The following is a 516,031-nucleotide window of genomic DNA, read 5'->3' as shown; positions in this document are numbered from 1 at the left end:
GCCATCTATTTTCTTCATTGCACAGTCCCAAAACAACTGTCTTTTCCAATGAAAGAACAGGGACAAGAAAAACGGTGCCAAGCGGTGTCAGGGGAGGTTCATATTGGGTATTATGAAGAATTTGTTCACAAAGAGAGTTGTCCAGCATTGGAACAGGCTGCCCAGGGAAGTGGTTGAATCACTGTCCCTGGAGGTATTTAAAAGATGAGTGGATGTGGCACTTGGGACATGGTTCAGTGTTGGATGTAGCAGTGCTGGGTTTATAGATATTTGGACTCAATGGTCCTCAAAGTATTTTCCAACCTAAAAGATTCTGTGATCTCCATGTCATCCATGAATTCCTGAGTTTTTGCAATATTTTTTTTTCAGTTATATCCTTTCCACACAGAAGACCTAATTATTCTTCCTGTAGAAGTCATTTCATATCTTAAGATCACTTTGGCCTTCTCTATTCTATTGGCTAATTCTGTTATAGCTCTTTTCAAGGTGGAGGATAGGGAGAGCTGAACTACACACAGCAGGCACACTTTGGATTTATACAGAAGCAAATTTTTACACTCTATATCATTTTTCTTGTACTCGTTCTTATTTCCTCATACTATTTCTTAACATTTAATTTCCTTTTTTGACTATGAGCATCAGGATGACTTTTTCCTTTTCTACTACAATTGCAAGGTCTCACTCCCTTTTTAACTGATGTCAGTTTTTTCCATTGTTTGTACACAACAAAAATGCATTCAATTTGTGTGGCATTAAAATGCACCTTCCCAATAGTCTTATGGATATCTTTGCAGGTGCCAGTCATCTTTACAACATCAATCAAACTTCACTGTAACAGGTTATCAATCTACAAGTTATGGAAGGATGTAGCAATAGCTCCCTTAACCATGTCTAACTGGCACATAGAATCATAGGATCATTGAGGTTGGAAAAGAACTTTGAGATTATTGAGTGCAACTATAAAAATTTGACTGCCCTGTCCACCACTAAGCCATGTCTCTAAGCAAGGCATTTACAAGTCGTGGGCTGAGCAAATGCCCCAGCTGCAACTTTCTTGTGAGGGTCCTCCTGTTTCTACAGCACTTTCATCTGCTGGCATTGCCAAGACAATGCTGCACGTAAATATTCAGCCTCCATCTGAACAATAATCTAAGAAGAGAAAATAAAAAAGAAAGTGTTGCAGAAGTCAGAATTAGTCATGTAAAAATACCTTTGATATCGTACACAATTCTCTTCTCAGAAAGAACATAACAGAACTAGAAAGAGTTCAAAGAGGACAAATAAGCAGTATTTGTCCTGTTTTACAGTTTGTGTGAAAAACATTTAAATTGGCCAAGACACATCAACTTGGGAAAGAAATCAGTAAGGAAACTGAGGCTTACAAAGTCATGATAGGCATGAAACAGGTGAAGGGAAATGTTTATCTGATAATACTCAAATAAAAGACCTAAGAAAGATCTGAAAATATGATCAGACCTCAAGTTTAGCCCAATAATTCCTGTGCCACTCAACAAAACTAAATTATTAAACTAACCAATACAAAATATTTAAGATGCCAAAACTGCATACTCAACCAAACAATAGGAAGAGTCATAAAAGAAAGATGCAGTAACAAAACACAATAAAAAGATTACTTTCAGCTCGGGAACTTTTCAGATTGTGGATTTCTCTATACCTATAGAAGTATTGAAATAAGGCTCCATTGAGTTTCTCCCTGTTCTTACACTCTTCCCCAAAGCACCGGGAACTTAGTGCAGGCTTAATGCTCATTTTAAACTTCCAGGGTAAAGAACAAATGCAGTTCCACACTACCATAGACACTGCAGTGAATTTTCTCATATTTGAGGAAATCTTAGTTTTTTTCCATCCGGCATGTAAGAGGTAAGTCTTACCTTTGGGAAAGGAAGTGTCTAAATCATGTCCCCTCAGACAAAAAGGACACTTGATGCTAATTGTGTAGTAGTTTTTCACCTTGTGATGTAGGTGGAAATTCAAAATGTGTAGAAGTAAAAGTGTCGAAGTAAAGCATTATGCTTTTAATAAACTGAATTTCTTTATCTTCAACTTACAAAAGAGTAAGGCTGATATTTGCATTATTGCCAATGCTATACCAAATATAAAGGTACGAATATTTCAATAGTGACAAATTAACTTTCTCCTTTCCCCAGAGGTTTTATGGAATGGGAAGTTTGGCCTTTTTATTCTGACTTGGAACAACATAAAGTCTGCAAATATTGTGATTCTGTGAAATTCAATTTTTCCAACAGCTTATTTTTCTCATGGACTGACTATGAAACACCAGCATGTTTGTTTGGAAAAGGAAGGTTCCTGTCACTTGAACTCATTCGTCTTGGAGATATCTTTATTCACACAACTGCTAAACCTTAGTGATCTCTTTGAGATCTCTCCCTCAGCAGGAAGTGAGAGTAGCAGTGAGTTCACTGAGATATTCTGGCCCATGGAAGCTGGATGTATCCCACACCCAAACTATCGATCTAAAACAACAAACCGTCTTAATCACGTAAGTACTTACTTCTTGGCATGTGCAAAACACAAAGGAGGGCTAACATTCCCAAACAAAGAGGAACGCCTGTTCTCATTAAGGGTTTCCCTCAACACAGGGAAAACAAGGAGCAAGACTGAATTCAATACTCTTCTGCAATGCATGGTTGCAAGTAAACAGGAGAGCTTGTAGGACAAGGTCTTAAAGCTTGTTTGTTTTATAAGTAGAAGCTACCACCATTCAGGAAATCCATGTTCTGTCTCTGAACAAGTCTCCAAGTCAAGTGTCTGGTTCAGTGTCCAAGAGGGGACATGGAAAACCAGCTAGTTTATTATTTCAGTCACCTGGCTTTTATTGTGAGAAAACACTTCTGCTATTGCCTTGTCTTAATAATTTGGCTCTTCTTTCTTAACATTCATTTGTTTTGCTGACAGAATTGGGCCCATGCAAACTAGCTCTTTACCTACTAGGTTGAAAAGTTCATCCTGTTCTACTTTTTAATAGAACAGCAAAACTTCCCTGTAAACTCAGCTCCCAGAATTGATTACAACCCTAGTAAAGCTGGCTCTGACCAAATGTTGGCACCATTTTCATAAACCACAAGTTTTGACAAGCTTTTTCCTTCTTCTCTGCTAGCATTTAATACATCTTTTTCTCCAAGCATACCAGTCAGGTGTCATAAATCTGCCACAAGCATGAGTCCCTAAAGAAGCAATAATTACCTTTGACAGAATATCATGCATGAAATCATCTTCAGGGTAGGTTTATTGTGCCCTTTGCACCTCACATGCTGAAAAAGAATTTCACCTTTCACTTATTCATAATATTCATTTAACTATACTTTTTCCTTAACATGGACAGTTTTGTCTACACAAACTTAAGCCTTTCAGTCGCTTAACCACACAGGCCACAGAATACATTTTCCTCCAGGAATTGTAAGAAAAGTAACTAAGAACCTAGTTATTAGGTTCTTATAACTAAAGTATTTTAGTTACATTCTTAACTAATATAACTGGTTATATTAGTTAATATAGCTAATTATAGTTAAACAGCTATTTCATCCTGAAAACAGTAACATAGATAATGCAATTTAAATGAAATTTAAACTATATTTCATAGCTGGAGAAAATAACTAAATCTGCCATCCAATATTTGAGACTCATGCTAAGATGTAGCATTAGATTTCCAAGCAAAACATGCATGAAGTATTTCTAATCATGCTCAGACTAGAATAAGCCAAACTTAATTTTTTATTCAAGTTCATTAAACAAAATCACTTAATGCAGCTCAAAAAATCTTGTTCCTAGCATTGCTCCATAGCATCAGGGGGAAAAGATGTTTATTGAGAAATCTTCATAGTGGAAAAAATGCTTCCAGTTAGACCATAAACCACATAGGGAGTTTTGTCAGAAGGCTATTCCTGATCAGCAGAAGAAGTTTTCTGAATAATAAGACTGCCCCTTAAAACCATTCTGGACCGATTTCTTCATGTTTTGCTAAAAATGGCACAGAGATAACCTAGCATGTTTCTTACAACTGGTGTTGGTCTTTGTTGAAAAAGCTCAGCATTTCTGAGAGGTTTTCTTTGCAAAGAAAATTAAGAACCATCAGTGATTCCACTTGAGTCAACTTTTCCCAACCAAGTGATGCTGACAGCTGTGCCAGCTCCACCACAGCAGAGACAGTAAAGGCTTCAGCCACAGGAAGGTACATGGAAACCACCAAGAGAGACCACACCAACAAGGAATTCATTACTTGCACATTTTATCTTTGTTCCCAAAGCAAATAAATTTGGTTAGCCTTTGCTATCACATCTGTAAAATGGTGTTAAAAGAGACCATCACAAGGAAAGCAGTTATGAAGCTTACCGGCAAATAGAGGTCCCAAACCCAATTCATTTCCTTAAAACCAAACTCAGAACTGTAATAATTCTCAAACTTGGACACTGTCTTACAAATACTGCTGTAAGCAACAACTCAAGTGGCATGAGTTCCCTTATACATCTCCCATCCTCCAGCCTTTAGCTGCCTCTCCAGTGCAGCAGTGCACATCCAGTTGTGCTGTAAACCAGGTCAGGGAGCTGATCCAGGCTTCAAAGCAAAGCACAGCTCCTTCCCTCTCCCCCATCTGCCTTTTCAAGTGAATTCAATTCCCTGACCTGATTGCCAGTCCCACAAACAGCTGCACCTTCCTAACTCCTTATGTCAGCACTGCTGCTGCACTCCCCACGTGGTGTAATCTATAAAGTGTTTGGTTTGTAGGTTTATTTGGTTTTTTAAAGAAATATTGTTATGTATGACCTACTGCCTCTGGAGAAGGCTAATGGCAGGAAGGGTGGGTATCCCCCTCTGTCTGGAAGGAAAGAGAGAAATGCCCAGAAGTTACCAGGTCTCTGAATCTTTCTTCAAGTGAGCCTTTCTGCACAGCCCTGAAGAGGTGAACATCTGAAATACAAAGAGAAACCCCTCACCCATCAACTACAGAACACATTTGAGTCGTAACACTATTTTCCCTACAATATCCTAGAAGTCCTTAGGTATTCCAAGTATGTTCAGAGAAGAAAGGAAAAAAAGAAAAAAAAGGAAAAAAAAAGTAAAGCATCTACAAACTTCTTTTCATAACATAACACATAAACTTTAACATTTCTTTCAATAACCCTGTTGAGCAAGAAATTATTCCTGTGTGCAAAATAAGCCAACAGGAGATGAAATCTATTGCCTTTTATTAATTAAAATATCATTACTGTTTATTGGCATGTTGCAAGTGCCCTTTGGAGACCCTCATAAATTCTTCATAATAATCTATTTTCAACTGAAAAAAAAAAAATTAAATGGCAGCAATGGGAGGTGAGTGCAAGTTCTACATCACAGTCTTTGCAGCAATCTGTCCCAAGACAGACTCCCTGATACAGCAGCTGTGACTGCCCATCTTTGGCAGTGACTCACACCAAACAGGTGAGAGACTCATAAGAACTTTGCTTCGAGATGTTTGGGGTGAATTTATACTGTCCAATATCTCACATTTCTTTGTTGCATTTGGGAGACTAGTTTCTGTCACACAAGAGAACATGACATACCAGGGGAGAGAGGAGACATTTTGCTTGAATATTCCTCCTCCTCACTTCTGTGGTCCCTTCCTCACCTTCTTCCAGAGGAGAGAGAAACTTCCAGGCCAAGGAGCTTGGTTGCCACTGGAGATAAACATTAGCAAATAGCAATCAAAGCTGAAAAGATGCAAATACTCATGGACTTCTTTGGGTTAGGAAAACAGGGAGCCTGTTTTAGTCCAAGGAATGTGCATTTATCTGAAAAACAAGTGGAGAGGGAAAGGGGTTTTAAACTATCTTTTGGCAACAGACGATCTTGGGCCCCAGCATGCCTATCTACAACTAACACAGACAGCTGTTGCTGCAGCAGTAATTCCAGGGAATACAGCAGCATCAGTAGTTCTCCTGCCTAGAGGCCAGCAGCAGAGATCAGTGGTTTAATTTTGTGCATTTAAAAGGGGAAGAAATAATGCCAGTACCTAAAGCAGCCTTAGAATTGATCACAGAGCTCTGCCTTATGTGACAGCCCTTTCACTGCATGCCTGCTGAGAGATGCCTTCTCCAGGGAATACATCTAAATGCTGGGAAACAGGGAGAGAAACTTGGATTCTGAAGTTCATCTTATTTTGCATTGCAGCATTGTATATGCGAAAACTACAGTTTATTCTGCATAAACAATACAAGACAAGAAACTCAACTTCTTGCCAGTGGAAGAAGGCAAACAGTGGAAAAAAGGCACTGCAGATCTGTCATGTTTGTTTTGGAGGCTGTGAGGGTGAAAGAAGTCAAGAGGAACAAGTTGCAACAATCAAAACAGAAGAGAAGCCCTATATGGGCAAACTTCAGGATCATGGATGGAGTGAGAAACCAGATTTCATAGGTGTGGTGTTGCATCACAGAAAGAATTATGGGATTATCAAGGTGGAAAGTTGGGAGAAAATGAGATTCTGTCATTAACCATGCATACTCCCTGTTAAGTTCTACTAAAAACTTTGTGTCTACTTCCCCTGAATTACTTTGTGCTTATCTTAGAGAAGCAGAGTGGGGGGGAAGATCAAGTAAACAGAGTATCACCAAAAGTCGAACAAAACAAGAAATGAAGAGATGCCTTAGAAATGTCTTGATCAGAGAACATCTGCTGTGTTCACTGACTGCCCTGAGTAGATGATGCCCATGTTATTTAGGACAAATTTCAATCCCAGATTACCTACAAATTTTTCACTATGTTCTGTAAAGGTATGTGACAGCAAAGCTGTTCTTCCTATATAGTGTTAGTTATATTCCTAACTTGGAACATCCATCCATTTAGAAAGGCAATCCTACAGAGACTTCACATTCATCAGCCTCATGTCTCCTTCCCTTGTATATTTTTAGGAAACCTGACTTGTGATGCAACTGACCCATTTATCAGCTATGTTTTTGGATTGCATCTGGGATGTGTCAGTACTGCTAGAGGCACTTTAGCAAAGTTCAGAGGGAGGAGATAAATTGCACTGGGGAACAGGGGAGAACTCTGCACCATGTGTAATACACATGTTAACATGTATTATGTATGGATATGTTATATATATTATGCACAGCTAGCATTTTCCACTTTCTTCTCTTTAATAATGAAAATATCTCTAACAGAGTTCTGCTCTAGTCTCCTTACACTGCTCCTCCCTTATATCAGATAGCATCTAGAATAAGCCTTTTTTCCCCTGGCTGAAGGATGCAGCAGTCAGTGTGACACTCGATGTGTCTGCCATGTCCTCTTTTCATGCTCTTTTCTAACCCTCTCCAGCTGCAACCAAGCAAGTGGTGGAGGGAAACCTTCACAATCAAACCCAGAAAGCACTTACTGAAAACAAATAAGGTTGCTAAGGAACTGTAAAGATAAACCCAAACCTACCAAACCCAGGAGTTCATATGCTCTTCAAACACACACCACCCACTGCTCTCATTACTTGGTCTGTCACATTATACTAACAGAGAGCTAAAGCTGTGATTATGTGCATCCAGGATAGATACCCAAAAATGTGGGAATCCCAAGAACCTTGCAGGTTTCAGCACTCAGTATCTACCTTTCTTCCTACTTTTTATAATTCCACCACACCTAAAAAAGCCAAAAATACTTAAACTGCAGGTAGGCTGTATATTATACCTGTATCATCAGTTATTTATAATGACAGGAGCCTGGTTACCAGTAGCAGTAAAGCCACAAGCAGCACAACTGGGAAGCATCAGCATAGAGACCAGGGGTCTAGAGAAGGCACAAATTTTACCCTCCTTGCCCTTGCCATCCTGCCAGCTAGACTAAAGAGAGTGTGGGCTTGACTGCCTATTTGCAACTTCACCTTCCTGCACAGGCCTCAGGAGCCATGCTTTGCCCACATGTATTTGCTTCAAACCAGAATTATTACTAGGCTTAACCCATAAATAAAGCTGACTCCTGTGTGCCAGGAGGTGGGAAGATGAAAGCCAGAGGAAAGGGATGAACAAGCCTGTTATGCCTTGCCTATGCCAGACAACCCCTGAGGCCATGTTTAGGTGTTTTCAGAGTCTGGTGAGCTAGGAGCAATTGAGGTAGAGCAAGCCCCTTTCATCAGCTGCCCTTTGAGTACTGCACATTCTGTTCCTAATGCACACAGCTAAAGAGAAATTTCCCTACACTTTGAAAAAATCTGGGAAATAAGAGCATTCTACTTGAAAGGTTGTATTTAGCCCTCCCATCACCACTCACCTTGAATTAAATCAGATACTGGGAATACAGCCATTGCCTATGGAGCAGCTATGTGGTTGTACCTGCTGAACCCCTGAAATCGCATCAGCCACCAGCCTTGTGGCTTTATCAGTGTTTCACAGCAAGGCTAAAACTTCTCCAAAGGGTGCCAGGTGATCAGGGCTGTTCCTTTCTGCTATGAATAACAGGAGAGCATTTCCACTTCACACTCAAAAATTTGCACCAAAATGGCACTACCTTGAGTCCTACAAAGTATCTATCAGAATACAGTAAGTTCTAATCATTGCTAACAATACAACCTGAAGGTGATTGGCATGAAAAAGCATAACCTAAATATCTTTGCCTCACAAATCTAGCACATTCTGTCTCCCATGTAACTGTGTTTTATCAGTACAAAAAGATATGTATTAAAGGACATTCAAACAAACAGGGTACTCACATTAACAGCCACAGGTCAGGGACACCAGGCACTTCAAATTCCACCTGCAAAGGGCTAATAAATGCAGCTGGGTTCTCCCCACTGACTGATTTTCTATGCTCAAAGACTTCTCACCCCCTGAAGCTCTAAGTAACCACATTCAGGTGTTGGAAGGTGTAGTAGCCCTAACCTGTCCAAAGTTCCTCTTCATACAAGGAGCAAACCAGCAGCAGCATTAAAAAACCCCACGCCAGGATACAACAGCTTCTCTCTGAGGGCTCCTACTGAACAAGTTACACTTTTTACATTAAGAGGTATTATAGATGGTCCACAGGATTATAGATGGTCTACATTACTGCTAAAAAGTAAAGTTTTAAAAACCAACTTAAGCACCAAAATTAGCTTCCAAATTAGGAAAATCTGGAAAATTACAGTCTTTTAAACTATGGGCATGCTTTTATGAATTTATAGTATTTTGCTATTACTTCTACAACTCAAACCTTGTAAAAGATGGCATTGCCTGCTAATATAGTTCTTCTACAGCTTTCAGACAAAAGCCTAGTGATTTAAACAGAAAGATACAGTGGGAAATACAAATCTGAAGAAGTTTATGGAATCAAATTCTCAAACACATGGTTATAGATCAGAGAGTTTGGGGAGAGCCATGCAAATACATTGATGATAAATATGTTTGTGCCCCCCAAACGAACCCAAACTTTTAAAGCCCTTCCTTTTTCACACTGCAAATTTTATCAAATGAGCACTGCAAGAATGTCATGGGTGGCATTTGCACAGCTGCAGCTCAGCCCTCCCATAAGGAAAGCAAAGCTGCCCAACAGCTTCCATCCAGGATGCAGAAGACAATTGAAAATAACAAACCACCTATTTCTGATGTGACTCTTCAGCTGATTAGAAAACTAGCAAGAAAAGTATTAAAAACATAAGTAGGATGAGTAAGTTTGCTGTGTTCATGGTAATGTGTGTATACTTCTATAACAATTATGCTTAAAGGGCAAAGAAACAGCTTCCAAAGAGACAAGCAGAATTTTAAAAACCTAGGTTTTTTCTATGTGTTCCAAAAACAGAACACCATAACGAAGTCTCATTAAACTCTTAAACTCTCATCCCTGTTACACAAGTCTAGCTGAGTCTGCACTAACTCATGAGCACAAAATCGGGAGGAAAGCAGGGTATGAAGAAAAAATATCTGAAAAAAATGGACCTTTAGTGGTTGCTTCATATATTTCCATTCCGGACACAAATCAGTCAGCAAAGATTGAAATTCAACCTGTAAAGGTTTCATTTATGCCTAAAGTAAATATCAGGTACTTTGCTACCATGGTGATGACCACAGTAAAAAGCACCTTAAGCACACCCACTTCTGCCAGTGCAATAGTCAGAAGCAAAGCATGGCCATCACACATGCATTGAGCTCACACTTCAGAAAATGTATTGAGTGTTGCAGTTGTGCAAAACCTGAAATACATAAACAATAAATGAACAGAAAAGTTGTTCATTTATTGTGGTATGTATATATCATTTATTATAATATTATGCAGATAATATTATGCACATTCAATGCTCTGGTCCTGCACAGAATGTGTAAGGGCTGATCTAGGGCTCCAAGAAAGCAGCAATAAAACTAAAGTTTATCACTTCTTATATAAAGTACAAGACAGGGGGAAGGGAACCTCAATCCATCCCACTCTGACTGGTTTGATACCAGCAAGAGATGCCCAAAGCCTGGAGAGGGATTGCAGATCAGCAGGAGAGCACTTGAAGGGCAGCACAGAGGTATTTAAGCCTCTCCCACCATCAAGTTGCTTCATTGGAGACACAGTTTAAATGCCTCTATGTTAAAAGCACAAAGCATGGGGGATATTAGGAAGAAATTCTTCTGCGTGTGCCTGGTAAGGCACTGGAACAGGTTGTCGAGAGAAGCTGGGGGTGCCCCATCCCTGGAAGTGTTCAAGTTGGGTACTTGACTCAAGTGTTCAAGTTGGATAGAGCCTTGAGCAGCCTGGTCTAATAGAAAATGTCCCTCCTCATGGCAAGGGGGTTGGAACCAGATGAATTTTAAAATTTTAAAACCCTTCAAATTCACTCTGTGAAACTGAACAGGAAATAAGTCACCTGTTTGACTCCCATATATTGCTAATACCAAGAAACAAACACTCAGCTTTGGAAAACTAAGAAAATTTTATCATATTTTTTTTAATTTTAAATAACCAAGCTCCATGTAAAAGCTCAATACCCCAACGTTCCCTTTAAAATGACAAAGTATTAGAAAGTTTTTTTGCTACAAAACTAAAGCTAACAGCAGCTCAGTCTTTAATGTCTGACAATTTATATTAGAACATATATTCTAAATTTGAAAGTACAAGGAGTTTTCAAAGCTGTCCCAGACTATCAAGCTGACTTTGACTTTTTGGGAGTAGCCACACCATCTTCAGCTGATTTCTCTGCTGGCCTCTTTTTTAAGCCTTTCATTTTCCGTGTCTGCAGTTTACTAAGATCTTGCTTCTGCATGTGGATTCGACCATAAGTTGTACCAAGCACATCATGGGAGATATTCTTTTTCTTCTTGGGCTGTAAGGGAAGAACAATGTTAATATTTCTGAGTACAATCCCAGGAGCTCTGGTGAGAAGCATCCAAAAGTAAGAACTCATACATTGGCTGGAGAGACTAAGATTTGTGCTGTGTGTTCTGTGTGCTTCTAGAGCAGAGCCTGGCTGCCAGCTGAGCACCACAGAAGTACTGTGGCCCCAGGAATGTCAGCTGGCCTCGATGAAAGTAAGCTCTAGTCAAACACACAAGAAGTAATACTTCAGCCTTTGCTCTTGCTCTTCTTCACAGAGAGATCTGAAAACAATGCCCTTCCCAAGGTACATACCTTCAGGCCTTTTGGCTGTTTCAGAGACAGCTTATAAAGGTCATCTGAGGCTAAGTGTGTCCTCCTCATAACCAGATCTAATGAAGGTCCCATCTCTTCCAATTCAATTCTGGGTATTTTACAGCCAGATTTCTTCAGAAGCACTCTGGGAGGAAAAAACCAACCAAAATCAACATTGTCTCCTGTGCTAGAGATGTATCCATCTCCTCAACAGGTTCAATCCTGCAGTTCAAAATACCATTAAATCAACTGCTACCACTAATTCTATTATTGAGAAAGGCATCCATCAATAACAATTTATAATAAATCAGTCCCATTACAATTTGAACACATCCAAAATATGACCTGGTTAATGTAGTTTGTTTCTGTTTTTTTTTAACATGACCAGTATAATCAGTATCACTTTTAAAATTCAGCCCCAGTACCCTGAAATCCAAATTACTTTTCAAAATCAAAACAGTACCCTGGGTATGATTAGAAATAAAAATATTCACTATAATTTATAGCAAAATAACTATCTGAAGAAAGTGTTTTGGTTCTTTGTTTTTAAGAATGAGGCTGATTAAAATGATTTTGTATGAATAGAAATCAAAATCACATTGAACAAAAGCTATGAATGTTCACAGTCTCCTAAGGTAGGGAATGACTGTGAGGGTGAACACCAATGCAACAAGAAAGATTTCCTTGTCCTGCCTTTTGCTGGCTTATCTTGTGCATCTCTGTCTGCAGCCTATCTCCTGTTGTTCCCTGGCAAACACCTAAATGAGGAGCTGTAAAAATCAGCCTGAGAACAGACTAAGGCCATCAAGGCTAAGGCAGCACCCAGAATTCACTGAGTTAATTCACACCACCTTACCAGCCAAGCCATGTGAAAGAGCAATCCTGAGCCAGGAGGAGCTCGACAAGGAAGGAGGCAGCAGACCTAGAGCTCAAGTGCTTTTCTTCTGCTGTACAAATTACACCGGAGCTCCTCTACTCATAGCATGTTCTAGATGCAGCTCAAGCCAGTTCAATTTCACAACTACAGATTAAAGTTGACAAGTGTACCAAAACCCAGACAAATAGATAAAATAGATACTCACTTGTAGCTTCTCATGTAAATTTTCCCATCTACAGCTGTGAAATGCAGAACGTACTCTAAACCAGCCAGACGAATACTGGGCACAGTAGGACCTCTGAAGAAATCTGAGAGAGTAAAAGGAAAAAATGGCATGTTTCTTGGCTGAAAATAAAACAAACCGATATCTGTAACAAATTGGTGATGTGATGTGGGCCCATTTTGAAACAGGAATCTCACTAAAAACCCCCCCTACTTAAAACTGCAGCTTGGCCAATACACAGGACAGAAATTTAACATCGCACATTTTGGTGTGCACTGGTGAATCCAAATGTATGTGGATATTCTGACAGGAGTACAGTGACTTCCAGAGATAATTTTGCAGGAATATACATGCTACCTATATATATATATACTTCCTATACACAAGTGCATGGAAAAGAGCAAATACACTTTCAGACAAGTAACGTAGCGTTATTGAGCTAATGTGAATAATTGCATTGTCTGTTATAAAGATTCATCTCTAATATCAGGGGGGAAAATTATCTTATTTGGTGTTTAGGCTAGTCAATGCTCGGACAAACACAGACCAGTACAGAGAAGCCATTTCCTCAGGTATCTGTTTAAAGACATCATTCAAACCTCATACTTAAATCTTAATCATAGCCGGATTTGGAACAGCAGAAAGAGGGATCAAAACCAGTACACAGCAGGTCAAAACTGCACCTTGACTATTTTTCCTACATTTTCTCTCTCCGACTTTGGGAAAAAGTTGAGATATATAATTTCTTTCATATCTCTCTCACAACAAGGTACTTCTGTCCTCTACATAAAGCAGTATTTGTCATTATGTCTAATGTTTTCTCTATTAATAAGCAACACATCTACAAAAATAAGACACTTCAAATACTTGCCCAGTTTGCAAAGAGAACACTGAAATACAGGTTAAATACAAAACAGGCTGCCTCTAGCAAGATTCTTATATCAGGCTATGAAAATATACTGTGCAATCAGAGAGCCTGCAATGAGCACAGCAATCTGTCCAACATATGCAGAGGGTGGAGAAAGAATGTGACCTTGAGCAAGGGAACAAGGTGTGCTAATAAACATGAGAGAGCAATGCTGAAACATAGGAGAACTGCTAACAGATGCAAAACACATCACTCTTTTCTGCTCTATCCTGTTTTCAGATCCCTTGGCTACTTGTCTTTTCCTTCACTACCTTTTTGAAAGAGTATCAGCACTGGAGTGACATCCAAAACACAGTTTGCCTGGCAAATAACAGATGGAGTAAGCCCAGGAAACTTTCTTGGTCAATTCAATACTCTCTTATTTCAAGTCTAACTTGTAGTTAGAGGAAAAGTTGCAAATAAAACATTTTGTTCACTCGTCACATATTTTTTTTTCCCTTCAATTAGTTCTCTGCAGGTACACAAGCTTACATTCACAGTGGTTTTATTGGCAACACCTCCCTTTCATATTTTCCTGTGGCATCATACATCTTTCTGCCCACAGGATGATCTCTTCCCATAAACGCAGGTGGTCAGGAATTTGTTTCCTGGCAACACCGAACAGCTGCAGAAACCTTACACTTCAGTACACCCAGAGAGTTGAAGTTTTTTAAACATACTCTTAATTTACAACTCTTGCTTTGGTTGGACTAGAGACCTGCTTTCTCCTTTCTTTCCATTCCTAGTTCTCTCTCCTCCTTGTCCTCAAACATGTTTCCAGAAAGTTTAATTTACTCTTTCATACAGAGAGCTTTTCAGGACCTTTCTATTTACAGATTAATTCCTAATTGATTTTGGAATGTAACTCCTTCTGTATCAATTCACATCCAAAAGCTGGTTACACTGTATTCTATGTAGCCCTGGTTAGCATGAATGCAGTTTAGACATTGCCCAGCCATCCCCTTTCCTGGCCAGAAAAAGCCCTCAAATCTTTTCAAACACTCAAAAATGAGTCCGTGTGAGGAAGGCTGTTTGAAGACCAAAGTAACAGCCAATCTAAAATTGCGCAGATCTGCAAACCAACATTTTAGAAAGTGTATAAGCATGCCCTATAGTGGTCTGGCCATTTTTAGGATAAAATAGATGTGCAATAACAGAACTAACAATAAGCAGGCAGCGTTGTAAGAGTTGAAACATGTTATAGATGCAGGCATAAATAACTATTAGAAATTCATTAAATGCATTCCAAGACTTACATCATTTAAATGAACTACACTACCATGTCGGAGTGCAATGAAAACCAAGAGAAAAAGTGGTATGTCTTTCTCTTCCAGGTCTCCAAAGAAAATGTATCTGTCATTTATTTCTCCTAAACAGCTTCTTCCACTTCACAGTTTAACCATACTATAGCATTTGGTTACCATGAAGACAATAATTCACCCTTGCCCTTACTTTTACCAAGAAACTGCTGTAATATGATTGTCCAAACATGCATAAGCTCTTTTGTTATCACAAAAGCCACTGAAAGCTTGGTTGTTCCTCAGCATGACTGGCATCACACTGCTTTGGCAACAAGAAGCTGTCAGCTATCTGATATTCCCTCTGGGATCCCAACAATACTGGTACAGCAACAAAATATTTGCAGCTGTTGCTATAAATTCTTGTATCTTTCTTAGCAAGAGTAGCAGCTTAAGGGTACCATCTTCTGCAGAAATGGAGCAAGTCACTTCTTCCTTATTGGTTAAGGGCAATTTTAAAGCAGGTCAGATTCATACCCATGAATTGATACCCAAATTTTAATTTGTTAGTGACATCTTCAGGCCTTTATTCTCCTTAAGCTTTTTCTTTGTCAATTGTTTTGCATTTGGGTGTTTCACAGAACTCAGTAGGATAATTAAGACCTGGAGTACTTGGCATATGTTCAAGAAGAAAGATTGGGTGTGGAGTATATTTGACTGCCAAGTCATTAATGGCTAACAAATTGGAGAGGAGAAAGACAGGTGAACATCAAGAGAAACAGGAAGGACTGCTCAGTTATTTGGCAACTATCTCACTATGCCTGTCTGTCACTTCAGCTGTTTGATCGTGGGCTGCTTGAGCACATCTGGATGCCCATCACTGTGCAGATGCCTGAAAAAGGATACACTTCAGAAAACGCACCTGCTTCCTGTGTAAATACTCATTTACAGTGACACAAACATGCAGCAGTAAAACTCACTTATCTTTGCATTTAGTCATCCTCAAAGACGTATAAGCTCAGTTACCACCCTTTCATCCATCCCCAAGAACCAATCAGCTGTATTGAGAGGAAGAAAATTTACTCCTCTCCTGCTCCCTTTCAGTCTCATTCCAGATGAATTATCTTGCTTTAAGGAATAATACTAGGGAAAAAAACTTCCCATTTTTAGGGGGCCTGTTTCTAAAGAGCAATCATTTACCTAGAAACCCAAGAATTGAACAAGACTGTTCTTATTGGGCCAAGTTCAGTATTTTACCAGAGCTTAAAAACAACCAAAAAAACCAAACAAAAAACCTAATCTACTTTTAAGAAAACTATCAAGAAGAAAAATCACTCCACCCTACTTACTAGATCTAGTTTTTCCAAGCATGAAGCATTTTTATTTTTTAAGTGCCAAGAGACACAATATCCTATAACTTCTATGTCTACATATAGCTTCTTTAAAGCTACAATGTGTGTTACCTTCCAGAGCCTCCAACTTTGAAATAATAAAAAACATCATGCCTGTTTGTTTCCTAAGTTCCAAGCCTGCCTTAAAGTTAAGGCACAACATATCTACAGCTGATTTTCACTGCACCTGCTCTCTCCAAATATCCTAAGCAACAGCACGCTTGTTAGAATTGGTGGAATTTCCAAAAAAAATGCTTTCATTACAAAAACAGAAGCTGAATTGGACTGATTTGACTTTTCTGTAAGCAAAAATATCCCACTTTCTGAACTTAATCCACTGATTTCAATTTAGATACTTCAGAACATTATTTGATTAGAAAAATGACCACCCAGTACAATTAGAAGGCCAAGACATTTTGGAAAATGACAGTTTTCCCACAACCAAAGTTATGAACTCTGATGAATATGAAGTTTCATCTTCAGAGTCTTTTAGCGCATTCTTTTTTTCTCTCTTTAAAAGTCATCACGATTAGTAAACTTTATGTGACATGAAACCTACAAGTGCTCATTCTTGTTTTCCTTCTGTGCTGAACATAAGCAAGCATTTATTAACAAAATAACCTTTCCCAACAGATCATATTATTATAGATCCATGCAATCCTACTGCCCAACTAATCAAAATACTGACCAATAAGAAGGCTCTTCAGTCTTCTGTATTCTTCATTCACATCAAACACATCACCAGCAAATATCAACATAGGTTTTGTCCCTTCAGGACACTTACTGTTCTGTGGAATAAGAATTTTAAAACAACAAAAATTCAGACAGGGAACATATAATTAATTTAATAGCTACCAGTCATTCAACACTGAAAGAAAAAGTGCTGAGACATGTGATCAATAGGGACAGAATAGACCAACCACACTAAATTAAAAAGCAGAGCATAAAATTAACATTCCAGAGTACACAAATTGCCAATCCTCATATACTGCATAAAACACTTCTTTTAAACAACTTGACTGATTTCAGGAAAATTGCAGAAAAAATTGTAACAAAAAAATCCACCAGTAGGCGTCGCTGAAATACTGAATTCCTTACAGCAATTCCTTACCTTGATATCTTTTAGGGATACAAACTTCTCAACGCCCAGCTCAATCATGTCTAGCACGTGGTAGTCAAACATGCGACCTGTAAGAGTAAAAAAAGAAAATCCAGCTATTTAAATAGTCACTGAAAACTACACCTATCATCCCAATAAAAACCCAAGTGAGATTTATTACCTATTATCAAGTTGTTAGGTCGCTTCTTGTTATGGGAGCCAAAGAGAAACAGAGAACAATCTGATTTCTTGGAAAAAAACTCCTGCAATTGAAGAAAATAATCAAACTTTTCAGCTGCAGTTCACAGGGTTTAAAATATTCTGCAAAGACATATGGCACAAACATATGAGTTTAGGAGCTACTTAATGAGAAGGGCAACTGCACTTAGCAGAAGAGTTTTGAGCATGTCATGAGTGTTTTTCAGCACTTACGCTAAAACTGACAGCTGGATTCAAGATTCAAATAATTTCTTTTTTTTATTTACCATTGCATTTTAAAATACAAGTCAGGCATTTTTTTTTCTTGCCATTTTATCTATTACCCTTTCTTGTAATTCCTGGTTATTTGTTTTTACACAAGATACTTTCAACCACTTCTCCTTGACTGACAAGTATTGTCAAGCTAGCTACCATTTGAATGTCTCATTGCCATTTCCCAACTAAGCTTTATGCAGCATATTGGCTTTGCCTGACAGCTTTTAAACAAACAGTTAATTCCCTCAACAGCAAGCTAACAACATCTGCACTTGGCACAAGAGTCCTACTACAGAGCAACTTCATGTCAATGTCATTACAGAAGTTCCTTCTAAAGATGTCCAGCTCCAAAGTCTTTTTATGCACTTCTGCCTCCCAAGGCAGCTGTCTTGTGTATCAAGGGTGACATACACGCACATACAACTTATACAGTGCTTCCCACAAGTATACACCTGCACTTGGCACTCTGAAGCACAGAAGGACACTTCATCTCCCACCCTGCAACAGCAGCAGCTCAGAGACGACATTGCACTCTGCCCCTCTGGGAGGTCAGAGGGATACCTGGGGAGGCTGGATTAATTGCATGTACAAATCACACACCTCAGCATCGAGTTTTGCCACCAGATCCCTGAGAAATGCTGATTCTAGACAGGCCAAGAACAGAGCAGAGGGGACTCCCCTTGAAACATGTGCTCATACAGTTCTGTTAATCACTGTGTTGATATCTGTGCACTCCCTAATAGTTGTAAATTTTATTAAAGAGATGTAAAAAACTCAAATGCTTTGAATGTGCTCTGCATATACTGCAACAACACACACACTGCAAAACTGTCCTTTTAAAAAAATGCCTCTAGCCAGTCAGCCAGGATTACTGCTAAAGGATTGAAAGAGACTTGGTGAGCTTTGCCACCAGCTCCCCAAGCACCCTTGATGGATCCCACGTGGCCCCACAGATGTATTTGTCTGAGTGGTGTAGCAGATCACCAACCATTTCTTCCTGCATTATGGGGACTTCACTCTGCTCCCTGTCCCTCTCTTCCAGCTCAGGGCACTCAGACAGCAACTGGTGCTGTTATTACAGAGTGAGGCAAAGAAGGCATTAAGTATCTCAGCATTTTCCTCATCCTTTGTCCCTGTGTTTCCCTCTGCATCCAGTAAAGGATGGAGATTCTCTTTAGCCCTCACTCTGTTGGTGATCTAATTGCAAAAATATTTTTATTGTCTTTCGTGACAGTAACCAGATTAAGTTCTAGTTGGGCTCGGGCCCTTCTAATTTTCTCCCTGCATACCCTCACAACATCTTTGTGGTCCTCCTGAGTGGCCTGCCTCTTCCAAAATTGATATACTCTTTTTACCCCTTAGTTCCAGGCAAAGCTCTATTCAGACAGGCTATTCTTCTTTCCTGATGGTTCATCTTTTGGCACACAAGGATAACCTGTTTAAAACTGTTGTAAGAGAAAGCATTGTTTATACTTACCAATGTTGTTTGGTCCTCAAAAGGCCTGGTAATATTTTTCCTGAGAGGAGGAGAAAGAAAAAAGTTTAAAAAACCCAAAAAAAACCCAAAAAACAGGCCCAGATAGACGCTTCTTATTAATTCTCTGATAATACAAAGTCTTGCATTCTGCCAGGAACTCCAGCAGTAAAGACTCAGTTTGAGTTCAAATCACAAGTCATATTACTACTGCCAAGAACGCTTTAGTGCCATCACTGCTATTCTAAGTACTTTACTACACATTTCCTGTCTCCTGGGGCCTGACCTGCAGAACACCACCACCACTACTACCACCAGTGGCACTATGAGTAACTACCTTTGTCTGTTAATTCATTAAATTTAGACAACGATTTACAGTTGTTTCTGCACTACATTCACACACAGACACTGTGTTCCCAATTCAAACAAGACTTAGAGGCAAATCCTGCTCCGTAACAGCTGCCACAGAACAGGGCTCAGCACCAACACTGATCACACGTAGCTTGTTTCCAGTCTGTTGAAAATTATGATCAGTCATCTTCTGCACCATGGTCATTGCTCAAGCCCCCAGGCTAGCCTGCATCTCTATTTATGCCCTGAAACTATGTCTGTCAGTCAGAATTCTCAAAGATGTCAAAGTCAGATCACTTACCTTTTATACAGTACAGCAAAAGGCTTCTTCACAGCATACTGCAAAACACAAAGTCACTGCAAGTCATCTCTAACATGCACAGCACTGTTGTTTTTACAACCCAACAGTTTACAGGATCACGTGAAACAATAACCATGCATAGCAGACTAGAAGGTACCTCAAAAGGCCTGCTCATAGTAAAACCCTTCAAGATAGTGACAATCTGGTTTCCAAATTAACTGCACAATAAATTATTTGTAGAAATTGAGAAATAAAAAATTAACTAAGAAACAGCTGGAATCAAAGCAATCCCTCTGCTTCTAAGTAGCACAAGAAAAAACAGGAAGAGAACAACAATTTGATTATAGAAGCATAAAAGAATAGGAAAACAATAAAGCAAAGAGAAAAATGAGTGTAGGAACAGCTATAATAATTTGAGCTATGGAGTTAGGAGACAAGATTGGTAACTTAGTCTCAGGAGGGGCTAAAAGCTCCCTATCAATACACACAGTCAGCTTGCAGGATTCTGGGATATGACTTAGCTGTGTGACACAGTCCCAGTTGTGTACCTAATCCTCTTCATCCTCTTGCTTTCAAACAGACTTGGCAACACTTCACCTCATATACTAGACAATTGTGAAAAAATAAGAGAGCAAGCTCAAAACTTCTGGCAAAGCAGAAACTGGAAGAAAACAATCTCCATTTAGAAGCAGGTAATGACACCTTTGGAGTACTCATCATTCTGAGATTCAGGGTACAGGGAGAGTATGAAAATACTGATTGTGCAGAAGAGACAGAAAATTATAAAAACGAGAGAGGAAGATTGCATGCTACATCCAACAACTTACAATGTCTTTAAGCACTTCAGTCACTGTTAAATTTGCATTTCCTCCTTTTATGAGCATAGCATTTTTTGTATTTTCATTTAGCTTGGGTTCTCTCTTCTCAAGAAATCTTTTTGCTCTCTTAGTTTTAGGCTTTCTGTAACAATAAATTAAAAGTTAAAAGCTTAATATATGTAACAAGACACTACAGAAAACAGTGAAGCCAAACAAGAATTGGAACTAACTATTCAAGTAACTTGTTTCAATGACTCAAACTAATCCCAACCTGCAGAATTACAATCAATGTCAAAAGCCCTGTCTCAGGTGAATGTGTTTTTCCTGCCACTCCTCTTCCTCTCTGTCATTTCAAATTAGCAAAGGTGATTTTACCATCTTGTGCTTTCTAGTTTCTGCTAATTTAGAGCTCAAGCTGTACTAGAATTCCCAGCCTACTGCAAGGCTGAAGGATTCCCCTCACACCAGCTCCCTCAACAAGCCAGAAACTTGCTTGTGAGAAAAAAACAAAGTTCCTCAAAGACCACCAACGACCCCGAAAATAAAAGCTGTTGTCAAGAACCAGGTGAAATACCGCAGCCTTCACAGGGGCACAGACCTCATACATATCTGTGGCTACGTGGCTTAAGAATTACAGTTCTCCACTAGATTATCTTCTCAGTAAAGCATTAATTTTATTTTCTCATTTAAAACAAACAATATCCCCACGCCGAGGGATCCCAGCATCGCCGGGGTGGAACGGACTCTGGAGATCATTGAGCCCAAGCCCCCGCCGAGGCAGGGTAACCTGGAGCAGCTGGCACAGGAATGTGTCCGGGTGGGTTTGGACTGTCTCCAGACAGGGACACTCCAGGATCTCCCTGGGCAGCCTGTTCAGCGCCCTGTCACCCTTCACGTGAAGAAATTCCTCCCCACGTTCAGGTGGGACTTCTTGTGTTTTAGTTTATGGCAATCGCTCCCCATGCTGTCGCTGGGCATTACTGAAACTTCAGAAACTTCAGGTGTACGGGAACACACAGATTCAACACCAGAGGGTCACCACGGTTATTTTAAGCTACCAACTGAGTAAGGGCTGTTTGGCCACCACCAAAAAGACGGCAGCGCTCGGCTTCCTCATTCCCGCACGTTTCCCATAAGGCTTTTCCCTCTGCTGGCTCCCCCACTCCCGCCCGCTCGTATTTCCCACACGGGTTTCCCGGCACACTCACACCACCCGGTCCAGCGCATCCATCGCTGCCCTCACGTGCGGCAGGACCGGCGGAGCCGCCGCGCGCGTCACGTCCGCCGGCAGCGGGGCGGGGCGCGGCGCATGCGCGGGGCGCGGCTGCGCTCCGCCGTGCCGGGGGCGCGGCGCATGCGCGGCGCATGCGCGACTCCGCTCCGCCGTGCCGGGGGCGCGGCGCATGCGCGGGGCGCGGCTCCGCTCCGCCGTGCCGGGGGCGCGGCTGGGCGCGCTGGGGCTGCGCTGCCCGGAGCGGAGACCTCACCGCCGTCTGCTGCTTCCTCCTGAGGGCAAGAGCGGGGGCAGACACTGATCTCTTTGGTGACCTGTGCCAGCACCCGAGGGAATGGCCTGGAGTTGTGTCGTGAGGGCTAGGATGGATATCGGGAAAAGGTTCTTCACCCAGAGGTTGTATGGTTGCAAAATATAGGGTTAATAATAGAAACAAAAGCTCGACCACTAGAAATGACACTTAAAATATTAATAAACTCCAGCATTATTATGAATGTACTCACTGTGTGTGATATACATAAAATATTTTCGAAAAATAATACTGATTACCAGATGAACTACAACAAAGAAACAGCTTCAGTGTAGCACTGAAAAAAAAGGCTGAGAAGGCCAGAAACCAATGCTGCCGGAATACTCCTTGTACATAGGGGAATAAAACCTCACATACATAGTGCCAGACTAAGCAGCCAGTTAACAAAACCATGGGAAGGTTGCCGTGTTTGCCTTCTGTCAGAGGACAAACTCTTGAAGCACCGCTCTGTTCCCAGTGGCTGAAGCAGCCATAGCAAAAACCCCTCTCTGCAGGAGGCTCAGCTGCCACCATGTGCACCGCAAACCCTCCCTCCAGCACTCAAGAGCCTGTGTATTCCCAGGATCAGCGTTCCAGTTATAATTGTCCTCTATCAGCACCACGCAAATCAAGTGTGAATGATGATGTTTTAAAACTTCCATGGTTGCAGTTAAACCCAGAGGGATGGCTGTGTGGTCTCCATGAAACCTCAAATGCAACACTACCATGTGAAAGATCCACACCCATGCTGGAGGCACACAAGAACATGTTCCCTTTTCTTCCTCTCCCTGCCTCCCTTTCACCAAGAATTCAAATTGCTTCTACACAGGAAAAAAAAAAAGAGAATAATGGGATTGATGGTTTGAAACTGTTGCCATTTTAATGGCTTCTCTTTACTAATGCTGTGCTGTGAAAAACCTTGTAGGTGAGCTTCTCCTCTGATCATTACTAATTAAAGTATTACACAATTATGCTGGAATTAATTAGGTGCTTTCATCCTCACAGCACTGTTGCAGTTACACTGTTTTGAGGGAGGCAGAGAAAAGCAGGAAAGAAGGGTCAGGGAGAAAATGTTTTCTGTTTTAAAATTGATGTGGTTTTGAAAACATTATTCTGAGTGCACCACACACTCAACTGTGATACAGAACAGTGTGTGGCAATATAAATGATGTAGCAGTATCAACCCACAGACTACCTAGGTGGCACAGCATAGTCACATGGACTAGTCTGGGAACCACCGATGCGTGAGTACAGGATCATAAGCATAAAACCCTTCTGAAAAATGACAGAGAGGAAGATTAGAGACTTAGAGACAAGAAGTTACCGTGAGGAAAAACAGGATGACCACACTTCCTTTTGTATAACACGCATTATATTGTACACAAAATGGGAGAAGCGGCATGACAGATGCCTCTTTAAGACCTGGATTTCATTTGCTGACATTTACTGGGGTTTTCAAGACTTGAATGGACAAAGCCCTGACCAACTTGCCCTGAATTTTGAATAGTTGACCCTATTTACATAGGAAGCTAGATGAGAGACCCCCTAAAGCTCTTCCCATATGAATGATTTCTAAACTCCATCAAGGAGGCAAAAGAGACTAGAGAGAATCTAAACTATGCAATTTGATGAGTATTCAGTCAATAAAAGCCACACTTATTTGTTTTCTTTCAATAACTGCAGTACAAAAGCAGATAGAGTATGTAGGTGAATACAACACACAAGGTGAAGCTACAGTTGAAAAATTCAGGTCTTTATTTTAAACAATGGTGTTTCTTTCTTTTTACAAAATGTTTCAGACTGTGCAATACATCAACATTTTTCTAAGCTAGGAGTTTCTTTTAATTATGTAACCATTTCCACTTGTTCAGTTTTGAGGTAGGGATACATACATTTCCAGTCTGTAATTTTAAAAAACACTTAAGCTCTTCCCACTATAATTCAAGCACAAAAGCAATGCACAAAAACATAATGTCTGTCTTTCCACTGTTCATTTTTCAGAGAAGGTGGAAACCATGTCATGGCCTATAAAAGTTGGCCCATTAATTCCATGAAGAAATCCTCAAAAGATCACAGCTAATATCATGGAGGTGCATCCTCTAAGGCAGCATTTCCAGAAGGAAATTCCTCTGCCCCAGAAGCAGAGCTGTCAGGCAGAGGAATAGAGGCATCTATTTCCAAGGTGTGCTGCTTTTCCAGGTCACAGTTCATGTTAGAATTGCCTTTGCCACTCACCTCTCCCTCGGACTCTTCAGTCAGTTTATCTTGGGCCTGAGCTGACTCCTCGGAATCATCCTTTTCAGGCAGAAAACTGCAAATCATATTAAGCCTGCTGTAGGAAAAATCTCTGTCCTTGATCTGCAACCACTCTACTCCACCTGATGTGAAGAAAGAAAACGCTATTAGTGACAAAAGAAGTTAACAGCAGTTTTTAATTTAAGTTCACTGTTAATAAGGCTGAGCCAGACCAACGTCTAAGTAAAAGAACCACTTAGAACAGAAAGATATGTACATGCATCTCCTATTACTTTTCACATACTCATTTACTACCAGAAAATACAATGCAGGACTAAAAAGATCTTTCCTCTGATCCAGTGTGGCAGTTCCCATTGTATTTAGGTGTCTAATGCCACCCTTAGGCTCTTAAAAAAACTTAAACATAAATCAAAATGCAGAGAAAATATTTCAAAATGTAATGAAGAGGATAGAATATTTGTTCACCTAAATATTAGATCTTCTGGCAATAGGTAATGACAACAAGAGAGATAGGACACAAGTTCTTACATTCTCTTTAACTCAAGTGTAACAATAAGTTGGAACAACTTATTGGGGTTGAAACCAACCCCAAATAGAAATGGGATTCCACTCCCATTTTGATTTTTACTCAGTACATGTTGTAAAGTCACAAGATGTTTTAGTTACTTTGTATGCACAAGTTAAATTCCTGTCATGGTACAGAAACAAAGTGGTTTTCAGTACTTATCATCAGTACTGCTGCTCCAGAATAAAAAAAGCCTTTGTATTAAGCAAAATCCTCTCTAGTCTCAATTTGATATTACATATACTATCACAATAATGATTTCAGTTTAATATTACATAATTAATTCTCCAGAGAGAATTGGTATGTGGTGTTGATAAGAATGTTGATGTTTGGCTAGATTCTAGATGACATTTCATTTTGTACCTCCTATGGCCAGTGTCTAGCTGACTGCTCATATTTAAGGCAAAATGGGTATATAGTCTTAAAATATGAAGCAGCAACACTGACTTGAGTGAAAAAAGCAGCTAAACGCAGTAGGACAGTTTTAATGAATACTGCTATATATGGTAGAATACTTAGTATTTGACTATATAAAAACACTGACTGCTGTACAAAAAAATAAAGAAAGCATCTGAACCCCAAGTTCTGCCTACAGAGTGAAAATCAATATAAATGGTCTTCTAGGTATGTCTTTGCAAGTAATTTAAAATGTTTAAATTTAATTTTTAAATTCATTTCCATTCAATTGTAAATTCAGTAAGTACAATTCAGTTCTTTTTAACAATTACAGAGACTCAAAAAGTCATTAGAAAAAATTATGGAAGTAGGGGGAAAAAAAAAAATCAAGAAAGAACTACTAAACAGCACCTCAGATTTTAAAACCTAAAGCTAACAGAAGAACATAGCAGGAAGCATCAGCATATGTTTGCCCTGCTCTTACACTTCTTTGTAGTAATCTCCTACTAGCCATTTAGGGAGGCAGCACTGGTCAGAAATGTATTTCATTTTTTAATTTAAATATACATATATGGTGCCTAAAGAAGAAAGTTCCTTTAACTTCCTGCATGCTCTTGGATCAAACACTTAATAAAGGTTGACTCTGCCTGTGGATTAAGCATAATCCACTCATGTCCACATACATAAGAGCAGAATCACTCACCAACATTCTCTTCTCCTTCCTTCTTTTCTGTCAGAAGGGTCCGTGTCATGTTCAACTTCTTCACTGTGTGGCACTTGTATTTCAGCTGTACTTTTTGGTTGCCTTCTGCATCTACTAAGAAGAGAGGAGAAAAAACAACACCCAGACCCCAATCGTTATCGTTAATTCCACTAGCAACTGAAACAAGATAATTATGTTTAATCTCCCCAGCTACTGAAACAAACAGAACATAAAATCACAACAATTACCTTGCTCTGCGTTTTCTTCAAAAACCACACAGGTTCCCAAGGCATCTATGAAAAACAAAGTGAAAAACTTTTAGAGACTAATTTGTATCAGCTGCAGAAAATATGCCCACTGGCCCAGCTGTGGGAATGTTCTGACTTCCAGCCCCCACACTCCAGAGGTGTAGCACTGGTAAGGAACTTGGAGCAGGCAGGAGTATCTGCTGTCATTGGAGTCACTACAAGGGAGGATCCCAGACCATTTTCTTCCAGACCAGTGTTGTCACCACAGGGCAAATGAGAGAACTACAGATGGCACAACATGTAAGTCCTGCTTACATAGGAGACAACAGCACTTAAAGGCATTTTATATCCCACATTTTTGTCTGCAGTAATACTAGCTGGTACACCCCAGAGTCAGCTTCCAGACATACTTTCCCTGGGAGTACCATGGATGCATGGTTAATTTAGCAGTGAACTCAGCCTGCTGCTGCTCTACATGGTGTTATACAACTACCCAAAACTACAGCATCTCACAGGACCAATTGCAGTAAAACCACCTGATGTTAAGAAAGTTCCTTGGGTCACGTGAAAAGGGAGAGATTGTGTTCACGTAAGTTTTCCTACCTTCATATTCTCCTGCAAATACATATCTGTCCACTTGTAAAATGGGCCTCTCTGTCTCTATTCCCTATGTAAAGAAGGATAAAATTGCATAATGTCAGGTCTGTATTAGCCCAGGTGCATTTCTCACTGTAAAACCAGCAAAGACAGTCATAGTAGAGTCCAGATTATATCAATTCCTCATCATACATGTTCCTTTAAGTATATTAAATAAAAAAAAAAAAAAACCCAGAAAATACTCTTTCTGTAATCATAATAAAACCTATGGTATAAAACTGTACAGAAAATGCTCTAGTATATTACAATAAATTCAGATCAAGCTGCAGCCAACAGTCTATATCAGTTAGTGCTGTTATTTCCCCTAGGAAATTAGTGTAACCTCCATTTCAAATTAACAAAAACATAGGTGTTTGCATGCAGATGATGTTATTTTCTAAGCTTCAATTAATACAAGTTCTAGAAAGTGGAATAACTTTAAAATTGGAAAATGCAAAGGGTGAAGAAGTCCAGCATAAGGCATTACATCAGTACGGGAAGTGCCACTGCAGGGTTACAGAAGCTTCTGTGATTACTGTGTGTCTCCATTGTGATGGAGTTGGAAATTGTTGCTATTTTGTTTTTTTAAAAAAAGTAGTGAAAGAGTAAGGAAGCACTTCCATCAGCTCACTCCCTTCCTCTAGATTGCAGGTTTTCCAAATACACAAGCCAGCATCCCATTTTTCTTATGTAAGATATATCTATATACTGTATTTTGATAAAAATCAATGTCTGAACAGAACACACTAATTAAGGCAAAAGGTCTTTGAATAGTACCTTGTGAGCATCAGAATTATTCAGGACATGAAGACAAGCACACACTAAAAGTTTTGAAGATAAGGCATTATGTGGCAAATTGCATAAAATACAAAATATCACACAGGTTAATAGAATTTGTGCAATTTTCCTCTTATACATTTTTGTGTTTCAAAAGTGCAACATCAACAAGATTTAAGCTCTAGGATTCACTTTCTTCTGCATAAATTGAGAATACCAGCAACACTAAGCTAACACATAGAACATATTTTTGTGAGGTTTTTTCCTTCTACAAGAAATAAATACAATTAATAACACATCAGTACTAAACAATAGCATTATGTGTGTGGGGGGGTTATATTCAAAATTTTATTTCTTTGGCTGATTTGCATTCCTTTGTGGACTATGCAGACTTGGAGACCGTCTTCCCCTGATGCCACCAGCATCACAGAAAACTTGCTAAACAGAGTAATACAGAGCAGGCCCTTTAATTAAGGGTTTAACAGCAGTTGTGCCTTAGGAAAAGCCTCAAGGAATGCTTACTCTGTAGAGTGAACCCAAGTAGATGTGGATACAGCCAGGACACAGTATGGACACTATAACCTTTTACTAGTGACATTACAAGGGGCTCTCAAAGTGCATCATTTAAATGAATCCCTCCAGCAGAACCAAAGCATTGGTGGCCATTCCGTCATCAGTATGAATGATACATGTAACAAATTTCAAGAGAATTAGAGGAGATCAAGGAAGGAAACCTGCATATCCATCCAAAGATGAATACTTTATGAATTTTGATTGTATTCCTACTACTGAGACATTCAGAATTGACTTTACCACTCACATATATTGTGATCAGTGGCACACTCAGATGTTCTCTTCCATCTTTTCAGCCTATACTTAGAGAAAGTATTTGCAAATCAGAAGTACTTGTACTATCTATACATCTCTTGGAGTCTATGTAAGTTTTGAAGGGCAAATGAAATCTGTCCTATACAGATAAAGTGATTAAAAAACTCAAAAGGAACAGGACAGGGAAACCAGATTCCTACAATAACCTTACAATGATGCAAACTACATCCAAAACTGTTTACAAAATGCTTAATACCCAGTTATAATTTAGAAGACTTGAACAATGCCAGGACATATCTGCAAAAAATCCCATTGTAAATACAGTACAAATCTTAAATATTTTGCTTTACCGGTCTGCTGTATTCCAGTTGTTCGAAGAAGTGTGATTAACAATTACGTTTTTTTAACATGTGCAATACATAATTTAAGTAAAAACTACCTTAGAACTTGAAATCAGAGAAGATACTGGTCCAAGCTTTTATATACTTATGAAAAAGTATCCTTATATTTATGCAATAATATATTCAAAGACTTTATGCTGTTTCTGAAAGAAAGCCCACAACATGCAGCCAAGCACAGGACACATACATAATTTTCTATAAAATATTTGATCTAATGTTATCAACGTCAAGAAATTTACAAGCAGCCTCACTCCCTTGTTCACATGCATAATAACTTACCCCTTTCCTATTCTGCTGTAATCACTCACCAAAATCTTGCACTTGTTTTCACATTTTTCTAAGAAGTCTGAATCAATAATTCCTGATAGCTCAACCATGACCAGTTGCTCCTACAAGAAAAGTTGATCATGTACAGCTATAACAGAACATGTACAGATACTACAGAACTCGGGGGGGGGGGGAGGGGGAAAAGGCCTCCCCAAAATCAATCTTTACCAATAAGAACAGCAAAGACACAGCCTTTCAGGATAAACAGACCCCAACGTGGAGTTTATGCTGCATTTTATCAAGGGACAGAACTCTTGTAATACCCAAGGAAGTTTAGTGACCCACTATTCCATAAGAATAATGGACACCCGAATTTCCTGGCCTCTTCTTCCTAGCGAGCAATGGGGGAGCACTTTTTTCACCCTTGAAAAATGAGCATCAGTACGACACTGGGGAGATCCTACAGCACCTTCCAATACCCAAAGCGGGCCTACAAGAGTTGGAGAGGGACTTTTTACAAGGGCCTGTTATGGCAGGACAAGGGGTAACAGATTTAAATCGAGAATGGGTTTAGATTAGACACTGAAATTTTCATTAATGCAAATATTTTTTTTACTGAAGGGAGGGGTGCGGCACTAGAACAGATTGCCCGGAGAATCTGTGGATGTCCCATCCCTGGAAGTGTTTAAGACTAGGCCTGATGAGGCTTTAAGCAACCTGGTCTAGTGGAAGGTGTTCCTGCCCACGGCAGGGGTTTGGAACCAGATGAACTTTAAAGGCCCTTGCAACCCAAACCCTTCTGTGATTTTATGGCGACAGGAAACAATAGAAATTGGAAACTCGCACTCTGACCACGCCGTTCTCCGGGACGCCCGAGGAAGAACAGCCAGAACCACACAGCTGTGGGGACAGCACCGCTGCGGCTTCTGAGAACCCGCCGGCCCCAGGGAAACGCGCTCGCTCCGTCACCGGCCCCTCCGGCCGGGCGGAGCGGGGCCGGGCCACGCCCCGCGGGGGGCCGGACCCTTCCCCCAGGCCTGGGGAGCGCCTCGGTGTCGGCATCCACCAACCTCCACCTCGTCTTCCTCCGCTCCGTCGCTCCTCCCGCCCTCGCTGCCCGCCGCCGCTGCTGCTGCTGCTGCTGCCGCCGCCATGTCACCAGCGCCCGCCCCGCGCCCGCCTCAGCGCGCACCACGTGGGCTCCGCGCCGCCATCTTAGCGCGGAGCGGCCCCGCCCCGCCGCCGCGGGCCCGCCCCGCCCTCAGCGCCGCCCCGCCCTCAGCGCCGCTCCCGCCCCGGGGCCGCCCCGCCCTCAGCGCCGCTCCCGCCGCGGGCCCGCCCCGCCCTCAGCGCCGCCCCGCCCTCAGCGCCGCTCCCGCCCCGGGGCCGCTCCCGCCGCGGGCCCGCCCCGCCTTCAGCGCCGCTCCTGCCCTCAGCGCCGCTCCCGCCTCGGGCCCGCCCCGCCCTCAGCGCCGCTCCCGCCCTCAGCGCCGCTCCCGCCCTCAGCGCCGCTCCCGCCCTCAGCACCGCTCCCGCCCTCAGCGCCGCTCCCGCCCTCAGCGCCGCTCCCGCCCTCAGCACCGCCCCGCCCCGGGGCCGCCCCGCCCTCAGCGCCGCTCCCGCCGCGGGCCCGCCCCGCCCTCAGCACCGCCCCGCCCCGGGGCCGCCCCGCCCTCAGCGCCGCTCCCGCCCCGGGGCCGCCCCGCCCTCAGCGCCGCTCCCGCCTCGAGCCCGCCCCGCCCTCAGCGCCGCTCCCGCCTCGGGGCCGAGCGGGCCCGGCCTCCACTCGGCGGAGTTTTGTGGCACTCCCGTGCGCTCTGCGAGTTTTTCTTGAGGATCAGATATGGTGCTGGAAAATGGGAGTCCCTGAAGTATCATCCTTCCCTCACCCTTTTATTAAAAAAAAAAAAAGGGCTACCAGACACGTCTTCTTATTAGCACAAATAATGTCCTGCTTCTGATACAGACCATTGGTTTAGAAAGCTTTTATTAAATAATAAAATACGCAGTTAGTTTCTACCATTCGTGTCCTTTGCATGATGCTTTCTTGTTATCTTGGCAGGTTCAAATATACCCCATCAAATACATCCGTCTGACCAGAGTTTCTGAGGGATCTTTGTAAGTGCAGGATGTTGTCCACAAAAATCGGATTTGTTTCCCAGTGTGCATCACTAATTACATCACACGTGAGAGACATTGATGATTTTATTTCAGAGTTCTGCAAGCCTGGGTGCTCAGTGGAATTCCACAAATCAAGCACAACAACTATCAAAACCTTTTGCTATTTATACGTTTAGCAAACAAAGGAATTAGTGTTCATTGGCTACATGTTACATAATCCTTGTATTAATTAGTCTTCTACCTTCTATTAGTTAATGATTCTCTCTTCTCATGCTGGTCAGTCCCATGGTGTTTCTCTTCCTTTGGGCCGATGGGTTTTTGGGTCAATGATCTGTGAGTTGGTGGCTGGGATCTCCCCCTGCAGAATTACCTTTTACCCACTCACAGCTGGTTCAGCACAGTTGCTGGGTAAGGTTTATTAGTTTCTTCCTTATCTTGGGGATTCTGCTCGATGTCCTTGTGGCCCATGAATTCTGCATTCCTTGTGTCTGCTGTCAGTGGTAAATCCTTCTCCCCAACTTTGTTAACTTCCCTCTGGGTGTGAGATCACTGAAACCTGCCAGGCCCTAAAGCTTAGCAAGGCAATTCTACCAACCAGTAATTTGTCTTTCTAGCACCTGCACATCACTTAGAACTTGTGGGCTGCTGTCTGTTTTACAGATTAAATCTCCCATCTTGTTGGTAAAGCTTGAAAGTATACAAAAATCAAACATTAAAGAACATCCTTTCTTGAGAAAATGTTGCATATTCCACATTTTGGTACAATGTTGCACTCCATAATTATAAGTTTTACACCATTTTTGTAATTTTTGCATTTTCTTTCCATATGCTATATTTCTTATTTTGTATCAAAAGTGTCTATCTACTCATTATGTTGAAGTCATCAATTAAAAGGTTTATTTAAAACTGCTTGCAAGGGGAATTGCTGAAATTTTCTTCCAGCCTCTCCTTAACTTCCATAAGATAGACATAAATGTCAGCATTGCACCATATCAAGTGTTTCACTTGTTCAGATAGGTGTGATCTAATGCATTTTTCCTTTTCATAGAAAAATTACAGATCTCAATAATATTGAATAAGTTTAGCAAGGTTTTTCTTTGGCTTTAGGCTTTGCCTCATTTTCTGTTAAGCTTCACATTTTTAATTACTTTTTCTTAGAGCTTATTTTGGAATGTTCCATACTGCTGTGGTAAAAACAGCCCATAAATTTTATTTCTTCTAAATACAAAAAAATATGCTGGGTCATGTTAACTTTTCAGCAGGCAAATTGTAAAGGCTTGAATTTTGACTGCAGGGAATAAAAGCTGTGGAACACATGCTTGGTTTTATACAAGTGTTAATTGTCAGATATTTTAAAATAACTTCTTGTATCATTGTCTGTATTTAGCTTTAGTTTTTGCACCAGGTCTTCCTTGCTTTAGATAAAATTTTTGTTGTTTAAAGAAAAAAAAGCTTTACCTTAATAAAGCAGAATCAACTCTCTGTTCTGAATATTTATTTTATTTAATTAACTGTCATAACTGACAGTGCCTCTGTAATGTTACACAAATACCATAATTCTCTTTTTATAACTGGGGGGAGGTGAAGTGATAAGATTAAAAACTACAGAAAGCCCTCACAGGAATGTAAATGTGCGCCAGATCAGCCTGTGTAAATCATAGGCTGGCATGAACTGCTGTGAAGGAGCAAGTACATTTATTTGCCTTTAAATCAGCCTAAGTGTCCTGTAGAAACCGGGATCATCTCAGTCTCCCAGTTATGGTGATTCAGGGCACGAAGTTGGATGATGGGAAATTTTTGGTGCATTAGTACCAAAGGTATTTTAGAAGTGATTACTGCCTTGTCAGGCTAAATTTGCCGTGGGCATTAGTGATTTACCTTGGTCTTTCCTATCCTGGCAGGAGTATTTTGACAACTTATCTCTTAAAAGAGACTGTCCTCGGAGCCTGCCAGTGAGATTGAACTGCTTGATGAGATAAATATGGAAATACACATCTTGAGGACCCAGATTTTGGGTTTCTGAGGTCTCAGCTAACAGTCCTGTCAGTGCTTGAACAGATTTATGTGTCCATGCTGCCAGAGGCCCGTTCCTTGGTGGCTCTTATGTAATTCTGAGTCAGTGAGAACTAAATGGACAATTTAAAATAAATGCTTGTGTTTGAGATCTACGTATGTAATATGGATGCACTGGTTTCTGTGGGCTCACCTCCAATTTAAACACGTTAATGTGTATTTTATTTTGGGCCACGTAATTTGCAAATTTCACTTGTTGAAGTTCATACATTAAGGGCTGGGGCTATCTATTTAGCAAATCAACATTGTTGCAGTTAAGGTATATTACGGGAAATCAGAGAAAGTTCACTTAAATACGTAATGAAAGAATTCTGGCTTATAACTTTGTCTCATTTTTCCATTTTATTTTGATTTTTATCTTAATGTTTGAAATTCCTTCTCAATCCTTTTGCAGAAGGGAGGTGCCCTTTCTCCATTCCCTCCTGAACACATTACTTTCTTTGTGAGGCCCTGGCACTAGTCTATCTAAGTAAAAGGTTAAATGTTTTGTAAAAGCAGAGAGTAAGATAAGAGTCTTTGTTTAAGCTCTTGTGTTCTTTTCTGTCTGTTTAGATTGTGAGTTTCTCTGGTTGAAAGCCTTTTGTATTATGTGGTGAAAAAACATAGGATTTAGCATTCAAAAATTATAATAGATCATATGTGTGCAAATATACACACACAACTTACATTTAATCTTTTTATCTGTGTTATTTGCTGAATTGACAGCCCTGGGAGAAGGGCGTTGTAGTTCCTAGGCTTATTTTGTAGCTAAAAGCAGTGATGGGACAAAAGGTGATAGCCTGTGGATGTCAGAAGACACTCTCAGTAAAATACTACCATGTGAAACATCTAAATGCCATAATACAGCATTGTAAGGTGCAGAGAGATAAAGGAGAAAGCTTGTAAGAGACTAGTGTGTTTTTCTGGCTGTAGCTGGGGTTGCAAAAGGTAAATCAGCCCCAGGACAAAGGAAATTTGCTGATAGTATTTTACAGAAGATGATTTCCATTTCTCTGCAGCTCCCTTGCTGAGCCTCTTCAATTAGGAAATTGCAAGCCAAACCAGCTCACAGGTTTTGAAAACAAACAAACAAACAAACCCCCCAAAAAAATCAAACCAACCAACCAAACAAACAAAAAACCAACCGAAAAACTCCCCACAAAACCCCCACTTGTTTGTTTCCTTAGCACATGTGCCTTTGCCTTTTCTAGAACTCCTTAAACATTATGTAAGGACATCATAGGAATTATATTAGACAAAGAAAAGAAGGGTAGGTACAGTAAGAGGTACAGAGCTGCTTCTATTTACTGGGTCTAGTCTAAAACAATGGAGTGAGATTTTATAGTAGAAAGTGGAGGGGGGGAGCAGTGGGCTCACATTTTTCCCAGTCTTTTGTTTGTCCCCTACAGAAGCATTTCTTGTTGTCTTTGACATCCATCACCAGCTTCGGTTCCAACTGGGCTTTAACTTTCAGGACCTCATCCCTGCATACATGAACAATGTGTCTGTTTTCCTCACAGGTTACCTGTCCTTGATGTCACCTTCTCTATGCTTCCTTTTTGTGTTTGAGTTTGGAGGTGCTCCTTCTTCACCCACAGAGGTCTCCTGGCATTTTTGCCTGACTTCCCACAGCCCTTTCCTGGGCTCCTTCTTCCCTCCAGGGTCTAATTCTATGGCACTCTGGCAGAAGCCCTTGAAGAGACACATTTTGTCTTGTCTTCCATAGGGAAAAAGAGCTTGGCTGTTAAAAGTAATGAATGCTGCCTCCTGCACAGAGCCAGCTCAGAGCTTCAAATGCTCCTTACCTTGGAAACACCCTGAAGAAACTTGGTGCTGTGTCCACATGTGAAAGGGATGCATCTTCATGTCTGTTGGTGACAGGTCAGGAGGAGAGTGGCGTGGCAAAGCTGAGAACTGCTGCAGTGTCCTTCACAGAGTTCTGAAACAGGGATCCCTCTCAGTAAAACTTGGCAGGCGACAATCTCCTGAAGCAGGTGGTAACAGATAGGGAGTAAATTAAATTACTTTTTATCCAGCTGGATCAGGATGGGATGTCTGTTTATAGAGCTGACTTGCTAATTTGTGAAATGTCAAAGTTTGGGATCTTTTACAGGACCTCAGATAATCTGACATCAGTTATTTGAGATAATATGATGAAAATTACTCCTGTTGGATTGAAAGCAGCTGAAAGACCTTGACTTCAAAATTCACCAGGAATAATTATTATTTGGGGCCAAGCTCTTATATAATCCCAGCTGACCTGTCTGTATTTCATAGAATCAGAGAATGGCTTGGGTTGGAAGGGACCTTAAAGATCACCTGGTTCCAGCCCCCTTGCCATGGGCAGGGACACCTTGCACTAGACTGACTTGCTCAGAGCCCCATCCAGCCTGGCCTTGAATACTCCCAGGGACTGGGCACCCACAATGTCTCTGGGCAACCTGTTCCAGTGCCTAACCACCCTCACAATGAAGAGTTTCTTCCTAATAGCTAACCTAAACTTTCCCTATTTCAGTTTAAATCCATCCCCCCTTGTCTTACACTTCATGCTCTTGTAAAAAGTCCCTCTTCTCTCTTGCAGCCCCCTTTATGTACAGGAATGCTGCTTAAAGGTACCTCTGTAACTTTCTCTTTTCCAGGCTGAACAGCTTTTCCTCATAGGAGAGTATTTGTTTAAAATGCATTTTAAACAAACTGATATAAATGACCCTTGGATTTTTTTTTTTGCATACAATTATGTAAAACCATAAAGTTATTTCTATTTCATATTTATTCACTGATTATGATCAATGTTCCCATGGCTTACTTTTTATTGAAGTGAAAGATTTTTATTGAATTTTGTTTTGGTTTCCATCTACATTAACACCTTTTGCTTGTTAGTGAAGTTCTGTTAAAAGCAATTTTTACACATCTCAAGAACTGCCAGAGTGGTTTGCAGTGCAGGAAATAAAAATCAGTTATTCAACAATCTACATCAGAAGCATCAAAGTCTTGATTCAGTAAGCTTTTATTGAAATGTAACTTGGCAGCAATTTGGGATTCCTGGTAGTTTAGTGCTTGTGTAGTTATACCCACTGACCTACAGAAAATGTTTCTGACACAGTATGAAAAGTAAGAATCATATTGCTGAAGCCTGAGGGCCAATACTATATGTATTGGGTTTTTGTACTGTGTTATTACTACAAGGTGTAAGAATGTTGCTTTTTCAGTGTTAGTTCATCTTGTGTGAATGAAATCTTAAATGCATTCTGTGTCTCTGAAATAGAACAGTAGTGCCAAAAGTGAGGCGGACAGAATGGAATAGCCGCATAAATAAGTCTGGTTGTACAACCAACACAAGAATGCACTGACTCCTGTTATCTGTCTGTATCTCCTTAATTACTAAAAATGTACTGCTCCATAAACATCAAAACCCCCAAATCCAGAAAAAGAGACTAAGAAAAATTAGTATAAATGGGGCTAGTGTGATGCTGTGCATATGAGACAGGGGAGGGAAGGAGAATAAACACCAGGTATAAATTATGTAGAGAAGGCGAAAATAGCCCTTTGCACTACTGAAGGATGTTGAGACAAATCAGAGTTAAAATGAATTCCAAATAAGAAATGTATCTTGCTAGGACTGTAGTATCTAGATGGTGGCAAACATTTCCTGATAAGGAAAATCAGGCACTGTAAAAGAAAACAAAAGAGAGAAGATTGTCTGTGTACTCTTAAGTGCTGTAAGTAAATGTCATGTTGATCGGAGTCATGAGACTAAAATCTTTGTGCCATAAATTCTAGGCTTCTTGGCCTTGACTTGATTTTTGATCACCATTGTGCACGGTGATCTGCTTCAAAATGTTTTAATAGTGATGTTGTTGTACTTGCAGTTGATGCACTTGCATAAAAAAAAGATCTGTTTGCATAATAGATTACAATGGACAGTGTCTCTTAAAAGAAACTAACTGCCAAGGAATAAGTTGTTCATACAGGTTAGGAGAAAATGGCCTGTTTCCAAAGTGAAGGGTGACTATTAGTGCATTTTCATGGAAATTTGAAGTATGAAACATATTTCTAAATTATTTGTTGAGGAAAAAAAAACCTTTAAAATCAAAGATGGAAAGTGAGGAATGGAAGTTAGATGATGGTACTGTATTTTTGGGTTTCGAAAAAAGAAAGCCTGTTGTGAGATGTAACACATGACTGGATAGTAGAAGGGCAGGTGAAATGCAACCATTCCGAGTCTCAGAAACTCCTGAGATAAAGATTGCCGGGGAATGAGGAAATACCTTTGCATGCTAATCTTGTCTGTTCTGCTGCTTTTTCCAGGCATTCTCTGTGGGCTGATTTAGCTGACAAGGGTACTAGTGAGGTGGATCTTTGATCTGTCTCAATTTATGCCTGTTCTAGGCTCTCAAATTTGGTTTAGAATGACATACCAAAAAGCTGGCAAACTTGTTACATTTCTTTTCAAAATTTATAAAGGCAAAAATTTATATGAGCTCAATGGGAGATTGGATGAGTACTTGAAGGAGTGATCCACTGGGAATAATAACATGGGCAAATCCTATCAGGCCAAGGACATAACTGAGCTGACAGCTGGGAGCACACCATAGGTATTTGTGTTCTTCACTTTGTGGCCACTGCTGCAGACAGTGAGTGAGCTAGATCCAAAAGGTGAAACTTTTTATGAGCAATAAATTGTGTTTAGCAGCTTTATTTCTAATTGCAGATATTTAACTCCACTATCTCTTGTACAGAGGAGCACAGGAATATAGCAGAGTAGATAAATGACAGCTGATAAAAATCCAAGAGGTGAAAATCCCTGTGAAGTCCCCACCGTCACTTAACATTTCATGACATTTGGTATGCCTACAATTACTACTTTTACTCACAAAGGGATCAGTACTTGGAAAAGGCTGTTATTGAGCTCTTTGGGAATTCTCTGTAGGAAGACTGAAAAGTATTTTGAGTGACTTTTAAGACTTTAAAGCTACCGGAAAAGTAATTTTGAGGAGTTGTGTTCAAATCCAATGCACTGACCCACTGACTACATGTCTTGCCTCTATTTTCAAGTTAGTTCATAGACCAGCTTAGGCAGCACACTGCTGTGGTGATGTTGAAAAACACTCACGTTACCATATCCTGTAAGATTTAATTACTCCATTTCCAGTATACATTGTATTATGCAATTAAAATGCAATTACTTGGAGAACTAATTCCTAAAACTAGCTTTTGTTACAGTACACAGTGCCTAGGGTCATCTGAGGGTACATCCACAAGGATGGGTGCAGACAGTGACAGGTTCACTCTGCCTGTGCCCTGAGCCAGCCAGTGTAGCAGCTGTGTAGCTGTGATTTGTGTGCTGCTGAACCTGAGTTAATAAGGCTGGCTGTGAAACAGAATACATTAGCTTGGGCTCAGAACTGTGCTAATGTGGCCACGATTTCTGGAAAGAAGCTGATCTTATTTATGTCCAGCTGGCTCAAAGCATGAGTAGAGCAAAGAAATGGCAGTCTCTGTAAGCTAGTCAGAAATGCAGGTCAGGAGGTGAAGTGTGAAAGAGTTTATCTATACTTTTATAGCTGCTGTAAATGAAATTTTCACTTTTACATAAGAAAATAAACTCACTACTGACAATTGTCTCATTTAGCTTGCAGTAAGCTCATCATACTTTCAGTATGTAGGAATGTACACTTTTCTAACATACATCAGGACAGATTGTTTTTTAAAAATAATAATTTTAATTTGTTGGGTTTTTTCCCCCTAAAATAGCAGGTAGGCATTTAAAAAAAAAAAAATTAAAGTTCTATTACCTTTAAGGCTTGAAGACCTTACTATCCTTTATTACTTACACCTGCAGTGAAGCATAGATGTTTTCTTCCTGGCAACCAATCAAGGGAGAGATACAATTGTCAGCTCAAATTCCAAATTGGACCTAGGCAGCTCTGGAAGGAGTTATTAGCCGTCTGAAAATGCCTCAGCAGCACTTACTGCTGAATTGATCTTTATTTTTTTTCTCCACAGAAATCTGCTCTTACAGGAGAATAATTTGTATTTTCTCATAGGTATTTACAAATGGTAGATAGACTTGAGGCATGTTATACAAGTCTATAATGAAAATGGAAAATACTGAATTCTGATGCATTGACTTTTTTAGCTCTCTTTATTTGCTCTCTTGGAGATTCTGAAGACAAGTTCTTTAGAGTGAGGATTATCTTTTACAGTCAGTAGCAACACATAAATACCCTCTATACATAATTAATTCAGGACTTTCTGTTCCTATTTCTGCTCTTACAAGCATGTGTTGCACTAGGTCCCCAGTGCATCACCTTCTAACACCTTCTTTTGTAGCTAATTTCATAACTTTTTTTTCAGCTTTTGCATTCTGAGTAGCTTATACTGAATAAAATGTTATTGATTGAATGGTGGCTGATGCTGAAGTACATTCATCTGAACATGTGCTACATTAGTATTTTTAAAAGTAGATTGCTATTAAATACTGCTTAATCTGCCAGGGTCTTCATACTGTAATTTAGCATCAAAAATATAGGAGATAAGAGAAGATACCCTTAAGTTTATACTGTCATATCTGTATTTTAATCCAATATTTTTGCTTTATCCTCTTTAAAGGATTGAACACAGCATCCAAATGGCAGATTTAAAAATCTTAGCCATAAGGTCAATCATTAACATCTATCATGGGCTCAGAATCCCCTTGCAAAGAAGACAAACAGAAGTTTATGTTGTCATTTAAATACATATGTACCAGGTACCAATTTTAAGATGCAAAAATACTTTAATTTTGAGGAGGATAATTTTTCAGAAGGTATTATGGTAAACCAACTTTCTGTCTTTAAGTAATAGTTATATAATATTGTACACTTCCACTGTGCATGAAAGAATGCCCAGTCCTTTGGAAGCAGGTGAGTTTTTCCCCTTGCAGAAGCTAGAGTAACACTTTAAACTTGCTCTCCCTTGTATTCAGTGTGCTAAAACACATAATGATGTGTATCTGGCACCATTTCAGTTCCTTTAAGCTTATCCAGCCAGTAACACTCTGGAAACCAGAAAAGGCAAGGTAAAGCATTACAAGTACCCTTCTGTCATCTTCCTTTTGGGAGCAATCCAGATGGAAAGATACTACTGGAAAGACCAGCTTTAGACCAGTCTGGGCAGGGGATTGTGTGCTTGGCAAGAGCTACAGAACTGGCACTGCTGACAGGAGCACTGGTCACTGCCAACATTTCTCTTTTTCTTCAGTTTTTCTAATGAACTCAGAATTAACAGGCAACAACCCTGAATTTGTGCTCAAGAATTTTAGGAACTTAAAACTAATCCTAATCCAGCACTGAAACAAGAGATACTTATGATGAGTATTTTCACTGCTGGAGACAGCAAAAGCTTCAAAAAATATTCAACTTCTACGCTATTCCATCTTTACACTTGTGTCTTTAATCAGTGTCATTTTGGTTACTCAGAAGAGGGTGAGTAGTTCAAATCTCTTGACCTGATTTAGAATATATATTTTTTTCCTTATGTAGCCTTAAGATTGTCTCATCAAAAGAATTCTCATAATACTGTGGGGATTTAGGGTTAACTACCAATGAAGGATCATTGTGCTCGGCCTCTCCATGTTACCACCTTTTCTAACATTCTAGTTGCCACTGGTGCCTCTGTGAAATGAAGTAAATTGCTGTATTAACTGGCTTACAGGATTGTGAAAAGAGTAAGCACTTCCATTCCCGCATGCAGTCCTCATGACTCACTAACAGCCCAGGTCTCTAGAAGATCTATAGGTCATATCTCCTTCCCACTTGGTCCTGAAAGCATGTAGAGAGTTGTCTTTCTTCCTGTGTGGTTTCAGATTACATCAGATTTAAGTGTATTCCAGGCTGCTTATCAGTACAGTAAAATCTTGCATGGATATTTTTTTTTGTATGGAACAGAACATCCTTTTAAAGGGGAGACGCATGTGACATATCTGTTCTCAGCATACAAGTAACCATTCCATTGATTCCAATGGGGTCCCTGAGGTAGCAGAAGGAATGATCCAGCATCTGCAAAAAGGCCTGACTTAAAATCTTCCCATTTCACTCCAGAACACATTAAAATATATCTTTCTGGGGATGGCTAGAGGCCCATTAAGAAAGTGTATGGGATGTATGGTTCCTGGAACAACAGAAACTTCCCACCACAGTCTCAGAGCTCAGGCTCCACTGCTAGAGTGCAATTTGGTTAGATTTGCAAAATAATTCAAAGTGCCTATGGAGTCTTAAACAATCTTGAAAATAAAGGATTCCAAAAAAATAAAACTTAAGGAACTGCTACAAAAATAGTAGTCTAGAATTACTTATTTTTTAGGCATCGTTTATAGTTTTGCATAATTATTTAAATATATAACTGTATTACACATGGAATACATGTGTAATAGAGATTGTAAAAATTTCTTCAGTTGCCATCACAAACTGAAAAAACTGAATATTTTGAGATATTCAGGATGGACTGAACATCTGTTTCTTTAACCATCTATTTTTTTGTCTATTGATTTGCCTTGACTACTACAAGAAATTGAGCAGTGGCTCAATGAGATGGCAGTTACCCAAATTTAGTAAGACTAGCTAGGATTACAATTCTTTAAAAAGGAGTAAAAGCTGGTTTAAATATTATTTCTGTGTCTCTGGACTATTCTGTTTGTGAAAAATCAAACAGGATAGCTTTTTCAAGCAGTTGATTCATTTCTTACCAATGGCTTGATATAGTAACGTGAGCAGTAGAAGAGAAATTTACTGGCTTGAAACGTCTCTGCTGAGCCCTTCTGGGTGGTCTGCATAGTTTAAATATTTCAGGAATGAAGTACTTAAGAGATTACAATGTTAAGAGAGCAGGTAATCAGAAAATATATCTTCCTGTTATGTAGCAGCACACTAAATGGAAGAACTGAAAGGCACAAATATAAACTTCAGCTTTTTCATGTCGTGGCACTTAACAACATAGTACAACTACAAATGAACTTTTTACCATGCTTAAAGCTAGAACATTAAAACCTATGAATTTACAATTTATTATCTGCCTAAAACCAGTGCAAGCACAGCTGAACCAATGAAATATTAACATTAAAACCAATATTAATCAAGAGCACAGACAACTACAACACTGTTTGTTTGTCTGTTTGCTTTTCTGCTTTTACTAGCCCCATCAGCTTCATGCTCAGTATGCACTGAGGCACTGTTGTAGACACTGAGACACAGTTGTAGGCACTGCAGCTTCAGCAATTACACCCTGAAGCCTTTGCAGCTTTATCTGCTTCCTATATACCAGCTTTCACTACAGCACATTAGGGAAAATATACCTTCTGTAAGGGGAATGAGTAATTTTCTTACTTTTCTGTCCTCTTCCTCTAAGCCCCTCCCATATTTCCCAGCAGTATAGGGAAATAAATAAATCAGGCCTTTATTTAAATCAGCAACTTCATCAATACTTTTGGTTTTATATCAGATTTTCCCTCTAAATAAGATTCTAAGATTTGAGTATTAGAAACAATTAAATATTAGAGCATCAAATAAGATGAAAAAAACAACTTCTGCACTATCTGAAAAATACATGTCTGTAAGAACCCTTGAAACTGGTAAATTTGGGCTGTGAGAGAATGTTTGGATAGAGCATTATAGGAGCTGATAATGTGGCTTTAGGAAAAATGCAGTCTAGAAAGAGTACAAGTCTCCAAGCCTAACCAAGTGAACATACAATTAATAGACCTGATGATACATGTCTTGCAGGATATTTTAACAGTATTGAGGATAGTTCAATAATTGAATAAATACACATTCTTCCCTCTCCTCTAAGATAATGCAACAGCACTAGCTTGGCTTTAGAACAGAACCATGAAATAAAACCAGGAGAGAAACATCTTTAACAAAAAAAAAAAAAAAAAAAAAAAAAAAAAAAAAAAAATTTGGATAGAGTTAACATTAGACCACAACTGGTTAGATTTTAGTTTCATCCTGAAATAGCATGGAATACAAGTGTTACTGCTGCCTAGGCTGTTAGGGGTTCCGGCTGCAAAATATCACAGCAGCTAAGAAATAATCCTTTAGTTTAATGTACCTTTTTATAGCTTGGATTCTAACTTTGTATTTGAAATCTGACCTTTTATTTGGCTAAATATTTCCTAACTTTTAAGGTCAATGCGGTTAAAGATGAATCTAGTGAAGCTGACAGGTACTTAGCAAGTTCCTTTTTGAAAGAAACAAGTCCAAATTTAGGGACTAGAGATGGCTGTAAAGCTACAGTGGCTGGTATGTTGGAGCTGTCATATGGTGTGTTTCAATAAATAATCTCTGGCAGGCACAGAGGCCAGTGCCTCTTCTGGAAGAAGCAGATGATGAAGAGGCACCAAATTGCTCCAAGTTTCTGAGCAACAACAATGGATTTGGAACATTTTGTCTTGTTCTGTTACATTTGTGTCATTCCTGTACACACAGAGAGGAAGCTGAAACTTAGTCCTGTTACTGCAACTTTCAACTCTGTTCAACCCTATGCTGGTTTTTCTTTGTTGCTTTATGGCTTTGTTGGTGCAGAAGTTTTAGTAGTGTAAAACAATTACCAAATACTTACTTTTTCCCAGTAAAGTAAAACAATGAAATTTAAGATGGAAATTAGACTCTGGAGCCAAAAGATCAGTTCTAGTGGAAATAAGAGTTGAAAGCTCAATTTCTCTAGCCACCTTGCAAACTCAAGCCAGAACTGTTGCCCTGTTATTTTAAAAGTCTTAAAGTTTTTTAAAAAAATTTCTATGCCTTCTGATGTTTACATATTTCTACTAGAGTTCTCACACACTGTTCATGTAAATAATGAGTTTTGCATTCTTCTTTGTAGGAAGAGAGAATTGATGGACTATTGGTTTGACCAGTGTAGTTGGAGAGGTGGCAATTTCATCCTCCAATCTACTGTCACTTTTAGAGTTCTATATATTGCGAGGTCAGAAATAAAACTTACTTCCTTTTGCTCTTTTAATCTTAGTATAAGTGTGTGAGTTATTTTGCATCGTAGTGCGACACAACTTCACACCTTTCTAATGCAGAGGGCAATATTGGATGTTCATATTGGGACCAGTTTTATTTAATATTTTCTTTAATGACATGGATGAAGGGATTGAGTGCACCCTCCACCCTCTGCAAAACTGCAGGTGACACAAAACTGAGTGGTGCAGTCGACACATCTGAAGTATGGGATGCCATCCAGAGGGGCCTGGACAAGCTTGAGGAATGGGTCTGTGGGAATCTTATGAGGTTTAAGACGATCAAGTGCAATGTGCTGGACCTGTGTCATCAGTCCAGGTTGGAGGATGAAGAGATCAAGAGCAGTCCTCCCAAAAGGCCTTTGGGCTGCTGGTGGATGAGAGGCTGGACAGGAGCTGGCAATGTGCACTCACAGCCCAGAAAGCCAAACATGTCCTGGGCTGCATCCAAAGGCCAGCAGGACAAGGGAGGGGATTCTGCCCCTCTGCCCTGCTCTGGTGAGACCCCACCTGCAGGGCTGCACCAGCTCTGGGGCCTCCAGCACAGGAAGGACATGGACCTGTTGGAGCAAGTCCAGAGGAGGGATATCAAGGCAATTAGTCATGTGTCACCTCTCCTGTGAGGCAAGGCTGTAAAAATTTGGATTTACTGCCAGGAAAAGAGAAGGCTTTGAGTGACCTAACTGCAGCCTTCCAGTACCTGAAGGGAGCCTACTAGAAAGATGGGGAGAGTATTTACAAGAGCATGTAGTGACAGGACAAAGGGGAATGGCTTAAAACTGAATAAGCTAAGGTGTGGATTAGGTATTAGGAAGAAATTCTTTACTGCGAGGGTGGTGAGACACTGGAACAGGTTGCCAGAGAAGCTGAGGATGCCTCATCCCTAGAAGTGCTCAAGGCCAGGGTGGAAGGACCTTTGAGCAAGTCAGTCTAGTGAAAGGGGTCCCTGCCCATGGCAGGGGGGTTGGAATCAGATGATCTTTAAGGTGCCTTCCAACCCAAATAATTCTGTGATTTTCTGTCTTTAAATGGGCATCTGCCTATTTAGCCCATTATATGCTATTTTGAAATCTTAGTATTTAAGAATAATTTAGAGTGATGGACTGAGAGGATAAATATAAACTAGAAAAAGATGAGTGGAAAATAACAGCAAGGCTACAAATGACATAATTTAGAGTCAGGGATCAGGCAAAGTGCCTGCATAAGGAACTACATGCTACAAAAATGTGTGTTCACATTCTGGCTAATCCAGGAATGAAAAATGCTGAGTTTATGGTATTCATGTGTCTGATCTGCTCCTAAAAGTGACTGTACATATTTCACTTGTACACATATATTTAAAATTAATGGTAGTTGCCAAAGGCAGAACTAAGCATGTTATTGAGAATGTAAAATTTATATAAAGATATGGCTTTCAGGCAGCTGCAGAAACAAGACTCTCTAGGGCCTGCTTAATTTTTTAAAATCTAACAGCAGTATTGTAAGTGTATAGTATGCAGTAAGTACAATGTAAGTATAACAAGCAATAGAACAAAGTGGAACAATTAACTTGAAATAGTTTGGGAGAACTCCACACCTTGGGAGCATATACTCAGCATTACTTCTGACCTTGGACATTTCGGTATTGGTGGCATTGCTCTTGGGATTATTATTAGGGAAACCTGCGTTTACACAATCCCAGTTGGCAAGCTTCAACATTTCTGCCAACACATTATCCTGCACCACCAAAGCAGAACCCAGACTGACAGCCAGTAGTCATCCCACCCAGATATAAGTACCAGAGCAGTGTCATCTCTTTGGCATCAACACACCACAGTAAAGATCTAGGATTGAAAAACACTGTTTTTTTAGTGCCTATTCAAGTGGCTCGGTACTAGCACTGGCATCAGCACCTCCCTTTCTGCCCCATGTTGAAAGACATGAGAGTGCTCAGGCACAGAACTGCTCTATGCTTTCCTGCCCCTATCATGCTACCCTTCAGTCTGCCCATCCCCTCCATCCCCACAGTCTAATATGGAATCATAGAATGGTTTGGATGGGAAGGAACCTAAAAGATCCCCCCTGCCACTGGATGAGACACCACCAGCTTTGCAACCACAACACTGAGCCCTGGAGAACGTAATTGGTGACCAGCCACCAGCTGGATGTGGCACACACCCCCTTCTCTGGGTCTGATGACCCAGCCTGTTTTTTTCACTCAGCAAACAGTGCACCCAGTTTCTCCAGTATGCTGTGACATGGCATCTAAGAATTTACTGAAGTCCAGAGAGACACCATCCACCTCCCCTTAGCCACTGAGTAGGTCAGCTTGACATAGATGAGAAGGTTGGTCAATGACAAAACAGGGCTTGTGAAAGACCAGTCTTTCACAAACACATGCTGGCCCTGTGTATGCTGTGTGGGTGCTCAGTATCACATGCTCCATGACCTTCCCTAGCAACAAGACTGCCAGATCCTCCTTGTGGTCCTTTTTGTAGGTGGGCATCCCATTTGCTACCCCTCCAGCAAACTGGGACCTTTCCAGTTAACCAGGACAGCTACTAAATAATTAAAAGTGGTTTGACAAGCTATTTCACCAGCTCCATAAGTACCCTTCAGAGGTAGATTACTGCTAATTTGTCATGACTGACAATGTTAAAACATGATCTCTTGATGCTGCAAATTGGAATTTTTTATTCTCACAGAATTTGTTAGGCTTTTTAAAAAGTCTTACATACTGGAAATAACTACAAGTTACTATTTACTTTCCAGAACACCATTAGAGATATGTAACATCACAGGTAAGGCTCTGGGTGACTAAATTTAAAGGTTTAGACCTCCAATACCAACACGATACTTAGGTGACTCTGGGGGATATCAGCACTGCTGGAGCTTTGCAGTTGTGATTAAACTGAAGCTGCTCTTCCTGTAGGGACTTGTCACATGAACTCAGTGACTTTTCAATCATGCTGGCTGCATCTGCTTAGCACTGACATTGCTAGCCTCTAGCTTGTGGTCTAGGTTACTATCTAGATTAGGTATCTGCCTACTTTACCTTAAGAGATAAATCTCACCTTGAACTCTCAAAGACAGTCTAAGCTTAAGTGCATAAATGTATGCCAGTTTGTAACTTAGAAGCAGCTGTCTTAATTCAGAAAGCTATTTCAAAATACTTAATGCTCAAGAAAAAAAATACAGGTTAAATGTAGACAACAAAATTTTGAGTTCATTTAGAAAAACAGTTTTAGTTTCAAGAACAGCATAACATTTTCACTTGGCTTAAATTGACATGCTGCTGCATTTTAAACTGCCAGTGTGTTGAGACACATCCCCTACAGGAGCAGTGCAAATTAGGACAGTAAGGACACAAGTCTATTTCAGAATTAAACAATCTGGTACCATAAAGAATGAAGAGAGTGAAGGATAGAATTGCTAGATCATCACTACAAACAATTTAAGCGAACTTTTATTGAAGCGTTAAGTTGTGGTACAGATATTTTTAAATGATCAAAGTCTAACACCACAGAAATTATAAACACCATACTCCCCCCATCCTGATCACCCAGATAGTTCAATAACCCATTCAACAGCTTTCATTTTCATAGACGAGGCTTATGCTTCTTTTTGTAAGACGCATTCTTTCAGTATTACTCAAAAAGGGATCTTCAGTCTACTTAAAGGACCTCAAGCCAAAAAAAGTCAGAACAATTGGGACAATGCAAGAACAAAAAAAACCCCATTGAAATATTGGTCCTCAATATTAACACCAAAAAGCATTAGTGCCATTTACAGCATGTAATTGATAACATTGGTAAAGAACATCAATAATGTGCTTTTAAAAAAATCAAAATGTTCCAACCACTTGATTCCTAACCAAGCAGACTTTAGTTTAGAAGCACTGAAAAAGTGCTTCATTTATAAATACAGAAGGAACAAAAGAACCATTGCATCAAACCAGGAAGAGTCAAAACATTGCAAGGACAAGAGGGGAAAAATAATCTCAATTTTGTTGTTTACATGCTGGTCTCACAGCTGTTAAAATCCCAGTATTTGCAAAGAAACAGCTGAAAGTGTGCCAACCTTTCAAAGCCTGCATTTTAGTCAATATTCATTAAAGTGACTTTGAATTACACTCTTATTCATGCTCCATGAATAGCATTCTTCTTCACTTCTGTCCAGGTGTCCCAGACAGTTCTTTTTCTATACCCTCACTTAATGCCCTCAAGTCACAGTAAGAGGAACCACCTTAGCAGTTAGGAGGAAAAAATAGATGAAGTCACAACAATCAAGTACAACATAAGTCACATGCACAACAATGTCACAGGACTGTCACAAGACAGAGGCATTAGCTTTGCTTGGAACGACAAAATGAAGTGACACTGGACCAGTTTAGAAGCACTCTTTACAGTCCAAAGTGGCAGGTCACAAGTTTTACTGAGAATAATCCAAACCAATAAATGCACTCAAGACTGGCAAATTCAACTGCTCCACTAGCCCTACCTGCCAGGGGCTCAGGAGCACCAGCTTCCTGTTCTGACATAACAGGTGATTAGGACAGAAAATGCCTGCTGCCAATATCAACTTGCACTTTACAAAGCTGTCACACAATTATGCCAAAGCACTTGAAGCCTGGCTCAGCCCTTCCCCTATCAAGTCTTGGACCTTCATCAAATTCTGCCATTGTGTGGCAGTGTGACAGCTCGGGGATGTGGACAGACAAATGACCATTAAGGTGAGACAAAATTTAGCCTGCACTAGTACCGATACCCAAGTTACTAAAGGTGAAACACCGATGCATTAGCCCAGTTCTACAGGAGAGTTGAGCAAATTCCTAGAAGCTTTTTTAGAGCATGAAAAGTCAGTCTGATTTAAAAATAAATCAACCACCACCTGTAGTAGCAAAACAATTTTTAACTGTTTTAAGAACTTTCTCCAAACATGAAAGTGTTAATTAGTAATCAGTTTCATTAGAAATCATAGAAGTTCATCAAAAACTGTTTTAGACTGAAATCACAACATAGATTTAAAAAAAAAAAAAAAAAAGTGTGACAATTTAAGAGAACTGTCCCCAGTGAGTAGGTTGAGGCTGAAGTCTAATGAGGACGAAAGCCTTGTCTGTGGGGAATTTTTGGTGATACTTGGAGAAAAACTATACTGTGTGTAATTCTACCTGAATCATTTTTACAAGTGTTGTAAAGTTTCATACAGTAAGATTTTTCTACATGCACTTCAATTTCACAGCAAGAGTGGCATAGAGTACCTAAACACAGAAGAGAGCATTCATGCAAGATATCTAACTCCTTGATATAATAATGCATACAATTCAAAATGGTTATACTATGATTACACCTAGGGCTTTCCACAACTACAAGGTGGTGGGAGTGGAAAGCATGGCCCCCTGAATCATTAACTAGAAAGCAACCACCACCTTCTCTATGGGATTTCTTTTTGCGCTTTTTCTTCATTCTTAATCAACTGTGCTGTTGCTGGCGATTTTTTGTAAAACTGGTAAAAACAAAATTATAATCACTGAATTGGGCAATCTGGTGATCAAGACGTTTAAACCCCTCAATCTTCTGGGCAGAGGAAAACACTGTGCGACATTTAGAGCTCTAGAAAACAAAAAAGGGAAAGTTACTTTTAAAACTGTCATTTAGAGATGGATCAGCACACTGCATTTCATATGTTATTACTTAGCATGTTTTGAAACTCTTCCTGACAGTGGTGCAGAAAGCTCCATCCCCAAGCAGTAATTCTGCTCCCTAAACATGGTACTGCTGTTCTGTGAACAATTATGGGGGTGGAGCACCTCTCCTATGGACACAGGCTGAGAGAATTTGGGTTATTCAGCCTGGAGAAGAGAAGGCTTTGGGGAGACCTTTAAAGCACCTTCCAGTACCTGCAGGGTACTGGCAAGAGCTGGAGCAGGACTTTTTTCCAGAGCATGTAGTGGTAGAACCAGTGGTAACAGATTTAAACTGAAAGAGGGTGGATTTAAACTACCTATCAGGGGTAAAAAAAAATTCTTCATTGTGAGGGTGGCAAGACACTGGAACAGGTTGCCCTGAGAAGCTGTGGATGTCCCATCCCCTGTCAGTGTTCCAGACCAGGCTGGATGGGGCTCTGAGCAACCTGGTCTTCTGGAAAGTGTCTCTGCCCATGGCAGGGGATAGCAAATAGATGATCTTTAAGGTCCCTTCCAACCCAAATAATTTTGTGGATCTATTATTAGCTGAGAGCAAAGCTATTAAGAGCAGGTGTTCTACAACTGACAGTTGCAGGCAAATCCAGAAAAATGCCAAGGCAAGAAATTCTGCCTATACAGAACTACATAAGATGTCAGTAGAACTCTGGGACTGGGATGCTGCATCTTACTGTTTCTGAAGTCTTCTGAAGATCAGATTTAGTACATATCATAGCACAACTGAAGAGGATTTTTACTTTCCAAAGAAAATACCACTCAACTATAGAGGCAAACTCTAACCTGTTAATCTCCAGTAAAAATCTCTAGCCTTGCATCATTTGTGTCTATATGTATTTCATCAGCTGATAAGCTAATGCAAGAAAACTCACCTGATTAACAAAGAGGGTTGTCACAAATTTTCCTGGCTTGAAAACCTCTACAACTTTTCTAATCAGGTCATCGTAAGAGGTCTGACTTATGTTTGTTTCAAAACTAACATAAGAAAACTCTGGTTCTGGAGTGATGTGAATAGTCCAGTAAGTTCCCTGAAAAAAAAAAAAATAAGGTATTATTACCCCCAAATATTTATTTATTTTTATTTGCCAATGCTAATTATTAATGAGTATAAAACTTACATCTGATTTCATCCCATTCATTGAATACCCACAAGGATTGAACATTGTAGCATCAATAACAGAACCTGGTATCAGGTCACGAATTCCACTCATCTGAAACAAAGTTAAACAACTCTGTTTATCATGCATCCTTATAACATTTGTTTAGATTTACCTCAAAGGCAGAATGAACATCTATTTAGCAAAGAGGATACCAGAATTCTCCCAATTACAAGTCAGTCTGATTACATGTATCACTGCAGATGACCTTGGTTTGCATCCTGTCACTATATCAATAGCAGTGACAAGCTGCAGGCAAGCTATCACACTGCCTCTTACAGAGCCCAGCTGCACCCATGCAGGACAAGGAAACAGCTTAGAACTCCAAAACATATTTACTTTTGCTGCTGAAATGCAAAGTGGAGCTTCTCTTCAACCACTATCCACTAAGTGAAGGCTGTTTACATTTATTCCAGAGTAAGGATATACTAGTTTATACCCTAGGCAGAAGTTCAATCCCAAGCATTTTGATTTACCACACAGTACCTGAGCTACAGCCAAATCTCAATAGCAAATACAGTGTGAAAATCAAAGCCTAAGATGGAAAACAAGATGAAGTCAGTGTACTTGTCAGGAAATCTTGTTCATGCCACATGACTTACCCATCTGGATAAAGGAGCAAACCCATCAAGTTATGCTTAGACCCTAAATCTGCCCTTGCCCTCATCCAATGGCTCCCTGATTTAACCCTGATTTCGATACCTACTTAACCTTTGCTTTCTGTATCTTCAGTCTAAGCCTTACTCCTCATACTCTACATCCTTGAAAGTTACTCAAATTCTGGTTTTATTCCTACTCCTACATTCCTCAGAGTAAAAGCTTCTCATCACCCAAATCACTGCTTATTGCAGTTTTCACTGAAGGAAGGGCATCGAAAACAAGAAGTTATATTCCCCAAAATACTCTTAAATCCATTTTCCTCCCAAAGTATTAACCTGACACTTTCTACCACATCTCTCCTACCACAAAATAAACCTCGTATTAAGCGTTAAGTGAAGGAAGCATTTTGTTGCCCAATTTCCACCATTCCCCAAACTGCTGATTTTTCAAGCAAACATACACGAGTGACATCATTTGCAGTAACACCATCTTTCATGTAGAACTGGTCCATAACTACTGGGTCAAGCTCACTCATCAGAATTTCCAGTGTCTGATCAGGCTGATTGGATATCCGACTCTCTGGGAAATCCAGGGTGTACAGGTACCTACAAAAAGCACAAACCAAATATGTAACACATATTGACAGCACCAAGTTCTACTGTAAAGACTTCAAACTCTTCACATACATACCAGCAATCAGAGTTCATACGCCCCATGCAATAAGCTGCTCCATCTAGATAAGACAAAAAGCCTCCAGTTAACATACCACATTTATGAACATTTATGTAAAATATTATATTTATTTCTATTTAAAGACAGGGGCCTTTCACAGAACCCTATGAAGTTCACTGATGCAGTCAGCAGCTGTATCAAATAAACAGGCATTTAACTTCAGGGATACAAAGTTAATAACCAGAAAAGCAAGCTTCCTCAGAAATGGGTCTGGACACCCCAGCTAAGCAACTACTATCAGGAAATTGATATTACAGTATAGGTATGCACAGAGAGAAACCCTAGTACTCTTAAAGCCTCTATTAAATGTATTTATGATTATAATTTATTTTCTAGTAACTTCGATGAGTACCACAGCTTCTGTGTTCTTTCAAAAACCTGTCACTTTAAAACTTAAGATTCTTCTTGTAGTCTTAAACTGAATTAAATGCTTAAATTCATGTTTTAGCATAGTAACTTCTCTGAAAAAAGCCCACATTTTTCTTCAGAGTATTACTTGCTTTAAATTATTATCCTAGCTTTTTAATATGGCTTTCAGAATTCTGCAGAGTGATTGGCAGTCGGAAGATGACCCCAGTTTAGACAAGGTGCTAAATGTCAAGCTTAGTGTAATTTAAATTTTGATCTTGGCAAGCTATTATCAGAAATCCAGAGAATAAGTATTTATAGCTTTTGACTTTCATGCAAGAACTGCTGTATTCTTGGCCTGGCAGCCTGTACCTATTGTACCACTCATCACTTATCATCAACCCTTCACCCAACTTTGCTGAAGTTTCACCAACTTACTCGGGAAAATTTCATTAAGAAACTCTACTTCTTCCTGGAAATTCCTATGTGGGTACTCCTGGTGGGAAGGCTTCATGAAATTCTTACGTGAATAAAAGAAGCTCTGAAAAATAAAGGTGCATCTTAGGTATTGAGTATTACCCATCCACCTTGAATCTAAGAATTTAGAAAAATGCAAGCATTTATCATGAACTTTCACAGGACCTAAGTTTTCATTGTCAAAACACTGCTACCTGTATTCCCATTTCAGAAACACAATCTTCAGTTATCCCTACTTGGATTTCTAAGCTTCAGGAGACAGCTTACTTACAAACTTGTTCTCCACTAGACAGCATGGACATAGTTACTCTTACTCAGCTCAATATAATTTGTTTGTTAGCACCTACCAAGAGACAAACAAAAGGACAACTGCTGCAGCAGAGCAATCTTACATTAGTCTTCCCATTATGGGAAGCATACATAAATGTCCAAGTTTCAGAATATTAATAAAAAGAGTACATTTGAAATAGAAGCAAAATGCTTTTTGTACATTCCAAGGAAGACTTCTGACACCTTACCTGAATTGAGTCAAACCCACTGTACTCCCTAGCAAGCTCCAACAGGGGAACCAGTGCTTGCAGTAAGAGGGTGGTACCACACGTCTTCAAAATGAAACGTCTCTTGGAGACAAACATGCTACTCTCACTGTAAAAGAGGTGTTAAGAATATATTAAGTGCTCTACATAAAACAATCCAGGAGGGAGTTGTTAGGTCTTGGTCCTTATCCCAACCAAATTCATTACTCTAAGTGAACACTCAGCATATGGCATAAACATACTTAGCAAACAGATCAAATCAATAGAATGCAGCTAACATTTGAGAGCTGTTGCCATTTCCCAAAACAAGCACCTGCTCCAAGCATGATATTACAGAGCTGTCACACTACAGGAAAAGGCACATTAGATATCCTCAAACTATCTGAGAAATACAAACATGCTGTGAAGTGGGTACATAGGCACAGCTATATGATATGCCTTATAAGTAAGATACAGAAATTAAGTATATATAAACTAAGTCAGATACTTAACTACAGCCCAGCTGAACTGGAGATAGGCATTGATATCACATCCAGAACATTTAAACACTCTAAGCAAGTATCTTTTCATCAAGTAACTGAACAATGGAGTAAAAATTAGCCTAAGTAACTCTATTTGGAATGCTGTTTACACATTCAAAATCACGGTTAAAATTCATTCAGGATGCAGTGCAATTTGTTACACTTCCCAGAATTTTGTTTTAAATATATGAAGCTTGAAGAAACAAGACTTGAACAGTTTCTTTTACCATCTTGCTCTTAGCACAACCTAGCCCTCAAGGCAGTCTTTTAGAGTACAAAAACTTCAGTATTTGTAATCTGAAGTAAACCAGAGAATGTCAAATGTGTCTGTAAAGCTCATGTACTAAAAGCAAGAAAGTATTTTGCAAGATGAAAAACACATGGCAAAAGTAGTGTCCTTACAACTAACTGCAGCACACATAACAAATTCCAGGGTTCCAGGAAAGCTACAGTTTTACAGATACCCTTAGGTCAGCTGCAAGAGTTGTTCCACTTGATTGTATTATGTGCAATTAAGGCTGATCTAACAATAAGGGTTTTTTGCTGATCTATAAGTGACACCTATAGCCTATTCTGCTGAAATAATATTGAAATTCTGTATTAGGGACACTTATTGACCCATGGATAAAATTAAGTGATGCCACCACAGCTCTGTCCATCATTCTGGTTAAAGGAAAAGAGAAACACAACTATGAAGAGATCCCTGCAAGCTGTGGCCATCAACCCAAGATTGGATTCTCAGCCAAGCAAATCACATATGACAGCTTTCACTTTTTTTCCCTCCTAGGCACTAAAAGAATGAGCCAATGCCTTACCTGAGTACATAAGCTTCCTGCTTGTCAGTTTTTGTCACACTTATGATCAAACAATGCACATTCTCCAGAAGTTTGTCCCACTCAATCCTGTGAAGAAATTACAGAAGAGCACAAGCAGCAGGTTAAACAAACCAAAGCTTGCTGGAACCCCGAGTAAAAAGCCCAAACAAGACCAGAGTCCCGAGTTAGTGGATCCGAGAGCACAAAATGGGAAGAGTTTTCATACAAGGACTGACTCTCACAATACAGTAATACTCCACTCTTTGCTTTGATGGCTCAGTAGTCCTCAAAATCTGTTACCATAATCTGCTGCATGTGGAACATCAAGCTTCTAACCAGGTGAGTCAGGATAACCTTAAATCCAGCATCCCACATGTTGGTAACTTAAGGTATGCTTTAGGTTGAACCTCTATGCACTCCTACCACAGTAGTTATTGGCAACTACTACAGCAATAAACTAGTAAGTTATCATTAAGATGTTTTAATTGATCAGCTAAGGGTCAAGTGCATAATTTAACTGAAAAGCTAAAAATATATTTCAATGGCCTGAATTCCTCTTCGACCAACCAGGATCACAGAATTCTTTCATACAGTGCAAACTGTAGCTACGGTACTAGAATTTGGTATGATGGTAGAACTTTGAGTAATATTAGTAAAAAATTGAAATAATATTCTACAAAGAGCCTGAAAAAAATAAACAAAAGTCAAGGGCTCAAATTAAGCCAAAAGGCTTTCTCAAGTACTCAAGAGAAATGACAGACTTGCAAAAAAACTACTTCAGTTGTCACTTCAGTCTACACCAGATTAGTAGAATTAAATGTAGTCAATTTTTCTATAAATAAGACAGGAACAAATACAGCTTCCTGACGTCACAAAATTGCAAGACTGCCAGCTGTCCTACTTCTCTCTGCCCACAGCATATTCCACCTGCAGGTTTGTGCTGGCTCTTGTCCTGAGAGATGTCATGATCCAAGAGATTTACTAACCCAGCATAAAACTAAGCTGCCCATCAGTAGAGCTGGAATAACTGCAGGAGCTAGGAGCACAAAAAATTTGTCAATTTTTCATCACCAAGCAAGCTCAGCTTGCCCATATAAAACTGTCAGCCTAATCCTTCTTCAGGAGGCAGACCTCTCACCCTTTACTGACACTGCAGAAGTCCTGTCTGCAGCTGTACGCCAGGACTGAGCACTCAACTGTTAATTCCACCAACACACTTTCTCTGCAGCTACCAGTGTTTTCCCTTAGAAAACTGGTCTGTTCATGAAGCTGAAGTTTCAGATTCTGTTACATGTATAATTAAAGCATCCACATATTCTTTAGCCTTTCTAAACAGTCAGCAAATACCTTAACTTCTCCCTCAATTAATTAGTTCATTCAAGAAAATGCCTTTTGAAACAAATTGAGGACTTTCCCATTTAAAGTACACCAGAATAGTAATATTTATATATATGATTAAACCAGAACACAGATTAAGAAAAACCTATCCATGGAAAAAACCCTCGCAGTCAATGCACAACTGATTAATTTAGAAATTCAGTGATATAACTGGATACTTAAAATCAAAGTAAGGTTTACCCCAGTTAGGAATCCTTGATGAAATGCTTTCCTGCAAACATAGACATGACAGCACAGACACTCAAATCTCCACATCAAATTAAAAAGGTTATTTTGAGTGCTCAGCTCAAGTCCCACACTTTACTCATCTCTATACTTATGTCATTGACTGGAGTGAGCTCTGTTCCTAAAACTCAAATGTACATGAAAATGCAAGTGGCTGCTCACCTTAAAAAGGCTGGTAAACGCAAAGAGTGAAATAGTTTGTATTATAACTATCTCTTAAATGCTCCTAGAAAAATCATACAATTTTGCTATTAAGAGTTAGAAAACTAAAGGATTTAGTTTTCTCTGGCTACAGCACACCAGCCTAAGTTGGCCAGCCACTCCTCCTGTAAATTGAACTATGTATTAGATTGTTCAAACCATTCCAGCATCCCTACTGACATCTTATCTGCCATTAAATAAACACCCAGAGTCTGACATTGCATTTGGGAAAGGTGATGAAGAGTTCTCTCATGCTGAGCTGTACTAACCCCATTTGTACGTTACTACAAATCTGATTTTGTGCTTGTCCAAGTATTAATGGTCATGTAACTATCTTAGGCTTGGCAAGAGCATACGTCTCAGCCTTCACAAGCTTCTTACCCATTCAGACAGTCAAAACCTCAGCCTTCTGCAGGCAGGTGACACTTTCTTTAGGTATCGCTGTGGTGCAGTTCTGTGCATGCATTTCAGGGAAATGTCCTTCCACACTCCAGATGCATATTAGCAGAGGAAGATGTAACAAGTTTGGTAGTTCAGTGAGGGGTTAGTACAGAACAAACGGTGCGCTATTGTGTGTTTAGTGCAAAGCCCAGAATGCAAAGAAAGTCCTGTCATGCTTGTTGGTGCTACAGCTGGTATTTTGGTACCATGGCTGAAATCCGCAGTTGCACAAGACCTTTGCATATCACAGCTTGCTCAAGTCCTCACTACCACACTACAGAAACCATAGCTAAGCACACACTAAACGCTGCAATCAGCCTTTACAGAAATAAAGGGCCAGCTCATAATTTGATCTGTCTAGAGCAGCACTAAAGAAAACCCCACAACCTTTAAAAAGGCAGGATGCTAGGCTTGCTCTAGAAGCATACATAGGCTAACAAAGGGTTGTCACATGAGGGAGAAGTTCTGCAGGGATACTGGCCTGTGTCTGCATTTTAAAGCTAAGTACAGAAAACTAAAGAAAGGCTGGATTTGATCCAACATCATCTAAACAAGATGACCTTACTATTTGGCATGTTCTATTGTTTAAAGCACAGCTAAGGAAGAACATCTGGGACTACTTTGTACCAAGTAGATTAAGTTCACTACAAGTCTAACTCATGTATTTCTTCCCTCTTTATTTTTTGATCCATATAATTGTCATTAATTCAGACAAACAATATCTACCCACACTTGAATAAAGAAACAAAATCAACCTTAAAAGTAGTATTTCAATGGTTATCACTACATGTATTGCAGCCATTCAGTAAGTCAAAATTCGCTAAGCTAGCAATTCAATTATTTGAGAACACTAATTTCATAGCTAAGTTTTAACCTGGAACCAAACCTGCAACTGAAAAAGGGCATCCAAGTAAGACTGATTCTCAATGAAGAGCCATCATGGACTTCTGCTCTTCAAAATTCCCCCTTCAACGATCAATGTGCAAGGCATTACTATTTCCTAAATTATTTCCTATAGCCAGACATCAAAACAATGCCAGTTTGGAAACTGCTTTCCCATACTCAAGCATAGTAGAATGAGAGTCACTGACACTCTCACTGGAAGCAAGTTCTGCAGCAGACGTGCAGACACTGATTTGAGATTGACTTCTCACTTATGTGAGCTCACTGACCATTTCGTTCCAAAGCTGCAAGATCCCCTTTCCAAATTTTCAAATAACTGCTACTTTTCCAGAGTCAAATTAATTTCTTCACTAGGCAAGCACAATGCACCTTCAAATGACTGTACCTTCTCAGAGAATAGCAAATGAAAATGAAATACATCTACTCAAGTGTGAAGACCTGTCCTTATTTGAATGGTAAAAAGCTATTTGTTCTACATCTGACTAGCAGAACATCCCAAAAGGAAAAAAAAAAAAAAAAAACAGAACAAGTTTAACAACTTACTCCTATACCTGTGCTGCAATATTTAGTGCCTTATCAACAGACTTACTGCCAGAGTACAAATAACTTCAATTCAAACTGCCAACCAGGTATGTCAGTAGGGAAGAGTTATTATAACTGAGAAGTAGATTAATTGTAGGAGGCATACTTCATGAATAGTCAATAGCTGCTCTCAACCAAGTTCCAAAGCATCATATCTGCTCTTTTATTTCAGAAGGAAGTTTTCCTTGATAGATAAAACCATGCTTTTGGCCTCTTCTGAGCCTTTGCCTTCAGGGGTAAAATGCATTCTTTAACGAGAGTCAAGCATACCAGGCACAATACTGCTGTTTCAGGCCAACTGGGAATGTGCTAACAGCAATTTGAAGAGATTAAGAACTACATCAAGAACTCATTCCTATCAGTTACCAACAGCCTCCTCAAGCACACCACCCTGCCACCCCAGTAACAGGAACTTGCTAAGGCAGCCAGACAGCACTGTGAAGAAAAGCAGTATTGCAGTAGGGCAGGAATTCTTAGGAAATAAATCATATGGAACTCCTAAAGACAGCTTAAGCTATATACATATTCTTGCATAGCTTTTCATTAGAACAGAATAGCTGACAATTCTACAGTACCATCAGTAAAACGCCTTTTAATCTTGACTATGTAAGACCTTGTTCTAATGTCAAGCATTCAACTGCAGAACAATCTTTTATCCCCTCACCTGTTACCTACTAAGTGTTTTTTAGGAGCCACATAGGTATCAGTTACCTCATTAGCAGGTTAAATAGGCAAATTCCTACCAACACCATGATCCAGACAGCCTAAAACTCTGCCTAAACAGAGGAGATACAGCCAAAACACACAAAAGCTGGCTACATATGAGTGCCAGCAAAGCTGGAACATTGCTTTCAAGCATCCCAAAACAGGCAGGAACAGTACAAACCACACAAAAGTCATGAGTATTTTAAAGCACCTCTCAGCATCTCACGTATTTCTCTACAGACAGCTGCACATGAATTACCTCCTCTTAGAAATATAACATAATTTTTAAATTGCTGTTTAAAATAGGTTACCTTGAACCACTTACACAGCCTGAGATTAGGCTAAGGCCCTTGCAACTCGATAAGTTTACATAGGCACTATCTGAGGGGTGCACAAAAGTGTCACACCCTCTATATGCTCTGAGCACAGATATACAGAAAGACTGTCCACATCTCCCTTATCTTAAACCTAAGAAGCCTTCCAGGGTCATGGACTTAATCTTGAGAGACAGGCACCTGGGAGGAAAATTGCATCCACATTGAAGGTGATTCTATGCAGTACTGCTCACAAAATCCTCCTTACCTAGAAAGTCCCAAGCCAACTACTTAAGAGTGTCACTCCCAAATGAAGCCAAGATATTTCAGCAACAGCACAAAGATGGCCACAGCTGGGGCTTTGAAGGCTGCATATTTCTCCTCCTCCGCTATTGCAATTACATGGAATGGGGACTCCATCCTTTACATCTAAAGACACTCAAGAGTTATTCCAAAGTCTCTCATATCCAAAGACATTCAAGCTGTTTAAGCATGAGCCTCAGAAGGCACAGCAGGACTTACAAGCAGCATTCAACATCTGAGTGTAATTTTCTCCAGAAGGAACACACTGTAAGGCAGCAAGTATCTACCAAAAGCCCCAAGTCTTCCCATTCTCCTGGCTGAGCAAACAACCATTAGGAAAGCCCTTTGAGGAATAGACCAATAGCTGCTTATTTATTTTCTACAGAGTCTCACTAAGAGCCCACACCTTTGCCAGACAGTGACTACCCAAATGCTTCAGCACTTTAAATAAGGTAGGAAAATGTCAGAAAGTCTTCAACACAAGTCTTCACTTCCTGCGAGCAGTATCAGAATCAGCAGAAGTGAGAATAAAAGGGCTTGTTTCCGTTGCATGAAACCATTCTTTAGTTACAAGAAAACATTTTACCAGTAATTCTGAACCAGATCTAAAATCTAATTGATTAATATCCATTCTGATAAGGGGAAGATTGCACTCTTACATAAGGTTTTCCAGATAAACTTGCATTGCCCACAAAAAAAGCTCCACAAGTGCACACAGAAACCCTTATCTTAGCACAGCCCTGCTTTCTTTCCAGAGTCCCTTCAGTTTTGTTCCAAAGCACTGCAGGAGTAGGAGCAGGGCAGGGCTCATGGCCAGCTTCCTTGCACCTTCAGTGTTTGAGGAAATAGCAGGTAAAAGTGCTCAGGACTGGGGGGAAGGGGCAGAGGTGCAGCAGCACTGCAGCAGTGAGCAGGTTCAGGCTACAGGGTGCAGCACACAGCAAGAATTTACTGGACTCCTATCAAATCCTTGAGTGTCTCAGTGCCTGTGAGCCTTGGTGTAGCACAGGATCAGAATGTTGTATCAGTTTCACCCCATACTGCTCATTGCTGCAGTTTTCTCCAGCTCGTGTCTCCATGTAATATAGACAAATAGGAAGCAGATTAAAAGTCCATAAATAGGCTCAATTTTAGAGTATTCCTCAGGGTTGAATGCTTGAGATATGAGCTTTTAACACTGTCATAACTTATTTATTGTTTAAAACTCCTGTACATTCAAGATCCTGATAGCCCTTCAAATGGAAAATGCATAGCTGCACATCATGTGAAGGAATAAACAGCTTATTTTACTGTGGGGATACCGAATGCACTACATAGTCACCATGGAAATTCAGGGCTTGAAGCAAGTTCATGTTTTTAGCAAACCCTCTGTTTTCCATACATAGTCTAAAGCTTTTTTTTAAAGAAAATATAATGCTTTACAAAGCATGGTGAGAACAAGCAATAAAATTAAAGCAAATTATTTTGAGACCACAAAAAACATTAATTTCATTTCACTACTGGATATAAGCAGGGTAGGCATATGGAGATGCTTGCCAGTAACTATTTCAACCACAAGACATTTCTGCATAATTCGTTAACAAGTCAGCAAAAACACCCCAAAACTTAACAACCAAGTAAAGCTGAAATTCCATCCTTTTTAGTTGGGATCTTTATTGAATGTATTAAAATGACAAAGATCTTTTCAGAAACACATTACACATAATCCAAACTTTTATCCAGAAAGCAGACTTGCCCATAGGAGGGAAAAAATGTGGAAAAGAGGTCTTAATTGCATCAGCTCAAGAACTTTCTTGCTGATTATATCCAGCAAAGACTTTAAAATATTTAATCCCTAACAAGCACGCACAACATGGAAATTTTTAGCTTTGAACACCAGCTTAGTCATTCAGTAGATGAATGGTTCACATTTCACTACTAAGCAGGTATTACAATACAAAAGGCAAGCTCAACTGGTTTGCAACTTGATTCTAATTTAGCTATTGTTATACAGTTTCAGCTTTGATTTCAGGTTCTGCTCAACATAAACTAGCACAATCAATCACCTTTGTAGAATTAGCATAGCAGGATACATTGTACTCAGGACTTTTATTTGCATCTATCAGCTGTAACAGGTAATTGAATTCTGACAGTTTTCCAAAAGAAAATGTTCACACAAGGTCATTTCATACTAGAAACACTTTCAGACACATCACGGCTTCCTACCAAAAAAGTAAGCACCTTAGATTAACATGCCATATTAAGAGCCAATTAACACAGAAGTCTTCAAAGCCTGCTCACAGCACTGACACTGTGTTAAAGACCGCACGTTCAACAGTTAACAGTTTTCATCCACTCTATTAAAACTTTACAGCCTTATCTAAACCACACAAAGGAACTACCCTAGCACCCACATTGCAATTACATTAAATGCTCTGGGTTTAAAAGTTTGAAGTTTTGCAAACACGAGTCTGAGCTGACAAATGGAACACCAGAGAGCATGAATGTGCCAGCGAGGAAAGCATTTGCAGAATGCCATCTCTAAACTACATCTGCATATTAGCACAAAGTCAAACGAGTACTTTCAGAATCTTTCACATTTTAAGTCAAAGACTACAGGACTCCTCCAACACCTAAGTAGCTCACATAATCTGCAAATATTTCAGCTAGGATTTTCCTTCCAGGATTGCCTGGACATTACCTATACCAGCTGTTACCCTGTACCTGTTACACCAGTAAGCCTCAAAGAGCTATAAAATCACATTTGATGATTTTCATGTTAAGTATATTATTCGGAAGGGTCTAAATAGCTCCACAAGTCAAAGTTACACAGATTACCTCAACAACCAACAGATCAGAGGTAAAAATGTGTTCTGCAGTGCTTCTGGTACAGCTTCCACTAACCATGAGCATTCAGACACGCACACACGGGCTATTCATTACTTTTAAAAGAAGGCAGTTATCTGCTCACTGACAATTCAGATTTGTGAATAGCCAATTCTACCATTATATACACATGGGAAATTTCCTGAGAAATACCAAAACAAAGGAAAAGCCAAATAGGATACATCGCTGAATGAAGATCATTAGCATATTCCAAATATTAAATACACTATGACAAGCTCTCTTGCTCAAACTCTGACAAGAGACCATCGGGTAACAGTGATATGCACAAGCAGATCTGAATACACCGAGAGCCTCCAGCAACCAACTGAACCTGAAAAGGTGAACAGCTGACCATACCGAAGGTGAACTACTCACATGAGTATATCCTTCAGATTTGCCCTGTTTGCTTAGGACAAGCCTACCTTGTCCAACTATGTCAGCTGATCCCACCTATATGCCATTTTTATTGTCACTGCAAGCTTGTCCATAGTTCTGCAGATTTTACTTTGTACTTCAAGCTCACAGCTACCATTTTCTGACACTTCCAGAACACTATTTTTTGTGGATGTACAGCTGAACCCTCACAGTCAGAAGTCTAAGTATTCCATAGACTCCTAGAATGGTCTGGACTGGAAGGGGCCTTAAAGATCACCTAGCTCCAGCGCTTCTACACCGTCCTCCTCCAAACCACAGCACTGGCAATCTGCAGTCCAGTACATGCCCAGCGCGGCTCCAGAGCCGCCCCGTGTGCCGGCCGGCTCCTGCGCTAACAAAGGCGGCGCGGCGCGCTCCTGGGCGGCGGGCGGGGAGCGGCGGGCGCCGGTGCCGAACACGTGCGCCGGGAGCGGAGCGGGCCCCGGGCCTTCCTTCCCCCGCCGCAGGCGGCGCCGAGCGCGGCGCCAGCGCATTCCCCACATGCCCATTGGGTGACGGGCGCGGCCCGGCCCTCCGCGGCATCCCGCTCCCATTGGCCTCGGCTCCTCAATGGGGGAGAGCGACGGGAGCGGCGGCGCGGCCCGGGAGCGCGGCCAGGACACTCACGTGTAAACCGCGGCTCCAGCCACACTTCTGCTAGGGGAGGAGGGGGCACTCCATTCCCCGCGCCTCCCTCGCTCCGGTGCCCATCGCACCGCCGGGAGGCACGGGAAGGGTCCCGGGTGCCGCCTGCTTCTCTCGGCGAGAAACGCTCTGTGGACCTGTCCGGCTACGCAGTGCCGGAGGTCGCCGCCACACCGGCCACGTGAGAGGAAACCATCAACCTTCGCCACGACAGCCACAGGGATCTCCCTTTGCAGCTCGCACTAACGGGGAGGGAGATTCCTGAGCCCCCGCTCTGCGGGCAGGGATTTCCCGAGCCGTCTCATCCCGAAAGCGGCCGTAGGAGCGGGACGAGCCGCCGCAGAGCGGTGGGCGCCGCTGCCGTGCCCCGGCCGCCAGCAGCACTGCGACACCGCGCCCGCTCCCGCCGCGGCTCCCGTGCTCCGGCCGGCGGCACACGCCCGGCTCCCGCTGCGCCCCGCCGCCGCCACATGCTGCCAGCGGGAACCGCGCGGGGCTGCACGAGGTGGCGGCGCGGAATGGCTTCCGTCCCCGGCACCGCCACCTCCCGCCCGCCGCGCCGAGGGGAGCCTCCCCGCCCGGGGGGTCTCTGGAGGGCGGCGGAAGGTCATCCCTAGCGGGGAGATGCCGGGGCTGTCACCGGGGGAGCGGGAAGGCGGTGGGAGCCCAGCCCCCACCGACGGCCACCCCGGAACCTGCCTTCGCCCGGCGCGGCCGCCATCGCCCCCCAAGGCGCCGCCACACCCGGGCGATTTAGGGACCCTCCCGCGCCGCCGGCCGCCCGCCACGGGCAGCGCTGCCCCTGCCACCGCCTCTCCCCGCTCCCACCCCACCCCGCCCCGGCCGTTCGCGGACCTGGGTATGGTGCGGAGGTCGCCGGACCCCTTGCTCTGGTGCGGCTCCTGCTGCGCGGGCTGCTGCCGGGCGAACCACACCTCCAACAGCTTCTCGGTCCCTTCGAAGAAGTGTGCACCGCTCTCCTTCATGGTGAGACAACTCGGCAACCAACAACCACAGAAATTAAACGACAACCAAACTGCCGCCCCCGGCCGCCACCGTTCGCTGCTGCTGCACGGGCCGCGCTGCTGCCGCCGCCGGGTCCCAGTCCGTCCTGGGCGGGTTTCACCTTCTGGGGGATTTGTGTAATATTAATTAAAAAAAAAAATAGAGGAATAAGTAGAAGAAGGAAGGGTATTTTTTTTAAACGGGTGAAAACCACCCGGAGTGCGCGGCGGCGGATGCGGCGTGAGCGTGTGTGAGCGGGTTACAGTCCGAGCGGGGGTGCAGGCGGGCGATGCGGTTCGGTTCCTTGTAGTCCGTGTGTTCCCCTGTTACAGAGAAGAGCGTTGAGCGAGCGCTAGCTAATGTCGCCGGCCATACTGTGTAAGCGAGAAGCCAGTGCGCACGCAGCCGCCTTTATAGTCCCGCAGGTATCCGCATCACGCCGGACCGCGCTGCACACTGGTCGGCCGCCGCTCCGGCCCGCCCTTCCCCGCTTCCCATAGGGTGGCGCCGACGCCCGTCGAGGCATATGCCGGTTGCTCGGGCCCCTCCCGCTGCAGCCCTCCCGCCCGCCGGCCCGCAGGGAGCGGGAGATGGAGCGCGGGCGGCGGCGGGGCCGGGGCAGCGCTCGGGGCCGCGGTGTGCTGGCCGCACCGGGAGCGGACCGCGCCGCCCCTAACGTGTGTGGGAAGCACGGGCTGTGGTCGGCAGGGAGCCGTGCCACGGGAAGCAGGGCTGAACGTGGCCTAGAGACGGCGGGGGAGCATCCCCCGAAACCATTCGGCGCGTAGCGAGGGGCGAGCCCGAGAATTCCAGCTCTTCCGAGGCCGCGGCGGGAGCGCTGCGCCCGCACCCGGCGCTCCTTCCCTCTGCGCCCGCCGTAAGGCGCTTCCCTCGCTCGTTAGGGGAGCTCAGCCGAGCGTTCAGCCGTAGTTCCCGTTCCCTTTGCCCCTTCCAGGATCCCAGTGTGTGACCGAGAAATGGGGAGTGACTGGTACGCGGGTGCGTGGCACAAGGAGCGAGTGACCGGGCAGGGCATGTGCCTCTGTGGGCTCACACTGGAGGGACCGCGGATCCGTGTGCGCGGGTCATTACTCGATAACCTGCGACTCCTTTATTCTACTATTTAGAAGAAATTGTTGAAAACCACATAGATCAACGGTCGCCTATAGCATTTTTTAACGATACTATAGCACATTATAAACTCAGTGTTGCAATACTCCGCAGTCTGAGGAAAGGCTCGCAACTGACCAAATGGACAGAAAACCCCGTCTTCCCCGATGAGCCTGCGGTGCTTGCACTACATGGGACAGGCAGCAGCAGATGGCTGGGGACAGATGAATGAGTCCCTACTAGGAGACAGTATCGGACGGCATAATAGGCAGTGGGCTCTGTCCACCAGCGGAGGAGTGAGTCACTGAGCCAGTGAGTCATTGCCAAGGCAGCTGGACGTGAATCATTCCCTAGGTAGCTGGTTGCCGCTGTATGCTCCCATGGCGCAGCCTTAATAGCTGGCACAGAATCATGTTCTCCAGTGCTGGGGCTTCACTGGTTTTCATTAACCTAGTGTGAGTTGTGACAACTCTGAATAAAAAGGTTTTCCTTTCTCAGCCGTTTGTCTGTACCTCCATGCTGCTTCCTTCCTTGTGCCGGTACAAGCACTTGCATGGTTGTGTAGTGGACTGCATCAAATTTAATGCTGACTACTTAGTTTTAATGATGGTTAATCGTTTTTAATTGTGATCAGCTGTAATTGGCATCAGTTTCCCAGGCCAGTTCATGTCTCAGCTACACAGATGCTCGTATTGGTATAAATAAGAAGCTGTGCTTGGGCATGCACATGAAATTATGGATGGGGAGTGCAGGACCACTGGTTTCAGTACTCACAAGGGATTAAATCTGCTTAAAGTGCTAATAGCAATACATCTGAGAGTTTGTGGACTCAGTCCAGTATTCCACATTTACTTTTAATACTTTTAATACATCCTTCTTTCTAGATGCACAGTACTAGCTCCTAATTCTGTCTTCTGTTGATTTAATGTTCTCTCTAGTTTCCAGTCAGGTGTTTGATCCTACTCGCTTTTTACAAGTGACCGTGTGACATTGCTCCAGCCAGATATATCTTTTTCTTATTATGGAGTCTGTCTCTTACAGAGTTTCTGACTTCCTGATCTTGACTATGGTGTGGTCTCACAGCATGTCTTGGACCACGTGCTCACAAACTTCATCATTTCCTGAAGTCTTGACAGTTCTGCCCCCTCAATTTGTTATTTTTCTGACTTTTCCAATTCAGAACTTAGCACTTGCTACCAGACAGAGTTCACTACAGTCAGAGTGGCCTTAACCCACTAGAGGTGACTGTTGTCCCTTGGTTTTAAGGTACAACAATTGCCTGTAAGAATGCTCCTATGACATTTCAGAGGAGGACAAGATTAAAAAAAAAAAAAAAAAAGAAATACATTATTTTTTATTTCTGGGAAGCTTCTCAGTGGGATGGATAACCTATGAAACCACATGAAGTATTTGTTTGAATGTTGGAAAAGGAACAATACAGCTCAGTGTCACCAACTGACATGAGGAGGGAAATGATCTCAACACTGAGTAAGATGAAATAGTATTTTTTCTGATGTGTTAGAAAAGTAGTAGGGTGATGTAGATTTGAAGCCAGATCACCTAAAAAGATACTTGTAATAATGCTGAAGGCTGCAGACCTTCCTTCACAGGATTCTGGATTGCTGACAGATACATAAAAAACAGGTGGAGGAGGGAAAGGAGGAAAACAGTGAAAGCTCTTTTTTGAACTTGACTGACAACTAGACATGAACAAAGTATTGTCTGAGAGACAGGCTGAGGTTTCAGGAAGGACAGAAGGAGATTGTTTTGGATTAGGGGGAGGTTCTGTGAGTCAGTGTTGGAAAGATGTTTGCTGAATTCATGTTTACAACTGAGATTACCCAGAGATAAAGGGCGGGACAGGAGCTGAAGAACCAACAGGTTTGAAAATATCCATTCAAAGGGATTGCAGACCAGTTGCAGTTTTGAAATTGTTTTGATAACATTAATCAGGCATTTGAATCTAGAGGAAGAATAGCTTGGGAAGACAGGAAGGCTCAGATATCATCATATGATTGTGAGACACAGGGCCAAAAATTGTTTATGATCTTGTTCCTTTGTAGTAATCTGCTGGCACAAGAGGCTGTAACTGGCCAGGTACGTTCCCCTGTGTGCAGGAGGAAATTCTGTGTTACAAAAAAAACTGTTGTGGCTATTGTTGTAACCTCTTTTTATTTTTTTAATTGTTAGGTGTGTTACGAAGCCCAACAGTCAGAGTGGTTCAAAGTTTCTGCCTACCAAAACAGAGCTAAACAGAGCTTTGGGGCAGTCAGAAACAGAATGCAAACCTGTATGGTGCTGAAGCTGCTCCCCATTTTCATTGCTATAACCAGCTGCAGAGCACAGAGCTCACATGGTTCGTGTGAAGCTAATTTGGTCTTACCCATATTCTTGAATGGGGGAAACTTGGTGTCAACAAATAATCAAGTCCAGAAAGAAAGATGAAAAAGTATGCATGTTTTTTTGGTGTTTTGTTTTGGTTTTTTTGGGGTTTTTTTGTATGGAAAGGACAATGATGAATTCTGTTTTCTTAGCCAGTCTCTTTACACTTTCCCAGTAGCACAGAGGGACTGTAGACTTCTTGAAATTTCTCCCTAGGGAATACTCCTTGTGTAGAGGTTTCCTCACTTTGAACAGCTATTTTGAGCAGCTGGAATGATCTATAGGGGCCTGTGGCAGCAAAGTCATTTAGAGCAGCCAACTTACAGGAGAGGCATTGCCAAGAAAAATTGCGATTTGAGTACGGAATTAAAGCCGCCTTTACCAGCCCTCCACCCACCGGGCAGTAACAGATCGTGCTCACTCTTTGTGAAGGAGAACATTCCTTGTTAATATTTATGTAAAAGCTATATTAATGCTAATGCTCTGCATCGCTGCTATGTCACTGTGAAAAGTAAATACTAGTGTGCTGTGAGGAGGAGCACTGCCTTAGTGTCTTCCCCAATGTTACAAAAAGAACAGGAAAGAAAGTTGCTGCAGAGCCAGTGTAGGCATAGAGAAGGCATGACTTTCAAGGCATTTTTTTAACTTCTTTTAGAAACAAAAGCACTCATCCCTACTGTTGCCAACCTGGCCCTGCTCCTCCATTTCCATTTTGATTTGCTTGCCCTGCTTCTCAGGTTTCTGCTTACAGAAAGGACAGCAACCACAGCCAACTTCACAGTTCAGAGAGTCAAAGGTCTCACAACAGAATTTCTCAGCAAATCTGGGCTGTTCTGCTACATGGTAGAAATTGAAACTGTCATAGCAAAAAGCAGAAATGATCATTCAGTAATGGGAGCTATTTTTAGCTCAAAATAGTGATTTCAGCACCTAATGCTGTTATTCCCTACTGAATAAATGGATTTATTACCTAGAACCAGGAAATATCCTTCTAAATTAAATGAGGAAAGTCAACATGAAGAATTGTCCTGTAAAATAATTTTCAGGGTGCCATTATGATTTTCTCTGCAGTTAGTTCAGATTTGACTGAGAGCTGTAAGTGTAGTGCAGCCATATGACTTATTTAATGATAAATGATACTTACTAACAAAAAAGAAAAAAAAAAAGGGAAGTGCTGACAATTAAGCAACTCCTGTAAAATTCTTTATGTATAAAGTTGTAAAGCAGAATTAGTATAACTTTAATACTTGGACAATGTATGTCTTATTAAAAACATTAAATTACTGAAGGTTCTTAAGGTTTAGTTTGTAGATTCTGTTGCAAATATTTGGCTAATGGAATAATCAATTATTTACATTTGGAAAAAATTAATTAAATGAAGAAGTTAGGATTTTAAATTTTGACCTAGATTATACTTGCTGCTGGTTTATATGTGTTCTTCAGTCCTGGATGCTGGAAATTACCCATTACTTTAGTGATGGGTGTGAAATTTGCTCCTCTCCAGCCACCTGGCAGTAGACCCATGAGCTCACATGTGAGTTCCTTCCAGAAATGGGGTGGAGAAGATGCAGTGTCTTGCATTAATTTTCTTGAGTTCTGTTCTGTCCTTGTTCTGAATGATGCTTTGCCCTACACTCCTGCTGTTGTCTAAACTGACTTTGCTCCCATGATCAGTCAATGTACTCATTAAAATCTGAGGCAAAGTATTCACTTCAGATCAGTAGCAAAGTGCAATTCATATTTTGCCAAGATTATCCTCCATTCCTCTGCACTTTTTATTCCATAGCTCTACAGTCCTTTTCTTTATTGTCTTTTGTTTATGGTGATGAAAAATCTTTTTCGTTGTTTGCTTTTCATATATTTTGGAAGTCTAATTCAGCCTGACTTTAGGTAATTCTCACTTTATCCTTCCTTTTCTTCATCCCCCAGATAACATTTCCTTTGTACTTAAGCATCTTTGCCATTTGGCAAATGTTTTGGGGTTTGCTTGTGGTTACTTATTCAACTAGCCCTCTTCAGTAAAATGTTTTCTGCTTTCTCGAGATGAAGTCCACCTACTTTTGTCCTTTTCACTTCAAATAATTATATTTTTCTCAATATTTGAATTCCTCAGTCCCTGACTTCACAAATACATTATCTGGTTTCTCAAAGCTTGTCTTTCTGAAATTGAGAATATTATTTGCTTTTGGATCTTCTACCAAATCAATTTTTACCTTACCATATTGTTGTACATCTGTCAAACACTCCCTTCTGTCATTGGTCAATGGCAATGCAATTACTATCATGCCTATATAGGTTTTTATGTGTATTTGATTAATGAATGTAATACACTGAATGCAATAATGAATTTAATTCACAAATACAACATAAATGTTTTATCTTTATCTATGAACTTTGCTTAGAAATACCTTTAAGTCAGTTGCAGTTACCTTCAATTTTTATTTGTACCTAATTTACTAAATAATGTTTGAATAATATAATATTTTTCAAAAGAAATATAAACCAGTTACAGCTGATAGTCAAAGAGAAACTGAAGAAAGAGAATTGGGTAATCCTAGTTTTTTCTTATTGGCATTTGTTTTTCAGTGCTCTAAAAACTTGTATCAGCCCTTACTTTGAGGCAGTTAAAAAGTACATGGAAACTGTTGCTTGAGATGTCTTGTAGTTGTGTTTCTGGAAATGAAAAGGCTCACTTAAACTTCCCTGAGAAGATTGTGTTACTGAAGAAGAGAATTCACACATGATCAAAGCTCACACTTTCTCCCCTTCCCTAATCTCCAAAAGCCACTGGTCGTATCAATCATTTTAGTCCAGTCTAAGGGAAGTCAGTACACAAACTCAGGCCTTACTCCTGCAAACATTTACACATTTAACTTTTAAACTAAATTTGAGGTCAACAAAGTACACAAATCTAAGAAGCAATTAATGTACAGAAGTATTGACAGGCATGACAGAATGAGAGAGGCAGACTCCTGTTAGCTCCTCTGGAAGGAAGGAATGGTAATTGACAATATTATCTACTGTCTTCTGTTACCAGGGTACAGAATAATCAGAACTGACCTTCAGAGAAGGGGTTCCAGGAAAGAAAATTAACTGTGCCCTTTCTCCTCATCCTTGACTTTTCTTGTCAAACCAAAATTTTTTTCTGTTTATTTTTGCAATTGGAATTCAGGCTGCCAGGAATTCAGGTATGTGCTCTACCTTCTTCCCTCCATTTGCCCATGGTGAGGGACCAGTAGAAACATCACAAAGAATAAGATATATTAGTTAAATTAATTAATTGTGTTGGCACATACTGTAGTTTAATACTAAATGAACATATAAGAGATCTTTATTAAAAGTTTCTGTCTCATTTCCTTGATGTAGATTGTTAACAGTTCATATCTGAGACCTTTTAATTATCTTATGATAAGCAGCTGAACTGAGAAAGATGCAGTAGGCAAAGAGAAAACAAAAAATCTGTTTAAAAAAACCTCCAACCCCCAAAAGGTTTTAATATTTTAAAGAAGAGATAAAGCTCCAACTTTCCAAATACCCAAACTGGGCTGTATAGAAAACTTTGTTTGAAGGAACCAGCCTGGGAAAGATGTGATGTAAACCACATGGAGGAGTTTTGTTTAGACAGAGCTAACAAAGATGCATCTCTTTTTTTTTTTATGATCCCATACACAAGGCCTGTGGTTGAAGCTGAAAGGATTTTTGGGGAGACATCACTGAAATGCATGTTTCTCCCAAGAGAACCTAGGTATATCCAAAATTCATTTTTAAGTTGTGTTGCTTTTGTTTTCACTTAGTCTGTCTTTGAGGTAAAGCAAGTTCATTTCTTTCAGACTTGATTGAGGAAAGCCAGGCTGTCTCCTCTTTATGCTGATTGTTTCAGCAGAGATTGATTGTAAGTGATTTATAATCAGCCTTCCACAGGGAAAATTTCATATATTTATCAGAAAATTAATGAAAAAAAATTTATCTATCTTGTAATTGCTTACATTGTTTCTAATTGCTCATTTATGTAAAGAAGGGATTTACAATGGTTATATTATCATCAATTTGAATAAGCCTAAGCATAAAAAATCACCAGTTAGGTCTTAAACTAATGAGAGTTATTCAAAAATAATGAGATTTCAGACATTAATAAATTGAGATTTGACCTCTGGGGTATTTGTCAATGTGTACATTGAACATTTCAAAACTCTAAAAATTAAGTAAGAAGAAAACTTGAGGCTATCACATGACTAGAAATACGAAACTTAAACTAAGACACTGAGAGATACTGATAGGATAAAAACAAAATGGCTCTTTATATGGCTTTGGGCACACTTCTGTATTTCATCCAGAGCAAGAAAAAAACTTTCTTATATCAAAGAAGAGTAGGTAACAGATTTAATATATAATTAGCTGATTTACAATTGAAATAATTTATTCTACTCTGTGTGACAGCATCATTTAAGTATCTGTAGGAATGTTCTCTGTAGACAATGCTAGAGCTAAGCTGCTGTCAGCATTTTAAAAAGAAAACCTTTAAACAAAGGTTGTGACTGATTTCTGAAAGTTTCTCTAAGATAAATTGTTGCAGAGAGCATATTTCTGAATGATGTAAAAAGTGATCTGGCTGTTTTGGGGACTGGCAGACAAAGCTGTTACATAGTGTTGTGCATAAATGGAACTGGAATCATAAAACCCAACAAGGTGCTGTCCTGTTTTTCATAACTTCAGGGTTTCTTTTTTTTTTTTTTTCCTTGTGGATCAGTAGTTCCTAATTAATCTGGAATCTACTTTGTGTCCTTCCTTTCCGTAAGTATTTTTTCAGTAGTTTAATACTGCCCCTCCCTCTGTGTTTTCAAAATACTAGCTAAGGTCTAAATTGCACAGCTGCCTTTGATTGCAGCTTTGAATTTGGTGGAAGACATACACAGAACTTTTATACTTACTGCTAACTGCAGGTGCAGGAGCCTTTTTGTCATTTGGTCAACAGAGTATCTCTCATCAGTGATTTCAGTCTCTGTGTGCAATTATATTATGGCATATATGCTGTCTGGTAATGAAAAGACACACCTTAAGCAATACCATCAGTTTAATTATAATAATTTAATTGTTTTTTAAACTTATTATTTGGAACTTATAACACAGAATCATAGACTCATAGCATGATTTGGGTTGGTAGAGATCTTAAAGATGATCCAGGTCCAATGCTCTGCCAGTGGCAGGGACACCTTCCACGAGACCCAGCTACTCAAAGCCCCACCCACCCTTTGAATGTTGCATGCATCCACAGCTTCTCTGGGCAGCCTGTTCCAGTGCCTAACCACCCTCACAATAAAGAATTTCTTCCTAATATCTAGTCTAAATCCACCCTCTTTCAGTTAGAAGCCATTCCTCCTTTTCCTGTCACTACAGGCCCTTGTAAAAAGTCTGTCTCCAGCTCTCTCACAGCCCCCTTTGGGCACTGGAAGGTTCTGTAAGGCGTCCTTGGAACTGTCTCTTCTCTAGGCTGAACAACCTCAGCCCTCTCAGGCTTTCTTCTTCTTTGTAGAAGAAGTGATCCAGCCTCCTCTGGAGCTTTGTGGCTTCCTCAGAGCACACATTGCTGGGTCATGCTGAGCTTCTCTTCCACCAACACCCCAAGCCCTTCTCCTCAGGGCTGCTCTCAATCCATTCCCCACCCAGCCTGTATTTGTACACCAATCCAGGTGCAGGACCTTGTACTTGGCCTTGTTAAATTTCATGAGGTTTGCACAGTGCCACCTCTCACAAGGTTCAGACAGATAATCTAAGAACTTATTTATCATTCTTTGTATTCATGTCTGTTTCTGTCAAGAAAATAGTGTAATTCAGCATGCTAACACTGTTCATTTGACAGGATCACTAAAGTGATTAATTTCTTCTGTTTATCAATTTAATTTTCTAGCATAGTTGGGATACTAAACTTTCCATATTGGGTTTTACAGGAGAAACTAGAAAATATTATTGATATAGACCATCAGTAAGTTCTGCCCAGATTCTGTCTATTTCCTCTGCCTCAGTTTATTGGATACAAATTTCTGCATGTTTCCCTGTTGGTGCACTCGTCTCATCTGTGTTCATGTGCATTTACTTTGTGGACAGTTTTAGGACATTCATTGCTCTGTGGCAAAAAGTTTTGTGGAAAGGCTGATCAGTGTTTTCCTTTGGTCAAATGACTTTCAAGTCCTTTCTTGGCTTTCAGAAAAAGCATGCATTTGAGCTCTTTGAAAGATGACAATTTTGCTAGGAACTGTCTGAAGCAATTGCAGATACCACAAGAAAAATTAATCTCATTTAACTTTTACATGTGCAATGCAGATGTTGATAACCAAGATGAGTCACCCAGGGCTTCCCTTGGTGGTCAGTGTAGCAGAACAGGTAGGTTTAGGTCATGAATCACCCAACATATTTTAGACAAGGATGCATTACATTTTCTAGGTACACCAAAGGATCTACTTGTTCTACTGGAAAAGTAAGTGGACGTGTGGCAGTAAAACTATATGTCCAGTCTGGGAAGAGTGAGCAGAGAAATGAACCATCTGTGCAGGAATAGCAACAGTTTTATTACTCATTTTCAGGAACCCTATAAACAATGTTATAATAAATCATAGTCTATGGAACAATTTATTTTATTAATAGGATTTATTTACACTGCTAAGAATTTTGCACATAGTTTGGATGAAAAATGTCTGCATAAACATCATGCCTTGCTGTTTCAGGGATTGAAAGACTGAATCATCTTTACTGGAGAGAAAATATTAAAAAGTTTCTTAGAAAAATTTTTAAAAATGGTAACTAAGATCTCGGCTGAACATTGACCTGAGACCACTTGTCTTCCATCTTTAGAGCACCAGCACTGGAATTTGCATTATCTAACTTAAGATGTCTGCAGTTCTGATGTCTGCATCTGACGGGGAGTCAAAGCGGAGTTGGTAACTGACAAGCCCAGGGTTTGTGGATGTGGCTCCATGGAAAACTCTGCTGTCAGCCTGCAACAGCTGACACTGCAACACCGGAGTACACTCATGCAGGGCTGCTCAGCCTGACACAACCCAGCCTCACCAAGTGTGATTGTGCAGGGTGGAGCCACACCAAAAGGTGATGTCACCCTGTGCTAACTTGCACTGCACTCCTCTGTGCAGAATTTTTTCCATTAGAGGCATTAGGATCAGTTTCACACATTTCTCTGTTGCACAGTTTTTATTTTCTTTTTCTGTTTAACAAAAATCCATACTTTGCAACTTTCTGTCACCAGCACAAGATCTGTAAAAGATACTGTACCTTGCATTTCTTATCTGCATATCTTTCATATACATGGAACTTAACTAAGTCCTTCTAAAATGATGACTCATTATAGGAAAATAATGATTTAATTTTGAGCTGGAAAAAATAACACTGTGGAATAATGTTTCTGGGCCTAAAACTCACTGCACCAGGAGGTGAATCTGTTTTGCAGGTCTTGTGTGACTAGCACTGGATGAAGAAATTCAGAGTGAAGAAAGCCACATAAATGAAATTGCGTGCTGAAGAGGTGCTGGCCCTGGCCTTCATCAAAGAGACACCAAAGTGAGAGCCACTCTGATGACAGATAAGCAAATAGCATTCATACTCTAGAAGTTAGCAAGCCAGACAGTAGGCAATCAATTGGGCTGGAAAATCCACAGGGAACACAGTTGTCGTGCAGGTCTGCAAGATTACCAAGCATCTCCTACTTTCTTGAGATTATGAATCAGGGTGGTGCCTGGGGAACAGAGGAATCTGAAGTGGGGGATGATGAGGTTGTGGTAGGGAAATAGGTTGGGCGCATCCTGAGTCTGCATCCTCTGAATACAAATGGGCATATTTGTCCATGATGTAAACCTTGGCTGATCAAGGAAGGTCTATAATACTCAGAGGAAATATTTTTCTTTGACTGTTTTTATTGAAGGGTGGATAGTGAAACTTGGCCTTTTCTTCCCAAATGCAGAAACCAAAAAGAAGAGATCCAACTTTTGTTTTAGAAAATGCAATATGAATATCATTGATTTGCTTAAAATTCAGAAGCAACACACCCTATTAAGCCTGGTCTGAGTGAAATAAGCATGCCGTTGTGACTGCTGCGTACTTTTAGTTCAGGTTTTGTGAGGTCTGTTTTAAGCAATAGGAAAAGCACGGTAGTAGATTGGTAAGTTGAGTAGGCAAACATCTGGTCAGTTTCTATGGCATTGTTTGGTTAAGGGAAACAGAGGATCCCTTCAGAATTGTGTTCTCAGGAGGGTTATTTGCTGATAGTCCGTTTTCCTATTATTGACCTTGGAAACAATAATTGGTTTCAAATTAACTACATGCATTACTGAATTCTCCTTGGTTTGAGGTCAGAGTCCAGAGACTAGAGGAGGGTTTGGAAATACCCAGGAGTAAAGAACACACTTTGGAAGCAAAGAGAACACGCAGCACCGATGCAGGATACTTCTGGGGAATCCACCTTTTGCTGCCACCTACACGATCTAAATGTACACCTCTAGGAAGGCATCTGCAGAGCAGAAGACCTTCCAAGCCAAAAGACTAATGTGTATTCACTCGCTGCTCGGCCAGAACATTCTTTCTGAATTTCCTCCCCCTCTCTTCCTGCCCTTAGAAATTCACCACTTCAGGCCCTGCTCTTTTCGAGCTGCCGGGGAGCGCGGTGCCAGAGGGCGAGCGGCAGGAATCACCCTGCCCGCGCTCAGCCGGGGAGGACGAGGTTGGACTCGATGATCTCAGAGGCCTTTTCCAATCGAATGGGTGCTGAGAGACTCTGTGACAAGTAAAGGACAAGGCAGACGGGAGTTAGACACGGAGTGCATGGCTGGTAAGGGCAGCTAGGATTGAGGAGGGGGCTGCGAGTCCCCACTCGGGTGTGTGGCGTGTGGTCAAGCTTGTGTTGTACAAGAACGTGTGGTCAAGCTTCAAATGAAAGTGTTTTTACAGAAAATTCTGTTTTTCAGTCAGCATTGTCATTACAAAGCAAACCTATTCTTATGCTAAACCAAAGTGCCGGGGTTTGGTGCTGCTAACATTAGCATATGGGCACGCAGCACGCCGGCAATGTACTCTGCTGTTTGCCGTGCTCAGGGAGAAAAGCCCAACTGGTATGGTAGAACAACTTCACAGGAAGTTAATTTCGCAATTTAAATATCCTTATTGAAAGCAATCAGAAGTAAATAGAGCAATGAGCGAGTATGTATGGGATCAAGAATTCCTCAACACTTTTTGGCTTGACAGATTAATGGGCTAAACCTGCCTTTTCCCAGTGAGCCAGTTCTGTACAGGTACTCAGATCAGCGGGTTTCCCTGGCTGGGTAATCAGGCTGGTAAGGAACGTGGCGGTAGCTGCTGTTCTCAGGGCAGACCGGGAATTACAGCTCTGCAGCCATGGACATTTGAGAAATTCCAAGAAGGAATTTGAGCCTGAGGGAATGCTTGTTTCTTTTGCTCCACGACTCCTCAACTTGTCTAAAGAGCTGATTGATAACAGATGCACCTATCTGTCTTTCTGTTTCTATTGAAGCATGTTGTTTTTCTGCAACAGGATTTTCTCCTGTGATCTCCCCAGGATATTTCTCCCTTTACTGTGTATACTCATGGTCAGCATTCTTTGTGTAATAAAGAGGCTATGGAAGTCTATTATCCCTTGTTTAACCCGTTTTCCCCCTAAATCTGCAGCCATCCTTTGGCAGTTACGGAGACTGCAGTTGTCTAGGTGCTTCCATCAAAGGAGAGAATGTTAGATTTTCTTGGTTACAGAAGAAGATTTCTGAACCTTCTTTCTCTGCAGGAATTTCTGTCCCTTTCCAAACAGCTTGCTGGGGTGAAGACATTGCTGCAGGGAAGCTAAATTGCTGGGGATTGCCTGTGAGTCTTATGAAAGGGGGAACTAATGTAGTGGATCTTAAAGCAGGAGGACTGGAACAGTGCAGTCAGTGTCAAACTCAGTACAGGAAGCAGTGGTTATGTCCCCAGCAGTGACAAAGGCCTAGGTACACACAGTTGCAGGTTCCCAACCATATGTACCGAGATGACCCAAGGGCATATCCTCATGGAGTGAAAAAAGCTTGGGAACCTAAGAAAATTATGTGGAGGGATTAAAAATGATCCAGAAGGATGAAAAGGCCATTTTTCTATAGGTAAAATATATATTCTGATGCAATCAGAATTTTTCCCTTGTCTGTGAGCTGAAAAAAATCCAGCTACCACTAAAAGCCTTCCTTTCTTATGCTAAGAGATAGAAGAAAAGAAAAGGCTGCTCCTTTCAAGTGAAGAAAAAGTCAAGTTCAAGCATTCCCACAAAGGAAAAATCATACATTTTAAAGCAATATGTAGTAGGACATTCTTGAGCTCCTATCCCCTTTCCTTGATGTACTTTATTCTTTGTAAATCTATCTCTAATCCCATCCTGTTTCAAAAAACCCGTGTCTCTCCACACTGAAGCCTGCTCTGCCTTAACACTCTGCACTCTGCTCACTCTTCAGAGCTGGGGGTTTTGATCCATTTCAAATGTGAGCTCTTTGGCAGAATTATATCATTCAGGCAACACAAAAACTGAGTTTTGACATCAGTTTTGTGATGGAAATATGGATAGAGATGACAAAAATTAACACTTTGATTGCTATAGAGGATGTATTCATTAGAGGTTCAAGACAGTAAATAAAAAACCACTCAGAACTATGGCATTACTATGGAGGTTGACCAGCAGAGCATACTCTCTGCTGTGTCCTCTCATATGCTTTTCATGATGATATACGAATCAAAAGCAAATAGATTCAGGATCAGTAGTCAATCTGTAGGTCATAGATAAAGAAATGATAAGCCTTTCCAAGAGCCCTTGTGGTACCAGAGAAACTAGATACAAACAGCTTTGGCTTCTTAGAAATACATCCAACTTTAATAGAAATTGCAGTTATTAATGGGCTCTCACATAATAGCACAGAATGACTTGAGCAGGACTCTACCAAAAGCTCTGCCCACTTTGGTGAGCCCAGTTCAGTCTGGTGTTAAATATGATTAACTGCAGTGGCTTTGGGTGGCTTAACATTTTATTTCCAACACCCAGTTTCTTACAGTGGCACAATATATGAAGCAATCTGAAGATAATCACAATCTGAAGATAATACGGCTATAGATTTTTTTTAAATGACATAAGAGCATTTAATGGAAAATGATAGTATTAAAAAGAAAGCAAGAATATATATGACTATTAACAATATATAAGATAATGTAATAAGCATAATACAAAAGTAGCATTCTTAGTATGAGAGTAAAGTGGTTAATTTTGCCACATAATTCCAGATGATAATAGACTATACAAAGGTGGAAAATATTCTGATTACATGCCACACACCACTCAGGAGCTACATTGGTTCAAAAAATGATAGAGAAATAAACTCCTTATTCTCTGTATTGTGTGCTAATTTCTCAGTCACAACTGGATCTGAGACAAACCTTAAGTCCATCAGTGAAACAGAGAGAGTACCTTCCTGTCAAACCCTACCTCCAATGCAACTTCTTGCAAGCCACAAATTTGGCTTCTGAGCACTGGGTTTGTTTAGCTCTTCTGGGGCTCGTGCTCCCTCTTGTACTGATTGTCTCACAGTATGTGAAACTTTATGCAAATTACTACAAAGTATTTGTGTCTGTCCGGGACACACCTTGGTTGCTGAGTGTTCCTGCATTTTCTGCATAAATGTAGTAGCAGTAGCAGACAGGCATCTCACTGAGGTAATGTGAAGGCAGGGTCCACAGTCCCTGTACAACACAGCCACATGTTTATCTGCTTGAACTCAGGGCTGTGAGGACCACGTGCAAAATACTCCGGGCCAGGAGCTGACACGGTGTGTTTGGGGAAAAAAATGGGATATAACACTCCCTTATTTTTTATCAACAAGGGTGAGGGTGCAAGGTGGCGTCTACTTGACAGGAGAGTGCAAGGATAATGAGACCTCCTTCAGCCTTCCCACCCACAGTACCAAATGGTCCCGTTGTTTTGAGCTGCTGAGCAGTTTGGAGTCATGTTTTGTCAAATCTTTTCTGAGACAGGGTGTACTTCAAGTTTGCTTTGTGTCTTGACTTTCAGAGGGAAGTGCTGTTTTTTTGCTTCAGGGGTAGTTTCGCTTCAGGATTCTTGTCCGAGGTTTCTGATTCCTGAGCTGGGAAACATATCTTCCATCAAACTCTCTATGTTATACAAGGTTATTCTAAAGGAAAAACAGGGAAGGGTAAGCATAATCCCATTAACTCCAACCAGATTACATAATTATTATGGCTGTCAGTGCGCTGTCCCAGAATTTTCCCTTACTCTGGGATACTCTTATACAATTAATTATTGGGAGATCAGCTTCTGCCATTTCTTTTTGCTACTTGCCTGTCCAAATGTTTTTATTCCAGTAAATGGAATCTTGGCTAGAAATAGTAGGTAGATTCAGGTCTTAATGTGCGATCTTAAGTCTCATCTAAAGATTTTTAATGATAAATCTAAATTATTTGAATCAATAAATAAGATGTCTTGCTTTCATATACTGGTACTGCTATTTTTAATATTAACAGGCTATTTATTTTTATATATATCTAAACACACACATAAATATATCTATATTAATTACAGTGGGGCTTTCAGAATGACTTCAGCTTCAGCTGACTAAGAAAGCTAGCTGAATTTGCTATTCTCATGCAGAAATTGTTCCACAGGATCAAATTATGTGATTTGGATTTGTTGTAAGATTACAGAAAAGAAACCTCCTGCCATGATCAGAGTGCTGCAAAATATTTGCATTCCTAAGACATTGTGGATTGCCTAGGTGGAGCTTCTAGCAAGTATTAAGCCACTTCTGAACTCTCTAACTCTGATGCTGCCTTTGGGAAGACTGTCATTCAGTTCTTAACTCTATTAGAAATTTGGGTGGGTGACAGGCACAGCACGGGATTACTTGCCCACCATGTGGCCATGGGCACTGGCAAGTGCTCAAATATGCATTATTGCCTGCAGGTTTTGGCTCCCCAGATCTACTGTGCTTGTCCACAGCTTCACAGCTCAGCAGGACAGTATGTTCTGAGGACTGTGTGATTCAGGCGCAGGGAAAGGGAAGAGCAGACCTTTACAGTGGCATGTAAATATGCAGAAGGCACGGTGCTGAACTGCACCTGAAAGTTACACCCACAAAGGGAATGCACTGATAGAAGCATCCAAGCAGGTAAGCAGCCTTGTTACCCATGTTAATGCAATCTTATGATTAGAAAAAGTTAGTAATTTTATGTGTTATGTATTTATGCATTCTATATACATTTGCATATAGCAATGAATTCCGGCTAGGTTTCTTAAGGAAGATATTTTTTAAACAAGGGGTATAATTTTGAAATATATTGTGTAATAAATAGAATGTTGTGGTTGAAGGAATTTAATATCAGAGACTATCAATTTATTCCGCTGTTTTACTTGGTTTCAAGTTGTATCCTTTCAAATTGCCACCAAAGGGCATTCAGGAGACCTGCTGCAGCTGAGGGTTATAAGCACCCCTCAGTGTGGCACATTCCATGTCACACAGCATGGGAACAACATAATAACTTACAGCCCAACCCTCCCAGCTATCCTGCAGCTTCATTTGGCCCTGCCCAGTAGTTGTTTTTTTTTTTTTTTCCTTTGCTTTATTTGGCTGATAAAGACATCCTAAAACTACTTAAAAATGGTACTATTTTACATTGCAGTGCAATTAGATAATATTAAATTAAAATTGCCTAATGAGATGATAAAGATACTAGTTTTTTATGCTTATATATTGGGTCAGGATGCAACACTACTTCATGCTGTAGATTATGATAAAATTTCTTATTGTATTAGAGAGAAATTTACAGGAATATCCCATCAGTGAAAAAAACTCCTTTAGAATGCTGTAAATGTGCTTGCACAGGGGGGTTACCTGCTTAGCATTATTGATTTTTCCAATCAATATAGCAAGTATATTACACAAGGCTGTTTGCAGTCAAGGCTTTAGCATGGTTTAGATCTGTTTACACTGGTTTAGCTGTCAGCAGAGCTGCAGATGGATGTTTCCTTCCCGACACAGCTGGAACTGATGTAGATCCAGCACCTGGTTGCTTGTTACCATCCAGCAGCAGGTTACTGCACCCACACCTGTTGTGTAGGTGCTCTTTGGCTCATCCCCTTGGATACTTCCCTGGAGCTTGCTTGCCAGCCTTGCTGGCACCAGGGACCTGTTTGGGGTCAGTCTGGCAGAACTGTGGTGGTAAGTGGCCTTTTGCAAATGATCAGTGATAAAGGGCTGGGGAGAAATAATGACTCTGAATGGAGCAAATGTTTGAAAACTTAATTTGTGCTTATGGTGTAAATGTATAGTCATAAAACAAATGGATAAAAATAGTTCTACATCGATGTAAGAGAAACCACACACAAAAATTGAATTTGTTTGGTTAATAGCGCATGAAATAAGTCCATATAGCTTCTGTATGTAGGAAAGAGGTCCTGAAGGGGATTTTTATGTGACTTGCCTGCTGAAAGCTCTGCAGTGGTCAGGGCACAGCACTTAGATCTGCATTTTACACATGATCTGTTTGAGCTGGGAAATCAAATTCCCCATATTCTCAGGCTTTCTTCCATATTTTATCTTTATTTCTAATAGTGTTTCTCATATATATGCACAGAATTTCTCTATTAGCCCCCTTCTCTGTGAAAGTGTATGATGTGCTCTGCTGCCTGACCAACAGGAGCTACAGTCACTGTATATTATTTCCTCATCAGTAATTTACCAGATTTACTCCTCTATTTTCAGTTTACCTAGAATTGTATGATCACCTGAATGGTTTCAGACATTAAGTTCTTCTGAAACATATTTTTTTATACTAGATGGATTTTCTTACTATTTCAGGGACCTGACATATTTTCATTGCAATCCAAATTCTTGCCAGTCAAAAATAATTTAATTAGAAATACCACAGAGTTCAGCACATATCTTTGTCTTTCTTCCATCAAGGTCACGCCAAGGTGAATTTGCATCTGGCTTTTTTTTTCTCTTTTTCCCCCTCACTTTTAGTGTGCTTTGGAAGGGATAAGCATGACACGTGGCATCAATATTCAAATGATATCAAGGAGAAGAGATTATACAGTAAAGAAAGCATACAATTTTATCAGGTTTTACAACAGACATCATGCTACTTGAACTATGCCAAAACTAGTTCTTTTTGCGTCTGAATTCAGGTCAGGTACAGCCTAAAATGCCCAAAATGTGAAAAAAATAATGCTCTTAATAAAAGCAGAAAGTACAGTCATACATACACTGCCAGTGATTCTCATCTGTGGATGTTCAAGTAGAGGGTCTTTTGTATGCAGGAAGTCCTAAAGGAAGTGAAAATCTTTCATTCAGTAGAAGTTTATAGTATGGACCTATTAATTTTTTCTTTTTCCTTTCTAATTTATATATAATCCTGTCTAGGATTATATATAATTCTGACAATAAACTACAATTATATTTGTTTGGGAATGATGCCTAACTGCTGAAGCAGAGACATTTAACAAGGACGCATGTTCTGGCTCCTGAAATGTGCTCCCAATGTCTACTAATTTCTGTATGAATCCAAATAAATCAAACCCACTGTGCATTTTCTGCTAAATGTCTTTGGAGATTTCCCTTGAATATTGTAAATGGTAAGGAAACTCCTGAGATCAGTATTTTGCATAGTGCCCATACCTTCCGTCATTAAACCTCATTTATAAACTTCTGGGAACTGTATCTATTACATTGTCAAAGGATACTTCTCTGGGACTGTAAGCCTCAGGAAACAGGGCTTAGATGATATGTTGTTTGCCTACCCATCTTGTCAGACCCTCTCTAATAATTTTAGAATCTGTAAGTTCATTTCAGTTACATTTGGCTCAGAAACAGAAAACTTCAGTCTATGAAGTTCCTCCAAGTTTTAAGAAACATAACAGCTCAGTAAAGGAAAGACTACTTCCTTCAAATTACTACTGTGACTGAAAGGCTGCTGCCTGAGCTCAAAGTTTATTTATTATGTTGGGTTTGCTGGCAGCCAGTACATGCTCAGCTCAAAAGCAGTCCCTTGGTTCTCGCCCAGCTGGTAGCAGGGAGGCAGGAAGAAGGAGCTGGGCAGTGAACCTGAGGTGTGGACATGGGGAAAGCATGAGGAATAGAACAGAGACCCAAAGAAGCCAGGCCTTTTCATTTCTTAAGAGCAGAACTTGAGCTCTACTTGGGAGTGACTAGAGTCAAAAGCAACACATCAAAATTAAGCAGACTGATGTGAGCTTAGCACCAAAATGGATTCTTAGTGCAACCAGCACAACAGTCACCATTTCAACAAATTATCTTAGTTTATCTTCTTTCCCTTAAGCATCCAGTTCATGACATACAAAGGTTGGGATTTCACTACTGAGAACAGCTTGATAATCTGATGCCAGTCTACTGTTATTGTTTCTGTTACCGTTGATAGCACAAGTATTTCTATTTCAAGTATGCTTACTTCTACAACAAGCATGATAAAATTACACCTCCCAGTGTTTTGTCTTATTCCAGAGAATCCATTGCAAGTGAGGGACTCAATGGGTTATATGAAGATAACTTTGTTTGCACTGGCAGCTATAATTTTGCAATAATAAAGTACTACTAAGGAAAGGACTACTAAAGGAAAGGTTACTACTCAGAGTGCCCACAGTTACCAATTAGATTTGAGACAGCCCTATTAAGGATGTCTAAAGAGGATTGTTCCTACTTTATAGCCAGAAGAACTGAAACACATGTGATACATTTTTTCCACTCTCCTAACCAAGTGGTTTGAAACAGACTCTGAATTAAACATGTCTCCATTAACTTACTATTAAAGCTCTATTTAAAGAGTGTACTAAATGCACATCCTAAAATTTGCGTCTCCTTACTCTGAGATGACAAACAGACCATAAAACCCTTTCCATATTTTTTTTTGCTTTCCAACAGTCCTGAAAAGTTCATGCATGTGTAGAATCCAAATTCTTGCAGTTCCTCAGAAGTCTCAGGGTTACTTGCTCCTCTCAGAGAGGAGCTTGTTTTACCACAGGTTTACCCATCAATAGAAAAACTTAGGGAAAAATTTCAGTTTGGATGTCATGGTATCAGACTGGGTCTGTGCAGAATCAAACACAATTTTTCAGAATAAGAAAGATAAGAGATGAAAGCTCAAGTTCATGTGACATCCCATCACGCCAAGGAGAGGTCAAACTTTAGAATGACTTTATAGGCTATTGGTAAGGATTCTGCTGGAGAGTAGAGCTGTGCCCAAGGTGGCAGGGTAATTTTGGCTTTACTGGCCTTAATCAGTTTGCTTTTTTCTGACAGCTGGACATACAGAAGGTGCAGAAACTTCCACAGCTACACTGCCTGCTATCTGTCTGTCATTTGGTGTAGCTCTTGCAGAAGCCACATATGAGCTATAGATTGCCTATGCATGCATTAAAGGTTGGAAAAAACAGCACATTTTGTTTACCGCTTTGTTAATCCCTTTGAGATCCATACTGCCTTCTTGCTTACACCAGCAGATGTGAAAGACAGAATGAACTGTAACTTCTTGCAACAAGTCCCTAACAATTAGAATTTGGTTGTTTATACCTACAGAATCGAAGAAGAGAGCCATGGCCAAGCAATTAGCCCAGTAAGATGCATCCCATTTCCTTCTCGTTCTTTCCTCGGAGCTTTTCTGTGGGTGGTGGGTTGACCCGGCCAGCCACTAAACACCCACACAGCTTCTCCCTTACTCCCCTGGGTGGGATGGGGGAGACAGTTGGAAGGGCAAAAGCAAGAAAAAGGCATGGGTCAAGATAAAGACAGTTTCATAAGGTAATGAAAGAAAAAAGGATGAAAAAAAAGAAGTAAGTGATGGAAAGGCACTCACCACCTCTCACGAGCAGACTGATGCCCAGCCAGTCTGCAAGCAATGGCAACTTTGCAAAACCTCCCCCCCAGTTCCATAACTGGGCATGATGTTACACAGTGTGCAGGACCTCTTTGGTCAGCTCATGTCAGCCTACGTGCTGTGGGGGCAGAGTGAGAAACAGAGAAGGCCTTGATGCTGTGCTCAGCAGTAGCTTAAACACGGGTGTGTTATCAAAATTGCTTTGGTCACAAATATAAAACACAACACCACACAGGCTGCTGTGAGGAAACTTAACCCCCTCCCAACCAGACACAATATACTAACAGAGGCTGCAGGAAACCAAGGGCACTTTATCCTTCAAGGAAACATTAACATGGAAGTTAAACATACTTCATCTTAGGATTGATTCAACACTTTAGATAGTTCTAATTTTACTGAGTGACTGTGTAAAATTGGAGTGAAGATAAGACAGAAGCAAGTGATAAGAAGTTAGCAGCAAGGGCATTCATATTCTGTAGTAAGAGTGACTGAGAATGCATCATCCCCATGCTTCTAGTCTTGTTTTTGCATCTTCTGTGAGGCCACAGTCACCTTCTCCTTGATACTTCATCCAGCCAAAAGCACTGTAGGGGTTTGACAATAAAATTTTTGAGGTCTGGTAGCAAGGGCTTAATTTTTTTTTTTTCAGCAGTCAGAGCTTAAGCCTTTTCTATATATGGCATTAACAATACGAATTTGACTCAGGATATTTTTTTTTTCCTGATTTGTATTGGCAGTATTGTAGCCTGAAGTATAAAAATATTTTGGTCAGTTCTTTTTTTAGGCTGGTTGAAATTTGACTGAGTGCAAATTTTTTACTGGTTGATGGACAGAGCTAGTAAAGCTAAGTGACAGTTTTTGTAATACTTAAATATAAAAGTTTTCCTAAAGATGGAAAAATATTATACCTTGCATTACAGGTAGAAAACCTGCTCCACAAAGAAATATAACCATGCAGGACAATGGAACTTCTGGTTCCTGCTCTCATTGGACCATCTGGAATTCTTTTAAAATTCAGAGTTGCTCAACTTCTTCAGCATTGTGAGCCAGCAGCCAATGTTGTCATTTCCTATTTGGCTGTAAATACAGTTCTGGAATCTAGATAATTTAGGATTTTGCCACTGAGGCACAGATGGAATTAGGAAATAATAAAATTAGGGTGGAAATAAGAAAACCAGAACTTTAGCAATATATTGAGGCTCTCAGAATAGGAGTTCTTAGGTTTTTCTAAATCTAATTCCACCACAGTTACACAAAATCATTCACAGGCAGGAGGGATTTAGCTCTTGGATCACTCATTTCTTTTGTTAGCACAGCTCCTCATATTCTAACAAACTGTGTTCCAGTGAATTCCTGTGCTGGAAGTTTTGTCTGGACCATAGTATATAATAGCTGTAAATGACACAATATTAATCAAATATGCCTTTTGTCTCAATTTATTTTTACCATTTATCACCTCCCCTCCCCCAAATAATTTATCCTCCCAGCTAACAAATCCAAATGTATTTAGCCTTTCTCCATAGGGTCATAAGAATGGTGGCTGTAGTAGACAAGACCAGAGGCCCAACGAGCACACAATTAAAAAAGTATCTGAAAAGGGCAATGAGGTAGCAATAATGCCTTCAGTATGCCTTCCCATTTTCCAGAAATATGAGTACTGCAGACGTGCTAAGACAGTGCCAGTATTCTGTATTTAAAAGCTGTTAATGTATTTGCATTTTGCCATTTCGATTTTCTGGATTTTGTTTATTCAATCCTGAATGTTACTGTAAACCTTGCTATATACACTTTGAGATAGGGTAACTAGAACTAATAATGAGGGTGCTCTTACCCCTCTCTCACCAGCACTGTGGACTTAAAACATGCAAGTAGTGTACTGCACTATAAATGTGAATTTCATTATGTTTTCTTATCCTTTTCCTACAGAAGTTCATCTTTCTTGTGTTATTAATCACTTCCGAGCACTGAACCTTTGTTCAGAGAATTACTCACAGTGACTACAAGGCTTTTCCTGGTTGACACTAGCTTTTAGAATTTGTCATGTCTGTATGTTTTTATCCTCTTGTGCATTATGCTGCTTTGTGCTTTGGAATACTGTTTCTCAACTACCACTTCTCGCATTGTTGTGAAGCCTCTCTCAGTACTTTTCAATCAGCTTTAGATCTGAATTACTAAATATGTTCTTCAAACATTGTCACATCATTATTCGTGCCTTTTTCCACTTCATTTATGAACTGTGAACAGCTCAGTGTTAGGTATGAATCCTTGTGGGATAACCTTTCTGTCACGAAAAGACCCAGATTACTTTTGTCTTTTAACTGGTTAGTCCGTGAACTGAGGATCCTTCTTATTCTATATAGAATAACAGAGACATGGGAAAATAGGTCTGGAAAGAAAAACAAGAAATCTAATTTCTCATCATGTTTATGCCACCTTACCGACAAAATTTCTGACAGAGGTTTATCTGATCTTTTCTTTAAAAAAATCTGATTATTTTAATTTTAGTCTAATGATTACACAGTATCTTCATCACTAAAAGATTTTCCCATATATACATCTCATTGGTACAACTGGTATTTGTTATTCCTTGTTCCATGTCTCCTACTCTAAGATGATTTATTGATATCCTTATGAACATTTGCTGTTGAAAACATTTGTAATAGGGCATCAGAATCTGATTGGCTAGGAGCAACACTAATCTCCATATAAATGATGTACATTGTATAGACCTGTCATCAAATATTGTTCTGTAGCTGTAGCTTGCATTTAGGATGGATTCTGCCAAAACTGATTATATCCAAGCAAGAAGGTGAAAACCTAAGAGTAGAACTCAATGTGGCTCAGGTTATCCTTTTAGCACAATTCTATTTCTTCTGTGGGAATGAACAGCAGAAAGTTATCAGAGTAGTTTAGCTATATTCTCCTTTATATGCTTCAAGGGTAAGCAAAGAAACATCTTTCCTTTTTCATTACATAGTACTGTCTTTTCCAGTGGATTTTAATGCAAAGTTTAGAATTACTTAACTTCCAAAAACTTTAACCACTGGCAAGGAAATACAGTGGATGGAACATGATAGTGCTAGAATGAGAATGCCAACAATGCAGGAAGACTGAAACCATGTATACCAATGAAGACAAGGAAACATAGCTACACTGACTGTGAAGCTCCAAAGGATGACATTTTAGGCTGCTATATTTGGAGTTAGGGTTTATGCTTTCTCCATAATTATGGGCAAATTCTACATTTTTGGAATTCAAGGTTTTCTCTAAATCTCTGCTTTGGGGGTATTGGCTTGCCTTCTAGACCAGCTGTCATACTGATTCTCAAATGTGAACACAAAGGCATCAGTTAATAGTATCCTCTGGCTCTTTTGTTATTTTTTTTTTCCCTATCAAACTGAAGCCAGCCCACAATACTGCATGCTGCACTCCAAATGAAATAAGCTTGTGCATCTTGTTTCACAATTCACAGGGAGTAAGTGGATATCCTAAAAATGATGTACATGTGGTTACACTGCTTGAGAATAAGGCTGAGGTATAGAGGCATAATGATGAACTCTAGCACAGTAGAGCAACACAGAATTATTTCATTTTAATTCATTCACTTTAACCACTTTATTTCACATAAACTATTTTACTTTGCTGTCTCACACTGAATTACTATGATTTTGTCAAGTAAGTGTTCATACTTGCTAGTCTGTAAAGAGAAGGTAAGGAATAGCTTTTGCAAGAGTTCTCTTAACATGGAGTAAAGCAGTACAGACTATTCTGGAATCAGCTTCCTGGATTATGCTCAAGAAAAGCAGCACGAGGTTTCTCATTCAGTACTATTTGGATTATGGTACTATAAAAATGAATTAGAAAACCCCCAACAAAACAGAGCTAGCCAAATAATTATATCATGAGTGCAGAAGTCAGCCCTCCCTTCTTTCATTCCTAGCATGCTCTCTAGATTTACTGTAAAATTATAAAAGAACCCCTGAGTTACGTACTTTGTTTTTTTACAACAATATAATAAGGTTAATACTTTTACTATAGAGGTTTAGAAGTTAATTGACATAAAAGATTCCAAAATTCAGAGCTTTACTGGGAATCATAACATATGAACTTGAATTGATATTAATCAATTGGGGAGTTTCTAATCTATCCCTATTAGAAGTCTTCTGGTATTCTGTCCCATTTTCATTAGCTCTTCACACTGCCATTAGTATGTTTAAAAATTCCAAGTATATCTCTACACATTCTGAAACAGGTCTGCTAGTTTTCCTCTGCTTATGAAGAGATGATAATACAGTACATACGAGACTTCTATCCATCCTAAGGTTTCTCTACTTATATCCCTGGGAATTCTGAGAGCCATCCTTCCACTCTGAAGTGAAGCAACATTGGCTTTAAATGTGACAGACAGAAGTCCACACTGAGTGCATATGTTTATTAATATCACACTCAAGATATACCAGAAAAAATGCTATCTTGATCCCTAAGAATAAAAAATTTCCTATTTGATTAACAAGTAAAAGCTTACAAAGAGAGTGAATTAAGAAAAGGTGCTGCTACTTCCAAATGTGGCCAAGAAAAAGAAAAAAATCCCACCACCTATCTTTTAGTCTCATTAACAAATGAAGAGAGATTTCTAACAGATTGCCCAAGGAATGAAACATGCTGGAAAGAAAATAGGAGTGTATTTTAAGTGCAAGGCAATCTACAAAGAACAACAAAGTTCTGCATGTATCACTTTCTTGGCACTGAAGTGTTAAAAACCAAATTTTTCCTTTTTGCATGAGAAACTTATGTCTTATCTGTGTTGGAAAATTGTTTAGAGATCTGGTAAGGATACTCAATTCCTCAACTTTCAGTCTTGTTTGACATATCTTTCACCTCCAGCGCAACTTGAGTTTTGGAAGAAATGGTGATTCTAATGACTGACAATATGGCATCTTCAGTTAGGCTAGCAGGCTGAAAAAAGTCCTTCTTGCAATCTGCAACCTTGTAATTTTCTGTTTCCATTGCTAGGACTACTCAAACTTTATGTGTCAGTACAATTAACAAACGATATGGCACTGCATATTAAAAATGTTACATGAATGCTATTAAATATGTGTTACTGGTATCACAACTGTTCTACTAACTTGGAAGCGCAATGAAAATGTCATAGTATTTTTCTGTCTCTTTCTCTCAAACAATTTGCTGTCACTGCTCTGTAAATGGCTGCTTGCTACTGCTTCTCCTCTGGGAACCACCTGGAGAGGAGATGCCAGGTAGCTGTTTTCCAGCAGGTCTGACAGCCTGTGCCACATACACAGTTTTTTCCACCTTTATGAATTTGAAACGGAATCCTGCTGTATATTCCAATCTCAAGAAGAAACAAATGGGCCCATTTCCATCTTCCAACCATAATAAAACTTCTGCACAAATGAGATGGTAGCCTCATTCTCATCAGCCTCTAATCTGGCCCGTGCTTGAAGCTGTTTAATTGGTTCTACACTTTTAGTGGCTTTTGTGTGGCCAACATAAGGATTCAGAAAGTAGAAGTAGGGCTGAGTCATGAGAGAAGGAAGCAGGGCACAGATCACATTCTGGGCTTTTCCACAACCTGACTTGTACCAGTCCAGCCTTCACTGGTGGGGCTCACAAAGGGAATGAGAAGAGCATGGCTTTATTAGTCCAGCAAAATCAAGGCTGCGTGGGGATGAGACTGCTGTCTATAAATACTTTTGGCAGGGGTACACACAGGAGAGCAGGAAAGGCTACTTCAGGACAGTATTTGCACAGCAAGAAAAGATGGACGTGGTACTGGTCACAAGGAAACGTAGGTTTGACATTTTTAAAAGGCTTCCAGCTGTTAGAGAGGTTTTTCCTCGGACAGCCTCCCAGTAGCAGCACTGAAGGCCAAAAAATTTACTGGCAAAGCACAATTAATTTAGGGAAGAAAGGATAAAATGGCTGCTTGCAACACTAGGGAACAGTGTACAGTAGAGGGTGGAGGGAAAATTATACTGCCTTGGCTTACAATGCCAGGTCACCATAATGAGGGTGCTCTTACCCCTCTCTCACCAGCACTGTGGACTTAAAACAAATTATAGTAAAAGACAGTCTTGTCAGTACACTGTAAAATTAAAAGAGTAAAAACAAATGCCTTACTGATGAAAAGGGGCAATAATGGTTATTTTTCTTGGTCAAAGAGGGCAATAGGAACTACTTGAAGAGTTTATTGTTACAAATATTACCAACACCAAGGTAGTCTGTATTCCATTTGATGTTAAAACTGCCAGAATGAATCTGGGTAAAATAACCTTCTACAGATAAGTTCTCTTTTTTATGTCTGCATCTTTCTTCTCGGTGTTCGTTTTGATTACTAGGTGACCAAAGATGTGAACGCTTTGCAAAATTTAAATAGTTAGCTCTAATTTTAGTAAATGTCTTTAATGGTGACTGTGAAAGATCGATGGTGTTCTTTGTCCTGTTCAGGAAAATTGCCAGCTCATGATCAGGCCTTGCTCAGAAAGATCCACATCTGCAACTGCAAAGCAAAGCACTTGAGCTCTCTGGAAATTATTACTTTGGTAAAGGAGCAATGAAGTTTCTGAGAACTTCAGTTGCTAGCTACCTGTCTCAAGGGAAATTCTGAATCATCTCTTGCCTTCTGGAAGAAATAATCACCTCAAAATGGTTACACTCCTGCCTTTCCTTGAGAAACAAACTTCTGGCTATGACCTCATGACTTAGCTATGCACTAGTAATCATATATAGTACCCTACCTTATCATGCACTTGACACCTCCCTTTGCTTTGTCAGCAACGACAGCTTCTCATCAGCTTCTCTACCCCTCCCATCCAGCATGTGGAAAAACTTTCCATTGTGGTAAGTAATGCTGGCAGAGCAGGTGATGAACTGAGATTGTTTCTGTGTATGGAGAGATGCCATTTTTATTCTCCCCTCCTCTAATTTAATTCTGCTTCATTCACTTGCTGCTGGCGGGAGTAATCGAAGGTTGAACACACAAGGTGGACGCTCAAGTGCTTTGCTTCTAGAGTGGGATGTAACCTGCAGGTCAGGTCAAGGCTGACCTTACACTCCCTACAGCTCCCTGAAAGGAAGCTGTAGGTGCGGGTCAGCCTCTTCTCCCAGACAACAGGTGACAGGATGAGAGGAGATCATCTCAAGCTGCTCCACTGGAGGCTTATGTTGGACATGAGGAAGAATTTCTTTACAGACAGGGTCATTAGATTTTGGAATGGAATGCCTGGAGAGGTGGTGGAGTCACCATCTCTGGAGATATTTAGGGAAAGAACGGACATGGCACTTGGCGCCACGGCCTGTAGTTGATATGGTGGTGTTTGGTCATGGACTGGATTCGCTCTCAGAGGTCTTTTCCAGCCTGACTGACTCTGATTCTGTGTGACTCTTCGTACAGTTGCCTCTGCCTGGCACTTCCATAATGCAAGTAAGATTGCAGACTGGTGCTTTTCACAAAAAAAGATCTTCGAGAGACCAAGATATAACATTAAAAGGCCTGAATGTTTCTGTGATCTCAAAGTGCTTTGACGAAATCTGAACCCCAAAGCAGTGCCGCGTTTATCTAAAAATCTCTCTGCTCGGGGCTGAAGGGGCACAGCCTTGCTACGGCATCGGATCATAAAGACGCAGCAATACGCCTGGCTTCTATCCGAGCGCAAACACAGTATGCACCCCCGTATTTCTGTAAGCGACCGGTTTATTTAGCAGCACCTAACGACGCGAATCCTAGCAGGATTCCCGTTTCCAACATGGACCCGCAGCGCCAAGCCCTGGAGCCGGCCGGGCCCAGCCCCGCCCGCCGCACGGCGGGGCAGCACTGACCAATCACAGGGCAGCATCCCGCAGGGAGGCGGGGCCGGACCGTGAATGGCAGCTGGCGAGATAAACAAGTCGCCGCACTGTTCGGCGCCCCGCAGCATGGGTGCGTGTGCACTGTCTGCTCCTCTGTTCCTCCCTCCATCTCTCCCTGCCAGCCAGAGGCGCCGCGTCCGGCCGCGCTCGCCGCTCCCGCCTGTGCGCGCAATGTGAAGAGTCAGCAAGTTCCCAGCGGCCGCTGAAACGCTCCGGTGTCTCCGGAGAGGGCAGTGCGCCGACGCCGCCCGGCCGGGGTGGCCCGAGGCATGCCGGGAGTTGTAGTTCTGCCGCTACGGCGTCCTGCCTGCGGCGGCGGGGCCGGCTCCCGCAGCCGCACTACGACTCCCGGCACCTCGCGCGCCGCGCCGCGAGGAGCCCAGTTGAAGCGGGTGGCGGCGGCGGAGCGCGCCCCCTCCCCCCCGCCGAAAAGCCCCAAACCAAAACAAAAACAAACCGGCCCCCCGTCCCCCGAGCCCGCCGCCCCCGCCGAGCCCCGGACATGGCGGCGCCGGGAGGGGGCTCCGCCAGCTGCGGCTGCTGATCCGGCCGCCGCGTCCCCCTGCCCGCCCGTCTCTCCCCGCCCATGGGCGAGACATGGACTACGAGTTCAAGTCGAAGCTGGCGGCCGAGCGCGAGCGGGTGGAGGACCTGTTCGAGTACGAGGGATGCAAGGTGGGCAGAGGCACCTACGGGCACGTCTACAAGGCCCGCCGCAAGGACGGGTAAGGGCCGCGCCGAGAACCCCCTTCCAACCCCCCCATCCCCCCGCACCAGCGCCCTCCCCTCCCTTCCTCCCTCCCTCCCTCCTCGGAAAGTTTCTGGCAGCGCGGGGGCCGGAGCGCGGAGCCCGCCCGGGTAGCGCCCGCCCCGCGCCGGGAGCGGGCCCCGCTGCCCCGGCGCCGCTGCCCGACTGCTCAGAGCGACGGAATCGGTTATCTGGAAGAAACCTCTGAGATCATCGAGCCCACCCTATGACCGCACATCACCATGTTCAGCTATACCGTGGCACCGAGTGCCACATCCAGTTTTTCCTTAAACACCTCCAGAGACGGAGATTCCACCACCTCTCTGGGCGGCTCATTCCAATGTCTAATCACCCTCTATGTAAGCAGTCCTACCTAATGTTCAACCTAAAGCTCGTCCCGCTCTGCCCCGTTTCCCCCCCGCCATCCCTGGTGGTGCGGTGTCAGCAGGCTGTGCCCTGGGGTCGCCTTTGCTTTGCACGCCGTGTTTCAGGTCGTCGCTTTCGTCTTTTGTGTGACCGCGTTCGTAATTTGACGGTCTGTTCCGATTACTGGCAGGGGATTGAGAAGGGAGGAGCACCTGGCTCCCGACGGCCCCTCCCCGGCTGCTCCCTCCCTGTGTGTTGGTCCCTGGTGTGTCCCCAGCCCCAGGCACCCTGCTGGTGCCAGTGCCGGGCAAGCTTGGCTTGATGGCCTGTCCGGGATGCTCCTTGTAGGCAGAGCTGATGGCTTCTGTCTAGTACCAATGCACAGGTGTGTCTCCATCAGTTTCCCATGAAAGAGCAGGATACAAGTCCCTGTCCCTAAACACTTGGCTGGTGGCTTTATACAGAGAGTCCTTTAGGCGTTAAGCCCATGTATGTTGGCTAAGCAAGGTTTCTTCTCTTCTTTGGGGAAAGCCAGTATCATGGGATAAGTATTCCATGGATGCTGTTTTCACAGTATTGTGGTTAAGAGAGCAGTGGGGAGGTAGGGTTGCAATTTGAGATTGTTTGACTGGCATACAGTTGTTAAAGGGGAGCAGTCCTGAGGCCTGAGCAAGGCTTTGTGCAGGTGTGGGTTCCAAATGGAATAATTTGCTTTCAGAAGAGCCATTGAGCACTTTTTCACTGTGATGTGTGCCTGGTGCACAAACCCAGGCTGTGTTTTCAGAGTGTTCTAAGCATACTGTAAGGTTGGATAAAATATACCTGTGAATTACAGGTGATTCCTTTCTGTCAGAATGTTAAAGGGAATAGCCTTCCATTATAGCCAATGGAAACTTTGAAAAAGAAGAGACTGAACGTGGAAAAATGACAACTTTTATTTAAAATTTTGGAAGTGGTTAATGGAATGCTGCTGCTTTAGATTAGTAGAGAAGTCTAGGGATTCTTCTGTAGGATTAAATGGCGTTCTTGTGTGTCTTGAAAATTTAAACTCTGAATTAGGAGGTTGTAGTATAAAAGTGATTAATAACTGAAAGGTAGACACTAATTCCAGTGAAGGATTAACTACCCAGAAATGAGCTCTGATTCTGACTAGCTTGCTCTGCAACCTTAGGAATACTAGAGCGTAACTAACTTGAAATATCAAAGCTTTTCCAGGTATTACAGCTGCCACTGAGCTCTTCCAATATTTTTGAGTTAAGTGATCATGGTTGCTTCTTTTTCCTAATTATTAATTTATATATATATATGTAAAACATACATGGGATAGGAGGAAAGTGGTAATAAGGAAAGGAAGCAGTAACAAAACCACCAAAAATGCTAGTTAGATGTCTGTTGCTGTTCTTTGATATAGTAAGCCTAAAATTGCTGCTTGTAAGAACAGCATAAAAAACGGCAGCACTTGGATTTACTGTTTCAAGAAAGAAAGAAATTCGGAGTAAGTTAAAGTCAGACATTTTTCCTTTCCATCATCTGAAAGGAAAGCCATCACAGGAATTATATTGCTGCTACAAAGCACCATAAAGAACATGTCTTCAAAATCCCTAATGATATGACAAATGCAAATGGGTAGTAAAGCAAAAGTAAATATGATAAAAAGATAGCTAATGTGTCAGAGCTGGGAATAATCAAAGGGAGACCTTGAGCTGTAAGACAACTAACTGGTAAAAGGAAGTGCAAAGTTTCAGCGCTGTCAGATAGATTGACATATAATATAACATGGCACAAATTCAACTGTACTATATACTCAGAGGCTTTACTTCATGAAGTTTGAAAGTGACTTATTTTTTCTCTTTTTTCTTTATATTAATTTTATGGCATTGGTGAGTTCACTCTTAGTTGCTCTTGTGTAAATTTAGATCATTGGGTGAAAGTAATATGTGAACAATTTAGGAAAATATTAGAAAACAACTAAAGCCATTAATATGAGATAATTTCCTTATGTAAACTCCTAGCTAAAGTATATATTCAGGTTGGAGGATATTTAGCATTAGTTATGAACTTTAAGGGATCCCTAATAAAAGAAATTAGCAAAAGAAATCTAGCAGTGGTGCATATTCATTGTGTGCTGATCACTGGGGGCTTTTGAGCCTCGTGTAAAGGAATTCTTCTTTAGCTGATTGCAGAAACTGTTTCAGTATTTCCAATTTGCAAAGCATTCCTGTATAAAAGAAACATTCTGTCTTCTTGCTTCATGTAGGTAATTTACAATCTCAGGAGGCTGAGGGCAATAAGAACCTTGTAGCTCTGCAGAAATTCCACTGAGAACTTGTCACTTCATGTTTCAAAAAGTTGGCATATGAATTTTATGAAATAGTAAAATGTGTTTTTTACAGAGCTTGGCAAGCTGTTAGATAAAATGCTGGTAGAAAAAGTGGTTGCGTTGCTTAGATCTCTGTGAATGGCTTGTGCATAAAAGCAGTTTTTTGACAAAGTAACAGCTTAGTTTGGCTTTTTCAGCCTAGAGTAGAATATAATTTTGGCATGTTTCTAGTGAGCTGACTGGTTTCTATGAAAGTTAAAAGATTTTTTCTTTTTTAAATAGTCAGATTTGAACAATGTTGGTGTTACATTTTAATGCACTGCATCATTATATTTTTAGAGATTTTGAGCAGCTGCAGCTTCTATTTAGTTCAGTAGTGTTTATATGGTCTGATGAGGTCTGGAGGTACTACTTGTGTTATACATTTAGCTAAATTAGGCACCTGTGTTTACAGAACTTTCATTAGTACCTCTGTAGTCCAGAAAGTGTAGAAAATAGGCATATGTATAACCTGTCCAATCCTTTATTTCATGTACACTAAAACCAGACCAGTGACTTTTATGGGGGAAATCATGATATAAGCTTCATGATTGCAATTCAGTCATCAATATTAGGTTTTTAGCTCTTCATGTAGCTGGAAAATCTGTTACAGTTTTTTTGTTTGTGTACTGCTTCAAAGCATCATGTTGACTTTTGCTAAGTGTTTTTTTCGGACACATTCACATCTGTCTAGTAAAGCAAAGAATGCACCTTTTCCAGTAATGTTTAGGAAAATGCAGTTTTGTTTCATGCCTTACCTCTCCTCATTATGTTCCTTGCTGCTTCTTGGATCACATTGTAAGCTACAATGTTGTGCTTAGTTGTTTAATTTCTTGGATCTCCTCCTCATATGAGAGGCAGGTTTTAGGATGAGTGAGGTTTGGAAATTCTGTTTGCAAGAGTTATTTTTCTTTACTTATTTGCAATGATCAGTCTTTGAATGCAGGCCACTACAGGGTATTTCTTCACCAGGATGTCAGTCCACCCTCAGGTGGATGTTTGCATGAGTCAGCAAGCTGAAAAGACACTACTGATGGTTTGTCAGGAGCGCAAGGAATAGTGGGATGCTTGAGCCAAGTAGAAAATAGGCCACTCTGTTCTTCATTCTGTAGCAGCAACAGCAGATGCAACACTTGCAAAAGCTGCATCTTCATGTGAATAAAACCTTTCTATTTATTGCTGCTTCTGTTTACCTGTAAGCAAAAAATTGAGGTAGTTACTTTTTCTCAGTCTTGGGCTATAAATATTTCTTCTTCAATTCCATATCTGGGTTTGGACAACAAAGATTATTATAAAAATTACCTATATAGCTACCTGGAAAGAAAAAAAAAGTCTGTAATTTTAATTTAATCTGTATGTTTCAGAACACCTTTCAAAAAGCAAGTATGTACTTTTTAATCTTGTTACTGAAGGAATGCCAGAAATACGAAGTGATCAGCTTTCCAATTGATGGCTGTAGAAGGGCCAGCATGTGTATCCTGGGCAGCTCCCAGGCTCACTGCCAGCTCAGTAGCTGGCTCTGCTGGGCAGACCCTCCTGCCACTTTATCTTTTGGCAACATAAAAGATTTTGCACTGTCCTGGACTTACAATGTATCAGCTAAACCAAGGATGTAGATTTATGTGCGACTGTAGTAGTGTACTTTAGTAGCTTGTCAGATTACTTTACTATTACTGTACCTGTAACTTTTCAAAAGGGAGTTGGTATAAAATAAGTTTCACCTTCGTTGCCAAATACGGAATTCCCTTTTGAAAACTGGACAACAGTGATGCAAGTCTAGAAACATCACTGTGGAATACAGGCATAGGAAAGGGAAGACAAATGAAATATTCTTTCCTTTTCTTGACCCTATTTTTCAGTACTCTAAGTTTGTAACTGAAGAGGAGAGTCTGTTTTCTTCCTTGGACTGGCACTGGTGTGCAGCATCATTAATGTAAGGTTCTTAACTCACAGCTTCCAAGTCCACGTTAAGAGATGAGTGCCCCCTTCCTGGCAGTGTTCAAGGCCAGGTTGGATGGTGCTCTGAGCAATCTGGTCTAATGAAAGGGTTTCCTGCACATGGCAGGAAGCTGGAACTAGATTATTCCAAACCATTCTATGGTTCTATGAAAGGTAGGAATGGGGAGAGAAAGAAGGATGATGTATAGAACCAAGGCAAGTGTATAATCTTGACACAGAACTTCGGCTTGTGGTTGTAGCTGTGTCAACTTTCCTTTGTTTTAGTTTTTTTTTTTATTTGATGAATATTTTTTGTTTGAAGCAGAAGTAGAAAAATATTGATTGAGAGAGAAAAAAAAATCTGCTATGAAGCATGGCTCCATTGGAAAACAGAATTCCTGCTGGAGTAACTTGGTTTATTTGGTATTTCTGCTAATATTGTTAAATTGTTCAGAGGTTGCATCTGGTCAAGGTGATGACTCAGGTCACTGTGGTAGTAGAAAACTGAAAGTGTGTAGAAGAGGTAATCTGCTTGATCTCTTAAATCAGTATTCATATAGCAATTAATTTGTGTACTGTTGCCCCCATATTCTCATTTTGTAAAACTGAAATTACTTAAGCTATATAGCAGGAGTTTGTCAGGAGAGGAAACTTCTACTCAAGTTAGCTAAATGCTGCAAATGAGCAGTGTTGGTGGCAAAATTTCGGGGGACGAGTACATGTGTATTGCAGTTGAATTTACTCTTAAAAGAGAGGGAACTCATTGATGTGGTAAGGATTATACTCTCTTGAATGTGAAACTAGAATATTATTTACCAATGCAAGTTGATACTTGTAAGACATTTGAGAGGCTATAATAATTTGTATCTTTACATTTTCTTACATCCTCTATTTGACATTGCCTTGAACATAAGTAATTTGAATGTTGTGCTTAACACTCAAATTTAAAAGCAACACTCTAGTTGCTTTTAACTAATATAAATCTGTGACAGGCTAAATCACAGAATTACTGACTGAAGTCAAAATGCAATGTATTAGATCCTTAACAATTTAGGAATCTGCAGGAAATTTTCTCTGCAGGAAAATGCCTTACCAGTTATGGTATATGCAAACCTGTGGTTTGCTTTCCAATTTCATATTTTTTCTTTTCCTGATAGAACTTCTTATCTTTAGGAGGGTAGAATGGCTGAAGGTGTTTATGCTTTGCTAAAATCTCTCAAAAGCAAAGAAAACCTAAATACTAGATTTATATGCAAATCCTGAAAATACCTCTTAACCACTGAATGCTCTCAATATGTGTGAGAGGGAGCAGCAGAACTAAACCAAACCTGTCTAACTAGTTGCCTGCCATGCATTCTAATAGAAAAGTCCCCATCTAGGAAGAGATAATTAGTGCTTCATATCTGTGCCTTAATGAGAGCTGCTGTTGCAACTATACCGTGGCTTTGCTTCATGCCCAAAAGGATAGTGCAAGTGGTGATGAGTAATCTTTAGTGCTTCCCACAGACTCTTGCGTGTAGTTTCTCCCATGGCTATTTCATAGTTTCTTCTCTTACTCTCCCTGAAACTAAGTACAGAAATGAGCTGTAAAGTGCATCATCACCTTTTGGTGGTGTGGTGAAGGTAGGAGCTTGGGGAAGAAAGGGGGTCAGTAAGATGTAGGAGGGGTTGTGTTCATGCAAGAAGGTTCATGTTTCTGAGTGACGGGGCTAAGAGTTTTCCAGTAGAACTGCAGGAAAAGGAAGTGAGAGGTTCAAAGGGGAAAAGAGTTTCTTTTATATCCCACATCTGGTAATAAGGTGTAAAGCAAGACAGACCATGGACTAGGTCAGAAACGAAATGTTTCTTGTGTGAACTGCTTGACATAGCAATTTAATATGTTGCATTTCTGGGTAGTCCAATCTAACATGTTATTGTGAGTAGATGTGTAGAGGTGTTTTTTGTAAATTTATTTTCAACATGAGTATTTTTACATCGTGTATGATTTGAAAAGAAACCAAAAAATCAGGGAAAAAACCTGAAGCCCCAGAAACTGCTGTAGTTCATGATGCTGCAGATGTGTTTCTACAAGTAACCAAAATTTCTGTGGAATGTCCTAACCAAATTGCACTAGACATTTACCAGTAACATGAAATTTTCGTCTATGTTTTGAAAATACCTCCTGAAATGCTGTTTGCCTCTTCTGTGGCCCTAACAAGCTCATGGCTTGCACAGACTAGGGTCAGAAGGTGCGTTCGTGCTCTGGTTGTAGCAGCTGAGTTTTGTGTTGAGAAGTGACTCTGCACTTGCTGCTGCTTGTGCTGGGTCCTGCTGGAGGTACGGTCTGCGTGTGTCCTCAGGAAGGGATTGTTAGCAGCAGTGATAGGCAGCTCTCACATTCTGCTTCCACAGATGTGTTGTTCTTTGAGCTCCTTTGCTGGCATTTGAGAACTGACATACACTGCAGGTGTGCTTTTTTTTTTTGTTTGTTTGGTTTTTTGTTTGTTTGTTTTTAACTGAAACAAAGTGTTAGAACTTAAAGATTTATTTGTTTCAATAACAGCACATTTGCTTGAAGGAATGCTGAAACTGGTCCAGGACAACTGCATTTAGAATAAATTGGCTAACTTAGTATGTGACTTCAGGAAATGAGGAACAGTTTCTACTTGTGTAGCAAACACAAGAAGTTTATTGTTTCAACTTCACTTGAGTTTCATGTTTTCTAAATAATATAGGTTTCTAAAAGACCTCCCAGCTCTGGGAACTTAGTTTCCATGGTTTGCTTGACTGTAAGTTAGATGACTGACAGATAACAATGCTAGTTGTGATGATATTAGAAATCATTACACCCCTTGTGAAGTTCACTGTCTCAACAGATTCAGGAAAAAAAATGTGCAGAAATATTTTAAACCAAAATTTGTTGTTGACAAAGTTAACAGGGAAAGTCTTTAACTCAACTGAAACTTAACTTCTATATCTGAATATTTTATTAACATTTTTTAGACTTTTCTGTGGGAGTACAATCCTTTCCTTTAGTGGTGGGAGTTTGTTTGAGAGAGTTTATGAAATACTAGTGTATCTAATAAGATACTAATACGATATCTAATAAGAATCAATGTTGTGGAGATAGTGTCAACTGACTTTACAAAATGGGTGTCTGTAAGTGTGGATTGGCTTTTTTGGTTAGTGTGTTGTGATTGAGGTTTTTTATCTATCCTTTATTATTTATTTTATTTTACCTTATTGGAAAGAATGACTGACCTTTCTGTTTGTGAGAAAGATTGAGAGGCTGAGATTACTGAAAGAGTGAATCCCTGAAGGGCATTATTCATGTTCATGTTTGCTTCTCTCTTTTCTAGGCTTAGGAATCTTTAAAACAATATTTTCAAATGAGGACACTCTATAACTGCTTGTTTCTCCTCAGCTGTCATCTGTTTTCTACAAAATTCATGATCCTGAAATATTTTACAGTTGTTTATTTTGTAGATGAAACCACACTGAAGACAGGCTTTCCAATAGGCAGAGTAATGGCCATAGCTTGTGGTGCGTGTTGGGAGTGTCAGGTTGCTCAGTTAAGTATCTGGGTTCTGGGCTAAATAAAAGCACAGATATAACATGGAGTGAGGCTGGGACATTGTGGCTTTAAACATGTGTTCCCATAAAGTGGGCCTTGTGTGCAGTATGATTTTTTTTGTTCATTCTGTGCTGACTTAAGTAGAAAATGCTATTGATTTCTTTTTACAATCAAGTGAAAATTAGAGTTATAGGCAATTGACTTAGAGGCAGAAGCTAAATCTACTGGAATGGAAACTGCATCTGGAGGTATGCTTCACTATTTTTAAGCAATATATCTGCTTTCCTCATGCATCAGTTGAAGGAAGAATCAATCCTTTTTGTGCAGCCAGAAGGTTTTCTCCCTCTTCTGTCCTTCCTTTGTTTTGCTGTCTTTATTAGAGCACTTGGAAGTATTCACCCAGGTTATGCTGGGATTCAGCTCTGCCTCTGATTGTCCTTGACTGTCCCACCTCATTGGTAATGTTTTGGGGCCTGAGAGCATGAAGAGATACAAGGGCCACTCATGTGTGACATTTCTAGCAGCATTTTGGCTCTGAAGTAGATTGTTTTGAGAGAGATACTTCTTATAAGTTGTGAATTCTGCAAATTCAGAGGTGTTTAGAGAAAATTCTCACCTGTGTTAATAATGAATTACCATGGATTCATGCTAAGATTTAACACCTTGCATCTTCAAAAATGCTGTGTTTGTTGCTTGCATTAATTATCATCAGTGCAGCTGAGAGTGGGTGTCAGCTCATGTCTTTGAATGTGTCCATTCCTAAAACGGAGTTTCTGTATCACTTGTTGTCTTGTTCCCAAGGACATTGTACACTTCAAAGCTAGCTTATGTTCATATCTTTTGATTAAAACCAGGCAATGTACTGGATAGCCAGTTGTTCCTTTGCCCAGTTCTGCCATGCTTCAAATGAGAAGCAGAGCTAGACAAATTGCCAAATTTAACTTGACCTTCAGAGTAACCAAGACTTGTTATGAGTAGAATGCCATTTATTCTCCTTTTAGTGTCAATTCACTGATGGGTAAAAACCAGCATAAAACTTCATCAAGTGATGTTCTTAAACCTCAGATTGTGACAGACGCCTGTTCTGACTATGGGATATGGAGTTCTAAAATTCAAAGGAAGCAGAATGCCCCTCCCTTTCCCCTGGAACAGATATGATAGATGACTAAAGACCTTGTTTGTTTTTGAGAAGTAGCAAGGTTGTCTTAGTGGCAGGAATTAAGACCTCTATCTTTGAGAAATCTTCACGTCCTGACACTAAAGTGACAGAAAAAAGTGGAGATGTTCCATTAAAAAAACCCATCAGAAATGATGATTTTTTTACATTTCAGACTCAGACCGCGGGATGACTTTATGTAGTTTCATTCCAGTCCTTCTACTTTACTGTGAGGGTGTTGTTTCAACTTTGCAACTTTTCAGCTGTAATAAATGTGCTCTGTTTCACTCTGCCCTACTCTGACCATATGGAATTTGGGTCTTGCTTCTTATTTATGATCTGGGTCCAGCTTTAGCACCTAAAGGCTAATTTACCACCTAAGAATTACACTCAACGTTGTGTTAGCAAGCTTTCGTGTAGATCTGGCTTTGAGAATTGGTAGTTTCACTGTAGATGGTTTGAGTTAGGAAGTCTGAAGGAAAAGAACAGAAAATTTATGATAGATCTCTGATAGATCTGGGCTTTCATGTGCTTTAGGGGAAGCATTTGATTATGCCATGAGTCAGAAAAGGAAAATTGAGTAACTGGAGCTTTTAGGCCGTTGCCCTGCTGTTAGATTTTACATTGAGTCAATAATTATTCATATTCTGCTATAGGTGAACCTAATGAATTATAGGGATTTAGAAAAAAAATCTGCACCTGGTATTTCAAACATGTTCTTGCTAAAAATACCCCAAAGCACAGGTTTCCTATTATTTGGTGCTTTGATAGTAATTTCCCACCTATCAAAGTTGTAGTATTTAGCCAGATTTAACACTACAGAGAAAGAGCTCTGATACACATTAAGCTGGATGGTGTAGTTACAGTATGGCTTTAGGACTTAAAAAATTCCTAAACCAGACAGCTCATGTCTTCACATTTATAGTTAGTTGCAAGCATTCTTCTTAAGGGATTTTATTAAGCAAATGGTAGATTCTTTTTTTAGCATAGTCTTTGGACCCTGTTTTTATGATCTTGGTATGTAATTTGCTGACAAATAAAAATTTGTTTCCTTTTCATTTCAGAGTTATTTTTCTCCTTGCTACTGCTATTCCTTGTTTTAAGGTAGCAAATCCTCACATGTGGTGCCCTTTCAGGCAGGGAGATATTTCCTAAATCTATCCGTTATCTGTAGTCAAGCCTGTTTGTAAAGAAATAAAATCACTGCAGCTCTCTCTTCTGCTTAAATATAGCGAATGCTGGAAGAAGCTACCTGAAGCAGCAGAATAATTTTACATCTTTCAGAGTTTAATGTGAACACTTTAGTTTTTACCCTTACAAACAGGCTGTCAAATCTGCTTACCCCAATCTGCTGTGAATGTACTTGTATGAAATTCACAGTTCTCAGTCAGTCCAGATACTTAGGAATCAGTCTAATTTTAGCAATGGCAACAACCCTGTAGCTGGTGGAGGTTTCTGAATTTTCATCAATAAGTCTGGAATGGGGGTGGCACTTACTGAAGTTGTGCTTTCTTTCCATGCAAATAGTTTTATTATTACACTGTAAAGGCTAAATTTTAATAGATTAAGGTTAGTAAAATTTCCAGTGCTCTGGTATTACATAGATCTTAGACTGTGATGTGAAATAATCTGAGATTATTCTTAACAGTTAGAAAGTATCTATGCTACAAAGATTTGTTTTTAAATTTCTAAATTAGAAACTACTGGAATAAAGAGAAGAGCATATGGTTAAGTTAGGTATAATGGTGCTGGAAGACTTTCAGTCGCCTCACATTGATACTAAGAGACCTCTACTCCTTAGTCCCAGTCTAGTGAAATCATAACTAGGAAAAAGCATCTTTTTTTAATGACAGAAAACCTTATCAGTGCTCAGATTCACTTTTGATCCTTTTAATCAGCTGCTCCTCATGCATGAGGAACATATCATATATCTTAGGTGAAGTTTGTGGGTGATTTATAGGTATTCAGCATCTGTTGTGAGGCTTTGTGGAAGCAGGCAATTCAAGGGCATTGTGTTTAATTACAAGTAGCTTAGCATCACTTTAAGAACTTGCCTTGTTCTTCAACATGCACATTTCCCCCTGAGTTCATAAACTGGTTTGCAGAAGAGTAAACAAGGGGGAGGATAGCCATATCACTAGTGTGATTTAGTGATAGACTTGGGGTTGTTCTACAGATTATAAAGCAAAATCTGTTTTAATTTCTCAGGAGTTTCTGTGATAGCATAAAGTATCTTAATAATATGATGCAGTTAGTACTTACAATATGAAGTCTTCTAGTCTGACAGGAACATGGCAGATTTTCTAGCAGGTGAAGCTGTGTGTAATGGTTCTTCTGCCTATTTTTCATAGTGTACATGATGAAAGGTAACTTTTCAAAAAGCTTAATTGTAGTAATCAATTGCTCTGTATTTGAATACCAGTTTATAGTAGACTTAAGCTTAGAATGCTAATTTCAACCAAAAAAACCACCCCTATTTCTTGAAAGGTTTTTTTTTTAACTAACCAACCAAGAAAAAAAAAACCTAAGTATTTAAAAAATTCACTGATTGCATTATGATTCCTGAGTTAGCCTTCTTTGGCATGCATTTATGTCTGACATTGGCAAGTCAATGACATTGGCAATTACTGAAAAATGGAGTAGTAAACGATACAGTGTTCAGGAATGCAACATGGTATTGTTGCATTTTGAGAAGAGTAACATCTAAAATTCTAAAATGACTCACAAACTTCTGCCTTTTGCATGTATTCTGAGGTTGTTCTAAAGGGTTTCATGGGTAGACTTTAAGTCTTGGAGGTAGCAGAAGATAGAGAAAAGTGCTTCTGCCTTGTGTTATTCTGTGTATATACTGAGATATCTGGTGTCATCTGATGTTTGGAGTGAGACCTGGTAGAGTTCAGTAGGTATCATCAGGCAGTGATGCCAATGGAGCTGAGAAACACTTAAGCACCTTTTTGAAAATTGAGATTGTAAGGACTTGAGACCCAAAAAAACCCCCAAAAAACAAACCAGCAAAACCCCAAAAACCAGAAATGCAATATTTACTGTAGCATACTGTCTTGATTCCAAAATTCTTTTTTCCCTCTATTTACCTGGATCAGCCTTGGACATTCTATTTTCACTCTACTTTTTTTAAATACTGTGTAGTAGAGACTGTCCTCTTTGATTAAAGTTTGTTGCATTGTTCCCACTCCTCAAGTTAACTTCCGATGTTTCTGATAAGATACAAACTCAGCTTTTAAAGATTGAAGGGTTACTGCCTGATGGGGAGGTTGGTTTACCACCCTACTGTTGTTCACAAGAATTGGTTTAGTTACCCAGTGGGCAACAAGCCGATAACTACACACTTGGGAGAGACATTGATGATTTTATTTCAGAGTTCTGCAAGCCTGGGTGCCCAGTGGAATTCCACAAATCAAGCACAACAACTATCAAAACCTTTTGCTATTTATACGTTTAGCAAACAAAGGAATTAGTGTTCATTGGCTACATGTTACATAATCCTTGTATTAATCAGTGTTCTATCTCCTATTAGTTAATGATTCTCTCTTCTCATGCTGGTCAGTCCCATGGTGTTTCTCTTCCTTTGGGCCGATGGGTTTTTGGGTCAATGATCTGTGAGTTGGTGGCTGGGATCTCCCCCTGCAGAATTACCTTTTACCCACTCACAGCTGGTTCAGCACAGTTGCTGGGTAAGGTTTATTAGTTTCTTCCTTATCTTGGGGATTCTGCTCAATGTCCTTGTGGCCCATGAATTCTGCATTCCTTGTGTCTGCTGTCAGTGGTAAATCCTTCTCCCCAACTTTGTTAACTTCCCTCTGGGTGTGAGATCACTGAAACCTGCCAGGCCCTAAAGCTTAGCAAGACAATTCTACCAACCAGTAATTTGCCTTTCTAGCACCTGCACATCACTTAGAACTTGTGGGCTGCTGTCTGTTTTACAGATTAAATCTCCCATCTTGTTGGTAAAGCTTGAAAGTATACAAAAATCAAACATTAAATAACATCCTTTTCTTAAGAAAATTTTACATATTTCACATTTTGCAAAACTGCCACTAAGAGGAAAGCCCAGGTCCAGGTGACATACATGTCTGCTCTTTCTGTATGAGAAGTCCTTTCCTGTGACTGATACATGTGATGTTCTGTTTGCAACACCAAGAAAGCTCCCATCAAACCCCTGGGGGATGCATCAACATAGAGGCCAGACATTACTGAAACTCTTCACAACAGCAGAATGAGGTACACACCTGCTGATTTCATCCATTCTTTTCATGGCCAAAAACAGCCAGTTGTACTTCATGTTGTAGTTTACTTGTCTGGGTCTGGGTTGCAGGAGTAGCCTGTAGCTACTGTGACGTTTTAGTTGTTGCCTGTGAAGGTGAAGGAAGACAAACCTTTCAAAGGGCAGATGCAGTTAGAGATTTCTTTTCAAATTTCTGGTTGCCATCCTTACTGTTTTACATTTTGTGTTTCTTACGTAGCTCTCAAAATGAACTAATGGCAGTGCATTGAAATACAAAGTATATACTCCTGGATAGAAATAAATTAATAGCAATCTGTAGATTCACAGCTTCTGTCATTTTGACTGGTTGTCATGTAGATGAAAATGAGCTGGCTGAGCTGCTGACTGGGTAAGGCTTGATAGGTTTGGAGGATAGCGGTAAAAGAAAATTACTGTACAGTCTGGTAAAGAACATGCACCCTAGAGACACCATGTGTAGATTTTTTTAATCTAATAATTATTTTGGCTTAGTGACTCTTCTACATCCATAAAAACACTAAAGCACAAGAACTCACTACTTTTTAGAAAGGATTATGTCCCCTTTTCCAGTCAGTCATAGATTACTTTTCTGGTACTGATACCTTTGTAAAGGGCTATGGCCATGTGCTAAATACAGGATTAAATCCATGTGCAGCTTGCCTAATGTAACCAGTGCTGAGCATGATCTATTTAGTAGTGACTTGGCTGCTGTGTTCCAGATGAGGTTTTCAGTCAGCTTCTAGTTGCACTTCAGTGTCATGGTTTTGCGTTTTCGCAGGGGGAGAAAGGTTTGCAACTCTTTGTGATCTCCTGCTGAGTGATTAAGTTAATGAGGTCTGGCAGCAATTAAACAAAGTGATCAGAATGTAACCAGATACCTCTGTGGACATTGTGTTCCAAGCAGTACTGTGAAGGACACTGAACTCCATAGTGTTCCCAGGCTTTGTCCTACAAAGTCACAAATACTTAAATTCTAGTAGTGTTGTTATGGGAGTGAATTGTTGTTCTTTTCTATTACTTTTTTTTTTTTTTCTAGATAAGTCTTGAAATGGTTTTATGGTGCACTTTTTCCTGGTTAAGAAAATGTGCACTTTAATTATTATTTATTTGTGGTATTGTGCACTTAATTTAAGGCAGCTATTATTAGTTATACAGTAAGCATAATATCTCTATTAATTGATGTGATAGTCACAGTTCCAGGTTCAGAGTGATTGCAGTCTTTCAAGCCAGTTCCTTGATGTGGATAATTAATTCTGAAGTTGGGATGCATGTTAAATTATCTGTAAATTCAAGAGAGACCATCATTGAAAGTCTTCAAATTTGAATAATAGGGATAAAACAATTGTTTGAACTATGCACTGTTTTCAAATCCTTCTATTTTTTATGGTCTCAGGCAAGTTGTTTCTAGTTTTTCATTCACTTGTTTGTAAAGTAGTTTCTCATATGATGGGAGGTCTCTGAAGTACAATTGCAATGGTTAAGACAGTTTAGCTCCTTTGATATGTTGTAATTATTCCCTAAGTCTTCTGAGCTACATTTTTTTTTTTTAGTGAACTTGGTATTTTGTTCTTTCCAAAGCATTTGAAAAATGGAAACTGAAAGTGTTACCCAGAAGAAGTAGAAATCACATTTTTGTTTTTTTTATTGAGTACAGCTGGACATCAACCACTGGGTACAGTTTTTTTGGGCAAGAGAACAGTGTTCCTTTGAACAGTACTAATTAAAATATTGACAGCAACCTCAAGGACTGCAGAATCGGATATTTATTGTGAGGGAGAAAACCTTGATCTTGAAGACCAAGTTTTTATAGTGGAGGAATGTTCTCAATACTTGCTGACATGCATGAGGACCTTTGTTTTTTGCTACCTATGGCAGTTTAAAATACCATTTGGAAGTTTTTAGGAGGGCACTATCTCATACTGGCAGTGTCATTTTGGTAAAAAGTTAATCCCTCTTAGAATTGCATGAATTGTCATATTTCTGAAACCAGAAGCAATGCTGATTTTCATCTTTAACCCTTAGTTTTGGATAAGGGAACTTGAAGCTTAGAGAAGCCTTGTAGTGGTGTGATGTGGTGCTTGTTTTATCAGGCAAATTCTGCTTTAGTTTGAAAAGCATTAATAAAAATTGTTAACTCAAAGCTTCCAAAGTATGGTTTCCCTTTGAGTTCCCTTTGAGTTCTGCTTTGCTATGTTTTTTACTCAGATTAGTGAACACACTGCCACCATCAGCCTGGGGTGGCTGTTTGATACAACCTGCTTAATTAACTCTTGATCCATGGCACTTGCTTCCTGCCCTCTGACAAACTCCCTTACAGCTGGAGGTTAAGACCTTCAAGTTAGTTGGCCTGTTCCTGAGGCAGTGTTTCTGCAGACCAGATAAAAATGATTGTGGGCAAAGACCTTGCTTTCTGCTTGGCTATCCCTGGCATGGGTGTCTTGCCTCATACCAGAGCTGTGTGGTTTGTGGTTGTTGTTTGGTTTTGGTGTTAACTTGATCATGCTTGCTTTGCTCCTGTAAAAAATGTGCTGATATAGGATCTGTCAGAAAAGGATTTATAAAAACTTTCCTGCTGTGTAGTTCTGTACAATTTCTTGGAATGTGTTCAGAGTTCACTTAGAGTTTTTCTGAAATGAAATATAAGAACTTTTCCCTGTCTCAAATGTTTCGTGAGAGCATTGGTCTTTAGGGAGTTGAACAGTGTACTCACCTATCACACACACCATTTGATATTATTTATTGAATTCTTACAAGTGGGGAAATAGCTAATAAAGTACCTATGTGTTCTTTTCGTTAAGACACTTCACTGAACAACCAGAATTGTTTGTTTCATCAGATTGCACTGGCTGACTTGCTTTTCAAAAGCATATAGAATATTCTTATTTCTTTTTCAAATTGTCTTGAATGGAAAACATTATTAGCTAAAATACCACTTGGTGCTTTTTGGACATCTTTTGGAAAGTGCTTTAATTAGCTATTATATTTCCATAATAATGACAGTTAACTTTGGAAAAGAACTATCCCAGTTTCAGAAATACCTGGGTTGCAGCTCAGTAAGACTGCCTCCTTTCCCCACATGCTGTAATACCTTACGTTGTTGGATTGGTTGGGGTTTTTTTTAAACACCTTTCATAATTCTTATTAGTATCTTGAAGTCCTGCATGGAGAGGCTGTCTGTCGTGTGCTGACAGCCTTGCCGTGGCGGTGGCGTTCAGCAGTGCTGCTGAAGGCAGTGTGTGCCAAGTGTCATGCCTGGTCTCTGCAGTGACCTTCACTCTGTGAAGGTCTGCGTAACTGGATGCAATGCTTTGCTTGTAGAACTAGTTCAAGGTTGGCCATATCAGTGTGGTCCTGTGCCTAGTTCAGTAGATGTGCCAAAAGAAGGATGTGATGCAGTGCTGTAGTGGCTACATTGCTTTGGGATTCCAGCTGATAGTTGTGTGCAGGATTGTTTGTGCTGCATAGTTTAAACATGACCATAGTTTAAATGCCATGATCAATTTTATATTTCCAGAGCTGGTTTTGGTTCTGCAGACAATATAGTTTTGTCTTCACAGTCTCTGTAAGCAACTTGAATTAATGGAATTGACACTTTGGAGTGTATGGAAATTCTCTGCATAGACAGCAGGACCATGTATAAGAGGGGGTGGGCATTTATTATTTACTGTTTAAAATTTAGACTAATTAATAAAATTGGAAACAGTTCCTGAGAGATAAGGTGTGATCTTATGACCTGTGAAGTTACACAATTTAATGTGTAGTTGGAAAGCATCTGGAATTTTTAATGTTAAAATTTTATTTCAAAAAGTGTAGCTCAGTGTTAATTATGGACATGTATTGAGGGTTTAGCTGCTACTGAAAATTAGTGAGAATAATGCTTGTCTGTGTTACTTATAATATGTGTAGACAGCTATTATTTCAAGTTGTCTTGTCTTGTTCCCACATTTTTCCACTCAGTCACTTCTTACCCCATTCATTTTGGAGGGAGAGGGTCTGGTGGAAGGTGGGAAACAGGCTGAAGCTGGCAGGGCACAGACTTGGAGTTCAAAGCCAGAGAGTCTGAATCAAGTGCAAGTTCAGAATCTTTCTGTGTGGCAAAACAAAATGGTTTGGAACTGGAAGAAGGGCTAACTGAGGTCTACCAGAAATGCCACGGGAATTTGGACAGGGGCTTGTGGGTTGTTGAATTGTGACTGGTGAGTTTGCAAAGGGGCATCAACACTTGGGCATTGGTGCCTACCAACATCTGTCAGTGACAGCTGAATCCTGCAAAACCATGTTGTAGGCTGGTTCTGTTAAATCATGAAAGCTTCAAGATTCTACCTCCTTTTCTTGTTCTTTTGGTGGTCCCTCTAAATCACTTCAAGCTGTGATTATTTAAAAGGATAGTACAATGTTTGAGCTGAACTCTTTCGTATTCTGTCTTTGTACATCAGAGCACAGCGTTTCATGTGCTTTGTAGGGATCTGTCAGTAGCCAGTGCTTATTATATAATTAATTTAAAATAGTAGTATTTCAGAAATAAAAGTGGATTGAGAGTAGCTCATGAAATCAAGAAAAAAGCTTGTCATTCCCAGATATTTCTAGGAGAATTTTCCAGGCATGGGATACAACTGCAGTGCTTTCACAGTAGTAGACAGTATCAGAAAGTGTCCTCTAAAATTCTGTATTTGCAGTTATCTGCAGATATTATGTCTGTTTTCAGAGAGAAATGGATGTAGTTTAACCAGGTTTTCTAATAAAGAAATTTTTGTTTGGGAACTGTAAGGTCTTTGTTAAAAGAAAACTTGCTTTTCATATCGAAGTATAATTTATGCATAAAAGCAGACTGGCTTTTCAGCTTCTTGATCCAGACCAAATTAAAATGTTTATCATTATACTGATATTGAGTGGTGTAATGTAAGTCAGAGCTAAATATATTTTTCTTTCTCTCTCCTTTTTTTTTTTTTTTTTTTTTTATGTGTGTACAGAAAAGATGAAAAGGAGTATGCACTGAAGCAAATTGAAGGTACAGGGATATCCATGTCGGCCTGTAGAGAGATTGCAGTAAGTGTACATAAATTAAAGTAATTTTACTGACATTATTACTCAACAGGTATTTTATTTTCCTAGAATTAAGTAACATAGAGATTATCCAAATGTTTTCTTTAAAGTATGCAAGCATAGAAGTTTATTCAGATCTGAGCCTTTTAAAGAAGCTTTTATAATCATAATTTTCTTTTAGTCCTTTTCAGGTAATAGCAATGATTCTTTCTGATACAATTTTCTTTCATTTTATGTGTTGAGAGGGAAATAAATATGAACTTCTAAATGAAGACTTACTTTAAAAAGGAATATTTCTAAAATGACTTCTAAGAAAAAGGTTCTGAAACATTACAACTGCCATCTGAAGTCCACTTACTAATAATGTATTTATTTTAGACTAATCGTGACTTCTCTTGTTCTTTAGTATCCGAGAACAGTTTGTTCTCCTCATTTTTGTTTTGCTAAGTACAGGGAAATTTCATAACAAAATGAAAACCAGCTTTAATTATATTTTTATTACACGTGTCTTTTATTACATACCTATTATTCCTTCAAATTTGGTAAAAATTAAGTGTTTATAAATAAAGGTAGAATTTGATCTTTATGTGTTTTTTATGCCTGAAAATGTGCATTACTAACAAAATGCTGGATACTGAGTAGAATTTTGTAATGCAAGTATTTCTAGCATTGCAAAAGAAGTACACTTGCTTGATTAAATATTTACCTTGTCTTACTGCTGTCACTATGCAGTCAGCTGTTGAATGTATTTTAGGATTGTGCCTAAAGCTTTTTATAATCTGGTAGTGTTGCATTGAAATACAGCATTCAGATGTACAATGCAATGTGAGGCATTAGAAACTCATGGTGTCCATGAACGGAACAAACCACTGGGTTGTGTTTTGTGTCCATGGTGATTCTGTATGAAGAGACTTAACAGATATAACTGCTGTCCTTTTAAAGTGCTTATCACTATAAGGTCAAGGTCACTCATAGATTTGAGAAGTGGCCATATTGCTGTCAGTCACTTTACACCGGGTTTACCCAGTGACTTTTTTGGGTAATATTTCTGCCTTTGGAGGAAATAGGAAATCCTCTTTTAACATCAGTACTAGGTTATATTCTTAGTATTACAAAGTCATTTTTGACAATATTGAGGGGTTTTTGTTTCTTGGATTTTTGTCCTTAGTTTTAAATTCTACTGCTGTGGAGATGTGTGGATTAGTCTGAAGGAGACTTTCCTGTGAGCATGGTAGCACTGTAATATGGAGCTGGTTCTGTCTACCTGGACAAAACAATGTTAAGGAAGGAGAAAGTGTCAAATTATGTTTTAAATCCCATGATACATTTTTTTTTTTTTATTAGTGAAGCTTTATGCAAAGGTTAGTACAGCCTGTGAATTTTGGCATCTACTGTGTAAGTTACTTGACTGCTTTCAGTGGTTTTTCTGGTAATTCTTCCATAAGTTAGATTTCATTCTTCCTCTTCAAACCTTATTGTAAAACTCTGTAACTTGAGCTAATACAGCACATCAGCATTTGCCTCAGTGAAATTTCAGGTCAAATATTAGAATTGTGACAAAGGTAAAGGTGAAATACTTGAAAAAAATTACCAAATTTTTGTCATACGGCCAAAATCAAGTGCATTTTCCATAAAAAGAAACAGACGTCTAAATAATGCATCAGTAGCTTATCTTGTATTTAAAGACTTAGTTAGGTGACAAGGAGGGCAATGTTTACTGATTAAATAAAGATTATCAGCCTGGACAGAGGCCATTTAAAAAATGTCATGAGTACTTCTTTTGGCACTTCTTTCCCCTTTGCTCCAGCAGCAAAACAAACCCAAATCCCACTTTGGAAGATGAAAAAATGACAGGGACACCAGTGTACCTGTTTCTCTGTGTGTATGTTCAGAATATCTTAATAGTTCTGTAAACTTTAGGCACTTGACATTGTACTCAACAAATATATTGCTAACTGAAAGGCATTCAGTTTTACAGTCCAAGACAATTTTGTGTGTCTTATTGCATAGATACCTATAATAGGATCTGCTCGCTAGCTTTCCCTAAAGGAAAAGACAGATGACTCTTCTCTTCTGACATGACAAATCAAGTTGGTCTGTCTTTGCTTAGGACTTCAAAACCCATAAAGTTTCTCTTACCGCTGTTCATTTGTAGGAGCTTTTTCTGGAAGAAAGTTTATATCAGTAAAAACATCATATAGGCAGTGGTTCCTGTGGCAAGGGATTGTTGCTTTGTTTCAGCTGTAGGCTGATCCCTGCTTAAGGAATCATTATTTCAGCAGTTCTATTGTAGCGAGTATGAAAGTATCAGAAAGGACTCTTTATACCTCAAAGAATTCTGTGAGTGTGTGAAAACCGAATTAGTTCCCTGTAACTCAAGTGTGTTCTGAAGATAACTGAAATGCTAACTATTTTCAGTGTTCTTGTTATGAGGCAGATTTTTCGAAGAGCAAAGCTGTAAAATGTAAATGGGAGTAATGACATAGTGTTTCTATGTTTAGATTATTTAGTTAATGAATGTGACATTTCTTTCAGCTCCAGGCTTGCATTAGCTTATTTTGAAACCTGAAGTGGGTTGAAAGGAAGACTTTAATTCTGCTGCTTTTGTGTTTTATATATTTCCCTTACCTTATCTAAGTAGGTTCTTTAGAACAAGAAGTGGAGACACAAGAAACAGACCAGAGGAGTATTATTCATTAAGGCTGTTTTTCCTGTTGAATACCTTGGCTGTCATCTGTTAAGAACCAAAAGCTATGATTTTAAATATCTGCAAGCATGTAGTGGTAATAGAATTTGGTATTTCTGTATCAAAAAACATGAGGGTAATACAGCTTTATCTGAGATTTCTTGTCCCAAAGGCTTCACTTCCTGTGAGAGTACATGCAAGTTAATTCAAGGACTTTGTTTTTCACAGTAAAGAGACTGTAAACTTTTAATTGTGGATTTTGGGAAAACTTAATTCAGAAAAAAAGAAAAGTAATAAGCCTTTTCTTAGTCAGTGCCATTCACCAATAATGCAAATTGTAAATACATGGATATATATCCTGTCCCTGAGCATGGAAGAACTTCAGTGCAATTGTTATTGGCTTACTTAGCTGATATGATGAGATTGAAGATGGATTCACTAAGTGAATGGAGCATGGCAAAAAGCAGGATCATGACCCTGGACTTCAGGAGAGCAGACTTGAACCTCTTCAGCTATCTGCTTAGAAGTGTTCTGTGACATACAGCCCTGGAGCCCTGGAGAGAAGAGGGATTCAGGAAAACTTGTTGGTATTCAAGGATCAGTCTGTCCAAACTTTAAAGTTTCCACCTCAGCAAGGGGGAAGGCAAGTAAGGGCAACAGGATGCCTGCATAGTTGAGAAAGAGGCTCCTTGTTGATATGGAATGGATATGAAATGGAATTATATATGAATTGGATAGGCAGAACAAGAGAAATACAGAGTTGCTGTTTGACCTTGCAAGAACAGGAGTTAGAAAAGCCAAGGCTGACATGGAGTTGGGTCTTGCAAGGGACCAGAAAGATAACAAGAAAAGATTCTACATGTACATGAGTATCAAAAAGAAGACTAAAGAAAATCTGAGCCTGCAGCTGTATGGGAATAAGTGGTATGGGAAAGGCCAAGGTAGTCAATATTTTCTTTGTCTCAGTAAGTCCAGCCTTCAGGAGTCTCATGTCTTGAGACCAGAGAACAAACTGAGGAAGGAAGCCTTACCTTGGTGGAGGAGGTCCAGGTTAGGCAGCACTTGAACTGGACATACACAAGTCTGTGGTACCTGATGAACTGTACCCACAAGTGCTGGGAGTGGCTTGGATTTCCTTATGAGACTACTCTCGGTTATCTTAGAATAATAGTGAATGGAAGAGAACAAGTGTCGCTCCTGTTTCCAACCTGGATCAGGGGAACTGCAAGTTGGTCAGCTCCTTAACCAACGTGCTTTTCTTGTATTATAAGATGTCTGGCTTGGTGAATGATGTAGATTCTGTTAATCTTGACTTTAGTAAGGTTTTTTAATAATATCTTCCATAATATTCTTACAGAGCAGCTAACACAGTTCACAGACAAAAATGACTCTACTAAAGGTTTCACATGAACCAGAGACTGAGTCAAGACTTAGATGTTCTTTGTTCAGCTTCTCATCCTTTATAGCTTTTTTTTGCACCCTTGCCAATAAGAACTTCCATTTTTCCAAGGATAAAGATCCAACTCTAGCCTTCTTCTTTGTAAACAGTGACCTTAATTCTAAATATAATTCAATTTTTCTATAACAGGGTGGTTTTATAGCTCGTTCTTTTTTTTTTCCTGTAGGGGAAAAAAAGAGACTGGGCTGTTACAGATGATTTAAATGGGGGAAGCAGAGCCACAGACCACCATTGCTAGCCTAGTGTTTTTTAAGGAGTTCCCTAAATTGGTGCTGTTTTGCCCCATGTGAATGCTGGGTTTGGATCCTGTAACCATTTCAGTTGCCACATCCTGTGCCTGTGTGTGCTGGTTATTAGGGAAGGCTGCTCCTTCTGGGAGGCCTTGAAATGATGCCAGTATGCTGTGGCACACTAGTGGGAGCATTGGTTGGCCTTTGTTGTTCAAACTTGCATTTATGGGTACAGGCTAAAGTAAATTCAGACTATAATGTTAAATGAGTTACTGAAAGCTCAGTTGAACAATTTAGCATGCACAAATCATTCTCAGGCCTTTTGCCTACTCATGCAGTGTATATTCCAAAGTACTACAGCATACGAATATTTTGGTTTCTGAGGGTGGGCAAAGTTTTAGAAGCCTTACAGGTTAAATAATATATCTTTGTAACCTTCTTGTGTTTGTCAGCTCTCTTGAAAGTGTCACTTTCTCACTGTATTTACATTCTATTCTGCCTCTGTTACTTTCCATGTGGGCAGTTCTTCTGGAGTTGTGTCACCCTGTTCTTGGGTTTGGCTATGCTGTGATGTTGTGGTGCTGAAGCTGAGCCAAGGAAGTCAGCCAGACTTACCATCTCCATCTTGAAGCACTTTGTGCCTCTGCTATGTGTTTCCTCTGGTGCCATTGGCAGTGTGGCACAGGGACTCAAGGGGATGTGTTGTGCCTTGTTGGTAGAGCTAGTAAAACTTCCTTGCTTTTACCTCTGTCAGGTGCTGCACATAATTTACGAGCTGCTCTCAGCTCCCTGGTTGGAAACTGCTTAGTCAAATGAGCTAAATATGAAGTTAATTAATTTGATTGTAGACCAGGCTGGCCTTAAACATCTTTGACCTATCTCTGCATCTCTTAGTAACATGGAAAAGGTCAGCTGTACAAGAATAATGGTAACTTTTCCGTATTTATAAAACACTTAAAAGATTTGTAATGCCATTGGCTCTCTTCAAGTGAAGTTGCATAGAATTTCATAATAGGTACAAATTCTGTGCTTCACCTATATCAACCTTTTCTTTGTCCATGACTATCACAGCGGCTTGCAGTATTTGTTGCTGTGTAGACTTATGTAGGCTTTGATCCCTGGCTTTGTTGGAGGCAAGGTTGAGTAAAAAAAGGCTCAAAAAAAGTCTGTGTACCTGAGTACATTTGCTGTAGGAGATTCCTTTTGAATGTCAGGACTTCTTTTCCCATGCCAAGACAGAATAAATGAGTAGAATATTTGGCAATGTAAAATCTCCCCATAAATTCTCTACTACCTAATTAGAAAAGATTGTTTGTGGAAACTTTGAAACTCCATTCTCTCTTTCAATAGCTGGAGGTAGTAAAATAAGTGAAAAAAACCTTTTTGTGAAGGGATTTTTATTAGATAGCTAAGGCATGTGTTGGCTAGAAGTGTCTATGCATTGTGAATCAGCTGGAAAAAGGTTTTTTGGTTCAGCTATCTGACATCTCATATTTTGTGTGCCGTAGGAAGAATAGGAGCTCTCTGTATTACATGGTCTAGTCTTGTATAATCTTTGTAATTTAAATGCTTTTTGTGTAAGGGAGTACTTAAATTCCTGCTTTGGTTATTCTTCAAAAAGGTTTTGTGGACATTTTTTGTTTTCTTTATTTTATTGCATCTGAAAGAATAATTAACTTCATTAAATGAAAAAGTACACAAGTAGTAAATATATGGAATTAAACTATTTTTGTGTAATCAATTAAGTTGATGTTTCTGTCAGTCCATAAATACACTGTAGTGTTTATAAAATAAAGTTTCACAGCTTGAAGTGCAATTTTATATCAAGAAATCGGACAGAAGTAGAGCATCATCTGAAGCAGCTAGTCAGCTCTGTTGTCTTAACTACATATATGTCCCTCACCAATTTAACAACAAAAAAGAGCATGCAGAAGAGAAAGGAAAAGGAAGATTCTGCTTTTAGATTTCTAAATGCAAAATTTGCAACTTCTTTTCACACAGAGGTTACTTGAAGTTGTGTTTCTGCTCAAAGAAGGAGAGCAATATCAATACATCTATGGAAAGTACATTAAAAAGAATAAAAAGAAAGCTTTTACCCCATTCTAACATGATATGAGCTGAGAAAATTAGTTTGATACTTGACATCAGTTAGGATATAATCCAAATTCCCAATGCAGCTGACTAGGGAAAATGACTGTTCAGTGTCATTTAGGCTCAGTTTTCACTTTGAATTTGCTGTTTTGTTCAGATTCTGAATATTGTCAGAACACACAAATCGAAAACCAACTGAACCAACTGATGGTGCCTTCAGCAGAAATGAACAAAAAACCAAAGCCAGACTGCTTCAGATTAAGCTTTAGGCAGCAATGCACCGAAAGCAAGTGGCTACTTTACCACTCAGATAAAGAAAACCAGTGTTGCCCATAATGCAAAGAAGAGATTTTAAAATACTTACTTGCCAAACTTAAATACTCCCTGCAAGACTCTGTGTGTGTGCGCACAAGTGAATATATATACTTACATGTTTTAAAGCTTCAGTTGGAATGTTTTATAAATTATGTTCTTTCCTGAATTTGCCATAAACTTTCAGTTTTCTGTTTCTCATTCTTTCTTTCACATTGCATATTCTCCTTATGTTCCTTCATTTGTGTTTTCCCTGTAGTTAAGTAAAATTAGTTTGTCCATGTTTTCAGTTTATTCTGTGTGGAGTTGTAAAATTGTTTGAATTAATATATCGATTTTGCATATCTAGAATGTCTCTAATTTAACATTACATGTAACTATTTTTATGCCTCAGGCTGAGAAGTGCTGGCATGGGTATCAGATGATGGATTATTTTTAAGTTGGAACTCCTGTTATTGAATTGTCCACTTCATTTAGAAACAGGCTCACATTTTCCTGTTCAGCCTTTCACAACCACTGTTAGGAGAAGCTCTTGTTGCACTCAACACCCCTTGTAAGTGTCAAGTCAAGGTGAGCTTCAGCTCTCCTGACAGCATCCCTACATGCCTGGGCAATGTCTGTAAACTCCTCCCATGTAGCTTGTCCCTGTTTGCACCTCTCTATACACTTGCACTTGAACTCTGACAGTCTGCTTAGCCAAAGAGGTCTACTTGTATTTCTTAACAGATCTGCCATTTTCCTGAGCAACTTTGCTCTTCAGAGCTGCTTCCTACTGGCTACCTACCAGTTTCTTCAGTAAGCTGAAGTATGCTGTTCTGAAACGCCAGGTCTGTGCTCTGCCTTCTTCACTCAGGAACTTAGAATCATAAGATAATGGAATGGCTTGGGTTGGAGGGGGCCTTAAAGATCACCTAGTTCCATCCTTCCTGCCTTGTGCCAAGGGTGCCACTACTAGATCAGTTTGCTCACGGCCCCATCCAACCTGACCAGGAACACTGCAATTGATGGGGCATCCACAACTTCTCTGGGCAACCTGTGTTAGTTTTCACTGCTCTCTGAGTAAAGAACTTCTTCCTAACTTCTAAAATATCTTTCCTTGTTGCAGCGCACCATATGGGGTGTGCTGGGTGGCTGCGAGAGGGGTGTGACCGTCCCCTTGCAAGCTCTGCAATTCTCAGTAATCACTGGTCCAGCGCAGGGACAGATAACAATGACATGGATCTTTGGAGTAAAGGCTGGATGAGTGTGGGAACTCAAAATGTCTCTCAGACATTATTAGAGGTTCCAGGCCTTGGTCAGAGGCATTCTAGACCCTGGCAGACAGCTGGAAAACAGCTGTGATTTTGAGTTTGAGCCATGGAATGAGTTACCAACTTTGGAGGTGGAACAAGCAGTCACAAAAGGTTAGATAGTATAGTAAAAGTAATTACAAAGTAGAGGGGAATTTTTTTTAGTATTGTACAGGGGGGTTTTAGCACAGGTACAGGGGGGTTTTTACTTTGTACATGGGGGTCAGAAGTTCTAAGATGGAGGAAAGTGGGCTGATCCTGTTCTTCCTCCTTCTTCTTCCTTACCTCCATGTTCTTGGTGATGTTGGCACTCACAGATTGGTTTAGAGTAGAAAAACACTTGGCAACATAGGTAGTAGGTATTGGGGAATAATTGTAAACATGTTATACGTAATATATCTTATAAAAGATAGCAGCAGCCCTGGGCGGGGGGAGAGACGAAGAAGACAGCAGATAGAGAGGATGTCAGTGTGTGTGTGCCTCTACCCAGGCCGCTGATCAAATAGCCACAGTCCAAGAACATAATCTGTTAGATAACTAGCAATAAACTGCCTTGAGACCGAACAGCCAAGCCTGCGGAGTTTTTCTTTGGAAGCACGGGTTGGAGGAGGAATTTCGCCACCATATGAGGCCCCAGAGCAAGGCTGGGGTTCTCACAGATGAGTTTATTGGGACAGCCAAAGACCAAGCTTGGGGCGGGGGGTGAACAGAAGTTTTTATACAGTAACTCAGGAGGAGCGGTGTAGGAACATTAACCAATGAGGGTAAGGCTGGGTAGGGGTCAAAGGTGGGGATAACTTTTTATAAACCTATCGGGGAGAACAAGGGAGGGGAATAATACAACATAACATGGGGTGTTGAGTATTACAAAATAGACAGGGAACACTCTGGAAGAAGGGGTTGGGACAAGGAGGATTGACAAGGAATGACAATGAAAGGGGTAGGCATAGGGAGGTTCTACAACTTGGAAGGGAGGAGGTTATGGTAGGGCTTAGGAAGATTGGCAGCTGGGGAGGGGAGGAGATAAGGGAGGAGAATAGGGGGCAAACTTGAACTTTAAAGCAAAACACACCACAACATTTCCTCTCTTTTTAAATTTAAAATTCTTCTCCCTTGTCCTATCACTGCCTGCCCATGTAAAAAGTCCATCTCATTTTTATAAGCCCCCTTTTACTAAGTACTGGAAAGCCACAGATGATCTCCCTGGACTCTTCTCTTCTCTGTGCCGAATATGCTCAGGTGTACTTGATGGTTGCAACAGCCAAAGCTACCTTGTCGAATCTCCAACCAGTTCTTCCTTGTTGGAGAGCAACTGTGTGCTACCTCTATTGGCCCTTCCAGTATGTATATCAAGAAGCTGTTCCTGCTAGTCTCCCAGAACTGAGTTAATTCCAGTGGATGTCAAGGAAGTAGATGTCTTCTCATAAGAATGATGGCTTGTGGATCAGAGACTTCTCTGAGTTGTCGAGAAGACTTCACCCTATTTGCTATCCTTATCAGATGGCTCTGTAATGTACTCCCAACACAATGTCCTCCTTACATGTCTCTGGTGTCCCAGATCCGTAAACTGCCTGAGACTTCTTGGTTCCCATGGAGTCTGTGAGGCAAAAATGAAATACTATTGGTAGTACCTAAACTGGATAAATTTGATACAGAACAGAGATGACTGGATAGCAAATGGATCATCACTGGAAGAAAAAAATTCTAGGAATTTGTTTAAATATTGCTTTTTTTCAGTAAATTACCTGTGTATGGCTAAGTGGATAGTGTTTTTAGTCTGCAGTCATATTTTACTCCGCAAGTTTTGTGTGCAAATTGTAGTCAGCTTTGGTATTGAAGGCAAAATGTCGCCTTCTACTGAAACTTTATTGACTTAATGCAATTCCATTATGTGAACAGTTTCAGTGTGGTATTTGTTTTCTTGTGAACCTCTGTGTCTATTTCTGTGGTAAACTGAACAGTAGCTCTTTTTAAATACAGCGTCTACTGTACCCTACTGAGATTTTTCTTGTCTTTGTGATGACTTGAGACATTAATGTATGGGGGTTTTAAGATGCAGGAAGCCTTTCCGGTTTTGCCATTGTAATCAAAAGTACAACACAAAGTGGAATAGCCTGGTGTCTTTAATTCTGTAATGCGTCTTACAGTGTGATGCTTTGTTTGCATTTTGATAAGAAAGGTGTGAGCATCATACTCCTGTTCTCCACTCTATTTGGCCATCTAATTGGCAAAATGTTTCTGACTTGTAGAAAGAGCATCATGCTCATGCTTTCTCTGTCACTGCACGGTCAGGATGCTTCCTGGAAGCTGCCTGTTGCCTGCATGTAGTGGATGTACTGACTTGTTGGTATGTGAATATGCCACAATTGCACTTGACCTTGAGCTTTTTCATATGCCACCACCTGAGCATACTGAAGTTAATGTAGTTCAGGCAGGCTATACTTCTGGGAAAAACTATTATTTTTTTTTAATTTGTGGAATTTTGAAAAAAGCTATCAGTAGAATGATTTTGATTGGAGGCAGTTACGAAATGGGAGATCTATTGCCAGTTCTTGAAGACATTGAGTCCCTGCCTTTTCTTTCTTGCTAATGAACTTACTCCATTCCATGGCCCCTGCAAAGTTTATTTCTCAACTGTCATTGTCTTTCCATATTTTCACTTGCTTATTAGATTAGTTTCATTTTTACCTCACTTGCCTTTTGTACTATTTCCCTTGCTTTCCTTTATCTCCAGATGTCTTTAATATTTACAATATTAAAGGCAATATAGTGGTTTTGTGTCTGCTATTTTGGATCAAGTTCTATCTTGGATCCATTTTGGTTTGATTTCTCTAAGGTCCTCCCCTAAAAAAGCTTTTTATTACTGTGATTAATGATCTCTTTCTGACCAAACTCCAAGGTTTTTTCAGTATCCTCATTTGCCTTAATATCTTTGCACTTCAGACTTTTTTGACATATTTGTTATGTATTAGTGATTTTCTGCTTGCCTAGGTTTCACCTAGTCTGTTTAATTTTTCTGAGGATGGGTGATCCTTGCAGCTTTTACATTCTGTCTCTAAATATTACACTTGTGGCCTAAAAGATATTTTACTGTTGCTAAATTGTCTTTTGTACTGTTTCACATTTGAAATTCACTGAACTTTGCTCAAAGCTGTGCAGTCAAAATAAGGAATTCTACTGTGACTTTATGTTCTAATAGTTTTTAGCTATCTCCATTGTTCAGATTTTCAGTCTAAGGCCAGATGGATGATTTATTTTTTGCTTTTTCTGAAATCCAGACCATTTTCAAGCTTTTATGTTTTTAGTCTCAGTACTTTTAGAGCTCATGCCTTCCCCCCCCCCCCTTTTTTTTTTTTCCTTTTTTTCCCCAACAGCGATGAGCCTGGAAAATGGGTCTATGGTGCTTTCTCCCTGGGATTATTTGAATAAAATTATGAAATGGTTTGGGTTGGGAAGGACCTTAAAGATCATCTAGTTCCAATCTCCCTGCCGTGGGTGGGAACACCTTCCACTAGATCAAGTTGCTTCAAGCCCGATCCAACCTGGCCTTTGAACACTGCCAGGGATGGGACAACTTGTGGCAGTATCTCATTCCCCCCTCGCAATGGAGGAATATCTTCCTAATATCTAATCCAACCCCACGCTTTTTCAGTATAAAGCCATTGACCCTTGTCCTGTCACTACATGCTCTTGTGAAAAGCCCCTCTCTGACCTTAATGCTTCTTCAATTGCGGTTTCTGTGTTTGTTGGTTTTCTATCACATGCAGATAGGAAAAAATTAAATCGATCCATCTTGCTAAAGCATGCAAAGGAATTTGGTCACCTGGTGCACTTCATTGTTGTTGTTAACATTTTATTACAGAATTGTGGTGAGTTTAAGGCAACAAAAGGCATCTTCAAAGTTTAGTCTGCTGCTTCTCTCCTGAATTTGGCTAGAGGACACTAGTGAGTGTCTGTAAGGGATAAGTCCCTTTAGTGCTAGAATAGGTCCCTTTAGTGCTAGAATAGGTCCAGTAATCAAGAGGAATGGCAGTGAAAGTGACTCATTCTGCACCACATTCAGGGGGACTGAGCTGACAATTCTAGATTTGATAAGACTTGCTCTCAGCGTACTCATAAGCTGCAGCATTTTCAGCTTGACAACTTGGCAGTCATGGTGGTGGAAACTGGCTGAACACAGAGCCTCAAAGTGACTGTTGCTTGGCCAAAGGACAGCGACACAGCTGTTGCTTTCAGTGCATGTGAAAGTGGGCTTGAGTGTATGGGATCTAATAAATATGGGCTTAATGTTAAAAAGTCACAGCATTTGGCTGCATTAGTGGCAATGAGGGAGCAGTGGGGAGAGCGACTGTGCAGTGTGACTTAGGCTGATACTGCCCTTTTACAGTGCATGATGCTCAGAAGGATTCTGTTGTCTAGGTAACAGGGTCTGTACTTCATTTCTTAAGAAAGATGGAACAGATGTTCCTACAAGAAGCAACCAATTATCACCAGTGAGAGCATTGGCAGTATTTAAACTAATTGCTTTGTTGTTACATACAGTCCAATTCATAGGCCATGAATAGTGAAGAAAATTTAAAGGAAGGATTCTTCCTTGCGTGGATTTCCCTGAATGAGGCTTTTAAAAATTGTTTGCAGTTTATAAAATTGCACTCATCCATATGCCTTTTGAGACTTCCATTTGTCACCCCTTTTTTCTCCATATAATCCAGTCTTTTCTATTTGATATTTGTAGTGTCTCTTTCATGATCCTCTGAATTCCATTGCTCCATCACATCTGTGTGTCAGATCACATTAATTTATTTTGTTTATTTAAAATACCTAAAAATCTGAAGGCAGTGGGATAAAAGGATGCTTGCAGTGGAGTAAGAGATGGAAGGGCTTTTCTAAGAGATATAAGTTAGATTGAATTTTTTTTTTTCGTGGCAAAATCCAAGCATAGCAAGTACAGCAAGTCAGCTAGGGACTGTGCTATTAAAAGCTGGGGCAAAAGGAAGACATATAGACAGGTGTATACATGAAACCCAACCATGAGCTGCTTAAATGGGGATGCAACTTGTGTGTGCTGAATTAAGCAGGTGGTGACACTGGCAAGAAAGAGAGAAGAGCTGAAGGAGACAGTGTGGAACAAGGAGTGCCCGAGCTCTCTCACTGCAACACTTCCCAGCAATGTGCCTTATTTGTGTGAAAAGTTGTGCTAAAGAAACTTCATGTATGGATTAAAGTGCGTGTTTTCTTTATGGATATAGCTTTGTTAGTCTGGGAGATTATTGTAGTCATTACAGCATAAGATATGCTTCTGTCTTTTATAAGAGATTTATAAGATTTATAATTTATATTTTTATAAGAGGGAGGTGTGTGTGTAAATCTACTTTTATACCTTTGGGATAAAAATCTGATGTTGGATATTAAATAAGGAGAGAGGGCATTGGGATCAGATTCTCAGGGCACTGTTTGTGAGTCCTTAGCAAACCTAAGCCATAACGTTATGCATTTTAGACAAAAGATCTGGCCCATTTCCTGAAATTTTCCATGCTTCTTGCCAAATAAAAAGGCAAATATATTTTTTATGTAGGGCATTGCAAAAACATGGTTTTTGTCTTGGCAATAATAGGATAAAGGAAGAATCCTTGACTTTCTCTCTTTTTTGCCTTTTTTTTTTTTTTTCCTCTGATAAAGGACATGCTGTTTTGATTTTTATCTAACTGTGGAAAATGTCATAATGAGTGGAAACAAAGTGCATGTTGCTCTTCTTAGATTATTTGGCTGAGTTATCCTATTGTATAGTAGTGACATGTTGATTCGGACAAAATGTGTTACTACATCCAGTTATTTCAATAACCATTGTAAAATATTTGCAGTCTGAGTAGGAAAAAAAATATTAATTCTAGAGTTTTAAAATCTTCAGACTCCTTGTGTAACTTACAATCTTTTATTTGTTGTCCTTCCTCCGACTCTGGCTCCTGGCTTTTCAAGTGTTATCTCTAATTTCTATTCCAAACCTTTTCTTTATTGTACAGTTTCTTTTTTCTATGGTACCCTTCATAGTCTGTTGCTCAGACCTTCTTATGATATGTGGTGTGTAAGTATTCACAACTTCTCATTTGTGACTTCATTCCTGCTTGCTTTTCTTCTGTTAATACAGTTTTTGATTATCTCTATTTTCTCACAGGGTCTGTCAGCAGCAATATTTACTACTTTTTCTAATTCTTTTGTATTCTAGACTACTTGAAATAAAATCTTAATCAACTTCTTCAGATTTTTGACCTATTTTTATGAGAATTTTCTCCATTTTTGCAATTTAATTATATCATATATTGCCAGTCCCAGGTTCTTCTCATCACCCTTGACATAAACTTTGAGCTCTTTTCCTCTGCTACCTCTTTCCATACAAATAATTTCCACTGATTTTATTCCTGAAAGTTGTGCTCAAAGAATAAAAGAATTTGACAAGGACTATTTATTTTTCCATTATTTTCTGTCCTTGGAAATAGAAGTTTTTTCCTTATGCTCCTTCATTTCCCTGCACCAGTTCATTTCCCTTAAGCCTCCTTTTTTCTTTTTGTGACCTGCTCACAGCACAGCCTGCCATCATAAGTAACCTCACTGTCATGGGAGCTAATGCTTAAAAGAGGAGAGCAAGAGGACAGTTTTGTCAGAGGGCTGGTGGGCCTCTGGACTTTGTGCCAAGGTTAGGAGGAGCATTTGCTATGTTGAACACATTTCTGTGCATCTCTCCTCCCTTGACATTTTTTGTATTTGCCCTTGCTTTCCCCTCCACTACTCTTTCTCTCTATTCTTCCCACATAGTTCAGTCCTTTTTACACTTCCATATCCCACTCCTCACCTCACCAGCACCATTTTTTCTGTTTTCAGCTTTGCTAGCGTCCCCCACTTTTTTTCTCTCCTCCCCCTCTTCCCTACTGTTTCCACAGCCAGTTGAATTCCTCATCACTGCTATACTGTTGTAATCCACGAATCCTTTTCACATGGTCTAGCATCTTTCTCCAAGGTCTTGCAGTTATCCTCACTTTTCATTCCAGCTCTGCCATTTCTCCTGCTCAGTGTTGCTGAGCAGAGCAGGTGGTAAGGTGCACCTCTGTTCTTCTCCTCCTGTGGCTGCCATGCTGATTTCCTTCTCCCTGGGATGGTTCTCCTGACAAGCTTTTCCTTCACCTTCTTCCTACATCTCTTTCTGGAGTGAGTTTCATGTCCATTGCCCCATAAGAAGTCAGCCTTCTCCTCAGGGACTGAATAAAGCAGGGGAAAAATGAGGGATGCTTTCTCCTTTGTTTTAATGCCAGAGGTGTCTCTGACCTGCATAATTTAATATCTCTAAAGGTTTTTCCTACAGAGTGTGCTGAAATAGCTTTTTTTTTTCCCCCACGGGAAAAAGAAGCACCAGGTGGCAGTTTGATGATCAAAATTTGCTTAGCCTGATTTTCTTTCTTTGCTAACCTGTGCAGAAGTGCAAAAGATCTCATAATACTGTGCAGCTTGTGTAATAAAATTACATTTATGTCTGTCATCTTTGAATTTTAATGTAGTGGAAATGGGAGAGAAACTATTCTACCTATTTAGAGATAGCAGTGGCTTCTTGTATGATCATTACTTCAGTGCAAGTTGAGGGTGAGGGGAGAATGTTTGTCACTCTTCTGTAAAGAGCTCCAAGATTAGGAGCAGTCAAAAAAGCAAATTCAGTGTCACTAAAATTATTTTCTGGTGAGTTTCTTAAGTCAAGACCTGAGAGCAAATCACACTTGGTTAGCCACATAAATCCCTGTGTTCAGATCATGAGTGTCTTTGTGCTATCCTGGTGTCTTTCTACTTTGGAAAGGATACAGTAACACTAGTAAAGGTAGAGAGAAGGGGAATCAAAAAAGTCGGTGAAAGAAAACTACTTCTGTATGAACAGAAACAAAGTAGACTGTGGGCTGGAAGGGAGGGAAACTGAAGGTAAATGTGGGAGGTCTAAAATCACAGACTTACATGGGAAAGTTAATTATGGAATTGTTATTCCATGTTTATCAGAACAGAAGAACTAAGGCAACTGAAGGAAGATAGTCTCTGGATCTTAAATCCCTGATCCAGTGGGTTGCTGAAAGCTGACTGCTCAACTCTTAAAAGGCTTGTACTGTCTGTGCACTGCTCAACCTGTTATTTTCCTTGGTATTTGCGTCAGCTATGTTGGGGTAGGATAGTAAGCAGACTTTAAAAGAGTCTTCAGTCTGAATCACGTACAGCAGCTCTTACTTTTTTGGCTAAAAACACACATGTATTTTGTGTTGTTATTGCAGTGGTGTTCTTATAAGTGGCTAGATGGTTTATGTGAATAATCAGGTGTTCGCTAGTGCCCAGTCTAGAAAATTAGAAGCAATAAACATGCAGGAGGCTTGCTGTATTCTTAGTGGGTCATGGCATCATTGTGTAAGAAATTTACCTAACATCTGAAAGATAAGAGTTCTTTTTTTTCAGGCAGTCCAAAGTTGTTGTTTTGGAAGGAAGATGCACGTAAATGAATGCTGTCATTTTTGCTGGGATTAGAAGAATGTTATTTGCTACTGCTAATTGCTTGCTTCATGAGATACTGGAAGAGTGCTGTTGCAGGTCTTAGGAGACTTCCAATTACTCCTTTCTGCATAACATCTGGGGCAGTGTCTGCAGTTCTCAGGAAAAAAGTCTAATGTGAGTGTCTGTAGTATGTTGCTTTCAAGGCCACATGGCTTTTGCTGCCTTGGGCAAAAAGTCAGTTCACTACCCATTTGCTTGCTGTCAAAGTCTGTTTAGAGATGAATTATATTCATTGGAAGATAAATGCATAGTGCCACATGCTTAACCTCTTATGTTGGTAAATATTAACCAGTTACTAGAAACAACCAGTTACTGGAAACAACCTACTGTTGTTTCCAAGGCCTTCTTACAAAATGGATGTTCTGATTTCTTATGGGTTGCTGTAAGAACATATTTACCATACCTTGTTTATATTTTTATCTCTTTGCCTACCAAATTTTGTAACTTGCTTTAAGTCACCTTTTGAGCCTTCCCAACTCATATTGGTCCTTATTGAGGAAAATGTGATTTTGCTGCATTCATTGTCTCATTAAAGTATTTTTTATATTTAATATAAGATTGAGGAAATAGCAGGCTATAGATTACAAACTGACTTTATTTATCCAGATGCAGTCTGATCCTGAGAGTATGAGAAGAATCTTGTGGTAGGCGTTTAATGACTTGGGAGACTGCCAGTGAACATCTTGTTTTAGCTTGCTTCACACATTAGATTTGTCTAATGTGTGGCTGAGGATTGAAGAAGATTTGGGTAAAAAGTAGAAACCTATGAGCAAAAGCAGAACAAATTTAATGGGTAATTGTGTTAATAACCTCTAAGAATGTTCTAGTGTTGTGCTTCCAGAATGAATGCTGAATTTGTTGTAAATAACTATCAACAGACTAACTGTAGAAATAATTATTGAGTAAAAACTCTAGAAGAGTAATATTTCTAAATTAATCTTATTTGGAAACAATATATAAAAAGCCTGATCTATGTGTGTTGTAAATGAAGATTTTCTGTCTCTCTGTGTACCTGTATAAAAAAATCCTGAGAGAGAGAGAAATGTGCTACTACATATGTGCACAACTTCTGCTATTATAAACAAATACAAGTTAATAAAAGGAAGTTAAAACCCCCAAAACAATACATTTACCTCCTGATGTCTGCAGGCATGTTTCTCATTTGGACAGTGGCATTAGACTCAATTTACACTTGCAACTACAGGCTTGTGTATTATCTTGTTTATGTAGAGGTAAGACATCTAAGACATTAAAGCACATCAGTTGACGTGCATCAAAGTTTAATGGATGCTGTCATTCAGAACTAAAGCGGTTTTAACTTGATTCCCATAAGGAACAGAGGTTTAATATGCTTAATATGTTTTGAATTCATACTTCTGATTTGATTTAATTTAATTTTCTATTTAAAAAAGACTGTAAGTATAAATTATGTGTCTAAACGCCCATATCCCAGTCTCAGGTAAGTAGAATGAAGCATATGAGCATAACCATTGAAGCATAACCATTAGGGTAGTGTTTGGTTGGTTATTTAGCTGGGTTTTTTCCCCCTTGTTATTTCTTTTTTCTTTTCCCACATTAACGATAAAAAACTAGTATTTTCTTTTAATCCTGAAATGCTAAAATACATACAAGTTGTCACATAATAGTATAATGGAAAACTTAATGGGATTTACAAGATTGTGTTATTCCTCCATGAAAAATCTGCTATTTCTGTGACTCAGTATCATGGAAATGGTATGTAATAGAATTGTATCCCAGTTGGAGATTGCTGTTTTGTTGGTGGATTAACCTTCTTGTTTGGTCCAGACTGGGGCATAGGCACTTAATTTAGTTTCTTCTGGGTATGTCAGAGCATGGACTTTATGCTGGCTTTAGGCAGACAGGTGTCCTGATTCTGGCCATGACAAGGTTAATCTCTGCACAAGAACCACCTCATGCCATTTTCCAGGAAGGGGAGAAGGGATCCCTTTTGGGTCTGTGTTGTCAGATGCCCTGTGATGTGGTGGTGAGTATTTGCATATGAATCATTCATCTCTCTTGCACGCACTTTTGTTATTAATATTGTTGCTGTTTCCAGTAAATTGTTCTTGTCTCAAGTCTGACCTTTGCTTTTTGTGCCTTCAACTCCAGCCCTCCACAGGAGTTGGGGAAGAGGGAGGAGTGAGCAACTGACACATGGTTTGGAGTGGTTTTGGTGGGAACACTAAATTGGAGAGTACCATTCCTAAACCATGACACAGGATAGCTGATACCTGATCTGGCATACAGCCCCTGGATACAAAATTAAGCCAAGTTAGTTATTTTTTTCCAAACAGTTTTTGAATTACAAAAGAGTGTTTCAGTAGTACTTTGTATTATCAGAAGTGTGCCTTTTTAAATGCTGTTGAACATGTTAAATTATTGTTAGACTGCTGTCTCATCATAACTGTTGATTTATATTCCTGTATATTTCTGTATTGGAGAAATAATTGTCTGAAAGTTGAGAACATGTATGTGAGAGTACTGAATAGCAGCACACCTGACTTTGAATAATACACCAAATCTTTTTATAAAGTGGGGTAGATTTAAATTCTACAGTTGGATTTGTAACTTGCAGCATGAACACTTGAGAAGCTGCATTTTTGGCCCTTTCCTGGGAGAGGGTTGGGATGCCTTCCTTCAAGCTGTAGAGAGTAACCTCTTTTACCTGGAATACTGTCCTGAGGTGCTCAAGCTTTGTCTCTCCAGGCACTGAGCCCCTTGTGATCAGCAGGTCTGAGCAGTGGAGGGGAGTGAAGCCACGTTTGCCACTTGGTGGGAGTGCTCTGGTTGTTGGAGAGGAGATGCTGGCTCACACCTTATGCACTCTGGTTCTAGAAAATGTGGGAAATTTTTATACCATAGGATATAGAACTTCAGGATAAGAAGTAGAGGTGCAGAATTGCACTTTTTCCTGAGCCCAGGTTGGGAGGCTGGTTATTAACCCTGTTCAGGTACACGAAGTTTTTTGGTGGAGGTTTTTTCAACATCTGTTTTGTTGGGCTTGTTTTTTTTTTTTTTTTAATCTTTTTTGATAACTTCAACAATTTGTGTTTATACTGCATAAAAACATGGGAAATGGTAAATAATCACAAAAATAAAAAAATTAATAATGGAAGGATTAATCAAAGAGTCAGTTAAGTAGAGGAGATAAGTAAACTTTGGGGGGAAAATGGATTGTAAAACTACTACCTTTGCAGAATAGTACTGCAATCCCTGCCCAATATTTTGTATAGGTTAGAAATTGAGAGATGCATCACTATGGTGCCATAATTAATTGAGATTGGAAAAACATGCTTTTTGACTGTTCTTTGCTAAAGCATTGTTTGTCTTACTTTGGTTCATATAGTGTTTATCTTTCTGAAGTCCTCTTGAGAGGAAAATCTTTGAAAAATGAATGATCAGCATTGATGTCTACTTATCCTATTTGCTCTTCTGCAAGAATTTTAGAGCACCACAGTTGCCATCACTGTTTATTCACTATGAGATACAGTGCTAGAGCAAGGTGATAACTGGTTGTCAGGAATTCAGAAAAGTGTGGAAATGTTAGAATAAGACCTGCAAGAGAAAACTAGTTACAGTTTAAATCTCCAGAGTGAATGTGTGGGTTTGAGAATGATATGATGCTACTTGTGATGTGTTGTATTCCCTCTCTCCCATTTTAACATTTTAGTATAGCGTTAAGATTAAGAGTCTTTGTAAGTTTGATAGGGAAGTTATTTATCCTTTCAGTAACAGAAGAAATTTCTAGTCAACCCAGAAGCAAATTCAGGGTATCTTCAATCTTCAGAAAGGACAAACATTCATTATTACTTTTTCAGCAAGTTACTTTCAGTTTAGTTGTTGGTGTTATCAGAGTGGTTGGATGTTCTTTTATTGTAGGCCAAATAAGGAGAAAAATCTCTATAGACAGAGACAGAGCTTTGCCTTATCTATACCTTTCAGGTGGGAGGAAAAGGGTTAATGCTAATCTGTGCCAGACTGACCGAAATGAAATACACAGTTGCCTTTAAAAAAAAGAGAGTGTAGAATTCAATTGTCCTAAAGGAAATGAAGTTTCCTTTAGGAAGATGTGCAAATTCAATAATAATTCAGATTTTTTTTTCGAGAAAAAATATGAAAAATTATATTTCTAATATGTGCACTGGAGCAAAGCTGATACTCTGTGTTCCTAATGTCAGTATTTCCTTATATAGTTGTATTAATATTGAGAAAGTTCTTGATTTGAAAGTAATTTTACAGTCATTCTTTGTCTCTATTATTAAGAAGTCTGTGCTCTGGTATATGATATTGGTAAGTAAGAAATGGAAAAAATGTTAATACTTGTATTTCTGCTCATGTGCTTAAATATAAATGCCAAAGATATATTTTTTGTTTTTGCTGGAGACCTTAAGAATTAAAAGTGCAGATATCCTAGTTTCTATTTCTTTAGCTGTGTTAGAATGTAATACTTACAAGATGTCTTTTGCCAAGCTTTTGTTTCAGAATAATAATGTTATTTAGCAATGCCAGACCATTTTCAGCTCCTGAAATGAAAATATTTATAGAATAAATACTTTCTTAATCCTTCTCATAGGAGAAGGGTGGGGCACATTTTTGCCTTCTTCCTGTCCTGACATTTGGCAATTTACTGGTTAGATTCTGTTTGTTGTCTTTTTTTTTTTTTTTTTTTTTTAACATACTTGTTATTTCTCTTCTTGTAGTCTGAGGCTCTCACAGCTTGGGGACTGTATGCTTTGAAGAGATGCAAGTTTGAAAAAAGAAGGTTAAAGAATGTATAAAGCATACTTGGAGGGATCTTCTAATTTGAAGCTCTTCTTGTGTTCAAACTAGTCAAAATCAGATGCATGTATAGGAAGAATTAGAGGGAAGAAGAGAGTCTGCATGGACTCTACTTAGAGTCTGTTTTGAATTATTTTAGATTGCTAATTTTAATTTGCAGTGTGCCTTGGAGTAAACTCAGGCAGCACTCTTAGCAGTTTGTGTAAGAATGGCAGTTGTTAATTTTTGGCATTTTACTCTACCTCCCCTACTTGGTTTTGCATGCCAAAGGCAGTCTAAGGACGGGCCTTACCAGACCAGAGTATGATGAATATGTCTTTTCTAAAGTAGTGCTTAGGCTAACGCTTAAAATTTTACTTTCTTTTAATGTTCTTTGGATGGCTTTTTTTTTTTTTTTTTTTGTCTGTGTGTGTAGCTATATTTCTCCATGTCCATTTTTATGTTGCCTGCATATTTTTGAGCCATCTCATATAAAAGTGTCAGCCATGGACAACTTAAAGCTGGAAACAAACACTCCATGCCTGCTCAGTTTGAAGACATTACTGTAAAGTCTTTTGGTACTTGGGTTATGCAGTAACTCTGTAGTTGTAATTTCCCCAAGTAGAAATGGGGAATCCAAATTGGAAAATCCCTAACTTCAGAATCAACTGCATCACTAGAAAAAGCTGAATTTTGAGTAGTTTTCTAATGTGGTACCCTGTTTGAATTTGAATTCCCTTCTCTTTTCTTGATAACTTCTCTTAACTTGATAACTTCAAGATCTGTAGCACGGTTAGCAAAGGATTGTTCTTACATGTTATATAAAATAAATAGCCTGTTTCTTATTGTGGGGTTTTTTGTTTGTTTGTTTTGCTTTTGGGTTTTTTTTGTGGGTGGGTTTTTTTGGGTTTTGTTTTGGGTTTTGTTTTTTTTTTGAGAGAGAGGCCCATATATACCCATATATACCTTACCTGAAGGAAAAGCTGCAGCATGAACTGGATATGATAATAGGCAGCAGAGGGTCTATGGAAAGGATAATATTAATAACACAGAGGAGAGGTTCTAGTATTGATAAATAGCATTGAAACCAGTTAGAATTTTAAAAGACCTTCTGAAGAAGTAAAATTATGTTCTTTATGTTCCTTTGAAAAGCCCAGTTTCAATTAAAAAAAACTTCAGTGGCCCTAGAGGCTTCAAATAGATTCATCACAGAAGAGGCAGCTTTAAAATTCTGTAATGTGCAATTGCTTTTATAAGCAATCAGCCTCATGCTTTGGCCTTTCCTGTGATTTCTTGTGATCCACGTTTCTGCCTGTTCGAGGTTTTTGTTCTAACCTTGAAAATGGTTCAATGCACTATGGTGTGCATTTCCATCAAAGAAACTACCAGTGCTGTTCCAGATCAGCTGAAGTACATAGATCAAAAGACTGAAGTAAACTATGTGAAAGATGGGTACACCTCTTAGATGAGATTGCCCCCTGAATAAATTTTTGAAGGTGGTTATGGGTTTTGTCATCACTGACACAGATATACATGTTTGCTGCAAGATTAACTAGTGTTAGTCATGAGAGTGCTGGTTTGTCTTCCTGTTTTCTCTTAATTTTTCTTAGGTTTCCTTCACAGAGAGATGGAAGTGTTTGTCCTCACCCTGCTTTTTTTATGTGGTAGCTAGAAGGCATTATTCATCCAGTGAAATAAAAGTATTTCTGGGCAAGATTTATTTCCTTGAGGAATATATTTTTTGACTAGTATTTAAATGTGCTAAGTGCCTTCATAATGGATCATGCTGTTTAGCACTGCAACTCCTCTCCCATTTTTCTCCCAAAGAGATAGAAGTTGTCTATCTCTTTAGGAAAAAAAAGGAGAATTTTACCTATGTCAAAAGATCAAGAGACTTCCTAGTTGCTTGTCTACTTCTTGTAAAAGGAACTTGCATTATATGGTGATAGATGATTTTCAGGCTCAGTTCAAGCATTTAAACCAAATTGCTGTAGGGCTTGCTGTCAATCATCTTTTCCATCTGCTGGAGATGATCAGTAAAACATCACTAAACCCAGTTTTCATGAAGGCTTCTACAAGAGCACGTACTGCATAGGCATCTGTCTAGGGAATCTAGTGGACTTTTATAAAATTCATCAACTAAATTTGTTGTCCAATGTTGATAAAGAAGCAAATGAAATATGCTGTTTTCCCTGCTATTGAGAAGCTTTTCCTGAACCTTCCTGTTTATGAGATGCTAACTTGCAGGGTGATTTTTATCTTTTATTAGCTGTCTTTCTGTTTTTCAGCCATGATTATCATCTAGTGTAATGATTTCTTTCATCATTGATGCTCATATCTTTGTGTTTTAGTGGGTATCCATCTTATTTCTTTCAATATTTGATCAGTTACAGTAATTGAGAATTCCCTGCTGAGAGATGGATTGTTTTGCTCCTTTGGTCACCCTTTGCCTCTTCCTGGGAGAGTTCATATTTTGTGTGGGTGTGGAGTGGGAGGTGTTTGAGCAAAGAAAACTGCATATATTATTAAAAAAAAATCTTGGAAGCCTTTTATATATTGATATAAATAGATTCCATCCTCTCTTGTAAGAACTTCAACTAGGATATTTAATATCAGATTTACCATCTCAATTTTATTTGTTTTATGACAATCCAGTTCTACCATTTGTCACTTGCATCTGATGACTTTTCAGCCTATAGCAGAAATTCTTGGTTAGTTTTTAAGTGCATGAATTCAGATTTTGTGCTGTTGATTTAATCTTGTTTCTTTTACTCTTTTTTTACTCAGTCACAGAATAAAGTAGCATAAAAGATGATACATTATCACATTCCTTTTCTTCCTTGGAAATGCTGCCTTTATTTATTCAGATAATTTCATTCACACTCATTATGTTGATACTGAGATGGTTTTTATTAATAAACACAATACTTGTTCTTTGGTAACTCTTCAGATAGTTACTATATAAAGCTACTATACATTGAAATGTGTACCATTGTCAGCTACCCCTTTAGGGTATTTTTTTCCTCACCTTGAATGTATTCCAGTTGTCATCTTTTCCATCTGATGAAGTACTTAAAACTATTATAGGGTTGAAATTTAAACACAGATCTTCTGCTTGAGTAGAAAATAAATTATCAGAAGTCAGGATGTTTTTTTCCACACATTTTTCTTTATGTGCATTGTTTCAAAATTGTGGTTTTTTTGTATGTTTTGGATTCACAAATGTCCAAATGTCTCCTTTGTGTCCCTTTTTTGAATGTATGTGATGTATTTGCTAATTATCTGATACCACCCCTGACTTTTGCTTGTATATGATTTGTGCTAGTTTTTACTTTCTTAAGCATGAGGCATTTTTTATCTGTGTATTCATTAATTCCATAGTCAGTATCATAACTGTTATTAAAACCTGAGGTAAAACATTACAGATTTTTTTTTTCTTTATGATATCCCACTTTTACTTGCTTAATCTTTTATACTCTCTTGTGCTCCTTCTCTGGCTAGACAACCTTTACTCTCTACTTGGATTTTCTATGAAAAGTCTACCTCAGCATGACTACTGACATTTTACATTTCCAAGGCTTCTATACCAATACTGTTGCCAACTTAACTTTTTTCCTGGCATCAGAGACTCTCACATCATGACCTTCCCCTACCCCTGCTATAAGAGACATTCACTTACGAGGGAAATTCACAGTGTGCATCATAAAGAACTTATGATTGGTCAGATGGTTGAAGAAATTACTAGCAATTCTGCATATAGCAGATATCCATCTGGGAATCCTAGAAACTGTTCCATGCTGTTTGGGCTATCCAAAAGCATAATTTTAAACTTTAAGCTGTGGCATCAGCGGAGGATTGTGATAAACAAAAGATGCTTGTACAATTCTCTTGTTAATACTTTTAATAATAATCATCATAGTCTGTTTAGATGAAAGCCATTGTACAGGACAGTCAAAGTTGCACAGATATTGATAATTCACTATGAAGTCCTTCTCAATGCCTTTCTGTCTAAGCTGCCTTGTGTGCTGCTACAAGAAGGGAATGTATTGTAACTGAGACACAGGTTTTTATTAGCATTTTATCTCAAGTTGGGTATGAGGGAACTTAAATTTTAGAGGAACATCAGGTTAAAGTGCTATTCAAATGCAATGCTGTGTTTATTTACTTATAAATTATAGTAGTTGCAGATCCTTTTTATGTTCAGGTTGCTATCTTGTAATAGAAGATGTTGTCAAGTACACTGGAATTTTTCAATTACTAGGACAGTATATTAATTTCTTCCTTCTAACTTCAGACTTAAATCAACCAAGTCTTCAAACTGATTTACTTCTGCAGAAGACCTAAGAAAATAATATTGGTATTAAGCTTCATTTATCTGTTCTGTTTGTTTAAAGTTTGTACAGCAATTTGCTGCAGAAAAATTGTAGACAATGATTTACTGCATCCCTGATGTTGTCCACATGGTTCTAGGTAGGGCTGAAATGCACATTTGTCAAAGGTGATGCATGGACGTAACAATCATGCCACATAAAGGTGCATCACTTATCTGTTAGATGGATGTGGCATGTGTAGGAGGTAAGTATTGACAAAATTCTAGTCAAACATCAAAGTTGTTAGGGTAGGTGGTAGATTCAGTCGTGATGCAAATAGCTTCATGATGTCACCCTTATTTTCACATTGTTGGCTTCCACCTGTCTGCTGTAATGTAAACTTCAGTTTCTGAAATGCCTCATTTCTTTTTGTCTCAGCCTTACATCGATACTTGTCTTTGAAACACTTGTCTCAAACTTACTGTCTTCTGATTTCCAGAGCTGTGTATTTGGTTCTGCCCAATATTTCTTTCCAATCACATCTTTCCAGTGCTTTTAGAATGACTTCCCTTATCTCCACTTTTTATGTACCTAACAATTACATGTCTTCAGTCCCTGTGGTCACCCTCTCTCCTGCAGTAGCATGTTTCTAGATGAGATGCTTTTTAACATAAATCCGACCAACAATTTGTGTTTGTGGCTCACGCTCATCCCTTTTACCTTACATTGTAATTTTGACCTCCTGTAGTTGGTGTGGAGCACCACTGCAAGTCCAACATAGCTAGAATAGAGCTCTCATTCTTGATGTGGTGTGTTGAACTCCTAGGGCCAACATTTCCTTGGTCTCTCTCGTGTTGCTGGAGCATTGGCTGCTGTGGCATGCACCCTTGACAGCCAGAGTGTAACAAAGAACAAGTCTCACAAGGAGCTGCTGAGGGAATTGGGGTTGTTTGGCATGAAGAAAAGGAGGCTCAGGGTTAGGGAAAGAAAGAAAAATAAGAAAGCACTTCTTACATGGTAAAAAAAAAAAATATCTAAATTATTTCATTTGCTGGAAAACTGGAATACATTTAAGCAGCTATGATATTCCTTAGATTTCTTGTCTTGACCGATATCTGTATAGTCAAAAGATAATACAATTTAAAATAAGCATCTTGAGTCTTTTCCTGTAGGGTGAAAAAATGGAAGACTCATTTCTCCCAAATGTACCTTGGAACATACTCAATTTACAATTTTGCCATCATAAATTGATTCTTGGCAATGTATATACTAGTGTTGCAGATGTAAGCAATTTCCAGATAAGACAGAAATGATCAATCATTCTGGTGACTGCAGCGTAGAGGAGGGGGGAGGAAGTGATTCAATGGAAATTATGTTTTTGGGTGTACTGCTTCACAGCTCTTCCTGAACCTGGTTTAATCTGGCAGAAGGATGACTTCAGCAGCAGTGCCTGCTTTAATATGCTGTTTAATTAGTGATGGAACCAAGTTTTCTTTCTGACAAGCAATAAATAAATATGGGATGATTTCTAGATTACAGAATAGTAGTTGAAACAAACAGAAGGAAATCCATTTTGGTAAACTTTTCTTTGGAAACAATCTGTTTTCTGAGAACAACAGTCTATGAACTTTAGGGCAAGTGAGATAAGGATCCAAAGCAAAAGAAAATTATTGATAATAAAATATTTATGTGGTGATCAAGAACTGTGTTGTCCAGACAAGAACTGGACCAGCTGCACAAGTTTCATTCTGACATCCTCAAATCCTGATGTTCACCTTTGATAAGAAAACTATTATACTTGTATGTAATAACTTTTTTTAAGAAAGATACTGATGGCAAGCAGGATGAATAGGTGGGATGGGCAGCTCTGTGCTGAGTGCAGGACAGAGAAAAAAGTAGGGAGTGATGGGCAGCTATACTGTTAGAAGAACAGCCCATGCCACAGAGGCTGTGTACATCCTGATTTTGATCTTTGGAAGATAATGGGCTGAATCAGTGGTGTCTTTCCTTCTAGGGCCTGTTTTAGGACTACTTGTTTGCTATTTGACCTGTTTGGTGGTTTTGTTGCTGTGTTTGCTTTTCTTAACAAGCACAGAAGTAACAAGAGCTTCTCTGTTTCTCTGCAGCTTTTACGAGAGTTGAAGCACCCAAATGTGATTGCATTGCAGAAGGTTTTCCTTTCTCACAGTGACAGAAAGGTTTGGCTGCTGTTTGATTATGCTGAGCATGACTTGTGGGTAAGTACAGATTTCCCTGAGTATTTGAGATTGTGCAATAAGATTTTATTCAAACTGATATATGTGTGATGTACCTTTATACAGGCAGAGATGCATTAATGTGTTATTCTGTAATTAAGGGTCTAACTGATAATCCTGTTACTTTTACACTTTAAAGCTTGCCAAAGACTACATAGAAATTTTGAGTCAGATTGGGTTTTGAAGTGAAAAGGATTTTTCTGCAAGCTTTAATTAGAGTTAAAGAAAGCATTCCTAAATTGAGAGCTTCTAAAACTGTGTTTGGAAATGTATTTAATACTTTTTTTCTGACATTTTGCACATAGACACACAAGAAAAAAAGGAGAGGGACTGCTTTGATGAGTCCTCTTACTGAGAGTGACTGCAAGCGACTAGCATTCAATCATCTATATTTTAAACAGAGAATTTTTGACAGTATGAGTGGAAATAAAATAACAAGTAAGCTAGTTGGGCCTACTGATGGACACTTATTACATGGAAGAGGAGTAGTGACTTAGATGTCTGTTTTTAAGTTTCTAGCAAAATATGATTTGATTTAGTTTAGTCTGTTGTAGAGGTGGACATCAGTAACATTGTGACCTTGAAAATATTCAAGCTCCACATCTGTTGATAAGATGTAAATTACTTGAACCTGGATTTGTGTTTAAACCTGAAAGATATCAAACACAAAGTGTAATCAGTATGTTTATGATTCCTTTGAAAATACTGGCAGGGAGGGGAAGTGGAAGTATAAATTCCTTTTATTTTTGTATTACTTTTGAAGTATTACTTTTGAAGGCTTCAGTAATGCAGATGTTGCCATTACAAATGTTAGTGACAAATTGCTCAATTTCTTCATCCTTGGCTCTTGAGCATGTAAATAACCCAAGATTTTAATTGGTTAGCAAGTAAACTTAGACAATTCAAAAAGACACTTCTGTTTCAGAACATGTAAAATCATGGTAATTTGTTCCCCTTCAAAAGCTTGAAAGATGTTTGATTTATTTCTCTTAAGGGCTAGCAGGTTTGTATTTTGCGAGTTTTCTTCATCACAGTTAAGTGGACATTGAGAGTTTGTGTATTTCACATAACGGGTAGTCATGATGAAGAGAAGTGCATCAGCTAAATTTCTGTATGACAGACTTTATTTGTGCATTAAATGAGTTTACTCATTTTATGGAACAGTCATAACAAACAAATTTAATGCTACATTTATTGCCATGTGTTTTAAACCTTTTTTCCTAACCTTTTCCATTCGTGTATGATTTTTACACTACACAGTGATTTTTCACATGATTTAACAGCTTCAGAAGAAGAATCACTGCAGTTTGATGTTCTTGCTACTCCTCCCTTATGGCTGAGTATTATAATCTCAGTGAAGTTAATGATTTTCTATTATTTAAGACTAAAATGTTTGTTACAATGAGGTTCTTGATATGAACTGGTCTCCCACTTCCTAACTCTCTTTTGTTTTTATTTTTTTCTATGGGACATGCTACACAAGTCATTTCTCCTTTCCTGTATAATTGCCCATGTTTCCTCGCTTCTTAAGCCTTTGCCAGGAATTTTTTCCTCCCTTGCATAAAGTTGGCCGTGTTCAAGGCACTCTTGGTTCTGGCTTAACCTTGGTCCTCATTTCCTTTACTGTCAGCACTTCCCAAGCATCGCTCTTAAATCCCCTTTTGTCTGTTTTGCTCACTCCCAACTTTGTGTCTTTTTCCACGCTGCCTCCTACACATGGAACAGCCTCCCAATTAACGTACGTAAAGATCCTTCACTATCATCCTTCAAAAAACTCCTGAAAATCCACTTATTTTGTAACGCATTTCAGTAATACCAACCACTTGTCATCCTGTCTGTGTTGTGTTGTGTTTTGCATTTCCAGTGCTTTACAGCTTGTGCCCTTTCAACTTTTTGGGGTAGAAATTTTAGTAGGGGTTTAGCACTTTTTTTTTATTGCTTAGCACCATGTGCTTTGCCAGCACTACATAAAGACAAAATGAGTCTGTTTATTATGGATATATCAGTTTTTCAAGATTTAAGTTTTAGAATTAAAGGTATACTGTCACTAGAGACATGTAGATTTCCAGAGACTAATGGTTTTAAATCTAAGTAGCTTAGAGTTACTTACCAAAATCAGTAAGTATGGAAATTGTATTTCTATTCAAATCTGCACAGCTTTTAGTAACTCCTGTTGGCTTCAGTGAGAAGAATAAAAGCTCATCACATTCAATCATGAGATTAATTAAAATCATTATATTTTTCAGCTTCTGTACTGGAAACATTGGCAGGAGATGAATAAACTATATTAGATGCTATGCTATTCTGTTAATTTTCTAATGCTGAAAAATTGTCCTGTTCTAAAAGTTTGGTGCTAATTAAACTTATTAAAAAGTTCTTCTATGGTGAGCAAAAACTTTTTTTTTTTTACTTCTCATTTAATTCCCAAGAATTAAAGAAGAAACTGCTCAGATCTGAATTTTTATGTTTAGATAGCACATACTTAATAATGTTCTGCAGCTTCGGCCGATACCATTACCAAGGAATGTAGAAGCTTTGCTAATTTGAACAGCTTTAGGCGAGTATTGGTGAACACCCATTCTGCTGTCCTTGACAGCCAAGATAGTCATCATTTTTAATAACTAAGCCTATCAAAGATACTTTCTTTCCTTATCTCTCAAGATACATTGTACAAAACAGTGCAAAACGAAGAGATTACCATGGAGAAAATCTAAAAATATAGGAATTCTTTTGACAAATTGATTTATTACTAGTTTCCTTTGATTACCAGAATTCTTAGTATAATACAAGATGTTACGATTTTTCTTGGCTCTGTCTCTGCCAAAGAGAACTGGTAAAGTTCTCAGGCTGTAGGATGTTAACTTTTTATTTTTAAAGGTCAAAAATTTGTTTCAAATGCCAGAGTTCCTGCTGTCTTATCAGCAAAAGAATAGCTTATTTTTTTGTTGAACTTTCATGGATGCTCTTTATAACCCTAGTCTTATACTTCTAGACAGTATACTGCTGTCCAGAACTTCCTGCATAAAGCTAGTGCATTTAAAGACATCGTTCAAATATATATCATATGCTTTAAATGCATGATGATTACTAAATTAGACTTTAAAAAAAATTTAATACAAATGAGATCTGTCCCAGAGGTGAATTTTTTGTCAATCTAGTTGCTTTTAACCACTGTAGAGGTTACAATATTTAGAACTTTTCTTTTGCTCCTTTTTACAGTAGATTTCTAATTTTGGAAGTATTTTCTAAAGCTTATGTTCTTAGTACCATAGATAAATACATCTGATGACTTCAATTTCATGGTCTCTATATTTTAAGCAGGATTTTTTATTCTAACCAACATTTTTATTATAACTTTTTAACAACTTTTTGTATTGACAGGTTATCTATATACCTTCACTAGCTATAGTATAGAGTTAATTCCCAGACTCATTTAGTATGTCAGTATAATGCCAAATTTTTAAGATCCCCTTTCCTGGAAATATATGTTGTAACTTAAATAAGAAGCTTCTGGATGGGTTTATCTCATTCTGAAAAAGGGTGACATTTTCATCACACTAAAAATGTATTAAATGTGTTTTATAGCAATAAAACCCACTGCTGTATAAGTAAGTACATAACGAATTAACTATGATTTGGTAATACTGAATGTGATGATACATTCACTATCCCAGACCAGTTAAATCATGATCTGTGAATTTTTTCAATTAGGTTGATTGTTTCTCTTTTATTATTGTAGTCTAGTGATCTCCTACAACTAAATCCTTAGCAACAAATACTACTGAGAAATGTGGAGTAAAATTAATCTTGGAATTATTGTTGATAATAATAAATATATATGGGCAGACTGACTTTGTTTTATACTAATTACTTTTATATGTTCTGCTTTTGAAAAATATAGGGTAGAGATTATTAGCACAGTCGTGAGTACCTAAAAGTAATCATCAAATAAGGGAAAGGAGAAGCTATTCTTCCTACATGTGAATTTCATAGCACTACTTGATGCTCTCAGTCTACAAATAAATATACTTAATTTCATCTAACAACGTTTTGAATAATCTTTTATGATAAATGAAATTGGGAAAATGTTGCATACTGATGTGTAAATAAACCTGTTCATTTGTTTAATCACATGAATATTGTCTAACAGCTGAGTTTTAATATATTCCTTAAATATGGTATGATCAATTATGATTCTTTCTTCAACAGGCTTCAGTTTAGTTCTTAATCATAAATATAATTGAGATGATAGTTGATGACAAATATCTTTATATACATAAAAATACTTTTCTCAGTGTAACAGTGATGGGGTTTTTTTTTAATATTTTGATTTCTCTAAGTCACGTCTACACTTTTGGTGTAATTCAGGTGATTCTGCCAGGTGGTTTTTCACACAGTCCTCTCTCTTGTATACGTATGTACCAATATAGTCTGGAAGAAGAATATAAGGTTTGTTGAGACACAAGGGAATGGGCTGGCATAGGTCTTTATGTCATGATTGATTCATTCCAAGTGCAATGAATGGGGTTTTTTGACCATCAAAATGATAGCTGAATTTCTTGCAGAGGGCAGTGCCATTCCTTGCCCATAGCTGTTTGTCATATTTTCAAAACATACACTTGCTTTTTCTGCCAGACTTGTATGAATTTGAAGGTAGTTTATATGGACTAATTTTCTGCACCGCAAAGCATGAGAAGTGGAGGAAACAATAGGTAGGAGCAGGCCTCAAAACAAAGACAAGGCTCAAAAGTATAAATGTGTGAAAAACTAAAGTGAACAGAGTGGTGTATTCCACTTTTTTTGTGTACTGAAAGGGTATCTGAATTCTGCTGATTTTTATTAACACTGTATAGAGTTATTTTGCAATATTTCTGCTGATTTTTATTAACACTGTATAGAGTTATTTTGCAATATTTAAGGCTGAAAGATACTAAAAGACATAGAAAGAGGCAGGCAAAACCTAGGAAAATTATACAGGATTTTTTTGTGGGTATGTATTATATGGGATGTGTTTGATCTGTGTTTCAAAGCTTAGATAATTAAAGCAGGCTGGCATTAGCAAAAGTTGATGTATTAAAGTTCCTTTCCCTGTTACTAAAACTGTTCACCTCTTGTCACTTGGAGTAGGGTCTTTCATTAGGCAGTTTGGTTAATGACATTTTAAAGAAGATACTGATGATGGCCATGCACTGGTACCATTTAGTGGAAACAAGCATTCTCCCTTCCCCTTCTCTTTTGAAGGACAGTTTACGTTAATTGCTCTAATGTTTCCAAAATTGGAAAATAAAGTGGTTGATCTAGAAGTACTTCTATCCGCTTCTGTTTTGATTTTATACTTGTGATAAGTACATTGACAAAATTTACTTAGTTTCTAAAATTCTAATGTCTGAAATGAGTCGTAAGTGTAGGCATATCAAACTGTGGTTTATTTTTGGAACAGCAAACAAATTACTTGGGTTCATTGGGTCTTTGCTTTCTCTTTTTGAAAATTGTGGAAACAATGTATGATACTGCCTTAAGATTTTGATTTGTTCATTCATACCCTTTTTGAATGCTTTACATTTAAAGCAAATGTAGTAATTTGAGGTGGTTTTGTGTTAAAAATGAGATTAGAAGCTGTATAAAATAAATCCTCTTGGTCTTAGTACGGATTTTACAGGTATCCAAGCTTCCCTCTCCTCAGTATTAAAATGTAACTTTACTTTTTATTGGCACATTGACATAATTCTGTTTTGTTCTCAAAAGCTGGATTAGGGATTGGATAGAATGCAGGGTTTTTGCTGAAGCACGGGAGCACAAACAGTTTGTTTCAGCAGGGAGAGCCATCTGCATTGGCATGATTGCATTGCAGTTTGAAGGAGATGCATGTAATTTTCAACAAGCATTGCCTTCAGTAGAACTCAAGCAGTCAGGTTTTCTAGAGGCTTGTGTATATGGATGTCTCATATATGTTGAGGTGGAAGCTCACTCTAACTTCATTTAATCAGACATGCATAAAATCCCTCTGTTAGCTGGCTTCCTACTTGACTAAAAAGTTTCTAGGTCTAACTTGTTTGTTTGCTTGTTTTAACCTCTGTCACACTGAACAGCAGTTCTTGGAATTGGGAATGGGATGACACAAACACAGACAGATTTGGAAGCAGACTAAAATTAGGATCTTATTGAATGCTCACTTAACTGCTGGGTAAATCCTAGGGATTTGAATTTGCTCTGTGTTGTTATGCATTATGTTTGCCTTGTTTGTGGTGGAGAATGTAGAGAATGCACACAGTTCTTCACCAGCCAGGTTTCAAAGCATTTTCAATGCACAAGGTAACACAGAAGAAGGCAGTCAAACTCCTAGATTGAATATTGTTTAATTTTATTTCCAAATGTCTAGTTTTGTTTCTCCTCTTCATTTTTTCATCATTTATATGGTCTTGCCTATGCAAGAGGTAAAATCATCTTACTGAAATAATGTGGTTCATCCAGTTTTCCTTGCAATTTTATTACATGTTTTAAAGTTGAAAATTTGGAATAAGCAGTTATTAAGTAAATCCAATAGTTCCAGATATTGCAAGCAGCAAATTATACCTTCATTGCTTTCCTAGGCTCTTGTTGAATGTGTACTTTAATGTTGGTCAGTGAAGTATTAATTTAATTTAGAATAAAGACTTAAATTACTTCTACAAAGTTGCTGTCTTGTTTAAATTAAAGCAAAAATATGTACAAACAATAGAAAAAAATTTACATTCTGTTTAATAATGAATACATAATTGGCTCACACAATTTTTGGGATCCAGTCAGTGGCAGCATATTTTTAAGATTTAGGAATCAGAAATGTACAGAAAGGGAAAATGGCTATTTTGCTGAATAGATTTCAATATTGCTTGGAGTTATGTTTGCCTCTTATGATGTGTGTTCTTCTTTTGTTTTGAAAGATTTAAAATATATCAGAAGAGAGCTTGCAGTGTTCTAATGAAGTAATTAAAATGAATTTATGTCTGCATAACATTGTGGATAGGTTTCTGTTCTGTAGCATGCAACTGGTATAGTGTGGACTGACAATAACTTTCCATTAATTTTGCTGAATGAGTCTGTGTGTTTACCAGCTTTTTTGGCCAAGTGATCTATCAGGATATGTGAGTTATCTTTAGGGAATTTCAGTGAAAAAAGACATGGGATATACTGAAGCTTTTTGACTTTCTGCTTGTTTTTTTACAAATATGCTTCTGACTTGCCTGGATTGTTGAAGTCCTCATGTTTTGTCCTTAATGGCTATTCATTAGGGGTAAGATTCAGCAAAGAACTTGAGTATACCTAAAGGTTACAAACTGTATTGTACCAAGTGCACCTCATGCTTCCTAGAGAGAGGCAGAACATGCTTCATACCTGTCATGGTTCAGATTTATAGTCAGCTCACAGGAAAGTCTTAATTTTGTGCTATTCAGCAAAAAGATTCATTGAATGAGGAAAGGGTAGTTTTGAAGCCTGGTGGTTAAGTCAGTTTTCTGGGAAATGGGAAATGCAGGCTGTAATTCCTGTAAATTATCCAATGCCTTTATTAGGTCTAAGATTCTGGCTGTTATGTGCTGTACTTGAAGCAGCACCTGTTTGCTCGTCTATTTCTTAGATGTACACTGCCATTAAAATTGCTGTTTAGTGTTTGCTAGGTGTGTTGTTCTTTCTTCATATGGCTAGTTGCTTACAAGAAATTGGATGAACTACTTTTTTTTAGACAACTTTTCAGTGTAGGACTTGATCACAAACACTGTGGATTCATTCCAATGTCATGGGGCAAATATCGATTTTCAGTTCTCTATACTACTTGGCCCTGCAGTATATTTTTAGCTTTTGTTCAGTTCTCTAAACTGTGACGATTGCAGTCTTTGGATATAAACTTCCATAGTGTAAGCTGGCAACAACATGTTTTATTTGATTTTGCAGGAAATTGGATTTTACCTAGTGGTGATATTGCTTGCTTTGAGCAAAACTATCCATTTTTATTTGCTTCTGCAATTCAATAACCCTTTGAAGAAAGGAGCTTGTTTCCTTAGCCTTTCTAACTGAGAGCCACATGGGCGGGGCAGGGACAGAAATCCAATGGCATCAACCTGGTGCTGTCTCACTCCTGGCTTCCAGAGGTACCAGAGCAGCTGAGGCAGAGCCACATGTGTTGTTCCTCCTCAACACATCTGTGGTTGTGTCCCTTTCTGTCTCATAAGACTCCTTCATTTTCTCTGTGCCTAAGGACTAATGTTTTGTGTGAGTAGTAATTGGTTTTTAGATGGGTGTAGAAATCCCTTCTACTGATCACATGCATCTTGAAAAAGGGCAGGACTGGATTTATGGGCCTTTCTGTATGACCTTTGCCTATTGGTTCCTCTGTATTTTTCATTTCTCATTTCCTGTATTAATAAATATACAAATTTGTGAGTTTATGGTATCATTACTGCTTTATAAATCATATTGTAATTGCACATGAAGGTTGCTGTCTGGTGAACATTGTGTAGTACTAGGGACTCCTAGTTGAAGTTATGAGACAGAATCTTCTTGTGACATCACAAGAAAAAATTTCTAAGGAAATAATCCCTTAAGGCATTTCAATAGTTTCCAGAGTGCACAACTAAGGATCAGGTACTAAGAGCTCATCTTGTTTACTGATCCTCATGAGTATATTGAAAACTGACAATCCTGTAAATTTCTACTGTTTTTTAGTACAGAGTCATAAATACTGTACATTTACTAGTGGAAGGCTCTGTGGGAACATTGTTGATAGGGAGTAAGCAGGCTGTTTTGGTTCATTTGGTGTTGTCTGCCTTTCTTATTTCTCTTTAAACACTATTGTTTACAGTTTTGCTAAATACAGTTTGACAGTGGCTAAAGTACTGGTGTCAGCCAGAGGCAGCATTTACCATGAGCAAACATTAACTCATTACCATTGTCACTGGGAGCAGCAGTGACAGACTGAGTGGGGAGTGGGGATGGTGGAGGAGGGAGCAGTGGTCTAATTAAAACACGGCCTTTGGCTACCTCTTTAACCAGGGAAAGGACAACATTTTCAGCTAGACATATCCTATTTAAAAAATTGGGTAATTAATAGGCCTACTCTAGTATTTTGTATGGTTTTCAGTAAAAATGCAGACTGCTTTTATCATTCCCACCTTTCAAAAGACACATAATTAAAAACTATTTTGTTATTTGAGGTGCTTCATTGAATTGCCTTCAAAAAGGAGATTTTTTTTTTTCCATCTCAATGATCATATTTAGTTGTTTGCTGAATGACCATATATTAGGATTGGATTTGTGCCCTGCAAAGCCCCACCTCTCTGAGGATTGAAATGGTAGAATGGCCTGACTCCAGTTAATTTTTTGTACAGGGTAGCAAGACCAGACCTAACCCATCATCTCCACATTGATCTTAGAATTTATTAGTTTATGACTATTTCATGATCTCTCAGCAATCTTTCAAGTACTCTTTTTTTAATTCCTTCAACTAATACTGGGGTCCTTTACTGCATTATATGTTTTCGAGTGGTGTTTGTCCTCCAGTGGACAGACTGACTTCTGTAACCCAAGAGCCACCAGCTTGTCATCATCAGTGAAGTACGCAGCCATAAACTGGGAGCAAGAAGATAACCATTTTTAGATGTTTGAACATGATCTCACCCAAATGTTGTGGTGTGGGGTTTTTGGAGTTCTACCTTCCCCGCCTTCAAATATTTATTAAAATATTTATTTAATCTGTCTACTGGGATCCTGATTTTGGGAGGAATAGTAGTTGCAAGTATGCTAGCCTGGGTGTTTTTGAAGAGGAGGAGGGAAAGTCTCTATGAATAGAGTGTGGTCCTCCTACTAGTAGGCACTCCTGGTTTGAAAAGTTGTGGTCTAGCTGCCAAGGGTAAGAGGATGTCATATGGGGAGAAGGGAGGAAGGAGAATGTCTAAGATCCTTTACTGAAGGTAAGTAGCCAGTATTTAGATATTCACAAAAATTTCACAGCTGTTCTTTGAAGCAAGTCAGAGAATAAAAACAATTTTAAGAGAATTGTGAGTGCATCACTATTACTTTAATTCCAGAATTCAACAGACGTTGTATCTCATTCCATTCTTTAGTGTTAGAAGTTAAAATATCCCAAAACGCCCAACCTTCTCACCTAATACCTAACTTTCTTCATGTTTCTACTTGTTTTATTTCTAGCATATTATCAAGTTTCACCGTGCCTCAAAAGCAAATAAAAAACCCATGCAGTTGCCAAGATCTATGGTTAAATCCCTACTCTACCAGATCCTCGATGGAATCCATTACCTCCATGCAAACTGGGTGCTTCACAGAGATCTGGTAAGTGTGGCATGTGATACCTGGCTGAGAGAGTTCCATGTGCGTGTTGCTGGGTAGGACAAGAACAGCCCCTGTTCATAATCTTGCGTATCGATCCCAGCAGCTCTTCCTGTTATTGTTGCAAGAGACCAGTTGTGCCTTTAAACATGAAAACAAACTATGCTTTCACATTGTTTTTATCTGAGTCATCTGAGCTCGGACAATGATGCCAGATCCGGTAAAGGGATTGCAGATATCAATATCCAAAAACAGTACATGAGACAGCTGATATATGTTGGTCGAACATTCTTGCAACTTTTCACATGACTTTGAAAATGCATCCAAATAGGCGAGTGATTGATACCCTTTTACATTGTTTGGTTTACGTGCAAGTTAGCATAAAAGCTAGTGAAAGAGTAGTTTTTTCATGGAGTATTTCTTTTCCATGTGGTATTTTTTTCTGACCGTGGGAAGAGAACTATAAAAGAGTTATCATCTTGAAATTTCTCATGACCTGAAGTAGCTCTTGAAGTTGATTGCAGATTACAAGGGCAGCCAGTTGCCTTGTCTCTAGTTCCCCTTTTCCCCTTAAAGTTTTCCATCTCTCTCATAATTACATGAAGTGCTACCGTGGTTTATGAAAAGAATACTAATACAGGTATGCTTCCACTTGCATTCTTACTAGAACATTTGGCATGAAACATAGTGATGGTTAATAACCCAAATAACACTCTTAGGTATGCTAATCTGTGTATGAAGTCACTGCTTTAATTTTGGTTATTTTTGGTTTTTCATAGTTGCCCCAGTATGTCAAAATAGAGCTGCCTGTCCAGAAACTTAGAGTCACTAATTGAGTGTTTAATAATAAGTAGGAACTTTGATTAATTTTTGATTGTAGACCAATTTTTTTTTAATAGATAAGTATAAAGTAAGGCAGGCCTGGAATACAAGTCACAAACATTTTCTGAACAGAATCTTGTTTAATTTTGTTTAATTTTTGTAATACCCAACAACAGTGGTCAGAGTGGGTTTCAGTTTTTGTTGTGGATCTTTTTTTTTTTACTTTGTTCCTTGGTTGTTTATTGTCTATTTTTCCGTGAAATTCCAGATGTTAGTATATTTGGGGAGGGGCAGGGGGTGTGGTTTGCCTTTGGAATAGTAGCCATGACCAAAAAACAGGAAGCATGTACAACTCTGATTTTCAAGTTACAATTACTACTTTCCTAAAGAGTCAGCTGCTGCTTTGGCAGTGATCAGCTGTGATTAGCCACAGCTTGAGAAGTAACACCTGAAAAGTCTATATCCAGCTCTGCCTAAGGGGAACATAGCTGTTCATGGAACTGTTAATTACATATACACTGAAATGGCATACATGAACTCGTTATTTTGATAGGAAATACAAGATGGTATCTAAGATAATAACAACAAATAGCCTTGAGAATTTTCTTGCTGGTGTTGTTATTTTCAGCCTGCAGCACCAGGTGTTTTGCATGACTAGTGCTGCTACTTTGCAGTTTTTATCTGTTGCTGATGAGTTGCAGCAAAGCTGTTGTCTAATATCTTTGTCTTTTCTTTTGGAATGTTGGGAGATGATGGCTGCTGTTGTGAAAAAGACTATATTTTTTGGTTTTGGAATGATAGTGCTTGAATGATGTTGGCATAATTGATAAGAGAGAAGAACAGTAATTTGTGAAGTCTTAATGTATTCTTGATCTGCAAATAAATGTAAACTGATGGATTCTGGGATGGCTCAGTTAGGCAAAGGAAACAATTTCAAAAATTGTTTTGATACACTAGTGATTTAAAAGTATAATCAAAATCCTTTGCCTTTTAAATTTTTTTTCTGGATTTCTAGAGGATTCACGTATGCCAAATAGTTCTGTTTTGAGCATGGTAAGAAAAAAACTGATGTCATTCTGGATGTGTCCTTGTGTCTGCACTTGAAATTAGAGATTAATATAACTAGTAACCAATTTAAATCCTGGATTAACCAAAATTTTTTATTTATCTGTAATTTTTATTAGTATGCTTGTGTTTGTAACTTTTTGCTACTAAGAATGATACCTCAGGCACAATTTCACTGGAATCAGTTTCTTGCATAATACATAAATACCAGTTCCCCAGTGTCTTCTTAAGATGGGGAGCAGTTTTTCTGGTGGTTATCTCTTAGCTGTTTGAATTTACAGCTGCTGGAAAAAGTATTTTTCTATTTTGTATAAACCAAATTTTGCATCAAAACACCTTGTACTTTCTTGGTTTAATATAACTCTGTTCTTACTATTTTTAAGGTCTATTTGGATGTAGACCAGAAATGGTGACATCCATAAAAGTCATGTTATGCTTATTTCATTGCTCAATAAAATCAGATTTTCCAGGAATATTTATCATAATATTAGTCAAATTCTCCTGAGCCATGGAAATGACCTCTGTAATTTATTTAACAAATACTGTTGTGAAAAAACTGAAACCTGGGAGGTTAAGTATTTGCTTAGCAGTATTTGAAGAACATTATTTAAATCTTAATTTGCTACTGCCTTAAATCAAAGAAGTTTTTAAAGAAGCTGAAATACTGAATTCATTACTTAAAAACCTTAGAATTACTAAGATATTTTTAGTCAAATCATTTTTAAGATCAGCAGTAGCCAGCAAGTGCATGACAGGGTCATAAAAGTGGTGAACAATGCGAACTTGGTGACTTGAGTTCCATGTCCTTTCCTTGGGCTGAGCTGATGGGTGGCTGTTACCCAAAGACACAGTCTCCTTCTCCCAGCCCTGCTGATGGCCTGGCAGGGGACACTCGCCTGGCTCCTGGTGAGCTCATTCAGGGAGTTAAACCCACATAAAGTGTCACAGAAAGCTTTTCCCCTGCAGAGCTTGTTTTCTGCGGGGTTAAGTCCTGGAGGAACCTCACTGGGGGCTTATCTGAGTGTGTAGGAGCTTTTGGAGACAGTGTGAGGCAGGAGGTGGTGGCAGAAAGCTTAGCAGAGGCCATTCCAGCATCACTTGTCATAAAATCTGGTTATTTTCTTGTTAAAATGCACTATTTTGGTTCTTAGGAGGGAGTGCAAGTGTTTTTATAAGATTAAACTGGTATAACTTTATAATGCAAGACATACAGCTGCTTAAGATTGCCAACACAAGTCCAGCTTTAGGAAAGTGCCCAAATTGAGGCAAACACCAAGTAGACTTGTACTCATACTTCTAGAAATTGGGAACTAATTTAGTATTGTGTATCTTTCAATTTTTTTTGTAGTATTTGGGTTATTTTGAGTCTGGCTTTTGTATCCTGAGGGTAGCTGAAAGGTGCTAAATTACTTTTTTTTTTTTTAATTAAGCTAAGCTATTAATTTCTCTCACGTACAAAACATTCAGCCTTTATGGCATGATTCAAACAAGTATAGACTATGGGACAGGAGCACTGGGTTACTGATTTCTTTGACTAGCATTGTGTCAGTTTATATGTCTTGGAGTTGACCTAAGTCTGTGAAAATCCATACATTTGTTCTCCTGTGATCTCATTTTGAGTGAGATTTTGCTGTTGAATTGTGTGTCCTTGGGCAGTGATAATTTTGCCTTTACAGCATAGCAGCGTTCCTGAAAGCCGTGCACAAGAGGAGGGAGGATTTGCTGGCTTTCCTAGCTGCTGGAGCGTTTCATTATGAACAAGAGGTTAATAGAGATAGATATTGGAGAAAAAACCTTTGAGTACTAAGCTTTTAGCTTTTTAAAATACTCTGTTTACACTGTGAGCTGTCTTGAATGGGGTCTAACCAGTGCTCCATACAGTGAGGTAAGAGCAAGCACTTGAAGTACACTATTTCAGAGTGTTCTGAGATCTTTGCCCCCTCCTCTCCTAGAAGGGAAATACTTAGATTACACAGGAATGTTCAGCAAAGTTCTTAGTTTGCCAAGATGTCAACAAATGGAGATTTTCCATACAGTGCTTGCAATGGCTGTTCAGGTTAGCAACTGAAGGGATTTGAACACTTCCTTGTTCTAGCAATCCTTCTGTAGATTAGTTCCTTAAGGTCAAAAGCAGATAGAGACCATATCCTTTATAACCTGACAAAAGCAATTTCTATTTGTAACAGAATGTGTTTTCCTGAAGGTAGGTGTTACCTATGGGATATTTGAAGTGCACAGAATCCACACAGAGAAATTAATTAAATGTTCCACTTACATACCTTGGGCATTTCTGTAGACCACTGCTTAATATTAAAAGACTGGTTGAAAAATAAATATTGGAATTCAAACTCATCAGAGAAAGGCATATTTCTTCTTCCCCTCCCCACGGAGTTAAATGGCTGCTCTAAGAATTCTGAAATAGAAAACTTGCTTGTGATGGTCATACAAAGTAACTTTGTAAGATGAGCAAAGTTGCTTAAGTGTTTTTATTATATAAACATTAATCTGGGCACATCTATGTCCATGTGGGGTTTTCTCAATGTAACACATTCTCTCCAAATTAACCTTTTCACTCTAATTTCACAAATTCACTAAGAAGAGAGAGGAGGAATCCAGTTGTGGTAAAGACTTTGCTACTGGTTTCCTATATTCAGCTTTTTTATTACCATCTCTTTTTCTCTTAAAGAAGGAGAAAATAATGTCTGTGTTCTGTAGTTTGTGTCACTATGTCATCTGTATTGGGAAAAGCTGTTTTCATTGTGTGCTTAAACTAAGGTTTTCTGTTTCTTTATGGAGTGGATTAGGGGGGGACTATGTGCTTCTCCCACCTTCAGAATTTATGGAGAGCTAATCTGGGCATTTTTGGTGGAAGGACATAGCAGACAATTGAGGTTGACATAATTTTGACTCCACATATCTGTCTGTATAGTAAATATCTATATGCAGCCTTTAGGTGATCAAATGTGTGAGCTGTCAGATTCAGGCATCTTAACAAGTTTCCTGGATACCCAGCTGGTGTAGGAGCAGGAAGCCAAGGGTATCTTTCCAAGGGTAAATTCTGAGCAGAGCCAAGAGATATCAGTGTGGTATCTAGCACTGGCTGGCTGTGATTGCATTCAGGACAAGCTGTCTTCTCCAGTGGTCCTGCTCTGCATCTCTTTTGGAACTGTGTGGAGTGGAAAATGCAGTATTTTTGTCTCTTCGGGTTTTCTGGAAACTGCAGCCATCTGGAACCTGGGTTTTCTTCTGTCAGAAGTAAAGCAGAAAGGGATAGCCCAAACTGAAGGGGTCAGACAGATAATTTTCTGTGGGAATCTGTAATTTCTGTCTCCATACAAGCACAGCCTATTCAGAAATAATTGAACTAAATAGGTTTTCATCCTCTAACTTTGATAATTTATGGGGTTTTTAAAAAATATTTTTGTTTATTCAAAATAAGTATTTTGAATGACCCATGACAATTTTTCTGCAGATTAGCACTATTTTAGTAAATTTTCAGTAATTCAGTTCAATAAAGTTCTAACAGTTTTCAGGTTTTTAGTTGACTTTTAGTTTAGGAAAAGCCCCTAGTAATTTTCTCATAGTAATCCTTTTCTAGCCAGCAGGTAAATATAGAGTTTCTTACCATGGACTCTGCTCTGAAACTTTGCACTCACATTATACAACTCACTTAACTTGTCTTTGCCTCTGTTTCCCAATCTGTAACCTATTTATGGGTCTATTTCATAGCTCACTGCTTAATGTGCTGTGAAATTGGTATGGTATGGTTTATGTAGGTGACTTATTTTTTGTTGTTTGATGCTCTTCTTCTAAAAATAAAAACAATTGCAGGTTGAATGAAGGCACCAGAAGACTTTCTGTTGTATAGATACTCACTTTTTTTTTTCTGCTCTTATGCTTTAATTTCAAAACCTTTGATAAATGCTTATTATTACTAGTTTATATCACTTAAATACTTCCCCCACTTCCTCCCTGTGCCCTCCCAAGATTTTACAGTAAATGATTAGAAAAGTTACCCAAAAAGCAGCAGAACTGAAGTGGATTTTAAATTTCTCACTTGCATTTTGCTATGCAAGCAAACTGTGGGTTTGAAGAATAAAATGTAAATAGATGAGTGTGGGAAACTCCCCTTTTACTAGCAATTTTAAAATGGGATTTTTATGTGCTGATATCAAAAGTAAATTTAGATACAGGTTCATGCATCCCTCTCTTGACAGGCAGCTGCTGTGTAGGAATGTAGAACTGTTGAGTCCTGCCTTCTGCCAGTAATTTTGTACTGGCTTGAAAAGCTTCTTGGCCCTGTTGTACCCATTTGTGCATGCACATGACTCCTATAAATAAATACCGAGTCAACCTGTCTACCAGTTTCTTTAAACTTTTAAAACCACTGTAATTGTAATGCCCACCATTCTGTGTCATGGTGTGTGTGTGTGTGCATGGGGAGGGTGCAGGAATATGTCCGGACATGCACTCCTGGCTTGTATTCTTCCCAAGCTGTGTATGGGTTCAGGACTCCTAATAATTTATTTTTCCATCTGCATCATCTCTTTGGGGTAGAGGACACTTTGCACAGTCTCAGAGAATCTTATGAATGATCATACTCAGCTTGCAGATTTCCCAAAGGAAAGAAAATGCAGGCTAAACCCATGTTTCAAGAAATAGAACTCCACTGATGACTTTAGAAAGTGACTTGAATTTACTAACTCAAAGGTCAACACATTTTTCTCCTTTTATATCTGGTTAGCGAGAAGATAATTTTTTTTTTTATTTACTAGTGAGGAAGAGCAGTGTGGCAGTGCTTATACATGTATCTGTACATGCTTCTAGATTGATAAATGAACCAGAAATTTTGCATGATGATTAACAAACTGAGTTTTATCAGCATGTACTTTTATATATATTTTTTTTTTAATATTAAGCATATATTGAGGGCACCTCTTAAAAATGGTGCATTTCTCATTACTTGGAACTTTGCTTTTGTCCTTCAGTTGTAAAAACTAATCTTCACATGATTTAAAAAGGTATGTGAAGACGTGCAGATCGTTACCTGTGTTGTGTACATGGAAACAGCAATTTTTCCATGGCTGACTAATGCATACCTTTTGGTTTGTGGCAAGAGTATTAAGATGTTTGTAGATTAATTTTTACTAATAAAAATAATTACAGTTGAAGAGAAATACTTTACCTCAGGTTCTGAAACAAGCTTATGCTTATAAAACCCTGACTGCATATAAATTCAGATGAGTCAGAAGAAACAAAGGGACTGATTTAATGTTCTTTTGGCTGTGTTTTGCTGCTAAAGTCAACAAATTGCATATGGCCTGTGGACTTCTTATCTCTTTTCCTGAGATGGAAAAAGGATGACAAGGAAGTGAAAGTATTAAAATAATTTTAAAATTTATTTGGTTTTTTTTTCCCTGATACAGAATAAACAGATTGAAAATGACATATTTTCTAATAGCCTGAGTTTAGCTTCCCATTTGCTGTGAGGAGGCTTCTAGTAAGTACATGATGTATTTAAACTTACTGTTGCAGCAAACTGTTTAGGGTGAGCATACTGAGTTTGCCTTCTAAATAAAAATGCAAATGTTAGAAGCTGCTTTTACAAGTTGTTCTTTTGTAGAAGTATTACTATCCTTATTGTGTTGGAAAAGGTACCCTTGGGATAATGGGAGTGACTACAAGTGCATTTATGGGATTATTTCTGTTTGGACTCATTACCTCTTCTGAATAAAGCTACAGAAGTTGGCACCATATTGTTTTATAGTAATAGAAATTAGTGAGACTTAAGAAAAGTATGTTACAATCAGTGAATACAACTAATCCAAGAACATGTAATCAAAAAATAATAAGAAAAAAAAGCTTTTTTTTCTCCATGTTGCTTGCCATCTTGTGCTTTCTCATGTGCATTTCTCTTAATTTGCAAATATGCTCTAGTTATTGCTGCTCTACTATGCAGTTGCAGTTACATTGCAGATTGTCTTGCATTTGAATTAAGGATCTTTGATTGGTGATCCAGGAAGCTGCAGTGACTATCATAGGATGTTAGTTTATTTCTCATTTTACTATGTGTGAACTTTGTCAAAGAAACTGGCTCTGCTGCAAAAAAATGACTGATAGGCTGGTATTTCCCAAATGGCTTAACTTGGGACCTCTGTCTTCTCCAGCCTCCATGCTTTCTGCTTTCTGGCTAATGCTTCAGAAATCACTGGCCTTATGGTAGCTCTTAAGACTGAATACCACAGTTATGTGAGTTAAAACAAAGGAAATACTTTGCATAATCTGTCAAGTGACCCTACTGTGTGTAGTGATCCTGTCAGAAACTGGGCATTAGGTCTTCAGATTCATCTTTAGGGAGGTTTCTGAATTTCACATAAAACTATCTTGGAATTAAAATTTCAATACACTTTATTTAATACAAGAACAGTTCCTTCAGGATTTCTGGACCACTGGTAAAATATTTATAATATTCTATCACCTATTTTAATGGTGAAACACCAAAGCTTTCAAGACAGAAAAGGCTTGTCATAGTGCAAGTACTAAGAGGATTCTTTAAACTGCTATTCTCTGTAGTTTTCCTGCACTCTGTAAGCTAAATCCCATGTAAATATGACCATTGATTTGACAGATCCCATTTGACTTTGTTCAGCGCCTCAGTGGTGTTAGAGCACAGTTCACCTTCTGGTTTCCTCTGAGTGGCTTGGAGAAGCACTTCCAAGCAGTTCAGTAACATTTCTGTGCTACTATGTAAAGTAGTTGAAAACTTTGTGGAAATTCTTTTTTTTCTATTTAAGTTATATGGTGGCATTTGAAAAATGTTCTATATATTATACTTACTTACATTTTCCTGAAACTCCTTCCTCCCACCCCCAAGCTAGCTCTCCATCTGTGACGTTGCTCCTACTGCTATAATAATCTTTGAACATAGGTTGAGGCTATTTTTCTATTATTTTATTTCTACTTAACCAATTCTGGTGTGTTGGGGATGTTTTTGTGTGGTGTTTTTTTTTTTTTTTTTTTTTGGTTGAAGTATTTTACTTAACCAAAAAAAATAATCATAAAAATGAAATTAGGTTGTACTAGGATTTTATGCCTGCTTGTTTTGCTAGTTTAAATATTGAGGCCAAATCCCAAAATTTAGTGTGGTACTGTTCTGTGTAGCTGGTGTTCTCAAACATAACTAATGAAAAATAAAATTCCATAGCCAGTATTTTGCATTCCTGGAAATCCTCTTGGAATGGGAGTTTTCAAGATTTCAGCTACTCAAGCAATTTTGTCTTACACAGTAGTTTTTGCCAAAGAGAAGATTTTTCAGAAGTGTGTCTTCTGTTTTGCATTCTTCTCTAATTCATGAAATGCACTTGTACATTTTTACTTTGATTTGCCTTTCATGTAGTTACTTTTGATGTAATAGTTGTGGATGATGAATGTTAGAATTATGAAATAATTCTAACCAGTAGGTTACATTTTAATGAACTGATACTGACTTCTAATGCTATGAAAACTGTTTTTGTGGCTGTTCAACTGTGAGCTAATGATTAGTTATTTGCCAGCTCAGCTGAAATACAACTTCTTGAATAAGATATTTAAAGTTTGGGTTGTTTCTTGATATTCAGAGGGTGAATCCCAGTCTCAGCCCTAAAACTATTTATCAAGTAAATATTAATTTGAATTCTTGATAACTAAACCAAATAGAATTGCAGGCCCATTTAAGGTTTTGGGTAAGGCTTGTGCTTGAAGTTCTGGTTATAGCTGGATAATATAATACGTTTTCAGTAGCTTCTTAGTAATTTTGCTGTCAGCAAATATATATGCTGTTGCTGGCTGGCTGCTGCTCTTTTCTTGGATGCAGGATTTACTTGAAGTTTGTTTCTCTGTGCATACCCTTGCTCTGGTGGGGAGCTCTTCTTTGGTGCCAGCTTCTGCAGTGCAATGGGAAGAGCTTTCAGTAGCAGTGGACCTTTTAGGGGACCTAAAAGTAATCCTTTCTACCTACCAGAAGAGTGCTGGAGTGTATATTGCAAGTGGTTTGTTATGTTTGAAAAAATGTTAGATCAAGCTGTTTTCTTGTTTATCTCATTTAAAGATCTTTTTTACCTTCTGCAATGTGAAGTTTTGATTCTTATTTTTTCCCTTCTCTACAGGGATGTGTGTTCCTATTCTTTTGCACTCCTTTTTACATTCCTTTATAACTTGTAGCTTACTGAAATGCTGATCCCCACTGTTCTGCTCACTTCAGGAGTCTAATTTTTGCTTCATTGAAAAAATACTGGATGCTAATCTCTCTTCCTCACTCTCATGGGTGGTGTACATGGGGACACTCAATAAATTCTGCATAAAGTGTTGAACTAGATTACCTAAACTGCATTAAACTTGTCCTGTGGCTCTTCTGAGTGGTCTGAAAAGTGCCTATTTGGCTGTTCTGAAAGTGGTCTGTGCCCTGTCCAGCTGTACCAGTGCGAGGCAGTGGTGTCCCTGCCCAGCCCTCTGCGGCACTGGGGGCGATGCTGGGTGCTCAGTGATGGGAGGGTGCTTCTCCACTGTGTCTGACCCAGCCAGTGCTGCCTTTGAGGTGCTAAAAGTGGACTGGAGTGCTATAGCAGAGGAGCCCATCCACTCCATCCATCTGCTTGCCTGGGCGATTTATTTCCAGCCAAGATAGCATGGGCTGTTAGAGGAAGGAACATTTTAAACTATACAGCTGTTTCTCTTGGTGCACATGATGTGGAACCCTATTTTAGTATTTTGGTAGTTTTAATGTAGTTGAAAACTTTAATGCAGAGGGTATGACTACATGAACAAGTTACAGAAAGGTAATCTAGGGTGTGGATTTACTCTTCATTAGGTGCTCTGTAGTATGTGCTCCCCTGCATGATTTTTTCTGCAGAAAATGCATAGTCCTTTGATATTTCACTCCTTAATAGGATGAGATAAAATTGTCCTATTTACTATCATTAAAACTGGACAACTATTTCAGTGATTTCCAAGTGCTTTACATTGTTTCTGAGAGTGATTTTATTAAAATGCAAGTGACTAAAATGTCAGGGTAGTAATAATGACAGTATGGTATTGGGCTTTTCTGATTGGTACCCACATGCTAAGCTTGTAGAACAATGCAGCATTTTGGGTACAGTTCTTCTACATTGTATGTCTAATTTAGGCTTCAGCATGCAAGAAGCACTTCAGTCTTAGAAAAAATTTTGTTCAGAATTGAAGGTGTGAGTGTCTCTTTTCATCTTAATAATATTAGATTTCAAGTTGTTAAATGTATTGATAGCTTTGGGATTTTTAATATTAGGAACGTTGCAGCCATTAAATCTTTATCAAAATTATTATTGCCTCCAATAAAGCTTCCCTAAACTTTAATCCTGTTCCTAAATTTGTAACTATTCTCAAAACTGATGTTGCAACTTATAGAGAAGAATTTCAGCTCGTGAGCATAGACTATACAAAACATGGGACAGAGTAAGAGGAAGTATAAAGAGCTCTAATCCTGTGTTCTGAAAACCAGGGATTTTCTCAAAGGCATTTTGTTACACAGTAAACTTTTCAAAAGTCATAATCTGGTTTTGAGTAACAGGATTTGAGAGTCGAGCCTGTTTATGCAGTTTGAAAAAAGAAAAAAAAAATTCACAGAGAGTTTGTTTGCACTTTAAGCACTTGATTTTTGTGAGAATATTTAAAGACTTATTTGCAACATCAACAGTGAGGTAAATCCTAAGACTTGAGCACTGAAAACATAGATATTTTATCTAGTAAGCTAAGGCACAAATTTGCTGTAACAAGTACAGTTGTGTCTTACTTTGAAAGTGTGGTATGTGTTTGGAGTTGTTTAATTAAAAAAAAAATTAAAAATTAGGGCAGCTTGACCTGCCACTCTTTAACAGGCTCATGTTTTTTACATGAATCACAATGTTTCTCAGGAATCTCACAGCCATTGCATGTCTATGCAGGTTGTTTTTCATTTTTAAAAAGGGCATAATTGTTGAATGGAAAAATATTATAATTAGTTCTGAACTACTTCAGATTTTGTTTTTGGCACGTAGAATGTTCACAACTATTTTTCTGAGCTTTTACTTGACACAAATCTTTCATTTGCTTCCAGCTTCCTTCTCCTCTGCCCACGTTCCGTATCGGTTGATCTGCCTTTTGCCACTTCTTTAACATTACTCATATAACCTTGACTCAGCTTTGACTTTCCTGAAATACTCCTCTATCTCATCTTCACAATCTTAATTATCGCTCCTCCCTTTGGCCTCTGTAACTTTGAGTTCTGTGGCTGGTACAGGTAGAATGCTGTATTTCATAACTTGACCCCCATGTAAGAAAAGCTCACACATTCCAGGTGGAGTGACTTTCCTTTGTTTTAGGTTCTCATTAAGAGTACCATGTTCATACAAAAACTTTACCCACTCATTAAAACTTAATCTCTAAATTCTGAATTCAGTAACACTCTTTACTGTAGTGGCTCTGCCTCAGAAAAGGTGTTGAGATTGACTTTTTTAAGGCTTTTGTTTCCCAAAACAGCCTTCTGTGTTTCCCCACTCAAAATTATATGTACTAAATTGTCTTTCCCTATCTCTTCTAGCTTTTAGCTTCCATTAGTAACTTTATGTGTGAATATGGTCATGTATGTTTAAATTCCTATGATCTATAGTTCTGATATGTCTTAGTTTTTGAATAATTCTTCTAAAGCATTTGGAGATCATTGGGAAAATAGTTTACAAGATAAAAGGGAGTTAATCCATTTTGGGTTTGGCAGGTTTTTTTTTTAAACAGCAAATAATTTTTTTTGTCAGTACACTTAAAAAAAAAAAAAAGATTAAAAAAATTGAACTTTCCAGAAATGTTTGTGTTATTTACATTACCAGTAGTATATGTATTACTGCAGGATTTTTGGAGTTAGTTATCATAATTAACTAGCTTGCATGAAAGTTGAAAATCTTCAGCCACAGACTTCAGTCTAGGGTCAGCCTTGATTGACAATTGATTGAAAAAACTGTTAGTAATCGGTGCTGTAAACTGTCTGCAGGTATTCCAAGTTAATAATTAATCAGCCATTCCACATGGTATTAGATACAGCATAGCAACTTCAGTGTGTAAGAGGCATCTTGATGCTTGCTAGAAACTATTGTAAAGCTGCTGCGAGTAACTCCAGAGATATTAACAAGGCTTTATTTAAATGCTAATGTGTTTAATTTTTCTGAGGTGACTTAATTTCTTTGTTTTGTGTTGCGTGTGTCATTTGGAAAGAGCCTAATCTTCAAAAGTAATTAACACTCTCACATCTTGTCTTAAGCTAGCTCATCTAAAATATTTAAGCATCACCTGTTAATATCCTGCCAAGAAATGCTTTTTAGTTTGCATTAATGAGGACAAGTAATACTAATACCTGATGTATTTATTCATTAAAACATCTCTTAACATAATTGTCTTCTGATGCATTTTTATTAGGTAGTAAAATAAAAAATGGAGATTCTGGCAATATGCTACAGAAACAAAATTTTAAGAATTTGAAATGCTATGTCATAGCAGTATGTTACACTATATAAATATATTTAATGTACTTTCTTTGCCCCCAAAAAAGCTCTTGTACACTTCTGAAGAAAGGAAATAAAGAACCAACTTGCTTTTTGTGTAAATTAATCTGGCCTAGTTGCCATCACTGCTTCCCCAAATTTTTTTTCTTCTGATTATAGTCACAAATCAAGATTATTTTTAGGACAGAAAATTAGCATTTTGCTTTAGATACTGTGCAGTTTTAATAAACTGTAGTAATTTCCATTAACATTTCAAGTCACTGTATCAAGTATGTTCAGTACAAACACTCTTCTTTATCTACCTAGGTTATTTTAAATTTACGGGCTGAAAAGCTTTCATATGTATTATGGAAGCCTAAATGGAATACTCATATCTCTGACAGAGTGTCATCACCTCAGTCTTCTGTAAGATATTGGGTCAGGTGGATAAACTCATTAATAATCTAGAGAGATTTCATCACTGATCTGCTGCACCTCAGTTTTCATTTCAGCTATCAGTGTAGTCTATAACCTGAGGAACCTCTTGCTCTGAGGCTTGCAGGTTAGAGCATAAGCATGTTTTCTTGAAGGAGATGTTATTTATGCTGTGGAGAAGTATGCCATTGAAAACCTACTGCTTTTGGTTATTCAGGCAAATATATATGAAGGGTGCTGGCAACTTCCCATTAGCATAGAAGGGCTGTGTAAGCTCTTTGTGGCCAGAGCTTTCAACCTGGTTCAAAACCAGGTTGTCTAAACTCTTGTGAAGTTTTTGGTCCTCAAACATAATCTCATTGCTAGTAAGAGATTCACAGACTGAAAGAAGGGAGCACCTCTTACCAGCTCTGAAGTGATGATGATGTGGAGTTAGGAACCTTCCTTGCATGTGTCCAGCATACTTCAACTCAGCATCTACAGAGTCTTTATTTTTAAATTTTGGAGGTACTGGTTTGAAATTAATGTCTGCAAGTATTCTGTGGAAAGACTCTTCTGAATAAGTGATGTTTTTCTGTGTGAAAACCTGGAAACTGGATTAACACTTAGGCAAAAATACTTGTGCCCAAGGTGGCAGGGTACATAAGTACTTAAAGCCTTTGCTTCTAGTTTGTCTTAGGCTGTGACTGTTGATACTAAAGCACAAATTACAAATGTCATTTTTAAAGTGAAACTGTTTGATTTTCAATAATAGTTTTTAAAATATAAATATTTATCAAGCTGTGTAAATGATGTGATATCTGGAAAGGAATATATTTTTCTATTCCTAGGCAAGAAAATTTAGCAATCTTGGACTATACCTACAGTAGCTAAGTAAGTGGGATAAGTGCTCAAGAGTCTTAAAAGATAATTTGTGGTCTCCATAATTTTTTAATTGGCATGTTAAATCTTAACTTTAAATAGTTTTCCTTTTCTTCAGCCAATTTCAGATTTTCAGTCTCTGTATTCAGAGCCTTTTTTCCCCCATGTTGCTTATACATTTTCACAGCCTTTACCAGCTATGCCTGTGGCTGGAGAAACCTTCCTTGGTCTCAGTCCCTTGCTCCTCCCAGTTTCAATGTTTTGTGTGTGTCTTTGCTTGAAAGGACCTCTCTGGTTACTGTTCTCCAAGTTCTCTCCCTCCCTGAAGCCAAAGCCCTGAGCTGTGTTGGTGCAGTTGCTGCATCTTCCTTACACAGCGTGCACTGCTCTCTGTTCACTCCCGTGTTTTGTTGCTGTACTGGCCTTTCCCAGGCTCCGGCTTACCAAAGCAGGAGCTGGTTTTTGGTACTTTAGATACTGTGCCCTTTGTGCAAGAAAGGCTGCATAAACAAACAGTAAAATACTTGAATTGGTACTTGTGTAGGCACTGTTCACTTGTGTTTGGAATAGCAGTATTCCAGATCTATGCCTTTCAGTTATTTATGGTAATTTTGGGAAGTACATTCTGTATTGAAAGGGTTCATGCTTGTTCCTGCCTGGCCTGTTAGAAAATTATTTTAATCGATGGGAAACCTTTTTAAACACAGATAACCTTTAATTTATATGAATAATTGTTGTGATTAGATGCTTTTAAATTGTTTTGAGGTGATGCTAGTTCTGAATTAGTGCTGAATTAAGGGTTAAGTCTTCAGTTCTTCACATCTAGACCATCTAGACCTTTATTGTTACACTGGATTTATAATGATTGAAGCTTATGCTACAAAAAGAACACCATAAAAATTTGAATCCAAGCTGAAGATTAAGCTCCTTTCCCCCTAGCATTTTCTGATAAAATGAGAAAAAAGGGAATGCAGTATTATTCTAAATCTGAGTGCATTGTATTGAGAAACATTACCAAGACATCATGAATGTAAATACATGCAGATGTGCTGCTTCGTATCTCTTAATCTTGTCTGTGTGTGGGAGTAATGGCAGATAATGAATACGTCTCAGACTTCAAAAAACAAGTAGAAATACTATAACTTATGAATCAATCTGCAAACATAGCCTTTGTTACATCTTTCTGACTTTTTCATCTACAAGAAAAGAGCCTAAAAAGATTTCAGGGAATCATCCTGTAGGGAGCGCTGTGGTGGCCCCACACTGGGCACCAGTCTGTAGGGAGAGATGTGCTCCAGGACGGTTTAGATGAATGGAGATGAGAGATCCCTGAAGGCTGCTCTTGGGGTATAAGGTTTATTAGGGGTGGAGAAAGGTCTTGCTTGGAGCTGCCAGACGCAGCACGTGGCAAGGCTTGAGGTGATGGGGGAGGGAAGAGACAAGAGGATGCTCTAGGAGAGGGTGGAGGTCCTAAGAAGGGGGGAGATCCAAGAGAGCGTCTGGCCCCTCGGAGACCCCTGGGCTGGAACAAAGCTTGGGCCAATGGGGTTACAGGCACTTGATGTTTTAGGGGAGGGTTACAGGTGCGGGGTGAACCATACATTTTGGGGGCTGAGATGGAACAGTCCACTTGACCCCTGGACCCATCCGTAGGCAAGAGCATTGTCCAGCAAGCAGGGAGGATAGTTCTCATCCTGGCTGTATTATTTATGAATAATTATAACATCATCCTATCTTGTTGGTTCTTTACTAACTTTGTAAATACTGCCTCATAAAATCTTATCAGTGCCGTTTCATCCAAGGGAATTGTTGAGCCCCATCCATGACAGAGCACCTTGAGCACATGAGCGGGTTGGCTCTGGGGTGAGCACTGTAGCTACCCAGGGACCCTGCTTTAAGGAGTACAGTACTGTAATGGAGATGTGGGCTGCAGAGGCAGGGCAAGTCTTGAGATGGAGTGGGGATTCTGTAGTCTGGTTAATGTGAAACAAGTGCTCTGAAGAACAGTGGAAATAAGTGTCTGTGACCTTGTTTTAGCATGCCATTGTCTGGCTGCATTTACTGATTACTTAAAAGACTTCATAGCTGCTTGTTCAGGTGGAGACACTTAAGGAAAACCAACAAAAAACTAGGAGCACAAGACTCCTCTAACTTAATGTTACAAGACTGGGTTTGAAATACAACAGCTGAAGAAGCTGGCCATTGATGCTTGTCTTCTTAAAAGTCAGAGTCTTCATGAGCCTGAAGATCTCCTGTAAGTCAGGAAGCTGAGAACTGACTGAGAGATAAAGAGAGATTTAATCTGCATCCTGAGGTGAACAGGGTGATGGTGATAACTAGGAGAAAAGCTTCTGTTAGGACAGGTTTCAAAGGTTATGTTTTATTTAGCTTTGTTTGTAATGCATGTGTCAGCTGAACAGTGGTACTTTGTCTATCTGCTTGCTTTGGGGTCTGCATTTGCTTTTATTGCACTTCAAGACACCTGGGGTCATGCTGCCTCAAGTGATACATCAGTTAATTGCCTAAACATGGTAACTGGATGTTGAGGTTGAGACCTTAAGGTCCAGACGACTGTTATGTCCCAGTCAGTATTGCTGTAGGCACAAGGCTTGTATTAGGGTGATAAAATTTCTTTTTGAAACATGAAAACTGATCTGCTGGACAAATCATGAGGAAAAAGGGACACTTAACCTAGCCCTGCAAAGAGTGGAATGTGGGAGATTGCTTTAAGAAGATGCTCCAAGAAAGACTATATATAAGGATTTGTCTTACATTATAAATCACTGATCTAGATTGTTTCCACACAGAGAAGGTTGATGCTATAGTATAACAAGCATTTGAATGGCTCATATAGGTAAGGGTTATTTTTAGTCTTTAGACTCAACATCAAGGAAGGAGGGAAGAAGAGATGGCATTTCACTTTTTTATTCTTGAGATAATGAGCATAGAAAAACAGCATATGTGAAAATGAATAAAAAAATATAGCTTGATGCTACAAAATTAGATATGTAATAAAGTGACAAAAGCTAATAAAAATATAATAAATACTATTAGACATAAACCTTTGATTGTTAAAGTTCTGTAAAATGTTTTTACTGCTTTTCTAAATCTTGCCAAGTTTATACTCCAATAACAAAAGAAAAATGTATTCCATAGTTCTGAGTCCTTTCAGCTATATGCCCATTTCCATATGCAGACAAAAGGGGACTCGTTAAGATCCACTCACTATGGAAGTAACCACTTCAGGTAATCATGCTACCCTATTCTTTTCCTCCTTTGAAATTTCCATTAAAGGCTTTTAGTATTTCAACCTAATTCAGTCAATCTAAGCTATCCAAGCAGAAGCTTGTTTGTAATGAAAATGGGTTACATTTATATCTATTCATTTGGTACTATATTATTTATTGCAGTCAGAAAAGCTTTGTTAATTATTTGACTCTACCAGACTCTTGGGGGAATGGAGATATTGGAGTTTTACTGCCAAAAATACTTTGTGAAAGGCAATTAAGAAAATGTTTTATGATTGTGTCACCAGTCTCACTTTCAGTCATTTATTGTTTGATTGGATAGAGGCTTCATGCTCCTGTCTTAATAACCCTACTAAATCAAGAGGAGTTGTCAGAATGTAAAACAAATACCAGATTTTGGCAGTGTTGGAATTTAGTGCTGCAACTGAAAGAATTAGCAGTTATGGTATCTATTTTTCATGCTGCTGTAACAGAAATAAAGTAATGCAAGGAACAGGTGAGAATTGCATCATGTCATTTCCCCCTTCTCTTAAGTTCTAGTCCTAAGCTTAGTACAGGCATAGGCTTTCTTATATTAGTGTTCTGTCAGACTTACTGTCTCCTGGCTTTTGCTTTTAAAAAGGTGAAGAAATTAGTAGTGTTGTAATGTTTCACGTGTGCACATCACAGTTTGGAAATGGGGTAGCAGAGGTTGGACAGTCTGTCTTGTCCTGTGCTATGCCTGGTGCTCCCAAAAAGCACAGGCAAGGTCTAAAAAAAAGGCTCTAGATGGTTGCTGGGTATCTTCATTGGAATTTTGCTGGAGTTTGTTGAAAATTCTAGGGACAATGTGAATTCAGAATATTATTTGAACGTTTGTATTATGACCTTTTATTTTTCATTGAAAAATTATGATCATATTTGTTTCTTTATCCTTCTCAAGGTTGCATGTAACATTTTAAGTTCAAGTATGCTATTGCAGCACTAGTAACGGCAGAATGCTTTGGATAATGTTGCATAGCAACATAAAATTTAGTTTGTGTCAAATGTTTTGGCATTCTCCTAATGTGATTTTTTTCATTCTTTTCTTTTTCACTTAAATTGCATTGCATTGATTGGATTGAAACTATTGGTACACTGGTACATTGTAAAGATTGTTTTAATCAAAGCAATGCCCAGCATCCAAGCTTGTCTGGAGTTTTTGTTATTTTTTTTGTCTTGCATTGGTTTAATGCCTTGTCAGCCATAAGAAACCTGAAATGGTGTGTGAAAGGAAGACTGTTTCATTTCTGAACTTTTATGCAGCCCAGAATTATATTATCTTCTTGTGATTACTCTTATTTCATATTCCTCTTGTGTGTATAGTCCATTTCCCAATGACGTAAGTGCAACTATATTATCCATTGGTTAACCAGGGAGTAGAGTTGTTGAATAGTCTTTTCTTGTTTCAACAATAATCAAAGCATCTTTGAGTTTATAAGTCAAATATTTTATCTAGCAATTGCCTAAGAAACCATTGTTTCAGATGGATTTTGAACCAGAGTATTCTTATAAGGAGCATGGATGTTTTGGCCATTTCTGGGGAAGGCCTAGACAGAAGTGAGGGGAGTGAATTTAAAGAATTAATATCACTTGAGGTATATGCTTAATTACATCTCAAGAGAACATCTGACTTATGAAAAATCAAGTCAGAGACATGAATATTCTACCTGACCACTGGATTTAATTGAGTGGTTATATATGAGAGTAACTGAAGGAGTAGTAACTTAATTAGAATGTACATCTATGTGTGATATGTGTGATTTGGTTAAAATGAAGGTGGGAGTGGAAAAGTCTGTTTTTCCCTTTGATGAAATATTTAAGTTGTTCTAGAGACTGGACTTCCAGGCTGACGCTGACATCTCAGATTTATTTTTCTGGTGCTAAATGGCTCTGGAGCTGTTCAGCCAAAGGTGCAGTAGGGTTGGTTACAGCAGGGTGACAGAGATGCTCTGTGAGCCTCAGCTGTCCTGCCACTCAGCTCGGCAGCATGAGTGGTTTGAGGGGACTTGAGCTATGGAGGTTGTAGAAATGGTGAAGCTTTCTTAAGGAGGATTGCAGGAGGAGGATGGGGGAACAGATCTATGTTTTAACAAGAGACATTTTGATTAGGTGATGGGAAACAGTTTTTTGCCAGGTGTTGCCCACCAGAAGGGCTTGGTAACCTCCAGTGTTGGAGACTTGCAGCTCCCTTGGTCATGATGCTGAGTAATCTGATGCAGCTTCAAATTTGACATTTGCAAAATGTCCACATGACCTCTAGAGGTCCTATCCAGCTCAAAGCATTCTATGATTTTGGCTGATCCTGCAGATGAGTATCCAGAGTCTTGGGCTGTTGAAATCAGTCTGAAATGAAGCCTGTGTAGTGACATCTTTGCTTTTGTTGAGGGCTAGATCACCTTAAGCTTAATTCATGGACTTTTAAAAAAGAAATATATGCCAATCTATGGTTGCACTATGGCCAAAGTTTGGGGTTTTTTCTGCTTTCCTTTACCTTTGCTTTTTATGCCATGTTTTATAAGAGTATATAGCATGAAAATATTTCTTTGATAACTAGCTTACATATGAAAAGAGCACATTTCCCTTTTCAACACATACTGAATACAAGCAAGAAATGTGTTTAACCAAAATCTTTACCTAAGGCATTCCAAAGAAATATTTCAGGTATCTTCTGTGTGTTTTGTTCCTACTTCTAGTTAGTAATATGTTTTACCATCAGTCTTAGGTAAATTCTGCAGATGTAGTTGCTATAGAATTCATGGTAGCTGGAGTTAAATGCCTATTTTGACCACATCTGATCAGCTGCTATACATAATAGCAGAAATACATAATGTAGAATGTAGACTAGTAGAAATACATAATGTAGAAATACATAAGTCACTACCATAATCTGACAACTTGGTTTTTGACTGAATATGCAGTTTCCATATCTCAGAATCCCATGAAAGCATTTTTCCTTTATTAGTTCTGTACACATTTAATTTAAAAATTATTTTATAAGTACTAAGAGTGGAGATAAAAAGTTACTGTGCACTTTTAAATGTTTCTGTTGTCACTAATATTCCTCTAATGGTAATAAAATTAATTTTGGGAACTTTTTAAACACAGTCTGGTGACACTTAGCTGTAAAATTTTGTGTACTGTTTTATGGTGGTTGGACCTGGGTTGGATGCCTTGTGCCCACCAAAACCCCTTCAACTGGACAGGGGAGAGAAAATAAAAAAAAAAAAGGCTGATGGGGTGAGAGAAGGACAGGGAGAGATCACTCACCAGTTGCCATCACAGGCAAACCAGGCTTAACTTAAGGAAATTAGTTGAATTTATTCCCAATTGAAATCAGAGCTGTATAATGAGAAGTAAAACAAATCCTAAAACCACATCCCTCACTCTCCTGCTTAGGATTAACTTTGTTCCCAATTCTCTACCTCCTCCCCACTCAGTGGCACAGGGAGATAGGGAATGGGGTTAGCAGCGAGTTAATCCCATGTTGGTTCTGCCACTCAGGGAGGGAGTCCTTCCCCTGCTCCACTGCCATGTCCCTCACATGGGAGACACTCTTCCATGAACTTCCCTGAGGAGTCTTTCCTATGGATTTCAGTTCCTCACTGGCTGCTCCAGCATGGGTCCTTCAGCATGGCTCCCCCATGGGATCTCAAGTCCTGTGTCACAATTGTCTTTTGGGCATCCACCTGCTCCAGCATGGGTTTCTCCACAGGCTACAGATGGATCTCTGCTTCACTGTAGATCACCATGGGCCACAGGGAAACATCCTGCCTCACCATGGTCTGCACCACAGGCTGCAGGAGAGTTTTGGCTCCAGAGACTGGATCACCTCCTGCTCCTCCTTCTTCACTGATCTTGGTGTCTGCAGAGTTTCTCTTATATATTCCCACTCTTCTTTAATCTGACCTCAAACACTTCTGTGCAATAACATTTTTTTTCCTTTTAAAATCTGTTATCCCAGAGGCACAAGCACTCTGCTTGATCAGATAAAAGTATTCTGTGGTACTCTTTGTTTCCCGTGTTCTTTTTATTTACTTAGTGTTTACATTTTTTTTCCTCCTTTTCAGATTTAAATAAGTTTTAAGTTCACTTGAATGCTCTACCATTTCAAAGCATTTTGTATGCCTTGAGAGTTTGCTGACTCTTTAGATCATGTGCTGTTGTAATCAGCTTTATGTTTGGCCTTTTGATAATTTGATAATATCTGTATTATTACATTATTGATTCAGATGAAATAATAATTATCTTGATGGGATTTGTTAAAGATATTACTTTGCAAGGTGAATAATTTCAACAGAATAGAGCAATAATGGAAGAAAATAGTATGATTACAAATCTAGGCCAAAAATGTAATGAAATATGGTTGGGTTTTTATAACATTAAGGATAACAGCTGATAAAAACCAAACTGAAAGTGATGTTATGTAATCAGAGTAGTGACTCTTATATGAGTGTGCAATATGTAAGGCTAAAAAGAAGCAGATGTGGAAATATTTTACTCTATATGGTATACTTCTGTCTAGTGCTTCAGTATCAGAAAAACGTTGACCAAACAGTTTTCTGAAAAAGAGAAGTGGGAATAACAATTTTCCTGCATGCCTTTCAATACATGGAAGTATCTTAAATGGAAATGATAATGATTTGGAGGTTTGCAGTGCATAATAAAATATTTTAAGAACCTTTAATTTTTAAAATTAAATTTAATTTAGCTCAGTTGTTACCAGCAGTGTTAGTACCTGTGTGCCAGTTTATTGATCTGAGCACTAGGTTTGAACAGTGTTGGTTTAAGGCAGGGAAGTGCCTACATTTTCCTTACAGATGAGAAAAACAAAAGCTTTGTTTGCACATTTCAATGAACAATCAGCATCTCCCTCTTAATCTTGAACTGAGAGGTTCAGTAGTCTTTGGAGTAGTGCCTGCAGAGTGGAGCACTGCCATCTCACTCAGGACCTCTGTCATTTGGGGAGCAGCATGCTGAAAGCTGAGACAAAAATACTATTGCTCTCCTCTTGCTTGTGAAATGAAAGTGTCTCTATATATCAACACTGTTCTGTTTACAATTGTTTTTTCAAATAATGGAGACTTGAAAAGACCTTATCACAAGGCAGTGTCACTAACTGTGGGGAGAGCTTTTCTGTAAGGTTTGCAATTTCTTTTACAATAGATGCCTCCTAATTTGATATTATTCTTTTTCCAGTGGCACATTCCAAAAAGGAAACACATTTGTTTGGATATAAACAATAAAGAATTGTTTATGGGAAGTGGTATACCCCTATGGACATTTTCTCATAGGACTAATTCTGCACCAAATCTCTTATGAATTGTGTCACTGCTGTATTAAGGAGATCACAACAACCTTTAAAACTGAAGTGTTGCCATCTATTGTTAGGTTGTTGTTCCTGTTTTGAACTGTTATACTCTTTTAATACCATAGATGGTTTATTTTCTTTCAACCATTCTTCTGTTTTACTGTCTAAATATTAAAATTAGAAGTGTGTCTTGACATGGATGTCTGTACGAGTCCCAGTCATGACACATCTAGTATTTGTGAAAACACATTTGTTAATTTGACATTTTAATTCCTCTTCCACCAAGATTTTTTAAATTGTTTTTTTCCCTCTCCTCCACCAGTGTAGAAAAGTAAATGTTATTATCTATGCATATTACTTGTAAAGAACCTATTGTAAAGACTCATAAAGAATCATTGTCATCTTCCTCCCTTTTTGCAAGTATTTCAGTTTCTTGCTTCGACTGTTTGTTGCTGTTAACCTTGCTCTTTTTGCAAATGTTTTTTAGACCATCAAACCTCAACTGAATTTCTCAGCAGGGATTTGCCTGTTCATTTTTGTGGCTTATATTAAATGTGAGACTCCTAATTCTTACTGTTTCTGTTGTTCCTATAGCAACTAGGTAGGGGGAGATGCAGCAGCATCACTTTGCTTCCCAGCTGGTGTTTGTGTTCTCAGCAAAGGGGGAGAGTAAGAGGAAAATAGATTATTAATTAGGATGTAACTGGTTTAAAAGTATACTCCTTGTTGGGTTGTCTCACCCAACTACTACTCTAGAGGAGTTAGTTAATGATTTTAAGCAGGGCTTTTCAAACTTTCTTTATTAAAATTTTGTCCTCTTGGATAGAGACACAATTTATTCTAAGTATGTGCCAACTTTCGGTCTTTTAGCTGCTGCTTGGTTTCTGATGGTTCCTTCCAGCTAAAATTCTGTTTTCTTCATCAGATAGCTGACAGTAGGATTTGTGTCAGTAGCTAGATTGGTGTTTATGACTTATATATAGCCTGAACATAAATAAAGTGTGAGGCTTTTTAATACCTGATTTTTGCAGCTGTCCAGTAACTGTAGTATACTAGGCTGTAGTTTTATTTTTGACTAAGTGATGATCTTGGAGTAAAATGTTTTGATATTTAAATGCTACATTTTCAGAGATTGCTAAGAACTAAGGTAGAGCTAACATGTTCTACCTTCTCCAAGAAGCAGAGGTTGTTTGAATTCTCCTTCAGTAGTCCTTTCTCTTACCTCGTGATAGAAACCTTCATAGCATAGTTTTCTGAGGATCTCTGATGCCAAATTACTCTCTCTGAGGTAAACCAAAATCTTTCCTCCATACCTGAGCACCTGAAGTTCTGCTGCTCTGCCTTGGTGCCTCTTTTTTAGCTGAGCACTACTGCTCTGTGAGGGTTGTGTTTCTCTCACCATGGTATGTGCATTGTGAAGACTCTGGGAAGAGTTTTACAATATTCAAGCCATTATTATACGAAACAACCACAGAATATTTGACCTATATTTTAAGCTCCTCTGAAGCTGTTTGTTTTTATTAAATAAAAATTATTGGGCACAGGAACTGGATATCATATATTGCATCTCAAGAAGATGGGTCCCATCTGGTTTAGCATATATGCATTGAAAAGCCTTTCCTAGCCAGAACAGATCTGATTAGCAAGAGGAACTTAGAAAGTGCTGATTAGTAGATAATCAAGTGGTTAATTTGCTCATGTGGGAATAAGAGGTTGAGATGTAGACTTCTTGTTACTTAAAAAACAGGTTGGAATCAAGACTTATAACCTCTCAGGAAGGTGCCACGATGCAGTGTTACTGACACAGTGGGGATCCTGCAGGCATCAGGTTGCCATCCTTGAAATCCCTGCTGTCTTCCCACTGGTGGTGGTGCCTCAGGAGAAGCGCTTACTATTTTGCTCAATTAAAGTTTTTAATTGTTTCCCATTTTATTCCTTCCCTGTTTCCCCTGCCCCTGACTCTCTCAGAGGGGTTCACAAGAGCTAATGAACATGACATCTGCTAAGTTTATAAATCAGTATGTTTCTCTGCAGGCGGCCTAAGCAGGGTTCCAATCCTCAGTGGATTACATATTAGAACAGATTTAAATTCTAATCAGAACAACATCTCTTCTAAACATTCTGGCTTTAAAAATATATGAATGGACAAGTCACTTGCTTCCATAGGCTCTAACCTAGCATATCTCCTGTATTCATGGGACCACTAAGTCTCCTAGGACTTTGGGGAGTTTTTCTGAGGCTGAGGGTGCTGGGGCAATTCTGCCTCTAGAAAAGAAGGCTCATGTGGGATCTTATCAATGTGTATGTGTGCCTGATAAGTGTGATTAAAGAACACTGAGCCAGACTCCATGCAGTGCTACCCAGTGGCAGAACAGGAGGCAGTAGATATAAATGTACTGTATTGATAAGCCTTTTTTACTGTGAGAGTGGTCAAACACTGGAGGTTTGAGAGAGAGGCTGTGAAGTCTCCATCTGTGGAGAAGTTTAAAACCCAACTTGGCTTAGGCCTGAGCAGTCTGCTGTAATTTGTAACCCTCCTTTGGGGCTTGGTTATCTCCAGTGGTCCTTTCCGACCTGAAATATTCTGTGAATATTGTGGATTATGTCAGCAGATAAAAGAGTTGGGAGTTTTTTTTCTGTGAATAAATTGCTGCTTGGAGAATATTATATTGCCAAAGATAAAATACAGCTTTTGTGAGTTCTGAAAGTCCTTTCTTCTTATATTTTAATTTTTATCTTACAAAATCTTCTGAATTAGAATGTTTATTTGTGACAACTTAATTCAATTACTAGAAACAACCTAACCTATAAATCAGTGCAGTAATAACATTTTTATCAGCTTGCTTCGCTTGACAAGTAAATGTATTTTTATAGTTTTTAAAATCCAATCCTGAATGTAAAGGTCTATTGAAGTATTTTTGATTCATAGAATCATTAAGATTGAAAAATCCCTCTAAGATTGAGTCCAGCCATTAACCTCACATCACCATGTGTAGAACTAAACCATACCCTCAAGTACCAAATCCTTGGTTTTTTTAAAACTTCCAGGGATGGTGATTCTAAGTTTCTTGGGCAGGCTGTTCCAATGCCTGCAGCTACAGCTTTCCAGCCACTTTTCCCCAGCCTGCAGCACTGCATGGGATTGGTGTGACCCAAGGGCATGAGACGGCACTTTGCCTTGTTGAACCTCATACAGTTGGCTTTAGTGCATCAATCCAGCAAACTCACCATACTCAACTCTGAATCAAAGTTGCTAGGCAAAAGTTTAGGAAGAATTTAATCCAGAAAACTGGAGTTTTGCTCCCTTGCTTAGGACAATTGTATCCATTTGATTTCTAACAGGTAAAATGTAGTGTGAACTTGCATGCATCTCTTGCTGCCTGGTTACTGAATATGCAGATAGTGATTGTTCTGTTCTCTGGAATATTCAATTCAGGGTAATACATAAGTGTACAACCAGAGTTCTACAATTGCCTCGAGGTGTTGATTTTATTGTCATTAAATATTACCTAAGAGCAAGTATCTTCTTTCCTAGATTTGCTGGTGTTTGCTCAAGGTCAGTTGAAATGGCTTGTGTTTTCCAAGAAGGGAGTGCATTTTGCCCCTTAAATGGTCCCAATATATGTTGGAGAATTAAAAGTCAGTGATGGTGTTGAGAATTACAGATTAAAAAAGGAAGAATAAAAGAGGCATCTGGAAAGAGAGGCAGTGGTTGGAGCCAGGGAAGAAACAATGGGTGTGGGGTGGGAAGAACAGCTTCCTGGAGGAAGGAGAAAGAAGAGGTGAAATAGGGTGCTTTTTATTGTTTGTTTGTTTGCTTTTCCAAAAAAAGTTAAAGATGTGTAGTTTTGAATCAAATGAGTAACTCTAGTTTGAGTATCTCATTTCAGGTAAATAGTGACAAAGAACTGAGAATTTAAGTGAGATTCACTCATTGGTTTTCTGGACATCTCTTTCAGATTCTTGAATAAATCCTGCTTGAGCAGACCCTTCTGCAGGCATTAAAGATTTAAATATAATTATTGTTTGGATGAACATTCGAAAACTTCTGCTTTGAAGCTTTGTTATGCATCTCTTCATTCAAATCCCTTAATGTTTTCAATCTTGTTTACTTTTTACAGCTGTTAACACAATAGGGCAAAAGCTTCCAAGGAATGACTATTGATGTCTGAGGGAACCTAGATGCTAATTGCTGAACAATTGCTGTGATGTCATGTGCAGATTTTATGTGGTGTTCACAAACAGCTGGTTGCAAACAAATAGATTGCAAAAAATGCATATAAAGGTTTTGTTCTACTTGTAAAGCTGCTGTCTGCACTCTCAAAAGCTTTTGGGATGTAGTTGTGTGTGAATACTCCTGCTTCAAGAGAATTCTCATAGCATGAAATCAAATTTGTGGAAAAAAGTGCTTTTGCCCATGTGATTTTTATAATTCGTACACTAAAAACAAACACAGCTCTAAAAATGTAGTTATATAGGATGAAAACAGAAATGGCTCTCAACTATGCATTTGTATACCAAGATTTGGCATCACTTTAAATAAGTTATGCCAGCAAAAGTGGTTCCTGCCAGATTATTAATGTGTATCATAAAAGTTAGCCTAATATAAAACTTTCCCCTAGAAGAAAATCTCTCCAGTGAATGTGATTATTCTAGTAACAATAGAAATGCACATTTAGTTAAAGATGGCATTTCTTACTGTGAAATGTCAAAATATATTTCTGTTTTCTAATTGTGAAATTGGTAACTAGAGAGAAAAACTAAATGTCAGCAAGATAAAGGAATGATAATTTTAGATTTCTAAAGTTATTTGTAGAGATGATTTAGTTATAAAATACATGTATGTAATTTTATTATTCTCAAAAGTAATCATCAAAGGCTGATCAGCTAAAAATTCTGCTTTTGTTTTCCAGAAACCAGCAAACATTCTGGTAATGGGGGAAGGTCCTGAAAGAGGAAGAGTCAAAATAGGTAAACTTTTTGAGAAAATTTTATTGTGTAGCTGAGAAATTGCTATAATAAAAAAATGCATCTTCTGTGTAAGATAGAAACAGATCTTCAGTATTCTTTGAGTGTATGTATTTACAGCCTCTAGTTCAATTTTAAATCTCATTCACTGGGTATACAGACTTAAGAAATTCCAAATATGTAATTAGGCATTTCTAAACTTGCCAAGGGTATTGGATGAGACATAAAAGTATCTGTATGAAACAAAAAAGTTATAAGCACAGAGAACAGTGGCAATAACGAGATTTCTCTTGAGTTCTACTATGATTAGTTAGCATAAGTTAGCATTGTTACTTATGAATTGTGTTTGGTTTTTTATTTTTATATAAATAACATTACTGCACATATTTGTAGAAATCAAAAGGTTTGTTATGCAGAAGTTATTTGGTGTCAAGGTGAGCAACACATGTAACTGTGATGGTCTTTATCCAAAATCGAATTGCCTTCTCAGTTTTAGTGATGTTACCTATTTTAGGTTTTAGGATATTACCTATTTCAAATAAATCTTGTGGTAATACTGAAGTTTGTGTGAAAGAAAAGTTTTAGATTTGAATTGGGTTTAAAATGTGTGGGTTTGACAGTACACCAAATTTTGTGCTTTCCCTCTAGCATTTCTTACGGTTACTTACCAGGCTCATTCTAAGGAGAACTTCTGAGTTCTATAGAATGAATGCTTAGTTTTAAAATACACTTCTGTAACAGTGCATGCTGACTGACTCTGGAGCTCAGTCCTCCAAAGCATCTCAGAGACATGCCTTGAAAAACAGTGCAAAACAATCTACACTGCAGTCATTTTAATTTTGCACTTTGGGTAAATATATAGCAGTCTCAAGGACTCACAGTTTTGTAAGCATGTATAAAAGTAAAGGAGAAAATGTACATTAGAGACCTACTACTGTTGACTTCAGTTAACCAAGTTTCTCTTACAGTTTTAAAAAATGAACAGTCATCTGTAGTATGTAAAGTTTTACAACAGCAAAACACATCAGATATTATCCTTCATAGTTTTAGGAATTAATTAAATGGAATTTAGCCTTAGAAAAATTTGGTCCAGTATTATTGTAAGTAGTTTTTATTTTGTTAGAAACTTTGACTTGTAATATTTAATGTTTTTGAGCTGTTGTTGTAATTGTTTTTGACAATACTGTTGAATTTTGATTTATTTGTATTAAAATTTGAATATTCTTCCCATTTTTTTCTCCTCATTCTCCAGCTGATATGGGTTTTGCAAGATTGTTTAACTCACCTCTGAAGCCATTGGCAGACTTGGATCCGGTTGTGGTGACATTTTGGTACAGAGCTCCAGAGCTGTTACTTGGGGCCAGACATTACACAAAGGCCATTGGTGAGTTGTCCTGTAAGAAAGATGATTGCCTGCAAGTTCTCTAAGGATAGTAGCCCTATAATAGATAGTTTGCTCAGCTGACCAGCTAGTTTTGGGATTTTGTCACTGAAGTAGTAGCAGATGATCCCATCCATGAAGGGTTAATCAAGATTAAAACTTTTTGAGGACTGTGCTTTTGTATTTTGATATAACCTAGACATTTTAAATATCTAGTTTGTTTTGTTTTTAAAACAGTAATATCCTTTGAATTGGTATGTATGTTTTCTTAATATTGCCTTAGAGATCTTGTAATGTTGTAAACCTTTGAAAGGGAAAGAGCTGTGGCATTCTTGTAGGGTGTTACATGTCCAGATGCTTCTATGAAATGTGTGTCTTGATAAGTAGAAGGCTGGGCTCCTGTGCTGTGCATAATGTGCAAATCATTTCCTCCTGATAACTTACGAAGCTCCATGTTCAGGAAATGCTGATAGCCAGGCGCTTTCTGCCATAGTAAGTTCCAGAAACAGCCCAGCAGTCTAGAGAATTATAGCATTGAGGTGTATGGGAGGCATGATTGGCTTATATATTGAAGTGCAAAGGAAACAGTGACCTTGTTTTAATAGTGTTAAATCATTCCTATGAGTACAGAGGTGGCTTTCTTGGCAGGCATTTTTCTGTTGCAGAAGTTTTTGGAGATGCTCTTTGGGCCTTTGTTCAGAGAGTTACAAAATACTGTGTTGTACTGGCATCTCAGTTTGAGTGTTGTCTTGGGTGGATCAACACTTTTAAGGCTCATGGTGTGTTTTTTAAAAAGTATTTCCTTTTTATTCAACTACCATATACAGCAAAAAGTTTGGATAATGAATGAACTGACACCTGACTTGTTGATGTAGACTTGCGCTTCCCATTTCTTTATTGCTTTTCCTCTTCCATTTGGAATCCTCCAGTGCAGGAATTTATTTGTGTACTCTAGGAAAACTCTGCAGCAAAAGCTGAAGTATCAGAAATGAGGAAAATCGAATCCATTTCAAAACCAAAAACCTGGTCCAAAGAAAAATACTAACTGCAGACAGTTTCAGTCAGGTCAGAAGGGACCCTGGGAAGTTTCTTGTTCATGCTCCTACTCAAAAAAGTGCCCACTATGAATTCTGCCTGGTCTGTTGAGGGATTTGTCCAGCTACATCTTGAAAACCTCTAAGAACAAAGATTTCACGCCCTCTCTAGTTAACCTGCTCCACTGCAAAATCATCCTTGTAGCAAAGAAATTGTTTTTATACTTAGTTACAACTTTTGTTTTGGTTTATGCCAATAATCTCTTGCTCTTCTGTTGTATACCATTTTAAGGCCTTAGCTCCATCATCATGGTCACATGGTGTAGGTTCTGGGTGGGTTGCTCATAGATTCCTCTTCAGTCTGAACAAGCCCATGTACCTCATTATCTTCTCCTGGAGCAGATTCTCCAGCTTCTAACCATGCTGGTTACCTCTGCTTCTTGCCTTTGTTACTCCACTGTTCCATGGTCGTTAGAACCAAGGCTGCCATTGATTATCATATCCCCAAGCAGTTTCTTCCTTCCTCCTCAACAGCAGATCTGAGGGATGACACATATAGTTTACCCCTAAGTCCACTAGAAATCTTTTCAGCATCCCTGAAGTGACCCTGCTTATGTTCTGTTTGTACTCCATGATGCCCCATGGTCTGTTCACCTCCTCTCACAGCTCCTTTTGCTAGTGTCCCAGTGCCCTAACCAGAGTGTCTCTCCCAGTGTCACCCTGCAGACTGACTCCTGCATGGCAGCACCCTCCCTCTGGAGCTCTACCTCGCCTGAGACAGAAGCATCTCAGGGGATCTGCTTCCAGTGGGAGCTGGGGATGGAGCCTTGTAATGCCTCTGTCTCCTGCATGGTTTTGGAACGATCCATAGTGGCAGGAGCAGACTCTTATGGCCTGCTTTGCATCTCTCACTATGCAGAATGGGCTGCTGACTACTAAATCTGTGTTTGCTGGAGTGTTTTAAAGAAAATACCAACAGGATTGCCTCAAACACCTACAGATCAGATGCTTAAATTGCCCTTTGTTCATAGTGGAGAACACTGATGTGAATGGACCAGATTACTGAGTGACCTGCATGTGTGGTACAGGGAAGTTACCTCAACTGACAGCTACCTGGTTTTGATAGATGGCTTATTGTTTGGAGATTTGGGTGAGTGATATGTACCACTATCTCAGAGTATCTCTTTGAAGGGTGAATTAGTATAATGCTGTTGTTTGTTTAATTATGTCATAAATAACTTAGTCCTTGCCCTGAGGGATCTCTAGTCTATACTAAAACACAGGCAAGAAGTTCCTATGAAATGTCAGGGGATGATAGTACTTTGGTGAGATCTGGTTTTGCTAGTAGTTTATTATTTCTGAGGCTTTTATTTCTTGTATCACACCAGTGAGTCACCCAGGAGGGGTGTGAATGGTTACATAGTACCTGGCATTCAGTGTGAGTGCTGAGGGCACTCAAAACTGTTTGGGCAGCAAAATAAAAAATACGGAAATGAAAACAAGGAGAATTGCAAGTTGAGATTTGTAGGCTGACTGAAGGGTTAGAGAACATGTGATTGAAGAGAAAAAAGGTACATGGAGCTGATCTATTTAAATGCAGCTTTAAGGCAAAGAGAAGAAGTGAGTAACAAAATGACAGTAGTGATGATGTTCATGCAGTTTATTGAGTCCAGACTTGTGTTTTGCTTCTAGCACTATGTGCACTTTAAAAAAGGCTGTTTTCATGAGCTAAGCATGCTAGTGAGTTTAATTCAAACACTAATATTTTTGGCAAAAGATGCAACTCTTAAAACTTTCTCTTAAGTCTCTGTGCAAGAAATACGATTTTAATATCTCTTAATATTACATAATTTTCAGGAAGTCTAAAGTGTTGCTTTTAGTTAGAACTCAGAAATTAAGTAAGATTCTCATTTAAATGCTCTTAAGTTGGAAACAATAATTTTGAAGAAAGGTGATCAGATACAGCAAATTATGGGGGAAAAATATTATTTAGTGTAGCTACTTGTTTTCCATAGCTATTTTCCCATGTCTTTTGGATAATACATAACTTTTATTGATTAGTAAATACAACTAAGATAAGGCTAAAAGCAGAGTTTTCTTTCGATTTTGTCATAGTGAGAAATATTTGTGTTTGAATTTACCATGAAGTCATTGTCATTAGTTCTCTTCTGCAATGTCCTAACATTGTCCAAGAGTTGCTATATGATTCAGATATTTGCTTAGGTTTTTACTGACTTCATCTTGATTTTACTTAATATAATTTTTTTTTTGTATTCTACATGTAATACTCTCTTATCTTTGTTTCACATATAATTTAATTATTAGCAGTGTATTCAAAATATCCTGGACACTGTCTACTATAGTGTGGAATTTGGTTTTATTTTTGTAATAAAGCCTTTAGGTGTGCTTGCTTGCATGTAAATAATTCTCATACAAGATCAAAGACTGAAATTAGAATTTGACTTTTGACTTATTCAGGATTTTTGTCTTTGATTTCTGAACCTGATCTTAGTTGCATTTTAAGGGTTTGAGGGAAATTTGGAGTAAATACAATCTGTTTAGAAAGTGCTATATATTACACAAAACAATACATAAGTATATTTTAGTATTATTTTAGGTGTGACTTTTCAGTGATATTTGTCTTTTATTTAGTTTGTCTCTTCCTACTAAGTAAATATTCTACTTTTAATTTATTTCCTTGCAGAACAGATAGTTGTTCATCCTATATATAACATCATGTTTTAAAGAGATGTAGAAATCAGGAAAATATTGTTGCTGAAAAGCAGAAATAGCTTTTGCTTTCTCCATGTTAAAAGGATAATAAAAAGCCCATGCTAGGATTTCATGGAGAGTAATATTTTATTGTGAATATTTGTAATGTAAGCCCTACTTGTTAAAAGAAGTTTCACATGTAATATCTGTTGCCATAGTTACAAGTAACTAACTTACCAGATGAATGCAAATTGGGAAAATGGTGTAGAAACCAAAGTTCATTCTCTATTCCTTTACCTCAATATGAATTTGTACTAAATTCATTATTGCCTGTGAAGGTTTCCTGCATTTTCAGCATCAAAATTCAAAACCAAAATATGTTTCTCTGTGTTCATCAGGTCTTAATACTTCAGCAAAGATGTAAAACCTGCAAATAAAAGTAACTTGAACAAGCTTCAGGTGAAACCAAGTAGCTGCAAAAATGTAAATTGCTTGCAATCATGAAAACTTTTGTAAAATTACTGAACAACTAGAAAGTCCAGGACAACACAAAATGCCTTTATGCTCAAAATACTGAAGAAACAAGGCTGAAGTTAGTGGCAAGGTACAATGGTGCTTTCATGTATGAGCAAAGACTTCTGCAGTTTAATTTTAAGGAAACTAAAGGAAATGACTATGGTAAAATGAAAGAAAAGTTAAGCTGACTTTGAGCTTGAAAGGAGACATTAATCAGAGTGTATTTTTTCACTCTGGGAACATCAGATTAGAAAAGAATGTTTTAGTAGGTGAAGCAAATAGTAAAAAACTCTTTCATCATTGGTTTTTAAGAAAGCATGTTGCAGTCTCCAATATGATTCATTCTGAGGCATCTTGTAGCATATCAAGGTAATAACATAATTATGACTTGTTTTTATCAAGCTGCAGCTTGTATAGTTATCAGTGCTATCAAACAAGCTTGTTATCTTACCTCTCTTTACCACTTGCCTTAATTAAAGCAATAGCTTAATGTTTGATAAATGGCAGATGACTTATAGTATTTTAGATAGTTTGGATTTTATTCACAAAAGAATTCTTTAAAGTTCAACCACCCATTAAGCAAGGCTAAAACACTGTCCTGAACAATAAAAAAAAGATGGGCTTGTTTATAGTGAAAAATAAATCTGGAAACCTGGGAAATCTCCATTTCTTAGGTACCTTTTTGCACTTCTCTACATTATAGCAGAAATGTCAGAAATGGCTCTGTGGCAACTGCATTTACCAGCCCAAGTGAGACTTAGATGTAGAGAAACTGTAATTCAAAGCCTTGGTAGTGCACTGCCACCTCATTCTATTTCCAGAGTACCATGCAGTTATGAAAGCTGGAAATGTGTGAAAGGTATAAGCAGATACCAAAACACCTTTGAAAGCAAATGTCACAGGAAAATATTTGGTGTATCAGAAGGAATGAATTTATAACAAATGCTGGGATCTGTCAGAGTTTCAACAATTCCATTTGACCTCATGAAGGAATAAAAGAGAGGGAAATATCTGGGGTGTATTATGTAGGATTTAGGATGGAAATATGTGCATATGTGTTCCATATTGCCCATGCAGTGAGTCCCACACATTCCAAGTGCATCAGATGTCCCTACTGTGCATGCACAGATTGTTGGCATGCTGGCCAGCCTGTGGGGCCTCTGGAAATCTTGGACTGATGCCCGAAGCTCTTTTGGTCTCATGTTCTGGGAGGGTTGGAAGGAAAAAAAAGAAGACCTATCTGGAAAATCTGGTAAACCAGAAATTACAGGTGGGATCAGCCAGAAGATTGAAAACTCTTCAGGAAAAATGTACAGGGGAGGTTCCCACCTGTCATCTGTGGAGCCGCAGGAGCAGGGGGACTGCTTTTAAGCCTCCATGAGAAATAATTAAGAAGAACAAATCCATGGTCAGTCAGCATTTGGTTGCTGTATAAGAATTCACATTCTTGTTTGTGAGAAGTTGTGATTTGAAGAAGGGGTTGTGGAAAAACTAGAAAAATAAACTAAATTAGAGAGTTTTAGAAAATACTCATTTATGCACGCTGAAAAGAAAATCTCAGGCTGCACTGAGAAGGGAGCCTTGTTCATGCCCTGGAAAATGTTATACAACATGAGGGGTAATTGGATTCAGATGATATTTTGTGGTAAACTTGTTTTGGCATGTGGTAAACTTTCTAAATATTTATTATCAAAGTTGTTCTTATGCTTTTTCTGAGAGGCAAAATATTTTAATAGCAAGGATTAATTGTTGCTCTCTTATCTAGTTATTGCAGGTACTGGGTGATTGACTGCTGTTTTTTCTTCTTGCTCTCTAAAATAGTAAAATATGTCTAAAATACTATACAAGCTTCTTTTATTAAAAAATAGAGAGCATTTTTTACTACAATAATCTAAGAAAGGTAAAGTTATATAAAGGATTATTAGATCACCTAATTAGAACATTTTAAAGCTATATTAGTATTTTGGGAAGCTTGGGATGCTGACAGCAACTCACGGAATATTGTCTGCAGGATTGTTGCACACTTTGACACATTATCAACTGTTTTGTGCTCTAGTTCCTTCCTTCTTCTAACTCCTCTATTACTCTTGCTTCTCAAATATGTTAAGTCTGGAAATCAGCTTGTGGTCATTGTCAACTTTGAAGAGTCTGAGAGGTGTGTAGTAGTTTAATAGTCAGAAGAATGAGCACGGTGCTGTGGGTCTGGCCTGTCCCTGCTGGTATAAAACCAATGGACATACTGTAATGTCAGGCAGGCTAAGTTTCATTTCTTAGGACAGTAAGCTGGGTCTCAAAAGACTTGGCTTTAAATACTGATTCAGTCCCAAGGGTTGTATGTAGTTGGCCACACTTAATTTATTCCATCCCAAGTGTTGTTTCATTATCTATAAATTGAGGACAGTACTTAACGGTATTGTCCTGAAGACAAAGTCAGTTAAGGATAATAGTGAACTCCAGTACAAGTATGCTGTAAATTGTTTTTCTTAACTCAATGAATGGATTATTTGTCTGAGAAACTGAGATGTCTCTTGGCAATTAACTTGAGACATTTACACATTCTGGACATTAAAAAAAGCAAAAAGGAAAGAAAAGAAAAACAAAACCACTAAATCTTGAACACAACTACAATCTGCTAATTGTCCTGATTTGGATTGCTTGGTAAATTAACCTGTAAACTTCCACATGTGGTCACCCACTACTTTTTCTATTCTTACGACTGTTTCCCCTTGCAGCACTTATGAAGGGACGTACTGGATGCTTTTGCCATTTTGTTTAGTATTTTGACAGATTTGCTGCTGCATGATGATTACTAAGACTTAACTGTATATGGCTTATTTTAAAGCAGAAAAAATAATATAAAAATACTCAGAAGGCAGAATATCCTCTGTAGCAATACCTCTGAGATAAAAACCCACTTTTGAGCAAGAGGTGCCTTTAAAACTCTGTCTACACTTAGTCCTATGTGCATCAAGAGTCGTTAATGATTTGTGGGCTAAAAAGCCTCTATACTGGTCATAATTTTAGTTCCATGTCTTTTTTCCTTCTAAATCTTTTTCCTCCAAGTATTAGCTTTATGTTCTTTTAAACTGTTAATAACCATGAGGACTCACCTGGGTAAGCTTTTTCTTCCCTAGTATCTCACTGACTTTGCCCTTTACCAGGCAGATAGATGAGTTTTGCAGCTGCATGTTGATTCTTTAATCTTCCTGAGCAACATATGCCATGAACTCAGTTAAAAAAAAGATTTCGATTTTTTTTTAAAAGAAAGATTACTTAGGGAAGTAAGACAGGAATTTTTCTCATGAAAGTTGGTTCCATAAACATGTTACTCTCACTGTACTGTGCAGTAATGAGTAGCTTTTAATGTGCACTTTTTGCTACCAAATCTGAAAAGTTGGCTCCTAAAAGTTCATTTTGGCTGAAAACCAAGTGCCTACTCTCCTAACAAGATGCATACTTCTGGTGCAGAGGAGTTGTTTTAGCTGATCCTTCAGTTTGATCATCAAGCATAATTACTTCAGCAATTATCAACTGAAACTTTCAACATTACAGCACTGATTGAGTAGAATGACTGGTTTTCAGGACAGGTGTGATTGCTTCATAAGTTGACTTCTTGTCAATAACTGTGATTGACAGCAGAATTACTCTTCACACCAGTTTGTTTCATGTATTATCCAGTGGAGTTGCTTATAATTATGTTGGAGTTATTGTCAATGCCTTACTGGAAATAGTTGTAAGGCTGAAAACCTTAGTAACAGACGTGTTAAGATATTGTAAAGTAAAACACTCTGTTTGGAAGGACAAAGAAGCTTCTCCAGTGGTACTGTCTGGGAGGCAAGGTTTCTTCATGCGCATTCCTCTCCACTGACTGAAATAAAGTAGGTATCAGAATCTTTGATATCTTCTAGAAAAGACTGTCATGTCTTTTGAAGTGGAACAGTCCAAGAAAGTATTCTTCACAGATGTTCCTTGTTATAACTCAATCTACCAGATAGCGCAGGTTTTGCTCACCTTGTTAGCTCTGAAATTTCTGACATGTTGGATCTATTAAAAAGTTCAAATAGTTAAAGACACAAGGCGAGTGAGAGCACACAACAGATAAAAAACTCACTGTTCCTCTTTAGTTAGCATGGAGTTAACCTGCAAAGAGTTCCACTGTCTACAAAATAAGCTGTTTTATTAAAATATTTTGCATTTATATTTCCCTTTCAAAGAATATGTACTGCTTTCTTATTTGCTATTGTCAGTAATTTTTTCCACATGATTTTATGAAATGCAGATCTATGCATATTTCCTGAAAAGTTTTGTAAATACTATTTTACCTAACAGTGTCTGATCTTGCCTGTTGTTAGTTCAGTCATCATCACAGGAAGAATAGTAACAATTTCTGTATTAGACCCGCCTAATACTTTGCAGTATAAGAGAGATTAATGACCTTTGCAATAAGTTTTCATACTTCTTTACTTGCTACAGTTTGATATTTGTTAGCAGGAAGTAGCCCTGAAGCTACAAAGGTGCCTTTTATCACCCCTTACATTCCTTTTGAAGAGACTTTTGAAGAGTTGTCACTGAAAGGCCCTTTTTCTTTTTTCCCTTGTTTCCACAAAGCTTGCCAGGGTACTTCTTGGACCCTTGGAGGTATAAGTATGGCTGTTGCTGAACCAAAAGTAGCAGTATGTTTTTTACTAAGTCTTGGAGGTGATGGAGTTGTCATAATGTTCCTCTACCATCTCCAACCATCTAAAGATTTAGGATTAGGGAAAACGTGAGACTATAACACCCTTTCCATGCCAGAAGTAAATGATTGTCCCACTGACTTAATTCATTGTCCTGAAATGACACCAGCTGAGGCTGTAGCAACCCCAGATTCTGGAAGAACTGAGAGGAGGAAGAAGATGGAACTGTCACTCTATTCTGCATTCATGCAATCATCACTCTATGCTCCTGAGGAAGTGAGCTGCTCTGCTGCTAGCTAATATAGTAGATCACCTGGTTTATGTAGTAGTAGTCTTGGAGACACAAGTGAGGAGTTAAAGAACTGCTGATGACAGTATGGTATGTAGGATTCATGGGTTGAGGCGGGAGAGGAGTCTTTGAGAAGACAGTCACTGAAAATCCTTGCAAAAGCAATATAATGTTGGTGAAGGTTTAGTTGCTGGAAAAAGTCAAATTCTTGTGTTATGGGGTTACAGTTGTTGGTAAGGTATCAGTCTTGATGATTCCTGTCTTCAGGAATCTGCACATTTTAAATACAATGTTTCATATAGAAACATAAACCTGGAATTTCCAGATTATTGGATATGAAGTTCTGAAAATCAAGGATTAAGTTATTTTACAGGATTTTGCTGTTTGAAATAACATTTTTGCTGCATGAAAAGACCACTTAGGGCCTCTGGATTTGTTGCCACTCCCTGTATTAAATCTATTGTACCTGTGTTGTCAAGCTTAGCACAGTAATTTTAGTGTAATGTTGCAAGCTAGATAATGTATCTGCATAGCAGAAGTCTGAAATAATATAATCCAGGATCTTCATTTAATGATATACTGAGGAATAGAAATTTAAGTGGGAAAAGAAAGTATTTTGACAGCCTTGAATACCTCTGTTAAGAGAGAATGTTGAAATCCTGGCCCATTAAAGCACTGCAGAAAATAACAATTTATTTAAATGAACTCAGAATTTTAGTCAAGATTCTTAAAAAAATTTAGAATTGTATTAATTGTATTCAATTGTTAGTGCAAACATAAGAAGAAGGCAGCTTAGTTTAAAATGCTAGGATGAAGGCATAGAGGTAAAAAGAAAAGTAAAGATGTGCATTTCATTATTAATTCAAGTTAGTATGGTTTTGCAGTTAAAAGTTTTGAATTATCTTGACATTACATCATAGCACAGATGATGCACTTTTGAAATAAAACATTGTTCTTAGATACATGGTTGGCTGGCTCTGAACATCCCTTGGATTAGTGGGAGGTTTTGTTTCTGTCTGCAGCACAGTCATCTTCGTGTCTTTACAGTGTAAGTTATTCTTTAGTCAAGGTCTGTTGAGATGCTGTTTGTTAAAAATTGGTCAACATTTCCTAACATCAGAGTGAAAGCAAATTTCTGACCCTTAACCCACTGACACCATTTTTTGCTTCCCCTTGAAAAGCCTGTCACATGAAAATGTTTGACCCCATTTTCACTTCTTCATAGAAGGTGTCAAGTTTAAAAGGCTAGTAACCACTTCCTCGACCTTCTCTTTTGCTGACTAAAGTCTAAATGAAATACATAAAAACTTAATGTATGAATGGGAAGGACTTTCCCTTGTCTATATGTGTTATAACAGAACATATGTAACAGGCATGTTTTGTTCACCTTACCAGACCAAAGAAATCCCTCTTTAAGGATATATTATTTTCTTAAATCTAATTTCTAATGCTAAAACCAGCATTAAAAATAATAAACTCTTTTTCAATACTATCTCTGTGCTCCTAGAGTCTTGTGTGTAAAGATTCCAGGTCAGTCTAGAATGTGCTGTTGGGTCAGCAGGAGATGGAGTCTTTTTTTAATAGAGGTTATATCTTTTTATTAAACCAGTTGATGGCTATTTGAAAAACTTAGACACATTTGCCTGTACAGCCCCATTTTAAGTTTTCAGTCCATTGATGTGTTTGTTGTCCTTGCCTTGACTGGAAAGTTTTGGAGGATCTTAAATAAATGCTGTAGCTCTTACAGGTGGCCTGTATGGGCTAAGGTCTTGCTAACTAGCTCTTGGGTAGCCTGGTTGTTGCATTAGCCCTTGGCATGTGCAGGGAAGCTGTATTCTGCTGTCTGTCCTGCTCTTCATTGCCTTTACCAGCATTCATATGTGTCCAAGAGAGTAGACTTTGTGTTCAAAATGTTCAAAACAACAACAGGAAAGAAGCATTTTGGTCAAGTACTGATGCTATTATGCTAAACCTCACTGATAAATTCCTCAGATTGATTGCACCTAAATAGATGTTTTCCAAGTCTTATTTGCTTTCTTTAAGAGAATTTTATTGAAGAATTCTATGAGATCGTTTCTTTATTTATTTTATTGGATATAGTTAAGAATTATGATGTATTTAATCTTGGATTCTGTCCTGTGTTCAGTGAAAACTTTTGCTTAAAATGCATGGGAAAAGATGTTTCCTTTTATGAGTCAAGGCTATTGCTTAATAAATTGTCTTATTGTCTTAAGTGGTCATACTATTCTTAAAGAATATTTTGAAGATACTGGAAAAAATACAGAAATGAGATTATTATTCCACAGAAATTAAAGAATACACAAGCATTTGTCTGCTTAATCAGCCCTATCATTGAAACAGCATCCCTTTGTTCTTGCTTCTTGGCTACAGTGCTGAAGTAGAGCAGGACATGCAGGATTTTCTCAGCTGACCTATAAAGCTATTAGAGTCCCAGATTTTAAAACTGGGACATAGGCAGCCATACAAATATTTTAATAATCTGTGCACACAGGCATTTATATAGGTAGTCTGTTTACCAATCACAAGTGTCCATCCATAAAAGACTGGGGTTTATTTCTTTTCATAAAATTATATAGTACTTGAGAAGTTTTGTCATAGTGGAAGGATATTTCAGTGGAGAACACGTTTGAATGGAACCTGAGGAAGTTGCATGGATAAGAGTCACTCCTACCCCTCTTTTCAGAGCCTGGGAGCTGGCTTGCACTGGGGTCCAGTGTAAACCTGGGGAAAGTGAGGACTCTGTAAGTCTCGGGGGTGGAGGAGAACATCAACAAAAACCTTTCACCATGGATCAGTCCTGAAGCCGAGTGACAGTAGAAAAGACTGTAGGAAACAGAACCATCTTTACAGGAATGTTTGTGTTACTCTGATAAACTTATTTGCATCCTGCCAAGACATCAAGATGGGAAAACATTTCCTCCGAAGATGGGGAAATATTAGTACCGAGTTCAAATCTGTAGGACCTTTGTTGTCCCAGTTTTCAGTGAGTCTGGGACATAAATGGATGCCTTCAGGAGTTTTAGCTTTGGCTCAGGAGCAATGAGGCCACTCACTGTCTTGATCATTAGTAGAGCGGAGAGGGGAGAATTAATTGCTGGATAATTTTTGCCACTCATTTTGGTGCTTGCTTTTAAAAAAAATTATTTTTAATGAAATTTTAAAATTGCATTATAAGAAGCTCCTTTAGCGAGGCAGATGATGTGCATTAGAATAATAATACACTGTACTTGAAAAATACTACTTGTGTGTTTTAAGGTTTGCTCTGTCAGTGCCCACTGCTGAGTAGTAGGTGTTTACTTGGAATATATTTGAAGTAGATATAATAATAATTATTTTTTAAGCTTCATAAATGGAAAACCTTAAATGGTACACTAGACAAGGACTTTTTCCCCATTGTTAGACCTAAAATTTGTATTTGGTTGACTACTGTGAACAGTGAGGAGATAAATACTATTAAGATTGCTTGTATCTATGAGGTGTTTAAACTTAGCAGAATTTAATGAAGCATTCCTGCTTGAAAAAGTGCCACATGTGATATGTAATTATTGCAAATTATGAATGTTTTTAGAAGAAACAAACAAAAGAACTAACTAATCTTGGCAGAAAGTCATTAACTGTGAATGGTATCAATATATGCCAAGGATGTGTTCAAGATCAGGTTACATCAAATGTTCATGAAGAGAAGACCCTGACCTGCGTGAGCTGCATGGCTGCAAGGCCTTTTCTATATATTTAATCTTTTCTTACATAAATTAAAGCTTCAGGTTTTCTGTACCAAGTCTTTTGGATTACTTTATATTACTTCTTTGGAGATGAAGAATATCTGGCAAGAAACATAAAGGGTTGAGCACCAGCATGTGAACTCCTAGAAAATATAACAATTGATCAAAGTTAAAGCAGTCTTATGTTTGACTTGCCCAATAATGCCATCCCACCGAAAATTATAACACCATCTTGGAGGTTTCCAATGTTTATACAGACACAATATCCAGTTGGTACTATGTTTGTCTTTCTGAATTCTCAGAGGGTTTAAAATGCACTCTCTGTACACTGTATAGTGGCTTTTCTCTCACACAGTGCAGGTGGTGAAGGAAAAACTATTTTTGAAGTTCCATTTTGCTGTCAGGGAGAATACTGGATTACTAGATTTTACCTTTTTTTTTCATTAAAAGGATAAGGTCAGTCTGGATAGAACACTTATGAATGTAATAATGAATAGTGGCCTGGACTCTCCCTCACAATGTGATGGACAATGAACACTGTATAAAGCCATGAAAACTAAGAGAGCTGCATTTCTTTTGGCCTCTAGATAAGCCATCTCCAAAAGGATTCGTTATCATATGAAAATAAGTGAATAGATACTGTTAAATGAAGATTCCATTCTTCAATTAATAAATAGATTCCATTCTGGAGTAGATAATTTATGCCTACTACCCAGGCAGCAGTTGTGATTAATATGCTGCATTAGTTGCTTGAGTAGATAAAATCTCAACAGCTAAAGATCTTGTTTTCATGCAGATAAGGCTAATAGGAAAATCAAAGGAAGATAAAACCTCGAGAATGTGATGCAACACACAGAGCAGGTTACACCCTGTCAAAACTGTAAAGTCTGAATTAAATGTTATCAGATTTTCCTGTAAGGGAGGTTGGAAGAAAGGATTATATATTGGGACACCTCAAGCTCCACACCTGTAACATGATGGAAATGGAGCTGGTAAATAGACTATGATGGTAAATAGAATGTGATGGCTCATTTCTTTATTTCCTACATAAGGAGAGCAGTACTTTTTCTTAAGGACACCCTGTGTCTCATAGGCAGCATGGCCCAAACACCACCATTGACAGCAAGTGAAGTTTGGAGTCTCAGAATAATTGCAACAACCAAGAGACTTTTCTTGGTGTTTCCTTTACTCCGAATACAATAAACTAAACTCTGGTTAAATAATTTTTTTTTATCTCTTAGACTCATACATGAAAGTTAATTTTTTTAAAATATATTTTCTAATTTATTAGATTAGAAAAAATAAAAAAGTTTTCCTAGGGTCATCCAATTTAACTTCAATTATTACACAAATCTCCACACTCTTGTATTCAGCAGACTGTGCTTATTATTAATCTGATCTCAACACCTTTTCCAAAGTTGTTTCTCCCAGTATCCCAGACACATATTTATCAGCATAGCAAATCCTTCAAAACTTTTTTGTTGTTTGGTTTTTTGGGTTTTTTGTTTGTTTGTTTGTTTGGTTGGTTGGTTTGGTTGGTTTTTTTGAGCTGGTAACAAGCTTCTTCTCACTGACAAATTCACATTAAGATGCATAATAAACCATTTGGGTCATACAGAACACTAAGATGGATGGTAATAACCTGTAACTAGAATGCATATGTGTAATCTGAAAAGCTGTTCTCTTGTAAATTAATGTTTTGGTCCACAATAGATTTAATCTAAAAAAGCATATTAATGAGAATTTTATGAAATAGAAGGGTTTTTTTTCCTTTCAGTACATAGAATCATTAAGGTAGAAAAAATGTTTAAGATCATGAAGTCCAACTGTCAACTATCATGCTGTTGTTTTCTTTATGTACATGAGATGTAGATGACACAGTTAAAGTATTGTTGCTGTGGGAGTCAGTTGTCAAGTAGGATTTTAATTTTTTCAAAGTTTGGTACTCAATCTTCTTACACTTGATTAAAATTAGGATCCTTTTTTCATAATTTTAACTAATTTGCATTTGGTTAAACATATGAGCCATTAGTCTTCTCTTTAGTATTTATTTGGTTATCAATTATCTGTTTGGAATTGTTCTGAAATATGTGGTAGAAGTATTATTTCAGTATCTTTGTGAGGGATAATCTTTGGTCAACTGAATGCCCTTTAAGCTATGTTGTATGCAAATATTTTGTAGGTTTCTGACATAACTGTGAATATGTTAAGTGCTGGACTGCCACTGTACCAATTGGCTTTCGAGAGTTTAATTTTGTTTTATAGAAAGCATATCTCCAGATTTTACCCTTTTTAATATATTATGTTAATGCATTGTTTTTAAATGTGAAGCATTTAATCTTACTGTTGTTATACAGGTTGAGAAGTCATGCAGAAACAAAAACCAGAGCAAATTATCCCCCTTCTTTTGTAGATATTTGGGCAATTGGCTGCATATTTGCTGAGCTATTGACTTCAGAACCTATATTTCACTGTCGCCAGGAGGACATCAAAACAAGTAATCCTTTTCATCATGATCAGCTAGACCGCATTTTCAGTGTAATGGGATTCCCTGCAGGTAATTTATTTTCATTAAAGCAGCCAACATAACTCTAGTGATTTGTTTGTTGGCTTTTTCCTAAAGGAAATTACTAGGTATTTGTATAGGTATGAAGAAACTGGCAGTTTGATGGATTTGGAAATGCTGGCAATTAAAGAACAATAACACTAGCCAACAAACAGGAAGTCAAACAATTCCTGTAGTTATTTCTTCCTGAGTATTACTTACCCTACATGTCCAGAATTCTAACTGCCTTTTTTTTTTTCCACACTACCTAAGATAAAGACTGGGAAGACATAAGAAAGATGCCAGAATATCCAACTCTTCAGAAAGATTTTAGAAGAACAACGTAAGTAATGATAATGTAACAACAGTTCATTGAGCATGACAGAGGCAGAGTTCCTATCCTCTGGAACTGGGGAGAGGATTTTGAAGTATTTGGGTTCTAACACTGTGGCAGCTGTCATGTTTGAATTAGGTGGTTTACATGAATGGTGTTCTCTCCCTCAGCTGCTTGTTAAGAACATCAACTGAGCGGCCTCCTCATTTCTCTAGAAGGGGTTGTTATAATTGTAATTTAATCTATGGCAGACACAGACAAATGAGCTTCCTTAACCCATTTCTATTACATATCAATGATAATGTTTATTTTCTGTGAGAAAGAATAGGGAAGTGCTGGTATTTTTGACAAGTGGATATGTGGAGACAGCAATGTATTGGACAGAAATTTGTATTGAAGGTAACACCTTCAATAGGTTGCGATTCAAAGCCTGTCCGGGATCTGAGAATTTTCACTTTTACTGTTTCCTGTAGTGATCTGTTATCACCACTTTTATGCTTCGGCTAAATTAGTCAAGCGGTGATAATAGATCAGAGCTGGTAAGGAGTCACATGGACTCCTTAAAGTAAGGTAGAGGATATGGATTTGGGAGTTTTGGATTCTGTTTCCAGCTCTGACATGGATTAATTCCATTGGCTTTACACAAAATATGAAGCTTCTGTCTTTTAAAAATGGCTATAGATAACCTATAAATTAAAGGCAAGGCACACGTCATAGATATTTAGGGCAATTTTTAACTTGCGAGCTGTAAGGACTCTATATGGTTTTCTGGAGGCTGGGAAGACAGAATGGTAAACTAACTACTCTGCCAAGTTCTAACCAGAAACAGTAGTTTAAATGTTAAGCTGTGATGAACTGCTGACTGCTTTCTGTGGCAGAGTTGCTTTAGAAAAACAGAGTATAAACTTCAAGTTGTGTCTCTCTGTCATTGTCCTTATCAACAGCTTATCCATATACTATGAAAGTTGCATGTTTCATGGAGATAATCTTTACACAGTTGATAGCACTCCTATTTGGTGAAAAGCACAGTTTGTGTGCAACTGCTAGATAAATATCTGACATGTCTTCTGATAGCAGTTCTTTTTACAGTTTACTTCCTGAGGGTTGGGAGATGTTTCTGTGGTCTTGATAGAGTTCCATGTTTTTAATGCACTGTTATTTCAGACATGTCTTTCTTTAACTGTATTTTTCAGATATGCCAATAGTAGCCTCATAAAATACATGGAGAAACACAAAGTCAAGCCTGACAGCAAAGTTTTTCTTTTGGTAGGTGCAACTTGAAAATTGCTGTGATGACATGAATGAAATTGCATTTCTAAGGGTAATATCTGTGTCTGTTTTCCTATCTCATTATAAAGAACACCAATATTAAAGAAAGCTATTTATCACTAACCAGCCATTTTTGAAATGTGTTTTCTTCATACACAAATTGCTTACACTGCTGGAATTGAAGATCTGAGAGTCTTCTCTAATTAAGATCTGCAAGACCCTTGTATACACAGCCTTACCTTTAGGTTTGCTGTGCAAATAAGAGAGTGAGTATAATTTGTGTCTTGATTCTGTGTGGCTTCAGAGACCTGAAGAGCCCCCAAAAGCTAAAGAGTTTTGTGAAGAAGGGGAAGAGGAAAGGAAAAATTTATTTCCTGTAGTAATTTGGTTTTTCTTTTTCTTCCTCAGACAGTAGTCCACCACTGCTCTGGGGATGATTCCAAACAAAATCCCTAAACATATATTTGCTGGTTGCCTAGTTGAGTCATCCATTGTAGGCCAACACAGGGTTGCTGTGTCTAATACAGCATAATTTCTGGATGTCTCTGTGATGACTTAGTGCTGTCTAAATTTAGGAATGAAGTTCAAAGTGACTTTGCTAATGCTGTGTACAGGGAGCTCTGTAATGAGGCTCTTAGTGCAGCTTGACTTTCAGTGGTCTGTTTTCAGTTACAAATTCAGCATAGCAGTCATCTCTCTATGTCCTGGCAAAGATTTGCTCTTTGACTCATTAGTAGCTGCTAGATGATGACACAAATAGCTGTGAAAACAGAATAGGTTGGTTCCAAGTGGGTGGAAGGAAAGAATTTCCATAAGAGTGAGACTTGTAGAAAAATTAATTAAAATTTCAAACTCAGCTTACTGGGCATACATTGGAGTCACCTGGAGGGTAAGTCTAACTGAAAAGATGACAATTATAAGAGACATCATTATTTAGCACATGAATTTCCGTATTTTCCTACCACAAGTGAAATCCACCAGAAAACCTGCTTGCTGTCTGCTTATATTACTAATTCCCTAAGGCTGAACACTGAGTTGAGACCCATCTTGGGTGGGTTGGCTGCTTTTCCCAGGGGAAATATTAACCAGATCTCTGAAGAACAACAAAAATAAGCATACTTTGCCCTTCTTTCTGAACATTGTGACAAAGACTTAGTTCTCTAAATCAGGTGGTTTGTTAGATTTTTCTCGCAGTTCAAGGAATGAATAAGGGTGGTTTAATGATCAGAGACAGAGGCTGATCTCAAGTAGGTCAGTCTCCCAAATCTCTGAATAAGAATGCCCAGGAGTATGGACTACCTTCCTGATATCTCATTGCTACACATTGGAGGTACATGTATTGTGAAGCAGACTCCCTATAACTCCTTGTTCATATCCAAAGTAGTTATTTTTATGAGATGACCTCCATCTTGCAGGTGACCTCTGAAGACATTTGCTTTGTAGCAGTCATTGATTGAGACTGTGCTAATGAGTACAGGAAGTGTGGTGCGTGGGGAACAGATGGCTTCAAGTAGATCAGTGCAGGATAGCAAATGACTCTCAACAAAGAGAATGATATTATGTCATTCTGTTGTTTGACATTGAATGATAATGTCTACATGAAGGGCAGAATGTTTTCCATTCAGGGAAAAGCATCTGTTCTTGCTGTCCTGGAAAAGGTACAAGCATAGTATTCATAGCTGTCATGTCAGGCCAGTGGAGCTTGAGAGCCTGAGAGCTTGAGACCTGCTGGAAAGTATGAGATTTTGATGAAATCTAGTCTCATTGGTTTCCTATGTTGTCTCAGCATCTGCTGCTCTAAAAACAAATTGTCTCCAGACTTTTTTTTTAATTCATTTTCCCAGAAGCTACAGATAATCAGAATTTCTCAAAGAAGTTGGTTCACAGTAGCATCACCAATAGGCAGGTTATTTTGCTGGGAGTGATACTGTGGTTGGTACTACTTGGAATGGGCTTGCTGATTGTATCCTCAGGAGTGAAGCAGGAATGATAATGGAAGGAGTCCAGGGGGCAGAGGCTGAGGCCCTGTGCTTTTCTGTCAACGATGACATCTGGTACCAAAGATCAGGAGTGGCCTTGTACAGAATATACATTTTTGTCCCTGCAAGTCTCTGTGGAGGAACTGGGAAATTTGCATAACCTGTAATAGTGGCAGCAGCTGCTGTAGCTGACAAAAAATTTTCATGTAGGGAAAGGTGATTTGAAGTAAAGATACTGAGTACCAAACTATTGTCTATATTGTATTGTGTGAGGTCACTATGTAGAGAGGCAACATATCATTAGAAGTTCAGTTTGTGAAGGTGCACAGAAAATGTAGGGTTAAGAGTTACTTCACCACACAAAAATACAGTAAGTACCCATTCAAAGCCTCCAGGTGTATACAGTGCAGGAATAGCTTGAGGTGTATCTCTAGGCAAGCAGCAGAAGTCCATTGAGGAGCTAGTTGCAAATGAACTGATAGGTGGCGAGACAGTCCAAATGGCTGTTTTGCTGTGAGTCTTTTGAGGTCTGTGACCAATAAAGTATGTGAATAAAAAGAGCTGGGAAGGAAATGGCAAACATACAGAGAGTCTTGAGAGTTTATCTATCAAGCAGAATTAACTACAACTATTGAGAAATACGATTTCTTGCATTTCCTTTCTTGAGGAGGATGAGTGCTTTTATTGAGGCTGTTTGCTGTAGCATATATATAGACTATAGAATTGTATGTCAGGTTTTTATTTTATTAGAATAAAAAGCCCCAAATACCCATGCCAAGATCACATTATTTTGTTGAATATTCAGGCAGTTTTTGTTGGAGACCTGAAAGAGAGTTTGAGCTGAGATGCCCTTTACGGAAGGAAATTTATTTTCACTACTGGCTTGAATTAAAAGAGCTTTGTGTGAGAGCAGGATACTGTACAATGTGAGCACCCAAATTTCCTACTGTAAGTTTATCAGAATGTGATAAATAAGTAACTATTTTAAATGGTGTGATATGCCTATAATTCCTGTTTTATACTACTAATATATTGTAATCCTCTTTTATAGCCTACTGTAATCAAAAGCATTCTAGCTAATAAATTTGTGCTTGTTTTCCTCCTAGCAAGGAAGAAAGGTTACTAGAAAGGGTCTGTTCCTTCTCATTTTGATACCAATTAGAGTGGGTTTGGGAGCTGCATGAGTAGCAGAGTGCTCTGATTCTGGAATGTTGCCAGTGCAAGAAATGAAGATTTATTGTTTCCATCCCTAAAGCGATATGGAGACTCCTGGTTGTGTTCAGTCCATTCTGACACTTTTTTCCTTCTGTGTCAGCTATGTAGAACAGTATAAAAGCTATACATGTACCACAACAAAAACCTATTATTTAGAAATAATGTTTTATAAACTTGCAATAGCTGAATTTATCATTGCTTTAGTGCAGTGGTTCAGACTGAGCAATTAATACTGATACACTTAACTTTATTACATGAGAAGTACTTCACAGCCACAGTATTTTGATGGATGTGCAGTGTAGTTCTTGGGAACTTCACTGAATGAGCAATGTTAACTTAGGCTTGTCTGGACAAGCCAGAAATAATTTGGCAATCCACAATCCAAGACATACAAGTCATAGTTTGAAAAATGATAGTTTGATAAGCTTTTTGCTATTTTTATTGTTATGCTTTGCAGCTTCAGAAGCTTCTTACTATGGACCCTACAAAGAGAATTACCTCAGAACAGGCTTTGCAGGACCCCTATTTTCAAGAGGATCCTCTGCCTACGTCAGAGTATGTATTCCCTCTTCTGTGCACATCTGAGGCAACTTCTTTCTACTACATGCTAGTCCCTGAAATTACATGGTACCTCCCTGTGTCCACAAGAAGTTGCAGCTTAGCCATGCTCGGTAGAAACTACAAGTGTAGTACAGAAGTATCTGTATTTACTGGTGCCAGAGCTGAGTGGTCATGAAAAATAACCCAGTACTGCAGCAGTTTTGTAATTCTGAGCATACTACCAAAGCAAGAGTTACAACATTATTGCAGCATTTAGAGAATAAATCTCTGCCTCACACAGTCTCACAGAGCCCTGTTCTCCATTGCCTGGTTGACTGTGCCCCTCCCTAGGAGTGGGACAGTTCTCTGACCTACAGCCCATTCCCATGCCCTCTTTTCACAGGGTAGCAGTATGAGAAAAGAGAAGAGATAAATGGCTGCCTAAAATCCCACAAATCTCTTGTTCAGAAGGCTTGAGAGTACACAAATGGTACCTGTATATTTTGTTGTCATGAAAAGTTCAAATTACGTATTTAATTCCAGGTGGCAGACTTTGTCCATTTCTCTTCCCAATTTTCCAGAAGCATGGTGGTGCATAGCATTATGATCTGTATGAACTTGATGCAGGTAGTCTTCTACCTTTGCTTTCACTGTTTCCTCAACTAGCAGGCAACACCAAAAGGAGGGAACAGTCACTGGAATGAAAAAGGAGTCTAGTTGAGACTAGTTGGGTTTTTTAAATTAATTTTTCTGTTTGAAAAAATTAAACACTACATAGCAGCAAGATTAAGAACTGTTCACACCCTTTTAAAAACCACGTCATGTTCATTGTATTCTGAATGTTGGCACAGAAATGTAAGAAATTTATACTGGTCAAGATCTACCAGTAATTTTCTGCTTAGTGTTTATCTGATGCTATCCTGTGGAGGACTGTAGCTCCCCATGGATTACAGGATAACATTATGATAAGGTCTCTGCCATAAACATTAAGGAATGTTCCAAATTCCATTGGTCAGATGAATTTGAAAGTGACTTTTTTTTTTCCTAAACAAGACCTGAGAAGCTTAGTGAAAGTAACTCTGCAATTGTGATTAGCAAATATATTAAAACCTGTTGTAAGCCAAGGCAGGCTTATAAGATACTAATACTGTTTGGATCAGTCCCCTTATTCAGTGAGCCATACATGTTCCAACTGGGTGTTGTGGAACCTCTGACACTGTGTTTGTTCATTTTACCATCTGGATCAACAAGTGGTCGTTCTGGCATTTGGGCATGTTCAACCATGCCGTGATTTCTAAATGACAGCCTTGTGCCAACAGCAAAGAGATCTGACATTACAATCAGCACCTATCTTGGGTGCTCACACTGCCACTCACTTGTGGAAACAGGATTTGTCAAATACAAGAAATGAAGTTGTGTTATACGCACTCATTTTTAACATAGCGTTAAGTAAATGTGTGCCATGTGTACATATTTGTGAAGTGTTTACTGTTTACTGTTTCAGTGTATTTGCTGGCTGTCAGATTCCATATCCAAAAAGAGAATTCCTCAATGAAGATGAACCTGAAGAGAAAGGGGATAAGGTATAGTAAACTCCTTGTTTGGTTGGGGCTTTTTTACTTTCAAGTGTGCAATAAGAAAGCATCATGGTTCCAAATGAAAACTAATGAAACATGAAGAGTTAACCAAAAATGTGTTTCCAAGGCAAAGCTCTCTTAAAACTGCTTCTCAGACAGTTGAAAAGTATCAGATGCCTTGGGGTGTCTCAGGTGGTATCACCATCACGGTTTGCCCTGACCTGTGGGGAATGAGCTGGATGGGCTGTTCTGTCAGCTGTAGCCTGCTGTCAGTTGCTGTCATTCCAAGAAGACCTTGCTACCTCCTCCAGCATTGCATGATCAAAATACATTGTGAGCACATGAAAAGAATGGCATTCTCATTGTATGACTGGCATCCATCCAGCCATTTGAATGTCGATGGCTGTCGGGACAAATAAATAGTGGCAGCCTGCTTCTGGCACTACATCAGAACATTTCATCCATCTGCATGCAGTTTCCTGATCATGTTGCAAGGGCCCTTAGACAAAGGAGTAATAAGGATTCTGAACTATTCTGGTAGCAACAATCTGCTCTGGATATTCTCTTTTCCATAGCCCCATAGACACGAGCAAGAACTTGGTTGTGTGCATAATAAATTTTGGTGTGTTTGCAACATAATCTGATCTGCTTGGTGCATGTAGCTCAGCTGTGCTGTGTGGCCATAGCAATTGTCCCATAGTGCTGGGAAGGCCAGACAATGGTGCTATAGTGTAGGAAGCAGTGTGTTATTTTCACAGAACAAGGTACAGTGAGGCACCAGCAGTGATGTATAGCTAAGAAAATGTGAAGAACAGTCTTGGACTGTCGTTATCTGAGGACTATGTGAGAAGGGCTGTTCTCCTTCAGAGAAACCATTTGACTACATGAATATTCTGTTTGCAATTTTCTGCACAGCAGGACAAACTAGCTGAGCTTAAACATATATTTTAGAGAGCAAATTTTGTTTTCAGAACTGATATTGCAAATTTTTGTTTACTGACAACAAGTGATAGTATCCATGATTTTTGTGTCCAGATAGTTTTTTCCAAAGGAGGAAACAGACCCCTGAGCAAAAATAAAATCAAATTCATTATACTAATTTGATTGTAATTTAGTTACTAGTTTTGCTTCAACTCCCACAGCCTCAAAAAACAAGATGAAACCTTATGAATTAAAATTACTCTGGCTTTTTTATATTTAAGTCAGTGTACTTGAAAGGAAATATCTGTCTTTTCCCAGATAGTGTTGCAGGAGTGATGACAATGGCATATTTATATTTAAAACGGCCAATATATAAACGGTCTTCAAGATTGTTGAGGACAGTCAGGTATTTATGCACACTCCAAATTAAACCTTTTCTTAGACCACTTAGGTAATACAAATCCTACATTACTCACTGAATATGTTCCTGCAGTGTAGAAAATGTGGAGATAAAGGCTATTCTGAAAGTTGAATCTGTTCCATGTTTTGTTGCTTTATGATGTTATTGTAAATGAAAAGTTTTTTGGTTTTTTTTAGGCTACTTTGTTACTGTTTTGTTTTTAAAACCCTAAATATCTGTATAATCATTCATATAATCATAACCTGGGGAAGTTTTCTCTGTTTATTTGGAACTTGCATCTGAGTTAAATAACATTTAGTATAAGCATCTATTCTTCAAAATGGTTGTTAGTTAGCAAGACTAAAATGAGGGTTTGTAAAACCAAGTGAAAATACATTTTTGTAATTTAAATTCTGTTAGGCAAGTTTCTTCTAGGTTTGTTTCCAGGTAGGACTGAAATTTCATTTTGGTAATTTGTGGCTGAGAGGTGACGTATGGCAATGGGTTGTTAAGTGTAGACCTTTCATGAGTTTAGTCATTTAGGAACTGCCATGAACCAGACTGACCTGAGGACAGGGTTTTTGCTGGTGAAAGCCATTTTTGTGCAGTTAGGTGGTGCAGCCAGGCCCCAGCTGGAGACTGACAGAGCAGGTCTCAGTCTCTAGCCAGGCAGTAGCAATAGTAGTTCCACACAAGAGCCAACTCTGGCTAGTCAACTAAATTTTGTGCTAAAATCTGAAGTGCAAAACCTGGGACCTACAACAAGCTCTTGCCTTTATTTGTGAGAGTCCCTTTAATATTTGTCTACACAAAAAAACCCTAAGTTTTTTCAGTTCACACAATAGTAATTACCTTACTTGCATCCAAACACTCCTATGAAAACACATATCTCAGAATTCTAACACAAAATAGTACCTTAGTTATTGATGTTTTGTTTGTGTAAGCAAAGTTCAAACCATTATGAAAAATAAATTACTTCTTAATAGTTTTTTTGTTTACAAGCTAGTTTGATTAACTTTTTAGATTATTGAAGTCTAAATCTCCCAGGAAATAGAATCTGACCAAGATGAGATTTGAGGACTGCATGCAGGAGGATACATTATGGCTTTTGCTAAATGTGAAATGGAATTGCAGGCCATCTCTTAAGTCCTTGAAGGTGCAAGTCTTCTTTGCAGTCTTAAATTAATACATCACTGCAAATTTTGTTGGAATGTGTCTCGGGAGACTATTGTCATGAATGGCATAGATGCAGATCTTTAATGTCATTTATCTGGGGTAACTAAAAGCCTCAAGGTGAAGGGGGCATCAAGAATTTGCTAGTGGCAACTGGTTGTCATAATTTCTGAAAAACTAATAAAGTAAGGTTTTTAATTAAAAGGCTGTCATACTAAAGTTTTGGTCATTATATTAGCGGATATTCTAGCAAAAAAAAAAAAAAAAAAGCCCTATCCTGGAATGTTCCCTACAGTATGCTGGGGAAGGATAGGAAGGCTTTTTAATTCAATCTGTGTCAGTTGAAGGTTTTTTTCATTATGAGCAAGTGACATCTTTCTCAGAGCTGTAGCCACAGAGGACAGAGTTGCTCTCAGTTGGTTATTCTGACCTTCTCTCCACTTCCTCAAATATTCCTTTTAGTCTGTAGCCCTCTGAAGCCAGAAGAACTCTCGATGTCTTTTGTTCTTGTGTTCTTCTTCTTAACCTTTTTTTTTCCCCTCTGTGACACTTTTCTCTGTTTATTTTCCTGCTAGGAGCCAGTGTCATCTTAATTATCTGGCTTCTCTTCCTTTGCTAGTCTTCTCCTTCCCTTGCCAGATCCTTCTTTCAGTGTTTCCTCCTCTTTTGTCTTTAACACTTCTGGTTTATTTTCATTTTTCTGCTGTTTTCTGACCCTGTACATAGTGCACCATGCTGGGCCCTATTCCCAGTACAGCACTCTTTGCAAAGTGCTTAAAACCACAGGAAACCAAAATAGTAATAAAACCCATTTCCTCGCAACCAAGAAGACATGATAGAATTTCTTTGGTCTCAATGTGCTTACCTTTCTGGCAGTAATACTGTCAGCCTTCTTCAGGTGAAAAGTGAAAGTTTGAAACATGGTTTTGATTCTGCATTAACAAGGCCATTGAAGCACTTAGAACAACTTACTGTGGGTTCCCCATGTCTGCCACTGAGCACTAGGGAAATTTTGGGTTCTTTGATTTGCTTTATTAGGTTATTACTGCTTTATAAAGGGTTCCTTTTATCCTTTCTGAGAGCCTGGTGTCTTGATTTGAATAAGACAGGTGTCCACTAAGGGATGCAGGAGTCTTCATTGAAATGGAAAATGTAAACCCCCTCCCTCCAAATTATTATAATTTTTGAAATTAGGAGGCTCTCAGGCAAAGATATGGGAATAGGAATAACAGTTCTTTACTAGGAAAATTAAAAATACAAATGCAGTAGGACAAACAAAAAAAAAAAAAAACAAAAAAAAACAAATAAAAAAACACCAACAAAAAAAACCACTGGCAGAGTTAGAATATGACCTGACACCCTGTGGGTCAGGGTGTTTGGTAGCAGTCTGATTAAACGGTGGCTGCAGTGCTTCTGGATTGACAGATGTGGTTCTGCTAAAACAGTGATCCTGTAGAAGGGTGTAGTTTTCCTCTGAACATTCAGTGGTGGTATAGGTGGGCCTGTCTTCCTCGGGGAATCCAGTGGAGAAGAAAGCTGCTTCTCTTGAAATCCAGTGGAAAAGGCTGCCTGTGGTGTTCCAAATCTCAGATTATATCCAGGTAGGAATGCTTGGCTCCTCCCCCTGGGCAGAGCATCTCACAATGGGATGATGTAATTTTACCAGTGAGACTCAAGGACCCATTAACAGAAGATATCTCCCCGAGGGAGGATTGGTTGTAGAAGAGATAAAGAAAAACTGTAAAATTAACAGAAGATAACTGCTCTTCCTCTAACAGATGATAACAGAATACACAACCCCACCCACATTTTGCAGCCAGGACACCTGGGTAGCCGCAGGAGGCACTCAACTGTCTTTCCAGTTTAAGTCCAGCTTATCTCATTGAAAAAGCAAAATGACCACAAGTGGGACACCCCACAGGTGTGCAGGTCTGTACTGGGGGTGAACTTCTCCCAGCATTCAGCCTTGGTGTGTTTTCCCATCACATGAGGGCCTGCCTCCCCATCAGTGACACCGGGTTGGCAGCTCCACGAAGCTGACAAACCTAGCTCAGAGCAAGTGACCCTGTTGTGTTGCTTCTTCCCTCAGAATCAGCAGCAGCAGAATCAGCATCAGCAGCAAACAGCACCTCAGCAGCAGGCGCAGGCAGCGCCGCAGCAGCCGCAGCCGCAGCAGCAGAACAGCAGCCAGACCAACGGGACGGCGGCGGGCGCCGGCGGGGCAGGCGGGGGCGCGGGCGCGGGGCTCCAGCACAGCCAGGACTCCAGCCTCAGCCAGGTGCCTCCGAACAAGAAACCACGCATAGGGCCTTCAGGCGCTAACTCAGGCGGGCCTGTCATGCCTTCGGATTATCAGGTACCTCTGCAAGTTTTGCTGCTTCTGACACTATAGGGCCAAGGGACAAAATGTCATTTTCCCCCCTTCCCAACTGCAAGAACAGACCACGTTTTAATGAATTTTTGATGTGACCTGAGGCATGCTGAGGTTTTGTTCTGTGATTAGTAATTTTCGATAGAACACAGTTTGAGTTGTATCTACTGCACCCTGTAAAGTGCTGAGGACTAGTCCACTCCAGGAAAAAACTTAAATATTTGCTTAGCTTTATATTTTAGAGTAATCTTGCTGAAGCCAGGGGATGTAAATGCTGCATTGCATCAAGTTTAGGATACTCGGGTCTTGGCAATATTAAATCCCATGTGAGGCGCAGATGTGAGACAATCCTGAGAAGGAGAAGCAAAGGTAGAACCAGGCTCTCCCATTTAATTCCTCCTATTGTCACATGTATGAAGTGGTTCTGTAGTTTATTCTGGTATCTTTCTAAGACTACTTCTAATGTTAAAGAAAAAAATGCATGTAAGGACAGGAATGACCATTTGGTTCATCTGTTTGATTCATGCCAGAGTAGGGCACAAAGACATGCGTTGTTTCTAATGTGACCAAAGTAGAACACATTTCATGTTTTCTGGTACAGTAGCATTCATAAGGAAAAGCACTATCACTGAATATTTTTTGAATTTGCGTATTTGTCTTTGCTTACCAGAATTTTATTTTCCACCAAAAAAGTGACTTTCATTAAATGTAGAAAGCATTGAACTTAGCAGGATGTTCAGTACTTTGAAGTTTATACTTGCTGGAGCAGTAATTAGTTGAAAGAAGAAAAAAAAGTTAGATATTAAGGGTAAATTTTAAATTATGCTAGGGATTCTGTCTGCTCCTAGCCTCCAAGGGTATCCCACCTTGGAGAATGGTCTTTTCAGGCTGTTTTAAAGTTAAAATAAGTAGGGTTTAAGTTACCAGCTCTACAGTTGTCTTAGCTGTCCAGACCTTCTCCACAGACAATTGATTACTCAATGCCAGACATATTTCTCCCATTTTTGTTTAACTCCTTTAGTTACAATTTTCATGAAAGCATCAAGGGCAATTTAAGGGGAAAGACAACTAGGTTTCTTTTTTGAAAAGTTCCAGACAGGCTTGATGCCTGAACAGATCAGTACATCTGTCTGACTGCAGCAGTATTTATGGCCAGTCTGGTTTGGTCTATACTTTGAGGACTGGTGTGCTGCATTTGATGATATCCATTATAGAATTCTTATCCAGTTCTCTGAATTGTTGGCAAAGTTGCCCCTTACAAGTTGCTAGTAGTCTAAATATTCTTTTTTTCAGATTTTTTTTGCCCTCTGTGATGCTTTCCTTCTAAACTTTAACAGCACAGGCATCAAAATCATGATCTGTATGTTTCTTTTACGTCATTCACTAAATTGTATGGTCTGATTATCCATTTTTACACTTGTTTGGCTATATGCCTTTTAACATCAAGCTATCTTCTGTTCCAGAAAGGAATGTCTGCAATTTGCCCAAGTCTGACTTTATTAAAAACAAATTCTCATATGTGAAAAAAAATAAGCATGGGCAAGTTAATGCATTCATTTAGTCTTAAAAAACTCCATTTTATCTTATTCGGAAGTAGACAGAAGATCTTCTTTGCTTTGATTTCATTTAACTTGTGATCTGAAGTCTCCGTTGAAGTTTTTGTTGTCATTCGCCAGCCTCAATATATGTTGCTTCCACAAATGACAGTGCAAAACTCTTTGTTGAATGAGCCTTCCTTATGTGACCTTGGTATTTTGCTTACTATGGTGAGCTGATGCTTTTCATCCAGAAAGAGCACCTATAAAGTCATAGAATTTATCACAATTCTTTTTCTTTTCCATTAAAAGTTGAAAACTTCCCAGAATTTTGAGAAAAAAATTCTGGTTTCAGACACTGTGTTACACAACCAGCCTTAACCAGGATTGTGGTGGGGTTTACCTTGCTGGACAGTCTCCTGTCCATTGAGCAGTACTTCTCATGCCAAGTGATTTTTCAACTTGGATTATTGAGCAGCTCATGATTAATTCTGAATGGGAAATGGTTATGATAATGAAAGGGCAAATTCAGCACACCAGAGGTTGCAAGATCTGCAGATTTGTCTTGCTGAGGTTGGAGTCCACTGAGCTGACAGTCCCAAACTATGGAAGGGAAAAAAATACTCAGGAAAATTAATGTTAGGTTATGTACATACACATACCCATTTTTAAGCAGTTGTCCTTGTTTGCAGTAGTTAAGGGATCAAGTTAAAAGACTCACTTAATGTTATATTATTTAGTCTTAATGGACAATTTTTCATTTAGATAAGTTGAGTAGTAGTCATGGTTGTCTTTTTCTCAGAAAAGAATAAAACATTTATAACGTTTAGTATTGTCTATCTTGAGAAGGGTGTTTGTAGTCTTAGTACTGATAGCATTTACAATAGCCATAGATGTAAGTGTAAGAAACAGACGAATTTTGAAAGGGAGTCTGCTCTCTTTGTCTCCTGTGTATTTTTTCTTCAGAAAATGGGTGTGTACATGCTGTACTTTTAGGTACAAAAGTACTTAACTCCAAGGGTTCTTGTGTATTTTGTGTGCTGTGTTAAAGCTGATTGCAGATCAGAATGATGACTTGTTTTATGGGACCCTAAATAGCAGCACTATTTAGTCAGCTTCCCCAACAATCATGTTTAATGAGCACCAGACAGGTTAAAACTTTCCTGAACTGCACAGTCCTGGCAGGCTGAACATGTTATGATTGTTCCATTGATCCCTCTCTTTTTTCCTGCAGCACTCCAGCTCACGCCTGAGTTACCAAAGCAACATTCAGGGATCTTCTCAGTCCCAGAGTACAATGGGCTATTCCACATCGTCTCAGCAGAGCTCTCAGTATCACCAATCTCATCAGTCTCACAGGTACTGAGGGGCCTGACAGGCTGCACTCAGAAAGAAATGGACTAGAAGCCAGAAGACTCCAGCAATATGAAGTTCATAACGATGAGAAGACCAAAAATACAAACTATGATGCAGAATTAAAATTCATGATGATAAAAGGAAAACTTCACTCACTGAAGACTTCCCCCATCCCTGCCCCATCCCCATCCCTTTATTGCCATAAAGGAGATTCTTGTGAAGTTTTCCTTCCTTCCTGCCCTTGCATGTGCTCCATTGTGGTTACTCTAATGAACCCTTCTGATCTGAACCCAGCACTTAACTTCTTTATCCTTTGGAATTTTGAAGGATTCCTGGTGCACCTTCCTTATGCTGTAGTGATTGCCATAAATCTGTCTTTTCAATCTCTTTGATGGGATTTTAAAGTTTTAAAATCTTGAACTCCCAGGCTTTCAAGCTTGTATATAGTTAGTTTTGTACTAGGCAAACCAGTTTAGCTATACAGGTATATTGCACCTTTTTAAAGCACTATGTTATTTTCACAGGATATTACTGTTTTGCTCATGGATGTCAAGAACAGCAAAATTTTACTGTTCCAGAGTATTTTACTATTCTGTTTTTATTAGTCTAGTTTTCAGGCAAAGTATTAAAAATAAAAAATTTTAAAAATTAATAAAATGAAAAAAAGAAAAATGAAAAAAGAAAAAACCCACCCAAGTCTCTGCAGCAACAGATATGCTTCATGCTACTGGACTGAATGCCAAACAGAAGATTGCTGATATTTCTTAACTCATTCACATTGAATTCTTGAAATCACAGTGATCATGCTCTGACTAGTTTTAAATTAAGCATTACTTTAAATGAAACCAGGACAGTCACATAAAAAGGAGATGCTTTCAGGATCTGTTGGAACAGAAGAATGGAATGTCTTCCCAGGCTGGACACCAAAATAGTCAGGAAAATGTATTTACTGCCCTCAAGTCTCAGTAGGAATGTGGATGTCAGGCTTTTTCTGTATTTCTGAGAAGTAGCTTATTAATGTGTGTGAGAGTTCTATAAATTTAGCTTTCTTTCACATTCCAGAGTCAGTTCTCAAAACTTAAAGGTGACAGAAATACTAAGACTTGCAAAAACAAATGAATTTAATCATTTTATGTTAGAATTTATAATTAAGAGAAATTATTGTGCAGTTTGAAAAGCATGTTGAAAATTGTTCCTTTTTGTTGTTTATTATGCATATTCTGTGTCCCTCACATTGCTGTGATTAACCAGATTAGTTACACCAGATGCGCTTGATTGCACTGAAATGTTTCTTTTTCCCTAGAGCAAACATGTTTTGATTGTGCCTAAGGGACTGTAAGTGGATGGGTAGCTGGCAGAAAATCCCTAGTAATTAAGCAAGAGTTCAGAAGCATAATCAGAGGATTATTGTCCAACTTCTGGAACCACAGTTATTCAGAGAGACACAACATGTAATTTGGGACAGCTTCGTTTTTGCTTCAGCCTTCAGAAATAAGGCTGACTCCTGTGGCAGAAAACCTAGAGGAATGCATTTAGAAAGCTACTGGCAGTGTAACATCAGAGAGCTTCTACAGCTGGTGTCCAGAGAAGAGGTGACAGGAGTTCAGGTGTAAATGGTCAGTGGTAACAGATTTTTATACTGCAGAGTGTTATCTTCTGTCCCATGCCCACACACAAAAAAAAAAAAAAAAAAAAAAAAGGTGTACCCATGCACATTCACACTGAAGTTGTGATCAGATGTAGCAGATGAGTAGGTCTGTTTGCTCTGAGGAGAATGCTTTTCATCACATATATGGTTCTACTGGATTTGATCTCCCAGTCATCTTTAGTGCCCCCTTCCTCCTCAAACTCGTGCTGTTTTCCTGCTTTGTGTGAGCAGTTGGCTTGCTTTGGCCATACCTACCATCATGTGATTTTGACAACACACAGCTGCTCCAGAAAAGCAGCTAAAACCTGCTTTTGTCATCAAATGGATAAGAAGGTGGTGAAAAACTAAATGAAGCAATTGAAGGGAAAAATTATTTCTGGGGAAAAATAATCTCCCAGAGGATACTTTCAATGTATAACCCTTGAAATGCTACATTTTATACATACTGTAGTACTCTGAAAGGACAGGTTTTAATTGTTCCTTTATTTAACTGACTGTGGGGTGACAATTCTTTCTGTCTCCTCCCTTACTGATGTTAGGATGAGGTACTTTTGATCAAATGGATATTTGGCCTATGCTATTAAGTAACACTTCTTTTATACTTCTGCGATTTGAATGTCACATTTCTGGAAATTAACTTATGGCAGAGTGATTTTTGTCCCCTTGTGTTCTTTTCATCCGTCTGTTCTCTCAGAATTATTTTGTCTTTTCTACTACAGTTATCTAACATTTATTTTCCCTGCTGTGACTTGCAGCTGATCATCAAAATTCATACAAGATCAGGAGGTAGCAGGGGACCACTGGTTAATTAAGGTGGGCTCTTGTGCCAATAAGGCAAAATCATGGTGTAGATTAATCTCTGTGTAGAGTGTGAAACTTCACAGCAATGTAAGGTGCTTTAATTGAGTGAACTTCCAGCTTCTAGCATGACTGCCACAACCTCTCTCAGCTGTACTTGGCTTTCTTGTCTTGGTTGGGTTGATAGATGACCACATGCCACTCCTCTCTCTAGCTTCTATGTGCACAGGTGAAGCCGAGCTGTCTTCTTCTGTTCCTCCAAATTCACAACTGGGAGGAGAGGGAATAAAAGCAGCAGCACTGGCTGCAAAATGTAGGCTCTGCACACTCTTGTAGATTCTTCCTGGGGGTGAAATAATTTGCCTTTTCTTGGGAGCTTGATGCATGCTGCCAGGGTTGGTGGCAGTCATAGTGGAAGAAGACTTGCTGCCTAGGGTTTTTTTTCCCATGAGGTAAAAAACTCTCTGCTTTCAGAAATGAATTGTGCAGTTTGATGTGGGAAACCAGGACTGTGTCATTTTTATGGGTTTTTTTTTTGCCTGTGCAGTTTCTTTATTACTCAGCTCTGTCTCTGCCCATAACCTACAGACTCTCAGCAAAGTGTTTCACACCTCTACTGAGAGGTGCAGAGCTGTCTTCTCCATCCTGGTGAGAGAACAGGCTGCTGAGCACAACTTTTCATGTCACGGCTCAGAGGAAACAAACACGTGGGGAATTAATGGGATGAGCAGCCTGGTTCGCGTTGGTGAAGTTTATGTAGCACAAACTGCACAATGAAGGAAAAATAATAGGGAAAGCTGCGACTCCTGCACTGTATCTGTGACACTGTATCTGGGGAGGGGGAGGGAAGTGCATTCGTAGTGGGAGGGGTGGCGGGAAGCTAGAAGTGTTCAAATATGTATGATATTTTATATAAACATAATAAGCTTAGTTCCCCTTCATAATCTTCAGGAATGGTACTTTAACACCATTAAGTAAAGAATTGTTTTAGGATTAAATAAATGTATTGTACATAAGGCCATACGTAATCTTCTAAAAATGTCGCCAGACAGGAGCGATGTGTATTACAATATGAAAAAAGTCCTTAATGCACTGTTATCTCCTAAATATTTAGTAGTAAATTAATGCTATTTAATTTTTTTAAAAATTTGTCTTGTGTAGACACTAAAAAGTATTACACAAAATCTGGACAGAATATGTCCTTTTTAACAGCAATTTAAAGAACTTTTTATATATGTAAGGTAGTAACTTTTCAAATTGTTCTTGTTGTATATTCCCATGTTTACTATTTGTGGAAGTGTGCCTGTCTCTACTCAGTTATTTTTTTTCCTAATAATTTCATGCACGCATCTTTCATTTTCGCAGTTTCCATTAGAAATTACTGTGTATGCGCCTGGTGCTGCCACAAAACTTTCCTGCTCTAGATTTGTGGTGGCTGCATTCAGTAGTGCCCGTGCCAATGGGCTACCAAAACCACAAAGCAAAATACTTGTTTCTCATTCTAGAGTTGAGAGTTTACTGCTTTTAAGTTGTCCTGATGTCACTCTTGAAATGACTGTTAAAACTAAGCTATGAGTTCATTGCATTTATTTTATATTCTTGGTTGTAATGAAATGGAATTGACTTTGCTTCAGTGTGAATTTTTTTAATAAAATAATATACATTTGTAATAATAATAAAAAGTTCAAATCAAATAAGTGTGCAGAAAAGTTTTTGTAAACATCAACTCTGGACTACCAGTAGGGAAAATACAGCCCACAAAATTGCAGTTGTAATTATATTCAGGATGTTTATGATATCTTACACCACAGAAAACAAAGCTTCCAAAGCCTCAGGGTTGAAATTACAGTTTTTAAAATGCCCACGAGAATATTCACAGCTATGTGTCTATCAAAATAGAATGAAGCTTTATGGAAAGCAGGATTGATGGAGTGTTCTCTTAGGTTTTGCTCTCCACTTGTAAGCGTATGGATCTGCCACACTGATGACACTTGCTGAGATTCATTATAACTTGCATGACAATCCTGTAGATGCATTTTCTGAAAAAGAAAGCTGTTTTACTCTGTTCTGAAAATAAATGCTTTCCTGTTTTCTCCTCCTGCTGGGTATTGAAATAGCTCAAGTATTTCAGGTGGCAACATGGAAAGTATGAGCTAGAGCATTATTGGTGGGTTTTCACAATGGGATTTTCTGTGCTTTGCTAGTCTGTGTGTTTCTGTTCCATCTAACTTTTATTGGATGGATGGATGGATGGATGGATGGATGGATGGATGACTTCTTCCAAAAATCCCACTTGTCTTTTCCATAACAGTTGCATGGGTAAGAACGGTTGGGATTTACTTGCACTGCCCATTGCCTTAAGAAAGAGGCTTTGTTTTTTGATGTGCCTGTTACACAACAGTAGGAATAGGAGTGGCCTTTTGACAAAAAGCTTAGTCTCCATCTCTGACGCCTCAAGACAGAGCTGTTCTTCACCTCAATGCAACTGAATATTCCCAACTTTGTAACCCTCAGGGTTTCTGCTTCTGTTGTCCTTTTGTTGATACAATTGTGCTTAGTAAGCAGCTTTGGCTTGCATGTTTCTGAAACCTCCCATGCCAGCTCTGTCTCAATCTCCATTCTTTTACAACAGTACATCTCTTTCTGTATTTCCTACCTGCTCATTCAGTTTACAGTCTAATCCAGCCTGATCATACTGATCTAGATTAATGGTGTTCCTTTTTTGTCCTCGACAGCTAAACAACTTTGATTTCACAGCCACTGAGAAAGTTGCAGAGTAGGTTGTTTGCAGAGTAGGTTGTTTGTTAGTCTTTTGCTTTGACTTGTTGCTTCTTGCTCTGTGTTATTGCCCTGGCTCTGCCATCTCTGTTGCATTAGTTGTAAAGCTTCTCTCTTCACTTGCTCATGACTGCCAAAGCCTGCTGTTACGCTATCCCTCTTAATGAAATCAAGACGTTATGTAAGTTACCTCTTGGTCTCATTGTCCCACTAGGTCAGCCCTTGCACCCTTAATTTTTAGTCTTCTAAACAAGCATTTGTAGGCTCTGTTTCCAATTGCCCACTGTTTCTGAAGAGATGTTGCATATAATTCTGAAAAATTCCCTTCTTAATGTCTTCTGCATCCCTCATTAAAACCCCTTGGCATTGATGTATACATAAGTTTAGTATTGTATGCTACTGGTGTGCAAGGAGTCATATCTATGGTGTAAATGAAAACTGCTCCAGTGTTCATTTTGCCTTCCAGTCTGTCTGCATCCATCATATCCCTGCATGCTCCTTGCAAGCTCCCTGTGACAAGAACAGTCATTTTGTTCTGATACAGTAGTTTCATGACTGGGGATTGCAGCTCTCTGGAATATGAATAATAATCACTGCAATATCATGGTGTTTCACTGCTGGACAATACACAATACTAGTGTTGCCACTTCCCATGTGGCACTTTCAACACAAGAAGCATCATCTTCGTGCCATATACCAATTTAACCTGGCTAATCCCAGAAACTGAGCAAGCATTATTCCAATAGCTAGCAAAGGTTAATGATGGTGTTCTTGTAATGTTGTTTGAACAGGTAGGTTCTGCTTTTTTACTTTCCAGGGAGCTTCATATCCTTGTTTGCGATCACAGGAAAAAAAAACCCAGAAACTTTGGCTTATTTTGGTGGTTTTATAGTAATTTAGAAAATTATTACTGCATAATTACTACAATGATTTTTTTTTTCATTTTCAAGAAATATTTATTAGAACAGCACTTATTGACGTAGATTAAAATCACCAACAAGGTTATGAAAGATATGTGTACAGTCATAGCTGAGCTGGTAAAACTGCTGGGGGAGTACCACAACTGTTATGTAACAGATTGCCAAATTAATCCAGAGTAGGTGTTTAAAATATTATTATTGTTGTTGTTATTACTATCATTATTATTGCAAGTCTGCAAGTAATACCAACCTACCTAATATTTTTTATATAATGTACTTGCTTTGGAATAGGGTCCATTTTTCCAGCTTGGTGTATTGGCATACTGCTCTGTGTATTGTAGGGTCTGTAACAGGCCATTTCTATGATTATTTTGTGTGTTCTTTGAATTGTTATAAAGAGGACAGACAGCCTGAGAGTATTTAACTCCTACATGTGCATTGCATGCACAGAACTTGTGGCTGAATGAAGTATTTAGCAATACATTAACTTAGCTAAAATGTCTTATGATGCTGTTCAGTAAAAAGTTGTTTGAATAAAGCTGGTATATTAAATTATTACAGAAATAATTTTGATTCTGAAATAATTTTAAATCATTTTGCTTTGCTTGCACTGTCAGTAAATGTGGTAAATAAATTAGTAAAGGAAAATCTGAATTATTTTTTAAATATTACTTTAAAAAATAGTTGTTTGCTATTGAATCTTGGATGTAATGAGATAGCCAACAATAATACATTTTATTCCATCTTCATCCCACAAGAAGACATCATGTCTCAAGTACCAAAAAACCTAATACATAATGCACTGAAGAAAGGAATTCTTCATACCTATCAGAAGCAGACAAAGTTTTAATTATGAACCAAATATGCCAAGTGGTGTATGGCTCAGACATCCTTTCTATGGCCTGCATGTAAGCCTACACTGGTAAGATTCTTCCCTGTATTCACAAATAGGAATTCCCTGGGTGGTTGTGGAGGGAGAAGGGAGTGGAAGCATGCAGCCTTCTGATTTTGTAAAGAAGTTTTAATGCTATCAAATGTAGGTATCTGCAGTTCTTCAGCTCATAATGAAATTCTAAATATTTCATGTATTTTTAACATTTGTTAAAAATGTTTTCTACCCTTGTCTGGGCAATGTGGTATAGCCCTGTTCTGAAAAAATAACCTCAACTCTGCTTGCATGACCTGGTCAGGGGCATGGTTGTCAATTCAGTCTTGCAGACAATTTATACAAGTGGACACTGAACTTTAACCTGTAAACTCAGGTCACACAGATCTGTGGAAAGCAATCAGCTTTTACAGAAAACACATTTTTTTTGGCTGGAAAGTGAACCAGAGAACTGCAAAATTAAAGACTTGAAGTCTTATGCAAAAGGCTCCTGTGGCCCCCCAGTTTGACAGACAGTGTTATGAGATGATTGTAAATTATCAGATCATATAATTGCTGCTAGGCTGTGCAGTTCTAAAACATCTATTGTTCTAAAACATCTTGCCATTATCTAGTATGATGTAGAATAAGTAATTTGTGGAAGCGTAATTACAGTTTTCAGTTTTCAACCTTTTGTAATTGTAAGACTTGTTTTTGCAGTGGTACAGAAGAAAGAAGGACAGTTTCCAGTAGTTTGGTTTTGGCAGTAAAACTCAGAACATTAACTTGCTAAGGAAGAAGAACCAAAGGAGATCAAGCTTCTCCCTTGCTGGTGTCAATCCTTCCGGTGCAGCAGAGGAGATTCAAGGAGGCAGATCATACCATGACATAGTAACTGCAACACTCGCTTTTGAAAAAGAAATATTTTTAAGTGCAGCATTAGAACCATAGAAAGTATACCCAGAAAAGTTGATGTGAGTTAGTCACCTTTATGAAATTCCTTTCACATGGAAAGCAGTCTGATTTGGTCATGTCGAGAAGTTTATTGACTTTGGTCTTGCCTACCCATAAATGCATGAAAATCTGCAAAGTTTTTGGTTTCAGAGTACTTCCCCTTGTAATAATGGAGCTTTTCTTTAAACATATGAAAGTTTTCTTGTAGCTTGCAGTATCCCACAAGCATAGAAATAAATCCCTACTCATTTAAGAAACAATGGGGACATCTACTAACACACCCTGGTGGTATGTCCCAATTGGGATTATAAAGAGCTGCTTCTACATCATGCTGCTGCTAGATGAAAGCTGTAAGTCCCCTGTGACTTTGAAACAGTTGGCTCTGGAAAGTAGGAAGGAAGCAGCTTCTTTTAGCATCTGGAGCGATATTAGAGGTATTTGAAGTGCATTTGGGTCATCTGAGATTGTGACATGTATCATATTTGAACAGTGGCTGCACACTTCCAACTCCAAGAACTCAATCTCGCACAATAACATTTACATATATTGTCTGTGGAGACATGCTCAACTGTGACTTGCTAACTTAAATCTTACGAAATATTTGTCAGTGGATTGCTTGTGCTGGAGGATGTAAGGAACAACCTGCCAGCTCTATCAGAACCAGGCATATTCTCTTCCCACCTAACGTGCCAAGCTCATAAATCAGTCGCAGTGCGTCATGCTTTTATTAATACACAGAGGTTGTACTATTCCAAGACTGCATTATCGCTGCTGCTTCTCATGCATCAGAGATGTGGTAATCCATCTGTATTCTGCCTAGCTCCTTTAGGATGTTTCATGTGTGGTTCTGGGGAGACCAGCAATGCACTGGCCCTGACTCTGGATAGACTATACATCATCTTGAAAATTAACTCAGAAGAGCACCACAGTGGAATTCAGTCTTGTCCTTTTGTGGGCTGAAATTCAGTACATGCGACATGGCACTCTTACAGAGGGGAAGAGAGTGGGAGCTACTCCTGCTTCTGTGAGATTAGGGATGGTTTCTGGATATGCTATGTATGAATATGAAAACCACACTTTTGCTTCGGTATTTCAGGATCCTACCCTACAGGTGAATTACAAGAGTATGCAGGTTTAAATTATTGGGATATGTCCTAAGTTTGTTTAGACCAGCATGATTAATGAAACTGTGTTGACATTGATAATTGCTATCACTTCTTAAACAAAAAAAACTTAAGGAAGTTTCCTATGTCTTGCTTCTCTCATGCACATATCCAAATGTGGAGCTAAGGAATAACTGGTTTCCCAAAAATGCCCTGAGAAAAGAGGATACCCTGTGTAGCCAGCATAGCTATGCATCCTAAATATAACAGTGCTGAGCATTTGCAGAGCAGGGTTCAGGTTTACACCACGTATGGCAGCCTGGGATGTTCAGGGCCAGACATCCCCACTGTGTAACGTGATCGCTTCCTTGGGTGCCAGACCAGCTCCCAGCCTGGCAGCTGCTGGCTGGGGATGGAGTTTCCTGACCCAGACCCACCTCCTCCCATCTAGAACCATCCCTGCAAGGGAAGATGGTGTGTGGCACGGGCAGGTCTCTCAGCCCCTGCACAGACCTGATGTGGAGGTTTGCTGCTGCTGATGGATGTGAGCTGTTGGGTTGGTGTGCTGCACTCCAGGGTGGCAGCAGCAGTGGTGGGTGCAAGGGGTGGTGAGTGCAATGTGCCACCATGGAGCAGCTCCGGAGCGGGGCCCGCGTGCAGACATGGGAAGGAAGAGCGGCCAGCCCCCAGGAGCTTGGGCCCCACCTTCTGCAAGCTGTCCACACAGGTTGCTGCAGTGGGCGTCCTGGGAAGGTGCCGACAGCGCCTGGGCAGCCTGGGAGTGGGTAGCGCTGCTGGTGTGCCACTCCTCTCTGGGACAGAGGGGTTCTGGCACTGGGCTCCTCTCTTACGGACACTTTACAAAGACCAAGGTGCCTCACAGAAATTCTCTGGGCCTCCTGAAGCCTCATGGCAAATGCCAGCCTTGCAAACTGGGGCACGAGCAGCTGGAAGCGTGAAGGAGGCCGGTGCCAGCAGCAAGGTGCCAGCCGGTGCAGCGATGGGCATGTTGTGCATTGCTTCCCCCCACGCACGCCGCTCCCCAGGGCCTCCGGGGAGAGAGGCAGAGGGGAAGGTGCCACGTGAAGACCAGCTCACTCCTGGCTGGAAGGGTGATGCACTGGGTTGCCCAGCTCTGTGGTTGTGTGCCTCCATGGAGCGAGGCTGCAGTACCCATCTTCCAACATGTTTTTGACCCTGAGATTTTTTTGGGCAGTCTTATGAGTCCCACATGTGGATGAGGGTAGGAATTTGGGTAGTTTTGGGAAGCGTGTTCTGCTTCTCTGCAGTGTCCCAGATACAGATCTTGTTTTGCTCTGCTATCCCACAGGAGGGTCTCACAGTTACTAGCAGTTCACTGGATTTGGGTGGACTTGAAGAAGGTTTGATCCCTTCCAATCTTTTTTCCCTGCACTGTTTTCATCTGCGAGGGCTGCTGTAAGCTCTGGCAAAAATGCCCCTTTTCATATTATGGTTCAGCTTTGCCCAGTCTACACAAAGCTTCTCTTCTCCAGACACCTGGCAATCTGTACCTGAGGAGACCATTTTGTGGTTAATGGCAGATTTTAAAAAGCAGGAATTTTAAAAACAGGTGTATTCAGAGGGCCCTTGGGTGGTTTGTTTCACTTTACTGCCAAGGAGGATATCTGCTGTTAGTGCTGTCTGCTGTCCTGGGGAATTTTCTGACAGCTTGGATATTTGGCTGTCAGGTTATCTAACATGACAGAGTGTATTTCAGAGCACAGTCTGAGCACTCTTGGGATTACAGTCTTCAAATTTTCTTACATATGATATACCACTGTGGATTAAAGCATTGTGTGCTTCATGGAGACTACTGAGGAAGCAGTGAAGAAAAGACTAGTCCTACCTGGGACAGAGTAAGGCAGTTCAGCAGGTATCATCACCACGCAGGCATCATCTGCCAGGAAGCTGGATCCTCTACTTGGGGAACACAAGTCTTGCTGCATCTCATTGATCTGCAAGTTAAACAGTAAGGGCTGATGGAAACTTGGATCCTTGGCTGTGGCAGGCAAAAGGAAGTCTCCAAATACTATGTTTGTGTGGGGCTCCAGATGACCCATCTGGACCAGGCAAGGTATGGTTTGTGCAAGCCCTCTGCAAGCAGGAAGCTGCTGCCTCCTTAAATCATCTGATGGGCAGGCAGCCGCAGCCTCTAAGGGAGGGTCTGAAGCAAGAAGGGGGTCTCCAGCATCTTTTTGAAGGGCTGCAGGATTATCACTTCCTCAGACATCAAGCAGGGGGACTGGCTGCCCCTTGTGCTCTGCCCCCTGCAGAGTGGGACCCTGAGCATCCCCCAGCATCATCATCCTCCTCTCCTCTCTCTGTAGCCTGACCTGCTTTGCCCCAAAATCCCAGGGAGCAGCTGCTTTGGAGGAAGATTCCCAGCTAAAGACTACACTGACTCAAATGACTTTCCCACTTGGGGAGAAAAGGGTGAGACCTAGACCCTCTTCCAGAAAACGCTTGAAAATATGTGATTTTACTTCCCTTTGAGATGCTGGCAGGGAACAAGGACAGGGAGGATCTGAACAAACCCTGACAGAATCCATTAGAGGGACTGACATCCTAGTAGGGGGAAAGAGGTGGGGCAGGCTCCTAGGCCCCAGGGGGTGCTCTTTTATATTTAATTTATGAACCCTTGATTTGTATCTGGCTGGGGTTTGAGCCCACATGAGTCACATTCACATGGGCAGGTGGGAGTGGCTTTATTATTTTCTCTTGAATCACCTCACATTTCTCTGTCACCAGAACATGCTTCAACAGCCACGTGCATGTGGGTATATGTGGTGCGTGCCAGACCCAGCCAGCCTGGTGGGAATGGGCTCAGCTGACTTTGCCTCAGCTTGGTGGACTTGGCTGTGTTTGTCTTGCAGTTAGACTTGCTGATCTTAAAGGTCTCTTTCAACCTTAACGGATCCAAGATTTTATGATATGTGAACTGTGGTATTATGAGCTGTGAGCAAATGCCATTCTGCAGGAGTTTCTCACTGCTTGTTTTTTACACAGGGCTCTCCACTGAGGGGTCAGGACCCCTTTTTTGACTCCTCCTCTGGATTCTTGGAACACCAGTGTGCTTTTTCTCTTTGCTTTGTAGCTGGGCAGCATGAGCCCGTAGCAGTCATTGCTGTAGGACCTCAGTAGTGCTAATGTCATCACAAACTTTTAGAATCATAGAATGGTTTGTTTTGGAAGAGACCTTAAAGATCATCCAGTTCACTCCCTGCCATGGGCAGGGACACCTTCTACTAGATCAGGTTACTTAGGTACCTGTCCAACCTGACTTTGAACACTTGCAGGGATGGGGCAGCCACGACTCTCCAGGCAACATGTTTCATGCCTCACCATGCTCACACTGAAGAGTTTCTTCCTTGTATCTAATCTAGACTTGCCCTCTTTCAGTTTAAAACTGTTGACCCTTGTCCTGTCACTTTCTGCCCATATAAAGTCTCTCTGCCTTCTTTTTGTAATCCTTCTTAAGGTACTGGAAGGCCACAAGGAGGTCTCCCTGTAGCCCTCTTTTCTCCAGGCTGAGCAATCCCAGCTCACTCAGCCTGTCTGGGCAGGAGGGGTGCTCCATCCCTCTGATCACCTTCATGGCCTCCTCTGGACTCGCTCTAACAGGTTCACATCTTGTACTGGGAACCCCAGAGCTGGATGCAGCACTCAAGGTGGGGACTCAGAGAGCAGAGTAAAGGGGCAGAATCGCCTCCCTTGACCTGCTGGCCACACCTCTTCATGCAGCCCAGGATGTGTTTGGCTTTCTGGGCTGCAAGTGCTCAGTTGGCTTATGTCCAGCTTTTCATCCTCTCTGTTCTTCTTGCAGTCTGTACTCACCTCTGGGATTGTCCAGACTCTACAGTGCCTTGCACCTGGCCTTGTTGAACCTCATGAGGTTCTCATGCTCCCCACTTCTCCAGTTTATCCAGGTTCCTCTGGATGGCATCCCTTCCTTCTGTTGTGCCAACTGCAGCGCTCATCTTTGTGCCGTCAGCAAGCTTGCTGAGGGTGAATTTGACCCCATTTTCTATGTTCTTGATGAAGAGTTTGAAGAACATTGGTCCCAAAATAAGAACCCTCAAAGGACCTGAAATCTCTCTGAGCCACTGGTAGCCTGAGAGCATAGAACCATCACATGCAGACAAGGTGTAGGGCTGCCCAGTGTTGGGGCTGCAGCAAGACCAGGCATCTGGGCAGTAGAGCTTTGCTCATCACAGTGCCTGGCAGGCATCTCTGCAGGGGTGATGGCTGTCCTGGCTTGGAGCAGCTGGTGCAGCCCCTGGGAAAACATGTATGGGAGATGAGAGGAATGGGGTAGCACACACCCTGTGTGGGCAGAGCTGGCCCTGTGAGGGCTGTGCCATAGCTCCCAACATGCTTGGAGAGGAGAGCAGCCTTTCAACTATGCTGGGAGCACACCAGACTGCAAATCGTGTGCGTGTGAACAGGCAGCCAGGCCAGTGGATGCTGTGCTCAGCAGTCCCCTTACACTCCAACTGGCTCCTGGTGATGCCAATAGGAGGGCAAAAATCCAGCAATCTGCTGTGTCCACTGGGAGATATGACCACTGAGCTGTTGCATGTGCACCTGCAAATGGAGACGTGAGTGAGAAGCTCCTCAGGATGTGCCCAGGCCTTGTGCCTCCTGGTGCCAGAGCATGGATAAGGCACAGGAAATGTGTGACAGCCTTTGGCCGCTGGTCAGAGTGTGTGGTGCAAGTGGAGGAAGGAGAAGAGCCTTGAGGCCCTGCTGTCCAGCCCAGCAGCCCACAGAGCTGGGGCTGCTCCACGAAGCTGGAATGGCCACAGGGCCAGCTCTGTCCCACCAGCACCAGCCACAACTCCTGGTAAGCCTGGGAGAGCCAGGGCTTGCAGGTCTGCCGGTGGAGGGGTGGCTCTTTAGGAAGATGGTGCTGTGTATTTTTTGGGGTTTTTTTTGTGGGTTTTCACCTCTTAAGACACCTACAGTCAAATGTGAAATTCTCATTTCTCTACAGGGCTTTTGCTGAATACTCTCCAACACAAACCACAAAAAATTTGAACACAGTTCTGAGCCAGCTCCTTTCCTAGAGCCTTTCAGAGTTGGCTTGTTACACTGGGAGTTTTCAGAGCAAAACACAGTGGTTTCACTGGGAGGTTTCAGAGCTAAACTTGCATCCTGGGTTTGATTTTGCAAACAGCTTCTTGAGGCTTGAAAAAAAAAAACCAAATGCCTGTCCCTAGCTGTTGCCATTTTCTGCTTGGCAAGAGTCTCTGCCAGCAGAGACCCCTCCATGGTGTTATGATGGGGTTTGTGAAAGTGGTTTGTCTTGGCCCTTGTCCTGGGCAATGACCAGGACTCGAATCTGAAGTCTGTGGTGCAGTATCTGTTTGCTCCTTGGTGTTGGCATGGAGTGTTTGATAATGGGCCTCTTCTTCTTTAAGTATAGGATTGGGGAAGGGGCCAGAGAGCTGGGAGGAGACCTTTCTGCTGTTCAGCTGGGACTGAGGAGCTCACTAGCCAAGCGCAACTGGCCAAGACTTCTGTGGCTGACTGGTGATGACCTCTGCCAGGGGTTGCCTGCCATCTACTGGCAAATTCCATGGGATGGACAGAACCTAGGAGAGCACTGCAAAAGGAAAGCTGCTGTGGTTAGGTAGTATTGCTCTGGCCAGAGACAATATTTCTAACAGAATCAAGGGCCAAGGGTTCATCACTCTGTTTGCTTCCAGCTAGTGAGACTGAAGACTTCATTAGTGTCCAATACAGTTCCATAACCCCATTGCTCTGGTCAGGTTGCAGAGATGCAAGACCTTCAAAGAAAAGGTCTGAAATTCCTGATCTGCTGTTGCCTGGCATTCACATACATCCTGATGCCAGCATCTTGTCTCTGTGTCCAGCTTCTGCCCACCACCACCAGGGCCTGCAGTGACCACCGTCCCAGCCTGCTCTCTGCAGTTTTGTAGCCCTGAGCTGCAGGCATCACCAGTGCCTTTCCTCTGGGGCTGCAGGAGGCTGATGCCACAGTAGAGCGTTGACTGTGTGGTCAGCAGGGCAAGACCATGAAAGGATGCTGGGACCAGCACTACAGCCAAGGGTGATCTCTTCAGGCCGAGGAGGAGCTGCTGAAATGCCCAGGGCAGGCAGAGCACTGAGGTCTGTGTGGACAGGGAGAGAGCAGGCAGCTGGGCACTCCAGTAACATGATGGGGCAGATGTTGGTGAGTTCAGAGTGCCCAGATGGGAGTTCCGTGCCTCTGAGTAGCAGTGCCTGAATCTATTTACACACTAGAATGCTCTTGTGGTCTGGAGCCCAGGCAACCAGGCAAAGAGGATCTGTACATGCTCCTGGTGCAGAAAGGGCAATGCTGTGATTTACAGCAAGTGCCTCCCTTCCCCTATCTCTGCCATGGAGATAAGCACTGTTTTGCCCGAGTCTTGCTGTTTGCACAGGGAACCTGTTTTCCAGATTACTCGGCACATATTTTGTCTTCATGTCTGAGCTGTCAGATAATGCTGGAGGCTGAGTTAATGTGCAGACCACGGCGAGGGCCCAGCCTGCTGGGTCAAGCACCATTAGCACCACCAGCAGGAGCAGCAGATTGGCTCACATGCCAGGGGCTGCTGCAGCTGATCCTCTGCTCCGTGCTCTCCACCAGCTCTGCTCCTCTGCTACCAGGCTCTCTGCCCCTTGGCTGCAGGGACTGAGCCCCACCGGCAGTGAGGACACTGGGCAGCCCAGGCAGCACACGATGGGCTTCTGCAGGAGGGCAAGAACCTGCCCAGGGGGGTGCTCTTTGTGCTGATGGCTCAGTCTGCCTTCTCTCTGTCCTTCTTTGCCCACTGTGAATAGCTGGGCTGGATTAAACTACTCTGCTTTCCCCATCATGGGCATGGCTCTTTTTTAAATTTCCCTACTAATTTTCTTTTTGTATCCATTAGGACTAGATTAGTCTGAGTTTTGTGGCTGGGCATGCTGGAGTAGTGCCAGACCCTGGTTGTGAGCAGTGGTAGTTGTGTGAGACAGAGATTTTGGGCAGGTTTTTTCTTGGGAAATTGTGGCATTCCAGCACATCCATCTGTGCAAAACCAGGCAGTATGTCTGCTCAGACCCTTTTGTACATTTTGAACATTCCTGAATTACAGCTATGTGTGGGCAGTTCAGAAATGAAGCTGGGAACACTTCTGGTGCCAGGAAACTGGCATCCTCAGGTATCACCTCTGGCTCCTGTGACAGTTACTTATTTTAGCCTTGAGAGTTACAGGAGCCAATGCCTACAATAATTTTTGCTACCTCTTAGCTTTGATTTTTTTATCCATGAATTTTCCCACTCTGTTTCACTCTCTTGTCTCACTCAGGTGTGCTAGCTATGCCTTTTTTGTAATAAACTTTTAAACACTTGTACTGATGATTACATCCCTAACCCAGGGAGGAGATTAGTAATGGTTATGTAGAAATCCCGTCTGTGAGCAGCAAGGCCCACTGCAATCACTTTGTATCAGAATCTGAAGGCAGACACACGGCCCTAAATATAAGGCAGGTATTTGTAAATGGGATGGGTACCATGATTATAAAAAGAAGTCTAATGAAATGGCAGATGCTGTGCATGTGTGTGACTTTCACTGCAAAGCTATAAAAATTGTCCATCTTTCTCTCTAAGCTGCTTTCTGTCTGTGTGTCTGTATCCCTCACAATACAGAGCTGTTGAAAGAGATCTAAATATTCAGGGTATTGCACAATTTGAGATAATGCTGCCAGTCTTGCTCAATGGCAGAGGGATAATAATGGCAGACTCTCACAAAAAATACCTGCAGGGAGAGATCCCAGTTTCATTGGTTTGTTTGTTTAAAGTTGAACTGCTGTATTTGCATTTGGTGTTGCCAAACTCTTTTGCTCCCTCTGCCATATAACTGAATGCTTGGCTTGGTTACCCTAGAATGTAGCATGAATTCCCATCCTGCACCAACTGCTGGAAAACATACAGCTGAGGAGAAGGGTGTTTTCAGGCAATAATTCATCAGTGAGAATGGAAGGTGATGCTCAGGAGATTGGCACCTCACAGGCAGCTCTCAGAGGAAACTCAGTGCAGGAGAGGAAGGAGTAACAGCATTTCTTGCTTCATTTGCAGAGCCGCGGACTTTTACTCTGTTTTCCTGAGGCCCCTCACCACCAAGCTGTCCTTAGTGTTTTAACCATACCCTACTAATCGCTGGCATCCAAAACAGAGGGGCTTCTGTGCTGTGCCGTGGCTCGGGCAGCGCTGGCACCTGGCCCGGGACAGCCAGGCTGCCAAGAGCCACTGCCACCCGCCCCTCCAGAGAGAACCCGACACCGGGCAAAGCCAGGACAGCTGCAGCACACACACCAGCACGCCATTTGGGGGCTTACAACAATGAGCTGTGCCTTAATATAACCCCTTGCAGCCAGCTAAACCACGCTTTGCAGAAGGAAATTGCATCTCCCACAATACATGCTGATGCCATTGCTGCACGGAGGTGCTCTGAAGGCACCATAATATCTTTAAAAGGCATCAGACAAAATGAAACGTTTTTCTTATGGTGTCACAGTAATCCCGATTAGGGCTATAATGCAGGAATGCGTGAGATACAAGGTTTCTTAAACAGGGGCTGTTTATGCAAGCATTTCCTTGCCATGCCTGCTGGGAATATAGCCTTGACAGGAAAACGGCATTTGCAAACAAATGAGCAGAGAGACACCAGCAAGTTCTTATCTCGGAGGAAAATTAGCATTTTAATATTCCGTGCAGGGCTCTGCTAGGCGGCCAGGGCTCGTAGGTGCTGTGCAATAATGACACCAATAATTAATAATAAAGCTAATGCTGAAATGCCACGGAGTTAGGGCTGTCTGCATCCTGGGAATGTGGCAGGGGCTCAGAATGGAAGCCAATCTTGTGGCAGATAGCTTCCTAAGAATATTTTACAAACAGGGACAGGAGACTCGTGGCTAAAATTGAGGGATATGAGGGGTGGCCGGTAAGTGAGCTGAGTGGCATGGAAGTAAGGAAAAACTTTAGTGCTGAGAGAAAGAAAGACAAAGGATTCATAGGCCTGATGAATGTTGCACTGGGACAGAGCATCCTTGAGCAGTGCTGGCCCAGGCTTTCCACCCTTTGCAAACTGCTGGTCCCATCTGGGCAGGGACAGTGAGGACATGGTGCCTGTTGGATGCAGAGTGCGACAAACAACGATGGAGGCAGGGGCAGCAGAGTCCCTGCAGCTCTCTCAGTGGGACAGAGAGGATGGAACAACCTGAGGAATGGGAAAAAGGATGGACAGAGCCACCACTGATGGCAGGCTGGGAGGCAGCATGAAAGGAAGGCAGGAGTTGTTGGCTGGCAGGTGTAACCTCCATGTGCCTCCGGGGAAGTGGATGCTGCTGGTCTGTGCCTGAATGCCTGGTCTGGGGACTCACATTTCTCCTTCATAACCTTGTGCAGAGCTGGGAGGAGATGCTGCCACAGCTCCTGGCTGGCCCAGCTCTACCATCCATTTCAAAATCTTGTAAAGGAGGGGTGCAGAAAATATGAAAACCATATGGAACCTTTACGTGGAAATCATCTCTTATGAGCAGCTCCTCCTGTGGCTGACTTAGGGCCACCAGCTTAAGATCTTGAAGTCTTGAAGGTTCCTTAGCACATGCTGTTGAACCTCCACCTCTCCCAGAACTGCAGGATCCAAGATAACTGGGAGTGTTTATGGCTTAAAGGGGTTTGTTCCCCAGCAAGCTGCTTGGAGGGATGCTCTAAGGGGTGGCTTTTCACAGGCAAGGCACATCTCACAACACCGCTGTATGCCGCATAGCCTCAGTGAAGTGTTTCTGGCAGCATCTGATGCCATGGCAATTAATTAACTGTGGGCACAGCAGGTGCCTCTTTAGCCCGAAGCTGCAATTTCACCACAGGCATTTCCCCATAACCTGCTTCTGATGTGATTTTTCTGTCAAACGTATCTGTTGCTCTCACTCTTTTTCTTTTTTTTTTAAATTTTAAATTTTAATGATGCCTTTTACTACTCTCTCCAGAGCCATTTGCCAGCTGCTGCAGTCAGCCATTCCCCACATGAAGAAGAAGCTCAGACTAGGGCTTCATTTCACAGAAGGTGAGAAATGCACAGGCTGGGGCTGGGGACTGGCATTGCTCTTTTCCAGGGTACACTCAGAGCCCCAGCTGCTCTTTTCCCTCCTTCCTGGGCCTGGCCAGCACAAACTCATCCTTACTGCTCTGGCCAGGAGCCTCTGGGAGCTGACTGCTCTTCATTGTTTTATCTCCTATTTCTGTACATGTATTTTGGAGGTTTTCTCTGAGGTCTGCCTGGGTGGCTTTTGCCTCTTTTATGGGATTCTAAAATTATTGGCTGATGTTTATTCTCTTCATTGGTGAAACACTTTCAGCCTCTTGCTAAATCTGAACGGTTCCTCTCTAATTTGTGTTTCTGTCTTCTCAGACCTTAAAGGGAGAGGGAGAGATATTTTGAGTCCAAATTAGTTGTTTGAAAATTGTACTTTGAGGGGGAAAACATGCTGCTAACTGTGCTGTAGGGAAGTTGGAACCCAGCTGAGGAGGGGATTTTACTCAGACCATTTTCTTCCTATATGCCTGCCCATTCTTCTGGGCTACATGGACTGCTAGTGTAAAAGGGAGAACTGATTTTAGATCCCTGATTTCATAATAACGTTATGGGCTCCTATCAGCTGTTGCCAAGAATGCTGTTGTTTGGAGTTTCCAAACTTTGAAATTTGGAATTGGGTGAGGAGGAAGCAGAGTAGCAAATATGATTACAGCTATGGACTTGAGGAAAGCTGAAGTTGCGGAGTACCTTCTTTGCACCAGTCTTCACTGACAAGACCATCCCTCAGGAATCTCTGACTCAGGAGACCAACGTAAAGGACTTTTGGAAGGAAGACTTTCCATTGGTCAAGGAGGATTAGGTTAGAGAACACCTAGGAAAACTTGGCCTCCACAAATCGATGGGCCCTGATGGGATGCATCCGTAAGTGCTGAGAAAGCTGGTGGATACCAGAATGAGGCCATTTGTGATCATCTCTAAAAGGTTGTAGCAATCAGGAGTGGAGCCTGAGGACTTGGAGAAAAAAAAAAAGTCATCCTGGTCTTGAAAAAGGGCAAGAATGAGTACCCAGAGGTCATGCTCACCTCAATCCCTGGAAAGGTGATGGAGAGTCTCATTCTGGAAGCCACCTCTATCCATATAGATGACATGAAGGTGATCAGGAGTAGTCAGCATTGGTTCACTAAAGGTAAATCCTGCTTGAACAACCTGGATGCCTTTTGTGATGTGACAACTACCTGGAGGGATGAGGGGACAGCAGTGAATATGGTATACCTTGGCTTTAGCAAGGATTTTGATACTGACTCTCACAACATCCTCATAGGCAAATTCAGGAAGTGTGGCCTGGATGAGTGGACAGTGAGGTGATTGAGAACTGGCTGAACAGCAGACCCCAGAGGGTCATGATCAGCGACACAGGGTCTGGTTGGAAGCCTGTCACTGGTGGTACCCTCACAGGTCAATAGTTATCCATCTGTTACTTGGATGAAGGGGAGGTACCTCCTCAGCAAGTTTGCTGATGACACAAATCTGGAGAGGCTGATACCCCAGGGTGTTGTGCAGCTCTTCAGTGGGACCTCAACAGGTTGGAGAGATGAGCAAAGAACTGTGTGAAGTTCAACAAAGACAAATGCAGGGTCCTGGACCTGAGGAGGAATAACCCTGGGCACCAGTACAGGCTGGGCCTGACCTGCTGGAAAGCAGCTCTGAGGAGAGGGACCTGGGGATCCCTGAGGACAACAAGCTGTTCAGGAGCCAGCAGTGTCCTTGTGGCCAAGAGGACCAATGGCATCCTGGGTACATTAGGAAAAGCATTGCCAGCAGGTCGAGGGGGGAGATCCTGCCCCTCCAGAGGTCACATCTGGAATGCTGTGTCCATTTCTGGGCTCCTCAGGACAAGAGAGATATGGAGCTCCTGGAGTGGGTCCAGTGGAAGGTAACAAGAATGATATGGGGTCTAGAGCATCTCTCTTACAAGGAAAAGCTGAGGGAGCTGGGTCTGTTCAGCCTTGAGAAGAAACAACTGAGAGATGACCTTATCAATGTCTATAGGTATCTGTAGGGGGGCAGCCAGGAAGATGAAGTCAGGCTCTTCTTGGTGGTGCCAAGCAACAGGACAAGAGGCAATGGACAGAAACTGATGCACTGGAAGTTCCACCTGAACTTGAGTCAGAACGTCTTTACTGCATGGGTGACTGGGCACTGGAACAGGCTGCCCAGAGAGCTTGTGGAGTCTCCCTCATGGGAGATATTCAAGAACTGCCTGGACACAATCCTGTGCCTTGTGCTCTAGGATGACCCTGCTTGAGCCTACCAAACTAAGCCCAGCCTCTTTAGTTTGACTTGCACCCTGTCCTCTCTACTGAGAGTTGTCCAGGGGTTTGGTGTCTGCTGTTGCCCTTCACAGGCCATAAGCCAGACAATTCCCAAGCTGTGAAACTCTGTGCAGGCTGGTGGCACTGAAGCCACAACCTGGAACACCTATGGAGTGGATCCAGGCTGAACAAGGATGAGCTTATGAGACTGCAAAGTAATTTTTTTTCTGGCAATGGAGATGGAAACAGCCAAAAAATGCTCCCAGCTAAATGGAATGTTTTAGCAATGGTTTTAGGACAGTCAAAATGATCATCTATGTAACCCACATAGCTTCTGAGAAAGGAAGATCAGGCCTGTAATTGGAGCAATGAAAGGGAAAGATCTGCCGTGGTCCATATTTTGCCAGTTATTCCTAGCATGCCTATGAGGTGTCAGGCTGGCCATGCAGCTTAGTGTTAGGCAGGGTTTTCTTATCCTGCCATGCTTTGCCTGTGCTTAGGACCACATCTCTCACAACCACATCAGTCCTGCCCCAAAATAAATGATATATGAATAAATTAGGAATGACAAAAATATTGCCATTTCAATTTCAAGCAGCATTTAGCCAGATCTGTTCTATTTTTTCTTTATGATCTGGTCAGTTCTAGCACAAATGTGGCTCTGAAGGCAATTTGTAAGAGGTGGAAGCATGAGAGCAGATTTTCCACAGAGGACTCTGCAGATCAGTGATTTACTCTATTTTTCATCTACAGTGGGAAGAGAACTCAGTTAAATAAAGGGAGCTTTTTGAGAGAAAGTGATTGTCAAACACCTCCAGGATTTTGCTTTGTCAGAGATGAGGAGGATGTTATTTGCATTCTCAGAGAAAAGTATATTTTCTTCATCTCACTGGTGCCCAGACCATGCAGATTCGATAAAGAGCTTTGTCTTCAGTGCTCCTCTCATGTACCCACTCACGTACATACAAAGGATCACACTAGGGAACAAGTGATATAGCTGAAGTTGCAGCTTTTTCATCTCTGTAAATCTAGCCAGGGTTCCTGAGGGGGGTTTGGGATATTAGGCGGGCTGTAAAAAACAGCACCTGAACAAGCAGGAGGTTGTCTGTAGCCTGACTTTCGCATTTATTTTTATTTTTTAATCTCTTCTCAAGCAGGCTGTCTTGCTGCCTCCCTGACTGCAGTGCACGCATGCATGTCGGATGGAGATAAAGTATCACCATCTACTGGAGGCTGCAAGGATAACGGCAGAAAAGTTTAGAAGGTAATGGTGCCTTGCCAGGTACCGCTGTGAGATGAGGCAGAAAGCCCTGCTCCGAGGGAAGGTGGCTTACAGCCTCCTTGGCTGCTGTGTTAGAGCAGCTGAAGCCTGGAAGGTAATTTCTCATTTCCCCTTGCTACGGCAGTGCCTGTATTGGTCCTGTGTGAGGGAAAGTTTGGTGCTCCTGGCGCTGTTTGCCAGGGTTTGCATGACACATGATGGGCTGAAGCAGTTGTGGCTTTGGTGCCTGGAAATGAGAACTGAGGGCTGAGCCCATGAACCACGATGCCCAGGAGAGAGCCAGACCCCCACAGGACGTGGGCTCAAGTCGCTGGGCACTCCAGCCAGCTGGACACTTCCAGGCTGGGAAAGCCAGGTGCCAAGTGCAGAAAAGATCCTGGCTGTGCTATGCCCCTTGCAGCAAAGTAACCTGTGAACCCAGAGCAGGGGTGTGTGAAGGTAGGAGGAATGCTATTTGCTGTTCTGATTCAAATGTGTTGATAGGCTGTTGATGTCATCCAGGGTGTTGCAAGCTGTGATGACCCAGGGGGACAGGGAGGAGGTGGGAGTCACCTCCTGGTGTCAGGGAAGGTGTTCCACAGCTCACACTTTGCTGCTGTCCTTGCCTAAATAGTGAAGGAGAGCACAGCCATGGCTTGCTTTGTGTTCCTCAGCAGAGGCATGGGGTCCTACAGCCCATGCACAGCCCTTGGCAGGTGAAGGCATGGGTGAGCATAGAGGGAACGCTGCTAGGAACAGGATCTGTGCTCATAGCTATGGAGTCCCATCACTGCAGTCAGTGAGTGGCAGTGGTGTGCAGGCAGTGGCTCTGAGCTGCACCTGTGGTGTGGGCACACTTTGTTGAGCTCAGAGAGTGGAGACCACAGAGCTGACCACCAGCAGCGTGCAGGGCAGCACCCACACTCACCTGGGATATCTTTCCTTGAGAGCTGCTCACAAGTCCTAGCCAGTCTTTGGCCAGCGCTCACCAGCTCCTTTAGGATTTGAGGGAGATGGAGCAGAGGAGAAAGGGAGATGATGGGAGAAAACAGAGTGAAGGGGTATTAGAAGACAACTGGGAAACTGAGAGGAGAACACCCAAGGATTTCATGGGGGATCTCCTTCATAACAGCAGCTGAAGAGCAGCTCTTGCTCTGTTTCCTCAAGATACTCATGCGACTTGTTCTGCTAATAAAACCTTGCCTTTGGATAACATGAGAAGTATGTCAAGGTGGCAACCACCCTGGAAGTTACAATACAATGCACACAGCTTTATTCCCTACGTGGTCATTCATTTCCTACTTTCTGGATGGGTTTGAAGCTGGGGCCAAGTTTTGTGTTGCTGCAGCTGCCAGCATCCAGGGTTTAGCATGGACACAGTCTCTGCTGAGACAGCAGGATAAAAACAGTCTGCACATATCTTTGTCTCTTGTCAGTAAAGGTGCATAGAAGATGTGTCTCTTCTTCCCAAGCAACTTGGACCTGCTGTGTTGAATATCCCTTAAAGGAATTCCTACTACCAGCAGCAGCCAGCAGATGGATCATGTGGACTTCTTGGATAGATACCATGATGCTCCACTAAATCTTGACTTTGCTTCCGATCGCCAGTTAAAAGGCAGTCAGAGAGAAGAGGGATTAAGAGCCACCCCATCTTTAGTTTTTTACGCTTTTTCTTGCTGAGGACATTATAAATTCTCTTTAAACACCATCATCTCCCCTTCACATTTGCAAAAGGCCACAGTAAAGCTGCAAGAAACACCTCCAGATTTCAAGGAAACACTGTTCAGGGTGAGCCTCTCTGTCCATCCATCACTGCTGTTTCCCTCTCTTCAGTCTACCATTCTTGGCATTTGCAATGTGCCACAGCAATCACAGCTCACATCTGTGCAGAAGCAGTGCCTGTTGCTCACTCCAGTGCCTGTGGCCAATGGAGCAACAGCTGAGTTGGGAGCTTGTGCTGGGAGTCTTCTCTGACACTGTCACAAGGCATTGGAATATTTTGGTCTTCTTTCACTTAGCTTCAAAACTCCAATACATCACATTTTTTATGGAAGGGACTTGCAACCTCGGCAGTGGAAAAAGCAGCAAGTCTCAACTGGAAATGTCTGAAATGATGAAACCTAGCAAGTTTCATTCTGGAAATTGTGGGCCTGTGGGCTCCTGAGAAGTTGAAAATAGAGCAACTCGTGTTGCTAGTAAATGAGTCCTTGTCGGGCAGCCAGGGAATGGTGCTGAGCAACTGCTTAGGATGAGTGTGGGCTCCTCTGAAACTTTGCCAAAGTCCTAGCCTTTCCACAAGATATTTCAACATCACTGAATTGGCAAATTCTAATTAAAAAAAAATATATTTCAGCTCATTTTTCTTTACCAAGGAAGAGACGCAGCTTGTTAGAACAAGCACTTTGGTAACACATCCAAAATCACAAATTTCCTGGTTTTGGTCCCCTCTATCTTTATGTATGCTTCAAATCAATCACAGCTTGATGTTTTTCAAACAAGTGGAAGAAAATGGAGAGCTTGATTATTTTACTGCTTTAATTTCACAACTCTCTGCCTGTTTTTTCTTTCTGAATTGAAGTAGTGTTGTAGGATGGTGGACCCAATTTTTCCATCTAGCCAAATTTCTGTCAGGAGTAACTGTCTTGGGATGACTTTTGTTTGTATATTGGGGAATCTCTGAGAAGCAGGTGATATATAGTTAGCACACAAAATCACTCCTATAGTTTCCTGAGTTGTTGAGTTTTAAGCTGTCAAAACACTGAGTGGTTTGGTTTGGTATTAAAAGTGTCGTGGTTTGACACGGAAAAAGAAAATCAAGTGCATTTTAATAATGCCCTTTAGAAAACTCAGCTGTGTATCCTGTGTGATTTGTTTTGAATAGAAACAATATTTAGTACCTTAAAATAATTTTCTTGAGAGGACTGGAAGTCCTTGAGCCTGTGCAGTCTTAGTTCAGTCCCTCTTGAGGCAGCCAGACAAATTCAAAAGTAACAGGAGCAGCATCCTGAATAATCACTGCTTTCTGCTTGAAATCTCACACAGGCCAGCATGACAGGGTGTAGGAGGAATACTAAACAAACTGTTAATCCCAAAGGCTTGGCAAGAACTTGCTGAGCATACCTGCCTCACTGTGGTCTTATAGCATATAGCAGGCATCAGAAATCCAGTAAAGGAATAAACTGGGTCAACTGGGAGTGAAGTAATTGGGGGGAAAAATGGTGTAGTCTAGGTCATTTTCACTGTGAGACTGAAGATCTAAGTGTATCAAAGTGAAAGCAAAACAGCTGAAATGCCTTGGATAGGATATTGGCTTCTCTAGCACATCACCAAAGTTCATTTGTACTTTCATATTTGTCTAAAGAGCATAGGACCATGCAAATCTGGAACAGTCACACAAGCCAATTTCAGAAGTGAAAAGGAGGGGCAGCTTCAGCTGGTAACAGGTTAAGCTAGCAGTGGCTGTTGATAACTGTTTTAAGTGAGGGGAGGCACAGGAAATATAAAGGTTTTTTGGTGCAGGGTGCATGTGCTACAGAGTGTGAAATGGCATCTGTTGTGGGATTCTCTACTCAGATATTATTTACCTTCTACAGGAAATCAGTTACAGTTAAGTGCATAATAGCCAAAATTGCCAGTGAACTTTGCTCAAATGAATTTACAAACTATGTCATTTTTTCTCGCCTCTGTTGTCTAGGAGTGGTGGTGTGCCTTCAAGGACAGACAAGACCATCTCTTGGTAGGGATTCTCCTGGAAGGTCCTTGTTGCAGTGTTACCCATCTGTGCTGCCTGGCTTTGGCATTATCTTCACCTACTTTTGTTTCCCTTGTTCTACTTTAGCACAGAAAAACCCATCTGGAGTGTTGCTCATGAGAGTGGACTCTCCACACCTCTGAAGAAACAATGGACATGGCCACAGGACTTGGCACAAGGTTTTCTATTGGGGTGTGCTTTGACAAGGTTGGAAAATTAGAGTTTGGATTTGCTTTCTAGCCATTTGTGGATTTCACCTGCCTCAGCTTGGAAAGAATCATCAAATCTTTAAAGTGTTTATGTAGCCAACATCAACCTGAGATTGAGTTTTCTGAGTGAGGGATGCTTGCATGTGTCCTTGGAAATTCAGCCTCCTATTTCTTTGACTCTTTGTAGCCTAAATGCAAGCAGCCCATGAATGCAAATACACCCATGACATTTTGTGTCCCTAAATGGTATGCAGAATAATTGTGCTTCTATAATTGTGTGAATCAGTTGACAAAGTTGTCTAAAATCTTTGACTTCAAACTAGAATTTTTGGTGAGAGTATCTGAAAACATCTGGATGCATATCCACATATAGCCTCCATCTGATTTTTGTGAAACACACACAAAATATGTCTCTTGTTTTTGGTACTTTTCTTGCACTAAGGAAGTAATTTTTTCTCAAAAATTTCAATTACTCTTCATTGCTCTTTACCATATGTTAAAGTCACATTGCATTAGAGAACGAGTAGCTCCTGTTGACGCATGGTCTGCTTTATTAGCCAGGGTGTTATTTTGCAGTGTACAGTACATGCAGTATACATTCCAGATCCCTGAGGTGCTTGATCTTGGCATCCTTCCTGCTCTGAAATCTGTGCTGCCACTTCCTCCTTGCTGAGACCACCAACAGACGGGATCTGGGAGTCCAAATGCAGTGGTTTAAGATACTGCTGGCACTCAGGTCCAGCCCATGTTTCTGCCAACACAGAGAGGGCCAAATAATATGAAATCTGAACCTCATCCAGGCAGTTTCACAGACCATATATTTGCTGAGGCATCAAGCAGAGGGCATGGAGCAGACACCTGGTACTGGTATCATCCTCAATCACTTAATCTAACTCTGTCAAATCTATGTCCTTGGTTAATCATGCTAAAGAGCTTAAGATAACATGATGTGCTGCTGGCTTTTTCTGCACTGTTGAGCACTGGTAAGGAGCCACAATGCTTTTCTTTGAGGTCCCAAAGAAAGTCCAGTTTTCAAAAACAGCTCCAAACATTGGCATGACAGCAGCAAAATTAATTCTGTAATTGCCTGTGTGGTTTTACTAATCAGCTGCAAGAAAAATTTCTCCTCATCAATTTTCTCACTGAATATATTTGTAAGTTAGAAGGCACATCTTGCATATCTGTTCATTTGCATAATGAAAGATACAGACTTTCAACTTAGTTTATTATATAACTCACTTGATAAATACTATCTGTATATGAGAATATCGCCATATAGCAAATAGATGTATATCTATAGAAGAGAAAAACATCTATTTTGATGATATTTAGAAACTTTCAAGGAGTGAAGAAAGCATCAGTCCCTTTGGTTGATGGCTTCAGTAATTATTTACAATTTCTGCCATGGCCATGGACCTTGTTTCTCATTTTAATGAACCTGGCTTAAACCTTCAGCTTCTAATTTATATTATCTCTGTTTCTGCTAGTGTATAGAGCCATTTGCTTAATCTATTTTTTTTCCTTATTTAGGTTCTAATGCAGCATAAATTCTAGTCACGTCTTTGTTTTCCTTCTAACAAGATTATAAAATTGAACTGTGAGTTCTCTTCACCCTCTTTGAAGCATTTTGTTATCTATATCTTTTGGTAAGAAAGGTACTAAAGATCCAAACATAACCAGTATAAAATGCAGGATACTCTAAAATGATACATATTCTAAAGAGGCTTCTCACTTCCCCAACTAAATACAGACTGGCAAAGAATAAATTGGTAACACTGCTGTTGCAGTCAATGCTCCTGTTTTAGGAGGACTCTAGGGAGTTCACAAGGCCACACTGTCACTTTACTGGTCACATTAGTATCCAGGAAGTTGTGGTGAAAATTTGAGAGTATTTGCCACTGAAGCTGTGTCTGCTGGTGTGCTTTCTGGTGCCGTGTCCTGGCCAGTGGGGGATCACTGGTAATACAGGAAGGGAGGAAACCTACTAAGGGAATAATGATAGAATCATTATTTGGGTTTGGGTTGGAAGGAAGCTTAAAGATCATCCAGTTCCAACCTGCCTACTGTGGACAGCACTTCCACTAGACCAGCAAAGCCCCATCCAATCTGTCCTTGAACACCTTCAGGGATGGGACATCCACAGCTTCTCTGGGCAACCTGTTCTAATGCCTCACCACCCTCACTGGGAAGAATTTCTTCCTTATATCTAGATCCTCCCTCTTTCATAATAATTGAATAAAAATCAAATATGGGATTTTGAGTGTGCTGTGTTTTGTTTAATTACAGCACTCTCCTCAGAATTTCTCTTTAAACTTTTGCTAAAATGTATTTTTATGACCCTATCAGATGGGTCTGTCTTTTATACCACATTACTAAAGCGCTCTGTTGTGAAGTTATGTGGACTTTAGCTTCTACTTTCCCTAAAAGGCAAACTCAATGTGTACATCCTGTAGATACAGTCCAAAACTGAAACAATATTCAGATAAATCCTCATTGCCATCTTCCTTATAGACTAGCAGGCTTCTATTACCCTAGAGACTTGAGATGGAGTAATGACCTGTAAGGATTTCATTGTTGTCCTGAACATTCAACTTGCTTTTCTGAATTTCTGTATGATTTTAAGATTATTCAAGGGGGGGTGTTTATTAATATTGGACCAGTAAAGAAAGTTCCACGATGAAAGACTCTGTTCATATACATTCAACACCTGTATGGCTGCAATAACTAAATACAAAAGCACACTGTGGAGGAAGAACTCTTGAAAGTGTGAAGCTGAAGCGGCTCACACTGAAGTATCATGGTTACATATACCCTTGTGGTTGGCAACAGTACAGCTAGGAAACACTCTCTAGGCTTTCAAAATCATATCTGGGCCTTTATTCCACTGAATACAAATCCTGAGCGAGTTCTCTAGGGGGGGCCTCTCATGATTATTCCAGATCTCTGCCCAGGACACAGTGGAAGAAGAAATATAGCCAAAGCCATAGTGAATGACTTTGGGCTGCTACCACTGCTCCTGCCTGGCCTGCTTTGAGCAGCAGCAGGGAGGAAAACAAGGTATATTGAGCATATTTGCAGCAGCTGCCAACCACTCTCCCATCAACCTTGCCACAGCTCTGTAGCAAGGTTCTGGTTCTTGCAGACTGATGAGACAGTGCTTGGACTCCTGAGAAATCAGGGAATTGCAGATTTCCTTCCTTGTAGTTCAGAAGAATACCTAAAGTTTTTCCTTAGCTGGGTACATGTGTTGATCTGCTTTATCAGCCTGCTTGCTACACTGCTGACCATGTTTGTAAGTAAAATGATGAACAAGGTACTGCAGTGTAATTGCAATTCCAAACTGCCAAAATAAATGACTTATAATGCCTTCGTTTACTTTCTAGCAGATAAAAATAACTTCTGCACCACTGCCTAACCTTTCATAAAGACAAGTTTTCTGCAAGAGTTCTTCAACACCAGCAATTCAATGGCTGGCACACATTTATGCAAATAAAACTTGTTTTGGGTTTACTCTCTAGAAGCTGTGTTTTCATTGATAAATATGTTTGCCATGGCTCCTGCAGGCTTTTTTTCCTGCAAGGGAACAGAAATTTCTAACTTCAAAACAGAAGTGAGAGCTTATAATCAAGATGTGTTGTGGTTGATTTCAGTAAGGGTTTTTTTCACTAGTGTGATAAAAGCAGATGTCAAGAGATCACTCATGATGGAGTCTACCTGAAAGCCTGGGGGAGTAGGTAGATCAACTGTGTTTCTTGTTTCTTGCAGTTCCTGCAAGAAACTGCTCCTCATCTCTGATCTACAAACCTCACCAATGGAAGTGGGGAAACAGATGGGTTGGGAATTGGCTCTGTTTAAGAAGTCATTATCTATGTCCATGGAGCTGTGTTGGCAACACTGCCAGTTATCTGCCATCCACACCACTTTGGTGTTTTGGGTTCAGCTGCAATGTGAAACTCTGTGTACATACATGGGTGTATTAGAACACATTCCTCTAACACCTCTTATGTATTGGTGACACTCTCGACTTAAAAAAGGGGAGACCATGAACAGACCTTAGCAGTAGGTGCTAGGTTTTTCCTAGTGGGAATGTCATACTGAAGGAGATTATTTTGTAAGCTGTCTCATCTCCTGTTACACATTGTAAAGTTCACTCCTTCCTCAAGGACTGTGCAGTATCAAATGCCTCTGTTGAACAACAGTCTGCTTGTGAGTGCCAGGAATGAGGTTAACTCAAATTTTATTGTGATCTACCATTGCACATTCCCCTTGCAGATTAAAGATTAAAAGACCAACATTTTAAACTTCTAGAATACCCTGTAGAGTGTTTGTGAACACCTTTGACGCTTCCACCTGAAGACATTATAGGAAAGGGATCAACCTTGCTTCTTCTGAATAAATCCCTAATAAAATCCCTAAAATTCTTCAATAAGTAGAGTTTGGTGTGGATGGCCCACCTTGACACATTTTAATTACAGAAATCTATCGTGCCTTCTCTGATGTTCCCTGTAGTTTCTGTTGCACAAGAGTTTATCATGGAGCACCATCCTTTGGGAAGAGAGCTGTGTATTGTGTGAGAACAGTGCTATGACTGTTTTCAGGCGCCTGGTGAAAAACAACTATCAGGAGTGGTGGGGACTAAATGCACAGTTACTACTTCATGTAGGATTGGCATAACACGATAGGAGAAAAGGCAAGCTTGAACCTTGTTGTGCATCTTCACGGGCTTGAAAGAAACAAGGCAAATCTCTGACTGCCACAAGAGAGCAGGCATTACATTAATAACCCTTAGAAATGCAGGCATGTGGGAGTTTGTTATTAACTTTAATAGGAGTGTGTGCAATTTTTTTCCTTTGCTATGGGCAGTAAAGTCATGATATTATCAAAGAGACAAGCATGGAAATGTGTACAAGAATGCCTACAAGAGGTTGGAAAGAGAAATTTATGAATAATTTATTATTTATGGATCTTTTTGGGCTTAAAAAGTGTCGCTGAAAGGGTTTAGGTTTTCTCTTGTGCTCAACTTTTACATCAAAATTAGATATTCCCTACTCACTGTGAAGCTACTGAAAACTGATTAATTTACATAGGAAGCAAGACACTAAAACCAGGCACATGACCAGCAATGCAATATTTAACCAGAATGTTTACTATTCATTGGTGTTTATTTATGCAAATAATTATTTGGCTATTGTGGCTCTTTGAAGAAAGAAACACTTTGTTAAAGTACCTGTACTGCATTCAAGCAAATACCATTTTAAACCTGAAGAACATTCTGCAGGAAAAAACACCCCCAAAAAAAATTCCCAAAGAACCCCCCAAACCCCAGGATGATTAAATTTAATGCTGCTATTTTTAAGGTAAAACTGAAGCAATTAAAAAATTCATACCAAAAGAAAACAGATCTATCCTTAGGCTTTCTGGCTTACGTAGCCTAAGAAAGGACCACAACAAAGTCTAGATTCAGTGTTAAAAATGTCCTTTGCAGATGCAGAGACATATGGGGAGCTTTGTCAGAAGTAGCAAAGCCTTCAGAGCTGGTGGATGAGGTGAGTGGTCTCACAACTCATCAGCTGCAAGGAGCAATCCTCTGCTGAACTCATTATTCAGGTTGTGTAACTTACTATTTGCTCATTTTGCTGGTGTGGTCAGGAGTCACTCAGAGCCAAAGAGCCTGACAAACATCTGCCTTTTCCAGGTCTATGCTGGAACAGATTGTCACCCTGAAGCCCCAACATCTGCTCTGTGCAGAGGAACAGTTGTGGTACTTGCTTGGTGCCAGAGCCTCTTAAAGGCACATTTCCCTGTGAAGCAGCAGAGTCTCGGTGTGATGGCCGAAGGGTCAGGTTTTGGAGACAGAAGGTTGACTTCCAGGGATTTAACAGGGATTTACCTCTCAGCTTTTCCTGTGCTTCCTAAAAAAGTACACAAGTAGTAAGGTAGAATTTACTTGGCGGTTTTTTGCCGATTTGTTTTGATTTGGTTTCGGTCTTCTGTGTTTTTCAATAGAGCAGCCCAGAAAGAGATAATGCCATCTGCTGGAAAATGTGTCTTACATCACAGAGTCATAAAAACACTTAGGTTGGAAGGGGACTTTGGAGGGCATCTGGTGCACCACCTTTCTCTGAGCAGGGAAAGCTTACAACTTGTATCTGTTTGAGAAGGGAAATGAAGTTCTCTAGGGAAGAAAAGCCTTAAATATGAGAGCTGCACCTGCAACAGTTTTGGGATTTTTTCACTGTATTTTGCCTGATTAGCAGAGCCCAGAGTGACTGGGCTGCTAAACAAAACCCTCTGCTAAGCTAATTACAAAGATCTTCTGTTGCAACTCACTTTGCTAATCCTCAAACAAATTCAAAGTGATTATTTTGGCCTACTATGGGCAAGGCAGAAAAGTAACTCCAAATGTAATAGAAGCTTCGTTACAAATTTGAGAACTAATGACAGTCAAGCAGATATGGGACATGTTACATATTTTACTTTTATTAAATGATAATTCTATTTTACATTGTGTGCTAAAAGTTTTGGGGACAGGGGAGGAAGGTGATGTATCCAAATAGCAGTGCAGATTGTAAGGCTACTAAAAATGATTTTGATATTGCCCTGCGGGAAAATAAATATGGTTTTACCCTCCTTTAATTCAAAACGTCCACGTGAAATACACTACAGTCTTAATATATTGGATTATTGGACTGTAACAGGAGGATGTAAGCACATAACTGCCTCCTTTAATTTCGTTTTAACATGAAAACCATGAACGGGCTGAGGCGCTCGGTCATGCGGGAGGTTGAACCGCTCGCCCGGGAGCCAAGGCTCCACAGTGGCGACACGGGGGGTGCGACTGGCCCGGGGCGGGCCCGGGGCGCGCAGGGCCCCCCCAGGGGAGTTGCCAGGTGCGGCTCCCGGGTCCGGCTCCCGGGTCCGGCTCCCGGGTCCGGCTCCCGGGTCCGGCTCCCGGGTCCCGCTCCCGGGTCCGGCTCCCGGGTCCGGCTCCCGGGTCCGGCTCCCGGGCCCGGCTCCCGGGTGCGGCTCCCGGGTGCGGCTCCCGGGTCCCGCTCCCGGGTGCGGCTCCCGGGCCCGGCTCCCGGGTCCCGCTCCCGGGCCCGGCTCCCGGGTGCGGCTCCCGGGTGCGGCTCCCGGGTGCGGCTCCCGGGTCCCGCTCCCGGGCCCGGCTCCCGGGTCCCGCTCCCGGGTCCGGCTCCCGGATCCCGCTCCCGGGTCCCGCTCCCGGGTGCGGCTCCCGGATCCCGCTCCCGGGTCCCGCTCCCGGGTGCGGCTCCCGGATCCCGCTCCCGGGTCCCGCTCCCGGGTGCGGCTCCCGGGTCCGGCTCCCGGGTCCGGCTCCCGGGTCCCGCTCCCGGGTCCGGCTCCCGGGTCCCGCTCCCGGGTGCGGCTCCCGGGTCCGGTTCCCGGGTGCGGCTCCCGGGTGCGGCTCCCGGGTCCCGCCGCCGGGCCCGGCTCCCGGTTCGGGCCGGACGCGCCCGTTACTCCCGCCCGCCGTTCCCGCCCGCCCTTCCCCTCGCGGCGGGCGGGGCGCCGGGGCCGGGCGGTCGCCGGGGGCGGGGTGGGGACGGACGGGACGGGACGGGACGGGACGGGACAGTGCCTCTTCCCCGCAGCGCCGGGACAGCGACGCCGAGGCTCCCGGCTTGCGGCCGCCCCGCCATGGCTCTCAGCTCCGAGCGGCTCTTCGACTCCCTGGGACATTTCGGCAGGTACTGCGGTGCCCCGCGCACGCGGCTGTCGCGCCCGCACATCCCCGTCCGGCGCTGATGGCTGCCCGCGCTGGCCGGGTGTCGCAGCTGCCCCGGGGGAGACGGCACCGTGCGCCCGTGTGCATCGCGCAGGCTGCGGGGCGCTCACCCGGACACGCGCCGGCCGCCGCACCGGCACTCAGGGGACTGTCACACGCACGCAGAAAATGACACGCGGCACCGCGCTGTGTGAGCTCACGCGAAACTGACAGGCACTGCTGCTTGCGTTGGCAGCACTCGACACTCCCCCCGCAACATGCGCTTTTCCACACAGGCGCAGCGCTCCACGCGTGTGCTCGCTCGGACCGCGCAGCGCATCCCTGCGTGTGCCGCGCTCGCACGGGCACCACAGCGCCGATCCCACATGGCCTCGGAGACCTGCCGGCACCACGTGCGGACAGCCACCCCGTCATGGCCATGCACTCCCAGACGCTTAAAACTCACACTTTTCTTGCACGTGTGAACACACACACACAGACACACAGAGACACAAACACACACGGCCTCAGGGTCTGGAACAGCGTGCACACTGCAGGGGTGACAGAGGGACAGAAGGGCACAAGCAGCATGCAGGGGAGCACTGTGTGACACTCAGGCTGCTCTGCTTAGGGACGCAGGGTTGTTAAGTGCAAGAGGTGATGTTTTTTTTATCGAGGCTGGGTTTGTTGTCTGTGTTACAGGCAGAGCATGTGCGTGTATCCTTATCAGCAAGGGTTTACCTGTACGGTAAATGATGTGTGCCTGGTGGCGAGTTTCCTTTGATGTGCCTTGTGCTTGTGGGGAGTGTGTGTGTACAGAGGCCTGGGTTTGTTGGATGGATGCACAGACATGGCGTGTGTGTGTGTTTATGTGCTTCTGTAGCTTTGGATGCAAGGCTGGTATCTGAGACTGCTTATGGCAGGTAATGGAGAAGAAATGTTAGGCAAGGAAATTAAGTTTTAGAGGATATGAATATTAAGGCTAATGGGTGCACATCCTCACAGTGAGCTCTCTCCTGCATTTCCATGATGTGCTGATCATCATGGGTTTTGCAGGCACACGCTCCTCAGAGCAGATGGCTGGAATAGACCCATGTGCCACAATTTGGCTATGAGTTCAATCTGTTAAATTGCAGTGTTGTGCTTTCTATCTCCGTGACCAGTGAGCCAGCCTAACCCACAGTGTTGGTCTTCTCTCAGGGGCAGGCAGGGGCAGCATTTTGGACAAAGCCTGGGAGCTCCTTGTAATGGTTGAAGTGCCTGAACTGCAGCAGGAGAGGCTCTTAATATCATATGCAAGCAGTAGTGGTGGGTATCAATAGCCTCTTCAGATGGTTAGGATGGAAAGAAGTTTTCTGGCTTAAGTGGCACCTGTGCTTAAATTAGATATTCGACTAGGCTGTGACTTACAGGCACGTGTATCTGAACAAATCTCAGTTGTTATCAATTCTGGGTCAGCCACAAAAATACCTTGTTCTGTGTGAACTAGGAGAGAAGCCCTAGCAATCAGTTGATTTTGCTGCTGTTTTTCTTTTTTTTTTTTTTTTTTTTTGCTGTTGTTTTTCTATTTTGTGATCTTTGTGGAAATCAAGCACTTGACACTGAATACTGAAATAACCCAAAAATAGTTATTTTTAATTACTGGAGTAGTTTTCCTACTTGAGAACATTTATGAATACTTTAGATAAAGTTTTCAAAACTACTTGCAGTTAAAAGGAGACCAATTCTACAGAACCTGACATCTAGGGACCAGATTGTTTGAGATGCAGTTCAATAAGAGCTGCTTTAAGTTTAGGAGCTTTTAGATGAGATGCAAGCTACCAAAATTTGCATAGTCCTGTTAGACTTATGGCTGTTTGAGATTTCAAAGGTCACACTAGTGGTATAGTATAACAGTAAGTATAATAGAAGCTTATGGTGGGTGGAGCTATTTAAAAATATCGTAAAATCTTTTTAAATACCTTGATAGTAATAGATAAATTATCCTATTTCATTTGAAAAGTTGTTCATAACTGTAACCATCGAGTTAGTTCTGTTCAGTTTGCAGCATTCTGGCACTGAGAGATAATCAGTGGTTCATTTCTTCAGTTCAGGCAGTTCCCATAAGGCCCATATAACTTATGCACTATATATAGATTCTATAGATTTGACACAGTCAGTTTCTGACCAATCCAAGCACGACTGTTAGTATTTTGAGACTGTTTTGATTTTTCTTAAAATCTGACAGATGCAGTAGAGAATGAGCAGCTGTTCATACATACATAAATACAGAGATAGTGTGCATGCATCTTATATATAAGACAGCTATAGCTGTATATATAGCTGTATATATAGCTGTATTATATATATTATAGCTATATATAAGTTATTGATATACAGATAATATTAATAATATTAATTGATTAAGGTTGTGAATTTTACAGAATTGACATTCACATGGATGCTGACAATATTTTTGCTTTCTGTTTGAGCTCTCTTTCACAAGCCTCAGTGATGCCATTGTTCTTAATAGGGTCTTGAGACATGCATGAACAACCATAGACATGTCATGGTTCCTGTAGCCTATGCCATTAAAGGAAGACTTTATGCCTCTGTTCGAATTTGGGCATGGGTAGCATCTGTGTCCTATAAATTCAAGCAGGTTGTTTTAAACATTTAAACATTGTTCTTGAGTCTGTGGAGCATGAGATCACTGGTCACTATTGCAGAGATTGGGTGACAGACAAATAGTGCTGTCTGACTCAGATGGCCTCATCACTAAAGGGTTGCCAAGACCTAAAGCTCCCGATGTACCTGCAGCGAACTGCGCCCTTCTCCATGCAGCTGATCCTGCCAGACTGCACCTATGGGCTCTCCCTCTCAACCCCCTGCCTCAGCCCCTCTCTGCCCACCCACTCCGAGTCCAAAAACCCTCTCAGGGGCCCATCAGGTAAAGTCAGGTGCAGTCAGACACTGGCTGTCCCTGGCAGGCCCTGTGCTGGGAAAGGGGAGGCATGACCAGTGGGCATAAGGTTGGTAGCAAAGTGTGGGCATAGTGGGTAGGTGAGCCTTGGGAGATGGTTCACACTGCCTGCATGTCTAATTCCCAGGTAAACTAAAGGGCTTTTGATAACTTCAGTGTCTTTAATCTGCCAGCAGGACACAAAACGTACATATGTGGTTGCTGGTGAGAAACAGGCTATGTATTCTGTCTCTTTCATCTGCACCATGGCAGTGTGCTGAGTGGAGACATGATCTAATCAGGAATGAGTGTCTAAAGAGAGATCTGGGGAGGTGCCCCTTCTGGTAAGTGTGGATGAGCGTAAGGATTTGATTTCCCAGCTGGAACGTCTGGTAGCTCTGAGATGCAGCTTACATGATGTGCAGCGTTTTCCTTGTGATTAACAGTTTTCAAATCTTGGCTTATACTTGAGCTAAAAGCAGGTGGTGAAAATTGTCGGGGAGAGAGAGGAAGATTGGGTGTCACTGGCACTATTTCCAGATTTTGTAACGAAGTATTTCCATAATATTTTTTTAAAAGATTGTCTCTTCTTTTGAAATATTCTGTTTTTTACAAAGTTGAGTATATTACCTAGATTTTCAGATATTGGTTTTATAAAGAATACATTTTACTAGCAGCTAGACTATCTAATAAATTAAAAATTACTGCTATTTATCTTTACTGAGATATTTATGTATTTATTCAGGTTTTGACATCTTTGCATTGTTGTCTTTTATGAAATTTTGCTGGAGTTGTGGGGTTGCTACTGTTTGGACTTTAGAAGCAAGCAAACTGAAGATTAGCAATGGCTATTGTGAGGAGGAGGGAAGCAGGACAGGCTGCCTGTTTGGATAGAACAATCACCTGTTCCAGCCAAACAAGGGATTTAGTAGACATTAATACACATACAAACAGTTTCAATGTCTCTTTATTACCCTGGAACAGTTCTAGTGTTTATAAAGATATGAGAGAGTCTGCTTAGCTAAAAAACTTGCTTGACTTTTGTAGAAATTCTTTGTATTGGATTTCTGCTGACTGCTGCTCAGTGCCATGGTAGCAATATTTAAGTGTCTGGTGCTAACACTGTTTTTCTTCTCCCTACTTTGCAGAGCTTTGGTGTGCTTCTAAAGCTCTACACCGAACATTGTCTTCTTTTCACATCTTGGACATTTTCCAGGCTCCTCTTTTCATGCTGTTGCCCTTATCCTCTCTCTTATTTCACAGCTCAAAGCTCTTGTGATCAGATTACATCTGCAAATTGTGCTGTGTACATTTTGCTTCCAGAAATTCTTGTTTTGTGTCAATTAAGAAGGAGCCCCAAGTATCTCAAAGATTGTGCTCACCTCTTTTTTTCACAAAAAGAAAAAAAGAACACTTTCAAACAATGATTTTTGACACTCGTGTGTTTTACAGATACCTTGAAAGGTTCTTTATCAGCAAAAATATATTTTTCAAGTGGAGAAGTGTGCTTGTTAGATATGGAAAGAAATTGTTTTTTCTTTTTCAAATTTTTCAGATTTCAAATTAGTATGGAGAAGCAGGCCACTGTATTCATATTCAGCATTTAAACAGTCAAGTTTTAATTTAAAAAGTGGAAGCATTACAAGATTTTTCTCAAATACTAATACATTTAGTACTTAGTACATTCTGCACTAAATATTTTTAAACATATAATGTGAATTTCTGCTTAACCTTTGAGTAGTTTGCTGAAGGTGAACAAAGTGTCATGATTTGGAGATTGTTTTTTTTAAAAAATCCTTTTTTCCACCATGTGCTACCTTATGCAGTGGAAAAGTTTATTGCAATATATCTGTCATTCAGTTTTCAAAATGTACCAGTGGACAGCTGTCAGTCAGAAGAATCTCATATCTAAGTCCTCCTTTGGCTCCTAGTCAGGGGTGGTGTTTGACAGAAATGTTTCATAAGCATTCTTACAACTATGCTATATTATAACATCTGAGTCAGCCTGTGCTTATTTCAGATGTTCATAGGATGAAACAGGGGGACTTGGCAGCATTTCTTTTTTCCCCTCTTTTTTTTTATTGTGTCTGTGTAGGAGGGATTTTGCAAATAGTACTTAACCTTGTTGGTTGAAAGGCATCATAATAGCTTTGGAGCACCGAGACAGCCCATGTGTTTTCAGAGAGCAAACTCTAGCAGCCTAAACAAAGGCCTTATTATCTATGCCTGACTAGGCAAAAGTGGAAATTTTCTCAAGACTCAGAACCAAAGCTGGATACTGGCAAGTGCTCCAGGATAATGGTGGCAGTGTACCAGCAGCATGGTCTGCAGGAGGTTCTAACAGCATTTGCTGGGATCCAGGTCATACTGGGGGCAGTCTAAAGCAAGAGCTGCACAGACCAAAGTGTTCTGCCACAGAACGTGCTGGCATCCTCACCCTGGAGGTGCCTGCCTGTTTCTGACTTGAAAAAGTAGATTATAGTAAGAGAAGCAGATGAAAAAGTAGATTGCCATAATAGAAAGGTGACTAAATAAAAAGTGGGAGGAAATCGCACCTGCACTATCCATTTCTTCTCTAAGGCTACAACCTGCAGTGTGAGCAACACTGAAACTTAAAGCTGATAAATGAATTATGATTTGTAAACCAGACAGCTGAGATTCACCTCTGAAATGTTGCCAACACCCCAGGGTGGCTTCTAAACCAAGCTGTAGCAGAGACACAGTTATGGCAGCATAAGGCAGTTATCACACATGTCAAGGAGCTGATGATCAATTCTTTCATCTTAAAATATTATGGTGTGAATGAATGTGAAATATGTAGGGCACTGGACAGTGTGTTCCCTGTAATACAATGCCTAGGACAGGGATTCCATTCCTATAAAAGCTATATCAGTAATTTTCTTACAATAGTGATGATTTTCAGCAATACTGAGGTATCTCTAAGTTGGAAGGAAATTTTTATTAAAGGCCTTACTCATGGAAAGTTTGCATTTATTGCAGGAAGTAAAATCATGCAAGCTGAAAACAGCTTTAAATTTAGGGACTTTTTGGAAGGCCCCAGGAGCCTTTATCACATTCTGTGACAATTTCTGTCCACCATTTTGCTATACACAAGGATGGTACTGAGATACATACCCTGCTGATGTTTTATACTTAAGATAATTTGAGGCACAAAACTCCAGCAGCTGAACAAGAGCTTGAGATCCTCAACTTTTCAGAAATATGGAAAAAATAGCAAGCCAGAGAAGATATCAGCTGAGGTAGCTATATATTTTTTAATGAAATATTCAAAAAAAGCTAATAAAGCAGAGGCATCTACCTCAACTTTTTGGTTTTGCTTTTGATAAAGAGTCACTATGGTGAATGCCAGAATTAACAAAGTACATTGTAAGAGTTGCAAGTGGAGCCGGAGAGAGTAAAATGACACATTATCTAGTATAAACTGCTTTATGTAGCTCATAGAAATAGACTAAATTACCTTAACCAAATTCAAGGCTGCAAAAGTAATGTTATGGATAAAATCACTGCTAATATTAAGGAAGATTTATAGGATGGAGCAAGTCAAAATTCTATGACAATTCTCTCGAGTATTTATAGAAATTATTCAAACATGCTTTGATCCATGGAGCTAATATTCCATATTATTTCTAACTGAAAACTCAGAAGATACTCATAGGTACAGGAACAGCTACACTTTCCCTAGGAAAGTGATGTCCAGTGTTCTTAAATTAATTACTCAGACTCCCCACTTGTTTTACACTTTTCTTTGAGAACTTCCAAAACCCTGTAAGAATTAGTAATTTTATAATCATTTTCCAGGAAGGAATTAAATTTCAAGTATAAAAATTTAAAACCTTGGGTAGTATGCTTAACAATATGTGGCAGGATGTGAAGAGAATTTAAGCAGAATTTTTACTGAAAATGAGTTGTCTGTTTTCAAATCTTCTTGGGTGTGACTATGAATGGGAAACATCAACAAAGAAAGAGTTCTTAAAAGGCATAATATAACTGTGAGAACTGTAAGGCTTAATTATTTTGTGAATTAATCTTTAAAAAATAGATTGCTCATTGCTTCAGAATAGGCAGTTTTCACCACTCAGAAGTAGATATTTAGTTCATGTGTTTGTCCTGTCAGCTGCAACAGATTTAAGGTTTTGCAGAATAAATATGCAAATAGAATAACAGAGGAGTAAGAATGTAATTAGTATAACAACCAGTTAGTTTTCTTTCAGGATTATAGAAAGGAAAAAAAAAGATAAAATAAATATAAGCTAGTTTGGGCACAGTTAGTCCATTGTGTCAGCAATGCAACCAGCAGAAAGTGTCCTATTTCTTAAATGGGAAAGAAAGAATGAAATGTAACTGTCTATACATGAAGTACTGCCTATGTCTATAATTAGATGGAATTGCAATAAAAACACTGAAATTCTATTAGACACCTTATAGATTATGATGTGAAATTATTTGCTTACGTAACCTGATGGAAACGGTACAGTGTGGAAGGGAATGAAATACCTAATTTGGATTTGTCCATGAAAAAGAGGCTAACCAAAAGAAAACAGTGTTACCAGAGAAACTGGAATTGAGCTTTCCCTGTGACAAGTAATGCTAGTGATACATCATGCAGAGTACATACTAATTTTCTAAATGGTAGATGTTTATAGAAATGCCATTCCTGGAATAGAAACTTCCAAGTATAGAGCCTGAAGTGTTACTACTGTTCAAGTGTAACCACTCTGCTGTGTGTAACATTAGTCCAAATTATTCCAAAACAAAGCTAAATTGCTTAAAAACTGCATGGTCATGTTCTTTCTTAATTAAATGACCTGGCATATGTCCTTAACCCATGTATAGCAGAAAGGGCAAGTGGGTAACGAGAATAAAAAAATACTGACTCCATTGTTGGAATTGCTGTTGCTCCCAGTGGTGTGCTCCCCCTTAATCAGAGGTTGCTTTCCCAGGAAAGTTGAGTGGAATGTTTATGTGTACCGTGGTTGCTTGAGTACAAATCCAGAGCCTCTGTGTCTTTCCCAGTTTCACTGCTATGTGAATAAGAAGGTTGGGCACTGGGCTGGAGTGATCACACCATCTTCTGGCTGGCTCTCCCCTGGGGCAGCCACCCTTGGCAGGGGGGCACAAGAAACTCTGGGGCACCTTTAGCAGCAGCTCCCTTTCAGCTGTGCGTGTCTGTCCATAGGTGAAAGCTGTGCTACTCAACTGTTGAAACCCAGCAATATTTATTATTTTGGCACAGGTGATGACAGGAACCTTATGTGCCTGACCTAAATAGTCAAAATGAAGAACTGTAGAACTGTTCTATTAGGTTTCAAAATATATATATATATTTAAGTATGGCCCTTAATTCTGTAGCTCTGTTTCTTTATTTTCATGCTGATGTGACTTCCTTCATCTGTCATACCAAGTCCATAGTAAGCAGCCACTGTATTTTTCTTCTTGACTCTGGTCAACAAATGCTGAACTTGTCTTGAATCAAAGGCAAATGTGCATAAGTTTAATGAAATAGAAGTGAATTCTTTAGAGAATCAGTTTTAAATGTAAGAATGGTTTGGTGTCTGATGTTTGGTGACTACTCATTGATGTATACATTGTTGTCAATGATTATAACATTTAATTCCTGAGGTCCTCCTGATCTCTCTGGTTTCCTTTATTCCTGTTTCATCTGTGCTGTTGATAGGTTTAAACTGGACATCAAACACAGCATCTTCTGCCTCTGTAAACAAATTCTGGCAATAACCATGTGGGCTGGGACTCTCAGCATAGTTCAAATTGACCTTAGGAGGGAAGGAAGTTTATTCTTGACACCATAAGTCAAATAAGGCTGTGCATGCTGTATATTTAAGGCTGCTTCCAAATCTGCATCTCTGCACCACAGCAAAAATAGTCTTGAGTCACATTCAGTTCCTTTCCTCTCAAAAGAGAAATGTGGAAGTGCATCATAGCTTTTTGGTTTAGAGTGGAAAGAATGCTGAATGTTTTTTCTCACATGAAAAAAAAAACAAACAACAAAAACCCAATCAACCCAGGATAAAATACAGAGGTTAAAGTGGTTACTGAACAGAAACTCTTTCAGAAATAGTAAATATCTGGAAATTTCTTTCCATTGAATTTATGCTGTTGAGTGTACACTGCACAACAAAAATGTAATGTGTTTTCTGACTTAAGCAACTTACAGATGAGGTCATTGACAAAACAAGCAGTAAAAATAGTTCTTGTAAAGCCTGTGGAGTAGTAGAAATATTCTGCTAATCACAGAACAGTTTTGTGAGTCTATTCTACACCAAAATTATTTCAGATGTTTATATTAGATTTTGATGAATATCCAGTAATTTCTCCTCTTTTTGATGGACAAACAAGGAAATCAGAATCATATGTTATTTAACATAAAATTAGTGTCCAATAGCAAGTCTTGTCCCCGCTGTACACTGCAATAACTGACAATGCTAAAAGTACTCTCAGGCTGGGGATTTATTCTCTAAAATATATGGGGCAATGTGCACTTCAAGTATTTTTTGTATGTGAGATGGATGACTTTCCAAATAGACTGGTGTGGATAATTTGCATGGATGTAATATAAATTAGGCTGAAAAACTAGTCTAGCTTATTTGGTTTGTGTTTCATTTTTAAAAATTAAATATCTATTTTGGCTTTTTCATTCAAGTCAGATCGGTTTGCCAGACAAAGTTCACAGATGGTCCACAAAAGAAATACCACCACAGCTGAGGCTAGAGTGTACTGGGTCTCAAGGGGGGAATAAACAGTGGCAAAAGAGAAAGGAGAAAATATCTTGTAGCTACAGTGCCACAGAGTTGTTGTGCCATGAGATTACATCCAGAGCAACAGTGGTCTGAGATCTAGTTCATTGTCTTTATGGAACAGTATTTCTCATATTCAGGTAGTGACATTATATTACCAGTTGTTTTTCTTCCTGATCTTTGAACTTGTGCAGAGGAAATAGAAAATGCAAAGATCTTTTTTTACTATAAGCTGCAAAGTGAAAAAAAAATATATACTGTGGAGAAATATCACAAATATTTTTAGAGGGACTGGAATGTTTTCATGTTGTGTCTTGCTTTTGTGAAGACAATTTTAGGCTCATTTGACTTCTGGCATTCATTAAGCATCTCTATACTGGAGCAGTAACCTATAAAGTCTTCCTGACTTCTATATTTGACACTCCTGGCAAGAGTGACAAAATGTACTTGCCAAATAATTATCTCCCATGGCAAGTCACTGAAGAGATGGAAAAACACTGAGAGAAATTATCATACCTTTTAGGACAGTCATCATGTTCACAAAACTTTTTTTAAATGGCAAAAAATGGTGTTTTTAGGACGGAAAACATATCTGTAAAAGAGGTTAGATTGTTTGCAACAATATATGCTCTATAATCTGTTATGTGTATATGAAGATGACTGGTATCTAAAGTCCTATTGCCAAAATCTGCCCTTTTTGAGATCAGTCCTGGAAAATAAATCACAGAATTTGCTTTCTTTTGGGGAATTTCAATAGTGTTTTTTGCTCCTGCAATGATATTTTCTTACCATTTCAATGCATGAACAACAGTATTTCTTTATTCAGGGAAATTTAACTTTTAACATTGAGTTTGGTGTGGTTAATAAAGGGATTATAGTATATACTTGTCTGCAACAGAGAGCAGACAATAAAGCTCAGTAATAAAGGACTTCCTTGTCGGTTTGGTGTTCTTAAATTAAGAATTTGGGAAGAAGTTAATAATTTACAGTGAGGAGCAAGGACAGCCTGGACTTTACCCTGTGCCAGTACAGGTCAGTGAAGTGCAGGACCTGTAGATGTTGTTCTGTGACCTCCTGGCCACGCACAGGTCCCGGGAGCTGCTCCGGGCTGCCGCAAAGGCCGGAGGCTGCTGGGCCATGGCACGACCACGGCCCAGGGACCCGTCCCAGGGCTCTGAGACCGGGCCAGGGCATCCACATGGCCACAGCACAGCGTCTGAGATACAACTCATGTACCCAGGGCTTCAAAGGGAGGCATCCCAGGTGGCAACACAGGAGGCAGAGTCTCTGTGCTCCTCCTCGCTCAGCACTCTGCCACCCCAGTCTCTGCTCCAGCAACCCTCTGTCTGCCCTGATGCTGGACCTGTGCCTTTGTTCCTAATCTCCAGCTGCTCTGGAAAGCAAAATTCCATGAACCTCTAGGATTCTCCCATCTCCTTCCATCCCTACACAGTTACCTTCCTACATCCCTATACAATCATCTCCCTACACACTTTTCATTTTTTCCCTGTGTTTTCCCTAATGGTCTGATTCAGTCCTCTTTGGTAACTATACAGGTTAAGGAATTTCCTGACATTTATACCACTGGTCTTTCTGGGAAAAAAATCTCTTCCTACCCACAGGAGATTGCCAGAAGCTCATAATCTGGGATCAGTGGGAATGCTGTTACAACACTGCTGTAGTCAGCAATGGGTTTTTTCTTCACAGAAAAACAGGGCTTTCAGGGTAGTTTTTCTGTGTTTTGTATCTACAAAAATGTGCACATACAGAGTATATAAAGAGAAGAGCTTAGCCAGCCCAGTGTGGAATTTTACTGGAGACAGCAGTAAATAGTTTTTGAAGGCAGGGAAGCAGCCTGTTAGCGTGGTGCAGAGTGCCTTCAGACTCTGGTGTTTCCAAATGCTTTTCTAACTTCACATCAGGCCTTATTCCTCCCTATCCCCCTGCCTGCTCCTTGGCTCTTTTATTGAGCAGGTAGAGGTTAAAATCTGCAGTGCAATCCTGCCTGCAAAATTCTGTTCAACACGGTAATTTTGCTGTAAAAACCCATTTTCCTATTCTTCAATGAAGTCATATCCAGCATAAATTATGTCTGTTAATGTATATCTGATATTCTGACTTATTATGTTTGCTTAACATGGATGCTGCAAATTAGGTAAGAAAAAGAATGGTGCTACAGAGTGGATTTCTTTGTTGAAACTGAATAAGATTTTCATAGCATTGGAAATGGAAGGATGTTTTTACAAGAATAAACTATATCTAATTGTAAGTGAAACCCTTAAAAGATGGGTGAAATATTGTATGACACATATTTCTTTAAAATGAATCCTTTATTGATTTATACAGAGGTGGAAAGAAAGGACACCAAGAAAAGGAAAGGGTAACAGACTCTAGTTTGTATGGTTGTAGGCAGTAACAGGAGGAGAACTGAGAATTCTGTACAATGAAGTCATAAAAGAAAAGGAAGATTTATTCAAGATTGTACCAGGGTGCTTTATAAGCTAATAATAGTCTTATATTAGAAAAGGGGACATAGAGATTAGATTTAATGAGAAACTTACCCACAAAAAGATTTGACAGTGGAGGGGTCTGTCAAAATGGTCATTGAAGTATGATCACAAGAAATGTTCAGGAAGAAATAAGATAAAACTCTCAAGTGAGTAGTGAGAGCAGAGATTAACAAGACCTGGTCGTAGCCCAGGTGATACTGTTGGGCTTTGAATTTGTAAAAATTTGTGTAGTGGATTGTTTCATGCCACCTTCTCACACTCTATCCTAAAATGTTGTTATCTCCCTGAAGCTTCTCTGACAAAAAAAAAAAAAAAAAGAAAAAAGAAAAAAAAGGCATAAATATATTTTTCCTACTTACTGAGATGAAGATAAATGATGATCCTGATATTTCTTGTATTGCAAGAACTGATCAGGAAACTCAAGAGGTGTGTATGAGAGTTTGAAATTATTTCGTTCTCCCTCTCTCTCAGAAATACCAAGTGAATTATTTGACACTGCCATTTTCTAATGCATAGTGACAGATATTGCAAATACTGGGGACCCTGGTTCCAAGTATGCCACTTTTAACTAGCTAGTAGAAGATGTGACAGCTTCTAGATGTTTAATTCACTATTATCTCTTTCTAGCATTCTGCATACTGCAGCAGTAGCCCAGGTTGTTGAATTTGGTCATCCTCTGCTATTTTTAAAATGATTTTGTGTCTTTTGATGGGAACAGTTTAAAATGAAACTGGAGAAGAGGAACTAAAAAACATCATTGACCATATTTGTCTGCATCAATAGGGTCCCAAGGGTTGCATTTCAAAATAACCTTTGTGTTTTTTTATGGTCCAAGATAGCTCAAACACCTTTCAGAGCTGTTTCGGCCTTGCTTTGATCTATGGCTAGCCACTTAATCTCAAGAAGCCGTTCTCTTGAGAGAGAATTGATGGACTTTAAAGGGTTGCTGTGGTTATGTTCAGTTTCTCTTGCCCATACCTTTCAGTTTTGTTCGGGAAGGAGCAGCACAGCACCTGTGTGAGGATTGCCTTGCAGTATTCTCCAGAGGGAAGTGGAGCCCGATTTTGAGCTGCCACAGTGGGTTTAGCAATTCAACTCACTCCTCAGACTGCTGCAGAAAAGTCAATAGAGCTGCTAGTCAAGAGAAAGGCGGATAAAAAGCACTGCAGCGGAACAACAGCAATGTCAAATACTACTGGAAGGACAGGATAGGCCACTGGGTTTGCATTTACCAATGAAATAAGAACCAAGCTAAAAGGCAGAGGAGAATGGGGATGGCGAATGGAGGTGTGCTTTACAAGAGAACTGTTTTATTGGAAAGGTTAATTGGCTATTAAGACAATGCAGCCAGTAAATTCTGCTTCAACACTTTGCTTATAGATAGATTCAAAATTATTTAGAAATTTAGATGATAGATTTAAAAGTCCTAAGGTATGTACTGTTGAGATCTATATTATGGGAATTAATGGCTAGATTAGATACATTTTGGAGAAGGAGTATCTAGAGTCTGCAATTGTTACAGGGATTGGGATTGCTCTGACTTTTCCCAGAAGACATTTCATGGCAATAGGTTTTAGACATTATTTCCTATAACTTCAGCAGAGATAGCTTCTGATCATGTGAAAAAAAATCTGCTTTTTGTTTCACACTGCCAAGGCTTGCTGCATCCTGCAGTAAGAATGTATGTATCGAAGCTCATTGAATACTTCTTGAAATTATTGCAATTGATTTGCCTCCAGGAAATAAAAAAGGGAGGAGAACAAAAGCTTTTTTGTTTTTTCTGAACAGATGTTGTACTAATTATATGCATAATTTAAACATTTAATTGAGAAAATGTCTCCTTATGCTTAAATTATCAGAAACTGTCTAGAATTTGCATACAGTGACACTAGAGTTCATTGCAAGTCTTTTGAAATTCCAAACACATCCAATTTTTTTGCTAAGATTTACTTGCATCTCAAGCAAGTTTTAAAAGCTGTTAAAATGCCAAAATTCAGGCTATGCATAAAACATTCTTTTACTAGGTTTGCTTTATGATACAATCTTTAATGGATAACTGCACACCATGTTTAAGCCAAAACCCAACCCAGTTCAGAGCTCTGTTTTGCTACAAAACATTTCACATTGTTCAGATTCTATCTTCTACGTGTGTCTACATGTATTCTCTCTTTGTCTTTTGGCTGCAATGAAGAGAGTTGGAAAATAAATGGAATTCAGCTGCAGAGATACAATTAGATGGAATGAGGGTCATGATGTGTTTGGTTTGTTTTATTTGATGCACATATCTCTATCCCCAAGAACCCGAGGATGCAACATTTTGGTTTTTCTAAGCATTCAAGTAATCTAAGGCCTTATTTTAAGGGGATGTGCTACAGAGAATTGGAGGGTGGAAGGCTGCTTCAAACTAAGTGCTTAAGGTCAGAACTGTTTCATTTTAAATTGTTTTCTCTGTATGACTGAACACATAACTAAGAGCAGCACTCATTTCTTAACAATAGATTCCTAATTGTGGATCTTTTTTTCATCTTTCTCATCTCTCTCATAGAGATTAGCTAATACTGAAGCAGCGCCACACAACAAAACACTAGACACATTAATGATAATTCCTTTTACTGATCTACCAAAACAATTATGCTGAATATTTTTTCATGTATAGAGGGCTTTTCCTCAGTAAAATGTTTTCTTTCCCTTTACAGATTTCAAGCATGTGTTTATTTTGCATCTGTCTTTCAAGCTATGTCATGTGGTATCCATTACTTAGCATCTGTGTTCATGGCTGTTACTCCTAACTTTGTATGCGGGTTCCCTGGAAATGTGAGTAGCGTTCTTTTCCACAACTCCTCTGCATCGAGTATAGAGGACATCTGGACACTATGGACATCAACAGAAAACTACGTTGTAGTCCAGCTGGGAAATGGAGAAATTTGGGAACTTGATCAATGCAGCAGGTCCAAACGAGAAGTCAGTTTGGATCTGGCATATGAATACAAAGGCAACAAGTCTGTATTTCCTTGTTCTGATGGATTTCTCTATGATGATACAAAGTGGAAGAGCACAGTTGTTACGCAGTGGGATCTGGTCTGTGACAGAGAATGGCTTGCAAAATTAATCCAGCCTATGTTCATGCTTGGAGTCTTGATTGGAGCAGTGATTTTTGGTGATATCGCTGACAGGTAAAGTGCTGTCCTCTGTAAACTGTTGCTTCAGGCTACAGTAACTCCTTGTGTTTTTGTTGTTTCCATTCATTGTGTATTCATAATTACATATGCAGTGTTCAGGTGTTTTGAATATTGCTTTATTCACAGATCTGTTTAACTTGGTTTCTTTTTCCTATAACAAGTCCTAATTTTAAAATGTATTCTCAAGTAATTTACTTTTAAAAGTTTTTCATATGTTCTCATACATTGTTCTAGGCCTTGATCCCTGAAATCACCCTGTGCAGCTAGTATTTTCCTTTAGATTTTTATTTATTTATTTGTCTGTTTACTTATTTTGACAGGAATAGCAATGGCTCATTGTAAGAGCAACGTTAAAATCTGGGAGTAGATTTTCACCTCATTTTTCATGAGAATAGGTTCCTTATGGAAATGCAGATTTTATTTTTTTTTTTTTTTTGTAATATGACAAATAGCTGAAGGGCTACTAGAAGGTTAAATGTCATGTATTTGAAAATCACCTTTCCTAACCTCTGTCATGAGTACAGCTCAATGAAGCAGATGCAAAGGCTTTGAGGATTTAATCAAGTCCCACCTTCTTAAAATATATTATACTACCCATATACTATTTTTCCTTGCTGTCCAGTTCTAGGTTTGCCCTTGAAAAAATTAGCTTAAACTTCAGTCTCTGGAAAGCTTGTGAACATAAGAGGCAAAATGGGCGTGGGTGAGCTGTGCTGTAGCTTCACTCATTTACCAGCATGTACAAAGTTCTGTTTGAGCACAAGGAGCATCAGTCCTGGAGGGACTTGACCCAGGCAGTCTCTTGCTCACAGTTCCAAGGCCCATTTCTTGTCCAACGCTTCCTCCCTGAGTGTTAGCTCAGATCATGCACTGAAATCCAGCATCAGAGCTGGACTGAGAGCAATGAGCCTCGGGGTGTACATCTGTGGCCTCCTGCCTCAGCTGGTTTTCTCTCCCAACACGAACAGGCATATTCCTGCCTCAGAGAGCACCCAGCCATGCCTGTCTGTCCATATGAGAATCAAATATCCAGGTTATGTTGAACTTAGCTTTGTCTTGGGCACCTTCTATACCTGTGCTTTGCTTTGAAAGCTGGTTTAGAGTTATTTATGTCTTTCTATAAAGGAGCTTGTTGACTGACAGTTCTGTTAGGTGGAAAGTGAAGTTTCATCCCACATCTAAGAGTGTAAGCAGAACAAGGAGATCAGACGTGTTGTTTTCTGATTTTCCTTCATTAGCACCACACTACAGTGTGACAGTCACAACATGGGAATACAAAAGCAATGATGAATTTTTCTTTTTAATTTGGCTTTTAGAACACATGGAATCAATCTGCCTCCCAATCCCAGGCTCTGTAAAACTATTTAATTCAAAACCAGAATATAATGCCAACATCTGTTTTTAGTCCATTTAAATAATTCATAACTTTATTAGTTAATACTTGGATATGATTTATAAAGTTAGGATTGTATTGTTCTCATTTCCATTAATTCAACCCATGGACAACCAGTTAAGATAATACACGCATTCTGAGTTGCAGATTTACGGCTGCAGAATTTACAGCTGCAAGTTATTATTTTCTGACACATCCTGGCTCATGGGAAATAAGGTTTTGTATCCCTCCCATTACCAATTAACAGATTTCCCAACAGAAGAGCTCAGATAGCTAAGACTTATTGGGATCTTTCCTGGCAGGGATCAAAGACCAAATCATGACTTCAGGTCAAGGCTGGGAAAAAACAGAAGGAATTTTACTGGAGTACGAAATACTCACATTAAAAAAACACTCCAAACGTCCTCAAACTCTCTATCTAAAAGTAATATCCCCATTTGTGAAAAGCTGTTTGCAATGGAGAAGGTAATAAGAACCAAGGAGTTATTATCAAGGAAGAAAAATAATTCCACACAGTTTGTGTTACAAAGCATTTGTAGATAGAATGTAGTGAATTCCCAATGGAGTCTTGTATATCTACTGCTGCAGCTAGTATTAGACATGATTTTTTTGGCCATTATTTTACTTTCTTCCTGGATTTCTGTGTTTTTATATGCATGTATATGTGCTGTCAGAAATCAGAGAATTATGAGAGACTGTGTGATTGTCATTTGTTAGAAAATTCAATTTTAAAGAACTGGATAAAGGTACAGAGACCTTTCATTACTATCAAAATTGGTTGTAACTTTGACAAAAGATGGCATGTGTTATCACAGCTAACTTTTGTCAGAAATTATTAACATGATATACTACTTGATATAAAATATCTGAAAAACTGATTTATGTCCTCATAAATAAAAGTAAAATTACCAATCAGTTATGTAGAAGTTAAAACTGAAGGTGAACATATGTAATGCTCACTGCACATTGCTTCCAGACAAGAATTGTGGAATGGAAGTTCCATTCATCCTTTTTCTTGGAAGTTGGAATTACTGACAAATTAATACAGGTAACTAAACCAGAATTTCTGTGGTGAGTTATTAACTTCCATCTAGGCTCTCTGGAGCTGCAGGTGTATTTTAATAGAATGTTTGTGGTTATTGCTGATTTTGTTACTGCTGTGATTTGCAGACTGGGAAGACAGCGTGTTATATGGTTCACAAGTGCTGGTCAGTTTGTATTTGGCATTGCAGTGGCCTTCACGTTTGACTACTACAGTTTCGTGATTGTGCGCTTTCTCCTCGCTATGGTAAGAAAGGCAGTTCACCCTGGCCCTTTTCCATGTCACTTCTTACCCCTTCTCAGGAAAACCTCCCTTTTGTTATTATTTCCTCTCCTACTTCATTATTCTAAAGCCCCGTCTGTTGCACTTATTTCAGCAGAGCAGGGAGAGTCTGAATGTTCTTGGACCACAGCAGTTTTCCTCTTTGAATTAATAGAAAGCGTCTGTATGAAGCAGTGTTTGGTACTTCCTCCATCCCAACCTCTGCTGGACTGGTAATTAAATACCAAGCGTGAGCAGCGAACTCTGGATTCTGCATTGCAGCTGCTGTTGCATTTCTCCTTATTGTTAGAAATGGAATATATTTTTTTCTTAAACTAGCAAATCTATAATAAGTATTATTTTTATCTCTACCATTTTGAGTGATGGAGGAGAGATGCACATTTTCTCTTCCATGCATCTCTTTGGTCTTTTAAGCTGTATCTGGAATACTAAATACATAGGCAGATATGTTTAACACCTAGATGTTTTATACTGTACTTAAGGATATTTCAGTTTGTGTGTTTATGCAGACCCACACACACAAGTTTATATATGTGTGGTATATATCAAATATCTGACATGTATTCAATATTTACATAATAACCAATCTAAAATAACATTTTACAGCCTAAAGTACATTCTTGAACTTTTCACTGCATGATGCATAAAGAAATTAGAATGCCATCACAAAAAAAAAAAAAAGCTTATTGAACATGGGTTATATATTTGAAATTATTCCCATAATTTATTTTGTTCCTGCGGTGACAGTGCATTAGTCAAGACAGGACCTTGTATCTGCAGCTCCCTTTGCCTGAATTTCCTAGCAGGAAAACCTGCATCAGGTCAGTCTGGAGCAGTGAGATCTACAGTAGTCTTTCTGCTGACTACCTTGGCTGTTGATGCCAGGTCCTGTGGTAGTTCAGATAAGCAAAAAGCTTTGACCAGACCAATGCTGTAGGTTTTATCTGGCCACTGGGACTGATTTGTAAGGTGCAGTCCTAAACTCTAGCCCCATGACCCTGCGGTCAGTGCAGCTTTCTTATCAGTGGGTTCAGAATTGGAGACTATTAGCTGGAATATTTTTAACAGGAAAATTGATTAATCAAAGCAATATACTGAAATATTTTCTAGTCTATATTCTCTAGCTGTGTTTTGCAATGTTTTAAGACACCAGGAATTTGATGTTGAGATATTTGAGAAATATATATATATTCAATAATATATATATATATGTATTCAGTGAAGAAATACTATTATGCAGAACATGCCAGTAATTGCATTCACTTGATACCACATGAGAACCTGTAATTGTGTATATATGAGATTCTTTTCCAATATTGTAAAAACTTTGATTTAATGAGATCTTTTACAAGTGTGTGGAAGGTAATTGTTCATAAATGTGCAGTTTTCTGACATGCAGGTTATTAACGGTCTGCTTAAAAGTTGAGATAAAGATTTTCAGAAGTGACAACTACTTCAGGGGACCTCTCTTTCCCAAGCATCCAGTTTGTGATGTCATTAAGGGATCTGATTTTTGGAGGAGAAGGGCTTAATGACATCAGCAAATTAAGTTTCTTCACAGGTGTCTCTTGCTGGCTGTCCCTCACTACAGAGAAGCATCCTAATTCAATTTACATTTTTAAATAGTGTCCAGGCAGTATGAAGGTTTGAGTGAATTTATTCTCCAGCTGATTCGCCTTCATTGTGACCTTTTTTTCTGTCAGTGTGAGACAGGCCAGTGCAGTGACAGTTTAGCATACACAGATGTATAACACTGTTAGCTGTTTGTTTTCACTGCTGGTGCACAGAGAGAGTAGAAACAAACCTCACTCTGTTTTTTTTTTCTTTTCTCTCTCCCACCCTCCCAGGTTTCAAGTGGCTATCTGGTTGTGGCTTTTGTTTATGTGACTGAATTTGTTGGCATTAAAGCACGAACCTGGGCTTCTATGCATGTCCATGCTTTTTTTGCTATGGGAATTATGATTGTGGCACTCGTGGGATTTTTGGTTCGGACCTGGTGGGTCTATCAGATATTTCTCTCCATAGCAACTATTCCCTTTGTCTTGTGCTGCTGGATGCTCCCAGAAACACCTTTTTGGCTGCTGTCAGAGGAAAGATATGAAGATGCACAAAAAGTGATTGATACAATGGCAAGATGGAATAAAGTCAGCACTCCCTGCAAAGTTTCTGAACTGTGCTCAGTCCAACAAGATGATCCAGCCAGCAGCAGAATGGGTGATGATGATACATCCTCAGCAAAGAAGCACAACATCTTAGACCTGTTTTGTAACTGGCAAATTGCAAGAAGGACCATCACAGTCTGGCTGATCTGGTTCACTGGGAGCTTGGGGTACTATGTCTTCTCCCTCAGTTCTGTCAGTCTAGGAGGCAATGAATATTTAAACCTCTTTCTCATAGGTAAATATTCTTGTACCTTATTCTGTTAATAACAGAACTGGAAGATAGCATTGAAAAATGTCTATAGATTTGACAGCCAACTTTTTACTTTGTTCATTCAATTGTGAACCGTGTTTGAAAAGTTTCATGCTAACTCTTCATAAAGTTGACTAACACAGTATCATTCACTCCAAATTTCACTGTATCTGAGAAAAAAAAATTAGAATTTGTTGGTGCACAGAGTTCTTCTCTGTTTGTTTTTCTGATTGTAAAACCATATTCTGGCTTGTCTTCTTTTTGCCTTGGATGCTTATAATAAATCCACACAAACACCAGGGGAAGCAGTCAGACAAGCAACACAAAATTCACTCAGCTCTGTTAAAGGCACAAACTAGGAAAATGGGAGGAAAAAATATTCCTTTTATCACTTACAGTTGTGATATATTGAGTTTGTCTGTGTGGAAAATATAATTGTCAGAAGGAAAAGTCATTTTAGTTTTCTCAGAAGTGTAATTTTAATTAAGTTGTAATACTCCTTTAATTTTATCATCCTGGCTGTAATCTTTCTTTGGCATGTAAGTTGTTTATAAAGGCAGCTCAGTGCATTCAAGGCCTGATCCAAATTTGTTAACATCAGTGGAAATATTCCACTGACTTCAGAAGACTCTAGATCAGACTTGCAGCTCTGAGCCAGTGAAGAATTAAATCATGTGCTTTACTTTGTGCAGCTGAGTACTCTCAGTGAAGTAAATGTGACTGATCATGTATACAGGCTCACAGAAGGACTGGGGTTCTCATAATTCCAGTTTGTTTTGTCATGTATTACAGTGTATTGTTAGACTGATGTGTTGAAGAGTGGGTGCTGGTGTTGCCCAGATAACTAAACTACTATTGTGGAGTACACTGTACCCACCTCTTCTAAAAATGTTTTAGCACAGACACCAAATAATTACAACTTGCTTTTTCCAACATAACCCCAAAAGATTGTTTCCTGATATTACAGGTGTATTGACATACTATACCTAATAAAGGAATCCAGGCTGTTCAGGGCTGTATCTTATGTTCTTCCTTGATTTTACATTGGACATAGTAGCATTCTTCCTAAGCAAATTGGCTTAAAACATGTCCAAACTGGCTTTGGCTCAGTATTGTTTGTCTAGGGGCAAATCATGTTTACACAGTGCAAACAGGTCTAGCCAAATGCCAGGTCCTTAGAGCAGCAGAAGTTTTTCTCTGGAAAGAAATACTAGGACAGGATAATCTGTATTATGAGTGGGATATTGTAAACCCTCTTTTTTTATGGAGAAGGGACAAAGCTGGAACTGCACTCTGTATTAGTGGGGCTTACTCAGAAAACTGGATGTGGACAGACCTTTCTTGCCTTTTACTTTAACATGATTTTGAGCTGATTCTGGGAGAGGCACCTATGGCTACCATCCCTGTCCAGGTGGAAGCTGGCAAATCCTGAAAGGTGTGTCGGTGTGACACCAGCAATATTCCCTGTGGGCACACTTGAGCTTTTAAAGTGAAAATATCTGAAGGAGCAAATGTAGAGCTTTCAGACAGCAGCATCATTGTCATAGAAGCAGAACTGTGGCCTTGCTCTTTTCTGTAATTTTCCACCCCAAAGAGAACTGGAGCTGCTCTGTGCTGTGAAACCTGTTTCCCTTGTCCTTCTCCACTCCCACTTCCGTATTTTAGGCTGTTCTCTGTCTTCTGTCAGACTTTCTGTAACCAAATTAACTAGCCCAACACACTGGTTATCTTTAGACTTTACTTGTTTACTACCCCCTAGATCAGATAAATTCCTCATAAAGAGGAAGTTACAGTTATGAGATGAATATGTGTAATCATGGCTTAAACTGAGATAATTTCATACTGACAGGTGCTGTGGAGTTGCCTTGCTATATCATTGCTTGCGTTGCGATGGACAAACTGGGAAGGAGAAACACACTCATTCCGTTCCTTATTTTAAGTGCACTGATCTGTGTTTTAATTATGTTCATACCTCAGGTTAGTCACGTATGGTTGGAAGTGTTCCTATAGCAGAAATTTATTTTAAAGGCTCTTAAGTCGGTAGATACAGCTGCTCTTTATAAATCATAGAATAGTTAAATAAAGGCTGGTTTTAAGTTGCAGCTGCCAGTCTAAGATAGATTTCTGTATTTTCAGTACAAGTTTCAATCTCATTGCTGGAGTCACACATAAAATGTTCCTAGGGCTTCAGTGAACCAGGACTAGTAAAAAGTGATATGGAAACTAGTAATTTACTGAACAATTTTTAAAAAGCAAGCAATGAGTATTCCTTATTGTTTAAAGAAGAGTCACAACTTTTGAAGAATGTAAATTATGTTTGGAAGGGTGTAATTTGCTGGTGATATATTTATTTGTGCTCTCTTTCAATAGGATTTCAATATATTAATTATCTTAGCAAATATGGCTGGAAAATTTTCCATAGGTGTGGCATTTGGCCTTATATATCTCTACACAGCAGAACTTTACCCAACAATAGTAAGGTAAGAACTTTTGCCAGTTATATATTTTTCATTAATTAATTTTCATTAATTAATTTGTTATTCTACACAAGATCCAGCAGTTCTTGGCATCAGTGGTGGTGATCTGAGAGACTTGGGATGGGATGAGTTCCTCAGCTGCCTCAGAGCTGTCTGGAGTTTGGCTGTACCATAGTTTTTTATTTATTTTGCATTCCATGTGCATTGATAGGTTCCATTAGGGAACTAGAAGAATACTCAATACTTTCTTAAACATCTTTATGCCTTTCTTATAAGTCCTTGTTATTCATCCTGTGATCTGTGCTGAATGATAATTATATTTTTAATCTTAATTACAGAAGCAGCTGAATTTCACTACAATATAAATTTACATTGGCATAGCAAGAGCTTCTTAGTATAATTGCTTAAAGACACAAATCTTACTGATGTTTTAAGTGTCTGTGCATTTCTAATCGTTTCCTTTAACTGCAACAATTCTTACTCAAATTCTTTTCTGTGTAGATCACTTGCTGTTGGAAGTGGAAGCATGATGTGCCGTGTAGGAAGTGTGGTTGCTCCTTTCTGTGTATATCTGAGAAGTGTCTGGATTTTCATGCCACTTGTAGGTATTTATTTCAATGGTGAATGTTTTTTGAAAAGGTGTATATGTTGCTTTTTTCTCTTTAGTAATTTACCAAATATGTTTTTCATGTGACAAGGGAACCAAAAGCTGAACATTTATTTAAAAAAGAAAATTGAGTAAACCATTCTAGTTTGATATTTTCAAGTCCCAAATTCTAGTAGCCTCATATTGTTAAAAATATGCTGCTAAAGCAAAAGGGAGACTGAATCACTGAAATATTCAGGAAAGTTTTTATGACAGAAGACAGAGAAAATATTTATGCTCTGAATCCTAGCATAAAATTGATAAAAATATTCTGTATTTGCCATGTAACATTTAGGAATTGTTGTAGTCCACACTTTTTTGCAGACCTAGCAATTTTTGACCATGCTCCTGATTTAGTTTCACTTTTTTTAAAAGGCATAGTTCTTCTATTCCTGAAGTCACCACAGGTGGCTGGATTTTCTGACAATTATGCCTTAACATTTTCCACAGCTTCTTTGGGATGTTGCATCTTTGGAATAGCCTCCCAAGATAATAATGTTTTGTGCTTACTATATTTGGTCTCCACACCTCTCCCAAAGCTCCTGTTCTGTGTTTTTTGCCAGAACTGAACAAAACAGTTAATGAGATAGAAAAAGATAAGGAAATGGTACATTGATCAGCTTCATGGTGACTTTGACAAGCAACAGAACCAGGTCAGATTACCATTAGGTCTTGTCTTTTACCACCAGTTGCCCCAGAAAAGAGAAGTGGGACCATTCCTTTGTGTACTTTGGGCATTATGTAGTAGATCCACTACTACAAAATATTTTATATGTTACCTGCTCACACATGAATGACATTCCTTCATTGCATTTCTGTTACGAAGCTTTTGCTGCTTAGAAATTCTGCAGCAATTCAATCCATTTTTTCTTCTGAAGGATAAATTATGCCTATATATGTAAAACTAGATGGAATTACAAAATTTGCATTAGAGCTTTAAGTAAAGGAACGTTTCTTAATGATTTTAAATGTGTTTAAATTCTTTCAAAAACCCCTTAGAATTCACTATGACTAGGGCACTGCTGTTATATGTAGTTTATACATGTCAGAAAGTGAAAGTGTAATGGGATGTGTCTTTAACCTGGATTCTTAGTCAAATTGTATCCACCATATTGGAATTTCCTAACCAAGGGCATTGTGTCACTTTGATTTGGTAACTAAAAAATCTTAAGTTTAGATTGTTTCACAGAATTCTTCTGAGCTCATTTTATGATTTAAATTAATTAGTTTTGGTTGTTTTCAATGAAAACTAAGAGGATGAAGGAGACTACAAATGAATTTATTTCTTCAAGTTCCTAAAAATGTTTTCTTTCTTAACAATGTCTCCACATAAAACAAGATATGATCCCAGAAAAGACAAAGAAACATTTTCACAGCAGAGTAGTCATGGGAGAACATTTCTTTTTTTGTCTTGTCAGCATTTTGCCTTTTCTGTCTGAAATAAGATTTAGCTGTGCAGAAGTGCTGCAGTTAGACCACAGATGGGGGAGTGCTCAAACATTTTGGAGAGCAGTGCAAATGCCATTATAAGCACAGGAATTATTTCAGCTATGAACAACTCTCAGGGCAAAAAAGCTATCCAGAATTTTTGTAGAGTTGAGTAGTAGTTCACAGTGAACATGTTTCCATTATTAGCTCCTGTTAAAGAGCATTTGTCAGTTTATTAAATAGGCTGGTCTTGAGTTGGAGCATAGCATGCCAAGTCTCAGGTCAAGTAAGTGTTTTGGAATGGAAGTGAAATCAAATGTATTACATTTGTAAGTAAACTGATACACATCACCCTGATCTATTGCAAACACCACACACTGTTGAACAGTTACTACTGCTATTTGTTTGGCACTCTGCCTCGTGCACAGTTATGCCACCTGTGAGTACTGTAAGCATCTTGAGTGGCTGTAAATCTTCAATAAGTCTATAAATTGAATAACTTGACAAGTATGTTTTTCATGTGACAACTTTATAGAAAATGTGCAGTAAAACAACTGCTCCTTATATAACCTATTTCTGTTTCTCAGCTGTTAAGAATTATGTAGCAATAGCCCTTTAACAGGCTTGATTTTCCTCTCAGAAAAAAGATAAATTAGAAAATTAAAAAGCCCACACTGATGTTAATAAATTAATACAAACTCTCTACCAAATACTACCAGTTTTTCATGTCGAAATATAACCTTTTTTGTTGAAGTAGGACTTTTACAGGGGTATTTAACTCAAATAATCTTTTGCTCTGGAGTATATATATCAAGTCCTAGTCTTAGACCAATGCAGAATTATAAATGTTGCTCCAAAAAGGGAAAAGGACATAAGAAAAATTATGGTAAATATTTTCTGAAGGTTTCTATGGTATCTGTTAGAAGCTGCTGGTTGTACTGAAGTGTTGGGAACACTCTAAGAGTTTGACTAAGCAAAAAGTCAGATTTCAAATTAACACCCTGAAAACACAATGCATTTAAGCATATATGACTGTCAAATTAACTTCAACATACTTAATACCTTGTACAATAACTCAAATACACTTTATTTGCAGACATAAGCATTTGACCATATCAGGAGAACATTTTCTGATACTGAATTATATATTTAAAATAGCAAATACATACATACAAAATGCACACATTTGTAGCGTGCAAGCAAAGGGTTAAATTATGTCAGATGCCTTATGAAGAAGTGTGCCAAGACTGCAAAAGAGTTGCTTTTACGAAATGTAAGTCCCTTCATTGATAACTGTGGCTACTGCCCCTGAAAAGGTAGATTACATTTGAGAAGTCCTTGAATTAATACACTGTGACTTAATTGTTGCATACTCTGTTGTAGGAAATACTGGAAAGGGGTTTGAGGGTCAGGGAGAAGGGAAATGTACTGAATTGCTCAGCATGCAGCAGCTTTCACATAGAGAAAAAGAAGAGAAACTAACATGGCATGAAATAGAGTTATGAGAGCTGAGATGAAAAGGCAGGAAAGGGTGTGGTGTGTACACTTACAGAATAGTGAGAGTTCTCAGGGGAATGAGACGTAGGTTCATGAGGAGGGAAAACACGAGAAGAATGCCAAGTGTCTAAAAAGAATAACGAAAAAAGACACATATTCAAAGCACACAGTGTTACTTTAAGCTTGTTCTTTTGAGTATCACTACTGACCCAGTTCTCATACACTCCAAATTTATGGGTGTCTACAAGATTCAATATCCTTTACAGGCCCCAATATCCTCAGTTATCAACTTCTGACAGACTAAAGGGTGTACATAAAAGAGGATACTGTGGAGTAGCTGCCATGTGTCAATTTATCCTGTATTTCCATAGCAGAAAATCATGTCTGAATAGCGGAGAAAACATTTGACACTCAGAGATGAGATTTTAGTATTTTGGAATATATTTTTTAAATATCACTCCTGCCACATAGATGTCTAAAAGGATCTCCCTCAGTTTGTGCCATTTCCTCTAGTCCTATTACTGCTAGGATTCTTTTTTAACTTTCATGGAAAGACTGTGGCTTATATTTTCACTGTAATTTGTAGTATTTAACAGTATTTTTATTTTTTTTTTTTGTCTGCCTCTATATTTATTGCAAATGTGAAAAGGAGGGTATGCAACAGTGCATTTTGCTTCTCAAAAGAATACGTTAAACAAACTGTCCTCTTTTTTTTTGCAAGGGAAGAGAAGCAAAACCAGCATGGTGCATAGGCAGGCAAATAGCACTGTTCAAGGTTACAGTAGGGAATTCTGATTTTAAAGCACCTTTCTGACTTAAAGTCTGGCTTAGCTAAAGATAGTAGCTGTGCAGTTCTTGTCTCAAGCTCTGTGTGAGAGATGTAGGCACAGTGATTCCAAATGTTCTCTCTCACCCTTGGAAAGAATGCATTAAACAAAGGACAGACTTCAGAATCGGCACAGGGCAAGATAAGGATAATACAGCATCAAAGTTCACAGTCACAGAATGGAAAAACACTGAGACCAGGCATGATGCTCTGTGTGAAAGCTTTTCTATGATGAGAGAATTAGGTCGTTTATAACCTGGTGTTGGAGGACTGGTAGGGGTTTAATGCTGTTCTGTACTCAGAGGACCAAAGCGGGAATTGGTGTCATTGAACAAGGCATAGAAATGTCTGTGTGAAGGGAATGTGAAAAGAAAGAGTAGATATTCCTAGAACAACTGAGTGTTTCTCTACTGACCCCACATTATCCTGATCCTTGCACCACTTATGCTGTTGCTGTGGAATTGTGTACACCATGGATGGGCATATCCAAAATGGGATCCCAGTGCTATGTCAGTAGATGACTGCACTCCTAGCAGTTCTTTGAAACTAAGTTTAGCAAAGTATTCCTGTTGAGAGCTAGCTCATCATCTACTGAAGAGCTCTCCTGAGCACAGATGTGCACTTTTGTGGCTCTGGGCCAATTGAGAAATTCCAATCTGGTTGTATAGAGCAGGAACAAGCACACAGGTACAGGTACACAGGAGCTGGAGTGTGAATTGAGATTACAGGTGGTAGGGAAATTGTAACTCTGTGAAGATGCCTGTAAAAATAAATGTATGCAATCTTAGAATCAGTTCTTAAATACACGCCTGATACTGAAATACCAAATGAAGGTAATATGTGTTGTTAAACAGAATTATTCTTGCTTGCACTGTATTGATCCCTTGTGAACAAAACACTTGACTTGCTCATTCATTAATTCTGCTGCATAATCTTTTCATTTATGCAGCAAAAAAGGTTGATCTTTTATACAGGCAACATTTAAGACTTACGATCTTTGCTTTACAGTTGCTTGTGCTTTATTTTAGATTTACTCTCAAGCAAGATCAAAACTATGGTTAGCTTGAAAGACTTATCTACCTTTACAGCTGCTGTTTATTTCTTCCAGTTGCTTGTTGGAATCATGGCTCTTCTGAGTGGAATATTAACCATAATGCTTCCAGAAACACTGGGAAAACCACTAACTAATACTTTGGTGGAAGCTACAGAAATTGGAAGAAACAAGAAAAGCTCTTCAGAAAAGACTCCTCCAGCACATAATGGTGCAGAATTAGAAAAGATAGAGCTGTTTGGTCAAGAAAAAGTCAGCACTGACAAATAAAGCAGCAGCAAAATGTCTGTTCCCAATTTTAATCACTATCTAATTTGTAAGATCATTGTATTCAAGAAATGGGACTGTTATATAACATCTGTGCCTTTTACTTTGTATTCTGTCTTCCCTTTTCAGTAGAGCAATTGTATGAAACCTTTTCAAAGTGACTGAGTTACTGCAGAAAATTTGATAGGATTTCTAGATCCCTTGTCAGAATTATCCAGACTTTAAAACACTTGTCTGACTTGGTGTGACCAGTTGGAATGATTAGTCTAAATGCTGGAACCTGATTACTTGTATGTAAAAGAAATATGCCAATTCTTTGGTTCACATTTTCTGCAGTTAGATTTGTCGACCTACAACAAAGTGCCCTGCCTGATCTTGTCCTTTTGCAGCTGCCAGTTACAGGCTTGAGACTTCAGAACACAGTTACAATTCAAGAGAGAAGCCTTAACATTGCATCAGGTCATATCAAGAATTTGAAACTAATTTATTATTTTTATTTTTCTTACAAGTTTTCTACTAGACATGGTGCCATTGCTAACAAAGGAAAATATTCTATGGCACAGGTTCTGACTGAAAAAGAATACTAAGTTTGCAAAACGTGCAAATAGTTTGTATATTCATTCTGTTGAATGGCAAATGTATTTTTATTAGGGGTTTAGGAAAAATAAAAGTTCCCTGGATCTACTGCTGTTTTAGTTTAGGTAAAACTAAACTGTCTGATCCCATTTAAAATCATATTCATTCCAGACCATTATTTCAGTGCACCCTTTCTCACTTATTTCAGCTTAGATCTAGCATCAGATTTTTCATAACTTCTAAGAGTAGACCTGCAACTTTGCCAAATACCTCCAGCGAGGTCTTCATAGTCCTCAGTGAAAAGGAATAAATGGCATATGTCTTTTGTTCAGGCTCTCTGCACAGAAGTGAATTTACTTATTATTTTTTGGTAGAAACGGTTTCCACTCACCATTTTTCTCATAGACCAGCTGTCTGTAACTCATTTTTCCTTATTATATCACACAAAACCAGTTAGAAAAATAGAATTTAAAAGATGGTAGCTGGAGAACACTGATCACTAGAAGACTGTCTAGTTTTAGTCAAAGTGTCAGAATATCCCACTGCTGCTACACCTCATGTGCATGAACACTTGTTGGTGCAGTGGTTCTGCCTTATGACTCTGGACCATAGAAAACTGATAGAAAGGAATGCATCATTCTGGTTGCTTCTTTTATGACTTGCTCCCACCTCCCCTTTTTCAGTCTTTCTCTAGACCTGGGGATTTCTTCTTTGTCTGAGGATCTGCATCTCTTTTGCTTGACCACCCTTGGTTTGAAGGGAACAGAACAGGCACATCTGCGTGTTGAGGTTCAGACAACCCTCTCTTGCCTGGGTTGTGTGATTTCAGTCCTTCCTGGTTTGAAATCAGTGTTTTCCCCTCTCAGGCCCTATTCTCATGGCATAGTCTCATTAAAACAAGTCTTCCTTGACCTTTGCCATGTACCTACCCCAAAAGATATCTATATTACTGTAGATATTCTATATACTGTAGAAATTACTGGCCACATTTTTCAACTATATCTGCACAGTTTTATTAGTTTCAATGACTTCTGAAACCAGAATAATGGTTTATATCCCCTTACAAAAGATTTTATTCTTCACTGCATTCTTCTAGAAGTTGGTCCTGCTGTTAGAAGAAAATAATACCCTATATGAGGATTAGCATGCTTTGAAGCAAGCAAAAATCAGTAAATTTAAGTTTAGGTAGTACCTCTGAGATAATTACATAGAAAGCAGAAAGGTGTCTTCATGCTTCTTATTTAATTCTATGGGTGTTCCAGTGTTTGCAGGGAAAACCTCCAGAAAGACCTGCATAGAATACTGTGGCTTCTGTCCAGATATATGAGTTCAGCAAAAACACTTAACCTTCCCCCTGTGAGTAATCCCATCATTATTCTGAGAATGACTTGAATACCTACTTTCATGACTGAAGGTCAGATTACTCACATGCTGTGGTTTTTTATTTTGCTGAAGAGCAAATCCAGTATTCTTCCACTGCTTTCAGGTTCCCCTCCACTTCCCAGAGCAGAACAGCTCTCTTTATCTCCAAGATCTACTGCCAAACTCTGCCTGCCCTGCCTTAAATAAGGGTTTAATCATGCTAAAAACCCACCATCATACAATACACCTATCAAGGAATTAAACTGGTACTGTCTTGCCTTTCAACCACCCTCCCCACACACACAGCTCCAAATTCCATGTTTTTGAGTTCTTTCACACTGATACTCCCTTTTCAAATATCTTAAAACTCTAACTCCATCTATCTCAAAACTCACTACTCATAACTTTTAGGAATAGTACAGTCTATTTCTAACAAGGTACTAAAGAATATTTACAATTAATTTTTCTGTTATTTCCTTACCTGCTGTGTAACTGATTTCGGTCTCAGAATTGAAATCAGCCAATGCATATTCTGTGTTCCTTTGGCTTGAGGGATTAATGACCTAGTCATGTGTAATCAGTACACATAAGGTGAAGAAAAGAACAAGTAGAAAATTAAATACACAATGATACTGATACTGCTTACAACTAAAATTTAATTATTATTTTAGACCACAATGTATCTTGATGGATTAACCCCAAAAGCCATTTCCTCCTGTCGCTGAAGTTAGTTGGTATTGGTCTATGATTCAAATGACCCCTGAATTTCCCTGAACTATTGATGTTACTGTTTTTCCTTGGAAATAAAATATTTGTTGATTTACACGTACATCTTTTGTGATTTTATGCATCAATAGCAAATATTACTTAAAAAAAAAAAGAAAACAGCATGTATCTCTATGTCTCTAGCATTTCTATTTGCTTGTTTTTTCCATATGGGCAAAAATATGTAAATACTAGTCATGCATTATAAATGTAGGAAAATCAGGGTGAGTTGATTCCTTTCTCTTAAATATTCATAGATTTTTTTAAAATCCTTTTGCAAGAGACCACTGAGTTTGAGAACAAATACTTCTCTTCCTATGGGGTATATTTTCATTTCAATGTTCATAAAAAGAATTAGTTTTCATAGTTTCTCACTTTGGTTCACAAGTCCTTTTATGTTTGTATTTGCTATCCTTAATGCGAATTTTCTGTGCTCATCAATGTCTCTGGAGTTACACATAGTTCTATGAGATAGTGAATTAGAATTCTTAGCTGTCTTAATTGCTGGGCACTATTGCATGATGGCAAATGTTTTTGTCCAGAATTTGATATCCAGTAGACAGTCTTGCAATTTGTTAAGGACATACCTTTCTGGGTTAAATATAAGAATAAAAGCAACTATTGTTAGTTTAATGGTAACTAAGGAAAAATAACAAGTACATGTGTTTGGTATTTCAAAATTGTATTTTTAAGCTATACTAAAGGATGTATTTTCTACTTTAACAACATCAATTGTGCAAAATCCTGTAATTTAACCAACTAAATATAAAAAAAAATGCTATGCAAATCATGTTCAGTTATCATATGCTTTGGGTGGTACCCTGAATATCTGAACAAGGGGTGAAGCCTCCTTGAAGGCTGAGGGCTTTTGTGTAGTGGCTCTGTGGAAAGACAAAATGGCCTGACATTCCAGCTCTGGGATGGAGTGAAGGACTTACTGGCATTCTCCTGTGTCTTCCAGTGATTTATTTTACCAACCCCTTAGGTGCAGTCACTTAAGAAGCCTCTGTGGCATCAGGCTCAGCAGTGTGCATGGCCTGTGAGTGCCTTTTGGAAAGGCTTAGGAAGAGGTGAGCTCACTTGTGCCATGGACTCTTGGTCCAGAAGGGCATTGTGACTACAAAAAGGAGGCTCTGAATTCATCCTGTGCCCTTTACAAACATCTGAAAAATGTTTGTCTGAATCCTCGAACAAATTCCTAGGGAAGAAATTAGACACAAAGACTAAAAAGAAAATAGAGTGTTGACAAAAACTGAGTTTATTCTATCAGGGAAAATTCTAGTCAATGCTGACAATTAGTTACCTCTCACAGGAAGAAAGACTAAAACACATCTATGTTCTGACAGCCTTAATTTTATTCACACTCCGTTTAAGTGTGTGGCTGGTGTTTTGGCATTCCATGGAGATCCCTACAGTTCAGGATGGCAAATATCATGTGTGTGTCTTTTCCCTGTTTGTCTTTGCAGGTGTAAGCCAAGATTTGGATAATGTATTAAGTGGTGACTATGACAAAAGGTGCATTAAAAATGTGGCATGTTTTGCATTTCAGTTGCAGGAAAAACATTATTTTTGTCTTGCCTTTGTTTGTATAAGCTGACTGGAGCAGTAGTCCCTCAGACACGTTCAGTAGTGACAAAAATAGCTGCAGATACTGAGGAATGTGTATGTGGTACCAGAAGAGAGAGTAGGTGACCACAGGAATGACAGAACAATGTACTTGTAAGCACATGGTGTTCAGTGCATGTGAAGACTAACTATAGCTTCCTCATGCGGGAACTGGAGTGGGCTGACAGCACAAGGAAATAAGAATTGCAGCAATTCATAGCTTTATTGTTATTTGTCCCCTTAGAGCATCTCAGGAACCTATTTATTCTTCAGTTCCCTTAAATCTCTAATTAGGGCATATGACCAAATTTTCCATGCATATTTTATTAAAATTGTATTTTCTGATTAAGTTACACCCATTGCTTTGCTTCATCATTTACATTTTGAAGGCTTAATGCATCCTTGCCAGGTGATTTATGTTCCTCTCTGAAAGTAACTGGAGTGAATGGTCCAAATAGTTGCTGCTAAAGCTGAGAAATTTGAATCAAGCCTGACAGACTGATTTCGAGAGCACTGAGTTCAGTCAAGCTGAATTCAATCAAGCCTAAGAAGTATATACTTCATATGGCAAAATATCCTTTTTAGTATGACTGGTATATAAACAGTGATTACAGATTCCAGTTTCTGGACAAAACACCACTTTTCAAAAAAATTACTAACCTAGATTTATGAACAATCAGAAGTAATGGGGAATGTCTCATTTAGTGAAAAACCCACTATTCTGTCTCTGCATTCCTGGCTAACATACAAGCTATGGGTATTTGCTTGGCTATTTGTTGCAGGTAAGTAGGATCCAGCTATGGAATGCTCATAGACGTTTAGTTATTAACCTTGCCTCATAATCTTCCACATGGAGATGAACAGACTTGCATGGGAATAAGAACAAAACAGCATTAAGGGGTGATTATTGTAAAGATTGTTTCCACAGTCTCACCGCCAGTGATGAAATTAAAAAGTGGTTTTGATTGAGGTAATCAGGAACATGGTAAAACAACCAGGGATAAATGGGCTATCTCTCAGTAGATATTTTCACAAAACTTTTAAATAGGAATGTCATCACTGCTGGTTTCTTCCACGTGGAGAGAGAATTCCCCCCATAAGTAAGTAAATAACATGGGACAACAGCAAAATGAGGCACAGCTGAAACTCTTTGTTGAAATAGTAACTTGCTATGGACACTGATGCTTGACTTGAACTGGTTAAAGAAGTGGCAGATAAATTATGCATATTATTTACAAGGTCTGAAATAGGTCAGCGCTACTGTGTTTAGAGGGGTCATTTCTGACCGTTGTTATGGCTCTGTTCAGGATAGCACACAAATACTAAGGTGAAAGGTAACATTTCTTCAGGACTGCTTCAGCTGAGTTGGTGGTGTTCTGGGATGCCACTGCCTGTTATGGCTCAGGACGAGCTCCAAGTACAATCAGGGCTGTGTTTGTTCTGTGCCAGAAGGCTGGCATTCTCTTCCCAAATGCACAAATCATGAGTTGCGCTTTACCAAACACAATGTGTTTATTCACCTTTGCAAAGTACTTTAGCCCATAGAAGATTATTTTCAATGACATTACTATTAGCTTTGGTATCCCAAACCAGCTTGAATTTTTTGCATTTTATTCTCAGGAAAAAACACACTGAGAATTCCCTAAAACCTTCAGACTTGCACAAACATCTGTCACAGAACGTTTTGATCCAAATAATTTCAATTTGGCAAAGTTCTAAGCAATAAGCAGTAGAATCTCAGGAGAAGTAGCAGGCAGTTTTTATCTTAGGTGGAACTGCAACCTCTGTTTATATTTGTATATTTCCATATGTGAAAGGAACCTCTCCAAATCTATTGCAGATACCCTGCAATGACTTAGAATAGTATTCATTTTTACAATACAGCAAGCCCGTCGTTAAAACTTTAACTTGTAAACAAGCAAACCTGTCTTTGCTGCCTTCCCTGTCTTAATCCCCTATTTTCAGAACACTCAGAAAAATGAAACTATACTGTAATTTGGGAGAATTCTGCCTTGTTGAAGGGAAAATCTTTTAAAAAACATGTATCTTAAAGGTCAGTGATGTGTAATGTATCATGGCTTTAGTTTTAAGAGCACAGCTAGCTTGGGAGGCAAGAGCAATCCACCGTGTGTGGAACACGCTGTTGCTGTTCATGCAGATATGGATGAACAGCAACATATCTGTTCATATGGATGAACATATCCATCATATGGATGGCTTTGGATGGCTGCTGGTCTGAATTCAAATGGCTACAGAGAAAAGGCAGCTGCTTGGAAGACCCGCTGCAAATGCTGTTCGACAGGGCTGGGGGAGCGGTCGGCAAACACTGTCCTGCTGAGTGTTCAGGGACGAATGCCCAGGCTGTCAAATATTAGCCAAAACATCCTGCCAACGGCTAGTGCCCCGGAGGCAATAAACCGGGGTATAAGCATGCAATTTCATCCCAGAGTTCCTGCAGAGAGGTTTGTTTTTGACAGACTCACGTTTTCCTGCTGCAGTCAGCCCTGCCTGGCTGGCTCACTGGGGATCTGCGGTCTGGCAGGAACCCGCTCGCTCCTCGCCGCCCTGCGGTGGCTGGAGTTCCCCTCCTGGCGCCCGCGCCATTGCTCAAGAGCCGGGGCAATCCTCAGGCAGCGCCAGAAACACTCCGAACATGACTGCCTGTCAGCGAGGGAGCAGGACAATGTATTCCCTGCGGCACAGCGGGTCCCGCTGGGCCTCCCCCAGAGGGAATATCGGGGGGAAGGTTCTGGCAGGCGGCGGAGGGCCCGGCCCCGGCGGAGGCTGCGGGAGCGCTGCCAGCGCCGGCGGCGGCCCGAGCCCAGCCCGGCACAAGCGGCTCCTTCGGCCAGGCCCCGGGACGGCAGCGCGGCGGGCCCCGCGCTCCGCGGGACCGGGGGTCTCCTCCTCACCAGGTATCGCCTGCTCTCCCCGCTCGGGTTGTTTCCAGACCGTACTTGTAGGTGGAAAAGTACACGTTGGTGCCGGAGCCCTTTCGCTGCCGAGGGCCGGGGATCTGCCCGCCGTGGCTGCGCGGGGGATTCCCGCGGGCAGATCCCGTCTCCCGGAGCCGGGGCAGGGAGGGTCAGCCCACACACGGGGGCGAGGGGTGAACCGCAGGGCTTAGCGGGGGGATGTCCGGGATCACAGCTGCTCCCTGCTCCCTTCTTCCTCGCCCAGAGCGGCCCTGGGCGAGCGGGGGTCGCAGAGAGGATTGCTTTCCTCTCCCGTTTGGGAGGAAAGCGAGAGCAGCTCGGTGTTAAGGTGCTCTGGTAGCCGCGGGGTCCCCTGTGGCAGTGGCTCTCTGTGAATCCTGCTTTCTGGCTGAGGGGATCCCGAGAAGCCTCTACAGTCCTTTGCTGGGTGAAGATATCCTTGCCTTTCTCCTGCAGTACTTGCTAAATGTACATCTCACAGGGCAGCCCAAAGAGCAGAAAGGGCATCTGGCCAGGGTCAAAAAGCTCCTCTGCAGCAAACACCCAAGAATGAATTTGTCTCTGCCCAGAAAAAAACCCCTCTCTGGGGCCGTGTGAAGGGAAGAAACAGCAAGGGTGCTTGTAAATTGGGGAAGGGATAAAACAAAAGTGATCAACAAAAAAATGAAGGGAAAAAGTGTTCCATGACAGGGACAGTGGGTACAGCTGCCGTGGTGGATGAGGAGTCCCTCCAGCAGCTTGGAAAGGCTTGAGCCTTCGCTCCCCAGTACCACAGGCTTCACACAATTCAAAACAGTGTTTCAGCACTTACTTATGATAAGAGTCAGTTACAAAAAACCCAACAAACCAAGCCTTCCAAATATAACAGGTTTTGGTTTTCTTTAGTTACTTCCTGTTCTAACTTTTCTGGTCAACAGTTCAGCTGGGCTTTTTCCACTGTTTATTTGGGTGTGTAAATATGCTTATTTTTGTAGGCCAGCCGGATTGCGACACAAGCTAAGAGTGTTCAGCCTGCTGTGACTGTGGGCTGCAGCTGCAGCTGGCAGTGGATGTACATGTTCCTCTGTCTGTGTGTGTGCTGGAGAACAATCTATATTGGCCATGTTACCCACTGCCAGAATGATGTTAGAGCTGAGAGTTAGTGGCACTTAGTGGTGACATACAACTATTTGAGGCAAGAAAGAATAAAGACCTCCTTGTGTCACATGAGACTGACATTGTGTCTCAGCTGCAGGGATTGGTAGGTGAAGTAATGTCACAAAGGATCTCAATATTTTTAAAACTTGTTCTGGCCTGGGAGAAGCAGGAGGGTGACAGGGACATGAAACCCACATCCGGCAACTGGTGTCCTCATTGCTGGGGAATACAGCTCCAGGTGATTCCCTCTGGCTTCTGTCCTGTTCTTCCTACACTATGAAGAGACAGAGAGCTAAACAACACCTGACAGCATTCACCTCACTCCCCAAGAGCTACTGCAACTGATCTGCTTTTTAAATGCTGATTTTTGCAAAACGCTCAGGCCTGTCTGAGAGGATGAGAAGTGTCAACCCTGCTGGGACTAAGCTGGGCTGCCACATCAGCTAAAAATAGTTTTTCCTTCTCTGCCCTCCACCCAGCAAGATACCAGCTGTGCTGTGAGGGCAGAGCCATAGGTGGGCCTTGTATTCAAAGTGGGATCAGTAGTTCTGCAAAGCCTGAGCTGTGCTTGCTCATACAAGCTGTGTGTAGCCTCTGCTTTGCACCCAGTTAGTTTTTGACATGAGGGCTTGTGCTCCTGGACTGTAGCAGTAGGTGCAGGAAAAGTGGTGTATTGAACAGGTGCTTGTCATGGTCTTCTGAGCTGCTCTCACAGGCTCCAGCACTGTCAGCAGCCCCTTCCTGCCCTCGCTGGATTTTGAAGCATAGGGATCAGTTGATATCAAACTGGCTCATCTGCAAAAATCCCATCTGAACTGGGTAGACTTGTGAAACCTGAATCTCCACCAAGCCACAGCTCCCCTTTCTTTGCCAGGGACAGGGAGGTCAGTCAGGAAATTCAATCTCCACCATGGTCCGAGGGCTTCAGTGAAGGAGAGTTGTGAGGGACAACTGAAAGCACATCTCTGGCAGGTGGATAATGTACCCATTGCATATGTTCCAGGGCAGCTGAAAAAGTAGAGCTGTGCTTGTCCATGGACTGCTGGGAGGATCACTGGGCACTCTGAGAGCCACACATCATTTCCACAGCTGTCAATTCTGAGTGAGAAGGTTTGTTCATAAACATGTATTTTGGTACCTTTCTCAGAACCAGTTTTCCTCAGTAATTACAGAATTATTACCCAGGCCCCCCAATTTCTTGTCACCAATATTCTTCCTTACTTTCCCTTTCCACAGCATTTTTCCAGACTGGGTTTCTGGGTGTCAGCCATGCAGGCCAGCAGTTCTGGTCCAGGGGCCAATTTCCCCCCTCTACTGTGTCCTCTTCCTCTGTGCCTACTGTGCAGGCACTTCTGTAATCAGCTTATGAAAGAAGATGTAATAATTAGCAGAAAGAAACTTATGTGTTGCCCAGAGAGGAAGAAGACGGGTTGTAACAATCCTTGGCTGTGATGCAGAAGGAATGCAATGACAGGCAACAGTTCCTGCTGCTCTTTCCCTTCTTACATAGCAAGACATTAAATTTTAAGTAATAGAACCTCAGGGGTAAGTGAGAAGCTGTGTGAACAGTTATGAACAAGAATCTCATAAGTAAACCTGACCTATCATAATTCCAGGTTGTCTGTCTAGCCTAAATTTACATCAAAGACTCCAAAAAGCCACAGGAAGGTGCTAAATCAACCTGTCATTTTCAGTGCAGGCACTGATTTCCAGTAAAAGTTCTCAGAAAGTATTTAGCAGGGCAGGATCTCTACAGTCACTGATAAGCAGGCCCCATAGGAGAAACTAGAACCATCAGAGCATAGAACTGAATGTCTGTCTCACTCAGCATCCTCTCGGAGAGTGAATATTGTAGCTATTCCAGGAAAAAGTTAGTCATAGGCATAAGGGATCCTCCCCCTACCTCCTTGGTCAGATTTTGGCAGTGACCTTTGGAAGGGGTGCCTGACCCAGCAGCAGCACCCCTACTCACCTGTTCAAAGCTGCTAAAAGATTTATCACCTCTGAGGTTGCCCAGTGTCTCTCTTCTGGGCCCATTTAGTCCTGGCTTTGGGCAGTTTGCAGGGTGCACGGAGCTGCATGGTGTAGTTCTGCTTGGTGCCTTTGTCAGTGGCACCTGAGCTGGCCATGGCCAGGAACACAGGCTGGCACCTCACTGGGATGGGTAACCAAGTGACTGTCTACCAAGAGCTGTGTGCCACTCCCCAGGACAGGTGCCAGCTCCAAAGCTTGCCCAGGACAGGGGAAAATAGAGACACTGCACTTCCTGAAGTTGCAATCAGCAGATGAGGAGTGGAGTGGAGCTGCTCCAGGACATAAAGCAAGTTATAAAGAAATGAAGATAAAGCAGCAAGACTGGCTGGCACCTGGGGACTACCATGTGCTGCTGAGAGAGCATGGCAGCCTTGGATGCCCACAAATCTGTCCAAGGTAGTGAGTCATGCTGGCAGGTACAAGGACCAAGAATGGATTGGAAGCCTCCAGTGTGATTTGCTTCTGCTGCCCAGGCAGTGATAACCCTCACTGCTGGAGATACCAAAATTCAAGTAACCTTTAGGCTTAAAAAGCTTTTAAAAAGCCAATTTCTTCAGAGCTCTGTGCCTTTTGCACCTGACATGATAGAAAACTTGATGGGTGCCTCACTCCCTCAGATTTTATTGAGGAAACCTTCCCCAAACCAGCCCATGCTCTAATGGTGCATGTTACACATCACTCACTTGTGCTGAGGATGAAGTAATGGCTGCTTAAAGACATTTCAAAACTTTTTTTGTCATATCAAAGGCTGATTTTTTTTAATCCTAACCACAGTCCTGGGATTATGTTACATTATATGTGGGTATTTCATAGCCTGATACTCGCCCTGGATGACAGTGATGTGTGATATGTTGTTTCCAAATGCAGGTAGGAACCTGTCTCCTCTGGCTCTGCATCCTGGAGATGGCCTCACCCAAGGTTGCAGTGGTGGGTGCAGGTGTCATCGGCCTGTCCACAGCACTGTGCATCACAGAGACTTGTCCCAGCTGCTCTGTGACAGTCCTTTCGGACCAGTTCAGCCCCAACACAACGAGTGATGTGGCAGCTGGAATGCTCATCCCTCACACTTACCCAGGTTCGTTTAATTCAGGGCAGCACTGCCCATGGCTCATGCAGCTGTGTCCAGGTGTGCAGTGGTGCATGGATGCTGAGGAAAAAAGTGCCTTGACCTGTGTTCCCTGTCTGTCCCATATCCTTGACACTCATTTGTATGATTCTTTTCCTTGACACTCATTTGTATGATTCTTTTCTTTGCATTATTCTCTGCAAGTTTGGTTTTGTTCACATGCAGACACACCAATCCACAGGCAGAAGCAGTGGTTCAAAGAGACCTTCACTTACCTTTTTGCTATCAGCAACTCAGCCGAGGCATCAGAGGCTGGCATTCACCTTGTCTCTGGGTAAGAGCAACCTCTGGGGAAGCCTTTGGTACATTTGTCCTGTGTTCTGGATCAAGCAGACAGGTTTTCTTTGCTAGAATTCAGGGGTATTCCCTTCAGGGAGTAGCTTTTATGTCTGTATTCCCAAGAAACTGCATTATAGCTGCTTATATACAATGTATTTTTAGGCAAAGTTCAGGAACATGTGTGCACAGAAAACCCACCCAAGTCTGACTAGCACCAGCTATCTTTTAATAACCTATGTTTTCCACACTGTCACCCGCTAGTTGTTTGCAGCAGGGATCATCTCCATAGGGATGGGACTGCAGGTTTCTCCAGCTTCAGCAACTTGGTACAGGGGTTCAATTGGGGCATGTGTGTTGGGGGTGTTTTCTGGTGCCTATTATGTACTGAGAAATTCACCTCTTAGGAGTATTGAGACTGAGCACTCTGCAGCTTTATGGATACCCAAGGAATGGTGAACAGGTGTGCAAGTGGCCCCACTGGGTCCAGCCAGGTGTCTGCAGTTGTCGTGGGGACACTGTATGAGGGCACTCTCTACATACACTATCTCTGGTAGGGCTCTCTGCAGTTTATTTACTCTGGTGTGCCATCCTCACACTCAGTTGTGCTGATCTTCTGCCTTTTTGCCCAGGCAGGTATTACAGGAGCAGGCAGCAATTTTTCTGCACTGCTGTTAGCCTTGCAGAGCTGCACTCTGCAGGGGAAAGAGGTTCCTGAGCTCCTGGGTTTGTGCTAAGATTGCCATGACACATAACATGGCAGAGCAATAGCAGTGACGTTTCCTAGATTTTTCTCTGTCTTTTTAGTTGGCAGATCTTTAAAAGCACTCCCAAGGAAGAGTTACCTTTCTGGTCAGATATTGTGCTGGGATTTCGACCAATGTCCGAAACAGAACTCCAAAAGTTCCCGCAGCACCGATTTGGTCAGGCCTTTACGACCCTGAAATGCGACTGCCCACCCTACCTGCTGTGGCTGGAGAAAAGGTAGGGTTTGCTACAGGCTGGGCATACAGAGGGAAACCCTGGCAGAGGGACTGGAGGCAAGATGGGATTTCCTTGAGAGCCTTAGATTTTAACAAAACTGGGAAAAGGCTGTTTCTCATTGCAGAAAATGCAACAAGGTCTTGCTTGGGGAGAAGCACAGGAAGTAAATACAGAACTTTTCTGAAATGTGAAAGGTCCTATTTATGCAATGTCCACTTTCTCCCAGTGTGTCTGTACAGTGGGGCTCGGAGTGTGAGTGACCCTGGGCATAGGGCCAGTAGCCAGAGGGGCCATGCTTGGCCAGCCAGACCTTGAAGGTACATCAGGAACCTCCCATGTCCTGAGAAAACATTTGGCCGCTCCACATTTGCCAAACTTCCCAAATAATATCTCTCTGTTTTTGAAGAGACATCCAGTCCCTGTGAGAATAAGCTCATCTAGGAAGGTGTCTTATTGTGAAGACTTTGCTCCTATGAAGTAGCTGGACCAATTAATCTCAAATTTGTTCAACAATTGGAGTAATTTCTTAATCCATTTAGGTGAAAAAAGCCCCAAAATGTTAAACAGTATCATCTTGTAAGAAATTTTTGAAAACATTTGCCTGCATAAGATGGGTGATGTACTCATTCTGAGGAGTTGTAGCTTCAGAGCTCATACCTGGATTGACATCAAAGTTAGAAAATCTGCCAATTTCCAAATTTTTAAGTTTCTCCCCAATACCTCAATTTTGGAGAACCATAGGAGAGACAGGATGCAGATCTAAAAGGGCTCTGACACCCTGGGACATACTGGGTTAAGTATTTAATCCAAATAAGTACCTCCAAAGTGAGCAAATGGCTGTATCCACTTGAGAGAAAGAGACATGCTGCAAGCTGATTTGGGGTTAAGTAAAGAGATGTGTACTGACACCAAGGTACAAATTGCCAGCTCAGCTGGTTACTTGGATGCCTTTCATCACGCTGCAAAATATGAAAAAGCATTTCTTGTTGTGGCAGCCAAGTGGGCTGGGAGTTCTCCTGTGGCACCAGTGCCATGTGAGGTCTGTGCCATCCACTTGGTACGCATGATCTGTCATGTTTCATTGCCTAACTGAAGCAAATTTCTGCTGCAGGACAGCTAAGTTGTACAACCATTTAGTATCTGCCGTGTGATTTCTGCTCCCTCCTTATTCCTGCTGTAGTCTTCTTATTTCTCAAAGGGTGTAGTCTAATGAGATGATCAAGATCCTTTTTTTTCTCTTCTCCCTGATAATGAGAAGTGAGAATATTAAACACGTAACTAATTCTCAAACCCCTAGCGACCTTAGCAGTATTTATAGACCATTCTCCTGGCAATCCACAAGGAAAATTGTTACTGTGCCCACCTTGCTTGGCCAAAAATAGACTTCAGGAATTTTTTCCTGCTTACTTGCCCAAATTCAGGAGTTTTCAGCAGTTTTTTTCATTGTGTATTATTTATGGCATAGTGACAGAATCCTAGTTACAGCTCTTAGGAGCTCTTCCTGAATGTTGCCCAGCTGCAGCTACTGCATGAGATCTCCCGTTCTTCCCAGACAGCTTCAGTGTCTTGCTACATCAAGCTCCAGAGCATCAACTATGCCCTTGATTCTTGGCTCACTCACTGCTTTGTGGGAAACCACTGCTTTCATAGCAGAGTTGATAATTTTGCCAGCTGCTAGAATGTTGCAGAGGATGGGATTTTCTACTTAGTCCATCACAGACCTGTCTTCTAACTTGTTTATGCTAAAACCCCCAGCAAAAAACCCCTGCAAAGGGATCCAGCTGACAGCATGCAGGGACTCCAATTAATACCAGTGATTTTCCACAGGGAATGGCTTCAAAATTCAGGGGAGGATTTGGCTTGAAATTGAGCTCAAAAATGAATCTCAAGAAAAGGTGACTTTCACTGAAGAGTAGACATATATGTATAGTGCTCTGAGCCATCCTGGGTGACTCCTGGCTGCTGCTCCAGAAGGTTATGGGCACCCTGGGAGCCCTGCACCACATCTGCCCAGTCTTAGTGCAGATCTTAGGACTTGGCACATGGCACTAGATGGCTATGTAGCTCAGAAGGTGAGTTGGGAATGAAGCATATAACAGGCACATTAAAAGGGGTGTAGGACAATAGCTCTGCCACTAGCATGAGCAAGTTGGTAAATAAATCTGTTGTTTCCCAGCTTGCTTGGACTGTTAAAGCTTGATACTGTTACAGAAATTAATCGGACCATGAAGACCTGACTATTTGCATAGGGTCTGATGCCAGACCCTTCTCTAAAACTGCTCAAATTGATGTACTTTTTTCAGCCCAGCCAGGCTAAATACCTCTGATCAAATCAGACAAATCACAAACAGAACCTCAATGGCATTTTCTTTACATTTTGTTCTACCTATTGTTTGGTCTTGATCACTATGTAAAGGCAAAGGCAATCTAATTTACTTAATGTTTATAATAATTACATAAGGGTTTAGGGGTTTGTTTTCTGCCTCACTTTCTGGAGTCTTTTTGCAGGTTGAAAGCAACTGGCACCCAGATGTACACCAGGAAAGTGGCAGACTTGTGGGAGCTGCACAGTGAATATGACATTGTTGTCAACTGCACGGGCATAGGAGCCCAACAGCTGGTGGGGGACAAGCAGCTCTTCCCTGTCAGAGGACAAGTACTCAAGGTTTATGCTCCTTGGGTGAAACAATTCATCCGGGATGGAGATGGCTTAACTTACATCTACCCAGGGATACACAAGGTGACCCTGGGGGGAACCAGGGAAAAGGGGATCTGGAGTCTTTCCCCTGATGCTTACACTACTAGAGACATCTTTGACAGATGCTGCTCCCTTGAGCCCTCACTGCAGGCAGCCCAGGATATCAAGGTGAAGGTGGGCCTGAGGCCATCCAGGCAGTGTGTGAGACTGCAGACAGAGGTTTTGAGCCAAGGAGGAGTTAAGCTCCCAGTGGTTCACAACTATGGGCATGGGGCAGGTGGCTTTTCAGTGCACAGAGGCACAGCCAAAGAGGCTGCTCACCTGGTGGAAGTGTGCATTTCTGCTCTGCAAGGCTCCTCATCGAGGGCCAAGCTTTGAATCCCAGAAGCTCCTTTTCCATTTACAGGTAGTGCTGCATCTCCTAGAAGTAGCTTGGACTTTAAGTCCATTACTGTATAGAAGGGAACTAAGTCAACATCTTGTTCCAGTGCAGATACTCAGTGGTATCTTTAATCACCTTGGAAAGGCGTGATTTGTTGGTCCAAGTATTAGCTCAGCTGATCATCTCCTCCATTTGCCCTGGGCATTTGTCCTAGTCTCATGTGAAGAAGACAAGATACATAAATACTCTTCACATAACAGGGATCAGATTGCTGCAGTATAATATAAATAACATCAATTTAGCATTTCTTCATCTGCATATAAAGGTTGTCAGATGCAGTAGGCTCAGATTCAGTAAAAGTAAATTGTCTTCTCTTGTACCAAATCTAATCTAGAATTGCCCTTGTTTCTGCCACCTTGCTAACAAATTTTATCATTGTCTATATGATTTAACAGGAAAAGAAAACTCCATGCATTGCTGCATTACAGTGCTTCAGTCAACTCTTACAGAAAGCAGCATTAGGTCACTGTCACATACAGTGACCAGACAAGTGTGATTTTAAGAACAGGTCTGTGATATCCATCACTGCATTTGCTCATATTGCACCTCAGGGAACTTAAAGTTTCTGCTAATATTGCCCCGCAAGGTACAATTTTGTGTGTCTTTTCTCACTCTAGTTTGCAAATCTGCTTTTTCCCTCAAGGCCCTCAGATTTTGCTCTCAGACACCAATAATTTGCCCCCCAGCCCCTCCCCTCCTCCCCCACACAGCAACATTGTTATGGCCTTTGTTCTACTGAAGAGGATTTTTCAGTGTGGGCTGGGGAATGCAACATCCCTTTTCTACTTCACAACAACACTGTCTGCTTTCCTTGCAACAGCTGATATGAATAAATTGGAGACAAACCAACAAGGATTCTAACCGGCATTAGTTTTGTAGAAGAGCCATTTAAGACTAGATAAACACTCTAAGGAAAAATTTATCTGTAACTAGACATGAGCAAGCTCCTCTGCTGTAAGAAAGCTGAGTCACCAGAGTCCAGATCCTCTCACTCTGTGGCAGAGGCTCTGTTGGGCTTTACACTCCCCTCAGCAATTCATTCCCCTTGGATGTGTCTGAAGATAATCACTACCCAAAACTGGATCTTGCTATCAAAGCACAGGTCTGACTCCTAGTGATTAAATGACTCGTTAAATCTTTAATGGCTCACTTGAGGGTGTTATCATCCTTCTTTGTCCATAGAATTACAAAACCATTCAAAAATGTTCAGTAATTCCAGTGATTAAAATTACCTGATAAATAAAGTTCTAATAATGGAGCAAAGGTCACTTCTGTAGTGTTTCCTTTCATAAGCAAGAGATTTTCTGTCATTTGGGATGGCCTGGCAGGGCCAAGAAAGACCACATTCAGCTACCAACTCCTGCTGTTCTCAGGGGGGATGAGGACAGTTATCATTTGCAAGGGACAGCTGTCAGAAGAAACATCACCAAATTAAATTATGGGTCAATAAGAGCTTGGGACCAGCCTGAGCTAGCCCTGCCTTCAGCAGGGCTGAAGAAGAATGAAAAAGAGAATCCTCTTTCTCTCAGCTCTGAAAGCTAATTTTGCACTCCCTGCATTGTCCCCCCCACCCCCACCCCCCCTGCCCATTTGTCTTTCTCAGTGGTATGAGAGGGCAGAGCTGCTGCTTTTGGCAGCAGTGTTAGCTTAGGGCTTGTCAGACTTTAGCTTTGTCCTCAGCTAACACAGAACATAAAAATACATGGAAAAAGAATAAAAGAGTGGGCTCTTTTTCTTAATCTTTATTTTAAGTTTTAGAATAGCAAACAGTGTAACTAATCCCAGAGCAAGAAATGCTACTAACGCTAATAGGGTGATCATAGTCCCATAAGAAAGCAAAGCTGTGCTTATGCACTTCTCTGCAGGGTAACAGGGTTTCTTCTAATCTACTTCTAAAAATTGTCTGGTTGATAAAGTGTCAGAACAGGTTTGCCTGCAAAGCTTATCCATCTGGCATCTCAGCTCTGCTCATTCCAAGCAGGGAGGACAGCCACTTCTGGTCTAGGGTCTTCCTTATCTGAGGGGTATCTTAGCATTTCAGATTATTTATCTTCCACACAGTTGTTGACTTGCTTTTAAAACCATTTATGGTGCTTCTATACTCCTAAACATCCTGTGAAACCAGGTTCTGTAAAGGGAGAAACTGCTTTGTCCAGAAGCAGAGCTTGTTGTCTTCATCTTTGTCTTGAACCTAAAAACATCATCTGATGCCCCTTTCTTTCATGTTATGAGAGGTAGTGACTCCATGGCCCATTTGAGTTTATAAAGCTCCACCATACTCTCTCTCAGACTCTTCTTTCCCACCTTGAAGAATCTTGGTTTACATAATACATAATTTCCTCACTTTCACAAGCCCTGATCCTCATGGGTATATACCTGTTGGAGAAGACAGCACAGTAAAGCATAAGCAATCCAGGAGGTTCCTTCTCCAAGTGATAGAGCAGCCAACAAGGCAAGGTGCTATGTTGGACCCTGTTCTTGTCAACAAGGAGAGGCCGGTGTTCCAAGTGAAGATATTTCTCAGGGATCAGTTTTGGGGCTGGTGCTGTTAAAAAACTTTGTCAGTGACATGGACAGTGGGACTGAGAGGATCCTCACTAAGTTTGCCAATTACACCAGGCCATCTGGTGCAGTGGACACACTGGAGGGAAAGGATGTCATCCAGAGGGATCTTGGCAGGTTTGAGAGATGGGACTGTACAAACCTTGTCATATTCAGCAAGGCCAAGTGCAATCCTGCACCTGGGTTGGGGCAATCCCAAACACAAATACAGGTTGGGTGGAGAATGGACTGAGAGCAGCCCTGAGGAGAAGGACCTGGGTGTGTTGGTTGAGGAGAAGCTCAACATGACCTGGCAATGTGTGCTCACAGCCCAGGAAGCCAACTGTATGCTTGTCTACGTCAAAGCAGAGTGACCAGCAGGTTGAGGAGGGTGATTCTCCTCCTCTCCTCTGCTCTTGTGAGACCCTACCTCGAGGGCTGCATCCAGCTCTGGGAACCCCAACATAAGAAGAATATGCACCTGCTAGAGGGAGTCCAGAGGAGGTAATGAAGGTGATCAGAGGGCTGGAGAATCTCTCCTATGTATATATAGGCTGAGAGACCTGGGGTTATTCAGCCTAGAGAGGAGACAGCTCTGGAGAGACCTTACATCACCTCCCAGTACGTAAAGGGGGTTTACACGAGAGTTGAGGAGAGAATCTTTGCAAGGGCATGTAGTAACAGGACAAGGAGAAATGGCTTTATAATGAAAGAGGGTGGATTTAGATTAGGAAAAATTCTTCACTGTGAGGGTGGTGATTGGTTGTCTAGAGATTGGAGTGCCTTTTACCTAGAAGCATCCAAAGCCAAGTTAAATGGGGCTTTAAGCAACCAAGTCTAACCTAGGCATATGCCTGCCCATGCTAGGGTGTGGAATTAGATGATCTTTAATGTCCCTTCCAACCCAAACCATTCCATTAACTCTATGACCCCTCTTCCCTTCATTATATATTAAAATGCTTTATAGTAATTGATAAGCATTTAAGTGGCAATCAGATACCTGTCCTGAGTAGGACTAACTGTTTCAAAGGCCATGGCTGTGGCTGGTAATGGGGCAGTCTTCCTCCCAGCTCAGCCAGGTGTTTTTCTCTGCTGTTAGCTATAGTGATTTTCACCTGCCATTACTTTGTGCAAACTCATTAGATGGTTTTTGCAACTCCTTTAGGCAGTTTGCATTTTACTGCCTTGAACAAACATGTACCACCAGATCAGTCATTTGCCTGACTAATGGGTCTGTGGATGAACACTGGCCCTACCATGATCCCTCTAAGATGCCATGGGTAGTTTCTCTCCACTGTGAAGAATGGATAATTTATCCTTACCGTGTCTCTATCCTGTATGTAGTTGCTGACTCATGAGAGGATCTTCCCTCTTACCCCATGCCAGATTAGCTTAATGGGTCCTTGGTGACAGATGTTGTTAAAGGCTTTTCAGAAGCTGAGCAGATCACAGCAAGCTGATTTCTCTCATCTGCAGCTTCACAGTTTCCTCTGAAGCTGTCAGAGGGTGGTGGAGCACAGCTTCATAGGCTCTCACTGCAAAGCTCTGCCAATTCTCCCCTCTTAGTCTGTGTCTCTCCTTGCAACTATTCTGTTACTATGGCTTTTGCTGTTTGCCTGCCACAGGTGTCAGATTTAATGGCTTGCATTTCTCTAGATCATTTACAGCACTTAAAAGAAAATAGTATCGTTGCCATCCTTTATCTTCAGCTGTTTTAAGTTAAAGATTATACACTGGCTCTTATAGTGCAATAATTTCCATTAGCATTCTTTAAAATCCCACAAGCGAGTAACATCTGCTTTTCATGAATTTGTTACTATCCCTTGCATTTATTTGTTCTAAAGCTTCATCTAACAACTCTTCAATCTGAGGCAGCTTCTCTGCATTATCCCTTTAACAAATAGTTCTGCCATGGGAATTTCACTAAGCTTTTCTGCACTGAACACAGACACAAATAATCTGTTTAGCTGTTGTGTTAGGACATGTTTCCTCTCAAACTCCTTTGCTACCTTGATCATCTGCTGACTGCACATCCTGGTCACCTGCAGAAACCCTCCAGCAGGCTCCCTGCTCCTGCTAGGATAGAGGAGGCTTTTTGTCTAGTAGCAAGTTTCTTCCAAATATTTTTTAGTCTTCCTTTCTGTTTCTGCTTTTAATTTGACAGAGTTCATGTCCTTTTCCTAGTTTGGAGGGGTTCTATTTTGGTTCTTTCCCATGTAATTTTTATCATGCTATTACAATGAGCCAGTAATTATCTTCCTTCTAGAATATGTCTGATATTTCTGACTTGTGATTATAAAGAGGTAAAATGGCATCTTTAAACAAATGTCATAATGATTGTCTGCTCCTCTCTTCCTCCTCACTTCCCCAGTTTCTAGCTTGAAATTCTTTTTTAAATCTTACTCCTTCTCACAGAGGTTTTCTCCCTGGTTAAAGTCATGCCACAAAAGATTGATCATTCCATTCAGAAGCCTCACCTTTTTGTTCCAAAAGCTTTCAATTTGCCAAGAATATGCCCTAATATTTTGGGAATAACTGAACATCCTTCTGTTATGCTTCCCTAGGCACAGAAAATTTAAATAATCTGAAATATATCCTAGATACACAGTGATGCTGTCCTGTGTCAGTGGTACACCTGCCTACAAAGGGGAATCACACATTTCAGTGCCTTCAGGCCAGCTCACTGACATTGACTGCTTTTAGGCAGTTGAAGTTTGTTGAAACGAGTCCTGGCTTGCTTCAGCTGCCCAGCCCCAGGTGTCAGTCTCTGGCAATATCTCATCAGCCATCCCTGAGTTTCTGCTCCTCACCCAAGACTTGTGCCAGGAGCTGAAGCAAAGCTGTGGCCTCTGTTACCTCTCCAGCTCCAGCTGAAGCTGAGCTGAGCAGCTGAGGAATTTTCAAAACTCCATTTTGATCTTAAATCTGTCTGTGCTGACACATCAGCTCTGTAGGTTTCATCTTGAATCACAGAACAAGTGTCAGAGAAACACTCACACATGGGAGAGGATTATTAAACCTCCCTGACCTCCTCATGCTGATGAAAGGTGTCCTGAAAGAAAGACTTAGCTGTCACCTGGGCAAAGCATTTCATCCCTGTGCTGTTCTTTAAGCTTGTACATGTCTGGACATAAGTTATCCAAACTGTGCTTGAGTATTTCCCTCTTATCCACACTTTTTGATCTACATTGAAGAGGCACCCCTGGCAGATGGCAACCAATCTGTCACACTCACATGGAACTTCAAAGGTGTAATTGTGGTATAGAAAGAGAACGATTATATTTTGAGACATTTTTATCAATCCTTGCAATTCCACAGAGCAGATGGGATGTGTGATGGATTTTAGAGCTTGAGCACAAAATAATAGTTTTCTGCAGCAGAGAATTTTGTTGATTTTCCTCACAGAAACAATGCCATAAAGTCATATTTCTTGATATAGGCTTTTGCTTCTGTTTAAAACAAATTTCTGGAAAATACAGGAAAATTGGCATTCACCATTCATTACCATTCTCTTCCAGTCAAGGACCATTGAGATAAACTTCAGGTTCATTAGGAATAAATGTAACAATTAGAGATAACATGGACTGAGATTTTTATTGTTTTCACAGCAATCAAGTTACTATTGTTTAGTCGTCCGCTGCTCTAGTCTATCCTGCTCTATTCCCTACTTTCCACCAGAGGGAGATGTTGGATCAAGCAGTTGCTGAAAAAAAGCACACCATCTCAAAGAGCAAATGGAGTGATGCTTAATTCAGCAGAAATCTGGGCGCCTGTCGGGCTCCTACATACCTAAAGGGCTGAAGGGATTTGGGTGCTTCAATAGACCTTTGAAAAAGGATCGTGGATCCTTTATGGATTTATGGAAAACACTTAAAAGAAGTACAATAAAATGTGAAGGTAGCAGCATACAAGAAGAGGTTGTTAACAAAAACCCCCAAGAAAAAAACACCACCACTACCACTACCACCACCACCACCACCACCACTAATAATAATAATAACAATGATAACAACAACAACAACAACAACAACAACAACAACAACAATAATAATAATAATAATAATAATAGTCCTTGGTAAAGCTGCTGCTGTAGCAGCATGTCCCAGAGTTTTTTCCCCCACCAAAAGAGTGTCCTCAGTTCCTCGTGTTGTGGGGTCTCCCAGCCCTTCAAGTTATGGGTTGGATATCCTGTAGGCCAGTCCCTGTGGGGCTGCACCCTGGTCCCTGTGTCCACTGGCTCCTGACCAGGCTCCTGGTGAGCCCAGACACCATTCTGGGTGCTCAGGTATTAGAAATTACCGCTGCTTCAAGATCTGAAATGGACTGGTTTCTTTCTGGGAATTTCCCCCTCATGTCTATTTTTCTCAATGAAGGAGTAAAAATTATATATTTTGGAAAAGGAGAAGCAGACACAGACATGAGTCAAAACCCAGGCTTACTAAGAAAGGGAGGTGCTGGTGGGAAAAGAAGAAGGAAAGAAACTTTTCTGAAAGTGAAAAACTTCATACAAATGGTATTTCCAAAAGTAAAAACAGTTTCAAGGGAATATTTTCTTGTGTTTTGTTTTCATCCTTTGAGACTTACACCACTGACAGCAGCCAGCACTAGGGGAGTGCTGCCCCACATCACTTTCCTCTGCTCCTGTTAATGTCCACTACCCACCATAAGGCAAATATATTTCTCACACAGTAAGAGGCATGTACCATGAGCATCACGTGTTGTGCTCCCACCGCTGTCACATCTCCCACTTTTTGATTCAACTTCTCCAAAGTCCCAGTCAACCAGCAGATACCTAAGCCTGACATTAACCTCTCCTTCAATTTGTGAGCCAAACAGAGGAGGGGAAGTTTGTTTATTTTCTGTCATTGGACAATTAAGCAACTGAGCCAGCTGTCGGTGTTTCAGAAGCACCTGTGTGTGAGCCTTCAGTCAGCATTTTGGCTAAAACAAGGTTCTTAAAAACAACCCTTCCCTCAGGGAACACAGTAGGAGCTGTGGAGAGAGCATCTCTGTCACACAAATGAATGGTTTATGCTGCTTAAAGGATCACCATCAAATGTATTAGTGAAAACAAACTTTAATACAAATGCAAAAGTCAGGCAAATATTGATGGCAAGGCTCACTCTAATACTGCATGGATAGTACATATAAAGGATAACCAATTAGAATCAATTTAGAGTGATTTATATGGAGGCCAGGGATGTAAAAAGGGGTAAGGAATGAAAGGTTAAAGGAGACTCTCTGGTAGGTCATGAGATTCAGAGTGAACTCCCTTGATTGTTGGTCTGCTTCTCAGAGAGATGCCCACACATGCCTAGATCTGATCTTAGACTCACGCATGGTCAATTGTTTATGTCTAAAAGATCTAGAAGCACTTAAATGTTAGCTGAACCAAGGATCAACTCCAAATAGTAATAACAGTTAAGGATTCAAGATAATAACATGCATACTATATTTGCTTTTGGGGTGTCTGAGTCAATACACACCCCCAGATACATGTATGCAAATGTACAAAGGTAATACACACAGAGGGGCAGATATGTCATGTATAAGAACAAAGGTATATCTACTAAAACACTTCCCTTAAGAATCAGTGAAAGACTCATATCTAATGCCTTTTTGGCATTTCTTAACGGGGGTGAAATGGGGTGTTGAGCCTCAAGTAGTGGGATATCAATCCAGGTTCTGTTGCCAGAATTGACACTTCTCTGAATTTCACAAACTTGAGAGTCTGGGCACTCTGAGAGGCGTCCCACACAGAGGGAAATACTGATGCAGTCCAGTGCAGTCCAGAAGAACTCAAAGGGTCTGTCTTAGTACCACTGTTTTTAGGGCCATGAAATGGTTGGGTTAAGCCATTTATATATTTTCATCTTGGCTGCAATCTGGGTTATTACTGGATGTATGAAATTCCAGTGAGGATAGTACTGTTCCACTTGAGCTACTTTTCAGATAAGGAACATTCCAAGGCTGTCAGGGGTGACTGATTATTCCTGCTGTCATCTCCCACCTAGATAAGGCAGCAGGAGTTCCTGGTACGGTCAATACTGCCCCCCACATTTGCTTTCCAGGAGTTCCCAGTATGATCAAGAGGTGCTTCACCACCAATCTCTTGTGGAAAGGCCTGAGCAGGCCAGAGGAGATGGGAGGAGGGATGCTCCCCTTGCTCACACTTGCTTTCTTCCTTGCCAAACAAGAACATGGTGGGCTTCAAGAAGATGAAGCCTCTCCTCTGCACAGACCTTGCAGCCTGGTGAGTCAAATGATTTCTTGGTTGGTGGGACAGCTGGTCTCCTTTGAGCATTTGAAAAACTGGATTTGGGTTTTTCACATCCCATGTTGCTGTGACTAAAAAAAGAGCAATTCCACTTTAATGTGTGCTTCCAATAAAAAAAGCTTGGTGGGTATTTTTGAAATAAAGGAGAAGAAGCAGCTGGACTCCAGGGAAAGACTCCAAGAAAACACCCACTTCTCTACAGAGGTAAAGACCCTGAGAAGCACTGGCTACCCTGCTTCTGAAAATCCTTCCGTAATCCTGGGTGGGCACCGTTTTTTCTGTGTGGTGAGTGTATCTGCACAGTGTCAGCACTCCAGGAATAATCACAGGACGAATTGACACAGAGATTTGCAGCAGGATAATTGCCTCAAACAGAAGGATAAATAGCTTTTTCTGGCATTTAATGGGCCTCTTAAGTGAATGGCAATAAACTCTATGCAAACAGCTGTTTTCCCTCTTTTTCGTCCTTTTGCATCTCATCCATAATTATGCACTAAGATGTTCTTGTCTGGGTTGCTGAGAGCAATCTCGTTGCTGTTTGTCTTTGCAGTGTAAGGCTGAGCACTTCAGCTCAAAGACTGAGTAAAAAGCCCTGGATTCCTAAAGGCTCCTGCCACTATATATCAGTGATCATCTTCTTTGCTTCATGTTAAGGCTGAGGGAGAAGTGAGAAGTTAAGGGGAAAATTTGTTTCTTCTAGCTGCTGCTCTGCATGTCCCAGTGTTGGGGTGTCCCCCTGCAGGTCTTGGTATCCTTGGCTCCAGATAGGAGGTTCCTTTGCTTGCTTGGCTTCTGGCACTGACTTAGCTACAGTTCAGGAGAAGCCATGGCTTCACTTTTGCCTTGCAGGGGAGATAAGTGTCCTGTGAGACACTCTTCCCCACTCTGTGCTGACTGGACCACGGGGAGATAGCAGAGCAGGCTTTCCTCTGTAGCTGGTGGCTCTGCCTCCAGCCTTGCTGACTGGAGAGTAGGAGACACAAAGCAAGCCCTACAAAAAGCCTTTATGCTTTCAGAAACATGTACTTTATCTGCTGATAGAGCACAGAGAAACAACCTTGTTCCTGAGGAAATTCAATACATGCAGGCAAAGGGACCTCCTCCTAACAAGGAGCCTGTGAGCAAGCCAGGAGCTAGGGCACAGCCATAAGTGTTAGCCCAGCTGAGTGTTCCTCACTGGAAGCAATGCCGGTAGAAGTGCTTGCATTGTCACAAACCCACTCTGCCCTTCCCAGTGCATCTTTGAAATGTCTGACTGGCCTTTGCTTCCCACATCCAAAACTGAGGGTGGAGGCAGACATGCTTCAGGGAGGCACATGCCAAAAGGATGAGCCCTGTGGTAGCACCTAACCTACATACAAACTGAGGAGGTTATTCCAGTTCGGATCAGTACAAGTGTCTCTGCATCATTGATGTTGCTCCACATGACATTGAGGGCAAACTGCTTGGAAAAGAGCCTGAGGGAAGAACACTGAGTTTTATCCTCACCGTCTGCTCCTAGACAGGCTGTTCAGCTGCAGGGGAGCTGTGGTATCTTTTCTGCTGAAGGCAGACCATTTCTCTCCTCCTTGTTAGGATTGTATCTAAGACTTCAAAATGCAACCAGATGGAGAAGAGGACTGGCTGAGCACATGGTAATAGTTCAGGAAAACAACCTTTTTGTTACAGATAAAGACTGAATTAAAAAATGTCCTGAAAAAATGAGATGCTTTCCAGACACGTGGATGAGACCTTTATTAAAGGTGGATGCATATTATTAAATTGGCCTGCACACTGGTCCTGAACATTTTGGAAAGCCTACTATCCTAGGAAAGCTGCTTTTCATCCATCAGATCTCAAGGATGCTGCCAGCCACTCCCAGCTTTTATTGTTTCCTATCGCCTTTAATGATGCATAAACTGGACAGACATACGCCAGTATGTCGAAAAACATTGAAAGACAGACCATGGAAAAAGTGGATAGTACATTAATTACAGATCTTAATCTGTTTGTGAATCTTCTACCTGAAACATTTTTCTACTGTTCTTCTTCCTGTCAGCCCCAGTGCTTTGGCTTGCCCCTCATTCCTCCTTGGAGACCCCTTTTCCCTGTGCTTGCAGATGAAGGAAGGTTTCTCTCAGTGACATCTGCTCCATTGTTCCAGTGCTGTTGCCATCCCATACATAAATACTTTGGCATTTGTACTGTTCTAGCCCATTAAAAACATGCAATAAAATGGATTATGTAATTTCTTATAGCCATCATTACTACTCCAGCTGTGCTGTTTTGTCAAATTCTGACAATTATAGATTATTGCTTATGCCAAATTACACTTTTTAATGGAAGATAGTCATCCTTGAGCTCAGAAGTGAGTCAAATTTATTGCATCCAAAAGAAGGCAGAGAGCTGAAGCCAGAATAACCAAGGTAATCTTTAAAATATACAGAAAATAGGATTTTAATAGAAATGCAGGGTAATTTCTAAGCAAAGCTGGACATCTGCCTAGGATTACAATATAGATACAGGGGAAATACAGATTATGACCTGATATCACAAAAATCTTCATGCAACAGTATGTACACTGCATGCGAGCCATCACTACTTAATTCCTGTAAACTGGAATGCCTTTTTTTATAATGTCAATACATTTTCGATTTTTATACTAATATCTCTTCAATACAATTTCCAGCCCTTATTTTAAAAAGCAGCAGAATTTTACTTGTTCAGAATGATCGGACAATTTAATAAAAGGCAGACTGTAAAAGCACTGTTATTCCTATCCAGGACTGAAACACAGCTTCTGGAGGCAAGAGTTGTATTTTGTAGATAACCCAAGGATTAGGGTTAAATAAATAAAATTGGGGCCCAGGAGTAGCAAAGAGCTGCAGAGCATCTTCTCATTCTTATTCTTCTTCCTGCAGCAAATGTGTGTGCACAGGTACAGGTATGTATGAGTGCAACCACACAAGGTTGTGACTCACAGGTAAACCTTGAGCTATAATCCCCTCTCCAGGCCAATAATTATCAACCATATATCCGCCAAATTGGAGCATGCAGCAAGGCTGTGCTGTTTGATTCCCTCTGTAGCTGGAGGGAAAGACAGCTTCTGCCTGTGCCTCGTGCTGTGCTGCTGAACAGCAAGATCAATCTTGTGTTAAGCTGCCTAAATGGCCCACAAGCTTGATGAGAGCTAATGGGAGACTGCATGAACATATATTTTTTAGTTGTTATCTTCAAACTTATCAGTGGAGAGCTGAGAAGCAGTTTTAATGATTCACACAGCTTTGCCTTGACAGCTGTTCAGACACGTATTTCTCAGCAGCACTAAGTGGGTAATAGACCAATACAGCAAATTTACTTCACTGTTGCTAGCATTTAAAAGATAAGACAAAGAGATTATTTCATAGTTTTCAGTGGGATTTAAGGCATGGGAAGGAGTAAGGGCTATACCTACCTAGCAGAGCTGTGTGCAGGCTCCACAGAGGTCTGTCACTTGGTGCATAAAATCCAGGATTTTGAGCTGCAATTTCAAGGAACAGAACTGAAACCGAGCTTGCACAAAAGCCATCACCAAGAAGTCACCAAGGGAACTACAGACTTTTAATTTTATGTTCCTCAGGGCTATGGCATAGCTTTCACACATAAATGCACAAGGCAATAAACTGGGCCTGGACCAAAGCTTTGACTGCTCCAGACTCAGGATCTGAGGCACACACATCTTCTGTGGGAAGGACACACAGTGCTTGTGGCAGTTTCTACACAGAACATCTCTGTTTTCAAGTGCACGGAACAACATCACTCTGATTTTTGAAGCATTAGTCAGGAGTGTAGGAGGAAGGACAGGGGAAAAACTGTTCTTTTGCTCTGTCCTGTAGATTTTGGCAAGTGGCTCATATCAAGTCCAGAGCAGAGTCAAAATGAGTGTTTTTACTCATTTTATAGGAGGAAGATTTGACTTTTATTAACAGTCCTTGGAGAATCCTAAGGAATCCTAGTGGGGTTTTTCCTGCCTGGGCTTTAATTTTGCACGGGGATTGGGGCAGACATTTTAACTAACCAGAATATAAACAGAAGCCTTGACAGTGGGTGGAGGCAGAAGATGAATGGGGTAGGCAAGGTGCTTGAACTGAAAATGGCCATAAGAGAGAGAAACATTAAATAACTGCTGCAAAGGAGAGATTTCACTACCAAAAATATCCCAGGCAAGAGGTAATTTGTAAGCAGCAAAGATAGCACTGAAGCAATGAAATTTCACTTGTATTAAACTTTTTCCTTCTGGACATTTAGCACTGTGTTCTTACTACTGACAAATTTGTAAATGAGAGAGGAATTTTAACAGTTAAAGACTTTTCAAGGAGAAACTGAGGGAGTTGTAGCTCTGTGGTACCTACATAAAAAGTAGGTACTGCAAGACCAATGTCTGATTTTGGTTATCACGGCACGAAGCTCACTGTTTTCAGCAGAAATTGCATGCTCACATTCAGAGTCACTGCTCCAGTTACTCCTTGCGTTTCATGGCAGCAGTTTGTGCTCAGCTGGATCCAGCTTGATGAATGTTCCTCTAACACCATCCATCTTGCTTTAGGAGAGCAAGGAGGGGAGGTTATTTGCTGCCTGACTCAATGAGAGAGCATGTTTTGCGAAAGATATGAAACTTTGCAGAAGCTGTATTTCCCAGCAATCACCTCAAAAAGGCCCATCCTCCAGCTGACTGGAGTTTCATACATTATGCTAAAATTTTAATTTGCTCTACTTCTCAACAGGCTTTGCTCACACACATATCTTTGCAGCTAATTCCTGGGAAAGGAATTGATTTATAATACACTTGTTAAAATGAAGAAGTGAGACTATTTAAGGGACTTTCTTAATTCTCACTGATTTTCATGCTAACCCTGATAAGATTTCTCATTGTCCCTGAGATTTCCTGAGATCATTTTCTACCATTGTTCTTTTATTCTCTATCTTTAGAAACTCTCTGTTTTGTTTTTAACAGGCAGACTTACAGTCATAAGAAATTGCAGGGCAGGGCAGTGGGGAGGAAGCATGAGAAATTAAACTGTTTGTTAGAATACAAAAGGAAAATGAAAACACTGAGTTAAATTAGTGAACTGTTCTTTATTAGGACCACTCCTAGCATACCCACAAACTGGGGCTTATCAGCTTTCTAAGGAAGGGAATATTTTGTACAAGGTCAGCACTTACAGTTACAGCTCAGTGATGACAAGAAGAGTGGCTGGATTAAAGTATTTGAGCTTTTTGCTGAAACTACTCAAAGAGAGAAGAGCAACAAATGAAACTCTGATGCTAAAACAAAGACCTTGCGGTTTCTATTCTGTTCAGGTACACCTTTTTTATCTGATTATGCATTGTTCAAGCTTTTAGGAAAGCTTTGATTTCTCAAGGATTAAATGTCAAGCAAGAGTTTTAAAACACATTTCTGTATTTTATACTTCTGGAGTCAACCTGCCTTTAAGTTTTCCTCCATAACCCTACACACACAAAATTATATTTTAATAGGACATTCACGTACCATCATGTATTGACTAGGTGCTGATAGCTTAAACAGCATTTTGTTGTTAAGCTGTGCTGTTGTTTGTGCCAATAATTTTGTGAAATAATACCCCTGCATTTAATGTTCCTGAGGTATGCCTAAAATCTTTCTTCCCTGAACAGCAACGTTACTTTTGTCCTCTGTATGAATGTTGTTATTTCACAGAGGAGCAAAGTGATGCACAGGCAGTGCTGTAACAGCCCAAGTGACCTTTTGCTGCTGAACTCCAGGTAATGCTCACAAATGGAGCCAGGTACACATCTCTTAAGTTGATGTCTGTCATGATTGGTGCAGTTACACTCTTCCTTTGCCCTCATAAATGTGTTCCTTCCTTACATGAGCACCAGGACTTGTCTGATCCATTTGAGAGCCACCCAAGTGGGGTGGAAACAGGAAAAGTGTGTGGTTGTCAGAAGGATCCACTTCCAGAGCCAACTTGCTTCCCTGTGGCAAATGTCTGAGGCTGTCCCATGTTGGCTGTAAGCTGATCAAAAGATAGGATGATATCAACAGATGTGTCCAGGTCTGTTAGGAAACTACTCCAGATAGGGGCTTTTTGAGTTAGTTTTCATCTATGCCAGACCCTGTTTTGACTTAGTTGATGACCAAGGAGCCACACTTCTGCTACAGGAAAGGCAGGTAGGACCAACACTTACACCCTTCCGAGAGGGGCCTACATTTATGGTGTTTTAAAACAATAATTTTGGAATTGCTTTAACTCAGAAGAACAGTTTGCCTAAAAAATAGAGAACAGTGTTTAAATGGCAGGGATCATGCACTTCACCTGCCAGTACATCTGTGCTTGAAGCCACACCGAAATCCCACTCTTCTAGACAGATCATTGCTCCCTCCCTTATCTTCCTACATGCAGCTCCTCCATCTTGCTGCCAACAGGTCAGGTTGCTTCCCTGCTGGCACTCTCCACTTCTGCCAGCAGTCCTCTCTGACCTGCTCTCCCAGCAGCAGCCAGCTCTGGCTCTGCTCCAGGCTGTGAGGAGACAGGGGAGGTCAGAGAGGAGCAGTGCAGCCTGCTGCTGAAGAGAGGACACCAGAAGAAGCTTGGTGCAGCAAGCCTCTCCCTTGCCAGCAGACAAGGCAGCGACACTGGAAGCACAGAACTACTCACAGGAGACAAGAGTCACAGCCCTTCTTCCCTATTGTCAAAGAAACGGGGAGTAGTCAGGTATCCAAGTCCTGCATATCCCATCTGGAAATATATTTATTACTCACTGAGCTGCAAATTGGTTGCTATCACCTGGTCCCTGTTCCCGCAGAGCTTGCTTCCTGTCATTGACCCTGCTCCCCACCTATGCTCCTGCTTCAGAAAATCCCACCAGCCACTGCTTCCTGCTCATGCCTTAGCCATGGGTTAGTATTGTGCCTTAGGACCAAAGCCCTCCTGAGCACTTCACAGTTCTTCGTAGTGTGTCCCCATTGCAAAACAAATGCAGGGCCTCCTGTGCTCCCACTGGGATGTACAGGACCTGTCCCCTGCACTGCCTCTCAGCTCACGCAGATCTATTCCTTCACATATGAAACCAAGGATGTGTCATAAAAATCATCAGGATGGTGTGACTACCCAGGAGAGAGGATAGGAGGTGAAGTAAATACTTAAAATTTGAGTTACTCATAAGCACAAGGTGTTACAGACAAATTAAGGCACTACAACTGATGTTTCACGTAGGCTTCTCACACCCTTCAAAAGTTCAGGACCTACATGATATAACAGGTCACTAACAGCCACACCACTGGTTACTAATCATAGTAAAACTTTCCAAAGCAGGTCTATTTTTGCAGCATTCTTGCTGCTTGTCTATTGATCCAGATATCCCTGGAGTCAACATACTATAGTTAGTTATCTGTACTGCCAGAGATACAGGGGGGAGAAGTGGGGGGTTTCAAAGAGATGTCAGAGGAGCTAGGATTTTGGTGTTATCTTGGCTGTCCAAAATCCTTTATCCTTCACAGGCAGCTGTAACCTTACAAGAAGGGAAGTCCTTACTTCCAGGGTCAGGCTGTCCTTTTGTTTGACATCAACATAAACACTCCCTAAGACTCCAGTAAAATTTCACTACCTCGTGACATCACAATGTATAATCTGAACTAACACGTACCTTAACAAGTCAGCACACTTCCATTCTATAGAGACGGGTTGCTACAATAGTTAGGACGGGGGTTTTTGTCCTCTCTCAGGCCCGCTGACACGCACCTATGACTACACAGCGGTGCGGCCCCTTGGGTTCGTACCGGGCGCTGCCCCCGCCGGGGCGCGGAGCATCCCTCGGGCCGCCTGCGGGCGAGCACCGCTGCGTCCCGCAGCCCCCGCCGGGCCGGGACAGGGGCATCTCGGCCCCTCCCCGGCCAGCCCCGCTCGGGGCGGGGACTCCCAAGTTTCGGCGGCGGGGGCCGCGGGGCCCGGCCCGCCGGCGGCATGAGCCCTGCGGCGGGGCGAGGGGGCGGCAGCGCCGGGCAGGGCAGCCCCCGACGCCATGCCCAAGGAGCGGCCGCTCTGGCGGGGCGCCGCTTTCCGCCTCTGCCTGCTCTCCGCCGCGCTCTTCCTCTGCCTGCAGCTGGGCATGAGGAGATCCTGGTGTCCGGAGGAGAAGTCCCGGGACGCGGCGGCGGCGCGGGCGCCCGCCCCGTCCCGCGGCGCGGAGCAGCGGCCGGGCGCGGTGGCGGCGGCGGGCGGCGGCCGTCGGAGGGTCACCTACGTGCGGAGCGGGCGGCGGGGCAGCGCCGCGCCCGCCTGCTGCGCCCCGCAGCCCCCGGGCAGCCGCCGCAGGAAGGTAGGGCGGCTCGGGGGGAGCGGCTGCCGTGTCCCTGCGAGGGGCGGAGGGTGAGCGGGCAGCCGGGGCGGAGGTGGGGCTGGTACCTGAGAAGAGGCGGCCGGGAGGGCGGTGGTGAAGCGACATAGTGTGGTGCGATGTCGACTTCTTGGGAAGTGGTCAAGCGACTTTTTGAGCAGCGCTGCTCAGCTGCAGGGAAGCGGGAGTGTACTGGAACGGGGCTGGACAAGGAGAGAGCTCGGTCTGAGAAGGTGACAGTGACCCCTCCGCAGGCTGACGCATCCCCAACAGGATCAGCCGTGGGCAAAGACTATGGCCCTTGGCGTTCTTGGTATCCGAGTGCCATTGCATTGGCAGAAGGCCATCAGAAATGGTTCTAAAGACCTGGTCTGCGTAAGAATTGGTGACTTAGTGAACGAGCTGCTAAATGAACCTGCGACAAGGTTCCCAGGTGGCAATGACTGTAAAGTCTTTTGGGGGAGTGAGGACTATCATCAGGATCTGGAGATCAGGAAGAATGAGGAGTTCCTGTGCTATCTCCGCCCCCCAGTGAGCTGCGGTTGCGTATGTGGCCAGCAGCGGGATGTTGCCTTCTTCAATCATCTCCAGGTCATCCTTGGTTTTTGCAGATTCCATGCTCTCAGAAACTGCTTAGAGATTCAGATAATTATTTTGTGGAGTTTTCTTTGCAGTCTTTCAAGGGCAGAAGTGCCAGCTTTGAGGGTGGTGAAGGAGTAGTTTGTCATGTACTTTGGGGTACTGCTGTCAGGGTGCAATAGTTGTGGTCCATGCAGAGATGTACAGGTTCTTAAAGAAGCTGGAATGATCATAAGGAAGAGCACGTGGGATTTTGCTAGAGACGAGACCACCTTTGTGATCATATATGATCTTTGCCCCAACAAGAATAAAACCAGTTTTCTGTGGAATGGCTAAAGCTTGTCCTTACTGCATGGATGAAAAGACTACTTGCCCACATCTGAACTACCATCTGACCAGATGTACTGTGATCTCTAATAGGTCATGCATGCATGTGGTCTCAGCTGCAAATCTGCTTTCTCTTCTTTGCCTGTTCCACCACAGTCATTATTTTTTTTATTTCATGAGGAAATGGACAATGAACTAATATATAGATTGACTTCTAGGTTCAGCTCATCTTCTGTGGTGTAAAAATAATAAACTGCTACCTTCTGCCTCTGGTTTCCTGAAAAGTTTAGAAGAAATTAGATAATCCTTCACTATGCTTCTTTCACCACTGGCAGTGATGAGGACAACATTGCCACATATTTGTTCAGAATAATAACTATGTGGTGTTCTTTTGTGCTGTGGTATTGATACCACTTTGCTAGGTCTTGCAGTGTCAGTTTTTGTGACTTTTGTTGTTGATGCTCAGTTACTTTGCATTATCCTAAAGCACAGCTTTTAAGTGGTTCTAATTATGAAAGGATTTCAGCATTCATGGAGAAAACAGTCTGTAATCCATTGGACTCAGAGTTTCTTGAAAATGTGCTAAGAATGGTGTCAAACAAGAAGCAAAACACATCCTAATTTAGTTAGTGATTTTTGAGGAAATCCTAGTGGGGAAGTAGAGGAGAGGCTGCTCATTTTACCTGAGAACTGGCAGCACCTTATGGTGCTGGAGAGCTCGAGGCTCTGGAAAGCCCAAGTGTGTTTTGGTGCACCTCCAGGTGAAGTGTGAAAGAAACATCACTGCTTTGGTTTGTGGTGTTGGGCATGTTGCTGCTGAGGTCTCATTTGAATCCATCTAGTTAAGTCAAGGGAAAATATTAGTATACATAATAGAGGGTGGTGTTGTTGCAAGGTTAGGTTTGAGACCATCAAATGCCTTCTGTGTTCAGCTATTTGACTCGAACTTGTTGCTTCAGGCTAAGAAAAATCTACTTAAAGATAGGGTTTGGGGAATAGCAGAACTGAACTTTGGAATGGAGTTGTTAAATAAAAATATAGGGGGAAAAGCAATCTTAAAATAAAGTGGAAGTGGTCTGTGCTCTGAAATTTTTTCATGAGAAGAATGACAATCGCTAAAAAATTTAATGGGTGATTTGGATTTTTTTAATCAGGAAACATGCTATTTCACATCAGACTATTATAGGACAATATGGGGGCACTTACCAAAAAAAGGGCTACTTGAATTGATGGTCCATAGCTTCTACCAGCAGCTCTGGAGAAAGGTATCAGGGTGCAAGGCTACCAGTGTGCTGTACTGCTGAGTGTAAATGCTGCCTGGAGGAGAGGGACAGGCTCCTTGCACAGATCTGTGCTACATTGGGTTGGAATTGCTTTTTGCTGTGTTTTTTATGTGTTTTCAGTGTCTTCTGTCTATCCATAAATTATTATCAGTCCATTTAAGCCTGCAGAGCCTTTTAGGTATGGGAGTTTTTTCTCTCCTGCTGTTTTTTATGAGGATGGTGTTGGCTATGTTGGGATGTATGAGCCAGTAGGATGGCAGCAAGGAAAAATCAGTGAGGCCAGATTTTGCTCTGTTTTCCTAGTGCCTCTAGGTTATAGCTCTGCTCACAATTACATCACTGAATTAATGCAGAAGACTGATGAACAGAGTATTTCCATAGATGAAGCTGAATGTCTTACTTTGTGGCTGTGTAAAAACAAAAAAATGCAAAAGCACACAAGGTAATTATTTGGTGCTTGCTTTGAATCACATTAAAGTTTCCTGAGCAGGGCTGTTTTATTTATTTCCCAAGCACAACTGCAGTCATCAACAAACACCAACGCCATGAGAAGAGAAAAAAAGAAGGCACAGGATGGAAAAGATGGAGACTTTTCCATAAATGGTCCCTAAGTCTGCAGGAAAATGCCTATGCTTTTCCTGACCACTGGTGAGGTTCTGTCAGCAGAGACCATGGCTGTGCAGCAGATGGGAGGGTTTGACCACCAAGGTTCCAAGTGTCTGTGCCTTAAGATGCATGCATAAAATGTTAACTGAAAGGGGCAGGGAATAAAGTAATTTAGCTATGTGACATCTCTGGGAGCTGCTGGAGCTGCCTGTTGTGGTGCTTATGGGAGCTGTGCTGCTCCCAGCTGTTTTGCTCCCAGTTGAGCCTACCAGAGAGCAGATGCTCCAGCTCTTGATGACAAATAACAAGCAAGATTTGGCATTGACAGCATATAATGGTCATCTGAAGAATCAAAAGAGTTTTGTTGTGCTGCAAGAGTAAAGCAAATAGAAGTTCATAGTCCTACTTATATTTGGTGCATTGTTGCTAATAAAATCATGTTTTTAAACTGTGATTCTAAGATCTGGTTGTGCTAAGCACTGATCTGGTAACATATACTAACTCCAGCTACCTGGAAACACACAGATTCTGCCAGGTCTACCTGCTCCTGCAAATAGGAACTAGCAGGGTGTGCCCACAGAGCGCTGCAGACATGCGGGTGTGCTTTAAAAGGTTATTCCAGGGTGCTATGGCAAAAGAAAAAGAAAATATTGCATTTGGAATTTGAAGTAACAGCAAATTCCTGTCACAATAATTGCAATAACAAGGTTATGTTGGCCCTTGTGCACTGAATTTGGGAGGAGCCCTCTTCAAGAGTCTGGTTGAGAAAAGCTGGAATTCCTTGCCTTCTGGGCAGATTTATTTCCATGGAGGTGGGGAGTGTGGTATGCTGCCAAACTTAACCTGATGTTATTTTGGGTGCTCTTTCATGTCATATCTAGGAATATAAAAGTATTTGCCTTCAGTGATTAAAAGAAAAGAATAAGACTTTGTTGCTGGGCCCATGTACTTTGCCTGGGATTATAATGTAATTTAAAACATGATGAATTATTGCCTAAAACCAAAAACTCTTTTGAGATTAAATTTTTAAGGTGTTACTTTCACTTGTATATATTTGTCTTTTGGTTCATTATAAATGCAGACTAATTATCTTTTGCTGTTTCTTGTTGGATTGAAAATTGTGGTTTTCTTTAAATAGGAACTATTTCCAAGAGGTTACTGCTTCTCTGCAGTGATGACTGATAACAGTTTAATTTTTAATTGTCTGCAAATTATTTTGGAGTGATATCTTTGAAATTATGTGGAATAACACATGTTTGGCACTTAGTAATACAGCAGGCATATAAAAACCTCATATGATTTAGTGTTACACTATTGCTAAGATTTTACTTAAATTTACATTTGGGTTTTAGCTTCAGAATGGCAGTGCCATTTACACTGGTGTCAGTGATGTGTAGGGCTTATGCCAAGAGTCCTTTTTAGTTCTTCTAGAAATTTGGTTTAAAAAATGTATTGGATGTTTTCATTGCCTAATTGCATGCATAGTATTTTCAAGCTGGCTGCACATCTTTAAAAGTACAGTAAGTTTTGGGGTATGGCTTTTATAGGAAGTTATTCTGACTCTTCATGAGGAAGAGCCAAAATTCTTTGAGAAAACTTGGTTATTCTGAAGTTAAATTGATCCGTCTGGTTTTCTGAAGTTAAATTTATCCATCTGTCTTTCCACATCGCATGGTGTAATAGCTTTTCTGTTTTGGATTGGGGTTTAACTTTTGTAAGTTTATTAATTCTGTGTGCCTGGAGCAATAATTTAACATTACACCAGAGTTTGACACAGCATGGCTTTGGAGCTGTGCAGGGTGTCCCACCAGGCTGCATCTGCAGGAGAGGATTTGTCCTGGCTGAGCCAAACCCAAGGAGCTGCAGGGGTTAAAGCAGCCTCTTGGATCTCCAAAGATGATTGCAGCCTCTCCACCTGTGTCCCAGCGTGATGAGCTTTACAGAGGGCAGCGCTGTTCCCTAAGTGCTGTGCTGAGGAGTGAATAGCATCCTGGCTTTGATGGATGGCAGTGGCATGTGGGATGCTGCTGCAGAGGAGTGCAGAGCTGAAGAGCTGGATATTGGTTATTCCTTGGAGTGTGCTACTTCTAGGCACCTTCTTTAATAACAGGTAGACAAACTGAAAAGAATTTCATTCAGAGGAAAAAGGTGTAAAGAGGTGCAGGAAGGCAAGCCTGCAGCTAAAGTCTGAAGTACTGGTACTTGTTTTGAATAGGGAAAAGTAGGTTTTGAGAGAATGTGCCAAGACTCTTCAAACTAAAAAAAATAATCTTTTTGAAGGACATAATGACTGATTGTTCCCTAGGTCCACTGGAAGTAGGACAAGAAGTAGCTGGCTTCATTTTCAGGCAAGATATTAGGAAAATCTTTTAACTCTGTAGCTGGTAAGGAATGGAAAGACTCCGTAGAAAATTGTGAACTGTGGGTATCCACACAGGGAAGGTCTAGGAATGTTTTCCTTTGTGCTTCAGGGCAACTTCCTGATGTCCCTCTGGCTACATTTACCTGCTCTGCAATTAGAAAAGCAATCTGGCAGATACAATGTGATTAGCTAAACTGGAATTTAGCCTGAATAGTGATCTAACATCAGTGAATAAAAAGAGGTAATGGGATAATAAGCAATCTTTGTCCTGGTTTAATACCTCACTAGAGAGACCAGACCCCACCATAATTGTTCTGCGTGATGACTTAGTGGACCCCAGAGGAAGGGACACTAGTTGACAACTGTTTTCCCTCCAACACTTGGAGGTCTCTTAGCAAATATAAACCAACCCAAAACTGCTTATCTAGTAAGATTAGCACAAGATAAGAACTTGTGGTTTCAATCTGTTAGTACCTGGGGAACAGCCTTGGTCTGTTTCTGCTCAAATATTCAGGCTAATAGCACAGACTGAGCAAGCTATTGTCTTTGGAAGAAAAGAATAAGCTTTTATTGAAAGCAGTTTTCACCAGCTGATAACCGAATCTGGGGAGCATCAGTCAGCTTTGCCCATAAACAAGGGCAGCTGAGGTACCAGAAAGTACCCAAACACAGGAATCCTTCTCCAAGCAGTCAAGCAATGGCAATACTGGGCTTTTATTGTATTTTAACTGCAGATGAAATGTGTTTATAGTATACCATAAAGAGGAAATGGTAATGTTTTTTCTGACAGTGATGTCACTTGCAAGCTTGTGAGGTAAATGATTACTAAGAATAACATTGATTCTTACACATTTTTTATTACTCAAAATAGTTCTTCCTTCATGAATTTTTGAGAAGCAGATGGGGAATATTATTCTTCAGAAAGTCATTACAGTGTTATGAGACTTTATATCCAATAGCATAGATTTCTTTCAAAATCTTTCAAATACCAGCTTAAGGCCTTCTTTTGGCATATAAAGTCAAGAGATGTTTTTCTGGGTAGCTGTGGCACAGAAGAAAATAAATCTAGGTGTCTAAGTCTTCTTTTCTAAGGGACCCAAGGATCAAGGTGGTAATTTATTCTGCAGATGCCTTGCTCTGTGGGGCAATTACAGTTGTGCCATCATTTCCTTGAACAAAGAGACACAGTTCATAGGCCTTGTACAAAATGTGAATCCTTTATAACTGCTATAGCAGATCAGAAAAAAAAAAAAGCATTTTTATTTGCTGTGTTCAGCTCAAACTGTTTCATGGGACTGTTCTGGGGGCCAAGTGAAATGAACTGCCCAGTAGCAGTGGCATGGTTAGTGCCAAAAATGATCTTTTGTCACATTTCATGTTTTGAAATAAGAAGTGAGGACAGTTTTGAGGGCACAGAGCATTCCTTGCTCAAGCAGCTCACAAGATGGCCAATCTTTCTACATTCTCTTCTAAAATTTCCTTTTGTAGAGAGAAAAGAGTCCAGAAAGAGAGATTTGGACAGGTAGAAATTCTGCTCAATAGCCCTAGGGTTTTTACTTTACATCTCCAACCTTATCTGCCTTCCTATGAGACAAGTGTTTATCTTCATTGCTAGTAAGGTTTTCATCCCAGTGAGTTCAGTCAGTTCCCATCAACATTTACTCAGCTAGCCAGGCAGTTAACAGAGACGTGTCTGCTCGGGGGCTGCATGGTAGGTGCCAGCATGCCAGGTATCTCTCTCATGCCACTTTCTCTGAGCTGTGGCCACAGTTCAGACCGAATGGTGCAGCTGGGGGATCTTTGGTGTGAGCAAAACTCCAGCAGCCCTGACAAGGGGTGCTGCACTGAAGTCCTGCAGTGAAGAACAAAACCCTCTTGCAGCTGCCGTGCAGATTCGTGCAGACAGCGTGATGAGTGCATCATCATTTCTTACAAAACAGATGTAGAGTTTGGAGATTTAGGTAGCATTAGGGAGGGATGTCCAGCCTTTGCTCAAGCAGTCTGGTTTGGTTGTGGTAGATCAGGCTGTCCTGTAGCCTGGCAGTGATGGCTGCCACCTGTGACGCAGATTAGATAAAAGATTTGACATGTAAGTGAGAGAGTTTGTGTGAACCACCACTAAGCTTTGATGGCATCTGCAACACAGCCCGCTCTTATCACTTGTTCTAATATTAACTTTGAGCTGAGTTTGTCTTGGATGGCTTCTCAGTGCTCCAGAACTCTGTGCAGTGGATGTGAGTCATTTAATCAACAAGAGTGTTTTTGTAGCTAGAAGATATGCACCAAGATACTTCTGTGCATGAAGAAATTATGTCCAGAGCACTTCCATGTTTGTAAGTCTAAAATAAAATGATCTGCAGTTTATTGGAACAACTAAAAGAGGAAAAAAAGGTGTGATTAAATTTTTTTTTCAGTTGTGGTATATAGTATATGTATCATGAAATCTATATGCATACACTCACCCTAATGCTGGTTTTTTAGTGGTTTTGCCTACAAAAGTGACAGGGTGATGCCCTATTTTGAGTTAGCCAATCTTTCAGGGTAATAGAAACCATGTGCACAAATCAACTGATGTCTAGGGTAACAAATGAAAGCCATGATTTTGAACTCCCTTTCGTGGCAACAACTGGGTCAATTTCAGCAGGAAATAGCATAAACATCTGGGAATATTTCCACTAAGTGGAAGAGCTTGTATTTCCACTGGCATGTTGTTTCCCATCTGATCTACTCTTCCATCTTTAGTACACTTCCATCTTTTGAATGTGCCATCAAGCTCAGCTGCCCACAGGAAAGGCTCTGGCTGCAAATGCTCATGAACTGCACTGTCAGAGAATGGGTGGATGGGTTGTTGCTGACCCCTTGAAAAGCACAAGTCCTGGGTGTGATTTGGGGGAACCCTTTGGTGATTATTTTGCTCTCTTATTGATTTTTTGCAACATTTAAAAACTAATGTTGTAATTTATGTCCACCCTGACACAGGTATAAATAAAAGAAATAAACCTTTCCATATGTCTTTGTGTAATGATAAATGTAGTAGTTCCAGCAGCTGTTAGAGGACAGAAATCTTGCTTCTCACCAAAGTCTTCTCCATTTGCTTTGCAGAGTTCTTCAAAAGTCAGAACAGAGTTGTTGTCACTATGTAAATCCCAAATCTGGGATACTTGTGAGAAGCATAATTCCTGCTGCCACCTCTCCTCATCATACAATGGGGGCTTCTCTTTCTCTGGCTCTGTAGGACCAGGAGGACTATGCAGTGGGACATTGGCTTTTGGGGTTTCTTGGGACTGTCAGGTCAAGCCAATTGCTTCAGATTTTGTATAGAGAACCTCTGGGTTTACATGCTTGTGGAAGAAAGAGCTAACCAATAGTTAATTTAATCAGAGACCCACTGAAGTTTACTTTGGGTTCCACTTTCTGATAGGTTTCAGATGCAGCTTCAGGTACAGTGCTGTGAGTTCTTCTGGAAGAGACAGAATTCTGTGTCCTTTCTAGGACTGACCTTGTGGCTTCTGCAAACTGAAGGAATTGAACTCTCTGCCCTTCTTGGCCTGTGGAAGACAAAATCTGTGGGCCTTGAGAGCTTAGCAAGGAAACACCTACAAGATCCTGATAGGCAACTTGTCTGTCTTAGGGATATTGCTAAAAATACATTCTTGCTATTAGTTTTGATGAGGTGGGGCCACTTTTTTGAGTGTGCGGGTTTGTGTGTGTGTGACATGTTGGTCTGCTGGCCAATATTACTGCAGAGAAACAAATATCAGTGCTGTGCCAGGGGCTGGACCTGCTTGAGAAAACTGTGCATTTGAAAATGATAGAACCAGCAGATATTGACATCACAGAGTTGCTGTTGCTGCTTTGTCCTCCCCATCTTGGCCTCATTTATCCCCAGCCCTCTTCCTCATCCCTCTCCTAGCAGCTAGCTAAGTCAAATAATCAACTGGGCGCTTCAAAGTCAGTGCCCTTTTTTTAGCATCCTCTTTCATATTTTACAAAGAGACACTGTTTGAAATGTTAGGGGGAACAGATGCTAATGTCTATTGATACAGCATGTAATGTTAGAAAATATCTGCCACTTAGAAGGCTAGAAATTATAGGATTCAGTTCCAAATCTTTCCTGCTCCCTGCAGAGTGGACAGCAGTAGTGGAGGAGTGAGATTTATCCAATAGGTAAACACCTCAGGGTAGGAGCTGTCTGAAAAAAACCCAAAATTTTAGTACAAGTGCCCTGTCTCTTTTTGGGCCTTCCACATGGTTGTTCTTCAGAAGTGAAACTTTCAAAGAAGTGAACTTTGCTTCATCTTGAATAGGGCAAAGTAACAACATTGTGTTCCTTTCCCTCCCTCTTTTGAGAAAATTAAACAAGAAGCAATTATGTGTCGATTGGTTGCTGCTGAGCTGATCCGTTTCTTCTTCATTACTTGTCTTGATTAATGGTTTGATCTTGCAATTATTATTCATTATGAAATCCGTGGGAATTCTGGGTGCATCATGAGTTCAGGGTCAAACCATGTAGTTTTTCAGTACTTCATCTGTCTAATGCTCAGAATTAGTAATAAAACATTGGAAAATATCCTTGATTAAAGAGGATGGTACATATTTGCCCAAGCCCATCCTCCATGGGATTATTATGCTTGGTTCTATACTTGTCTTGAACAAAAAATATTTCAAATTTGTGTGCTTTGAAATGAGCTAGATTTTCTTCTCTATAGACTGGAAAATAAATTTTGTATTTAAAATCCTAACAATTTGTAAGCCAGCTCTTGTTCTCTTTCTTGACAGAGGGAACTACTTGCCCGACACAGTTTTATTTTATTTGGAAGACTTTTACATAGCTCTAGACCAAGGGCACTGATCCATAATCATATTAAAAAAAGAAAGGGAATATGTTTAAAGCTGTAATACATTTCATTCTGTGGAATTAAATTATCTAATGCTTTTATAAAATAAGGAGTTAAAGAAGAAAAAAGTTTTTTGAGTCTTCCCTGGTTATCCAGTAAAACCCAGTTCAACCAAGTGAGCTGATGGTGGGTTGAAGGAGCAGTACTTGGTACCTGTTGTAAATACTGTCTATCTTGCCTTAGGGTTTGACACTCTGAAATCCAAATACCTATAGAAGTTACTGAGCCTTTTGGTTTACCCATGGATAAGAGTCGATATTTACTTGCTTTAAGAGTTTATGAATGTATAGTGACAAATACTGCCTTCTCCTGCTCCTTGGGCACAGAGGGTTGGCCTGGTACTTTTCCAGGAGGGGAGGGTGAAGAGGAAGAGGTTTTCTGATTATTCTATTTCCCTTTAGTCTAGAAGGTGTGGCAGACCATTTCTGTTTGGATATTTGCATTCCACTTGGATGAGAGAGAAGGCTGCACAAGTGTGAAATGCTCTTATTTGTGTGAAAGCATTGGTTTTACTCTAAAGCACCTTCTTTTTTCCCAGTTCTTTGCCTCAGGCAGAGGCTCTGAAGTCAGAGGATAGGCTGCCAGAGGCATCCCTATGTGTAAATCACAGTTAGAGTGCTGGAACTTGCACAGAATAAACTCAGTTTATCTGGCTAGCTGAGTATTTACTGATGAATTCTGTTTTTTGTATTCTATGGTTTAAATATTGCAGTGAAGTCAACCTAGAGGAAAATAGCTTTTCCCCCCTATTATACGGATTATGACATCTCTATATTTCTCAGCCAGAGCAGTTCAACTGAAGCAGTTATGAATATAGGCTGAAACCACGGTCTTGCCTCTGCTTAGCAGAAAGTGAATTTGACAAGCAGTGACCGGTAGTTGCTGTATCTGTTTCTTGCTGTTATCCTTAAGTGTTGGCAAAGGCATTCAGGCACTGGAAGGAATTCAGCTGATTGAGCTGCTTAAGCAGTTTTGAGAATTTACTTCCATAAATTTCAATCTGTTTTGGCTCCTGGTTTTATCTCCATTAGATACATTATCATGCTGTCAGCCTCTGGATGGCACAGGAATGCCTCTGCCTGATCTATTTATTTTTATTCTAGAACCATAGCAAAGAAATCTCACTTGGCTATTTTCAAAGCTGTACGTCTCTTAGAGTAAAATCAATCTCTCTTTTAATAAATGTGCATTTCTCCCATGTGTTGCTGGGATTTCCAGTGGCAGAGCTGTTAGTCTCTGGTAACCTTTAAATGTCTGAGGAGAGGTTCCCCAGTGCAGCCCCCAGATCCTTTGGCTGCAGTGGATTTATTCCTCAGAGGTAATGAGGAGTAGTAGTTATGCTGTGTAAATTATGAATTAGATGCAATGCTTTCTGAATTCATAAGTATCTACAAATTAATATTTTGGCATGTCTTCTGAAACCCTGCTTCCTGTAAGTCCCAAATCTGCACTCAAGGTGATGGTGAATTTACAGGAGTGTCCTCAGTGGCTAATGTAAACCTGGCAAATGAAATCCCAATACCCCAATATCCCAATATCCCAAATCCCTGGGGAATTCAGGGTTATTATTTGAATTCATTGGAGCATTAGTCACTAAATTCCTCTACAGATCTGGCTTCCTCATGTTAATTCTGGAAGCTACTCTTTATTTCACCAAATCAAGTTCTTGATTGTTAAAGTGATGTAAATTCTGTCACTTGAAGTCAACGGCGGGGGTCCTTTTATCCTGTGCATGCTTTTCTTTTGAGATACTTATTTAGGGGAAAAGACACAAACCTCAAAGTAGAGTTGGAGAGAGCCTGAGTGTGGGTTTTGTGTGTGAGACACGGAATCTCCCAAGGCATCGAAGTTGTTGGTGTTTTGCATGGAGGTCGCTTGCCTGCAGGTGAGGGCAGCATTTCCCCCCAGAGCAGTAATTTGTATGGATGTGGCTCCATTTCACACCTTCAGATGGGAAATGAGAAGCAAAAGGAGCAGAAAATAAACATCAATATTAACAAAAGGAAAGCAGAGGTGAAATGCTTGGTGATTGCTGCCTTTTCAGGGGTTGTTATGTATTCAGTTCAGACTGACTTGCTCTACAAGAGTAACGACTCTTGGTTTCAATTACCATGCAGTGACTCAAAGCTTTTCTAATGAGAATTGAAGTCAGAAAATAGTTTTCTACATTTCAATGTAAAACTTCGCCTTTTTTTCCTTTTCCCTGCTAAGTCTAAGAGTTTTACTTACTGGTACAAACTGCAGCCTTATGAAGCAAGTGATGATAAACTGCTTTTAAGTGGAGCCCTCTGGGTGATGTTTGGAGCTTCCTAAGTTGACTCTTGCAGCATTCACATCCTGCTTCCAGGCAGACAAATGTGTGCTGCACTGCAGAGACTTGGAAAAGATGATGATGCACAGAGAGTGAGGAGACTTAAGTGCATCCTAGACATTCCCTTTTCTACAAAATTAAACACACATGTCCAGACAGAATTCTCTGTATACAGATCGTGTTGGAAACCCATTTTAATTTAAGACACGCACTCATTAATGCAGAAATCACTATTATCATGGGACTGCTTTCCATAGGCAGGATTTACTTCCCTGAGCAGCCTTCCTGCATGGGAAAGCTGGACTGTATGTGTGACACGTTGCTTGCTTATTTTGGCACAAAGCTATTTTTCCTCAGCCTGTTGTTCCAACATCAAATCTTTGGGTAACATAATGGAGTGGATCCTCCTGGAAGACACTTTAAAATGTGCTGAGGACAGGGAGTTGTTTAGGCACAGCCAACATGGCTACCTCTGAATTGGAAAGATAATGATTTGATGGATGGACTGGTAGATGGCTAAGGTGTTGGTTATAGTCAGTGGCTCAATGTCTAAATGACAAACCAGTAACTAGTGGTGTTCATCAAGGGTCTGTACTGGTTTTTTTGGGCAACCTGACCTAGTGGAATGTGTGCCCATGAAAATGGGTGAAATTTAAAGGCCCTTTCTAACCCAGACCATTCTGTGGTTGTGTAACATACTGCAGATTTTTTAGCTCTGGAGTCTGCCTGTGGGAAGGACTCCCTTTGTGGCCTGCTCATTGCACTGCACCCATGTGGTGCCTGCAGAGGACAGAGCAATCTGGTGATGACTGGGTATGGAGAACGCTGTGTGCATGTGTACAGTGGTGTCAGAGATGTCTCTCTGCCTTAGATAAACTCACAAAAGTAGAAACATGGAGAAATAGAAAGATTTCCCATATTAATTCTTTCTGGGTTTTTTTTTTTTAGTTCATCGTGGACTTTGTGCAATGTGTGGAAGTTTCACTGTTGGAATGGAAATTCTTAGTTTAGGTGGCTGCAGGACTAGGTGTCAGCTGCTTTTCCCTGTGATTCCCTCAATGCCTGATGCCTCAGAGGGAACCCACTGCTTTTCTCTCAATACCAGCACACACATGTGGAGGAGGAGTGTATTAGCAAGTTTTGCACTATGATTTCTTAAGAGAAAATCTTATATGTTTAAGAAAGACACACTGAAAAAAAAAAAAGAAAAAGAAAAAAAAGAAAATAATAATAATATGAAAGAGAAAAGAAAGGAAAGAAACAGTTCAGACATGTAGGGATGGAATATCTATAAAGCCAGTTGAGTTGGAAATTAATTCACTCAAAGCTTTAAATATAAGGGCTCAGTCACTTTGTAAGTCTGTGTTTTAAATTATAGCTTACTGAGCCCGTGTGTGTCCCTGCTGCTCCTACATTAATGATGTGAGGTAGCAGGTTTTTATGAGTGTGTGTCTTGTGAGCCCTGGTGGTGCTGGTTACATTTAGCTAAAGGGGACTGTATGAATTGACCTTTCTCAATGAAGTCTGTGCCAAGGCTGAAGGCATACTTGTTCTTTCCTACTGATTCCTCCGCTTTTAGGTGGAGTTTGTTTTACTTGTGCCACATACTGCTGCTCCAAACATAAAACATTTGGAATTACTCAACCCTGTTGAAGAATAAAATGCAGCTAAATGTTACTTTAGGCTCACAACTAAATAACAGGCTCAGCCCTCTAAAATGCATATTTTTCTGCAGCATAGGGTGTGTGAATGTCTGGTCTGAGTTTCTCTTCTGTGATGCTGAGGGTCTGTGGTGTGAGCCCATCCTTCAGGCTTCCTTTGCAGGTCATGGAGAGATATGAGAGCACTGGACTTTTCCAGTGCTTGACTCACCTTACATATTTTATATGTAGAGTGATGAATCATTCCCTTAAAGATCCTGTCTGCCTCATCTGTCCTGTCAAATAACTTAACTCCCCAGCCCAGCGTGGGATGGCTGTCTGCATGCAGCATTTCTATCCCCCTGGCTCTCCCTGGGGGTCACCCAGCTAATTGCCTCTGAAACTAAACGTGGGTGTTCACGGGGGATTCTCTGCTGCTGGAGCTGCTCTGTGCTGTCAGCAAGAGGAGCAGCGTGCCAGGTTTGGCTGCCTCCACCCCCAGCAGCCCTCCCGCTCCCCTTAGCAGGCGTTGGCGTGTCCTGCAAAGCCAGGGCTGCAGCACTTTTGAATTGAGGGAAAAACCCCAAACAGTAAGACCACAACAAACTAATATGCTTAAGGCTACAGGTTCTTGAGAGGCACCACAAATAAAATTATGTCCGAGCTCTGTCAATTGTATCTGGGGACAAGCTGCTCTCACAAGGGCAAGCCTTCAGGAAATGCAATCTAATAAATTTGCCATGTGGATGTCTGAAGTTTTGCAGCCTGAATCTGAATTCCATGCATTGCCTTTCAAACTGATAAAACCCCTGCAAAATTTCACCCACGAGCAGGTTCTGTTCTGCTGAGTGTGGTTGTACACAGGGTACAGGCAGAATAATTGGAGATGAAGATGTGTATGTAATTTGTTTCTATGGCTGGCAAATATTTATGGTTCTTGATGGAATTTATTGCCACAAATTATTTCCACTCACATTTAGTCCTGCCTCTGATGTAAGAAATTAAATTGTTGCATGATTTAATTAGAGGATTTATTTAAGACATCTGTGAATATACTGACAAGTCTTTTGTTTCTTCTTTGTAAGCAACAGACTGCTTGGCAGGGCAATGGGATTCCCAAATTTTTGTTTACAAAAATAGCTAATATGTTTCTATATTTTAACTGGCTGCTAAAAGGGAAGGAGATTAAAATGGGCGGGGGAGGGGGGGGAGAGCTACTGAGCTAAAAAAGATAGAAATATGGAAAACTTACTAATTCCCTTTCAAATGTAAGCAGAAGGGAAGGGAGGGGTTGGGCTTTTTGAATTAGTGCACTAAAACTAGGATTGGTCTGGAAAGAATTTAATTATTTGTATGTAAGTTTAGGCTGGAAAAGCCAAAAGATCTGGCAGACCTACAATTTTAGACCTGGTATGTGAGCCCTTTGCACATATTGATTTAAATTTTATATTATGACTTCAGATTTTTAGGACAGATTTTAAATTACACTCCTTTAAAAATATATCACATATATACTACAGGTTATTAAGGGATTATCAAATGACTATCACAGATGGCTATGAGGGGGAAAAAATCTAAGAAAAAGTGGTCTCCAGAGGGAAGTCTCTGCAGATTACTGTGAGATTGGTCTGAAGGAAACATCAGTCCTTATCCCTAAGTATGAAGTGCCTAGAAGAAAAATCAGACCTTCAAATGCATCCTAGTTTTCCTAACAAAGCAATGGTATTACTTTAAAATTTTCTTTTCTCTGTGGTTAACTCATGTGGTGAAAATTTAGACACCAGTCTGAATAACAGTTTCTGAATATCCATTACCCTTCAGGAGCAGCTGAAGTCAGTGTCTGATCAGTGCTTGTGATAAAGTCTTGCTGACGATTGATTTTTCTTACAATGTTAATTTCAATTGATGTGTCTATAAGTGAAGCTATATACAGACGGATACATTAAGATATTCAGTATGATTTTTTTTAAGTGGCATTGTAACTTTCTAGGTACTGTCATGTCTTTATATTGTGGAATATGGATATGTTGATGTTTGGGAAAAACAGTAATGGTTGGATGAACCCTTACCCTAGGGAGAGAGCACAGCCATGGTGATAGGCAAAAATGCACATTGTCTGCATTCATTTTCTGGCTCCTCTTGGGCAGCTTTTGGGGAAGTCTATCTGAATTTCATATTCAGGGCTGTATAATCTGGGCTGTAATAGCTCCTCTGCTCCTTTGCTGTAAAGCCCTCTGTGAAAGGAGCTGATCCTCAGCCTGGTTGTTCAGCAGCCACAGGGATCTGTTCTCGGTCATTCTAGAGATTTCCACGATACACGTGAGAAAGTCCAAATCATGATACCACAGTCAGGTTCACTCTGAGTAAACAAAATTGCAAAGCCAAGACAGAGGGAAGACTCCTAAAATAAGGATCATTTTTTATCAGGGATAAACCTGATTTTCACAAAGCACCTGTAGAGTTTATTTGAGAAGGCTTACATGGAAACACTATGAACCAAGCTGAAAATTACCTGGAAAACTATAAACAAAGACTACGAATGTACCTATGGAACAGCTCCTTCAGGAGGATATTTTGTATTCCTGAACGTACCCAAAACTCATCACTGACATTTGTGAGTTACCCTCTGGGGGGCTCGCACCCAATCCTGGAGATGTGATGGATTTTCATCCCACCCGTTGTCTGTGAATCTTATTGTGAGGCAGCTGCTGAGGCACCCTGTCGGGGTGTCAGGAGGGGTTAGGAACAGGACTCTCCTGTGTGTTCCTTAGTGAATGGAAATAGGCTGTGGCTTCCTAAGGAGCCGGGGGCCAGGTGTGAAGTTTGAGAAGCTATTCAAAAGCATTGCCGTCAAAGAGGAGCTTCGGGTCTGATCTCTGGCACAAAAGTAGCATTTATGTACTGCTCCTAAATTTAAAGAACTATACAAAAGCTTGATCTCTTTCTGGTTTTTTTTTTTCTCTCTCCTCCCCCCCCCACCTCTTTATTTTTTAGTGAAACTGCATTAGTAAGTCACTAGGATTTTTATTTCATTTCCATGGGTTTATCAATAGTTTGGAGTCAGTGGGAAGGCAGTTTATTTTCTTAAAGATTTTAAGAACCAGAGTGTAAGCTGCAGTGGCTCTTGGACATTCACTCTGCTGCAAAAGAACCTCATTCATGTAGTTCATTATAGAGATTTTTTTTCTTCCCTGTCAACTCTGTGCAGAAGGAATTCTTGCTGAATAGTCCACAATGGTCACCCTGCAATGCCTCTACTTAATGAGCTACTTCTCACAGAAATAGATTTCAGAATAACTGGGCAGATGTGTAGGTATCTGGGTGGTTGGTGTTTTATTTGGTTTGGGTTGGGTTTTTTGTTTGTTTAGTTTTTTGTTTGTTTGGTGGATTTTTTTTCTTTTTTTTTTCCTCTGAAAATGATTGTCAGTCTTCATTTTCATTTCAGCTTTCAAGCCTGTTGAAACAGCAGCATTCCTGTCATTGCAAACGTTATTCAGCCGTGTGAACTGTGACTCATTCTGAAAGATTAGACGAATTTCCCTCCCTGGTGTGCACCTATCCTCCTGCTGTTTGCTGTTTGCAGGCTGCCTGCTGCAAGCAGAGGTCAGGGGGACGTGCAGCTGCAGAGCTGGCTTGCTAGCTTGCTTCCAGGCTCATGCTGTGCAGAGTATAGGAGTCCAAGTTTGCTGCAGGCAGGAATTTTCAGGGTGAGAAATACTACTTTTGTCTGCTCCTGGGGGAGAAAAAAAATTCTCAATATCCTTTTCAGCATCTCTTTACTGTAAAAAAAAAATCAAGCAAAACAACCCCCAAAAACTTAAAAAAAAAACCCACAAAAAACCACAAAAACAACTCAAACAACCCCAAACCCACAATAAATCTGAAAAATAACCCCTAAAGGATCAGCAAACCTTGTACAGACCCCCTAGCTCACGTTCACTGTAGGCTATGTTTACTTAGGCTGCGAAGATATCAATTCATGATACCAACTCAAGGCAAATGCCATCTGGTCTGGTGGTGCTCTTTAATCATCTTTTCTAATTTTACCTTCTCTTTCCTACATTCCTCTCTGGCATCAGAGGATCCCTGCTGTCACTCTGCTGGCTCTTCTCCTGGTGCCACAGACCAGTCCTGTCTGGGGGCTCAGTGCCCCACCTCACCTGTCTGCCTCCATCCTCTGCAGCTAATTGCTCTCTCCTACATGTTTTCCAGGGCTTTGTCTGAAATTAAGTCCTGTGGGAATCCCGAGTGGGGTTTCTGATTGTATTTTATTGAATGCAAACATGAGTCTTTGAGGGAGAAACCCCATCCTGTCCATTATGGAGCTCAGTTAATTGAGGATGATTAAAGGGAAGCTTGATAGTACCTGCCCAACCATAGAAGTGAGTTATGGCGCCTGAAGATGAAAGGCCATGAGGAATCAATTTTGATTTAGTACAGCTTATCACCATGCTTGTATTTTTATCTACTTGAGGGCAAGAGATGACAAATCTAAACTTCCCAGCATGACAGCGGGCAGAACTGGGAGAAGGTGGTGCAGGTGGGAGCACAGAGCCCTGTTGCTCTGCAAGCACGTGTCTTAAAGGTCTTTTCTGTCCACGTGGGAAGTGTTTCTGGAAAAGCTGACAAGGTTCTGAGCTGAGGGAGCACAGAAAGCACCCACCAAAGCTACTTCCTAGGGGCTATGTAAATGCGGAGTGGTAGGACTACAGGCAGCCACGCTTACATTTTTTCAAGGAATTCTGGTAAATCTGTCAGGCAAATGTGGGAGAGGAAGAGAACTTTTCTCAAAGCCCACAAGATGATTGTTTTTTCAGTAAAATCTAGATTTTAAAAAAGAAAACAGGTTGCTTGCAGAGGTTTCCTTCGGTGATTAGTGTTTGCAATCCAAGTTCTTCTTTCAGTGGACATTCATACCTGATAGATAGGAAATTAAAATGATATCACTGTTTTCAGATATATTCCTGCAGGATTTGATTATTTAGATCTTGGTTTTCTTCATGCATTTCTCACAGCTTACTCGGATGTCCTAGAATAACTGGGTTACACATGTATCCTGGATGAGGAGCACTTTCTTCTTGAATTAACTACATCTGCTTTCAAAGCTCATCATTATGAATCACAGTTAGATGCTTTTTCGCTGTAGTTGAAACTCTGCTTTGTTCTGAAATGTTTTTCATGTGTAGACAAGCCCCCAGGAATCTCTTTTAGTTTGAAATGAAATCTCCTTAGTTTATTTGCCCATATAATTTATGCTTGCATTGCATTTAAGATGTTTTTTTTTTGCTTTGTTTTACAGACTGTAAGATGGCACATTGAACTACAACCATGGGCAAGTCCAACCCCTTCCCTCAACTATGAGGCCTCAAGGTTTCTAAAGTACATTAGCACTTCTCAGGTAGGTTTTTTGTTTCAGTCTCCATTTAGAAAACACTTTGCCTGGCACAGATTTTTCCCTCGTATCTAAGGAATTAACCTCACAACAAACTTTTTGAAACTGATTGATTTCTAAAGTTGCTTAACCTAGCACTGATGGTCAACATAAATATAAAGGTCAAAATACATATTTGAAAGAATGCTTTATTTCCATGTTATTTATTTCCAAATGGGTTTGTGTCCTGACAGGAGTATGGTATGACTGAAATTCTAGATGTGATGTTTCTCTCTCTCCCCTCTCTGCCTCTCAGATGGAAAAATACAGAGCGCTCTGTATCAAGAGAGTGTATTCAACCTCTCCACCTCTCAATAATAATATGATAACCAGGTTCATTTTACTTCAAAAGGAGGCAGTTGAGGTTCCCAGTAAAATGAGAACAAGGCATCAGACCCTAACTCGGACAAGTTTTTTCAATGATACCAATAGAATCTTGATATTTTCAGGACAAAAACAATGGACGTGGAAATTAGTGGGTTTATGTTCTTTTTAAAATGGCATTTCCACATCCAATACTGTGTTGATGGATATTTGCAGCCTTCAGCATACATGGAAATTAATGGGCCATCATGTCTTAACAGAGGCATCACTTACTCACAACAGCATTTGTGTGTGCATTTCCTGTAAGAAAAAAATGGAAAAGGTGCTGGATGCTCACAATTCCAACAGAGCAGCTGCTTTTGGTACCCAGGTTTATCAGCAATTGACCCTTGAATACAGAGTTGACAGCATCATTACTTACTCTGAAGAACAGCAAAAAATCCCAGGTGCCAACATCACTGAAATGTCATTCACGTATGAAATTCTTTATTAATGCGGTGCTTTTGAGGCTGAGATAATTTGAAATACCTCTAAAAAAGAGAATAGCAGGGTGTTCATGTATTCTCCAGCATGTGGGTACCTGTGGCTAAATTCTCAAAAATGACATCTCTGCTGCCACTCATGCCAGCACTGAGAGGGCAGGAGGCAAGATAATGCATGAGGGACAGCAAGAGATGTGTGTAGAGCTGCTTGTTTTGTTGTACAGAAGTTTAGACTGTGGCAGACATATTAAGTTTGAAAACATCCTTCATCTCAGCAACTTAATAAACAGTGGCAGATGATGCTAAACTCCACTAGTTGGGTCAAAGCCTACAAGGACATCAATTAACAGAGAGTTTATTGCTTTTGACACACTCAGCGAGAAGTTCTATTCCCAGAGTAACTGACCCTAGTTGGGGGAATAAGCATAAGTGGAAAAAAAAAAAAAATGCGATGAATCCCTGTTCCTGGCCTGGCAGATGTTACAAGATGAATAACTGATGGGATAACATCATGACTGGTAGGGCACTTCTGAAATGGCAGCCTGCTTACGTAGATAAGCATGGGATGTCATTTTCCTTGTTTGCTGAGCAAGTATCTACTAATTACTGTGCCAAAGTTCAGCCTCATGCCATTAGTGTAGAATGGCTCAAACTGCTGGAGCAGGAAGGTGCCATGTCAGCTAGGTCAAGGCGTGTGGCCAGCAAAAGCATTTTCAGTGCTGGTATTTCATGATCAGGAGAAGCATCTTTCTTGTTCTGTTGTTTGACAGGAGCGAGCAGAAACCCAGAACAGGATGTGAGCTCAGTGCATCAATAAATCATGTAACAGACTGATGATGGTGCTAAAGGCAGATTCAGGGTTTGATTTTTCTTTGTTTTTTTAAAAAAATAAATTGCTGTTGTTGTTTTATAGGGGTTTTTTTGGGTTTTTTTTGTTTGGTTTTTTTTTTTTTTTGATAGCAAGAGCTATTCAGTAGCAAGAGCTGTTAAAATTGCTTCAAACTCTGACTGTTGTAATTGCTCATAATGCCATGAGTCAATTAAGTGGCAGCATTGCAGAATCTTAGTTTTCTGTAGAGAATACATTATTCTTCTGTCTTAAATTAGTGCTTATTATTGCAGTACCATTTATTTCTTGATTGTTATGTGACTGAAGGGAAATGGGTGTGGGGTGCAGTGCAAATCATTGCCTAAAACTTAGTGAATCCTGGGAACAGCATGAAGAGATGCTATATTTGCTTTTATGAATTTTCCATGGGAATTATGCACCAAGCAGGAGCAGGGAGGCGGTGATGCAGCGTGCAGCTCTTTGAATGTAAAACTGCAGGTAATGATCTTTTAGAGCATACACTTCTTAAAGAATGAGAGTTTTATTTACTTATTATAAGGTATGTGGTGAAGAGTGCTACATTAAAGGCTGGGTTCCAGGTTTTGCTCTCACTTCATGTGTAAAATTGTTTCATTTCTGTGGTTCCAGGTGGGACTAGAGCTGTGCTTCTTAGTTTGGCTAAGACTGAGAACTGAGCCTCTGCAGTCTGCTGTAGGAGAAGGAAAGGAGCAAGATGAGAACAGTCTGTTCAGGACTGATATTTAACCTGGTTTTGTCCTTTCCACCATTTTAGTTGTTACCTTTCTGACACTGCCAGCTCCCATTCCTGCAGCCAGGGCTGGTACTGGGCCCAAAGAACAACTTTTCATCACATAGACTCAGCTGTGTTCCTGCAGCTCTTCTCAGTCTTTGCTTTCTTATCTGTGTGGTAGCAACCTGTGCCTTGCAACCCCTGATTGATGGCTGGGCTGCATGGTTTGAGAAGCCCTTCAAGAACAAACTGTGGATGCTGGTGAACAGCAATGCAGCCTTTCCTGAGCAGAAGCAGCCACAGATTTGGTGCTTTCTTCTGCTTCCCCTTGCCTCCTTGCCACTGCTGTGGTGAGAGCCATACGAATTGTACCAGCTCTCCATCGACTGCTGTGCTCTGGCTCCTGTGTTCTGCAAAGGGTGCAGCACTCACCAGCTCTGTGCCTGCCTTTCCCAGAGTGGATTTAGAGGAAGAAGGTGGAGTGGAATGTGGTGTTCTGGGGGTGAAACTCTGGCCTGAGCTGCTGGATGGACAGGCAGAGCTGGTGCTGCAGGCAGGGGCTCCTCTGCAGGGTGTCACTCACAGGGCCATGGCTTTGCTAGCTCAGTCACTGTGAGTTTGGCTTTTGCAGGCTGCTGCTCAGCTGCTGGCAAAGCTGACTTCACCCCTCAGTGAATTCTGACATGTCCAGGTTTCTGATGAAGCCAGTGCATTTTCAGTCTTTGCTTTCTTGGTCTGTACAAGGGCTTTGACTCACAGTGTTCCTCCCTGCAGGGTCTCTATCTCTTCTTTTGCAGGGTTTTTATTCTGGCTTTAGACCCTAGATGTACGAGTCAGCTCAGCATAGACACACATGCTATGATTCCTCTGTTTAGTTACACACTTGCTTAAATCCCTTTGTTGTTGGACGGGGCGTGTGTTTGGGGTAAAGATTAAATCCCTTCTGGAGCTGAGATCCAGGATATTCTGGGTAACATACTTGTTGCAGAGATACTGCAACTTTGTAAATACAGTCTTGATTTTAACATTATTCAGGATGCAGAATCCAGTCCAAAGTTTGAAAAGAAAATTAAACATTTGAATGCTGAAACATAATTTCCTCATGGAAAAAAAGAGAATTTGGTTATAGTACTAATGTTTAATTATTTTCTTTTCAAACTGCATTGCTCTCTGGGAGTTATGTAAGCCTTAAATTTCACTAAGTGGAACAGACAAACAAGGAAAATAATTAGTAGTCATGTATCAAATTGAAAATAAGACTTAAAGAAATTAACATTTTCCCTTTTTCCACTTCTCCCCCAGAAGGCAAATTAAAAACAAGTTAAAAGACCTGTCTTAAAATGAAATATCCTTTGATTTCAACAGATTTCATGTGAACACATGAACACAAACAGCTTGAAAGAGTACTCTGAAACCACAAAAAAGCCCTGGTCAGTCTGTCTTGATGAGAGGTTTAGCCTCATCCATCGAATCAGAAGCAAGAAATGCCGTCTCTATTCACTTGGGTAAGTGCTCACTTTAAAAGAAAGGAAATTGTTTCATGGCAAGTAGCTTCAATAAGCCATACAAATACAACACAGGCTGCAGCAAGGTTATCTTATAAAATATAAACTTCGTTCAGGTGTGTTTATCATATGTTGATGCGCTTCTGTAAACTTTATTTTTAGGGAAAAAACCTTTCTCCATTAGAGTCTTTATTTTCCTTTGCCTTTCTAATACTGGTATGAAAGCAAATTGCTTGCTGGTGAGTTGTGAGTGGTAGTTCATGTAGAAGAAGACAGAAACCAAAGAGGTAATCTGAGAAGCCTACAGCATCTGCCTTGAGCAGGGGTGACTTGCATAACTGCCAGGGATTTCAGCAGCATTGCTTACAAAACTTCATTAACCAGCTCTGGGACAAAACAGTACATTTCCATATGAGAGTGTCACCCCTGATCTTGACACTTCAGGGGTGACATGTGCCAAAGTGATAGTGATAAAGACAGCTGTGGCTTTACTTTGAAATGTTTGCAGTGTTTATGATGTTTACAGCCCTTGAGAATGAAGTTTTCACTCTTCACAGAACAAGTGCTTTTATAGGTAGCAAAACCACACATTGCAGCCTGTTTCCCTGCTTGTAAAGCATTCTGATATCCAGGAGGACAAGGGAGGTCAGTCCTCAGAGTGCATCAGGCCATCAGCACACAGATGCATTAGGTGAACAGTCGCTGGGATCTGGAGCTCATTTCACACAGATCACCACGTAGAGCTGCCTAATAAAACAGTACTTGCTGTCCTGAAAGGCAGCTTTAGGTCAGAGGCATATTGAAAGGCTTCATCTCCCTTGAAGCAGTGCAGTTTATTCCTGTGATTTTGCTGCTGTGGATTTACAAAGGGTGAATAGCAAGGAACCGTGCCAGGGTGGCATTTCTCACAGCAGGTAACACCTGCAGTGGGTGTAGAGGGGAAGCAGGGTGTCCTCTAGTCAAAGGGAGTGGTTTTGGTTAATTTGGGTGGGTTTATACATTGATTGAGTTTATTTGAGCTGTAAAGACCCAGATCCTCTGAGACGGAGGTGCTCTCAGGTTTTGTTCAGCAGCACTGCTCTGTGGCAGAACAAGAACATGCCCCTTAGAGACAAATCACATACACAGAGAGAAGATTTCTCTTGACTACTGTTGCTTCTTATTTTCTGAGTGTTCTTTGCAATATATTTCAAATTATACTTACCTGGCATTGATGCAAGATAGAGGTTTACAAGATTTTTTTCCTTCTCAGTTTTTCATGTTCCTATAAAAGTTAGGAGGGATGCTGCGCATGCTCCATTCCAGGCTTTACTGTCTGACTCTAGCACTGAGTTATTGCCTGAGGGCCTTTCTAGTAGTCAGTAGGGAGAGGCAAGCACATTCAGGTGGAAAATCAGCTAAGCTAAATAGCATTCTGGAGGTAGGTACAGCTCTCCTTTGATTATAGTGGAAGTCTGGGATAAGGTGGCTGCCGATTTTAGATGTCTTGGCAAAGTACTCAAAGTTCAGTGGAATTAACCTAGACCTTCAAGCTGCATGATCATTTATATAAGACCTGAGCTCCTATGTTCATGTCCTTTTAACCTATTCTTAAGGATGAAATGAGGATTGAGAATGGTATTTTTGTTGAATTGTCCATCAGGCACAATGCAGAGTTGATTTAATCTGTGCTAGGAAGTGCAAATTAGGCACAGAGCTGACCAACAATGAGATATTTTGCTTATGGTTTTGAAGAGAACTGAGCTAGTGTGTGCATACCACTGCTTTATATGTGGTACTGTTCTGTGTATGGTCACGGGAGCATGAGTGCCAGATCTTCGGTAGTGATGGAACACTAGGGTTTAGCAGAGATCAAAATTGGTGTTGGCTCTCCCATCAGTCAGATACACATGCAGTAAGTAAGCAACCAGGATGCATCACATGAAACACCTAAAATATTAAAGGGAAATACTTGAGGTTACGGAGAAGCAGTCTTAAATCCACCAGTTTACTTTTGCAAACTTTGGAGCTCGTTACTGCATAATTCTTCCCCTCAGACTCACTTCCTTTAGTTTATGACAGACAGAAAAGTAATTTTGTTCTAAGGCAAAAATCCCCTTTAAACATTTTTGTTATCTCATATGCTTCATAAAGAGCAAATGGGGAGCAGCTGCTTCTAATGAAGAGCATTCACTTCAGAGAGGATGGATGGAGGACAAACGTGAAAGTTCAGTGAGAATGTTACTGGGAATCCTGAATTAAGTCCATATATTGTTAAAACTGGAATAAAACATGCTTTGCCTCCTTGAATGCTATAGAAGAGGTTACTTGTGAATGGGAGCGAGCAGTCTAGAACATCTGGGGATCTTTTTAGATCAGTATTAGTTGCTTCCACTACTGGGAGGCAGCAATGTTTTTGCTTGAGGGATAGGATTTCCCGGTGTGATACATAATTGCAATATGCATTAGTGAGCTCTAGTTATTAGAGCTAAATCTGCTTAGATTAAACTAAGTCAGTTACAAACACCACAGGCAGGCACTCAAGCTGGGATAACATAAATGAATGGGATTTCAGAAATTTACCAGCAGAGGTTTAAAGAGTCTTGCTGTAATACAGCATAAATGCCATTTCAGGTGCATCCTAAAGTGTATGTAGGAGCTTTAGGATTCACACTGGGGGTCCTTCGTTTTTTGCTGAGCTGCTGAGCTCAGTTATCTTCCTTTGAAAGAGAAGGGGAGAAGGGGAAACAGAGAAAGGGAAAGCTGGACCTTAACTTGCATGTGTTTTTAGCTCTGTCCTGTGGTCGCTGTAGGAGCTGGAGTACCTGCAGTTTTCGGGTTGGATCAGCTACAGGTGTCCACTAGAGCCGCGCTGGAGCGGACAAAGCAGCTTTTGTGCCACTCGCCGCTCCCTGTGCCCCCGGCTGGTGCAGGGGCCGGTGCTGCATCCAGCGCAAGCTGCAGCCCAGTGTCTGTTCTGAGCGCAAGGCTGTGTGCCCCGTGAAGCCTGGGAGCAGGGAACAGCCGGGGACACGCTGCCCGCTGCGCTGCGCCGTGTCCCGGGGCAGCGCGGCTGCCCTGCCGCGGCGGGAGCGGAGCGCCGCCCGCAGCCGGGAGAGGCGGGCGCTGTGCAGGCTGCGGAATGCCCCTCTGCCCCACCGCAGGGCCCTGCGGGGACCTCTGGCACCCAGCTCCCTTCTCCCCCACGGGAAAAATAGGGCAGCTTCCTCGGCAGCCTTTATTTTGCTGCTGATGGAGGCAGCAGCTGCTCTCTCCTGATGGTGAGGAAAGACCTCGCCAGTCTTCTGTGACCTCCACACAGTCCTTCTAAAATCATGATCCCTTTTTAAGTAAAACGTCTTTCTTTAAGTAACTAAATTTTTGTTAGGAGACCTAATTTTTTATTTTTCATGCTGCATTATCCCTTCTCATGATTGCATGTGGGCCAGGCATGTTTTGAATTATTTCCTTTGAAGAACACCTAATTTTCTCTCCTATGTATTTGGCTAGATCTCTCTTCAGGCGTAAATTTGATCTGTTAACTAGAGTGCCAGAAGATACATCATGTCCATCTTTACCCTCATCTGTATTTTTTTTTTCCTGCTTTCTGCTGCTGTGAAACTCTGCTTGCAGTCCACATGATCAGCAAGCTGTTTGGAGGCAGCCTGAGGTTTGTCTGCACCAAAAGCATCTGGCCCTCTGCATTGTACCAGCTGGTATGGTTAGAAGTGTGTCACGGACACATGCGGCCATCAGTCGCTGGTGGGCTCATCACTAATGCTGTTACTGTCCCCAGCAATTCCCATGCTGTTCATTTTTAGCCAGCATCTCATTCCTAAGGGATTACACTGCTCTTTGTCCATCACTGTCCCTTCTGTGGAAAGCCACATGCAAACAAACATGTCGATTCACTTGGTTAACTTCTGAACTTTTTTCCTAATGTGTGTTGAATATATTAAAAGAAAACTCCTCTTTTTTCCTCCCACACAGCTGTATGAGTTGGAATCCTGTGAATTAGGGTTGTTCTTAAAAGCATGCTGAGCTATTTTTGCACACCCTGTCTCCTCCAATTTTCCCAGGGAAAGGGAGGATGGTTGAGGAGAAGACAGCATCCTAGGGTATTGTTACAGTGTGCTTAGCTAGTAACACAGCAAGTGTCTGTGTGGGTAACTTCCAAAACAAATGCTCTTCCACACATTGTTTCATGAGCTGAATTAGTTTTCTTTTACCTGTATGTCATCTGTGTAGATTATTTAGTGCTGACCTAACATTGTACCATAGTGTGTGACATGATTTAAAATGTGCCACGTTTCACACATTGATGTAAATTATTTCAGACCCACACCATTGGTTAGGATAACTGTGGTGTAATGCAGCAGGTGCTCTGTTAGTACATCTAAGAGTACTGCTCTCTCATGGTCTGTGCACAACAGATAAATGCTCTGCTGTTAACATGTAGTGAATAATCTCTGTTGTACAATTTGTAGTACAACTGATTTGGAAAAGTCTTAATTCTCTTCTCAGCACTACATGTGTGTACATCAAACAGCTTAATTTTGCTTAAGTTTAATGTTTAGTGTATGATTTGAATCACATTTGCAGGAGTAGGAACTAAGAGAACATCCTGTTTTACAAAGTAGGGAAGGCCTGTGGTTCAGATGTGTGATTGCAGTGGTAAATACCAGGAGGTGGGAATATAGCACAGACTTTTAAAACATAACTTCTCACAGAGGCAGGGATGAGACAATACTGCTGTACAATGAGGCTATTAATTTTTCTTCTTCTTTGGGATCTTCACCAAATTAGCAGCAATCTTTCTCTCAAGTTTATGTAACAACTCTGCTACTGTTTAAAATTGCTTATTTTTAAATATGCTATTTTAAATCTGTGTCTTCCTGGCCACAGAGAAGGAGAGGCATTTCGTTCTTGTGTCTTGTCTGTACTGATGGTCACTGTGGGTGATGTTTGTTACAAGGGACAGATGTGGCGTGACATATGCCAGATTTTTACAAAGTAGTATTGCATACATTTTAAATGTATTTTCTCTTCTGCTTACAGCTCGGTTATTGTAAGTTTGTGCAGCAGGGACTAAGGAAAGTATTGTAAACTTTTGAAGAAAAAAGTGAATTGAAAATAGAGAAATTTTCATAAACATAAAATATTAATATGAATGGTGACAGCACAAACATTCCAATGTATAATTTACTTTTGTACAAATTTTTCTAATGTCTGAATTAAGGAAAATCTCTTTGGGAAGTTAGCAGCCTGGCTAAAAGTGGTTTACTTCTTGCCTAGAAAGTTCTAATATTGCATTGAGTTTGAATTTTCTTCAAGTTATGTTAATTCATCCTCAGGGCGTCCTACTCACTAATAGGTCTTTTTGCTGCATTAATAGTTGTTTGTTTGGTTTTTTTTTTAACATAGGTTAGGCAATGATGACAACCAGTTTGAGCTCAGCATGGCCAACAGTGGATGTGAGGTGCATCGCTTCGACCCCAGCATCAAGTCAGCACACATTCAGGAGGGCCGGCACCTCTGGTACCACCGCCTCTCCATTGACTGGAGGGATCCCAACCCAGCCATTGCAGCTCATAAACTTCACAGCAGCACTAAGAAGCTGGGCACGGTATTGAATGAATTTGGACACCAGAAGGTAAGGAAGAGCTTTGGTGTTATGTTCCTGACTGCAGGGTTAGGTGTTGGGAAATCTCCAGATCTCCCTTCTTGCTGCCTGAGGAGACCAAGCACTTTCCAAGACCCACTCCCAGTAGTGGATTTTTCTTCAGCAGTAATTGTAATGTGTTTCTTCTAGGGGTGCCTTTTCTGTCTTGCTTTCTCTGTGTGCTGATAACAGCCACAATGATTTTAAATCCCTAGCTGTATAGCAAATACATTCTTTCTCCTCCTCACCTCCTTTTCCCTTTAACTATCTGGTGACATTGGGTGCTAGCACAGTCCTGTGGAAGTCCCGGTCTTTGCCTGAGTATGAAAACTAAACAACTCACACAGACAAGTTTATAAAGAGAAAACAATATTTGTAACAGTAATTAGAAGAGAAGAGGTAATGGATGGTTTGTTTACATTTTCAAGGTCACTGTTCCTAATTACAGTCCTCAAAAACAAAAACATCCTGTTTTGAATTTGGCAGCAATCAGTGGGGTGTTTTTTAGCATTTCCCAGTTTGTTTTTAAGGAACTATAAAGACATCAGGAATCTTCAAATCTCAAATAAATGTTGCCATAATACATTTCAGGAAGTTTTTAGGTTGCTTTTAAGAGAGTTTTTCCTTCAGAGGATATACAAACATGAATTCAAATGCTAATATACTTCATTGCCTGCAGCTAGTTCTGCTTGTCTTTGTTTTTCAAGAAATAGGCAGCCTGGGCTAAGGAGGGGCTCTTCTGTAAGATTTACAAAGCAAGCAGTGCAACGTTTTTTTTTGGTTTGTTATTTAAAAATGCAAGATGTCCTTTTTGGTTCACTTTTTACTTTTTAAAATTGTTTTCTTTTGGTTTAGCTCTACTGATTGGAACATTTTGTGGATAAGAGCAGAGAAAATGAGCCTTTTCCTTCTTCTTCCTAGTCATACTGTAACTGTACTAGGCTGTGCATTAGTGAAACATCTGGGGAGACAGAGATGGCTTTTCTTTGATGTGTGCTTTTGCATTGTTTTGATTTTAGAAGAATTAGTCACACAGCAAAAAACTAATGACCCAATCCAGAAAAAGTGTACAAGTCTTATGACATACCAGACCTGCTGAGGTCAGTGTCAGGTTATCATGGTAGAAGAGAGTGGTTGTAACACCTTCTGTGAATGAGAAGGATGTAGGGGTGAATTCTGAAAAAAGTGGGCTGGACGGCAGCCAAGGAACATAATGCACACATAACACATGCAGCCAGGCTTTCCTCTAGCTGTGTAGGTATAACATGGGATTTGGTTAAGTATTTTGGTGCATTATGAACAGTGTATAAAGCCTCTTGCTCTGGTAGCATTTGAGGAGCTCCCCTGTGCAAAGCTATGGCTTAGTGAAGTCGGGACCTGACTTTCTCCCAGGGGGATAAAGGTGTTTCACACACTGTAACACCAGATTTTCTAGTGTTTTATACTTGTGAAATCCCTAAATGGTCTGACTGTCCTCACATTTTTCTGTTTAGGTTTTCTTTAACTTAGAAGGAAGGCAGCCTGAGAAGTTGTATATTGGTGTAGAAACACCATTCTTCTAGTGAATATGAGCAGAATGTTCCCTCAACTGAATAAATACGTTAATTCAAAACAGTTTTACAGAGTATTTTCTGAATAACTTTTTTTCAATTAGAAAATTAAAACATGCTCTTCATCCCATTTTTAATTTAAAAAACCCTTCCGCCTACCCTCAACGTTGTTCTGTTCCCACTTCAAGGCAGGAATTCCAGGCAGCTGCATTTGAAGTTAATGCCTCATTTTATCCATGCTTTTATTCTTTGAGATTTGGGACTTGATCCAAGACCCTACAAGTGACCCTATTTCCACTGATGTTAGAAAATCAGGCTAAGGAAGACTGGACAGACAAGATCTCCTGGAGTTCTTGCTGTTGTAGTCTTGCGAACAGATCTTGCATTTTTGGGGTTTCGTGTGCAAGAAAATCAAAGAACTTGGATGGGCTCATTTGCATCCTGATTCAGATGAGAGCACGCCTGCTATTCTGCAGGCAATACTGGGACCTCATCCATACCAGAGAAACCCACCCTGATATTTTGGCAAGAAATACAAACACTTTTTGGAGTTAGAGTGTATGTGAGAAAAGATTAGAAGAACTTGATCTTTCTAACTGGTTATGTGGCAAAACAGCCCTCAGTTCTCTGAGCATTGTAAATAGCCTGGAGGCAGAGGACTTATCTAGTAATATATTAGGATGTGGCTGACAAAGGAAACATGTAGTCAGAGTATTTTTGGGAACCATTAGAGTGTGAAATCTCTTAAGCCCTGGAATAATCTCCAAAGGATGTCATGGGAGCCTTATTTCCTGATATACAGATCTAAACTGAAAATTCACTGGTGTACCTTCTGAGAAGAGCAATATTTTATGAGCCACAGGAAGGCATAAAGATGTAAAAATTGATCTTGCTCATGTTCCCTTGTCATCCACCCCTCGCCCTCAACTTTTTTGCTGAACATGCACACTCTGTAGTGCACTCTTAATGAACAGTGGGGAAAAAAGGGAGAAAGCCACTGAGGGTCCACGATTCTTATGGCAGTGAAGTTCAGCTTTTTGAAAACTTTCACTTTCCTATTCTCTAACTACCTACAGGGATGAGGATGCTGCAGTGCTGGTGTTTTCCATGGAATAGTGATAGATGCATGGAGAAATTCCTTTCTAGAGAGTTGCTGGATAATTCAAGTCAGAAGGGACCTTGAATGGCTTGTGGCTCAGTCCTCTGCTCAAAGCAAGGCCAGCTGTGAAATCAGACAAGGTTGTTCAAGGCTTTATCCACTCTGGTCTTGACAAACACTGAATTTTCTCCAGAGCAGAGACTTTCCAGATTCTCTGGGTCAGCTGTTTTCCTGCTGGATTGTTCTCTTCATGGAAATGTTTCTCCTTATATTCAGTCTGAACATCCCTGATTTCCATTCATGTCTGTTGGCTCTTGTCCTGCTTCTATGCACTGCTAACCCTTAACAAGAAATTCAAACCAAGCTATTAAGTGTACTCTGTATTCCAAAGACTGTGATGGGAAGCACAATTAAAAACCTTTGACAGAAAGGCCCTGAGCAGCAGAAAAAAAGCAAGAGTTCATTCTGTCCCAAATGGACAGTGGTCACACATGCAAATTCTTATTCCAGGAGTAGTTTTCCTCCCTCTGGAGCTCTGCAGGAAAAGTCTCTTGTTGTACCCTCAGTAAATGCTATGAGTTTGCATTCCTTGGCAGTATGGCTCACCAGTGGATGGAATTGTTTCTTGTAAAACAAATTAATCTGGAAAGGAGAATCTGAGAATGCTGAGTAAAACCCTAATTTAATCAGGAAGAGCTCATAGCTGTAACTTTCAGGGGAGCTGTGTTCAATTCCTGACATTCAAGTTATCTCAAACAAATTGTGTAAGAGACCAAACTGTGTCATTGTTTGTTACGAAAATAAATGCAAATCAATCCTTACATCTGATTTCTATTTGAAGGCTTTAATTTACACTCTCTCTTCATGAAGGTTTTTTTTTCTGTAGCAACTTGGGTGATTTTGCTTCATTTTATTGAATAGGCTTCAATTTAGGATTTCAAAAGGAAAGAACATTCCTTCACCTGTTATTTAATACTCAACACAACTTCAAAACACTATACCCTGAAGTAATTTTGATTAATAATATCATCTCCTCCTAGGCAAGTAGTTTATCACTTGCTCTTCTCCTCAAGTGGATACTATAGAATTTATTTCATGCTGCACTTTCAGCTTTCTGAAGGCTGATGTGAAAGGACAGTATTAAAGATTAACCATTTTTGCTTAAAATCAGCTCTGTTTGTAGTGCACAAATAGATATAAAATGAAAGTCCAGAGAAAATGTGTAACAGCTTAGATGTGCATGGTGATTTTATTAACAAAACAAAAAATAAACTCTTCAGATTGGGAAATGTCCATGTTCAAGTTCTGTAGCAATGAAATCTGTGTAATTACTCTTTACTATGCATAGCTTAGGGCTGTAGGGGCCAAAACAGGCTTTTGAATTCTTGATCCTGCCTAGACAAAATAATTTAACTTTGGTTATCCTTTGCAAGGCTAGACTTAGGTATTGCCCAGGGATCCTTGGGAGTTGCTTAGTGTGAGTTGCATTCAGTGAGGGGCTGCTCAGCCCTGGCTCAGTGTGTGGGTGCCACCAGTGTTTGCACACTCAGCTCGTCTTAACTGATGAGCAGGACCTCGGCACCAGCTGATGAGCACCTGCAGGCTGGTCCTGATGTGGAATCCTGAGATCAAGATGAGAAGCCAGAGCTCAGAAGCCCAGGAATCTTTCAGGGCCATGAGTCCTTGTCTCTGGTGCTGCTGCAGCTGGGGAACAGCTCCCATCACCTTGCTGGAGTGGGGGCAACAAGTTCAGATCTGCTCTGCTACATGTGGCTTAGTGTCAGAAAGAACAAATGAGACCAGGTCTTTTGAATTGTTGCATCATAAATCCTGAAGTAAATGTTTGGAATTCTGAATTCTTGAAAGGGTTTAATTTTTTTATTTTTATTTATGCTTATTTGGTGCTTTTCCAAAATCTCAGTTCTAGAAGGGAAAAATCCACCCTTCATCTGATTTTTAGCCAAATTATTTTTACATTAAATTTTTCTTGTGCAATCAATGGTCTCTAAGCTTAAGTGGCCCTTTTTCTGCAGCTGTTATTTACCATCTATATATAGCAGTGAAGAACAGCATTTGCTTTTGTCGGGTCATCATACTGGCCTTTCTAAGATTTCTCCAACATGAGAGATCCTGTATTTCCCGTAACATCTTATTTGTGTTGTGCTGCCCCTCCTGCAGCTGGAGCATCAGCAATCAGTACTATTCAGAAGTCTCAATGGTGTCTCTGCTAAGGCTCAGGCTGTGACTGCCTTCTTCCTGGAAATGTCCTGACTGCCCTTCCCTGGAAATGTCTGCACTTACTGCTTATTATCTTGTTTGCTTTTTTGTGACTCGTCAGGCCATCTCCTTGTTATATCAGTTTCTGAATTGCACGGTAGAAAAAGTTTTGTCCCAGAACACTGATTTTTTTCATAGTGTAAATGGCAGGTCATGACCTATTTGCAGAAGGAGTAACTCTGCTCAGTGGAGTCCAATTTTAGTACTGCACTCTTTTGCACCAGGCAAATGCAATACCATAGCACTTAGAGCTTATAGTCTAAATAAATGACCTGCCACAGGATGGAGAAGCACAAACCTCACCTCCATTAACTTAAATGTCTATGTTTGAGATAGCTGTTGAAGTCCTTACAGGCTCAAGCTAAACTGTTATGGTGCAGTTTGTCTCATTCACGGGCAGACATTCTGCAGTTTGAGCAATAACCAGAGCCACGTGGAAACCCTTTGGGGGTCTCTCAGAGAGCTGGCAAACCTCACTCCCCTTGCTGGAAAGAGGCAGCCAAGCTGGTGCAGCTGTTTCTACCTGCAGTTGGAAATGCTGCCTTCTGTAGCCTTGAAACAGTTGCCCCTGAGTAATCCACAAGCTCATGGCACACAGTGTTTCTTTCCTGTATGTATGTATTTTTTTCATTTCAGCGATAATGAAATCAAGGTGGTGATAAGTCTGTATTTGCTTAATCAGCTAGGGCTGCTGCTGCCTGAAGTATTTTAATTGTAGGTAGATTGAAGAGTTTGGCTGCAACTAAAAATGGGCTTGACAACCTCATGCTGCTCGAAGCAAAGATCTTTGGATAGTGATTTACTGCTCACCACCTCTTGCTTTTGGTGTCGTGTGCACAAAGTGTCTCATGCGCTTTACAGGGTTTTCTCTTGGTCCCTTATGTCTCCTTTTGCCTCATTTAAATTCTCTCCACCAGGAGCACTTCTCAAGACATTGTTAAGAATATTGGTATTTCTAGAGAGTGATCTGAAGCTGCTGTTTAGTATGCAATTGTCAGGCATGGAGGAAAGATCTTTTAATGATATCATTGGCTGAATATGGTGCAATCCATAGCTTTTTCTTCCCCTAGGAAAAGGCCTAGTGCAACACCTGAATTGTAATGAAAGCTTTGAAGTATTGCACTGTTGAAGCAGAACTTATGCAGGTTATCTTTCAGAAAAAGAAGTAAAGGCACTTTCAAAGCATATCATTGTCTGCTAAAAATTAGAAAGGAAGGACAATTCTTTTTAGGGTTTTATTTTCCTTTTTTTTTTTGTTGTTGCCTTTGTTGTGGTTGTTAAGACCCTTCAGAAAAAAGTCAGCTAGTAAAAATCCGCTTTCCCCCAGCTTTGCTAGAGAGCTGTGCAAACTGTGTTCAATTCCACCTTCCTATTTGACTATTTCAGTGTCTAAGAGTTGCATTCAGAGGAGCATGGCACTCACTGCAGGCACTGTGGGGTCAGCATAGCTGTGCTGCTGCTGTAGGAAATCAGTCAGTCCCATTCCCTCCTCCTGCCAAACCTGGAGCTCAGCAGGAGCCTGGGAGCCTGCCCTGCTTCACAGGGTGGTACCAGATGCAGGTACCTGCTGAGTTGAGACCTCTATGCACACTCCACAGCTCCTCCTTAAGCCACTAACCCTGGCTTAAATGTGAATTTTATGGTTTTAATTTGGCTGAGGTACTGAATATCTAATCAGGATGGTGGTCCATGGTGTGGCATGGATTTAATGAGAATCGAGAGCAACCCATTTCTATGAGCATCCTGGTTTTTCTCCACTACCCATCTTTCTCATGATTTCCCAGTAGTGTTGATATTAACAAGTGCTTCAGATAAATGCCCTATCCAGACCCTCTAGGAGCTTTCTAAAAAAATGTACCTTTTTTTTCCTTCCCACATTTGTCCCTCCTCCTGTCATGGTTTACAAGTTCTTGTCATTGGAATTGGCCATATCTTTTTTAAATACTTTCACCTTAATGTCTGGATCTTTTCTGGTCTCTCTTTTGATCTGACAGCAGTTTAAGGTTCCATTCTCAAAAATTTGAAATCCAGAGGTCAAAGGCTTAGCAGTTTTTCCTGCCCGTCCTGAGTGCCTGTCCCAGATGAAATCTGAGCTGTGCAAGCATTTTGTGATGGTTTTTATTCATGTTTTCAGGAATGTACATGCAGCCTTCTTCTGTCATGGTTGCAAGCAAATAGAAGGGAGGCAGGTTATTACCTTGTACAAAGAAGGTAAGAAATGGAATGACACAAATAGATCCCCATGGAGGGTGCAGTCTCAAAGGACTTTATTGCTCTGGCAAGTGCAGATGGGAACCAAGTCCTCCACCAGATTTTACTGGAGCTACTTGGATATACCAGGGCTGCTGATTCTCCTCCTGCAAGAGGAGAATGTTCCCTAAGGTGTGGTGGACATTTTTTGAAGATGGGACTTTGATTTCTTTCTTCAGTTACTTACATTTTTAAGGCCCCTATGGGCACCATGTTAATAAACCATAGAAGGCCAAAATGCTGTTTACTCTGAGCGACTGTTTTATGGTAGCCTAAGCCATCTGTCCCTTGCACTGCACACACACACTTGCAGGTCTTGCTCCTCAGGGCTTTGGAATCAATTGTTGCTTCACCATTTGCCTGCTATTCCAAACCTGTCCTGACAGCCCCCTTATCCTGCTGCAATGTGCTTGACCTGTTGCTGCTGGCTTTCACTTTCAGCAAGACCAGGATAATGTGGCTTTATGCAAGCATGGAGCTGTGTCCCACCATCCGTGCTTGGTGCTGGGGCAGCACAAACAGACTGCAAATGTTTGTTCCCCTCTAATGAAGAGGCTTGAGGGTCTAGCATACACCATTTATTCTTTTGAGTAAATATCCGTTCCCACAGGCATCCAGCAGTGTCTGGCAGAGAAGATCAAAAGAGCAGAAAGGAAAGGGTTTCCCCCCTTTGTGGGGGGAGTGGGCAGCAGGACATCTCCTGCAGGATTAGATGGCTGAATGCACGTTTTGCAAAGCAACTCATGTGCTCAGCCAGGCTGCACACAGAGCGGCTGCGCTTCCAGCTCGGCTGCTGGAGGAGTGCACTCAGTATTTAAAATATCTGTTTTTAGTATGGGCATTGGCAAGCAGAGCTTTTGCAGCTGATCAAACTGTTAAATTATTTAAAGTCCGGGTTTCTGAAAACCTCTTATGGGATTTTGCCTACTTGGGCAATCTCGACATTGGATTGAAGGACTAGGTGAGGCATCTGGGTTGTTTTAATCTTTTAGTGTGAAGCAGGAGAGCTGTGCGAATTGGAAAAGGTAATGGGGGCAAATGGGAGCTGGAGCAGTGTTTCTGAGCAGAGGCACACATTTGTGAACTGCTGCCACTCAGAACTGATGAGGAGGTCAATGTTTGAGGGCTTATGTCCTCATGGTGACTTTTCATCATTTCCTGTGAGAAAGCATAACTTGCAGTCTTCAGCTATTGAGTGGTGAGGCTCCTGTTGCCTGCTCTGGAGACTAGTCTCAGTTTAAAGAAATGGGGAACAAAGATCTTTGATGCTCAGTTTTTCTTGTGAGGGGAAGGTCTTCTCCCTCAGCCACATCCATGTGCAGTGGGTACCTGCTCCATGCAGAGGGTTTGTAGAATCTATTCTCTGGGTCATTTTACAGGAACCTTGGTCTTGCTGGGTAGCAAGCTAGACAAGATGTCTGGCTTCAAGATCATTATAGTGTAGAGCTAGCTAAACCCATCAAACCTGTCTGAAAATCAATTCAGGCCTGGGGATCTGTATTATTGTATGACCAAAAGATGATTAACAAGTGACCTGCTGTCTCCAACTAGTCTAGTGTCCAACACAAAATAGGAGAGGTGCCAAGAACTTGTTCCTTGACAAAGAATGATGTTTGTGGTGACAGAATGCTACAGGTGAAAACCTGTGACCTCTTGACCAAATGAAGCCAAGGAGAAAGTATTTCAGGCCATGATCTTGTAAATCATCTGGGGGTTGTTTGTCCAAAGATTATATTGTCCATTGGTAAAGTGTCATTAAAAGGAGCCTTGTGCCAGCTAAAAGGTCTCTTCTTCTCTGCCTGTCCACTGGAGTAAGAGGCATTGCTTAACTGGTCCAGTTAACTGGACTGGATGGGGTTTTTATTCTGTAATGGGTCCTTAGAGAGAAATTGCTTCCAGATGGGGAGAGTATATGGGAAATGTCTTGGCATGAGAGACCAAGGGAAGAGCTGGGGAGTTAAAGTGCCAGGGCTCTGAGGCTGTGGGAGGAAACACTTGGGGTGCCAGCATTGATCTTTCCTAGAACAGTCCCCCATGGGAGAGCACGGGCAAAGTGCTCATAGTGCTCCTGAGTACGCAGCTGAGATTGATGCCTCCTGCATGTGCTGGGTGCATTTGTCTGAGGCCATTACTGCATGTGGCAAGCTGTTGCTGTACTGATAATTGGCTGTGAGAAAGTTAAGTTTTTAAAATATATTTTGAAACATTTTCTCTGATTTAAGAGGTAAACATAGTATTACTTAATATCCTGCTCCTGCTGTGTAATGGGTTCATGGAAATACATCACCAGAACTGAAAGGACCTGTATTGACCAGGACTGTCACTTGTGAGGCTGTGGAGAATCAGTGGTGAGAGCAGAGGTACAAAGCTTGCCTGCACTCACTGCAGGTTTTCTGTTTCAGTGACGTGTATATTGTATGAGTAACTTCAACTGGGCAGGTGCCCTTTACTGTAAAAGAAGACCAAAGACCCTGTAAGCACCCAACTGCACAAATCAGCTTTGTGACTTTGATGCCTTAAGCAGATTCTTGAAGATGTGCCCGATCTGTCACACTGAGAATGTATAATCTCAAATGACACATTTGTTCCAGAGCCAATTTGAAACTGGCTGTACAGACCACCAAGAGAGGTGCAAATGTGAGCAGGAAGGAAGGGAAGTAATTTGGAAGAGAAGTGCTGCCGGTTGGAGCTGTACATCACTGCTCAGTGCTGATTGACTTTTCTCCTGATTTCAGCACCCGTGTTGCTCTGGCCAGGCCCCCAGCAGTCCTGGTCTCCCCAGCAGATGGCTCAGAGAGAGGCAGGACATTTCCCCCTCCCACTGCTTGCAGGGAGCATGGGAAGAGACAGCCACAAGCTGCTGGGAGCATAATTTGCTATTGGGTTATGTGGCATCCTGGCTGCCATCAATTACAGCTGTCACTCGGAATGAAAGGGACTTTACATCCAAGCCATCTCCTGCTGGTGAGGACGGGCTGTGGATGCATTTTGAGAGGAAAGAAAATGAGGGAAGTATTATGCTGAAAATCTGCACATGGGAAAAGGATATGAGGGAAGTTACAGTTAAACAAAACACACCCAAGCACCTGCTGTTACCTGCAAAGACATGCTATCAAAATGTAAATTAAACAACTTTTTCTAGAATTTCGTTTTCTGAGAATAGAGAATTGTACTTAGGGAGAGAGGGGGAAAAAAGTCTGGTGCACAAGCCAGCAGACCTTTTCTTGCTGAGCAGCTGATATCAAAATGGTAGCCTGGTATCACAGGGAGCCAGAACAGAGGAATATTTTTCTCTCACACTGTGGGAGCAGCCCTGCAGTTCAGGAGTCTGGGGTGGCTCTGAGCTCTGTCCCTGTGCCTGATAGCTGTAGTCAGCTCTTCTCTCCCTCCTCCCAAGCTTACACTGCAGACCTGCTCCCACAGAACTGGAGGGATCCTCTGTACCTGACTTGCATTTGCTGGTTTTGCCTTTCCTGGCTTCCACTTCCACATGCTGAGCTCATGCTGGAAGTAATACTGCCAAATTGCTTTCTCCAGCTACTCACTCTCAATTGACTCTTCTCCATGGGAAGCTTTAAATGATGCCCACAGGCATCACAGAGCCTGAAATCCCCCTTAACCCTGGTATTTCAGAAGCGGTCAAGGTGAACAGAGCTCAGATCTCTGCTTTAGGAAATGATGCACACTTGTAACAAGTCATTACCCTAAAAAGAAGAAATGAGCCTTCATACAGTATATGTTGACCTTCACTAAGTAAAATACAATTTTTCAGCTGTTTTATATGCCTGGTTGTGCATAAGCATGGCCCCTCGCCTTTTTTTTTTCCTCCAAGTGTAAGTGGTACAATGCTGCAGTGCTTTTTCAAGGGAGCCAAACTGAGAAAATATTCTAAAATCCACATTTTTTACTTTTCTGTGGTAACCCAGTTAATTTATGGAGGATAAGAGGATTTGTAGAAGATAAGAGGAACCAGCCTTTGTGAGCGCTTGAAACTCACTGCCATACTTTACCTTCAGGCACTGTAGATCTTTACCCTCCAGGATTTATTCACAGCAGTGGACTCCAGCTGTGCTCCCGGGTGAATTAGAGCTCTGAATTTATAGATTTGCCCACTAATCCTTTCACTGGCACTTTGGATCAAGGCAACTGGAAGGTGGTAGTGCATTTCTTATAGATAATGCGCTGCTTATCACCAATGGTAAATATCTCCTGAGCTGTCTAATCATCACAAAACTTGCATTTGGTGTTAGCAGGTTGCTTGTAATTTGCTCAGATATGCCTAAAGAGAGCTGTTCTGCCATTCATTTTACACTATCCATGGCATGCACCGGAGACTCTGGGCCAGGAGGGACACCTTGCTTGGCAGGCAGTCATGAAAGTTGATGGGTTGAGACAGGGACCTTCCTCCGTCCAGATTTCTCAGCAGTGCAGGGCACTAAGAGCAACAAAGACCCTCTGGTTTGTGTTTGCAACACATCTCTACTAGCCTTGTGTTTCTTTTCTGGTCATTTCATTATGTGTTCAAGCTGTTATTGTGGTAACTCATTTTCTCCTACTGAAACACTGGTTACCAGCCACTTTTCAGATCAGTTTTGCAAATACAACACAGAGCATGCAGAGTGCCTGCTGAGCAGACAGAGCAGCAGTTAGTGTCACAAAAGAAAAACAAACAAACCTGAAGGACTGAAAACATTACCATGGGAAAAAGATGTCCTAGTGATGCCATCAAGTAAGATCATGGGAAAACAAAACCAAATGCCTAGAAAAATTTCTTCCCCTATCCTTCCACTCCCTCCCCACAAGGAAAAAAAAAAGGGGGTTGAATAATTTGTCTGCTTTCAAAGTTACATAAGTCTCCCAGAGATAAAAATCTGTGGTTTCTTAAGTGCGGCAGTGTGGTCTTGTGGCAATTGCGTCTGTGTGGAACCAACTGCCTGCAAAACTGCATTACAGGTAGAGATACAACTTGGTAATTGCAAAATAAATTACCAATTTAAATGTATGAAGGAAAACAAGTGAGCTCACCCACCAGCTGAAATGTCATGAGCTGCATCATTTAAATTCAGCCTCCCCTTGAACCCAAAGGAGCGCTGCGTTCAACTGTTTCACTGACCCGCGGATGGACAGACTGACAGGCTCTTTGTTAGAGAGGCAAGTTAGGAAATACCAGAGCAAGGTTGTCCATGCAACCTTCCTTTCTGCTCCCCATGCACACATACCACAATATGGGCTTTAATTCCACAATCCCTCAGTCATTTTCCACTGGCCCCCTGCCTCCTACAGAGTGAAGGAGGCACAATGCCTTCTTAATGAGCAGACAAGCGGTGGCTTGGCTTATTATGATTCTCTCTGTGACCATGGACCCCATTCAAGTCCTGCTCTGAAAACATGGTGTTTTGTTTCCAGCTGTTTTACAGCTTCTTCCACCCAAGTCTCACAGCCCTTCACGTGCTCAACTCCTGTTCAGTGATTAACACCCTTGTTTTACAGATGGAGAACAGAATAGGCAAGTGTCCTCAGAATCTACAGATTCTTGCAATGCCATGCCAATCCATAATGCTGGGGCACAGCCCCTGAGGAGGGCTGACGTGGCTGTGAGCTCTGCACCTCAGCACTCAGCCCCTGGCATCTCCACTCATCCCTCCATGGAACAAGAGAAGGTGGATATGGCCAGCCCTTGCCATGGCCCTGTGGTTTCTTGGCCATGGCCCATGCAAAGCACAGGTTGTACTGGAGTTGTATAACCAGAGCTGTGCTGGACCAGGGCAGAGGGGTCTGTGAACTCCACAGATGGGGCATGGCATGCATGACACCAGCTAGCTGCCCTGGGATGGGGCAGCTTAGGAGAGCAGCTGCCTTGGAAGTGCTTTTACATTACCTGCCCAAAGCTCTCTCCTATACCTGCACAGGTGCCTTTTCTGATACTGCCACAAATGGTTAAGGTAGACTGCCAGAGAGAATCTGGGGGTTTTTTTGGGCTTTTGTTGGTTTTGTTGTTTTTGTTTTGGGGTTTTTTTAGAGGTTTTTCTTTTTTCTTTTTTTTTTTCCCTTTTTTGTTTCAGGAATTTTTGAATAAATAAAGTCTTCAGATTTTCACTTCAAACCCATCTTGAGTCTGAGCAGATGGGCAGAAGCATCAGCTCAGGTAGAACTGGCACAGGCAAACCCTACTCTCACAGTGTAGGACTTTCCCCTGCTGGGTTCTGGAAAACAAGCTGAGCTCTGCAGCTTGTGACCACTGCTGCACTGTGGTCATTATTTTCTACCAGGTGTGAAATGGTGATGAAATACTCTTTTTATGTTAAAGCACCAGCTCCCCTCCCCAACTAATCTCCAAGCAAAGTCAACCCCCAGTTGTGTTGGGCTGTGAGAAGCTGGATTGCTGAATATCTCACTACAAAATTAAATAATGGTCTAAAACTAGAAAGCAGAACTTATCTGTTAGATCTGTTATTCCTTTCAAACACCTTAACTTCTTCTTTTCTGCTATGCCTTTTCCTTTGGAGGTGCTACCCTTAAAATCTTGAAGACTCTTTGCAGAGTTATCCTTTGTTTTGGTCATCCTCTCTCAGCATCTGTAGCGATGCCTGCAAAAACTTCAGCCAGCAGCTTGGCCAAGGCCAGCTGATTACTTGAGCTGTCCACAGCGTTCATTTTTTGCTTTGGTCTTCTCTTGCACTGCATGATACATGTAGCATATCGCTCATGAGCACCCTACATGATCAGCTATGGTGCAGGCAATCACTGTTAGTGGGTTTGGGTCTGTTGTTTGGTTCTATTTTTTTCATAGCTGTGATGCCACCCAAGAATTGTGAAGGAACCAGTAACATGCTTTGGTTATAGGAGGTGCTTGGAATATGCAGCTTTTCCACCATGAATTGGAGGCAGGAGGAAAAGGGCTGTGAACAGTCAAGGATGAAACCTCATGTTCTGCCTGTGTTAGTCCTGTTATTTTTTTTAATACCAAATTAATATCTGTGTATTTAAAAATGGCCAACCCTGGCCTCAAATGTTACTGCAACTGCAAAGTTCCTCGTTTTCACATAGTAATGGTGCTTTTGTTGCAGATTGATGTCCTCAAGGCAGACGTGGAGAGCGCCGAGTGGAAGATTTTGGAAAACCTAATCCTGGAAGATGTTGTTGAGCAGATAGGACAGCTGGTCTTTGAGGTGCACATCCACTGGCCTGGCTTTGAGGTCAGTGGCAATGACAGCACCGTGGTGCGGTACTGGTACAGTCTGCTCCGAGAGCTGGAGCTGAAGGACTTCAGGCTTTTCCATACCTACAAAGACTTATCAAAACCACAGATGTTTCTCAAAAAGGAAGCCTTCAACGCCAGTAGCTGTTACACACTGAGCTGGGTAAATACAAGATGGAAATAGCAGACAGGAATTTATGATGTGTGATTGTGAACCATCTGGCCCCGTAGTGTTGTTGAAGAGGATTTTGGTGTCACTGGCTAAAGTTGCTAAATATGCACACAGTGACTGCTAACAAAATGAACTGGCTTTTATATTTATATGTTGTCAAAAGAACTGCCACTAGGAGAAGATACATGGTGCAGATTTGTACAGCAATATATTTGCCGGAGGGTACATTGTCCCACAGGACAGAGGTTTCTGCAAAGGTTTGTCTGGGGGAGCTAAGAGTATGGCTTTTCCATGCCTGAGCATGCCAGCAAGGAGGGCATCCCTCTGGGAAGCTCTGCTGGCTGAGCTGGACCAGCCCTTGGTGATGAGGTGTCTTTTTGAGAAAGTGTCAACTGTTACTTCTCTGTAAAGTGATCATCTTTGATTTTCACCTTTTTTACTTCGGCCTTGTTTCCTATGGAACAAACCTGAGGCAAGAACAGTATGTTCTTGAACGCACTGGCAAATTTCAGAGAATTTGGCACAGACAGAAATCACCACCCAACTAAATTCCTACCTATTTCTTTGAGCAGCTTCTGAATGCCCTGACTTAGGTTTTTTAAGCTAGTCAGGCTGCAGAAAGTGACTTCAATGCTTCTGACACAGGAGATGGTGGGACAGACACTCAGCTGCTGGATAAGCTGCTGCCAGAGCTCCCCTTCCTCACCTGCAAGAGCCTTCAGCCACAGAAGACAGGGCTTCTCTAGTTCATCTGCTCAAAGAACAACTTGGTTGAAATTACTCATGCAATGGCTGCAGCAATTGGTTTTTGATCTAGTGAGATATGTAAGAGATGAAAATGCAACCTGGTGTTTTTGTTTGTTTTGGGGTTTAGTTGAACATTTCCTGGTGCCTTTTCCAGTGCTGTGCCTCACCACCTTGTCTCTCCCTGGCATAAGGAGGCTAGACCCTGAATCTGCACTGATGCTGGCAGAGGTGGCAGCCCAAGCTGGTGCTCTGGACTGCAGCTGTGCTGGGGCTCTGCTGGAATGTGGATTGTCTGCAGTGCCCCTGGGAGCCTTTGACATTCCCCAAAGAGCTAAGGAATGGGGGGAGCTAAAAATTATATATCAGGTTGGATTTTTTCTTATCTTTAGATGAATTTTGATATTAAACTTTTCATTAAAATACAAGATGTCACTTTCATGTCTCTGTTATGTGGACTCTAACTAGCTTTGGTTTCTGACTTCTCCAAGTCTACAGCTTCATCAAGGGAAGTGGTGGAGGGGGAGATGCTGTTCTCCTCTCTCCAGTGACCAGTGTCAGGACATGGAAAAATGGAATGAAACTGTGTCAGGGGAAGTTCAGATGGGTTATGGGGAAAAGGTTCTTTACCGAGAAGGTGGTCAGTCACTGGAACAAGCTTCCCAGGGGAGTGCTAATGGCACCAAGCCTGTCAGAGCTCAGGCAATCTCTGCATGACTCTTTTACTAACCTGGTTTAGTTTTAGGTTCCATGAGGAGCAGTGAGTTGGTCTTGATGATCCTTATTGGGTCTTTTCCAACTTGAGATATTCTATGATTCTATAAAAGTAGCTCCCGTTTCTGCTCCTGCACATCCCACCTGGCCTAGGGCTTTGCAGACACTCAGGTGTGACCACCATATCCTCAGCTCTGCATCAAAACCAAGATGATCTGATGCAGATGTGTTGAATTCCCCATGTCCAAGATGCTGGGCAAAGCACTTTCTTCAGGGCTGAGCTACCTATTGCCATCCCTGAACCAGGTAAAGCCCAATCCAAGAGATCCACAGCCTCTGAAAAATGAGTAAGAAATGCCTTCTTTGTGACAGCCAGCCTTGCTGCAACCCTCATACATTAAGTACTGAAACTGTTTAACAGAGGAGATTCATCAAAATGCAAGAGGCTGCCAGGGTTTCCTAAACTAATATCTGGCATGTTGGAACGGCCACGCTCACTGCACTGCAGAATGGCTCAACTCCCATTTTTCAAATAACAGGGTGGCAAAAGTCCAGCTGCAAGTCTTGATTTATTAATTAAGCATAAAAATATGGGTTCTAGCACTGTACAGGTTTTTCCTCCTAATTAGTCTTAGAGTAAGTAGCCTAGTAGCTTATTATCATTTGTTTAAGAAACCAATAGATAGAGGTTAAAAAATAAATTACATGACATCTCTCAGATGTTAAAACTCAAAACAGAAGCACATCTTCCATCATTTATTTCCCTGAAGTAATACGGTGATATGCAAATTACAGAAGTGGAGTAGAGGTCAGTCTTGGTTCTTTGGTTAGTAAGGGAGTTTAATAAACCCTTAGGTAATCTGTTGATTGGGACTGCCCGGTAGTGTCAGAGACACTTCAGGATACAGCAAATATATATATGGTAAAAAAGATTCCAATAACTATGGTAATTTTAAAGAAAACCTTATCTCTAATACAGGGTAGATAAAAGCTATTTATCATTCTGGAGGTAGTTATGTGATGTTATAGGAGAAAATGAACAGTGCTTATTTAATGCACTCTCTGCTTTTCTACTTCACATCTCTTAGAGTAGAGTTACAGCTTTCCTTTCTGAGGTCTTGCTTTTATGCCCTTACCCCTTCTCTTTTATTGACCTCTTTTACCTAAGGGACAGACCTTCAAATTAATTCATTCCTGTCTCCTAATGACTGAGCTGCCGGGTACGTGCCAAGGGACACAAGCCAGTGCTGGCTGACTGCTGCAGTGGACAGGCTGAGGGATGTTGTGTGGGGTCTGTGTCTACCCACTGCAATACTCAGGCACAATTGCCCCTGACCTACTCAGAGATCATCTCCATGCAGTAACCACATGCCAGTGTTGCACTCCACAACTCTTCCCAGATCACACCTGCACAGAAATCACCACAGCTTCCCCCTTCTCCAAGGATTAGGTACAGAGAGCACCATTAAAACCAGTGTGGACAGGGCATTCTGCTCTTATAGCCACAGCCTGGAGTCTGGGAGCTTCATGACCATGGAGGAAGTCAGACTCAGCCCCAGATCTGCTCAGCATCACCATTACAGGTATTGCCCAGCTCTGCTGTTCCCCCATTCTCCTGGCATGCTACCTCCAGGTGCCCTGGGCATCTCCCCACACTCCCTGCAGGCTCATGCATCAGCTCTCCAGAGCAGCCAGTCCATTCCTTCCAGCCCAGGCGCCTCCTTCCTGCCCAATCCTCAGGCTACTCATGGTGGCCACAGCCAGTGCCAACCCCACCTAACAAAGACACAATGACAGGTTTTGTTCCTGATGCAGAGCCATTATTGCATCAGCTGGACAACTCCATCAGGAGATGTTTCAGGTTGGTCTAAAGTGGATCCTCACAGGGGTAGGGGCAATTCTACTTACACAAATCCTTTTGTGGGGGGTGAGGGCACTTCTCTTTCAGACAGGCTCGCAGTGATTTATAAATCACACACATTTGTGAATGAGATCTTACAGGTGCTGTCCAAAATTTGGTGAAAATGAAGAGAAGCAACAGATGTGAAACCCCTCGAACTATCCCAGCTGATACTGCAACATGGCAAGTCCATGGCAGCACAGAGGGGAATTTGTTAGAACACTAATACACTCCTCCAGGAAAACTGGGCCCTTTCTGAATGTCACATTGGCTTCCTTGGAGGTTCCAAAATTTGCCTAAACAAAGGTCTGACCTCCTGCTGCACTCCAAAACCTGTCATTTATTGCCTGTACTTCTGGCCCCAGGCTTTGATCCCATTGTGACTTGTGAAAGGTTGTTCTTCAAGCACCTCTGTGAAAGAACAAAGAAAGCGTAAAGGGAACATATGTCTGGCCTTCCTTGGCAGATGCCAAGAAGACATATCACCCAGTAGCACACCTGAAGAAATGGCACTCATTCTCTCTGGTGAATAATTCAACAGCTGAGACCATCTGGTTCATTACAAAACTTTTGTTTCATGAGCTTCATTACCCGCTCCCTTGTCCTTGACAGGATGCTCAGGGTTATTCAGTAGGAAATCACTCTTGATTTTTTCCTGCTTGTTAACACAATGTGACATTTAATCGCAGTCAGTAGAGACCTGGTTTAGTGGCAGTGGAAGTTCAGAGTTGACCTACATTCAGAGACATATTTAAACCTGCCCCCCCTCCACTGGCTTTCAGGGGCAGCATCTGCAGAGCAAGCTTGGCTCTTGAAGGGAACCACCTGCAGGAATGAATGGATCTCTGCCCTTAAATAGAAGTCGCTGTTCACGGTGCAGTTTGACCTCATGTGAAGAGTTTTACCTGCTTCAGAAGGAGACCTTTGCAGAGACAGCCCATGTTACATCCCTTATCCCAATAGGCAGCACCTTGCACAGGGAGAGCAGGAGCCCACTTTGCACTGCCTAGAAGGGAAGACTCAAATGTGAATACCATCAGTGCCACGTCCCTACTCTTTTTGGTGGATTATCGACATAGATCTTCAAGTTTAAGCAGTTTTCTGAAGGAACGTGCAGTGGTACACACAGTACAAAACTTCTGCAAGTAATGAAGATGCTTCAGCATCTTACCTGGTATTTCCCCCCCTCTATATTTGAAATTCCATTTCTGAATGAATCACAAACAAAGTGAATCCCACCCTTGCATCATCGAGCGGAGCCACCACCCAGGGTACCCCTGCCCTTGCAGGGAGGAGGAGACAGGTGCCTGACTGGTGTCAGACCTCTGAGGCAGCAGCAGCAGATGTGCCTTAAGAGAACCTGTGTCTCTCCACTGGTGTCTCTCCACTGATGCCAGCCAGGAGCAGCCAAGACACAGGGACTAGGACTGCACAGACAACCCCAGGCTGACCTCTCAAACTGATTCACCAGGTAGGAGAGGCCCTGAAGTGACTTCCAATTTCTTCTTTATGAAAGAAAAATTGCTCCAAGAAACAGGAGAATCCAGGATCCAAAGAAATATTCCATAATGTTATTCCACTTGTTTAATATTGGAGGAATAATGACAAAAGGAAAACAAAACCCACATGTCCTGCTGCCTCAAGGTACTCCCAAAGCATCAGCATCAGGGTAGAGAAAGGAGCTTGCAGCAGGGAAGCTCTTCTGACAGAATTCAGTAAGGATTTGGAAACCAGGGAATGGGCCTTCCATCTTTCTCCTGTAGATGTCTGGCCTGACAATGATTTCAGAGTCTGAGTTTCCTTTTTATCTCCAGGGAATATTGGAAGGGATTATTGTTTGAGAGGGTACATGAGGAGGAGCTGAAAGAGCAGGGCTGTATGGGGATGCCAAAGAACAATATGAGCAACAGCTCTGAGCTAAGGCCTGGGGGTGCTTGGAGAAATCAGCCTGGAGCAAGCTAAAATGGGAGGTGAAATTGTTACAACTCTTCCAGGACAGGACATTTTTCTTTTTTTTTTTCCTCTTAATATCATTTTGCAAGAGTTTAAACTCCACCAAAAAAAGAGAAAGACTTATTACACAATTAAAGAGTTTAGCTGGGGAATAGGAGCAAGACACCAAAGGGGCAATTATGCTGGGAGAATGGGAAAGATTTGCAGCTCCCAGAACTATGTCTGGGTAACTGTCAGTGGTCTTGAAGCCCCATAAAGTTCCTATTACTGAAATGACTCCCCAGAGGATTTGTGTTGCTGTCTTCCTTTCCCAAACCAGAGAAGCAGGCTCAGTTAGTCTTGACATCTTCCAGATTAACAAAAAAACCCCAAGGTCTAATGAGAACCTCTTACTCCATTGACCAAGGCAGCAATGTTTCATTTGAGCAGTCCCCCAGTGGCATGAAGCACAGCAGGGCAAAAAGAGGCTCAGAAAGGCTCAGTGCATTTAACACATTTTAAATATTCTGTCATAAAAGATAACAAACAGGTCTGAGGACAAACTTCCAGCGTGCCTGGTCAATTTACAGGCCCATGGCTCACTGAAGGTTACTGCAGCTTGTTTCTGAAAGTTTTAAATTCTGCAAGCAGCTTCTGTAAACATAACCCTGCCACAAGTAGTTTGCTCTGAGTGCTGCAAGACAGCCATGGTGTCTGTTTTGCTTATCAGCAAGCCTAACAGCAAAGACATATTTTACTGCAAAATATGAGGCTTAAAATTTTGAGTGTATGCTAGTTAAGTCAACCTACAGTAACAAGTCCCTTAAGTAGTCTCCAGAGGAATAACCTTCCTGGCAAGCTATTTTTTCTGGTGTATAGGTTATACTGTTTATAAAGTCTTCCAAGCAAAATTCCCCTCCCTCCTCCGCTCTCCGCGTGCTCCCCCTTGTGCAGGCTGCTTGTCATATGGAGCCTTCCTAGCAAATGGGAGCAGGATTTTGTAATAACCAACTGGTAGAAAGAAGGAAAGTACATCATGTTACTGGGCTGCCAGAGCTGCAAGGCTCCCTGTTTAAATCAGCTGTTAAAGCACAGCGTTAAACAGTGTTACACCACAGTGTTAAACAGCATACTGAAATCTGCCTGCTGCTAAAAATTGGATTTTTATAAGACAATCTTGGATGTTTCTAGATGCACAGTAATTCTGATGTTTGTTCTTTGTAATGAGGGCAAAGACTGAGCAGCCCCATCTTACTGGGGACAATTATAAACTCTGAGCAAGACAGATGCCAAGACCATCTGCTTCAAGACAGCCAGCCTCCTTACCAGCAAGATGCACGAGGCTATGTGGGCTATTTCCCCCTCTTGCATGTGAAAAAAGTCCAAGAAAAAGCTGGCAAAAGGTCAAAGGAACCATCAATTTTCCCAGACAGAACTCCAAGAACAATGGAGACAGTTGATTGATCTGCAAAACTTCGCTATAAAAACAATCAGTATTAATAAAAGCAGCAACATTTTGGCATGTCATTTCTGAAATCTGCAGGTGCATGATCAAGGGGAACAAAATAACGATGCTGTGATGGCAGCCCTGCAGTCCATCTTTGTTGTATTCCTTCCTGGCAGTGCCATACACTTGCTTCCAGCCTTCCCAAGATGTCCCTTCAGCTTGAATCACTAAGCACCCTCCACTAATATCTGAGGAATATTAACTGGAGATATTGAAATGCACTCTTCCCTTTTCTCCCAATGCTGACTTTTCCCTGGATCTGTCTGCTCACAGGCAAAGTCCAGCACAGATGTCTCAGCCTAGACTTGGTCTGACCAACCTCTGTAATAGACTAATTGCTGGTCAAACATGAAATTGGGAAGAGAAGGACATGATTTGATTTGATTAGTCCAGAAAGGAAACTCCTCCCAGGTGGCTGCTGGAAAAGCAAGTCTGGACTCGCACCTCACTCACACACACATCTATCCTTTGCACAGCAAACTAGCTGACAACATGAGCTTTGCAGTTTGCAACAAGAGGGAATTATCCTCGTGAAAATTCCCCCTGCAGGCTTCAACGCAGATGTGAGAAATTCCACAAACCATTAATGTGGTAACTAACTGTGAGGGGCAAAGGATTTTATCTAAAAGTTTCTAGGGTAATTTTGATTCTGGGCTTGCTGCAAACATTTCATCCCAATTCATCAACTCCAGCAGAATTGATTGAAACTTTTTTTTCCTCCAAAGACAACACCCAGTATACGACTAGAAGAGTTTATACACTTATTTTCATATTTTGCATATACTATTTTACAAGTATGTATGTAAAGCATGGTAGGTGACACATGGGAAAACACAGTACCAACAACACAGCCAAGCATTTAGTATATTATGATTTAAATGGTTTTAAGCATTTTGGAAATTTTTGTTTCTGATGTGAAAGCCAGTATATGTTCCTGTAGGAAGATTTTCTATCAGCTCTATTCCTCTTCTCCTCCTTATTTCCCTGTACATATAAACTGTTAATAGGGCACATCACCACATATCCATTTGGGAAATGTACTTGAAGGAAAAATCCCTTCCAAATTTCTCCAGCCCACTTTCTCTTGAAGCAACACCTGGCACACAACACACACCAGAGTTAACTCCCAGCTCAGGAATCAAACCTTCCCTCTGAAAAGCAAATCAGAAACTCATCCTCTGCAAGACAGCAGCAGCCCTTTCCCACCCACATGTTGAAGAGCAGAGAAGGAGGAACAGCCTTTTCTCTCCCAACAGAGGATCAGCCCACAGGATATGCTGGACCTGCTCTTTCCTCCCTCTCCAGGCTCTACTGCTTTTTATGTCAGTACTTGCATGGGAACAAGGCTGGGACAAGTTACCACCAGGATGGTGCTTGAGAAAACGTGGAGTTTTTCAGGCATACAAGGCTGCTGGGATGGGAAAATAACCAGGAATGTGTAAACTCAGTGCAGTTGCACAACAGCATGGACTGAGAGTGGAATGACTCTTGAGCTCAGCATTACAGAGTTGGCCTAAAAATGCTTAAGCTTCCTCCTGTTCACTCACAAGGGCTAACTTGTGTAACTCACTCTTTGAAAGACCAGAGTTTCTTGCATCCAGTCAAACAACCCAAAATCCACAAAACAACCAACCATTTCCTTCCACCTCGACCATGTGGGATTCTCTGTTCAGCTTCCATCCTGCTGTCAATTAAGGCAATTACTCGTCTTTGCTAGCCTTTCTAATGAATTTGATTTACAGTAAACAATATAGTATAATTCAAAACTGTAATTAAATACTGATCCATGGGATAAAATTTGCTACATGCATTTATTTTTATGTGTCCAAAAAAAGAGAGCAGACAGGGAATCAAAAGGGATTTTTTTCTCCTGCTGCCAAATTGCCTTAGTTTTAAATGATCACTACAAGAGAATGAATTTATCTGAACATTAAAACAACTGCACATTAAAATACCAAATGATAGAAAATATTTTATATGGGCACTGCAAGACGTAAAAATTGAATAAAGATAAGCAGAGTTTTTATAAAAAGATTTATTAAAAATAAGTTCTTTAAAGAGAAAACAGTGTGACATGTATATACATTAAATTGTCAAAACCTTCATGGGGCTTATAATACAAACTATTCCAAACATAAAAACAGACATTCACTTTTTTTTTTAATATGTCATGCTTATTGGAACATAATAGCATATGGGAAGACAAAAAAACAATACAGCACACAACCATTAAAAGGGAAACCCTGAAAATGAAGACTACTTGCAAAAGTGAAAGTGAGTATCCTCATGATTCTACAGACAGAAACTAAGACTATGAATGGCATCTTCAGTTGATAGAGTTCATCTGACAACTGCTAGCTTCAATTAATTCTTCATTTCTAGTGTGAATTAGCAAATCTCAGCAAGTGGATTTGTGCTTATCTTTTCCAGCTCTATTGCAGTAGGTACCAAAGATTTCTTCTTAGGAAGAAAGTTACAGAATTGCTGGTTTTCTCTTTAAACTCTCTGACAGCCAGAACCACAAAAATAGCTTTTCTTAAAATTATTTTATTTTACAAGAGTGTTTTGCACAAGCAGAGGCAAGACAAACTGGCACATGATTTGGCATGCTTCAGATGACCTCAGCTTAGCTTCTCATTCCCAGATGCCATATTTAGAACTATATCCTTTCACTTGAGTCTTTTGAATTTCCTGGTGTTCAGTGCATATATACAGAGAGCGGAGAACTGCAGTATTACAATGTCTACCCATCCTTACAGCAGAACACACCCTAATCTCAGATGTATGCAGGGCTTGCATCTCTTGGTCTCTGTAGCATCCTCTTTAGTCCCATAGTTTAATCAGGCCATCCCAGCCGCACGTGATGACTTTGGATGTTTCATGTGGATGCCACACTGCACCGATACAGACTTTGTCGTGTGCTTTTAACCTACTGTAGAGTTTTGTTGTCTTCCAGTCCCAGATGTTTAGTTTCCCATCTGCATCTCCAGATATCACATAGCTGCATTAACAGGAATAAAATGAAATTGCATCATGTGTGCAGACTGCTTGTATGCTATTACAACTAGCAACTGAGCAACAGAAAAGAGCTTCACCCAGGGAGCTTCCCAGCTGACACAGCCTGCAAACATTCCTACCAAGGAATCAGTGTTCAGGCTGTGCTCTAAGAGCACACAAGTCCTGCAGAAGTGATTCATCAACTGCGAGCTAAATGTGCCAAGCAGTGTGATTATACCCTGCACTGTGTTACTGGAACCCAAGAGAAGGTGCCACAAGTTTCTCTACAATTATAGACATTTTTTCCTCCAGGTTTGCTGAGGTTATTTCCCCATTTTTATAGTAATTTGTATCTTATGTACATACAGTACTAAATGTATGGGCACATTACTAAGCCAACAGGAAGAAAGAGATGATTCTCTGAACAGTAAATGAGGATACCCACACCAGACCTACGAACTGGGGAAACAGGATTAGTTCAAACCCCAGACACTCTAGACAAGTGCACATTGTGGGAACAGACCCTGCACTGCACACCACGTGCAAAAAGATGGGAGTCAGATGTGGAAGCCTCTCTTGGTCCTATCATATGCCAAGAGTAAACTTTCTGTTCTGCTGCTTGGCAAGAGAGTTCTGCCCAATGCCTAGCTAATGGGACTGTGCATTCATGACTGTTGCAGGGGATTCAAAAGAAAATTTAGTGTCTGTACTTGTAAGTTTTAAGATGAAGCTCATTCCCACAAAAACTTACCTCATATCAGGTGAAAAATCCACTTGACAAGCATAGCCAGCTACCATGTGACCTTTGAAAATTTTCTTTTTGTTTAATCTGAATCTGTTCTGAGCTCCAAAAATCAAGATTTGGTTATCCATTGACTGGCAAGCCAACCATTTCCCTATAAATGCAATAAACATAGGTGGTGTCAGGGTGCTGCATCTCAAGAAACAGAACTAACTGGGATGTTTTCAGAGATTCTTACAATTTTTCTTGCACTAACTTAATCCAGATTTTCATTATGTAGCAGGGATCTAGGTAACAATTGATATTGCTTCTGCCTGGTACAACTGCCAAGAGTTGAAACCTTATGTTTGACAAAGTTTGGGATGCCTGTATTCCTACAAAATGCACTCAGGACTCTACTAAAGGTCTGACTGTTCCAGCTATGTGCTGCATCAACCCCACTGACTTACTGTTAAGTCTTTAAGATACTGTGTAATCTTGCTGGTGCACATAATCACATAAATCAGTAAGGGAAAAAAAAATCCATCTAGCTGCACTCTACTTGATCACCTGTTTTGTGGGTACTCTAAGAAAGTCACCCCCTCTTTTCTTTATGGGAAAACAGTTCTAAGGTAGACTGAAGACTTTATTATGCAATTAATAAAGAAATTTAGTGAAAGAAAAATTGAGACTTTTCTAATCATACCTTCATCTCATTTTGCATATTGGCAGTGCATTAACTCCTGCCTGAGAATCCATGATGATGATGTGCTACAGAATACCCAAAACAGAGACTTCTGTCCTGAACTCTGCATATTATCACTGCCTTTAAAGTGTTTTACACAGTGACAACGTAACATTGGCTGTGCAACAAGTTGATCAGCCTCTACTCAGCCTAATGGGACTGTTAACAGCAAGTCTGGCAACACTGTAATAATGGTGACACTAAAGCTATTTAAATTTGGCCAAAACAGATGACGGGAATTTTGCCCTGTTAGAAGGATTTTCACTGATTATTTAAGGCACTAAACAACTATCCTTCTTCAGTATGGTTCTAATTGAAGAACATAAACACCAGTGTAACATTAACATACAGAAACACTGAGATCGTTTGGGATTTCTCTTATGCAAGAATTACTTGGAGTACTTTTGTAACAGAAGGGAACAGGATAATGCACAACATGAGTTTCTGCTTTAACAGTGGCACCACAAGGACTGCTGAACTTGCTTAACGCTTTGTCACCATTGTCAGTTCCTTCCATAGTTCCTCTTAATATTTTAAACACAGCAAAGAGCACAAGGTAGCTCTATGGAGAGTTCTTTTGCCTTGTCTGGATGAAGGCCTAATTTTAAAGTGATACAGTTACCCTGATATAAACTCTCATTTTGACATACTTGTTCTTTAGAATTTTAAATCAAAACATGATCCAATCCAACCTTGGAATAAGTGCACAGAGTCACTGGGGAGGGGTCAGTCTGGGGTGAAAGGAAGATGCAACACAGCAACATCACAGAGATAATAATCAGTAAGAGGTGCCTACATAAATTAGGTCTAAGAAGGCAGTAAAGTGTTAACCTACCATTTGGAGACAAAGTCACAGCTGGCATGGAATGCATACTTGGCTCAGCTATGTACTTGAAGTCTACAGGAATGTCCCTGCAAAAGGAAGAAGTATGTGTTTTATGAAGACATGGAGATGTTCCAAAGAGCTGCTTCAAGTCAGTTGATTTATGTGGCAACTGAACCATGGAGAATGTATGGTGGCATCCAAAGGAAGAATATACAAAAACTCAAAAGAATTATGAACGTCCACCCTAGAACTCCAGATGCAGAGCCATCTAAAGCATAACCTCTGAGAGTGTGAATTTACACCAGTCAAAGGAGCAGAGTCCAAATTAGAGTCATAATTCTAATTGTTAAGAGCAAAACTAACACAGAGTTCCTTTATTGCCTCCAGTATAACTGCAGCTCTTACAAAGTTCCTATTTAGATAGCAAGAACATACTGACATAGGCATGGATCTTACTGGAACATCGTACTGACTTGAGTTTTGTTTCAACTCAAATATTTCTGCCTTTTTTAAATTCTTCTTTTTAAAATATTTTTTGAAGGTAAAGAAAACAAGATTCTTTCTCTCTCACCTCTTTGACATGCCCTTTTCCCCCTGACCTTCCCAACTGGGATGCCAACCAGTTCTCAATATTCACCGCTGAACTGAATACTGAACTCCCCAGCTCAATTGCATAAAGATGGTGCCAGTGCAGGTTCTTAACATGCACTGTCCTGTACAAAGGCCTAGGGTAAAAACAAGGACAGGCTAATCCTTACTCTGCACAACTGCCATTTGGTTTTGACTACATAAATTGAATTACTAACGGTTTGTGCATATTCACAGTATTCCTCATACCCTGCACTGGAAGACTGGAAAAAAGGGAAGTCACGTACATGGCTTTCTCATTAAGCAAAATAAACCTCCAGCAGAAAATAGATTTGATTAATGTATTCTGCAGAAAGCACATGCAAAATGTTCTGCAGCAACATTAATTAATATAAAAGGGATGTTTATGACTTCATTGTCTAATTCACAGAGCAGAAGGGCTGCTGGGACACTTTGGGAGCGGAGAGTGTGGGTGGCTGCCTTGTCCCAGCTGCCCAAGCCTTGTTGGATGGCAATATGGTCGGCATTAGCAAGGTAATTATCATCCTGCTTTATTGTGCAGGACGTTATTTCCCATCGTCTTGAGTTAAGCAACACACACAGGGGCAGCAGGGTGAGAAGCTGCTCTGTTGTCAGGAAGCAACACAAATGCTCCTGTGAGTTGAAATAATTTATTCCTCAGAATAATAATTCACTCCATGGATAAAAGCATGCACTTTAGGCCAGGGATAACCAGCTTCCAACCAGGCAGACCTAGGATGGTTGTGGGGCAGCAAATGTGAGAAGATTCCCCATCATCTCTGAGGCTGATCAACACAACAGCATAGGAAATGCAGCCCCTGTGCCATACCCTTCCCAAACTGTTTCCAGCTCCATTTGCAACAGGACACAAGGTTATTGCTTGTTATTTGTTTTTTGTGATAAATATTTAAAATTTAAATATTTTAAAGTCCTTTCCCCACTTCATAGCATTTCAAAGGCCAAAAAGTTTTAAGTATCAGAAATTGTATCTCCTAGCCAAGATTTAGAAGTGTTTTACTCTGGGATTTTGATACAACTTCTTTCCCAGGCAAGAGACAGAAAAATCTTTTTAGCAAAAGAAGGAAAAGAATCAAGCCAACCCAAACCCTCTGTATAACCCAATCCAGTTTTAGGACCTACACATCACGAAGATGTCTCTCAGGAGACTACATTAACTCTACCAGGAGTCACAGGTGAAAAGACCCACTGAGGGGCACAGATTTACAGAGATGACAAGCCTCTAAAGCCTGTCAGCATAATAACTAAATTACCACTGCACACTTCTTGCTTTGCTGGCTGACTTGGAGGTAAAAAGAAGTAACAGCCTCCAAAGTTAAATGCTCACATCATTTCAGTGCTTAACCAAGCAGGATCAGATGCATACAAAGCAAAGACAAAATAATATTTTGCTTTTCTAGAAGAGTGAACACAGTATATGATACCCATGCCAACTTTAATATCTCAATCACATGAAATGCAAAAGCAGGCAAATTTTCAACACTTCCATTAATATTCCTAAATAAACCACACAATCTACAAGAGTCTGTACTATACTTGAAGTCTGAACTTTCAGCAACTAACCAACTGCAATTGTATGTACAGCCTGTGAAATCTTTGCATGGGATTAATTCTTGGGAAAGGAGATTTAAGTTCTCAGGAGTTCCTCACTGTGAAGTCAGACATGCCATCCCCTTACCCATCTCTGTCCAAGTCAAAGTGTTTACAAAACACACTACAGAATTTCTCCAGACAATTGAAACAAAGTAATTAGACCAACTTATAATTACTAGCTTTTAAGGCCATATTCAGGTCATAATTACTTCCACTTTGTTTCTGTAGGATACCGAAGAAACATTGTGCTGAAGAGCATACCAAAGAAAAGTGCCAAAAGGTGCAGCACCAAATCACTGCTAAGTAGCAAATAACTCTTCTTATTAACTTAGAAAAAAAGGATTTGGGAAACAATTTGCCATGGAAGTTTCAGAACTCCAAAATCTTCCATAATGAATGTATTAACTTAGTTTTAAGGCAGTTTAAAAAACTGGATATTGAAATTATAGAAATATGCTTACAGACTGATTAGCACATATCATGGTAGGTTGTGGGGAAAGGTTTTCAATTCATGCCCAGGAAGATGACATTACATTTGTTCCTTATAAAACCAAAGAATTTCCTAACAACTGCATAACAGAATATTGCATAGAGTCGAGTTTCCTATCATTTCAACAAGGGAGCTCTTTCTTCAGTGTACAAAATGCTATTACATGTTTTTTCCTCAGAAGAAAAAAACTTCTGCTACTGGAACAATCAGGTTGTGATGTTCCCATGCCAGAACCTTTTTGCCTTTCCTGCTTTTCTCCACAGACTGACTAAATCCACCCACTTCACTATTTATTTCAGCCATCACACAAAGCTCATAAAACAAGGGCAATCCAATCTCAAGGAAATAACAGATTTGTGCAAGCGAGATCATCCTCCCACTCAGCAAAGAGGAGACATTCCTTAGCAGACATGGTATTGCAATGATTTTTCTTTAAGGAGCTCAGTAAATCCATGCATCTACTTATGAAGTACTGAACAGAGGCTTTCTTGGAGCAGCATATGGTGACAGCATTTTATGTCTAGCCTAAACCTGGGTTCCCAGACTTTGGTCATTCCCACTGCTACTGGCAATGACTGCAGCTGATCACAGACAAGCTGAGGATTTATCTGGCTGCTTGGGTAACATTCCAATACCACAGATTGGAGTCTCTTGTCTAGGCTACAGGAAACAAAAAAAAAGCAAGCAGCTAGGGAGAAACTGATTAGTCACAGAACTATTGAACTAGTGTCCATATTATGCAACAGCTTTGCATGTGTGAACAGCAAAAGGAAATGAATGCCTCAAGATATGGGACTGATTATTTAAAAAATAAATAGTTCTCAAATCCTAAAGAAATTTTAGAGTCGTCTATGTTCAAGATCTTAGTACCTAGAACTTTGCAAAAAACATTTCAGATAGGAGTGATCTGTTTTCTCTGCAGGTTAAATGTTAAAAACTGGAAGCCATTTCAAATATTTTGTATTATTTCTTCTTGGACAGACTCTCCCTTTTCTGTCATCTATTGTATTCATATTGCCCAAAAGCCAGACTAACAGAAAACCAGAATAAAGCTACACTTAACTAGCTATTTCAAACATGGGCCAAGTATCATATAATACAATGGACATCCAAGTTTAAAGCATTCAAAACCAACACACACCAATTGTAATAGAGCAGACATTGCTTTAAGAGTTAATTTAAAGACTAATACACCCTTGGGGAGAGGGGAGAGAGCAGAGACCACTAACAGTGCAGTGTGCTTCAGGCTGATAGGGCTGTCTTATGTTTTCTTTAGGGAAGAGGAAATCAATGAAGCGTCTCAAGCATTAAGTCAGAACAGGGTTTTACAGCTTTTCCTGAGCTAGCTAGAACTCAGTACACTCCAGTGGCCTATGTGCTATGTGTACTTCTAAATATTAACTCTCTTAGTTTGCTCACAATATACTTTGAGGTAAAATTCAAAAATTTAAACTTACCATTCCCAGACTCTTAAACTCTTGTCATCAGATGTACTCACAAACCTTCTATTTTCATCCACAAACACAATGGTGTTGACAGCTCCCAAATGCCTATCGTATTCCTGCACAATCTCACCAGTTCGAATATCCCACTACAATTAAAAAAGTCAGAATAAGAATCTGGTTTTTACTAAATACCAGTAATTTTATAGAAATAAATATTGAGTAGACATACCTGTACAATTTTCTTATCTGACATCCCTGCAACGAAGAGATTTTGTTTATCTTCATCAGGATTGAACTTGACACAATAAGGAACCTTCCTGTTGGTGAATCTTGAAATACATTGCCCTGCAACAGAAAACCCATTTATAATGTACCAGGTTGGAAGTGCTATGGGCTGATTGCAGATACTTACGTGTTCTTTGCAGATACTGAAAAAAAATTCTTTACTAAGAGCAGACAACACTTCTTTTAAAGTCCTTGAGAGAACTAAAGGGCAGAATTTGCCCTGCTCTTTGATTAGACCGACTTTCACATTTGTGTGCATACACTAGCACAAACATGAACACACACAGACTGCTCTGTAAGTTTGCTAAAGCTTCCCAAACAATACAACAGTTCAGCACCCTGTATGCCACCAAGACACAACAAGAACATAAGGACAGGTTCAGGATATCACAAGTTGACCACGGTCTTTGCAAAACGCATCTCCTTAGGATCAGAGGTCTTCTCAACAAGAGATGCAAATTTGGGCAAGAATTCAAGACTAACCTTAGAAGAGGGTAGGATAATCCAACCTGCAAAATAAAGCCCTGACTTCCCCTCTTAGCTTCAGCCACAAATACCCTGATAACTTGTTATCCCTAACTTACAGGAGACATGTTAATATGAAAGCTCTGTCTAAATAACTGAGTTCAGACTCAAGTTCAGACTAAACACTGGAGAATTAGACTTACACCTTTCTACAGGCTATCACCTGTATAAGATCAGATTTCTGCTAACCCAGAAAGCTAATGACTTTTTAAAACATGGGAACATCCTGTCTTAGGAAGAGTCCCAGGCTTAAAAGAATACTGACAAAATCTATCCTGTATTTTTTTTTAACTTAACAAATTATTTGTAGCAGAATGTTACAAACTATCTCCCAGGCATGAGAGCATCAGACCTACCCTTCAACTCTATACCAGCAAGTCACCATCTTTTCTTATCTGGAGGGCTCTTAAGGTTAAGCAAAAGACCAAGTGACATCATTTTTCTAAATTAAGTATATTTAGGTGTAAAGAGAATTTTATGCCTGTAAATGTAAGCATGCAATTAAATGATTTGACAAGATATCTTTTTGCTGAAAATTGTTCCAGCATTACAAGTAACTATCAAACTTCTCAAATAAAAAGCTATAGGAAATACAGGTAATGTCAGTTGCACCACTGCAGATAACAACAAAACATATGTGAAAAAAGACTAATTATCCTGCAATGAAAGTCTAAACAATGAACTATATGACAATATGCAGGACAACTGGAAACAACCTGAATGCTGAGATATCTTTGTAGCCACTATTGATTAAAAACAGTGCCAAATAACATCACCTACAAATACAAGCCTACCTGTTTCAGTGTCCCAGAGTTTTAGATAGCGGTCATATGCAGCACTAAGGAACTGAGTGCCTGCATTGTTAAAACAGATGTCTCGAACAGCTTTACTGTGTCCTACAAAATAGAAAAAATGCAATGGTAAACTTTCATCCATTCATTCTTAGAATTAATTTAAAAAAAACCCCAACCCATATTACTCAAGTTAAATGCTCTAACAATGCAAAGAGAAGAAAAATCACTTACTGAAGTTCTTAATAGAACTAGCAAAGAATAATTCAAGTGAGAAAGAAACAGTAACTCCTAAACAATTATGAGAATAAAACTCCCTAACACTCTCACACCTCTAAAACACAAAAGCACTGCACAGAACCAACTTGATAAACAAGTATAAACTTGTATAAATTGATATACGAGCAGAACTTCAAAATAAAGTGAAATACTCCAATAAGTGGCAACATCTAATGAAAAAGAGGAGAGACAAATGCTACATGAGATTCATTTAATGGAGAAACATTTAAAATTAGAAAATATGGGAAATATTGGATCAGAAAATAAAGAATGCTTTAATCTGATATTAATCTTCCTACCCCCTCAGCCTCAGTACTTTTATGTGACCACCACATCAGACTTGCAGTTCTTTTTAGTTTAAATATTGACACAGTAATTGAAATATAGCAAAATGGCAGGCAAATCTGGTTGATAATAAGAACCTTTTGAGAAAAACAGTCACACTGTTCAGAAAGAGCAGTCTATTGAGAGAGAACCATTTTTGAGACATCATCTTTGCCACATTGCTGTCATCAGAAATAAGAGGTGAAAAAAGACTTCTTTCTTGTTACTCAACATATATTCACTCAGTGTTCTAGAAATGTTCGTGTTTCAATAGGAGAATCAGCTACTTTTGTTCTGCATTCAAGGTTGCCAAGAAGTTTGTATTTCTTTCTCTCAGCTATCTGCTTTAAAAAGCACCTGTTACATGAACAAAGACTGAACCTGAACCTAAAAAAGATTTCCCATGCTTTTGCACTAAAAACTCAGCACAGATGGAATGACCTATTTAAGGAGGGATCAGACCATGAGACACCCTCACCAGTTAAATACAGAGGACTGCTGCTTTCAACACAAAGATTTAGCAATTTCATGTCAAAATTTTGTCTTTGAAAATACGTCTTTCATAAAGTATTGATGACTGCAGAACACTAATGTTTTAAGGGTTGTAAAGTGTTACACATCAACATTAAATTGCTTGGAATAATGACAAAGTTCTTAAAGAAATGTGCATATTTTTCAGTTCTTACTGCTAAAATCATTCCGAATAACCATTGCCTTGGATGCACACAAGTCCTCTCTATGACAAATTCATTTTTCTTTCAGGACATATTCTTCCAGGAAGTTGTTCTAGACATAAATGAGTTTTAAAGAAGACTATTACCAATAAATGTTCGTAGACATCTTCGATCACCATATACTTCCCATAGCTAGGAAAAAAAGGATGAGGGGGAAATATGTCAATTGTTAAACAATAATGATGCTGAAATTAAGTGCAAATATATGCCAAGCATCTTTTAAGAATTAATTACAAACATATACCATGTACTGATAAATCACAATCTGTCCAGAAATTCACTAGAATGCTGTCACCTTCCTGTTAGCAAAATTCCCTTAGAATAATTAAAACTCTCATACCATATTACAAGTTTTGCTATTTAAAAACAAACAAACAAACAAACAAAAACCAAAACGTCAGCTTTCCGTTGATATGCTGGATTGAAGTGAGATTAATTCACACCACAAATGCTTCAGTAAAAGATTTCAGCAGAGACCTATTGTTAGTTGTAAAACTAGGCTTCACAAAAAATGAATTAATATAACAACAAAGCCAATAATATGAGAAACTTGTAACCTTCTAAATGCTATTTAAAAACAACTAACACTGTTCTAACACAGACAAAAAGTATTTGGTAGAAGTATCAAATGTTTACGTATCCTAAAATGCACTGTCTGTTTTCCAGATGGTATAAACTGTATTAATGAAAACAGAAAAATAACTCACCTTAATTTTGCAATCCATAGAGCAAGACAACATTATATGCCCAGACAGAGGAAACAATCTGACTGCACTGACTCCCTGTAAATAAGAACATAAGTTAACGGTAAGCGGATAATCTAGAAGTTTCTTCAGTTCATTTGCCCTCTTTTCCAAGCAAAAAGCTAAAGCTTATATTCATGAAATAGACAGATACTGTACCTTGAAAATAAATAACCTGCTCACATTCCATTTTAGAAACACTGATGTATTTTGAACAAATGCTACTGGAAAAAAAGTTGCTTCACTTTAATGGCTGTATATATAACCTCCTTCAACATCCACACCATTACTGTGGCAAACAGAGCAAATAAATACAAACTGGGGGTTAAAGGAATTATCTCTGCATAACAAGACTTTTCAGATGGGGCAGGTACAGAATTAAAAAAAAAAAAGAAAAAAATTTTGGCCAGTTCAATTTCTTACATATAGTACCAACGACTTCTACCCACTGACCTCATACTGGGTATGGCAACTTCATAGCTGTCTATAGTCCAGGTACTCCTTTCTGGGAAGTCCAAAGAACCCCCAAGTACTCGTGGTTTTAATGGCTCTCCTTTCCATTTCTTGTTGATTATACATATGCCATCCAGTCCCTCCCTCCCACCTCTGGTTGGAGCTGGGTACTTTATCCTCCCTATTATTGTCTACTTATATCCCCCAGCTTTTCTAAATTTGTCAGCCCATTTTTCTTTTGCCTCTCTCATCGATAAAATTATTCATCTTATTTGATGGAAAAAGCCATTTTACAGATCAGTCTGTTGTAATAGGATAATAGGCAGAGGAGGGACTAGAGCTTTGGGGAGGAGATGTCATTCTGGAAAGCCCTGATAGTTGGGCTATAAGTTGCAGCTATAAGCTCATCAATACAGCAATCATTTAAGAAGAGCTCAGAGATGCGGCTCAACTGCAAAAAGGGATAAAAGCTAAAAACATTCCCTGCATCCTCCTTTCTTCCATCTTCCAAATATTATTACGGTGATGTCCATTGCAGTGTAGCATATTCCTCCTCAAGCAGTACTTCTAACTAGTGGCAAAAGAAGCAGCAAATTGAGTATATGCTGTACAACCCTGAGCAGTGTAACAGTTTTTTAATATCAGAAGTATGTATATTGTTTTGGTATCTGACACAAGAAGGAACTGTGGATGTTAAGTAACATCAAAGAAAACTCTTACCAAGACACACCTCTCAAAGGTATTAGCTATTTTTTGAGAAACCTGTAATGCTGATGCACCCTAATCACAAAACCTATGTAACTTTGCTTAAGTTTGACAGGAAATAGCCCTTAAGTACTCTTACTACAAAAACCCTCAACCCCCAAACATTCTTAGGAATCTCTAGAATCAGCCTTACTGTTACTCATATCATAGTTTAGGAAATAACTTCAAATCCCCCCAAAGTCACTGAATAATACTTCTCCCTTTAAGGTAGGTCAAGAAGTCACTATGTTAACACGAAATTATATGAAGCTGGACAACTGCAATGGAGCAGGCAAACACCTTGTGTTTGCTACCTTGTGAGCATGTAACTCAACTAAGTACATGCAGAGTATGGTAAAGTCTTTTCTTTCTGCTGATTCTTCAGTTTTATAGAAATTACTAGATGCAGACAGAAATTTAAATGGGTTGTTATGCTGTATGCTCACAAACATCCTACCTTTGTATGCCCAGACCACACATGGATTTGTTTCTTTGGAAGATAGCACTTCTCAGGTGGTACTGTAGAACGGAGATTAACCCCAACATCTTGAGGGACATGAAGATAAGATCTCCCCTGATAGTCATACATTTCTTTAACTGAAAAGATAAACACAGAATTCTGAAAATCCATATTTTAAGAGGTTATAATCTTTGAAAGGCTCAACAACTCACACAATTATGGTTTTCTTATACCCCCTCTCTCACTTCTTGCTCTACAGCTGCTCTGCTGTAGAGCAAGAAGTGAGAGAGGGGGTATAAGAAAAACCAGCTTCTTCATACACATGTGGAATCTTATTTGACATTAGTTAAACTCAAATTATGTGATTTCAGTGAAGTCTGCTTGGAACCTTACAATCCAAACATTAAGACAATCTTTTCCTATCCATTTTTCTCATCAAACAGCAAGAGAGTTCCCCTGACCAAAAAGACTCTCCTTATGCTAACACTACATAGATGAAACTGTGCAGCTCTGTGATGCGTCACTCATGGCAACAGAATTACTAATCAAGGAAAAAAAGATTCATTTGGCCACCATGAAGCAATATTGGTCAGCAACAGCCAACAGCTGCTCTTTAACTGGATTTAAGAAGTGATTCCACAGTTAGAAACACAGGGAAGCATTGTGCAGGAAAATGGATTATTTCAGAGTAGATGTATGTTGGGTAGCCATGACAATAAACTGTGCACTAAATTAATTTCTCAGTTTCTGGGATGTTGTTATGGCAGTTTTGGTTGTTCTCTTGCACAGTATTCATGCATACAAACATCTTCAAAATGGAGAATTTCTCGAATGTTTGCATGCAAGAAAATCACAGTTTATATGGCAAGGTGAAATTTCAGATAGAGACCATGAAAACTTGTACACTAAATAATTAGTCCTTAGGAGGCTCAGTGGCTAAAATTTAATGTTTGTTATGCTCACTGCTGCTCAGTGGCTAAAATTTAATGTTTGTTACGCTCACTGCTGTTCAATAAGTATTGTCATGATCTACTACACGTAAACAGAACGATGTTCTTATGTCGGCAATGCTTTTCTCACAGCCACCACTTCTTCCTCAACACACATTAGAAAGGATGCTTGCAGCTCCTGTGTGTGAGCCTGGCTGCAGAAACTGGTACACAAAAAGAGACCCTGTCTACCACACTATCCGCACCAAGCCCTGCAACACAGGGCTGTTTTGTATGCAGACAGCTGAAGTAACAGCTTAAAAAAATTACTGAATTCTACTTAATTACCAAGCCATTTTCTTTGAAGGTACCACATACTATAGGCTTCTGTAGGGTAATTAATAATATACAATTATTCATTGTATGATGGCAAGAGCATTTACATTAAAAATTGAGGAAGTCTAACGTTTAAGTGATTTTCTAAATTGTTGATAAACCATAACTCAGAGCACTACCTGCTGATGAAAATACTGACACATAAGACTACAATAATTCTGAAGCTGAAACTAAGCCAAACTCTTAACTTCAATACCTTTGCTCTGTGAAACAGGAAAGGGATACGTGCATCTAGTAACATTAAAAATAAATAAATAAAACCAGTACTCTGAAAAATGATATTTCCACACTGCTCTTCACAGTACAAAGTGGAATTACTCCAAGTTTATCTCTTGCCCCATCCTTTATGCTTTTGCCTGTGAGTGCTGTTATCTCCAATACAGAAACATAAATGTGCTGAGGCTGTCTGCCATCCTTACTAATTAACACAGCAGGCAAGAAAACACAGTGAGCTAGAAAATGAGAACAGCCAGGAAGATGCCATTACCATGTAATATAGTCTTCTCCTCTCCAGGTTTATCATCCTCTAGTTTTCCTCTCTTCTGCCTCTTAGCTGTTATTTCATCCAGCTCCTTCTGCTCTTCCTGGAAAAAAATAAAACATGATCTCTTAAAAGTCAGCATTCAGAATCACATAACAAAATCCAGAACTGTACTATTGTTCTATTAAGAAGACATTTAGTTGCTAAACAAGATTAGAAATATTTCTAAGCATCAATAAAGAGAATACCCTTGTCAAAACTATAAAAGCTTGGAAGGCTATGTACCTTAAAATAACTAATATATTTTTATTCGTAGACTAAAGCTAAGCAGTGACTGGACAAGAAGGATATCTGTTGTTTGGATGGTTTAGGATAAATGTATTTGTGTGTGTGATACTGGGGGTTTTCATTTGCCTTTTTTTTTCAAAAACTTTTACTTTCACTTTTCTTTTTCCAACCTGTTTCTTTTAATCAGACTCTACACACAAATTGAATTAATTTTATTTCCAAAAAGTGTTCCAAATTACTGAGCGCAGAATATCTGGAACATCTCATTTGAACATATCGCCAAAAATGTTTCTATTACCCCAAAGCATAGCATGGATCTGCTTGGACAAGCACTAGTGTAGCTGGACCTCTGCTGAAACCACTGCCATGTACTGACAATTTGTATCCATTTTGTTAAAGCAGGACTTACTTCTGATGGTTTGGCTACTTCTTTTTCATCAACATACTTTGCCCATGGTCCCAGAAAACCATCAATATTAGATGCATCATTCTCCTTGAATTTCTTCCTTTTTTCAATTTTTCTCTGTCCTGTTTCAAACACTGTTAAACCTGAAGAAGGAAAAAATACACTGACTAACTGCTAACACAGAATACATCAGAGGTTACACCACAGTCAAAGAAGAAACCACCACCACCATTCCTTTCAGTATAAAGGACAACATGGAAAAAGTATTAGAGCAAAATTGGCCAAAGCATTGCTCACTTTTCCAGCTATGAACACTGTTAACTATGCACAGTAACAGAGTAACCACCTTACCTGTGTATCCTATCTTGTTAGAATATTTAACCACGCATGTACCATAAATTTTTAACAGTAAGTCTGCTGACTGTATGAACACAACGATTTTCATGCTTTAAATAGTGTAGTTTTTGAAAGTAAAGTCTTCTTGGCTTCTGATACCTCTGAATCCTCTCAGTTTGAAAAAAAAACAGCCCTAAAATGAAAATGAATGTCCCAAAACCCCAACCCCAACTGTGTATTTTAATTTATAAAAAATTATTAGAATTATAGAATGGTTTGAGTTAAAAGCGACCTTTAATGATCACCTACTCCAACCACCTTGCAGTGAGCAGCAACATCTTCAACTAGATCAGGTTGCCCAGAGCCCTGTCCAACCTGAACTTGAATGTTTCGAAGGATGAGACACACACTACACACAAGTCTGGGCAACTTGTTCTAGTATTTCACCAACCACACTGTAACAAATTTCTTCCTTATGACTTAGTCTGAAAGTCTATCCTCTTTTAGCTTAAAATCATTTCCCTTGTCCTATTGCACCAAGCCCACTTTAAAAAGTCTGTCACTATTGACAGTCATCTCTCTCCAACTACTATCTTCTTCTTTCATAGAAATACTAGCTTTTCACAAATATTACATCCTCAGAATTTCATGTGTCAAAACCACTATACAATACAGATATGGGAGGGTAAAAAACTATTTTAACATTTTTTAAGTTTTTCAAGCTTGTATATACAATTATGTTCAATTTTCAAGCAATGTTTTTCTGCAGCAGCAGTAATACTCATCTAGTGTAAAACAGACAATTGTTTACATAAACAAGGGGAAAAAAGGGAATGTAAAAAGTTAAGTAGTGATCAGAAGGAATCACATTAATCAAGGGTTTTCTTAAAAATTAAAATTTTCTTAAAATTCTGTTACGAAAACAGTTTTTGAAAATGGTTTAATCTTAGTTATTTCCTTCTTTGGAAGGAAAGACTGAAATAAGCTTGGATATATTCTGAGGAAGAGGACACAGAAATAAAGATCCTTTGTATACCCATGTGAATAGGATATTTGAAAAAGACATGCAAGGGAAAGCATAGCCATGACACTTACACAGGTACAGTTTTCCAATGTGAACGTTTCCCTCTGAGTGTTAAACATCTTGTCTCAAAGTATTAATTACAAACCCCATGCCTTTGGTAGTCAATCCTCCCACTGGCATGCCATGCTGTTACCAATTGGCAACCTTCCAGTGGTTTTTCTTTTCCAAATAACCCAAAGAGCTTAACTTTGCTAAGCAGAGATAACATGCAACTGCCAACAGGAGTGCCAGAGGTTGCACACAGAGTGATCAGTTTGCTCCTGAGGAGCAGTTATGGTGATTAGCTCAAACATACAGGTATCCTAATGCAGACACATGATAATGTTAGCTAAGACAGAATTTAAGAGGACCAAAAAGCTGTTTCAAATTGTACTGATAAACTGTATTAATGCAATGGCACATTACAAATCCTATTCTGAAATTTGTCATGACAACTTGAATCATTTGCTACTTCAAGAAAACAAAATACTCCAATATTTCTCATCCCCCTCTACATTAGAATTGCAACACATCTCTTATTTATTGGATTCTTGGACATGGGTAAGTCTCATAAAATATGTTCTTTTGCTAATACCTATTCAATTTCTTAGTAAAGAAGAAATGAAACCAGTTTAAAGATGCAAGTAATTTATACAAGATTCTCAGTTAACTACCTTGATTTTTTTCAGCTTCTTCTACAGAACCAATATACTTGGTAGCAGCTTCAGGGTTATCTACAGAAGGATCTAATGCATAACCTGGAACAAGAGGAAAAAAAAATACTGTTATTTCAAGCTTTTCAGTTTTGTACAACTTTTACTACTCTGTCCCTCTGCAAATTCTTTCCTGTTAACTCTGAATGCGCTGGAGATGATGAAGGATTGAAACTTGGGAATTCCATTAACTTTTCACTTGGCCTGAATATAAAGATTACTATGAAGTAGTACCATGAGGCCCTTGAATACCTTTTGCTATCAGAATTCTTAAATTTACACACACAGAGAAATAAATAAATGTAATAGGCAACAGTTAACAACATAAGATACCAAGGGTGGGTAATCACAAGAAGCCAAGTAACAGAATCTGGTGGGAAGGGACCCCAGGATGCCCCTGCTCCAAGAGAGGTCAATGCTGAATTCAGGTCAGTTTGCTGCAATGCAAAATTAGAATGTCATAGCAACCTCTTCTTGTAGTAACATGGCATAAAGAATAGACTAACTCAAAATCTTATGTCAGTGCACTTGATGTTAAATGGCTGCTGCTTTAGTGCAGGGCACTGCTCCTTGGTTTGCAAAGCCAGTGAGTCACATGGAAACCAGAGAGTGGCTGCTGCATACACAGAGCCCTCTGGCTTCAGGAGCAGCCTTCTGCTCTGCCCACTGCTTCTGCTGGGTCAAAGACTGTCATTTTTGGCAGTCCTGAGGTGGCAGCAGCTGGAAGGAAAAGGACAGAGATGGGGAAAAAATAAATCAAATGAAGTATTTTAGGGCTTTGCATGTATTCTGTCTCCCACAGCAAAAATTATTTTATTCTCCTCCTGCCACAACTGGAAAAGCTTCAACCTGAAAAGATTTGCTTTAACTAATGTGGATGGTATCAGAAGCAGTAATCATGGGCTTTAATTTTTAAAAGAATTAAGTATTCACATCTTCATTTCCTGATTACAAATATTGAGCCTCAATAAAAACAAAACAACCCCAACCACAACAAAATCTGCTGTATTTAGTCTTATAAATAATTTATAAAATGAACAAGCATTTAGTATCTATTCAGGATATTTACAATTGTAATACATATATTCAACTTTTTTTCTCCATTTCTTCTGAAGTGGATAGCATGATCTTATAAGATAGACAAATTCATTTGGTTTCCAAGGAACAGGTGATGCACTGAACACTTACTGACCACCATGGCTTTTTTTTTTTTTTTTTTTTTGGGAAAGACTGCACCCTGGTGGACATAACACCAATTTTTATTAAATATTAAAGTGATCAAATGTCTCTTGTGGAGTGAATGAGAATTCCTCCGTATCAAGAAAAAAAAAGAAAGAAAGCTATTAAACCATCAGTAAAAGCAATCACACGCACATAATGAATTAAATCCTACAGCATACAATCCGATTCCTGCATTTTTGTTGATTCATAGAGACAATCCTGAGCAGGGGGAGATTATCCAGTCTAATCTGGAGAGCAATGGCTCATAAAGGCCCATACAAACGCATACAAGCTGAGAACCTATCAATACCATTCCAATAGCCAAAGGAAGGAGATTGTCTCCCCAAACATTTTCCAGAAAGATTACACTCCTAGAACATGGTCCAGTTAATTTCTTTTTAGATGCTGGGAAAAAAAAGTACTATTAAAATTAGTAGAAGAGCCATTCCAAGAACACAGCAGGCATTCCCAATCTAAATAGAGCATTCCACCTGCCGACCAGCCCTGGAGTTTCAAACTTGGTAAAACCCAGCTATGGAACAACATATGTCCAGATGATCTATGAATACAATATAGGGAGACAAATATACACCAATGTCATCTTACAAAATATACATTCCCACTATTCCTCTGTTAAACAATAAAATAATTTATTCTAGACTTTCAGTAGGATTTACTTCTATGGATAAGCAAATTGAGCCAACACTGCAATCAGACTTCCCCTAATTTAGCTGCCTGCTTTTATTAAGCCACTATTTCAATGAGTTCCCTTCCAAGCTATAAGGTTTCTGTTAACAGTAGAGTATTACTTTGGATTGTTGTCAAAATCAATACAGTGGTTTACTTGTCCTCCAACTGTATTGACAGCATCTCTGGGACTCTATTTGCTTGGTACTTGTAAAAGAGGGACAGTATTCCCATGAATAGGGCCCCTGGGCCAAGCACAGCTTCCCGTGGAAGTAGAGACTTCTTATAGTTGAGTTGAATTTGGTCCAGCATCATTCTCACAGAAAAGCTCTGAACAATTTCTACTTTCTAGTGGATATGTGAAAGGGAATATTTTCTTTCTGGCTGGGACTCCTAAACGCAGCTGCAAAAGACAGCTTGCTTTTATCTCACTCAGCTGGTATCCCACATAATGTGCCCTGACTTCTATGTCTCCTTCAGTTCTAGTTAGGAGACAGATATTTCCCACAACATTTTAACAGTGAAAGAGACAATTCCACCCACATCCATAATTCCAGTGCACCTGAAAATGGTTGGTTAAATAATTAGACTTTGATGTGCATTCCAGAAAGACAGCTCATTAAAGCCTGTTTACACCTCACTGTGCAATGCAGCACATAGAGATCCAAAGTAGCTCAGGTATGAGGAAAAATACAGCTGGACTAACCCACTCTGAAATGGCATCTCTGAAGAATCAAAGTAATCAGAGAATAAAGTGCCTGCAAATGTTAACAGGTAATAAGTGACTGTAGGTGTCGCATGTAACATGAGTAGATTAAAATAAAAAAAAATCACAAGTTTTATTTCCAAGGCAGTTATTTTAGGCTCTTAAAATATCAGTGTTAGTGATGACATAATCCTGCTATAACTAAGTTACTGAGTACTCATAAAGAGCTTTGAGATTCATTAGACTTCAATAGAAGACTATTTCTTATTAAAAAGGACATTAATATCTTGTGAAGAAGAGATTTAAAAATACCAAATGTTGCATGAATGAAGCAGTCCACTATTAGGATGAGTACTGATGCTCAAATAGCTATGAAATGGCTAAAATATTCATGAACAATTTGTGTGCAGCACGTAAAAAATAATCTGTAATTCTGCTTCTGAAATTGTATATGTGGTCATATATTGACTTTTTTATCAGTACTCAACAGGGAATTTTCAAGAGAAGAGACTCTTTCAGCTAATAGCACAGATGCAGAAGAATAAACATGTGCTGTATGTTAGGACTTCCTGGTCTTTTTTTGACATGCTCCAAGGAATACAACATTTTAAAAATAATGCTAGTTAAGCATTTAAAATCATATTGTCTTGTGAAGGGGAATTTTATTTTCTAGAGACACAGCCTTCGCTTGATAGTTGAAATGAAAATAAGAAGACTGCCTTACATCAGTAGGCTCAAACTAGGCTAGATTACTTAGGACTGCAGATGCAAAACTGGTTGCCGATTTAAAAAGTCAGACTCCCACAGAGCAATTATTAATGGTTTTCCATTAAACTGGGAGAGGACCTTTCACAACATCATAAAATGCCTACTTGGACTATTTTATTCAATGTTTTTTATGGATTATGCCATCAGCATACTCCTTTCAGGTAGCTGTAAAGGGCAATAAGGTCTCCCCCTCAGGACTCCTTTTTTTCCCCAAACTAAACAGTCCCAGCTCTCTCAGCCACTGCAAATTTTAACCCTAATGTGGAAAACATCTCCAGTGCCTGTGACCACTTCACTTCCCCTAACTCCTGCAATACAAGGAACCTTACTGAGATGGGTAGGTCTCATTTAAATTAAAAAGCAGATGGCACTGAGTAGGTTGAAAGAGTACTTTTTGATAAAATAGCTGGGGTACTTAAAAGAAATATAATACTTAAAAAATACTTTAAAAAAAGGAAGTCATTTGCAATGACACACAATCTTTAGAAACCCATATCCTCGAGGAAAAGGCAGCACAGAAATCTGAAATCTCAGCTAACAGGGACAGTAATAATCACAGAATCCTATTTAAACTGAAGGCAGGGAAATGGAAAACCCAAGCACACATGCAAAATGACAGAGGCTAAAAATAATACATTGAAATATCTTGTTTTAAAATAATAAACTAACCTAATTGGTAGGACAATACTGACATAATTGGACATAGAATATATGCTTTACCAGCTAGAAAGAATACAGAAATAAAATGGTCATGCCAATGGGGAGAAACATGCTGTATGCCATAGAAAGCTTAAAAATAAATCAGATTAACAGGTTAATAGTGTTAATGAGCATTAAATGATCCTGTGGATTGAAATTTCAGGTCTAAGTAGTGGTGAGTACAGTTGCCGGAACTCCCAGAGTGACCATTAAGACAGAAAATGCAGTAACCATGAAATGGTAACAGAAATTAAACAACAGGTGCCAGGGAAAGAAGCACAGTAATAATGACATATTTTAGTCAATTCTTTGCAGCAGACTGTACAAATCTCACACCAAGATGTGACAATTTTTACACAATGTACTTGTACCATGAAGCAGTCACGTCAGAGATTCACATGAAGAAAAGCTAGTTTAGCAGTGCAGGAAACTTGATTTTAAGATACTCTTTTTAAGGACACATATTTTAACAATGACCATAACAGGGTATAAAAACTAACATTGTTGACAAAGCAAAGGAAGATATAAAAGCATTTATGACAATGATTTCAATCTCAAATAAAAACATTTATGACAATGATTTCAATCTCAAAACAGGAGGGCTATATTGAGAAAATATTTTTAAAAGGAACAGAAAGTGAGCGCCAAAGGGTAAAGCCTTTTCCAAATGCAGGGGCACTTCAAAGACATCATGTAGGAGGAAAAAAACTAATGCCTGACAGCTAATAAAAGACAAATTTAAAGCAACCAGAAAGAAGTGAGCACTGCTGGATAGTAAGTTAAGAGAAACCATTAGAAATAAGAAACTGTTCTTCAAAGAGCTGAAGCTGCAGATGTGGAAAATACAAAGACCAAACTCCAGCAAAGTAAACACTATACTAAGGCAGCCTGCTCCCAGAAGTGAGGGAAATCTTGTAAGATGTAAAAACTAATGCTCGTCCTTTGTCAAAACTGGCAGGGATAGAAAGTGTACCCAACAATATGTAGGCCAACTGATGATCAAGAACTGCAAAGAACATCTGTGAGGGTTGTATTAAACACATGGTGATTATGGTGGAGTTTGGGTAGACTCCTGTGCCGGAAACTTTCCTTATGGGCAACATGACGCCGTATCTACCTCAACATGAAATGCTGGGAAACTAGAGAGTCAAATAAGCGTCAACAAACACCAGGATCAGAGACAATGACCCAAGAGACCTAAAGTCAAATCACAGGGCAGATACTCTCACCTCATACCACCTCAATATGACAGAAAAGGAATGTATCAAATACAATGCAGTTCTTTCAAAAGACGTTTCAGATGACATATTGAGAACTGCAGATCAACCTACCAGACATTTGTATGGTTAGAAAATTCAAGGAATAGAAGCTACAATGAATGACTATGCACTTGGATGAGCATTATATATTGCAGCAGAACAGACACCACAATTTTCTCTACAGGTAAATCACAATGAGAAAACCTCCAGAATATTTCTGAGGTGACAATCCTGTGAATGAGAAAAGCTTAGTTGATCTTGGATACCTTTACAAAACCAAGTTAGACTTATTACAGGGTGCCTCAAAGACATTTTAAAAATCCCACAGGTCCTGTGGTGTTTTGATGGTCAGTTGATTAAAAGTTACTAAAACACTGTCAAGAATAAATGGTTGGTTTGCACAGCACAGGAAAGTTGCTGGTGGATTCATGCTCAGGCCCATGACATTCAACATATTGATAAATGATCTGGAAAAATGGAGCAAGTAGCTTTGAGCAAGTTACTCACAGAACAAATTCACAGTGAGAGTAACATGTAACGACTATGCATGGCTTTGCTCTCCATCTTAGGAGCAATACAGTGGAACTGGAAGAGATACAGAAGAGAGACTACAACAGCCATAGGCATGAAAAGGCTGCGACTAAGGAACAAGAAGATTGATCAGATCTATCCAGGTGGGGAAAAAAAGGAGACTGAGAAGAAGCTATGTCCAAGATCTATAAAATAAGAAATCACATGGAAATGGTTAGTAACAAATGATTGCTCATTTCATTTTCCAGAATAAGAGACAGAGGTATGAAGCCAAACTAGAAAGCTGTTAAGTTCCACAAGTTTGAAACAGAGAGAGTTCCTCACATAAGGAGCTGCTAAGCTGCAGAGCTGCCTGAAAGAGGTTACTGTACAAAGAAAAATTATACAGGTTCAAGAAGCAGCTAGAAAAGTCTGTCAAAACCAGAAAACACCCAACAAGTTGTCTGAAAATTAATAAATACATAAGATTGCCCTTGGTTGACAGACTGTGTATTGAAAAGAAGTATTCAGATGTATCACTATTTTCTTGCTTCCTTCTTCTGCTCCTCACTAGACACCCATTGCTGGCCACTTGTCTAATGGAATAAAGGGCTGGAAGGACCCACAGTCAATAACAGCATGGATGTTCTCAATTATGCTATCAAAGCATCACAAGAAAAATGTACTTTTAAGAATAAATATTTACTGCACAAGAAGTAAATAAGAAAAACTAGTTGCCAAAAATATTTGGGTTTTGTTTGTGATTAATATACAGGCTTCTCAATGAATATGTATAAGCTTTCACGATTATATATATTATAAAGATGTAATTTTTTTGTGAAAGACACTGAGACAGTTGAGCTGTTTTGGATATGTGATCTCATTTATTAGCCTTGTCCTTCATTTACAGTCACACTTATCTACTTGCCAGCTATTGCAGATTTGTTCAAGACCTCCTGCCTTAGTGCAATGGTGCTTAATCAGAGTAACAGAGACCAGAAGTCTCAAGATTTGCAGCTTTTAAAAGATGGTTTACTCCTGTTCTTCTAATAGGTTATGACTCAGTCTTGAAAAAGATTTATGGCTTGGGTTTATGCCTACCAATTTTACTTGCATTTCTATACTTTGTACTTTCTGAGAAGATATTTATTGCATCCTTCCAAATGGCAAAAGAGTATTGAAAGTGTTAATAGATAACTTTCTGGGAACTTAAAGGATTGGTGTTTTAACAGATCTCCTACTGAGCCAGAATATCATGCTCACTTACTGCATCTTCGAGCTTGAACTTCAGGTTCTTAGTGCTGGATCTTGCTGTTTCAACTGCCTCTATATCAATCTTTTCCTAGTTCCTTTGTCACTGTATCCAGGTCATTATCTGTTGAACATTTCTAGAAAGCTGAATGATAGCTGCACAGTTGTCAGTGTTCCAAGGTTTAAAAATACATTTTTATATTCATTTTTAATACAGCTTTCAAGACAGTTGCTGTACAGTGATGACATAACCAACAGAAGTAGTTTTGAGTAGACTTGCTAGCTTTTTCATTCTCCAAATGAAACTTTTCAAACAAAATACCCCTAGTGAAACACTATTTGCCTACAGGCACTTTTCCCAGTATCTATTTTACACACACAAAAATGTTACATTTAATTTCAACCCACAAAATGTTACATTTAATTTCACAGAACAAAATTTAATCTGTGTATTCAGATCTTCAACAGAGGCTCCTACTTGTATTATCTGTCAAGTTCTAATATCAAAATTATAGTCAAGTAAGTTAAAATTATGCTATGAAACTAGATATCAATTTCTTAATATTGTCATTTTGGTTATATTCCACATTCTAACAACTCAGTGAAAAGTACCTAATAGCTAAAACTATGAAAGAGAAAAACTCTGTAATTAATATATCTCAATTTTCAACATTTACAAGAAAGCTTCTAATAAAACTCAAGCATAATGAAAATTGAGTGTGGATAGTCTCTGATGTTAGGCATTGTCTTCCACTGTAATACCTAGCTACCACAGATGTTAGCAATGAAGTCCCAGTCTCATGCATCACAGAATGCAGTAAAATGAATTCAGGCATGCATAAAGCCCTAATGAAATTAAGGATAGTTGTTTAGGAAGGTGATTTTTGATACAAAACAGTTTGAAAGAAGTAGTATTTTGAATGTAAATATGAATAAAGAAAGATGCAAATCTATTGTGCAAAGTTGTGTGTTGTGATATTTTAAGTTAACACAGGAAGTATCAGATCTTGCCTAATAAACTGAATTTCAAGTATATAAAGGATACTTCATCTGAACAAGCACTTGCAATCAAACTTAAACAGAAATGAAAGCTTACCAAGACACATAGGAAAAAAATTAACCATTATTATATGTAAACACATGGGAGCTTTGCTCTTTCAAATGTTTGCAGAAGAATGTTTAGAATCCATAGCCTTTCCATATTTTTTTCTATCTAAAAAAAAATAACTTTTTCTTACAATTCATAAAAAGTCTGTTTGAACCTCAAGCTTCCCCAAGACTCAAATGTTTTATCTTTCAAGTGCCACTATTTACAAGGGAAAATGTTATTCAGTATAAGAAAGCAGTTATTACTGTGAACACCAAGACAGTTCTTTCGGTCTGTCTTTGCCAAGACTGTTTTAGTAATGCATTCCCATTCTCTGCAAATCTGGTTCATTCCGTTGGTATCAAGAGGCAACCACTGAAGAACCTGACAACTCAATAAGGCTTCTGTATGGTTTAGAGGGAGTCAGAATCACATGAGAGAATCTATTTGCATAACAGATCTACAGTTAGTCATGTAAGGAGTGTGAAATTTTGATTTGTGTTTTCTACACTTGATGCAACTAATGGAAGGATTAATTAAGAGGGGCTTGCTAGGAAATAACAGACTGGATTACAGTTCAAAACAGAATTGCAAAATTAATTTTCCTAAATAAATGATCCATATTATCTCTATTCATATGGATTCTTATTCAAAAGCTTTTTCCCATTTAATTAATTCTGATAAAAAGCAGTTTACAGAAGTTACAGTCCTATTAATTGTTCTCTCAAGACCATCACGATTTGTCCAACCTGGGTATGATAAAGATGGAGGTGAATTCCACTGCTAAGGACTTACCATAGGTTGCAAATGTTCTTCTTTGTTGTTCAAACATGAAATCATTGATGTGAGCTGGTTCTGCATATCCAGAAAGCATGTTTCTAGGTGCAGCCATTTGCTGAGTCCTAAATGGATTTTCTGGTCCAAACTTCATAAAAAATGTTAAAACAAGGTGGAGCAGAATTAGTAATTTGTTATTTTTGTGTCACTTTTTCAGAAAAAAAAAAAAACCACAGAAAAAAAGAGACCTGTGTTTCAAAAATTATAATGCAAAATCACTTCAATTTTAAATTCCTTTGTGACTACTGAATAAACTTCTTTATCTGTTATTTTACATGGTAATCACACAGCTGTTCTGAACAGTTGATTTCAGGATTGAACTTTCTAGCACAGAGCTTTCTGCACAAAGCTGAGGTTGATATGGGCTACTTGACAGAACCAGCACATACCATCATTCAGTATGGGACCAGTACAAGCATTCAAAAGATAAAACCCAAGGCTGTCCTACAGTAGGTCTCCCTAACTAAAACATTTATACACAGCAGCACTGAAGCAAGTTAAAACTAGTACTTTTGTTCACACATCATGACTTTGATATGTTGCAAGCTCGCTTAAGAAAAGGCCATTTTATGTGGTTCCTCAAGAGGCTTTCTAAACATACAGCATAACTAATGTAGAAAATTGATACTGATGCCATATTTGTCTACCTAGAAAGCAAAATCCCTGGTCGAAAAGAAGACAAACTGCACAAAGAAGTAAATACAGAAAAAAGTTAAATGCTTGAACAGCTACTTTTATCTTTCAGATAGCCTGTCAGTTATAACAAAATGGAAAGTGGTTCACATGGTACCAGGCAGTCTAAATTCAGTCTTAAAATGTTTTTCACTATACAAATTTAGCATAGCTCAAGTTACTAAAATTCTTAATACTGATGTGAATAATTAAACTGAAAATACTTTGATTTTAATGTTAAATCGTCCTCTTAAAAGTCTTATATCTGTAAGTCATACAAATATTAACTAATGAGCACAACGAATAAATAGCAAAAATGTGAAAATAGTAAAGGACCACTTCAGTGCAGTTCATGTTTAACTCAGCATCTTTATAATGCTATTTTTCCAGCTTAATTTTTAATTTTCATAGCCATAATTCTGATAAACATTTTATCTCCTTAGAAAAGTTTTATGCAGAATATTAAAATTCAAGCACTAAAAATACCAACACACTTGTTGTGTAGACTGTATTTTTTAGTTTGCCCAAACTATATTCCAAAATGCAGCAAGCATCCAAAGAAGTTGTCTTATACGAAAGTCACACAAAATTTATATAACCTCTTTCCTTGAAGCCAAAGGTGTTTCTGCTCTAAAAACCAGCATTGTTTCTTACCTCAGGTGCAAACATAGTTTCGTAAGTGGGATTGTATTGAACTTCCTTGATAGCAGGATCAAGGTGGACTCCTGTTTCCACATCTTCCTGAAATAAAACAGACACATTAATAACCCATTTTTTACACACAGATATTTAAATATATGACATTACCTTCTTTCAGTCCAAATTAGGGCTGTAGTTCAAATTGACACTTCAAGCATTATGAAAGAGAAGAACACCTTGGCCAAAGTTTCTATTTTACAAAAATATTGATTACAAAACTAATGTCAGGCGGTCACTGAGAAACTTGTCTAAAACAAAAAACTTGAAAATTTTTGCATGTGAAGAAATATTTTTTTATTTAAAGATTTCATTCACACATTTTAAAAACAGCAGCAAGATTGAAGGAAAGCTTTTCTTAGGATGTTTGAAAGGCAGATTTGTAAAGAAGAACCAATTAAAATGGTCATGATTTTAATATTAAGGTATGAAAACTAGAACTCTACAAAAGGTAGAAGGCAGAAATCACAAGTAACTATTCTGAAAGACAGCTGCAAAGAAAGAATTACATATCAACATTACATACAAACATTCATTATAACAATGTTTTTCACAGAATCCAATAATCCCTTATTTTCAAAAGGTACATTTTTATACTGAAAGGTGTAAATGTAATTCAGCTTTAGTACTTAAACACATTTGCAAGTCTAATGTGACAAAAATTTAACTTGATAGATGAAGGGACAAGAAAGAGGGATTAACCAAAAGAATAACTTCAAGCAACTCACAGGGAAAATTTCAGAAGGGCACATGAAGCTGAAATAGAAGACAGAGAAGAAAGAAAATGGCTGACAAGGTAGCAATGCCCAAAAAGACCTGGTTTCAGAGCTTTACGAAGGCTCTTTCACATCAGAACCCCTTCCCTCATCAAAACCTCAGCTAATGAAGGAGAATGTTATTTTGCAGAATTATTACTGCCATTGCTTCCTGTATCTTTATTCTAGAAAAACAGCAATTGAAAACGACTCAATGTGCTAGTATACTGACAAAATCCCTAGTAATCATACTGAAAAAGCTATCTTACCATCACTGCTTAGTCAGTGCTTACCTACAACAGATCCCAAAGCATTTGTGACTTACAAAAGAAAGTGGCACAGACAACCAGATTTTAGCAGTTGCTTCATTAACAGAAAATTATGTCAAATAAACCCTATCTTGTTTTATATTATAGTATCTCAAAAGAACAAAATGGCCCATTCTTAACTTGTTTAATATTGTTAGCTATTCTCTGACATAAGAGAATAGCTAACAGTACTAGAAGAAGCTTTTTCTCTCCTCAGTTCAACAGCAGGTCAATTACAAATTTGCTCATGCATACACGATTTAGAAGATTTTAAAACCTAATTTTCTAGAACACAGAAAACAAAAACAGTATCTAAAGATCTTTGGCTTGTTACCTGATTACATTTGATTAAAACAAATGTTCAACAAAGGAAAATAAAAGAATGTTTAAAAAACTCAAAAAAACCCAAAAACATGACATCAGTAATCCCACAAAGGTTTTTCTACTAAGGTCACTGTCTTAGTAGAATTTTTAGTTCCACCCAGAAGGTTTTACTCTCACCACGTTATCAATTATTTTGACAGGCAGGCCCAGCCATTGCAATGATCTTGCCTGAACCCTCAGCACTACCAGTTCTAGGTCTGACCTCATTTTTCTCATCACACCACCCTTCCAATTCACTAGGCTTAGATGTCAACAGCTACTGGTACTTTCACAGCCCCGACTTTCATACACCATGAACTTGTCTGCAAATAGCACAGCAGGCCTGATCCTGTCACTCAGCAAAAACCCCACACGTTCCCAGCTAGGAGCATACCAAAACTACTTCCCAATCCATGTTACTTACAAATTTACACTTCCTTTCACTGCTCCACGTCATGAGGATATTTTCCACAGACAGTTTTTCAAGTCCCATCATACAACTTACTCTTCTAGCTACACCTCACATTTGTCCACAAAATGCAACATTTGAGAAAATAAAAATTAATATAATTGATAATAAGGCAAAATTTATCTGACCAGTGGTTAGTGACATTTAAACAGTGACCAGCTTACTTGAAATTAGGACAGTTTTTTTCCTGCTCTTTAATCTGAAAATGCAAAAAAACCCCCAGATTTGCAAAAATGCCAAAAATTTTTCAGTTCTGCTATTTTTCCTCCTCTTTTTTTTCCTGTGAAGTTCTATTATATGTTGCCTGGTAATTGAGAAAAGAAACAGATTGTGCCATAGAAGCTGATCCTCTGCTGGCGGATTACAGCAATTTTGGTTCTACTTTGCTGCTGGTGGAACAGTGCTGAGTCACTTGAAAGCCACACAATATGTTCACTCCTAGACTACCACAGGCACATTCTTTCTGTGTGAAAACCACTGAGCCTTGAAATTGAAGCACATGTTATATTTATAAGAGCTATGCTCCTCAAGACCTCCAGTCTTATTCATGTTTTCATGTATTAGGGCATCCAATGACAATCTCATAACGTGCTGCTGAAGCACATAATTGTTATCTTTCCATTACGTCATTTTGCTTTAAACTGTGTAATAATTTGAATGTGGTCCAACTACGTACTCTACTTTCTCAGTATTTTTAAGAATTGAAATCTTGATAAGAACGTAAAGTATTTACACAACATGTTGCCAAATATTAGTCCATGGCAAGCGTTCAAATTGCAGCAGACAAATTATCCTTTGGTCAACATCTGGTAAGTGCCATTTTTTACAGCATTATGAGACTCTAGTAGGTAGCAGAAACATTAAAAATATTAACCTAGGCCATCATTCATTTCACCAATTGCTGAGCTATCTGCATTGGTGTATTTTGGTTGTGGCTTTATTTTTTTATTTTTTTTTTTCCAGATGAGAGGAAAGAACTCATCAGCAGCCTCTGCACAGGGTGAAGATCTCTAGGTACAACTGCATGCATTGCCAGAGGACCATTTCAGTAGAACTCATCTTTCTAGGATCCAGAAAGCAAGAAAAGGTAATACAGGTCTCACAACACTGTCCCTTTATGCTGGCAACAGCCTTAACTGCATGCATTCTAGATGCATTTGCCATAGCTCCAACTGACAGAGAAGGGATCACAGGAGCAGCAGTCTGGCAGAGCTGTGACTGAGATAAGGTAATCTAAGAGATCACCTCTCTGCTGTGCTGCAGCTTTTCCTTTGGTCACAGGAATGATTTATCTAAAAGTCTATGGTGAGCAATCCACCGTGTGTGCCAAGTGTGACACAAGTGGCTTTGTGGGATGGGAAATAATCAGTAGTTAAGCTGAAAGAGGAGGGCATCTGTGAAGGGCTATATATTACCCTAGATCACTTCCACTCTCAAAGTTCCACTCTCAAAGGCACAGGAATCATAAAAGGGGGGTCAAAAACCTCTCAAACAGATATAGTATTCCTTTGGAGAAAGTGAAAAATTCAGCTGCATGACTGGCAGAGAAGCAGCTGGTGTTTGCTGCAACTCAGAAATTGTATTAATATGGGCTTTATGACATGCTGTAATATCATTAAAGGGCTGTACACCTCATATAACTTGGAACCAAAGAATTAAGATTTTAGGAAGTTATGTTTTACTCAATATGGCTATCTTGAAAAACATAGTAGGAAGGAGCTGCAAACTTAGGTCTCTGTGTCACCTCTCTGCTTTTCTCAGCACTTTAACAAGAACCCAGCTGAAATTCAGTGGCTACACTGGATACCACATATCAGGTAAGACACATGCTACTGAAAAGTGTTCAAAAGCAAAAAAAAACAACCCATCATTGAAGGCCTAAAAAAATATGACCTGAATAGAAAAATTGAGCAATCCAATTCAGCACAGAGGAGATTCAGATTATACAACTTTGCATAAATAAGGACATTCAAAACCTGAAAAGGTTCACTCCATAAATCCACTGAAGTTTTGTAGACAGGTTGAATGAATGTCTGTCCACAGACATGCAAGAATCACTGCTGATACAAGGCAAAAAGAAGCAATTATATAATTTCACCAAACTACTTACTGTGTTGGTATGTTGTTTTGGGTTTTTTTTTAATAGATGTGATGTCTACTAACCTGTAACTTCAGGTTGCTTTAGAGTTCAGAGATGATGAGGTAAAAAAAATCTTTTGATAGTTAAATGCTGTCCTTTTGCACCTTTTGTTTAACAAAACACAATCACACTGTTATAGAGGAATGCCACACAGGGCTGTATTCTTGAGTATTAACATTGCCTAAGGAATCTATCTTGAGACAGAAGCTTTTGATGCTAAGTGTAGACAAAGGGGTGCTTCATCATAACTTCCTGGAGATCACCAAATGTCTGGTTCTTTTCAAGGCACGTTCCTTCAGTCCTACAGTCCTTCAGTCCTAAAGCTTGGCCACTTTAAAGCATAAGAAAAAGGACAGGAAATAGGAGGTTTTAGACTACAAATACAATAGATCAGATTAACTTTCCTCCTTAACAGGTTCCTTAAACATGCCACAGTTCTCTTTTTCTTCAAAAAAACTCTTTATTCAAATGCCATAAAAAAATAGTATTTCTATTCTATAAAAATAATATTTTATTACTGAACTATTTTTTATTCTATAAATTAAATTATGTCAAAAAAGCTTGCTAGAAGTTTATTTATGTGCACATGAAACAAAAATATTTCTTAAACAGCAGCAAAATCCCTGTAACAGGCAACAAAGCGAAGCCTTAAGTAAAAATATCAAGGTGCACTGTATACTGTAACACTGGATGCTAACTCTGTTCCTTAGAAAGAATATAATATGGCTTATATTTTCCAGCTTCATCTCATGCAAGCAGAGAGTTTTGATGTCTATATGTTGGGAGGTTTTCTTTTCTTTTCTGGTCATTTCAGATAAACCTACAACATTCGATTTCCCCAGGTAAAGTCATTACTAGTTAGTCAAATAGCTAAAAAAGGGCAGGCTGCTTTGCATAACATTTAATTAGTTTTAATTATCAATCACATTAAAATGTTGTAAATTAAGACCACATCCCAATGAGCCACTGAGACTCAAGCAGTTTGTCACTTATCTATTTTTTGCCTAAACCACTTGGGCTGTCAAATGCACATTATCTCATTCTAAAGATTTACAAATTTATTACCAAGAGATAGATAGCACTTGCAGTGAAGCTCCAACATTAACACATGGCTGTTATCAGCTTTTATTCTTTCTACCCATTCATGTATTCCTAATAGTAAGTGACTGCCTCACTAACTCCAACAGAATAAAAATAAACCAGCAAGAAAAACATATGCTAAATGGTTTTGTTGAACTAGGCTAGATTCCCAGGATCTTGCAGCAAGACAAGTTCTAAACATCTACTCCCTACAAGATATTTCGTGTCAAAGAAAGTTTGAAAACCCACCATGTCAAAGAAAACAAACGTTCCTAACAAGTAACACTTCCCAAGTCTACTAAGGTTCAATCACGGCTACAGAATTGTCACATGCCACTTTATATCTTTCTCTCTCCATAGCTGACAGGATTAGGTTTAAAAACACATTCAGAAGAGTGACTGAAGTCTATTTCCTCCCCTTAAGCAAAACTTTTCTGGAAACCTGCATAGTGCCGAAGGTAAACTAGATTCAAAGGGAACTGAGACTTCCGATCTCTTCTCACATTAAAGACAACACAGATCCTCCAGCTCCTGTACTGGGCTGGGCCAGCCTAGTTATTTTAACCCAGTTAAATGTCCTCTCCTCAAGACTACTGAAGGGCATACCGTCAGGAAGTATCAAAAAATCTGCTCTGATCTGAGTTTACCCTGGATAGAGATCAAACAATAATTGCTCTCTCAAAAGTAAAGCGTATAGCCACAATGGTTCCTGTGAAATGATTTCTTCACAGAAAGTGCAATTGCCTTAATTTCCTTCTACACTTCTAATTCGAAAGTGAAGACGGAATGTCAGCAGTATTAGGGTGATTTTTTCATAGAAGTAGAAACTAGGAAAATGAATTATAATTGGGTTTGACAACTGCCTGGTTTGTCAACTGGGCTCCCTTCCCCTTCTTGAACAGCCTCTATTTACAACACTGTCATGCTTACCTACTGCTTGATGATGTATTTGGAGAAAGAAAGTATCCTGATTAACCTGTCCACTGTTCCCACAAAAGAAAACATCTGCCTTATGGAAACTTGGCATCTAGGGGAGAGTAAGAGCAGAGTATATGATGATACTTCTGCACTCTCCCAACAGGTCTTGGTGGGACTTGAAGAAATCTGTGTATTTATTGACACCTCATCCTTCAATGGATCTCTTCCAAGTACTTACAAGTTCAGACTCTCCTTTTTAACAAAATTCTTCAACACACTGTACTTCTTGGCATGACAATAAGTCCTCCTACTCCACGTTGCATAGAGAGCTGTGTCCTTGTATTTGCTTTGGACCTAACTCCTACTAGACAACTTATGGCTGCTGTAATGGAAGAGACAGCGAATATTTAACTCCCTTTCTGTGCCACTTAATGATTTTGTAGGTGTCTATCATATTTTACACCTTACCTGTCTGTTTTGGCCTTCTCATTACCTCATACAGAAGCAGAACCCTTCTTCAGCCCAGCTGTCCCTCTCTGAATGTCCTGCAGTTACAACAGATCTTTTTCTGCATTAAGGGACCACAAGCACAAATTTCCATCCTCTGTTGTGTTTGCTCAAGTGATTTTAGTGGTGCTAAAACCAGTAACAGAATCATGCAACTTTCATCCTGTGGGCTTTCCAGTTTAGAATGAGAGTAGAAGTATTACTGGATTGGAGTCACCAATAATTATAGCCATTATGTGTTATGAGCAACTTAACATCAAGACCAGCAATAGACCTGTTTCAAGAAGCAGACTGTAAGAAGAGGGTGTAACGAAAGCCACCCCCTCAAACTTTTAAAACACAGTTTACCAACCATTAGTACAGCTTTCAATTACAGAATAATTATTTTCACAGAAATGTGACTTTATGTAACTATGACGTACTTTGAACCAAGGACTCAGCAGATTTCAACCATAAAATTAAATACATGTAGGAGTAACATCTTAGGGATTTATTTGATATGCACACTTCAGTAGCCCAAATGCTGTCAGCTGAATGTGCTAACAACCTGCTATTCAAGAGTGAGGACCTGTGAGGTTCCTGTTTAAAGCATACGTAAGTCTTTGGACAGTTAACAAGCCAAAATTCTGGACTAGAAACAGCTGAAACAGTTACAATGGAGAACACCAACCATTTCAGGTTCACACTCTCAACTGCCAAAAATGCAAGCTGTGGTTGCCAGTAGTTGCCAGTCCTGAGGAGCTACATAAACCTTTGTGCTGGCAAGGCAAAGGTAAAACCTGCTGCTACAGGCTTAAGGGTGGTGGAAAGCACATCCAGTGCTACTTGCCACTTGTCACTAACACTCAGGAAATATGATTTATTAAAAAATACGGATATTGATCTAGTACCGATATCCAACTGTGATGGACAAAAACTCTCTAACAGTTTAAAGTTAGAAAGTGTATGTTTATTTGATGCCGGGCAGTGTGTGGGATAGCTCCCAAATACACACCATACCTTCCAGGTGATTACAGAGTCTTTATCCATACAAGTATTGAATACCCAAAATACAAATACATATTCATAATTTTGGTACATCCCTGTGGGAACCCCAGCCTTATTCTGGGTTCCCATGTGGTGTTGAAATTCCTCCTCCAACTTGTGCTTCCAAAGAAAAACTGCAGGCTTTTGCTGTTCCGTCTCAAGGCAGTTTATTGTTAATTATCTAAAAGATTGTCTTCTCGGGCTGTGGCTGCTTGGTCAGTGGCCCGGGCAGAGACACACACACACACTCCTGACACCCTCCCTGTCTGCTGTCTTCTTCTTTTCTCCCCCCGCCCAGGGCTGCTGCTTTCTTTTATATGATATATTACATATTACATGTTTATAGTTTTCCCCCAATACCTACTACCTATATTACAAAGTGCTTTTCTACTCTAAACCAATCTGTGAGTGCCAACATCACCAAGAACATAGAGGCAAGGAAGAAGAAGAAGGAAGAACAGGATCAGCCCACTTTCCTCCATCTTAGAACTTCTGACCCCCATGTACAAAGTAAAAATCCCCCTGTACAATACTAAAAAATTTTCCCCTCAACTTTGTAATTACTTCTACTATAGTATCTAACCTTTTGTGACTGCTTGTTCCACCTCCAAAGTTGGTAACTCATTCCATGGCTCAAACTCAAAATCACAGCTGTTTCCAGCTGCCTGCCAGGGTATAAAATTCTTCTGACCAAGGCCTGGAACCTCTAAAAATGTCTGAGAGACATTTTGAGTTCCCACACATCCCATTCCCCGCTTTGTATGCTAATCACTCCAAAAGCTATTAAGCATGAGTAGTTTGTCCCTTGAAATGGGTCGGTGGTCCCTTTCATGGGGAGGGGTCCCAAAATGAGGAAGTAAATGAAGTCTTCCTCGTTCTGACCTTTCTACCTTTTCAATGCAAATATGACAAATGAACTCTTGGTAGAACTCCCATTCCTTGTCTTCAATTGGTTTCAGAACAGAGGAGGCCCACAATTGTCTTATGTTCCTAAACACTATTTGTCAGTTTCTATATTCTTCATTATAAACCCAGCTAAATAAACATTGTGCTGACAAGCAATCAGTTATTAGTTAACTACTAACTCCTAACTTCATCAAGGCCTACTCATTTATTATTATTATTTTAATTAACTCTAGTAAGGCTTATTTCTAACTAAAATCTTAGCTCCTCTGAAATCTCTAAATTCCTTAAAGTTTATGTTTCAAATATTATAGATGTTAATCGGCGCTTCTTTTCAAATGTGCACAAGACAGCCTGCTGGATGCTGTGACTTGAGAAGCCAGATTTCCAAGCCTCTAAGAGATAAACAAATGTAGTCACTATACACAACACAACATCTACAAAAAAATATGATAAATTGTGACAGGAATTAACTAATGACAACAAACTGAAGGAGTCCATCCACCTCTTGGTCACGAGGCAAGAAACTTTTCTAGCATGTGACAGCAGGACAGTAACAACAGTTATCACGGCAAGATGCCTGCTTTTGATTAGTAATTTATTGCCTGTACAAAAAATTCCCAAGCTAAACCAGCACCTTGCCCACTCCCCTTCTGGTATCACAAAAGTGATGTGATACTGAACTTGGAAAATAAAGGTTCCCCCGGCAATAACGAAACACAAACACCAATCAGCTTTCGGGCTGCCCTTTCGAAGACGACTCAGTAGCAGCCACCCTACGAAGTACCGACTTCACCCCATCACCCGGAAAAGCCACACAGGAAAACACCTTACATAGGGAACAGCAAACAAGTATCTAAAGAATCGGAATCGAGGCACGCTCTGAGATGGAGTCAGCACGCTTCGATAAACTTGACCCCCGCGGCTGGAATCCACGGGAGCTCCCCGACCCACGCCCTCACCGCCACAGCTCCGACCCCCACACCTCCAGGCAAGGCAGGGCAGGGCCAGGTGACGGCAACGCACTCCTCCCGGCACCCCGCCCTTTCCGTCCCGCTCTCCCAGCCTGGGGCTGCCCCCAGCACTGTCCCGGGCCGGCGGGGCGGACACAACGCGGGCAGGCGGGCGGCCCGGGCCCGGGGGCTGCCTACCTTCACGGCTACTTCCGGGGCCGCATCGACGGGCAGGGCAGGGGGCGCGGCGGGCGGCGCCCGGAGGTGCAGCACGGCATCGCGGCTGGCGAGCACGGCGGCGGAGCGCTGGGAGCCGCCCTCGGTCTCGGGCTCCGAGTCGGGCTCCGAGTCAGAGCCACCGTAGGAGGCGAGCGCGGCGATCGCCGCCGACATCTTGGCGCGGGGGATGACGGGAGGGGCAGGTCCTGGCAGCTCCTCAAGGCTCGAGGCGTCCCTTCCCCCGCAGGAGAGGAGTGGAGCTGCGTCTTAAAGTTGTGGCTTATCAAAATAGAAAACACACTCTAAAAGTTAAATTTGGTTACAGAATATACAGGCATTTGATGGGAGAACATCCCACTTGGCTGTTGATGGTGCTTAACCTTTCAGGACTCCATAGTAGGACTACAAGCTCCAGGATGCAACGCGGCGCCGCGCTCGGAAGTTTCCCCTCCGGCGCTCGCCTTCACTTTGCGCGGCGGCAGGGGGGGAAATATTCAACCTCCCGGGGAGAACTCCAGCCGCCCGCTTCTTCCCCCACACAAAGCGTCTTCGCTGTCTTCAACAGAAGGCAGCGGAGCGCAGAGCTCAGCCCTGCAAGACCCCGGGTTGTCATCTTCGGGCTCCCGCCTACTCCGGCCCCGTGCCGTGCACGGAGAGCTCCGCCCCCTCGCGCTGATTGGCCGCTGACACAGCCGGCTTCTGTTACGTCACAGCGGCGGGACTCCGCCCCACCCGCGCCGGGGAGAGGGAGCCCGGCGGGCCGGACTGTACCACCTGCCCGCCCGCGGGGTGGGGGGCGGCGGCGCATGGACCAGCCCGAGCGTCGGGCGGTGGGGGGGGGCGGCCGGGTTCGGCCGCCGGGTAAACAGCGCTTCCCCCCCGCTCCCTCCCGCCCGGCTCGGCGCGCCGGGAGAGGCCCCGCCCCCCGCGCGCGCACACACGCGCACACACACAGAGACACGCGCGCGCTGCCCGGTGTCTATTGTGAAGCCGCCGGGGACGCTCCGCGCCCGCCGCCGCCCCCCGAAACACGGAGCCGCCGGCTGGGAATGGCCGGCGCCGCCTGAACTTCCAGCGCCCCGGCGGCCGCGGAGGGAGGGGCTGAGGCTGAGCGGCGTGAAGGTGCGCAGCGAGGGCAGGCGAGTAAGTGCCCCCCGCCCCCCTGCCTTCCTTCCCTCGCGGTCTCTGGGGCGGGCGGCAGGGACCGGCCCCCGCTCCCCATCGCCCGCGGAGCTGCGGGACGCGCCTACCCCACAAAGGGACCGGCGCTCGCCAGGTGTCGGTCCCCTCCCCTTTGTCCGCGCCCGCGCGGGGGGCGGCGGCGGGAGGGTGTGATGGAGGGAAGCGGGGAGCACGCCGCGGAGCCGCTTTCCTCCGTCTCCCCGCAGCCCCCGCGGGCAGGGGCATGAGGGGGGCGTGTTGCGAGGCGGAGGAGCGGAGGCGGCCGCACTTGTGCCGGGGCACGGCGCTTCCCTCTCCTTCTCCCGCTGTCGGCCGCCCCGTGTGCCCGCGGCGGGGTCGCTCGGCGGGGAAGGGGCGGCGGAGCGGGGCCGGGGTCAGCGCGCGGGCGGGCGGGGGGCGGCGGGGTGACGTCACCGCCGCCAGGTGCGGGAGAGGCGCCCCCTCCCCTCCCCGCCGCGGGGCCGGGGCTGGCCAGGGCAGAGGTGCGGACGGGCGGCGGGACCGCCGGCCGGGGCGCAGGGGGATTCGGTCCGGTTCCAGGGCAGAGCTGCCCGCTGGAACACTGCTACCATTGTTAGGAGGGCTTGGAGATCGCGGGGGATGGCCGGGAGCGAGGAGAAGCACGTAGGTTCCAACTTCTCCCAGCCCGCTCCCGAACGCCTTCCTTTGCGCCCGCGGGCAGGAGAAACGGGCAGGACGGAGCGCCGGGCGAGGGCCGGCTGTAACGCCAGGTGCGTGCATTGCACGCGCTTGCACCTGGAGCGGTACAGTGCCGTGACTTCCCTTCGAGCTGCATGTGCTTTCAGAATTAAAGTGAGCGCACAGTGACATCTAATTGTGACACAGTGGCATTTAATCTGATTAAATGCTCTACTTTGAATTTTCCACCCTTCTCAGCGGTCACGGTTTGACATATTTGTTTTCTTAGCTTGAGAAGGTATCACTTGGTTTTATTTGTTTTTTTAAAAAGGCTAGAATAAATCTAGCGGACATATAGAAAGTGTTGGTAGTGTGGAGTGGAGCAAGTTGCTGCATTAAGATCTGTTCTGTTAGACACAGGTATGCTATGTTTTTGTATGCTAGGACAGGATTTAGGTAAAAGTCGCACACATTTCAACACCAAAACCTTTTGTTTGCATCTCCAACAACTGAAATATGCTGCATTGAACTAGCATTTCATATGGTAATGAGCTGACTTTTTAATGGTAAATCTATGGATGATGAATCCGTAAGTAAGGAAAGCTATATGAAGCTTCACATGAATCACTGCTTATTAATATCAAAAGGGGCTCTTCCCCTGCAGTCAGTTGGTTTATTGGCAGCAATTGTTAACTGATTCCATATGACTGCATTCCTTTTTCTCTTGGCATGCAGATCGTAGGTATTGTCTGAAGTTTAAAGGTGTGCTTCCTGAAAAGTGAAAAATTTCAAGGCCTATTTGTGCAACCACTGTGTGATATTTCATCTGGAGAACTGTGTTGAAAATTATTAAAGTAGTTCTGCCTTGTTAACCTTGAATTTTAGGTGTTTGAGTCACAAAGCTTTGGTGGCTGACAAGTATGTTCAACTACGTTGTATTCAAGCATCCAAGTTTGCTTGCCAGTGAAATGTAATCATCTGGGATTCTGGGTGCTTTTGTTGTAGAACCTATGAAAATCACTTACTGGTTTAAATTAGCTGCCTTTCTGGTACCAGCAGTAGTAGATAAGCAAATACATGTGAAGGCATTCAGGGCAATACTGTCTGAAGTTTCCCGTTGCTTAAATAGTAGCAAAGATTAATTTTCAGCAAGCAAGTCAATGTCACTCCTGGGTATGAAAAACTGACCTGACTATGCTTTGAAAGTGTAGATGGCTAATATACACCATAATCTAAAATCTGGTTTTGTCAGAAAAGCTGAGGAGTTGCTCCTGGTCATTTGTGTTGAGCTAATATGCTGGCTTATCTTGACTATCAATGGCATATTTGTAATTTCAAAAAGAGTTTGATTGGTATAAAACAAACTGAAAGGATGATACAGCTTTTCTAAAAAGCTCTGCTCATTGATTGCTGTATGCTGTATGTTCCCTTTTAACCGAGTTCCATAAAATGTGTTGTTATGCGTTGGATGCTGCTGGTTCTGAGGCAGACTGAAGTAGTGGGTGGGAGGTGGTTTGGGTTGCTTGGCTTTGCTTTCCATCCAGCTTTTTCACTGCTGCTTTTCCTTGCAGTCACTTACATTCCTTTGGAAAATTAAAGCAAGAGAAGCAAAAACTGTCTCCCTTTGTACAGCAAGGGAGACAGTTAACATATCAAGTGGGCCTTTTAACACTTGTTTGTTGTTACTCCTGGTGGTAAATACTGTACCAAGTATTACCATGTATTTTTCCCTGGTGAAAGGAAAGAGGAAGAAGTATTTTAAGAGTGGTTCCTTGAGCAGTAGAAGCCTGGCTTTTACCTTTTTTTTTTTTTTTTTTTTTTGTTTTGTTTTGGTTCGGTTTTTTTTTTTTTGTTTTGTTTGGTTTTTGTGTGGATTTGTTCAGGGTTTTTTTTAAACCCTGAGAGTGGTTGTAAGCTCTAATGGAATTTTTTTTTAGTACAGTCTCATCCTTTTGTGGATTGTCTAATGTCTGACAGGGTGTTAGTGCATTGTGAATCCTTTCCCTTGGTCAGGACAATCACAGCATCTTGATTTCATGAACTTAGCATTTTATAGGTATCTTTGAGAATTCTACACCTCTGTCAAATTTGGTTAGTTTCAGCCAGCTAGTTTCCAAGTGGAGGAACACCCATCAACTCCCCCCCCCCACCACTTCCTGTTTGAGACCGGTTTGCTTCACCTTTTGGGGTACACTATATTAAATTTTAACTCAATGTTTCACAAATTTTCCTTCAGTCTTTTTCTTCCCTATAGCTGATCGCAAAATCTGTTTCCCTCTGCTTTTAATGTATTCTATCCTACTTTTTTTTCCCTTTACTTTCATAGTTCTTTTTTTGTTGATTTCCATGATGGGCATGCTTTATATCACACTCTTGTACTTTCAGCTGGTTTTTTCATCCGCACAAAAAATGATGCATATAATTCTGCTTATTCTCGTTTTTCCTCTCTGTGTTTTAGTACTCCTAAATTGCTATCAGCCCACGTGCATTTTCTTTCACTTCTCATCCACCAAGATCTGTAACGCTGCAGTTTGGAGGAAAGGAAGGAAAAAAAATCATGATACTTATCAGACAGAGGATTGAATGAAAATATGAAGTTCTATTGTCTGTGGGCTACAGCATTTGAAAGAAAATCCAAGTTTTTTTTGCCTTGGTTCATATGCTCATATGCTGAGAAAAGGTATAATGATGTAAGTCTTATCAGGTTACTCCTACTGCATTTGGATTGGGCCCTTTTATAAGCACCTGCTTGCGTGTCTGATGCATCAAGGTGTACTCTAATTTAGCTGCTTGGAGACTGAAGCACAATTTAGAACTCGCGCTCTGCTATTTCTACTACCTTGGAGCCTCTGACTGCTGCAAGGGTGATAATACCCCTTTTCTAGTTTTTGTTATTTTGGACTATATCCCGGATTCTGAAAGATACCAAGGCGCCAGATTGCAAAAAGAGTTCTCTGTTCCAGTACATCTGTGAATCAGTCTCCTTAGGTTTTTTGGAAGGGATCTTGAGGTTGTCTGACACAGATTACATGCTATATATTTCATGTTTACAAGGTGTGGTTTCAAAGAAAGAATGATATAGGATAAGAATGGAACAACTTAGACTGTTGTACTTACTTCAGATGACTTTGCAAACTAAATAATATTTGTTGCATTTGTTGCTCTTCCCTAGAGGATGGGAGCTGTGCAGCTTCTTCAAACTCCTCAGCTACATATGCAGTACTGCGAACTGCATCTTACAGCACAAGCTGAATGAGTACTGTGTTGGAGAGGCAGCAAAACTAATTATAGACTTCTGGGAATATAAACATTTAGCATAATTACAAATTTATATTGGCTTTCTTAATTCTCTGAAAAATGTTGTTTAAAATCAGTTAAAGGACAGAAAATATAATCAAAAGTGTATACGTTTCTGAAAATATGTGCCTGTATTTTTTGGAGAGGCTAGGTTGAAAGCTTGCTTATATTAGTCTGTTGGTGTAAGAAATTACATTATACATTCAAAGAACTACAGAATAACAAATAAATGTAGCTACATTTTAGCAAAGCTCTTAACAAAGAGCAGCAATAATGGATACTTTTCAATGAGCTTATACATTTTTGTTGGTTGACTTTTCAGTTAGATACTAAGGTTGTGACATGAATTTAGTCTTCTGACAGCTGATTCCATGCAGAAGTAAAATATTATAAATACCCTAGCAGTATGACATTTAAAACTTAATAGAAAACAGGAATCTATTCTAAAGTCAGGTATAGGTTTTTTGGCATATAATAAAAGGCATTAAATTGTGTTGAAGCATTTTTTTATAGCTAAGGCATTTGTACTGTCTTTCCCCCATTTTTTTTCTGCTGTGTGGTAAGCTGTATTCATTTTCTGCAAATATTAATAGAGTGTCTGTTATCTATTTGTGTCTTGCTTTCACAAATTTGAAAAACAAATTTGGTAGAAAATCGGTCAATAGATTTTAAGTTACTGAAGGAGAGTTTCCAACAAATACTCTGCGAGTGGTCTCAAAGTTTGCATAGGGAACAGGTCTGGAAATCGTTGGGTGCTCTTAATGAAATAATATGCACACAAAATTCTCTTTCTTTACAGTCACAACTGCCTGTAGATAGAAGTATGTGATGACAACAAAGGCTGATGGTAGACTCAGTAGTACTAACTGAAATCACAAGTAGTTGGTACTGCTTCTGCAATGATAAATGTGCCTCACTAATCTACATGGGGTTTTGATTGCAGTAGTAGCAGAGTGGATTAAATATGAATATAGTTCTACTTTGCACCTTTTAAAAGGTGTAATTAAAGGTTCCTCACACCAGGCTATTAAATGAAAAAGCCGTTATATGAAAGGTAAAATATTTTCATGGATCACAAAAATCTCTGAGAGGAATTAACAGAAATATTAACTTACAGAAGACTTAATTTTTTCTCTTAAATATTGAACAGGAGCTGTCCAATATCTTTTATTAGTCATCCGTAGAATTTGAGTCATCAAGTAGAACTGCTTACCAAGGATTTAAAACAATTTAATCAAAGTCACAAATATTAGAAAAGTCACCTGAGAAGTCTAAACAATCTTTGAAAGGACAGCAGGATGACAGCTAAAACTGCCTGTTGGTATAGGCAAACCAGTGTGTTTTGGAAGCAGAAAATAAGTTTACATTTATATGTCTGAAGAGTTTCTAAATTAACTGTATTAATAGAACAAAAAAAATGAGCACTATTACTGTTTGATAAGGTACTGTTATCCAAATTATAGCTGTAATCAGAAGTGGGCAAAAAACCAGAGAAGGAATTGCCATTGTATACAAATTCATTAATTCTTATCTGCTATTCAAAGTGCATTATTAACTGTCAATTAGTTTAAAAGAGATAAATCACAGTATTGTAAAGAGTTTGATATGATGGATATGGCAGTTTTTCAAGGGAATGAAAAGATTGGAATTATTTGCCCAAGGAAATGAAAGAAACTGAAGAGTGGGCTATAAAATACATGTGAATTTAGCTCTCCAATAGGAGATGTAAAAACAAAAAACCCTTCAATCACTAAGAAGCAATTTTTAGCATATGTTTTTTGTGAGAAGGGAATCGAGTCTTTTCCTGTGTCTGCTAAATATACCTGTATTTCTCTCTATCTGTGTATCTGTATACCTGTCTGTCATTCAGTGTTATACTGTTTCTCTTGAACACATAGAACCAGCTTAAATTCCTTGCTTTATTTGCTTCAAACCAATAATTTGAACTTTGTTCTTTCTCATCAGATGTGACTGCTCAAATAAATTAATATTCATTGTAATGAGGTATTCTCAGTTTTCTGTAGCTGAAATAAATATTGTAATTTCTGGGTTTTGGAGTAATTTTCTGGCTGATGTAATGAACTATTTTACACAAAATGAAGCGGTCCAAAACAGAGGGATAAAGAGTAAAACTCCTGCATCAATAGATTGAATATAGAAATGGCTTGTAGCATGGGTAAGGGAAGTTTGAAAAATCATGAATGAAAATTAATGTATGAAGTCAAGCTGTCTTGGACCAGTCCAGCAAGTTTATGATCACCCTTTTTGGATGTGGAGTCTTCTTTCAGAGTAGCTCTTTTATCTGGCATCTGCACTGCATGGTAGATGTGTGGGTTATGGAAAACTGATTGACACTAAGATACTTCACTGGTCATATTTATGCTGAATACTATATTGAAGTGGTTTGTCCAGCAGCTCCCAGTTGCCAGTTCTGGTGTAATGGCTATAGAGTGGCCAAAATGAGAGTTGTTACGTATATTTCTCCAACATGACACTGTTTGTGGTTTGAGAATCTTTTACCTTCCAGGCACATTCAGGTTCACATATATTGTCTGACAGATGAACTGTACCAGATAAGTGATTTTCTACAATGTTCTCATTATCATAAAACAAAACCACACCATAGTAATTTTGGATCAGGTCTTAATACTCCATAGTAATTTTGGATCAGGTCTTAAAGTAATTTAAAAAAATTGGGAAAAATCACAAGTCATTTATAACTTGATAATATGTGGGAACTTAAGTAGTTCAACTAGCACTTGTAAAAGTGGCATGCAGAGTCAGCTTTTCAGTAAAAAAAGGAAATGCTTAACTTGTTAAATCTTGTTCAGCCACTAGCCGCTGAATGTCTGTGCAGAAATGCTTAGAAAGGTCTTTTAACTCTCAACTGGTTCTGCCTTTTGTTGATATTAAAGGAGAAGGCTGTGATTGACAAATTTTCCCAATTGTGTTTCCATGTGCAGTTGTGAAACTTAGCAAGCTTGAGAGCACAAGTGAAAATACAGGTTGACTTTGTCATAGGTCTCTTTTTTTGGAAGCTTCTCTTCAGGAACAAGAGCTTTAAAAAAATTGTCTAATTTGTGAGGAAGGAACTTTCACTTCTATGCTACCCAGCTACCCAGTATGGTAAATGTTGGTCTCTGCTGGTAATACAGGACAGTGATATTTATTACATCTTAATATTCTGAGCAAACTGCTCTGGCTGATCCTGCTTTGGGCAACCTCGAATGTCCTATAATTAACTGATCTTCACAGGTGCCTTAGACTGCTGTAGAGATGGTAATGAAAGTTTCTGGCATTGCAGTTTGATCTGAATTTTCCCTTGTGCAAATAGACCAAACCCTATACAACACATGTGGTGTTGCAGGGCCCTACACTGGCTGAGGAATGGCATTATATGGCAGGGTACATGCACGTAGCACTCATATGCAGAGGGAACTGAGGTTGCTCCGCAGTCTTGAAGATTCAAGACTGTTGTGCCACGGAAGCTTCCAGTGTGGCACTCGCTGGAAGCGGTGCTGTCTGCGTCCCCAGGCAAGACAAGGGGATGCATTCTGTGGCTCGGGCTAGCATAAGTAGTCCACTAAAAAAATAAAATATATCCTTGAGTTAAAAAGAATTAACACTTTTTGTTTCCTGTGGAAATGAGCTTCAAACAAATCTGCCTTCAGCAAGTTCCATGCTACTGGGAGAGATTCTGTACAATTCAGTCCAAAAAGAATATATTGTCTACCAGCTATGATGTTTCCAGTAATGGCAGTCAGATATTAGGAATTATCTGTGTGTAGCTGATTTAGCTAGACTTTTATCCATTCTACTTCTAACTATAAAATTTTATTTATTTGTCAAGAAAATGGAAGAAATTTTATTAGCAAGGAGAAAGATTTTTGTTTATACTATTGTTCTACAAGAGGTCTAGTTCTTGTCGGAGGAGAATTGGAACTTTCTTCTGTATCTGTCACTACTCAGCCGGTTAACACATTATTTTATTCTGGGGTCTTTAAGCCCTGGACAGGTTTGTATTTCTCCTGTATGGTCATCTTATCTGTAGGAAAGTTCAGAGTGGTGCTTCATAGCTCAAATATTTTCAAGTACTGGCAGTATTCATTAAAAAATTGATTGCAGTGATATTACATCAAAAGGAAAAAAAAAAAACTATTGAGGTGGATGGGATTGATTCTTAAGATATTTCATAGATTCTTAAAGCACTACCATATTTATAGGCTGTCTTCTAGTAAGCTATAGTTTCCTCATAAGTTTACTATCTTATCTGTTTATTCATTAGAAATCTAATCAGTATTGCAAAAAGTTCAAAATCTGTGGACCATTCCTTTGAATGTCTGATGATTTGGTTAATACAACATAGCATGTAGTTCTTGGAATGACCTTCTCATGGTGGATTGCTGTGGCCCAATGATGGGACATCTCAATAAATGTATGTAAATTTGTGACCTAGAATTTTTATTAATTCTGAACTTCCATCAGCTTCTGACACCATTCTCTCTGCCTATATATTAGAGTTTCCATGGGAAGTAGCTGCTTAATGAGCAGTGTTGTTCTACAGTCATACTTGGTAAGAAGCTTCATGTAGAATAGCTTACTGGTAGAGAAATATCCTTATTACTTTTAATAGTTTGTCTCTTGCCCTGTTGCATAAAACAGCCCCTTAATTTTATCTTCCGTTGTTCCTGGGAGTGCATTGAAAAGCAAAGCCGTTTGTGTATAGAAACAATCTAAATAGGTCATCTTCTGTATCTGAGCATTTTCAGAAATATAAGTGCTTTCCAGTAGCTCAGTACTTATATATGGAGTACTGGCTACCGAGGCTGATTTTTTGAGCCTGAATGTGATAAGAAGTAAGTGTTTCAGATTTTTGGAATCCTAAACCATATGCTGATTATAGATATTCTAGTCCATCCTTGATTATAATGAGCCTCTTTACTAATAGTAATTTTTTTATTTGAAACTGTCTGTGTCATTACAAAAAGAGTATTTTTAGAATAAAAGGTTTAATTTTATTAGGAAAGAGATAAAGATGTGGGTTTAAAATAGAGACAGTTGGAAAAAAAGCTTTAAGAGCTGTGTAATGCAGTCATAAAACACACTCAATGTTGAGGTACTGTTCTGTTTTTTGGTCAGTTTTTGTTTTGATGTTTGCTAGAGAGAGCTAAGAACTCTGCCTGATGGTAACTTTCTAGAAGGCAGAGGAACTTCTAAGGACAGATAGAGATTCTTTTCTACCTGTTTTATATCTCCTTTTTCCAGGAATTCATGAGATCATGTTGCAACACTTTCAAACATGCACTATAAGAGTCTTTAAGTTAAATTTTCCACCTTCGTCAAAAGTCCGACTTCCAACATGAAATGTTTAATGCTTTGGTTTTTTTTTTTTTTTTACTTGCAGCTTGCATGTATGCCATTTTTGCAAGTTAGCAGTTTAGCTAATTTTTCAAGATATTATGTCCATTTAGATCCCAAGACACATCTGTTAGCTTTATTTTTAGAGTGCTCAGCTACCTCTTAGCTGGAGTTGCAGACAAAATGATAGATGGTTGTGATTTCATGTTGAAACAAGAGCAACCATTTGGACACTGTTGTTGATAGGACTACAGAGAAGTCTGATTCACCTGTATTTGAGAGCAGTATTTGAACATTTTGATTCAAAAGAAGCGCTTCAGAAAAATCTATGTCATGTGTGACTGTTATAATGTTTAAATATCTGGAGCCTTGTAGAAGGAAAATAAGTGCACAGAGTTACGTCTCTTCAAAAAATGAAAACATTTTCAAATGCTTAAGGAAATACTTGGATATAATTATAATAATATTGTTCAGATTGGCATATAGTTTTTTTCTGAACCTTTTTAATGACAATTTATATCTGGTACATGGTGGTCTCACTGTAGTGCATGGATTAATATTGTCTAGAATTATACAAGCCTTGGAGATAAGATTTAATAAGTGATGTACAGATCTAATTTAAAAATATAAGATCTGGAGGATGTATTGTGTGTCCTAACGGCTGAGTCATACACAAATGTTTGATCTTTTTCTGCTCTTGTGAATCTTGACTTGTTTTGTGCTTAGTAGAACAATGGTAAAGGGAAGGTGAATAATATTCCAATTTGTATTTGTCTATAATGTATTTTTAATATATGTGTTGTCCCCACAGGAGGTAAGATGTATGCTTTTGAACTCTCAGAAGACCAAGGAAGATACTTCTGCTTTGTAGGGGACAGACCTAATATCAAAGATGGGTACCTTGTGTCCTGACCACATTTTGTAAGAGAAAATAAGGACAGCTGCTTCATTGTTTGAAAGAAAGAATGTAAGCAGCTGAGTTCATCTCCAGTGGATAGAGAAGGTTGTCTACAGGTTTAAATCTGACAGATGAAAATTAGAGGAGGGATAGACTATAAAGTTTACCTGTCTTTACTGTCATTCACAGATTTTAGATTCATACCATACTGAATGTCAGTAGTCTGGAAGAGGTTAAAATAGGTTTCTTCTCTGAAAGGCAGTCCATACTGTTCTGGGCCATATGATGGGGCTGAGGCAGTGCTAGCTCATTTCCAGACATGAACAGATAGCTGTCTTCAGCTGCCCATGTAGGTGTACTGTAAATGTTGTATTAGATCTAGGCTTTAACATTATGGTCAGATTTGACCAAATTGTATGTAATAAAAAGTTGTTCGATACAACATGTAAATAAAAGCAAGATGAGGTGAGGTTTTTTGTTTGTTTGTTTTGGTGCTTTTGTTGTTGTTGTTGGGGTTTTCTGGAAAAATAAAGTTGTCTGTGCAGAAGTGAAAAAAAGTATCTTTTCCATAAAAGCTGATGCACAGGTCTGTGGGAATGGAGTCAGTGTCTTTTAGTGTATTTATTAGAAAAACTAAGTATGCTTCAAACTAACCACTACTAGTGAGTTGGTTTTTTTTAATATCTTCCCTCCTCCTAATATTTCAGTATTGAGTGAAGTGGTTAGGTGTACTTCAGGTAAATACATTTTTTTTATAACATTGAATAATCTTGAATGCTATTTGGGGACAGACAAAAATCAAGCTCACCAGTAACTATCACATAATGACTTAGTAGGGAAATGAGAATTGATAGACTGGAACCATGTTTCATTGTGATTACAAACGTCTCTCTTTCACCCAAACTGTTGTCTCGGCAGGATCGTGTTTTTCCCTGTATGTATTAAGTTTAAAGTTGCAGTGTTTTCCTCTCTTCTAAATACAACACCTCAGTAAAGTGCTGATTTACCATCAGCTTTATTTATTGCAATGGAGCATGAATTTATGAAGGTGATTTATTCCTACAGGCAGCAGAGAGACTTTGAGAAAAAATTCAACACCTACCAGTGTTGTTCCCCCATTTTCAGTGCCTAATATGTTTGAGCATCTCTTTCGGAATCTGGTGGTATGCTGCAAACCTTCACTGCTGTGATGCAGCTAATAAGAGCGTCAATCAAACCTTTTCTAAAACAAGTAGTTTTCAAACCTTTTTCCTTAAAGCTGCTGAGCATTTGTTTACTGCAGTTTGAGAAACACTGCAGTGGTTTGACTGCTCAATTGTACCTCTGTGCATATCCACAAAAGAGAGCTGAGAATGAGGAATGCAGAGAGGCAATAGGTTCACTGTCTTTCAGTGGAGAAATGAAGGTACCCAAAATTGCTGCTTTGCTAAAGGACCTTCCATTAGAGAATGCCATCTAATGCCTTTGTTCTCACCTCAGTGTTTGCCATCCATGGTCTGTCTCACCTACCCAAAATGGCCCCCTTATCTGTAAGGGGACATTATGTTTCAGTGCAGTATTAAAAGCCCCTCAGATTGACAGCTGCTGTCATGGAGAAAGAGATCATTGCAGATGTGTGACTGCTGCTTTTTAGTAGCTGAAGAGCCTTGAGTCACTTTAATGGTCTGTTGTGGCATGTATATAATGGATATTTCATGGAATTCATAAGTTGCTCTTTGTCAGAACATTTTGAACTTAAGGTATTAGAAACTAATTGAAGTGAACATTTCCCTTCAGCCCTTGCTGACCTCTGCAATCTACGTTACTGCTTGAAATAGTACTTGCATTCACTCAGCCATTAAACAACTTCTAGAGCTGTACTCTGATCTCAAGAGTGTAGTTCTCTTAATGTTTTTTTTTAAGTTGGCCATAAAAAAAAGACAACAGCTACTGTCAGAAGTATTAAGCAGTAACGTGCAATGTGAACAGGCTAGTTTAACTCACTCCTAAATATAATTCTTCTAAAAATAACTGTACTCCAAACAATAAAAATTGACATAAGTTGACAGCATGTTTTAGCAGATGTTGACAAAATGCTGACTTCTAATTTTTGAGCCTTTAGATAAAGAAATGTAATCAAAAAGTAACTGAAAAAATAATTGAGAAAATAATTTTAAAAAAATTTAAACTCTTCTTACTGTCCTTGTCTGGGCTTTTTTTGCTCTTTTTTTTTTTTTTTTTTTTTTTTTTTTTTTTGTCAAGTGAACACTAGAAGAAGCATTTCATTAGTCTTCTGTTTTGTTTTTTTTTCCCTTCATCTCACTGTCTCTTCTGTTTTCTGCAAAATGGTGATGCCTGCTGAGACTCTAGTTTGAGCAAAAGAAAAGATCCTCAGTTGTGGAGTAAGTTACTGTTCACAGTTCTTACCTTTTTGTTCCTTGCTAAGTGAGACAGTAAATAAAATGCTTTGTTCTCTTTTTGTGGTAGAGGTAAGTGTTGCCTGCATGATAAAGTAGAATGATGACACACAGAACTTGCTTTAATGTGTAGATATACACAAGGCTAGGCAAGTAAATGTATTACAAACTGTTACAGCTGGTGTCAAGCTATGCTTGCTTGAATTGGTGGGTCACTTCAATGGATGTGGAAGGCTTAGTAATTTTAACAGCCTAAGTAATGAATTGTAAGTTACAGTTACTGCTTTAGTTTTTTTAAATAATTGCTCTAAATAGTAATAAAGAATTTCTGTCCATTGTTATTCACAACACTATTCTGTTGTGAGGCTTATCACTCTTTCAAATATTTTAAAGGTAGGACTGCTAAAGTGATGTGTTATACTGTGCTTATTTTTGTAAGTTCATCATTATGTATCTAAGCAAGAAACTGCATTCAATAGGAGTAAAATTTTAAAATGGAAGCTAGAAATTTGTATCAAGATGAAGACAGCAAAAGAATAATGTGTAACCAATAAATTCTACAATGTAAAGACTACAAACATTTTGGTTTACTTGTAATAACTAGTGTAACTAGTATAATTTAAAGAGCTGCTGATAAGGCACATGGTGTGATTCTTGGGGCTGCCCTGTGCAGGGCCACGACTTGGACTTTGATGATCATAGTGGGTCCCTCCCAACTCAAAATATTCTCTTATCTATGACTCAGTGATACGAAGAGAAGGTGAACTTTGCTGTCAGATTTTAAAAATTTTATGTCATGGTTTTTTGGCTTTTTTTTTTTTTTTTTTAATTATTAGCAATACTGATACATATGGGGATTTTTTTAAGGAGTGTTTTTATGTCATGATATGTAAAGCTTGCTCAAGAAAGAAATTTTTAGCTAACTCAATTAATTGGTTTATACCTGGGGCATGAAAGAATATCATTCTAACCAAAACTTTGCAATTACTGTTTAAAAGATTTGTTTATGCTTTCATTTTAGACAGAACTGTATTTGGAGAGAACAAAATAAAACCATAATTCAGAGTGATTTTTTTAATTGGATGAGTTTTATTAAAATAAAGATGCACAAGGCAGACTAGTCATCTTCAGTGGTGGGTGATTTGTATGTGAAATCCTAAAGGTTTGCTGTGTGACCATTCACAACTATAATAAATATAAATGTCATGTAGTATTTTGTAGCATTTATAATTGTTATAATGAAAGCCAAACAGAACTTTTAGACCTTCTCTGCTGTCTTTAATATCTGGTTAGCAGTGTTATTAAGGAAGAAAACTATTTGGTTTCATCTTATTATTGTCCCAAGACTGGAAGAAACCAATAACTACAAATGGGGTTTAAGAGGTGAAAAAGAGTAAATTACTAACAAGAACCGTGAGCAGCCTCAGGATCATGTTGGCAGTTATGTTCTGGAAAAGATTTGCTCAGGTTCCCAACTGAGTCTTAAAAACTCTGCCACCAAATTAAAGGAAGCCTCGAGTGTTGTTGTCTGCAATAATAGTCTCATTTCTGGATATTACTAAATCACCATTATAGCACAATTTATGTGGACATCTCTGGAAACCAATTTTAAAAGTTTATTACAGCTTTTCGTAATGAGCCAGATTTAGCAAAATAAAATAGTCTTGAAATCTGCTGAGATGGTCTGCACAATAACCTGTTTACTTGGTTTGTTCTTCTATGCCAGTTGCTATGTTCAAGTGAAATCCTGGCTCTTTCAATAAAGTTGTGCTTTTTACATAGAATAAATTATTTTCCTGAAAAATAAGCTTTGTATTTGTCTGCTTCTCAACAAATTTGGTTTATTCCCATTGGTAGTTACTAGAAAATGTCAAAGTGGAAAGTCAGAATCTAAACCTTGTCATATTCCTTTTCTTTCCAGTTACAGACTATGAATAGAGAAGTTTTGCCACAAGAACAAAAAGTTTGGTTTGAGGCCCTCTTTTGTTAATGCAACTACTTAGATGGGCTTTGGGGGGGTGAGTTGGGGAGATTTCAAAGTTCTTTTTCAATCCTAATATTTGGCAAGAAATCAGATGAGTAGTACTATGAAGAAAAATAAAAGCCACTAAATAAGAGGTGAGTGAAAACTTGTCGCTAAAAATGCATTAGCAAAATGCCCCCTCTCTTTCACCTACAAGGCTGAAACAAGAACACAGACTAGTCAGTCATCATTTGAATCCACTAATTTCACATTTTGTTTTGTTTTGAAAATGTGTTCTCTCTACTTAATTTCTGTCCCTTCTTGGATAAAGGCTAAACCTGACAAATGTTCTGCAGACATGAGGAAACCCCTGTTGCGGTCAGTCTGCCATGTGTGAAAAAGAGAAAGATATTTTGGGTTCCTTCAGCATGGAATGAGAATTATGATGTCCATAGTTGTCTGTGATCACATCCTGGTGTGATGAAGCTGCAAGACATATGGATGAGTGGGATCAATATATGACATTATCTGTGACAGCACTGAAGTTTAATCATTGAGTTTGGTGAAGCAGAGGGGAGGCATCAGATGGAATAGAAAAAAAAAAGCATTAGCGATTTTTTTCAAATGCTTACTGAATTTGATGGGCAATGGAGTCTTCTGTGCAATTTCTCCCCTAGGAAAATTAAGTTTTCAAACTGCCAATTTTTCTCATAAATTATTTAAAGCCCCCACCCTTTTGAAATTGGTAGTAAAATTCTCAAGGTTTTCTTTAATGATGTATTAAATGTCTATAGCTTTATATATATGTAGATTGCACTGTGAAGGAAGTTGAAAGAGTGGAGAGGGATTGAAGGATAGAAGATATGCTATAAGGAGGAAATTAATCTGGGAGCTGGAAAAGGGGGAGAGGAAGATAAATGTATGTTGATAAACAATTTAGGAAAAAACCAGAGGTGAAGGAGCTTTGGAAGAGAGCTCAAGCATGCAGATATGTACATTTGAGAAGAAATAGAGAATAGCAGTTAGGGAAAGGAAAATAGCCTTCTTTATGGGAAACATAACCCTTTATACAACTATATATAATCAGTGGAAAATATTGAAAACAAAGTAGAAGGAGAAAAGCAAGCAGAGAAAGGTAACAAAAATACTAAGGATGCAGAGCATCAAAATGTAGATCCTTCCTAAATCAGGGTCTTATTTAGGAAAATAAGAATTTACAATCTTACAAAAATGTGACGGAAGAGGGTTATGGGATACAAAACTAGATTAAACTGCAACTTGAGTTTTTTAATCTTACAAAATTTACAATCTTACAAAAATGTGACAGAAGAGGGTTATGGGATACAAAACTAGATTAAACTGCAACTAGAGGCTTGAAACCCTATGCAGAACGTAAAGGTCTGTAGGTATTAGTAGAGCTTATTTATAAGCAAATTTGTTTTATTTGAAGAACTTCTAGAAAGTCAGTCTAATATCTTGTTAGCCATTGTAATTCATCCTATAGTCTTAGAATATCTATTAGGTTTTCTTTCATCGTACTTCCTGGCAGATGCTTTTTTCCTTAAAGATAGCAACACAAGGTTTTGCAGAGCCAGTTATTTAAGTGTGGGTATGAGGCTTCAGTGCCTTATGTTCACAATCTACACAAAGCCTCAGTAATGTATGGTTTTAAGAACATTATGCAGTCAGAAACTTTCTGACTTACTTAGGCTAATACGTTGTATAAAATGCTTGTACTGTGGACACAACTTGAGGCAGAAAACCTGTCTCTGTTTCGCTTCTGGATCTGTATTTTGAAAAAATAATGGATTTTATACATATATAGTAGTATATAACATATATAGACAGTATTTTTAATGTTTATAAGGCTAATTGATTTTCAGAAATGTGCTTGTTAAAATGCATATTGTCAAGAAATTCTTGAGGTATTGATTTCATTAAGCAGTCCCTGCTGATTGTTGTTGCATTCAAGGCTCCCTGCAGTTGCATGGTCTTAGAGTAAGCAGGATTGGGTACTCATCCAAGGTCTTTTTGCTTTTTGTGTTTTTTTTTTTTTTCTGGATTATATTTTGATTGGATGAAAATTTTACCTGCATGCTTGAAGTAGAAATGGGTAGAAATTTCAGAATTTCTATCTTCTTAAAAAGTGGTTGTTAAATTATTACTAAAGTATTCATTGCAGATTTATGCAAAACTTTTCCAAGAATTCTTTCAAATCTATTTCAGCTCTTGTGAAATCAAGGAGGCTTTATAATTTATTTCAAGAGAATCAGGCTACTTATTAAAAGAAGTAGGGAAAGCTGAGTGGCTGCAGGGAATTCCTGAAGTTCCTCTTTAAAGACAGAAGCTGTCTTTTACATTCTCATCACTGCTTAATTCTAAACCAGCAGAGAAAGAAAATAAGGCATCTGTGTAGATTTGGAACTGGACTTTACAGTTGTGCTTTTGTAAAAAATAATGGCAATGAGTATTCTACACAAACATTCTTTCTAAAATCTCAGCTGTAACTGGTCCTTATTCTTCTTAAACTAGGACTTTTTTAGAGGAAAATAATTATTGTAAATACGTTATTTCAAACTGGAGACACCCCATTGTGTGAATACTTACAATTACCTTCTTAATTGCAAATGTGACATTATTGATGAGGAAACTTTATTAATGAACTTAGGGATGAGGGAGTTTGAAGTAAAATAGGCAATAACAGTGACTGTTCAAATGAAATAAGATTTTATTCTGTCAGTTCTGTAACATGGTAGAAAAAAGATTATTCTAAAATCTAATAAGCAGTTTGCATGCATAAATTAGTTATCAGTAATCTGATGCCATGTCAGACAGACATCTTTAATTGTTTATTTTTCCAGAAGAAATAAGTGTATCATTTAAAACAAAACATTAAAGTAGTGCTGGGAGGGGAAGGGGGGAGGGAGGGCAGGGGGTTTATTTTGCATTACGTTCTTCTCAGAAAGTATTCTTTTAGTGCATCATCAGGACTCATTTAATTCAGACCATTTCTTCATGTGTTATATACCTCAGTTTATGAGACACATTTTAGTAGTAATTCCAGTCTTCCTTCCTGTTTTATTTTGTATTGAAACAACTGTAAGGAGGAAATAGTCCTACAATTCTAAGATAATTATCATAACACTAGGAAAACTTGGTTAATTTTTCCATATATGCCTTTCCCTATTCTTTAAATTCCTTAGCAGTTCTCCGCCCTTTACCATCCAGGAGGGCCCTGTCCAATTTCCTAATAGTTTTGAAGCTGGAACCCCAAAACCAGTATTCTAGGTTTTCCCTACCAGTACCGAGTTAGAGGCAGAATGGTAACTTCTTGTTTGTTTGTTCTTGTTTCTGGCTTGTTCTTTTTCTTCCTAATACAGCCCAGTGTGCCATTTGCCTTATTTGTGATGAAAAGGCTTTGATGGCTTGTCTTCAGCTGAGGGTCTGGGTCTGTTGCAACCCTCAGGTCCTTCTCAGCAGGGCTGCCACTTGTCCTGCCAGCTGTCAGCCCGATCTCCTTGTACTTGCACCATTTCAGCTGACTCATTCCTCGAGTATCTCCATGTCATTCCTTCCACTATTTTACAGTGAGCTTGGGTATGGGATTTTGTTTAGGTTTTGTTTGTCTAGGGTTTTGTGTTTGGTTTTTTTTTTTTTTTTCCATGCCAAACAGGATCAGAACTATATGTCCACCACTTCTTACAATCTGTGGTAATTTAAAGATGATTCAGGAATCAAGGACTTGGAAATGTGAAAGAAAAATGGTGAACATCTTGAAGGCCCAGTTCCCAAAGGACTTCCTTAGATTTGTGTCTTAGAGAAGAAAGCTATATTTCCAAACTTGTAAATTACCAAGAAAAGGAATACGTCTCTTTTAATTTTCATCTTTGCAGTGATGAGAAGTTATTTCTACTGAACAGTTGCATAGTGTTGAAAATTCTGTAATTTCTTAGTAGTAGTCCCAGCAGTGGTTATACAATCACTTTAACTCAGTGTTCTCTGTTGGCCTTTGAGGATGTCATCCCAGTAAAGGCTGTCTATATATATAGTACTTGTTGAATCTTTTTTATAGACAAATAAATATGTCATTTTTGGGGATGTAAATACCAGCAACTTTCAGATGAGGAAAAATGAACAGATACGTAAAAAATTACATTAAAGTCACGTTATGAATATTTGCAATAAAACCTGCTTTATACCCATGTATTTCAAATATATTTGTCATCAAAATTTGTTTTGATTAATATAGTTAAAATTTGGATTATTTTACATAAATAATGAGATCAAGCTCTTATGAGATAAACCTCTTAAGTATTTCTTTTGAAGATACAGTTTGAACAGAGAGTGGAGGAATGAGGTCTGATAGATCTGTGTGTGAAGAAATTAATTCTGTTAATCTTTTGTTCATGGACATTTTAAAAGACGTTTTCTGACAACCTAATCTAGTAGTTTATTTTTCCTTAATATTGCAGCTGAAATTAAAGTCATCCATCATAATGATGTAGATAAATAAAGAAAATATTCCTCACAAAGGTGTTACTACAGGCTAATGTTCATCTGGTAATGACATAGATAATAAAGAATAATTTGAATAATGTGTGCACAGAAAGTTACTGTGACTGAGATAAAGAATGCAGGAGCATTTTTGTCTCAAAATCAGACACTGAAATGTTACAAATAAAACTTTCCTGTGATTCTGATGGTTTTGTTACTGTTTTACCAATTAATACCACAAGATTAGGACCAAAAGTGCTTATATTTGGTAGACGTATGACAAACACTGGTAGTAGCAAAGCAAGCCTCCTTCCCACACACCAAATGCTGTTGCCTGCTTTCAATTCACATTTAACAGTCACTTTAAGGATGTGAAAGGAAGCTGGGTGTTCCTTTCCTTCTCCAAACTCAAAGGTTATTTTCCATCTTTAACAGTATTTTATTTTGTGTTTTAAATGGAAGATGCATAGATACAACTGGTCTCTTCTCTTGCCTTCTGAGAAACTTTCTCATCCTGATGAAGTTCAACAAGGCCAAGTGAAAGGTCTTGCACCTGGGTTGGGGCAATGCAAATCCATACAGGCTGGACAGCAATTCATTTGAGAGCCGCCCTGAGGAGAAGGGCTTGGGATGTTGGTGGAAGAGAAGCTCAGCATGACCCAGCAATGTGTGCTCTAAGCCCACAGAGCCAGCTCTGTCCTGGGCTGCATCCAAAGCAGTGTGGCCATAAGGTCAAGGGAGGGGATTCTGCCCTTCTGCTCTGCTCTCCTGAGACCCACCTTGAGCACTGCATCCAGCTCTGCACTTGCCCTAACATGGGAAGGACATGGACCTGTTGGGACAAGTCCAGAGGAGGCCATGAAGATGATCAGAGGAGACTGGCTTTCCTGTGGAGACAGGCTGAATGTGCTGAGGTTGTTCAGTCTGGAGAAGAAAAGTTGTCAGGGAGACCTTACAGAACCTTCTAGTACCTAAAGGGAGCTTCAAGAGAGCTGGAGATGGACTTTTTACAAGGACATGTGGTGACAGAAAAAGGGGGAATGTCTTCAAACTGAAAGAGGGTGGGTTTAGATTAGTTATTAGGAAGAAATTCTTCACTGTGAAGGTGGTGAGGCACTGATAGAAGATTTCTGAAGAAGGTGTGTATGCCCCATCCTTGGGATTTTTTAAAGCCAGGTTCGATGGGGCTGTGAGCAGCCTAGTGGAATATGTCCCTTTCTGTAAAAAGGCAGACCTCTTTAGAGGTCTCTTCCAAGCCAAACCATTCTGTGATTCTATGAATTTATGGTGCACATAAATTGGAAAACAAAGGTCTGTTGTGATTTCACTGCACTTTTACTGGAACTCCACATTAATTTTTTTTCTCTGTGTGCTTTGTTACAGTCGTAGCATATTAGAATCAAAAGACTAGTGTTGTGCTTCTGATATCTGAGCAGGGGGTATTTTTGATGGATATTAAACTTGGTTTTGTTCAGTTGACTTTCTCAGCTGGAAATGTAGTGTCCACATGTGTAAAATCTCAGAATGGAGTGCTGAATTCCCAATAAACTAGTTGATCTCAGAGACTCCCAGGTGGAGTTACTTATCCATTTTATGTTTGTCTTACCTATTATTTTGCCATGAGCTGACTAATTCAGGCAAATTTGTAATCCGTGTAGGTATGATGACAATCCAAACAGTAGTGACTCTGGAAATAGATTGTAGGACATTATGTTCCCTGTATTTCTCATTTTTACTGCAGGGCAAATGAATATATATTTGGCTCACAATGAGTACACCTGCTGAAATACAGGTCCTTTGCTCAAGACTATTGCTGTGTGCCAACAGCATTTATTATAACTGAGTTTTTTCAGTCAGAAGAGCAGTAGGAGGAATAATGCATTTAAATATACCAAATCATATTTAATTTGTTGCTTAGCAGCCAAAGCAAATTATGGAAATCTCTGAGACAGATCAAAGATTGCTGTAGTATAGGGATTTCAGATCATCTTTCCTTTTTTTTTTTTTTTTTTTTTTTTTTTTTTTTTTTGTTACTTAATACTATACCGAAGTTCAGAGTTTGAGGGAGAGAGATCTCTTTTCCTAGTTACCAGTGTTCTTGTTAGCAAAAATAATTTTGATTAAACCTAAAATGGCATCAGGAGAAGAGCAAAAGTGACTGCTAAAAAAAAGCAGAGTGGGGATAAGAACACAGGCAAAAAGAAAAAGAATTCTGCCTTATGATATGGCACCAGATGAGCACTTCAGTTAGATACATAGATGAGAAAATGTTTCTCTATTCCTGATCTGGATGTTGCAGGAATTCCCTGGATGCCAATTTAATTTGCAGGTTTTTTCACCATTTAAGTTCCAGTACATGGAAAGTACACTAAGTAGTCAGTGTTATTGTGAAGGTATGGGTGATTCATTTTCATATTGTGCATAGGGGAAACTATGTTATGTGTGAAATCTCAGTTGTTTGGTATTAATTTAGTTTTGTTGTCTATATATGAAATATAATAATTACCATGGCAAAAGCAAACACAAGCTTTGAGCACATACAATTCTTTCAATATTCTTCTGTCTCCAATATTTTGCACAAGAAGGAGTTACCATGAATTGATGTTTGGGGGTTGGGAGTGTGGAACATAAAATCTATTTAAAGATAAAAGAACTTTCAAATACATGGAAAAGTAAGATATGTATGTAAATGCACACAAAAATAAAAAGAAAAAAGGTAGATACTTTTAATATGTAAACATTAAAGTATGTGCAAATAGGGATGTTCATATATGAGCAGTGAAAGATCATCTGAAGGGCTGATATAGCTCTGTAACAAACCTTCCAAAGCTCATGCAGTGGAGAAGGATGTAGGTTAGGAATTTTTTTTTTTGAGCACAAAGAAAGCAACTGCTGCAGTCCATGACAGCTGGGCACTGTAATGGGAAATATGCATGCATGTATGAACTGAAATGTTTAAGCTTAAACCACGAAAATGAACTAATTCTGAGTCAAATGTTTTGTGATTGCAAATCTGTTGCTGTCATGAATTATTCTTCACAGAAACTCAAAAACTTTTAAACAGAAAAATCCTTTTGGTGGGAAACCTGATGTACACTAATATCTTTGGTACCCAGCACACAAGCGTGCAGGCCACAGTCCATTTTCTTTGATGGTTAGTTAGGAAATAGAAACTGAAATTCCCTGGCTATGACCACAAGTGTGATTTTTAACTTTAACTCTTTGGGTTTTTCTTTCAATTTCTTTTGGTATAAAGATAATGTTTACCCTTATTTTAAAGTTCATCGTTTTGGTTTAAGTGAGTAATCCTTATGTGTGGGCAGCATCATTTTGAGGGTAGCTTTTGATGCATATAAGCAGCTGTTGCAGAGAGATACTGGATATTTATGGAAGTTGGGTTCAATGATTTGGGCTTTTTTATGTATGTAAAGGAGCAGAGTATTTTTTATGCTAACATAGAGAAAGAAATGCATAGTTTTTAAAATAACATAGAAAATGCCAACAACTTTTATATCACAAGTATTTTATAAAGAAAAACTCAAAAGCACTACAATCTGAATGTTTATTTTGCTGTGAAATATTTCTGCAGTTTGTATTGCAGTTTGGTCTTCTAAGAATTCTGTTTATTCAGCATCCTTTGTCTAAAGGTATTTATGTACTTCAAGGCTTAATTGGATTTAGTAAAACATGTGAGAAACATTGGAAGTATATATTTTCTTTCATAAGCAAAAGCTAAAGGAATGGAGAATCTTTGTGGACCGCTTAAAATTAACACAATATAAGAAGCTTGGAGTTAGAGCCAAGTCTGCTGACTCATTATGCCCTAACCTCAAAATTCTTACTTTTCATTTTTTGGCATTCAAAATTTCATTTCAAAATTTAATTTCAGACAGTTGCAAAATTCTAGCTTACAGAACAATGTTGACATAAACCTCATATATCTCAAAAGATTCTTTGGTACTAAAGCTGATATTTTACAAGCTAGTTTAATTATAATTGAGGGAAGGGCTCTTACTGTGTTGTGTCTGCGGTGTGGTTTGGTTGGTTCTTTTTTCCTGACAGAAACAGATACTGTTATTATAGTCTACAGTTTCAATGGAAATAAAAAAAAAGAAGAGAGCGAGAGACTGAAGAGCTTGCAGGGAGCATTATTCTGGTGTTTCACTAATGAAAGTCAAAGATGTTACCAGTCAGCAGTGAGCATCTTAATGGGCAGTTTGCTTACTGACAAAAGTCTTAAGGGAGATAGGCTACGAATTAGAAATGAAATTACCAGACGTGATCTCTTTCTGTAAGGTATAGCTTTTAGTCTGATTTGTAAGACCAATTTCTTTAGCTGTACAGGAACTCTATTTTTCTCAAAACTTATCATGGATAAGCTTCTCTCCATGTTTTCTAGATGAGCCATGTATCTTCAGCTATGGGGGAAGTTTCTCACAGGCCCCTTGTCATGTGCTCACTTTGAGAACATGAGATCTGTATATTTTTGATGGAACTGTTGCTGATTGTACATGTGTGGTACAGAAAAAGCACCAACAGAGATTCCTTGTGTCTATCAGAAAGGCAGCAACCAGGAGTGGCTCCAAAGCAATTTATGTAGTATGCTTCCACTTGTAATCATTGCTCAGAATTATCAACACTCTGCTGATATTAGGCAGTCAATATGTTTCCATCTTCTGGAGTGTTATAGGACTGGATGTGCATCTCTTATATGGAGGGAGAGAGGGAGAGAGGTGTCAGTAAAGACCAGACTGCATATATAGAGCACTTTGGTCATCTGTAGCCCCTTTTCCTCTGCCACTTTTACAAAGTCCTAAACAGAGTGTGGACTAGCTGTCAAGCACATTGGGATAGCAGTTTGCATGTGTATCTTTAATTACTTCATTCAGGAAATGGTGGTGCTCCTGTAAAGTTGAAAGCATTCTGGTGATCCTGCTTTTCTCTCAGTGTCTGGATCTAACCAATGATATACTATGTAGAGTTGAAAATTATTGGCAAGAACAATGTTGAATCTTATTTCCTAGCCTGCAATCTTTTAGGCAGGGCAGAGAATTAGGATTTTTGAGGGTTTTGTGTGCATGGGACGATATTTAGAAAATAAACTTGTGACAAATTGTTTTATTTTGAGTTGCATTGAAATGCATTTGAAGATTACATAATCTTGCAAATTGGATCTTTAATTTTTATTGCTATGTTTCTTCATTTATGAGCTTGAATAGTATCTATATCCCTGAAGCAGAGTGAATTTATCTGTCTGCTTGCATTTATATTCTTAGCATAATAAATTCTAAGCCAGCAGAAGATACCACAATGGTTGGTGTTATTCAGAGCTGCAGAGCTGTAATGGTAGAAAATATGTAAAATTGTTTAGTTTGTACACAGAGATGTTGTGCTTACAGAATAGAAAAGTGCATGCATTTTGTATGTTTCGTGATCTCAGGTTTTTTTCCCCTAATGCATAGCTGAAATTTACTTGAAATTACTAAATGTAGATTTCTTTCCTTGCTTCTCTAGGGAAATTAATTTTAACTGCTTTTCATGAATGTAAAAAAATTACTGAAGGTTTTCTGTGGAATTATAAAGCATGCACTACTCTTGCTTGGTGCATGCACTATGAACAGTCATTACCCAATGAGCTCTAGGTTAGCATTGTGATGCCATTAAAAGTCTCTGAATATTGAATAAATGATGATGTTAATTTACTTCTAACATCAATAAAAGTTTCTGGAAGTTTGGACTCTGTGAGGGTGACAAATTTTGGTGGATTTTTTTCCTTCTGTAATTGCCTAGATGCCTTTTTTAATGGTTTTATTTATTTTAACATTTGGATATAGAAAGGAGTGTAACAGTTGCATTCAAGTGTTTGGAAGAGACAGAAATGCATTGGAGTGAAAGGCCACAAAAGGATTTAAGGGATTGGAGCATCTGTAACACGGGGATTGTCTTGAGGAGCTGAGGTTTAGCCTAGAGGAGAAAATACTCAGAGGAACCTCATCAGTGTGTATAAATGTCTGACAGAAAACAGTAAAGAAGATGGAGCCAGGCTCTTCTCGGTGGTGCCCAGTGACATGACAAGAGGCAATGGGCACAAACTGAAACACAGGAAAATCCATTTAAACTTGAGAAAATACTTTCTCTTTGTGTGTCTAGTTAAACACTGGACAAGGTTGCCAGGACACTGTGGATTTCCTATTTGTGAGATGCTCAAAACATTTGTGAGATACTCCAGGTAAGGCCTCGAGCAACATAACTTGGTCTAGATGATCTTCAGAGGTCTTTTTCACCTGCATTGATTTTATGATTTATTGGCCAAAGTTCTTCTGACTTGCTTTCTGTGGAACTGAGCTTTTGAACCTTCAAACATGTGGTCTTTCTATGACCTTCTAGAAAAAATCTAGGAGAAATGGAGCAGCACTGGGACAGTTTGCTCAGAGAGATTGCAATCTTCATACTTTCAGGTTTCTAGACCATGATGGATCAAAACCAAGGCTGTCCTGCTTAATGCTGGTAATCTCCACTTGAATGGGATCTTGGCCTAGATGATCTCTGGTGGTCCCTTCAAATAAATGTCTCTGTGATTCTGTGCCTTCCTGTGAATTTTAGATCCTTGTGTTCATCAAACATGAGGTAAAATGAATAAGAATTCTTGCTAATTGCTGTGAATGAGTTCAGAATGATGAAGTGATCCAAGCAACTTAACTTCCTGTAGCTGCAGTACTTTGAGGGGCAGTCACAATGCATGTGGTGACATACCTCCTATCCCTGTATTTGGAATTTCTGCAGCTGAGGAGTCTTGCCACTGTACACATACAAAGAGCAACTTTGTTGTATCAGCAGATATCATAATGTGGAGACAGTGCAGCAAAAGAAGATTCTGGTTAAAAAGACCGAATTTACCTGGGTGCTTGCAGGCCAACAGTGAAGAGTCTGTGGTCAACAGATAAAATAACATCTGGATTAGTAACTCTTTTCCTTTTATAGAACAGGTGGAAGTTTATGCAACAAAAGTACCTAAGTTGTACTGCACTCTTTTCCTCAGTAATAACATGGAGAAGTTGTCATTGGGGTAAGGATCATTTACCTCTGTGCTGATCCATTTTCATGATTCTCTGCAGTGAATGAACTGTAATGAGTAATCAAATTCCTTCATGTTAGTGGCTAACTTGTTTTTACTGTAGCTAGTGTCACATTGAATATATCATGAGATAATGATACATTTCCATAGCTTTTCATATCTCTGAAAAGTTATAGCATGTGGGCTTCTTATGCTTGTTCTTAATGCTGATTATCATGGAAGATTGTCCTCACTTTTCTGTTCCGTATATTTTCTTCCCTTAGAAAATGGGCGGGAGGAGGGAGAAGGCAGGAGGAAGGAGGTAACACTGAAAATTATGTTGCAGCATATCATTTTCTGGACTGGTGGGTGGCTTCAGGTTGCATGCATTTTAGGATTCTGTATTTTCAGAAGCTGACATAAAGCCATGCAGCCAATGAAATTATAATTACTTCATTGAGTGACCCTGTGTGTCGTTACACACACACTTGAACATTAGTCTAAATTTACTTGTTTTACTGTAATTAATGTATCATATTAGTACATATAATTTTGAAGTGAAGGACTGAAAAAATATTTTTCACGTATACAAATAATTATAGTTATGCCTACTTTAGTTTCAGACAAGTACTGTCAGTGGCTTGATTGAAATCTTCAGAAGCAGAGTTTGTATGTCTTGGCACGTGTTCCTCTATATATAGCATATAATTCTGATTTCTGTATGATATGTAATAGCAGTAGCAGTTGCTAAAATACATTTGAAATGCTATAAATTATGCAGAATTCTGTTAGCTTATGTAAAGACTTATTTTCCCCATCCCAGTAATTAAAAGTATTTAGGAATTACTTATCTTTTTATCTCAATAATCAAAAGAAGGATCATAAGGAATCATTCAGTACAATAAAAATAAACATATAATTAACTTTGGTAAATGCAACTTTAGTCAATTGTGCCAAATATTTGTTTATCTTAAGGTTTTGAGCCTAATTTAAACAGGTAGAGAACATGGAAAAAAACTGAGGGTTTAGAAAGGTAGTATCTTCATGTATATACACAGAAAATGTTGCCCATGGGAAAGCAATGGGTGTCTTCAAAAAAATGATACAGTTTTCCTCTCTACTTCTGTCTTAGTTCTAAATAAAAAAAAATAAATTAAAAAAAAAAAAAGAGAGAGACTACATGAGATAAAGATGAAGACAGAAATATGGATATAGTGCCTCTCACTCCTCTCTGCAGCTGGACACAGGAGAGAAAATACAATGAAGGATTCATGACTTCAGAGGTGGAAGAGATCACTCACCAAATATTGTCATAGAGATATTAATTGAATTTATATATTATTAACAAACCTAAACCAATGGGTTATAAGGATATGGACAAAGGGAAATTAAATAATTTTATCTTATATCACATTTATTGTTCTCAAGACAGACTAAGAGAAGCTGTTGTAGTAAAATAAAAGGAAATTACCCCCCCCAAAAGAAACCAACAAATAATACCCTTCCTTCCTTTCTATTTTCTGTCCCCACCAAAGGTGTTTCTGAAACTTCTCATTCTAATAATGGGTTACATAACTCTGAAAAATGGAAAGGAAATGAAAAAATATCATCCCAAACTGTTTTTTAAACAGATTGTAAGTACATTCTCTCCCTTCTAATAATACCAAGTGAAATACTTATATATTCATTTGGCATCATTTGGGGCCATAAGGAAGCTAAACTTAACAGCTGTTTGAAAGAATAATTTATGTTTCAGTAAAAGTGGTTTCACTTTAATCTCCATTAAATATAGTAATGGAGGAATCTGAAAATTAAATTAATTTTTAAATCAGTGTTGTTTGACTTCTTTTGAAAATCAGCAAATTAGTTGAAGACCTAAAGTGGACAAAATTACATGTACAAGGAAGCTATTGTTTTGTGTTGCACAAAGCACTTCAGTTGCATTTATATGCAGTGGTAGAGGCAGAGAGAGGAAGAGTAGGATATACATACTCAGCACACAAAATGTGAATAGTTATATTTGCCTGCAATCCTGGGGGTTTCAAATTTTTTCTAAATAGACATTAATACAGAAATTAAGAATTTTTATAGTGCCTCTGTACTGACAGTGTTGTAGGTTTGTAAGGAGAGGTAATCCACTGTGAAAAAGCTGAACTCCTGCCTAGTCAAAATGCAATAGTTGTGTTTCTGATTTTTATACTCACAGAGTAGTAGATATAAAACTCATATTGATTCAGCCTGAATGAGTTATTTAATTCTAGATGAATGGCTGAATTTTTAGTTGATTGAAATTCCTTACAGAAGCATAATGATTTGGAATACATGGATTTTGCCTTTCTCTACAAAAGTGTTGTATTTAGGGGTTGGTTTGGCTTTTCTTTCAGTTCTGATTTTCAATTTACTGTGCTCAAAGATTGGAAGAAGAGATGAGCAGCTGAGAGCTGTGCATACTAGGAAGAAGATGATATTGTTCCCTGTAATAAATACCTACAATGTGGCTGGGACCACTGGTGGAAATGACCTTGCTTCTAGAGCTTTAATCAAGTTCTGTGTTATGCACTTAAATGTACAGACTCACTGAGTATAAAGCACAGATGATCCTTCAGCACCTTCTGAACTCCCAACCTTCCTGCCCCCATGCAGTATTTTAGTGGGGATAAAAAGGGGGATCCTGAGCTGGATATTTTGAGAGCATGCGACTGTTTTTCTGTGAAAGACCTTAAAATAGTGGAAAGAAGGGTTCTGCACAACAATAGTGATGTTAAAAAACTCTTTTTGGAGGAGAAGAAACCTCCAAACAACAGACAAACAAAACTAAATGGGAAAAAAACCCAAGTAACCAACAAAGCCAAAACCCCAATCTCCACTCCACCCCACCCCCCTCCCGCAAAAAGTGCATGAAACAAAGTGAAAACAACCCCCAATAGACCTAACTATGGAGGCTTGGGATAAATTTGGATAAAATACAGTAAAATTGCAGACTAGTCATCCTTCTGGTAGAAGGTAAAAATCAAAGTGAGAACTCATGCTACCTAGGACCTAGAGTACAATCTTCCCACTCCCATTTTTTTAACACCAAAACAAAACCCATTGCCGTGTCATTAATGTCTTGTATGTACAATATATAGACTATTAATTATAGGATTGATGGTTTTTAAAGATTTCTTCTGTATTTAATATGTTTACATCCATTTGACTTTTGGTCCTATTACTGCAAATTATTTTGATAGGGTAGAACTCCAAAAATATTCTTTTTTAGATACTTTGTAAGATTGGAATTTTTACAGGTTAGGAATCTGTGAGCTCTCATTTCTCATTGAGAGGCTTATTTTCAAACATTGTAATAGGGCATGAGATTTTCGTTTTATATGATATTTGGAATCTCACATCATAAAAATTTTCTTTATATTTAAATAATACCTGTGTTGGCTACCTGAAGTGTTCAGCTCTCCTTTGCTAAAAGGAGAGCAGGAAGAAAAGTAATTAGTTTTCTATAAAGTTGCCAAAAGGAAACTTCATCATTTATTCTCTGGAATGCATCTTTCATATTTGTGGCTGACATGGTAAACGTATCTTATTTCATAGAGTGGGTCTTAAAAAGATGTACATTATAGATTTTTCTTTCCTGATTTTCATCATGACATTATGTTAATAGAATTGAGCTGATCACCTTAATGTAAACCAGTTTAGGGACTGTATTGCAATATTGAGTAAGTGCATTGCATAATAACTTTAAAAAACCACTGCCTTCTCTTTTTCATTATTTGTGTAGTATATTCAATGGCAAGCTTAGTATTTAAACTGATTTTTCTTTAAAGTAGCACTTTTAAAAGCTGGTTTAGATGTGCTAATTTAGCTGTGACATTTGAATTTTTTCTTTTTTAACAAAACCCTTGTATATTTCCTTGACTTTTAAAAAACACAGTGTAACTATTTTACTTGGTTTTACTCTGGCTGCTTAGCATGATAACAGTAATCATACTAAGAATTCTGTGGATATTTATGACTACAGTTCTAGTGTCTGTGCCTGTTTTAAAAAATTTGTTTAGCAGAACTGGCACCTTTACAGGTTGTAAAGCAGTCCATTGACCTACCCTTCAGGTTATACTGATAAATAGTACTCTATTAGAAAAATTTTAAACAAGCAGGAGTATCAGCAACAGAAGAGAGTAAGTGGAGTGTGACTGATGCTGTTGCCTTCTATTCATGGGAACAACTTTAAGAGGAAAGGAAATGCTGCTTTTCTGAGTTTATTCATTTCAGGAAGGCTTAAAATGGTAGAGTTTTTTTGCTTCACAAATTCTAATTTTTATTTATCTTCAAGTTATATAACCGCAACTCAGTTCTTAGACTCTCGGCTTGTAATCACTTTTTATCTTCATAACATCACCCAAGGAAAGGATGAAATGGTCTTTTATAATTGTGAAGCTTTTTTCTGTTGGTGCATCTGTCTATAGTCAGCTAATTAAGGTAGGTGATCATTCTGTATCAGTGTTCAGAATCCACATTTTAAGATACAGTTTCCTGACCTATTTTGTTGTAGTGTTGGTTGGATTTTTTTGGTGTTAAGTAGACCACTGGCAATGGAAACCACAATCTAAAACTTCACTTCTGTTTTGTGTTAAGTACAACTCAAGGACTGTACTCCAGAAGGTACCGTAAGGTACATGTACTATTAATAGTGAGTACCTGTTCTTGAAAGTACTTCTTCCACTGGAGTCAGGTTGAAGACTGCCATGAAAAATCAAGAGATAGGTACATTGTCTGTGTTGGAAAAAATAATTGTCATTGTAGTTCACTATGTATTCTGGTCTTGATATTATATAATACCATAATTATTCTATTATTAATTAATAGTGAGAAGTATATGATCGAGTCCAGAATTTCTGCAAAACTCTTTCCAAATACATATGTTGCCTAGGATTGTTGGAATGGTTTGATTAAAAATTCTGAGTTTGTCTCAAATAAAGATAAATTATTCTAATTGAAGGTATTTTATTGTAATAAAGATAACACTTCTTGTGCTATCTTTATTATTGTGAGATCATTCTGTGTTCTCAGGATGTTCAAACATATGACCAAATGCTGCTTCTGTAGCCTTAAAATAAGTTTAGGCCTTAAGAACAACAAAGTTCTTTGGCAAACTGTGTCTCTTGGATCTTGCTTCTAGGAGAGATCATCTCCATAATATCCATTGTCTTTCCTCCTCAGAGTCAGCTGGTGTTTCTTAGCCAGAATTATTTGGAAAGTTGCTCTGCAGAAAGCTCTCAGCATGTTTGTGGAAGGTGTAGCTTCCTTGACAAAAATTAACTTTATCTGTAGAAACAGCTTATCAGATGCAAACTTCTGTTCCTTTTTCATGAATCTTGTAAATATACTGAGAGTACTGAAGATAGATTGGTTGAAATGTTCATTGCACGATGCTGCTTTCACTGCTAATGCAGTTTAAAGTTATTAAAGAGACTGCATTTTTAAAGTGCTTGGAAAAAACTTTCAGATTTTTTTCAGGCAAGAGGATTAAGGCAGATTTATTTTCACAGGGTATGCCTGCACAAGTCCCAAATCAAAAATATTTTCTCTGTGCCTTGATCTACACTTGGTTGGTGGTTTGTTTGTTTTTTTTTGTTTCAAATCTAGTACTACTGCTGAGAAATGGTGTTAACAGATGGAGTGATAAAAGTGAATGATTGAAGCTGTTTTTACTTCCTACCAAGCAAAGTGTGTTTGCACTCACCTGTAAAAGAACCTAAACACTAACAGAATTGAACTTTGGGAAATAAAGTGAATATTAGTTTAGTTTTGCTTGTTTTGGTTGTGTGGTCTTGTTTGGTTTGTTTGGTTTTTTTTATAATTCAAGTATAGACAAAGCTCTAGAATTCTGGAAAAGTGTTAGTGGCAGAAAACTGACCACAAGATTGTCAAACCTATCTTGTATGTATTAATGGCTTCAATTCACAAGCATATCCCTGTATTTTGACAAGCAATCTGTCTTTCAGTTGGTTTTTCTTTTGTGTGTGTGTGTGTGTCTGTATTCTTGTATTTCTATGAATATATATATTCTGTGTCGTAGAACTGGAGAATGCCCTATAGTTGTATGCTGTTGTACAGCTTTTGTTATCCTACATTGTGTTGTTTTCATAGGCTTTAAAAATTTATTAATGGTGAAAAGTTGCTTTTGCCTGTGATAGTAAATATGTTTCTCTTTGTGAGGAGAAAGAGAGGTGGTAGAAATCTCTTTATATAAAATTCTACATAGAGTATATGTATAACCCTGACTTAAGGTAGAAGTAAGCACAGAAATTTTCAGGAGTCTTGAAAGCACATGATTTTGTTGAGATATGCCTTGCTGTGGGATAATCCACTAGGGCAGGGGAGATTAGAGTAAGTGTATTAAAAATAAATGTAACTTTAACATTTTAGAGACTGGTTGAGCATTAGTATATCATAATCTTTATGTTCATCATATGTTAAGAAAGTATTTAAGAAAGTATGGTGCTAAAGAAATTATTATTGACATTTCCTGTCATCACTGCATTACATATAAAATTAATTATGATGATGAAGGACAGATAATTTTTGAGGTGGTAGATTTATGTTTTATACTAGAAATTATTTCTGGACTACAAAATACACACAATACATTAATTTTCCAGTTGTTAATGTAGTGTAACATTAATGTTAGGGGGGGAAAAAATCACTAATGTTAGGAAAAATAAATGTAAAATATCCGACTTAATAAAATTAACAGAACCAAAGGGTGAATTTCCAGAAAAACAGATATGTGAAGTGCTGCTTAAGAGCTATGCAGAGCCAAGCCAAAATGGAGGAAAAAAATCTCATACGCTGGTTAAGAGTAAGAACAGGGAAGGCATTTATTCTACAGAGCTCTTCTACTCAGAAATACCTTCCCAGTTTTGACGTTGTGTGGGAGTCAGATTTCCAAAGTCAAGAGAGTGATCTGAACAATTGAAAAATCTAACTAGCTGCCACTAGTGTCTAAGAGTTTCTGGTAAAAACTTCCATAATCTTTGAACACTGTGCCAATTCCAGGCCTAGAGATAAAGCCATCGTGGTGTTTATGTGTCCAGCTTCCAGTAAAGGCTGCTTAGAAATCATGGCTGGACATGGCTACTTCACTCTTCCAGGAATATAAATCAGGAGGAATTAAATAAACACATCTGATGTAAGGGGACAGTAGGGTGTTAAGCTCTTTTTTTCTTTGCCTAAGTTCAGAAACAATGCCTTTATCCATGTGTTTAAGGCAAGCTCCTAGAAAGGAGGATCTCATGGAAAGATGGATCTGAGTAGATGGGGATTTCTGTTTAGTGAATCTTTGTTTCCTGATAGTGCATCAGTGCTTAGATGTTATGTGTGATATGGGCAATAGCATCAATTAATCCAATTCTCTGAATACAGGCAATGTGGCTGAAAAAACTAAATGTTGAAAATGTTTAACATAATTTGAGGTGCTTACTTCTAGTGTAGCTTGGGTATCTAAAGAGGTGCAATTTCAGAAACACATTTTTCTTGTACATTTCATTTTGATAGTTGAAGGTATTTCCTCTTCTCAGGATACTGAGTGTTATGAATACTGTTTTTCTATACCTAAAGCTGTACATACAATATCTAAACAATTAAGGTACCTACTGGAGCCTTTGAGTTTGATCTCTAGAACCAGCAAGCTATTTTCTTGTGCTATGTCTTTTAGTGCAGGCTTTTTTATTTTGTATATGACCCTTGGATACACTTTAAGAAGAGCAGTTAAAAACTGGTACAATTAGTTCAGTGAGATACTTAAGGCACATTTGTTATTTTTGACAGTTCTGAACATAGCGAATAAAACATTCCATTTTTCAGTTATATAAAAAATTTATGTAAACATTTTGAAAGCAGCCCTATCTTTTATTCCTAATGAGTGTATCTTTAATGGGAAAGAAACATAAGCAAAGAAAACACAAAACCTTTTAAAGATTTTTAGTGCACAGTATATTACAGTGTGGGCATGTGTAAAGAAAACTTTCCAAGTGCAATTTGCATGCACAGTCATACAGAACTGTGCTGCTTTTCATGTTGCTGTTAATGATATTCATTAATCTGTAAAATTACTTCATTATCATCCATCAAAACTCTTCTTGTAACTTCTTGTCAAATACCTACCTGAACAGATACCAGCAATGCTAATGCTAAAATTTGTGCCTCTGTTTTTCTGTATTATTTTTTTGTCTCCTGTTGTAAGTTTCTTTGAAATACCAGTCTTAACGAGTAGACAGAAAGTGGGAAGCTGTTGATGTTCTCACCTGTAGATGAGAAATTGAAAAGCCTCATTCAATGGTGAAAGATTGGAGACTGAATTGATTAGGGTGAAATGTAACAGAAAGTGCAAATGTCAAAAGAAGCATTTTGATCTTTATCCATAGAAGAGTGCATGAGAAAATCTGAGAAGCCCTGACTCACCTAGACAATAATTGCCAAGCAAAACAGAATCTGAATTCTGTAAAAGGCAAATTTGCTATTAGTCTGTATCAGATGAAGTATTTCTGAAATAGCTAGAAATAAAATACTGCCATTTTACAAAACACTGGAAAGGTATAATGTAAAATTTTGTATTCAGAAATTATATATTATAATATCTTATTTATTATAATATATTATCATTATATATTATTATATATTTCGATTATATGAATGTAATACATGCAGCTAAGAAGTAAGATTTTGATTTATTTGATGTACACAAGTTTGAAGGAGTTGTGGCACAAGAACAAGAATCCATAAGAGTGGGCATGAATATGTTTAGGTTGGAAACTGGAAGGAGTGTTTAACCATACAGAATATGAAATAGTTTTCCATTTAAGTTTTATTGCCTTGCAGTAGATACCAACAGGGGCTTGGTAAAAGAAGAATCATATGACAGGATGGGCCATATTGAACTTTCTTGCCTAAGTCTGGCTGTGTGTTGCTGGCTGAGAAACACAGGAAAATACCTAAAATTAGGTAAGATTTAGGTAAGAGAAAAGATTAGTTCAAGTAAAGGATTATACATAAACTATTTACTGTAGGAGTAATCATACCTAGCTTTCATAGGTTCAATGACTAAATTGCAAGAACGGTTTGAACTTTTAGAGAAGGTGCTTCTACCTGAGCATGAGTTCAAGGACAGTGGAATGCAATTTGAGGGCCTGTCTTTTAAATGCTTAAGCTACTGCAAATTATTAGCTATGATTGTACTCCCTTACTTCAGCCTTTGTAATGTCATTGTGTGTTGGTTTGCAGGAAAATTGCCTCCAAATATCTAACCAGAAAATGGATTCTGCACCAGTCTATCTTGCTCAATATTCGTACTCCAGCAGTCACCACCAGCAGATGCTTGGAGAAGAGTAAGAATAGCATTAGCCATATGATTCTTGCTAATATTCTTTCAGCTTCTGAGTATTTTCATCATGAAGGCTTTTTAAACTCATGGGAATCAGTCTGTTTAGGAACCTGCCTAGGTGCTCTCATAGGTGCTTGTCTGTTCTCCCCTTGACTTGTCACGTGAACTTGCATTTAGTGTCCTCTGCTCATTTCTTGAAGTCCAGCCATATTTGCTTTATACCGGTCTCTTATTAAGTTTTTATGCTATCCATTTGTTTGCTTTTTTGAAATAAAACATCAATACCTAATCTTTATGTAAGATGTTTCCACTAAATATTTTGAAGGTCTCTTATAATAGCTCCCAAACTCACATTTTTTTGCACACAGAAGCATTACATGCATTTGAGCTTTCCAGGTATGGAGACAGTTCATACCATAGATCCTTCTTGCCCTCTTGGAGCATTTTACATTCTCTATTGGGAGGAGCAGGCAGAAGTTTCATGCAATATATTTAAAGTGTAGAACGAGTGTAATTTTATCGAATTATTTAGAATATTTTTTTTCCTGTTTGATACTCTTTCTTAATATTCCCTAATTTGCGTAATGCTTCTTGAATTTTCTAATTTGCTTTTTTAGTATGGCCAATCACCAAACAGATGCTTTCATGGAATTATCTCTTCTGTTCCTTAGTGTTGCTACTCAAAGCTTCTTGTTTTATATATGAAGCCAGGATTAGTTTCCATATGTGTATCATTTTACATTAATCTAAATTGAATTTCAACAGCATGGTCCCTCAGACTGATAAGCATTTTTGCTGGTCTTTAAGGCACTCCTCTTTACTACCTTGTAGTATGTACTATCAGTAGATTTTCTCACCTTGCTGAAGTACTGCCACCCCTTTCTCCTTGCCATGTTACTTATGAATGTGTTAAACAGGACAGTTTCCAGTACAGTCCCCCTGTGCAAGTGACTTCCCTCCACTGCGAGAGCTGAGCCTGAACGGACCTTCTGATTCCTCTGTTTTAATCAGTAATTTTTCCACAACCTTTGCTTTCATGTCTCAGTGCTTACTTTGCTGAAAAAAAAAAAAAAACCACTACAGCGAGGAATTTTGTTTACAACCTTTTTTAAAAAGGTGAGTGGGCTGCATGAGCCATATCACCCTTGTGAATGAGTTGAAGATCTGGACAAGGCTCTCTCAGGTCAGTTTGCAGATGACACCAACTGGGCATGAGTGTTGATCTGCTGGAGGGCAGGAAGGCTCTACAGCAGAATCTGAGCAAGCTGGATGCGGAGTCTGAGGCCAATTGTACAAGGTGCCACAAGGTCAAGTGCTCGCTCCTTCCTTGGGTCACAGCACTTCAGGCTGGGGCAGAGTGGCTGGACAGCTGCCCAGTGGAAGAGGACCTAGGGGTGCTGCTCAGCAGGGGCTGAACATGACCAGCTGTGCCCACGTGGCTGCTCTGACCTGTATCAGAAATAGTGTGGCCAGCAGGACCAGGGCAGTGGTTGTCTGCCTATATTCAGCACTGGTGAGGTCACATGCCAATGGTTGCTTGTTTTGTCATGCTAACCATGAAACAACCTCTGCTCTGAAAGACCTAAAAAATGTCATATTTGTTCTGGTTTCTTTCCATCTACATAATTTTTAATGCAATTGAACGCTCTACAGTTGCTACATCCCTGATGTCTGTTAGCAAGTGATGCTTCTGTTATAATTGGTGTCACTATCATGGTTGGCAGGTAGCAATATGCCGCAAAACCTTTTATTCCTGTCATTAGTTCAATCCAACTTGTCTGCTAGGAAATGCTAGTTTGTTACTTAGATTTGACTTCAACCTCTCTATTACATAATCCTATTATCACTGTTTGTATATTTTTTGTTCCCAGGCTTCCTTCCACAGAGTTTCCAATATGCCTGGTATATTAATGTTTTTATTTAGGGCAAAAAAATAATGTAAAATGGTGCCTTGAATTTTCAATTCCTGTTCTAATGCTGAAAGTATAAATAATGTATTCTAAATTATTCATGCATCCATAAATATTGAAATATAGGCATTTATAATTTGATAAAATTGAGCATTTTAAACACATTTTAAAATGTAATTGTATATAAAATGAAAGAAAAGAAAAAAATGGCAAGGAGAAGTACAAAATTATATGTCTTCAGTGCTATGCACTGGAAGTATGAGCTGAATAGTATATGCTGTTAATGTAGAAACACTGGTTATGTAGAAATATGCAAATGTGTACTTTTTCCAGCTCTTCTGTTGAAAGCCCAGAATAGTAAAATGGAACAAATAGCTGAACAGATCAACCAGAATAGTAACATTAGAATAATATACTTGACACAATGTTGTTGTTTGAAATGTATTCCCTGTCATTATAACGGGAAAATAATTTTTTGTTCAAAAAAAGGAAATGGCATTTTACCTTAATTAGGGAAAAAACCCATAAACCAACCAAATGCATAATAAACATTTCCTCTTTCTGATCTTCAGTATTAAGTGAGTCCAGTGCCAGTAGGTCAGGATTCCACAGTTATTTGAGATTTGACCTCTAAAACTAAATGAGATTTTCAGGGCAGGAGTTGTGTAATTCCCCATCTAGCACTAAATAGCATCTTAACATGATACTGCAGTAAAAAATAATAAGTGCACAAACAGAACCTTCACAATTTTCAACATTGCTCTTTTTGTTCTGTGTGCTCTACTAGGAGCTCAAATAATTTGGCCTTCTTTGGATTAATTTTATCCAATTTTACCACGCTGAACACTTTAGAATGATCCTAGAAGGATTTGTAGTGTGGTCTCTACCTATATAAACTTAGAGCATGGTATTTTGAAGCAGTTAGCCCATGCATAAATTAGGGATGCTTTGTGAAAGTTCTTTAATCCATGCCTCAGAAGACTTTTCAGCTAATCTGTGGAATTTATGGAATACTTAAGATTAACCATCCTCATTTCAGTGAACAAGCTCCAGGAAGCTTGTAGTTTAAACAATGAGAATATCAGAAGTACTCTCTGTTTCCCTCCCCCACCCACTAAATTCTTTGTTTGAAATTCAGCCTGCTCTTCAGAGCTCTAGAATAAAGTCCGTCCCTTTCCTTTATATTTTTGTATTGTCACTTTTTAATTATTTTATACATAGTTCCATTAACAGGAGGAGCAAGTAGCTTCATGTTTAATTTGTATAGCATCTCTAAAGAGTGTCTTTTAATACTTAAAGAATATCGGGCTTTCTTTAACACATAGTATGCACCAAGCCAAAGATGATAATTTAATACTTGTTGAATACTGAATATAATGCTAACTTCCTCTTTTCAATAGGAAAATTTAAGTGAATAGTCCAGTAGAATTACTAGTTAATAATTTAATTTCTGTCTGTACAATATTTGTAACAATTGGAATTTGCCTCACAGGTAGTAGACATTTATTGTCAGCTCAGTACATCAGCAGACACCACTGACAGCTTAAGCTAAATTTGCCAGAGCTTGTGTGATTGAAGCTTTGAGTCAGACACAAAACCAAGGCACATTTTTCTGGGAGTTAGATTGTTTTCTTAGATTAGCTATTTTTGTTGTGATAATTCTCCCCACAACTCCCCACCATACCTCCATCTTTTCTCCTGTGTTTTCCCAGTATTTTTTATTTGTGGCAATAATATTTATTCAAAGGTATAATGAAATATACTCGTTCTCAAATATGCAGATGGCCTGTCATTTTTGTGAAAAGTTGCAACAACTTTCTTTGGGAAAGCTTGCCAGACTTCTTAAGACATCCATGGATGTTTCTAAGGATGAGCTAGCTGAGCATTTGCCAGTAATAACTTGAGCATAATTGATCCTCCCTTGTAGTGGAAGAATGGACTGTAGATGACCTGAAACTCTCCCTCTCTTACTCAGGTCTATGATTCTTTGAGTCTTTTAAAACTCTCACAGAAGCACTCATGGTTTGCTCATGGTAGGTTCTTGCAGTCTTCGGTCTCCTGAGCATCTGGATGTGTTCAAGATACAGACAGATCTTGTTGAGTGATCTCTGCAGGGTAGGAGGCTGAAGGGAGGAGTAGCTGAAGTTGCCTTTGCTGTTGCCTCTTCTCCCCTCAGAAAGTCTAGAGGCATTAGGAAAGCAAACAATGATTCAAAATGTGCTCTGTTGAACATGGCTGATTAAAGAGTCAGTAGTGGTCTCTCCAAAGTGACTCAAATGAGCAAAAAATTCTGCCAGCTGTCCCTAGGCAATTCTTCTTTGAGAAGTCTTGGCAGAGCTCCTTTTGGTTTTTTTGCACAGAAATGCAGAGTGGAGTGACTTTGTCTTGAAAGAAATGTCAGGCTTCCTGGAGTGAAGGTGAAGTCTCTGGATAAGAGTGCTTTCACGCTGAGGAACTCACCCTGTGGAGCCATTTCAGCAGGCTTCATGCCCTTTGTAGTTGCCTGATGTCCAGGTGTGCCCACCAGCACATGTTCAGTACTATTTCAGTGATCCTGACCAGAGGCTGAAGGAGAATTTTTTTAGAATTGGTATTCTCATCTGCAGTTATTTTTAGAAAAACAGGTGACCTTCAAGAAAATTGGCAGTAGCAGTGAAGAAACTGAGGCCCCTTGAAGACAAAAAATACCAGTCTCACGCAGACTTCTGAGAAATGCGGGAACTTTTTTTCTGCTCATTCAATATTGGCTATTAGAAATTTCTAAAAAAAACACAGGGCTGATTGAAAACTATTTAAATGAAACATTCTCAGCAAAGCACCTTCACAGTGAAATTATCTACTTTTGTAGTGAGAAAAGTCTAGAGATTTCTGTTCAGTTTAACTGTTACTGTTGTTATGTTGACTAGGTCTACAAGGAACAAGAATCTTCTCATCCTCAACAGTTTTGCTCAGAGTGTTGCATAATCATTTGGTTGTTTTTCTTAATTAGCTGACAAGATGCTACTCTTTCTTCAATAAGCAGTAATATTTTTGAGTGATATCAGTAGTGGGGAATAATTATGGCTAGGTAAACTTGCAGCCTTCATTAGGAATGACTGTATGACTACAAGGGCTGGACAATTACTTTAATCCTTTTATTTATGGACGAGGTTGTCCAAATATTTATACAATGATAATTTAATGGTATAAGTATAAAGTCTAGTACAATGTAACTGTTTGTTACTTTTTTCTTTCTTTTATATTAGCAAAATATTATCCCTGTGGTGATATCTGATATAAACTGGGTGCTTTAGACTTGTGATGTAGCTTAAATTGTAAAACAGAGGAGTTATCGTCTTTCTATTGTTTTTGGTTTTGCTTGGTTACTTGTTTTATTTTTTGTTGGTTTTTGGAGTTTTTTTGGGTTAGTTTCCTTCAGATTAGTTCTTTAGAGGAAAGTAGGTTCAGTGTATGATCAAGATAAAAATCTTGAAACCTCCTTTCTTGTTACTCTAAAACTCAGATTACTTTGCTGCTTCCTCCCCCTGGCTCATGTACATTGGAACGATCATCTGAACACTCATAATATAACTCCAAGCACTCAGGAGTTGCCATGCCAGATCAATCTTGGTTCATCTAAACATGTACATGGCAATAATCATGAGTTCTTATAGAACTCCCAGCATGTAGGAGTTGCTGTGTGAGTTAAATATAAATTATCAATGCTGGTAATTTTGTTACCCTTTTTAGTCCAGGTTCAGCAGTGAGCTCTGGCAGTATTTTTCATCACAGGGGAATCTAGCTCCTTGGGAAGACTATGAAACTGAGGTTATGGATTATAAAAACAGATTAATTTGCTGTGGTTTTTCAGAAATGTGTTATGCAGAAATTGTATTATGCCAATCCAAGTTAGGTTTTCTTCTTTAAATCTTATCTTTGGGACCTTTCATCTATATATAAATATAAAACTGTCTTCTCTTAGTGAATAAACATCAGCATCAGTTTTCTCACCAATGTGGTATTCTCTCCTGCTTACTGATGCAGAGTATCTCCAGACTATTAGTAGGAACTCCTTATCTACTCCATTACGTGCATAGCCATGTTTCTTGTAGCACTGATCTACAAGTAATGTAAAAGGCATTTGGTGGCTGCTTTAGCTTTTACTTGTTGCATTCAGAACCATTAATTTATTTCAGATTGAATTCAAGACAGTATATTTTTTGATCCTCCTTGGTTATTTTCTGGTCTTTTGAGAAAGGTTTTGATTGATGATCTTGTGGAATAACCAAGAGTAACCAAACTGTCTGTTATTATTTTATTGCATCTGCCACTGGGCTATATAGGCAAGGATTTTATTTACAATTTTTATTTTCATCATTTATTGTGGAAAACAGAAATTCAGCTTTTTTTATTTTTTTCAAATTTGTTGCTAAGAATTTTAGTGGTACAAAAATATTCTGTACTATCATTGAAGTCAGAATTTTACTACATAGAAATATTATTTTTATCAAATAATTTTGCTAGTTTTACTTACAAAAAGACTATCTGAATTTGTTGGATGAATATTTCTATGAATTTTTGCATGAATCATAGAATCATTTTGATTCAAAATACCTTTAAGATCATGGAGTCCAATCAATATCCTTACACTGCCAAGGGCATCACTAAACCATGTCCCCAAGTGCCACATCTACGTGTCTATTGAACACCTCCAAGCCTATATCCTCTTCTCACACATGAAGTGACTCAGGTATTCTGTGCCAAATAACAGCCCATCCTTATGCTGAATCCTGTGTGAGTTTCCATTCCACGTCCATTCTTTTTCTGGGATGTCTTCAAATTGTGTGGGTTCCTGGATGGTATTTCAATGTACTAATTCCAGATTCCTGGACATTTTTCTCATCTGTAAGTTAATAAAATAACCTGAATCAATATCCAAAGAACACCTCCTGACCTGTTAATCAAAGTATTGTGAACTTCCTTGACTGCACAACTTGTCTTCCCTCAGAGAGGCATACTGTTTCCTGGTTTTAATTAATTTAAATTTGGTTATAATATGTTTTAGTTATGTAAAACAGGAAGGATAATAACGTATAAAAGTACAGTCAGAGAGACAGAATTTTTAAAGTTAGTATTAATTATTAATCTATAATGGAATTCATATATTGACTCTTGTCATCAACTGAGTGAATTGTATTCCATTTAATGTTAGGGTCAAGGCTGTAACTAGATTTCAGGTGGAGCTTGATTAGTTTAGTTAATAAATAGGATTATACAGCATTGTCTTTTGTATTACATAGGATTAGATTTGTGGTTTAAGAATGATATGTTCTACCCAAAATGTATACATCACAGACAGTAAAATCTGTTTATTTTCCAAGACTACTTAATGCTGTGTTTATAAATAAATTAAGCTCCTCTCTGCCTAATTGAGACATTTAACTTAAGTCACCCACACATGCTTAGAAGTGCTTAATTTGTCTAGGTATGTGGGTAGCCTCCTAAATTCTCTATTATTCCCAAAGGAAGCTTGAAAAGACAGCCTTTGGGATTAGATCTATGACCAGTTTCATCTCTTCTGAGAGTGATCATTACTGTCTCTGACTTAAAACATTTGGTTGGTTATGCTGTATTAGAGCACTGAAAAATATGTGTACAGCACTCAAGACAGGTGATTTAAACCCACGTCTTCCGATTTCTAGGGGAGAAAGAGCTAAGTAATAGAGGAAAAATGGAAAAGTACCTTTCAAGTGACCAGGACATTAAACTGTAAGGACACATATCTAATATTCAATAATTCTGAAACTGGTTTTATCTAATGACTATATATGTAATGGTTTTATCCAATGACTATATATATGTATACACACACACACAGACACACACACATATATATATATGTGTGTGTGTGTGTGTGTGTGTGTGTGTGTATAATATGTATGTTTTAAGTGCATAATTATTTTCTGGGATTAAGCTCCGGGATCTAAGTTCTGCCACTTGCAGCTAATATCCCAGTTTCTGCAAAAGATTTGACTTCCCCTTGTTTGCTTGCTTTGTTTCAAGTGCCTTCACACTAAAGTGTTCTGTGGCCTAATGCTTTTGATTACTGCAGTAAGGGAGGCATGAATTCATTCCTCTTAATCTTGTGTGTATCCTTTAGTCAGTCTTTCCATTTCTCAAGGGAGTTCTTCAAACATCAGGCTGTTGTTCAGGAAGCAAGAATCATCGGACCTTTGGTGCCTGTGCTTCAAAGAGGGTAGATAGGGTTAACCTGATGCCCATTGAGGCCATTTTGATTTCCGGATTGTGCTGTATGTCCTTGGTTAAAAAAAAGCTAAAAAAAGTGAGTGAAATGGTTGGCTCTTTTTAGGCACTTGTGATTTCTGGGCATTCTGTGGAAACTCCAGCATTGAGCTGGCTATGATGATTTCCAGCTGCTGTCGTCAGAGCAGTTGGAAGCTGAAGCAACTGTTGGTGCCTTCACAGACACGTTCATTTCCTATCTTTTCCTATGCTTGAAACCAGTATTTTGATGACACCAATATTTGATAAGTAGTATTTTATACAGTTCTGGTCTAATACTGTGTCCTAAATTCTCTGAATTTTTACAGTTAGCATATCTTAATTGCAAAAGGAATTACTAAAATTATTGAGTTCTTACATTATCTACCTTTGAGGCATCTTTATTACTTCATAATTATATGTACTAGTTCAAAGTCTAAAAATTCCAAGCTATCTTTTCAGAGCTCCCTGTAGAGACAGCTAAAGATAATCTCATTTTACATCCCTATTCTCTCACTATCTACTTTCTGCTAAATATTTGTTAAGAGAGAAAGAGCTAACTTTATTAACTCCCTTATTAGATCTGCCCTTCCTTGTGGCTGGCTGGGCTAATCTTTTTGCTGTATTATATAAAGAATTAACAGATTTACCTTCTTTTCCTCTATGTGGTCTCTTGACTACCTCAGAGGAGCCAACAGGGATCTGTGTTAAGTCAGTGTTTCCCCTATGATAGAAGGTGCTATGATTGTCACGTGTAATGGGCCTGAGGATGTTTTCCCTCCAGATTGAGAACACCTTCTTTTCTTTGATAAATATGTACCTGCAGGTTTTTTGCTCATAGTGACTTAATCCTGTTGATGCCATAAACCATGAAGGTGGACCTTTACTGTCTCTCTATTAAGAAGTTCTGATGTGAGTGCACAATTGAACACACTCTCCTGACCCAGTGAAGTTCCCTTGAAAAGCTTCCAAATGAGCCTAATTTCTCTCTGCTTGAAACTGAGATGGCATCTCCAGTTTGCAGACTGTAGTTTTCATTTGCATGGATTTTGTATTTCCAAGCATAAAGTACAAAGATGTGTGTATTTCAAAATGTTCTTCTTTCATGTTTGTGCCTTCAGTTATTTAAGCTAGCTTTAAATAATGATTGATGCATAGCACAAAACCAACTTAAATTTTTTTTTAATCAAGTTTCCAAACTTGGAGTCAAGAAAAGGAGGTGAATGCAGTCATTCTTTGTCTGTTTTTCTGATTCCTGTTTCATCTCAATATTTTTAAATGACTGTCAAATTTAAGAGAAAGGTCATAGGAATAAAATATTTGAAACGTTGTTGAGCTCCTGTACATATTGTTAAAATGCATGTCTTTGCAAATATTACGGGCAATGGAAAGGTAACAGTGTTAGTTTACATGTAAATAGCCAGAGGAAACCAGAGAGGGAAGGCATTCTACCGATATCCCAATTATGGAACAGCTTTAGTTAAAGCTCACAATCAACCATGACACAAACGCCTTGAGAGGACTAGCTTTAATTAGTTCTAATCTTCACAAAAAAATTAGTTTTCTCACCAATATTTATTCATTTCATATTAAGAATATTGCTCAAACTCAGGCATGGACAGTGAAAATAAATGCTGGCTATAATTAACTTGAGCATTTAAGTTTAGGGGAAAATACTTATGTAAATATGAGGACTTTAAATGCTTCTTACAGAATTACAAAGAAATCTAATTTTGTCTAGCAAATGAGTTTTTCCTTATGAGATATTTTAAAGTGTTTAAATTTTGGCTTGCAGAAACAATGGAATATTAAAATTAATTTATTAAAATACAGCACATTTAAAAACCTTCATGCATGTAATCCCTACTTGCTACAAAAATTTTCTGAATGTATACTGATTTTTTTATATAATATTTCATCGGTGTTATGACAGAAGGGAAAATAGCTCACATTTCTTCTTAATAAATATTCACATGACTAGTTTCCTTGATTTTGTGTAAAAATGTATTTATCCACTGGAAGTCATATAAATCAGGCTAATAGGAAAAAACTTCCTGTTGCAAGTTCTAAATGTCATCCTGTAAAGAATCTCATTTCATTCCAGAATAGCTACTTAAAGGACCAGGAGTTTGAGTCTGGAGCTCAGACCTGCAAAGGACATCCAAACAAGAAACTTAATTCGGTGAAAAAAGAATTTGCAAGATTGAATTTATGCAGTTGCAAATTTAGAGTAGGCAATAGCAACAAATGATGTCATAATTAAAAGTATTCGCAGAACATAAGATGATTTGTACCGGAGAAGACCTCTAAAGATAGCCTAGTTTCAGACCTTCCCCTAGGCCATGTTTCTTGGAGCCACATCCAACCTGCTCTTGAAGACTTACAGGGATAGGGCATCCGTAGCTTCTCTGGGCAACCTGTCCCAGTGCCTCACCACCCTCACAGTGAAGAATTTCTTCCTAATGTCTAATCTAAACATTAAATATCTATTTAATTATAACTCTTTCAATTTAAAGCCATCCTCCCTTCTTCTATCACTACGTGCCCTTGTAAAAAGTCCCTCTCCAGCTCTCTTGCAGCCACCTTTAGGTACTGGAAAGTGTTGTAGGATCTCCTTGGAGCTCTCCCTCCAGAGTGAGCAACCCAACTCTCAGCCTGTCTCCACAGGAGAGGTGCTCCAGCCCTGTGATCCACCTCATGGTCCTCATCTGGATCCTTCAATTTTAATTTTTTTCTGCTAAGTAAGAACAGAAATTTATGACTTAGTAGAATTCATAGCACAGAAAGTGTGTGGCATCTCTAAATACCTAAATGTTACAAACAATGAGAAATAATAATTAATGTATGTAATCTGAAAGTATAGGGAAACAAAGCTCAGAGAAAGAGGGGGAATGGACACATTTTCATGTGTGGTGTGTAGCTGGTTGTAAGAGGTTACCCAAGAAATTACTGGAAATACCTTATTTCAAATGATGATATTTGAATGGAAAACTTATTGTCCCAAATGACACTACCTACTGTGTAGAAAACAGGCACATCTGAAAACAGGCACATCTGAGTGCTCTAGTCTTTAGCTTAGCAAGTCTTTAACTCACTTCATCTGGTGTAACAACTTTTGTTGTTACACCAGGTGAATTATGTAATGATCTGTTTCTAGCCTGCTACAGTATAAATCATTATTAAAATAGTAATTTTTTAATATTTTATATATTATAATAATGAAAATCATTATTAAATCATCATCAGTGTTTTTGGGCTGTGAAATATTTAATAATATTTCAGTTCAAAAGCAAACAATTTCTCTGTAGATGTTAATACCTTTTTTCTGCAGCATGGCTCTTCAAACGTTAAATAACGTAAACGGCAGTAGACAGGGAAATATGTTTTTCTGCATTGACATTTTTTGCAACAAATCCTCTTCTCAGGAATTTCATTGTTCACAAGAGGGGGAAATTAATCTACAGAGAAGCTCAGCTAGTAGTAATAAGATGATTATTACACATTTTTACATCCCACTTGATAGCTGGTATATCTTAATTCTTTCTTTAAAACTGTGAAAAAGAAAATCAAACCAAATAATCTGTCATTTGTGTGTTAGGTATCTAAGCATAAAATGCATTTAGGCACTTGGTGTCGTAGCATAAAGTGCAGGGAAGGTTTCATTCTTAAATACATGACTCCTTCGTGGCTCTTGCAGTGCTAACACCACTTCTTCAAATCTCTAATGTTTTGAGGCATGAAAAGCTGCCAATAGTCATTGTTGACATCTGTAACTAAGTTTAATAAGGGAGTACTAGTTAATATAGTGTGTAGCACTGCTGAATTAAATACAGGAACTTCCTAAGTAGCGCCTTCATTGTGTGATGTTTCTTAGTCACAGCCTTCTGCACATTGGCCTAATTACTACTGTAGATTCCCAACATCATTTATTATTTGATTAATATGCAATTCCTTTCTCAGATTCATCAGTAATAGCAACACAATGCCCAGACTCTTGTATTCCCCTTCCTTCCTTTCCTCATCAATGCACAGCAACTCGTTTCTTTCATTTTTGGCACATCATAATTTAATATTTACCCGTTGTAGCTTGGTACCAAAGGAACAATTATTTCCTAATCACTTGCCTTCAGGGGGTTCTCTACTTGTGTCTGGAGAAAAAGGGCAGTTTGGGAGCATGCCTGTGTTTCCTTTGTAAGGACAGCCCTGTTGTTAGGGCAGGGCACTGTGTGCTGAATTCTAATGCCTGGGTGCAAGAGCCAGCCTGTGTGGAAGGGGCAGCGTGGGAGGTGCTGGCTGCGATAGCAGAGCCCCAGCCTGGGGCTCCCTGCGAGTGGGGAGCTGTGCAAGTTGTCCGGCCCGTGCCGATGGGAGCGCAGCCCTGGAGCGCCGTGGCCAGGCTGCAACACCTCATCCCCCCCGGTACCCACCAGGCTGCTTGGCTTGGCAGCCAGGCACTTCAGGTACCTTTCCTTTAAATATTTATCATTTGCTGCCACAAAATATTGTCCGTTCAAAAGCACGTTGTTGTGTATTGGCATAGATTTTTATGTGCATTTGGTAGATTTTGTATGATTGTTTAAAATTTACGAGTGTTTGTAATAGGTCTTATCCTGGATTGGCAAAGGACTATGTAACAGAGGTAACTGTTTATGTATGGAATATTTATTTTCAAGGAAAATTGTAGAAAATTTTTAAAGGTAGCATGTTCAAACCACAGAGAAGGTACCTTTAGTTCTGGTACTAAGGTTCTGATTTTAAATTAATACTGGATTAGTTATCTGTCTCTGTCAAGTCTATAATAAAGATCTTTTGTTGCAATCCATCTTAGGGCTTTTGTGTTATAAACTATACCTAGAAACTGTTAACAGGAAGACTAGATTAATGCAGAGAGAAAAAATGTCATCAGATAAAACATAGGTCTCAAAAAGCAATTTCAAGTTCCATACTATGTTGTGCATTAATACATTTTTAGCCTTTGGGGAAAAGAAAAAAACTTGTAATCAAAAATTAATTTAAGCATTCTTGGCTGTACCTAAATTAGAACCCTGGATACTTCCAAAATTGTTATTAATCAAATGACCTGACAGGAGCTCACTAGGAGAAAATTAATGAGTGCAGACTTCTGAATAATATTTAGTAATGCTGATCAGAAATTTTGCAGCTCTTTTTCTAATTTTACATATGACAATTTAAAATACTTCTATTTCAAGGTAGCCATATGTGTCTGTACATGTATGTTATGCAAATATATTGTACATCTGCTCTTTATTTTTAAATTAACTTCTTCAGAAAGCTTAATAGAAATACAAGATCACAAAGTCACTATTTTTTCTTGATTAATATCTTAACAATGAAGTGACATGTTGTTCCATATGACTTAAATATTTCTCCATTAATATATCGATACACTGTTTAATTTTTTTTTTAAATTTATTGTAAAATATCATTGCAATTTTTGCTGGTTGGGGTATAATGATTCTCATCTTTTCTGGGAACAATTCACAAGATTTATTTTATAAGTCTTCACTGTAATTTAGTGCTATATAGAAGGAAAGAAATTGATAATTAGTATTTTGTACCTTTAGGGTTTGGATTTGAAGAATACAATTCTATTCTATCTGGTTTCTGGTTATTTACTGGTTTGTAACTTTAAATTACAACAGGTCATTAAAAGATTGGGTCATCATACCTGTAACAAAAGTTTTAGTTTCAAGATACTAAGAAGTAGAATTATAACGAAAACCAAGCCTAAACACCAATTAATTCACATCTAACATCTGGAAATTCTTAAGGGTGTATTTTAATTTTTAATTGACCAAAGAGAGTTTTTTCACCAGAAATTTTAGTCTTTGTGTATTCTGTGTTTTTTATGTTATATGCATTTTGGAATTAAGCTGTTATACAAAAATGTGGATTATAATTTTCTTATTTCTATTTTTGCTTAACATACCTAATGTGAGGGAAATTTGTAAGTCTAAATGTTTCTTGCTGTAGACATTCTAAACAGTGTTACATCTAATTTTGTTCATTGAATCTTGTTGGTAAGCCAGAAGTGTAACTGGCTTAGTTCGTTATTGCCCCCAGCAGTCCTGCTGTTCAGAGTAGGTAGTGTTAAACCTGATTTGTTTTTAATGTTTTTTTTTTTATTTTTTCCATTTTGATTTAAATAACTTACTTATTAAGATGAACAGAGATATTTTTACAGTTTTTGGGAGACAACTGCAATAATGATGGCTGGGATTTCTTTTTTCACATGAATGACTCAAAAGACACCATAGTAAGATGGAAGCTGTTGGGAAGGTAGTGGAAAATAAAGGAAGTAGCATTTGATGCTTAATAAATTGACAAATCAGTAGGTACTTGTTTATATTCTGGAAAATCATAGTTGAAAACAAAGGAAAAAACTTCAGTTATGTGAAATCAAGCTGAGTTTACCCTTGTAAAAAGGATCTGTCTTGAAAAGCCACAGTTAGTGAGCTGTTTCAACTCTCAGTTGTTTGTGAATTCCATTTCATGAATAGGAATCCTGCTTAACAATAGGGACGAGATTTGCAAAATCCACATGCTGTTTATTTCACCCCATTGCGTTTTGCACTTGTATTGGGAAAAAGAAACCAATATTGACCTGAATATTCTCTCCTTGTATTTAGGATACCTTAAGCTTTTGCTCTGTACATGTGATCAGAGTGAAATTTTTCATGAGGGTGAGAGGGGAGGGGACGGGAGGGGAGGGGAGGGGAGGGGAGGGGAGGGGAGGGGAGGAGAGGAGAGGAGAGGAGAGGAGAGGAGAGGAGAGGAGAGGAGAGGAGAGGAGAGGAGAATGTATAAATGATTGTGACAACCTCTCCCACCTGCACACTGGGACAAAAGGGGCCAGAGGCAGCCTGAACAACACACAGTTGGCAGGAATTCCAGACGAGTGGGGACACTGAGGAAAGCCCGAAGAGTGGGTTGTAGGTAGTGGGGAAAGGTAAATGATTTTCCCCCGCAGAATGGGAAATGGTGTGCAAGCCCTGAGGGCTGCACTCACAGGGTGGGGAGTAGTTGCTGCCCGCTACGATGGTGTGTTTTGTGACACAGCTCATTGACTTGACCCAGATTGCAGCTTCACTCGCTGAAAATATGCTGGTGTTCCCTCTCAACCTTCAGGTAACCCCTGTAATTATGAACAGATATGTCAACTTTCTCCTCTGGAATATCACTGCTCTTCCTGTTAATGAGGTTGTGCTTGTTGCATTGCTACTGGGGAGTCGTATTTTGCACTGTTGCCCACACTGAGAACTCTGCTGACACTGCCATCATCAGAGCCAGTGACAGTGGCTATTTAAGATTTTCTTGAAAAGTTAATTTATCAGAGATAAAGCTCTTAAAAGCCAGCATACAAATTATTAATCCCTCCATTTCTTTCCACTCATAGCTTGCCAAAATTACCTTCACTTTGATGATATTAATTCATGGTAGTCACAAGCTACATAGGGCTTAAAATACAGTTTTTTCTTTTCCAGAGTAAAAAATTATTGCCCTTTTTTAATTTGTTTAGCTGAATAAATATTAAACTTTTAAATTTTGACAAGGAAGTAGATGTGGCTGTAGTCTGTGTCTGTGATCAAATCCAAATTGATTTTCAAATATTTTTTGTGTTCTTTAAAGATGAGTGTGCAGATGTATACAGGCATAGGGAGAGACTGTAGTCTTGTGATACACACCTGAGAGAAAATTGGTTGGATGGTAGTAACTGAAAAATAATTTTTTAACAATGTAATTAAGCCTTAGAGATTGACTAGAACTCAAGTCCTACCCATATATGTGACTGTGTTCTCTTCTGCTTATCTGATGTGACAGATGTGCTGAGATGATTGCAGCTTGTTCTATAGGAGGAAAATACTAATTGCCCCAGACAATTAATACAATACAGAAGTCAGTCAATATTAATTACAGAATAAGAATTGCAAATTAATTTTAAATATATTTTATAGTTATATGAAGTAGACTGTTTTTCACAATCTGTTAATTACTGTCTTGCTAATCAAATTATTTCCTATACAATGTTATTGAGCTAGATCCTTCAGTGACCCACTGATATATTAATCTATTCCCGAATAATCTTATGATCAGTTCAGCAACAGAATATTTAGAGAGATTGTTGTTGTTATTACTTGGGTAACAGTATTTTTCGTATTTGTGACTACAAAGAAAATACGACATATTTTAGTGGTGACTCTGTGGTTTATTGAAAAAAGAAATTATCAACTTCCATTCTGTGCCCTTTATAGGCATTGCTCCTTAGGCTGACCAAACTCTTGTGACTAGAGACAGGACTCAAGGGAACAGCATGAAACAGGGGAGGTTAGATTGGGTATCAGGAAAAGGTTCTTCACCCAGAGCATGGCTGGGCACAGGAACGGGCTCCCCAGGGAAGTGGTCACAGCACCAAGCCTGCCAGAGTTCAAGCAGTATTTGGACAATGCTCTTAGGCACAAGGTGTGATTCTTGGAGTGTCCTGTGCAGGGCCAGGAGTTGGACTTGATGTTCATGATGGATTTCTTCCAGCTCAGGATGTTCTATGATTCTATAAATATGTCACAACTTTTTTGGATAGACAATCCAGTATAGGAGGTCTTAAGATGCAAATGATTCATTTTATGCTCATTCTTAAATAGCAGTGATGTCAACATCACATTCCAGTAATATATTCCACATTTATTTTCTTTCACATGCTTTTTAGTTGCAATAAAGTATTTTTGTAGTTAGTTGAAGTTAGAAAAAAATGTTTGAAAGTGAGTTGCAGAAGACTGAGATTTGAGGGAAGTGTTCCAAAGAGAAGATTTTCCATTCTGCGACATGGCTCACAGAAAGGATACCAAAATTGTAAAATTAACCAATTTCTGTTGAATTGTCAATTTAAGATGTCAATTGTCATCTTGTCAGATCTGAGATATATCCTTTAAGGGATGTTAATTACCTTTAGAATTTTTAAATTGTTATGTTGACTCATCAGTAGGTGGCTGTGGCCTACTTTGTTGAGGGACACCACACTGTAGGTGACTGTTTCTTCTTAAATTTGTACCTGGTCTTGATCTTGCATTGAGAGCTGCAGAAAAACAAGGAACACAAATTCTTTGCACATTTACCTTTCATAGTAGAGGAGTGCATTATAAGAACTTCATCTTTGAATTTTCTCCAACTGGTATGACTTATGATGTCTTGTAATATAATTAAAAGAAAATTTACCAGGAGAATGAACTTGGTTTTTTAACTTACTCAATTCTGATTTTACCAGATTTGTTAACGCATTTAAATTTTTTTATTAACTTGTGTATAGCGTAGATGCAGTTAGTACAGGATTATGTAAGCAAATATAAGAACTATTATATATTCTATTTGTGATTCCTAGGGTGGGTGGGGGGAAGTGTTAAATTGATTGTTGCATTTGAAACTGTGGTCTGTTCTGCCAGCAGCTGGAACGTGATCAATTAAATGGGGCATATGAAAGGCATTGCTGTTGCACATTGTTAAAGGAAAATTACAAGCAATATTGTAATACTGAGGTCTAAAGATATATTCTGGAAATGGCTGGATATAAATTTGACTCCATCAAAGCAAGGGCATTCCATGCTAGATTATTAGCATGTTATAGAAAAAAATAATAGATTAATTTTTAAATTAATCTATTTTAAATTAATTGATTAATGCTGAGAAAATAATGACATTTTTAGTAAGGATGAAATGTAACCTAATCAGAAGTAAATTTTTGTTAACAAAAACCATGTGATCATGAAATTTCGTTAGTCATCTGAAAATGAAACTGAAGTGTAATTTAATTTTTAGTTAAATTGTGGGGCAGGTTAGTTCATTTTCCCCACCTTATTGTTGTGTTTTCACTCCTACTTGTCTTACTAGTTAAAAAACCTAAATCATTCCTGTGACTACTGACATCTTAGATTTTTCACAAGCTTCTAGTGAGTCACGTAACATTTCTCCACACATCTTGCAATTCTGAAATATTTCTACAGGAGGGCGTTGAAGGGAAGGTGGTAGCTTGTTTCCTGCCCCAGGGCTCCCCAGGGCCTTTTCTGAGCACCAGCAGCCGGGGACCCTGTCCTGCTCGGAGCCAGGGCTGTGGCTGTGGGGCAGGTACCCTCAGAGCAGGTTTCTAAGGTTTCTGAGCTACTGCCAGCAGTGCTTGAGAGCTGTGAGACAGGGAAATCTCATTCAGCCCCTTAGATCCCTAATAACTGGGATTAGAAGAGGACTGGGCAACACACTCAACAACTTGCTTTTTTGATAAGAAGTGTGGTTAAATCTTGTTAAATCTTTTATTCTGAAAACATTTTAATTAGCTCTCTTTAGTGCCTTGTTCTGCTAGTTTTTTAAGTAATAGCAACTAATTGAAAAGCAACTCGAGCATTTTACCTAGTTCTTGAAAAATGACATATGAAAGCATAGTAGCTTAACAAAAACATTAGGCATAACTGTTATGTACACACAGTTGTATTCTGTACTCATACTCAAAACACATGTGAGGGGGATGAGTTTGTGCCAGCCATTGTGCAAATGAAGTAGCAAAGGGTTTTGCAAAGAAGATTAGAGTTGGCTTCTCGAGTGGATTCAGAGTGCTTCAAAGGATGTATAGGAAGTGGGGCAGAAGAGTTTTCAATAGTGACTCTCCAAATGACATCGGCACCTCTTTGATAGGAGGAGTTTCATTTTAAGATCATTATGGAGTGAAGTACTTCCAGTCAACTGAGTGCAAACTAGTGCCACTTCAGAATAGCTGCCTCCGAAGATTTGCATGGAGTTGCAGGGAAGAGGAGGTAGTTGTGTTTGAGGATTTCCTCGCCTTCCTGAGCTCTGAGCTGGGAAGCAGCAGGGCTGAGGGGAGGGAGACCTGTGTGACAGGAGGAGAGCTGTAAACCTCTGAGGAGGTGTCATGTAACCTCTCAACCGAGGGATTCTCTTATGCACTGACAAGCTGCTTCTCTCTTCTGCCTGCCTGGGGTTGTGAACACTTTCCAGGGCTTACTTGGGAGTGACATGGTAACAGGATTTCATGATCTAGGAATGAATTTTTCCTTTGCTGCCCTAATGGCTTGGGTAATGCATGGCTTGGGAGCTGGGGTGGGAGGGAGGAGGGAGGGAGGATGTGTGCTTTTTTTTTTTTTTGCATTTTGCCTAAAGGATATATAAGATTGTTAACAATGCTTTTTTTTTGTTGTTTTTTCCTCTTTCACAGCTCTAAAGCTACATAATAAACATAGTGATTTCAGATTTTTTTCAGCTTTCTTGTTATGAACTACTTAAGAAAAAATATCTTTTGTAGGAGTGAAGAAATTGTGTAAGAATGGTAAAGTTCCACTTGCTGTTGCACACCTGATACTACTCCCTTGTTGCGATCATTAGTTACAATTAGGAAGGAATCATCAAGACCTTCTATGTGTTTGCAACAAACTGCAAAGAATATGAGGTCCATATTGGACAAATTACCAGCAGGTACTTTTGTTGTATAGTGCATCCTGTGGCAATTAGTTTCAGAATTTATTGAACATTGTGTGAAATGCCTTTTCCTTTGTTTTAAACATATTTAAGTGGTATTTTCCTTTGTTGCCTCCCTTGTTTTATTTCTATGTGAATCTGGTAAATATCCTCTCTTTAGACTTTGCGTAGTTTTCAACTATTAGGAGTATTTTTAAAGGTGTCGGTTATATCTTCTGTTGTTTGCTTCCCTTCCAAGTTTATTCCTCTTTGAAAACTACACCTTTTAGCATACTTACTGCTCCTACTGCTGCCTTTTCTAGTTATAGTATGTGTTTGTGTAGGACAGCCACAACAGCATTATTCAGATAGAAAATGTTGAAAGTGTGAAATTTTATTTGAAAATGTTTATTTACATACTTGTTTGGACCTACTTTAAAATACTTTTCTACATGGTATTTATGCAACACTGTCATTAAAGCAGTAATCAAGAAAGGGCTCAACTTTGGAATTAATATTTAATTGCGTCTGTAGAACACTGCTCACGTATCATTTGTTGTGTTTCTTTGACAGGGGCAAAATGGTTCCTTTATTTTTTTGTTGGGGATCCATGATAAAAAACCTATAGTTAAACATTCATTATCACTTTTTCATTGCTTCCATCTGAGACAGCATTCGGGTTTGCACTTTTTATTTTATCTGGTTTGTGTGTAAAGTCTAGCTTTTCAGTACTTAGGTACTTAGTGACTAGAAAGATTTAGGATACTTCTAGTAAATGAAAGTAAATAAAAATCATAGAATATTTTTGATTGTTCTGTCAAGAAAATAAGGGTGGTAGACATGATGTTAAAATGCAATGAATGAGATGCAATCAGATCCTGGAAACACAGAGGTGTTTCTCAGGTCCACTTAAGGATCCCACCTGGGTCCATCAGCTGTGAGCCCTGGCTTCAGTGAAAGAATATACTCCCGGGAAACCAGGCAAGGAGAAATCTAAGCAGTCTGCGAGGTGAAAGTACCTCTTTACAGTCACCTTTGCATCTTCTAATTCACTGTGCCATTCTAGTTCAGCAAAATTTCAGCTCTATCATGTCCTATTATGCAAAAAAACCCTCTAAGTTTTGACCAAGTAAGGATAACAGTGGCTAAATATATATAAATATATACTGTATATATGTATAAATATGTATAAATATATACTGTAGGGAAAGTGCATTCTGTGGCTCAACACAAAGAACTGGCTGTATCTTGGGAACATTTTAGGTAAGACTTCTAAGCAGAGGACAGATGAAACAGGCGAGCTGGATGGTTGAGGAGCTGCATATGGGTTGCATTGTGGAAAACCTGTTTTCCTTTGGTCTGAAGAAAGCATAATCTCTTCTGCAGTGGGAAGGGAGAGTAAGTTACACCAACACTAAATGTATCCAGTCTCTGTGTATCAAGTGGGAATCTTCTCAGAGTGTTACATGACAAATGTTGAAAAAATACAGAATTTTAGGAAGTCAGCTTTTTGTGAAGAAGAATTTTTGTAAAATGGTAATAATAAAATAATAAAATATAATAATAATATAATACAAAATAAATAATAAAATAAATATAATATATAATAATACAATGTAAAAATATAATAATAATACAGTAATAAAAAAAATAATAAGCAGCACTAATAAGATGAGGGAGGTAACTTGCCCTCTGGGAAACTCTTTCCTATCAGTGTCATGGGTGCAGAAAATTACCAGCCTGGGATTCACAGGCATAGACAATTCTTATGCTGTCTGTAGAACTAGTAAAGACTCTTGCTGTATTTACCATTTAAATTTGGAAAGTGTGAAGGGGTAGGATTTCTGAGTCCTGGAGGGTATTGCACTACAAGTCTACTGTGGAGATTTTCATATTTGGAAGATTCATTGTTAGCTGTATTAATTGTCAGTAGCAGTGGAGGGGGAAGGGCAACATCTTTTCTTTTCCTACCTTGACTATGTATGATTTAGAAGCGATGTTCGGATTAGAAGGGTGACTCCTGCTGGTAGCATGATACAATGAATGAATCTACCTTTCGACTATAATGGACAACAACTAGTTCGACTTCGACCTCATAACAAAAGGACTTTTTGTTGGACTTTGCTTGCACTGAATAAGGAAGTAGTCCATCAAGAACACAATCTTTTTCTAATGGTTTTGGATTGCAGAGATTTTTCCGTCTTTTTTAGGGGATGGGGGGTTTAGGAAAAAACAAAAACTGTAAAAAATTATTTGTCACTTCAATGGAATCTGAATCAGGTAAATATTTAAAGAGAGAGAATGAAATAATCTATCTCTGGGAAAAGAAGAAAATATTTAGGTGCTCACAGAGCAAGGAACTCCATCAGTACTATGGAGCTATTTTTATCTGTTGGGATTAATCAATTTAACTTCAGACATAACCTGAATTTAAACTATTTACAATTAAAATTATAACAGTACTGTGTCTATTTTCTTTGCAGGTTTGCTGGTCCTCTGATACATTTCAGAATGCCGCTGGTAAAAAGGAACATAGACCCCAGGCACTTGTGCCACACAGCTCTGCCCCGAGGTATCAAGAATGAGTTGGAATGTGTCACCAATATTTCCTTGGCAAATATAATCAGACAACTGAGCAGTCTAAGTAAGTACATTGTCTTAATAGCTGTATTTAGAACTAATATATTTTACAGTCACAGAAGTATGAACACCTTTTCAGGTGCTCAGTAGAAAATTGTCACTGGGTCTGGAATGTGGTGCTTTTGTGGGTAGTGTCTAGCATGGATGTCTGTGAAGGAATACTAGGACCTTTTCTAGTAGCACATCTTAAAACACTTCATCCATATATTTCTGCTACCAGAGGAATATGACAGGAAAATATCGCTGGCAATTGATGAAGTCAGTAATTGCTAACCTTAGAGCAATTCTTGAGTAGGGAATATGACTTAATGAGAAATATATCACTGGTTGCTTAATTCTCTCTGCTTAAACCCTTGGTCATGTTGTGGTCATTCAGGAAAAAAGAGGAGTTGCCTTCTGAAATAGTATACCCAGAAATGTAATTATTATATGGTATTTAAAATAGTTAAAGATTTTTCTTCCTTCTTCTCCCTCTGTCAACAATTGTACCCTTGGTGCATTTGAGAGAAGTGAATACTTCTCAAGCTGTGAAACTCTGAAGGGGTTTTGCTGAAAAGACTGATCTCTGGCTTGTTTCTTCTTTAAGTTACAGCAACTTAAAAAGTTGTTAGATGAACCAGCATGATCACATTTTGAATTTCCAATACTACAAGTGCTTTTTAACCACTAGGACGTTACTAAAACTACGAACACATTAAATATTTAAATGTTTGTTAATATACATCTAAAGTATGAAAACTTTTCCAGCTCCATCATTTTCTTAGAGTCACAGGTGATGTAGCCTAATTTGTTGATTAGATTGATTTAATTATTGGTTTGATGATACACTGTATGATGTCTGTTGTGGCAGCCTTTCAAAACTGTTAGGGTGTCATTAGGTGGAAGACTTAATTGAGGACATTGAATTATGGAATTAAGACAGGAATGCTTACAGCATATAAATACAAACATTATTAATATGTTAATATTAACATATTAATAATGTTCATATTATTAATAAACAGCAGCAACAAAGGAAAATAACTATTTGAATACTCTTCAGTGAACCAAGAGCATATCATATCAGGATGCAGTATATGATCACTATCTGCGGTTTTGCTTCATTCTGCGAAAAGCCCTTCCCAAACTACCTGCTCATGTACTAGGTTCCCATTCCAAGTCACTCTTATTAATGTTGTGTTATTTTATTTTAGTTTGTTTATTTTAAAAATTCGCACTTGATTATAAGCTTCATCTGGGGAGTTTGCTTTTGTAGGTGGCATGCCAAATATATATTTGCCATTTTCATTTGGAAGTATTATTTGACCCTAAAAAACCCAACAGTAACTTCTATCTCAACATCATGGTCTCGGATTCACTTATTGAGATTCAGGTGGTTTTGCTATGTTTTCTTGGTATACAGATCTCATATCTGATGTTGTATGTACTGCTGCTTATGAAGAGGTCGGGATGAAGCAATACTAAAACAGAAAGGACTCAATTAAGGAAGAAAAAAAGAAATTAAGAATATCCGTTGAATGCTCGCACTTTTATTACATGGCTTGCCTAACATATAGCACAGAGATACATTTGCAAGGGAATGTAACCATATCTGTGTATACGTCCTCTTTGTAAAAGCAGCGTGGTTCTTCCGTGAAACATGCATTCATGTATTTATACCGAGTTTTTGTCTGATACTGTGTGTGTTTTCAACAAAAACAAAACCCAAACTTTTTTCCTGCAATTGAAATAGAATATGTTTTGCAAACTATTATTTCTTAGCAGTACTAAAGACTCTTCTTTAAAAATGGGGATCATGTTACAAAGGTTTGGGTACTTGTGAAAGTATTTTGTTCCAGAATTCTTTCAGCTTTTCTGCCTGTTTATGCTAGGAGCAATAGCAATACAACTTCAAAAATATTCAGGAGTTCTGGAATAGGAATTTTGTGTCTCATGCTTACACCCAAATAACCAGTCTTCACTTGGTGCGTCACTGTCAGGGGTGTACAGCGAGGTCTGCTGACATGCAGATAAATTTTAGTAGTTGCCTGTGAGTCACAGCTAGCAGGCATGGTTTTGCAGCAGTCCCCTGGCAACCAGCTTCTCTGCACTCCTTCCCTTTTTGTTTTCCATGGATAATGTGTATGTTTGAGAATCAGCCTTTAAGTTGTAGACAAAATGAGCTTTACTCTGAGGGTGGAAACTGAGAGCTCTGGTAGGGTTTGTTTCCTTTAAACTAAAACTGCTTTTGCTGGTAAAGTTATGCAAATTTAAATGAATGGTCTTTGACCTGATTAACAATCAGTCATCTCTGTCTCTAAGATTTTTCATTTACTTACCCTCAAATAGGGCATCAATCTTCTGCCATTATGGTTATGATTCTCAAGACCAGGCAGTCTTAACCTTTGTTCTGACATGATATGGAGAAAGAATGCTGTTGTGGAATTGGAGCCACCAGTACTCTAAACAATACCAAAAGTCATTACTGAGAAAAAATAAGCATAGTGTTTTGTCACGTAAGTCATTGTATCTCCATTTTTGGAGATATTAACATCTCAACTGGATTAGTCAAGCAGCTGGATCTAATTGGATCTGCTTTGCACAGGGTGTTGGACTAGATGACTTTTGGAGGTCTTTTAACCTGAACAGGATTGTATTTCTATGATCTTGGATACATTTAAATAGGATATAGAAGCAGAAACAATACTTTTGAAATGACAGGAATTCTGTTTTCCTGTGTTTCACTATAAAATTTAAAGAGGTTTACATCACTATGTCAGTGATAACTACCATGTGTCTCCATAAAAATTATCAAACCTTTCATAGCTTATTTGATGTGCTGCTTCTAATTGTTGAGTTTGAGAAATTTTTTTGACCTTTAAAAGAAGTAGAGATCAAAGGACAAAATATTTATTTCTCCTTTGAGTGATAGTCCTTGCCTTTATCCCTGAAGCATGAAAACATGTCAGTCTGTCATGATACAACATACAAAATTGCCAGTAAGTAATTTTTTTTCCCCGTCTATTCCCAGTCTTCTCTTACTTCATAAAAGTATCTGTTTTCTGACAGCTTTTCTTAGCACTGTGGCAGAACAGAAACTCTCTGGACAACAGCAACAACTGTTTTAGTTTCCTAGCCATTCTTCCTAGTATTTCTTTCTGACAGGATCTGCTTTGAGGAAGTGCTTACCTAATGTTTGCAGCAATACTGCACATACATTAGTACTCTCTATACGTTGGTGTAATGTCAGGCCATAACATTCCCCTATACATGAAACACAACTCAGAGCATTGTGCAGCTGTGCCATTGTTAGAAGGCAGATAAATAGTTCTCTTGTGTGAATGTAGCCTCCTCATTTTGTTCACAGCTATTGACCAATCTTGTTTTTCCTTTTATTCAGCTGTTCCATGGAAACAGAATCTCCGTACCATGTAAGAAACTTAACTGATGGGGTTTGTTCTCGGCCCCGGTCTCTGACACCTCCATCTAAGGAGGAGAACATTTCTCTTTTTGAGTATGTGTCTTTAATATTTGTATTGCAGACATTCAGACTAGGACTTTTATTCAATCATAGCAAGATGTCATTCCTCATTTTTTCATTTACCTCTGCATAACCAAAGAGAATGCTGCATAATTCTGCTAAGCTAGAGTGCCTTATATGTTAGTGAAAACAATTTTCACTTAACATTGAACCTTTTGTAGCCTTTTCCCTATTTCTCTCTTTTCTATGTAGTATATCTATTTTTACCCTGTTCATCTAATTCTTTCTTTTCCTTGACCCTTATTTGTTAGTTTTCAGGAGTGAAAGCCTGACTTTGGAGCAAATAATTTCTCCCCCTTATTTTTTCATCTCAGATGTGCTTAAGTTTTCTTTCTTATTTTTTGCTTACCATGCCTTCCCCAGAGGTGTTCATCTTGTGAGAGACACTTTTCTCATATTGTGAGAAACACTTTTTCAGCTCAGGAAAACCTTTAGTTTGTTGTGACTTAAGTTATTAACATTCAGTAGATGGGAAATATTTCTCCAGAAATACCTAGCTGTAAGGTGTTGGGACTGCAACTTATTTTTAGAACCAGGCCTCCTGAGCTCAAAGACCAGCCTCTCTCTTCACCTTGTGTGTACAACATCTTCAGCACATGGTAAGGTTCTCACGTGCTGCATGATTGGAAGTAAATGTCTGCAGATCTGCAGCTAGAGCTTCAGTCAGTATTCCAGAACCCCTGTGTTGCATCTTGCCCTGCCCATCCTCCTTCTCAGTGTGTTCAGGAAAACATTCCTTGTGAATTTTCTTCATTAGTCACTCCTCTTTATTCATTAATATTACAATTGCCAGGGAACACAAGTGTTCTTGCACACAAGGGGGTAAGGAAACTGATGGACTTGAAAATTAAATGCTAACTCAGCTTGAGAGAACCCCAACCTCTCAAAATCTGCCATCTGATTTCTTGATGTTATCTTTGCAGCAGTGGCAATGTGACACTGTTTTGTGTCCATCCCAAATGGTAATGCGAGGATGAACAAGGGGTCAGTAAAGTTTCATTGAAAGCAACTATGTTTTAGTAGAAAAAAGTCCCACCTGTCATTCTTGGCCTACATAAAGCAGTGAGTTCGGGTTATGTTAGAAATGAAAGGAAGAGCAAGACATCCCTGTGAAATGATCATTAGCACTGCTACTTTCCACGTAAGTTCAGCTCTCAGCAGTCTCTTTCACAGATTTCTGAATACATAATGGTAATCTCAGCTAGTTTACTTGATAATATCCTCAGTGGGTGGTAACAAATGGTATCTCAGACTTCCATGGCTGAAGAGTTTCGAAGGCTGGCTTCTTTTTGGATGTCAACAAGAGGCATCAGACCTGCTCTCGTTAAGGTCTTTAACAAAGTTTATTTGATACTTCTAATGCCCTGGTCAGGTTGTCTGATAAACATCTGGTTTAATTTTCCTGGCTAAAGGAATCAAGTTGTCTCCTCAGTACTCTGATACTCCTACTATAATGCCCTTACATTTTCATAATGAAAATGGACTGCCCTCACATTTTCATAATGAAAGTTCCTAATTAGCATCAGTGCTATGTATTTAGTATGTAATTTTGCAGAGCTTGCTCAGCCATAACCAATGAAGTTCCCAAGGATCTACCAAGATTCGTATCTCCAAGTTCAGTCTCCTAGCTTTTAGTCTGTTTTAGTCTGTTTCCTAATCACATAGCTGTGAGATAGAAATGATCCTGATGAGAAATAAGCCAAACATTCAAACTCAGATACATCTTGTTTTTTTCTAAAAAGTAAATTGTGTAGTGAAGATCTGAAGCTGAATCAACAGGCTATGGATATGTTAAATTATATGTCAGAAATAATGAAAGAGGAAACATGTATTAATAGACTTAGAATATCTTTCCTGTTTTGCTGTATAAAGGAACTGTGGTTATATATTGTGAGTGGCTTATGTGGTAACTAATGATTCTGAGAGAATATTTTCTAATAAATACACTATATTGTCTAGAAAAGGACTATTCATTAGTGAATAATGTAATTTTGCACAGTGTAAATATATTAGGAAGGGATTGGGCACTGGGACATGTTTTACAGCTACTCTTGTTCTGTACCTTTATATTTTAGAAAATGTTGCAGACAAAATATTGTATAGTGTGTGAACAGGAATTAAATAACAGATCAAGGAATAATAGTGTATAGGTGGGTAACAGACTAAATTCTAAGCTTATTCTTTGAGATGTTTTACCGATTTATGCTTTTTTTTTTAAATTGTCAAACTGATATTTTTAAGTTAATATTATTTTGGGGTTCATGTGATTCAATATATCAATATATTTACTATTTTAATATCAAAGAATATTAATATTAATTTTAGTGACATAAGTCTTTATTATACTTTATACTTGATAATGTCACCACATATTTAATGTATTATGTATTTTTGTGATTTAGTTCAATAATAAATGTGTTGGGTTTGATTTTAAGGTTTTAAATATTAAAATATGCAAACACACACACACACCACTGACCCCCAGAAGTCTGACAGATCACTTAAGGCTAAGTTAATTTAAATCAATACTTCTGGCAAGATTGAACAATTGTCTTATTTTGAATATCCTGGTTGCTGCATCTTGCACTGGCCTGAGTTTTACCAGTCATCCTCTTGAATTCACAGAATGATGCTGTTTTATGACACTGAGCACTGTGTGTAGTGAATGTGTTTATCCAGGTAGCTACATCAAATTCAGACCATGTTTCACAAAGGCTGCCAATGCCATAACTGATCTGCAGGGTGCTGCTTCAGGCTGGGGTGCAATTGAAGGCTTTGGAATTCTTTTTCTTTAACAGTGCAGAAGGATAGTAAAGAAGTGACTTCTTCCACAAGTCCTGGTTTAGGACTCATGTCCCAGTCATTGTCTGAGAGCCTGTAACTAAATCTGTTGGTAACTGATCTAGTGTTTCAAAATTATTAATTTAAAAGGCCTTTCCTTAGGGTTTGCAAGCAGATACAGCATTGAGAATGACAGAATTCAGGTGGATTTAAGAACTGGAGTTTTGAGAGGACTGCTAGTGTATGCCCTGATCCTTGGTATGGTTCTAAGAATTTGAGCAACACAATAATAAAGGTTTTTAAGACATTTATTTTTCATGGTTTATTTAACTAGACTCAAATACTGTCCAGAACCTGATGTGGACATTGTGATCGACTTCAGTTCATCTGATATGTACCCAGTCCCCTAAAACAAGATAAAAAACCCCATTTTCTTTACCTTAGTATGTTTTCATTTTACTGTGTTGGATAATTAGCAATTACTCATTTGTGGATAAAAGACAGGAAGGTTGGACAAGTGCTTAAGAAATTATCGGGGGAAATTAGGACATAAAACAAATTAGGAGGAATATTCGGTGAAAGCAAAGCACTGTAAAATTGATCAGTATTTTTTTGACATTTTATAAGCCATTGTACACTTATTGCCATGGTAATGAATGGAAATGGAGTGGGTGATACATGTTTTGGTGGTTTTAATTTAAAAAAATTGAAGGCAGTAAGCAGTATAATTTTTACTCTATTTTAGTTAGTAGCTACTAGCTACCGTTCTGTTTTCAGCTCATGGGTGTGTTTTAAAAGTCAGAAAAATAATTGTTCAAAAAGCCATCAAAGTACATGCATGTTATTGAGGGGAAGAAGGACAAAACACTGTTTCCAAGACATTTTGTCTGTCACAAAAAAGGATATTGACTGACACCAGAGAGAGCTGCATTCCTGTATCCCTTTCTTACTGAAGGTTTAATTGTGATCAGAGCCCTTAGTTGCATTAGAAAAAGTTATGAAAAGAATAATAAGGTAAATAATAAATTCCTTCATTAAAACTGAACAATAATGTATCCTCTTATTTAAATTTTTTTTAAGTGCTCTGTTAATAAAAATAAATGCCAAGCAGGTTTTGCAAATACAGTAAAATAAGCTTTTCACAGACATTGAATTAATTTAATTTCAGAAGTTTATATTGTCATTTAATTTAGTAGGCAAACAAGACCACTGATCTTTCTGATCTGCTATTATGTATCCAACTGTGAGCAGGATCCTAAGGCATTTATATTACAATTGTCATTGGGAACTGTAATTCTCTTTATTGTGCTGTGTGAAACAAGAGTAGAGTTTTTCAGCAGGCCCATAATATTTTAAATTTTCTGAAGTGTTAATGATACTTTGGAATATTCATTGTGTATTATGGAATTAATTTAGCATTCTTACTCTTCTGACACATTAGCGATAAATTATGTGGAATGAGTTCAGCTTTGTTTACTAGGGTGCTTTTTTCTCACACTTTCTTTTACTTATTTGAGTTTGTGACACTTTGTTCACTATTATCACCTGTATTGTGTCCTTTGTAATCCACTCAGAACTGAGGACAGACTCCTATAGAATGCACAGAGATGGCAACACAAATACCGGGTTATGTGTGTTATGTACGCATTTATACATTCACATATAGTGTTCTTTGGAATGGTAGTTGTACATTTCACAAAAAGCAAACATTTTGCTTTGCTAGAGGAAGCATTGGTTAAATATACCTCTGGCTAAAGAAAGAGACCACCAACACACAGGTAGGTGGAAACATCATGCTTGGCATACCACTTCAAACATGACAGGTTGTTTTAAATGTATTTCCTATTTGAGGATTAGTGTTCATAAGCATAGATAAATTATTCCTTGCAGTATGTTTGTGGCTGCATGCAATGCATTGAAAAGATTTCCAAGACAAATTATTTGCAATTGGAGCTCGTTAATGAGGTAGATGAATTTTAAGCTTGATGAAATGATACAGATAAAAATTTAGCCTGAAAATACACCTATAAAGGGGAAGTTACTGGATTTTAAAGCCCAGCTCCTAAATTAATTTTTAATTCTATACCTGAAATTTTATATTTTATTTTAATTTTAGTTTGTATGTGTCTGAATGTTATGTGAGTTATCTAATTAAAATTAATATTTCTGAACATATTATATGAAATGCATTAAATTTTTAGTATCTGTGTATTAAAACTTCAAGAATCTTATTCTTAGTGGATCATATTTTTAAGTAATTTCACTTGCTTCAGGTACAGGTTAAAGAACATAAACTTTTCAGAGTTTCAAGATACATATTAGAAAGTCTTATGTTAGGTGAATTGCCAGTTGAGAAGACTTTTACTAACTTTCCATCTAAATTTTTCTGCGGACTTGTGCTACGAGACAAAGGTTCTCTGCATGGGAGTGCCTTTGATCTGCTTCTCACTGTGGCTATTAGCAGTTGCTCCAAGAATGAGAGAAAGACAGCATGTAGGATATTCCTATTAATCTCCCTGCTTCCAGCATTTTTCAGCCTGGAAGCCTCTCCAACCAGCTGAGGTTTGTCTGTATTTCCTAATGCTCAGTGTGTTTCTTTTCATTACATTGGCAAACTTTGATCTCTTTTTTTTTTTTTTTTTTTTTCAAATAATTTACACATATCTTAATTAACACAAATCCCAGCATAGCAACTTAGTAAAACTCACCTTTCTTGACTGTGAAGACTGGTGATTTACTCCTGTGCCCTGTTTTCTACCTTTTGAGGAATTATTTATCTGTGCCACTTCTTTTGTATGCCACATCTGTTAGGTTTTCCCCAAATTGTTTGATTAGGGACTTTCTAAACCCTCTTGGAAATCTCAGTAAATCATAGCTCTCTATGTGCTTCTAAACCATTCAGAATTTCCCTTTACAAGAGCTGTGCTGGCTCTTCTGTTATGAATCATCCAGATGTCTACTAATTCAGTTCTTCATAATGATCTATACTAATTTGTATGGATGTCAGGCTTATGGGTCTGTAGCTGTCAAGCTCTCAAGATGTTCCATGAAAAAAGAATTGAACCTTGTTGTGTGTTTCAATGTGTATAAGTACAACTGTTCCTAATATTTGCTGGTCATTTAGTTCCTTTAGTTTTGTAATTTTTATATAGTCTCTTCAGTTTCTTTGAGCCTCCCACAATGAATTCTGGCATCAGGGTCTCTCCAGTTCCCTTCAGTGGACACCAATGGAAGGTGTTAAATTAGCTTGTCCACAGGGGTCTTGTCTTCTCTGTATTCCTTCATATTTTCATTGCCAGTCAGCTCTACAGACTCCCTGGCAGGCTTTCTTATTCCTCATGTCTTTGAAGGAATATTTATTGTTAGTTTGCTAGTTGTTCCTCTTCTGTTTTCTTCATCTGTACATTTCTTCTGATATCATCTTTTATATTCCATTGTGTATAGTCATGCTGGTTTTTTATTGCTGTTACCTAAGTCTTAATAAATGGTATGTGCTGGCCTTGTGCTTACTGCACAGCATCTTTAAGTAGTTTCCACAGTACCTGTAGAGATTTAATTTTTGTTCTTTTGATGTGTTTATATAAAAATTCCCTCGTTTTTATGTATACTTCCGTATGTATTGCTCACCAAAGGCAGAATTTCCACAGCTATCCTTTTCTTTTATACCTGTCAGGACTTGTGTGCAAAACAGGTAGTTAGAAATTTGTGAGATTTATACTTCCAAAACCAACCTAAGTGCACAAACAGTACATGAATTACATATACACAGTATCATAGAAGGTTTTGAAAGCTATCACATTGTATTTCAGAAGTGTGGCTACACATTCTGCTGTGTAGTCTGGTGGGGTTTTTGCAGTGATATTGGCAGACTACTCACATGGAGTCTTGAGAGCATTAGAAGCAGTATGTGGAGTACTCAGTAGAAGAGAAACTCATTACTGATCCTTTTCTCATGATATTTGAATCTCCTGCTCTTTTGTGCTAAAAATATGTTCATTGATGTGAACAAAGGAGATTTTTTTGGTTGTTTGGATTTTTTTTACTTCAGTGTAAATGGGTCTGTTACTAGAATTTTGAGCCTTCAAAGTAGGATTGTTTTAGTGTGTATTTTTGAATAGGCTGGTTCTAATTTATCTAGCTGTGAATATTTGATTTTCCTTTATTTTCAAGTTCTCTGTACAGCAGGAGTGGAAGCTGTGCTTCAGTTTGAGAACAGTGTTGAGGTAAATTTAAAGATTAGTTATCGCTCAGACAGGAGCAGCTTCAGATGCTGGAAGTGACCATTTAAGAAATATTCAAGAAGCTGTGCAGTTCCATGCATATCAGTATTGTTAAATGTTATAGCGGCTGAATATCTGTCCTGTAATGTATTAAATAATTGCATTTCTGATAAATAAGTTGCATATTAAGTATTTAACTTCTATTTGCTTTTCGAAAGGTCTCTTAATGGGCTCAGTAAGTACAGGTTTTTCCAAGTGATACTCGTGCATCTTAGAATTACTTAATTAAAACAGTAAGAAATCATTTCCCTTTCTTGTGGTATGCTTGAATTTTTTTTCCCCATGTTTCAGGTAAATATGCTGAAGATATATTTGGTGAACTTTTCAATGAAGCACACAGTTTCTCATTTAGAGTCAACTCCTTACAAGAACGTGTAGATCGCTTGTCTGTCAGTGTTACACAACTCGATCCAAAGGAAGAGGAATGTAAGTTACCTCCTGCAGGGAGGATTTCTTATATTGTCACTCAGACACCACTGATAGGTGAAATGGAAATAATAGTTTAATAGTTTAAATCATAAGAACATACAGCAAAGCATCATAAGAAAGGTCTATTTCTATTTCTGCTAAGGTTTCTTTTGTAGCCTTGAGCAGCTTTCTGAGCTCAGTGTTTTCATGGTTACTGAATGATACTAAGAATTTACATAAAAATAGCTACAGGAGTATCTGTCATTTCAGTCATGCTATGTATTTGGAATATTAATATTATGTAATATTATGTGAATGCTTGGAGATTTTTTTAAACCTTTCTATTAATTCTCATGGAATGTAAACATTTTTCCAAGTAAGGTTTTTGCATTTAACTTGTACCATCTTACTTTCTGTATGACATTACAGTTGTATAGTTTCATTTACTGCTGCTGTATAACCTCTTGGAATATTTCTAAATAACTTTAAGTATTGTAAATATTGGTTAGCACTGAGAAAACAAGTACTTTCAAAAGTCATCATCTCATGCCTATAAGATAGAATTTGTATGAAATTTTAAAGGCTGTCTAGGCTTTGTTTGACCACCTAATGCATAAGTGCTGTGAAGCTCTTTTGCCTTCTTCAATATCTGTTGGTCACAGGTGGAACTGTGAAAAATCTTGTAACCCCAAACAATTTAGGGTGTTCTAAAGTGTGTGATTAACACCTAGAAAGTAGAGGAACATCCCATCATGAAAAATAACTTCAGATTGCCTGTGGGATCCAATTTTAAACTATAGAAAGCTGTTTCAGTTTTGAATGTCTAGATATAATAATTGTGTATTATTACACTGTGTGATTACAATTGTGTATACAGAAATAATGAAGTGAGAGTGGTCTTCAGGTTGCCTTTGGTTATAAATGTCAAAATTTCACTAGTAGTAAAATTAAGCAAAGGGAAGTTTTGCGTCTGTATTTCGCATGATGTTAATTTTAGAATGGGTTTTGAAAGACAGCTGCTCACAGCTAGTAGCAGATTTTCCACAAAGTCATGAACTGCCTAGGGAAATTCTTACATTAATGGGATTTTCCAAGTCTCTTGATAACTGAGCATAAATCACCCCTGTACACCTCTTTTTCCAGTTGTTGTGGTTTAACCTGGCAGGCAGTTAAACACCACACATCGACTTGCTCACCCCTGCTCCACAGTGGGAGGAGGGAGATAATCAGGGAAGAAAAATTTGTAAAATTTGTGGATTGAGATAAAGACATTTTAATAGGACAGAAAAGTAAGGGAAAACAAACATCAATAGTAATATTAGAATATACAGAACAAGTGACTCACAATGCGATTGCTCACCACCTACTAACTGAAACCCAGCCAGTTTCTGAGCAGCAGCCCAGCCCCCGTGCTGAGCATGACACCATAAGGTATGGAAAGTCTCTTTGGCCAGTTTGGGACAGATGTCGTGGCTGGGTCTCTTCTCAGCTCCTTGGGCCCCCCCATCCTGCTCGCTGGTAGGGTGGAGTTAGAAGCTTAAGAGTCCTTGACCACTGCTCAGCAACAACTATAACATCAGTGTGTTATCAACATTATTCTCATCCTAAATCCCAAACACAGCACTATGCCAGATATTAGGAAAAAATTAAATCTCCTCCTGCCCAAAGCAGGGCATTTTAGCTATGACTGGATAATGATAAAAACCCCTTTCCATGTATGATAATAAATTGTCAGCAGTTGTAATCTTGTAAAAACTGTTACAATCCAGAGTGTCAAAGCCATTTCTGCATTTACTCTTGACAGCCTAGTTTTGGTTTAAATCAGAGGGGGATGTATGTTGATACATCTAATACTTAATAATTCATGTTTCCACAGATAGGAGACCATATTAAACCAATTGAGTTAAATCATCCAGGGATGTTACACAATAGCAAGAAAATTGTACTATGCTATGTAAAAGGCCTTTGACAAGTTTGACTCTAGGTTTCAGGACCAAAAATGCATAACTATTTGATGTTAGGGAATCGCTTGTAGTTTTAAGTAGTGTATAGCCCCCAGTGCACCATACCAACACATTTTCACAGAACTGTGCATGCTGCAGTGTTTACTGAGCTGTATAGCTAAAGACAGGTACAGGCTGCAGTTAAAGAAACAGGGTTGGGAATAGGTCTACACAGTGAAGTCCAGCATGGCACAGGGTGATTTGAACCTGATCCCCTAGATTTGTGTCTCACACCATAGAATAGCAGTGACTGCTTGTACTTCAGAGGAACACATGCAGTCCTCAGTGGCAGGAGCTGTTAAATTACTGTTTTTATTGACCTAAGAATATCCAGTCCCTGAGCTGTACCAAGTGCTCCTTATTCACAAGCGTCTGCCTGGAATGAGTCGCCAGATGAGGACAAAGGAGATGAGGAGACATTTGATATTCTATTTCCTTAAAAGTTAGGGGTCAGGAAACTTTTTTCCTTCAGTATACTGTTTTGGGCTTGACTTTAGAAATCCATCATAAGTAGTTTAGATTTAGTCCTAATGTGGACTAGAATAGCTGAAGGATGTTAATGCATGAAGGGAGGGAATATTTGAATTTACCTTTTTTTAACTGTCTGGGCAAGAATTAAGCAACTTTCAGTACTTCTACTCAGCTAACAGCATGATTAAAATGGGATATACTTGTGAAATGAGTCTCATCTGCTCTTTGCCAGGAGGCAGTAATAGAAGATTTAATGGGTTCCTTTGGGCCCATGCTATTACACAGGAGAAAGAAATTAAGATTCATTTAAAGCTAAGTGGCATGAACAAAAACAGCCCAAGTCAGATTCACTAAACGAGATGCAGATACTTGACAAGATGTTTCTGGTAGAGTCAGAGTGATAAAAAGCTCTGAATTTGTTTGAACAGTCTATGTGTTTTCTTATTTTGAATTATTACAGCATCTCTGTGAAAGAATAAAATCAAGGTTAGATTGTATCTTTAGGAGCTAACTCCTCATGCACAATTTTTCTGTCATAGAAGAGTTGATATCAATTTGGTTTGCTTTTAATTATTTTAACAGTTTTAATTTTAATTAACTGTTTTCAAATTCTTAATTTCTCAATATTACTAATTTCCTACTTTAATATATTTTTTAAAATACTTTATTATTTTCATATACATATGGGCTTGCCTCTCAGAAGATACCAAACTTGTATGCAGACAAAAAGAAATCCACTGCTTTCCATCAGTAAACTCAACTTCATTTCAATTGTATGTTAAACAAGCCCATATGTATCCAAGAGTAATATTTGGGGGCCTTTTAGGACTGAGAAAACACATTCTTGCTATATAGCTGAACTAAGGTCAACAGCTTCACTAGCCCTGCAATATAAGATGTCATCATAGGTGAGAAAATAAATCCTGAGAATAGTTTCTTTTCAGCCATTTTTCATTTAAGTATTTACTTTATAGGTAACATTAATAACTGTCTATATACATGCAAATTGTATCAGTAAAATAATATTTCTCTTAATTGATCAAATTTTCATGAATTTAATTGAACCTTTTAAGTGTGAAGTACTGCTAAAAGTGAAAAAATGGCATTGTTGTAGAAATCTGACTATTTTGAAAAGAATATTAATTTTAACATTTATGTGGTTCTTTTTTGAAATGCTGATACATGGTGCAGCTCTGATGCATAGTGTCATGAGGTATTGGAAAATAGTTTTGCATCACTCAGAAATAAATAATATCAGGGCAGAAAGAAAATTAATAAATTCAGAATTTATCAGACTGCTTCTTTCATTGTGAGCTGCCTAATTCTATTTAAAACTCAAATCAGAGAGGATTTTAATCTCAAAGACAGTGTATCAAATTATTGATTTCCATAGCATATTTGTTACAACTGCAATAAGCAACTTAAATAAACCTAATGGCAGAAGTGCTGTGGGTGAGCAGCCTGGCACATTTCAGGAAAGGGATCAAATAGTGTTGTGAATTGTGTTTCAGTAGGCTACTGCTTTTGAATACATGTGTTCATTGTTTTTCTAAACATGCTATAAATTCTGCCCTGTCATTAAAACAATAGTAGTTCAGAAGTTTGGCTGGACTAATGCCAGAAACAGATTTGTTGTTTTGCTCTGGGGAAGAAAAAGGTGGCATTTGGTGGGGAGAAACCTAAAAAGCTTGACAGATAATTGTAGTCTGTATACTCCTGGAAATGGGAGGCTTGGTCTGATTTAAAGTCTGGATACTCAGCCCATTGTGAGACTTAGAAGAAAAGGGTAGTAAACCCCAGTTTATGGGGCAGATCACTGTCTTTAGCCTCTGAAGAAGATTTTGCTGAGTATAAATGTAATCAAAATTAAGAACACAGAGCACATGAAATCTGGGTCATGATCTCAACAAGTACTATATTAGGTGGAGAGTAACACTATTGTCAATTAATTCATTAGAAATTTTACCCTTGAAGGCAGATAAAGACTTTTAAATTATATAGCAGGTTGCTTTTCCTTGTACATTGCTACTTAAAGAAAGTTGAATTTCAGCATGTCTCCCTCTCAAGATTCTGAGCAGGTAGGCTTGGCTTCAATTGCTCTCCATGTTCCTTCTCCAATTTTCTTGGGCCTTGATTAAATCTGTGAGTTATTTAGTAAGTAAATCATTTTTAAATTAGTGGGTCCAAGGCTTAATCATGGTAAGACCATGATAGTGCATGTTTTGTGTATAAAAAGAGGGATGTGGACAAAATACCATTTGCTAAACTATGTAGTGGTTTTGTTGAGACTTAGCAGCAGATTCAGTGCTTGATGCCCATGGGTAATTCACATCTTAGTAGGGCTTGCCTGTTCTACATGCTGCATTTGAAGCAGCTTCTGAGTCCTCCTAAAATGATTGGTCTAACATTTACATCTTATTTTTGTTTACCTGTAGTAGTTCAGCTACATACATTCTCTATCCAAAGAGTTCTTGAGCTGTTTTGGAATTTTTTAGAACAGTATTTCAGAACATTTCTACTTGTGTAGAGGACAAGCCCAAGAGTTATGTCTGATCTACAGAAATAATCTTTCTCTTTAGAAACTATCAAACCCACAGTCAGAATATTCTGATGGCAGAGAAACCTAATATATGTGCATTCTGGTTATTGTTTAAATGGATAATCATTGAAAAGATAAAATAAATAAGGTAGAAATGAGACTTTGAGATTTCAGTGTCTTTAGGAACTGAATCACACAAATCTTCACCTTAAGAGCATTTTCAACAGCACCACTCCCTGCCAATTAATTACCTTCAGTGGGAAATTTATAACTAAGTTATTTGTTCAAAAGTGTCATTCTCTCCTCTTTGCACCTTTCAAATTGCTGGGTAAGATTTTGGACAGAAAAAGGGAATTGTATAGGGCAGTTGAGTCCCTTGATTTGTATGAAATTTAGTTCTGCAGAGAGTCAGAGCTGTGATATTCAAGGGCTTACAATCTTGAAAGTTGCCAGGAGGAAATTCTTCAAAAAGTATTAAGAGAGCAAGTTTTTATTTACTTTATTTACTGTCTTTAGAAGAATAGTGGTTTTTGGCCTAGAGCCTAATAATAAATTGTGTAGTTGAGTGAGTCTAAAAGAATAAAAATAAATCTAGTAACTTTTTTTTCTTCTGATGAAGTAAAATGTAGTATTTAATGTATTTGAAAAGTTAAAGGTAGCTACTTTCTGTCAGTGCTCTGGTGAGCTTTATACCTGACTTTTACTGCAAATTGGGGATTGCAGTTTAATGAGATGCTTGCCAAGAGATAAAACATTATTTAGTATATACATTACAGATGTGCTTTTATTTAATTTTTACTTTACCCCAAAAGAAACCCAGTTATTGTACCTCAACAGAGTGATATTTAAATACCGTTTTTCCCCTCCCAGTGTGTTGTTGATTATAAGTAAAAATGGACTAGCATCTATTTTTCAAAACCAAGTGTACAAAAGGCTAACAGTTTAGCTTTCTGACAGACAATTTTCGCTTATGTGGAAAATATTGTTGTGCACAGAGGGTTAGATTGGCTGATATAATACGTCTTTTCATACAATCCAAACAACAGACACAATAAAGACAAACGGGCATTTGTTTAGATTGTTGAATGAATCTTCAAATTAAATTGTGAATATATCAATATTTAAGGAAATTATTTAAGACCCCATTTTTTTGTTAATTGCAGTGAACACAAGCAGTGTAGTAGGTGGACTTTCAGAAAAATATATCCATATCAAATTTAGGATCTTGGGCTGTACAAAAAGTTCTGGTGCTAGTTAGGAATTAAGCAACTGGAAGCATAGATTTACCAGCATTAAGTCAAATGCCTGCAGCTTTTCCAAGTCCTTCAGCTGCTCATCTCTTCTCACACCTGAATTCATACATGCAATTCGTTTGACCAGTCCCCTCGCAGCGCAGGTCTGTCAGGCAGCCAAAGGCAGGTGGCTGTGGGACCAGCCAGGTTTTCACGTCTTCCCCCCACGCAGGGCTTTTGTCTCTTTGCCAGCTGGCAAGCTGCACAAGCGGCTTTGTAAGCCAAACCCTGCACGGCCCAGGATTACGCTGGGTGTGCCACGTGGGATTTACCTGATCCCTCCGTGTAGGCAAGTCAGATCCATGTCAGGATTCTCCATGTATTGTGCGCCACATCCTTCCGTTTCCTGAGCGATGCTGTCCTGATGTAGCCTGTTGTTTGGGAAAATGGTGTGCTTTTCAGGGAATGCCTGTTACAGGTCATCAGCACAGGAAATGCTGCTTTCTACAGTGTATCTTTTCCATGAAGCCTTCTGCTGTGTATCTTAGGTTTAAAGAGAAAATTATTATGCTTATTGTTGGAGATTGATTGATTGATTATCCTCTGGTGTGTTATACCCTTGTATGTGTGTACAAAATGTAGAGTTTTAAGCAAGAAAAGGGAAATTATTAATTAGTCTGGCTGTGCTTGCTCATTGAAGAGATGGAATGCTAATAAGTAGTTTGTAGAACAGCATCAATAGTATGGTGTCACATACTCTGTGAGTGTTTAAATATTAAACCAAAGTACTGTATTTCTTTCTTAGAATAAATTGATTAAGTTCATTGTCTTCAGAATGTACACAGGTTCAAAGAGAAGTATACTAAGTTTTACTTCTGTTGGAAATGTCTCCAATATTTGACAGACAAAAATCTTGCAGGATTGCTAACCAACTCTGAGCAAGTACATTTGGTGTTATTTGTATAACCAACAACCCAAAGGAAAAGCAGCTGAAGTATAAAAAGATCTAAGACTTAAATTTTTAGATGAGGTAAACCTCAGTTATTCTAACTGAGCTTTTGCCAGCTGATAACAACCTGTACTTCATGACAGGTACAAAATATATAAGGTTAGTTATGACTGCAAAAATACCTACAGAAACTGAGACTCCTAGCTGACATTCAAACATTATAATACTTCTTTCACACACTTAAAAAGGCTTCTGAGCAGCTAATTAAAGCTATTAAAAAGAATAAAAGACACTGTGATGAATTAGAACCTAAGGGTAAAAAGGAGGGAATTTCTCCAGGAATACACAACCTTGCCAAGCATAATAAACTTCAAAAGCCAAGTTGAAAATCAAATAAATCCCATCTTTAGCCTCACAAAGGATGTTGCCAATACGCTTAGGTAAGAAGACAGAACATTCCAGGAACTGTAAGCCTTCTGGAAAAAAATGCTGTTTTCTGCCGCTTTGTGATCACACAGTAGAAATCCAGCTTGGTGTATGTACATATGTATGTGTACACTTGTATGTGTTACAGGAACCTGAGTAAAAAAGCAGTTTTCAGCTTAAAGAGGTTTTTCTTTAAACTGTTGCTAAGGGCCCTAGTGATAGCAGGGCAGGGGTAGAGTTGTCCTCTCATCTTGCGTAAAGGGGCATTACTACCAACCTGTTTCTATAAAATAAATATAATTATGTATAGATAAAATGCATGTGCTGAAAGCACTCTTTGCTACTATGCCAGAAAACTGTTTTCAGCATTTTAAAAAAAAGAGCCCAAGCTAATGAAAAGATCTGCTGCTTTGTCTAATGGAAGTCTCATGCTGGTTGCAAAGGTAGCTTTGAGGCACACCTGGACTTCACAGGTGCGGTAACTGAAGACCAGGGAGGGAGAGAAATGTGAGACTAAATACGTATACTGTTTCCAGAATTAAAAGTGCAAAGCTTATCAGTTGTGGTCATTTTTCCATTAATCTTTATCTAAATTTTAATGAAATAGAAGAAAACTCTTTTGAAATTGAGAAATATATGTAGGCTTTACCAGGAGTGGTAAAAATAGTTAAAATCCCTGTTTAATGTGTTATGTTCATGTAGTATTGTTTTCCTTTGAATCTTACATAAAGGTAATTGATTATTCCTAACTACTGTGTTTAGGAGTCAAGGTGGCTCTGAATTAGACAGAGAAGGTTCATGTTGATTAAACAGATTAGAAAGCATTTGACTATTTTCATGTGTTGCAACATAGAATCACCTCCCATTAAAGCCCATTGATCTCAGTAGCATAAGCTTAAGTGATTTGCTGGTTTGGTGTCTCAGTGGGCTCTCAGTGGAACTGCTGCCTACGTGCAAGGAATGCAAAGTTTGGCTTGCTGATTCCATAAAGGTAAAATCTATACCTCAAGATAGAGAAGTTTTTAGTAGCAAAAGGATTGTGAAATGGAGTTGGTAAATGCTATTAGGTACTTCTGAACTACTGAATGATATATTACAGCTACAGTATGCAATTTGTTGAACTACTTAGGAGAGGCAGAGTTCTGGTATCTATTTAGGTGAGAAAAATTTCCTGTGACACTAAATAGAGGATAATGTGCTAGAACATTACAGCCATGTTTGTCACACAGTCTGACAATATCTTGCCATGGCGATGATGCTAGATGAATCTGTATTTGCTGTAAAACGCCCAAGATGCAAGCAGTAGTGCTTTATATTTTATGTGCCTAACCAACATTAGGCAATTCCAGATTAATCCAAACAAAATTTATCTGGTGGAATTTTTTTAAATGGCAATATCCCCTTTCAGTGTCACTGCAGGACATTACAATGAGAAAAGCTTTCCGGAGTTCCACGATTCAAGACCAACAGCTGTTTGACCGAAAAACTCTGCCAATTCCTTTGCAAGAAACTTACGACATTTGTGAACAGCCTCCTCCACTTAACATTCTCACCCCTTACAGGTTAGTAAAACAGAATTAATAAAAAACAATTTCTAGCTTATTTTATATAATAGAGAGGATATATCCAGGCACCTTGCTCACATGCAGTAGCACTTAAATATTCAAGGAGCCACACTAGAAAACTGTGAAGCTGCTGGAGGAATGAAAGCAGCAGAAGACATTATAGGCATTGAAATGTTACTCTATTTTACTCAAATCTTAACTCAGTGTAACATGGTAGGAAAAAGTATTTTTTAGATTCTGTATTTATTAAACTATATAATGTACTTGGATGTGAAGTGAAGAAATTAAACAGGTAAGTGTGTAGAAAGAAGTATCTTCAATGGAAATGAATATTGTTTGCTGTCCCAGAGATTCAGTTTGAATCAGCAGCTGAACATAATAGCCACACAAAATTGCTCAGTATTTTAACAGCAAAATTTGAGTTATTGGAGTAGAGTGGGAGTTCTCTGATTTATGACACTTTTTTTTTGTCTGGAGCTTGTGTTGAAGTTATCTTTCTAAAATTAGGACCTTGGATGCCAGGAAAGACTAAAAAGTGTTGGTGCAGGATGTAAATGATCATCTCTTTTGTGTTCCTCAGCAAAATTTTCCAGAGTCTGAGATACTGTATATTCCTTAATATGCCCTTGCTTTGTCTTAATGTTTGGATTAATGTCTTGTCAAATAAATAGTATACCCTGTTTGTGTAACTGTTTTTCAGGGATGATGGAAAAGAAGGCTTGAAGTTCTATACCAATCCTTCATATTTCTTTGATCTGTGGAAGGAAAAAATGTTGCAGGACACCGAGGACAAAAGAAAAGAAAAGAGGAAGCAGAAGGTACATATGTTGAATTTATATGGCTTCTCTTTGTTTTTTTCCTAGAAAGGATTTGGTTGCAGATGTGCTACTTTAATAGCAATCCAGACTTGACAGAGTCATCTGTTCAACTAAAGCTATTTGTATTCATTCGGTTCCACTAACTTTAACAATTAAACAATAATAATAATAATAGTAGTAGTAGTAAAGTAATGTAGAATGACCTGAAATTTTCATGCTGTCTTAACCAACTTTTGCCAAAGCTTTCAATTATTCTAGCAATAATTCAGAAAGGAAGGAGCAATACAGCAAGAATAAAGAATTTCACTTGAGTGTTTATTTGTAAGACAAAATTTTGACAGTCTTACAGGTGAAAAATCTTGAATGACATTCTATTAGATATGTTTAAACTAGAAAGAAATTAGTAGGAATAAAACACATTGCTTATATTTTCTTAAAATTAAACAAGCATTTTAGGAAGTAGTAATGCTACTTTTTTATTTGACCATTATTCTGTATGTTTCATATGTAGTAGTGAGAGTAAATATGAGTGTCAAATTTATAAGTTGATTTCAGACTTAGAATAAAAAGCTACTTAAACAGGTATTTTTCTTTATGTTATTCAGGTTCTTAGCCCCTAGTCTGTTGTTTCTGGCTCTTATAAGTCTTTCTGGTCTACATACATATTTAGCCTGAAAGTAAATTTTTCTTGCATTTGAAATGGGATTGTTTTTCATAATTTTGTGGCTGATGTTTATATGCAAGTAATTAAAAAAACACTGTCTCAGTTGTCAGTTTTGTTTGCACAACTCTCCTACAGCAGAAAAATCTAGATCGTCCTCACGAACCAGAGAAAGTGCCAAGGGCACCTCATGACAGACGGAGAGAGTGGCAGAAGTTAGCCCAAGGTCCAGAGCTTGCAGAAGATGATGCTAACCTCTTACATAAGCACATTGAAGTTGCTAATGGCCCAGCTTCACATTTTGAATCAAGGTTCCTTTTTGTTTTTTCTATCCTTTGTGAAGTGTATTAATGCTGCATAGTGAACATTGTCAATGACGAGATGCTACTGCTTCCCTTGAAGTGCACTGGAAATCCGTGGTTTTGCTTAATCAAAACTGAGTTTTAAAATTCTGAGTGTGTCCTTAAAGGAGTAGTGACTGTGTTGTTATTTTTAAGGGTAGGATGTATCCTCATTGTATCCTTGAGTATGAGCTGTCCTCTGCAGCTTGATGAAGTTGTAGTGTCACTGCTGCAAGCTTGCACCCAGGTGTGTCACTGCATTCCAGACCTGACCCATAAAATCCCCATTGTTCCAGCCTCTTGATTTTTCTTAAGCAGACACTGCCAAGACTATATCATGTGTGTGATGTGAACAAATGTCCACTTGGAACTCAAATTAGAATGCTGAGCTTCTCTTTACTCTTGAACAAATCCATTATTTGATTGACATTTCTGGTTATAGCCTATTACAAAATCCAACCTGTTGAATTCTCATTTCACAGCATGTATTTGCTGGTGGCTAAAAGTAGCATTTCACATGGTAAACACCTGCTGTACTTGTGCTTCTGGCCTTGGTGCAAAATCAAGTCTGTTTTACCAGCCAAGAAACATCTAATAGCAAAGAGGGCTGACAAGTAATGTTAGGCAATTTGGGGATAAATTTTTGGTTTGGGGGTTTTGGGTGTTTTGTTTTGTTGTTTTGTTTTGTTTTTTTAATAAAAAGTATTCACTGTCCTCCCAAAAACTGGTTAATTTTTTCCCCTTTCTGTGGTCAAAAGCACACCATAAGAGAGTATATTGTTTAGCTTTGTAAGGCCTTCAAACAGTAGTGATGGTGAGTAATTATGACAACTCTTGGAGAGAGTGTTTGTTGACTGAAAAGTAGAAAAACCTGCTTGTAGAAAACTTAGTTCAATTCAGAATGGAAAATGCTCTCAGTGCATTTCACTCAGTGGGGTACAAGTTAAGTTATGATGATTAGCATTTTTCTAGAAATAGCTTTATAGAATCTCTGTAAACTGCTGTGTCAAGTCATTGGCAGAAACATCTGCTTTCCTGCTGTCCTTTTGTAGTGTTGTATGTTGGGTTCCACTTTAGACATGCTCGTTTTATAGCCAGGACCCTAGCCTAAACCTTGATTTTCTCAGTACTCGTAATGCAATTATTAATAATGCTGAAGTGCTTGGGAGCACTGTATTTGCAGAACATGTTGTTCAGATCAGAGCAGCACCATGCTTTGAAATAAATGAGAAAGATTTTCACCCCTGAAGAATTTAATAGGCTTAGATACTACAGTGGTGGCAGTATGTGGAAATGTAGAGTGTTGCTCTACTTGTTGGAAAGTGTTCTGCTCTGAATTTAATAGAATTTTTCAAAAATTAAATTCTGTAATTGAATAGTTAATTAAAATTTACGAACTGATCAGATCCTTGAAGTGTGTCTAAAGTTGTCATTAACAAGTTGAATCATCTTTATTTAGTACTACTACTCAATAACAGATATTGATTGAGTCTTATGTCTATTAAAGCAGCGAGTTCTCTGTATATATTGTAATAAAGATCCTCTGACAGAAGTTCAGCTAAATTATTCAGTTGTAAATTTTGCCATTCTAACATGGATGGATTTTCATAAATGCTATAAAAGAAGAATAGTTCTGATTGTACTTCTATGTCTATTTAACTCAAAGTAATGTGTCTAATAAACACTAAGGTTACACACATACTGTAGAAACTATCTGATATACCTGTCAAAATCAAACCCTTGAGCTGCTAGAAGTAATAACAGGAAAAGTGGGATAAATTATTGAAAAGCCACACTGTATAATACGCAACACTAGTGGAGAGAAGACACTTGCATTCAGAAGTCAGACTGAAGTACAGAACAGTGGCTGAGGACACCAATACTCACTCCTACTAAAGGTGAAGCTGGATCACTTCTCCCTGTTTTTTACAGATCTCAAGCATACGTGGACCACATTGACGGCTCGTATTCCCTCTCCGCGTTGCCCTACAGCCAGATGTCCGAGCTCCTGAGCCGAGCCGAGGAGCGCGTGCTGGTCAGGCCCCACGAGCCGCCGCCGCCTCCCCCCATGCACGGAGCCGCCGAAGTGAAGCCTGTGCCCCCCTGCGTTGGGTACGAGCCAGAAAAGCCACATGCGGCTCTCTTGGGGCTGCTTTAGTTACCTACCTCCCATTATTTCTGTGCTGCCCAGAAGTCCCAGGGGCTATGGCAGCCCACAGCCCAGCGTGCCTGCAGGAACAGGGCCACCAGGAGCTGGATGGGAAGGCCAGCATCTAAATCCATAGGGTGCTCTGGTGGAGACAGGCCTCAGCTTGCCATTAATACTGCAACCATGTTGCCTTCTGAGTTAAATGGCAAGACAAAGAATTCTATGGAAAATGCTTCTGTGAAATATGTTGGCATTTCAGGATGTAGCTTTGGAATTTCGGAAATTTGTACAACTGATATCTGTTTCAGCCTATATGAAAGGAAGAATATATCACAGTAAGATGGCTGTCAAAACTATGTATTCATTACATTTGCTAAATTGTTAGTGCTTCTCTCTCCCAAAGTGGGTTTTTTTTTCTATTTCTTTGTACCTTTTCAGAAGTGGATACATACATAAAATATTTTCTAGAGGTGAAAATTTCTTTGTCACTCCCCTATTTTTTTATACGAAAATCTTACTTTGTGGCCAGGTACATACAGCTTGGAATAGAGGATACTTAATTCAGATGGGGTTGTTACATCAGCAAGATGTTAGTCTCTTGAAAATAATGATGTTTACTGCTTAGGAGATCATACACAAAACTGCATAACGCTTTAGATTAATTTACCACAACAGTTTAAAGAAATCCTCTGGTGGTCTTTCAGGAAAATAAGTTTACTGTTCTCTCTTGTTTCTTCAGGTCATCTATTCATTGTCCTATAATGAGTATCTAGCATATAACTGTACCTCTCCGTACGCAGTATTGATGACCTTTGATATTAGTCTCACTCATTTCATTATCACACCTTAAATATGTATTTCAAATTAACCTGTTCTCATTGTTTGCATTGTTTTGGTTTGGTTTTAAAATTCTGTGAATCAAAATAGTTAATCAACTGCTAGTTCCCTGATTTGAGTAAAATAATTTGGATTTACTTATGGACAACAGGGAAGAATTATACTGACATAGGAAACCTTTGATAAAGATACAGCTACATAAATTTGGCTAATAGCTGAATTTGAGCAGAGGTCTTTTGGAAACCTGATGCTTGCTCCATACTGAAAATTAGACTTCCTTACTTATGAGGTGTGGACAAACACCCTGAAATCATCATAATACATAATGCTCTTTAATGCCCACGTTTCAATGTTCTAAAGTAGTGGAAGTGAATCTATTATTATTTTTTCCACCCTCTAGCTCTAATAACTGTGTTCTGTTATTGGATGTTGCAGCTCTACTCCTGGCTTGGTAGAAAATCGTCCTCAGTCACCAGCAACAGGCAGAACACCGGTGTTTGTGAGCCCCACTCCTCCTCCTCCACCACCACCACCTCTTCCATCTGCTTTGTCAACTTCATCATTAAGAGCTGCAATGACTTCCACCCCTCCACCCCCAGTCCCACCCCCACCACCCCCTCCCACAGCTGCTCTGCAGGCCCCAGCTGTGCCGCCTCCACCAGCTCCTCTCCAGATAGCTCCTGGAGTTCTTCATCCAGCTCCACCTCCAGTTGCTCCTCCCCTAGCACAACCTTCTCCCCCGGTCACTAGAGCCGCCCAAGTGTGCGAAGCTCTACCTGTTCACCCAGTTCCTCCACAAGCTGAAGTACAGGGACTTCCTCCACCACCCCCACCTCCTCCCCTGCCACCTCCTGGCATTCGACCTTCCTCCCCTGTCACAGTTGCAAATCTTTCTCACCCTCCTCCTGTTTTGCACCCTCCTCCCACAACCATTGTCCCTGGCCCTCATGCACCCATAATGCCTCCATCTCCACCATCCCAAGTGATTCCTGCCCCTGAGCCCAAACGCCATCCTTCAACTCTTCCTGTGATCAGTGATGCTAGAAGCGTTCTGCTGGAAGCAATACGGAAAGGTAATGTTGGCTATTAAGCAGCAAAAATAACAATCTCAGAAATCTGCTAAATACATGTGACCTTTGAGAGATGGAGTATTTCACATGTGTAAGAAGTTAGAGGAATACATCTTAAGTCGGTTTCTGTTTTCTATCCTCTACAGTGTATGCATTGCCAGGTAGACAGGTTTTTTTCAATTTGTAATTGCATTTATCAGATGTTTAGTTTGGATGGCAAAACTGGTTCTCTGTGGAAGTTATATTACAGAAAAAGGTACGTGTGTTTTTAGATGATCTGTGGAGATTATCTTTCTATTTCTGTTTACCTGCAAATGTAGCTATTTCTGATCATCTAGATTGTGTAGCAGACAAAAACATTGGTTTTCAAAGACTGTTAGATAAAAGCGAAACTGATCAATTGGCATTGGAATTTTTAACATCTGTCACTGTATTACAAGATATAAGTGACATTCAGAAATCATTGCTGAAGACTTCAAGCTGTTAAGTATCTGATCTGGACATGGATCTCAGTGCAGTAGTGGAGCAGCCTTTGCAATGCAAGGTGCCCATGGCACAGTGCAAGGGAAGGGCAGAGCTGCAGGGCAGTGTTTTCCTAATGGTCTCATGAGGAGCTGTGTGTGCAAGCTGTATCTTTCAGCTTATGATGCCCATGGCCAGGAAAATCCCTACTTGCATTGTGGAACACACACATTGCTGTGTGCTGCTGTTTGATGGTGAGGTATCTTTCCATAGTTAAGATCTCTCAAATGTTTCAAGTCCTACATTCTTTTCTTCCCCTGCACTGCAGCACAGCACAGAATCTGTATGGTACTATATTATCAGCAGATAGGCTATAGCACTAATTCGAAATATTTTTGCATGTCCATATGCACATGAACATTAAAGTCTAAGGAAATGTTGACAACAGCTGAGGACAGCAGGGGTGTGTGAACATGCATAGAGAACATCAGCAAAAATGAGAAAATAGAGCCTGCTGGTGTAACCTAGGTGATTGCTGAAAACACTTTTGACCAAGTCATGCCCAAAAAAGAAAGACTTGAGTCACCCCATTTTTGATCTCCAAGTAATACTCTATCCCAAACCAAATCATTACATGATAAAAAACAGAGGTCCTGTCTTGTTAGGATGCTCAAATAGCTGTAAACGTTCATTAAAATTATTAAGAGAGTCTAGAAAATGCAAATAGCAAAATGGCTTAATCACTTACAGTGGTATTAAAAATGTATTTTAATGGAAAATCAGAACCTGGATATTATAATAGAAGGACTCAAGATCTTGTCTGCCATTGCAATTCTGATATTCTTCTCTTTAAAATCTTGACAAAAAAAAAAATCTACCTGAGAAGGACAGCATCCTGTGTATTTATTTTTGCTTGCAAAGCATTTTGTGAATCATGACCTAAATGCATTTGCAGTGGTGAAGGAGGAGAGTGACATGTTTGTGCTCTGATGTTCTCCAGGTATTCAGCTCCGCAAAGTGGAAGAGCAGCGGGAACAGGAAGCTAAGCACGAGCGCATTGAGAATGATGTTGCCACTATCCTCTCCCGTCGCATTGCTGTGGAATACAGTGATTCAGAAGATGATTCAGAATTTGATGAAGTAGACTGGCTAGAGTAAAATTATTATGTTGCTGTACACTGCAAAATCGAATGCTAATGTCCATTGTGGTGCTTGTTCTTTGGAAGTTTGATGGTCATTTCTAGTGTTTTTTGTATTCTTTTCTTAACATAATTAATCCATGTTTTTCTACTTTTCAGTTTACAAAGAGCTCCTAGTGCATCTTCAAAACTAAATGTTTTACAGTGGCTTTTCTTACACATCTCTTTTGAAAGAACATACTTTGTTCCATTAGACCACTAAGTATTAAGCATGGGCAGCTGTTGGTAGAGTAGCAGTTTCAATTTTTTGGCATATCTTAACTGTGCACTTTGTGAATTTTAAGTTGATGAAGGCAACTGAGATTGACATTCCAAGGGCAGCTGTATGTACTAATGAGCCTTATTCCACTTCTGATAGTGTTTTAAAACATTAAACCTAGCTATCAAAATATCACTGCCTCGATCACACCTGTACACTAAAAGTACATATAGTTAGCAGCACTGAACACACTGAAAAGCAAATGGATCTTTGGGGAGGGTTTATTATTGTTTATTGTTGTTTTTAAATAATTATGGCCTTATTTGAATGTTTAGAGATTCCCCTTCCCTTCTTCCCTCCCAGGTACATATTGTGTGGTACTATTTTTGCCTGCATAATAAAAGTTTAAAGTTTTTTTTTTCCTTGTGAAATCTTTTGACTTAAACATGCCGTGTAACTTATGTAACTGTTAAAATAACAGTTTGATTTAATAAATGGTTCATTTTAAATGTTCCTGGGTGTTGCTCTTTCAATGAAGCCTTGTTTTTCAGGTATTTAATTTGTGGCGTACAAAGTTACTTTTATCATCAGTGTATCTTGAGGAGATGCAGCAGTTAAAATCATGGCTGATGAAAGGTGATTTTTTTAAGTGCTATCTAGTAATGCAGTGCATGTTTTGCACATCTTTTGTGTTTCTCTTCCCTGGATTAACTCCTTCAACTCCTTCAAAACATCATGGACAAACCAAAAACAATAAATAGAAGAGAACAAGGACTGCAGAAGCAAAAATTAAAAAGAGACATAATTCTGGTTTTTGGTTATTTTGTAGTGGTGTGATATGAACAGTAGCCATTTAATGAGCATACAGTCAAAAGCCTGTTGAAAAGAGAAGTGTGACAGGGTACAAGAGCTCTCTTACCCTGTGATCTCGTTCCTGGAAGATGGAATCCTGTAGTAGAGGAAAATAAGTCTTGAAAGTCAGATTGAGATATCAAGGGTGGAACATTACATGTTCTATGTGTTACAAACTAGTTTGCAGGGACATGTGATTGTTAGCCTTCTCTTGGAACTGGGCAAAAACCCTGAGGATAGACTGGGGTAGGAACAGTGTAGAGCAACCCTTCCAGCTGCACTGTCACCATCTCAGCCTCTGCTGTGATTTTGGACATGGCCAGCTAATACTCAAGACTTTCAACAGTAACAGTAACACCTTAATTGGTTTTGCAGAAGAAAAAATATTGTCACACTTTGTCAATTTACATCTTTGTAACTATTGCTGCAGATCTCTGCCCTGTTCTCTCTATTATAGTTTCTTCACAGTACCACCATCTGGTTTGGTCTGTTGTTCTCCATCAATTTCTGAAGTGTGTGTCCTTCTTAACCCCTCATTGTAATGGTAAAGAAAGGATGTCAGAGGCACTGCTGCATGAATATCTCAGGGTGTTTCCTTGGATCTCAGTAATCCTAACTCAACAAACCTAACTAACTTGTCCAGGAACTAAATGTGAGATTCTATTGACACAGCCGTAAAGATTTGAGATCATAAAGCAAAGTGCGTTGTATGCAACTGCAGCTCCCCTTTAACCAGGAACCCAGGTCTGAACTGCAGGTAGCTGTAAGAAGAGCTTGTCCCTGATTTCATATGTAGTTAGTTCTGCCATTCACAAAATTACATTTCAACTGATGTTTATACTATTCCTTGCTCAAGTCTCTATAAACTCCCGATTTTTCTGGTGGATATTACAGAAAGCAGCCTACATTGTCACTTAAATGGAGAAGCAGCATTTCTGTGCCCAGGCTGTAACTGTTTGAATTAGAGCATCTCACCATCATGCCTGCATTGGTGGGTGTGTTCTGAGTGTGTCCAGGAACTGTGAACTAGATGTAACTTACATAAAGTAAAGAAAAAGGGAAGAAATTAAAGCAAAAAACAGCCCTTGTGTAACTGCAGCTATCACATAGCAGACTTGAAGGTATTAAAAAAAAATAAATCCTTATTGACAAATGGTTGTTATTGAACTGTTTTGCTGTCCTGCTGATTAATAATATCCCTTCCAAGCCAGTACCCAGGGCAGACAAAGCACTCATTTAATATGACACAGTCGTACAAAGTAATGAACCTTGTCTGTGAAAAGTCAGGAGTTAAATTCAGTTAACATTTCAAAGGCAGGATTCTTGGCCTTCTGCCACTGCTACAGCTTTCTGCCATAGCAACTGGTCTCCAGATAGCAATAGCATGATTCACTAGTAGCAAGAGGTGATTGTTGAATTTGAATATTTGTGTTTGTAGATCAACTCCCGAGCTGTGCATTTGCAATCTTGGTGATTTGTGTCCCTCTTACCGAGGTCTCCAACCGCCTTTCTCATTTGGTGGAACGCTGTGCAGAGGGCTGCTGGGCTCTTCATGCCTGTGATTAGATGTGTAATAGATTATTGATTGCTTTGTCTTGTAAGGCACTAAATCAAGACTTCTGTATTGAACTGTTTACAGAGTGTTGTTTACCTCTGTACATTTGCAGCAGCTGGTTAAAAATGGCTTGAATACTGACACAAAAATAATGTGTCAGTAAAGTTCCATATAAGTGAGTTCCATATAAGTGAAGAGAAACCTTTGTTTTCACCCTTTTCTCAAACTGTAATCTGGGACAGTTAAAAATTATTTACCTCTCCTACTTAAAATTGGGGGGGGGGGGGAAGAAGAATATAAAATTCATAGAAGAAACAAAATTTGCTTGGTGGCAGATGACTAGGGAGGTGCAGAATTGGCCACCTGGGGGTTTTATCAAAAGATAAAACAGTAAGGATGCAGCCATCATGGACAAACCAAAAACAAAACAGTAAATGGAAGAGAACAAGGACTGAAGAAGCAAAAATTAAAAAGAGACATAATTCTGGTTTTTGGTTATTTTGTAGTGGTGGTATATGAACAGTAGCCATTAAATATTAGATATTATGAAGAGATTATGTTATCACTCAGTAAATTGGGATTTTAAAATCAGGAGGCATATTAAAAGACCTTTAGTTAATAAAATTATTATTTTGTGCATGTACACAGGAGTGTACTCCTCAACATTTAGATGGACACTGGCACACCATTGCCTGTCTGACGGATGCACAGACTAACCTTCCTCAAAAGGTCCCCTGGGACCTGAGTGTGCCAACAGGTACCCACAGTCCCCAGGGCCTTGCAAAAGACTTCAGGATGATGGCACCATCTTGGCTTGGATGCAGCTGCCCCCCTTGATTAACGCGGGGCTGTGAGCCTTTGCTTGGAGGATGCAGATGGGAACAGACCCTGCCGCGGGCTGCAGTATCCGAGTGTCCCCAGCCCATGGATCCCCACGGAGAGGGGGCTCGGGACACGGTGCAGAAGCCCCTGCTTGTCAGGCGGGTGCAGCTCAGAGCAGCACCCAGGGCAGCGCGGGGCCACGGCGGCAGCCAGCGCTGCCACACACCACGGCGCTTCCAAAGGAGACACGGCCCGGCGCGGGCTCTGCCGCCCGGGCTGCATCGGCAAAAGATCTGACAGAAACTCGACTCGAGCTCCATCAAGTGTCCGCTTTGTCTCCTCAGCTACAGGCCAGGATGAGTTTTACTCTTCTCGATTCTGTTTTGCAAGTGGGGGCGTTAAACACCAGGAGAGAAATCACAACCAGAGACCAGGGGCAGCAGCAGCACTGATCCCCTTTTTGGAGCCTCTGACAATTCCCCCCTCTCCTTTCCTCTCCTGACTACTTTCCACACCGGAACGATTCTCCTGGGTGGTAGTCTGCCCGCAGGAGACTCTTCACACGCTCTTTGTGGCTGCAGCTGAGAGACATCTCCCCGATTCCCAAATTGCCTCTTGAGTACATCAGCAGCCCTCGGTGGCCGTGAGTTCCCCCGGCCCGTCCTGTGCGCACCTCGGCACGGCTCTCCCTTCCCTCGCTCAGCCCTAACGAGCCGGGTCGGGTTTAAGCGCTTCAAAACAGGCTCCCAGCTTTTCCCAGCTTTCTGCCAGCGCTCCCAGTGACTCGGCTGTGAGCTCGGAGGGCATCGTGAGTGCCTGGCAGCACAGCACCAGGCAGCTGCGGAGGAGCAGGCAGGGGATGGGGACCTCATCCCCGTCCCAGCTGCTGCTGCAAGAGGACACATGGACAAACCTCAGGAAGCGGACATCAGAAAAGCGGCGAGGCTTTTCTCCCCTGCTGATTCCTGTGCCTGGAGAACGGGTTCTGCCACATTAGTCATCGCTCATGTTCCTTAGCTGCCAGCAACCCTTGACAGCAGCATCAGTAACAGCCTCTAAAGAAAATTGCATCCATCCCATTTCTTCTAAATTCTTATTTTTACCGTATTTGCAGGCTCTGAGCAATCGCTCCAGCATTGCTTCCTTTTGACAACTGGAAGCGTCTGGGTACAGATCAGAGAAATCATCAAGTAGCTCTCACCAAATGGGGCTGATGTCTTATGTTTCTTTATCTGATGGTTCAGTAACTTCCCTTTCAAACACAAGACAGCTGAGTGCCCCCTACATACAGGTCTTTTTGCATTTTCCACCTCCCCCATTTTAGTGCCTTCACTGTCAGAGAGGTATTTATTGCAAAACTTGTGACATTTTCGCACACCTTCACAGCAGTATCATTCCAAAAAAAAAGCTGAAAAAATACTTCCCTTTCATGAGATCTCCCACTGTGTTTTAGCCACTTCTACTCCTCTGCAAGGCATTTCCTTCACCACAATTTTAAAATCTCAGAGCAGGTCTCTTTCTCAACCCACCCCAGTACCTCCTGTGAAGCAAGATCCAAGCTCAGTGTCATATTATCATAGCTTGATCTTGCACTTCAGTATCAGCCAGAAAAAACTCCAGAAACTGCCTGAGACTTCTAACCTTGTGAGAAAGCAGCTCACAGCCTGGGTCTTGGCATGCTGGCATAGCTTAGAAATTCCCCTTCATGCTAAGCAAAGTCTGGAGACTGGATTTTTCCCAGTTGCATTTTGGCAAAGTGAAAACCACCTTGTAAACATCACCAGCAGGACACACAGCCCCACACAGGGATGTAGGAGGCCATCAAGCAGCCTGGGCAAGAGGCTGTTCCCCACACTGCAGCCCAGATAAGAATGCATCTTCTGGGTTTTAAAAGCACAATGAATAGCAATGCTTCCAGACAGGCCAGGTGTTCCCCACTAGCCAGCATTCTTTACTGGTCAGTAGGAATCCTGGCAGTAATTCAGCTGTGGTTAATTAGAAGAAAACATTTGGATCATTCTTTTGCTTCTATATACTTTGTTCTCTGCATGATGGTTGTGCACCAGCACCTGCCAGGGGACGTTTCAGTGACAATTATTATCTCTGGATGAATCAGAGGTAGAAAAGGCAATTCAGTCCCTATTCCCACAGCAAAAAGAGCCCAGCTCTGGGAGCAGCCAAATCTATCTGGGCTTCCCAGACAGCTTCTGCAACTCATTCTGTAGATCCCTCTGATGGAGACCTCTAAGGTCACATTGAGATGTTACCACCCTACATCCCAGAAATTTTAAGGTCAGGCTTCAACTCCTTATTGGGTTTTGAAACTTTCCATTGACTTGTCACATCTCTGCAGCTTGCAAAATCCCAGGACGCGAGGTTCTCCTGAAGAGCCTGCAAATGGGGGCACAGCCAGTCCTATCCCCACAGTGTCCTCACAATGCTGACTCCATATCCCATGAAACCAGGAGGCATTTTTAGGAAGATGTGTGCTGAAGCTCTGCCACAAGACCTGAGAAGATCCCACAAGGTCAAGGTGAAGGGGCTCTCATGTCTGCAGCCCCACGTGACCATCATCCCATATTCAGACTTCACAGATTCCTACTGAAGCACTCTGGTGTCAGCCACATCAGCTCCTACTGTTGACCAGTCAGTGACACCTGTAAGAAGAGTTTAGCAGAGGTCTGCTGTCAGAATATCATCCCCTCCCAACACACATGGGAGCAATTACTTCTTCAGGTTTTTAGTCTGTTTTAAGTAGTCCTCATATTCTCCATAAATTTCATTAGCTGGATTTATGTAGTCACTAAACTCCAGTATTATAAGCACAGCAGGAAATTATTTGCTGTTCTGGTGAAAATGAGTATTTCCTAGTTTTGTCAATGCAGGGAATTACATTATCAGGGAAATAATAACCAGCTGAACTGAAGGAGGGTTTGATTCATGGTAATTACTGATTATATGCAGATTACTTTATGGTTTTAATTCTTTGGTCTCCCACTGTTTGCTTGCTAAACCTCTAAAAAAAAAAAAAAAGGCAGTGAGTATGTGAGAGCCTTGTTTGTAAGGCAAATTACAGAACCTAATTTGTTGATTACATGAAAGGAAGCAGAGCTCTGCACAGAGCAGGACAGAGATGGGAAGGAGCCAGCAGAGAGCTGTGCTTGCATCCATCCTCGGCTGCAGCCACTTCTGTGCTGCTCTTCAGCACCCATTTCACGTTCCCAAGATTGCCACCCTAACCTGTGCTAAGGGCTGGTTTTACAGGGGCAACAGCAGGGCTGGAGGTGGTCTGTGCCCTTTGTCTTTCACCCCTGTTCATCAGTGGAGATAAGGGTATGTATCAATTCATTCGTGCTCAATATGCACCTGAAAACATTTCTTCCAATTCAGTGCAACAACCAGGCCCTTGCAAACCTTCAGTTTTAACTAGCACTATGCTTTAAGGCATCAGAAGCTGGTTAGCAAACTTCTGCTTTTGACAGAAAGCTATCAAAAAATAGAGCAGAGCATCACCAGTGCTTTCTCAGACACTCCTGCTTTTCCAAAACAGCTTTTCTCTTACTTCCTACAGCAAACCTTCAGCAGACTTGCAATCCCCAAGGATGAAACTAGCCTTTTGATCTCATATATTATTCTTAGCATTGCTGGAGGAAAATTTCAGACCATGTTCTCTCTGCAATGGAGAGATGGGGAGCAAGACCCTGCTCCCGCTGCCACTGGCTGCCTCCCTGACTGGGAAGCATCTTCACTCCCACTGTGCCCAGGGCAGCATGTTGATTGCATACGGCATTTATTCTTAAAATACATAGCTACGCCCTCTCAAATGAAAAGCAAATGCTGGGGTTTGCATCAAAAAATATCCCCCTGTGTCAGAGCAGGCTCAGAAGCATGGCTGGGTGCTCCATAGTGTCTGGGTACATTTGTCTGCAGCCACTTTGGCACACATGCCAGCTGAGGTCTTTCAGCTGCCAGCACTTTATCTAAAATATGAAAGGGAGAAAGAGGGAAAGTACTGTAATTGCCAGCCCAAAACCAGCACCCTGTGTTAGGCATGCCTGCCTGCACCCCTGGGGGTATCAGTGCAGAGGAGCAGGGGTGAGTAGCACCTGTTGAATCCATCAACATTGGATGGCACTTGCAACCTGTGTGAGTTCTGACCTCATCATGACACAGTGCAGGGCCAAATCCAGGCTCTGGGATGAAGGGTTGGCACACCAGCATCCCTTTGGGATCCTCCAGAAAAGCATCCTGTCCCCTTGGTCAGTACAAGCCATGACAGCTCCCCCAGCCCAAAAATGGGGCAGTACTGCTCCTCCATAGAATAATAGAACAACAGTGATTAGGGTTTGAAGGAACCTTAGAGATCATCTAGTTCCAATCCCTCTGTCATGGGCAGGAACACCTTCCACTAGACCAGACTGCTCAAGGTCCCATTCAACGTGACCTTGAATACTGCCAAGGATGGGGTATCCACAGCTCCTCCGGACAACCTGTTCCAGTATCTTACCACCCCCACAGTGGAGAATTTCTTCCTTGTATCTAGTCTACCCTCTTTCACTTTAAAGCCTTTGAAGCCTTTTAACCTTTGTCCTAAGTCCACATTACCATTGTCCCCCAGTCTACATTATCCCCCTCGCCAGTAAAGAGTCTCTTTCTGAATGCAAAAGTGTATCCTTGGCTGTTCCCAAGTGCCCCAGCAGAAGAAACATCCTGACTCTGTGCCCCGCTGAAGGGACAGTGTCTTCAGAAGTGGTCCCCATTCCTGCCATAATACCCACAGGTGTGTTTCAGCCTTTCTGTTTTGGGCAGCTGGATGCACCAGTAGACTTTGATCTGCCTGTGCAGCATGGCCACCTTCTGGAATGCTGAACTTTCTGTTCTGACCTTTGCGGGTCACATGTCTTGACATATGCCCCTTGACATGTCCCTTTATGCTGACCAGTAAGAACTATTCATCACCACATTTACCCTCTCATCTTATTTCAGTGCAAGAATAATAAATAAATGGTAATTATAATGAAAGAAATACTATTTAAAGTGAAATATTTTCCTTTTGGCTGTTTACTATGGAAAGGCTGCTTCTTCCTCTGCTGTTTCACTAACACCCATGATCAAATCATATTTGATGAACAACCACAAATTAGGATGCAGCTGACGTCTCGGTTTTGCGCTGTTTGTGCCCGGAGACGGCGTGTGCGGTTTTGCTCTATCACCGAGCTGGCTGTCCCCGGGGCTAACCCGTGCCGAAGCCCCCCTGGATGTCGGCGTTTCACGCGCGCCCAAAGCCCCCCGGATTCCTGCCGGGAGGAGCGGACGGCGGGGCCGCGCCGGGGATGCGCATCGGGAGGTGGCAGCATTTCACCGCAGCGCCGAGCCCGGCCGGGGCGAGAACAACCCCTTGCCCAGCCACGGTGCCCTGCTCGAGAGAAAACCAGCAGGTTTTAATCCTTTGGGCATGTTTTCCAAGTATGCCATACTATCCATTTGCTGCCTGTTGCTTTTATAGCTCTCCCCTTTTTTTCTCTCTTTACTCTCCTTCTTCCCTCCCCCATCTCCCTCACTTTCCTTCTTTCTTCTAAGTGAGGGAAAGAGTTAAAAGAGGCAGCAAAAAGGCAGCAAACCACCTGCAGCACCCGGAGCGGCACCCCAGGGCCTGAGCGTTGCTGGTCACCCCAGTTCTAGCGTCAAAGGGAAGCACTCCCAGCTCACCCGTGTCACCCACGGGAAGCTTGCGGCACGACCAGGGCCTCCACCTGCTCAAGGACATGGGGGTTGTGGTGGGGGATCCCCCAGCCTCCTGCTCACCCGGGAAAAAGTGCGGCAGAAGCCCTGTGAGAGCCTCCAGAGTGACTGGAAATCCTCCTCCTCGGGGGCGGCGGGAGGAGCGGCGGCACCGCTGCGGCTCCGAGAGCAGCTCCGCGCCGCGAGGGCCGGGCAGCCCGGGGGTCTCCTGAGGAGGGACCGGCAGTGGGCTCAGCACATCAACCAGACCCACACCACCGCTCTGTGCTCCCAGAGGGCGGAGGCAGGGGTGACAGCCCCACAATCCTTGTCTCCTCAACAAATAGGAAGGCCATAAAGCACAGGAAAGCAGTGAAACGTATCTGGGCTGGTTCTTCAAGAGCATTTACAATCCCTCCCTTTAGAGCAGGCAGCCCGATTCAGGAGCAATTCCTGTCTGCTCCTCCCTGATGCAGAACTATTACTCCTCTGGGTGATTTTATCAGCCAGCCCATATCCTATCAGCTGCACAAAGTGCTTCTAAACCCCCAAAGCACTTTCTTGCTCTCAATGTGCAAGGTTTGGGCTCCTGCAGACCACAGATCAATTCTGATCCAAGGGAGTTTGAGAGCTCTCTTAAAAACAAAGCACCCAGATGACTTTGGATAAACTCTGAGTTCTCTTTTCCAAAAGAATACAGTGCTTCAGAGCCCAGGTGGTCACTTGGAAGTGTGTGTGTCATTTCTGCTAGAGGGACATAGCTGGTTCTACAATATATCCCCTTGTTTGCAGAAAGTTCCTGCAACAACTTCCTTTACAGAAAGATCAATGCAGGAGCATCCCTGGGCTGCAGCAATCCTCTCCCAATGCACACCCAGATCTGGGGAGGAGCAACCTGCACAGAGGGGCTCTTTCCACCCCTGGGAAGAGGAGAAGGCAGGGACGATACTAAAACTGTGTTTCATGTTCACAGCACAAGTCCTGATCTCCATCCAAGGAGAGCTGCTTGTCTGTGGAGAATGGAGGACAGACTTGCTTCTCTGTGTGGAGACAGCAGAACAAGTATTTCACTAAAAAAAAAATCTGTGAATGTGTATAATGTGGGGTGGTTTGTGCCTGTCCTGCTCCTTTCAGTGACCCTGGATGAGTGAAGCAGGGCTGAGCTGTGGCATGAGCCAGCACAGCTTAAGCTAAGGGGCCAGACTGCTCAGAAATAAATCTGGTTGGCAAGGCAAACAGCCCCCTGAGTCACTTTAAATTAAGTAACTGATCCCCTTCTCATAAAGGTTTTTGTGCAAACAGTGGGGCTGCACCTTTATTAGTGACCGCATATTGAGACATCGGTGCTTCTGATTTGGCAGCTTGTTCAAGAGCAGATTTTCTTTTTACAGGCTGCAATAAATAACAGAAATGATGTTAGCTAAACTATTCATTTTCTTTTGGCTAGTTATCTGAAGATTAGAGTCTTCCTACCGCTGCTAACTGCAGCTATTGCTGTGTCACATACCTTCCTAACAGGAAGATTTTTTAATAGTACAGAAAGAAAATGCTGTAATGTCTCCCCTTCTCCTCAGGGTAAAACCAACATGAAGAACCAACCAACTATAATACAATATTAACTCTAATTGCAGTCACATGGCTGTGCTAAATGTCTGTATTGACCTGATGTTCACACAAAAGTAAATGCTCTGAGAGGATATCAAGAAGGATAACATTTTATCTGGCAGTGGATCCCACATGTATCCTGTGTGTTTTGCTTCAACCATTTTAAAGGCAGTTACCAGCACCTTGGGTGTGCTCAGTGGAGAGAATAGAGAGACAGAGTGCTATGGGTGTACACTGCCAAAAATGAAAGACCAATGGGTAGTGAACTTGCTCTTGCTTACAGATTTTTAAAGACATATATAGATTTTCAGGCAACAATTGCTTAGGGTAGTGAATTAGTAGATTTCTGCACAGAGTGATCAGGGCACCATACAGCTTTATGGATGTTGGACAGTATCTGTCCTTATTCTGTCCTGCCAGCATCCCTGAGTGAGTCCAGAAAACTGAATTTGTGTCTTTTTTTTTTTTTTTTTAATCTAACCAAGTTTTTCTAACTCAAAATCAGCAGCATGATTGCCTGAACAGATTACTTCCTCCAGGCTTTGTACGTGGTTTTTTGTAGAAAGCTACTGTAATGTAGATAAATGTCTGCTGCTGTCACCAAGCCTATAACTTTGACAAAGGTGGCTATTGATTTTGTCTGATGTGATCTGTCCCATATGAACACATGCAGCTTCTCACTCATCAGCTTATCTGCTATATTATTACTTATTGATTCCCTCATTTGTTTTTATTTACCAGCTGAAGAAGTTGGTGGAGTTGTTTGGCAATTATGAGGACTGACTTTCAAGAAGACACTTTGCTTTCCTCCAGCTTTCTCAGCAAAACTTGGCCAAAGTTTGTCAGAGGATTGGCATTTTTTTCTGCTACTTTCCATATGTTCCCTGAATGGCCTAAGCAGGACAGAAACTGGGTGATCCCTTAAGAACCCCTCTATCCTGATCTTTCTGCCAAAGCTATAAGGTCTGTCCTCTGAGGTTGCAGACACTGACCTGCTCACAAATGGACGTGCACACCTACCTTAGTTCTCTGTCAGACACCACTAATTCTATCAGTTACCATTAATTATAATTAATGTCTGTGTCCTAATGTCAGGGACTAGAATTTAACCCCGTTTGTTTACTCATATTTTTATGCTCAGTTTGCAGTCTCCATAGTGCTACAGAGCACATACTGGAGACACAAGGGTCTCAAGAAAATTTTCTTCCATCCCTTGGTATTTTGGGTAGCACCAGCCCCTGCTCTCTGTGGGCCTTTCACTCTGCCTGTTGAGCAGTTGCTCACACCATAAAAATGAGAAGGGCTCAGGTCTGGGGGTGGCTGTCTGGTATTAGGAACTTGGCATTCAGTAACCCTTCCCTCACACAGTTTGTAGGTAACCTGGAATAAAGAGTATTTCTATAGAAAACATTTTGCCTGAGACAGTTTTCCTAGACTGTTATTTTTTTTGCCATCAGTTTCCAGACTCACACACACTTTAGCTAAGTGGAAAGATTATTTATTTTTGCATGGTATCTCAATGACATAAAATGCTTTGACTAGTACCTGCAGGTATATGGATGTCCTCAGATTCCAGTCATTTCTCTTTAAAATCCTGGAAGTCAGCTGGGAGCAGTAATTACAGGAAGTGTACCAAAGCACCTCCTGTGGCAAGGGATGTCTCTCCTGGCAATGGGCTTGCACAAAAGTACAATGAAAGAAAAGCTGATTTTAAAAGATGTGTATATGCACATACACAGGCAACCTCAGAGCTGCTTAATGGAATGCTTGGTTAATAAGATGCTGACAATTTGTAGGAAATATTTTGGGGAAAAAACCTGCCATATTTATTCATAATCAATTCTGCTTCCATGGGCTCCATTCTGCTGTCTTGACATTGGGTGAATTGGAAAGTAATCACAAAGTCTGGACAAAAGAGAAGGCAGAGAACTGTGGCATTTGCAGCACCTGACTACTGGTAATCAAACTGCAAATTAAAGTACAAGTGGCTGCAACAGTGACAAATTCAAACAGCTCAGGTAGAGACCGCACACATTTACTCAACCTGTCACTCTCTCTGGAGACAGGATCATTCTCTCTGTGCTGTTCCAGGTGGATCTTTGCAACTCACTTTGGGAGATTTCCAGTGATGAAGAAGAAGTAACCTCCCTACACAGATTGTTCCAGTGCTCCTTTGTTTCTGGCAGTTTTCCAGTGTCAAACCTGACTCTTCCTTGCTGCCATTTAACTTCATCATTCATTGTTCTACAAACCATGGATTTTAGATGTACAAGATTTCTTGTTTTTACAGAAGCTTTCACACACTGGAGGAGTTCCCCCAACCCCTCACAAATGGTGAGGAGAAGCTGTTGACTAAGCTCAGTTCATGATACTCCTCCATGTGTTTGCTACATGGATGTTCATTCCTTAACTGGATTTGCACTGCTGATTTCCCACTGGCTTGCTGTCCTCGCCTCTAACAAAATGCTTAGTTTTTTTCCCAGCATCTCTTTCAGACTTGGTATGATCATGTTGAATACCAAGTCAATCCTCTGGGGTAACTGCAGCCCCTCCCTGATGTGTGACAGCTGCCCACTGAGTATGTATTGTCCCTGCTCCATCACCCAAGTAATTAATGAGAAAACTGAATCACACTTTGGGTGAGACAGACACTTGTGACTCAGTACATCCTCCCGCTCTGGCAGCACTCCTCCAGTCAGCGCTTTCACAGCTCCCCCCACTCCCAGGGGGCTTTACACAGAAATTTCACCCAAATGAAGGTCTCCTCCCTTGCTTTGGAGAGGTTACACAGTAGAAGAGGGGTTTGTGTCAGGCTTTCCTTCCTTCACTGTAGCTGTGAAAGATATTTTCACAAAGCAGCCGTCATGTGGAAAGAAAAATAAACATAAACAAAGCACAAACGAGCAATAATAAGGCTCCCAGGCTCTCCAGATTCCTCAGTCATGCTGCCTCTACCACCTTCAGGTAAGGCCTTAGCAATTGAAGCCTGAAAGAATAAGATAAAATATAGAGGGTTTTGCTCTCTCTACAAAGAAACATTTTCAAAAGTTAGAAACCTCCACCGTTGGGTCACACATAAAGGAGCTTGCAGAAAGACAACAGCTCTGTGATGGATGGAGTGTGCAAGCAGCTCCTGGGAAACGCAGCTCGATGGGAAGCGAGGCGAGCAATCGCTCCTGTCTCGCCTGTGCTGGGGCGAAGCGGGGCTATGGCCCTGGCTCAGCACAGCACAGCCAGCACAGCACAGCCAGTCGATAGCCCCAAGAGCTGCAGCAGCCGAGAAATTGCTGCTATGGATTTATATAGGGTTATACATTTTAAAGGGAGGCCACCTGAGAGTAATCTTAAGAAGCAGGAACAGCCTCTGTGTGGAAGCAAAGAGAGGTGATACCAGGACAGACAAAGTTATAAACATCATATTAAGGCATTTGGGAATGGAGTGAAAGGCAAGATGATGTAAAAGCTGCCTTAGGTTGTTTAAAATATATTTTTATTGCCTGTGGATGATATGTTCAAGGACATAAATGTGTATTTCTCAGTCTCAGTTTGTGATAAAAAATGTCAGCTAACTCCAGACCACGACTGGAGCTTTTCTGAGAGGCAGCAAAGCAGACTGGGGAGGAAGGTTTCCAAGAAGCACAGCTCCACGATTTGCCCCAGACATGGGGTTTATGTGACACAGCTAGGAGAGAAAAGACACCCTCTTGCCTGAAGGAGTCACAGAGAAGCTTGTGGTGGAGCTGGCAGCTGCAGATCCCTGAGCTTGGTTGCCCACCCCATCTTGCCTGTTTTGGTCTTTCCCCTCTGCTTCTTGCTCTCAGGGGCAGCCAGGCTTCTGTGTCCGTATCAAAGAGAAGCCACAACTAGAAGCCAGATGAGGACACCTGCTGCAGGGTGAGAATGTTTACCTCCACTAAAAGGTCTGATTGACCTCTCTGATATGTGTAAAAGCAGCTGTGGGTGGTTTTAGGCCAATCTGAGTGTGCCTGCATATTAGCTGTGCTCTGTCAATGGGACTGTATTGCCACATCCACATTTATCTGTTCTGGTCCTACCCTGGGGTGATGAAAAAATGAACCACAGGGCATTGCCCTGCCTATTGCACCCCAAAGACAGATCTTAAACATGTCCTTCAGGAAGTCCAGTGGCATGACAGGACCTTCAGAATTATCCTGGCCATAGAACAGCACATAGTGGTGGGGCAGTCTAAGCCTTCAGTGCTCACTCTGAAGCCCTTAGGAGTGCAATACACTGGGTGCCTGAAAAATGCCACTCCTGCTGTGTCTTTTCACCTCTAGTGGTAGGTGACTTTCAAAAAGCAGGGAATAAACTCCACCAGTCACTTACAGGTACTTCTAAGGAGCTCTGTGAGACAAGCGAGTCGCAGCTCTGACAGATGCAGTCATTTTTGCTTGCCTCTCTGCCAGACTGGCCCACAGATGTTTATTATTTATTATTTCCCCAGATGCAGCAAGAATGAAAGTGGCACAGAAGTAACACTGCTCCCCTTGGAGCAGTCCCCTCTGAGGGAGGGGACAGGTAGAAAGAAAAATAAAATCCACCAAACTCCTCACATGTGAAACCCCTCAGTGGGAAGCAGCAGCAATGCCATCTGAAAAGGAAAGGCAGCTCATGCCAAGAGCAGGAAACACAGCATGGTCACAGGGCCTTCAGGGAAGAGAGAAGGAAAAGTCACCTTTGGGGAAGAAAGGGACGTGAAGGAAGTGTCAGGGGAAGAAGACAGATAAATAGGAATAACAGAAGCATATGGATGTTGTCAAAATGGGAAGAGAAGGCAGGCATCCTATTTGTGTTTTGTAAGCAGATTCTTTCTCCAGGAGGAAAGAGACTTTTCTGATGTTCTTTGGTAGCTCTCAGGCAATTTCATGCTACCTCATCTTCCCATATCATCATTTTCTGCCCTGCAGAAGAGCAGAATTACAAAGCACAGGTTCTGCTGGTGTCCAGCTGTCACCTCTGACTACACAGAGCAGTATCAGACACCTCCCATGCCTTGCACTGTCCTGTGGTGTGCTGTACCCATGAGATGTGGGGAGCACCTCAGCACTGAGTGCTACCAACACACTCCTTGGTTTGTGGCAGGGATAAAATGGGGACGGGGTGTCAAGGGGCTTGTGCCCTCCTCAGCACTGGCTGAGGCATCAGGGAATCACTGGAGAGGTAGCTTGGCAGACAAGTGGGCTAAGTGAATGGCTGGGCAGCAAACCTGTTCTGCTCCCTGCATTCTAGAGAAGCTGCACTGGCATGGCCAGGCCAAATCCCAGACACATCCAGTGTGTTTCTGCCTGCTCAGAAAAAGTAACAAGTGCTCATTTCAGGCCAAGCATGGCAGGAGGGGAGGGTATTATTAGGAAGCTTTTATGGGTCTGAACAATACTACGAACACTATTGTTTGGCAAAAGGTCCCAGTTTTAATGGCAAGGAAGGCAGAGACAGAGCCTTTTCCAACTTCTAAAAACATCTTGAAAGACGAAAGTGGCCCGGTTGACACAATAAGAGCCGCGTGCTGCCAACGTGGCCGTGGGATTCAGCAGATGAGCCAGCAGCAGGGTGCTCACCTCAGCATGGCTGGGAGAGCTGTGGGGCTCTGCAGAGCCTTTATTTCCCTCAAACACATCTCATGTGGAACTAATGCTGTGACAGCAAATATAGCAAAGTGTTCTAATCTTCCCAATCTCATTCAAAATAGAAATAATGCAATTACCTGTTCTTGTTCATGAATAGGCAGTATCTGGTTGCTCTTAGAGCTCACTGTTCCAGTGTTACAAGTGAGCCTCATACACTGGGCTGCTCTGCAAATGTCTGTCCACGTGATGGCCTTTGAGTGCCACGGGGCAGCTGAGATTCCTGGAATGAAGGAGTCCATCTTCAGCCATGTCCAAGTAAAGGAGCCACTCCACTCAAAGTCTTGGATTAATACTTGGTGCACAGATCACACTCCATACCCAAACTCTCCCTGTAAAAGATTTTCTGATGCATTTTTTTTCAGCAGCATAATTCAGTATAATTTATTATTTTCTTTGAGACGTTTGTAGAACAGCAAGAACAGAAAGAGGGAAGCCTTAACTTATTTGTCTCCCATCTTCCTTATTTGTGACTGCAAAATGAAGTTTAAAACAAAATACACCCCTGCTTGGGAAAATCAGATAAACTCTTTAGGAAAACCCAACTTCCTACTTACTAACAAAAATTGGCCAAAAGTCAGACTTATATTGGAATGTAGCATGATCCCCATATTAACTGACACATTCATTTTCCATCAGACCCGATTTCTTTTGACAACATCATAATATTACCTAGATGTACCTCTTTCTATAAAAAGCAGCAACAACTAGAAGTGACAAATCATATCTGTCTGCAGGTATACAATCACATTATCTCTCTGTGATGCAAAGGTGCTGATTAAAAAAAAATTCAGTCATTCAAGGAGTGTCATAAATCTAATTACATTTCATAGGAAACAAAGCCCTTATTTAGACAATCTACCACTTGGAGAATATTTCCAGAACCACTCCTGCCTTGGTTTTAAATATAAATATAGTTATGCATACCATCTTTTTGGTGGTGATAAAATGAGCAGTCCACACAAAGTATGCCTTATCTCAAAAAAAGAAAGAAGATTAGAGATCAATTTTCAAAACTCTTTTCCAATTCTTTCCTGAAAAATCTCAGTCTTTCAATTAAGCTACAAAATGAAACAACTGCACAGCAAGAGGGTTGCTTGGAGAAAATCTTCTCTGGAAAAACAACATTGTTTTAAACCAGTCAGGAACTAGAAAGTGAGTAGCATAAAAAAAAAAAAAAAAAAAAAAAAAAAAAAAAAAAAAAAGAACCTAAATGTTAAAATATTTCCCAGTTCAGAATTTCTTTCCTTCCCTAACAGTCAGTTTGCCTCCTCCTGACCCCATCCGTCTCCTGTGCCTGACCCACTGCATGCAGTTTGTCCCTGCTAGAGAAGCAAGTGTTCCAACAGTGCTGATCAACCTCCATTGCATAAAAACACTCCCAGACTCAGTTCTTTCCCCGATTGAGTGAATGAAGTGTGTGGACAGCGCAGAGACAAAAAACCCAGATAATCCTTATCCTATGTGGTATTCCTGTGCTTTCCCAGCAAATGAAGCCATGTGGAAAACACAGGTGCACAGACACCTCAATCCCCACCGAGTGTGGTGGGAAAAGGCAGCTTCCAGGCTGCTGGTGTTGCTTGGGCAAAGCACTCTGTGGAGGTGCTGCTGCCTGGCTATAAGAGCACAGAGGATAAAGATCCAGAGCAGCTGTTTGATTTGGTATTTGCGTGTCCACTCAGCAAGCAAGACTGCTGACAGGCCCACCCTTAGGACTATGGGTGCTTAAATCCTTTTCTTAATTCTTATCCTAAGCATCTTATTCTCAATTTAAAGTGCTGACAAATCTTTAAAAATGTGCTATTGTATGGATATAACTCCAGTCTTGCACAGGTGGAGAGAGACCTGTGCCACAGAGGAAGGTGCAAGGGACGGTGCAAAGATGTTCTACCCCAGCATCTTGTGTCAGGGGCACAGATAGCAGCAGGGGATGGAAAAGATGTCGGCTTGTATGTGACTGCCAAGTCTGGGTTTGCAGCTTGAAGTTTAATGGTGTTCAAAAGCAGGACAAAAGTTGAATCTGGACTACGTTTCTTCCTTCACTGGCTGCATGGTAGCTTGGGCAGCTCAAGAGATTTGCCTGTGCTTGCAGTTTTCAGCTCAGGAGGTCTAGGATTGAGGATAACTCAAACAATGTTGCAGTGAAGAAATACTTTTGGCCTTTTGTCCTGTGGTCCCAACCCACTGCTGGAAGGGAACACCACAGTCAGATGATATATCAGAGGTACCTGCAGGAGAAGCTGCTCCCCTGCCATGAGTCATACAGTGAACCACTGCACGCCTTCCCTAACCAGATACAAGCACATTCATCTTTTCTCCTGATTTTTCTCTCCCACCACATGTATTGTGATGCCAACAAAGTAAATTCATTTTTAAAAAGGGTGAGAATCTGTTAGAAAATGCTCTTCACTGTGAGGCTTTGCTGCAACATGTGGAGCATTCACAGAGACCTGACCACTGTTTCACCTCTCGCTGCCTTCTGTCACTTCTCTGCAGCAGACAGAGCTGAGATGAGCAGACCTGCCTCTGCTGAACCGGCTGCCACCTCTACTGTCAGCACTGAGTCAGCGCTTCTGCTGTTCTCCAGCTGCCCCAGGAGCAGCTGGGTTATTTCCAGGACACTGGAGTTCCTGCCCTCGATAACTGGAACTGCCACTGGGGGAATGTTGTCCCTGGGAGAGCTTTCTGTAGTCAGAAGAAAGAGCTTAAGCATCACGAGGGCAGGGAAAGGCATAGTGGTTTTCTACCCAGGGGATTTTTGTGAAGCACTCCTGAGCAAAATGCAGCAGCCTGGGACCTGCTTTCTGTGAGCTTTCAAGGGAGGAGCTCACTCAAGGAGGATCAGGTGATGGGGAGACACCTCACAACACAGACTGTCCCCCAAACAAGCAAACCCAGCAAGCATTAAGGTGAGATCCAGATGTGCTCATCCTCCACGCAGAGCTGAATCTCACCTGCTTGGTCACTCCTTCCGAGCCACACATCTCATCATAAAGCAGTAAGAAAGAGAAAACATTTTTATTTGTTTCCCTTTGTATTTTTTTTCTTCTTAATAATGACTGCTAAAATAGCTAGCTGAAATGCTGAGGAGCAGCTGCAATATCAGAAATTATTTTTACCTCATTATAAAAAATTATCCTTTTTAAAGGGAGAGAGGCAGAATGGAGATTAGAGGTTCTAGTGCTTCGTCGGGTGTTACTTAGCACCTGTGAATCATTACATTGATAAAAATATGCACAGACTCACTTTTCAGGTTTAAAAGTGTTTTGTCCTTTTGTTTGCTTAGCTAAATAAAGAGGGTTTGTTTGACCTGTGATTTTGAATCCAGCTGGCTTTTTCATATACAGTGACTCATACAAAGCAGCCTGCAGAGTCAGTCTCTTTTCCACTGTTTCACTGTGGATTTGGGCAGAAGCCCCCCAGAAAATCAAGCAGTGTGGGGGGCTTTCAGCTCCTACTGGCTCCCAACCAAGTCCTCCTCACCAGAGCTGTTCTCTTCATTCTGTGATTGCTCCTGCCGAAACAAGGGAGCTCATCACAGTGAGGGGTACTTCAAGCAAGCCAGATAACTGGGATTTGGTCTTGCAAGGAATTGCAAGTCCAGTATGATTTTCAAGGTTGGTAATGAGCCATTAGTTTCTAATGAAGATTGGAGCTGAGTTCTGTCTCAAAATGGTAACTTTTTTTGTAATGAGATACTGCCATTATCTTGGCTGAAGTGCAAATAGAGCATCACTAGTTTCAGTGGGAACAGTCTGGAAGATCTTTAGACCAAGTCTGTCATTGTTTTACCTAGATCAGAACAAGGCAAGGCTTTTTTAAGAGTGGTAAAGCAGGAAATCACATTTCCAGTTCCAGAAAAGACTACAAAGAATACACCACAACCAAACATTGGGCCTAATGCTTGCACCTCACTCAGTGTTTTTTCTCCTAGTAGATTGAACCATTGACATGAGAACATAAAAAACTTTGAGCCCATGGGCCTGTAGGGACAAGAAAACAGTAATTTCAATTGCCATTGCAGTTTTGGTCTCTATGTGGGCAAAGTTGCCCATGGACTTTTGGAAATAGAAATCAGACATAGTTCCTCTTGAGCTGACACACCGGGGATATGGGGGAGACCCAGCCCTGCCCTCCCCTGTAACTGGAAATGGGGCTCCAGGAATTTTTTTCTCCCTAAATAATTTAATTATTAAGGTCAAAGTGCCATCATCTAATAACAGGAGGAGTTTGTGGGTCCAGATACTGCAAGTGCACCACTTTCTCAAATACACATCTGCTGTTACAAGAAACAACTCTGAAACTAAAATACAGGTGCATGCTACACACAACTCTTGCTCTTGGACTTCCTCCATCATCTAAAATGAGATGTTTGGGGAGAGAAGAGATTAGGTAGCCTCCTTTATGTTATTCCACTCAGGTATTCCTGCAGATCTGAATTCACTTTGAAAATTAAAGCTGTATTTTACTGCAAGTGGGTTGATATCAACTCCACAGTCAGGGCTAACCAAAACATATCAAAATACTCTCTCCTCTTTTACCTTAGTTTTTCCTAGAAGTTATGAGTCAGCATATCTTTCTGAATGTGGCATATAGAAAAAACTCTTCATCTGTATTGTCTCAGGAAAATGAATGTCTAAGATCACTGTAATCCGAATTTTCTTCCTGGAAGAGAAGAATGCTTGGGGAAACACTTTGAAAGTGTCACATTTTTAACAAGAGAGATTCAGCTTTATTTTTTAGTCACAGTGAGTCACTGGGGAAAGTGGTAACTGAAAATGTGATCATATAACAGGAAAAAAAATGGAACAAACTCTCATTTAAAGTAACAAGAACTAAAATCGGAAGAGTAACCCACCTAAGTCATTTACACTCCTTGATTAAGTGGTTTATTACCCAAGAAAGATTCTATTCCGTTAAGTTCTTTATCTAATTTTTTATACAGAATGTCACTGTGCAATAAATTCATGGTGAAAATCCTCCCATGCCAGACAGGGTTAAAAGAGGGAGGTTGCATTAGAGGTGACCTGTGGCAGATTCTGCCCCCTGTAGGACTAAAGGTAAGGATAAGAAGTTTCTCCTAGGGGTTTTAGAGCCAATGCTGGTCTTCAGAGCCTGTATAGGGCTCCCAGAAACCTGCTCAGCTCCTACAGGACATCTCACACCTGGGTGCAGGGTCAGTGCCAGGGTGTGAGGATCTGCACTCAGCAACCCTTTCCCGTGGTTTTGGTCCAGTCAACACAGGAATGACGAATATTTATGAGGCTAAAACCATTCAGGTGGTATTTTTTCTAGTTTTAAAAGAAAGCTTTGTCACATTTCACCTGTCTGAGGCACTCACTTTCCCCTCAGCAGTTACTGTTGTTGGTGTTGCAGCACCTTTGGCTGAGTCTCTGCAGAGGGAGGTCAGAGCACAGTGAGGATGCTCTAGCCAGCAGCTTGGTCCTGGCTTTGCAAGGGGAAGGGAGCTTGAGCACTGTGTGCCACCTGGCCACAGGGCCGCTTTTATTTGCTGGCTTAGACACAGCATATGAGATGTGGCCTTAAAAAGGGCTAAAAACATCTTTTTTTACCAGCAACTTGAGAGCTCTTAATTTGAGCGGTATTTTGACCTATAATAAATTCTAGTTTGAATTATATTTGTAACACCTCTGCAACAGTTCCCTGAAGAACTGTATGCCTGGAGGTACCCATCAATTACAATGTCAGATTTGTGATTATTAAAACTGATAAAAATAGTGGAACTAGTTATCTGGAATACCAATTTTTCTTTTAAATGAAATATCTTTGTGTTATCAGTGAAATTATGCTGGGTTTCATAATACTTGCACATAATACAGTATTACTGATTCACAGCCTCTCTGAGGTTTGTTGGTTCCTTGTGGACCTAACTTCTTCAGCAGGCAGAAGTTTGATCCATTGCCAGTCATAAACTGGGAAAAGCAGTAGTCCAAACTTTATATATGGTACCATGCATATAAAAGGAATCTGCTTCAGCCCTTAAATACAAACAGAAGCATAGTGATAAACTATAACATAAACAAGATGTAAGTGTAGCATAACTATAAATAAATGAACAGTAACACTGCTCCTGAAGTCTGCTGCATGTGCTGTTGTTTTGAATAAATCAGTCACTGATGGATTTGAACCTGAGTGAAGGAGTACTCCAAACTCTCAACAACATTGACCTCTGATGGACTCTCTGAAGCCACTAAGCCAGGGGACAGTCAGAAGACTGTACACTGCTCTGAGACAGGCAGATAGCAAAGATGCAGCATGAAGTCCACGAACAAGGAGGCAGAGAAACAATTCAGATTCCCCTCAGAACTGTGGATGATAAGGAAAGTCCACATATTGTGGCATTTTACAGGCTTTTAAGAAAGAATACTGTGCCTTGTTTTCCCTTTTCCTTTTTTCCCTTTTGGCATTAGACTAAAATAGGAAAAAAGAGCCCAGCTTAGAGAATGTTGCTCCCCACAGTATGATAATTTTTAAATGGGTCATTATTGTAAAGGGCTTATTTATAACTTGAAAATTAAAGCTACTGGGAGCCTGGTAAGTAAGTGTAACAAGCAGCCTATTTGACTAGGCTATTTGTTTCCTTGGTTGTTGGAGGTGAAAAGAAAAAAGAATTTGTGCTCTTCGCTACTCTTTGCCAGACTAAAGAAGAGAACAAACAAACAAGCAGGAAGGTGCCTTTCTTGGTCCAGTATTTAATCTCCATAGTGAATGATGATCTCTTTAGAGAGAATTACATGGGGAGCCTTCAAAAGTAAACAAAGGGACTTCACTCAACTCTTCTTTCTAAATGCATCTGAACACACAATGTTATATTACATTTTATATATTTTTATTTGTATACAAAATGTTATAATTTATCAATGTTGTGCAGCAAAGTATAGATAGACACACACATCACATACATACATTCCCACCCCCTTCCCTCCCCAACACACACACTTAGAAATACGACACGAACACAACTTTCTTTCCCTCTGCCCTTCAGAAAGGCAACACTGTTTTGGCAGTCAGCAGCTAGAAATAAGGTGCTATAGTTAAGCGGTACCGGAATGTCTTCACTTTACAAATGTGATGTGCAAATTTATATACAACCACATTGTTTTTGTTTTTTTTTTTCAGGGAACCCAAAACTCCATACCCCGATCCACTCTCCGAGATACAAATATGTATAAAGTGCTAATACTGAAGCATGTTTCCAATGACTTCACGACGTAGTTTGAAGTTTAGAACAGGCACTGTACTAGTTCACTGGGTAGATTGTCACTGGGTGCAGTTTGACAGAGAAAAGTTACTCAGACGTCGCTGGGAGACCGGGAGCGAAAGGACACTTTAGCCTGAAAGCAGCCACAGAAGAGCACCCACATGGACCTCTGGATTTCCTGGTTTCTGTAGGCATAAATGATGGGGTTGATCATGGAGTTGTAGGTAGCAGGTAGGAGCGTGGCGTACGTGTACACAGAAGGGTAGTCAGGATCCCCCACCACACAGTAGATGGCAAAAGGCAGCCAGCTGGCTCCGAAAGTCCCAAGGATGATAGCCAGGGTAGACACTCCTTTTTTGGTGGTGACATAGTGCGAAGCAGTCAGAAAGTGCTGCTGGAGAGCTATCTGGTGGGCATGCCTGCAGACAATCTTGCAGATCTCGATGTAGAGATGGAGCATGATGAGGAAAATGAGAAAGAAAGAGGCAGACAGCAGAGTCACGTTGCTCTTGGTCAAGGGTCTGACGACGCTGCAGGAGGTGCGGTCGTGGAGGCAGTTCCAGCCCAGGACGGGCAGCAGCCCCAGGCAGAGGGAGACCCCCCAGGCACCCGCCAGCATGGTGTGAATGCAGAGCACCGTCCTCTCCGAGTAGTAGGTGAGGGCATTGTAGAGGGAGAGGTAGCGATCGACCGTGATGGCCAGCAAGCTACTCACGGAGGCGGCGAAGGAGGCGACGAGGAAGCCCACCGTCAGCAGGCTGACCGTCTCCGAGCGGATCACGTACTGGAAAACGAAGTTGAGGATGAGGCCGAGGCCGGCCAGGAGGTCAGCCGTGGCCAGGCTACCCACCAGCACGAACATGGGGGTGCGCAGGGCGGGCGAGTAGCAGATGATGGCAACCACCAGGGCGTTCTCGCAGGCGATGGCGGTGCCGGACACGCAGAGCATCACATCCCAGGGGTTGAGGGCGGCGGGCGCGGGGGGCCGCGACGAGAGCTCCAGCGAGGAGTTGCCGCCGGCGGCCGGCAGCCGCGGGGCCGCCGCCCCGCTCTCGTTCAGCGCTGCCGCTGCCTCCATGGCCGGCCGGGGCTGCGCGGGGACCGCGGCGGTGCGGGATGGGCCGTGGGCAGCTGGGGCGGCGAGGGGCGGCGAGGGGCGGCGGGGCGCGCATGCCGGGCGGCGGCGCCGCGCCCGCCCTGTCTGTGGTGCTGAAGCCGCAGAAGTTTCCCGCCGGCCCGGCCGCCCCCGCGCCCCGCCCCGCACACGTCAGGGGCGGGCCGGGCGGGCAGCCCGGCGGCGGGAGCGGGGCGGGCCCGGGCGCCGTGCTGCCGAGGCAGCGGGGGCTGCACCGGCCCCGCTCCCGCCCGGCTCCGGGGAGGGGAGGGTTGGGTCGGGGGCACCGGGAGAGAGAAGTGAGCACACGCACACTCACTCACTCACACACGCACACACGCACGCACGCAAGGAGCCGGTTCTCCCGCTGCTCTTCTCCCCGCTCCGCAGCCGCTTCTCCCGCGCTGGGTGCCGTCCGTGCAGCGCTGGGTGTAAGGGCTCTGAGCCCCGCGGGAGCTCCGTGCTCCGCCGCATGGAAATGTGCCCGAGTAGCGCTCGAAGCAGCTGTGGAAAAGCCCGTTCCGCAGTTACGCTCTCTGCACAGTGTATACTCTTCGCCACCAAAAGCATCCGCGCCCTTTTCTGAGGTCCCCAAAATGATAAGGTCAAGCCATAGAAGATTCAATCCCATGGGCATAACAGATACCAGCTCTCTCCTTATCTCACCCTTTGTGTCACAACCAAGCTGCAGGCAGCGCGTTCTCTCTCTAAAGCATGAATAGATGAAGCAGAATCACAGGATCACGAGGGTTCGGGGGATCTCTGGAGAACACGCAGTCCAACCTCCTGCCAAGGCAGGGTCAGTACAGAGCCCGTGAACAGCCCAGGTGGGTTTTGAATGTCTCCAGAGAGGGAGACTCCACAACCTCCCCGGGCAGCCTGTTTCAGTGGTCTGCCACCCTCCGTATAAAGAAGTTCTTCCTCAGGTTGAGGTAGAATTTCTTGCGTTTTAGTGTACAGCCATTGATCCTCATCCTGCCACTGGGCACCGCCAAAAAGAGCCTGGCACCATCCTGCATTTGAAATATTTATACATATTGATATGGTCAAAGGATAGATAACATTCTTGTGCCCACTGCTGACAAAACCAGTTTCAAACAAATGTGGGCAGTGGGTAGCTTCCCTCTGCCTCAGTCTGGGACACTGCGTTCATTCTGTGACTGACAATCAAAAGAATGTGGAAATAAAATAACCTCTCAGTTATGAGAACAGCATGTAAACCATCTAGACACAATTTTGAAAAATACATTAGAAGAAAATGTGTTTACTGTCTTGAACAGTCCAAAGAAAGAAAGCATGCAGGCTGTGCCACAGTAAAAGGTGGGCACATTCAAAAAGAATTAGTGTCAGCACTCATTACATCCACCCCTGTCGATGTCCTCCTGCAGGCTAAACACTATCATCAAGGCAAGCTGCGGACACTCTGTACCTCTGTAAACAACTGAAGCCATCGCTCCCCAGGAATTCTGAAACACAGATCTCAGAAAAGCTTCATTTGGAAGGCATCAGTGGAGGTTATGTCTGGGGCATCTCTCCTGTCCCACCACCTGCTCAGAGCAGCGATAGAATCAGCTGTGCAAAGGTTTTCCTCAGGGTCTCATTCAGTCAAGTCTGATTATCCCCAAGGAAGATTGCACAGCCTCTCTGGGCAACCTGCGGCTCTGCTTCACCCTCAACTGTGAAGATTTTTCCTTTTTATTTAGCAATTGTCTTCACTACAACTTGTGTCCACGATCCCTGTGGGGTGTTCTGCCATCTTTTTGTATGTTTTCCCTTACTTATCCAGGCACTACAACAGCATTAGTAACTGCAGTAAAACCAGTTTCAAGTGGAGTTAAGCGGGGTTTGCAAGTCTCCTCAACTCAAGCACTTGGTTGAGTAACCCTGCAATAGTTTAGAACACAGCAGTTGCCCTATACCCTCTGCCAGCTGCAGAACAGGTATGGCTAATGTAAACTTGGATTAAGATTAATATTGAAATCACAAGAATCCCAGTGTGGAAAGAGCTTCTACAGAGCAAGGCAACAGAAGGCAAGGTAAAATCTCAGGTAAAGTAAAATTCTGTATTTGCCCAGAGGAAATCCTCCAGTCTGCCTCTCAAACAGAGGTGGTTAATTTCAACATTAATTAAAATGACTGTGACAGAATAAATTATTCCAAACATCTTTCAAAATTGATTAAAAATGCTGCCACTCAAACTTAGCAAGTCAGGTTTGCAAACATGAACCAGCTGGGGTCCACTTACTACTGTAAGATCTACAGTAATTTTATGGCATCTATAAAGCAGAAAGAGAAATGTAATTTATCTGGTTTTCAGTAATGAGATGTGGTGTGGAAAGTCTTAGTTTGGGGCTAATTTGTAACAACTTTGTCCAACCTGTTACTGCTGGGAAACTAGTACGTGCCAGGTCTTGGCTACAATCACGTGTGTATCACAGGACAGTGTATTTTTTTATATATTGTGGATTTTAAACAGTTTTCCTTATCTGAAAACATTAAGAGCCCATGCTGCCAAGGCAGAAGTCATTTCATGTGTGGTGAAACCTTGTGAGAGTGTTAGGATCTGAGAGTGAGATGTAGGAAGAGTTTTTAGCCTGAGAGCAGGCTAGTCTCACACCATGTGCCCTGTGGTCGCAAATTTTACTCTGAGAAAGAATTGCTCAACCACCGTAGTGTGTCTCTGAACAGGAGATGCACAAGTCCAGCCTGTCTTTGCTCCTTGTGTCAGGTTTTTTCTGAATTCTTCCAGCTCTTTAGTTCTCTCATTTCCCTGGACTTTTACCCTTTCAAGAGAAGGATGCTCTTACAGTCCTCATCAGGTTCTCACAGAGCCCACGGAGCAGTGCTGTGTGTCTTCCTCATCTCCCTCACATTGTGAAGTATCAACTGGCAGGGTTAGGGACAAGCTCCCCTCTTACTAAAATGGTTACACCTTCTTGGGAACTGTTTGTATTTCCAGAGCTGTCATTAAAGGCCTTTTATCTTCTTAGTAGAGATTCATCAATCATTCCAACAACAGGTGAGCCATCTGGATTGCTCTTAATTTTAACTGGTTATGAGAAAAAAGAAGATTCAAAGAGTAGATACAAAGCTGGTGCCTAAAAGCCACCACATTTCCCACAGCACCATAAGGAGCAGCAGAGAGAAAAGTCTGGTCAGACCTTTTGCATTGTCATCAAGATGTTTTTGTCTTGCCCTCCTAGCTGAGACTGGATCTGCAGCTCTCACAGGAGAATATAAACATAAAAAGCTATGTTCCAGCAGTGCATACCTAAGCATCGTGTATAATATAACTCAGTAATTATCTTAGCGAGTTTCTGAAAATAAAGCAGCGACAAAATAAAAAAGTTGCTGAAACAAATGTTTTAAAAACCTCTCTGCTTGAATTCTCCATCTGTTCTGAGAGCTGAGCAGTATTGTCGTGTAATTTTAATATGTGATTACTTAATTTTAGTTAACTGTATATTATTTTCCTAGCTGGTATTTTTAATGATTAATAAGTAGGCTGAGTAAATGTTAAGTACTATTAAATGTGCTTTACATAGCAAGAGTTGGAACCAACAAAAATTTCTCTTCAAAATTTATCTTTCTAATAACATGCTGAAAATATTGAAGAGACATTTTTCTTCTGGCAACATAAAGAAGACTTAAAATAAAGGCAGGAGGAGGGGAAGAGAGAAGAGGATAACACAGATGGTGAGCTCGCCAGCGCTGGCATTTTGGAGATGTCTATGCAGCTGGTGTGAAAAGATGTTTTAAGCCCTTAGCAATCCATTTAGGCACTTCTTCAAGTTTATAATTTTCCTGAGTTGGTGAACTCAGCTGAGTCACCTGCTGACACCAATTTCCAGGTTTTTACTAATGATACCCTCTGCTTGATCCTTCATATTTGGACAGGTGTCCACCTGCAAACATTGCAAAACCTACTGGTGACATAAACCTCAGAGGAGTTCAAACACCATTTGGAATTTCAATCTCATCCTCCACAGTGCTGTTTCTCCACCACACACCTTGTTTCCTGCATGGACCTTGACTGTGATTCTTGATGGACACTCATGGTGCTACCACTCCTTTATGAAAAGTTTCCAGCAGCTTGGATGCTGTGCCCCTCATAAAAATATGTTCCAGAAAACAGCCTGAACATCTGTAAAATCTGTTTCACTTGCACAGTAAGGCTACATGGATCTGCATAAATGCAAGAAAACAACTATCACACTTTTTCTAGCACATGTTTTGGTTGAAAATCCTGGTTTACTCTGTTACATTTAGAAGGTTGCATTTGTCCAATGGATTTTATGAGTGCTTTTGGATTATACTGCATCTTATGTGGTCTCTGAATCATTAGCAGAAAGTGCAGGGACAAACTTCACATAAGCAGGTGAAAATCTGCTTTCAATAATGTAAGAAATACCAGTCATCAGGAATTAATTCAGGCTGAACCTTAGGTCAAAAATTTTTTTGAGGTAGAATTCCCACCCACCTCCCCTGGCCCTGTCCCACTCACAGTTTCAGCAGCTGCTGGTTCTGCCCTTGGCTGACAGTGGCAAGGTTCCAGGCTCTGATTCCTCTTCCTCCTCCCACTCCCACTGCAGACAGGATGAGTTTTGGGTGCAGCTTTGACCTCTTAAGCTTAGACAGAGGCACCTTTTCCGAATGTTCACCACCCAGAGATGTTTATTTTTGAGAAGGTTTTTTGAAAGCTTGAGCTTTCATACTATCATTTAGAAAGTGCACAGATACTATGAGAGCTTAGCAATCTCCACATCTGTCAGCCCACTGCCAGCAGCCAGCCAGGCTGAGGCAGAGGAGCTAGCTGAGCTTCCAAAGGAGTAACTTAGGCCAGCAACTTTGGATGTGGAAAGAGCTGCACGTGGATTTGTATGGTAACTGCTTACCCTTATTGGAAAAGTTAGCCTCTGGTCCACTCTATTTATTTCTAGAGATAAGTGATGAATCAGCCAAAGCTAAATACACATATTTTGCACCTTTCCTTCCTTGTCCTGCTTGTTCTGTTGATGGAAAGAAAGCAGCAGCAACAAAGGTCATTCATTACTAGATGTGTCATCAAGTGCAATGGAACAAGGTCTTTTATTGTTCTTATTAATTTAAACTTTTTCAAAACCTTTCTGCTAAAGTTTTTGAAAGGCTTCAAACTGGTCTTTAAATTGCACATCTAAGAGAGGGAGTCCAGAGTTCACCAAACAAATGATTTGCAGCTTTGTAAAAAGAAACTGCAGATTTATTTTGCTAAAATAACTAAAACCACTAGTTTCTGCTGTTCCATGTGATCCTATAAGTTGATGAACAGTGGCTGCACAGGAGGGCGTAGATAGGTATTTTTCATTAAAGTTAATAGTGAATTTGATAACAATTTTTCCAGATACTAGAATGCCAGCTAAAAATAAATTTCATTGTGGAAAAAGCACTATGCCCATCTCCCTCTCTGAAATTGCTTTATTGGAAATTGCAAGAAGACAGCCCTATCATCACCCATGGGTAATTTCCCTGCCTGCAGCACAGACGTGGCTCTGTGGGCCAGTTCCTATAAAGGGCTTGGGGAACAACAGTAAGGTATGTGCCTCCCCAGAAGAGGAAAAGATATATTTCTAAGCCAGGAATCTCAATGCTGAGGATCTGTTGAGCAGGTAGAGCTCAGAATAGGGTCCAGCTGGAGAATAGGATAAGCTCAACCATGGGTCTGACCAGAGGGATAGGCTGAGAAAGCAGTTCTGCACTTCTGCCCAAGAAGGGTCTGCCCTAGAACATACTCCCAAAAATTGGTACTCATGTCTTTGTTTGTAGAGACCCAGGCAGGGCATTTTTATAAAATCTAGAAGAAAACATTTGCCCAGACACAGCCCCTTAGGTACTTATGTAATTAGTGAACAAGTCCCTATGGAATTGGTTGGGGAAGTCTGATTCTCTGCCCCACATCTCCCACGGGAATTAATTAGGCCCCCATATAAAATTTGGGCCAACAACCATATTAAGCAGCCACTGCATGTAATACAGAAACATTGGTTTTGAGGCAGGAGCAAATGTCCAGCTTCACTCACCTTGTGAGGCTGTAGTCAGGCTTTGTTTCCTCCTCCTGCTCTGGTACATCTCCACACAGCCTCAGTACAAAATGAGCTGTACTCAAGGTACTGTACTCAATCCCCTGTTGCTGGTTTTCCAATTTGTCCTTAAAATTGCCCTTAAAATTTCAGTGATGGAGTTGGTCCAATCTCAATAGGCAATTTTTTCTAGGGCTCAACTAATTTACCTAATTATGAGGTGGAAGCCAAGAAACACTGGGTGGCCTTGAGTCACTAAACTGCAAGAAATCCCAAGCATCTGAGAAGATTGCATCCTAAAAAGATGTGGTAGAACAGGTGAAATCTTTTCTGTTAATGGCAGGAAAGCAGGCAAAGAACGGCTGCTTTCTTCTTCAGAGAGGAAGGCTGTACCTTCAGCAGTGGGGCAGGTTATGGGGAGAAAG

General features: G+C 39.9%; 11 protein-coding genes and 2 long non-coding RNA genes across 38 annotated transcripts; 5 read left to right on the top strand and 8 right to left on the bottom strand.

The window, feature by feature from the left end:
- Nucleotides 1-10,869: 10,869 nt before the first annotated feature.
- Nucleotides 10,870-22,019, bottom strand: RPF2 (ribosome production factor 2 homolog). The gene is made up of 10 exons (XM_021555477.3): nucleotides 21,945-22,019; nucleotides 20,746-20,878; nucleotides 19,919-19,956; nucleotides 19,270-19,309; nucleotides 17,500-17,581; nucleotides 17,331-17,407; nucleotides 16,908-17,007; nucleotides 12,666-12,768; nucleotides 11,584-11,728; nucleotides 10,870-11,278 (listed from the first exon to the last, which is right to left on the bottom strand). The coding sequence occupies exons 1-10, from the start codon at nucleotides 21,965-21,967 to the stop codon at nucleotides 11,099-11,101; spliced, it is 921 nt and encodes a 306-aa protein (XP_021411152.1). The 5' UTR covers nucleotides 21,968-22,019; the 3' UTR covers nucleotides 10,870-11,098.
- Nucleotides 22,020-23,991: 1,972 nt separating this feature from the next.
- On the bottom strand, nucleotides 23,992-30,574 carry GTF3C6 (general transcription factor IIIC subunit 6). 4 transcript variants are annotated; one of them, XM_021555494.3, is made up of 6 exons: nucleotides 30,407-30,574; nucleotides 29,378-29,458; nucleotides 27,031-27,094; nucleotides 26,428-26,472; nucleotides 26,180-26,293; nucleotides 23,992-24,637 (listed from the first exon to the last, which is right to left on the bottom strand). In XM_021555494.3, exons 1-6 carry the CDS (start codon nucleotides 30,488-30,490, stop codon nucleotides 24,342-24,344), a joined length of 684 nt encoding a protein of 227 aa, XP_021411169.3. In that variant the 5' UTR covers nucleotides 30,491-30,574; the 3' UTR covers nucleotides 23,992-24,341. The 4 variants fall into 4 exon arrangements, with proteins under 4 accessions (XP_021411169.3, XP_021411170.3, XP_085431141.1 ...); XM_021555495.3 differs by having other exon boundaries at nucleotides 26,180-26,290; XM_085575015.1 differs by having other exon boundaries at nucleotides 30,183-30,508.
- Nucleotides 30,575-31,306: 732 nt separating this feature from the next.
- AMD1 (adenosylmethionine decarboxylase 1) lies at nucleotides 31,307-65,761 on the bottom strand. Of its 3 annotated transcripts, XR_014953711.1 has the most exons (10): nucleotides 65,226-65,761; nucleotides 55,375-55,461; nucleotides 54,021-54,147; nucleotides 53,464-53,566; nucleotides 52,636-52,678; nucleotides 52,406-52,550; nucleotides 51,307-51,399; nucleotides 51,061-51,216; nucleotides 35,315-35,494; nucleotides 31,307-35,201 (listed from the first exon to the last, which is right to left on the bottom strand). XR_014953711.1 is itself a non-coding variant. In XM_021555519.4 (9 exons), exons 1-9 carry the CDS (start codon nucleotides 65,354-65,356, stop codon nucleotides 35,372-35,374), a joined length of 1,008 nt encoding a protein of 335 aa, XP_021411194.3. In that variant the 5' UTR covers nucleotides 65,357-65,761; the 3' UTR covers nucleotides 31,307-35,371. The 3 variants fall into 3 exon arrangements, 2 of the variants coding, with proteins under 2 accessions (XP_021411194.3, XP_021411193.1); XM_021555519.4 differs by having other exon boundaries at nucleotides 31,307-35,494; XM_021555518.4 differs by lacking the exons at nucleotides 31,307-35,201; nucleotides 35,315-35,494 and adding an exon at nucleotides 47,936-50,099.
- Nucleotides 65,762-73,582: 7,821 nt separating this feature from the next.
- LOC146767881 (uncharacterized) lies at nucleotides 73,583-91,686 on the bottom strand. Its single transcript, XR_014953712.1, has 2 exons — nucleotides 84,169-91,686; nucleotides 73,583-81,079 (listed from the first exon to the last, which is right to left on the bottom strand). It is a non-coding gene; the product is annotated as an uncharacterized LOC146767881 (long non-coding RNA).
- Nucleotides 91,687-94,488: 2,802 nt separating this feature from the next.
- LOC146767880 (uncharacterized) lies at nucleotides 94,489-104,933 on the bottom strand. The gene is made up of 2 exons (XR_014953713.1): nucleotides 95,783-104,933; nucleotides 94,489-94,821 (listed from the first exon to the last, which is right to left on the bottom strand). It is a non-coding gene; the product is annotated as an uncharacterized LOC146767880 (long non-coding RNA).
- CDK19 (cyclin dependent kinase 19) lies at nucleotides 94,916-216,742 on the top strand. Of its 5 annotated transcripts, XM_085575013.1 has the most exons (14): nucleotides 95,120-95,386; nucleotides 114,013-114,088; nucleotides 137,670-137,750; nucleotides 141,939-142,049; nucleotides 152,247-152,387; nucleotides 180,577-180,634; nucleotides 181,884-182,015; nucleotides 197,396-197,539; nucleotides 197,801-197,870; nucleotides 199,055-199,127; nucleotides 202,782-202,879; nucleotides 204,369-204,447; nucleotides 209,025-209,291; nucleotides 212,076-216,742. In XM_085575013.1, exons 1-14 carry the CDS (start codon nucleotides 95,259-95,261, stop codon nucleotides 212,205-212,207), a joined length of 1,590 nt encoding a protein of 529 aa, XP_085431139.1. In that variant the 5' UTR covers nucleotides 95,120-95,258; the 3' UTR covers nucleotides 212,208-216,742. The 5 variants fall into 5 exon arrangements, with proteins under 5 accessions (XP_085431135.1, XP_085431138.1, XP_031360251.1 ...); XM_031504391.3 differs by lacking the exon at nucleotides 137,670-137,750 and having other exon boundaries at nucleotides 95,024-95,386; XM_085575011.1 differs by lacking the exon at nucleotides 137,670-137,750 and having other exon boundaries at nucleotides 95,112-95,336.
- Nucleotides 216,743-246,437: 29,695 nt separating this feature from the next.
- On the top strand, nucleotides 246,438-278,101 carry SLC22A16 (solute carrier family 22 member 16). Of its 4 annotated transcripts, none has more exons than XM_085575006.1 (8): nucleotides 246,438-246,593; nucleotides 261,531-262,007; nucleotides 264,577-264,694; nucleotides 266,578-267,127; nucleotides 268,992-269,119; nucleotides 269,513-269,622; nucleotides 270,121-270,220; nucleotides 275,125-278,101. In XM_085575006.1, exons 1-8 carry the CDS (start codon nucleotides 246,544-246,546, stop codon nucleotides 275,335-275,337), a joined length of 1,746 nt encoding a protein of 581 aa, XP_085431132.1. In that variant the 5' UTR covers nucleotides 246,438-246,543; the 3' UTR covers nucleotides 275,338-278,101. The 4 variants fall into 4 exon arrangements, with proteins under 4 accessions (XP_085431132.1, XP_085431133.1, XP_085431131.1 ...); XM_085575007.1 differs by lacking the exon at nucleotides 246,438-246,593 and adding an exon at nucleotides 246,626-247,918; XM_085575005.1 differs by lacking the exon at nucleotides 246,438-246,593 and adding an exon at nucleotides 253,156-253,740 and having other exon boundaries at nucleotides 253,827-262,007.
- LOC116183419 (uncharacterized) lies at nucleotides 262,429-283,681 on the bottom strand. The gene is made up of 4 exons (XM_085576216.1): nucleotides 283,634-283,681; nucleotides 282,126-283,040; nucleotides 277,754-277,835; nucleotides 262,429-274,776 (listed from the first exon to the last, which is right to left on the bottom strand). Exons 1-2 carry the CDS (start codon nucleotides 283,679-283,681, stop codon nucleotides 282,141-282,143), a joined length of 948 nt encoding a protein of 315 aa, XP_085432342.1. The 3' UTR covers nucleotides 262,429-274,776; nucleotides 277,754-277,835; nucleotides 282,126-282,140.
- DDO (D-aspartate oxidase) lies at nucleotides 282,413-300,539 on the top strand. Of its 2 annotated transcripts, XR_014953710.1 has the most exons (7): nucleotides 282,413-282,557; nucleotides 284,719-284,825; nucleotides 286,617-286,824; nucleotides 287,041-287,149; nucleotides 287,959-288,135; nucleotides 290,644-300,069; nucleotides 300,238-300,539. XR_014953710.1 is itself a non-coding variant. In XM_021553820.4 (6 exons), exons 3-6 carry the CDS (start codon nucleotides 286,653-286,655, stop codon nucleotides 291,209-291,211), a joined length of 1,026 nt encoding a protein of 341 aa, XP_021409495.1. In that variant the 5' UTR covers nucleotides 282,413-282,557; nucleotides 284,719-284,825; nucleotides 286,617-286,652; the 3' UTR covers nucleotides 291,212-300,539. The 2 variants fall into 2 exon arrangements, 1 of the variants encoding a protein (XP_021409495.1); XM_021553820.4 differs by having other exon boundaries at nucleotides 290,644-300,539.
- A 7,521-nt stretch (nucleotides 300,540-308,060) lies between these two features.
- On the top strand, nucleotides 308,061-353,114 carry METTL24 (methyltransferase like 24). 2 transcript variants are annotated; one of them, XM_085575004.1, is made up of 7 exons: nucleotides 308,061-308,409; nucleotides 327,733-327,831; nucleotides 331,616-331,755; nucleotides 337,159-337,397; nucleotides 343,694-343,755; nucleotides 347,758-347,772; nucleotides 351,640-352,097. In XM_085575004.1, exons 1-7 carry the CDS (start codon nucleotides 308,113-308,115, stop codon nucleotides 351,952-351,954), a joined length of 1,167 nt encoding a protein of 388 aa, XP_085431130.1. In that variant the 5' UTR covers nucleotides 308,061-308,112; the 3' UTR covers nucleotides 351,955-352,097. The 2 variants fall into 2 exon arrangements, with proteins under 2 accessions (XP_085431130.1, XP_021409442.2); XM_021553767.3 differs by lacking the exons at nucleotides 343,694-343,755; nucleotides 347,758-347,772 and having other exon boundaries at nucleotides 308,069-308,409; nucleotides 337,159-337,387; nucleotides 351,640-353,114.
- Nucleotides 353,115-360,756: 7,642 nt separating this feature from the next.
- CDC40 (cell division cycle 40) lies at nucleotides 360,757-398,359 on the bottom strand. The gene is made up of 15 exons (XM_021553761.4): nucleotides 398,147-398,359; nucleotides 388,485-388,571; nucleotides 387,117-387,246; nucleotides 378,095-378,178; nucleotides 376,025-376,164; nucleotides 375,334-375,430; nucleotides 373,519-373,658; nucleotides 371,829-371,903; nucleotides 371,208-371,253; nucleotides 369,788-369,889; nucleotides 368,413-368,528; nucleotides 368,196-368,329; nucleotides 364,038-364,114; nucleotides 362,488-362,632; nucleotides 360,757-361,740 (listed from the first exon to the last, which is right to left on the bottom strand). The coding sequence occupies exons 1-15, from the start codon at nucleotides 398,339-398,341 to the stop codon at nucleotides 361,563-361,565; spliced, it is 1,746 nt and encodes a 581-aa protein (XP_021409436.1). The 5' UTR covers nucleotides 398,342-398,359; the 3' UTR covers nucleotides 360,757-361,562.
- Nucleotides 398,360-399,087: 728 nt separating this feature from the next.
- Nucleotides 399,088-485,527, top strand: WASF1 (WASP family member 1). 12 transcript variants are annotated; one of them, XM_021553801.4, is made up of 9 exons: nucleotides 399,088-399,289; nucleotides 456,948-457,108; nucleotides 467,977-468,111; nucleotides 477,122-477,275; nucleotides 477,979-478,096; nucleotides 478,896-479,068; nucleotides 481,031-481,210; nucleotides 482,520-483,157; nucleotides 484,617-485,527. In XM_021553801.4, exons 2-9 carry the CDS (start codon nucleotides 456,976-456,978, stop codon nucleotides 484,772-484,774), a joined length of 1,689 nt encoding a protein of 562 aa, XP_021409476.1. In that variant the 5' UTR covers nucleotides 399,088-399,289; nucleotides 456,948-456,975; the 3' UTR covers nucleotides 484,775-485,527. The 12 variants fall into 12 exon arrangements, with proteins under 12 accessions (XP_021409476.1, XP_085431124.1, XP_021409475.1 ...); XM_085574998.1 differs by having other exon boundaries at nucleotides 399,088-399,306; nucleotides 478,899-479,068; XM_021553800.4 differs by having other exon boundaries at nucleotides 399,088-399,306.
- Nucleotides 485,528-507,907: 22,380 nt separating this feature from the next.
- On the bottom strand, nucleotides 507,908-509,649 carry GPR6 (G protein-coupled receptor 6). Its single transcript, XM_021553808.4, has one exon. It carries the CDS (start codon nucleotides 509,512-509,514, stop codon nucleotides 508,528-508,530), a length of 987 nt encoding a protein of 328 aa, XP_021409483.1. The 5' UTR covers nucleotides 509,515-509,649; the 3' UTR covers nucleotides 507,908-508,527.
- Between the last annotated feature and the right edge of the window lie 6,382 nt (nucleotides 509,650-516,031).

This window comes from Lonchura striata, chromosome 3 (genome assembly GCF_050655825.1).
Source record: "Lonchura striata isolate lonStrDom1 chromosome 3, ASM5065582v1, whole genome shotgun sequence".
Lineage (NCBI taxonomy): Eukaryota > Metazoa > Chordata > Aves > Passeriformes > Estrildidae > Lonchura > Lonchura striata.
Note: the sequence above shows the minus strand (reverse complement) of the source record. Positions and strands in the feature narration are given on the sequence as shown.

What these genes read in the sequence shown, in the direction of transcription:
- RPF2 (XM_021555477.3), bottom strand. Translation starts at nt 21,967, where the DNA reads ATGGATGCGCTGGACCGGGTGGT. An exon ending in GATGCGCTGGACCGGGTGGT is followed by an intron (nt 20,879 to 21,944) that starts GTGAGTGTGCCG and finishes TTATTGTTACAG; the next exon opens with AAAGCCTAAAACTAAGAGAG. An exon ending in TATCCCTAAAAGATATCAAG is followed by an intron (nt 17,008 to 17,330) that starts GTAAGGAATTGC and finishes CTTATTCCACAG; the next exon opens with AACAGTAAGTGTCCTGAAGG.
- GTF3C6 (XM_085575015.1), bottom strand. Translation starts at nt 30,398, where the DNA reads ATGCCGACACCGAGGCGCTCCCCAGGCCTGGGGGAAGGGTCCGGCCCC. An exon ending in CGGAGAACGGCGTGGTCAGA is followed by an intron (nt 29,459 to 30,182) that starts GTGCGAGTTTCC and finishes CTTTTCTTGTAG; the next exon opens with GAGCAACTGGTCATGGTTGA. An exon ending in GGAAGGAGAAGAGAATGTTG is followed by an intron (nt 24,638 to 26,179) that starts GTGAGTGATTCT and finishes TCTTCACATCAG; the next exon opens with GTGGAGTAGAGTGGTTGCAG.
- AMD1 (XM_021555518.4), bottom strand. Translation starts at nt 65,356, where the DNA reads ATGAAGGAGAGCGGTGCACACTTCTTCGAAGGGACCGAGAAGCTGTTG. An exon ending in GTGGGTTTGACTCAATTCAG is followed by an intron (nt 53,567 to 54,020) that starts GTAAGGTGTCAG and finishes TTTATTTTTCAG; the next exon opens with AGCTTCTTTTATTCACGTAA. An exon ending in CGTATGAACTCTGATTGCTG is followed by an intron (nt 52,551 to 52,635) that starts GTATGTATGTGA and finishes TGCTTTTTGTAG; the next exon opens with GTACCTGTACACCCTGGATT.
- CDK19 (XM_085575009.1), top strand. Translation starts at nt 94,931, where the DNA reads ATGCCGGGAGTTGTAGTTCTGCCGCTACGGCGTCCTGCCTGCGGCGGC. An exon ending in ACAGCAAAGTTTTTCTTTTG is followed by an intron (nt 199,128 to 202,781) that starts GTAGGTGCAACT and finishes TATGCTTTGCAG; the next exon opens with CTTCAGAAGCTTCTTACTAT. An exon ending in GATCCTCTGCCTACGTCAGA is followed by an intron (nt 202,880 to 204,368) that starts GTATGTATTCCC and finishes TTACTGTTTCAG; the next exon opens with TGTATTTGCTGGCTGTCAGA.
- SLC22A16 (XM_085575005.1), top strand. Translation starts at nt 261,466, where the DNA reads ATGCTGAATATTTTTTCATGTATAGAGGGCTTTTCCTCAGTAAAATGT. An exon ending in TTTGGTGATATCGCTGACAG is followed by an intron (nt 262,008 to 264,576) that starts GTAAAGTGCTGT and finishes TGTGATTTGCAG; the next exon opens with ACTGGGAAGACAGCGTGTTA. An exon ending in TCTGGATTTTCATGCCACTT is followed by an intron (nt 270,221 to 275,124) that starts GTAGGTATTTAT and finishes TATTTCTTCCAG; the next exon opens with TTGCTTGTTGGAATCATGGC.
- LOC116183419 (XM_085576216.1), bottom strand. Translation starts at nt 283,681, where the DNA reads ATGGCCAATATAGATTGTTCTCCAGCACACACACAGACAGAGGAACAT. An exon ending in ACACACAGACAGAGGAACAT is followed by an intron (nt 283,041 to 283,633) that starts GTACATCCACTG and finishes ATGTACATTTAG; the next exon opens with CAAGTACTGCAGGAGAAAGG.
- DDO (XM_021553820.4), top strand. Translation starts at nt 286,653, where the DNA reads ATGGCCTCACCCAAGGTTGCAGTGGTGGGTGCAGGTGTCATCGGCCTG. An exon ending in GGCATTCACCTTGTCTCTGG is followed by an intron (nt 287,150 to 287,958) that starts GTAAGAGCAACC and finishes CTGTCTTTTTAG; the next exon opens with TTGGCAGATCTTTAAAAGCA. An exon ending in CTGCTGTGGCTGGAGAAAAG is followed by an intron (nt 288,136 to 290,643) that starts GTAGGGTTTGCT and finishes GTCTTTTTGCAG; the next exon opens with GTTGAAAGCAACTGGCACCC.
- METTL24 (XM_085575004.1), top strand. Translation starts at nt 308,113, where the DNA reads ATGCCCAAGGAGCGGCCGCTCTGGCGGGGCGCCGCTTTCCGCCTCTGC. An exon ending in CGGGCAGCCGCCGCAGGAAG is followed by an intron (nt 308,410 to 327,732) that starts GTAGGGCGGCTC and finishes TTTGTTTTACAG; the next exon opens with ACTGTAAGATGGCACATTGA. An exon ending in AGTACATTAGCACTTCTCAG is followed by an intron (nt 327,832 to 331,615) that starts GTAGGTTTTTTG and finishes TGATTTCAACAG; the next exon opens with ATTTCATGTGAACACATGAA.
- CDC40 (XM_021553761.4), bottom strand. Translation starts at nt 398,341, where the DNA reads ATGTCGGCGGCGATCGCCGCGCTCGCCTCCTACGGTGGCTCTGACTCG. An exon ending in AGAAGCTGAAAAAAATCAAG is followed by an intron (nt 376,165 to 378,094) that starts GTAGTTAACTGA and finishes TTCCTTCTTCAG; the next exon opens with GTTTAACAGTGTTTGAAACA. An exon ending in AAGTAGCCAAACCATCAGAA is followed by an intron (nt 375,431 to 376,024) that starts GTAAGTCCTGCT and finishes ATTTTTTTCCAG; the next exon opens with GAAGAGCAGAAGGAGCTGGA.
- WASF1 (XM_021553801.4), top strand. Translation starts at nt 456,976, where the DNA reads ATGCCGCTGGTAAAAAGGAACATAGACCCCAGGCACTTGTGCCACACA. An exon ending in AACATTCTCACCCCTTACAG is followed by an intron (nt 477,276 to 477,978) that starts GTTAGTAAAACA and finishes ACTGTTTTTCAG; the next exon opens with GGATGATGGAAAAGAAGGCT. An exon ending in GCTGGAAGCAATACGGAAAG is followed by an intron (nt 483,158 to 484,616) that starts GTAATGTTGGCT and finishes GATGTTCTCCAG; the next exon opens with GTATTCAGCTCCGCAAAGTG.
- GPR6 (XM_021553808.4), bottom strand. Translation starts at nt 509,514, where the DNA reads ATGGAGGCAGCGGCAGCGCTGAACGAGAGCGGGGCGGCGGCCCCGCGG.